The sequence below is a fragment of the Rhinopithecus roxellana genome, chromosome 6, assembly GCF_007565055.1.
Source record: "Rhinopithecus roxellana isolate Shanxi Qingling chromosome 6, ASM756505v1, whole genome shotgun sequence".
Lineage (NCBI taxonomy): Eukaryota > Metazoa > Chordata > Mammalia > Primates > Cercopithecidae > Rhinopithecus > Rhinopithecus roxellana.
Window position 1 is genome coordinate 54325522 of NC_044554.1, and position 576716 is coordinate 54902237.

A 576716-nucleotide genomic window follows, 5' to 3' on the forward strand; every position below is an offset into this window, starting at 1 on the left:
AGAGCAGCCTGGCCAACATGGTGAAACCCTGTCTCTACCAAAAATACAAAAATTAGCTGGGCATGGTGGCGGGCGCCTGTAATCCCAGTTTTGTGGGAGGCTGAGGCAGGAGAATCACTTGAACCCAGGAGGCAGAGGTTGCAGTGAGCCGAGATTGTGCCATTGCACTCCAGCCTGGGCAACAAGAGCAAAACATCTGTCTCAAAAAAAAAAAAAAAAAGGTAAAACAGGGTTCCTGCATTTCAGAACAAATGAGTGTTGGTCTTTTTTTTCCAACAGGTAGCTCTGCACTGTGGCTGCTTTTGAAGAGCAGCAGGGATGTTCTCTATTTAGCAGAATCCAGAAGTAGCTATTCCCCTTGGATCCTCCCAAAGCTGTAAATGAGAGACAAGAGTGATCACTACCTCGGTTTGAAGTCTGAGAACCAGTGTGTGCTTGGGTCTTGGTATAACTCTTCCCAGATATTGTTCTTTCTGGGTTCCTAGTGAGATAAGTTTAATATGCAAATTAGAAGTAAAGTTAAATTTTTATTAAATTTTAAAAAGATGTAATTAGGCCAAATTGAAATTAGAACATCACTAATTTAAATTTGGCCTAATTATATCTTTGTTTGTTTGTTTGTTTTGTTTTGAGACAGAGTCTCACCCTGTCGCTCAGCCTGGAGAGCAGTGGTGTGATCTCAGCTCACTGCAACCTCTGCCTCCCGGGTTCAAGTGATTCTCCTGCCTCAGCCTCCTGAGTAGCTGGGATTACAGGTGCACACCATCATGCCCAGCTAATTTTTGTATTTTTAGTAGAGACAGAGTTTCACCATGTTGGCCAGGCTGGTCTCAAACTCCTGACCTCAGGTGATCCACCCGCCTAGGCCTCCCAAAGTGCTGGGATTACAGGTGCAAGCCACCGCGCCTGGCCGAATTATATCTTTTTAAAGCCTATTCACTTAACCTTTTTTGTTCTTCCTTTCCTGGTCAAAATGTGGATTAGCAAAAATAAAGGAAATAAAAACCTGTATAACTCTACCACCAGAGACAAAATCAAAATTTTAGTAAATTTTGGTCTTTTTAAAATAGATAGATAAATAAATAAACGATCCCAGCATTTTGAGAGGCCGAGGCAGCTGGACTGCTTGAGCCCAGGAGTTCGAGACCAACCTGGGCCACATAGCGAGACCTTCTCTCTACTAAAAAATATATAAAAAATTGGCCAGGCGTGTTGGTGCACATCTGTGGTCCCAGCTACTTGGGAGGCTGAGGTAGGCTGAGAATTGCTTGAGCCTGGGAAGTGGAGGCTGCAATGAGCCAGAATTACATCACTGCACTTCAGCCTGGACAACAGAACAAGACCCTGTCTCAAAAAAAGTTAAAAGCTGGGTGCTGTGGATCACGCCTGTAATCCCGGCACTTTGGGAGGCGGAGGCAGGCAGATCACTTGGGCCCAGGAGTTTGAGACCAGCCTGGGCAATATAGTGAAAACCCATCTCTACAAAAAATACAAACATTAGCTGGGTGTGGTGGTGCACCTTTGTAGTCCTAGCTGTTCAGGAGGCTGAGGTGGGAGGATCACTTAAACCAGGGAGACAGAGGTTGTAGTGTGCCGAGGTTGTGCCACTGTAATCCAGCCTGGGCAACAGAGTGAGATCCTGTCTCAAAAACAAACAAATTTTAAAATAATAAATAAATCTAAACCAACTTAATGTTGTTTGGCAATCAGGACGGATGGGGATGATTTTCTTTCTAATTAACCTTCTGGTAAGCTGTTGGTTTGGATTCCAGAGTATACAAGGGCAGAGGGGTGGCGATAAAAGGATAAGAATTTGTGTGAGATGCAATCTGGAAAGAAAGATCAGAAGATATTCTGGGGCTGTCTAGCAGCCGTTTTTCTAACTGCTGAAGGGAAATGGCGCCCGGCAGCTAGAGCATCCTAGGGAGTCCTACCCTTGTGTGCCTATCCTGTACTCTAGCTGGGGGGCAGTGCCCCACTGACCTCCTGATATAGCTCATGGAATTTTGCAGAGGCTTCCCAGGGTTTGTGGCTGAGATGAGAACTTCGTGACTAGGCAAGCCGGGTCCAGAAAGTGACCTTTGGTTTCGAGCCTTTGTCTTTAACGCTGCACAACAGTGAGACTTCGGCTCACAAACTGCCTTTTAGGGACCCTTGTGGAAAGCATCTGTATCAGTGTCTCTTCCTTGACTGCAGGGCTCTCTTTAACTGCTCACTGGGTACCTATCAACTCCTCAGAGGCCATTTCCTGCCACGGTTGGTGTCCCGCTGTGACTCCCCCACCCGCCGACCAGACAGGAGTGAACCAGAAGTAGCTTACCAACTATGAGATTGGTGCAAAAGTAATTGCAGTTTCGTCATTATTTTAGTGGCAAAAACTGCAATTACTTTGCACCAATCTAATATTTCTGTGTTGGGGCTCAGGAAGCAATACCCCAAAATATGGCACTCTGACATGCTGACCTCAAGAAGAGGTCAAGTTCTCTCTGACCCCGCTGCCTCCTTCTGTCTCTTGATCCTCTGTCTCTCCCAAAATACAGGATGAAGTTGTTCTCTGAGGTTTCCTTATCTGCCTAACATCTGAACTTATGAAAAAGAGAAAAGTGACCTCTGGTCCCTTCCCTGAGGTCTTGTTAACTGAACTCATATCGCAGGAAGAAAGACTAAGTCTGTCAATGCAACTGGACAGACTTTTGACACAAACCATTGTCTGCTCCGCAGGCCGAACAGACCTTGTCCCAGGCCATTGTATGTTCTTCAAGCCCATTGAATTCCCTTAAAAATCATTTACTACCCCCCAAAATGGCCTGCACTTCCCCGTCTCCCTTTCCTCTAAGAAGAAAGGTCTTCTTTCTTCTTTTGTACCCATTATGTGGTGCGGCAATCACTGAGTAATTTTCCTTCCCCGTGCATGCTAATCAGTATGTGTGTCATTGTCCTTAATAATCTGCTTTTTGTCAGTTGATTTTTCAGTGAACCTTCAGAGGGCAAAGGGCAAGTTTCCCCTTGACCCAGACATGCGCAAGGCCAAAAGTATGCTTTTGCCTGTGACAAAGTCCTCCACGCTTCAGTCCCTTTCAGGATAATTAAGATTTCACCTTCTAATGTAACTGGCCCCTGAACTTCAGAAATTGGGATAAATATCTGTGTACTTGTCACATCATTGGGTTCGGAATTACTGAATTTTCAGATGTCTCACAATTTTAGAAAGATTGTGATGGATGGCAAAATCAGAATTGAAAATGGTATTGACAGACTAAAACACAGAGCCAAAAATCAACAAAATTTTATTTAATCCAATTAAAGTTCTAGGTTAAAAAAAAAAAATCTGCTGGCTGGACGCAGTGGCTCACGTGTGTACTCCCAGCACTTTGGGAGGCCAGAGTGGGCGGATCACGAGGTCAGGAAATCGAGACCATCCTGGCTAACATGGTGAAACCCCGTCTCTACTAAAAATACAAAAAAAAAGTTAGACGAGTGTGGTTGTGGGCGCCTGTAGTCCCAGCTACTCAGGAGTTTGAGGCAGGAGAATGGCGTGAACCCGGGAGGCGGAGCTTGCAGTGAGCCGAGATTGTGCCACTGCACTCTAGCCTGAGCGACAGAGCAAGACTCCATCTCAAAAAAAGAAAAAAAAAAAAAAAATTCTGGGCCTGGCATGGTGGCTCACGCTTGTAATCCCAACACTTTGGGAGGCCAAGGCGGGCAGACCACGAGGTCTGGAGTTTGAGACCAGCCTGACCAACATGGTGAAACCCTGTCTCTACTAAAAATACAAAAATTAGCCCGGCATGGTGGCGGGCACCTGTAATTCCAGCTACTCAGGAGGCTGAGGCAGGAGAATCTCTTGAACCCAGGAGGCGGAGGTTGCAGTGAGCAGAGATCATGCCACTGCTCTCCAGCCTGGGTGACAGAGCAAGACTCCATCTCAAAAAAAATAAAATAAAAGCGCTCCCAGAATTGTATGTGCTAGTGGGAGTGATCCATGGAGTGGGGGAGGTTACAGACAATGCAAAAGACAAAGGAGAAAGTGAGAGGAACTGGGATTCAGAGCATAGTGGGGAAACTGGCCTTCAGAGGAACAAGAGTATCTCCCTATTGTGCAAAGGAGGGAAAGCATAGGACACAGGCCAAGATTCAGATCAGTCTGTTGATGTGCAAAAATTGACAACCTTTTTGGTTTTGGAAAAAAAATAATTCCCAGTAAATATGTTACCATTTCTTTAGATTTATAAGCCTTGGGGTTTTTTTTTAATAGGTAGCAGAAACATTATTTCATAGCAAATTGTTTAATTTTGTGCTTTTTAAGAGATAAACTCTGTTTCATTCTCCATGGCAAATAAGATACATTCAGATTAATGGTGTCTTGTTATTTGGTGTAACATAATGATTGAGTGACATGGTGGTATTTATTCTTTTAAATTTGTTAGGGTATGTTTTATGGCCCAGAATGTGGTCTATCTTGTGAATTCTCCATGTGAGCCTGAGAATCATGGGTATTCTGCTGTTGCTGGATAAAGTATTTCATAAATGTCAATTAAATCCAGTTGATTGATGGTGCTGTTCAGTCCAACTATGTCCTTACTGATTTTCTGCCTGTGGATCTGTCAGTTAATGATAGAGGGGTGTTGAAGTCTCCAGCTATAACAGTGGATTAGTCTATTTCTTCTTGCAGTTTTATCAGTTTTTGCCTCACACATTTTGATGTTTTGTTGTTAGTTGCATGCACATTAAGGATTGTTGTGTCTTCTTGGAGAACTGGCCTCTTTATCGTTATATAATGGCTGTCTTCATCCTTGATAAATTTCCTTGCTCTGAAGTTGGCTTGGTCTGAAATGAAGATAGCTACTCTAGTTTTCTTTTGGTTAATGCTAGCATGGTATATCTTTTGCCATCCTTTACTTTTAAGCTATCTGTCTTTATAGTTAAAGTATGTTTCCTTTAGAAAACATAACATAACATAACATCTTTTTTTTTTTTTTTTGGTCACTCATATAGTTTCTGCCTTTTAATTGATATATTTATACCTTACAAATTTAAGTGATTATTTACTTGGTTGAATTAATATCTGCTATATTTGTTACTATTTTCTATTAATTGTCTTGTCCTTTGTTTCTTTCTCTTTTTTTGTAATCCCCACTTTTCTGCCTTCTCTGGTTTATGGGCATTTTATTTATTTTTTATTTTTTTGAGACAGAGTCTTGTTCTGTCGCCCAGGCTGGAGTGCAGTGGCACAATCTTGGCTCACTGCAACCTCTCCCTCCTGGGTTCAAGAGATTCTCTGGCCTCAGCCTTCCAAGTAGCTGGGATTATAGGAGTGCGCCACCATGCCTGGCTACTTTTTGTATAGTTTTTTAGTAGAGATAGGGTTTCACCATGTTGGCCAGGCTGGTTTCAAACTCCTGTCCTCAAGTGATCCGCCTGCTTCGGCCTCCCAAAGTGCTGGAATTACAGGCATGAGCCACCGCGCCCAGCCTTGAGCATTTTGTATCATACTATTTCCTCCTCTCCCTTAGCATATCAATTATACTTTTTTAAAACTTTTTTTTGCACTAGAGTTTCAGTATACATTTATGACTAATCTAAGTCTAATTGCAAATGACACCAGACTGCTTTATGGGCATCCATGCCCTTTACACATCAGATGGAAACCCAGAAGACATGTGATGTTTAATTCACAGTTAACCTCACCCCAAACACACGTGTGCCGACCCAGACATAGAGCTTCCCCACTAGTGTCACCCAAAGTTACTATGCAACTTACTCAAACTAATGGGTTGTGCAACCTAAATGCTTTGTAACTGAAAACATCCCTCTAGATGAAGATGTCCATTAAAAACAAAAAATTAGAAAGAAATAATATTGAGTAGTATGGTTTTGCTAGAATGTTTTAAAAGTAATTGGTAAAATGTAATATGATATGACATCTCCTAATAATCACCATCATCATTGTAGTAGAAGCAGTAATGGTAAAACTAATAAAGTATAGGATAGGAATATAAACTTAACTTTGCAGTCACAGCACTGAATACACATTCGTCTGTGCTTCTTACTATATACATGGCCTTGGGTAACTTGAGATTTGATTGAAAACGAAAACATATTGATAAAATTGAGTAAGTGGCTTTGTTAGAATGATTTTTAAATAATTGGTAAAATATATTACAACATGTTACATCCTAATAATAATAGTAATAGTAGCAGGAGTAGTAGTAGTGGTAGTAATAGGAGTAATGGTAATAATAATAAAGTACATAACAGAAGAATCAGGTATTAACATAACGTAGTCACTATGCCTGAATTTGGGTTCACCTTTGCTTCTTTCTGTACACGTGACCTTGGGTAAGTTATTTAACCTCTTTCAACTTCCATTGCTGTAACTGGTGGATGGTTCTTAGGACTCCTGGGGACTTTTATGAGCAAGAATGATCTCTCAGAAGCACGTGTTTTACTTTCTGAGGTCTTGGAATATCCCAGAAGGTCATTAATTTTCTGCTGTATTTTATTTTTTAATATAGTTTTATTATGGGCCGGGGGCAGTGGCTCATGCCTGTAATTCCAGCCCTTTGGGAGGCTGGGCAGATCACCCGAGGTCCAGAGTTCAAGACCAGCCTGGCCAACATGGTGAAACCCTAGTCTCTACTAAAAATACAAAACTTAGCCAGGCATGGTGGTGCACACCTGTAATCCCAGCTACTCGGGAGGCTGAGGCAGGGGAATCACTTGAGCCCAGGAGGTGGAGGTTGCAGTAAGCCGAGATTACGCCACTGCACTCCAGCCCGGGTGACAAAGTGAGACTCTGTAAAAAAAAAAAAAAAAAAAAAGAAAGAAAGAAAAAGAGTAAAAGAAACCCTGTTTTATTATGAAATTATGATTTTTCCAAGAGATTTTTGGAAAGTAACTTCCAGTACAGAAAAAAAAAAAAAAATCTCTTTAAGTGTGAAAGTCCTAAATGGTCTCTCCTCCCAACAGAAGGCTGTTTGATCTACATTGAAAATCTGTTTTGAGTGTGGCCACCTTCATCAATGATCTGAGCCAGATCTCCCGGACACGTTGCTGCAGCTCCCATATCTGCTGCTTCAGTTTGCACTTTTATGTTACAGAGACAGTTTCTTTCCTTCAACTTCATGAACCACCCTCTGCTAGCTTCAGATTTTTCTTCTGTAGTTTCCTCACCTCTCTCAGCCTTCACAGAATTGAAGTGAGTTAGGGCCTTGCTCTGGATTGGGCTTTGACTTAAGGGACTGTTGTGGCCAGATTGATCTTCTATCCAGACCACTCAGACTTTCTCCATATGAGCAATAAGACTGTTTCACTTTCTAATCCTTTGTGTGTTCACTGGGGTAGCACTTTTCATTTGGTTCAAGAACTTCTTCTTTACATTCACAACTTGGCCATCTATGTGGCACAAGAGACCTAGCTTTGGGCCTATCTCAGCTTGTGCCATGTCTTCCTCACCAAGCTTAATCATTTCTAGCTTTTGATTTAGAATGAGGGACATAGGGCTCTTCCTTTCACATGAGCACTTAGAGGCCATTGTAGGGTTATTAAATGGCCTAATTTCAATATTGTTGTGTCTCAGGAATAGGGAGGCCCCAAAAGAGGGAGAGAGATGGGGGAATGGCCAGTTAGTGGAGCAGTGAGAACACACACAGCATTCATTGATTAAGCTCATTGTCTTATATGGGTGAGGTTTGTGGTACTACAAAACAATTACAGTAGTAACATCAAAGATCGCTTATAAGAGATCATCATGACAGATATAATAATAATGAAAAAGTGGGAAATGTTGCAAGAATTACCAAAATGTGACACAGAGACCCAGGAGCACGTGCTGTTGGAAAAATGGTGCCAGTGTGCTCTACACAGCGTTGCCACAAATCTTCAATTTGTAAAAAAAAAGTGTAGTATCAGTCCACAAATCTTCAATTTGTAGAAAAATACAATATCTGTGAAGTGCATTAAAGCAAAGTGCAATAGAATGAGGCATGCTTATGTGTACCTATAGATATAGATTTATATCATTTTTTCTGCATAACATTTTTTCTTGAATGGATCTACCATAATTTCGTCATTCCCCTCATGTTAAACATATGGCTGTTTTTAATGTTTTGCTATTATAAATAATGCTGTGCTATCTCTGTATCTGTATAAATTGCCTAGGTGTCATATTATTTCTTTAGAATAAATTCCTGGAGGTAAAATTACTGAGGCAAGTGGCCCAAATAGATTGAAAGGATTTTATTCTAAAATATCAATTATATTTCAGAAATCCTGGTCAAATGTATATCCCTAAAAAAAGTATACCCCTAATGTCCATGTTTGACGATACATCTAAGTGTACCTTCAGCAGCATTAGGACTACATGCACATACTTTTTAGTATTTTATAACTTGGCCAATTAAAAAATTCTAATGGGTTTTCATAGTTATCATTTATAGCTATATAGTATCCCATAGTAAGACTATTTTGCCATTACCTTATTATTTGACATTTACTTTCTTTTCCCAATATGTTGCATTACCTAGAATAGCAATTATTAGAAACAACTATTATTTTTACAGATTATCTTCCTAGCTTTTAGCTTTTTTTCTTTGAATTATTTTTCTATTAGGCAAATTATTAGAATTAGGTCATAAGATATAGATATTTTCAGTATACAGGATTTTTTTTTTTTTTTTTTTGAGAGGGAGTCTTGCTCTGTTGCCCAGGCTGGAGTGCAGTGACCGGATCTCGGCTCACTGCAAGCTCCGCCTCCCGGGTTTATGCCATTCTCCTGCCTCAGCCTCCCCAGTAGCTGGGACTACAGGCACCTGCCAGCTCGCCTGGCTAGTTTTTTGTATTTTTTTAGTAGAGATGGGGGTTTCACCGTGTTAGCCAGGATGGTCTCGATCTCCTGACCTCGTGATCTGCCCATCTCGGCCTTCCAAAGTGCTGGGATTATAGGCTTGAGCCACCGCGCCCGGCCAGTATATAGGATTTTAAGAGACTCCTTCATAATGTGTTGAACATCATTCACTGGTTACCAAACAGGGACAGATCATCTTTCTTGAGGTGTGGCTAAATGGGTGTGTGTGTGTGTGTGTGTGTGTGTGTGTAAGAGAGAGACAGAGAGAGGATGGAACTTGGCTTCTAATGTGGCTTTCAACTCAGATTCTGTAACTCACTATTTTGTCCCAGTATCTAAATCAGTCTTGCTGATGAGGGTTTAAAGCAGAGAATTTCTAGCCTGGAGAGGATCAGCTACTTTAAAAAATATCCATGCTGAGCTGCTTATCCTGATGTGACTTTGACCAACTCACATTATCTCCTTGGGTTTCATGGAAAGCCATAGATACAAGTAAAAAATAAATTATGTGAACAACATGAAATGCTCAGCTGAACATCTCTGGGTAAAAAGTAAGAATGTCTTCACCCTTAGATAATCATTAAGTTCTGATTTGCTTTACATGCAGATTCCTCCCACCACACAGATCTTAAGCAGATGACCCCAGCCAGCACCCCTCACCTACATCCCCACCCCAGGGCTTTTCAAAGGGGGTTGCCTGGCCTTACCCTCAGGAAGTTGGGAGGTGAGAAGTTTGTTTGCTCCTGTTGATTTAGCTGCATTTCGTGTGGTCTTCATCTAGAGATGGGTTGGAAAGCTGCCATCCCTGAAAGCAAACTGCAGATGCTGGGAGACTATGGGAGGTTCCGTTTGTCTCCAGGAAAATTTAGCTCTTGCAGCGATATATCAAGTCTATGAAAACTATTTTTAAATGTTAAAAGTCATTTTAAAATTATTAAAACTCCTGCCTACCTGGCATGTACATTATAGTGTCTTACAGAATAAGAATGGTTCAAAATACCCCCTGTCTAAGCCTTCTAGGGCACAATGCTGGAGGTTTTTCTCATCAGCGTGGTGTGTGACACGGCTATCTTCTACCCTCCTAACCTGGTACCACTGTTTGTTCTCACTGCTAGGACAGACTTTCAGAATGGAGTGATAATATCTGCATTTTAGTTTATTTCTGGGAAAAACACATCGTGGTTTCATACAGAGTTCCGAAAAAGTCGACAACAGAGTTGCCGTCTTGAACGCATTTTCTTCCTTTGTGTCTCCGCAAATCTGGCATAACTCCAGCCTATTTGGTGGTGAAAATTTATTTTTAATTTTAATAACCCGGCCTCAGGTGTGAAGGTGAAAAATCTACCCATAGGTATATAGTAAGAGGGAGGAGATTTTGTTGTTTAATTCAGCTAAAATGCACACTCCCTAGAATTTTATTCATAACCATCTTAAAAACCGTGTTAGGCTGGGTGCAGTGGCTCACACCTGTAATCACACTTTGGGAGGCCAAGGTGGGCGGATCACCCGAGGCCAGGAGTTCGAGATCAGCCTGGCCAACATGGCAAAACCCCGTCTCTACTAAACAAACAAACAAAAAAATACAAAAATTAGCCAGGTGTGGTGGTGCATGTTTGTAATCCCAGCTACTTGGGAGGCTGAGGCAGGAGAATCACTTGAACCCGGAAGGCAGAGGTTGCAGTAAGCTGAGATCATTCCACTGCACTCCAGCCTGGGCGGCAGAGGAAGACTCCATCTCAAAAAAAAAAAAAAAAAAAAAATGTTAAAAGTAATATGCTAGTTATGATACAAATTGATAGCAATGTTGTCTTTAGATTCAAAATAAAATTGGATTCAACAAATTGAATTTAATATCTAACTGTGGGGATACCATGCATATTATTCTTCGGTGAGGCATAAACATGACTGATGTCTATCGATATAGGAAGATAGAAAGAAACAATGAAAAGTCAATTTCAATTTCTGGTTCAACTGAATGAAAGATCCCTATGTCAATTTGAGAAGCAGGTCATCCCATAGGACCGAGTTTAATTAAGGCGTTTCTGCTGTGACTTAGTGATACTGCATCTGGCATTATTTTCCAGGAAAATACAATCACAGCCCCATGAATGAGCAGGTGAGGATATTCATCCCAGTGTGCTATGAAGTGGGGCTTGGAGGCAGCCTAGGAGTCGGTCTACCAGAGAATAGAGAAATGAATTGTGGTGGGCTCACGTGATAGAATCCTCTGCAGCCGCTGGAAACTCTGGACCATAGGCACATAGCAGCCGAAGTAAATCTTGGAAATATACTACTGAGTGAAAAAACTAAGAAGCAGCATGAACACTAATGTAAATGCAAACACCTGAACTTATTATAACACTTCACATTTCACAAGAGCGCATACAGGGGCTCATATGGTTGCCTTGAGGAAATAGCCATAGGAGAATGAGAGAGGGGGATGGGAATAAAAGGGATTAAAGAGTGAAATGAGGTTGGGTGTGGTGGCTCATGACTGTAACCCCAGCACTTTGGGAGGCTGAGGCAGGTGGATTGCTTGAGGTTAAGAGTGCGAGACCAGCCTGGCCAACATGGTAAAACCCTGTCTTTACTGAAAACACAAAAATTAGCCAGGCATGGTGGCAGGTGCCTGTAATCCCAGCTACTCAGGAGGCTGAGGCAGGAGAATCCCTTGAACCCAGGAGGCAGAGATTGTAGTGAGCTGAGATCACGCCACTGCACTGGTCTCAGCCTAGGCAACAGAGCTAGATTCCATCTCAAAAAAAAAGGTAAGATGAGGGGACCTTCCAGAGGCCAGTGGTGACAGAGTGACATGAACTAAGAGGAATGACAAACTAGACTCTGCACAGACATCAGAAAGCTGGTGTTCATGTGAAGAAGAGCTGGGCCTACATTGGCTGTATGTCATACATTTTTCCAGAATAGATGAGAATAACTTCCTGAAGAGTAAATGAGCCACTTCTAACCGGATTCAGTGATTCTAAGAATGGACTTGATAAATGAATTTAGGTGTTAAAGTGTGCTCTTAGTGCGTAAGATACGGAAGTTATCCTTCTACCAGTACTTTTGCTTGTTATTGAAGATTTTAAATTTAAGGAATTTGATGGATTAAATATTACCTTTCTCTAGAGTGGGTACTAAGACTCTCAGAGACACTCTTAGCTCAGTTTTTTTTAATAGACTATATTTTACAGCAGTTTTAGGTTCACAGCAAAACTGAGCAGAAAGTGCAGAGTTCTCATATATCCCCTGCTCCCCAGTGCACAGCTACCCCCATTATCAACACCCCCCACCAGTCTGGTACATGTGTTACAGCTGATGAGCCTGCACTGACACATCAGTATCATCCAGAGTCCAGAGTTTGCATTGGAGTTCACTCTTGGTGTTGTATATTCTGTGGGTTTGGACAAATATATAATGACATGTACCCACCATTATAATTCCGAGTAGTTCTGCTGCCCTAAAAATCCTCTGTGCTCTGCTTATTCATCCCTCCCACCCCACAAACCCCTGGCAGCCACCGATCTTTTTGCTGCCTCCATAATTTTGCTTTTTCCAGTTGTCATATAGTTGGAATCATTCAGTATGTGGTCTTTTCGGATTGGCTTTTTTTCACTCAGTAATATGCAAATAAATATCCTCCATGTCTTGTCTTGTCTTTTTTTGAGACTGAGTCTCACTCTGTTACCCACGCTGGAGTGCAGGGATACAAACACAGCTCACTGCAGCCTCAACCTCATAGGCTCAAGGGATCCTCCTGTCTCAGCCTCCTGAGTAGCTGGGACTACAAGCTTGTGCCACCACACCTGGCTGATTTTTTAATTTTTTGTAGAGATGGGGGTCTTGCTATGTTGCCTAGGCTGGTCTCGAACTCCTGGAATCAAGGAATCTTCCCACCTCGGCTTCCCAAAGTGCTGGGATTACAGGTGTGAGCCACTGAGCCTGGCTCTCTGTGTCTTTTCATGGTTTGATAATTTAATTATTCTCTATGCTTTATATATTGTTTATAACAATACAAACTTAGGGAAAAAGCCACTTGCTCAACCAATGAAAAAAGAGAGAAATTTGTTGAAACGACCATTTTGGTTCTTATTCCTCCTTGATAGAAAGCAACATGTCATGAAAGAAATATGATAATTGCACCTTGGTCCTGTCTGTGTTAGTAGGAAAGAGAAATGTGCTTCTACGTGCACTGAAATTGCACATAGAAGTGCAATTTCACATCAGTTGCACTCAGGATGGGAAACTGAAACTCCACATTTGCAGCCTGTGGAATGGGATTGCCATCCGCACTAGGCTCCTTGATCAATGGCTCTTGATTCGTCTGGCCATGAGATTGATTATGGTTTGGAATCAATTTTGTTTTAACTTTAGTCTTTGTTTTTATCACAGTTTGAACAACACATATGCAAATACACCATGTAGCAAGTGTGCTTTGTAGTAGTCGAGCACGTAATGGAAGCCAAGTGTTAGATCTTATGTGCAGTTCCCTTTTTCCAGGGGTTTTAGCAGCCCTTAGGAACTGCTATGCACATTTTAAAGGGTGCCTGTTCCTCAAGGGAAACGGAGTGTGTGATGAACAACCTGGGCTTCTGTTGGAGCTTTCTGGATCCCAGAGGGCAGCAGTGTGGTTGCCCTGCGTGCTTGAGTTTTACACTCACATGGACCCTGGAGCCCAGTACACCCAGCCAGCCCCTCAGACACTTGGCATTGCACTCCCTGCTGCCATTCTGAGTCAGGCAGGGGTAGAATTGGCTATGGGTTGTGGGCAGGGGAGGGAAGTGAGCTCAGGGATCCCCAGAGCACGGCCAGGACAAAGCGCTGGGGTATATGTGTATGTGTGCATGTGCAGTGTGTTATAGGGGTTTACTGGAAGGGGGCTTCTGGCTGCCCCAGGACTTGGATGGGAGTTCTGAATTCCCCACCCCTGCCACCCCCAGCTCTCACATAGGTTAGCTCTGTTTGAATGGGAACAGCACCTTTGTGCCATGCACATGATGTGCCTGGAACCTGGCCTGGCATCACTCACCTCTAGCTGCATCTCCCGGGCAGGGTCTCCACCTCCTGCTCATCCTAGGGGTGCAGCCTGGAGCTGTTAGAGGCTGTGTTAGTGTTTGGTCAAGTCTTTAAACGTGAGGGGAAGAGAGTGGATGAAATCATTTATGCTGAGAGTCTGTAGTTTTTATAAGCCAAGGTTAAGGTCTAGTCGAGAAGAGGACTCAAAAAAAGCCTGGCTAGAGTTTGGTCAAGGAGGGTGTGTGTGTGTGTGCGTGTGTGTGCGTGTGTGTGTAGTGTGTGTGTGTGTGTCCATCCAGGGAGGAAGAGACAACTTGGCTTGGAAGACCAATCCCAGTAAACCAAAATCCAGCCGGGAGTTGGGGGCCAGGGAAGACGAGGGGAAGCAAGGGCAGGCCCAGGTTTATGGCGCCTTAAATGTAGACATTTAAGGGGAGGCTGCCTTTAGAAAAAAAAAAGGATACAAAATTAGAAATACAGTATTAAACTGAGGGCCTCAGAGGGGCCCATTCAAGTAAGGGAGCCTTAAGTTTAAGCTTCTCTTGGTTCACAGCAGGTCTTCCTCTGGGGAAGGGTATGTACATTCCAGGCCATGTGAACAGCAAAAATGAAGCCCAGGAAGATAGAGTGTTTAGGGAATGGGAATCATTTTGAACCCTGTTTGCATGAAGGATATGCAAGAGGTAAAGCTAGAGAAATGTCTGGAGATCCAATTACAGAGCTCTTTTGGTTCACCTTGAGTAAAAATCCTGTTCTGTCAGCTGTGCAGAGCCACAGAAGGATTTTGGAAGGGGGTGATTTGATTGCTTATTTATGTATTAGACAGATCACTCTCGAAGAAGTGAGGAGGAGGGGCTGGAGCCAGGTAAGGCTGGAAGTAGATGCCAGGCAGAGGGTGTTTACAAGCACTCCTACCACATGGCAAGGAAGATCCCCTATAGATGACTTCAAAATGGATACTGGAATTCAGACAGAGCAGTTTCTTGATCATTAACATCTAGATTAACATTTCTCCAAGTTTAAAAATATGCTTCGGTATATTTTTGTAAAAATGAGGTCTCCTATACACTGAATATTTGTGTCCCCCTAAAATTCATGTTGAATCCTAGTGCCCAAGGTGATGATATTTGGAGGTGGGGCCTTTAGGAGGTGATTAGGTCATAAGGGTGGAGCCCTCACGATTGGGATTAGTGCCCTTCTAGAAGGGGCTCCAGGGAACTCCTTTGCCCTCTTTCCACCACATGAGGATGCAATGAGAGGATGGCTGTCCATGAACCAAGAAGTGGACCCTCCCCAGAAACCAACCATGCTGGCACCCTGATCTCAGACTTCCAGCCTCCAGAACCATGAGAAATAAATGTTGTCTAGAAGCTACCCAGTCTATGATAATTTGTTACAGCAGTCCAAACCGACTAAGACAAGGCTCAAGCTATCCTAAGACTTGTTTTTGATTAATTTTTTGTTTTGCTTTGTTTTATTTTAGAGACAATGTCTTGCTGTGTCACCCAGGCTAGAGTGCAGTGGCTATTCACAGGCATGATCATTGGGCATTACACCCTCAAAGCAATTAATCACTGGGCCCAAGCCGTCCTCCCTTCTCAGATTCCACAGTAGCTGGGACTACAGATGTGCACCACCAGGTCCAGCTGATTAATCTTACATGCTGTAAACTTTAATTGTTAATAAAAAATTGTATATTTGTTTTGTTTGCGTTAGGTGTCATGCATATGAAAAGGAATATATATAAATAGTTTTTTTTTTTTGAGATGGAATTTTGCTCTTGTTGCCTAGGCTGGAGTGCAATGGTGCGATCCTGGCTCACCGCAACCTCTGCCTCCCAGGTTCAAGCAATTCTCCTGTCTCAGCCTCCCAAGTAGCTGGGATTACAATCATGTGCCACCACGCCAGCTAATTTTGTAATTTTGGTAGAGACGGGGTTTCTCCATGTTGGTCAGGCTGGTTTTGAACTCCCGACCTCAGGTGATCCGCCCACCTCAGACTCCCAAAGTGCTTGGATTACAGGCGTGAGCCACCATACCCAGCCAGGAATAGATTTTTAAATGATGATTTTTATTTAATGTAATTTATTTATTTATTTGAGACAGAGTGTCATTCTGTCGCCCAGGCTGGAGTGCAGTGGCCCGATCTCGGCTCACTGCAAACTCTGCCTCCCAGGTTCAAGCAATTCTCCTGCCCTACCCCCGCAAGTAGCTGGGATTACAGGCACCCGCCACCATACCCGGCTAATGTTTTGTATTTTTCGTAGAGACAAGGTTTCACCATGTTGGCCAGGTTGGTCTCAAACTCCTGACCTCAGGTGATCTGCCTGCCTCGGCCTCCCAAAGTTCTGGGATTACAGGCATGAGCCACCATGCTGGGCCACTAAATGATGATTTTTAAAGTCAGATAATTATGCCGCACCTTAATATTTAATACTTTATTTCTACATATGACATTTTGATACAGGCATGCCCCATATCATATGGACTCTGTGTTACATAAAGTGTAGCTGTATTGAGGACAGTGTCCACTGCTAAAGGCAAAGTTTTAAAATGAAAAGTCCATCTACCATTAGGTAAGTTCTGTTGCTTTAAGTTAGGACATTTTTAGATCTCTGGAAGTTGATGCCTGCTTTCCCTCTCAGATTTTCTTTTTTCTTTATTTTTTTCTTTTTGAGGCAAGGTCTCACTCTGTCCCCCAGGCTGGAGTGCAATGGCAAGATCAAAGCTCACTGCAGCCTCAACCTCCTGGGCTCAAATGATCTTCCCACCTCAGCCTCCCGAGTAGCTGGGACCACAGGCATGGGCCACCAGTCCCAAATAATTTTTTCCTATTTTTTGTAGAGATGGGGTTTCGCCATGTTGCCCAGGCTGGTCTCAAATTCCTGGGCTCAAGCAATCCTCCCATCTTGGCCTCCCAAAGTGCTGGAATTACGGGCGTGAGCCACCACATCCAGCCCAGATTACCTTTTTTAACTTATTGACAGATAAAGATCTGGTCTGCTGTAATCAAAAAATTTTCTGTTGAGAATAAATCTGAGAGGTAGCATCCTGGAAGTAGAACCATCAAACTATAGAACCATTTTCTTTACAGTCTCAAGGAAAAGAGTGGTTGTATTGATTCATTCTATCCTTTCTCTTGTGCAGATGAAAGAAAAGCAATTGACAAAATGCCTACATTTTAATGTGAGATGTCAGACTGCACATACTTTTCACTTCAAGGTAGTCTAAGAATCTGTGGGGTTCTCTGATATAAATACATGTTTTCTCGCAGAGGGCAGAAATTGCTTCATAAGGAGTCATTTTGTCCTTTCTTTCTTCTGATAAACCTGCCCTCTCCTCCTCTGCAAGGGTTCACAGTAATGTGCAACGTCCACGCTCCATGCTAAGTGACAATGACTGTAATTTGAGAGAGCAGTGACCAAACCATTGGCTCCTTCAGAGGCTGGCTATTTCAGCCATCTGGAGAAAAATGGAGGCTCCTAATGCCGAGTGAGGACCTTAAATCGTCTAGGGCAAAGACTCATTTGTTCGTTCATTCATTAATTCACCCATGCACTTGTTGGACAAACTTGAATAGGGTACTATGCCCCAGGCGGGTGAGGAAGGATAAACTGCGGAGGGGCCCATTCACAACAGCTGCACATCAGGGCAGAGCAGAAGTGTGCTAAGAGCACCAGCTCCAGGTCACCCAAGGATGACCAGGAAGGCTCCAGGCAGATCAAGCATTCAAGCTGGGTTTGGAGGAATATCCTTGATTCTGGAGGTGGAGTTGGGAAGCAGCCATCCCAGACAAGAAAATGGCAGCATAGAAGCTGAAGACACCAGGATGAGGAGTGGGCCAGTCAGAGTCCTTACTCCTGCATGTGCTGGGGGACAGATGGACTCCTACAAAGAGCTGAATGCTGGACTGAGAAGTTTTAGTCCTTAGGAGCTACTGATTGTTGCCAGCAGGAGGTGACAGCTCCTACCCTGGCAGCTGCCCATAGGAAGTGAAGAGCTGGGGAGGAAGATCCTCAAGGCAGTGAGGACAGAATGCAATATCCCTAGGGGAAGGCAGTGAGGGCCAGAACTAGGGCACCGGCGGGGAGAATGGGTGGGACAGGAGAGCCGTGGAAGATGGGATGAAGCCAGAAGGAGAGCCGGAGAAGGATTTGAGGTGGGTGAAGATGGTGGGAGTGCCAAGGGGATTCTCACATTTTTATTTTTAACTTTAAAAAATTTTTAATAGAGACAAGGTCTCGCCATCTTGCCTAGGCTGGTCTTGAATTTCTGAGCTAAAGTGATCCTCTTGTCTCAGTCTCTCAAAGTGCCGGGATTACAGGCATGAGCCACCACGCCCAACCAATCCTCACATTTTTATTTTGATACAGAGTCTCACTCTGTCCCCCAGGCTGGAGTGCAGTGGCATGATCTTGGTTCACTGCAACCTCCGCCTCCCAGGTTCAAGAGATTCTCCTGCCTCAGCCTCCCAAGTAGCTGGGATTACAGGTGTGCACCACCACACCTGGCTAATTTTTGTATTTTTAGTAGAGACAGGGTTTCACCATGTTGGCCAGGCTGATCTGGAACTCCTGACCTTGAGTTATCTGCCCAGCTCTGCCTTCCAAAGTGCTGGGATTACAGGCATGAACCACCGTACCTGACCGATTCTCACATTCTGAAATGACAGTTAAGCCCAGGACTCAAGTCAGGAAGAGAAGCCAATGACTTGGTTTTGGTGAGAAGGTTATGCATTTGTTTCTGAACATGTTGACAATGAGACTAAGTCATAGTTTCTTGTGCACCTCCCTTGGTGCCTAGAAGAAAGGTTAAAACAGGACAAATTCCAGAAGGACTATCTTGAGAGAGGAGTCACGTGGGCTCAGAAGGCCCAGGGGCCCTTGGGAGCAGCATGCAAGGGCAGCAGTGGCTTGCCTCACTTGGTTCTCCCGTTCTTTCTTCTTTCCCTTGTAAAAGTAACTGAAGCTTAAAGGTGAAAATGACTTAAATAATAGAAACCATGTTAGCCCTACTCCCCTTCCCCATTAGCCACAAATTGGTGGCGATCACCGTTTTGTGCACCGAGCCTGGGTCTCACGCTTGCAAGTCCTTGAGCTCATCTGGAGTCAGCTTCATCAGTTTGTCCACACAGAGCAGGATGAGGGTGAGGAACCAGAGGCTCCAGCCAACAGCCGCCGCGATCCAGCCGTACTCGTCCACTCCTGCGCGGCAGCACCGGGCTGCTTGTGGGCAGAAGTCCACGTCTGGTGGGGAAGGGAGAGTAAGGACGACGGCATGCACCACCAGTCCCACCAGGCTTCTCTACCATTAATATTAACAGAACAATCACAGCGCGGTAGCTGACACTGATGTGGGTCTACTATGTGCCATGCACTGTGCTGTGTGCTTTTACACATTAGCTTATGCCTTGCTCACAAAGTGACAGGTGCAATTTTTATTCCCATTTTACATGAAGAAACTGAGGGTGTAACTTGCCCAAGGTCACAAGATGGAAGAAGGAGAACTCAAACCAAGTCTGCAGGACTCTGAAGCCATACTCTTAACCTCTATGTATTATTCCCTAATACCCTTCCTTTTTTTTTTTTTTTTTTCTTTTTGAGACAGAGTCTCACTCTGTCACCCAGGCTGGAGTGCAATGGATGACAGAGTCTCACTCTGTCGCCCAGGCTGGAGCCAAGCAATGGAGGCTTGGCTCACTGCAACCTCCACCTTCTGGGTTCAAGCAATTCTCCTGCCTCAGCCTCCCAAGTAGCTGGGATTACAGGTGCGTGCCACCACACCTGGCTAATGTTTTGTGTTTTTAGTAGAGAAGGGGTTTCACCCTGTTGGCCAGGCTGGTCTCGAACTCCTGGTCTCAAGTGATCCACCTGCCTCAACCTCCCAAAGTGCTGGAATTACAGGCCTGACCCACCATGCCTGGCCTACCCTTCCTTTTAAGTGCCCAAGTTAATGCATTCGGTCATTCAGTGAGGGCAGGATAAAGGGAACCAGACAAAATAAAGCGAAACTTTCTTCTTTTCTTTTTGAGAGGGAGTCTCACTGTGTTGCCCCGGCTGGAGTGCAGTGGTGCAATCTTGGCTCACTGCAACCTCTGCCTCCCAGGTTCAAGCAATTCTTCTGTCTCAGCCTCCCTAGTAGCTGGCACTACAGGTGCATGCCACCACCTGTATTTTTTTGTATTTTTAGTAGAGACCTGATAATTTTTTTGTATTTTTAGTAGAGATGGGGTTTTACCATGTTGGTCAGGCTGGTCTCGAACTCCCGACCTCAGGTGATCTGCCCACCTCGGCTTCCCAAAGTGCTGGGATTATAGGCGTGAGCCACTGTGCCCAGCTGCAAAACTTTCTATTAGCTAGACATGCATAATAGTGGTTGCTCTATGGATTACTGAGCACCTTGTGGCTAGAAGTATGCAAGAACAGGAAGAACGTGCATAGAAGAAGAAGAAATATGTATGTCAAGGACAGCAAAACCAAGCTCTTGCATTGGGTGGAAGTTGGACTAGATGATTTTTTATGGCCTTTCCACCTGCAGACTTCTTCAAGCATTTGAACCTAGGGCATTGTTAGCTGCTGACCTGGGATGGGTCATTAAAGCGATCTGTGTCAAAGATTGTGCACCTAGATGGGGATCAGAGCCAAGAAAGCCTTTTAGACCTGCTCTGCAAATAGTTCTGGGACAAACCACACTGGTGCACAGGAAGGCCAAGAAGGCCCTTGGCCACTTGACACCAACCAACGGAAAGCAGGGAGGCCTTTGTTTCCCTCCCAGGCGGAGGGCCAGTTCTGGGGTTAGAGCAGTTGGCAGGAGAAGCTTACTGAGGCACAGCTCCAGGGTCCCAGGGTCTGGGTGGTGAGCGGTCAAGGTTGAGCTGTTGCTGCTGCTTGCTTCTGGAAGAAAAGATGGGAGATAGTCTCAGGCACTAGCAAAAGCCATTCCCAGGCATAGATTTTGAAATCTTTTTTGTAAATCAGTAGTGAGTATTATGAAAGTATTATAGAAGCTCCAGCATGGGCATATTGAGGCTTTCTGCAACAAAGCTAACTCCCTGTTATGGACGGAATTATGTTCCCCTCTCCCCAGTTTCATATGTTGAAGTCCTAACCCACAGTGTGATTGTATTTGAAGATGGGGCCTTCAAAGATGCAGTTAAGCTTAAATGAGGTCCTGTGCGTGGGCCCTAATCCAATATGGCAGGGTTCTTAGAAGACGAGGAAGAGGCCGGGTGCAGTGATTCATACCTGTAATCCCAGCACTTTGGGAGGCCGAGGTGGGCAGATCACCTGAGGTCAGGAGTTCGAGACCAGCCTGGCCAACATGGTGAAACCCCCATCTCTACTAAAAATACAAAAATGAGCCAGGCATGGTGGTGCATGCCTGTAATCCCAGCTACTTGGGAGGCTGAGGCAGCAGAATCGCTTGAACCCAGGAGGTGGAGGTTGCAGTGAGCTGAGATCACACCATTGCACTCCAGCCTGGGTGACAAGAGCGAAACTCCATCTAAAAAGAAGAAGAAGAAGAAGAAGAAACATTAGCAGCATACATGCACAGAGAAAAGTTCACGTGAGGACCCAGTGAGAAGGCATCTATCTGCAACCCAAGTAGGGAGGCCTCAGGAGAAATCAAGCAATCAACACCTTGATCTTGGACTTCCAGCCTCCAGAATGATGGCTGTCGAAGAAAATTAAACATCATACAAGCAAGCCCAGAGATTGCCAGAATACGCAGCACATAGATTGATTCGTGAGCAAGGAGTGGAAAGATAAAAAGGACTTCAGATGAATTCTTAAAGTCCTGTTGGCTTGAGGTGTGGGATTGGGTTAGGGATCTGAGGCATCCAGGTTCCTGTCCATAACTGACAATAAGAAGAGAGATGACCTCTAAGTTCATACCGTTCAATACAGCAGCCACTAGCTACTTGTGGTTGTTTAAATTTATTACAATTAAATTCAGTAAAAAACTCAGCTTCTTGGTTACATTAGACACATGCCAAGGGTTCCATTGCCATGTGTGAATAGTGGCTACCATATTGGAAGCACCATTCAGACATGGGATGTTTCCACTCTCAGTGTAAGTTCTATTATTAGACAGTGCTAATGCTGACCTAGGTAGATGGAAACCAAGAGATGGATTGGAAGAACCTTCCTAGAAATTATATTACTGTTCATTCTGCTTCTTTGGGAATGCAAAAAGGAAAAAAAAAGGTGGTGGGTGTGGAAACTCTCAAGGCTCCCCTGACTATGGGTCAGCGTGTCCTTCAAAGGTGCGTGTTGTCACACAGCAGGACGAGTTAAGAAGAAACCTGCTGTTTAGCTAAAACCATGAAATTGCTGCTGAGACTAATTTTATGCCACCCAACCCCCAAGCCACTCCAATGTCCTGCTTAAAGTATAGTAATTGCCTCGATGCAATCTGTTACTGTAAATTATTTACAGCTAAATGGCTTAGAGCCTGGTCTTTATTTGTTTTGGAGAAACTGATTCCTCACTCTTCTAATTTTCCTTATGACTCAAATAACTTCCTTGGCCCTGACTTTCATCTCACCTCTACACCTAGAATGGAAGTTGTCCTCTTCCAAAGTGAGTGGAAAAAAACCCCAGTCGGCTAAATGCTAGGGTTAGGTTCAAGCTTATGAAATTGCCATTGTTATAGGTCAAAATTGTTCGATATCAGCAATTTTCTATAGTTCAAATGGAATAGCCCCGGTGAAAATTCCTAAGAATTTAAACATCACCCTCCTCCCTTATAAGCAGAGCCAGAAGCGAGGGAGGGACTGGTCCACTTGGGGCTATTCCACAGGAAAAGCTGCTGGGAAGACCCAACAATTCAGTGCAGTTAAACTTGTCTTCTAATTTTCAGCTCCCATCACAAGCAAGGCACTGTCAGGGTAAGTAGAAAGAAACTCAGCACTCTAATTTGGGGAGGGGTGAAGCTGGAAAATAAAATGAATGTGCTTACCATAATTGCTGACATTCACTGTGTGCGTTCTATGGGTTATTTATTTTGTTGTTGTTATTGTTTTTTTTTTTTTTTTTTTGAGACAAAGTCTTGCTCTTTCACCCAGGCTGGGGTGCAGTGGCCCAATCTCAGCTCACTGCACGCTCCACCTCCCGGGTTCACACGATTCCCCTGCCTCAGCCTCCTGAGGCACCCGCCACCACGCGTGGCTAATTTTCTATGGGCTATTTCTAAGTTCTTTACATGAAATTATATCAATTCCTCTTGACAAGCACTATGATGGTCCCCATGAGATAAAGGAGGAAACTGGGCATAGAGAGGGAAAGTAGTTTGCTTGAGGTCGCATGGCTAGTGAGTCATAGAAGATGGAGTTGGATTCAGGCTCAGCAGCTCAAGAGCGCATGTCTTGAACCTCAACACCAACACCCCTGACAGTGGCTGCAGAAGAGAGTCTGAGGATGAGAGGGGCAGATACAGGACTCTGGGTTGCAGGGTTGGTTTTGGGAGCGGGAGAGTGTTGCAGGGCATAGAAAATGTGGTGGTGTTCTGAGGTGGCTGAGAACAAGATCAAAGCCAGGAGCGTGAGATGGTAACCAAGGTCCCTCTGCCATGAGTTGCAGACCCCGGCCTGGCAGGGCAAGGCAGGGGGTGTAGATCAGCCTTCCAGCCTCTGTCGGAAAACAGGGAGATAACCCACATTTCCAGTGCCCGCGGAGGCAGGAAGGTGGGAGACAGTGAATGGCAGCCCTCCTAGCAGTCAGGTTCTGTGAAAGTCGCAGAGAAAGTACAGGGGGCAGAGAGGGACGGAGGACTTAGGAAAGGGAAGGTCAGACACAAATGTGCACAGAGAGGATTGCAAAGCATGAGAGCTCAGTGGGGCTGAGAAGGAGCCTTCAGGACACAGTGGACCAAGAGATGTCATTTTGGTCCTCTGATGGGTGAGACTCCAGCAAATAACTTTTTCCTTTCTGTGTGGCAAAGGCCAAGAGAGGTGACTGCTCCTACCCTAGATGAGGAATTGAGTACCTGATCTCTGTCTTAGGCCAACCTAAGACCACCCCCACCCCAGCCCCACCTCCCACCCACTGCCTAATCCTTCAGATGAGAAAGTTCTGTTTCCTCCTTCCTTTGTGCAGGACCAACCCTGGCCAAAGAATCCTCCCCCTCCTCCTCCTTTCCCTCCCACCTCTCTTTTCCCTCCTTCCCTCCCCCTTCCCAGCCTGGCCATGAATAAAGCTCATAACGCTACCTGCCGAGCAAGCCGAGTGGAGGGAGGCAAAGGCCAGGCCGAGGATCAAGGCAGCCCGGGTGGCAGTGGGGAGGCTCTGCATGCTGGAAGCTGTGCTGAGTGCCGGGTGCAGGTGAGCCGGTCTCACAGAGTTGTGCTGAGTGCCTACTGCAGGTGAGCCGACTCCAGCCTGCAGGAGCTGGAAAGCAACTTATGCTGGGTGTTTGGGGGGAACACGACGGGGTGGAGCAAAGGAAACTTGGCCTGTCACACCTTCTCTCACCTCTCTAGAAGGGAAGCCAAACTGTTGGCTGAGGAAGGAAGGGAGGGGCAAGCTATGCCCTTCTCCCTTGAGCACAAATTTTGTCCTTATTGAGAAAAAAGGGGAGGATAAGAGAGATCTGTGTCATGCTGGTTCTTGGGACATGAGTTTGCTGCCTCTCCCATCTGCAGGTGTAGCATGGATGCTCAATTCCATTTGGTCCAATATTCATTGAGCACCTACTGTGTGCACTGATTGCACTATGCTGAAGTCGGGAGATATCTGCTCTCGAAGTGCGTTAATTACAAACACACATCATTCAACCCCCGAGCAGTGTTCCGGGAATGGCTTGGGAAGGATAAAGCACTGCGGGTTTCGACAGTGGAGGTCACATCTGCTGGTGGGACGCTTCAAGAAGAAAATGGCATTGGAGATGGGGCATGAGGGCTCACCCTGTAATCCCAGCACTCTGGGAGGCTGAGGCAGGTGGATCACTTGAAGTCAGGAGTTCAAGACCAGCCTGGCCAACATGGTGAAACCCCATCTCTAACAAAAATACAAAAATTAGCCAGGTGTGGGGGTGCATGCCTGTAGTCCCAGCTACTCAGGAAGCTGAGGCAGGAAAATCGCTTGAACCTGGAAGACAGAGGTTGCAGTGAGCTGAGATCCTGCCCCTGCATTCCAGCCTGGGTGACAGAGCAAGACTCTGTCTCAAAAAAGAATGGAAAGGAAAGGGAGGGGAGAGGAGGGGAGGGGAGGGGAGGGAAGAGAGAAAATGGCATTTGGCTCGGGCCTTGAAGAATGGCTAGAATTTTGACAGGGGGAGAGGGGAAGATGGCACTGTAGGTAGAGGGACAGATGAGTAAAGACCCAGAGGTAAGGAGGTGTCAGAGGTGGGCTGTACCAGCAGCACCTGGAAGCCCAGGTGAGCCGAGGCGGGTGAGGTGGGGAGGCTAGAGGAGAGCTGTGGACTGAGCTTCCGCGTGCCTGGTAGAGGAGTTTGAAACAAAGTCAGGAAGCAAAGGGGAAGGTTCTGTAGAGATTTCGAGCTGAGGAGTAACTTGACTCGAGTTCTGCATTCAGTCTAAATCATTTATTGAAAACCCACCATGTATATAAAAGGTCTTGGCTGGGCGCAGTGGCTCACGCCTGCAATCCCAGCACTTTGGGAGGCCAAGGCAAGCAGATCACGAGGTCAGGAGATGGAGACCATCCTGGCTAACACAGTGAAATCCCGTCTCTACTAAAAATACAAAATATTAGCCGGGCGTGGTGGTGGGCAGCTGTAGTCCCAGCTACTCGGGAGGCTGAGGCAGAAGAATGGTGTGAACATGGGAGGCGGAGCTTTCAGTGAGCCGAGATCGTACCACTGCACTCCAGCCTGGGCGACAGAGTGAGACTCTGTTTCAAAAAAAAAAAAAAAAGGTCTCATCCTAGGCTTTGGAGACTGAGATGACTGAGACATGGTTCTTCCCCTTGAGAACACAGTTCAGCAGGGAACCAAACCTGGAAGAAAGAAATTTGATGCAACCTGGCAAGACTCAAATAGCGGTACCTTCCACCGTGATGGGAATAAAAAGGAGGATGCGAAGCAATCTGCCTGAGAGGTGTAGGGGGAGGAATCACAAAGAAGTGATATTTGGGCTGGGTGCTGAAGTTTGTATGTGCAGATTAGAATTGGTGGGATTTTCAAGTCAAAGGAATAGCACCTATAAAGGCGAGGGAATCGTCTGTGTGCACACAGCCTGCCATGTGTGGATGTGTTCCTGCACATGTATGGGCCTGGGAAGGGTGAGGGGTGGACTCCAACTCTGTGGAAAGACATGGAAGGCGTGAGTAAGCCCCAAGGAAGGATTTCCTAGTGGAGTGTAACCGCCCAGGGGAGGCATTTTTTTTTCTAATTTGCTCAAAGATATAAAATAGTGGTGGCCTGTGTTCCTGGATTGGGGAATGGGGTCAACATGCCTAGGAAGGGTGATTTTCAGGCAGCGCACAGAAGTCCAGTTTAGGCATTACCACTAGTTGAACATTAAACAGTTGCATGCTAGGCCAGGCTCTTGGTATGGGGACCTGGGGGTGAGAAAGACCACACAGCCCTTGTGCTCAAGGAACTCAAGTTCCACACAGAGAGGACACCGCTTAGTAGAACAAACGCTGTCCTCAATGTTTTCCTCACAAGTAAACCCTGCAGTGAGCTTCACAGGGCAGGACTGATTTATCCGATGGGTACTAGGGATAACAGCAATGCATGGAATCCCCAAGATTTTCAAGGATCTCAAAAATGTTTGAGACCTGAGAAAATATTCTCGTATCCAAAATGTGAACAACAGACCAGGCATATTGGTACATGCCTGTCATCCCAGCACTTTGGGAGGCCGAGGTGGGAGGATCACTTGAGCCAGGGAGTTCAAGACCGGCCTGCACAACATAGTAAGAACCTTCCCCTCCCCCCCCAAAAAAAAACACAAAAAAAATTAGTTGGGTATGGTAGTGTGTACCTGTAGTCTCAGCTACTCAGGAGGCTGAGCGGGGAGGATCACTTGAGCCCAGGAGGTCAAGGCTGTGGTGAGCTGAGATGGCACCACTGCACTCCAGCCTGGGTGACACAGTGAAACTGTCCCCAAACAAACAAAAATTTGAACAACCAAAAACTGGGCAAAATAAATAATTGTTTCAAAAGCAGAGTTATACAGTTCATTTGAAATGTTTAAACGGAAATGATTGAATGTGGGAGGCTGGGTGCATTTTAATGTTTTTGACGTGAGCAGAGCCTGTCCCTCCTATGGAATCGGAACCTGAGGTATACAAACATGTAAGATGTCCTGCCTGGGGCTGTTGTTTTGGTGGATTGAACAGCATCCGTAGCCTGAGCTGAGACCATCCTATCAAGTCATATCAAGGAAAGCTTTTCTAGGGGGCAGTGGATGTGGAGGAGGAGATAATGGGTTGGCCCTCCCTCCCTATTTTATCATTGTTATGTGATGTCAGACTGTTTTAGATGAGCTGTTTGTAGGACAAACGTTCTATCTACAGATGGAAGAACTTTGTTATTCCAAAATAGTATAGGCTGGGCCAGACGTGATGGCTCATGCCTGTAATCCCAGCACTTTGGGAAGCTGAGGCAGGTGGATCATTTGAGGTCAGGAGTTCAAGACCAGCCTGAGCAACATGGTAAAACCCCATCTTTACTAAAAAAATACAGAAATATTAGCCAGGCATGGTGGTGCATGCCTGTAATCCCAGCTACTTGGGAGACTGAGGTAGGAGAATCACTTGAACCGGGGAGATGGAGGTTGTAGTGAACCGTGATTGCACCACTGCACTCCAGCCTTGGCAACAGAGCGAGACTCTGTCTCAAAAAAAAAAAAAAAAAAATAGGGTGGGCTGGACTGGCCACTGATAACTGTTAACCCCAAAGAAAGGGCTGTGTGTGTGTGGCCACTTTTTACTTTACGAGTGTCACCAGTATTTGCTGTTTTTAGCAGGTCTACAATTAATAACTCTGTGTGGCCCATTTCCTTACTCATACATTTTGCATCAGGTTTACTTTGGAGCGTGCACCAGGAAGTTGCCTTACTCAAAGCTAGACTTTCTCAAGACTTTTTTTTTTTTTTTTCGTTGAAATAGGTATTTGGTTACACATACTCTTTTAAAAGTTCAGGATGTCTGTGGCCAGGCGCCATGGTGGTGTTGGAGAGCGGGGGTAGCCAAGAGAGTGGGATTCCAGGGCTCTCACTGCTTCCAATTTCACCTGTTAACCCTGATAAGATTTCATGTGAGAAAGAAAAGAAGTAGGCAGAGAGTTTTCAGGGCTGAAAGATGGAAAACCTGCAGTCTGTGGCCTGGAATGGCCCAGGGAAGAATATTCCATGTTCATGAAGCTTCTCTTGCGATTCTGACAGGCCCCTTTGCCACTTGTCCATCTTGGGAAGTGACCTCTGACCTTGAACTTGAGTTTTTCATCTCTGGTTAACCCAAAATCCATTCAGAGGAGAATTGTGGCCCTAACCAAGCCTGTGCCTGCCAAGCCCCAGCTCCCTCATAGAGATGGGGTTGACGGCTCTTCTTGCTCCTGGCTCTGTCAGGATCTGTTTTTACAAAATAATGTCAGGCTCTGGGTGCTTGTGGGACCGAAACATCTAGATGTGGACCTGAGCAGCACTTAGTCTGTGGAGGAGTTAACCTCATTCCCTGCCCCTCAGTGATGGGTCTGTAACTTGGAGAGAACAAGAAGTTCCCTTTTAGGGAACCTTGAGAACTATAGCTGTTAAGCTCATGCCATAGAGTTAGTTGATCAAAGTAAGAAAGTCAGCAAGGAAGTCCTGGAGTCCACCATTTGGAATCATTTTTGAACACTTCCCGGGATGATTAATTCAGCTTGTTCAAAATTGCACTGGGAGGCGGTGCAGCTATGGTCCAGACAGGTGGAGGTTAACAAAAAGGGGGTCCTTCCTCTTGGCAAAAGCAACCTTCCACCTGGGTCCTGTATCTTATTCCCTGCCATATTCTCTGAAGTATATTTCTTAATTTCCAAACATACGGAGGTTTTCTAGTTATCTTTTTGTTATTGATTTTTAGCTTAGTTGCACTGTGATCTGCGAATATACTTTGATGATTTCTATTTTTTGATGTTATTTAAAAGACACCATATGACCAATTTTTGTCTTGAAAAGAATGTGTCATGCAGTCGTGGGGTCAGTGTTCTGGGTAATCCATTAGATCAAGAGTGCTAATTGTGTGGTGCAGAACATCTATGTTTTTCCTGTCTTTTAAAAATTTGGTCTAATTATTCTATTGAATACCGAGATGATTGTGGGTTTCTTTCTTCCCTGTAGTTTTGTCAACTTTTGCATTAAATATTTGAGGCAGTAACTGAGGTACAAACCAATACAGAATTTTGACACCTTCCTGGCAAATTGAACCTTCTTTTAAAAAATCATTTTGTAATATCCCTCCTCTCTCTCTCTCTTTTTTTTTTTTTTTTTTTTTGAGATGGAGTCTCTCTCTGTCGTCCAGGCTGGAGTGCAGTGGCGCGATCTCGGCTCACTGCAACCTCCACCTCCCCGGTCTAAGCAATTCTCCTTCTTCAGTCTCCCGAGTAGCTGGGATTATAGGCGTGTGCCACCACACCTGGGTAATTTTTGTATTTTTGGTAGAGACAGGGGTTTCACCATGTTGGCCAGGCTGGTCTTGAACTCCTGACCTCAGGTGATTTACCTGTTTCAGCCTCCCAAAGTGCTGGGATTATAGGTGTGAGCCACTGCACCCAGCCTTCTTGATTTCTAGTAATGCTTTTTGCCATAAACTTTACTTTGTCTGATATTTGTTTTTCTGTGTTTTACTCTGGATATTGCCTTCTGCCCAATCTTTTATTAAATCTCTTGTCATCTGTATCTAATCCTGTTTTATAACTATGAATTGGATTCTTAATTTCGATTATCTTAGTTTTAGTTCCAGAATTTCCATCCTGTTCTTTTTTATATTTTTTCTCTGCCAAACTATTCAGTCCTGTTTTTCATCTTCATAAACGGAGGGGATATAATTCCTTTAAAATCTGTGTCTGATAACCTCAGTCTTTGCCATTCTTCTCCCATTCATTTATTTCCATTCTCTATTATTTCTGCTGTTTTCATTCATGTGGTCATGTTTCTTTGCATACCTGGTTATTTTTTATTGTGGGCAAAATTGCAGTTACAGACTGTTGTTTATGGAAATAACCTGAGACCTAGGATAATGCTTTCTTCCTGTAGACATGATTTTTGTTGTTGTTGCTTTAATTGAGTGCTTGGGGGCAACAAAAATCTGCTATCATGTCATTCCAGTCTCAGGAATTGAGATGATGTGTGTCAGTTTATTTTGGAAACTTTTCCTTCTGTGGTGTAGCCCTTTAGAAGTTTTATCCCCAAGGAAATACCAAAGATGAGCGCAAAAATGCATATCCAAAGTTCTCCATGTCAATATTAACAGTGTTTGTAAAAGTGAAAGCTTGGAAGCAGCTTATAATGAAATAAAGGGTAGCTATTAAAACTGTTTTTGGGACCGGGTATGGTGGCTCACACCTATAATCCCAGCATTTTGGAAGGGCAAGGTGGGCTGATCACCTGGGGTTAGGAGTTCGAGACCAGCCTGGCCAACATGGCAAAACCCCATCTCTACTAAAAATACAAAAATTAGCCAGACCTGGCGGTATGTGCCCGTAATCCCAGCTACTCAGGAGGCTGAGGCAGGAGAATCGCTTGAACCCAAGAGGTAGAGGTTGCAGTGAGCCGAGATCACGCAACTGCAGTCCAGCCTGGGTTACAGAGCAAGACTCCATCTCAAAAAACAACAGCAACAGCAACAGCAACAACAAGAAACATTCTTGGGTAACATTTAATTACTTGGGAAAACATTTACCATAGTGTACAAAACAGAAAAAGCAGGATATAGATCTTCATGTCAATATAACTCCAGTTTTGTAATACATACCCGTATACAATGAAAAATGTTTGGAATGAATCCTCTCAAAATGTTAGTAGTGGTCATATCTAGGATGTACAATTTTGGGTGATTTTAATTTTGTTTTTAATACTTTTTTGTGTTTCCATTTTAAAATAATGAATGTGTATATTATTTTTATGATCAAGAAATAAAATCAAGTTAATACTTTGTTTTTTGAGACAGAGTCTTGCTGTGTCACCCAGGCTGGAGTGCAGTGGCACAATCTAGGCTCACTGCAACCTCTGCCTCCCCGGTTCTACTGATTCTGGTGCCTCAGCCTCCCGAGTCGCTGGGATCACAGGCGCCCGCCATTATGCCTGGCTAAGTTTTGTTGTTGTTGTTGTTGTTTGAAACAGAGTTTTGCTCTTGTTGCCCAAGCGGGAGTGCAATGGCATGATCCCAGCTCACCGCAACCCCTGCTTCCCAGGTTCACGCAATTCTCCTGCCTCAGCCTCCCAAGTAGCTGGGATCATAGGCATGTGCCACCATGACCAGCTAATTTTGTGTTTTTAATAGAGATGGATTTCTCCATGTTGGTCAGGCTGGTCTCAAACTCCCAACCTCAGGTGATCCACCCGCCTCGGCCTCTTAAAGTGCTGGGATTACAGGCGTGAGCCACTATACCCAGCCTAAGTTAATACATTCTTAAATATTATCTCACAGGAAAGCAATATAGTCACAATGAAGCAGATAGATTTTAAGTATCTGTACCATTACCTGGGAAAAATGTTCAATATCAGGGAATCTTCTTTTCCATAAAAATCAAACAAACAAACAAACAAACAAAAAACAAGCTGGCCAGGCACGGTGGCTCATGCCTGTAATCCTAGCACTTTGGAAGGCTGAGGTGGGTGGATCACTTGAGATCAGGAGTTCAAGACCAGCCTGGCCAATATGGTAAAACCCCATCTCTACTAAAAATACAAAAACTAGCCAGGCATGATGGTGGGCACCTGTAATCCCAGCTACTCAGGAGGATGAGGCAGAAGAATCGCTTGAACCCAGGAGTTTGCAGTGAGCCGAGATCGTACCACTGCACTCCAGCCTGAGCAACACAGCAAGACTCTGTCTCAAAAAGAAAAACAAAAAACAAAACACAAAACACAACAAAACAAAAAAACTTAAGCTTTAAGTTTCCCATGGTGCAGATTACTGCCTATCACCTGTCGTAGCCTCTGCTCTTGGAGTGCTCATGGTCACAACGGAATGTACAGACATATCCATGAATGGTCAGGACACAAAGAAGACTAGAAAGAAGACACAGGATATAACATCGGATTGCAATGAGAATCTCAGTGTTGGAAAAGGACCTCAGAGACCATCTGGGCCAATCTTTAACCTCGAAGAACGCCCTCTGTAATAATTTGTTTTCACACTGCTAATAAAGACATACCCGAGACTGGGTAATTTGTAAAGAGGTTTAATGAACTCACAGTTCCACATGGCTGGGGAGGCCTCACAATCATGGCAGAAGGCAAAGGAGAAGCAAAGGCACATCTTACATGGTGGCAGACAAGAGAGCATGTGCAGGGGAACTCCCATTTATCAAGCCATCAGATCTTTTTTTTTTTTTTTTTTTTTTTGAGACAGAGTCTTGCTCTGCCACCCAGGCTGGAGTGCAGTGGCCGGATCTCAGCTCACTGCAAGCTCCGCCTCCCGGGTTTACGCCATTCTCCTGCCTCAGCCTCCCGAGTAGCTGGGACTACAGGCGCCCGCCACCTCGCCCGGCTAGTTTTTTGTATTTTTAAGTAGAGATGGGGTTTCACCATATTAGCCAGGATGGTCTCGATCTCCTGACCTCATGATCCGCCCGTCTCGGCCTCCCAAAGTGCTGGGATTACAGGCTTGAGCCACTGCGCCCGGCCAAGCCATCAGATCTTGTAAGACTCATTTCCTATTATGAGAACAGCACGGGAAAGACCCGCCCCCATGATTCAATTACCTCCCACCGGGTCCCTCCCACGACAAGTGGGGATTATGAGAGCTACAATTCAAGATGACATTTGGGTGGGGACACAGACAAATCATATCACTTTCCTATAAAGAAAGTAGCACATTATAGAGTTTGGTATAGCTGCATTTGACCTGTCCTGCTTCTTAAGGTCGTTAGTTGGACTTCTGCCTCAAGGACTGGTTTCTTACTAATTTTTAAGACAGCCAGCTCTTCTATGGGATAGCAACAGATCTAGCCCAGATAGAAAAGTTTGTGAGTTATTGGCATCAAACAGGTAAGGGCATTTTAAGGTGAAGTTAATAAACAGTTGGAAGGGAGGGCTTTTCAGCTCTCAACTCTATGATTGGAAATTTCTGGTTCTCTACAAATAGTCTTATCATTTGTGCAGAATATTTCTGTTGGCACAACAATCTGAGCCTGTGGTCAGATTCATCTTTTGTTTAATAAACAGATATGTTTGTTCTCAAAGAGTAACTTTAAGCTAAAGTTTTTGGAAATAAGCTGCAGGTTTGTGATAAATATTCTGCCAATTTTTCTTCTCCAGTTTTGTTCACGTACAACTGAAAGGAACCAGATAGTCAAGTCAATGATTTTTTTTTTTTTTTTTTTTTTTTTTTTTTTTTTTTTTTGAGACAGAGTCTCGCTCTATTGCCCGGGCTGGAGTGCAGTGGCCAGATCTCAGCTCACTGCAAGCTCTGCCTCCCGGGTTTATGCCATTCTCCTGCCTCAGCCTCCCGAGTAGCTGGGACTACAGGCGCCTGCCACCTCGCCTGGCTAGTTTTTTGTATTTTTTAGTAGAGACGGGTTTCATAGTATTAGCCAGGATGGTCTCGATCTCCTGACCTCGTGATCCACCCGTCTCGGCCTCCCAAAGTGCTGGGATTACAGGCTTGAGCCACTGCACCCGGCCAGTCAAGTCAATGATTGTTTGGATCTGTCTTCCAAACATCCAAAGACCTCTCTCTCACTGCGTTTTCTGGCCTCTTCTACAACTTTCCTTCATTCTCTTTCTCTTTTTACTTTTTCCTTTTTTAAGACAGAATCTCACTCTATTGCCCAGGCTGGAGTGCAGTGGTGTGATCACAACTCACTGTAGCCTCCACCTCCTGGGGCTCAAGCCATCCTCCTGCCTCAGCCTCCTGGGGCTCAAGCCATCCTCCTGCCTCAGCCTCCTAAGTAGCTGGGACTACAAGCATGTACCACCACACCCAGATAATATTTTTTATTTTGGTAGAGATGAGGTCTTGCTCTGTTACCCAGGCTAGTCTCGAACTCCTGGGTGTAAGCCATCCTCCCGCCTCAGCCTCTGGAAATGCTAGGATTACAGGTGTGAGTCACTGCGCCTGGCCTCTTTTTTCTTTTTTGAAAATGCTTTGTCCATGTTTCATTTTATTTATGTATTTATTTAGAGACAGGGTCTTGCTATGTTGCCTAGGTTGGAGTACAGTGGCTATTAGCAGGTATTACGGCCTCAAACTCCTGGGCTCACAGTGTATTATGGCCTCGAACAATCACAGTGTATTATGGCCATGAACTCCTCGGCTCAAGTGATCCTCCCACCTCAGCCTCCTTAGTAGCTCGGGCTACAGGTATGCACTACCATGCCTAGCTCCTCACCTTCTCTTGTCCAGCTGCCTCTAGGTTGGTTGGTTGGTTGGTTGGGAACATAAGAGTCCTGAGTCAAGAGTCCTGGATTCCAGTTTTCATGTTGTTACTTGGAGTGTGACCTTGGAGAAGTCATGTAATCTTGGTGTCGATGCGACTTTCTAGGAGGGGAACACAAGGGGAAAAATCCTTCCATCATTTGTGGGGAGACTTTTCTCTGGGGTCCGCAGGACTCTGCAGAGGGGATACATGATGCCCAGAAGGGGTTTTGCTATGTATAGTTCCTAACACAAAGGGATGTTAAGTCCTGTGAGAAACAACTGGAAAGCTACCGTGATGCCATGAAAAGACCCTGAAATGCAGAGCCTTGAGTTCTGCTTCCAGAGGACCTTAGGCAAATCGCATCCGCTCCCTGGAGTTCTATTTTCTCATCTCTAAAGTAAGGAGACTGAATCAGATTATCTCGAAGTTTCTTCTAGTGGTAGATTTCTATGACTCTGTAGTCAATGCAAGATATTAAATGGAGAAAGAAGAGAAACAAGTCAGTACATTTAAATGATTAGTTTTTTCTTTTTTAGAAAGTGGAGGTGGAAATCTTGGTAAGAAACTTACTTGTGTAATTGAGAGTAAATATTATTATGGAAAAGGCAAATAATTGAGGAGGTGCTCCCAAGTGAAAAACTTAGGCTAGGGCCGGGTATGGTGGCTCATGCCTGTAATCCCAGCACTTTGGGAGGCCGAGGTGGGAGGGTTGTTTGAGCCCAGGGGTTTGAGACCAGCCTGGGCGACATAGGCAGAATCCCTCTCTCTCAATCTTAGGCTGTAGGTAAAAAATCCATCCATGATAAACTTCAGGGCATTCTGTTATCTCTCTTTTTTTTTGTTTTCCTGAGACAAGGTCTCACTCTGTCGCCCAGGCTGGAGTGCAGTGGTGCAATCTTCATTCACTGCAGCCTCCACCTCCCTGGCTCAAGCGATCCTCCCACCTCAACCTCCTCAGTAGCTAAGACTATAGGTGCATGCCACAAAGCCCAGCTAAGTTTATTTTTTGTAGAAACAGAGTCTCGCTATGTTGCCCAGGGTGGTTTCAGACTCCTGGGCTCAAGCAGTCCTCCCACCTCGGCCTCCCAAAGTGTTGGGATTACAGGTATGAGCCTTCATGCCCAGCCCATTCTGTTCTCTTTATGTTAAAACTTCATTTTCCTAAATCTCATTTCCAGTTCCTCCGTGATGTGGCAAGTGAAGACAGGTATGAAAGGAATGTAAAGCAGCTTTGCTCTGAAGAGAAGAAGAGAGAGACACAGCCAAGGTACGCTGAGGTGGAGAACAGGGAAGCTGGAGGGCTCCGTGGTGGAGGAGGATCTTCTCCTAAGGAATGAGGTGGTCGTGTGCTGAGGGGTGTGGGGAGGAGCAGAGAGTAGAGGAGAGTGGAGCTGTCTGAGAGCCACTGGGAGGGCTCTGTGTCCTAGGACGTGATCTAGAAGACAGAAAGTGGTAGAACAGCAGGAAATGCCCCACTGACGTTGGATGGCAGCAGTGAGCACTGAGACACATTCCTGGAAAAAGTCATGGCCAGGAGAAAGTGGAAATGTGCATGGCAGGGACGATCCTGGTTCCAGCATCCGTAGATTTGATCTCAGTGTGCTGATTCATGAACTCTTGGACCTTACTATCAATGAATTGCATTCAGTGACCTTACTATCAATGAATTGCATGTGTGTGTTCGTGTGTGTGTGTGTTCGTGTGTGTGTGTGTGTGCATACAATGGAGGAAGTTGAATGCCATTCCCTCTTTTTTTTTTTTTTAGCAACCTCAAATCATTCTTTTCTGTCTCAAGCACTTTGTTTATGAGTGCGTATTGTAAAGGATGGTGGGTGGCAGAGTCAGTGCCTGGCCAGCAGTGAAGAAGTATTCAGCTTGGCCGGGTGCAGTGGCTCACACCTGTAATCCCAGCACTTTGGGAGGCCGAGGCAGGTGGATTGCTTGAGGTCAGGAGTTCGAGACCAGCCTGGCTAACATGGTGAAACCCTGTCTCTACTAAAAATACAAAAAATTAGCCAGGCGTAGTGGTGCGCACCTGTAGTCCTAGCTACTCAAGAGGCTGAAGAAGGAGAATCACTTGAATCCAGGAGGTGGAGGTTGCAGTGAGTTGAGATCACGCCACTGCACTCCAGCCTGGATGACAGAGCAAGACTCCACACCCCACTCCAAAAAAAAAAAAAAAAGAAAGAAAGAAGTTTTCAGCTTGAGTGGATGATAAAATAAATTATTTGAATGAAGGCTGTCTGGAGGGAATTCAGTTCAGAAAAATCAGATGCTGTTTTTAGAAAAGTCAGATTGTTACTTTTCCAGCTAGATTATTATTTTTGGATTAATTTGTCCTTTGTCATTTTCTAAATTACAATGATCTCCTCCTGTAAATTGATCTTGTACAGCTGAACATGTGATCGTGCGCAATAGTTTCCTAATCCTGGGTACAAGGATGTGAGAACACAGGAAACCCTGTGTCTAAAGGAATGCCTGCTTTAAGGCACGTAAGTGGAATGCTCATCTCTTCACCCTCAAGAGCCATTCTGTAGAAAGTCCTCAGGGCATGAAAGTGCCTTGCCAGGGACCTTTGAGGCCAAGTGTAAAGCATTTGGAACTGGCAGTGTGCCCCAGACTTATCTAAGGAATGGAACAGTGGCCTGAAACACCAAATGTCAAAAGCAATGTTAGTCTGGATAATATAGAGGATCGATTCTGCCCTAAGAAAGTTGTTTCTCTCAAGACCTAATGCTGAATTTAAATATTATTTTCCTTCGAAGTATTGAGTTGACTTTGAGAGTATATAAAAATATTATGTTTAGGCTGGGCGCGGTGGCTCACGCCTGTAATCCCAGCACTTTGGGAGGCCGAGGCGGGCGGATCACGAGGTCATGAGGTTGAGACCACCCTGGCTAACACAGTGAAACCCCATCTCTACTAAAAATACAAAAAGTTAGCTGGGCAAGTTAGCTGGTGGGCGTCTGTAGTCCCAGCTACTCAGGAGGCTGAGGCAGGAGAATGGCGTGAACCCGAGAGGCGGAGCTTGCAGTGAGCCGAGATCGCACCACCGCACCCCAGCCTGTATGACAGAGCGAGACTCAGTCTCAAAAAAAAAATTTATATATATATATAATGTTATATATAATGTTTAATGATTCGTAGGAGGATTCCTTTCTTTTTAAAAAATTCAATGACACAAATAATTAGAGAAATAAGGCTGTATTATCTGGCTTTGGGCAAGTCACTTAGCCTTACTGTGTCTTACTTTTCTGCAAGAGTGGATTGGACTAAATCATCTATAACTGACCTGCCAACAGACACCCTTTTGGGGGCCAGAGCTATGTTTGGTTCTTCTCTCCTCCTTTCCTTCTTCCTTTACTCTTGAGCTTCACAGTAGGGAACTTAGAAAATTTACTCTGGTTTTGGACAAATTGGACTGTGTTTGCTAACGCTTGGCCTGTTTCAACTTTCCAAGAATCAGCAATGCTATGAAATGTTGCACATAAAAAAATGGAGCTCAGACGGGAAACTTCTAGAGAAATGTCAAAGATGTCATGGTTCAAAGAGATTGTCTCAAATGTACCTCATGGGTAAGAAAAAGTAGGAGTTCCCATTTTAAAAGTTATTTTTATGAGACAGGGTCTTACTCTATCACCTTGGCTGGAGTACAGTGGCACAATCATGGCTCATTGCGGCCTTGCACTCCTGAGCTCAAGTGATTCTCCCGCCTCAGTCTCCTGAGTAGCTGGGACTACAGGTGTGCACCTCTATGCCCGGCTAATTTTTAAATTTTTTGTATAGATGAATTCTCACTATTCTGCCCATGCTGGTCTCAAACTCCTGGGCTCAAGCGATCCTCCTGCTTCAGCCTCCTAAAGTGATGAAATCACAGACATGAGCCATGTGCCTGGCCCCATTTTTAAAATTTTAAATTAAAAAAATTTTTTTTAATAGAGACAGGGTCTTGCTATGTTGCCCAGACTGGTCTTGATTTCCTGGCCTCAAGCAATACTCCCACCTTGGTCTCCCATAGTGCTGGGGTTATAGGTGTGAGCCACCGTACCCATTTTCTAGATGTATTTCCCAACTAGAACTCACATAATTTGGGGAAGGGAAGTTATCAACTGTCTCTTCTCTTGAAAAAATAAATAAAGCCCTCTCCTGATGCTTCATTTCCTCTTCAGCTGCTGCCCTACTCCCTCCTTTCTCTTCACAGTTGGTGTTTTTAAAAGAAAGTTATAGTTGATTTCTGTGCCCATCTTTTTTTTTTTTTTTTGAATGGAGTCTTGCTCTGTCCTTCAAGATTGCACCACTGCACTCGAGCCTGGGTGATAAGAGCGAGACTCGTCTCCAAAAAAAAAGAGAAAGAAAAAAAATGAAAATCTGAAAGAATCAACCAAAAAAAAAGCCTTCCTGGAACTAAGTAAGTTTTTGTAGAACAAATCTCTTTTTCTCCATACCTGTATATAAGAACCAGTAGAAGCAGGGTGCTTTTAGCTAATACACCTTCATGGTCCTACCTCAAGGGAATATCAAGTTTCTAGCCTTGTGTCATAATTTAGTTTGTAAGGATCTTAATCATCTCTTCTGTGCATCAAATATCACAGTGGTCTATTACACTGAAGACAATATGCTGATTGGACCCAGTGAGCAAGAATAACACAGTGTAGACTTATTGATAAGACGTTTGGATGTCAGAGGGTAGGAAATAAATCAGACAAAAATTTAGGGGACTTCTATCTCAGTGAAATTTCTTTTTTTTTTTTTTTTACTTTTTTTCTTTTTGAGACAAAGTCTGGCTCTTTCACCCAGGCTGGAGTGCAGTGGCGTGATCTCGGATCATAGCAGTCTCAACCTCCTGGGATCGAGTGATCCTCTCACCTCAGCTTTCAAGTAGCTGGAAGCACAGGCATGCACCACCACGCCCAGCTAATTTTTGTTTATTTTTCATAGAGATGAGGTCTCACTATATTGCCTGGGCTGGTCTCAAATTCTCTTTCCCCAGCCATCCCTGACATTGCCCAATAGGCTCATGAACAAAGTGGCTATGGTGGCAGGAATGGAGGTTGTGCATGGGCTCAGCAACGTGGACTTCCACTCACCAAGGCCAGCCTGGCTACGGCCACTGCTGAGTGCCCAATCTGCCAGCAGCAGAGATCAACACTGAGCCCTCAAGATGGCACCATTCCCTGGGGTGATCAGCCAGCTATGGTACTGGGGGGTCCATAGACTGGTACCAGTCCATGGCCTGTTAGGAACTGGGCCACATAGCTGGAAGTGAGTGGGTATTTCCACGTGAGCCTCCACCTCCTGTCATGTCAGCAGCACCATTAGATCCTCAGAGGAGTGTGAACCCTATTGTGAATTATGCGTGAGAAGAATCAAGGTTGTGTGTTCCTTGCAAATCTGATGACTGGTGATCTGAGATGGAACAGTTTCATCCCCAAACCATCCCCCAACCCCCATCCGTGGAAAAACTGTCTTCCACAAAACAGGTCTCTGGTGCTAAAAACGTTGGGGATTGCTGCTTGACTGCATCTCTTAGTATGACCCCGCTCTATAATTAAGGTCAATGGGAAACTGCAACAACACGACCCAGGCAGAACTACAGATGGCCCACACTCTTCAGGAATGAAAATTTGGGTCACTCCACCAGGTAAAGAACCACGACCAGCTGAGGTGCTTGCTGAAGGTAAAGGGAATATAGAACAGATATTCTGTAGTATAAGTAGTTATAAATACCAGATGCAAGCACTTCACCAGTTCCAGAAACAAGGACTATCATTGTCGATCACCATCTTTTCCCTTATTTTTTATGAACACACTTGTGCATATATATACACACATATTAAGCAAATATCTGTGTTCTCTCTTTTCCTCTTATCGTGAGATGTAAGATGTATTGATTTTATATCAGTATTTAGCTGTTGTTAATTTTACATCATAGTAATGAAGTTATGGGGTATCAGGAGAAGAGTAAACACCACTCAAGCAGTTTACTTCCTCTTCTGGGGAAGAGATTAGTGCGTTTTTAGTCGTATCATGTTGGGCAGAATTATGACCCTGCCATTGTCTTTATTTGGAGATTAAGGTGGTTTAAGAGTTGCGTATAAGTGCCAAGTTGACAAGGGTTGGACTTGGGAAGGTTAATTTTGTGGTCAACTTGAGTGAGCTAAGTGATGCCCACATAGCTGGTGAAACATTGTTTCTGGGTGTGCCTGTGAGGGTATTTCTCAAATAGATTTGCATTTGAACAGGTAGACTGAGTAAAGAAGATATTCCATCTACGTGTCTATCCTTCCACCAATACCACAGTCTTTTTTTTTTTTAAAGACAGGTGTCACTTTGTCACCCAGGCTGGAGTGCAGTGGCACAATCATGGCTCATTGCAGCCTCGACCTCCCCAGGCTCAGGTAATCCTCCCAGGTTGGCTTTCCAAGTAGCTGGGATCACAGGCACACACCACAAACCTGGCTAATATTTTTATTATGATTATTTGTAAAGATGATGGTCTCACTGTGTTGCCTAGGCTGGTCTGAAACTCCGGGGCTCAAGCAATCCGCCTGTCTTGGCCTCCCAAAATGCTGGGATTACAGGCATGAGCCATCGCGCCTGGCCCAATATTATGGTCTTGATTACTGGTGCTGTACAGTAAGTCTTGAAGTTGGGTAGAGTGTTTCTCCCACTTCATTCTTCTGTTCACCAGATCTCTGCTGATACCACCCTGGCTGGAGGGGCAGAGATGCCTGCTTACTGCTCCGCCTGTGATCTTCACCACCAATGATGAGGGGAGGGGAGCTTATTACCAATGGATGGGGGTAAAAGTTCTGATTAGGTTTCTTCTCACACCCCCAACAGGGGCGAACAAGGGAGCCTTATTACCACAGAGTGGGGCTGAAGTTTAGCCCCCCATTTGGCCTGGAAGTCTCGGCTCCCCACTTGGGCTTTGCTGGCAATGGGGTAGGGGGCAGGGGCCATAGTTTTGTTCTGTGGCATTTAACTGGATTCAAGTGATTATTGTCTGAAAGTTTTCTTTCTTGGCAGACTACCCCTTTCCTGGTCCTTTTGCTAGAGCAAGCAGGCTTTCTTTGAAACTTCGCTGCTGCACATGTCCTGGTTTCTGCCACACTGAGTCTGGAATATATAGATTGTTTATCTGTCCCTTATCTGAAATGCTCAGACCAGAAGTGTTTTAGATTTCAGATTTTTTCAGACTTTGGAATATTTGCATATATATATATATGTATATATATATATATATATATATATATATAATGAGATGTCTTGGGGATGAGACCCAAGTCTAAACACAAAAGTCATGTATGATCTTTTTTTTTGTTTTTGAGACAGTCTCACTCTGTCGCCCAGGCTGGAGTGCAGTGGCGCGATTTCAGTTCACTGGAACCTTTGCCTCCTGGGTTCAAGCGATTTTCCTGCCTCAGCCTCCTGTGTAGCTGGGACTACAGGCACCCACCACCATGCCCCGCTAATTTTTTTTGTATTTTTAGTAAAGACGGTGTTTCACCATGTTGGCCAGGCTTGTCTCGAATTCCTGACCTCAAGTAATCTGCCCGCCTCGGCCTCCCAAAGTGCTGGGATTACAGGCGTGACCCACCACGCCCAGCCTCATGTAGGTTCATGTATACCTTATGCACATAGCATGAAGGTCATTTTATTTTTCCCTTGAGGACTCTGAATGAAGTGTGTGTTGTGTGCCTGAGTTTTGATTACGACCTGTCACGTGAAGTCAGCGAAATTTTCCACTTGTGGTGTCATATTGGTGCTCAGAGTTTGGGATTTTGGAGCATTTCCAATTTTGAATTTTCAGGTTAGGGATGCTCAACCTGTAGGAAGTAACAAGAAAACCCAGAGAACTCACCTCCATGTTGTTTCTTGCATCTTGTGATTCCTAGAGGGTCTGTCTTCTGTCCAGCTTTCATAGTCTGCTTATGTTTGCTGTATATATACTGTACAGGGTTTTTATTTTTACTGGTTGGAAAGAAAAAGTATTTCTACTCCCTCCCTTTTTCCAGATGCAGAAGCCAAAGTTATATATATATATATATATATATTTTTTTTTTTTTTTTTTTTTTGAGATGGAGTTTACCTCTCTTTGCCCAGGATGGAGTGCAATGGTGCAATCTCGGCTTCCTGCAGCCTCCTCCTCCTGGGTTCAAGCGATTCTCCTGCCTCAGCCTCCTGAGTAGCTTTGATTACAGGCATGCGCAACCAAACCCGGCTAATTTTTTGTATTTTTAGTGGAGATGGGGTTTCACCATGTTGGCCAGGCTGGTCTTGAACTCCCAACCTCAGGTGATCCACCCACCTCAGCCTCCTAAAGTGGTGGGATGACAGGCGTGAGCCACCGCGCCCGGCCATAATATTTTTAAAAATGTGAACCAGGTCATGCCATTTCCCTGCTTAAAATTTCCCAAGGACTTCCCAATGCTGTTAGAATAAAATTCAAATTTCTTATTGGCCCAGCAGACCTCACATGGCTTGGCCCCTGCCTCCTACTCTGACATACCGCACACATACTTTTTTTGTTGTTTGTTTTGAGATGGAGTCTTGCTGTGTCTCTCAGGCTGGAGTGCTGTGGTGCGATCTCGGCTCACTACAACCTCCACCTCCCAGGTTCAAGCAATTCTCATGCCTCATCCTCCCAAGTAGCTGGGATTACAGGCACACACCGCCACACCTGGCTAAATTTGTATTATTAGTAGAGAGAGGGGTTTTCACCATGTTGGCCAGGCTGGTCTCGAACTCCTGGCCTCAAAGCTATCCTCCCGCCTCAGGCTCCCAAACTGGGATTACAGGCATGAGCCACTGCGCCCAGCTTATACTTCTACTTTCTAAGTAAGCCTCTTCTATTTTTCAGATAAGGTCACTGAGGCCCTGGGGTTAAATAGCTTTCCCAAGGTCATGCATGGTAAATGGCAGAGCTGGGATCCTGACTCCGGCAGTTGGGCGGGAGCCTCTGCTCTTAGCCATTAGGATGTACTCTTTTCTCCACATGTTCCTGAGTGGTTTCTGGGCACCCAGACATTTGAAAACTACTGCCCCACCCACTGATTGGGACACACAGCAAACACCAGCCTTGGGGAAGAGCAGGATGAGAAGTGGGCAGGTGAAGTGGAGAGGGGAGGGAGGCATGAATTGAGGCCAGTGCTCCTAGTTCGGAGTTCATATGACGGGAGAGGTAGAATCTCAACACTGGGAATATCTTTTGCAGTTTTCAGTTCTTATCTTCCTGCTCTTCTTTGCAAATCTTGAGTTCAGCCTTTGGAACTTCATCCAGGTGAGTCTGGATTCTTGGGCAGATCTGCCCTGGTGGGATGGGTGGGTGAGCTCCACCTCTCAAGAAACCCAAGCAGCTCCTTTCCTCCAGGGTACAGAGCAGGTGCTCCCTCAGAGGGCTGGGCCTCCACTGCCCCAGGTTCACAATCGCTGCATCGGCTTAGCTGATTTTCCCAAATCGCCTACAGCTCCTCCCTTGCACTTCCCAGGCTAAAGATTGATTTCTCACTCTGTGTTCTCTAAACAATGGTTCTAATTTGATCATGCACAGGTGTCACCTGAGGAGCTTATTAAAAATGCAAGTCTTGGCCAGGCATGGTGATTCATACCTGTAATCCCAGCATTTTGGGAGGCGGAGGTGGGAGGATTACTTGTAGGCCAGGAGTTGGAGGCCAGCCTGGGCAACATAGTGATACCATGTCTTTATGTTGTAGTATTTTATAAAAATTAAAATTAAAAAAATCAGCCAATCGCTGGGCATGGTGGCTCATGCCTGTAATCCCAGCACTTTGGGAGGCCGAGACGGGTGGATCTCAAGGTCAGGAGGTCGAGACCATCCTGGCTAACACGGTGAAACCCCGTCTCTACTAAAAAAATACAAAAAAGTAGCCGGGCAAGGTGGCAGGCGCCTGTAGTCCCAGCTACTCGGGAGGCTGAGGCAGGAGAATGGCGTGAACCCGGGAGGCGGAGCTTGCAGTGAGCCGAGATCGTGCCCCTGCACTCCAGCCTGGGTGACAGAGTGAGACTCTGTCTCAAATAAAAAGAAAAAAAAAAATTAGTCAATCATAGTGATGCACATCTGTAGTCCTAGCTGCTCAGGAAGCTGAGGTGGAAGGATCACTTGAGCCCAGGAGGTTGAGGCTGCAGTGAGCTGTGTTTGCACCACCACACTCCATCCTGGACAACAGAGCAAGACCCTGTCTCTTAAAAAAAATGCAAATCTCAGACAATCTAGGAAACTTGAATCCTGATGGGATATTTTATATTAAGGCAAATTTAAGAATTATTGAATTTTAGGAGTGACTGGTATTTTATGTGTGTTTCTGTGTGTATATGTGTGTATAAAAGAATCCTTGGCCGGGCGCAGTGGCTCAAGCCTGTAATCCCAGCACTTTGGGAGGCCGAGACGGGCGGATCACGAGGTCAGGAGATCGAGACCATCCTGGCTAATACGGTGAAACCCCATCTCTACTAAAAAATACAAAACACTAGCTGGGCGAGGTGGCGGGCGCCTGTAGTCCCAGCTACTCGGGAGGCTGAGGCAGGAGAATGGCATAAACCCGGGAGGCGGAGCTTGCAGTGAGCTGAGATCCGGCCACTGCACTCCAGCCTGGGCAACAGAGCGAGACTCCGTCTCAAAAAAAAAAAAAAAAGAAAAAAAAAACAATCCTTATCTTTTAGAGATACATGCTGAAATATTTTGAAAGAAATAATATGATGTATGGGATTTGCTTCCAAATAATCAGAGGTGGGTAGGGGAAGTGGGTGGGGTGTGGATGATAGAACATTCACAAACCAGTGTGGTCAAGTGATGTGTACATGGGGGTTCCCTGTATTATTTTCTGTACTTTTGCAGGTGTTTCAGTTTTTCCATACTAAAAAGGTAAAAAAAATCACCCCCCTCACTCATTCTGGGGTACCTTCTAAGGCTCACTGGTGGGGAGAGTCCCTCCGGGGATCTGTGCATCGCCCTGGAGAAGCAAAGCTCATTCAAATAAACGCAGGTTTCTGTTGCAGCCGCCCCACCCCTGGGCAAGAGAAACGCACCTCATTGGCTTGTTCTGCCCCTCGCACCCTCTGTCAAATAAATAGGAAAACACAAGACCCCGCCAAAGGAAAAGGGCACATACCACATTTGCTTCTGTCTCTTTTTACCTGGGCCACAGCGGAAGCTGAATTTTAGCCATTGGGCATTTCATAAGGAGTCTTCTATTTTCCTTTGAAAGTAGAGTGTTTTGGTTAATAGCTGATAGGAGGGTGAGTGTGATATTTTTTATTTTCCAAAACTACTTTTATTTTTTCATTTATATATATATATATACATATATTTCATTTATATATGTATATGTATATACATATATATACATATATACCTATATATGTGTGTGTATGTATATACACATACATATATATTATTTTTGAGATGGAGTCTGGCTCTGTCACCCAGGCTGGAGGGCAGTGGCATGATCTAGGCTCACTGCAACCTCTGCCTCCTGGGTTCAAGCGATTCTCCTGCCTCAGCCTCCTGAGTAGCTGGGATTACAGGCGCCCGCCACCACACTCTGCTCATTTTTTTGTATTTTTAGTAGAGACAGGATTTCACCATATTGGCCAGGCTAGTCTCAAACTCCTGACCTCAAATGATCTGCCCACCTCAGCCTCCCAGAGTGCTGGAATTACCGGCATGAGCCACCACTCCCTGGCCCCCAAAATTATTTTTTAAAGTTATTTCATTTTCACAAGTTAAAGGGATGTTTTCATTTACTGGGGTCCTTCTAAGGCCTCCAGGAATCTTGTCCTCAACCTTCAGCTCCCTGAGGGGCAAGTTACTTTCATTAGAAAATAAATGAATGCTTCCTGTTGGAAACTTAAGGTCATGGCAGAGGGCACAGGTGGGGCGGGGGCTGAGCGGGCTGGCCGGTGGGGCAGGTTTGTCCTCACCCACAACAGGCCAGTGTTGATACAACAGAGCTGCCTCCTGGCTCTTTGGGAGCCTGGGAGGAGAAGAAGCCGGGAGGGGCGCTGCGGGGAGGCCACCTGAGGATTCACCGGTGGCTGCTGCTCCACCCAGGACTGCTAGCAAGCCCAGAGGGCCGCAGGACTTGGGGCTCCCTGCTCCGTGCATCAGGTCGGGGAAACCACTGTCTGCCCCAGACCCCCACCCAGGACCCGCCTGGAGGAAGCTGGGGTAAGAAGGGTGTTGATGCTATGCTTTTGATCTGCATGAAGTGAATGCCTTGGGTCTCTGGTCTATGTTCACTTGGCTGTAGTTACTAGACAGGGCAGTAGGAAAGCTTTGAATTCATCTTGGTGTCAAAAGGCACAAATGTGGGCCCAGACCATGTGCACTTCCTGAGGGATGATGTTTATCCTCTGGTCCACCCATGGGAAAATGCTTCTGGAGCGCCCACTTTGTGGTGCTGTTGACCTAGACCGGTGTGAAAGTGGAAACAGGGCATGGTTCTAGCCTTGTGGACTTCACTGGTTTATGTGTGGGGAATCCAGGCGGTTAAAAACAAGCGATTGCAAATGATTGCTCTTCTGGGGGCATGTAGGAGGGGGCTTAGCTCCTTGAGGGAGCTGAAGGTGTCAGGGAAGCCTTGTGGAGGAAGAAGATCCTTACATGGAGACTGGAGGAGTGACAGGGTCATGTGGGGCGTGGGATGGACGGTGGAGAGGAGGAGATTTGAGGTTCCAAACCCACGGGAAGGCCTGGGTGAAGGGCCTGAAGGGGATGGAAGCTGGGAAGAAATGCAGGGTCCCTGGAGAGGCCAAAGCTGGAGGAGGACACAGAGGAGGCCAGGTCCTGCAGCCTTTGGCTGGCCAGCTAGAGGACTTTAGAGTTGGTCCTGTGTGAAACCGGGACAATGGGTAGGCCCAGTATCCAGCACACAGTAGATACTCTGTACGTGATAAAATTAAATCTACTCTGGAGGTGTGGAAGTTCTTCCAGAAGGTTGACCTGGAGGGAAACTGTGTGGTTTGGCAGCAGCAGGGCCATTGGGAGGATCTTTGGGAATATCTTCTGTGCCCTCCTCCTCCCCTTGGCTCTCATGCGGCCTTCAACTTCACCATTGGAAAGAGGTTCACTTTCTTCTAACCCCCGGGAGTTGTCCTTCCCTGCCACCTGTTCTGAGTGTCACTAAAGGCAGTTCAATGGGCAGCATGACTTGGATGGTCTACTAAGGAACAGAGAAATGTTCAGGAGTGGCAAACTGCCCCACCCTAGAGTTTGCAATGCATCGATCGCTGCTGGGAGGCCTCTGATGACCAGGGCTCCGTTCCCTGGCTGTGTATGCTCTGTGCCGGCTGGTGATGATGGCTTCAAGATCATATCCCAGTGTCACGGTTAAACTTTGGACATGCATCTGTTGAGTATGGTGGATGTTTTAATCTATTTCAGTCTAGATGTTTGAGATTCCCCTTTCAGGAGTGTGAGTCTTAGTCTTTTTTTTAAATCAGTAGTGTCAATACACACTTATGACTGTGTGGTGGAACTGTGTCTTGCAGGTCAGTTTTGGCTAACCAAACTCACACCATTCCCCTGCCCCACTCACCCGTGGGCATCCTTCTTCCATATACAGGACATACAGATTTATTTTATTCCTGCTGACTGCACAGGGCTCTGTTATATCACAGTTTATTTAATCATTTCCCTATTGATGGATATCTAGGTTACAGCCATTTACTATAATTATTACATACAATGCTATAAGAACTGTTCTTGTTCCTCCGTTTCTCCATACATATCCAAGTCTGTCTGGATAAATAGCAGTGGACATCTTGATTTGTGGGTATGAGGGATATAAGATTTGATAGACATTGATAAATTGCTCTCTGAAAAAGCTACAAAGAATTTACACGTTAACATTGGATATACCCAACGGGCATATGGATTACCAAACCTCGTTCTGATGACAAAAACTATTTTTCCTGACTAGGGAAATTGAGGACAAAGTATTCTGGAATCCAGAGTTGGTTGTGATACCCAGGACTGAGTTCTGGAGTGACATTCTAGTGCATGAAAGGGCCTGTTTTCTCATACCATCCACAACTCGAGTCTTTAGTCATATTTTAAAATATTTTGCCAGCTGAGAGTAGTGGCTCATGCCTGTATCCCACCACTTTGGGAGACCAGAGTAGGAGGATCATTTGAGTCCAGGAGTTCAATACCAGCCTGGGCAACACAGCAAGACTCCATCTCAACAAAAAAAATAAAAAAAAACAGCCAGGTGTGGTGGTGCACACCTGTAGTCCCAGCTACATAGGAGGCTGAGGCAGGAGGATCTCTTGAGCCCAGGAAATTGAGGCTGCAGTGAGTCGTGTTTGTGCCGCTACACTCTAGCCTGAATGACAGAGCAAGATTCTGTCTCAAAAATAAAGTATAATCTTTTGCCAGTCTGATGGAGGGCATAAAGTGCTATCTTGTTTTTGTTTACATTTTTAGAATCAGGATAGCCGGGCATCCTGGTACACACCTGTAGTCCCAGCTATTCAGGAGGCTGAGATGGGTGGATTACTTGAGCCTGGGAGGTTGAGGCTGCAGTGAGCCAAAATTGCACCACTGCATTCCAGCCCGGGGCAACAGAGTGAGACCTCGTCTCAAAAAAAAAAAAAAAAAAAAAAGTCTCCTAAAATCAGGAGTGATTCCTAATGCATTTTTTTCCCTGTTAGATTTTAATTTAACTCAAAAATTTCATCCTAAGGTTTTCACACATTTATTACCTTAAATACTAATATCTTTTTCTTTTTCTCCTGTAGACAGAAGCTGGGCCAAGATGGCGTCTGTGTTTCGAAGCGAGGAGATGTGTTTGTCACAACTGTTTCTCCAGGTGGAAGCTGCATATTGCTGTGTGGCTGAGCTCGGAGAGCTTGGATTGGTTCAATTCAAAGATGTAGGTACTGAGTTCTTTGGAGATAAGAGGAAGGCAGGGCTGGGAGTAGATAACTCTTGCAGAACACTTCTTTATGATGAACAATAACCATTTTGTAGGGAGAGGAGCTGTGAGCTGGAATCGACGAAATTCTGTAGTTTCAGTGCTTCTGGCTAGGATTTGTCATGACCAGGCAGGTCATTCAAGAGCATGTTCTCCCTCCCTCCATGCCTGTCTCCTCTATAGGAATGTCTTGAAGCTCTAATGGAATCACTACATGTTAGATGTCATTGAAGTTTTTTCTCTTGTGTAGCGTCTTCAAACATTGTATGTAGCCAATGGGCATGTAGGTTACCAAACCTTGTTCTGACCATAAAAACTATTTTTCCTGACTAGACAGGCTGAGGACAAAGTATTTTGGATTCCAGAGTTGGTTGTAATACCCAGAATTGAGTTCCGGAGTGACATTCTACAGTTAGACTGTCTTGAGTATGACACTGGGGTATCATTTCCCAGGGGTAGTTTAGACCCTCATCAAGCTCTTAGTCTAATTTAGAAAACCAGCCCTTCTTTACTTCTTCACTAAGGTCAAGGTCAGAGCTAAGCTCCTGCGGGGAAGGATCACATCTTGTTCTTCACATCCCTAGTTCTTCACACAGGACCTCATATGAGGCAGGTCCTCAGTAATTGAGCTGAGCTGAGAGTAGAAGTTTTGTTGATAACTGTGATATGTTACATGAAGCTGTGCAGTCTTCAAGGTCTGTTCGTTTTTATGGCCCCATTGAGGATTTTGAGGCTCATTTGGATAGCCAAGGCAGAGAAATAAGGTAAACTTAGATGAGGGTGGACTTCCTTCCTTCCTTCTTTTCTTTTCCTTTCTTTTTCTTTACCTTTCTTTTCTTTTTTGAGGCAGATATATTATTTGAAAATACTTTGTCCCATGCTGTGGGTTTTTTCACTTTCTATTAAGAAAGTGAAAGGATGCTATTAAGTATCCTTTGATGCACAAAAGTTTTAAATTTTGATTAAGTCAATTTTTTTTTTTTTTGAGACAGGGTCTCGCTGTGTAGCCCAGGCTGAAGTGCTGTGGCACAATCGTGGCTCACTGTAGCCTCAACCTCCCAGGCTCAAGCCATCCTCCTACCTCAGCCCCCTGAGTAGCTGGGACTATAAACGCACGCCACCATGTTTGGTTAATTTTGTAATTTTTTGTAGAGACAAGGTCTCTCACGATGTTGCCCAGATTGGTCTCAAACTCCTAGGCTCAAGTGATCCACCAGCCTCGACCTCCCAAAGTGTTGGGATTACAGGCCTGAGCCACTGCACCTGGCCAGGACTTTGTTTCTTTTAGAAACGGGAGGGTGAAAGTTGAAGCATTTGGGGGATTGAGTAGAAGAACAATAAGGTATGTTTTGCCTGTAACTCGCCTGTCTTGTGCATGGAAGCATCTATTCCTAAGAGAATTCCAGCAACATTCTCTAGTACTAAAAAGATAAAATAACCAAAAAGGGGCTTGGCACAGTGGCTCACGCCTGTAACCCCAGCACTTTGGGAGGCTGAGGTGGGCGGATCACTTTAGGTCAGAAGCTCGAGACCAGCCTGGCCAACATGGTGAAACCCCATCAATTTTGTACTACAAATACAAAAATTAGTCGGTTATGGTGGTGGGTGCCTGTAATCCCAGCTACTCGGGAGGCTGAGGCAGAAGAATTACTTGAACCCAGGAGGCGGAGGTTGCAGTGAACTGAGATCGCACCATTGCCCTCCAGCCTGGGTGACAAGATTGAAACTCAAAAAAAAAAAAAAAAAAAAAAAAAAAAAACAAAACCCAAAAGGAATCTATTGGCAACTGTTGCTACTAATGTGTGTCTTGTGATTCCTCCCTCAGTTAAATAAGAATGTGAACAGCTTTCAAAGGAAATTTGTGAATGAAGTCAGAAGGTGTGAATCACTGGAGAGAATCCTCCGTAAGCCAATTTTTTTTTTTTTTGCTTACTGTTCAAATGTGAACTGGCAAGGGGGGTCAATAGTTTGCAGGACTTAATTAACGAATGTGTACCTGTTTGCAATACTTTTTGAGGTGGTCCCAGAGGCCCACCTGGAGGGAATGGGGGAGGTGGGGGTGGGATCCAGGTGCTGTGGCAGCTCCTAGGACAATTCAGGTAGCTGAGCTGAGTGAAAGGCACATGCCTTGCTTGACCTCATTTCTTAGTTACGAGAAAACACAATCACCTTGGGATTTCTGGTGGGTTTTCATTCTTCAGGTTTTCTGGAAGACGAGATGCAAAATGAGATTGCAGTTCAGTTGCCTGAGAAAAGCCCACTGACCCCGCTCCCACGGGAAATGATTACCCTGGAGGTAAGTTCTCCATTTTGCTGGCCTCCCCAGGTAAGGACAGTAATGAAACCTGTCTCCTTGAAGGCCCTGAGAGCCACTTGCAGGTCCCGTACCTGGTTGCTGAAGGCAGGGAGACAGGCTTGCATGGTCGTCCCCTTCTCAGGGTTGCAGCCCCAGGAAAATCCCGGTGTGCAGTTTTTAGAGCCACACCTGCTGATCTGGAGACAGCTGTTTTCCTTTCTCGGCATAGCCCTAGGGAAGCTTAGCCTACTTGGAGGAGTTGATTGCTCTTGTGGGCGTTTGATTCTTACAGGCAGTGAGTCTTGTCTGCCGGGTGCCACTGAATGGGCTGAGTGTGGGTATAAGGGGATGTTTTCTAATTCTCTGTCTGGTGGGAAGCAGATGAGTTGGACCCACTCTAGCTGGAGGCTGCTTCTCTGACTGGCTTCTGTAGGTAAACTGGCAGAAGACTGCAGTTTTCAAGGACATTTCAGCTGATGGGACTCTCCCTCTTTCCTTCTCTATTTCCTTCCCCTTCTGTCGTTTATAAAAAACACTGAATACCGGCTTGGTGCAGTAGCTCACCCCTGTAATACCACCACTTTGGGAGGCCGAGGTAGGCGGATCACTGAGGTCAGGAGTTCGAGACCAGCCTGGACAACATGGTGAAACCCTGTCTCTACTAAATATACAAAAATTAGCCAGGGGTGGTGGTACATGCCTATAATCCCAGCTACTTGGGAGGTTGAGGTACGAGAATTGCTTGAATCCGGGATGCAGAGGTGGCAGTGAGCTGAGATTGTGCCACTGCACTCCAGCCTGGGCGGCAGGGCGAGACTCCATCTCAAAAACAAACAAAAAACAAAAAAACCCACTGAATATCTGCCACGTGCAAGGTACCTCAGAGAGAAATAAACATGACACTGCCCTCCAAAGGCTTATAAAAGCAGATGGTGGGGACAGGGATGAGGGGCAAGGCTGGGAGAGGAAGTAAAGAGGTAGGCAGAGCCAGACCATGGAGGACCTTGGGGAACTTAATTGAAAAAGCAGGTATTTCATCCTTGGTGGTGGAACAGCTCATTCAGGGTGTGGGCAGGTAGGCAAGGCTTCACCGAGCTAAGCTTTTTCTCTGGCTGTTTTTTGTTTTTGTTTTTTTAAGATAACTTCAAATTCTTGAAAATTTCCAAGCCATCAGTGGTATAAATCTTGACACTCACATAGGATATTAGATTGTCAAATCTTCTAGAAAATATTTTGGACCTTATCATATTTTTTTGAGATGGATTCTTGCTCTGTTGCCTAGGCTGGAGTGCAGTGGTGTGATCTTGGCTCACTGCAACCTCTGCCTCCTGGGCTCAAGCGATTCTCCTGCCTTAGCCTCCCAAGTAGCTGGGATTACAGGCATGCGCCACCATGCCCAGCTAATTTTTGTATTTTTAGTAGGGGGGGGGGGTGTCACCATGTTGTCCAGGCTGGTCTTGAACTCCTGACCTCAGGTGATCCACCTGCCTCGGCCTCCCAAAGTGCTGGGATTACAGGCGTGAGCCACCTCACCTGGCCTGTTTATTGACTTTTTTACTGTATTACAAATTAAAATGGAAAAGTATGTAAAATATTTATGTGTTAATTCACTTGAAAATAACAATGTCTCATTACATGCTAACATTTTTAAAATGAAAAATGAAATGTGTGTTTTTTTTTAAATACTTTCATGAGAAGGGTGGCATTGTTTGTGAATTTTTGAAGTGCTTGGCTAATAGAAGACAGCTGGTTTCTCACACCTGCTTCTACTTTAAATCTGTTGGTGATGTGCTGTTTTTATTGAACTAGAGGAAGATAATCCAGCCTTACACAGATAAGTAGTGGGAAAAGGAGGAATATTTTAATAGCCTTTTCAAATAATTGTGGATATTCTTTTTTGATATTACACTGAAACTTGACAAGCATAGAGCCTGTCTTGATTTTGTTAAACAGGTAACATGTGCTGCTTTTGTTTTCAAACTGAGTTGGCTGTAGTACCTTAAAAAAGTAATTCATCCAACTGGGTTTAGTTTTGGCTGACTTCAACCTTGCCAAGGCACACACATTTTCAAGTTTCACCATTTTAAGTTTAAAAGATTCAATTTTGACTGATATTAATAAGCTTTTCTGGGTGGGGCGAGCTAGCATTTGAGTGGATAGCCCTTTTTAATTTTTGTGAAATTTATTGTTTTGGGCTATATTGTTTATTTTTTATCTCTTTGGTAAGGGTGTCTCTTAGATGGATTTAAAAAATGTATAGTGGCTCACACCTGTAATCCCAGCACTTTGGGAAGCCAAGGCGGGGATATTGCTTGAGGTCAGGAGTTTGAGACCAGCCTGACTAACATCATGAAACCCCATCTCTATTGAAAATACAAAAATATTAGCCAGGTGTGGTGGTGCATGCCTGTAATCCCAGCTACTCCAGAAGCTGAGGCAGGAGAATTGTTTGAACCCGGGGAGGGTAGGTTGCAGGGAACCGAGATCGCACTACTGCACTCTAGCCTGGGCGACAGAGCGAGACTGTGTCTCAAAAACAAAACAAAACAAAAAAAACCCGCATGATATTTTAAGGTGTTAAAGCCCTACATTCATAAATGTGGAGCTAGATAAGGGGCAATCAGATGTGTGCACAAGTCTTTCCTTAGTGTTTTTCTTCTGAATGTTATTTGCTGTAAAAAGGAAATTAAAACAGCACCAGGGCTGGGTGATGCCTGTAATCCCAACACTTTGAGAGGCCAAGGCAGGAGGATTGCTTGAGCTCAGGAGTTTGAGACCAGTCTGCCCAACGTAATGAGACTCTGTCTCCACAAGAAAATAAAAAAAATCAGCTGGGTGTGGTGGTGTGCACCCGTGGTCCCAGCTACTTGGGAGGCTAAGGCAGGAGAATGGCTCCCAGAAGGTCGAGGCTGCAGTAAGCTGTGTTCACACCACTGTACCCTAGCCTGGGTGACAGAATGAGACCCTCTCTCAAAAAAAAACAAAAACAAAACCCACCAGCATAAAAGTAGGAGAGTAATATATTTTACCATTCATTGCTCACTGGGATTGATTTGTTGATTGATTGATTTGACTAATCCTGCAGTTAGCTGTGTTGCCCCAACATTGCTAGAGAGTCGAATCCTTTGGCAACAGTACACCAATAGCTCTGGGCCCCTGCCTTCTGCAGTTTCTAAAGAGGCTTTTATAATAGTCCTAGAGGAAATACTAATTCGGAGGGGAAGAAAAAAACCAGCATCCCAGCAGAAATTGCCCTGACTTTTCCTTGTTTTCAGGCTTTATTCTCATGCAGCTATACTTTCATATAAATATATATCTGTTATGTATAGTAATAGCAGCATTATTTTTATGGCATCATTAAGTGGATAGAGGAAATGATTGGGAAATGAAGATTTACTTTTCCCCCCAACTTTGTGTCATTATATTCAGTATTCAAAATTCAAGGTAATGGCTGTCTCCGAGAGGGGTGGGAATGGAGTGGAACTGAAGCTGGATGATGGGTGGATGAGATTCTCTCTGCTTCTGTGTGTTTGAAATTTTCCATAGTAATTCAATGTTGTCTGATACTAAGCATTTCAGGGAGAGCTAACATTTACAGGATTATCATTTATTGTTTTAAAAAAATCTCTTTGTGCCAGGCACAGTGACTCATGGCTGTAATCCCAGCACTTTGGGAGGCCGAGGTGGGTGGATCACTTGAGGTCAGGAAATCGAGACTAGCCTGGCCAATATGGTGAAACTCTGTCTCTACTAAAAATACAAAAAAATTAGCCGGGCCTGGTGGCGCGCACCTGTAATCCCAGCTACTTGGGAGGCTGAGAAAAGAGAATCTCTTGAACCCGAGAGGTGGAGGTTGCAGTGAGCCAAGATCGTGCCACTGCACTCCAGCCTGGGTGACAGAGTGAGACTTTGTCTTAAAAACAAAACCAAAAAACAAAAGCAACTCTGTTAACAGTATCTTTTAGATGGATTGAAAACTAGCATGATAATCTCTTCTTTAATAGGTGACCTTAATCCATTTCCATTTATTGTGATTTCTGATTCGCTGGCTTTTTTGGTTATTACTCGTTTTGTTTTTTACTTCGCTTCCCTTTCCTGTCTTTCTGTAATACCTGCCAACCCTTCCCCACTACCCCTTCGTGTGCAAGCTGTAGATGACAGGTACATTTAACACTTCAAGACACATATTCACTAAATTTTTCTCATAATATTTACTACTGGTTCAGTTATCACCCCTTTGTGGATATATGTCCTTTTTTTACCTGATAGCCTTTAAGATTTTGTCTTTATTCTAGAGTTTCACTCCTGTGTGTTTCAGTGTGAGTTTGTTATTGCTTTTGTTAAACATTAAATTGAATTAGTAGAAATTTTTTTTTTTTTTTTTTTTTTTTTTTGAGACAGAGTCTCGCTCTGTTGCCCAGGCTGGAGTGCAGTGGCGCCATCTCGGCTCACTGCAAGCTCCGCCTCTCGGGTTCACACCATTCTCCTGCCTCAGCCTCCCAAGTAGCTGGGACTACAGGCACCTGCCACCATGCCTGGCTAATTTTTTGTGTTTTTAGTAGAGACGGGGTTTCACTGTGTTAGTCAGGATGATCTCAATCTCCTGACCTCGTGATCTGCCTGCCTCAGCCTCCCAAAGTGTTGGGATTACAGGTGTGAGCCACCGCACCCGGCTAAATTAGTAGAATTTTTATAAAACATGTAAGGTATAAAAAGTAAGGATCAGCACACACCATGTGTCTGTTGCCCTGTGTAAGATAATGGTACCCATAGAGACATTCATAAAAGCCTGTGTGCCCCTCCTCACCCCTCCTCCATCTCCTTTCCCCTCTTCCCTTTCAGATCATCATTATCCTAACTTTTGTATTTTTCTTTATTTCTTCATAGTTTTATTACATATTTATTTTTCTAAATAACATATGGTATAGCTTTACATGTTAAAATTTTTTATCTAAATGGAACTATATTGTTTATTCTTCTGCAACTTGCTATTTCATCATTTCATACATATAACATACATATACATATATACATACGTGTGTGTGTGTATATATATATATTTTTTCTTTTTTCTTTTTTTTTTTTTTTTGAGACAGAGTCTAAAAAAAAGCTTTGTCACCCAGGTAGGAGTGCAGTGGTACGATCTCTGCTCACTATAACCTCCGCCTCCTGGGTTCACGCCATTCTCCTGCCTCAGCCTCCCGAGTAGCTGGGACTACAGGCATGTGCCACCATGCCCGGCTAATTTCTGTATTTTTAGTAGAAACGGGGTTTCACCATGTTGGCCAGGCTGGTCTTGAACTTCTGACCTCAAGTGATCCACTAGCCTCAGCCTCCCAAAGTGCTGGGATTACAGGCTGAGCCACCGTGCCTGACCCATCATTTTCTATTTTAAGACTCCATATTGTTTCATGTTTCTGAAGTTATTTTTATTGTTATTTAATTTTTTGAAATGGAGTCTTGCTCTGTCGCCCAGGCTAGAGTGCAGGGGCATGATCTCAGCTCACCATAGCTTCTGCCTCCTGGGTTCAAGCAACTCTCCTGCCTCAGCCTCCTGAGTAGCTAGGATTACAGGCACACACCACAATCCCTGACTAATTTTTCTATTTTTGGTAGAGAGGGGGTTTCTTCTTTTTTTTTTTTTTGTATTTTTAGTAGAGACGGGGTTTCACCGTGTTAGCCAGGATGGTCTCGATCTCCTCACCTTGTGATCCACCCACCTCGGCCTCCCAAAGTGCTGGGATTACAGGTGTGAGCCACCGCACCTGGCCGAGATGGGGTTTCACCACATTAACCAGGCTGGTCTTGAACGCTTGACCTCAAGTGATCTGCACATCTCGGCCTCCCAAAGTGCTGGGATTACAGGCATGAGCCACCGCACCCAGCCTGGCCTAGTGTTTTAAATGAGGAGAGGTATGATTTGCCAGAATGTCTTGACTTCTCCATGAAGTGGCCATCCACTCCTCCAAGTAATTCCTAATCCTCTCATTTGGTGATGGAACTCTTAAGAGAGTGTGCACGTGTGTGTGTGTGTGTGTGTGTGTGTGTGTGTGTGTGTGTGTATTAGGGTCTGCAATCATGTTATGTGCTGATTCCTTTGATTTTTTTTAGTCATCTGTTGTGGGTAATGTATTTCAGGAATGTCATAGCACTTTCTGTCGGCTTACCTTCTTTTTCCTTCCTGCGTAGACTGTTCTAGAAAAACTGGAAGGAGAGTTACAGGAAGCCAACCAGAACCAGCAGGCCTTGAAAAAAAGCTTCCTAGAACTGACGGAACTGAAATACCTCCTGAAGAAAACCCAGGACTTCTTTGAGGTGGTCACGTGGGGATGATTTACTAAAGGGCCCGTTCCTCAGAACCTCAAATTTCCATTTTGGAAAATGGCTGGCCTGGGATCTGAGTAAATCACTCTGTTTCTGTTCCATGGCTGGGCTATTGGTGAGGGCGGGGGAGTATTTTGGGTGGAATAATTGTAGTGCTGGTTGAATTGAAGGGAAAAATATTATGGTGCTAAGTAAAATGTATGTGCTGAAAATGGCTCAGGCAGAAAGAGAAGTCAGAACCAAGCACAGCAGTTGGTTTGAGAAGTTTTAGGGTTTTGGTAGGAAGAGACCAGGGAAGCTTTTTGATCTGGCCCGGAGCACTCTGTTTTCTGGCTTCTGTTAACTTTTTGTGGAAAATTAAAGCTTCACTAAAACCAGAAAAAATCTTGAGGTGTGGGTGCCTTTTGAGTTTCCCTAAATATATTTAAATGAAAATCATAGTGCTTTGACTTTCAGACGGAAACCAATTTAGCTGATGATTTCTTTACTGAGGACACTTCTGGCCTCCTGGAGTTGAAGGTGGTGCCTGCACATATGACCGGAAAGTTGGGGTTAGTGTAACTCTTCTGTGTAGGTGGGTTCCTGGTCCTGGCGTGTGATTTCTGAGTGAGTGAACGACCGGGTGAACAAATAGCCACTGGAATAGCGACTGTTTCCCATGGATACAAAGCCTCTGCCAGGGAATAGACCCATGTGTAACTTACTAGGTTGGTGGAGTTGGAAGTGGTGTCAGCTTCTTGTTAGTGGCGACACTAACCTCCTTGAGCCTGAAGACTGCAATGTTTATATTGCTCCCCCATGGGAAGCTGTGGGGATCATTGTTCAGATGGGTTATCACAACTCTTCCCTGGCGTTGGAACAAGGCCATGGGGACATATGTTTTTCCTTGCTCTTTAAAGTACTATTTTGGGGGCTGGGCGTGGTGGTTCACACCTATAATCCCAGCACTTTGGGAGGCTGAGGTGGGTGGATCACTTGAGGTCAGGAGTTTGAAACCAGCCTGGCCAACATAGTGAAACCCCCGTCTCTACTAAAAATACAAAATTAGCTGGGCATGCTTGCACACGCCTGTAATACCAGTTACTGAGGAAGTTGAGGCAGGAGAATTGCCTGAACCCTGGAGGCAGAGGTTGCAGTGAGCCAAGATCGTGCCACTGCACTCCAGCCTGGGCAACAGAGCAAGACTCCAGCTCAAAAAAATAAAATAAAATATTACTTTGATAATAAAATGTATTTAGAGTTTGATTTTTATCTTTATTTTTTATTTTTATTTTTTGAGATGGAGTCTCGCTGTGTCGCCCAGGCTGGAGTGCAGTGATGCGATCTCGGCTCACTGCAAGCTCTGCCTCCCAGGTTCATGCCGTTCTCCTGCCTCAGCCTCCTGAGTAGCTGGGACTACAGGCACAAGCCACCTGGCTAATTTTTTTGTGTTTTTAGTAGAGACGGGGTTTCACCGTGTTAGCCACCATGGTCTCGATTTCCTGACCTTGTGATCCGCCCGCCTTGGCCTCCCAAAGTGCTGGGATTACAGGTGTGAGCCACCGCGCCCAGCCTGAATTTTTATTTGTATTTTTTTTGACACGGGGTCTCGCTCTGTTGCCCAGGCTGGAGTGCAAAGGTGCAATCATAGCTCACTGCAGCCTTGACCTCCCAGGCTCAAGTAATCTTCCTACCTCTGCCTTGCGAGTAGCTGGACCACAGGCATGCGCCATGATGCCAGGCTAATTTAAAAAAAATTTTTTAATAAAGACGAGACCTCGCTGTGTTGCCCGGGATACATTTTTAAATGTAATTAGAAATGGGGGCCAGATGTGGTGGCTCATGCCTGTAATCCCAACACTTTGGGAAGCTGAGGCAGGAGGATCACTTGAGGCCAGGAGTTTGAGACCAGCCTGGGCACTATATACAAAAAAAATTTTTTAATTAAAAAAGAAAGAAATGGGATAGTTATGCAATCAAGTTATTTCCAAGAAGCAGTAATATGATGTGTTATGGCCATGAAAATAATGTGGCGATTCAAAGTGGTAGGATTTTGTTCAGTGCCTACGTGAAATTGACGCATTTTAAAGCGTTTCTGAAAGTTATGAGTTTGGGATTTATGATTTTTTGTTCAATATGTATTTGAGGACCTGATATTTGAGGCACCAGGCATTGAATTTGAAATGAAAATAAAAATATTTATTGGAAATATTTGATCAGAAGGTAATACAGGATCAATGTACATTTAAAGTAATAAGCCAGTGAAAGTCACTGGCTAACATGAAAAGTTTAGGTCAGCAGTTATCTACATCCTTGGATAATGGAAAAAACAGATATATATAGACGTCAATGTATGTTTCCCTCTTAGTATTATTTTTGGAAAAACACATAGAGACCACTGTTGAATATTTGCTACCATTAGCTACAATGCTATGATGAATGGTGTATCATTTTCTTTTCTTTTCTTTTTTTTTTGAGACTGAGTTTCACTCTTTTGCCCAGGCTGGAGTGCAATGGTGTGATCTTGGCTCACTGCAGCTTCCGCCTCCCAGGTTCAAGTGATTTTCCTGCCTCAGCCTCTTGGGATCATAGGTGTGCGCCACCATGTGTGGCTAATTTTGTATTTTCAGTGGAGATGAGGTTTCACCATGTTGGCCAGGCTGTTCTCGAACTCCTGGCCTCAGGTGATTTGCCCACCTTGGTCTCCCAAAGTGCTGGGATTACAGGTATGAGCCTCCGCGCCCGGCTGGTCTATCATATTCTTAATTGCAGTTAGTGACGATATAGTATTGGAATGATTAAGAAAACTTCAAGATATCAAAAAACCAGGAGGTCAGAGGGACGTAGGGCAAGTTGGGGCTGGATGCGGGCTGGCCTTGGGACCCCTGTTGGTAGCGCTGTGTCTGGGTTCCTCCTGCTCAGAGTGAATGGCACTTCCTTTCATGGTGCATCTTCATATCCTGCAGGGCCTTCTCTCTGCACCCCAATCCCTGTGCCTCAGGAATGTCTTCCTTTCTGGCTGCCTAGGTTCATAGCTGGTGTGATCAACAGGGAGAGGATGGCTTCCTTTGAGCGGTTGCTGTGGCGAATTTGCCGAGGAAACATGTACTTGAAGTTCAGTGAGATGGACGCCCCTCTGGAGGATCCTGTCACGGTGGGAACCTCAGGCTGCGAGAACTTTCTCTGAGACTTCCCATAGCCCTCACCAGTAGCGCTTCATTCTCCCAAAACACAGGGGATCTTTAGTTTGATGAGACTAATATCTATTTCCTTTCTTTCTCCTTTTTTCCTTCCCTTTTACTTTCTTCCTTTTTAAAAATATATATTTGAAAGGTCAGTTCAAGGGCTGATTCTTATCAATACCTCATAATTGGTTCATTCTTCCCAGAGACATAGCTATACTTTTCTCTAGAACTTAGTTATGCTAGTACTATCCTAGGCGGCAGCTGTGTCTTAAAGAACTGAGAACTGATTGAGGTCAGCTTCTCAAGCTCCAATGTGCACGTGAGCATAGAGGTCACCTGGGGATCTTGTTAAAATGCAAATTCCAGACCAGGCATGGTGGCTCATGCCTGTAATCCCAGCGCTTTGGGAGGCCAAGGTGGGAGGATCATTTGAAGTCAGGGGGTTGAGACCAGCTTGGGCAACATAGCAAGACAACAGCTCTACAAAAAATAAAAAAAAGTTAACCAGGTGTGGTGGCACATGCCGGTAGTCCCAGCTACTTAGGAAGCTGAGGTGGGATGACAGCTTGGGCCCAGGAGGTCAAGGCTGCAGTGAGCTATGATCACGCCACTGCACTCCAGCCTGGGAAACAGAGTGAGACCCTGTCTCAAAAAAAAAAAAAAAAAAAAATGGCTGGACACAGTCGCTGATGCCTGTAATCCCAGCACTTTGGGATGCCAAGGTGGGCAGATCACCTGAGGTCAGGAGTTTGAGACCATCCTGGCCAACATGGTGAAACCCCATCTCTACTAAAAATATTAAAATTAGCCAGGCGTGGTGGTGCACACCTGTAGTCCCAGCTACTTGCGAGGCTGAGGCAGGAGAATCACTGGTACCCCAGAGGTGGAGGTTGCAGTGAGCTAAGATTGCGCCACTGTATTCCAGCCTGGGCGACAGAGCAAGACTCCCTCAAAAAAAAAAAAAAAAAAAAAGATTCTGAGTCGGTGGGTCTGTGTGGGACTTGAGACTCTGCAGTTCTTATGACTCCCAGAGAATGCTGATTATATATTTGCCAATAGATCCCACACTTCAAACAACAAGGCTTTGAGGGGGCTTGGCCCTGAGTGTCATACAGTTGTTGCTGTGAATTCAGTCGGATATTGCTGTCTCACCTTCCAGTTCATATTTAATCTACTTACTCTTTAATTCCAAGAAGCTAGGCTTATTTCTGAGCGTCTATAATCTTTTTCAGATTAGAAGCTAAAAAAATTAATTGTAATGAAAAAAACCAAAATTCATTTTGATGAAAAACAACTTTAAAATAAATGAAATTTAAAATAAGAAAAATTATGAAAAAAATGAGAAACCCCATCATCACTCTAATGTCTTCATTTGTATTTTGCCTCTTGTACTATTTTCTCTATAGCCATAGACAGGTATAATTTTATATGATTATTGTATACATGGAAATAATTTTTTTCTCCTCTTTGTTTTGCCTAATATGAGATCCCTCCCCATATGACTGTGCATCCCTTGTAAAGATTTTTCTTTTAATTTGACATTGAATCATCACTTTTTATAATCCTGTTTTGACATGTAACAGTCATGGTGGGAGAGAAAGTAAAAGCATCTGGAAAAAGATGAGCGTGGACACCAAAGGTCACCAAAGGGAAGTCATGAGATTAGAGCAGATTCCTGATTCTGGTGGATCAGGAGAAAAGAAAACTTAAGAGACTCAGAAAAGGACCAGGGTAGACTCTACAGGTAGAGAAACCTTTTGGAAATAAAGTAACGCAGCAGCTCTGAAAATCCTAAAACACCGCCACCTGCTCCCGTAAGGCAATGCCAAAGACAGGATTCATTCTGATAGTAGTTCAAGGGATGCCTCATGTGTCCACTGAGTTGATGTGACATTAACTATCTGTTTTGGACACTTTATTTCTAATTTTTCTCCAGAATGTAGACACCACGATGAGCATCTTTATGCATGTGGATTTTTATTTGCTTTTGAATTACTTCCATAATAAACGAGTTCAAGGAAAATAGGATTGCTGGCTTAAAGGGTGTGGGGATTTTAATGACACCTGATGGGGCCCGACAAATGGCCTTTCAGTGACTTTTCTGATTCCAGTGCCTTGAATAGTGTGTGATGAGTCTATTGGATGTCATAACTTTTCCAACAATAGGTTTTGTTTTTGTTTTGGGGGGTTTCTTTGAGACAGGGTCTCACTCTGTCATCCAGGCTGGAGTACAGTAGTATGATCATGACTCACTGCAGCCTCGACTTCCTGGGCTCAAACAATCCTCCCACCTCAGCCTCCCTGGTAGCTGGGACCACAGATGAGCACCACCACGCTTGGCTAATTCTTGTATTTTTTGTAGAGGTGGGGTTTTACCGTGTTGCCCAGGCTGGTCTTGAACCCCTAGGCTCAAGCAATCCACCCGCCTTAGCCTCCCAAAGTGCTGAGATTACAGGTGTGAGCCACTGCACCCGGCCTGGGTTTTGTAATTTTGCCTTTATCCTCTCAAACTAAATGAGAATGAAAGAATGCATTGTTTCAGCTCGTATTTCTTTGCTTATAGTAAGAGTTAAACATTTGCATGTCTACTTGTGGAAAACATCTTCCTTTCTTGTGAATTGTCCAACTTGGACTTGACAAGTGTGATTTAAGCAGCAATCTTATGGCACACAAGCAACTGTGTGAGTCAAAAAATCTGAGCAACTGTATGTATGAGTCAAAAACTGGGCATGGCTTTACCTTGTTAAATATCAAACACCTACTCATCCCCAAAATGTCAGTGTTGTGTGTTAATTAACTCTGGTGAGCCAGTTTATCAGCCAGCTATATTCGTTTTAAGCCTTGCAATATTCTCTTCTGAATGTTTCCTTGTTTATTATCACATCTCTTAAGTGTGGGGCTGAGAGCTGAATTTAAGGTCTGGCTGTGGTCCAACCAGCATTGGGAACAGGGAGCCTCTCACCTTAAGGCTGCATCAGCCTCTGTGAGGTCTTGGATGGCCTTAACTGTGGGCTATGAACTTAGAGGAAATGGGAAAGTTACAGTTTCCCAGTTTTAAATTTATGAATTGTGTAAGCCTAAAAACAGGACTTTACATTTCTCTCTATTATGTTTTAACCAGAAAGAAACCCCCTTCTTTTTTTTTTTTTTTTTAACTTATTCTGATTTTCCAGAAAGAAGAAATTCAGAAGAACATATTCATCATATTTTACCAAGGAGAGCAGCTCAGGCAGAAAATCAAGAAGATCTGTGACGGGTAAGAGGGAGTGAAGGGCTCTTTCTTCAGTGATTTGGACCAGGATTGGGTAAAGAGATCTGCACTGCCAAATGCACGCGACTGTGGCTTCTAGAGGTCAGTAAGGCTTTAGAATAACTTTCTCACATAAAAGTCAGCCCCAACTGATTTTTAATAGTTGTGAGAATATGAATAGGGAGAACTTGAATACGCAAAATGTGAGGGGAACTAAAAGTGGACACGTTCCCCATTTCAGTCTATTCCATCTGAGACTTTTCGTTGGCTGCTGAAGAGTAAGCCAACTGCATGGCTAACTTGTTTGGGATTTTACAGAATCGTGTTACGTGTAGCTCCATAGAAGCAGAAATGACTCAGTGCAGAGGATATTAATACATTAAAGAGGATATTCATACATTAATAGATTCTAAAAGCAAGAGGCAAGTCCAGCCTGCTGTCTTACTTACCTAACAACTCACAGGTTTTATGGTTTGAATGCAGCTCATTCGTATAACAGAACTGCAGCCTCAATTCACAGCACAAGTGACGTACTAGGAACCCTTATTGACTGGCCACTTTTCCAGTGGCCAAAGACACAGTTATTCTAGGATAGGTTGGCCATCTAAAGTCAGCAAACGATGTCTTAGCAGAAAAGGGGGTGCAGAATGCTTTGCAGCAAGAACCCACCTGTGTCCCTTGGAATATATTAAACAGGTTTCGAGCCACTGTCTACCCTTGTCCAGAGCCTGCGGTGGAGCGCAGAGAGATGTTGGAGAGCGTCAATGTGAGGCTGGAAGATTTAATCACCGTGAGTGAGGGGTTCGGGCGCGTGGTCTGATGGCGGCTGCGGGAGGGCTGCCTCTGCTGTTTTCATACAAGCCCTGCCCGCCAGGGCCCTCACTGGGAGGCTGGCTGGAATGCTGGCTATGCCTTTCTGGTTGTGGCTGTGGAAAATTTCACAACTGGGAAACTGTTCGATAAGCTAGCGGGAACGATGCTGTGTCTTAAGAATGCTTTGCCCAGGCTCAGATTTGACCACAGCCCTAGTCAGCCTTCAGGTGGCCACCCCGATCTGATAAAAGGCGCCCTTTATTGCCAGCCTCGGCCTAGACGGAATCTATGATATAACCACCCAGCCGATTAAGTTGAACAACCAGTTTGACCGATTATTTTCCCACTGAATCGCCCAGTTGTTTAAGCTGACGGGTTAATTCTGTAAAAACAGTGAGTCTAGTTTCACCATGTGAACATTCATTCATCCCAGACTCATTGTCTTTGTGAAGTCTGTCACCATCCAGGGTGACACTCAACACGCTTATGATCAGAACGCTTTCTTCAATCACAGCAGCTTTGAAAGTCATCACTGAAAACAGCTTGGCCTCCCTCAGCTGGCAGACTCTCATCAGTGCTAGAGTTCAACAGAACTTTTGGTTGTGATGGAAGGGTCGTGTGGCCTGCGCTGTCTAACGCTGCAGTCACGAGCCACATGTGGCTATTGAGCCCTTGAAACATGGCTAGTGACACTAAGTCATTTAATTTTTATTTTTAATTTTAATTCAATTTAAATTTTAGGGCTGGGTGCGGTGGCTCATGCCTGTAATCCCAGCACTTTGGGAAGCTGAGGTGGGTGGATCACTTGAGGTCAGGAGTTTAAGACCAGCCTGACCAAACTGGTGAAACCCCATCTCTATTAAAAATACAAAAATTAGTCAGGCGTTACCTGTAGTCTAGTCCCAGTTACTTGGGAGGCTGAGGCAGGAGAATTGTTTGAACCTGAGAGACAAAGGTTTCAGTGAGGCAAGATCACGCCACTGCACTCCAGCCTGGGCAACAAAGCGAGACTCCATCTCAAAATAAAATAAAAGGAAATAAAATAAATAAAATTTAGTAGCTGCATATGGCTATGGTAGAAGTCAACTCAGTTTTAGACTCTGGACAATTACGTTAAGAAATTAGATATGTGCGTCTTTCAAAACCCTTAGGCTAGCAGACAACTTTAATTTTCCAGAAAATCTGTGTTTAATTTTTTTTTTTTTTTGAGACAGAGTTTTGCTCTTGTTGCCCAGGCTGGAGTGCAGTGGTGCAATCTCGGCAACCTCTGCCTCCCAGGTTCAAGCAACTCACTTGCCTCAGCCTCCCAAGTAGCTGGGATTACAGGCATGCGCCACCACGCCCAGACTGATTTTGTGTTTTCAGTAGAGATGGGGTTTCTCCATGTTGGTTAGGCTGGTCTCAAACTCCCGACCTCAGGTGATCCACATGCCTCAGCCTCCCAAAGTGCTGGGATTACAGGCATGAGCTACTGCACCCAGCCTGTGTTTAATTTTTAAATCCTCTCCATTCCTTCTTTGTCACTTGTCAAAAACACTGTTTCCCCTGAAGCCATTGAAGTCCTTTCCTCCCAGTACTCCATGCTTGATTTTATGAAAACGTCATGAGGAGAATGGAAGAGAAATTCTGCTAACTGTGTGCTTACATTTAGTATGACAGGGGCTTCAGGTGGTCCCAGCTGAGCACCTTCTCCAGGGGCAGCTTTCTCCTTTGGTTCAGTCCCTGCCAAAGATGAACCTGAGACACTATCTGATCCTGAGGCATTTAATTGGGGCTGCGCTCTTGGAAGTTTGTGAAGATCTCATCTGTGCTGAGGTGCTTTTGTCTCCTGGAAATCCCCAGGCCAGGTGGCATTATGTTGCCAAGTGACAGGTAGTATTGGCTTGTGAGACACTTCAGTGGGCCTCATGGCTCTCATGAATCTTAGAGCCACCATGTGTCTCTTACAGAGGCCATGTGTACTGAAAAAGATTACCTTGTTTGTTGCATCATCAAAACATGAAAATGATTTCCATTAAATAACTTCTGTGTGGGCCCAGTTGTCCATTCATTCTTCATTTGTTCCCTTGTCATTGATTGGAGGGATTATGTATGTAAAGCGTTGTGGTAGATGTAGTCGTCTCTTAGGGTTGCTCGAACAAATTACTGCAAACTGGGTGGCTTAAGACAATAGGCATTTATTCTGTGGCGGTTCTGGAGGCCAGAGGTCTGAAATCAAGGCGTCTGCAGGGCTGTGCTCCCTCCGAAGACCTGAAGGCAGCTGCTCCTTGCCTCTCCCCAGCTCTGGTGCCGTGGGCCATCCTCCGCATTCCTTGGCTGGCAGGTGCCTCCTTCAATTTCTGCCTCCGTTGTCATGTGGTATTCTTCCCTGTGTGCCTCCGCGTCCCTGTTTCTTATCAGGACAGTGGTCATATGGGATTAGGGCCCCCTGGAATCCAGTATGACCTCATCTTAACCTGATTCCATCTACAAAGACCCTCTTTCCAAACAGGCCATATTCACAGATCTCAGAATTTAGGACTCTTTTATGTGGACAGTTCAACCCGTAAAAATAGGACAATGAGGAATTTAGAAGAAAAGGAAGTTACAATCTCTGCCTAAGGGTTTTAGCCTCTAGGAGGGAGATAAACTGCTCAGGAGAGTTAAAGGCCAGGTGACAGCCACAGGTCAGAGGAGCCTTCTCAGAGCACAGGAAGCTGCTGTGGCCTGTGGCCCTCCATTTTCGGCACATGTCAAACAGCTCTGTGAAGGTTCTCTGTTTTCCTGCCTGTTGATTTTCGTATAGGTCATAACACAAACAGAGTCTCACCGCCAGCGCCTGCTGCAGGAAGCTGCTGCCACCTGGCGCTCGTGGCTCATCAAGGTGCAGAAGATGAAGGCCGTCTACCACATCCTGAACATGTGCGACATCGACGTCACCCAGCAGTGCGTCATCGCCGAGATCTGGTTCCCGGTGGCGGATGCCACACGTATCAAGAGGGCACTGGAGCAAGGCATGGTGTGTGGCAGGTGGAGCCGGGAGGGGTCTGATGAGTCAGCCCCTCTGCTGGGCTCTCAGAGGGTGTCGGCCTCATGGGTGACATGAACTCAAGCGACTTGGTAGTAGGACTGCTTCTTTCATCTTTGCGTCTTCAGTTCTTAACCCCGCTCGAGGACATCAAAGAAATTCCTTCGTTTTTTCAGTGTTTGACAGTTGTTCACCATTTTTTGATCTTTGGTGAGTATACACTGAGCTTTTTTTTTTTTTTTTTTTTTGAGATGGAGTCTCACTCTGTAGCCCAGGCTGTTGTGCAGTGGCACAATCTTGGCTCACTGCAACCTCTGCCTCCCGGGTTCAAGTGATTCTCTTGCTTCAGCCTCCTGAGTAGCTGGGATTACAGGTGTTCGCTACCACGTCCAGCAAATTTTTGTATTTTTGGTAGAGATGGGGTTTCACCCTGTTGGCCGGGCTGGTCTTAAACTCCTGACCCCAGGTGATTCGCCTCGCCTGCCTCAACCTCCCAAAGTGCTGAGATTACAGGTGTGAGCCGTCATGCCTGACCATACTGTGCATTAATGTGCCAGTCTCTCAGCTAGACTATTGTTCTTGGGGGGGTGTCTTTTTTTTTTTTTCTTATTAAAGACGGGGATCTCGCTACGATGCCCAGGCTGGAGTGCAGGGCTGTTCACAGGCGTGGGCATACTGCCCTACAGCCTCAAACTCCTGGGCTCAGTTGATCCTCCCGTCTCAGCCTCCCAAGTGGCTAGGACTACAGGCACACACCACCATGCCCAGCTCCACTCTGCTAGAGTGTAGATACCAAGTGTTACCTCATGGAGGTTCTAGTCTAGCTGGAAAGACAAATAACCAAGCACCTATAATAAGAGCCAAAATATGTAGATTGCTTACTGTGTGCCAGCAATGCGCTAAGCACTCTGTCCTTGTTGAGTTCTCACCACCCCCTCCATTCATTCCTTAGACATTCCCTGTGTACTAGGAATGGATCTAGGGCTTACGCACTGGCAGGCCAAGGCTCTGCTTTGATAGACATTCTAGAAAGGGACACGGAGGTATGTCGTGACATTAATGAGACTTCAGGCAGTGATGCGTGGTGGGCAGGAAACCAAGCAGGGGACGGTGAGGGGCTTGTTCTGATCACGTTATTCACCCCATTGATGAAGGAGGGAACCCCCTCTGCCCAAAATAGTACAAGATGACTGAACACATTACCCCGACACTGGACAGATGGGCTTGACAGCTGTTTTTAGTCACTCGTCCTCAGAGCCCAGGGGAGAACACTGCATGCCATGTGGGCCACACGGGGCTTGCCCTCGGGAACTGTGCTTGGGAGCAAAGTGAACCAGCAGGGCCAGTGGGAGGCAGGCTCTGCAGTGAATGAGGGTGAGGTGACTTTTGGTTCCTGCAGAAGGATGTGATTAGCTTGTCTGAATGATTTCACGGGGTGGCAGGAGTGAAACCGTTAGGTTGAGGCCTGGGTGGCATGCAGCTGGTTCAGCCGATGGGGAACTAGTTGGGTGGGAAGCCTGCCCTGCTAGCTGGGTGGCATATCTGGTGACGGCAGATCTCGTGGTATCTGAAGAAACCCCCTCTAAGTAGGCAGATGGGAAGATTGGGGGCGGGAAGAACGGTTTTCAGGTAGAGGGACCTGAAGGTAAAGGCCTTGTAGTAGGAATGGATTAGAAGGTGGGGGCTTTCTTTATCCCCTTTGTACAGATAAAGGAATGGAGGCACGGAAAGTAGAAGTAACCTGACCACAGTCCTATAGCCAGGAGGCAGGTTTTGAATACAGAAACTGTTCCTCATGCACTCCCATGTCCCCACATCATGGTCCAAAAACCACCTAAATGGGGCACTTAAAAAGCATTTCAACCAGGCCGAGCAGGGCAGGGGTGCGTCCTGGAGGAAGTGATGAGTGCGCAGAACGGTGGGAGGCTGGCCAGGGAGCAGGTGAAGGGAGGTGGGGCGGGGTGGGGCCTCGCGAAGGCAGCAGAGGATTGAAGCTGGGACCGTGAGCGCTCGTCCAGCTGGTGTCAGATCCCACTGGATGTGCAGATGGCAAGTGCTATTGGGCGTGCGGTGGCTGTATGGTTCCTGGGCAGGGAGAGCTTGGAATTGTTAAGACTCAAGTAGGTAGAATGGATGCGGTGGCTCACGCCTGTAATAACAGCACTTTGGGAGGCCGAGGCGGGAGGATCGTTTGAGCCTAGGAGTTCAAGACCAGTGTGTGCAAAATAGCATTGCATGGCTGTAGTCCCAGCTATTCAGGAGGCTGAGGTGGGAGGATCGCTTGAGCCTAGGAGTTTGAGTCTGTCGTGAGCTATGATCATGTTACTGCACTCTAGCCTTGGACTTCCTGTCTCAGGAAGAAAAGAAAGAAAAAGAAAAAAGACTTGAGCAAGTGGAGAAGAGAGGTGGCTAGTGTAGAAGTGGCCCGTTTCCATGGGGAAGTGTGGGGAGGGATGAAGGTGTAAATGGAGGATTAAGGCATATCGTTAAGTAGTCTTGATCACAAGACTAAAGAGTTTTGATTTCATTCTTTAGGCTATAGGCAGCCTTTGAAGATTTTAAAGCTGGAGAGTAACATGAGTAAGATAGTGCTTTTTGTTTGTTGTATTAAAAGAGTGCTTGAGCAATCTGGATGTTAGATAAACGGAGAGGGGAGAGGCTGGCAGAGATGCTGAGGCTTGGAGCTAGGATGAGCTGTGGGAATCGGAGGAAGGATTCTGAAGGGGGAATTAGCAAGCTTTGGTGGGTGATCGACTGACTGAAACCAGAGAAGGGACAAAGCCGAGATTCCAAGGTTCCAGGAACCCCGGAGAACGGAGGCTGTGCTGAAGGGGCAGGAGTTTGTGGAGGGGACCTGGCTCTGCGGCAAGTCGATGAATCCTGGATTTTGTGGTGTCGGTGACACATTGGAGTTGGAAAGTCTAAGCAGGCAATTAGGAAAAAATTGGGGAAGGGTCAGGGCCATTTGGAAGGGGGGATGAATTGAGAAAGCGGAGAGGAGGGAAGCATAGAGGGCTGGGAGTCATAACATTTGCATTTACAGCAGCAGGAGATGGGAGATTGTCAGAGACTCCCTACCGGGGGGACTCAGTTCTCTTGACAGCCCTCCTGTGAGATGAATTGGATAAGTATTGGGAAGGTATTAACTCTCTACACATGAGGTCCTGAGTCTCAGAGAGATCAAGGGATTGCCCCAAGTTCACTCAGTAAGGGACAGCAGGAGCTGGGACTGTGACCCTTGTGCTGACACCCAGCCCAAGACTCTCTCCTTACATCTTTGTCGCTTTTTTTTTTCCCTCCAGGAACTAAGTGGCTCCTCCATGGCCCCCATCATGACCACAGTGCAATCTAAAACAGCCCCTCCCACATTTAACAGGACCAATAAATTCACAGCTGGCTTCCAGAATATTGTCGATGCCTATGGTGTCGGCAGCTACCGCGAGATAAACCCAGGTAAAGATCCGATTAATTGCACAACTGGGCAGTGTGAAAACTGGGTAAGATGGACCCCTGAGGTGACCGAGGAGGTGAACTTGTTAAAACTGTGAGGCTTGGAGCTAGGGTAGTAGCTGTGGGAATCGGAGGAAGAAGTAGGATAGTAGGGGCAAGCAGTGGGATTCCTAAAATCCTCCTTGGTTTCCTAATACCCTGTGATGTCATCTATAAATGCCAATTGGTGAAAGACTTGTTCTTGGTCTTCACCTGTAGGCCCTTAAACTGCAGCTTCATCTGGCAGCTGAAGTCGGTGTTCATTTCCTTCACCAATTCAATGAGGGCCATATCTTGGCATCTTCACAGTCCTGTAGTTACTGTGTGGGAAAAACACCAGTACACAGAACTTAGAAGACTCGATTCTTGGTGTCCTAGGCTGTGGAATCTTGCTAGCTTGGTTAATAAAATAAAGGGGTAGGCTGAGCGTGGTGGCTCATGCCTGTAATCCCAGCACTTTGGGAGGCCGAGGATGTGGATCGCTTGAGGTCAGGGGTTGGAGACCAGCCTGACCAACATGGCAAAGCCCTGTTTCTACTGAAAATACAAAAATTAGCAGGGCGTGGTGACAGGCACCTGTAATCACAGCTACTCAGGAGGCTGAGGCAGGAAAATCACTTGAACCCTGGAGGCAGAGATTGCAGTGAGCCAAGATGGCGCCACTGCACTCCAGCCTTGGCGACAGAGCGAGATCCTGTCTCCAAAAATAGATAAAATAAAGTCGAAGGGTAGACCAGATACCTTTTGTCCAAGCAGCGCCTGGTGCTGTTCTTCTCCAGCCTGAGGCCCAGTCTAATTTGTGGCCTGTAAAGCAGGGTCCTCCTGGGTTGAGGGTCCCTGTGAGCAAACTGCTGGTGGTGTGTGGCGCATGTGAATGGTGGAGAAACAGACAAAAGTGGGTGTGGAGAAGAGTAGAGAAAGCACCTAGAGAGAGAAAGCTGATCTTATGTTCCATCAAACTTTGTGATTTTTTTCTATTTTTTCTTTTTTTGACTTTGTGATTTTTGACAAGTCACTCGGCTTCTCTAAGCCTCAGCACATCTGTTAAGTGGGGAATAAGAATGCCTACTTATAGACTGGGCGCAGTGGTTCCCAACACTTTGGGAGGCCGAGGTGGGAGGATTGCTTGAAACCAGGAGTTTGAGACCAACCTGGGCAATATAGTGAGACGTTATCTCTACAGAAAAATTTAAAAATTAGTTAGGCATGGTGGCATGCACCTGTAGTTCCAGCTACTCAAGAGGCTGACGTGGAAGGATCACTTGAGTCCAGGAGGTGGAGGTTTCAGTGAGCCATGATCGTGCCATTGCACTCCAGCCTGGGTGACAGAGTGAGACCCTGCCTCAAAAAAAAAAATTGAAAAAAAGAATGCCTAGAAACAGACGCACTCATTTATATGGCAGTTAATCATGTGTCAGGGTGACGATGGTGAGAAAAGACAACCAGAAAGACTTATGGAAGCCCGCATGAAGATCGTGGAGCTGTGGCAGGGAATCTGAGGTGGGGGCCCCGAGGCTGTGCTGAGGCCTCAGGTATTGTGCGTCTCCCCTCCACAGCTCCCTACACCATCATCACTTTCCCCTTCCTGTTCGCTGTGATGTTTGGAGACTGTGGTCACGGAACCGTGATGCTCCTGGCCGCACTTTGGATGGTTCTAAATGAGAGACGCTTGCTCTCCCAGAAGACGGACAATGAGGTGAGTGTCCACTGACGGTCTTGCCCCCGTTCATTTTCAGAGTATGAAAACCTGTATGTGGTTTTCACCATAGAAATAACACGTTTTTGTGAAAAATAAGGGAGAGAAGGAAAGTAAAAAAGAGCCAGAATTAACCGAAAACTTCTGGCCAAAGGTAATTCCTTTGGACGGTTTGGTGCCGTTCCTTTCAGCATTTTTGGGTTTTTGTTCATGACTTAATAAGGCATCGATTTTTCTTTTTCAATATGTATTTTTTCTAACTCTGATTTTTTTCTCTGATTATGAAAGAAATACATAATCATTGTAAACATTAGAAAAATGCAACATATAGTGACCTAGAGAAAAATCACCAGGAATGCTTTTGGATATCTTTCCAATTTGTTTGTGCTTATCCACCAATTTTTCAAAAATTGGCATCAAGTAGTGCATACTATTTGTAGTGTTTTTACTTAAAATATCATGAGTATTTGTTCATGGCAGAAGCAGCCTGGGACCCGTGTTCTTCTGAACACTGAGAAACCCTGAACATCGTTTCTCCGCTCTTAAGTTTCTCCACCTTCACAGAGTACTGTGAAGGCTGAGACAACTCAAGAAGGGTGCATTGGTTCAAAGTATATCAGCTTGCCGGGCACAGTGGCTCACACCTGTAATCCCACCACTTTGGGAGGCCATGGTGGGTGGGTCATTTGAGATCAGGAGTTCGAGGCCAACGTGGTGAAACCCCGTCTCTACTAAAAATACAAAAATTAGCCAGGCATGGTGGTGGGCACCTGTAGTCCCAGCTACTTGAGAGGCTGAGGCTGGAGAATCACTTGAACCTGGGAGGTGGAGGTTGCAATGAGCCGAGATCGCGCCCTTTACTCCAGCCTGGGTGACAGAGAGGGACTCCATCTAAAAAAAAAAAAAAAAAAAGAAAGGATATCTGCAATGTTTTATTACAGGTTGAATTAATTACAGCTAGGTCAGCGATGTCAAGGTTAGAGGACACGATCAACCTGTGACCAATATAGTTTTCTATGCCAAGCTTAAAGATGTAGTTTTGTATGGTAAACATTTTGAGTTTCAGAGTTATACGTCAGCACTTCTTGGAATGATTGACACACATTATTCAGTATTATGAGAAAGCACTTTATTCTTCTCAGCAGACATAGTCAGACAGGGATTCAACTTTACAATGACAAGATGCAAAATGAGTATATATCTGACTTGTCATAAATGTAGCGGCCATGAGAGGCCAGTTCAGTGCTTATTTCCTGGAAGCACCTGAGACACCAGCCACCTGCTTTTAAGTCCCTTCCTAAGCATATGAGGCCTTGCTTGCACTTCAGTTTATTTTCTAATGCAGGCGCAATGGAATAATCTGAGGCATGCATATATATATATATATATATATATATATATATATTTTTTTTTTTTTTTTTTTTTTTTTTTTTTTTGAGACAGAGTCTTGCTCTGTCACCCAGACTGGAGCGCAGTGGGGCAATCTCAGCTCACTGCAACCTCTGCCTCCCGGGTTCAAGTGATTCTCCTGCCTCAGCCTCCCGAGTAACTGGGACTAATGTGCACACCACCACATCTGGCTAATTTTTAGTAGAGATGGGGTTTCACCATGTTGGTCAGGCTGGTCTCGAACTCCTGCCCTCAGGTGATCTGCCCACCTCAGCCTCCCAAAGTGTTGGGATTACAGGTGTGAGCCACCACACCCGGCTCTTTTTTTTTTTTTGATAGAGTCTTGCTCTGTCACCCAGGCTGGAGTGCAGTGGTGCAATCTTGGCTTACTGCAGCCTCCACCTCCTGGGTTCAAGTGATTCTTCTGCCTCAGTGTCCCAAGTAGCTGGGATGATAGGCATGCACCACCATGCCCGGCTAATTTTTGCCTATATGGTTTTTGCTTAACGATAACAAATACCAGCCTAGGACTTTTTGGTGCACCTATATGTTCTAAAAACCGTGATGTGTGTGCTCTTCCTGTCTGGATGATTGATGTCTGCCATGGTCATGTGGCCCCCTTAAAGGGTGCCTGCACCGGTGATGCTGGAGACATCCTATAGAACACTTCCTCCGGGGTCTGCTTCAGAGCCCACTGACAATCATCCTCTCTGTGTCTCTGAGGCCAGATTTGGAACACCTTCTTCCACGGGCGCTATCTGATCCTACTTATGGGCATCTTCTCCATCTACACGGGTTTGATCTACAATGACTGCTTCTCCAAGTCCTTGAACATCTTTGGCTCTTCTTGGAGTGTCCAACCCATGTTCAGAAACGGCACATGGAAGTGAGTTGATGGAGAGAGATGGCGCAGTCACTGGCCGTCCGGGTGGCCTCAGTGACTGTTTTCTTGGTTGGGGGAGTCTACACCTAGCTCTATTCAGAGGTGCACTTGAAAATTCAAAACAAATAGGCCAGGCGCGGTGGCTCACGCCTGTAATCCCAGCACTCTGGGAGGCTGAGGCGGGCGGATCACCTGAGCTCAGCAGTTCGAGACAAGCCTGGCCGACATGGTGGAACCTGGTCTCCACTGAAAATACAAAAATTAACCAGTTTGATGGTGGGCGCCTGGAATCCCAGCTACTCGGGAGGCTGAGGCAGGAGAATTGCTTGAGCCTGGGAGGCAGAGGTTGCAGAGAGCTGAGATTGCACCACTGCACTACAGCCTGGGTGACAGAGTGAGACTCCATCTCCAAAAAAAAAGAAAAAGAAAAAGAAAAAGTAATTAGCCAAATGAGTTGGCATGCCTGTAGTCCTCACTACTAGGGAGGCTGAGGCAGGGGGATGAATTGGGCCAAGGAGGTGAAGGCTGCATGAGCTACAGTCACACCACTGTACTCCAGCCTGGGCAACACAGCAAGATGCTGTCTCAAACAAAAGCAAATGAGAGCCTGGGCATGGTGACTCACGCCTGTAATCCCAACACTTTGGGAGGCCGAGGTGGGAGGATCACTTGAGGTCAGGAGTTCAAGACCAGCCTGGCCAACATGGTGAAACCCTATCTCTACTAAAAATACCAAAATTAGCTGGGCATGGTGGCATGTGCCTATAATCCCAGCTACTTGGGAGGCCAAGGCACGAGAATTGCTTGAATCCAGGAGGTGGAGGTTGCAGTGAGCCAAGATTGCACCATTGCACTCCAGCCTAGGCAACAGAGCGAGACTCCATCTCAAAAAAAAAAAAAAAAAGCAAATGAGGAAAGGGTTGGTTTTGCAATGCTGTCTCCCTGTATTTGTCCTCTGGCTGACAGAGTTGGGGATAGGGGTCACCTGGTAAGGAGATGTGGGGACTGTAGAATAAAGAGACCTGGAAACTCTCTAAATCCCCATAGTCCACCCTTCCCCTGTGCATTCCACCGTGATTTTATGCAGTTAATCAGACAAGCAGTCTTCAGAATGGAAACACAGCTTTTCAGGAATGGAGACTTTTATGAGGAGAAAGATTTTAGAGTTTGAGAGGTAGGTCAATTTAATGAACTGGAGGAGGACAGGGGACTCTGGAGGATAGGGGACTGTGAAGTGAACAAATAGAAATTGTGACAGCCTCATGATTTTAGGGAGGATCTTAGGCTACGTGCATCACGTACCTGAGATTTCCACAGCAGCATGAGGGCTAGTTTGTAAAACCTGCATATCAATGGTGACATTTCCTAACATCTGTCTCTGCCCGGCTTCTTTGGATCATCTTAAGATTTCTGTGTCTCATCCTGGAACTTCCCTTTGAACAAATGAGAAAAGAGGACCAAAGTGAAGGCTGAGAGAGGTAAACGTGTTCACAATCTCGTTTCCCATTCTTCCTCTCCCAAGCAAGGGACTTCATGGGTTTTACTGGCTCACCAGGAGACTGTAGGAATCTTTAGTGTGGGGGCATGGAGACTCTAATGCAGTCACTTCTTATTTCTCTGCTAGGCCTACGTTCCCTGACATAGAGATGGGATTCCCCACCTTAAATAAATGTAGAAAAATAAAAATATAGAAAAATGAAGGATAAAACGTTTTCCAGAATGACAAACAGACAGCTGTGTCTGTGATTTTTTTTTTTTTTTTTGGCTTTGCAATTAGTATTCTAAAGAGATGCCCAAAAGAACAAAACTTTCATAAATTTAAAAACAAATTAGGTTGAGCACGGTGGCTCACACCTGTGGTCTCAGAACTTTGGGAGGCCAAAGTGGGAGGATCGCTTGAACCCAGGAGTTCAAGACCAGCCTAGGCAATATAGGGAGACCCTGCCTCTACATAAAATGAAAAATAAAAAAAATTAGCTGGGCACAGTGGCACATGCCTGTGGTTCCAGCTACTCGGGAGGCTGAGATAGGAACATCATCTGAGCCTGGGAGGTTGAGGCTGCAATGAACCATGATGGCACTGCTGCACTCCAGCCTGGGCAATAGAGCAAGACCCCATCACAAACAAACAAACAAACAAACAAACACATTCATTCATACACTTAGTTCTGCTCTTTAGATTTAAACTCATAAGTATAGAGATGAGTTTTATTTTTATTTATTTTTTATTTTGAGATGGAGTCTCGTTCTGTGGCCCAAGCTGGAGTGCAGTGGCACAATCTTGGCTCACTGCAACCTCTGCCTCCCGGGTTCTAGTGATTCTCCCGTCTCAGCCTCCTAAGCAGCTGGGATTACAGGTGTGCGCCACCACGCCCAGCTAATTTTTGTATTTTTAGTAGAGATGGGGTTTCACCATGTTGGCCAGGGTGGTCTTGAATTCCTGACCTCAGGTGATCTGCCCGCCTCGCCCTCTCAAAGTGCAGGGATTACAGGCGTGAGCCACCGCGCCTGGCTGAGATGAGTTTTGAAACTTGTTCAATCTGTGTAATTTCACCAGACTACCAACATGAAATTCCATTTCCCATGGAGTATGATTGTGAAAGGCCCAAGTTAACTGTCTTGTTACCACACTGCAGATATGGGTATGAATGCTGTTCTCTTATGCACCTGCAAATATCTTCTTCCCCAATTCAAGACTCTTTGGTCTTGAATTGGAGCAATGCTCAGCCGTATGTGAAGGATCAGGAGTATAAGGCAGAACGTCATTATCACTGTGGTAGAAGAAAAAGACAGCTGAAGTACACAGCAAGCTGGTTCTGGTCACCAGCTGCGACATGGTTCCTTGATGGACCTGCTTCCTTGATGGTTGAGAGATCACCGAAAACATTCCTGTAGTCATTGGAGTTGGGCGTATTGACTCAGCGAAGGAAATGGTGCATCACTGGGAAAACTATCTCTATTAAGAGGGTATTAGAAAGGGCTTAGGGGATTTAGCCTTTGTTAGGATGCAGGGGATGTTGGATCATTTTTGTGGTTTGGACCATATCCTTCTTTTTGCCTGTATCGGGGTATGATTGTGGAATGATCTTGTTTTTTCTCACTCTATCGTAGCGGCCAGGTGGCCTTGCCTGATGTTGCTGTCCTTTTTTTTTTTTTTTTTTTGAGACGGAGTCTCGCTCTGTCGCCCAGGCTGGAGTGCAGTGGCCGGATCTCAGCTCACTGCAAGCTCCGCCTCCTGGGTTTACACCATTCTCCTGCCTCAGCCTCCAGAGTAGCTGGGACTACAGGCGCCCGCCATCTTGCCCGGCTAGTTTTTTTTGTATTTTTTAGTAGACGGGGTTTCACCATATTAGCCAGGATGGTCTCAATGTCCTGACCTCGTGATCCGCCCGTCTCGGCCTCCCAAAGTGCTGGGATTACAGGCTTGAGCCACCGCGCCCAGCCGTTGCTGTCCTTTGAAGTTGTTTATGCTCAGCAGGATACACGATGGCTTAGCTGTGGGTGCCAGGCCAGTTCCCTCCTGTCAGGGGTGACTTTTCCCTTTGCGAACACACAAACACTTCTCTGCTATGGAAATCCAGCCATTTGCACTGAGTCATGCCATTAGGATGGGGGTCATGTCTGGGTGAGTGAGTCACGATCAGCTGCTGCCGTTGTATATTGAGGGCCAGGACAGTAGGCCAGGCTTCCCGATTCCCTCAGCTGCTACCTAAGGCCCCCAGCACCTCACTGCGGAAGGGAAGGGAGTATATTTCTGGACAGCCTGTCAAGACTGTGTGCTGTCTGTTCTTCATCATTTCATTATTTTTAAATTAAATTTAATTTTATTAATTTTATTTTTTGTAGATGGAGTCTTGCTGTGTTGCCCGGGCTGGAGTGCAGTGGTGCGATCTTGGCTCACTGCAACCTCTGCCTTCTGATTTCAAGTAATTCTCCTGCCACAGCCTCCTGAGTAGATGGGATTACAAACATGTGCCATTGTGTCCGACTAATTTTTGTATTTTTAGTAGAGACGGGAGTTTACCATGTTGGCTAGGCTGCTCTCAAACTCCTGACCTCAAGTGATCCACCCACCTCAGCCTCCCAAAGTGCTGGGGTTATAAGCATGAGCCACTGTGCCAGGACTGTTCCTCCTCATTGCAAATGCTCATTCCTTGAACCCTTCCACAGATACAGGTTCTTAAAAAAAATTAGCTCAACTTTCTCACCCACTTAAGGCTTGCAGAGACAGAAAGTAAGAAATTTCTGGGCCAGGTGCGGTGGCTCATGCCTAATTCCAGCACTTTGGGAGGCCAAGGCATGCAGATCACTTGAGGTCAGGGATTCGAGACCAGCCTAACCAACATGGTGAAACCCCCGTCTTTACTAAAAATACAATAAATTGTTGGTCATGGTGGCACATGCCTGTAATCCCAGCTACTTGGGAGGCTGAAACAGGAGGATTGCTTGAACCTGGGGTCGGGCTGTGGGGGGAGGCGGAGGTTGCAGTGAGCCGAGATCATGCCATTGCACTCCAGCCTGGGCAACAAGAGTGAAACTCTGTCTCAAAAAAAAAAAAAAAAGAAAGAAAGAAAGAAAAAAGAAATTTTTTCCCATTGACATGCATGCTTCTGGGTGAAAAGGGGATACAGGTTTAAAGACATTCAATGGGCTACATGTTTTTAGAGGTGAGTTTCGTAGCAGTTGAGGTGTGTATATAAAAAACCAATCCATCCTTCAGAAGCAGCTCCGGTGTTCCCTGGGGAGACTTCCCAAGCATGTCCCTGGGCTGGGGTTTCTTTCCTGTGTTCTCCCAGCATCCCTGCCTTCTACTTCAGTTCTGATGTGTGTACAACTCCTGATTTCCCTTCCTTTTCCTTCCTTTTCCCTTTCCCTTTCCCCTTCTCTCCCCTCTCCCCCTTCCCCCTTTTTTTTCCTTTCAACAGAGTCTCACTCTGTTGTCCAGGCTGGAGTGCAGTGGTGCAATCATGGCTCACTGCAGCCTTGACCTCCCAGGCTCAAGTGATCCTCCCTCCTCAGCCTCCCAAGTAGCTGGAACTAAAGGCACGTGCCACCACAACCAGCTGGTCTCAAACTCCTGGGCTTAAGGGATCCTCCCACCTCAGCCTCCCAAAGGGCTGGGATTATGAATGTAAGCCACTGCTCTCGGCCCTGATTTTCTTTACTTTAGCACATCAGGCTGAGATCTCTTTGAAAACTCAGATTGTAGCCTCAGTGCTTAGGACAATACTTGATGCAGAGTAGATGTTGAATCAACTGAATTGATGAGTTGCACCGATAGTTGGGCTTTGGTGGGCAAGTTCAAGACTGGTGGTACTATAGTATTTTTTCTGCCCTGGTTGATCATTGTTTGTTTTTCTCCCTTTCTCCCTCTAAAGTACTCATGTAATGGAGGAAAATCCATATCTGCAGCTGGACCCAGCCATACCAGGAGTGTATTTTGGAAATCCATACCCATTTGGGATTGATCCGGTAATAACGTCTTCTTGGGTTAAATATTTATTGTGTGAACTGTCTTGTGGAGGAGACCTCTGGATAGAGAAGAAAAGGCCAACAAAGCCTGTCAAATCAACAAACTTGTATTGAGATAAAATAACTTCTGCTGATGTTTTTGTGACACGTAGAGCCAGATTCAAGTAAATGTTCTATCTACACCTTCTACCCAGCCCCATTTTCCATATAGTTCCCCAAACATCTGCCTCTTTCTCCATCAGTCACATCCCTGGTGCTTAATAATTGCTTCTTTAAAAGGCACTTGGTTGCCTGGGGAGAATGCGTATTACATAACCTGTTTAGCATCCTAATCAAGTTTAAGTTTCCTGCTTTGTATTTTCTCGCAGTGGGAAACATTTCCCTTGTTTTTAAAAAAGTGTGGATTTGTTTTTATGTTTGCTTTGTTTTACTGCATAGAATTGACACTTTTTTAAAAGGTATTTGCTTCATTTTATTTGTTATATCTATCCTAGTCAGCTTGATTTGAGCTAAGCAAAACAATACTTCCTCGCAGCCTGTAGATATAAAGTGGTTTTGAGGAGATATAACACATGCCCATTCATGTAAAGCTGTTTATTTTTATTGGCCCAGTGCATGCTGCCACCAGGTGGCGGCCTTATGCTCCAAATGAAAACTGAACCTGGCAAATGCTGTCCATGTTTCTTCTAAGCTCTTTCTTTATGGGAGAGAACCTGAGACCTCAGTTTTTGTTGCTGACAGTTAGAAGTAAATAGTACTAGCCCTAAAATTGGTTCTCCTGTCTCTCCTGGCTTACAGGTCACCTCTTCTTAAGTTTTCCTGGGTCATCCTGCTATCTCCCGCCTCCCTGCCCTTATAAAAACAGAAAGTTTGCCCAGGATTTGTTTATACTTGCCACCCAGGGACACTTGCATTCTAAGTTTTATCAAAAGTGGTAAAGTCCTTGAAGGCTGGTTTGTAAGTTGCAAAGCGCTAAAAACTAATTTGAATTTTTGTGGCCTGCAAGACATTGTCCTTGGTCAAAGGAATTTCATGTTTAGTAAGCAGGTGGAGAAGGAATCTAGATGGGGATGATCTTAGGGTCTGGTTGATCTTCCTTTGTTTGGAATCTCATTGCTCCGATAGTCTCATCTCTCCCCTCCACAGCCCACAGTTAATTCATCAGCAAATCCTGCCTGTCCATTTCTGCTCCTCAGACAGAGTGGAGCTACAGTATTTCACATTGCAGAACTGAATGATCCTGAGTTTCTACTCTGCATGCAATTTTGTCATCTGCCCACAAGTTAGAAAAGAAAGAAAATATGTCAGAGTAAAAGAGAATGTGGGATTTTGAAAATAATGAAATCTGTTCCTAGTAACATTTAGAATTTTGAAAATTTCTGGTCTTTCTATCCTAAAATAATACATATATATATGATTTTAAAAATCTATACCACACAAAATATTATATAAAGAAAAGCAGGGGTTGGCCAGGTGTGGCTCATGCCTATAAGTGCATGCCTATAATCCCAGCACTTTGGGTGGCTCATGCCTATAATCCCAGCACTTTGGGAGGCTGAGGTGGGTGGATCACTTGAGGTCAGGAGTTTGAGACCAGCCTGGCCAACATGGTGAAACCTTGTCTCCTCTAAAAATACAGAAATTAACTGGGCACGTTGGTACATGCCAGTAGTCCCAGCTACTTGGGAGGCTGAAGCAGGAGAATTGTTTTATCCTGGGAGGCGGAGGTTGCAGTGAGCTGAGATCATGCCACTGCACAACAGCCTAGGCAACCAGAGTGAGAGACCATCTCAAAAAAAAAAAAAAGTAAAAATACCAAAATTAGCCGGGCATGGGTGGCATATGCCTGTGATCCCAGCTACTTGGGAGGCTGAGGCAGGAGAAGTACATGAATCTGGGAACCTGAGGTTGCAGTAAGCTGAGATCACACCACTGCACTCCAGCCTGGGTGATACAGAGAGACTTTTCTCAAAAGAAAAAAAAAAGAAAAGAAAAGTAGAAGTTGCCTTTCCTACCTCTCCAGTTCCTGCAGTCCTGTTCCTCAGAGATAACCACTTTAACAGAACATGTCTGTATTCATCCATTTTCATGCTGGTGATAAAGACATCCCCGAGACTGGGTAATTTATAAAGAAAAAGATTGTGTGGGGAGGCCATGCAATCATGGCAGAAGGTGAAAGGCACATCTTACATGGTGGCAGGCAAGAGAGAGAATGAGTGCCAAGTGAAATGGGTTTCCCGTTGTAAAACCATCAGATCTCGTGAGACTTATTGACTCCCGTGAGAACAGTATGGGGGAAACCACCCCCATGATTCAATGATCTCCCACCGGTTTCCTCCCACAGCACGTGGGAAATATGGGAGCTACAATTCAAGATGAGATTTGGGTGGGGACACAGCCAAACCATATCAATGTCTGTCCCTGTGTTAGTACTTGTATCATATATATATATAGGCTTACTTTTTACATAATACACATTTCTACAGTGCATTTACTGACTGCATTTGGTGTCTATTTGTGAATCAAATCACAAAATATTTGGCCTTCATCATAGCTGGCTTTAAGGTGTTTCTGAAAATTTTATAACAAATGAACACAACAAAATGGTTAAAAGCCTGGGCTCTTAACGCGGGAATCAGACTGCCTGTGTTTAACTCTTTGCTTTTCTGTTTACTTGCTCTGTGAGTTTGAGCATGTTAACATCTCTATATCTGTTTCCTCGCCTATAAAATGCATATAATAACAGCCCTAGGCTGGGTGCGATGGCTCACACCTGTAATCCCAGCACTTTGGGAGGCCAAGGCATGCGGATCATTTGAGGTCAGGAGTTCGACACCAGCCTGGCCAACGTGGTGAAATCCCATCTCTATTAAAAATACAAAATTAGCTGGGCAGGGTGGTGGGTGCCTGTAATCCTAGCTACTAGAGAGGCTAAGGCAGGAGAATCGCTTGAACCTGGGAGGCGGAGGTTGCAGTGAGCCGAGACTGCACCACTGCACTCCAGCCTGAGCGACAGAGCAAGACTCTTTATTTTATATATAAAAATAAAAATAAACACCAGCCCTAACTCCTAGGGTTGCTCAGCAAATGAAATTATGTTTACACGTAAAATCCCTAGAACAGAGTCTGATGCACAAACATGGTAAATACTCCTTGAATATTAGTTGCTCTTATGTTATTTCTTCCTAGGTATGTAAGTAAATTACTCTTCCTGCGGTTATGATAAATTACCTTATCTGTAAAATGAGAATAACTATATCTCACAGAGTTTTCAGTAGAACTAAATGAAATAGACACATCTAAATTGCTTAGTATGTGCTTGGTACTTAACTATTAACATTTTAAAATTGTCTTTTTATTTATTTATTTAGAGGCAAGGTCTTGCTCTCTTGCCCAGGCTGTAATGTAGTGGCATGATCATGGCTTACTGCAGCCTCGACCTCCTGGGCTCAATCTCCCTGCTTCAGCCTTCCAAGCAGCTGGGACTACAAGCATGCCATGCCATGCTGGGCTAATTTTTGTTTGTTTGTTTGTTTTGAGACGGAGTTTCCCTTTTGTTGCCCAGGCTGGAGTGCAATGGTACGATCTCAGCTCACTGCAACCTCTGCCTCCCGGGTTCAAGTGATTCTCCTGCTTCAGCCTCCTTAGCAGCTGGGATTGCAGGCATGAGCCACCATGCCATGCTGAGCTAATTTTTAAAGAAATTTTTTGTAGAGACGGGGTCTCACTTTGTTGTCAGGCTGGTCTTAAACTCCTGACCTCAAGGGATCTTGCTGTCTTAGCCTCCCAAAGTGGTGGGATTACAAGCGTGAGCCACTGCACCTGGCCAACATTTTTAATGTGTCAGATTTGGCTGGGTTTAAAGTGTGCTAGCACACCTGCCCTCACTGCATTGAGTGTGCCTGTGGGAACTGTCCAGCCAGGTGGGCAAGGGGAATGCCAAGGGCTGGGGCACACCTGGTGCCACTTAGATGCCAAGGCCCGTGTGAGGGTAGAGGAGGCATCTCTGGGGTCTGGGCACCTGTTATTGGAGTCCCTTCTCCCCGCTTCCCAGCAGCCGCCTCCTCAGTAGGTGCACCTCTGGCCTGGCTCAGGACATTGCAAAGGAAGGATCAGTGCAAATTAGCACCTGACCATGTGAGCACGTGCGTGTGTTGGTGGGAGCGAGATGACTGTGTTTGAGGTTGTGTCTGGTTGGATGTTGGCCCCTTAACAGAAGCAAAGAAGTTTGGAGGAGGAAGTCATTTAGGAGAAAAGGTGAGAAAGCCATTGTGCCCTTGTCACCTTTGACATGTCCCAGAGCAAACCTGAGAAGAATTTGGGATGTACCTCAAGTACAGATGGGGACAGGGGAAGGAGCAAGGACTTGGAATCCTTTCCACAGAGTGGGAGTGGAGACCATGGGGCTGCTGAGATTTAAATGGGGAAGATGAATGTTAGTGACTCTGGTCCTTAGCCAGCGTGAGACCCTAACTAACCCCTCCACCCACCTGCCCCCTGCACGACCACCCAGTGTGCTTTCTCCTCATGTCAGTATCATCAGTATTGTTTGGGGCAGGACAGGTACACATGATCCCCACCTGGCAGTGCTGTTTAAAACAGGGGTCGTGTAGAAGGCAGGGACTGTGTCTTACCCATCGTGCTTACAAAGATTGGCTACTGGAACAGCTTTTTGAGAAGGGCCTGGGGAAATGCTTCGTAATGTGAAGCACTACAGACTTTCAGAGTAAGAGGTGGTATTATTAAAAAGGATTGGATACATTCATGGGCCAATGATCTACAGACCATGATTAGGGAAACTGAGGCAAGTTTGAGCTCTTGCCATAATGGCACAGATTAGCTTTCCTCTTTTTTTTTTTTTTTTGAGACAGAGTCTTGCTCTGTCACCCAGGCTGGAGTACAATGGCACAATCTCGGCTCACTGCAACCTCCGCCTTCTGGGTTCAAACGATTCTCCTGCTTCAGCCTCCTGAGCAGTTGGGATTACAGGAACCCGCCACCATGCCCAGCTAATTTTTGTATTTTTAGCAGAGACAGGGTTTCACCATGTTGACCAGGCTGGTCTTGAACTCCTTACTTCAAGTGATCCACCTGCCTCGGCCTCCCAGATTATCTTTTCATGTAGGATTTTTCTCCTCTATTTTTCCTGTAGCAGTTTGATAATAGCACTAATGATCCTGTTACTTTTGTCCTTAAAGTTGCATTTATAAAGGGTTTCATCCTTTTTTCCTTTTCAGACTCTAAAATGCATGCATTGAGCTTGACTGAAATATGAAAGTGCAGTTCCCAGAACGATTTGCTCAGGGAAAGTTGTGCTGCAGCCCTCGACTCCAGTAGAACTTCTAAGACTCTCTCACTTGTTTTTGCCCCATTTCCCATCCAGATTTGGAACTTGGCTTCAAACAAACTCACATTTTTGAACTCCTATAAAATGAAGATGTCGGTGGTCCTGGGAATTGTCCAGATGGTTTTTGGTGTCATCCTCAGCCTTTTCAATCACATGTAAGTTTCCTGATGGACCCTCTGCCTGCTCTGTCTGATCACACTGATGATGAGTGGTGACAGAGCCACTGGTTTGGGACCTGCATCTCTCTGTACAAGTTTTCTTCCTATGCGGGGTACTTCCCTGGGCATCTTGGTTTGAGCCATGACAAGCTGGTTGGCTGGAAATGGCAGCACCTCCATTTCTCCTAAGCAGAGTCTCTCCGAGGTAAGTGCTCCTCTGGCCACAGAAATATTTGAGGGTTCAAAAAAAGACTGGAGGCCAGGCACAGTGTCTCACACCTGTAATCCCAGCACTTTGGAAGGCCGACAGAGGGATCGCCTGAGGTCAGGAGTTCAAGACCAGCCTAGACAACATGGTGAAACCTTGTCTCTACTAAAAATACAAAAATTAGCCAGGTGTGGTGGTGGGCACCTGTAATCCCAGCTACTTGGGAGGCTGAGGCAGGAGAATCCCTTGGACCTGGAGACAGAGGTTGCAGTGAGCCGAGATCACATCACTGCCCTCCAGTCTGGGTGACAGAGCGAGACTCCATCTCAAAAAAACAAAAACAAAAACAAAACAAAAACCATTCTCAACTTGTAGGCTGTACAGAATCAGATGATAGGCTCGACTGGCCTGTGGGCCACACTTTGCCGACCCCTATCTTAGAGCGTTCTTAGGAAAAAGCTTCCAAGTCCCCATTATGTATCCTCTTGCCTTTGAATGTGCAACTGCGAGCTAGGTCCGCGTGCGAAGCTGTGGTCGGATCACCACCCTCTCTGTGTGGGCATGACCTTTGCTTTGATGTCACTTCTAGACTGTGGTTCTCTCTGACTCTTTTGTGCAAAAGCACTTTCCAGTATTTCCTTCTTATTTTCTTTTCTATGCATCCATACAGGATTGCTTTTTGCTGGGGGATGTGGGGTGCTGTTGTTTGCCAGTAGTGTGAAAAAAAAAAGATAGAACATTTTGTGCTTTTGTGCTTTGAGAGAATAATTAAGTCCTAATGTTCCCTTGATGTTCTATCTTGTATATTTGTGTGTTTTCCACCCCCAGATACTTCAGAAGAACTCTCAACATCATTCTGCAATTTATCCCTGAGATGATTTTTATCCTGTGTCTGTTTGGATACCTGGTTTTCATGATCATTTTCAAGTGGTGCTGCTTTGACGTCCATGTATCTCAGCATGCCCCCAGCATCCTCATCCACTTCATCAACATGTTTCTGTTTAACTACAGTGACTCTTCCAATGCACCCCTCTACAAACATCAGGTATTTCTGCTTTTTAAAAATTCTTCTTTTATTTACTTGATTATGTCAAATTTCTTTCCTACTCTTTTTTTTTTTTTTTTTTTTTTTTTTTGAGACAGAGTCTTGCTCTTTCACCCAGGCTGGAGTGCAGTGGCACAATCTTGACTCACTGCAACCTCTGCTTCCTGGGTTAAAATGATTTTCCTGCCTCAGCCTTCTGAGTAGCTGGGACTATAGGTGCACACCACCACGCCTGGCTAATTTTTGTGTTTTTAGTAGAGACAGGGTTTCACCATGTTGGCCAAGCTGCTGTTGAACTCCTGACCTTAAGTGATCCACTTGCCTTGGCTTCCCAAAATGCTGGGATTACAGGTGTGAGCCACAGCACCTGGCCTCTCTCCTACTCTTGAGTGTTGCCAAAAGTAGTTATTTATAAAACTGAGCCATCTTGGCATCCAGTGGAGGCTGTTACATCCTTTACATTTCAAAAGGGTCTTATTAAATGAAGGTGCAAGCACCGAGGGCTATGGTGTGGCTGCAGCCATTCTTGTTGGGTAATACATGAGAGGGATAATTGGAGAGGGGTTGAAGATTGTCTTGTACATTGGCTATGAAGCGGGAAAAAAAATAACCCTTCAAATTGATAGGCTTGCAATGGTAGAATGTTCTCTATGGCACCTTAATATTTAATAATCTTTTATTCAAAGAGTGCACTCTGGCTAAATTAACAAGAATAATAATTGAAAAAGAATCAAGAAGAGAACGCCCTGTATTCACATGGGTAGATGGTTTCTGGAAAACCATGAATCAAGCTCATGCTCTTCTGTGAGCTTCCAAAGCTGGCGGGAGCTGCTGTTTTGCATTTGTTGCTCCTCTTCCAGAGACTGTTCATCCCAACCATTGCACTTTATTGCCACTCTGATTTCTTCCATTTCTTTTCGCCTCATTACCAACTTAATATTTAATTAATTAATTAATTAATTAATGTATTTATTTTTGGAGATGGAGTCCCACTCTGTCACCCAGGCTGGAGTGCAGGGGCACGGTCTTGGCTCACTGTGACCTCCGCCTCCTGGGTTCAAGTGATTCTTCTGCCTCAGCCTCCCAGGTAGCTGGGATTATAGGCGCCCACCACCAGGCCCGGCTAATTTTTGCATTAGAGACAGGGTTTTACCATGTTGGCCAGCTGGTCTTGAACTCCTGACCACAGGTAATCCACCCACCTCAGCCTCCCAAAGTGCTGAGATTACAGGTATCAGCCACCACGACTGGCCAATATTTTATTTTTAAAAGGTATACAAATCCTGTTGGAGCTGGATATAAAAATAACTCTGAGTAATTCTTTGATAACACACATAACAGTAGCTTTTTCTCCTTGGCTTCTCCCAGTGATTAACCTGATCATATTATCTGAGGGTAGATTTTCACTATAAAAGGCCCATTTCTATAGGTCCTGATTCCTCTGGATGAAGCCCTGTGACTAGTTCCAGAAGACCAGCCGCCTTCAGTGCAAAGGTTGTCTGTCGGCGATTGCGCCCATCAGATGCCTAGTCAATGTCATGTTTCTACGGCCACGCCCCTTCTCATGAGTTCGATTACTAGTTGTGTCCTCTTTCCCTACCCAAGCATTGATAAGAAAAAGAAAAGGCTCGGCGCAGTGGCTCACGCCTGTAATCCCAGCACTTTGGGAGGCCAGGGCAGGCAGATCACCTGAGGTCAGGAGTTCGAGACCAGCCCGTCCAACATGGTGAAACCCTGTCTCTACTAAAAATACAAAAAATTAGCTGGGCGTGGTGGCGGGTGCCTATAATCCTAGCTACTTAGGAGGCTGAGACAGGAGAATCACTTGAACCCAGGAGGCACGAGGTCACGCCACTGCATTCCAGCCTGGGCAACAGAGCGAGACTCCATCTCAAAAAAATAGTGGAGTGAGGGTGGAAGATGGAACATATAAAGTGTTCCCTCTATTTTTTTTTTTTTTTTTTTTTTTTTGAGACGGAGTCTCGCTGTGTCGCCCAGGCTGGAGTGCAGTGGTGCGATCTCGGCTCACTGCAAGCTCCGCCTCCTGGGTTCCCGCCATTCTCCCGCCTCAGCCTCCGAGTAGCTGTGACTACAGGCGCCCGCCACCACGCCCGGCTAGTTTTTTGTATTTTTAGTAGAGACGGGGTTTCACCGTGTTAGCCAGGAGGGTCTCGATCTCCTGACCTCGTGATCCACCCGCCTCGGCCTCCCAAAGTGCTGGGATTACGGGCTTGAGCCACCGCGCCCGGCCGTGTTCCCTCTATTATCAGGGTGAATCTTGTTACAATTGAGAGAATAAATTGTCTCCTGGCATTTACTGTGGCCTTGGTCGGAATGCTTGGAGAAAGGTGAAAGCTCAAGATATGTTTTTCTGTTTCCTTCGAGCCCCGTGCTCTCAATCCTTCTCAGTAGCCCTGACTGAGCCTTCTGAGGCTGGCTGGTTCTTTTGACCATAGCAGCTATGAGTCACTCCTCTAAACTGGTCGCTGGGGTGTGCATAAGAAAGGAGGCAAGGGTGTGAGGACGTGAAAGGTGATCTGGAGCGGGAAGATAACAGGGACTCCTCCAGGGTTTCAGCAGAGGCCTGAAGACCGCGGCTGCCTCACTCCAAAGGGAAGGCGAGAGAGACCGAGAGTGAGTTCAAAGTGGGTAACCCACAGCCTGTTGAGTAACTCGCCCACATTGAAGGGATGAAAGTCAGGTAGCGATGGTGAGGAAGTCTTTTTTCTTTTTTAAGAGATAGGAGCAAGAGAGCTCAGATAATTATCTAGGACTCCAAATATAAAATTACCGGTTGAATAATATTTATGACTTAAAGTGACCCAAGGACTTTTGAGTACCACCGAGTGACTGGTGACGTCATGAGACCTGCCGTAGTTTTCATCAGACCCAGGTAAAAACGACCCCCATGGGACGGAGTTGAAGACAAGGGGTGCCCTTGTAATGTTTCATGTGTACTTCTTGTTTAAAAGACTGGTTACAGAGGCCGGGCGCGGTGGCTCAAGCCTGTAATCCCAGCACTTTGGGAGGCCGAGACGGGCGGATCACGAGGTCAGGAGATCGAGACCATCCTGGCTAACACGGTGAAACCCCGTCTCTACTAAAAAAATACAAAAATCTAGCCGGGCGAGGTGGCGGGCGCCTGTAGTCCCAGCTACTCCGGAGGCTGAGGCAGGAGAATGGCGTAAACCCGGGAGGCGGAGCTTGCAGTGAGATGAGATCCGGCCACTGCACTCCAGCCTGGGCGACAGAGCGAGACTCTGTCTCAAAAAAAAAAAAAAAAAAAAAAAAAAAAAAAAAAAAAAGACTGGTTACATCTGGTACAAGGGGCTACTCAGAGAATGAGGACTACAGAGAGTTTCCAGTGTCTACCCTGTGTCGAACATTTGGATACACTGGAGAGATATTTCTCTATCTGCAAGGGGAATATTCCAGATGTGAAGGTCAATGGATTCATTGAAATGCTTTAGATCTCTCAAAAGAAAGTGCTAGTGAGATGGCCCATAGTGGTCATTTTCATCATGTAAAGTGTGCTGTTCTGTCATGTGAAAATGATGAGATCTCGCCATTTTGGTCTTGCAGCAAGAAGTCCAAAGTTTCTTTGTGGTTATGGCTTTGATCTCTGTGCCGTGGATGCTTCTGATTAAGCCGTTTATTCTTAGAGCCAGTCATCGGAAATCCCAGGTAAGGGCTGTTTGTTTCAGTTCACCTTACTTTGCATAGGAATGTGGGTTTCTGGAAAGATAAATCTTGGGTTTAGAGAGAATCGTCCTGGGCTGCCAGGGCCAGAAGAATGGTGCTGAGGAACTGACCCGCCCTGAGTATGTTTCGTTCTATGGAGCTAGACTTTTCCACTGGGCCGTCTTATTTCCAGCAAGACGCTCGATTAAGGGCAAGCGTGTTTAAAGCTTATGTCTTGCCTGGGCATGGTGGCCCACACCTGTAATCCTAGCACTTTGGGAGGCTGAGGTGGGTGGATCACCTGAGGTCATGAGTTTGAGACCAGCTTGGCCAACATGGTGAAACCCTGTCTCTACTAAAAATACAAAAATTAGCCAGGTGTGGTGGTGGGTGCCTGTAATCCCAACTGCTTGGGAAGCTGAGGCAGGAGAATCTTTTGAACCCAGGGTTGGCGGGGGAGATTGTAGTGAGCCAAGATCACACCACTTCACTCTAGCCTGGGCGAAAGGGCGAAACACCGTCTCAAAAATAAAATACAATAAAATAAACCTTATGTCTTGCAGACTTTGTTCAGGGTGTATGTGTGCTGAGTCTAGTGGTAGTTAATGATTTATAAGGGTCTGAATGTGGTTGTTTTATTAGTTATAAATAATATTTTATTATAATTTTACTTTTAAAACAAATATTAAAAGCTTTTGTGTGAGACTTTACTGTATTATGTTACAGATTGTGTCAGGGAATTAGAAGAATAAACAAATTCAATTAGGTCAGTTTTTGTTTGTTTGTGATTTTTCCCCTATTGCCAAATACCAGGTTCAGCCCACTTTCTCTTTTTGTCTAAACTGCCCGTGAGCCTCAGATGTACTCAGGGGTGAAGCAGAGTTTAATATCAGCCTAAACCAAATAGGATTTAGGAAGATTAACCTTCCAGAGGACATCAGCGTCTAGCTGTGACACACAGATGGTTTGAGATGGTCGTTCTCTGCTTTCCTCTATTAGTGCAAAAGATTAAGCAGAATGTACTGAGACCATGTATGTTTTAAATGGTTGTAGATGTGTTCAGATTAAATTCTCTTTCTCTGAGATCTTTGTTGGATATTGACCTGGACGTGCAGCAGAGTCAGGGACCTAGACATGACGAGACTTGGGTTCAGGAAGTTTGTCCCTATGTGACGCTCTGCTTCTCTGTCACCTGCCTCTCCTCCCACTGTCTCCTTATTTCCTGCCAGTCTGAACTCGTTCCAAAGCTTAGCTGAAATGTAATCTATATGAGATATGCATAAAGAGGAAGACAAAGCAAGGAAGTCTTGGTTATTGTTTGGTTAATTGGTAGGAGAGCAAAGTGGTTAAGGGTTGTTGAGGTGGGTGCTTGTCCAGACAGGTGACCAGGTATTTCAAAGAGGGTGGCAAATACCTGTTTGGAGAAGGAGATGCAAGTTTTGTTTTTTTTCTAGAGATCAGGTCTCGCGCTGTCTCTGAGGCCAGAGTACAGTGGCTATTCACAGGCACAATCATAGCTCACTGCAGCCTCTGATTCCTGGGCTCAAGCCATCCTCCTGTGTCAGCCTCCCAAGTAACAGGCATGCCACCCTGCCTGGCTCAGCTTTTTTTTTTTTTGAGATGGGCTCTCACTATGCTGCCCAGGCTGCTGTCAAACTCATGGCCTCAAGTGATTGTATTTTTTTTTTCTAGGAACTAAATCTGTCCATAAGCCAAGAGCCAGGTTACTGTAGGCTCTCCTGAGTTCCAAGACTGTAAAATAATAGCTTGTCTTGCTCTTCGCACCGCACAAGCTCTTTAAACAGTTGCTGATCTCAAAGTGGTAGATTTCTCCTTTGCGCCACCAGTTGACTTAAACAGAGGGAAGGAGGGAGAGAGAGTTTTCCTCGTCTGCCTTCATGGATGATAGCTCTGAAAGTGACTGTTAACGGGAGCTCCTGAAGACGGCATGGAGGCCTATTCCCTTGGCCCTTGGGATGCACGGCTGTTGGTTGTTTCCTCCAGCGGCTACTTAGGGTCCTTTACATGTTAGAAACATTACCACCTCCATTCAAGAGATGGTCCTATAATGGCGTTATTTGCCCCCTCTCCACCTCTCTTTCATGAAATTTTACAGACCTAATACATAGAGATAAACAATTTGTTCTGACGGACTTCAGGTAATATGAACAGGGGTCCTGTCTATTAGCCTCTCCTACAACCTGGGTCACTGCAGAATGTGGCCTGGGAACCTCTCCACTAGAGGGCCGCCTGTGGCATGGCCCTGATGACACGCCCAGTGGGCAGCCAGTGCGTACACATCTCCTTCTGAGAGCGCTTGTGGCCAGTCACCAGGCCCCCCACGTTCTGTTTCCCCTTCCGACTTGCTGCTGTGAACCCAGGTCCCCCCATACTCCCACATCTCAGGTCATAGTGAAATAACCGTGTGTTTCTATTTAAAATCTTCATCTCGACATGTGTGCTTTTTATGGTAAATGTTACTGAAACATATAACATACAGAGACGTGCATGAATAACGAGGCACCAATCCGTGAAGTTTCACAATATGAACACGTTCATGTCACCCGCACTCAAATCGAGAAACTGGTCATCCTTAGAACCTGAGAATCCTGACTGGGCGCGGTGGCTCATGCCTGTAATCCCAGCACTCTGGGAGGCCGAGGCAGGTGGATTGCCTGAGGTCAGGAGTTTGAGACCAGCCTGGCCAACATGGTAAAACCCCGTCTCTACTAAAAATACAAAAATTAGCCAGGCATGGTGGTGGGTGCCTTATAATCCCAGCTACTCAGGAGGCTGAAACAAGAGAATCGCTTGAACCTGAGAGGTGGAGATGGCAGTAAGCTGAGATCGCCGCCATTGCATTCCAGCCTAGGTGACAAGAGCGAGACTCCATCTCAAAACAAAAAACAAAAAACAAAAAAAAGTTCTTTGTGCCTCCTTCCTGTCACTCTTACCCCAAGAGCAAACATTGTGGTGACCTCCAGGACTGTCAGTTCATTTTGCCTGTTCTTGAACTTTATTTAAATGAAATCATCCAGAATGTCTTCTTTGGGATCTGTCTTCTCTCATCCAACACTGCCGTGTTAGTAATTACAAATGGTGATACTATAAACATCCTTGTATATATCTTTTGGCACATGGGTTTTAATTTTTTTTTATTTTATGTATGTATTTTTAGATAGGGTCTTGCTCTATTGCCCAGATTGGAGTGCAGTGGTGGGATCATAGCTGACTCATCTCCTGGGCTCAAGTAATCCTCCCACCTCAGCCTCCTGAGTAGCTGGGATTGCAAGCCCGCACCACCATGCCCAGCTATTTTTAAAATTTCTTTTGGTAGAGGTGAGATCTTGCTACATTGCCTAGGCTGGTCTGCCTTTGCCTCCCAAAGTGCTGGGATTGTAAGTGTGAGCCACTGTGCCCAGCCACATGTGTTTTTAGAAAGTTGCCAGTAGCTAATTTAACAATGATTGCTGTATGTTTTATTTCATACGCCACCCAGCTTAAGCATTGTGAGATTTTAGTAAGAGAACTGCAACTAAGTATCTGGAAGGAAGATAGTCACTAGGATTCACAAGTCCAATATCACACTTCTACAACATTATTCATGTTCATTTTAACTAATTCAAGAATAATGAGCAGGCCCGGCACAGTGGCTCAAGCCTGTAATCCCAGCACTTTGGGAGGCCGAGACGGGTGGATCACGAGGTCAGGAGATCGAGACCATCCTGGCTAACACGGTGAACCCCCATCTCTACTAAAAAAATACAAAAAAGTAGCCGGGCGAGGTGGCGGGCGCCTGTAGTCCCAGCTACTCGGGAGGCTGAGCCAGGAGAATGGCGTAAAACCGGGAGGCGGAGCTTGCAGTGAGCTGAGATCTGGCCACTGCACTCCAGCCTGGGCGACAGAGCGAGACTCCGTCTCAAAAAAAAAGAATAATGAGCAGAAAATGGTTGAGTTTAGGGTTGGAAATGGAGAAACCATAATATATTTCTCCTTTGATGTTTTCTTCTATAAGTTGAAGGAGAGAGAAAATAGGATTTTGAGATGACAATTATAAAGTTAACTTGAGCCACATCCCTCATGGGATAAAGAACCACAAGGTCTTGGGGAAAGGCCAACCTAGAAGCTGGCTCTCGGCACCTGGTACCCTGGACTCCTGTCCAGATGGATCTGAGCCCACTTCTGGGTCCTGCAGGGGTCTTGTTCCTCAGTCTCCTGAGGGCACACCAGGCCACTGGCATGGCCACCACGAGTCCCTGGGTGGCCAAGGGGCAGCTGTCTGTGGGGAAGGCAGGTGGAACTTAGACATTTTGGGTCAGGGTGTTTGTGTGCACATACAAGGCCCTCATGATATAGGATGAAGCCAGAGGTGAAAAAAAGAGGGCTCCCTGGTCCAGGGCCAGCTCCCACGCTGCTATGGCATGGCTTGAATTCTGAATTTCAACATGGCCTTCCCAGTTTTTACAAAGATTTATTTTTTAAGCTAGGAGACGAGAACCCCTAGACACACACACTTTCTTATTTTTTTGAGGCGGAGTCTTGCTTGGTTACCCAGGCTGGAGTGCAGTGGCGCAAATACTGCTCACTTCAGTTCAACATCCCAGGCTCAAGAGATCCTGCTGCCCTAGCCTCCTATGTAGTTGGGACAGGTGCACCCTCAGCTAGGCTAATTTTTTTTTTTTTTTTTTTGAGAGATGGGATCTCACTTTGTTGCCCAGGCTGATCTTGAACTCCTAGGCTCAAGCATGGAACCTATTTTATTTAGGAATTTGTTGGCTTGATGTATAACTTTTACGTATTTCAACATATGGCATGTGAACTACCGTCTTTACTCTTGCCCAGAGCCCTGCAAATGTTAAGTGCAGACCTGCTAAAGAAAGGAGGGCCCTGGCCGGGTGCAATGGCTCACGCCTGTAATCCTAGCACTTTGGGAGGCCGAGGCAGGTGGATCACCTGAATTCAGGAGTTCGAGATCAGCCTGGCCAACGTGGCAAAACCCTGTCTCTATTAAAAATACAAAAATTAGCCGGGCGTGGTGGCAGGTGCCTATAATCCTGGGTACTCAGGAGGACTGAGGCTGGAGAATCTCTTGAATTCCGGGGATGGAGGTTGCAGTGAACCAAGATCATACCACTTCACTCCAGCCTGGGCAAAAGAGCAAAATTCCTTCGAAAAAAAAAGAGAGAGAGAGAAAGAAAGAGTCCAGATACATTGATGCCTAATTTATAATACCCCTCCCATGAAGAAGAAAGAAAGAAAGAGAGAGAGAGAGAGAGAGAGAGAGAGAGAGAGAGAGAGAGAAAGAAAGAAAGAAAGAAAGAAAGAAAGAAAGAAAGAAAGAAAGAAAGAAAGAAAGAAAGGAAGAAAGAGAAAGAAAGAATCCAGATACGTTGATGCCTAATTACAATACCCCTCCCATGAAATCATTCTAGAAAAATTTTGGACATGGGACATTAAGCTTCATGGTGACTTGAAAGAAATATGCCATTCAAACTTAGGGGTAAAACCAGACCAAGTTGCATGGTGACTATGCCTAGATTTTTTTTCCATGAGTTTTTCCTAAGCTATTTTTATAGTTAATTTCACAAGGCTACATGGAAGGTACAACTGATGATTTATGACCGTGTGTATTTCTTTTAACAATGGAAAGGCACTTTTGCACTTGCATTGCTTTACTGTCGAGACTGCATAATTTGGCACATTCTGGAGCATTGTGGAGAAAAAGCACATGCACTGGAGTCAGGCACTGGGTTTGAATCATGGCTCTGCCACTTACCCGCCTTGCCAGCTGTATGATCTTGGGCATCTTTCTTTCTTTCTTTCCTTCCTTCCTTCCTTCCTTCCTTCCTTCCTTCCTTCCTTCCTTCCTTCCTTCCTTCCTTCCTTCCTTCCTTCCTTCCTTCCTTCCTTCTTTCTTTCTTTCTCTCTCTCTCTCTCCTTCCTTCCTTCCTTCCTTCCTTCCTTCCTTCCTTCCTTCCTTCCTTCCTTTCTTCCTTTTTTTTTTTTTTTTGACAGAGACTCACTCTGTCCCCTAGGCTGGAGTGCAGTGGTGCAATCTTGACTCACTGCAACTTCTGCCTCCTGGCTTCAAGCGATTCTCCTTCCTCAGCCTCCCGAGTAGCTGGGATTACAGGCATGTGCTACCATGCCCAACTAATTTTTGTATTTTTATAGAGATGGGATCTCTCTATGTTGCCCAGGCTGATCTTGAACTCTTGGCCTCAGGCGATCCTCTCACCTTGGCCTCCCACGGCACTGGGGTTATAGGCATGAGCCACTGTGCCTGGCCTTTAAGTTTTTTTTTTTTTTGAAATGGAGTCTCGCTCTGTTGCCTAGGCTGGAGTGCAGTGGCGTGATCTCGGCTCACTGCAGCCTCCACCTCCTGAGTTCCAGTGATTCTCCTGCCTCAGCCTCCCGGGTAGCTGGGATTACAGGCACGCACCACCATGCCCAGCTATTTTTTGTATTTTTAGTAGAGACGGGGTTTCACTATGTTGGCCAGGCTCATCTTGAACTCCTGACCTCAGGTGATCCACCCACCTCAACCTCCCAAAGTGCTAGGATTATAGGCATGAGCCACTGTGCCTGGCCTAATTTTTGTATTTTTAGTAGAGACGGGGTTTCAGCATGTTGGCCACGCTGGTCTTGGACTCCTGACCTCAAGTGATCCGCCCGCCTCAGCCTCCATAAGTGCTGAGATTACAGGCGTGAGCCACCGTGCCCAGCCGGGCACATTTCTATTTTTTTTTTGAGACAGAGTCTCACTCTGTCGCCCAGGCTGGAGTGCAGTGATGCAATCTTGGCTCACTGCAACCTCCACTTCCCAGGCACATTTCTTAACCTTTCTGTGCTGCAGCTTACTTCTCTAGAAAATAGGGTGATAATTGTGCTTATATAAAATGGTTGTTGTGAGGGCTTAGTGAGATAGTGTAATGTTTAGAACAATGTCTGGTACATACATAGTGTTTGAGGAGAGCCTTTATTTATATTTATATATGTTAGAATTCTTAGGGTGAGTTGAGTGCATTCCTCATTTCCCTGCTTGTCCGCTGCAGGCATCCAGGATCCAAGAAGATGCCACCGAAAACATTGAAGGTGACAGCTCCAGCCCTTCCAGCGGTTCTGGCCAGAGGACTTCTGCCCACGGGGCTCAGGACGACCATGGGGAAGAGGTATCTGGGACAAGAGCCCCTGAGGAAGACTCCCCAGTTTATACAGATTCTAGATTGGACACAGGCAGTAGAGCTGGGCGGGTCTGGAGGGCCCCACGGCGCAGTAGCCCTGCCACTGCTGAGTCCTGGGAGGCTGTGAAGGTCTCAGGGAAGGGGACGCACTAGCTAGTCTAAGAGGATCAGAACAGCTATTTATCAACCAATCTGGGCACATTTTAATATTTTAGTCCAAGTACTGCTGCATCTGTATGTGTCAGGTGACTATCAGCCTCCGTCTAGTAACATAGAAGGTCCTGCGTGTCACTGAGGCCTCCTTGGCTCAACACCACACCCCTATAATCTCTCTTTTTTGTTTGGTTTTGAGATCGAGTCTAACTCTGTTGCCCAGGCTGGAATGAGCCAGTCTCAGCTCGCTGCAACCTCCGCCTCCCAGGCTCAAGTGATTCTCCTGCCTCAGCCTCCCTAATAGCTGGGATTACAGGCACCTGCCATTGCACCTGGTTAATTTTTGTATTTTTAGTAGAGATGGGGTTTCACCATGTTGGCCAGGCTGATCTTGAACTCCTGACCTCAGGTGATCTGCCTGCCTCGGCCTTCCAAAGTGCTGGGATTACAGTGTGAGCCACTATGCCTGGCCCCCTGTGATCTCTTTATAATGTTATCTGCCTCTCACGTGAATTCGTATATTGTTTTGTTCCCTCATCCCTCCCGGCTTCTGCTTGTGCAAGGACAGCCACTGCCCCTCAGGAGCCCAGGGCACATCCTTCCAGATGAAGGCAGCTGTCTGTTCCATGTGTTGACCGAAGTCAGCCACATTTGTGAATCCCAGGCTGGAGGCTTTAACCAGAGCTCTGTTCTAATTTGGGAGTGGGGACTAGGTTCCCATGAGGGCCACAGGTGCTATAAATAGCTCCATTTGTGGTATTAATTACTTATTTTAAAAAGTTTTCTCTAGATAGCCATGTGTGGTGGCTCATGCCTGTAATCCCAGCATTTTGGGAGGCCAAGGTGGGCGGATCACTTGAGGTTAGGAGTTCAAGACCAGCCTGGTCAACATGTTGAAACCCTGTCTCTACTAAAAATACAAAAATTAGCCAGGCATGGTGGTGGGCACCTGTAATCCCAGCTACTGGGGAGGCTGAGGCAGGAGAATCACTTGAACCTGAGAGGCAGAGGTTGCAGTGAGCTGAGATCGTGCCACTGCACTCCAGCCTAGGCGACAGAGAGACTCTGTCTGAAAAAATATGCATATATATCTTGATTAATTAGAATTAATGAAAAATCTCGATCATGAAAATTCTTTCCAAGAAAATTCCAGGTACAGAGTGATCCACAGTAGTGGCTGTTGACATTACCAAGTCTGTCAGACCTGCTGGAATGTTTTAGAATCCAACCCACGCATCTTCTGACTCCTCAAGTCCTGGCCTGTCCAGGGCAACCTCCCTCATCTCTTCTCCTCCTACCCTTAATCTATATCCAGACAATTTCCACCTGCCACTTCCAACGTGAACAGGTTGCCCGTGCTTGGGCAACTTCAGTCTCCATTCATGGACCTCTTTCTCCCAGGTCTAATCATGCATGGGTCTCCCGTCTCCAGGCAAATGTGTGCCTCCTCCTGTTTCTCTTTCAAGTTCCTTTCTTGCTTCTCTCCACACCAGGGTTAGCCAAACTCAAGGTTAGGGGTGCAGTCTTTTTTTTGGTATTTTTGTAGAGATGGGGTTTCACCCTGTTGGCCAGGCTGGCCTTTAACTCCTGACCTCAGGTGATCTGCCCATCTCGGCCTCCCAAAGTGCTGGGATTACAAGTGTGAGCCACCATACCTGTCCACTTACCGCTTTTGTAGCAAAAGAATTCAGACCAGAAAGGCAGAGAGGATAGGGCAGTATCTGGGACAGTGAGTTCCAAATGAGGAGCTGTGTCCTTGGAGGCACATTGATGTGTGGCAAGATGTGCAGAGAATGGCCAGCCCAGGCCGGTCACCCAAGCGTCAGTGTCCAAAGTTTTACTGGAGTTTCCTTATGCAGGCAGGATTGATTAATTGAGTGACTGATGATTGATTGATGGGTACAGCTCCAGCAGTTGCTGCACTCAGTCCCCAGCTCTCTCCCACCTTTCAGATCAGTCCCAACTGTCTAAGAATGTGGTTGGTCTTTCTGGTGTGGCCAGACTGTCAAATATGAGGTGCCCAACTTGAGCCACTGCATTAGCATAAACGATCAGGTGTGGTCCCAGGGGCCCAGCTTGAATAACAAAGACCCTTTCACACTGGAAATGCCAGTGATTTAGAGGTTACCTCCCAGGAGCCAGGACAAAGCCAGACCTGTTCAGTAAGGTTAATTATTATTATTATAATTACTATTTTGAGACAGGATCTTGTTCTTTTGCTGGGACTGGCATGCAGTGGCACAATCATGGCTTCGCAGCAGCCTTGACCTCCTAAGCCCAAGCGATCCTCCTGCCTCAGCCTCCCAAGTAGCTGGGACCACAGGTGCGAGCCACCACACCTGGCTAATTTTTTACATTTTTGGTAGAGACGGGGTCTCACTTTGTTGCTCGGGTTGGTTCTGAACTCCTGGGCTCAAGTGATCCTCCTGCATCGGCCTCCCAAAGTGCTGGGATCACAGGCATGAGCCACCACACCTGGCCAAGTTTAATTATTTCTTATGCAGTTCTTTACCTTGACTCTTTCTACCTACTCACTCCATCTCTGCCCATCCCTGTCCCTTCAGTTCCTCACAGCTACTTTCATTGCTGAATTGAGGTTCTCATTTTTGTCTTGTCCCCATAAACTCTGACATCAGTGACTGCACCCGCATTTCTTCCAGGATGTCTCCCTCCACAGACACCCTTGACTGCGGCGTGGCTGCTCCAGCTTCTTTCATCTTTCCTTTTCCTCATCAGTTTCTTGTTTTGTAGTCTCCTTTTTTTTTTTCTTTTTTTTGAGACAGAGTCTCACTGTGTCACCCAGGCTGGCATGCAGTGGCACGATCTCAGCTCACTGCAACCTTCGCCTCCCGGGTTCACGCAATTCTCCTGCCTCAGCCTCCCAAGTAGCTGGGACTGCAGGCATGCGCCACCACACCTGTCTAATTTTTGTAGTTTTAGGAGAGGTTGGCCAGGCTGGTCTCAAACTCCTGACTTCAAGTGACCTACCTGCCTTGGCCTCCCAAAGTGCTGGGATTATAGGCATGAGCCACCGTGCCTGGCCTTGTTTTGTTATCTCTGAATGAAGATGTTTCCCAAGACTAGGAGCTCCTCTTTCTTTTTTTCTTTCTTTCTTTTTTTTTTTTTTTAAGACAAAGTCTCACTGTGTTGCCAGGCTGGAGTGCAGTGGTGCGATCTTGGCCCACTGCAACCTCCACCTCACGAGTTCAAGCGATTCTCCTGCCTCAGCCTCCCGAGTAGCTGGGACTACAGGCACGCATCACCGTGCCCAGCTAATTTTTTTATTTTCGGTAGAGACAGGGTTTCACTATGTTGGCCAGGATGGTCTCGATCTCTTGACCTTGTGATCCACCCACCTTGGCCTCTCGAAGTGCTGGGATTACAGACGTGATCTCCTCTTTCCTTGCTCTTTCCCTTGTTGACCCCCTGCGTCCTCCTGCAGATACAGTCTCAGGAGTCCATTTTCAGCCTGAACTTTGCTTCGGGGCTTCCGTAGTTCCACCTGTGCTCCCATGTGTGGAGCATCTACTGATAAGGCCCACTGCCCTCTGCAACTCAGCATGTGGAGAGCCAGCTGCCCACCTCCTCTGTCAATGCCATTCTTCCAGCTGCTTGGGCTTAGGAGCCTCAAGAGCCCCGCCTTCCCTGGCCCTGAGTGGGTAAGGGGCCTTCTCTGTGTTCCCGTGATACTACTGCACGCCCTGGTCATTGCGCTTCTCAGAGTGTGGCAGGGAGCCCTTCTACATATTCTCCTGACTAAGCTGTGAGCAACTTGAGGGCATGTACAGCACCAGTCAAACTGTCCCCCACGGCCAGGCACAGTGGCTCACGTATGTAATCCCAGCACTTTGGGAGACCGAGGCAGGCAGATTGCTTGAGGCCAGGAGTTCCAGACCAGCCTGGGCAACATGGTGAAACCCCGTCTCTAAAAAATATACAAAAATTAGTCGGGTATGCACGCCTGTAGTCCCAGCTCCTTGGGAGGCTGAGATAGGAGCATCACCTGAGCCTGGGAGGGCAAGGCTGCAGTGAGCTATGATTGTGCTACTGCACTCCAGAGCAAGACCCTGTCCCCCCTCAAAAAAATTATCTGTCACATCAGAGAGCATGAGGGGAGAATGAGTCACGGCTGTCTTCGTTCTGTTATTTACTTCTTTCCTGTGTTACTGAGCTCATAACCAAATTGTCTTTTTTTTTACTTTAAGGCTGTTCCTTCTCTAAACCATGATGCTACCAGAATAACCTGCCTCTGTGGCTCCTCAGTGAATCCTGGTTGTTTCTTCAACTTTACCCATAGCTTGCCTGTCTAGAAACTTCCACACAGGAGCACTGTCTTCTATTCCTCGTCTAAACAAGCTCCCAGTTCCAGCCAAATTGTTTTCTTTCCAACTTGACTTGGTGATATTCCCAGCTACGTGTTTTTCCCCAACCAGGGATCCTTTTCCTCCTCAGGAACAATTTCTTCTCCTTCAAGTCACATCCCTACCCAGCCTTCCTGGCACAGCACAAATCTCATCTCCCCTTACCACCCAGTTGTCGTCTTTGAGCTTTTTTTTCAGCTATTGCTGGGGAACATTAATACACACATAACATACGACTTTGTGCTGATAATTCTTTCTCTAAGTCTATTACTATTTCTTTTTCCCTAGTTAGACTGAAAGTGTCTGAACAACAAAGCCCATGTCTTATTCATCTTCACATCATTTGTTATAACTTTTGTGTAGAAAGTTCTCAATGAAGTAAAATAAACAATTCTGTCTTCCAGTTCAACTTTGGAGACATCTTTGTCCACCAAGCCATCCACACCATCGAGTACTGCCTGGGCTGCATTTCAAACACAGCCTCCTACCTGCGGCTCTGGGCCCTCAGCCTGGCTCATGCACGTGAGTGAGCAGCCCAAGGGAGAGGGGCGCGGTCAGCTCTCCCCAACACCCCGGGAAACAGGTGCAATGTATTTGGAGGTAAAGGTGACTTCTCCGAGTTATTTGTGGATGTTTGCCGAAAGAATGGCTCTTCTTTCCCAGGCACATGTGCCTTTTCTGTGGGTCTGGCTGCACGTTGCTGGGGTGGTCACCCTCTGTATTAATAGTCTACTACTGCTGTGTAACAAATTGTCACAAACACTCGTGGCTTAAAACAACACAAATTTGGCCAGGCATGGTGGTTCACACCTGTAATCCCAGAACTTTGGGAGGCAGAGTTTGGGCAAATTCCTTGAGCCCAGGAGTTCAAGACCAGCCTGGCCAACATGGTGAAACCCACCTCTACTGAAAATACAAAAATTGGTTGGGCATGGTGGCGGGCGCCTGTAACTCCAACTACTCGGGAGACTGAAGCAGGAGAATTGCTCAGACCCAGAAGGCGGAGGTTGCAGTGATCCGAGATCGCATCACTGCACTCCACCCTGGGCTAGAGTGACACTCCGTCTCAAAACCAACCAACCAACCAACCAAACAAACAAAAACCAACCAACAACACAATTTGGTATCTTCTGGTTTTTGAAGCCAGAGTCCTAAAATCAAGGTGTGGGCAGCCGTGCTCCTGCTGTAGGCTGCAGGTAGAATTAGTTTCCTGGCCTTTCCAGCTTCTTGAGACTGCCTGCATTCCGTGGCTTGCGGCTCCTCTTTGCATCACTTCAACCTCTGCTTCTAGCATCAAATCTCCTTTTTCTCTGACTGTGACTCTCCTGCCTTCCTCTTATAAAGACTCTAGTGATGACACTGGGCATATCCAGATAATCCAGGATAACGCCCCTCTCTCAGGATTCTTAGCTTAATCTTATCTGCAAAGCCATTGTTGCTATGTAATATAGTATGTTGACAGGTTATTAGGATTAGGATGTGGACATCTTTGGGGATGGGGGAACATGTTTTTTCAGGCTACCATGTCCTCCTGCAAGGTGCTGACCTTTCAGTGAAGGTCTGCCTTGATTAGGAGCATTGCTGGGAGTCAGTCTGCTGCCCACTGAGCTGACCCTCGGGAAATGCTCACTACGGTTGTGAATTCACAGCAGTCCAGGGTCAGTCAGGCCAGACCCAGAAATACAATTCTTTCTATCTATCTATCTATCTATCTATCTATCTATCTATCTATCTATCTATCTATCTATCTATCCGTCTATCTATCTATCTATCTATCTATCTGACCGCCTATCTATCTATCTATCTATCTATCTATCTATCTATCTATCTATCTATCTATCTATCTATCTATCTATCTAAAAGAGACAAGGTCTCACTATGTTGCCCAGGCTGATCTCACACTCCTGGCCTCAGGGGATCCTCTTGCCTCTGCCTCCTAAAGTGCTGGGATTTCAGGCATTGGAAATACAATTTTGATAAAGATCTGAGCCCTGGGGTTGCCTAACGTCAGGAATTCTGACTCACCAACTCACTTCGTAAGCCCCATCTTGATCTCTGGGTCCTTCTCCAGTCTTGTTTCTTGTCAGTTTTCTTTAGTGCCCCACCAGCGCCCCAGACCCATCCATTTCATATGCAGTGGCCCTGCGGAGCGCTTTTTTTTTTTTTTTTTTTTTTTTTCTGAGACAGCATCTCCCTCTGTTGCCCAGGTTGGAGTGCAGTGGCGCTATCATGGCCTCGAACTCCCAGGCTCATGTCATTCTACCACCTCAGCTTCCCAAGTAGCTGGGACCACAGGTGCATGCCAATGCCTGGGCCAATTTTTGTATTTTTTTTTTTTTTTTTTGGTAGAGACAGGGTTTTGCCTTGTTGCCTAGGCTGGCCTCAAACTCTTGGTCTCAAGCAATTCTCCTGCCTTCACCTCCCAAGTAGCTGGGACTATAGGCACACACTGCTACACTTGGCTAATTTTATTTATTTATTTATTTGTTTGTTTGTTTATTTATTTATTTATTTGGTAGAGACAGGGTTTTGCCATGTTGCCCAGGCTTGTCTTGAACTCCTGGGCTCAAACAATCCTCCTGCCTTGGCCTCCCAAAGTGCTGGGATTACAGGTGTGAGCCACTGTGCCTGGCCTGAAGAACTATCTCCTGAAGATGCAGGACTCCCTGGGCCCCTCTGGGTGTTTGCCCCTGCAGCCCCCTTGCCTGAGATAGTCCCTTCTTTAACTCTCTCCACCTGATACTTAATTCCTTCTTCATAACTCAGCTGGAAATCTTCCTTCCTAGTCCCCCAGTCTGGAAGATGCCTGCCTGTGGTTCTGGGGCACGCTCTTAACCTAGCTTCAATTATAATTGTCTTGATGAGCCTGTCTCCCTACTGGACTATGAGCTCCTTGAAAGCAAAGACCCTGACTTTTATCTTAGCATTCCTGGCATTGAGCGTAATGCCTAGAACAGAGAAGGCAGGCCAAGGTGTGTGCTGAATGGATAGAAGCGAAAGCAGTAAAAGTGTGTGATTATTCATTTCCAGTAGAAACTCCAGTGCTCAGCATTCGTGTGATCTTCACAGCTCAGCTGTGTTTGTTTCCTCACACAGACTCACATACACATGCTTTCACATGTGCACGAACACTCAGATGCATACACTCAGCCCTGCGAGTACCTGCAGCACAGACACCCACAAGCATGTCTTTTTTTTTTTTTTTGATATGGAGTCTCGCCCTGTCACCAGGCTGGAGTGTAGTGGTGCGATCTCAGTTCACTGCAACCTCCGCCTCCCAGGTTCAAGCAATTCTTCTGCCTCAGCCTCCCGAGATGCTGGGACTACAGGTGCACACCACCACGCCCAGCTAATTTTTTTTTTTTTTTAATTTTTGTATTTTCAGTAGAGACGTGGTTTCACCATGTTGGCCATGATGGTCTCGATCTTTTGACCTCGTGATCTGCCTGCCTCGGCCTTCCGAAGTGCTGGAATTACAGGCATGAGCCACCACACCTGGCCACATGTCTAAAATTCCTGTGTACTGTTGTGCATTCATGTGAAGTGGTTATCCCAGGACTGTCACCCACTTGTTCCTTAGAGTGGATCTCAGCACTTCATGCAGTCAGTGGTGCTAACGTTGGTCTTCAGCTCCAACCCTAGCAGTAGTTGGAGGACTTGAGTCACAATAGGGCTGAGTCTAGATAAGACAGGAGGAGGAGTTTTGATATTCTTGGTCCCTGGGCCGGCATTTGGCCCTATGTGTCAGGGTGTCCTCTGGCCAGCCCGTGCACACACTGAGGGCGTCATTTGATTCCTGAAAACCCATATGGTTCATGGCTGCCTGGCCTGGTTCACCCACTGGGTCATTCTAGAAGTCCCTGCTAGACGTGGCTTCCATGCCATACTAACACAGTTGCTTAAAGAGGTAATGTGGAAGAATGGGGGAAAAAATTAAAACACTGACTTAAATTCTGGTCCTTTTGGCTGAGTAACTTACACAAGAAATTTAACCTTTGTGTGCCGGGGCTTTCATCAGTGGTTCTAGTAGTTAGCCTCCTGTACTGGTCAGGCTACGCTAAACTCTGTTGCAATAACAACTTACCCTCTAAATCTCAGGTCACTGGGCCAGAGTTTGGCACTATGTGTTGGGGTGTCCTCTGGCCAAAATTCCTCCTGTCTTATTTAGACTCATCCCTGGTATGACGCAAGTCCTTCAAACTACTGCTGAGGTTGGAGCTGAAGACCAACATTAGCACCACTGATGACTTGAAGTGCTAAGATCCACTTTAAGGAACAAAGTGGGGTCAGGGGTGGTGGCTCACACCTGTAATCCCAGCCCTTTGGGAGGCTAAGGCAGGTGGATCACCTGAAGTCAGGAGTTCGAGACCAGCCTGGCCAACATGGTGAAACCCCCTCTCTACTAAAAACACAAAATTAGCCGAGTGTGGTGGCACACACCTGTAATCCCAGCTACTCGGGAGGCAGGAGAATCACTTGAACCTGGGAGCTGGAGGTTGCAGTGAGCTGAGATCGCACCACTGCACTCCAGCCTGGGTGACACGGCAAGACTCTGTCTCAAAAAAGAAAAAAAAAAAAAGGAACAAAGTGAGTGACAGTCCTGGAATAGCCACTTCACACAAATGCACACCAGTGCACAGGAGTAAAGACATGCTTGTGGGTGTCTGTGCTGCGGGTACTTGCAGGGCTGAGTGCATCTCAGCATTCGTGTGCATGTGAAAGTCTGTGGATGTGAGTTTATGTAAGGAAACGAACATAGCCTGAGCTGTGAAGATCACACGAATGCTAAGCACTCGAGTGTGGGTCTAACCACACGGGGGTGAAGCTGTTCCCATTGATGAGAGACTCTGCACCACTGTAGCCGGTAGAAAACCAGAACTTGGGAGGCAGCAAGCAAACAGGGACCCTCTTCCTTGCATTCTATGTCTCTGCTTTTGTCATGTTCTGATAGCCACTTGCAAGTGACAGGCCTCTATCTCTCTGGGCCACATCATGGTGACCTTTTAGCGGGGGTCTTCAAGCCTCAAGCCAAGGATGTAGTGATGGTATTTCCCTGACAGGTGCATTTCCCAGGCTATTGGGCATGATAACTAGGGGAGAAGCAGTCTGACGTGCTGCGTGCCCAGGGACACCTAAACATGGACCCTTACTTGCATAGCTTGGACAGTGAGAGCCTTTGTAGTGCGGTTAGCTGGAGGCAGGAGCTCAGCTACAAGTCTGGGTTTTTTCCGATACCCATCCATGACCTCCCTCCTCTTGGATTTCACTCCCCTCAGGGCCTTTTAAAACATTCCCCACTGTCAGCCTTTGAGAGACTCCATGGGCATGCAAGAAGTATAGAAAAGACCTTTAGAGCTGGGGGCGTGGGAAACAGCTGAGAAGGTAAGGGGTAGGGAAGTGAGGGAGGGGGGGTGGTGTCACCGGAACAGGCCAGAGAGGGCTGTGTGATGTCTGTCCCTGAACTTCTCGGAGCTTTAGTTTCCTTATCTATAAGACGGGCATCATAAAACCTAATTTATAGGGTTGATACGGGCCTTACTGAGATAGTATGTGTAAACCGCTTTGAATTCCTCTGACTTGGCTCTTTATTTGGAGTCTGTGGCTGAACTTCAGGCTGTCTGTAAATCCCCTGAAACTACATTTAAGATGTTGTTGGGCGTCTCTGTGTGCATTTTTCTGGAGAAAGGAATCATGACTTTCTTCAGATTTCAGAGGGGACCCGTGACCACTGAAGAGTGAAAAGAGCCACTTTCCAGAGTGAGGCTGAATTCACCTCATGCCCTCAGTACCTGGCATGTGCCCTTGTACATTGCAGTGACTGAATAAATATTAGCAAACATTTTTTGAAATATGGTTAGGATCTTAGTCTTTTTAAAAATACTTTTACTGTGAAAAATTAGCATGTTTACAAAAATGCATAAAATGTATATATAGCCTAGTGGATTTCTGTGAAGCAAACACTCATGTAACCACGTCCTGGTCAAAGAAGAGGCCGTGGCCACGTGTGGTGGTTCACACCTGTAATCCCAGCACTTGGGAGGCCGAGGCGGGTGAATCATGAGGTCAAGAGATTGAGACCATCCTAGTCAACATGGTGAAACCCCATGTCTACTAAATAAAGAAAAATTAGCTGGGCGTAGTGGCGCATGCCTGTAGTCCCAGCTACTCGGGAGGCTGAGGCAGGAGAATTGCCTGAACCCGGAAGGCGGAAGTTGCAGTGAGCTGAGGTCACACCACTGCACTCCAGCCTGGGCAGCAGAGCGAGACTCCGTCTCAAAAGAAAAGAAAAAAAAAAAAAGAAAGAAGGGACCAAGGTGGAAGGATTGCTTCAGGCCAGAAATTGGAGGCCAGCCCGGGCAATGTAGCGAGACCCTGTCTGTACAAAAATTAAAATGAAAAAAAAAATACAAGTGTGGTCCTGTGGTTCCAGCTACTTGGGAGGCTGGGGCAGGAGGATTTCTTTTTCTCCCTGTGTCCTCACATGGTGTTGACCACACTCCTGACTTTTATAATAGCAAATTTTGTGCTTTTTAACATAGTTTTATCCCTTAGCAATTTAGTGTAGTTTTGCATCTGTTTGAATTTATGTGAATAGAATCATGTCTTAGCTCGGGCTGCCATGATAAAACCGCCTGGGCTGGGCGACTTAGCAGCAGACAGTTATTTTCTCACAGTTCTGGAGGCTGCAAGCCCCAGATCAGGGAGCAAGAAAAGTGGGGTTCTGGTGATGACCCTCTTCCTGGCTTGCAGATGGCGGCCTTCTGCCTGTGTCCTCACATGGTGGAGAGAGGGGAAAAGAGACAGAGAGAGAGGGGGAAAGCTGCCTGGTGTCTCTTCTTATAAGGGCACTAATACCAATATGAGAGCCCCACCCTCATGACCTCACCTAACCCAAATCACCTCCCAAAAGCTCCATCTCCAAATACCATCACTTTGGGGGTTAGGCCTTCAACATATAAATTTTGGAGAGACACAGACATTCGATCTCTAACAAATTGTATTGTTTTGCTTTTCTGCATGTAAATTGTATTACCAGGATTTGTTTATTTTGTCACCAGTAGCTATAGTTTGCTTACTTTCCTTGGTGAATAATATGCCTCCACATGTTTGTCTGGTTTCCTCTTGATGGAAATTCCACCCTTGGGAACAAAGCTTCTGGAAACAATCTCGTGCAATGCCCTAGGGTACATGTGTCAAACTTCTCCACCTTGGAGTAGAGTTGTTGAATCATAGGATGTACAGATTTAGGATTATAATGTACAAATAATCTGCATTTATAGCCTGGTGTGGTGGCTCTTGCCTGTAATCCAAGCATTTTGGGAGGCTGAGATGGGAAGATCACTTGAGCCCAGGACTTCAAGGCCAGCCTGGCCAACATAGAAAGACCCCTTCTCTATTAAAAAAATTAACAGGGCCAGCTGTGGTGGCTCACACCTGTAATCCCAGAACTTTGGGAGGCCGAGGCGGGCAGATCACTTGAGGTCAGGAGTTTGAGACCAACCTGGTCAACATGGTGAAACCCTGTCTCTACTAAAAATATAAAAATTAGCCAGGCGTGGTGGTGGGTGTCTATAATCCCAGCTACTCAGGAGGCTGAGGCAGGAGAATTGCTTGAACCCGGGAGGTAGAGGTTGCAGTGAGCCAAGATCATGCCATCGCACTCTAGCCTGGGCATCAAGAGTGAAACTCTGTCTCAAAAAAAAAAAAAAGACTAACAGAGAGTGGCAGCACACTCCTGTGGCCCCAGCTACTTAGGAGGCTGAGGTGGGAGGATCACTGGAGCCCATGAGGTCAAGGCTGCAATGAGCCATAATTGCGCTACTGCATTCCAGCCTGGGTGACACAGTGAGAACCAGTCTCAAAAAAATAATAATAATAAAATAATAAAAATCTGAGCTGGACATGGTGGCTTATGCCTGATTTCCCAGCACTTTGAGAGGCTGAGACAGGAGGATTGCTTGAGGCCAAGAGTTGGAGACCATCCTAGGCAACATAGTGAGACCCTGTCTCTATTTTAAAAAATATATATGTTAATATTTTTAATTAAAAAGATGAAAAAATACAATAAATAACAATCAGCATTTACAAGATAATCCCAGTGGTGTCTCATACCTTGCAGAACTGTCTGAAGTGCTGTGGACTATGGTGATGAACAACGGCCTTCAGATGCGAGGCTGGGGAGGAATCGTTGGGGTTTTTATTATTTTTGCCGTATTTGCTGTCCTGACAGTAGCCATCCTTCTGATCATGGAGGGCCTCTCTGCTTTTCTGCATGCCCTGCGACTGCACTGGTAAGTATGGTTGTGCCGTGGAAGCTCGATGTGGTGTTGGGAAAGGGAGTGGGCTGTGGGGCCAGCCGACTGGGTTCAAATCTTGACCTGTGTGTGACTTCAGCAGCTTACATACCTCTTTGGAACCTTAGTTTAGTCATCTGTTAGTATAATATTAAATGATGTAATATATGTACATATATATACACACTCATTCATACTCATTCAGACACGCCTATCTACGCTAAATGTTCTCATTTACTCCTCCCCTTTTAGGTGGTCAGTGTTCATTTGTTACTACAATTGGCTTTAACCCAAGTGACACTTTCAAGTATTGGCAAGGTGGCATCTGAGATAGGCTCAGAGAAGACATGCTTAGAAAATCTGGAATGTTTGGCTTTTTTTTTTTTTTTGAGACGGACTCTCCCTCTGTTGCCCAGGCTGGAGTGCAGTGGCGCAGTCTTGGCTCGCTGTAACCTCCACCTCCCGGGTTCAAGCGATTCTCCTGCCTCAGCCTCCCTAGTAGCTGGGATTACAGGTGTCTGCCACTATGCCCAGCTAAGTTTTGTATTTTTAGCAGAGACGGGGTTTCCCCATGTTTGCTGAGCTGGTCTCAAACTCTTGGCCTCAAGTGATTCACCCACCTCAGCCTTCCGAAGTCCTGGGATTACAGTCATGTACCATCACACCCAGCTAATTTTTGTATTTTTAGTCGAGATGGGGGTTCCCTGTGTTGGCCAGGCTAGTCTCAAACTCCCGGTCTCAAGTAATTCACCTGCCTCAGCCTCCCAAAGTGCTGGGATTACAGGCATGTCTGAATGACATGCCCGGTGAATCTGGGATGTTTCGCTTTTGTTGCTGAGTGCAGGAGTTATACCAACAAGGTATGAAAGTCTCAAACGTGCAAAGAGAAGGAGGGTACCACCAGGAGGGAGACGCTCACAGGGAGCCCTGGACACGCACAGATTATCCATCGACAATCAGCTGTCATTAGGTTGATGAATGTGGAAACGTGTTCAGGCCTCTGGTTGTCTTCCAAGTTATATTTCAACCAATAATTCTGAGTGTGCAGAGCAGGCCCTTCAGCTGCAGAGACTGTACACAGCTTGCCCTGCTGTTTTCTTCCTCCCTCTGTGGCCACTATTCATAAAGAAGCCTTTACACTTCTTGTACTGAGTGAGGAGAGTCACAGCATCCCCTGCCTCCGTGATGATGTCATTCCCCTCCATGTCATTGAGGAGATGAACCAAACTCCATAACTTAATAAAACATAAATAAGGCCGGGCACAGTGGCTCACGCCTGTAATCCCAGCACTTTGGGAGGTCAAGGCGGGCGGATTACCTGAGGTTGGGAGTTCGAGACCAGCCTGACCAATGTGGAGAAACCCCATCTCTACTAAAAATACAAAATTAGCTGGGGTGGTGGCGCATGCCTGTCATCCCAGGTACTCGGGAGGCTGAGGCAGAAGAATCGCTTGAACCCGGGAGGCAGAGCTTGCAGTGAGCAGAGATTGAGCCACTGCACTCCAGCCTGGGCAACAGAGCGAGACTCCATCTCAAAATAAATAAATAAATAAAATAAAACAAAACATACATGATCCTACATGATATCAGTTATGTGAGTTACAAAAATATAGGTCAAGGGTCTTTGCGTTCTATAATATGCGAGTCCCACATTTTAGAATTAGATGGAAATGGAAAACGATGCGAGAGGGCACTGCACAGTGAGGGCATCTTGGCTTGTGATGGGGGTGGGGAAGCTCCTTCCGTGAGGGAAGAGTTGTTATGCTGTGGCCATGAGCCCACAAGCAGAGAGGCCTAGAGGAAGTGAGGGGGAGGGGAAGGGGAAGGTGGTAAGAGACAGGTGAGAGAAGGGCTTAAAAAATCCTCAGATTCATGGCCTGGGTGCAGTGGCTCACACCTGTAATCCCCACACTTTGGGAGGCTGAGGTGGGTGGATCACCTGAGGTCAGGAGTTCAAGATGAGCCTGGCCAACGTGGCAAAACCTGGTCTTTACTAAAAATACAAAAGTTAGCTGGGCGTGGTGGCAGGCGTCTGTAATCCCAACTACTCGGGAGGCTGAGGTAGGTGAATCGCTTGAACCTGGGAGGTGGAGGTTGCAGTGAGCTGAGATCGCACCACTGCACTCCAGCCTGGACCACGAGAGTAAAACTCCGTCTCAAACACACACACACACACACACACACACACATATAAATTAGCTAGGCATGGTGGTATGTGCCTGTAGTCCTAGCTACGCAGGAGGCTGAAGCAGGAGAATCTCTTGAACCTGAGAGGCAGAGGTTGCAGTGAGCCAAGATCGTGACACTGCACCCCAGCCTGGGCAATGGAGTGAGACTCTGTCTCAAAAAAAAAAAAAAAAAAAAGAATCCTCAGGATTCTAATGATAGCCATCAGCCTGGGGGCCTGCCGTGGCCAACCCTTCTGACTTTGTGCTTGATTTTACAAATGCTCTGCTGCCTCGTCCCTCCACCTTCCAGCCTCTAACTGATGTGTTTCAATGTCCCTTTTCTTACCCCATACCCTCCCCACAACAACAGGGTTGAGTTCCAGAACAAGTTCTATGTCGGGGATGGTTACAAGTTTTCTCCGTTCTCCTTTAAACACATCCTGGATGGCACAGCCGAGGAGTAGGCTGAGGGCTGCACCTCCCGCAGCGGTCTCCATGCCAATGAAACAAGTTCAGTCTGTCTTTGGTATCAGCCCCTGCAAGGCGTTCAATGGGAAGGTTGTTCTTGGCTCACCTGAAGCATGAAGCTGTGTATTATTTGAATATCAGCCTGTGGATTTGACACGACTTAACCATGTCAGAGAAGAAGGACTTTGGCAAGTGGTTTTTGTCTTCGTGTGGGGTATTAATTCTCAAATAATAAAATAATTGAGAAATGAGGGGAGAATGCTAAACAGATGTCTTCTTGCAATATTTTAAATACTGTATTTGAGAAAATAAACATCTGAGTCATTCACTTTTTCCTTAAGATGTCTTTATTCGGCCGGATGCAGTGGCTCATGCCTGTAGTCTTAGCACTTTGGGAGGCCAAGGCGGGTGGATCACCCAAGGTCAGGAGTTCGAGACCAGCCTGGCCAACATGGTGAAACCCCGTCTCTACTAAAAATACAGAAATTTGCTGGGTGTGGTGGCAGGTGCCTGTAATCCCAACTACTCGGGAGGCTGAGGCAGGAGAATCACTTGGACCCTGGCGGGCGGAGGTTGCAGTGAGCCGAGATCATGCCACTGCACTTCAGCCTGGGAGACAGAATGAGACTCCATCTCAAAAAAATAAGCAGTGAGCAGAGATTGCACCACTTCACTCCAGCCTGGGCGAAAGAGCAGCGACACTCCATCTCAAAAAAAAAAAAAAGATGTTTTTATTCAAAATTATTCCATACCAGACTGGGCACAGTGACTCATGCCTGTAATCCCAGCACTTTGGGAGGCTGAGGCGGGTGGATTACCTGAGGTTGGGAATCCGAGACCAGCCTGACCAATATGTTGAAACCCTGTCTCTACTAAAAATACAAAACTTAGCTGGGCATGGTGGCGGGCGCCTATAGTCCCAGCTGCTTGTGAGGCTGACGCAGGAGAATCGCTTGAACCCAGGAGGTGGAGGTTGCAGTGAGCCAAGATCGAGCCACCTCACTCTAGCCTGGGTGACAGAGCAAGACTCCATCGAAAAACAAAAAATTATTTCATACCATTTACTACTGACAATTATAGGCCAAAGCCAAACAACAGAGCTACACAAACTAATCCCAGAGAAGGATTATGCATATTCTATTTCCTCATTTCCTCCTTCCTCAAACACCTTTCCCCCTTGTCTAGGGCTAAGCATTACAAGCTTAGGAACTTTCTCATGAATTTTCACTGAGGAAGAAGAGATAATGTTCTCGATTGGAGGGAGGGCCGCCCCCGGTGTGGACCTCTGGATTGCTAAATCCTGTGAAAAGAAGTGTGGCAACAGGACATCATCAAGGACTTTGTTTACTGTCAATGCATGTTATGCTGGAGTAACTGGAGAAAGAGATTTGGAGACTTGGACGAGTTCAGAAAATGGTGTGCTGGGAGGGAAACCACCAAGTGGTCTGGCCTGTTACTCCCTGGCTCTGTGGGCGCCAAAGTCATCAAAGGCATCTTAAGTGCCTACACTAGCAGACTCCTAAGAGTCCGATAAGATAGATATATGATATACAAGATAAGATATATATATATATGTTTGCATATATATAGAGAGAGAGGTAGGGTCTCACTCTTGCCCAGGCTGGAGTGCAGTGGTGTGATCACAGCTCACTGCAGCCTCAACTTCCCTAGCTCAAATGTTCCTCCCACCTCAGCCTCCTGAGTAGCTGGGACTACAGGGGTGTACCACCATGCCCAGCTAATATTTTTTAGTTTTTCGTAGAGTTGCAGTGGGTAGGGGGCGTCTCACTATGTTGCTCAGGCTGGTCTTGAATTCCTGGGCTCAAGCTATCCTCCAGCCTCAGCCTCTCAAAGTGCTGGGGTTATAGGCATGAGCACAGAGCCCCACTGACTGTTTTGTCTGGATGGACTTTATCCATGTAGATTATTATCTTTTTGGTAACTATACTGATAGAAGTAAGTATAGTTGTCTTTTTTATTTTTTTAGTGCCTTTGCAATTTACAAAGTACTTAATAGTATCTTATTTAATTTTTTTTTTTATTTTTTTATTTTTTTTTGAGATAGGACCTCACTCTGTCTCAGGGACATGCTGGAATTTAGTGGTGCAATCTCACCTCACTGCAACCTCCAGCCTCCCAGGTTCAAGCAATTCTCCAGCCTCAGCCTCCTGAGTAGCTAGGATTACAGGCAACCGCCACCACCCATGGCTAATTTTTGTACTTTTAGTGGAGACAGGGTTTCACCATGTTGGCCAGGCTGGTGTCTTAAAATCCTGGCCTCAAGTGATCCGCCTGCCTTGGCCTCCCAAAGTGCTGGGATTACAGGTGTGAGCCACTGCACCTGGCCAGTTCTAAATTTTCAAAGTAAAGTTCTAAAAGAGTTTATTAAATTCAAAATTATGCTTTGGATGAGACTCTTTTTTTTTTTTTTTTAAGATGGAGTCTCGCTCTGTCCCCCAGGCTGGAGTGCAGTGGCGCTAGCTCGGCTCACTGCAAGCTCCGCCTCCCGAGTTCATGCCATTCTCCTGCCTCAGCCTCCTGAGTAGCTGGGACTACAGGCGCCCGCGACAGTGCCTGGCTAATTTTTTGTATTTTTAGTAGAGACGGGGTTTCACCGTGTTAGCCAGAATGGTCTCGATCTCCTGACCTCGCAATCTGCCTGCCTCGGCTTCCCAAAGTGCTGAGATTACAGGTGTGAGCCACTGCACCTGGCCGAGACCCTGTTTTTTAAGTGCCCACCTGCCCTGTGTGTGGTAAAACTGACTGGTGCTCATGGAAGCAGCATTGCTCAAACGTAAAAGGAAGCTTCTATGTCACCTTCCATGCCAGTGTCATGACTTTTCCAGCACGGTGGAAGGCACATATTAGATGCTCGATAAATGTTCACTTAATGAGGCTGAGCAAAAGAATGATGGCTAAGGTCAGAAGGTGTACATGTTTGATTGAGTCCCAACTTTGATGCTTTATCATGAGTGCCCTCAGGAAAGAAATGGAGTTGTTCCCCTCATTGCCAAATGGAAATAATGATCTCCACCTCTCTGAACTGTAGAAAAGGTGGTTATAAAGCCCTGGGTATGGAGGAGATACCATCAGTGATGGCTGAACTGGGAGAATAGACTAAGACAGCATGCAAATGGTGGGATAAGAAATCCACCAATCCCATTCCCCCATGGCCACTGGATGATTTTCAGGTTTTCAGCTCACTACTGTCCATCTCAACAACTATCTAAAAAGAACAGTGTGCTTAAGTGGATCACCAGCCTTTTGACCCTGAATTCTATTTTGTTTATTTTTGTATACCACTCTGTAGTTTTAAAGTAGAATTAGGCCAGGCATGGTGGCTCACGCCTGTAATCCCTGCACTTTGCGAGGCCGAGGTGGGTGAATCGCTTGAGGCCAGGATTTTGGGACCAGCCTGGCCAACATTGTGAAACCCCATCTCTACTAAAAGTATGAAAATTAGCCGGGCATAGTGGTGCACGCCTGTAATCCCAGCTACTCAGGAGGCTGAGGCAGGAGAATCACTTGAACCCAGGAGGCAGAGGTTGCAGTGAGCCGAGATCATGCCACTGCACTTCAGCCTGGGAGACAGAGCGAGACTCTATCTCAAAAAAAAAATAAATAAATAAAAATAAATAAGTTTTTAAAGTAAAAAATTAGAATTACCTAAAAGACATTGCACCTTTCAAGTGTATGACAGTGTAACAATATTTAACAGTTGTTTTATTAAGTGAATGCCTAAAAGTATTCAACATTAAATTCAATTCACAGTAATGTTTGCAAATACATTATTATCAATTCTTAAATATTTCAAATCAAGCAACTTGAAATTCAGAAGCCTTGCTCTCAAATAACTCTTCTACAGTGACACAAAAACTGATAGGAGCCTATGAGTTGAGTCCCAGTGTCTAACCAACATGACTGTATCCTCACTGGTGAACTCGTGTGAGGGAGCTCCAAGGTTAAGAGGTGCAGGCCCCTCTCAGATCCTGCCAGATGCATCTGTGTGACCCATTGCAAGGGCAATAATCACCATCAAAATCTTCACTTGCAATGGGTGCACACAGGAGGAATGCAAACACCTAGTAAAGAAACTCGAATGGGCTATCCTGATAGGCTTTGCACTCATCCTTTACTCCTTTTTTTTTTTTTTTTTTTTTTTTTTTTTTTTTTTTTTTTTTTAAGACAGAGTCTCATTCTTTCTCCCAGGCTGGAGTGCAGTGGCACGATGTTGGCCCACTGCAATCTCCGCCTCCCAGCCTCAAGCAATTCTCCTGCCCCATTCTCCTGAGTAGCTGGGACTACAGGCATGGACTACCGCTCCCAGCTAATTTTTGTATTTTTAGTAGAGATGGGGTTTTGACATGTTGGCCAGGCTGGTCTTGAACTCCTGACCTCAAGTGATTCACCTGCCTTGGCCTCCCAAAGTGCTTGGATTACCCAAAGTGCTTGTGAACCACCACTCCCAGCCCATTCTTTACTTCTTCTTCTTTTTTTTTTTTTTTTTTTTTTGACACAGAGTCTCACTCTGTTGCCCAGGCTGGAGTGCAATGGTGTGATCTCAGCTCACTGTAACCTCTGCCTCACAGGTTCGAGTGATTCGCCTGCCTCAGCCTCCCGAATAGCTGGGATTATAGGCGCATGCCACCACACCTGGCTAATTTTGTATTTTTTTTTTTTTTTTTTTTTTTTTTGAGACGGAGTCTCGCTCTGTCGCCCGGGCTGGAGTGCAGTGGCCAGATCTCAGCTCACTGCAAGCTCCGCCTCCCGGGTTTACGCCATTCTCCTGCCTCAGCCTCCCGAGTAGCTGGGACTACAGGCGCCCGCCACCTCGCCCGGCTAGTTTTTTGTATTTTTTTTTAGTAGAGACGGGGTTTTACTGTGTTAGCCAGGATGGTCTCGATCTCCTGACCTCAAGTGATCCACCCACCTCAGCCTCCCCAAGTGCTGGGATTACAGGCATGAGCCACCGTACCTGGCCCTTAAATCATGCTGTGGGCCCTCAGCTGGGACTCTTCAACTGCAGCTTCTTGGTCAATTTCCTTCTCAGTTTGATGGCATACACACAGGGATTTGCCTCTCCGTTTGAAAGCCATGTTCTTGCTTTCTGGAATGTCAGATAACTTGATTTCAATTTTCGACATGGCCAACTCATCAGCAGAAGCACTGATGCTGGAAACAAACTGGGAGATGACATTCTTGGCAGCATATGCGACACCCACAGCAGGTGTTGCAGTTACCAAATAGGAGAACCCTTTCCTAGCCTTGCCATCCTCTTTCGAAGACTTTGCCTCATCAAAAATCTCAGTGCAATGGTAATCAGGGAAGTCGGGCACATTGATGTCTCTATGGGAATAACGAACAGAAGCAGGGACATTGAGGCCCACAGAGTTGACCCAAGACTGGCTCACAGCCTGGCCACTCAGTGACTCCTGGCATAGCAAAGCGTGCTCCATGTATAGTACAGGCGGCTCCACGGTAGCGGGCACCATGGCCTATACCAGGGGCTACAATGCCTGCTACCCTGCAGGATGTGGCCGACAGAATGGGCATGAACCTGCCCCTTAAGTCTAAACAATGGCTGTGAGCAAACGTTTGCAAGGGCAAAGCTTCCCTCTGCCCCTTGCCTAGGTCTTCTCATTCAGCAATTCCTCCAGCTGTCCTGAGAACAACAGTAATTTCCTCCAAAGTTCGGCAGCCTCTTTCTGTCTTAACAAGAAAGGTAATTTCCCCTTTAAAAGGGGATCAGGTGCAGGCTGCTGAGAAGAGGGTGTGCCCTAGATGTCATTCACTTGCCCAGAATGCAAAGTTGGCCCTTAAAGATTCCTGATCTGAGACCCGACCTGAAAGGAGAGGATAAGATCAGGGAGCCAGGCGTCTTGGGAACACAGGTCTGGACACCCCTGAGAAGCTATCAGTGCTCCAACTTCCGTCTAAGACTTGGCCACGGTGAGGGGAGCAAAAGAGCCTGAAATTGGAAGGCTGTCCAAGGAATATACAGAGGTGAGAAACTTGTGGGCAACATTGATGTGGACTTATTTTTTCCTGCTGCTGTAGAGGGTGGGGGTGGGGCATTGACTGTTAGTTTGTGGCTGAGGGCAAATGGAGCATGAAAATTTCATTTGATATTGCAAAACAAATTACATCACACACCACACACAAAACTCAGTTTAAAAAAGATCTACTGTGGCCCAATTATTTCTGGTTAAAAAAAATCAGTATAACAAAATTCAATAGAATAAAATGTCAATCAGTCCTTTAAATTTGTTTTAATGAAGCTCGAACTCCATCTGAGCCTTGGGTTTCAGGGTAAATCCCCAATCTATTAGTTTCTTGCCAGGTTTTCTGAAGGTAGGTCATGGATTACTTTTCCATTGTAGCTTTTTAGGAACTGATGGTGAGGGATGCAAAGCATTCTTTTCCATGTTATTCCCTATTTTCCTGAGTTGTTCTAACTGATCATCCATCTGCCAATTCATCCATTCATCCATCCAGCCATCCTCTTACTGAGTTAGAAAGGATTTAGAATGACATAGGAAACCAGCCGGGCGCGGTGGCTCACACCTGTAATCCCAGCACGTTGGGAGGCCAAGGTGGGTGGATCACAAGGTCAGGAGTTCAAGACCAGCCTGACCAAGATGATGAAAACCCCGTCTCTACTAATAATACAAAAAAATTAGCCAGGCATGGTGGTGGGTGCCTATAATCCCAGCTATTCAAGAGGCTGAGGCAGGAGAATCGCTTGAACCCACGAGGTGGGGGTTGCAGTGAGTGGAGATCACGCCACGGCACTCCAGCCTAGGCAACAGTGAGACTCTGTCTCAAAAAAAAAAAAAAAAAAAAAAAAAAAAAAAAAATAATAATAATAATAATAATAATAATAAAAATGACATAGGGAACCAAAGAACAAAGGATGTTAACTCAGCCTTTCCAGCGTTCTATTTCTGAGTTAAGATCGCAAGCTGTATCCCTGAGTAATGTTCCTCATCTCCATCTCTCAAACACTTTGTTCTCTTCTTTCTTTCTGTAGCTTTTGGCTGAAACTCTAGAAACTACTAAGAAAATACATTTCATATATATGCTAACTTTGAGTTTGTGTTTGAGTGTCCTTTTAATGACTTGGAGAGTAAGCCCCTTTACAAGGTACAGATGCGAACGCTGCGATCCTGAGAATCTCCTGCCAACAACCCTGTGCCCCGCAACTTGCTCCACCAAAGGAATCCTGTTGTCGAAAACTCTGTATCCTAATAGGGCAGGAATGAGGACTTTCTCTGTTGCAGGTAAACCTGTACGTTTGTTTCTTCCCCCTCTTGGCAAATTCCCCTGACACTGGGGACCCACCTCGCCCTGATCATCTTTCAGGGCCGTGCGTTGGGAAGACCGGTGTTACAACTGACGGGCACCGAACACTGTTCCTGTGGTGGGGCAAGGGCCGGTTTGCTCCTCTGAGCCACACCTCACCACCAGCCCTTTTCTTCACCCTCACTCCACCCCCTGCACCAACTATGCCTTTGGAAGAACTGAAGTTTGAAAGCTTCTTCTTTCTCTAAAATATATTGATTTTGCAATGTGGAAAACGGAGAATTTTGGGTGAAAAGTATCCATTTTGTCGAGCCTCTCATAAGTAAGATGAAGTGACTAGTTTGGAGAGGTTTTGAGGTCTTATTTTCCAGTAGGAAAGTAGCACACTGAGAACACAATTTGCCAACACCACTCAAGTTTACCTGTAAAATAAAATCAACCTGTTTTAGAAAACAAGCGACTTTTTCTCCCCCTTTTGGGAATTTTTTTATTTGATCCCAGTGTGTTCTAATATTAGCAGAACATTAGCAATAAATGCCTTTTGGATACATATATATTTGGTAACTGTAGATACTTTATTTTTATTTTTATTTTCTGAGGTGGAGTTTCATTCCTGTCGCCCAGGCCGGAGTGCAATGGCACAATCTCAGCTCACTGCAACCTCTGCCTCCTAGGTTCAAGCGATTCTCCTGCCTCAGCCTCCCAAGTAGCTGGGACTACAGGCACCCGCCACCATGCCCAGCTGATTTTTTGGAGATGGAGTTTCACTCTCTCGCCCAGGCTGGCGTGCAGTGGTTTGATCTCAGCTCACTGCAGCCTCTGCCTCCTGGGTTCAAGCAATTCTCCTGCCTCAGCCTCCTGAGTAGCTGGGACTACAGGGGTGTGCTACCACGCCCAGCTAATTTTTGTATTTTTAGTAGAAACAGGGTTTCACCATGTTCTCCAGACTGGTCTCAAACTCCTGACCTCAGGTGATCCACCTTCCTGGGCCTCCCAAAGTGCTGGGATTACAGGCGTGAGCTACCGCCCCCAGCCTGTAGATACTTCAAAACATTTCCGAGTAAATGCTTTGTGATTGTGGTGAAATTGTAAAAATTTGTTTGATAGCTTTGCTCAGAGATGAGAGATAGTACTACCAGGAGGACTTTTGATGCAATGGCACACTGACGTATTTTATAAACATCATCTCGTTTCGTTGTCATCACACACTTAAGAGGAAGTTTATCAGTTGAGAATTGAACAAAACTGCAAGTAACAGAGACCACAAATCACAGTGGCTTGGACCTAAGAGGTATATTTCTTTCCTTCGTACGTAGTGTCTGGAGATGAGCAGTTCAAGGCTGCGGAGATCTCCTGGTCCTCGGTTTCCAGGCTGTTGCTCTCATGCTGGCCAGATTTGGTCCGAAGTTTCCATCTTTCCATCTTTCCATTTGCATCATGACCTGAGATGCCAGCCAGAGGGCCAGCCACCCTGCCTCTAGTCTAACGAGGGGGTGTGAGGAAGAGGCAAGGGGCAGAAGAAGGTTTTCCCTGAAGCCCCAACAACCTTCACCTGCATCTCAGTGGCCACTGCCACCAGTAAGGTACAAGGGAAGCCCTGATGTTGGGTAGGCAATAGCAATTTCTCCCACCGGCAGGTAGAATTATTTTTATTCCCAGATGAGGAAATGCAGGCAGAAGAAATGGAGTAAGTTTAATCTCGAGCTCACCATGACTACTGGCTTTCTTCCTTCTCCCCCTCCCTTCTTTTCCCTCCTTCTTTCCCTCCATTCTTTCCTTCCTCCTCTTGCTTCATTCCCACCTCTACTCTTCCCTCATCCCTTCCTTTCTTCCCTTCCCTACTTCCTTTCTTTTTTCCCTCTCTCCATTCCTGTCATCTTCTCTTTTCACTACTTCTTCCTTCCCTCCTTTCCTCTTTCCTCCCTTCCTCCGTCCTTTCTTCCTTCTTTCCTTTCCATGTTTGTTAATTTAGTTGGCATAAAATGATATCTAAAGATTTTTAAATTAGAATTTACATTCATCTTGTGAATTGTTCATACAATTTGCCTGTGAATCTACTGGGATGATCTTCTTTCTTCTTTCTCTTCTGTCTCTTCTCTCTTCTCATCTTCTTCTTCTCCGCCTCCTCCTCATCCTCCTTCTTCTCCTTCTTCTTTTCTTCCTTCTCCTCCTCTTGTTCTTCCTTTTCCTCTTCTTTATTTTTTTTCTTTTTTTTTTTTTTGGAGACTGGGTCCACCTCTGTGGCTGGAGTGCAGCGGGTGGCATGATCGCAGTTCACTGGAGCCCCCACCTTTCAGGCTCAAGTGATTCTCCCACCTCAGCCTCCCAAGTAGCTGGGACCACAGGCATGTGCCACCACACAGGGCTAATTTTTTAAAGAACTTTTTTGTAGAGACCAGGTCTCACTATATTGCCCAGACTGGCCATTAGAATCTTAATATTTTTGTCTTGTAATTTGTGGTTTATATATGCTACAAACATTTACTGGGTACCTGTATTTTTTTGGCAATTTTTTTCTTGTACTTTTAATTTTAAAAAACTATGGTAAAATACACATAACTTCAAATTTGCCATTGTAACATTTTTATTTTTTAATTTATTAGTATTATTATTATTTTTGTAGAGATGGGGGTCTCACTCTGTTGCCCAGGCTGGTCTCAAATTCCTGACCTCAAGTAATCCTTCCACCTTTGTATCCCAAAGTGCTGGGATTACAGGTATGCACCACCATGCCCAGCCTGTAACAGTTTTAAAGTGAACAATTCAGTGGCATGTGGTACATTCACAATATTGTGCACCCATCACCACTATCAAACAGGGCCTCTTATGCCAGGCTACCCTGTAGGACTTCTGACTAATCATTTGATCATCTCCAGGTCAAGTGCCTATCCCTGGCCCAATAGGTCACGGCCAGTAATGGAGAGCAGGTAGGGGCATGTGGCACACAAACACAGGCCTTGGCTGGGCATGGTGGCTCACATCTGTAAGTCCCAGCACTTTGGGAGTCTGAGGCAGGAAGATTGCCTGAGCCCAGGAGTTTAAGACCAGTCTGGTCAACATGGTAAGACCCCGTTTCTACCAAAATTTTAAAAATTAGCTAGACTGGCCAGGATGCGGTGGCTCATGCCTGTAATCCTAGCACTTTGGGAGGCTGAGGCAAGTGGATCACCTGAGGTCAGCAGTTCAACACCAGCCTGACCAACATGGTGAAACCCCATCTCTACCAAAAATACAAAAAATTAGCTGGATATGGTGGCAGGTGCCTGTAATCCCAGCTACTTGGGAGGTTGAGGCAGGAGAATCGCTCGAACGCAGGAGGCGGAGGTTGCAGTGAGCCGAGATTGTACCATTGCACTCCAACCTGGGGACAAGAGAAAACACTGTCTCAAAAAAAAAATTTGCCAAGCATGGGAGTGTACACCTGTGATTCCAGCTACTTTGGAGGCTGAAGCCAGAGGATCAGTTGAGGCCAGGAGGAGGAGGTTGAGGCTGCAGTGAGCCATGTCCATGCTACTGCACTCCAGCCTGAGCAACAGACAAGACCCTGTCTCAAGGAAAGAAAAAAAAAAAAGGCAGACCTGCCTGGCATAGGGAGCACTGTGGGCAGCATGTCAACAACACGTGAGTAACATGTCAACATGGCTTCAGTGGTTCATTTTTTCCAAAAAGAATTCTTGGTGAAGGAAAACAGTCTTTCTAAAAATTCAAACTAGGCTGGGTGAGGTGGCCCACGCTGGTAATCCCAGCACTTTGGGAGGCCAAGGCGGGCAGATCACCTGAGGTCAGAGGTTCAAGACAAGCCTAGCCAACATGGTGAAACCCTGTCTCTACTAAAAATACAAAATCGCCCAGGGGTGATGGCATATGCCTGTAGTCGCAGCTACTCGGGAGGCTGAGACAGGAAAATCGCTTGAACCCAGGAGGCGGAGGCTCTGTGAGCAGAGATCATGCCACTGCACTCCAGCCTGGGTGAGACAGAGTGAGACTCTGCCCCAAAATAAATACATACATAAATAATAAATAAAAATGCAAACAATGCATAAAAATATAAAGTAAAAAAAGAGAACCAAGAAACCTAAAATCTAAACCCTGCAAATAATTCTTACATCACCCTTTTTCTCTTGGGCAACTACTACTTGTCTTTGAAGTCTCAATTTAGACTTCTCTACAGAAGCTCCCCCAGGTCTCAAGACTCACAAGAGAAGGGGCCCTCTCTTATGTTGCCAGAGCATCCTTCACTAACCTTATCGCCATATCTGTCATACCCGAATGTTTGCCTTTTTTCTCTTTGAGACAGAGTCTCACTGTGTTGCCCATGCTGTAGTGCAGTAGTATGATCACGGCTAACTGCAGCTTCAACCTCCCAGGCTCAGGTGATCCTCCCACCTCAGCCTCCCAGGTAGCTATGACTACAGGTGGGCACCACCACACCCACTGAATTTCTGTATTTGAGGTAGAGATGGGGTTTTGCCATGTTGCCCAGGCTAGTGTCGAACTCCTGGGCTCAAGCAATCTGCCCACCTTGGCTTTCCAAAGTGGTGGGAATACAGGTGTGAGCCATTGTGCCTGGTGGTAGTGGTCTTTCTCCCACAGTGGACTGCAAGTTCTTTGGAAGCAGGAACTCTTTTCAGTGTATTTGTTGTCTGATGCCTAGTAGTGCTCAAGAAAGATTTGTTGAAAGACTAAACACAGTTTTGGATAACATCTTTGCTGAAATCATTCCATCTATAAAAGTATGTATTTAAATAATTTTATGAATTGGCTGTGTGTGGTAGCTCACGCCTGTAATCCCAGCACTTTAGGAAGCTGAGGCAGGTGGATCACCAGAGGTCAGGAGTTTGAGACCAGCCTGGCCAACATGGTGAAACCCTGCCTCTACTAAAAATACCAATATTAGCTGGGTGTGGTGGCGAGCGCTTGTAATGCCAGCTACTCAGGAGGCTGAGGCATGAGAATCGCTTGAACCCGGGAGGTGGAGGTTGCAGTGAGCCAAGATCATTGCACTCCATCCTGGGTAACAAGAGTGAAACTCTGTCTCAAAACAAACAAACAAAATAATAATAATTTTGTAAATCGGTATCATATGGACACATATTGGAAAACACAGTTCAACACTCAATAGCCTCACTTAAGAGCTTCTATATGGCATTCTATTATGGGAATATATTATCATTTGTTTAACCGCTTCTCTACTGGTGAGCATTTAGGTTGTACCTAATTCTTTTGTTGTTGTTGTTGTTGTTAAAACAACAGTGTGAACCAGCATGGTGACTCATGCCTGTAATCTCAGCACTTTGGGAGGCAGAGGCAGGTGGATCACCTGAGGTCAGGAGTTCGAGACCAGCCTGGCCAACATGGTGAAACTCCATCTCTACTAAAAATACAAAAAATTAGGTGGTCATGGTGGCAGGCACCTGTAATCCCAGCTACTCAGGAGGCTGAGGCAGGAGAATCACTTGAACCCAGGAGGCAGAGGTTGCAGTGAGCCAAGATCGCACCATTGAACTCCAGCCTGGGCAACAGAGCAAGACTCCGTCTCAAAAACAAACAAAAAAAAAACAACAGTGTGGTGGCCTTCCTTATGCCCACCTATATCGTTGTATACTTGTTTGACTATCTCATGAGGATGAGTCCTCAGAGTGAAATTGCCCAGTCAACAATTCTGTCATCCGATGCCTCATTGCCTTCGAGAAAGGTTGTACCAATTTACACATCTGAGAATAGTTCAAGTGCCTATTTCTCTTACACTTGGTATAATCAATCTTTTAAATTCTTGCAAATCTGACAGAGAAGAATTATAACTCCCTTTAATGTGAAGGTACGGTGCAGGTGAACACGGTTTCATAGATTTGCCAGCCACTGTATGTATTTTTCATGTCCCTGATGCCTCCATCTTTTCCTTCCTGAGCTGTAAGAGCTTCTGTTAAACATGTAGGTTTCATATTCTGTTTTGCTGTTTAGCTTTCTTTAAATTTATAAATTTTTTCTTGAAGTAATAAGGGCACATGGCAACACATCAAATAGTAAAATGAGTTTATAACAGAAATAAGCAATCTCCTGCTTCAACTTCCCACATCCCCAAAGACATTCCTTCCTTCCTCCCTGCCTCCCTCCCTCCCTCCCTCCTTCCTTCCTTCCTTCCTTCCTTCCTTCCTTCTTTCCTTCCTTCCTTCCTTCCTTCCTTCCTTCCTTCCTTCCTTCCTTCCTTCCTTCCTTCCCTCCCCCTCCTCCCTCTCTCTTTTCTCCTCCCTCCCTCCTTTCTCTTTCTTTTCTTTCTTTCTTCTCTCTTTCCCTCCCTCCCTCCCTCCCTCCCTTCCTTCCTTCTTTTTCTTTCTTCTTTCTTTTCTTTCTTCCTTTCTTCCTTCCTTCCTTTCTTTTTTTCTTTCTTTCTCTCTCTCTCTCTCCCCCCTCCCCTTCCTTCCTTCCTTCCTTCCTTCCTTCCTTCCTTCCTTCCTTCCTTCCTTCCTTCCTTCCTTCCTTCCTTCCTTCCTTCCTTCCTTCCCTCTCTTTTTCTCCTCCCTCGCTCCCTCCTTTCTCTTTCTTTTCTTTTCTCTTTTCTTTTCTCTCTCTCTTTCCCTCCCTCCCCCTCCCTCCCTCCCTCCCTTCCTCCCTTCCTTCCTTCCTTCCTCTGGGTTCTATCATCCAGGCTGGATTAGAGCTCCTAGGCTCAAGTGATCTTCCTGCCTCAGCCCTCCAAGTAGCTGGGACCATGCCCAGCTAATTTGTTTAACAAATGTAGTAGAGAAGAGGTCTCTCTATATTGCCCAGGCTGGTCTTGACCTCCTGGCCTCAAGCAATCAAACAATCCTTCTGCCTTGGCCTCCCGAAGTGCTGGGATGACAGGCATGAACCACCATGCCTGGCAAGAAATTTCTTTTTTTCTTTTTTTTTTTTTTTTTGAGGCAGAGTCTCGCTCTGTCGCCCGGACTGGAGTGCAGTGGCCGGATCTCAGCTCACTGCAAGCTCCGCCTCCCGGGTTTATGCCATTCTCCTGCCTCAGCCTCCCGAGTAGCTGGGACTACAGGCGCCCGCCACCTCGCCCGGCTAGTTTTTTTGTATTTTTAGTAGAGACGGGGTTTCACCGTGTTAGCCAGGATGGTCTCGATCTCCTGACCTCGTGATCCGCCTGTCTTGGCCTCCCAAAGTGCTGGGATTACAGGCTTGAGCCACCGCGCCCGGCCAAGAAATTTCTTTTTATTGTGTGTTTTTAGTTTGCCAAGTGATTACTTTTATGATTAAAACAATATAATTCTACTTTATTTCTTGGTTTATGACAGTATCAATCCATTACTCACAAGAAAAATAATAATTTAGGTCATAATTTTCCTTCCTTTGTGCTATTCTCCCAATATGGTATAGGTATCTTCAGTTATTCTCTTAGTTACTTTTGAATTATACATAGTACACTTATAGCTCTAGTCCTTATTATGTGCGTTTTAGTCACCATATTGATCGTTGGGTAGGATGCCTACCAAATCCCTCCATCTTTCCTCACTGACTTCCAACTATCACCGTTGTTATATGTAACTGGCTGTCCCCCTTGTCAAAGATATTAACATTTTGTTCCATCCTGAAACCACAATCAAGTCTTAGGTGTTTTATTCAAAACTCTGGAGGTTGACTGTGAACCTGAAATAAATACACAGCCGCTTTTTTTATGGCCATGTAAATCTTGCTCACTCTAGGACCAAGGGTTGCATATGAAGATTCTATTTCTCTAGAGGTCTAATGTCAAGACCAAAAGGAATTTTATTTTCTTTTATATCATCAGTTGCCTAAAACTATGCCACATTTTAGTTTTCTTCATATCATGGAAACAAAATATTATTATTATTTTTAATCAGAAATATATAATGACTATGAAGTCAATAATGCTATTATGTTTATTTTTTTATTTTTTATTTTTTTTTTTTGAGACAGAGTCTCGCTCTGTCGCCCAGGCTGGAGTGCAGTGGCTGGATCTCAGCTCACTGCAAGCTCCGCCTCCCGGGTTTACGCCATTCTCCTGCCTCAGCCTCCTGAGTAGCTGGGACTACAGGCGCCCGCCACCTCACCCGGCTAGTTTTTTGTATTTTTTAGCAGAGACAGGGTTTCACCGTGTTAGCCAGGATGGTCTCGATCTCCTGACCTCTCGGAGGTCAGATCCACCCATCTCGGCCTCCCAAAGTGCTGGGATTACAGGCTTGAGCCACCGCGCCCGGCCTTATGTTAATTTTTGTTATACAAAATGGTAATCTGGAAAACTGTAATACGTATTTGTGTCACATATTTTTTGTATGGAGGGTTTATATGTTTTGGCCCAATGTTGGGGAGCAGTGGCTATAGAATGGAATCTATGTTCAGCAGGTGGGGTGCTTCTGGCGCTGCCCACCTCTGCAGCTTCACCTCCCATCACTACCTCTTTCTCACTATTTAAACAACGTGATACGGCTTGCAGTCTTCTCAGCACACATGCACACACACATGATTTTGAAAGAATGATGGATATAATTAATTCCATTTTGTAGCATAACTTGATGTGCAACTCATAAGGCTATTTTTTCTGTTTTGAGATGGAGTTTCACTCTTGTCACCCAGGCTGGAGTGCAACGGCGTGATCTCAGCTCACTGTAACCTCCTCCTCCCAGATGCAAGTGATCCATGTGCCTCGGCCTCCAAAAGTGTTGGATCACTTGAGGTTAGGAGTTCGAGACCAGCATAGCCAATATGGTGAAACCCTGTCTCTACTAAAAATACAAAAGCTAGCCGGGTGTGGTGGTGCACCCTTGTAATCCCAGCTACTCGGGGGTCTGAAGCAGGAGGACCCCTGGAACCCGGGAGGCAGAGGTTGCAGTGAGCCGAGATCACACCACTGCACTCCAGCCTGGGCGACAGAGTGAGAATCTGCCTCAAAAATAAATAAAATTAAATTAAAATAAATAAAAACTTGGACCAGGCACGGTGGCTCATGCCTGTAATCCCAGCACTTTGGGAGACTGAGGTGGGCGGATCGCCTGAGATCAGGAGTTTGAGACCAGCCTGGCCAACATGGTGAAACCCCGTCTCTACTAAAAATACAAAAATTAGCTGGGCATGGTGGCGCACACCTGTAATCCCAGTTACTCAGGAGGCTGAGGCACAAGAATCGCTTGAATCTGGGAGGCGGAGGTTGCAGTGAGCCGATATCATGCCATTACACTCCAGCCTGGGCGACAAGAGCAAGACTTGGTCTCCAAAAACAAAAACAAAACAACAACAGAAAAAACTTGTTCTGCTCAGTAGTAAGTGGAAGATTTCCAGGTTTCTTGTAGTTCAATATAGAAAACAAGGAGACTTGCTGGAAATTGTTTTATTGGCCCTCTAAAATATAAACCTTTAAGATTGTTAAAATTGTAAAATATGTTTAGATTGTTACGAGACATCATAAAACATGACTGATGGAAGAGATTTAGAGTTGACTGAAGACAGAACTCATTGTTAAGCATTTCAGTTGTAACTGAACTTAAAATGAACTCACTAGGATTTAAAAATACAAATTTTCCATCAAACTAAATCATTTTATTCCCAGATACTATAAATAGCCAGATTCCTTTTGGTTTTAAAGTCTGCTGCTGTGATTTGCATTACTATTTTATTTTTCTGTTTTTACAAAAGGAATAAATATATAATTGACATAATCCACGTACATAAAAGTCACCATTTTAAAGGGTAAAGTTCAGACTGGGTGAGGTGGCTTATGCCTATAAGCCCAGAACTTTGGGAGGCCAAGGTGGGCGGATCTTTTGAGGTTAGGAGTTCAAGTTCAAGACTAGCCTGAGCAACATGGTGAAACTCAGTCTCTACTAGAAATACAAAAAATTAATTGGGCTTGGTGGCGGGCACCTGTAGTCCCAGCTACTTGGGAGACTGAGGCAGGAGAATCATTTGAACTTGGGAGGCAGAGGTTGAAGTGAGCTGAGATTGCACCACTGCACTCCAGCCTGGGCAACAGAGTGAGACTCTGACCCATTAAAAAAAAAAAAAAAAAAAAGGAAGGAAGGAAAGAAAGAAAGAAAGAGGTACAATTCAGTGATCTTGAGTATGTTCACAAGGTTGTGCAACCATCACCACAGTAGAATTCTAGAATGTTTCATCACCTGCCAAAGAATCCTCACACCTATTATCAGTCACTCCCTACTCTCCCCCTCCCCTGGAAACCACTCATCTATTTCTGTCTCTGTGAATTTTCATGTAAATGGATATTTCATATAAATGGAATCATACAATAGATGGTCTTTGTGTCTGACTTCTTTTGCTTAGCATGTTTTTGAGATTCATTCATGATGTAGCAAGTATCAGAACTCCATTCCTTCTTATTTGCTGAATAGTATTCCATTGTATGGATAGACCACATCTCATTTATCCATTCGTCAGATGATGAACATTTGGACCATTCCTACTTTTGGCTATGATAAATGATGCCTCTCTGACCATTCATGTATGAGTGTTTGCGTGGACACATGTATTAGTTCCCTAGGGCTGCCATGACAAAGTACCATACACTGAGCGACTTTAACAAGAGAAATTGATCATTTCATGATTTGAGAGGCTAGAAGTCTGAGACCAAGATTTTGGCAGGGTGGGTTCCTTCTGATGCTGGGAGGGAGAATCTGATCCATGCCTCTCCCCTAGCTGTTGGTGGTTGCTGGCACCCTTGAGGTTCCTTGGCTTGTAGATGCATCACCCCCATCTCTGCCTTCGTGTTCCCAGGCCATTCTCTGTGTGTGCTGTCTCTGTGTCCAAACTCTCCCATTTTATGATGACATCAGTTACAATGGATAAGACTCCCACTCCACTCCGGTATAACTTAATTTTTTTTTTTTTTTTTCTGAGATAGAGTCTTACTCTGTCACCCAGGCTGGAGTGTGCAGTGGCGTGATCTCAGCTCACTGCAACCTCCACCTCCCAGGTTCAAGAGAGTCTCCTGCCTCAGCCTCTTGTATAGCTGGGATTACAGGCGCGTGCCACCACGCCCGGCTAATTTTTGTATTTTTAGTAGAGACGGGGTTTCACCATGTTGGTCAGGCTGGTCTCAAACTGCTGACCTCATGATCCACCCACCTCGGCCTCCCAAAGTGCTGGGATTACAGGCGTGAGCCACCACATCTGGCCCCCTTTTTTTTTTGTTTTACTTTTAATTGCATTTATTTTAATGCTGAATTTACTCTCGTGCCACAAGTTTTTGTTTCTTCACTTTCTTCTGGGATATCTTTTTCTTCAAGGCAACCTCCTCTTCTGGTTTAGGAACAATCTGTTCCTTTTCAGTAAGGATCATCTCAGTGTGGCAGGGAGAGCTCATGGATGGGTTAATCCGACCATGAGCTCTGTAGGTCCGGCGGTGCATCTTGGGTGCTTTGTTCACCTGGATATGCTCAATGACCAGAGAATCTACATCTAAACCCTTAAGTTCTGCATTGCTCTCTGCATTTTTAAGCATGTACAGCAAAACTTCAGCACTCTTTTTGGGCCACTGACCTTGTGTCCAGTCCCACTGCTTGGCCTGGGCACACCTGCCACCTCCACCATTGTAACATCGGAATGGGATGCACTATTTCTGTAAAGTGACATCTTTCAGATACTTCGTGGTTTTCCATATAGGCATACCCTTGATGACCTGGGAAGTGTCATGAGTGTTCTTAAAGTGAAACAAAGATTTGAACCACTTGATTTGCATGATTTTGTGGAGTTCTCTGGGTCAAGTGAATACTGAACCATTTTCACAGATTACCTCAGACCACTTAGGGAAAGAGAAAGAGCTGACTTCGTCTTAACGAATTATATCTGTGATGCTCCTAATTCCAAATCAACTCACATTCTAAGGTACTAGGGGTTAGGTCTTCCACGTATAAATTTTGATGGGCACACAATTCAACTTATAAGATTATGTTCTCAATTCTCCTGAGGTTATACCTAGGAGTGGAACAGCACATAATCTATGTTTACCCTTTGAGGAACTGACAAATTGTTTTCTACAGGGGCTACATGATTCTAAATTCCCACCAGCAACACATAAGGGTTCTGATGCCCCCACATCTTCACTAACACTTGCTACTGCCTTTCTTTTAAAAAAATTCTAAAGTATGAGAAACATACTGCCTACATTTTTAATTTTAGGGATCTGGCTGGGCACTGTGGCTCACACCTGTAATCCCAGCACTTTGGGAGGCTAAGGCAGGCGGACCACCTGAGGTCAGGAGTTCAAGACCAGCCTGACCAACACAGTGAAACCCCATCTCTATTAAAAATGTAAAATTAGCCGAGTGTGGTGCATGCCTCTAATCCCAGCTACTTGGGAGGCTGAGGCAGGAGAATCACTTGAACCCAGGAGGCAGAGGTTGCAGTGAGCCGGGAACATGCCACTGCAACTCCAGCTTGGGCAACAAGAGTGAAACTCTGTCTCAAAAAAAAAAAAAAAAAAAAAAAAAATGTTGGCGTCCTACTGAGTAGGAAGTGATATCTTGTGGTTTTGATTTGCATTTCCCGAATGACCAATGATGCTGAGTCTCTATTCATGTGCTCATTGGCCATTTGCATATCTTCTTTGTAGATATGTCTATTGAAATCATTTGCCCATTTAAAAAATTAGATTGTCACTGGGCACAGTGGCTCATGCCTGTAATCCCAGCACTTTGGGAGGTCGAGGCGGGTGGATCACGAGGCCAAGAGATTGAGACCGTCCTGGCCAACATGGTGAAACCTTGTCTCTACTAAAAATACAAAAATTAGCTGGGCATGGTGGTGTGCGCCTGTAATCCCAGCTATTCAGGAGGCTAAGGCAGGAGAATCACTTGAACCCGGGAGGGGAAGGTTACAGTTAGCTGAGATCATGCCACTGCACTCCAGCCTGGCGACAGAGTGAGACTGTTTCCAAAAAAAAAACCAAAATTAGGTTGTCTTTTTATTGTTGAGTTGTAAGAGTTCTTTATATATTCTGGATACTACACTTTCATCAGGTGTATGATTTGCAAATACTCTCTCCCATTCTGTGTTTTTTTTTTTTTTTCCACTTTCTTGATAGTGTCTTTAGATTCACAAAAGTTTTAAATTTTTATTAAGTCAATTTTTTTTTTTTGTTTGTTTCTTTTTTTGCCCAGGTGTGGTAGCACTCCAGCCTGGGCAAGAGAGTAAGATCGTGTATCAAAAAATAAAAATTGAATTAAAATTTTAAAAAACATTTAGGGCAAGTGCAGTGGCTCACACCTGTAATCCCAGCACTTTGGGAGGCTGAGATTGGTGGATCACCTGAGGTCAGGAGTTTGAGACCAGCCTGGCCAACATGGTGAAACCCCATTTCCACTAAAAATAAAAAAAATTAGCTGGGCATGGTGATGGGTGCCTGTAATCCCAGCTACTTGGGAGGCTGAGGCAGGAGAATTGCTTGAACCCGGGAGGTAGAGGTTGCAGTGAGCCAAGATCACGCCATTGCACTCCAGCCTGGGCAACAAGAGTAAAACTCCATCTCAAAAAAAAAAAAAAAAGAAAAGGAGAAAAGGGGGGGAAAAAAAGCTTCCAAATAAAGAATACCCTTCAAATGCTGTTCCAATAATGTCTGAAAAGGGAGCAGTAGTTTCATAATTGTCTGTCCTCATAATTTTCAGGATCCCAGATGGGCTGAGACACCAATTATTTTGCTTTTCTCACTATGTGTAAATAACAACTTTTCATACTTTTTATGGTCTTTCTTGAGAGAGAGAATTTCATGGATTATCTTTGAGCATTATTGATCTCTTTCCCATCTGGGAATATTTTTGTCTCTGTGACAGTGTTTAAGAAAACAAAGAATAGATACACTGCAATATAGTTGTTTGTTATGTTTATCTTTTGCATCCCCAGCTAGATTAAAAACTAGGCCAGGCGTGGTGGCTCATGCCTGTAATCCCAGCACTTTGGGAGGCCAAGGCAGGTGGATCACCTGAGGTGGGGAGTTCAAGACCAGTCTGACCAACACGGAGAAACCCTGTCTCTACTAAAAATACAAAATTAGCCTGGTATGGTGGTGCATGCTTGTAATCCCAACTACTCTGGAAGCTGAGGCAGGATAATTGCTTGAACCTGGGAGGCGGAGGTTGCAGTGAGCCAGGATCGCGCCATTGCACTGTAGCTGGGCAACAAGAGTGAAACTCTGTCTCAAACTAAAAAAAAAAAAAAACCCCAGAAACAAAAAACTCCTTAGGCCTGGAACATGTCAGATCCTCCTCTGAAGCTTCCATAGGAGCTACAGAGCCAGCACTTGGCAAACATTAATGACCTTGATGTGCTACTACACAGATGTTCTCTGCTTTTTTTTTTTTTTTTTTTTTTTTTTTTTGAGGCAGAGTCTCGCTCTTTTGCTCAGGCTGGAGTGAAGTGGCACCGGTCTCAACTGACTGCAACCTCCGTCCCCAGGTTCAAGCGATTATCCTGCCTCAGCCTCCCAAGTAGCTGGAATTACAGGCATCAGCCACCATGCCCGGCTAATTTTTGTATTTTTAGTAGAGACGGGGTTTTGCCATGTTAGCCAGGCTGGTCTCGAACTCCTGACCTCAGGCCATCCAACCACCTCGGCCTCCCAAAGTGCTGGGATTACAGGTGTGAGCCACGGTGCCCGGCCCTCTCTGGCTATTTTTACGTTCTGGCAAAAGGACAGCTTGGCTTGGGTTTTTTTTGTTTCTGTTTTTGTTTTAACCACTTTATTGAGACATGAATGACATAAAAACTGGTACACATTTAATGTATACAACTTGAAGAGTTTGGAGATAAGTATCACTGTGAAACAATCACTACAATCTATGCCATAAACTCACCTCCAAAAGTTTCCTCTTGCCTGCTTATTTATTTATTTATTTATTTATTTATTTATTTATTTATTTATTTTTTTTTTTTTGAGACAGAGTCTTGCTCTGTTGCCCAGGCCAGAGGGCAGTGGCGCAATCGCGGCTCACTGCAACCTCTGCCTCCTGGGTTTAAGTGATTCTCCTGCCTCAGGCTCCCGAGTAGCTGGGATTACAGATGCCCACCACTGCACCTGCCACCATGCCCGGCTAATTTTTGTATTTTTAGTAAAGACGGGGTTTCACCATGTTGGTCAGGCTGGTCTCAAATTCCTGGGATTACAGGCATAAACCACCACACTCAGCTATTATTGTGATAAGAACACTTATCAGAAGATCTACCTTCCTGGCAAAATTTTAAGTGCATGGTACCATATTGTTAACTACAGGTGCAATGCTGTAGGAAGATCTTTAGAACGCATTCATCTTGTATAGCCAAAATGTTGTGCCTTTGACTAATACTTCCCTGTTTCCCCTTCCCCTCAGCCCCTCAGAATGGCATCCACTATTCCACTCTCTGCTTCTATGACTTTGACTATTTTAGATTCGTCATGTAAATGATATAACATAGTATTCATTCTTCTGTGTCTGGCTTGTTTAATTTAACATCATGTCCTTCAGGTTCGTCTACCTTGTTGCAGATGGCAGGATTTCCCTCTTTTTTAAAGATGAATAATATTCCATTGTGGTCGGGAGCGGTGTCTCATGCCTTTAATCCCAGCCCTTTGGGAGGCTGAGGCAGGTGGATCACCTGAGGTCAGGAGTTGGAGACCAGCCTGACCAACATGGTGAAACCCCATCTCTACTAAAAATACAAAATTAGCTGGGTGTGGTGGCGCATGCCTGTAATCCCAGCTACTCGGGAGGCTGAGGCAGGAAAATCGCTTGAACCCAGGAGGCGGAAGTTGCAGTGAGTTGAGATCCTGCCATTGCACACCAGCCTGGGCAATGAGAGTGAAACTCTGTCTCAAAAAAAAAAAAAAAATTCCCTTGTATGCATGTACCGAATTTTCTTTTCCACACGTCTGTTAATGGACATTTGGGTTGCTTTTATGTTTTGGCTCTCGTGAATAACGCTGTAGTGAACATGGGAGTGTAGATATCCCTCGGAGATAACTGATTTCAATTCCATTTCGATATATGCAGAAGTAGGGCTGTTGGATCATATTGGTGGTTCTATTTTAATTTTTTGGGGATAGTTCAATACTGTTTTCCATAGTGGCTGCACCAATTTACATTCCCACCAACAGTGTACAAGGGTTCCTTTTTCTCCACATTCTCACAACTATCTCTCTCTTGTCCTTTTGATAATTGCATCCTAACAAGCACGAGGTCTCACGGTAGTTTTGATTTGCATTTTTCTGAGGATTAGTGATGTCCTGCACCTTTTCATTGGCCATTTGTACTGGCTGTCTATCAGCAATTTGTATGTCTTCACTTGAAAACTGTCTGCTCAGGTCCTTTGCCCATCATTTGAGTTTTTTGGGTTTTGCTCAAGGTGCAGATGTTCCTTTTTCCTTCTTTTTTTTTTTTTTTTGTTTTTTGTTTTTGAGATGGAGTCTTGCTTTGTTGCCCAGGCTGCAGTGCAACAGCACAATCTCAGCTCACTGCAACCTCCGCCTCCCAGGTTCAAGTAATTCTCCCCCCTCAGCCTCCTGAATAGCAGGGATTATAGGCACCTGCTATCGTGCCCTGCTAGTTTTTGTATTTTAGTAGAGATGGTGTTTCACCATGCTGGCCAGGCTGGTCTCAAACTCCTGACCTCAGATGATCTGCCTGCCTCAGCCTCCCAAAGTGCTGGGATTATAGACGTGAGCCACCGCGCCTGGCTAGGAGTTTCTTTGCCACCTGCCCACCACCCCCACCCCGCCCGCCGAGACAGAGTCCCATTTTGTCACCCAGGCTAGAGTATAGTGGCATGATTTTGGCTCACTGCAACCTCTGCCTCCCAGTTTCAAGTGACTCTCCTGCTTCAGCCTCCTGAGTAGCTAGGATTACAGGCATACGCCACCACACCTGGCTAATTTTTGTATTTTTAGTAGAGACAGGTTTCACCATGTTGGCCAGACTGGTCTTGAACTCCTGATCTTGTGATCCACTCACCTCAACCTCGCAAAATGCTGGGATTACAGGCATGAGCCATTGTGCCTGGCCCAAGAGTTGCTTACATAGTTTGGATATTAACTCTTTGTGAGTTCTGATTCTACTACTTACTACTGATCAGACATTGGAAAAGTTAAATAAGAATCTCACAACCATGAGGCACAGTGGCTCATGCCTGAAATCCTAGCACTTTGGGAGGCCAAGTTGGGTGGATCACCTAAGGTCAGGAGTTCGAGACCAGCCTGGCCAACATGGAGAAATCCACATCTCTACTAAAAATGCAAAAATTATTCTGGCGTTGTGGTGTGCACCTGTAATCCCAGCTACTCGGGAGGCTGAGACAGGAGAATTGCTTGAACCTGGGTCAGAGGTTGCAGTGAGCTGAGATCACACCACTGTACTCCCACCTGGGCAAAAGAGCGAAACTCTGTTTCAAAAAAAAAAAAAAAAAGGAATCTCAGAACCTCATTTTTTTTGAACTATTTATTTTGGAAAATACTACACAGTCAAAAGTAGAAGATAACAATCTTCCTCCAATAATTTTCAACAGATCACCATTCTTTTTTCATCTATACACCCATGTAATTCCTATACACACTGCCTTCACTCTTTTATTTTTAAATAAATCCCAGACATCATCATCATTTCATTAGCAAATATTTTAGTATGTACCTCAAAAATACAAAGATTCTTTCTTATACCATAGCCATAATACCATTGTCACACCTAATGAGGTCATCAGTAGTTTCTTAATATCTTCAAATTTCCAAACTTGCTAAAATTTCCCTGATATTGTCTGTGTATCTCTCTCACATTGTTGTTTTTCTTTTTTTTTTTTTTTTTTTTTTTTTCTGTTTTTTGAGATGGAGTTTTGCTCTTGTCATCTCCCGGATTCCAGCAACTCCTGTGCCTCAGTCTCCTAAGTAGCTGAGATTACAGGCATTCACCATCACACTCGGCTAATTTTGTACTTTTAGTAGAGATGGGGTTTTACCATGTTGGTCAGGCTGGTCTTGAACTCCTGACCTCAGGTGATCTGCCCACCTCGGCTTCCCAAAGTACTGGGATTACAGAGGTGAGCCACTGCGCCAAGCCACACACTTGTTTTGTTTTTAAATTTTTTATAGCTGATTTGTTTGAATGAACATCCAAACAAGGTCCATTTTTGGTTTGATGTGTCTCTTTTATTTTAGTCTATAAGTTTCCCTTTCCTCTTCTTTCCCTTGCCGTTTACTTAATGAAGAAACTGGGTCATTTATCTTATACAGCTTCCAGCATTCTGCATTTTTCTTATTGCATCCACATGGTGTTGTTTAACATGTTCTTTATTTCCTGTGTAAACTGGTAGCTACAGCTAGATTCTTGATTTCATTCAGGTTCAGTTTCTCTTCGTGCGAATACTTCACAGGTGATGTTGTATATGTCTTCCCATTGCATTTCATGAGGAGCCAATGCAATCTGCCTGTCTCTGTTTCCATGGTGTTAAGATTTTTCAGTGGGCTCAGGTGTTATCAGCTGTATCCCTCTCATAGCAAAGTTTGCCATCAGACTTTCACTTCATAGTTTATGAGCCAGTGATGATTGTTGTCTCGATCCATTATTTTTTTACAAGGTGCAAAACAGTGATAATTTAATTTCATCCTTTTTTCTGCACATATTAGCTTTATTATTGACAAATAATTTTCCCTCATCAACTGTTTTGTTACCCTGATGTACAGACAATTTGTACAAAAAAGTCAAGATATTTACAATATTTACTAGTTTTCAGAATAATGGGTTTGTTCTTATCATTCTCCAAAGGCGATCAATGAGGTCTTCATTATAGTGTTACTGTGAACAAATGGATTTTAGCGTCTTTCATATGGTTCAATCATTTGCAGTCCTTAGTCTTTTTGATGTTCAGATTGGCCCATCTTTGGCCAGTGGGCGCCTTTTCAATTTTAATATGTATTTTTTTGAGATGGAGTCTCACCACACCTGACTAATTTTTGCATTTTTAGTAGAGATGGGGTTTTGCTGTGTTGGCCAGGCTGGTCTCAAACTCTTGGCCTCAAGTGATCCTCCTGCCTCAGCCTCCCAAAATGCTGGTATTACAGGTGTGAGGTACTGCGCCCATCCCTCAGTTTTAATTTTGTAATCTTTCATTACAACCCCACGGGTCTTTGATATTGCCCATGCTATAGGCTACGACAAGATGCCACAGGCTCAGTTTGTACATTTCCTGTCCCTGAGCCAGAATCAGTCATTTACTGAAGATGCCTGGGTTTATGTTTATTTGTTATATATGTTATATAATAATTATATTTGTTAATATATTACATTTGTTAATATATGTGTTATATAATAATTTCATATCTCTATTTCCAGTTCAAAATTAGGCACCTGAGGTGCCTGGGTTTGTTTATATTTATTACATATATTATATAATAATTATATTTGTTAATATATTTGTTAATATTATATATGTTATGTAACTCATATCTCTACTTCCAGTTCCAAATTAGAATTATAAATTTTTTACATAGCTAAATTTGATTTTATATTTATCTTTTTCCTCTTAACAATGAAAACCTGGGTTCCTAACAATATTAATATAATTACTTTCTTCATCCTAAATATGTACTAATATACAACTAATGATACCAATATTATCACTAACAATATCATTAGCAAGAATAGTTTAGGCTTTCTGTTTATCCCACTAGCAATGTACAATTAAATTACTATGTCTTAAAGTTATTTGAAAAAAAAGTCTGTTTAAGCCACTGACTTGATACCCATTTTTACTTGTCTTAGTTTTCTTTTGACTTTTAGAGTTAAGAATCTTTTTTAGGGTTAAATGCAAAAAGGTGAGGTAAAAAGCAGCAGCCGGGCATGGTGGCTCACGCCAGTATACCCAATACTTTGGGAGGCCGAGGCAGGCGGATCACTTGAGGTCAGGAGTTTGGGATCTGCCTGGCCAACATGGTGAAACCCCGTCTCTACTAAAAACACAAAACTTAGCCAAGCGTGGAGGTGGGTGTATGTAATCTCAGCTACTCAGGAGGCTGAGGGAGGAGAATTGCTTGAACCAGTAGGCAGAGGATGCAGGGAGCCCAGATTGTGCTACTGCACTCCAGCCTGGGTGACAGGGCAAGACTCTGCCTCAAAAAAAAAAAAAAAAAAAAAACACTTCATCAGTTTCTGTCAGTATTAAATGACAATGACATGCAAGAAAGCACCCTGGAAACAGGATCTGCGGAAGTGTGAAGTGCTGCTTTGTGATTGTTTTTCTGTAGCAAAGCCTTCTTCCCTCCCACTCAGAGGATGCTATTGGTTAAATTGCCAAGACCTGCGTCTGGCCCTAGAATGAAGGTTGGTTACTGGCCTCAGAGTTCTGATTGTCTCATTTGGCCTCTTAATTTAGCTCAATTATCTAATTTAGCCATTTAGTCTCTCCATTTCTCAGGTTCCTTACATGCGAGACAGTGATAAATTATAATTCTTTACAGATCTTCTGTGACGATTAGAGGGAATAATTCATGTACGTAAAGTGTTCAGGATAACAACTAGTGACAAATGCATCCCTACTATACAGTAATAATAGTAACAGCTTCCATTTATCAAGCACATCAGTACTTGCCAGGTATGGGGTAAGTGCTTTCTGTGAACTAACTCATTTAATCATCACAACCACCTTGAAAGTTGGGTGCATTATATCATCCCCATTTTAGGAAACCCATTTGAGGAAACTGAGGTGAGCAAAGGGCAAATTCCTCAAAGCCACATACCTACAAAGTAGTAGAGAAGGCTGGGCGCAGTGGTTCACGCCTGTAATCCCAGCACTTTGGGAAGACAAGGTGGGCGGATCACCTGAGGTCAGGAGTTCGAGACCAGCCTGGAGAACATGGTGACACCCCCCCCCCCATCTCTACAAAATATACAAAAAATTTAGCCGGGCATGGTGATGCGTGCCTGTAATCCCAGCTACTCGAGAGGCTGAGGCATGAGAATCACTTGAACCCAGAAGGCGGAGGTTGTAGTGAGCTGAGATTGCACCACTGAACTCCAACCTGGGCAATAAAGCGAGACTCCATCTCAATCAATCAATCAATAAAAAGTAGTAGGGGAAAAAAACACTGAGCTGCTTGGTTCCAGAGGCCAGGTGTGAAAGAGGATAAAAATACATACCTCATTCGATTTTTGCGAGGGTTTCAGGAAACTTTGTGTGTAGTATGCCTGGCATATACTAAGTACCCAATAACTGTTATATTTCTTTCCTTCTTCCTTCCCTTGCTTCCACCAGGGAAGCTGTTTGGGGAACTTGAGCTATTCAGAAGATGGCAACCAAGCCAACAGAGTCCATCACAATCCTCAGCCTTCGGAAGTTGAGCCTGGGGACCGCTGAGCCACAGGTTAAAGGTGAGATTATCGTAGAAGTCTCCATCTCAACCTGCTGCTTCACTTTTCCCTACCACTGACCCCCCGTGTCAACTTGTTTTTATAATAATGGGTTGGCTTTCTGAAGCTGATAGTCCACACACATTCCCTTCCCTGCAGAAGCGATTTCTTCTACTTTGTCTTTCGTTGTCAGAGCCAAAGACATTCACCGTGGAAGATGCAGTGGAGACCATTGGCTTCGGGCGTTTCCACATTGCCCTCTTTCTCATCATGGGCAGCACTGGGGTGAGTGCTCCTTGGAGATGTTGACGAAAAGAGTCAAACTCTGTAAAATAGTTGAAGAGATTTATTCTGAGCCAAATATGAGTGACCATGGCCTGTGACACAGCCCTCAGGAGGTCCTGAGAGCATGTGCCGAAGGTGGACGGGGCACAGTTTAGGGAGGCAGGAGACATCAATCAAATATATTTAAGAAATACATTGGTTTGGTCCAGAAGGGTGGGACAATTCAAATTCAAAACGGGAGTGGTGGGGGAGGGGTGGGCTTCCGGGCTATAGGTAAATTTAAACATTTTCTGGTTGACGGTTGAGTTTGTCTAAAGACTTGGGATTGATAGAAAAGGAGATGTTCAAGTTAAGATAAAAGATTGTAGCCACACGCAGTGGTTTACGCCTGTAATCCCAACATTTTGGGAAGCCGAGGCTGGTGGATCACCTGAGGTCAGGAGTTAGACCAGCCTGGCCAACATGGTGTTGAAACTCCGTTTCTACTAAAAACACAAAAATTAGCTGGGCATGGTGGTGGGTGCCTGTAATCCCAGCTACTCGGAAGGCTGAGGCAGGAGAATCGCTTGAACCCAGGAGGCAGAGGTTGCAGTGAGCCAAGATTGTACCACTGCACTCCAGCCTGAATGACAGAGTGAGACTGTGTCTCAAAAATAATAATAATAATCATAATAATAAAATGGAAAAAAAAAAAGATTGCGGAGACCAAGGTTCTTTTGAAGTCTTATAGTGGCTGCCCTTAGAGACAACAGATAACATATGTTTCCTATTCAGACCTTTAAAAGGTGCTAGACTTTTAGTCAATCTCTTCAGGATTGGGAGGGCCTGGAAGAAAAAGAGCTAGCTCTGTTAATAGATTCTTTACAGATGCAAATTTTCTCCCACAAAGCACAACTTTGCAGGACTATTTCAAAAATAAGGCAAAGAAACATGTATTGGGGTAAAATATTTGACTTATTTCTTTTTCACATAATGTTATGCCAGATCGGAAAGTAAGTCATGATACATAGGGTTGATAAAACCCATCTGATGAGAATTTATGGTTTGTAGGGTATGACTCCCCAGACCCCTTAGAAAGGAATTTGGGCAAAATAAAAACAATCAGAACTTTAGTCCTCAGAGATTATGTGAGTCTTCAAAGCTAACATCATTGGACACACAGTCTTTTTTCTACTGACCTCCGGCTCTGGGCTCTCCAGTCCAAGGGGTGTAGGGATAAGAAAAACAGCAGGAACCCCATGAGGTGGGTCATCCAAAAATCACTTTCATTCACCTTTGGCAGGTGTTCGGTTATAAGCAGGTGAGCATTTCTGTCTATGTTTTGGGATTCAATACTCATTTTTAAAAATGATAGAAATTGAGGTATTGGGAAGAAAGGAGAACACTATGGTTTTATTTTACATAAAATTGAACAACATGGCTCTCAAACATTTTGTGCATAAGAATCACCAGAGACACCTGCCACCTGCTGTAATTACAGTTTCAGATCCTTTAAGAGGCACTGATGAAGGCTTGTGATTTACTGCTAGGGTTGGAACCTGTCCCTTCTAAAACCCAGGTGATGCCAATGAGATAGTGTTAAGAGGCGGGGCCTTTAAGAGGTGATTAGGCCGTGAGGACTCCTCCATCGTGAATGGGATTAAGGCTCTTATAAAAGACGCTTCATGCAGCAGGAGTTTTAGCTTGTTTGCCTTTCCGCCCTGTGAGCACAGTAGTTTCTCTGCTCTTGAGGGGCACAAGGGAACAGGTCCTCTCCAGTCCTCTCCAGGCAACAGAATCTGCTGGCACTTTGATCTTGGGCTTCCCAACCTGCAGAACTGTGAGAAAATAAATTTAGATTTCTTATAAATTGCCCAGTCTCAGGCATTTTATGGTAGCAGCACAAATGGTGTAAGATATACACCCTAGGCTATTTTGAGGAAAGAAGAGTGCTAGCTTCACCCAGAGGCTTTCACAACGGCGGTGTGATGTCTGTGAACCCACACCACTACTCCCGCTTCCTCCTTTAGTAGATAAGGTATATGTTAAGAACTCCAGGCCAGGCGTGGTGGCTCATGCCTGTCATCCCAGCACATTGGGAGCCCAAAGCCGGCGGATCACCTGAGGTCAGGAGTCTGAGACCAGCCTGGCCAACATGGTGAAACCCTGTTTCTACTAAAAATACAAAAATCAGACAGGTGTGATGGTGTGTGTCTGTAATCCCAGCTACTTGGGAGGCTGAGGCAGGAGAATTGCTTGAACATGGGAGACGGAGGTTGTAGTGAGCTTAGATTGCGTCACTGCACTCCAGCCTGGGTGACAAAGCAAGACTTTGGTGGTGGGGGGCAGGGAACAAAACAAAACTTCATACCCAGATGCCTAATGATAATCAGACAGAATGGAAAATCAAAGACAAGGGATCCACCCAACGATGGTGTTGGGCCGGAGGCTAAAAATACACAGGAGGGAGGTAAGCGAGAAAACGCTAGAGGGCTCTGACCCTCCCCACGCAGCTAAAAAGTATAAGAAAGGGTTGTGTGGGCCGGGCGCAATGGCGCACACCTGTAATCCCAGCAGTTTGGGAGGCCGAGGCAGGTGGATCACCTGAGGTCAGGAGTTTGAGACCAATCTGATCAACATGGCGAACTCTCATCTCTACTAAAAATACAAAAAAATTAGCTGGGTATGGTGGCCCATGCCTGTAATCCTAGCTACTCAGAAGGCAGAGACAGGAGAATTGCTTGAACCCGGGATATGGAGGTTGCAGTGATCCAAGATCACGCCACGCACTCCAGCCTGGGTGACACAGCAAGACTCTGTCTCATGACAAAAAAAAAAAAAAAAAAAGGTTGTGTGATCTGGAGGTAGCCATGTGAGTTTGACGCATCTTTCATTCAAAAGTGTTGCATTCTCAGGCAACAGTCTATTTTTTTTCTTTTCTTTTTTTTTTTTGACATGGGATCTAGCTATGTTGCCCAGGCTGGTCTCAAACTCCTCAACTCAAGCAATCCTCCCACCTCAGCCTTCCAAAGTGCTGGGATTATAGGCTGAGCCACCAAGCCCAGCCTCAGGCAACAGTCTAGTATAAAAAAGAGAAAGGCAAGATGTATCCTAGTCCTACTTTGATGATAACCAATGGTACAATTTAGAAGACTTCCTTATCGGTACAGTGAGGTCTCATAGGCTCCAAATTTTTAAAATTCCACATTTCAAGGGACAAGTAGGTGTGACGAGGTGGAGTTTTCCTATCAACTCTTCTCTACCTTCGCCCAGAACATCCCTCGGAAGTGAAATGGTCTCTGCTCTTCAAGTGCCTTATAGTCATGGGAATTCTCCCAGCTCACCAGCTAGGAAGGCTCTCTGCCGGGCCACCCTCTCCTGTCTCACAAAGGAAGACAGAACTGCTTATGTGGGTGCAGGAACCAGATCTTTTGCCTGGTCTTACGATGGGGTGTTTTGTGAGCAGGATCCTTCCATCAGCATTGACATGTTGACAGTGAGGGGCCCCAGCTCCTCCTGGCCGTGGCCCCTCCACCTGTTCAGGCTCTCATGCAGAGGCCTGAACAGGTAGAAGCAGCAGTTGGGTTTTGGGGCCTCGTGTGACTGTGTATGTAACTGCATCCACAGCAGCTGAGCAGCCTTAGCCTGTGACCAGGACTCCTAAGTCCTGGTCTTCTGTGTGTGTGTGTGTGTGTGTGTGTGTGTGTGTGTGTGTGTGTTTTGTTGTTGTTTTTTTTTTTTTTGGAGATGGAGTCTTGCTCTGTTGCCCAGGCTGGAGTGTAGAGGCGCAATCTTGGCTCACTGCAACCACTGCCTCCCAGGTTCAAGCAATTCTCCTGCCTTAGTCTCCTGAGTAGCTGGGATTACAGGCATGTGCCACCATGCCCAGCTAATTTATGTTGTATTTTTAGTAGAGACAGGGTTTTGCCATGTTGGCCAAGCTGGTCTCGAACTCCTGACCTCAAGTGATCTGCCCACCTTGGCCTCCCAAAGTGCTGGGATTACAGGCAAGAACCACCTTGCCCGGCCAGTCCTGGTTGTCTTTAAGACGTTCCCTGAGGTCTAGAGTGAAGCTCCTCTGTGTACCCCACTCTGGCTCCCTGCCTGATCCTTCTCCCTGCCTGGTCCTTCTCCCTGCCTGGTCCTTCTCCCTGCCTGATCCTTCTCCCTGCCTGGTCCTTCTCCCTGCCTGGTCCTTCTCCCCTAAGAGAAGTTCAGTTAGCCAGCTGGCAAGTTTAAGTTCAAAAAGTTTCAGAAGTAAGACAGCATCACTACAGGGACAAGGTTATCAGGAGGAAAAAAAGGGAATTAAAGGAGAAAATGAAGTTGTTTGGCACATGTTCTGTTGATAACATTGATAGAATATCTGTATGGGTTATTATAATGTTTACATTTGTATAACGTGGGGGTCTGGGATGAAATAGGTGGAATGATGTCAGCTAGTGTGTGGGACTTTGAAGTACACATATTATAGTGACTTGTCTCTCCACAAGAGAGCATTATAGTGGTGATGAGAGTTCAGTTGCCCAGCTGGCAAGTTTAAGTTCAAAAAGTTTCAGAAGTAAGACAGCATAATTATCTCAGAAGAGCTGACCCAGTGGCTCATGTCTGTAATCTGAACACTTTGGAAGGCTGAGGTGGCAGATCACTTGAGTCCAGGGTTCGAGACCAACCTGGCCAACATGGCAAAACTCCATCGCTACTAAAAATACAAAAATTAGCGGGGTGTGGTACTGCACGCCTACTTGGGAGGGTGAGGCACAAGAATCACTTGCACCCAGGAGGCAGAAGTTGCAGTGAGCTGAGATCGCACCACTGCACTCTAGCCTGGGTGACAGAGCAAGACCCTGTCTACAAATAATAATAATAATCTAAGAAATTTTGATTTAGTAAACTCATCTTCCTTCAGTAATACAGAACAGCTGGATCCATATTAACCAAGATGCCAGTCCTCTAAAGGGTTCCAGAAGGAAATAAACAAATAAGGAATAAAACTCCACCCATTCTGAACTCTCAACACCAAACAAATTCATTTTCTCCTTTAATTCCCTTTTTTTCCTCCTGATAACCTTGTCCCTGTCAGTGATGTCAGTGTTCCTCCCTTCCACCAAACACAAAATCTCAGTCATCTTTGACTCATCCTTCGTGATCCTGTACCTAACTTTCATCATCTATTTCTAATTATTCCTTCAATTCTTTTCTAGCATCTCCTTCTTTTTCTTGAGAGACAAACTTATCCCTATAACGGATTGCAAGATATGGATAGAGGATTATACTCAAACTTTGTATTGAAAGAAATATTTAGTAGCACTAAGTCTGTTAAAGACACATTTTCTTAGGCTGAGCTCAGTGGCTCATGCCAGTAATCTCAGCACTCTGGGAGACCAAAGTGGGAGGTTCACTTGAGCCTAGGAGTTTCCAGCCTGGGCAACATAGTGAGATCCCATTTCTTCTTTAAAAAACAAACAAAAAAAAACCTTTCCTGCTGACGAACTCATATTATTTTGTACTCATTGCTTTGTTTTCCAGCTTTCATGAAACTTACTATCCCAGCGTGAGATCAGAGACTGTCTCAAAAATCCATTTGTAAGGCGTGTGCCCTGCAACCTTCACGATCATGAGTACAAAACAACAAAGCTAGTTGATGTGGATGCTGCTGGTTAGCTAGTTTCACCCCTTAGCTATGGGAGTGGCCTTCACATAGCTCCCCCATAGCGCTACCATGCAACTGCATTGGTCAACAAAATCATCAGTGAATACGTGTCACAAATTTTCGGGAACTCTCTCAAGTTTTTCAAACCATGAAGGTCATATCCATGAAAACTGAAGTTCCGTAGTTCCTTATCCAACTAGCAGTGCTGTGTGGGTATACAATAGATGCTCCCTAAATGGGGAAGAAGGATGAAGGGGACAGGACTAGGTAGGATGATGGGTAGGCAGACCTGGGAAGCAGTGATGACAAGCTGGCACTTAGACATGGCATTGTGTCCCTCTTCTTTAAGGTTGTTGAGGCCATGGAGATCATGTTGATAGCTGTTGTGTCTCCTGTCATCCGCTGTGAATGGCAACTGGAGAACTGGCAGGTGGCATTAGTAACCACAGTAAGTACCTGCTTCCTGTGCTGTGAACAAGCTAACTGAGGGCCTGGGCTCCCTTTCCTCCCTCCTGCAGGGTTGAGAGCCAAAGGGTGTCTCACCACTTGGTATGCTGGCTTCCAAAACTCAAGGGTTTGCAGGCTGAAACCAGCATTTGATGTCTTCCTCACGTTTTTCTTTTCCTAGAATGCATAATCCTGAACTGCTTACTATCCACATGAGACATGCAATTCAGAAAGTGATCCCAAAGTCATGGGTTAGTCATAGGTTAAATCGAGTCACTAGAGAAGCTATTTACATGGACCATAGTGACTTTACCAATCACCCTCACTGAATTGTACTGTTACTCCTTCAACTTTTCTCAAAGACCATTAAGAATAGCCTTATGGGCCTGGTGTAGTGGCTCATGCATGTAATCCCAGCATTTGGGAGGCTGAGGCAGGCAAATCACCTGAGGTCAGGAGGTTGAGACCAGCCTGACCAACATGGTGAAACCCTGTCTCTACTAAAATTATAAAAATTAGCAAGATGTGGTGGTGCGTGCCTATAATCCCAGCTACTTGGGAGGCTGAGGCAGTAGAATTGCTTGCATCTGGGAGGAGGAGGTTACAGTGAGCTGAGATCACACCATTGTGCTCCAGCCCGGGTGACAAGAGTGAAACTCCATCTCAAAAAAGAAAAAATAGCATTATGAGTTGCACATCGAGTTTTGCTACAAAATGGAATTGATGGTATCCATCATTTGTTCAAAAAGCATGTGTGTATGCATATGTGCTGAGAAGACTACGAGGAGTATCACATTTAAATAGTGAGGAAGAGGTAGTGATGGGAGGTGAAGCTGCAGAGGTGGGCAGGGCCAGAAGCAGCCCACCTGCTAAGCATAAATTCCATTCTATAGCCACTGCTCCCCAACATTGGGCCAAACACATATAAACCCTCCATGTAAAACATATGTGACAAATATACATATTACAGTTTTTCAGATTGCCATTTTGTATAATAAAAATCAACATAATAGCATTATTGACTTCATAGTCATTATACATTTCTGATTAAATGGGTATGAAAGTACACCTTCTATCATAGAGCTTTGAAAAATATTTATGTTTAATCTTAAAAGAGGCTCCTGATGTATAAGAATGTTGGAAGCCTCACTGTGGAGGGTGGAGAGCCATTGGAAGGCTTCAGGGAAGGATGTGGTCAGTTTTCTAAGAACTCCAAGGAGATAAGGCTGCAGGGTAGAAGGGCAGTGAGGGTGTAACTGACCTAGGGTTCATCTTTCCTAGTGCCCCGATAGAGCCAACTTATCAAGCAGGGGAATTGCAATAGAGAAAGTGTTTAATAGACATAGAGCTGGCTAAACCAGAGGCCAGAATTTTATTATTACTTATATCAGCCTCCCTGAAAATTTGGAGGCAAGGGTTTTTTAAAGATAGTTTGGTTGGCAGGGGGCTAGGGAATGGGTGTTGCTGATTGGTTGGGGATACAATCATAGTGGTGTAGAAAATGGACCTAGTACGCAGAGTCTGCTTATGGGTTGGAGGCGGCCACAAGACCAGTTGAGTCATGGGTCATGGGTTTGGGTGGAGTTATCCTTTTGTCAGAAACGCAAAAGTGTGAAAAGACTTCTCAAAAGGCCAATCTTAGGTTCTACAATAGTAATGTTATTTCCAGGAGTAATTGGGGAAGTTGCAGATCTTGTGACCTCCAGAACAAAGGCTGGAAAGTGGCTGGTAATCCTTTAAGCCTACATCTCAACAGAATTCAGGACCCTCATAATCCCAACCTGGTGGCCTTTTATTACTTTTGTAAAGGTGGTTTAGTTTTGGGAAGAGCTATTATCTAAGCTGTAAACTAAATTTCTTCAAAAATTAGCTTGACCTATGCCCAGGAATGGCCAAGGGCAGTTTGGAAGTTAAAGCCAAAATGGATTTTGTTAGGTCAGATCTCTTTCACTGTCATAATTTTTTCTCATTATTATAATTTTTGCAAAAATGGTTTAAAATGGGCTGTGGTATAAGTGGTAGAGTGAGGTTGTGTGTTCTGGGATGTATTTAGGAAGTAACATCAGCCAAGGAGGTCAAAGAACTAGCAGATGAGGAGAGAAAGGTTGATTTACTTGGGTATTGAAGTTGGTTTTAATGAAGACAGGACTTTGTAGGTGCCAAGGGAAAACTTCCCTTTGCTTTCCAAAGGTTTACTAAAAAATCAACTGACAGAAGGTAGATTCATGGGAGAAAAGGCATCCAAAATTTTATTTTGATGGGCATAGCAGGAAGGAATCACAAGAGTGATTACCAATAACCCAGTGTGGGACAGAAACATATAGCCTTTTTCATAGGTGAGGACGATAGTGGGCAAAGATTCTTTAGAGGGGCAATAAGTCATTAGTGAGAATGAATGGACTGGGGAGGTGTGAGGCAGGCATTACAGGAAGGTGAGGGGTGGAACAAAGGTTGTTTTGTTATCCAGGTGATTTCTGGGAGCTGCCCTGAGGACTAGATGAAAAGTCTGGGGCAATGTGATATCCCCAGACCCTTCTCTTTTCTGGTGGCTGATCTTGATAATTTGACATGATCCACAGAGAGTGGGTTTAGGATAATTGCATTCCTTTTTTGTTGTTGTTGTTGTTTTGTTGTTGAAGCAGAGTCTCCCTCTGTTGCCTGGGCTGGAGTGCAGTGGTATGATCATAGCTCACCGCAGCTTTGAACTCCTGGGCTCAAATAACCCTCTCGTCTTAGCTTCCTGAGTAGCTGGGAGGTGGGTCACCACACCTGGCTAATTTGAAGAGGTTGGTTTTTAACTCCTGGCCTCAGGCAATCCTCCTGCCTAGGCCTCTCAAAGTGTTGGGATTACAAACTGAGTTACTGCACCTGGCCCAGTTGCATTCCTTTTGGAACAAAGCTTTCTTGTCAGATAAGGAAACTGCAGAGAGCCCTTCCCTGTGCTTAAGGGTGAAGGAGCAAGACAAGGTTAGAGGGACCTTGATTCTGATGCAGCTGCCTCTATCCTCTCCACATGTCAAAGTGCCAGTCTTTGTTGTATCACTTTCTGGGTTCCAACAACTTAATAGAAAGAACTATGAGCCCAGGTGCTCAAATCCTCACTAAAGGGAGTGTCTGGGAGGTAGGTAGACCATGATGGGTGGAGGAGGACAGTCAGGTGGCAGAGGCCTTGAGGACAAATTCTGTAAGACAGTGAGAGCTAGTCTGAAACTGGTGGTGGAGAATTCCAGAAGAATTCCTCCTGCCCCCCAAATTTACAAGGCTGTGCTCAAAGGAGTAGCCCCAGAAAGTGACAGAGGAAGGGGGTATCCCTGTCACTCACTGCCTTAAGCAAATCTACCTGTGAATTTTAATCTTTGGGGGTGGCACCAGGGAAAATTCCCTCCCTTGAGGAACTGGTTGGAGTTCTTGTCTCAGATAATCCATGGCATTGCCCAGTTGTGTTTCTTTCTGTGTCTTGGAGGCTGGGAAGTTTGGATTCCACTTGTACGCCCAATCACAGAAGCACAGCTAAAAATCTGCCCTTATTTTTGCTAACCCAAATGAGATACTGTGGCAAAAATCTCAGTCATCTGAGATTTATTGAGCCAGAGCTTGAGGGTGTGACTGGGAAGAATGCAACAGCCCAGCGGGTTCACTTTGTCGGCTGCCTAGACAGAGCTGATTTCTCAAGACAGGGGAATTGCAATAGAGAAGGAGTAATTCACACAGAGCCGCTCTCTGGGTGACCGGAGTTGTTTTATTGTTATACAAATCAGTCTCCCTGAGCATTTGGGGAGCAGAGTTTTTAAGGACAACTTGGTGGATGGGGGAAGGCCAGTGAGTCGAGAGTGCTGATTAGGTGGGTCAGAGATGAAATCATAGGGAATTAACGTCCTCTTGTGCTGATTGAGTTCCTGAGTGGGTGCCACAAGATCAGAGGACCAGTTTAGCAGTCCGGGTGGTACCAGCTGATCCATCAAGTGTACCACCTGCAAAATATCTCAAGCACTCATCTCAGGAACAGTTTAGGGAGGATCAGAATCTTGTAGCCTCCAGCTGTATGACTCCTAAACCATAATTTCTAATCTTGTGGCTAATTTGTTAGTCCTACAAAGGAAGTCTAGTCCCCAGCCAAGAAGGAGGTTGGTTTTGGGAAACAGCGGTTATCATCTTTGTTTTAAACTATAAAGTAAGCTTCTCCCGTAGCTAGGTCAGCCTACACCTAGGAATGACCAAGGACAGTTTGGAGGTTAGAAGCAAGATATGGAGTTGGTTACGTCAGCTCTCTTTTGCTGACTCAGTTACAATTTTGCAGTGTCGGTTTCAAGAACATCAGTTATGGAAACATCTGTGACTTGAAGCAGAGGTTTCTGGGTGACTCAGGATTTATATTCTCTTTTAAAGGAAAGAAAGCGCATAGGAAGAGGTGGGTAGCCAGCCAGTGAGGCAAATGGTTACATTTTTGTGAGATTTTAATTAGTGCCCAGTAAATCTACATTTTATATAAAATGAGGTGGACATTGGAAGAAAAAAGGGAGAGTAAAGGAAGCATCAGTTATGCAGATGTCTCAGGTAGGTGGAAGAATGGTCTCATCTTCTGGGAAGAATGATTCTCATCACTTGGGAAGATGAGCTTGCAATCAACATTATCAGTGTGAAATCTAACAGACAGATGTTAGTTGTAGAAGCTAGACTTAGATTGAAAACCTAAGTTACAACGGACGTGTCCTTGCTTTACAGGAGGATATGCATCTTGAAGGGTTTCAAGATCAGCAAAGAATTTGCCATGGGGGGTCTGGCTGATGGATAATACTTTGACATAAGATTGTAAAGCAACAGCTATTCATTTGGGAAAAGGATGGCCAGTGCTGCATGACTGTCTTCAGGCTTAACCTCCTCTTTGGTGTGATGAGTTTGGGGGTCCCGAGATGTTTTATTTTTCCATTATATTATCTTAGTTCCATTTCCCTCATTAAAACTCCGTTATTAACTTTGGTGCCCTGGTTCCTTTTTGTGCTTTTAAAGTTCTTGAATACTTGTTGTCCCAAAGACCACCAGGATGGCTAAATAATAGAAAGGACAGCTTTACTGGCAATAGTGATTTGCAAGCCTGAAAGAGACAGTCTCCAGTGTGCACTGAAGGTGCTTTCTCTTGGAAGAGGAGAAGGACAGGTTGGGTTTTGTGTTTCACAAGGCTAGCATCATACATATTTGGCAGGTTTGGGGGCAAAGCTATACATATTTGTGAGGGGAGCCTACATGCAGACCAGGTAAGCATGGATGTAACATACATCACATGTTCACTTTGGGGAGAGTTTTAGCATTAAAATGAGGTGGAATTTGGCTGTTTATGTCAAAAGGTGAACTACAGAACACAAAAACAGTTTGTGCACTGTCTGTATAAGCTGCTGAAACTGGCCTGAGGTCTGCAGTAGCTTATCCGAAAAGAATGTCTGTAAGGCTGGTCCGGTCCTCTGTCCAGTCAGGACCATAGTGGTCTGGGTTGTAAATCAGCTTAATATCTCAGAAAGGGATTCAGAAATCTGCCATGTCTGCCAGGCCCTGAACCCTTGACCCGTAGATAACTTTTGTTTCCTTAACCTTGGGGCCCATCTCAGTTGCTAGAGATCATATGCTCATATGATCTCTTTTGGTGTCTCAGATCATATGCTTTTAGAAAAATTTTTAGAAATCAAGGTTTTTACTTAGACTTGTAATAAAGTGACTGATTGCTTTCCATTTTCTTCTACATATAGAATACTTTAGAAAGTGTCAACCTAAAATAACAGAGAAGCTCTCCAGCAAAATTAGTTTATTTGGAAAGGAATGACAGGGGATTGCAATCTGGGAATTCCTGTGCTATGGAGAACCGTGGCTGGGCCATAGATGTATTTAGGAAGGCAAGGAAAGTCGAGAGTTTCTTAAAGGCAAAATGAGGAAGGCTATATCAGTTATTTTGAAATACTTTTCCCTGGCTACAAGGATCGGTAACAACAGTGGCATCAGTCTGAGGTTGAACAGGCTGGGTGTTGTTCTTGCAGAAGCAGTTTGTTTTTGTTTTTGAGATGGGGATGCCACTCTCTTGCTCAGACTGGCCTTGAGCTCCTGGGCTCAAGTGATCAGTGGTCTTTGTGCAACGCTGTGGTTTTCAGAGTCCTCATTACAGTTTCTGTGCTAGGCACGTGTGCCTGAGAGCCCCTCCTCTGTTGCCTACGATCCCATTTTGGTAGGATGTGGCCTAAGTGACTTCATTTTGGTTCTCATGGCTTTCACAAAAGCATTACTTGCCAATCCTTGTATCTTTAGGGTGACCCTATAACTTTATGTTTAATTCTAACTGATCTGTACCCCAGTTGGTTTGTATATATGCACATTGTAGTTCCTTGAGAATGCTGGAGTTCCAGGTGTGGCATTTGCACCTGCACTACAAAATTATATTACATGATACCATTTTTTATAGTACATGATACACATGTAAATATGATATTTATAGCTCACATTTCATTGGTTGCATTTGTGCTGTTTCCTAACGGTGCCGACAGAGGCTCCTTCCAGCAGGTACACAATCTCCCTCATTAGGCCATCATAGCTCAGAAGACTTCTCTCTAAGCAACTGACCTCTCCCAAGGCCAGACTGTTTCCTGCTCTGGGCTCCTCCCATCCTCCTGTCTTGGCTTAGCCTGTCTGACTCTGACCCTGTTCCTGAGCTTACTGGGAACAATTGTGCTAAACGGAAGGGCTAGGCTAATGACATTGTCACTATCTCCCAGGCCCCCAAACCCCATTTTCTAAGCAGTTGTTAATTGAGAAAACTAAAGAATTGTGGGGCTATGATGGCCCTTGTGTTTTGTAAGAGTCATGCTGAAGAAATACCTTATGTGCTGCTTAAATCAAACAGTGGAGTCATGTTTTGTATTAAAGACAAGCATCTGCAGAAAAGAGCTTACCCTAGGGAGGTGGGGTGGGGGTGGGGAAGGGATAGAGCGTGGGGGTGGTTGGGGGAAGGGTCGGGGGTGGTTGGGGGAAGGGTCGAGGGCGGGGGTGGCGAGAAGTGTCGGGGGTACGGGGAAAGCGCGGGGATGAGGGGAAGTGTCGGGAAGGGTCGAGGGTGGGCGTGGGAGTGAAGGGTCGATGGCAGGGGTGGGGGTAAGGAAGGGTCGAGCGCAGGGCTGTTGGGGGAAGGGTGAGGGTTGTAGGGGAAGGGTCGAGGGCGGAGGTGGGGGGAGGGGGAAGGGTCGAGTGCCGGGGTGGCAGAGGAGGAAAAACTGGGGGTGAGCAGGAGCACGTGCGGGGGAGGGGGAAAACGCGCACGAGAGGATCAGGCGCGCGTGGCACACCCCTGGAGGATCAGGGGCGCTGGAGGGTTACAGCACGCTTGATGGAAGATCAGGGGCGCTGGAGGGTCAGGGGCGCGCTCGACGGAGGGTCAGGGACGCTGGAGAGTTAGGCGAGCCCGATGGATCAGGGGTGCTGGAGGATTAGGCCCGTGTCCGGTGGAGGGTCAGGGGCGTGCCTGACGGAGGATTAAAGGCGCTGGAGCATTAGGCGCGCGCCTAATGGAAGATTATGAGAGCTCGAGGGTTAGGCGCGAGCCCGATAAAGAGTCAGGGGCGTGCCCGATGGAGGATTAGGGGCGCTGGAGGGTTAGGCGCCCGCCTGCTGGAGGATATGGGTGCCAGAGGGTTAGGCGCACGCCCGATGGGTCACAGGCGTGCCCGATGGAGGATTAGGGGCGTTGGAGGGTTAGGCGCGCGCCAGATGAAGGGTCAGAGGCGTGCCCAATGGAGGATTAGGGGTGCTGGAGGGTTAGGCACGCGCCCGATGGGGGCTCAGGGCGCTGGAGGGTTAGGCGTGCGCCCGATGGGGACTCAGGGGCGCTGGAGGGTTAGGCGAGCTAGGTGGGGCGCGTGAGGGAGGGAGGACGTCTTCCGGGTAGAGGGTGGGGGAGGGGAGAGGCAGGAGAGGGTGCACAAGAAAGGGGCGTCACTGAGGATCTGGGCGAGGGAGGGAGGGAGAGGGAGAGCCGGAGCCCCAGTGAGCGGACAGGTTTCTGTCTCTGCGGTCTAACAGGGTTACGGAACATTTCTGTCCTAGAAAGTGTAGCGCGCAGGGCCCAGTCGTGGCTTTTGTCGTGAAAGAATATATATGATGAACACATGGTTCTGTGTGGGAGAACTGCATTTCAGTCTTCCCTCTAAAGAGTGAGGGAAGGAGAAAAAAAGCAAAACAGCGACAGCGAAAGGGAAACAGGGCTGTTTCTGGTTTGTTTTGTTTTCCCCTAGAAATGCGCGCTAACAGCATTCCTTTGATTGCCCTGGAGGCCGTCAGTCAGGGCCGCAGTGAAGCCTGAACTTCTTGAAGGCAGGCAAATAAGGAGCCCAGAAGCGCAGACAGCAGTTGACGTCTCAGGCCAAGTTATAATAAATAAAACCCTAGTGTCAAATCCCAGGTCCTTGAATTTTATCAGGGGAGGAGAGGCCATTGTGAAAACGAGTAAGGAAAAGAAGTAGGTTTATCTTAGGACTTATATATGTTCTGAAGAGTTTTTTAAATGAGCGATTGGACGTGGTGTTTAAAGTTATGTTTATTTGTAATAACATAAAGGGAGACTGCTTCTAGTAGCCCTGATTTGTGTACTGAATAAGGCAGCACATGAACGGACAATTTTAAAAATTATAGTGGAAATTCACAAGTACAGGTCTGAACGGAGTGGAGCGGAAGCCGCCCTCTAGCAACAGGTGGGCGGCAGCTCAGAGGACCCCGTTTCCACCTGAGGCAGTGTCTCACTTGTTAGGCTCCCGCCAACAGGGAGCATAAAAGCCTGCCTCCGAAATTCTGAACATGAAGGGCCTCAGGGGCAAACAAGTGCTTCGTGAAACCCTGTTCTTCAAATTAACTTCCATCCCTCACGTATTTCCAGCCTACATCTAGTGAAAATGGCTAATGGGGTAAAGTAACATCTAAAACCTGCTTAGAGAACCGTTTTGTCTCGCTCCCACTTGCAGATGGTGTTTTTTGGCTACATGGTTTTCAGCATCCTCTTTGGCCTCCTGGCTGACAGATATGGCCGCTGGAAGGTAGGTGGGCCCTCACAGTAGCATTTGGAATTGTGTTTCGTGTATTCTTTTGGGGGCAACCTTATCGCTGTTTCTCTTTAGTAGGCATCTCCCTCCCAATACCCAAGACAGAAAATGCAGATATTCCCTCCCTAATGGAACATTCCAGGCTTATCTTCTGGACATTTTTCTCAGGGTACCTGTGCCTGCGGCTGTTCCTCTGCAGTCCAGGTGTGGAGTAAAAGGAGATGCAGGTATTATAGAGTTCTAAGAAATCTCTACCAAGGACTAAAGGAATGAAGGCCGCTAAGTGGCTCTATTTGAACTTTTAGAGATTGGGACTTAGAAGCAGTCATGGGTTGGTTAGATGCCTCCACCATGTCCAGTTTACTGTGGTGGGTTGAGAACAGATAGTGCCTCTGAGATCAGTGGGGGCACACATCTGTTCTCCATTTATCCATAAATTCACTTCTAATGAGTTAATAAGGGGAATGGAAGAGGCCGCTTTTGCCCTTCAGAGCAGCCCTATTGGGAGGTTTTTACCTCTGGTTTTCGTTTAAGTGACTAGTCCACTGCTGCAGCAGCAAACTCAGAAGAAGCTGTTCTTTCAGGGAGACAACTACGTGCCATGAATGAATGTCCATAAAGTCTCTAGCACCCCCAGAGCACCCAAGTGGGTTCAGAGGGAGCAAGTCTCCCTTAACTTTGGGGCGAGAAAACTCACCCTCAGGCACCTATCTGAGACTAGCAGGAACTGGTCACAAATGAGAAGACAAGTCCAAATTACAATCAGTGGGAAACAGATGCAAGTTTTAAAGTCTGTGATAGAATTTTAGGACAAGATAAAGTCAAACCACTAGTGCTGGATGGCCAAGACCATAAGCCAAACCTGCTTTCATGAGGCAGAAGCAGAGAAAGCAGAAGTCCTCTGCAGAGCTATTTGCCTGAATGTCCTGTCCAGGGACAGAAATGGAAGCCCTTGCTCTTAAATGAGAGAGTTTATAAAGAAGCCCCGCAAACTCTGGACCTCAACCTAAAGGAAAGGAGAGCCAGATTCAGAAAGACTCACCCTTTTGCCCCCAGTGAAATCTCTGGAGTTAGGGGAACACAATGGGTTCGTGCAGCAAGTTCAGGAGGAGACTGTGGGTAATTGAGGGGGGGGTAAAGGGTGGTGTTGCTCTGAATCCTGCCAGCTATGCCGGAAATATTGACCTAAAGGAAGAAACAGAGGCAAAATTAATTTAAGCAGGGAGTTTATTTGGACCAAGATTGAGGATTGCAGCCCAGAAGTCATACAGTCCAGTTGCCCTGAATATATGCTACGATTAGCAGCAGTGACAACTGGGTTTTCTAAAGGAGGGGAGAAAAGAATTTGGGGGCACTTCCTAAGTTATTTACTAATAATTTACGTTGGTTCATTAAAATGGTAAGCTATCAGCTGATTCTACATCGTTCTTTGTGTCACAAAATCTAAAAACATGGAGATAATGGATGAGCGTCACATTGTGCAACTTGTGGTTAACATTTTAGATGATGTATCAGCTAGTCTGGAAACTACAGGGAAGGTAAGAAAAACAAAATGCCTTTATACAATTACCCTGGGCATGGGTGCGGGAATGTGACTGGAGTCGCATGCTCCTCTGTCTCTGGAGCTGATAAATTCTGCATACCTCACATTCCTCAGACTGCTCTGAGCCACTTTTCTTTCTCAAGTTGATGGATGTCTGGAGTTAAAACATATTAGAATGCGGACATTTGCAGGTATAAACATAAGCAGCTACACATTTAGCTCACATTGGTTTAACTTTGAAACTAGCTACTTGCTCAAAGTCACGTATTTATTAAGATTAGACATCAAGACATAAATTATGTCTTCTGGTTACAAACCCAGGTCTGTCTTTTGTATTTGCTTGATTTCTGATGAAATCTTCTCTAAGCATAAACACAAATGGAGGAACCTCAAAGGAAACCCTTAATAGAATTGGCTGTATGTTTTAAAGTACAGGAAATAAATATCATAGATTCTTGTAAATTTGAAAACACAAGTATCTCAAAAAGCACAAAAAAGGCATTTTATAAAAGAAATACAGGCCAGGCGCGGTGGCTCAAGCCTGTAATCCCAGCACTTTGGGAGGCCGAGACGGGCGGATCACGAGGTCAGGAGATCGAGACCATCCTGGCTAACACGGTGAAACCCCGTCTCTACTAAAAAATACAAAAAACTAGCCGGGCGAGGTGGCAGGCGCCTGTAGTCCCAGCTACTCGGGAGGCTGAGGCAGGAGAATGGCGTGAACCCGGGAGGCGGAGCTTGCAGTGAGCTGAGATCCGGCCACTGCACTCCAGCCCAGGCGACAGAGCGAGACTCCGTCTCAAAAAAAAAAAAAAAAAAAAAAAAAAAAATACAAATTGTCAAGAAACCTTGAAAAAACATTAAAGCACAGGAGTTATCAAAAACAAAATACATAGCAAGATATAATTTTTCCTTATCAAATACGTAAGGAACTTTTTCCTTAAAGAGTCCTGCACCGTTGAAATGGACATTTTCATGCCTTGCAAGTATATCGACACCCTTATTATACACTATTGGTGTTATTATATCATTATTATTATATAATATTATTAAACCCTATTGGTATAATTTTTTTCTGACCATCAGCTTGGCAGTATGAATCAGGAACCTTGAAAATATTCTGCTACCCTGAACACTTGTCTTCCAGAAATCTAGCTTGCTAAAGATATCAGAGAGGGCATAACGACTTATGCAGATATCTTCCCAGCTTATTTAATAATGAGAAGATCTGAAACAACTTTAAAAGTAGGGCAAGGTCTTATGTATTATATTACATGTGTGAAAGTACATCTTTCCACTGCAATATTTACAGCCATTGACACTTTGTTTTCTCTTACAAACAGAGAAGATAAAACAGTATTAAGAGTATTTTCTCTGGGTTGGACAATCAATGGTGATTTTAATTTTTACATTTTCTTTTTTCTTCTGTATTATTTACTATGAACTTATATGATCCTTATAATTAAAGGAAAAGCAAATACCTTAAACGTTCTCCTTGTACTCCTCCCAACATACTGCCTCGTTCTGTCCCCAACAGCCCTGTGAGTAGGGAGGACATGTTTTTGCCTTTTGATGTGCAAGTTCAGGTACCTGCCACCCGTGAGGGTGGGCACAGCGGGTAGTTTTAAAGAACAGTCTGAACGGCCGGGCGCGGTGGCTCAAGCCTGTAATCCCAGCGCTTTGGGAGGCCGAGACAGGCGGATCACGAGGTCAGGAGATCGAGACCATCCTGGCTAACATGGTGAAACCCCGTCTCTACTAAAAAAAAAAAAAAAAAAAAAAGAATGGTCTGAACTTGGTAGGTCTGGGCTTCCAGACTGTAGAGTGGCATGGATTGTATTGTTGATGATTGTGAGAGACCACTGGGCCGGCTATCGATAAGCTCCTCAGAGAAGCAACTATCAGAATGGAAACAGAAAATCGCCTTCAGATGTTAGGTCTTCTTCCCTCCTCGCATTGAGGCAGGTCCCATTCATGTGTTCTGTTGTTTCAGATTCTGCTCATCTCGTTCCTGTGGGGAGCCTATTTCTCCTTGCTGACCTCGTTTGCTCCTTCGTACATCTGGTTTGTCTTCCTGAGGACGATGGTGGGCTGTGGTGTGTCCGGCCACTCACAGGGGTAAATATGTTACCCAGAGGGCCTGAGACAGAAACGTGTACCCCTGCGGGTCCTGACGCACACTTTGCACTTAACGGACCAAAAGCATTGTGAACCCAGCGTATCTGAGACAGCTTTTGGTCCATTTAGAAAGTTTATTTTTGCCAAAGTTAAGGATGTGGCCGTGACACAGCCTCAGGAGGCCCTGAGGACACATACCCAAGGTGGCCGGGGTAGAGCTTGTTTTATACACTTTAGGGAGACGTAATACATCATTTAATACATGTAAGATTGACATTGGTTCCATCTGGAAGGGCAGGACAACTCAAAGAGTGGGGGGCTTCCAGACCACAGGTAGATGTAAACATATGACTTTTTTTTTTTTTTTTTTTTTTTTTGAGTTAGAGTCTTGCTTTGCTGCCCAGGCTGGAGTGCAATGGCACAATCTCAGTTCGCTGCAACCTCCGCCTCCTGGGTTCAAGCGATTCTCCTGCCTCAGCCTCCAAGTAGCTGGGATTACAGATGCCTGCCACCATGCCTGGCTAATTCTTTGTATTTTTAGTAGAGATGGGGTTTCGCCATGTTGGCCAGGCTAGTCTTGAACTCCTGACCTCAGGTAATCCACCTGCCTTGGCCTCCCAAAGTGCTAGGATTACAGGTGTGAGTCACCGTGCCCGGCTGATCTAAACGTATTCTGATTGGCATTGGTTGAAAGAGTTGTCAGTAGAAAAGAATGTCTAGTTTAAGACATTCTGGTCTCCACAACCAAGGTTTTATCATGCCAATGAAGCCTCCGGGTAGCCAGGTTCAGAGAAAATAGATCGTAAATGTTTCTTACCAGACTTAAGGTCTGCGTTGATGTTAATACTGGAAGGGTATAATAATGAGGCATGTCCGACCGCACTTCCTGTCGTGGCCTGAACCAGTGTTTCAGGTTAAATTTTAGAGTACTCTGGCTGAGGAGGGAATCCATTCAGATGGTGGTGGTTGGGAGGTGAATGGGGGCGGGGGGACGGGACGCTTCAAATTTTATTTCCGATTTACAGCATTAATAAGTTACAGATTTATGGAAGTCACTTGTGCAAATTCAGTTTGAGCTTTGTTTGGTTTTTAGTGATAGCTGCTTATTTAATGCTCCAGCAGGAGCAATTTTCTCTTTAAAATGGTGCTTGATGGTGAGGCTAACAAAGTGCTACATCAAGCATGTGTTAGCTTTTTTGTTAATAAGACTATTCATTGTTTTGTAGATGTGTAATATTTTGTTACAGTAAATGCTAATGAAAAGTGTCATATTAGGTAACAAAAATGTCAACCCAGGCTGGGCGCTGTGGCTCGCACCTGTAATCTGAGCACTTTGGGAGACTGAGGCAGATCCCTTGAGCCCAGGAGTTCAAGACCAGCCTGAGCAACATAGTGAGACCCTCTCTCTTCAAAAAAAAATTTTTTTTTTGAAGTCAATCCAAACATCATTTATTAATTTCTTAAATTTGTTGGAAGAGTTTAGTTTGACCATAAGCCCCTGTAACATTTAGGAGTAACTATTTTTAAGTACTATCACCCTATGATTTAAGACTCCTCTTGTAAAAGGGAGGGGGGGGGGAATATGTCAGATGGGATCGAACTAGAGTGACTCCATCTTGAACAGGGGCTGGGTAAAATGAGGCTGAGACCTGCTAGACTGCATTCTCAGGAGGTTAGGCGTTCCTAGTCACAGGAAGAGATACGAGATCAGCAGGACTGCTTTCACAAGATACAGGTCACAAGAGACCCCGCTGATAAAACAAGGTGTGGTAAAGAAACCGGCCTAAACCCACTAAAACCAAGATGGCGACCAAAGCGAGCTCTGGTTGTCTTCACTGCTTATTATACTCTAATTATAATGTATTAGCATGCCAAAAGACACTCCCACTGGTGCCAGGACAGCTTGCAAATGCCATGGCAATGTTCAGAAATTATCCTAAATGGCCTAAAATAGGGAAGACCCCTCAGTTGCAGGAATTCCCCACCCCTTGAATTAACAGGGCCCCTTGGGCTCTTCTCTTCTTGGTGCCTTGGAGCAGGTTATTCTTAAAATATTTTAGGAGATGTCAAATCACCTAATTACTGCCTTCATGTGTTAGAGAAAGAATTGCTCTTCCTTGGGGCATACAGTAAACTTTGAGCTTTGAAGCCCTAAAGGAGTAGAAGCTAAGTAAAAATGTAAAACATTCCCCAGGAAACAGCTCAATAAATATGTTAAAATCCCCAAATTCTGGCTAATAGCAGCAGAGAAGAGCAATTAGAAAACTGATGGAATATATTTCCATTTATTCTTCTATTCACAAAGAAAATATGTACTTAATTAGAAACTTGTGCCTCGACTGTCCTCATGAATTGAGAGAACTATTTACCTTCTCTTGGGTATGTTTTCATTTCCCAATATGTTTTAGAAAAGAGAGTCAGGCTGGGTGCAGTGGCTCACCCCCGTAATCCCAGCCCTTTAGGAAGCCGAGGTGCAACAGTTGCTTGAGGCCAGGATTGGCAATATAGCAAGATCCCATCTCTACAAAAAATTAAAAAATCAGCTGGGTGTGGTGGTGAGCACCTGTAATCCCAGCCACTTGGGAGGTTGAGGGGAGAGGATCTCTTGAGCCCAGGAGTGTGAGGCTGCAGTGAGCTGTGATCAAACCACTGTACTCCAACCTGGGAGACAGCCAGACTTTGTCTCTTAAATAAATAAATAAATAGGAAAAGGGAATCAGGCTTGGGAAAACGTTTTGCCAATGCTTCCCTTGGCAAAACAGATAAGGCTTATATTTATTTATTTATTTTTTTTTTTCTTTTTGAGATGGAGTTTTGCTCTTGTTGCCCAGGCTGGAGTGCAATGGCACGATAACGGCTCCCCACAACCTTCACCTCCTGGGTTCAAGTGATTCTCCTGCCTCAGGTTCCTGAGTAACTGGGACTACAGGCATGCGCCACCACACCTGGCTAATTTTGTATTTTTAACAGAAACGGGGTTTTTCCATGTTATCCAGGCTGGTCTTGAACTCCCGACCTCAGGTGATCCACCCACCTCGGCCTCCCAAAGTGCTGGGATTACAGGTGTGAGTTACCGCACCCGGGCAGGCTTACATTTCTTAAGTGTTAGAAGGTTTCAAGTATTGGGAGTAAAGATGTAAACCCAGGAGCAGCTGTCAGTTTAGTTCTTAGTGTTCTCTTATGCAGATATTAGCTGTCACAATTCTCTTCTGATATATCATCGACTTCTATGCTTTTGAATTCTTTATCCCTGTGACAAGAAAAACTGATTATTTTTTAAAAGATAATTAGTTTTTTTAAAACAAAATTGTGCTTTTTCCCACTTCCTGTTTAGGTTAATCATAAAGACTGAATTTTTGCCCACGAAATATCGAGGCTATATGTTACCCTTGTCTCAGGTAAGGCAACATAGGAGTTCTACCTGCCTTTGGCATCCTATGGGATATGATGTACATACAGGCATACCTTGGAAATATTGCTGGTTTGGTACCAGATGGCCATAATTAAGCGAGTGTCAGAATAAAGTGAGTCACACAACCTTTTTGGTTTCTCAGTGTGTAAATGTTATGTTTACACTATACTAAAGTCTAGTAAGTGTGCAATAGCATCATGTCTAAAAAGCAAGGTACACACCTTAATTTTAAAATACTTGATGGCTGATAAATTCTAATGATCTCCTGAGCCTTAAGAGGGTCATAATCTTTTTGCTGGTAGAAGGTCTTTCCTCAGTGTTGATGGCTGCTAGCTTATCAGGGTGGTGTTTGCTGAACATTGGGGTGGCTGTGGCAATTCCTTAAACAAAGATAACAATGAAGTTTGCCACATCAATGGACTTCTTTTCCTGAAAGCGTTCTCTGTAGGATGCAATGCTGTTTGATAGCATTCGACCCACAGTAGAAAAACTCTTTCAAAATTGCAGTCAGTTCTTCCAAACTGTGCCACTGCCTTATCAACTAAGTTTATGAATAATCTAAATTCTTTGTTGTCATTTCAACAACGTCATAGCCTCTTCACCAGAGTAGATTTCATCTCAAGGAATCACTTCTGTTGCTTATCCATAAGAATATAATCCTATAATATATATTACAGTAATAAATGAATATATACATATATTACACAAATACAGTATATATCACACTAATATATTGCATGTACATATATGTAAAATATATGTAAATATATTAGTATAATATATACATAGTAGTATATATACATTTATATGCACATATATTACTGTAGAGTGTGTGTGTAGCGGTATGTGTGTGTATGTGTGTGCATGTGTAACTTATATCACCTTGAAGGATAAGTGAGGCTCTTATATTTTTATTTTATTTTTTTGAAACGGAGTTTCACTCTTGTTGCCCAGGCTGGAGTGGAATGGCGCGATCTCAGATCACTACAACCTCTGCCTCCTGGGTTCAAGCAATTCTCCTGCCTCAACCTCCCAAGTAACTGGGATTACAGATGTGTGCCACCATGCCCGGCTAACTTTTTATATTTTTAGTAGAGACGGGGTTTCACCATGTTGGCCAGGCTGGTCTCAAACTCCTGACCTCAGGTGATCCACCTGCCTCGGACTCCCAAAGTGCTGGGATTACAGGCGTGAGCCACTGTGCCCAGCCGGCTCTGATTTTTTTTTTTTTTTTTTGAGACAGGGTCTTGCTCTGTCGCCCAGGCTGGAGTTCAGTGGTGCGATCTCAGCTCACTGCAACCTCTGCCTCCTGGGCTCAAGTGATCCTCCCACCTCAGACACCCGAGTAACTGGGATTACAGGTATGCACCACCACGCCATCTGATTTTTGTATTTTTTGTAGAGATGGGGTTTCTCCGTGTTGCCTAGGCTGGTCTCGAACTCCCAAGCTCAAGCAATCTGCCCGCCTCGGCCTCCTAAAGTGCTGGGATTACAGGTGCGAGCCACCGTGCCCAGCAGGCTCTGATTTCTTTAAAAAAAAAAAAAAAGGAAGTGAAACAGGAAAGAAAAAATTTATATATATATTTTTTTCTTTCCTGTTTCACTTCTGTGTTTTTTTTTTTTTTTTTTTTTTTTTCCTGTGGAGATGTGGTGTCACTATGTTGACCATGCTGTTCTGAAACTCATGGCTGTTCTCCTGCCTCAACCTTCCAAAATGTTGGGATGACAGGTGTGAGCCATCTTGCCTGGTGAGCAGTAATATTTTAAAAAAAACTTTTTTTCTGAGAAGTAGGTCTCAACAGTGGTCTTAAAATGCTCAGTAAACTGCCTGTAGTCCCAGCTACTTGGGAGGCTGAGGCAGGAGAATGGCATAAACCCGGGAGGCAGAGCTTGCAGTGAGCTGAGATCCAGCCACTGCACTCCAGCCTGGGCGACAGAGCCAGACTCTGTCTAAAAAGAAAAAAAAAAAAAAAAAAAAAAAACTCAGTAAACCATGCTGTAAACAGACATGCCGCCATCCAGGTTTTGTTGTTCCATTTCTAGAGCACAGACAGAGTAGATTAGCATCATTTAAACAATTTATTTTATTGATACATGGATTTACATATTTTGGGTATATGTGTGGTAATACATTCGTGTAAGCAAATCAGGATAATTGGGATATACATCATCTTATCTCTTGTACACTAGGAACCTGTGAATTACTCTCTTCTAGCTATTTTGAAATGTACAGTCAATTAATACTAACTATAATCACTCTACTGATCTAGCAGACACTAGGACTTATTTCTTCTGTGTTTATTCGTGCACAAGATTTAGTATAATTTTTTCTTTTTTGCCGGGCGCGGTGGCTCAAGCCTGTAATCCCAGCACTTTCGGAGGCCGAGACGGGCGGATCACGAGGTCAGGAGATCGAGACCATCCTGGCGAACACGGTGAAACCCCGTCTCTACTAAAAAATACAAAAACTAGCCGGGCGAGGTGGCGGGCGCCTGTAGTCCCAGCTACTCGGGAGGCTGAGGCAGGAGAATGGCGTAAACCCGGGAGGCGGAGCTTGCAGTGAGCTGAGATCCGGCCACTGCACTCCAGCCTGGGCGACAGAGCAAGACTCTGCCTCAAAAAAAAAAAAAAAAAAAAATTTTTTTTCTTTTTTGAGGGAGAGTCTTGCTTTATTGCCCAGACTGGAGTGCAGTGGGACAATCTTGGCTGGATTGTCCAAAGAATGGACAAAGAATGGACAAAGTATTGCCCACTCCAGTCTGGGCAATAAAGCAAGACTCTCCCTCAAAAATGCAGAATGAAGAACCAAAGAATGAAGGCCCAAGGAGAGGAGAGAAACCAAAGAAGAGCCAGCCAGTGGAGCCATGAGAACCCATGACATCTACTGAGTTCATGTCTTACGTAGGTGCAGTTGGTGGTGCCCCCAAACGATGAAAATAATTGTTTTTGTAGAAGATACATAGAAAATCGTGGGCCACAGACTACCATGACAGATGGAAAAATAATGATAAAGTTTGAAATATTGTGAGAATTACTAAAACGTGGCAGAGGTATTAAGTGGGCACGTGCTATTGGAAAAATGGCACCAATAGACTTGCTTAAGGCAGGGTTGCAACAAACCTTCAATTTGTTAAAAAAAAAAAATTGCAATATTTGCAAAGTGCACTGAAGCAAAGCACGATTAAAGGGAGGTGTGCCTGTGCATGTTTATTTTTGGCTGGTTGATTGTTCTTCAGTTGATATACTGTCTATAATTTTGTACCAACCAAAGAGGCCTGGGAATGCTTGAAGCCATACGTCCATTTCCAAGGTTTTCTGAGCCCAGGATGATCATCATCCAATAGCATTTAGAACACAGCGACCAAATAGTCCAGTGACCGGTTTCACTGGAATGACAGAAGCCTAGGAATGCATCCAGGATAAACTTTCTTCCCCACTGAGCCTTCAGTAGTAGGCCCCAGCTGCTACCCCTTTAGGCTGTCCTACCTCCCTTCCAAGGATCCTGGTGGTTGCAAGTCCAGAATTGGCTCATACCTGAGGGAATGGGCCAAAATCGCCTCCTGTAGGTGGTCCCAATCCCTCCTCAGGCCCCTGATGGCCATTGATGAGAGGTTTCGAATCCAGAAGACAGGTCAGTCTAGGTGCCCTGTCCCAGCTATACTTAACAAAAAGCCCTGAATTTTCAGAGGAACCAGGAAAAAGATGACCCTTCCCACTGAAGCTTTTATACACTTGGCAATAAATAAAGCAGTAGGAAAATACTTTCAAATTTATTTTTTGTTAATAAACATAGGTGACTTTTTTTTTTTTTTTTTTTTTTTTGAGACAAAGTCTCGTCACCCAGGCTGGAGTGCAGTGGCATGATGGCTCACTGCAACCTCTGCTGCCTCAGTTCAAGTGATTCTCCTGCCTCCAGAGTGGCTGGGACTACAGGCATGCGCTGCCATGCCTGGCTAATGTTCTCTGTTTTTAGTAGAGACGGGGTTTCACCATGTTGACCAGGCTGGTCTGTAACTCCTGATCTCAAGAGATCCACCCGCCTCGGCCTCCCAAAGTGCTGGGATTACAGGTGTGAGCCACCATGCCCGGTCTGACAAAAAACTTTTAAAAGAATCTAACAGGTACTGGATGGTGGTTCTTTTCAATCCCTGCAGCTCTCTTCTAATCTTCGTCAAGATGGAGGCACAGGCCGGGTGCGGTGGCACACACCTATGATCCCAACACTTTGGGAGGCTGAGGCAGGCAGATCGTTTGAGCCGAGGAGATTGAGACCAGCCTGGGCAACATGGTGAAACTCCACCTCTACAAAAAAAAAAAAAAAAAAAATTAAAAAATTAACTGGGTCTATTGGTGTGTGCCTGTAGTTCCAGCTACTCATGAGGCTGAGGTGGGAGGATCACTTAAGCTCAGGAGACCAAGGGACCGAGGCTGCAGTGAGCCATTTATTGTGCCACTATACACCAGTCTGGGCAACAGAGTGAGACTCTGTCTCAAAACAAAACAGACAAAAAACCAAAAACTGGAGGCACACACTTCTAATACTTAGTGCTTGGGTCTTACATGTGGTGTTATTGACTGAGCATGGTCCTACTCAAGCTCCCCTATGGACATTTTCTCTTCCACCTGTGCCTCTTACTTTGCCATGCTTTCCTGGTTCTGTCTCTCCCTTGCTAGTCTTATTTTCGATGTCTCCTGGGCTCCAATACTGCTCCAATACTGGGCTGGGTGCAGTGGCTCATACCTGTAATCCCAGAACTTTGGGAGGCCAAGGCAGATGGGTCACTTGAGGTCAGGAGATGGAGATGAGCCTCGTCAACATGGTGAAACCCTGTCTCTTATACTAAAAATACACAAATTAGCCAGGCGTGGTGGCATGCATTTGTAATCCCAGCTACTCAGGAGGCTGAGGCAGGAGAATTGCTCAAACCTGGGAGGCAGAGACTGCAGTGAGCTGAGATCGTGCCACTGCACTCCACCCTGGGCAGCAGAGTGAGACTCAAAAAAAAAAATACATATATATATGAATATATATATGAGGTGATATATATATATATATATATATATATTTTTTTTTTTTTCCAATACTTTACCCCAAGTCCTGAATTTTTTTTATTTTTAGAGACAGCTTATCTCTCTGTTACCCAGGCTGGAGTACATTGATGTGATCACAGCTCCCTGCAGCCTCGAACTCCTGGATTCAAGTGATCATTCCACCTCAGCCTCCTGAGTAGCTGGGACTACAGGTGCATGTCATGGTGCCTAGTGAATTAAAAAAATTTATTTTTTGTGGAGATGGGGACTTGCTTTGTTGCCCAGGCTAGTCTCAAACTCCTGGCTGCAAGTGATTCCCCCACCTCAGCCTCCCAAAGTGTTGGGGTAACAGGCATAAGCCACCGCACTGGCCCCAAAATCTTTCTCTACAACCTAGAGCGCCTCCTTAACCTTCAGACCTAGGCAGCAAATGACCTGATAGTTACTTGAATGTCTTACAGGCTCCTCAATACAAGATACTCAGAACTAATCTCTTCTTCCCCTGAAGCCTCTTATTTCTGTTTCCAGTCTCAGTTAATAGCAAACACTTTCCCCTCAGTGATCTTGGACACAAACTCAGGAGGCATCCTGGGCCCTCCCTGTCCCTCATCCCCAATCACAAGCCCTACTAACACACCCTCTATTATTAGACCTTCAGTCCAAACGTCCATCAGCAAACCCTGTCACCTTTATCTCCGAAATGTGTTCATCCATCAAAAAATTTTTGTACAATTAATGTGTTGAAAATGTGTCAATTAAAAATAAGAATTTTGCTGGGTGCAGTGGCTCATGCCTGTAATCCCAGAACTTTAGGAGGCCAAGGCGGGTGGATCACGAGGTCAGGAGTCTGAGACCAGCCTGACCAACATGGTGAAATCCCGTCTCTACTAAAAATACAAAAATTAGCCAGGAGCGGTGGCGTGCACCTATAATCCCAATTACTCAGAGGCTGAGGCAAGGAGAATTGCTTGAACCCGGGAGGCAGAGGTTGCAGTGAGCTGAGATTGTGCCACTGTACTCCAGCCTGGGTGAGAGAGCAAGACTCCATCTCAAAAAAACAAAACAAAACAAAACCTGTTTTTTCACCATTCACTACTAAAATCCATTCAATGCTACGTCACTGACCTGGTCTACTGTAGTAGCCTTGTTACAGGCCCGCTTATTCATTGCCTCTTTGGCAATGTTGTCCCTGATGACTCAAGTCCCACTCTATCACATTTTTCCATTTTCTTTACAGGCCTTATCGCTTTCTGAAATAATCTTCGTTTTTGTTGGTAACAGAGTTCTTTAGTGATGAAATAGTCACTCTGGGCTAGGTGCAGTGGCTTACGCCTATAACCCTAGCACTTTGGGAGGCCAAGGCGAGTGGATCATTTGAGGTCAGGAGTTCGAGACCAGCCTGGCCAACATGGTGAAATCCTGTCTCTCTACTAAAAATACAAACAAAATGAGTTGGGCATGGTGGCGCATGCCTGTAATCCCAGCTACTTGGGAGGCTGAGGCATGAGAATCACTTGAACCCAGGAGGCAGAGGGTTCAGTGAGCTGAGATTGCATCACAGCACTCCAGCCTGGGTGAGAGAGTGAGACCCTCTCTCAAAACCAAAGCCAAAAAAAAAAAAAAAAAAAAAAAAAGGCAAAATGCTGGACAAGGTGGTTCCCAAAAGAGGATATGTAAAGCACATGGGACAGAAGGAATTTTAATCTTTTTTAAAGTATATTTTTTCCTTTTTTTCATTGTCATAATTCCCCAAACAAAGAACTTTAATCTTGCACTTCTCTCCACTAGGTGTTCTGGCTTGCGGGCTCGCTGCTCATCATTGGCCTGGCGTCTGTGGTCATCCCCACCATCGGGTGGCGCTGGCTCATCCGCATCGCCTCCATCCCAGGCATCATCCTCATCATGGCCTTCAAGGTGGGGAAGCACTCATGGCTCCTTCCTGTCCCCTCCTCCTGTTGGTCCTGTGGTCTTCATGCCCCACAAATATCTATCTATTTTTTTCCCCTCGAGACAGAGTCTCTCTTTGTTGTGTAGGCTGCAGCGTAGAGACACAATCTTGGCTCACTGCAGCCTCCACCTTCCAGGTTCAGGTGATTCTCCTGCCTCAGCCTCCTGAGTAACTGGTATTACAGACATGCGCCACCACACCCAGCTAATTTTTGTATTTTTAGCAGAGAAGGGGTTTCATTATGTTGGCCAGGCTGATCTCGAACTCCTGGCCTCAAGTGATCTGCCCACCTCGGCCTCCCAAAGTGCTGGGATTACAGGCGTGAGCCACTGTGCCTGGCCATCTTTCTCACATCCTATTACCTTTACTGGGGAGTCTGTCTCAACCAGTGAACAGCCCTCACCTCCCTTAGTCTGCCTCATTGCCCCTCTTCCTAGAAGTTTTCTCTGACAGCTCCATCGTGTTTTTGCTGACTCCACTCTATCCTTCAGCACCCACCTGTTGGATGCTGTTGACATATTCCCAGGCCACCACAGGCCTGCTGGCTGACGTGTCCTCCTCTTCCACTCTGTAAGCTGTTCAACTGTAGAATCATCAGCTTGCTTAGTTTGCAGTAAAATTATACTCATTGTTCAAAGACAAGATTGACCGCTCGGCAGAACAGGGTTTTACTTTGGTGTCACCTACCCTATGGAATCAAAGAATGTCAGAATTCAGAAAGGTCCTTGATGGCCATTCATTCTAAACCTTGACTCAATACAGGTGCCATCTTCCAGTAAGTCACCAAAATGACCAACACAAAGGGAAAGAGGAGAGGTCACCAGACCTCTTAGACAACATGAAGTTGTTCCTTTGGCCACATACCTATGAATCTGTAAGAAAGGTGATATTGTAGACATCAAGGGAATGGGTGCTGTTCAAAAGGAATGCCCCCAGGTGTTACTGTGGCAGAACTGGAGGAGTCTATGATGTTACTCAGCATACTGTTGGCATTGTTGTAAACAAACAGGTTATGGGCTAGATTCTTGTCAAGGGAATTCATGTGCATATTGAGTACACTAAGCACTCTAAGAGCCGAGATAGCTTCCGGAAACTCTTGCAGAAAATCATCAGAAAAACAAGCCGGCCGGGTGCGGTGGCTCATGCCTGTAATCCCAGCACTTTGGGAGGCCAAGGCGGGTGGATCACTAGGTCAGGAGTTCGAGACCAGCCTGACCAACATGGTGAAACCCCGTCTCTACTGAAAATACAAAAATTAGCCAGGCATGGTGGTACATGCCTGTAATCCCAGCTACTCAGGCTAAGGCAGGAGAATCACTTGAACCCGGGAGGTGGAGGTTGCAGTGAGCCAAGATCGCACCACTGCATTTCAGCCTGGGTGACAGAGCGAGACTCCATCTCAAAAAACAAAACAAAACAAAAAAGGAAGCCAAAGGGAAGGTTACCTGGGCTCGGCTGGAGCACCAGCCCTTTTCCACCCAGAGAGGCACATTTGTGAGAACCATGGCGGGGAGCCTGAGTTGCTGGAAACTTCTCCCTATGAATTCATGGCATATTAAGTGCAAAAAATAAAAAGACCTCTGGACTGTTTTTAAAAAAGGGATTTTGGAGGTGTTGAAGGAGGGGACTTCTGACTGTGGAAGAGATTATGTGCTGGGAAACTGTCATATTGCTGTGGAGGCTGGTCATGAGGCAAGAGGAAAAAGGCTGGAAAATCAAAAGTGTCAGAATAACCAAGAGGGGGACCCAAACTGCCCTCTGGCCATGGGAATGTGGGGCCAGGTGTTGCTGTGGAGGTGCTTTTCTGAGGAAGAGGCAACAGCCTTGATTGCGTGAGGTGTGAGAGATGGGAGGTGGTCAGAGTTGATTCTCCAGCTTCAGTGGAAGCCCATACTATTTTCTGCATGCGATATTCAAAATATTCAGCATTCAGTGGGTTGAGGGCCTTGACAATCAGAACTGATTCTTCACCGTGTCGGTGCTGGAGCCCTCTGCTCCTGTCACCCTTTGGTGGGAGGTCCTGGGGTTCCTGGGGAGGGGGTGGAGAGAGGCGCCTGTGGCAGTGTCTATTTACCAACCGAAAGTGAGAATCACATTATGTTAACAACTAGGTTGGGCCCTATTGGTGCTAAGCTGAGTATCAGCCTGCCGTCATCCTAGAAGGCACTATGATAAGGAGAACATGACCTTTTTTGTTCCAAATCAACTTTGAATCCAACAGAATACCTGCTACATTGCATGCCTTTAAGCTGGTTACATACTTTTCCTATCTTGGGAAACTAGGACTGTACAGTGTATAGAGCAATAATAGCTGTACCCCTGGGTTCTATAGCAGTGGCCACTCTGATGTTCTTCGTAATCTCTACCCAGTTTATTCCTGAATCTGCCCGGTTCAATGTCTCCACTGGAAACATTCAGGCTGCCCTGGCCACTCTGAATCACATTGCCAGGATGAACCACTCAGTCATGCCGGAGGGGAAGCTGGTGGAGCCTGTCCTGGTGAGTGCTCTCACCCGAGGTCTTCTCCCATCACCAGTGGCCACTGGGAAATCCCCTAAGTTGTGGAAGGCTGGAGGGAGGGGGGAGCCTTGCTCTCTAGTCCTATCCTAGAGGCAGGGCCATGGCCAGGAAAGATGTGAGGCTACATTCATTTTCACTGTGAGCCATGGGACCCTGGTGAGTTACCTACCTTTGTTTTTCTTATCAATAAAATAGAAATAATAACACCCACCTTGCAGAGCTAATCACATGATTTGGCATCATTGTCAATAGATGGGAGGTTGTTTTCTTTTTTGTACTGGCCTTGTTTTGTTTTGTTATGAAGTTTATAAACCTCATTACATGACTTTTTTCATCTCTCTGAAACAGTTTCTATAAGGTAGGTGTTAACCTCCTTGAACATTTGGTGAAATTTGCCTGTAGAGTAATTTGCCTGATATCTATGTTGAGGGGTTGGAGGATAGCAAGACATTGTTGAGCAGAAAGTTCCTTTTTATTATTATTATTATTATTATTATTATTATTATTTGAGACAGAGTCTGGCTCTGTCGCCCAGGCTGGAGTGCAGTGGCACAATCTCAGCTCACTGCAAGCTCCACCTCCCAGGTTCACGCCATTCTTCTGCCTCAGCCTCCCATGTAGCTGGGACTATAGGTGCCTGCCACCACACCCGGCTAATTTTTTGTATTTTTTTTTTTTTTTTTTTTTTTGAGACGGAGTCTCGCTCTGTCGCCCAGGCTGGAGTGCAGTGGCCGGATCTCAGCTCACTGCAAGCTCCGCCTCCCGGGTTCACGCCATTCTCCTGCCTCAGCCTCCCGAGTAGCTGGGACTACAGGCGCCCGCCAGGTCGCCCGGCTAGTTTTTTGTATTTTTAGTAGAGACGGGGTTTCACCATGTTAGCCAGGATGGTCTCGATCTCCTGACCTCGTGATCCGCCCGTCTCGGCCTCCCAAAGTGCTGGGATTACAGGCTTGAGCCACCGCGCCCGGCCTGTATTTTTTTTTTTTTTTTTTTAGTAGAGATGGGGTTTCACCGTGTTAGCCAGGATGGTCTCAATCTCCTGACCTCGTGATCCCAGTCACCTCAGCCTCCCAAAGTGCTGGGATTACAGGCGTGTCTAAATTGTGGTAAAATATACATGACATAAAATTTATTATCTTAACAGTTTTTAAATGTACAGTTCAGTGATATTAAGTACATCTGTGTTATGAAACCATAACCACCATCCATCTCCAGAACTCTTCATCTTACAAAGCTGAAATTCTATACTCATTAAACAAAAACTTTGTTCCCCTCCCCTGCCCTCTAAAAACCACCATCCCATTGTTTGTCTCTGTAAAACTGACTGTTCTAGATCCCTCACACGTCGTATCATAGTGTTTGTCTTTTTGTGACTGGTTCATTTCATTTCGCATAATGTCCTTAAGGTTTATCCATGTAGCACACATAGGTCAGAATTTTCTTCCTTGTTAAGGCTGAATACTATTTCATTGTATGGATAGGCCACATTTTGCTTATGTGTTTGTTGATGAACACCTCTACTGTATAGCTATTGACTGATGCTACTATGAACATGGGTGACCAGATAGCTCTTCAAGGCCTCTCTTTCTTTCTTTCTTTCTTTTTTTTTTTTGAGATGGAGTCTCACTCTGTTGACCAGGCTGGAGTGCAGTGGCACAATCTTGGCTCACTGCAACCTCCGACTCCCTGATTCAAGCAAGTCTCCTGCCTTAGCCTCCCAAGTAGCTCAGACTACAGGCGCCCACCACCACACCCAGCTAATTTTTGTATTTTTAGTAGAGACGGGGTTTTACCATATTGAACAGGATGATCTCGATCTCCTGACCTCGTGATGCGTCCGGCGAGGCTGTCTTTTCAGTTGCCTTCTAGCATATGACTGATTTTTGTCCATGCATTAGTCTTATTACTTGAAGTATTTCTTTAGCCTTATATAGCTTTGGACCTTACATTTTTTTGTTGTAGTTGTCTAAACTGAAGTTGGTTTTTTTTTTTTTAATAATTTCAACTTTTATTTAGTTATTTTTTGTGATGGAGTCTCCCTCTGTCACCCAGGTTGGAGTGCACTAGTGCTGTCATAGCTCACTGTAGCCTTGACCTCCCGGACTCAATCCTCCTACCTCAGTCTCCAGAATAGCTAGGACCACAGGTATGTGCCACCACACGCAGCTAATTTTTAAATTTCTTGTAAATATGGGGTCTTGCTTTGTTGCTCAGGCAACTCCTGGGGTCAAGCGATCCTCCCTCCTGGGCCTCCCAAAGTTAGGGGATTACAGGTGTGAACCACTGTACCAGCGGACTCTTATTTTAGATTCGGGGGTATGTGTGCGGGTTTGTCACCTGGGTCTATTCCCTGATGCTGAGGTTTAGGGTATCATTGAACCTGTCATCCAGGCAGTGAGCATAGTACCCACTAGTTAGTTTTTCAGCCCTTGCCCTTTCCCTCCCCACTCTAGTAGTCCGCAGTGTCTTTTGCTATCCTCTTTATGTCCATGAGTACCCAGTGTTGAGCTCCCACTTAAAAGTGAGAACATAGGGTATTTGGCTTTCTGTTCCTGCATTAATTTTCTTAGGATAATGGACTCCAGCTGCATCCATGTTGCAGTAAAGGACATAATTTCATTCTTTTCTGTGGCTGCCTTAAACTGTTTAAAAATTTAAAAAAGGCTGGGTGCAGTGGCTCACGCCTGTAATCCCAGCCCTTTGGGAGGTCGAGGCGGGCGGATCACCTGAGGTCGGGCGTTTCAGACCAGCCTGACCAACATGGAGAAACCCTGACTCTACTGAAAATTCAAAATTAGCCGGGCGTGGTGGCACATGCCTGTAATCCCAGCTACTTGGGAGGCTGAGGCAGGAGAATCGCTTGAACCTGAGAGGCAGCGATTGCAGTGAGCCAAGATCGCACCTTTGCACTCCAGTTGGGGCAATAAGAGCGAAACTCTATCTCAAAAATAAATACATATAATTTTTTTTTTTTAAATCATTGTCTTTAAGAATGAAGGGCCTCAAATTCTATTTTCTCTCATGTTAACATATTGAAAGTAGCTTTGGCTAGTATTTTCCATGTGCATTTTTTTCAACTCTTTATTTTTAACCTTTCTATACTGCTTTGCTTTAAATGTATTTCTTGAGTCTGGGTGTGAGATAGCTCATGCCTGTAATCCCAGCACTTTGGGAGGGTGAGATGAAAAGATCACTTGAGGCCAAGATTTTGAGACCAGCCTGGGCATTAAACCAAGACCCCTCTTTATGCACCCCCCCCCCCCGCAAAAAAAAAGCCAGACATAGTGGCGCACACCTGTAGTCCCAACTATTTCAAAGGCTGAGGCAGGAGGGTTGCCTGAGCCCAGGAGGTCGAGGCTGCAGTGAGCTGTGGAGGCTTGAGTCCAGGATGTCAAGGCTGTAGTGAGCTATGATCACACTGCTGTACTGGACCCTGTATTTTAGTAGCCTGGACAACAGAGGGAGACCCTGTCTCAAAAAAAGTATCTCTTGTAAAGCTATAGTTGATTTTTTTTTCCCCTTTCTTTTCCTTTCTTTTCTTTTTTTCTTTCTCTCTTTTTTTATTTTTATTTTTATTTTTGAGAAGGAGTCTCCCTCTGTTGCCCAGGCTGGAGTCCAGAGGCACAGTCTCTGTTCACTGCAACCTCTGCCTCCCAGGTTCAAGTGAGTTTCCTGCCTCAGCCTCCCAAGTAGCTGGGATTACAGGCACCCGCCACCATGTCCAAATAACTTTTTTTTAGACGGAGTCTCGCTCTGTGGCCCAGGCTGGAGTGCAGTGGCTGGATCTCAGCTCACTGCAACCTCCACCTCCCGAATTTACACCATTCTCCTGCCTCAGCCTCCTGAGTAGCTGGGACTATAGGCGCCCGCCACCTCGCCTGGCTAGTTTTTTTTTTTTTTTCTGTATTTTTTAGTAGAGATGGGGTTTCACCGTGTTAGCCAGGATGGTCTCGATCTCCTGACCTCATGATCTGCCCGTCTCAGCCTCCCAAAGTGCTGGGATTACAGGCTTGAGCCACCACGCTCGGCCAACTTTTGTTTTTTTTAATAGAGACAGGGTTTCACAATGTTGGCCAGGCTGGTCTTGAACTCCTGACCTCACGTGATCCACCCAGCTTAACCTCCCAAAGTGCTGGGATTACAGGCATGAACCACTGCACCCAGTCGATATTCTGTCTTTTGATAATGAGTTGGACCCACTTACCTCTCCTGGCATATTTGGGCTTCTGTTATTTATTTTTATTTATATATTTTTTGAGGCAGAATCTTGCTCTGTTGCCTGGGCTGGAGTGCAGTGATGGGATCTCGGTTCACTGCAACCTCTGCTTCCCAGATTCAAGCAATTCTCCTGCCTCAGACCACCAAGTAGCTGGGACTACAGGCATGTGCCACCATGCGCAGTTAACTTTTGTATTTTTTTAGTAGAGGTGGGGTTTTGCCATTTTGGCCAGGCTAGTCTTGAACTCCTGACCTCAGATGATTCACCTGCCTCAGCTTCCCAAAGTGCGGGGATTACAGGTGTGAGCCACTGTGCCTGGCTTGTTATTTATTTTGTAGTTCTTATGTGTGTGCACAGTTTCAGGAAGATATTTTTTTTCTTCTGAATCATGTCTTTCCTTTTCTCCTTGACTAACTTCTATTAGATTGAGTTTGCCTTTCCCTCCCCTGTACTTCCTTTTATTGACTTGGAATTAATGTACTTTCTTTTATTCTAGAGGTAGCCCTTAACTATTGAAAACACTCCTTTACAATATTTAATATTATTTGCTACATTTATCTGGTAACTGGTTTTTTCTTTCTCCTCTCTCATTTATATGGCTTTGGACCTTAAATTCTTTTTTTTTCTTTAAACTGAAATGAAGTTTATTTTGTTTTTTCGTAATTTCAACTCTTACTTTAACTATTTTTTGTGATAGGGTCTCACTCTGTTACCCAGGTGGGAGTGCAGTGGTGCAATCATAGTTCACTGCAATCTTGACCTCCCAAGCTAGACAATACAAGGACATTAAATATGATCTTGCCAATTACCGTTTTCCAAATCTTGTCTGCCCAGGATTTCAGTTACACTTTGTTCATAAGTTTTTCTAAATTGTCATGATTTTGGAGCCAGTATTTATTTAGATTTATTAACATTTTTATTGATTTTTGCAGTTTTTATTCCTAAGGAGTTTTTCGCATCTCCTTTCTATTGTGTTAATTTGGTTTTATTCTTTTTTTTTTGAGGTGGAATCTCACTCTGCTGCCCAGGCTAGAGCATAGCGGTGCCATTGCAGCTCACTGAAAGCTTCCCTTCCTGGATCCAAGCGATTCTCCTGCTTTAGCCCCTCAAGTAGCTGGGATTACAGGCATGGGCCACCACGCCCACCTAATTTTTGTATTTTAGTAGAGATGGGGTTTCACCATGTTGGCCAGGCTGGTCTCAAACTCCTGACCTCAAGTAATCCACCTGCATTGGCCTCGCAAGGTGTTGAGATTACAGGTGTGAGCCATAACGCCCAGCCAATTTGTTTTATTTTTTATTTATTTTATTTTTTATTTTTTGAGATGGAAGCTTGCTCTCTCACCCGGGCTGGAGTACAGTGGCGCAGTCTCAACTCACTGCAACCTCCACCTCCCGGGTTCAAGTGATTCTCCTGCCTCAGCCTCCCGAGTAGCTGGGATTACAGGTGTCCACCACCACGCCTGACTAGTTTTTGTATTTTTAGTAGAGATGCCATTTCACTATATTGGCCAGGTTGGTCTCGAACTCCTGACCTCAAGTGATCTGCCTGCCTTGGCCTCCCAAAGTGCTGGAATTAGGCTTAAGCCACTGTGTCTGGCTGATTTGGTTTTATTCTTAATATTGAAATGTTAGATCTCTGTGGGTTTAATTGGGTACAAGAAACGTGGTACAGATTTAGCTTTGTTATATCCACATGACTAACCAGTTGCTCTGGGGGGTGTGTGTATGTGTATATATATACACGTATATATTATATACACACACATATACGTATATATACACACACACGTATACATATACATATATTTATATATATATTTGAGATGGAGTCTCACTCTGTCACCCAGGCTGGCATGCAGTGGAGTGATCTCAGCTCACTGCAACCTCTGCCTCTTGAGTTCAAGTGTTTCTCATGCTCCAGCCTCCCGAGTAGCTGGGATTACAGGTGTGCACCACCACACCTAACTAATTTTTGTATTTTTAGTAGAGATGGGGTTTCACCATGTTGGCCAGGCTCGTCTCGAATTCCTGGCCTCAAGTGATCCACCCACCTCAACTTTCCAAAGTCCTGAGATTACAGGCGTCCACCACCACACCCAGCCCATGATGTATATTTTTTGAATAATCCATTCATTATATATTTGAAACTGTTTTTGAATAATCTGTTTAATAATAGATTTGTAGATTCAAGTATATATTGAGATTTATTATATGATAAAGAGCATTTCAAGTTGTTGAGAAAAGGATAGACAGGTCTGATATGATGATGTTTTAATTATAGTGTTTTATAATATACTTTTCATTTCTGATAGGGTCATTTCCCCTGGTCAAACATCTTTTTCAGTATTTTTTTCAGGCCTATTTTTCTAGAAAAATTTTGGAGCCACTTTATTAATATCTACTCCCACCTTCCCCTCAAAATAAATAAATAAATTAAATTAAATTAAATAGGCCGGGCGTGGTAGCTCAAGCCTGTTATCCCAGCACTCTGAGAGGCCAAGACGAGCGGATCACGAGGAGATCGAGACCATCCTGGCTAACACAGTGAAACCCCGTCTCTACTAAAAAAATACAAAAAACTAGCCGGGCAAGGTGGTGGGCGCCTGTAGTCCCAGCTACTCTGGAGGCTGAGGCAGGAGAATGGCGTAAATCCGGGAGGCAGAGCTTGCAGTGAGCTGAGATCTGACCACTGCACTTCAGCCTGGGCAACAGAGCGAGACTCTGTCTCAAAATAAATAAATAAATAAAATAAAATAAAATAAAATCTGGCCGAGTGTGGTGGCTCACACCTGTAATCCCAGTACTTTGGGAGGCTGAGGCGGGTGGGTCACCTCAGGCCAAGAGTTTGAGACCAGCCTGGCCAACATGATGAAACCCTGTCTTTACTAAAAATACAAAAACTAGCCAGGTTTGGTGGCAAACGCCTGTAATCCCAGCTACTTGAGAGGCTGAGGCACGAGAATCGCTTGAACTCAGGAGGTGGAGGTTGCAGTGAGCCAAGATTACGCCACTGCACTCCCGCCTGGGCAACACCATGAAACTCTGTCTCAAAATAAATAAATAAATAAATAAATAAATAAATAAATAAATCCTATGAGAGTTTGAGATTTTGTTGACATTATAGGCTAATAATGTAGTGAGAATCAGTATCTTTATAATACTGAGTATTCCTGTCCTGCTGTAAGTATATTTCCCCATGTATTTCTTTTTATTTTTCTCAGCAACATTTTATAACTAATGTCAGTACTGCACGTTGCTTATAGAAATGTATTCCTATCCACTTTGTTTTAAAAAATTATTTTATAGATGAAATTTTAAAAATTATTTTTCGGCCAGGTACGGTGGCTCATGCCTGTAATCCCAGCACTTTGGGAGGCCGAGGCGGGTGAATCACAAGGTCAGGAGTTTGAGACCAGCCTAGCTAACATGGTGGAACCCCATTTCTACTAAAAATACAAAAAATTAGCTGGGCGTAGTGGCGCGTGCCTGTTGTCCCAGCTATTCCCAGCTACTCAGGAGGCTGAGGCAAGAGAATTGCTTGCATCTGGGAGGTGGAGGTTGCAGTGAGCTGAGATCGCACCACTGTACTCCAGCCCTGGTGACAGAGTGAGACTCTGTTCCAAGAAAAAAAAAGATATTTTTCTATCAGATTCATCACTTTTATTTTCTGTGTTGTATGGCTCACTTTTGTGGTGGTTCTCTGAAATATTTTTATAGCTTTATAACTCTTAACAGCAGTTGCCAATTTCTTGATTGCTAAATGGCACCCATTTTGATAGAATTTCTTGTGAATTGGTTGAAGAAGCCATTTCCCTGGAGAACAGCAAGAAGCATTTTTAACATGAGTATTGGGCACATTTGGGCATGTGTGTGACCTAAACTAACTGCAAGACTTCACCATCTCCACGTGTTCATCCCTGGTTCCTGCGTACATCCAGCTCCCTACCTTTCTTTCTCCATAGGACATTTATTCTTGGAGTTGACAAGCATATAAATCTCATATTTATCAAGTTTAAAACAAAACTCCTGGCCAGGTGTGGTGGAACCACCATTAGTGAATGGGTGGTTCACTAATCCCATTCCTTTGGGAGGCTGGGGCAGGAGGGTTGCTTGAGCCAGAAGTTCGAGACCAGCCTGGGCAATATATTGCGACCCTACCCCCATCTCTATTCAAAAAGCAAAAGAAAAGTAAAATAAAGCAGAACTCCTCATTTTCCTCCTCCAACCAGCTTTGGTTTCCCCTTTTGAGTCTTTTCATTGTGGCAAAATATACATAACAAAAAATTTACCACATTAACTTTTTTTTTTTTTTTTTTTTTTTTTTTCTGAGACGGTTTTGCTCTTGTCGCCCAGGCTGGAGTACAATGGTGCAATCTTGGCTCACTGCACCCACTGCTTCCTGGGTTCGAGTGATTCTCCTGCCTCAGCCTCCCAAGTAGCTGGGATTACAGGCATGCGCCACCACGCCCAGGCTGGTCTTGAACTCCTGGGCTCAAGCAATCCTCCTACCTCAGCCTCCAAAGTAGTTGAAATTGCAGGCATGTGCCACCATGCCTGGCTAATTTTTTCATTTTTATTTACTTGTTTTTTTAAAAGACAGGGTCTTGTTCTGTCATCCAAGCTGGAGTGCAGTGGTGTGACCTTGGCACATTGCAGCCTCAACCTGCTGAGCTCAAGTGATCCTCTTGCCTCTGCCTCCTGAATAGCTGGGACCATGGGTGCACACTACCACACCTGGCTAATTTTTTTTTTTTTTTTTTTTTTTAATTATTTTGTTGCAAAAGGGTCTCACTGGCCCAGGCTGGTCTTAAATTTCTGGCCCCAACTGATTCTCCCACCTTGGCCTCCCAAAGTGCTGGGATTACAGACATGAGCCACTGTGCCTGGCCTTAATTTTTTTACTTTTTAATAGAGATGAGGTCTTGCTATGTTGCTTAGGCTGGTCTCAAATCCTGGCCTCAAGCAGTCCTCTCATCTCTGCCTCCCAAAGTGCTGGGATAATAGGTATGAGCCACCACACCAGACCCCCAGATTTTGATAGGATGAGGAAGGACAGGATCCAAGGATACTAGACATCTGGTAGAATGAGAGGGCGTCAATGCCAAGGCAGGGAATGAATGCATAATAGGGAGACCAGGAGGTACAGAGAAAAGCTGCTGGCGCACAACCTTGCTGGGGCAGGCAGGACCATGGGAAAGGCTCTTCTGCCCTCAGCTCATGCTCTGTGTCTGAGATGGGTCCATACCAGCAGTGCTACCCACGCCCTGAATCTTTGCATTCTCAGGATCCTATAGCCGCCATGGGACAAGTGATGTCCGAGTGTCCTACACACAGGCAAGAGGTGGGCTGCCCTGGGTGTTCCTGATTGGTTGCCGAGGACATCACTGATGACAAGTCTTGAATCCCACTACCATCTGGCCTGCATTTTAAGAGTGAGGTGGGGTGTGCTCCATAGTAATGCAAATACCGTGAGCATTCGGTATGCCAAACCTTCCCCATATTCATCATTGTATTTTGGTAAGGTATTCTCACTTGCTTCTATGGAGTGTTGCCCCCGTTATTATATGTATCTCAAAACCTATGATAATCCTGGAGCAGTGCGTCTGTTCGTTTTGCATTGCTATAAAGGAATACCTGAGACTGGGTAACTGTTAAAAGAGGTTTATTTGGCTCATGGTTCTGCAGACTGTATAAGCATGGCACCAGCCTCTGCAGGGCTTCTGGTGAGGCCTCAGGAAGCCTCTACTCATGACAGAAAGTGAACAGGGAGCAGGCACGTTACATGGTGAGAGAGGGAGCAAGAGAGGTGCGAGGCTCTTTTAAACCAGCTGTCGCATGAACCGGAGTGACAGCTCACTCATTCCTGCAGGGAAAGCACCAAGCCCTTCATGAGGGATCCGCCCCCATGACCAAAATATCTCCCATAAGGCTCCACCCCCGACACTGGGGATCACATTTCGACTTGAGACTTGGAGGGGACAAATAACCAAACCATACTAAACAAGAAACCCCAATTTTCTCCCAAAGGATTCAGAATGATTCCATTATACAAGTTTATTTTTAAATATTGGAAATATACTCTTATGGGTTTGGAGTTCAGAAAGCTACTATTACAGCGTCAGCTCCCTCCTTCCTTCCTACTGAGATACTGACAATCACATCTTACCCAGCGAAGCAGGGTGGGAGGATGAACTAGTTGCTAGGCAACTATGATTAAAAGAAGGAAGCTATTATGGTTTATAGAGACTAGAACATAATCTTTAGGTGGCTGTAAAATTCTGATTGTCAATAGTGTAAACAATAAAAATAGTTGCAAAAAGAAAAAATCTTAGCAGAGATAATTAACTCAAAACCACAGATAGCTGTAAGATTATAAGATAGCTGAGTACAACTGTTTTTGGCATGTGCTTTGTGAACTGAATGCAGTAGTTGGAACTCTAGGACTGAAGAGCACTGAGGTCAGAAATAAGTTATCTCTCTTCTTTCCTCCTCCTTTTTCCTCCCTCCGCCATCCTCCCGCCATAATCCCCTATCTCCCGTCTTCCCTGCACATTCTCTATCCTTCCTTTCCACCCCTGGATCCTCTGTCTGGCCTCCTCCCTCCACATCCTACTTCCTCTGCTTTTCCTCTCCTACCTCACCTCTCCCTCCACCTTCTCCATCCCCCATTCTTCACCTTCCCTCTTCCATCATTCTGTCCCCTCTTCCTCCTCCTCTCCACTTTTCTTAAGCCTTCAGCTTGCGGCCTCCATCCGTCATGCCCATTAAGTGATCTTCTTCACAGTCATCTGTTCTTTTTGTGATGGAGTCTTGCTCTTGTCACCCAGGCCGGAGGGCAGTGGCATGATCCCGGTTCACTGCAACCTCCACCTCCCAGGTTCAAGCGATTCTCCTGCCTCAGCCTCCCGAGCAGCTGAGATTACAGGTGTGTGCCATCACACCTGGCTAATTTTTTTGTATTTTTAGTAGAGATGGGGTTTTACTATATTGGCCAGGCTGGTCTTGAACCCCTGACCTCAGGTGATCTACCCATCTTGGCCTCCCAAAGTGCTGGGATCACAGGTGTGAACCACCGCGTCCAGCCCTCCACAGTCATCTCTTGAGCAAGGCCCAGAGCTACTGGCAGTAGACCCTGCCTTCGGTCTGGTCACAATCTTACAATCTGGTTAATGAAATGAGCATCACATATGAAGGAATAAATAACAGAGCCCAGATGCTTAGAACCAGGTGGGGTGTAGGTGTGTGTGTGATCAGAGCAGAAGGGACTGAGCTATGGCAGTCTGAGCCACTTCGGGGGATAAATGGGACATAAACTGAACACTAAAAGGAGAGTGAGCCTGCTGGGCGTGGTGGCTCATGCCTGTAATCTAAGCACTTTGGGAAGCCAAGGCAGGTGGATCACCTGAAGTCAGGAGTTCAACACCAGCCTGGGCAACATGTTAAAACCCCGTCTCTACTAAAATTACAAAAATTAGCTGGGCAATTTTGTGCACACCTGTAGTCCCAGCTACTCAGGAAACCGAAGCACAAGAATCGCTTGAACTTGGGAGGCGAAGGTTGCAGTGAGCCAAGATCACGCCACTGCACTCCAGCCCAGGTGACAGAGTGAGACTCCTCAAAGAAAAAAAAAAAAGGAAAAAAGCCTTTGGGGAAGTGAGAGGGCACTGGAGGCCCCAGGAGATGTGCGCTGAGACCAGATGCAGGAATGTGCAGCGGGTCTTGGTCAGATTGGGAAGAGTAGTGGAAGGATAAGAGGAGGTGGGGATGGTTAATGTGTGCCAGAAAAAATAGAATAAGACTTACTATTTGATAGCAAAACAGTGAGTATAGTTAATAATAATTGTACATTTTAGAATAACTTGAGGTACATAATTGGGTTGTTTGTAACTTGAAGGATAGATGCTTGAGGGGATGGATACCCCATTTTCCATGATGTGCTTATTTCATGAGCTGTATCGAAAGAGCTCATGTAACCCATAAATAGACATACCTACTATGTGCCCCACAAAAATTAAAAATTAACCATTGGAGCAAAAGGCCTCTAAGTTACCTTCAAACTCTTTCTGTGACAACAAAATCTGGGGCACCCAAGGACCACATTCCTGGTGTCTCTAGAAAGAGCCTGTAATCCCAGGTCTATTTCTGAGAAAAGAGCTGTTGGTTTTCAATGGCGTGCCCTCATCTGAAGCATTCCCAGCTTTACATAAAAATCGATTACTGTGCCATCAGGTAACTCTTCCTTGTTTTTTTTTTTTTTTTTTTTCCTCTTTTTTTGAGATGGAGTTTCACTCTTGTTGCCCAGGCTAGAGTGCAATGGCATGATCTCGGCTCTCTGCTACCTCCGCCTCCTGGGTTCAAGCGATTCTCCTGCCTCAGCCTCCCAAGTAGCTGGGATTACAGGCATGCTCCACCACGCCCGGCTAATTTTTGTCTTTTTAGTAGAGACGGGCTTTCGCCATGTTGGTCAGGCCGGTCTCGAGCTCCCGACCTCAGGTGATCCACCTGCCTCGGCCTCCCAAAGTGCTAGGACTACAGGCGTGAGCCACCACACCCAGCCCATTCTTACTTGTTTTTATCCAAAGGTATTTTTTTATCCATAGGTACTATGGACAAGAACTTTTGCTAACTACACCCCTTAGAGACAGAAAAAGAAATTAGGCATTCTGTCCTTTTTCAACTTTATGCCGTTGTTTTCTTAACAAGTCTCATATTCTTTTAATATAAGAGTTTTCGTTTTAATGCTAATTTTAGAAGAATCTCTCATCAGTTTCACAGTTACTTTGCATGTGTCCTCCTACCCTCCCCACCCCCGCACCAGTGCTGGTGAGCAGAGGAAGAGCAAAAGGTTAGGATCTTAAGTTCAGTGAGCTTCGGTAATTGTCAATGATAAGAAAAAGCCAAAAGACAGATCTGGCTGAGACAGGTGTGTTTAAAGCAATTATCTCTGGGTTTGTGTCAGCTGTACTCACAGGAGCTGAGTGGTTATCCCAGGCCACCATGCTCCAATATGATTCTCATCTTCTATCATCGAAAACAGTGGAAACCTTCGTTCATCCTTAACTTGCTGAGTATATTCTGTCTCCCTCTTTTCATTACCCCAGGAAAAAAGAGGAAGATTTGCAGACCTATTGGATGCTAAATATTTACGGACCACGTTACAGATCTGGGTCATATGGTAAGAGTGTAATTATTTCAAAACTAGTTTTAAATAGAGGCACTGGGAGGAAGCCTATTTAAGTAAATCTACGTGAGTGCCACTGGGGAGAAAAACATAAGACCAACTCCAAATGTTACAAAGACGAGCAATATCTTGTCATTCTACAAACACCACTACCACTAAATAAGTAAATAGATACATAGACAGATGGAGGAAAAATCCCTAATTGTCTTCAACCAATTTTAAAATTTTTCTTATGAGCATATGAGCTCACTTCCTAACTTTTGCAGCCTGGTCTTTTTCCTTACCACATGACAGAAACTTGTCCTTTGAAGTCACCAATCATCAAGTCCAATGGCATAGACTCTTGTGGTACTTTCATTTCTCTGCAGCATGACCTTGAGTTAGCGAAGATTTTCTAAACAGGATGAAAACATGCTAACTATAAAGGAAAAGATTGATGAGTTTTAATACATTAAATTAGGAACTTAGGAACAGTGTCAAGATATCATGAAGAAGGCTGGGTGTGGTAGCTCACACCTGTAATCCCAGCACTTTGGGAGACTGAGACAGGCAGATCACCTGAGGTCAGGAGTTCGAGACCAGCCTGGCCAAAATGGAGAAACCCTGTTTCCACTAAAAATGCAAAAAAATTAGCTGGGTGTGGTGGTGGGTGCCTGTAATCCCAGCTACTTGGGAGGCCGAGGCAAGAGAATCGCTTGAACCCAGGAGGTGGAAGTTGCAGTGAGCTGAGATTGCACCACTGCACTCAAGCCTGGGTGACAGAATGAAACTTTGCCTCAAAAAAAAAAAAAAAAAAAAAAAAAAATCATGAAGAGCCTGAAAGGTAAGCCATCCATGGGAAGAAGAAATTTGCAATGTATGTTTCTAGCAAATTATATATATACACACACACATGCACACACACACACACATATATATAAAATATGCTATATATTAGATATATAATTTTTTTAACAGGAAAAAATAGACAACTCAGTTTATTTAAATTTTTAAAAATTTTTTAAGTTTTAAAATTTATTTTATTTTGCTTTTGTAGAATGGGTCTTGCTTTGTTGCCCAGGCTGGTCTGAAACTCCTGGCCTCAAGCAATCTTCCTGCCTTAACCTCCCAAAGTGCTGGGATGACAGGCATGAGCCACCATGCCTGGCCAACAGCCCAATTTAGAAATAGGCAAGAGACTTGAACAGGTACTTCACCAAAAACGTATACCAGATAAACACATCAAAACATGCTCAACCTTAAAGTCACCAGGGAAATGCAAATTAAAACCCAACAAGATACCATTACAAATCTGCCAGTCCAAGAGAATGGCTAAAATGAAAAACTGACAATACCAAGGGTTGAGAAGGAGGCAAAGTAACTGGAATTTTCATACACAGCTGACTGGAGTTCAAATTAGTACAGCCACTTTGAAAAACTGGAGGTCTCTATTACAGCTGGAAGTATGTATATACTATGGCCCAGCAATTCCACTCATAGATTTACACCCAACAGGCATGTGTGCATCTGTATGATGTGTAAGAGACACTTCCATGAATGCTCTGTGTGGCATCTGAGCCTGACTTTCTGCTCTCTTTGCTTTCCACATGCTGCACGTTCCACTTGGTGTCCCCTCCCCACTTATCCTTCAGGTCTGGTGTCAGCGTTTGCTAGTGACGTTCTTTTCCCACTTCCAGGCTTGGAATCTCTTTTGCCTACTATGGGGTTATCCTGGCCAGTGCTGAGCTGCTGGAGCGGGACTTGGTCTGTGGTTCGAAGGCAGACTCTGAGGTGGTGGTGACTGGGGGCGACTCAGGGGAGAGCCAGAGCCCCTGCTACTGCCACATGTTTGTACCCTCTGACTATCGGACCATGATCATCAGCACCATCGGTGAAATTGCTCGTAAGTGTCCCTCTGCATGTCGGGTCTCTGTCTTGGGTGGTGTATGTGCACTTGAGTCTTAGCTGAGAGAAGTGTGATGCTGCGATGCTGCTCCTGCCTAGCAGAACTGAGTAAGTCACAAAGTAGTGCTGAAAAATCTCCAATCTGGATTGGTGTTGGCAAGAGAAGTCTGGAGGAGTAGAGCTTTGAAGTGCTGTATTCTATCAATTGTAAGGTGTTTTTTTCGCCCTTACATTTTAACATCTCTGAAATTGGAATGTGGCTTACAATGGCTTGTTAGATTGCAATTGACAGCATTATTTCTATTTTAGTAGACATAAAATGATGGTACTTAAAAATCAATGGCTGAAAGTTAAATTGAGCCGATGAAAAAAAATCAAAGGCACCTTGAATTTGATGAAAACATATAAAACACTTAAAATATAGGCCTGGCAAGCTGGCAATCTACAATAGACCTGCATGATATAATAAATATCCTGGGCACCAGTGCTTATAATTCCTGGACCCACGTGGGCAAAGTATATGTAAAAAGTCTTGAAATTGATGACAACGTGACTGGATTTTGGCTGGAATACTCATGAGGTTTGGATGATGTTGCTTCTTTCTGAAACGACAAGGATGAATCCATGCCAGTGTTGCAATATGCCACTTGCCTTCCAAGGTTCCAGAAATTATCTTTACTGTTTGCTTTCTAGTTAATCCTTTAAATATCCTGGGCATCAATTTCCTGGGAAGACGGCTGAGCCTTTCCATTACCATGGGATGCACGGCTTTATTCTTCCTTCTCCTCAACATTTGCACTTCAAGGTATTTTCTGTTTAGTTGCTTCAGGTTTTTTGCAGTGGTTTCTAAATGGAGTCTCCTGACCCATGGTGTTCAGTAGTTTCAGGGACAAGTCCCTTTCACCCAGGAGAGTGGAGAATGGGCTGCTTGTTTGACTAGAATTGTCTTGCCTGTTCCCTGCTACCCGCGTCCCTCTTCCTATAGACCCCATCTTCCTCCAGCTATCACAGGATAATAGGTGCCAATGATCGTGTACTCACTTTACCTACCAAAACATTGAGGATCGTTATGTAATGCTTCCTGGAGAATCGGGACTCTGGTTGTTTATCACATTATTTTAACCAGTGCCAAGAAAGTTTAGTAATACAGACAGTGTGCTTATTTGTGCCTTCTGCTCATTTCACTCTTAATTTGCAGTCCTGGAGTGACCTGAGCTCTGATATGTACCATTTATTCTGCAAGTTCTCTGCACTGTTTTCCAGGGGATGGTAGCAGCAGGTGTGCTAATTTTTTCTTTTTTTCTTTGAGACAGGGTCTCTCACCTTGTCACCCAGGCTGGAATGCAGTAATGCGATCTCAGCTCACTGCAGCCTCTAACTCCTGGGCTCAAGCCATCCTCCTGCCTCAGCCTCTTGAGTAGCTAGGATCACAGGCACACACCACCATGCTGGGTCAATTGAAAAAAAAATTTGGTGGCTCATACCAGTAATCTCAGAACTTTGGGAGGCTGAGGCGAGTAGATCACTTGAGCCCAGGAGTTCAAGATCAGCTTGGACAACATGGCAAAACCCCATCTCTACAAAAAATGCAAAAATTAGCTGAGTGTGGTTGTTGATGCCTATAGTCCCAGCTACCCAAGAGGCTGAGGTGGGAGGATCACTTGAACCTGAGAGGCTGAGGCTGCAGTGAGCCATGATCGTGCCACTGCACCCCAGGTTGGGTAACAGAGCCAGACTCTGTCTTAAAAAAAAAAAGAAAAAAAAAAAGAGTCTTACTATGTTACTGAGGCTAGTCTTGAACTCCTGGCCTCAAGTGATCTAGCTCCCTCGGCCTCCCAAAGTGCAGGGATTACAGGTGTGAGCCACCGTGCCCCGCAGGTGTGCTAATGTGAGGGGCCAGGGTGAATGGCAGCACTGGGGAAAGGAGAGGGCAGCGGGGAGTAAGATTAGAAGGAGGTTTGCTTAAGGACCCCACAATCAGGCCAGCTGAGAAGGAGCACCTCCCTTGGTTTCTGAGTTATCTGTGGGTGTGTCTTATCATCCGCAGTGCACTTGGAACTGGGCCATGGGAGGTGGTCCTCCATGCTGCCTTTTATAATTTCTCTCCGCTTCCTGTTTTCTAGTGCCGGCCTGATTGGCTTCCTCTTCATGCTGAGGGCTTTGGTAGCTGCAAACTTCAACACCATCTACATTTACACAGCTGAGGTGAGTTTTCCTGCAGGGCTTGCTTACAACAGGGTGTCTAAGGTGAGCTACTTAGGGTGTCCATCCAAAGGTAATGCATCCCTGGTTTCTGTTGACTTTGGATGATTTTCTAAAAACAATCTGTTAAAAAGACACCAGAAGTTTATTTGGTGTGAATTTCCCCTTCCCCGTTCAGTCTGTTGAAAGCCGATCTCTGGAAGACAAGATCTTCTTCCTTTCTTTAAATAGCTTGCATGTAAAAACCACCTCCTTGCTCTAGCACTAGGCTTCCAGAAGTAATAGGTAGCAACACATTGCTGTCAGATGTAGAATTTCCTTTCTCTTTTTGAAATTAGAATACATTTTTCACTTTTATTCTTTTGGAAGATCCCTTTCCCTTCATCTGTTATTTGCTGCATGTAGCTTAAATTTGAATATAATCTTGATTTATTCTGTATTAATGTATTGAATTAATACATCTATGTGCAAGGTACTGCCTGAGGTAGCTGGAGTTTTCCTCATAAACCTCCCACTTTAAAGAACCAATATTCCTAGAAATGAAACAATATTTGAATAGGGAACTTAACAGTATTTTAACTGGTTTTGTCATTCATTGAGCTACAGGAAACAGTGCTTTAGACACTGATACAGCTGCCTTCAGCTTCATGGCAGGAAATGGGGAAGTCTATTGTGATGAAAGGTTTGGCATGTCAAAAACCATTAGACCCGCAGAGGAAAGTACTTTTTCTCCCACACAGAGATAAAAATAGAAAGCTATGAGATGTTTGAGTTATACATAATACTTCATTTAGTTCCATGAACAAAATCTAAAGTTGACTTATAGACAGGTACAAAAAAATCAGTCCTCTTTTGCAATCCAGAACGCATTGTTCAGTATAAGTTTTACTGCAAATAAGAAGAGGTATTATGATACCTGAGACACTTTAAAATGATTGGAGTATTGATAACCATAAAGGTTGGTTCCAGGCTGGGCGCAGTGGCTCATGCGTGCAATCCCTGAATTTGGGAGGCTGAGGTAGGATAATCACTTGAAGCCAGGAGTTCAAGACCAGCCTGGCAAGGAAACGAAAACCCCATCTCCACAAAAATTAAAATGTAGCCAGGGGTGGGGGCATGCACCTGTAATTGTAGCTACTTAGGAAAGGGAGGCTGAGGCAGGAGGATTGCTTGAGCCCAGGAGGTGGAGGCTGCAGTGAGTTCTGATAGCACCACTGTACTCCAGCCTGGGCAGCAAAGTTAGACCCTGCCTCTAAATTAAAAAAAAAAAAAAAAAAAAAAAGTTTGGTTCTAAGACTATCGAATAGAGAGTTTAAAAGCACAATATATGAGGAAAATCTCAGCTATATCAATTTTGTATTCCAGTTTCATGTTGACTTGATATATCAAGATGACTTTTTTTTAAATTTTTTTTTATTTTTTATTTTTTGAGACGGAGTCTCGCTCTGTCACCCAGGCTGGAGTGCTGTGGCCGGATCTCAGCTCACTGCAAGCTCTGCCTCCCGGGTTCACGCCATTCTCCTGCCTCAGCCTCCCGGGTAGCTGGGACTACAGGCGCCGCCACGTCACCCGGCTAGTTTTTTGTAGTTTTTAGTAGAGACAGGGTTTCACCGTGTTAGCCAGGATGGTCTCGATCTCCTGACCTCGTGATCCGCCCGTCTCGGCCTCCCAAAGTGCTGGGATTACAGGCTTGAGCCACCGCGCCCGGCCCGACTTTTTGTTTTAAAGGCTTTTATCTTGAGAACATGATGTTTGGGGTTAAAGGTATTGACATATTCCACAGGTCTGTACTCTTCTTGAGCTGTGATAGCTTAGGAATGAACATGATTTGAACTCATGCATATTCACAGAGGGCATCAAATGAAGAATGAGGCAGCTCCACCTACTCCAAAAATGACCCTAAAATAAATTGGTTGAAGAAATTAGATCCCAAAGATTTCTGGTGAATTTTGAAGTCTTCGTCAGTATGTCCATATTAAAAGGAGACGAAAGAAGCCAAAATAAAAGAATTATGGGCTGACAGGACAACTGGATTAAGTATCAGTTCTATTAAAAAGGGCTAACTTGAAGATCTTTTGACGATAAATTTTACTCCAGTTCTGTAGGGGAACAAAGGTGAACTTGATGGGCAGTGGAAGGAATTACAACATGAAATTCCTAGAATAAAAATTAATTGGCTGGGTGCAGTGGCTCACGCCTGTAATCCCAGCACTTTGGGAGGCTGAAGCAGGTGGATCACTTGACGTCAGGAGTTTGAGACCAGCCTGGCAAACATGGTGAAACCCCATCTCTATTAAAAATGCAAAAATTATCCAGGCATGGTGGCGGGTGCCTATAATCCCAGCTACTTGGGTGGCTGAGGCAGGAGAATTGTGTGAACCTGGGAGGCAAAGGTTGCAGTGAGTCGAAATCACACCACTGCACTCCAGCCTGGTGACAGACTCAGTCTCAAAAAGAAAAAAAAAAAATTATTGACTTTAAGTAATTTTGCATAGTTAAGAAAATAAGTTTGCATAATTAAAAACAAAAACAAATCTAAAGTTATTTTGAAAATTTATAAACCAAAAAAATCTATGAGTAACATGGTGTACTTCTAGAATTGCGTTTGAGATGGACAGTCAAGCATATTTTGGAATTTGCTCATTTTGAGGGCCATTTCTAAGTATTTTATTTATTTATTTATTTATTTATTTATTTATTTATTTATTTATTTATTTATTTAATTTTATTTTTTTCTGAGACCAAGTCTCACTCTGTCGCCCAGGCTGGAGTGCAGTGGTGTGATCTCAGCTCACTGCAAGCTCCACCTCCCAGGTTCACGCCATTCTCCTGCCTCAGCCTCCTGAGTAGCTGGAACTACAGTCGCCCACCACCACACCTGGCTAATTTTTTGTATTTTCAGTAGAGACAGGGTTTCACTGTGTTAGCCAGGATGGTCTTTCTTGATCTCCTGACCTCATTATCCGCCCGCCTCAGGCTCCCAAAGTGCTGGGATTACAGGCGTGAGCCACCACATGCGGCCAGTATTTTATTTTTTATATTGTTTTTCAAAATAGTTGTATAACTAAAAATGATAGTTTTCTGTTATTCCATCTTCCAGGTGACTCACAATGTGAGCAAAAGACTTTATCAGTATTACAGCAAAGAAGCCACCACCTGAATTCATTATTTTCAGTCATAGCAACCTCATTTTTCAGAAAATAAGAAAGCTCCTCATAAAGATATTCCACCCCCAGACCTTCTCCTGTAAATATAGCAGTGTCCTGTGAGGCGGAAAGCATCTTGCTTTTTGCATTTGACAGATGGTGGCAAAGATGTGGGCAACGAAAGGGGGCTACATGCTTTGCCTTGGAGAGTTGATAAACCTGTTTTGTCAGTATTTTATAGCACTAAGAACATGTTCCAACATTTTGAGAAACCATTCTTTCCTAGAAAGTATTCTCCCTACAATTCTATTTATTCAATAAGACTTGCTGACTTATTAAACTTCTAGTTCCTTTAAGAATTCTGAATCAATGAAAAACCAATTATAATTTACTATAAATATCAACAAGTTGCAGCAAGAAAGTAGAACATGGCTGGGCATGGTGGCTCATTACCTGTAATCCTAGCACTTTGGGAGGCTGAGGCAGGAAGATCGCTTGAGCCCAGGAGTTTGATACCAGTCTGGGCAACATAGCGAGACATTGTCTCTATAAAATAAAAATTTAATAAAATGTTAAAAAGGGCTGGGCATGGTGGCTCACACCTGTAATCCCAACCCTTTGGGAGGCTGAGGCTGGCAGATCACCTAAGGTCAGGAGTTCGAGACCAGCCTGGCCAACATGGAGAGAACCCCCCCCACCCCCCGCCGCCACCAACTAAAAATACAAAAATTAGCCAGGCGCAGTGGTGCACGCCTGTAATCCCAGCTACTTGGGAGACTGAGGCAGGTGAATCGCTTGAACCCAGAAGGTGGATGTTGCAGTGAGCCAAAATTGCACCATTGTGCTCCAGCCTGGGTAACAGACTGATGAGACTCTGGAGGGAGGGAGGGAGGGAGGAAGGGAAGGGAGGGAAGGAAGGAGGGAAGGGAGGGAGGGAGGGAGGGAGGAAGGAAGGAAGGAAGGAAGGAAGGAAGGAAGGAAGGAAGGAAGGAAGGAAGGAAGGAAGGAAGGAAGGAAGGAAAATGCTGTAAGATTCTACAACAGCAAAGAGGCTAGGGAATTTAACAAGAACACAGGGGCCAGGTACGGTGGCTCATGCCTCTAATCCCAGCACTTTGGGAGGTTGAGGTGGGAGGATTGCTGAGGCCAGATGTTCGAGACCAGTGCGGCCAACATAGTAAGATCCCATCTCTAATTTTAAAAAAGGAAAGAAGTAAAAATAAGAGCACAGGGAATGGTGTGGCAAGTACCTGGCCCTCTGGTTAATTCTTTTAGCTGTATTTGTATTGAAGACTTCATCGGATCTTTGAGGAGTATTTTCTTCCCATTCAGTAGAATCACTTTTATATATTTATAGTTCTGAAGTGGCACTCTTCTGTCTGATTCCAGAGCTTGTCTTTCTAAAGTTATATTTGGAATATTCAGTGAAACATATTTTTGGAATTTGCTCATTTAAAGGATAATTTTGAAGTCTTTATTTTTTGCTGATATTGTCCCCAAAATTCAAAGTTGTGTACGTGAGAAAATGAACACCTTCCGCTCCGTATTCTGTAACTGTGTTTGGTACTGGATGCATTCCAAAGCCTGACCTGGAGAGGAAAGGGAAGAGGAGGGCTCGGGGAAGGACGGACATTATCTGACTGGTACTTTCTGTGCCTCTCCCTGCAGGTCTACCCCACCGCTATGCGTGCTTTGGGGATGGGAACCAGCGGCTCCCTGTGTCGCATTGGTGCAGTGGTGGCGCCATTTATATCCCAGGTACAGCTGAGGACTCTGCAGTGGGAGAGAGTCTGAGAGGGGTGGGGAAAGAGGAACTCCAGGCCCCTTCAGATTAAGGGCAGAACGGAGGATTTCTGTGGACTTCGTGAGTTTTCCGGAGGTGCCGTTTCCCTGCTGTTTGGTGGATTTAGGTAGAAAGAGGCTAAATCTGCTACCAGGCTTTCAGGCGTCCAGTCAGTAGTATGCATTGCATTGCATTCAGGGTTTGCTCCGTTTTAAAATGGGGGGAAGATGGAAAACAATGGTCAACACGAGGAGCCTGGGCAGTTGAATGACAGTAGGCTCTAACCCTGAGCTGGAATGGTTGTCTGGTCCGTTGTCCAGGTGGCAGCTGTAAAACAGAGCCGGAGAGCGCGGGCAGGTTCAGCTGAGGTGCAGGGAGGTGGTACTGGGGCACAGGTGAGCCAGGCTTAGGCTGGGATAAAATCCCAAGGTGACTTGGAGCCATGGATGGAGCCTTGTTTCGGGAGAAACAACAGAGGCAGGTATGGCGACCCCTGGGGCTGTGGTTCCTCAGAGGGCTATGGAGCTTGCTGCTTTGCACATGTCAGTCCTTTTTTTTTTTTTGGCTGCAAAAAATAGAAATCCAGCCTGGGCGCGGTGGCTCACGCCTGTAATCTCAGCACTTTTGGAGGCCAAGGTGGGTGGATCACCTGAGGTCAGGAGTTCCAGCCTGGGCAACATGATGAAACCCTATCTCTACTAAAAATACAAAAATTAGCTGGGCATGGTGGTGCGTGCCTGTAGTCCCAGCTACTCAGGAGGTTGAGGCAGGAGAATCACTCGAACCCGGGAGGTGGAGATTTCAGTGAGCCGAGGTTGTGTCACTGCACTCCAGGCTGGGCGAGAGTGAGACTCTATCTCAAACAAAAAACCCAGAAATCTACATGTCCTGGCTGTAGCAAAAAAGGCAGGAATGAGTCTGAGCCCAGTCTGGGAGTAGGGGCACTGACAGGGGCCCAGGCTCTGTCCTCTTTCTCTGTCTGGTGCCTGTGGTCACTCATTTCCACCTGAGCATGCAGGCTTTCTTCCTCCCTGAGAACCAGGGTGCTGTGCTTGCCCCTGCATGTGGCAGCTCCACAAATCCCAGACACACACCCTTCGCTCTGGCCTCCGGAAGACGCTGATTAGTTCTCTCTGAATCCCGAGGCAGAGACCCCCACTGGTCCAGGTCTCGCCAGTTGTCCGTGCCTGAGCTATCGCAATGATGGCCCACAGCCCAGGTTACATATAAACGCAGCTGGCAGAGGTGAAATTGCAGAGAACGGGAGTTGGGATGGGCTGAATAGACTTTAACGTGTATTTCCTACCATTTAACACAAGGATTTTGCTACCACGAATTTTTAAAAACTATCTTGGGAATGTTTTCCCCACCTGTCTTTTTCACTTTTTCTTTTTTTTTTTTTAACATCTGAGAAACCAAGCTAATCCCCATCTGTCTTAAAGAAAAATTGGGATGCCTTTTGTCTGGTGCTTTTGCTTTTTGAAATTCCTTAGTACTTACTTCGTCGTTTATCAGAAAAGAACCTAGTGATGAAAAAAAGTTGTCCTTTGTTTTTCTTTTCCCAGAGACAGGGTCTCGCTTTGTTGCCCAGGCTGGAGTGTAGTGGCACAGTCATGGCTCACTGCAGCCTCAATCCCCCCAGGCCCAAGAGATCCTCCCACCTGAGCCTCCCCAGTAGCTGGGACTACAGGCATGCACCACCATGCCTATTTATTTATTTAGTTTTAGAGATGGAGTCTCACTGTGTTGCTCAGGCTGGTCTCCAACTCCTGGATTAGGCCATCTTCCTGCCTTGTCCTTCCCAAGTGTTAGGATTACAGGTGTGAGCCACTGCACCCTGCCAGTAGTAAAACATGAACCCTATTTCTGGATGGCTGAACGGAGGCATAGTTCATTTTCCAAGCTTTCATTAGGAATTGAGTTCTTGACCGCCTGGAACATTTTCCCTGAGCATTTGTGGGCATTTGTCCCAGAGGCTACGCCACTGTTGGTGAGTTTGTGGGTTAGGAAGGCACCCAATTGGAACTAGGTCTCCTGGGGCCATAAGGCCCTGCTCTGCTTAGCATCCTGTAGCCCACCTGGATTCTCGACTGCTTGTAATTCTCAGTTATCTTTCTCTGCTACCCTCCCCTCATTTATTTTCATTTTTCTTTTCTTTTCTTTTCTTTTCCCATCTTTCTTTTCTCCTTCCTTCTGTGCTCTCGCTCTCGCTGTCACCCAGGCTGGAGTGCAGTGGTATGATCTTGGCTCACTGCAACCTCCACCTCCTGGGTTCAAGCAATTGTCCTGTCTCAGCCTCTTGAGTAGCTGGGATTACAGGCAGCCACCACCACTCTTGGCTAATTTTTTGTATTTTTAGTAGAGACGGGTTTCGCCACATTGGCCAGGCTGGTCTCAAACTCCTGACCTCAGGTGATCCACCTGCCTCAGCCTCCCAAAGTGCTGGGATTACAGGTGTGAGCCACTGCGCCCAGACTGTTACCCTCATTTCTAAAGTGGAGATAAAGAATAGCACCCACTACAGAGTTTTGCTCTAAGGGTGAAATGAGATGAATAAATGTAAAGCAATTAACCCAATGTTTGACATATGGTAAGCACTCAGTAAATGTTAGCTCATATGATCATGATGCTCAGTAACGGTCAAGGTGAAACGCTATTCCAATGGATACTTCTCAATCATTTAATTTTGGAAAGTATTGTTACATCAATCTCTGTGCAATCGAGATGCTCTGCTTTCCTTAACAGGTTTAGATTGGGGAGGTTTCGAATCTGGGAAGCTTTGTGCCAGCTGCTAGGATATTTGCCTTGGTTTAGGATGGGGTGAGCTGCTCTAAGTAGACAGTAGGGTTTGGTGTCACTTTCATGAGCTAATTTAGTCACTTCCCTGAAGGGTAGTTCTCAAACGTTAGTGCTTCTCAGAATTACTAGGGTAACTTGATAACAGATCCTTGGATTCCACTCACAGATGCAGATTCTGTAGATGGGGATCAGTTACCTACTTCCACCCCCGGCCCCCGCTTAAAGATAAGGTCTTACTCTGTCACCCAGGCTGGAGTACAGTGGTACAGTTGAGGGCTCACTACAGCCTCAACTTCCTGGGTTCAAGCAATCCTCCTACCTCAGCCCCACAAGTAGCTGGGAATACAGGCATGTGCCACCATGCCTGGCTAATTTTTTTTTTAATTTTAGTAGGGATGAGGTCTCACTGTGTTGCTCAGGTTGGCCTTGAACTCCTGAGCTCAAGATCCTCCCACCTTGGCCTTTCAAAGTGCTGGGATTACAGGTGTGAGCCACTGAGCTCGGCCTCAGTTACTTATATTTTTAAGTATCCCCAGCAAATCTGATGCAGCTGATGGCAGGCCACCCTCTGGGAGGCACTGCTATCCATAGGGAGGACTGGGAGATAGTTCTTCCTTTCACTTAATTCTTCCCCTTGTTCTTCCACTTTTTCTCTTTTTTCCTTTTTGCTCCCCCTTCTTATTTATTTTATTTTATTTTTTGCCTAAAACAAGCTGTTAAACCAGTTAAACTAAAATGATTACGTTTTAATCAGTAATATGTTTACACATTCTAATGACTATAAGGTTAATACAAAAGTCTCTTTTAAAATGAATGTTTCAGACTAGGCGCAATAACTCACACCTTTAATCCCAGCACTTTGGGAGGCCAAAGTGGGCAGATCACATGAGGCCAAGAGTTCGAGACCAGCCTGGTCAACATGGTGAAACCCCGTCTCTGCTAAAAATATAAGAATTAGGCTGGGCATGGTGGCGGGCACCCGTAATCCCAGCTAGTTGGGATGCTGAGGCATGAGAATCTCTTGAACCTGGGAGACGGAGGTTGCACTGAGCCAAGATTGTGACACTGCACTCCAGCCTGGATGACAAAGTGAGACTCTGTCTCAAAATAAATAAATAAATAAATAAATTAGTTAATTGAGTGTTTCAGACAGGCACGATGGTATGCACCTATAGTCCCAGCTACTCAGGAGGCTGAGGCGTGAGAATTGGTTGAGCCTGGGAGTTCGAGGCTGTGATAAGCTATGTTTGCACCACTGCACTCTAGCCTGGACAATAGAGCAAGACTCTTTCATAAATAAACAAATTAATAATAATTCACCCACCCAGAAACTTTAAATAGGAACATTTTAAGATATTTAGTTGTTAGAAACTAATGATAGTAAAAAATAATCGTAGTCATGAGTATGTAGTCCAAGAAAACAATAAAGGAAAATTTTGCTACAAAAGTATTAAAGATTCAGGGCCAGGTGTGGTGGCCCACACCTGTAATCCCAGCACTTTAGGCAGCTGAGGTGGATGGATCACCTGAGGTCAGCAGTTCGAGACCAGCCTGACGAACATGGAGAAACCCTATCTCTACTAAAAATATAAAATTAGCCGGGTTTGGTGGCGCGTGCCTGTAATCCCAGCTACTCGGGAGGCTGAGGCAGGAGAATCACTTGAACCTGGGAGGTGGAGGTTGAGGTGAGTCGAGATCATGCCATTGCACTCCAGCCTGGGCAACAAGAGCGAAACTCCATCTCAAAAAAAAAAAAAAAAGAAAAAGTATTAAAGATTCACTGAAATACAGAAGGGACCAGTGCAAGGCCTCTGCCAATAGGTCAGGGACTGCCTCCGCACTTATTCTGAGGAACTTTAGGAGATCAGTCACTTTAGCCCTAGCTGGGTGTCTTAGTTCAGGCTGCTATAGCATGTACCACAGACCGGGTGGCTTATAAAAACAGAAACATATTCCTCATAGTTTTGGAGGCTTGAAGTTCAAGATCGGGCACCCATATGTTTGGGTTCTAGTGAGGGCTCTCTTCTCGGCTTGGAGACAGCTACCTTCTTGTGTCCTCCCATTCAGAAAGAGGGGAAAGAGTTTTTTCTGGTCTCTTTTATTTTTATTTTGTTTAAAAAAAATTTTCCTTTCTTAAACTGGGTGGTACATCTGTGATCTCGTTTTTTTCCTCCTGCAGACGGAGTCTTGCTCTGTCCCCCAGACTGGAGTGCAGCGGCGTGATCTCGGCTCACTGCAACCTCTGCCTCCCAGGTTCAAGCAGTTCTCCTCCCTCAGCCCTCCGAGTAGCTGGGACTACAGGCACTTGACTAATTTTTGTGTTTTTAGTAGAGATGGGATTTTACTGTGTTGGCTAGGCTAGTCTCAAACTTCTTCTTCTTTTTTTTTTTTTTTTGGAGATAGAGTCTTGCTCGTCGCCCAGGCTGGATGGAGTGCAGTGGCATGATCTTGGCTCACTGCAAGCTCCACCTCCGTGTTCAGGCCATTCTCCTGCCTCAGCCTCCCAAGTAACTGGGACTACAGAAGGCACCTGCCACCATGCCTGGCTAATTTTTTGTATCTGTAGTAGAGACGGAGTTTTACCGTGTTAGCCAGGATGGTCTTGATCTCCTGACCCTGTGATCCCCCATCTCGGCCTCCCAAAGTGCTGGGATTATAGGCATGAGCCACTGTGCCCAGCCTTGTGATCTCTTTTTTTAAGGACACTAATTCCATTTGTGAGTGCTCCACCGTCATGACCTGATCACCCCCAAAGGTCCCACATCCAAATGTGATACCATCATATTGAGGATTCCACCTATGAATTTTGGAGGGACAAAAGCACCCAGTGCCTAACACCAGGCATCCGTTGGTTCAGTGATGTGTGAACTGCTGGAACCTACTGCAGATGGTTAACGTCCTTTCAGCACATCCATGGCTTTGGGCTTTACCCGAGGCTTGCAGCACAGGCCCTTACAGCCCCACGGTGTGTGGCTGTGATCTGGGTAATGCAACCAAGACCTCTCCCTTGTGGCCAGACTTCACATGGTGTTTTCATCAAATGAGATGGGTCAACATCCAAAAAAGGCATTGAAAAGCATTTAAAGTCTCTATAAAAGCTCCTCAAAGAGATGTCAGTGGAAAACCCCACTGTCAGTGGGTTTACGCCATTTGTGACTCTAGCAAAACTTTTAAGCAGCCTCTTTGCCTGACTCACTTCCGTTGTTGTCAGTCGCATAGCTGTCATCCCCAATTCTCCAGCCTCATCCCTTCAACCTTATCACCCCTTCGAAGTTCAAATGCCAGCCGGGCGTGGTGACCCAGGCCTGTAATCCTAACACTTTGGGAGGCTGAGGTGAGTGGATCACTTGAGGTCAGGAGTTCAAGACCAGCCTGGCCAATATGGTGAAACCCCATGTCTACTAAAAATACAATTAGCCGGGTATGGTGGCACACGCCTGCAATCCCAGCTACTCAGGAGGCTGAGGCGGGAGAATCACTTGAACCCAGGAGGCAGAGGTTGCAGTGAGCTGAGATCGCGCCATTGCACTCCAGCCTGGGCGACAGAATGAGACTCTGTCTCTCAAAAAACAAACAAAAAATTGAAATGCTGCCAAAATTCAGCAGAACTAGCTTTTTTCTAGCGTCCTACAAACTCTGATATATTTGCTTGACTTCTCTGCTTTTTCTAGCTGAAATAATTCAGCCTTTCAGGTTTCAGAAGAAAGCAAAGTAGACAAACAGAGACTCTGTTAGGAGGAAGGAGAATTCCTTAATTCAGAGTCCTATTTTGGTGATCGTTCAACAAGTTCTTTCTGGAATAATTCTCTACAAGTTTTAGAGGACTTTTTTTTTTTTTTTTTTAAGATAGAATCTCACTCTGTCACTCAGGCTGGAGTGCAGTGGTGCAATCTCGGCTCACTGCAAGCTCCGCTTCCTGGGTTTACGCCATTCTCCTGCCTCAGCCTCTGTAGCGCCTCAAGTGGCACTACAGGCGCCCGCCACCACGCCTGGCTAACTTTTTGCATTTTTAGTAGAGACAGGGTTTCACTGTGTTAGCCAGGATGGTCTTGATCTCCTGACCTCGTGATCCACTCACTTCGGCCTCCCAAAGTGCTGGGATTACAGGTATGAGCCACCTCGCCTGGACGAGGGCTTCTTATGTAGTTTGGCAGTTAGAGCACCAAAAGAGACTCAATTAGCTACAGTCTATTTGTTAGCATAGAATCAAGAATTATTTCATCCCAACTGAATGTTCAATGCATTTATTGAACTTGGCCTCTGTGCCTGCCATTGTTGAGTTCTATTTATTTGCAGTAATCAATAAGTCAGATAAGGTGCCAGTGGTGTGCCGGAGCTGGCCTGGGCTGGCTTTTGAAAGCTGATGGTTAAATTTTCAGGAAAAATTGCAAACTGGTTAATGTCACCTTGTTTGAAATTAGTCATGGTGGTAGTGTGTGCACTGTGGAAATGGACAAATGATGTAAGTCAGGGCCTTGGGTTTTTTGAGAACCTGTTGAACATTTGACAGCACACCACCACAAGGTTTCTGCCCTCAAGAGACTTACGTTCAAGTTGGGTACTTTATCAATAAGCAATTAATGTAAAATAATTCCAGTTTGTGATTAGGCTTTGGAGGTAATGTGGTAATGAGTAAAAGGGGTGACAGGCTTTTTTAGGCAGTCCTCTCTGGGAAGGTGATATTGGAGTTGAGATCTGAAGTGTGAGAAGCTGACTGCTGTGTAAAGGGAAATGCATTTCGAGTAGAATGACTGTTGGCTTGAGGGCCTCCAGGTGGGATGGACATCAGTGTGTTATAGGAATAGAAAATAGCCTTGGCGAGCCAAATGGAGAGAAATGCAGGGACAGAATGTGCCTTCCAGGCATACTAAGGACTTTAGAATTTTACCTTAGGAGCAGTGGGGAAAATTTTAAGGGTTTTAAGCAAATGAGGGATACGATCAGTTTTGTTTTTTAGAAAGATCACTCTGGCCTGTCATGGTGGTTCATACCTGTAATCCCAGCACTTTGGGAGGGCGAGGTGGGCGGATCACCTGAAGTCAGGAGTTCAAGACCAGCCTGGCCAACATGGTGAAACCCCATCTCTACTAAAAATACAAAAACTAGCTAGGCGTGGTGGCATGCGTCTGTAGTCCCAGCTACTTGGGAGGCTGAGGCAGGAGAATTGCTGGAACCCTGGAGACCGAGATTGCAGTGAGCCAGGATCGTGCTGCTGCACTCCAGCCTGGCTGACAGAGTAAGACTCTGTCTCAAAAATATAAAAAGATAATGAAAAGATCACTCTAGTTGCTTACAGAGAGTAAATTGGAGGAGGGAAAGGGTAGCGCAATCTTATAAGACAACTCTCAGTTCACATTGCCATGTATTACTGCCGTGAAAGAGGAGATTTCAGAATTTTGGAAAACCCTTTCTGTTACACTATAAAGATATAGGAAAAGATGGTAAACCTGACTGCGTAAAAAATTTACATTTCTGGCTGGTTGTGGTGGCTCATGCCTGCAATCCCAGCACTTTGCGAGGCCGAGGCTGGTTGATCATCTGAGGTCAGGAGTTTGAGACCAGCCTGGCCAACATGGTGAAACCCCATCTTTTTTCTTCCATCCTGAAAACATAAAAACCTGCAAAGTAGACTTGAAACTTTACTAATATCTCACCATTTAATGATAACAAAGATAAATATTTTAATGAGGCTTTTAAAATATATTTTCCTATGTATGTGTGTATAAATATGCATATACATTGTTAGTGATGTAGGTTCAAATGAAAAAAAAGAGTATAAATTTCACCCAAATATCATAGTACTTTTTATAGCCTGCTCTTTTGCTCTCTCTCTCTCTCTTTTTTTTTATGTATGGACAGAGGAGAGGGAGGGGAGAAAGAAAAGAAAAGGAAGGAAGGAAAGGAAAGGGAAGAAAAAGATATTTTGTTCATATGTTGTAGACATTTTTCATGTCCATAAATATAAAAAATAAGCATTAAACTGAAAAATATTTCATTGTATGTATATCCCAAAAGTTACTTTTCAGTTAGTTCTGTATTATTGAATATCTCGACTATTTCAGAAAAATTTTAATATAAACTACAATAATAAGGCTAGGCAAGGTGACTCACATCTGTAATCCCAGCATTTTGGGAGGCCGAGGCAGGCAGATCATTTGTGGTCAGGAGTTAGAGACCAGCCTGGCCAACATGGCAAAACCCTGTCTCTACTAAACAAACAAGAATTACCTGAGTGTGGTGGTGGGTGCCTGTAATCCCAGTTACTCTGGAGGCTGAAGCAGGAGAATCGCTTGAAACTGGGAGGTGGAGGTTGCAGTGAGCTGAGATCATGCCACTGTATTCCATCCTGGGCAATAGAACGAGACTCTATCCCCCTCCCCACAACCACCCCCCAAAAACAAACAAACAAACAAACAAAAAACAGTAATGAGCATCCTTGTGCTTGCTTTTTTTTTTTTTTTTTTTTTTTTGAGACAGGGTCTCACTCTGTTGCCCAGGCTGGCAGGCAGTGGTGCAATCACAGCTTATTGCCACCTTGACTTCCTGGGCTCACATGATCTTCCTATCTCAGCCTCCTGAGTAGCTGGGACTACAGGTGCTCACCACCACACCCTGCTATTTTTTTTTTTTTTTTTTTTTTGGTAGAAATGGTGTCTTCCCATGTTGCCCAGGTTGGAGGCTGGGCTTGAACTCCTGGGCTCAAGCAGTCCTCCCACTTTGGTTCCCAAAGTGCTGGGATTACAGGCGTGAGCCATCGGGCCCAGCTGTGCTTACATCTTTATCCAATTATGCAATTATCTCCTTAGGGTGAATCCCTAGAAATTGGATCGGTAGGTGAAGGGGTCTGCTTGCTTTCATTTTGGTACATTGTGCTCAAGTCCTCTTGGACGAGCTTGTACCAGTGCCTGAGAGCCTTGTTGCTTTACATATCTGCCACAGATGTCAGTCTTTCATCTTTGCCAATCTCACTGGCAATAAATGATACCTCTTGATTATTGTAATTAGTGTTTCTTTTATTAGGAATGGTACTGAATGTTCTTATTCATATTGTAATTGGGCAATTTATCTTTTTTTTAGCTTGCCCACTCAGGTACTTGCCCATTTTTCACTTCAGTCTTTAAAACATGAATTTGTAAGAGCCTCTGATAAATGTGTATGTATATAAATGTGTGTGCGGGGGGTGTGTCTATAAAGGATTTTTAGCAATTTTTCTGGCATATTACAAATATTCCGCATTTGGCAATTACGTTGCAGAGTTTTTTTATTTGTCTTTCATTCTTGTTCATGTTCTCCTTTTTCTGTGTGGGGTTCATAGACACTCCAATGTATCAGTATTTCTTCTCTATATTTCTGGAGTCTGCGTTTAGGATTATAAAAACACACACCTCTTTTCTTCCAGGCCTTCTATGGCATTTTCTTTTTTGAGAGGGCAAGGCGGGAGTGTACACTTTTAATTGAAGTCTAATAGACACGTGGAAGTGCCCACATTATAAGTGTCCAACTTACTCACATTTCACAAAGTGAATGCAACCCAGACTCTGACCCAGATATCCCTGCCGTGCCTTCTTCAAGCCATGGGCGTCTATTGAGGCGTGAGGTCCAGTGCCGGAAACAGCTGTACATTTCCCCCAGCGGCAAGCCGGCTGTTCTGACACGATGTATTGAAAATCCATTTTTCACTCACAGGTTAGAAATGTCTGTTTGCTTATGTTCCCACAATTGGCCTATTTCTAGCTCGCTATTTTCGTCCATTGATCTGTCTACTTTTGTCAGTGACGAGTTCTTTCTATTACTCTAATGAGATTTATACACATTTTTAAAAACTGGCTGTTCAAAACCTACTTCATTGCTCTTTTTCAGAACACTTAGTAACATTCTGCCCAAATCCTATGAACATTTTGATTGTTAATGTTTTCAGTGTATTGGCTAATAGAGGAAAAATGGACTTTTTTCTTACAGCGTTGTCTACGTATCCAAGAACAAGGTTTGTCTCTCTCTTTGTTCAAACTTTCCTCCTATGGCCCTTGCTGGGATTTTATTGTTTTCTTCAAATAGATCCTGTGTGTCTTGTTATGTTTATTCCTAGGCATCTTATGGCATTTTGTTGTTATTAGGAATAGATTATTTTCTTTCATTATAACTTCTATTTTAACATTCTAAATTGTTATCTAAATACAGATAATAATATATTCAATAAGCTGGTTTAAAAATCGATATTTAAAAAAATCCATTCCAAATAGTTATCTAAATACAGATATCTAAATACAGATAACTATTTGGAATGGATTTTTTTAAATATCGATTTTTAAACAACCAGCTTACTGAATGCATTCCTAATACTTTCTCATTTGAGCTTCTTGCGTTTTTTGAGTTTATGATGGTAGCTCTTCTGTGATTTCTATCTATCCCTTGATGCTGAATGCTTCCAATCAGCATTTAATGTGCTTCAGCTGCCACAGCTTCCAAGCTGTAAAATCAACCTTGTTCATTATTGCTTTTCTCCTCTTTCCAGCTAAACTCCTTAAAAGGGTTCTCTTTCCGCTTCATTTCCTGCCTTCTACTCATTCCTTCACCTCCTCCAAACTGGCTGTAGCCATCTCTACTCCACCAAAATCATTCTTGGTAAGGTCTCCAGTGACCTCCATGTCTGTAGGTTCAAAGGTCATTTTAGTCCCTCATCTCATCTGACCTTTGACCCACATTAGGGACTGCTGGCTGTGCTCTCCCTCCAGCATCTCGTGTTCCCTTCTGGTGGCTCCCTCACTTGCACTCTGTGGGTTTCCTCCGACCTCTGTGGCTGCTGCTTCCACATCTCTTTGTGACTTGTCTTCCTCTACTCTTTCTTTTGTTGTGGATTTCTTATTGCTCAATGTTAGAACCTTATAGTTTCTTATTTCACTCTCCACTGAGATGATATCATCCATTTTATTACTTTAGTTACCAGTGACTTACTCATGAATCCCCAACTTCTATCTCTAGACAAGGCCTTGCTTCCCACTCCAGATTCATCCACCTGATCACCTCCCCAGCATTTTCACCTGGATGTCTCAAAAGCATCTTAAACCCAGTATGTTTGAAATTAAACTCCTGACATCTCTCCCTGAACCCGTCTGGCCTCCCTGCTGTGAGCTCTTATGGCACCTTGAGCTTTTCCTTCATATCACTTATTGTAGTGAGAGAGGAGAATGGAAAAAAAAAAAAAAAAAAAAAACAGTTAAGCAGACAGTTAAGGCAAGTCCTCCGTAGAATTCTATTTTTTGTTTGTTTTTTGGAAACAGAGTCTAGCTGTGTCACCCAGGTTGGAGTGCAATGGTGCAATCCCGGCTCACCGCAACCTCTGCCTCCCAGGTTCAAGTGATTCTCCTGCCTCAGCCTCCTGAATAGCTGGGATTACAGGCATCTGCCACCACGTCCGGCTCATTTTTGTATTTTTAGTAAAGATGGGGTTTTACCATGTTGGCCAGGCTGGTCTCGACCTCCTGACCTCAGGTAATCCACCTGCCTTGGCCTCCCAAAGTGCTGGGATTACAGGTGAGAGCCACTGCACCCGGCCTGTAGAATTCTTTTAAACAGAGAAACAACCTGAAAAATCAAGCTGTAGCTGCACAGAGAAGGGAGCAAGTCCCAATGTAGAAATGCCTTTGTTCTTTGTGTAATGAGCAGGCTCCTGGGGAAACATTTCCTCCACTTCCACAGACATGTCCACAGTGGGCTCTGTGGGAACTTGCACAGAAGTGAGGCTTGCCTGAGACATGCCCACAGCTACACAGATAAGGGCAGTTACACAAGTAGCTACACAGATAAGGGAAGTTACACAGATAGGGAAGTTTCTTATAAAAGCTTTTGTATTCAACTGAAAAAATGGCAATCCTCTTCTGGATCCCCTCTCCACAGTGGAGAGCTTTCCTCTTCCGCTTAGTAACTTTCTCTCCAACCTCACCCTTGGTGTCCACACTCCGTAATTTTCTTGGTCGTGAGACAAGAACTCCGGGTAATACCTCAGACAACATGACTGCAACAATATTGTAATTGCCCATCTCTTCCAATAGACTTTACTCCCCATGAGGACCAGGACGTGTGCATAGTTTGCTAATTTTTGTGTTCCTTGCTCCCACCATACATAATACCTCTTACTTGAGTGCCCTGGTGCTCAAAACATTTTGCGAATGATTTCTAATTGGCTATTTTTTAAAAAATTTATTTGTATTCAACTATTTTACTGAAATATGAATTTGAGTCCTTGGAGAAGCAGATGCAAGGGGTTGATTGGAAAACACCTGAAGGTAGCCAGAGTGGTGAGGGAGAGCCCTGGGACTGTGATGCTGGGTGGCCAGCGAGGACTCCCACTCAGCAAGAGCCTTTGCCTCAGCTGGTGAACTACTGAGATTTATTTGACAGTATTTGTCATTTTTGAATCACTACTCTTAAATGGATGGTGACTGGCACTGTTTGCGGATATGTGTTTTATCTTGTTAGGTTCCAGAATGACTGTCATTCCATTTTTTTTTTTTTTTCCCCAGGCTGGAGTGCAATGGTGCGATCTCGGCTCACTGCAACTTCTGCCTCCTGGGTTCAAGCAATTCTCCTGCCTCAGCCTCCCAAGTAGCTGGGATTATAGGCGCCTGCGACCACGCTCGGCTAATTTTTGTATTTTTAGTAGAGACCAGGTTTTACTGTGTTGGCCAGGCTGGTCTCAAGCTCCTGACCTCAGGTGATCCATCTGCCTCGGCCTCCCAAAGTGCTAGGATTACAGGCGTGAGCCACCATGCCTGGCCTTCATTCTACTCTTATTAAAAAGACATGGGAAGATTTTCTTTTCTCTCTAGACTCTGTTGCTTGGAGGTTTGAAAGAGGGAATCCTGGCACTTTGGAGAATGTGGTTCTTTGGTCCTTCTGTTTCTTCTTTGGTTGTTTCTCTTAGTTTTATCTCTTTTTTTAAGTAAATGTCAGGAAACATTTTTATTGAATCCTTCACTCAAATTTATTAGCATTGAACTTTGGGGAGAATTCTCTTGTGGTTCTTTGCCTTTCCTCTATATTAGCGATGATTTTCTCTTGTACATTTTTTTTTTTTCCTTTTTTAGGGATGGGGTATCATTGTGTTGGCCAGGCTGGTCTTGAACTCATGGCCTCAGGTGATCCTCCCATCTGTGCCTCCCAAAGTACTGGGATTACAGTTATGTGCCACTACACCCAACCTTCTTTCACATCCTTAATGCCATGATTTTTTACTTTAATTTCTAACTAGGTTTATTTTTTCCTAAAATAAAATATTTCATGCATCAATTTATGATGATCAGTGAGGTTGAGCACATTTTCATATACCTCTTGGCCATTTGTATGGCTTCTTTGGAGAAATGACTATTCAGGTCTATAAACACATTGTTAAACAAGCATCCATTTGTTTTCATCATCACCAAAAGGGATAGCATTTTTTTTTTCTTTTGAGACAGTGTCTCACTCTGTCACCGAGACTGGAATGCAATGGCAAAATCATGGCTCATTGCAGTCTCAAACTTCTGGGCTCCAGCGATCCTTCCACCTCAGCCTTCTGAGTAGCGGGGAGTACAGGTGTGTGCCGCTGTGTCTGACTGATTTTTTTTATTATTTGTAGAGATAGGGTCTCCGTGTGTTGCCCAGGCTGGTCATGAACTCCTGGGCTCTAGCTAGAGATCCTCCCACCTCAGCTGCCCAAAGCTCTGCAGTTACAGGTGTGAGCCACTGTGCCTGGCCAGGGATAGTGAGTTTTTAAACCGTTTTCAATCTGGTGAACGATAAATTATATCTTGTCTTAATTTGCACGTTGTTCATTATTAATCAATTTGAGCAGCTTTCATTTACGATCTTTTTATATTTTATGAAATTTTTAATGTAATTTGCAATTTTTCTGCAGGTTATTAGCCATGTGTCATCACACTACAGATGTTTTTATGATGTTTCTAATTTGGTTTTACGATCAAGTTTTTTGGCAAACAAAATATTAAATTTGTATGTAGTAAATTTACCAATTATTTTCACTGAAGGTGTTTGTTTTCTGTCAGGCTTCCATGGCCTCCATCACTTGTTCATATTTCTGCAAATATTTATAAAACTTGAAAGTTCAGAGGCTTTCAGTGTTTCATCTAACTTTAAATTGATTTTTTTCCTTTTCTTTTCTTTCTTTCTTTTTTTTTTTTTTTTTTGAGATGGAGTCTCGCTCCATCATCCAGGCTGGAGTTCAGTGGCGTGACCTCAGCTCACTGCAACCTCTGCCTCCCGGGTTCAAGCAATTCTTCTGTCTCAGCCTCTTGAGTAGCTGGGACTATAGGTGTGCACCACTATGCTTGGCTGATTTTTGTACTTTTAGTAGAGATGGGATTTCACCTTTTTGGTCAGGCTGGTCTCAAACTCCTGACCTCAGGTGATCCACCCACCTTGGCCTCCCAAAGTGCTGGGATTACAGGCATGAACCACAGCGCCCAGCAAATTGATTTTTTCATAATTTATTTATACACAAGGCCTGAAGTAAGGATCTAGCTTTAAAAAGCAACAAAACAATGCCTAGCTGGCTGCTCCTAGGCCATCAGTCATCCTTGTCTGTCTCCCCTCAAATGATTAAACATGTCCCTGTTATAATAAACCAAATGCCCATAGATATTTGGATCTATTTTGTGACTTAGTGCTTTACTGATCTCTTTATTCCAGCACCAACACTACACTGCTAACAAATGCAACTTTAATTTCTCCTAGGCAAATAGCCTCTCTGACTCCCTATACCTCCACATGTTTTCAGAAGTTGCCTAATTTTTTATATGTTAATTCTTTTCAAATTACTTTACTACATAAGGAATCCAGTTTATTTAAAAAGTTTGTTGTAATTTGTCTTTTGACATTTCTGTATCTCTTATTATTATTATTTTTTTAGAGATGGATCTCGCTATGTTGCTCAGGTTGGAGTACAATTATAGGGACTCTTCTCAGGTACAATTATAGAACACTGCAGCCTCTAACTCCTGGCCTTAAGTGGTCCTTCTGCCTTAACCTCCCAAGTATCTGGGACTGCAGGTGCGTGCTACTCTGCCCAGCCAAGGTAACTTTAGAATTCGTGTTTTTTCAAAATCCTGTTGGGATTTTAATTTCTATTAAAATTACAGATTGTTTTGGTGAAGATTACATTTTTATAAGATTGTATTTTCCTAAGAACTGAAATAGATTTTTTTATGTACTTAGTAGAGTTATAATTTTCTTATACATTTCTTGTTAAGTTTACTCCTAAGTACTCTGTTTTTGTTCTTATTAGCTCTGTCCTATAAATTTAACTGTTGTGTTTTCATTCCATTCCATGTATTTTTAATTTTTCTTGAGACTTCTTTAGTGCGTGGATTACACAGAAGTGTTTGGAGATTTTGCTGTTACCTGTTCTTAGCTTGACATCCTTTTAGGACTAGAACACACTCTATGATTTCAATTCTTTTAAATCTGTTGAGGTTTGTTTTAGGGCCCTGGATATGGCTTATCTTGGTGAACATTAAGTGGGCACCTGAACAGAAGGTGTATTCTGCTGTTATAGGGTGGACTGTCCTACAACTGTCAGTTAGATGCCATTGCTTGATGGTGTCATAAAGTTCTATGCTGATTTGCTGTCTAATAGTTCTATCAATTGTTGAGGTAGGAGTATTAAAGTCTCCAACTATTTGTGGATGTCTATTTTTCCTTTTATTTCTAACAGTTTTGCTGAATGTAGTTTGAAGTTCTTTTGTTTGATGTATAACCTTTAGGATAGCTACGTCTTCTTGGTGGATTGACCCTTGTGTCATTATGTAATGTCTCTCTATCCCTAGTCTGGGTTGCTTTTTAGAAGACGAGATTAACAACAGATCTCTTTACTTTTGATATAGTAAATCTGGAGTGGTCTCTGAAAATCTGCATTTTAACACATTTCCAAGATTATTTTTATAATCAGGTATGACTCAGAGTTCTTGCTTACAAACAATAGAAACTAACTTCAGTAAAGTTAGGTAGAATTTATCCAAAAAATATCTGGTAACATCTAGTGGATTGTGGAGTCTTATTACGAAGCGTCAGGGAAGCCAGAATGCCTAGGCAGTTACTCTCCCTGACCCTGGCTGCTGGAACACAGTCAGGTGACCCAAACTCAACTCATCTGGGTCTCACACTACCCAGGACTTTAAATGTGGTATAAGGATAGAAAGTGGGGATAATTTAGGATTTATTCTGGTGGTGGCGAGAATTTTGGTGTCCAGTAATAGAAGTAGCAATAATGACAGAATCTAGACACATGCCTAATTGTGGCATGATCTGATCTTAGCTCAGGCTGCCTGGCCTTTTGGTTTCTATCCCTTTTCTGAGCTTGGCTTCTGAGACTTCCAGCAGTAAACACACACACACACACACACACACGCTATATAAACTCCTGTTTAGGGAAAATTGTAATTTTGGGAGAAAAATCAGCATAGTACCTATAACTTGCTAGGACAGTTGCAAAATAATTAGTGAGATCAATGTTGTGGGTTCTGTTTGCATGGTGAGTGGAATTATGTAGTGTTTTGGAAGGCAGCAGCCCTGAAACACAGGAGGTATACTCCCAAATTGTGTATCATAGGGGAACCTAAGTGGTGGTGGTAACACTAGGCTGTGTGTCAGGATCTGTATGTGACTTTGGACAAGTAGTTACTGAGACTAGTCACTTAGTCTAGGCTCATCTGTAAAGGGAAGAAATTGTATTCAGCCAGATAGTTTCTAGGTCATTCTAAATTCTATGTTACTCTATGATTCTGGAGAGCTTTGCTGTTGGTTAACCACTTCATACTTTACTGTCATTGTGAGATTAATGGAGAACTATCAAGAACACAGACCAAGAAGAGAAACTGAAGTATGAGATAGAGTTATCTGAATTAGCCAGTATCTGCATGAAAAGATCCAGGCCAAAGCGTGTGTACAGATGGACAGAAACCCAGTTACTGTGGAAAAATTGACACCAAAGAGTTCTGGTGTCACACAAGGCTTGTCACACAACTCCATAACCACAGACAAAACACATTAGCAATCCTGTCAGAGACCCTGAGATAACATCTCTTCCAAAAAAAAAAAAAAGCTTTTGCCTGTTTCGTGCTGTCAGGACTGAAGGGATAATGGATATTTGGCAGAGAGAGGATATAGCATGAAGTGAGAGAAGTTAAGCAAGCTGAATTGGTATGAGAAAGGGGGTGGGAAAACGGGCAGATCCCCCATCTTCTCCAGATATCAAAACTTGGCTCTGGAGATGACTGACAGGTGGGTGCCAAGAGGGGTCTTACCTGGCCAATGTGTGTTAATGCCAGTCCCTGCTCTTGGCCCTAATCACACAAAATGACTACACCAGAGTGGCTCAGAGAAATCAATTTGTCAGGAAGGGTACAACCTGCAGAGTGGCTGCAAAGGACCATCTTAGTGAAGTGACTCTGTATTTTCCCTTTCACATAAAGAACAGTTTAGAGGTGACTGGAACATAATCAATTGAGTAATTCTCTTGTGACTTGCAGGTTCTTATGAGTGCTTCAATACTGGGGGCCCTGTGTCTCTTCTCATCTGTCTGTGTTGTATGTGCCATTTCTGCATTTACTCTCCCCATTGAAACCAAAGGACGGGCCCTCCAGGTGAGTGATGCAGGGAACTCTGAAGTCTTTTCGACTACCACTTTTGCCCAGAGGAAATGAACTTGGTATATGGGCATCACTGTAGTTAAAATAACTAGTAATTCATACCAAGTTTCTTTCTGTAAAGTTGTGGTTTGAATAACAAGAATTTTTTCTTTTTTTTTCCTAGTGACAGTTGTAGAGGCCTCGGGATTCTACCCTCCCACTTTTCTTTTTTCTTTTTTCTTTTTTTTAGACAGAGTCTCACTGTGTCTCCCAGGCTGGAGTGCAGTGGCACGATCTTGGCTCACTGCAACATCCACCTCCTGGCGATTCTCCTGCCTCAGCCTCCCGAGTAGCTGAGACTACACGCATGTGCCACCACGCCCGGCTAATTTTTTGTATTTTTGGTAGAGATGAGGTTTCACCATGTTAGCCAGGTTGGTCTCGATCTCCTGACCTTGTGATCCACCTGCCTCAACCTCCCAAAGTGTTGGGATTACAGGCGTGAGCCACCGCGCCCAGCTGCCCTTCCCACTTTTCTATCTGAATGTAAGCCTTACTGCAGAGCTGAAAGTGACTGGCAGAGCTGCAACAGCTATTTGTGTTGTCCTTGGGGTCACATGGTCTTCATGTGTTGGCCCAGCTTCATTTACCTCTGGTCCCTCTGGGAAGAACTTAGTCAAAAGCTCCAATGCAGTGCCAGTCGCCTTCCAATACTAACAGCAGGACTGACTGCTCACTCTATTTTGCAAAGTACATTAAAAATAAAAATTATACACACACACACACACACACACACACACACACACACACACACACAGACACACAGATACAGACGCACACATACACCCCTACCTCAAAAGTATAAGACAGCCTTCCAGGCTCAAAGTTGAAGAGAGGGCCTCTCCTACCCCTGCCCTTATGGTTGGATTCAGTGAAGGATGGTCACCTCCGAGTACAGGGGGTGGGTCTGATGTCTTCCTGTCTTCAGCACAAAGCTTGTAGCTGGTTTACAAGGGCGTGTGTGTGTGCTTATGGGGAAGGGGGAGAATGGTTGGGTTAGGCCACTGGTCACATAGTTTAGTTGACCCTGAGATGCCATCTCTCCCTGAGGCTATAGAGTCATGGTGCTTCTGTGGCTGAATGTGACTTGCCCTCTCTGCTACGTTCTACTCATTGTAAACCTTGTATGCATTCATATTTGTTTTGATACTGATATGTTTTGTTTCTGTGAGTAGATACAGGGAAGGCACTAGTGAGTATTAAAAAGGCAGCCGGGTGCAGTGGCTTACAGCTGTAATCCCAGCACTTTGGGAGGCCGAGGTGGGCAGATCATCTGAAGTCAGGAGTTCGAGACCAGCCTGGCCAATATGCTGAAACCCCGTCTCTACTAAAAATACAAAAATTAGCCATGTCCGTAGTCCCAGCTACCAGGAGGCTGAGGCAGGAGAATCTCTTGAACCTGGGAGGTGGAGGTTGCAGTGAGCCGAGTTTGTGCCACTGTACTCCAGCCTGGGCGACAGAATGAGACTCTGTCTCAAAAACAAGCTTAGTTTGTCATATATATATATATATATATATATATATATATATATATATATATTTTTAGACGGAGTCTCATTCTGTCGCCCAGGCTGGAGAGCAATGGTGTGACCTCAGCTCACTACAACCTCCGCCTCCCGGGTTCAAGTGATTCTCCTGCCTCAGCCTCCCAAGTAGCTGGGATTACAGGCACCCACCACCACACCTGGCTAATTTTTGTATTTTTAGCAGAGATGGGGTTTGACCATGTTGGCCAGGCTGGTCTGGAACTCCTGACCTCAAGAGATCCCCCTGCCTTGGCCTCCTAAAGTGCTGGGATTACAGGTGCGAGCCACCGCACCTGGCCTAGTTTGCCTATCTTTAAGGCTAGTTTATTTTTAATGTAATAATGCATTTTAATCAGATTAGGTGATCTGTTATGTAATTGTGAATTTAGGGCTTTGTTTAGGTTCCTTACTTGGAAAGGTGATCCAGTCACTGAGTGCTTAAAGCCAGAGACTTAGATGATCGATATGCTTCCTTTTATTTATAAGCAAAAGGATTATCAGATCCTTTATACAAATGAGGAAACTAAGACACAAGTTGAGCAACTTGTATAAAGGACACACTAATATTGTAGTGAGGCTAAAGTTTAAACCAGACTGTAACACTAAGGAAATAGGAATTTAGTGTTACTGAATTTTGCAAATAATGATACATAGAAGTGGAAACCTGTCTCAGCATCTAGAATCTCCTATTCAAGTCATATCTACCTAGAAGACTTCTCCTCTTCTGTTGACTGGGACTTGGTTTTAGCACTATGGGGAAATGATTCTGCCTGATTGTTTATAACCTTTTAAACAAACAAGTAGGTTCAATACATACAATTGTCTGGGCATATATCCCTTGATGACTGCCACTAACTGGCTACATGTCTTTGGAAAAAATCTTAAAATACACAGCCACACCCACTCCCCTACTTCAGTGTTGTGAGTGGTTACCATATGAAACCACCTGACTGACACCAATACAGCTTCTAGAAATGTTTATGAGAACATGTCAAAAATCTTAACTTCCTTCCAACAACACACACAGACAACATCCTAATAATTTGGACGAACCAACCTGGTCAATAATTTTAAAGTGGTGTTGATTCTGTGTTACAACTGTTCTAAGAAACTCTGATTTGAGGAGTCTGGTAAACTAAAAATCTAAAACGCTATCTAGAAAGAGACTGTTGGTCAGGTGCAGTGGCTCACAACTTTAATCCCAGCACTTTGGGAGGCTGAAGCAGGTGGATCACCTGAGGTCAGGAGTTTGAGACCAGCATGGCCAACATGGTGAAACCCTGTCTCTAAAAAAAAAAATTATATATATATAAACACACGTGTATATGTATGTATATATGTATACATTATAAATGTATATATAATGTATATAAAATATGAATTTTTCTAAATGACATCTGCATTATATTAGAATAAAAAAGTTAGCATTATATCTTCAGATACACTAAGGTAAATGCTAGGATCTTCCCTCCTAATAATTTTTTGTTAAAGAATCTTCTATGACTAAAATATCAGCTGAGTATGAACGGACAAGCCTTTTTAAAAGTGTTACTGATCTATTAAATAACTGTCTTCCAGCAAGTTAAATGAAGACCTGCAGAGCTGTCTACCACATGAGAAAAATGGATTCTATCTTCAGAACTGCGGTGCATTTTTTAAAACTTGGTTTTACTTCTGTATGCTACTCGGTAATTAGTAAAGTGATTTTTTTTTTTTTTTTAAAGGCATGTATGGGAATGGGGTAGGTAACTCTATATTGATCTCTTCCCTGAGGGACAATATATAAAGCACTTTTATAAAATATAACTTAAGCTTTCAAAGGGGTGTGAAAGGGAGATGGTGGGGGGAAGATGGCTTTTATTCCTTGAAATCAAGTCTGTAAACCTTTATATGAATAAATACTAAATTTTAAACCTATATTTGATATTCTCCCATGAGGTCTGTAGCTAAACTTGAACTGAAATTTTGTAGCTAAGGCAAGAACCTGGGATGATATCATTTTCAAAACAACTAGAATAGCCATCAAGTTCAAATTCAAATTCGCTATGTAACTTATAGCCTCCATAGTTTGATGAAAATTGCTTATTCATAAAATGCTTAAATTAGAATGAGTATTACACATAATCGCCAAGAAGCAGGGAATAAACCAATTTTACCCCTTACATTCCCTGTCTCTAATTTTATTTTTTTATAGGGGGAGTCTTTGATTCTCTTGATAAAGATTAAAGAATGCAGCAAACTTTTCGCCATCATGTAATTACAGGCCTGTCCTATTTTATTGTGCTTCCATATATGGCACTGTTACCAACAGCATGTACTCACTGTGTCTCTGTCATATTTTGGTAATCTGTTGTGGTGATTGGTGATCTTTGACGTTACTATTGTAATTGTTTTGAGAGTGCCACTAACCACACTCATGTAAGAAGGCAAACTTAATTGATACATGTGTGTTCTGACTGCTCTGCCTACTGGATGTTCCCCCTTCTCTCTCCTTTTCCTTAGGCCTTCCTATCCCCTGAGACTCAGTACTATTGAAATTAGGCCAAATAACCCTACAATAGCTTGTAAATGTTCAAGTGAAAGGAAGACTCGCACATTTCTGATTTTAAATCAAAAGCTACAAATGATGAAGCTTAGTGAGGAAGGTATGTTGAAAGCTATAGGCTCAAAGCTAGGCCTCTTATGCCAAACAGCCAAGTTGTGAATGCACAAAGTTCTTGAAGGGTCTGGTTTAGTAAAATGCACGAATGATAAGAAAGCACAATAGCCTTATTGCTAATGTGGAGAAAGTTTGGTCTGGATAGATCAAACTATCCACAACAATCCCTTAAGCCAAAACCTAACATAGAGCAAGACCCTACCTCTCTGTGAAGGCAAGTGCAAGGTGAAGCAGCAAGTGCTAATGGAGACACTACAGCAAGTTATTTAGATCTAGCTAAAATAACTGATGGTAGTTATACCAAACAGATTTTTGTGTCGATAAAATAGCCTTCTATTGGAAGAAGATGCCAACTAGGACTTTATAGTTACAAGTTCATGCTTGGCTTCAAAGAATAGGCTGACTCTCTTGTTAGGGTCTAATGCAGTTGGTGCAGCCAATGCTCATTGACCTCTAAATTCGAGGGCCCTTAAGAATAACGCTAAATCTACTCTGCCTGTACTTTATACATAGAACAATGCTTAGATGATGGAATTATCTGTTTACGGCATGGTGAATTTTTTAAGCCCATTTTTTGAGACCTATTGTTCAAAAAAAGGACTTCATCTAAAACATTACTGCTCACTGATATTGCACCGAGTCACCTAAGATCTCGATAATTTAATGTCTGTTAACAAAACACACAGTCTGCAGACCATAGATCCCGAGTCACCTAAGATCTCGATAATTTAATGTCTGTTAACGAAACAGTCTGCAGACCATAGATCAAGAAGTAAATTTGACTTTCAAGTCTTATTATTTAAGAAATATATTTCATAAAGCTATAGCTGCCACAGATAGTGATTCCACTGATGAATCTGGGCAAAGTAAACAGAAAACCTTCTGGAAACAATTCACCATTCTAGATGCCATTAAGAACATCTGTGATTCACGGGAAGAGTCAGAATAACTCAGGAGTGAGAAAGACATTGGTTCAAACCTTTACAAATGACTTTTAGGGGTTCAAGATTTCAGTGAAGAAAGGTACTGTAGATGTGACAGAAATACTAAGAGAACTAGAAGTGGAGACTGAAGATGTGACTGAATTGCTGTAATCTCAAACTTGACCAGATGAGGACTTGCTTCTTGTGGATGAGCAAAGAAAGTGGTTTCTTGAGGTAGAGTCTACTAGTGAAGATGCTGTGACCATTGTTGAAATGACAACAAAGGATTTAGAATATTATATGAACTTAGTTGATAAAGCAGTGGCAGAATTTGAGAAGATTGACTCTAATTCTGAAAGATGTTCTACTGTGGGTCAAATACTATCAAACAGCATCATGTGCTACAGAGAAATCTTTCATAAAAGGAAGAGTCCATTGATGCAGCAAACTTCATTAAGAAATTGCCACAGCCACCCCAGCCTTCAGCAACTGCTACTCTGAACAGTCAGCAGCCTTCAATATTGAGGCTAGACTCTCCATCAGCAAAAGATTAACTTGCTGAAGGCTTTGATGATTGCACTTCTCTGTAATGAATTATTTCAAAATTAAGATATGTGAGAAGCTATTTGGTGAAAGAAAATTAAGGTATGTAGATGTTTTTTAGATATAATGCTATTGCACACTTAATAGGCTACGGTATAAACATAACTTTTATAAGCACTGGGAAACCAAACTATTTGTGACCATTTTTATTGTGATATTCGCTTTATTGCAGTGGTCTGGAACTGAAACCGCAATCTCTGTTGTATGCCTCTACTTACATGCTATTTGTTTTGAAACCATTCCATGCATGCAAGACAGCACACCTGTGCACACTAAACTCTTAAGGTTATGTATGCTGTAGAAAGAGAGCAACTAAAGTTTATGCGTTTATGCATTTATGTTTTTTCTCTTAATTGCTGTTCAGCCTTCTAGAGTCTCTTTAAAGCAGTCTATAATGGCTTGTAAATTGTATTCCTAGATATTTTATTCTCTTTGTAGCAATTGTGAATGGGAGTTGACTCATGATTTGGTGCTGTTTGTTGTTATTGGTGTATAGGAATGCTTGTAATTTTTGTAGATTGATTTTGTATCCTTAGACTTTGCTGAAGTTGCTTATCAGCTTAAGGAGATTTGGGGTTGAGACGATGGGGTTTTCTAAATACACAATCATGACATCTGCAAACAGAGACAACTTGACTTACTCTTTTCCTAATTGAATACCCTTTCTTTCTTTCTCTTGCCTGGTTGCCCTGGCCAGAACTTCCAATACTATGTTGAATAGGAGTGGTGAGAGGGCATCCTTGTCTTGGGCGTTTTCAAAGGGAATGCTTCCAGTTTTTGCCCATTCAGTATATTGGCTGTGGGTTTGTCATAAATAGCTCTTATTTCGAAATACGTTTCATCAGTACCTAGAGTTTTTATCATAAAGGGCTGTTGAATTTTGTTGAAGGCCTTTTCTGCATCTATTGAGATAATCATGTGGTTTTTGTCTTTGGTTCTGTTTATATGCTGGATTACGTTTATTGATTTGCGTATGTTGAGCCAGCCTTGCATCCCAGGGATGACACTGACTTGATCGTGGTGGGTAAGCTTTTTGATGTGCTGCTGGATTCGGTTTGCCAGTATTTTACTGAGGATTTTCACATTGATGTTCATTAGGAATATTGGCCTGAAATTTTGCAAAAACTTTTATAATATGAATGCCAAAATATTTATTTTGAACTGTTTGTACCTTGGGTTTTCTTAACATACAACCTCATTAGTAAATCCCTAAAAGGACCAGTCAGATAAACCAGCATCACCGTCAAAGTCTGGCATTTGGTGGCCAAGTTTGTTGTTACTTCTTGTTAAGAACACCCTGGGCTGAATGCAGTGGTTCATGCCTGTAATCCCAGCACTTTGGGAGGCTGAGGCAGGAGGATCGCTAGAACCCAGGAGATGGAGGCTGCAATGAGCCATGATGGTCCCACTGCACTCCTGCCTGGATGACAGAGGGAGACCCTGCCTAAAAAAAAAAAAAAATAATAATAATAATTAATAATAATAATAATGGTAATAATAGTAATAGAGAACACCCTGATTTTTCCTTGGAGAAATGCCACTTCTCAGGTCAGTACATTTTCACTTAAAAGGTGAGGAGGGCTTAACTCTGGTTGATCTGTATATTCTATCCTCTCCCTCAAAGCAATGGCAATTGGGATTCAGTCATTTGCAATGGAAAGATTCCTGACTGAATTTTCTGGTTCAGTTATCTTGGGGTTAAAGGCATTAGTACATAGGCAAAGAATCCATATTCCCAAGTATCTTTCAGGGAATGTTAAAACAGCCTTTATTCCATACCACATATGGAAACATGGGAAAATAATTTTATTAAATGTTTAACTTGCAACTAACAAGGAAAGATTTTTTTAGGACTCAAATTAGGACTTAATTTGAAAATTAAGAAAGCAAATAGGTTGGCCCCATGAAAGATCTGTTAAATATCCAATAGTAAATTTAGAACATAGTAATTCTCAGAAATTATGAGAATCAAAACCTTTCAAACGTTACAAGTGGAATTAACATAGCTAAATTTTTTAAATGACTTCCAAAAGTCCCCACTCTGTGTCTTTCCCTCCTTCCCCAAATAACTTCCAGACAAGCAGAAGTTTTCATGGCATCTTTCGTTCTAGTTTGGGAGTGGCTGGTATGAGGCAGAATAATCCAAGATATGTACCACCCGCTTTCCTTCCTGTCAGTTTTTAAAAAATCTTTTAAGGCCAGTGAAATACACGCGTTAGAATTTTAAAAAACTGTTTTCCTATTACAGCTATTTATGGACTAGTAGCTTGCCCCTATATGTATCAGTGTTACAGCTAGGGGAACAACAGGAGTAGTAACGGAGACTCAAAGAAGTTAGAACTCTGCTGAAGTAATATTCAGTAATTTTCCCATTAAAAGATCCTTGTGGTAAAATATTGACAGTAAAAATCCATCAAAGTTAATTTTTATTAAAACCAAAGCACCAATCTGCCCCCAAAAATTAAAAATGAAGACTACTACCTTAGATGTCCGTCTCAATAAGTAAAACCTTCATGGAGAAAAATCTGTGATCTGATTGGCAAGCATTATTCTCACTCAGAAACATAATACCAGTATGTGAATTACAACAGTAAATTCACATTCAAGATGAATATGCAATAAACATTTATAAAAAGACATCAACTATTAATTTACATAGGGCTATAAAATACTTTTAAAAATATATAAATGGTTATTTAAAAGGAGGAGCTCAATTTCAATAAGAAATCAGATGGTTGAACGCATGGTCACCATAATTTCTTTTTCTTTTCTTTTTTTTGTTTGAGACAGAGTTTCGCTTTTGTTGCCCAGGCTGGAGTGCAATGGTGTGATCTCGGCTTACGGCAACCTCCACCTCCTGGGTTCAAGTGATTCTCCTGCCTCAGCCTCCCAAAGTAGCTGAGATTACAGGCACCCACCACCACGCCCAGCTAATTTTCTTGTATATTCGTTGAGGTGGGGTTTCACCATGTTGGCCAGGGTGGTCTTCAACTCCTGACTTCAGGTGATCCACCAGCCTCGGCCTCCCAAAGTGCTGGGATTACAAGCATGAGCCACCGCACGCGGCCTTTCCCCATAATTTTTTTTGTGACAGAGTCTTGCTCTGACGCCCATGCTGGAGTTCAATGGTGTGATCTCAGCTCACTGCAACCTCTGCCTCTTGGGTTCAAGCTGATTCTCCTGCCTCAGCCTCCTGAGCAGCTAGGATTACAGGCATGTGCCACCACGCCTGGGTGATTTTTGTATTTTTAGTAGAGATGGGGATTCACCATATTGGTCAGGCTGGTCTTGAACTCCTGACCTCTGGTGATCTACCCACGTCGGTCTCCCAAACTGCTGGGATTACAGGCATGAGCCACCGCGCCTGGCCTGTTTACCGTAATTTTAATGGCCAATCAGATCACTCAATTTCTCTCATTCACAACCAATACATATAAACCTTAAAATGAATATATCTTCAGTTTAAACCTAAAACCTTTTATTCATTTGCAGCAATTTACTTTTGGGATTCACATTAATTTGGACCGGAGCTCAGCAAGAGGAGGAGTTCCTCTTCTCACTCTCTCTCCTTGGAACTCAAATGTACCTAAGTGTCTAAGCACAGTAACAGCATAGGATATTGAAATGCAGTTTCATAAATGGAACAATCAGCTGTATACTCACCCTTTAGACTATGGAGGTAACCTTTCGGAAAGCATTCCTAACCAAGTTATACTACATCTATACTACTGTGTGGTAGTAAAATATAGTAGTAGTAAAGCCAGTTCTTTAGCTTAGAAAAGAAACTAAAACTACATTTCCTTTTTAGTACCTTCTACTTTCCTACCCTTCCATTCAGAAAAGACAAGCTGGGCATGTTAATTCAAAAGGCAAAATGATTGCAATGCCAGATACTGATCTAAAATGTATTCTGCATTCAATATGGTCTATGTCCATCCAGTTATACTTTTGCCATGGCCATATATGTCACTGGTCAAGTAATTGGGCTTCCTTACGCAGAAAAGTCAGTTGCTTGGCCCCTAGAAAAGCTGTCAGTGAGGTGGAACTGAGTAAATCCTAGCTTCCACGTAGTCTGCTCATCCATAAGCCCTAGCCAAAGGTGTGGTAAACATTCAGCAATGGGGGCCCACTGGGCTCCTGATCCCAAATCCAGAGGGAAATCTTCCAGAGTTTATCAAAGATGTACACTGGAGTGTACAAGTTTAGGTCAAGGGTACCTGAATCGCACTGAACTTTTGGGGGAATGCTTGATAAATGAGTGGGTTATAGTTAGGCTCATTTTATAGTTTATTTCTATTTGAACAGAATTTAAGGATGACTTAGCTGAGATCCACCTGGGCACACAGGTACTTATTAATAAAGTCAAAGGATATTAATCTAAAGACTATTACACAAGAGCCATTTACAGAGAGAAACCCAAGACCTTTACTTTTTGTTTTTGAGACTGAGTCTCTGTCACTTAGGTTGGAGTGCAATGGTGAGATCTTGGCTCACTGCAACTTCTGCCTCTTGGGTTCAAATGATTCTCCTGTCTCAGCCTCCTGAGTAGTTTGGATTACAGGTGCATGCCACCATCCCGGCTAAGTTTTGTATTTTTTGTAGAGCGGGGGTTTCACCATGTTGGCCAGGCTGACCTCGAACTCTTTGACTTTGTGATCCGCCCACTTTGGCCTCCCACAGTGCTGGTGGGATTACAAGTGTGAGCCACTGTGCCCGGCCCCGAGACCTTTACTTTAAATATAATTATATTTTAATACATTATGTATGACGAAAAGATGGTTCTCAACTGCCTTTCATTCAGCCAAAGATGGTTAGGGTGAAACACATACTGTTTTGAAAGATAAATATGGCACTGAATGTACTAGTGACAGTTGGCGGTTCATTAGTCACATTTAGGAAATTATAGTTTTACTCTGATAAGTTCTAACTCCTTTTTGTAATGATTCTCAAAATAATTTAACTGTGTTGCTCTGTTTTAACTCGGGAGACAAGTATGGAAGAATAAACTGTCAGACGAACAGTATTCTAAGATACCAACAATAAAATAATTAGCAGAAGCTCCACAGCTGCTGTGCTAAAAATAAAATGCTGGAGCAAAAAAAGACAAAAGGTGTGTGCACTGTTATCAAAATCTGTTCAAACACTCTTTGGAGAACAAATGTCAAATGCAACTTTAAAACAACAATGACAAACATTACCATGTAACACATATTTGGAAAAGCGATTAGGACTTTTTAACAATACGTAATTGACATATTATGAACAAGAACAACGGGAAGCTATTGCTAACAAGTTATTTTCTCCCTATATTTTATCTTTAGCAATACCTGAAAACCCAATGAATTAGCCACAGGGTATTTTCCATTTTAAGAAGTAAAGCCATGTAGATAAAACCAAGTCTTCTATGTTAAATTTATGGGAGGTGACATAATGCAAATAATAGCCTTCTTTAAAGTCAGCTCTTTTTATTCTATCATCCTAAGGAGAAAAATTTACTCCAGTTAATGTTTTATAAATAAGGATTAATTTCGGCTAACCATTTAGGTATTGTGTCAAATGCTGGATTAGTGTATGGCACAGCAATTTTCTTCTATCTAGATCAGTTGAACTGGGTAGGTCTGGCACATTAAGAATATGCTTGTCCTCAGAAGATAGGTCTTTTGTATCTCTATCAGGAGAATAAAATCAGAAGTCAGATCAAAGATTAAATGTGATGTTCTGACTCTCAAAAGAAAAACATTAGATGCTTCAGGAAAAAAAAAATCACTATTAATTAATTCCCCCCAACTGCCTGCTCCCAAAATCCCACAACACATTTTCATTCCAAATTACAGATAGATGAAAACCACAAAAACGAGTCCCTTTCAGAGGAACTTATATTTAATGCCCAGTAGATGAAGAAACCTCACATCAAATACAGTGCACGCTGCTGTATTTATATTTTGGATAGTTCCACTAACAGCTATACTGCAAACAATGAGGCTTGTTGTAAAAGGATCACCTGTACAGTTAAACCTCACATAGACACACAGCAAAACCAAACGTATATACTTCCCTCAGTGGAAGAAGTTGAAAATCTAGATCTAGAAATGTATAAAAAGTGGCCTTGAAAACCTGCTATACCAAACACCTCTACAGACAAGATAAAAACAAAAAACAAAAATCAAACATTTGTTTTCCGGATTTTTCTTTAATACAGTTGCCATCTTACATCATGTACTATTAGGTGCCTTCTTAATAGCATCTAACCTACCCTTCTGTTGCACCGTTTGGCCTCCTGGGATGGAACTCTTGTTACCACCCATGTTTGTGGAGTACTGTTCTTTAGTACAGTACACCTAACTCATATTGTCAGGCCATATAATTCATGGGTAGTGGTATTCATTTCTAAAACTGAATTAACGCACACATCCAAACCACGTATACTTTTCAACTGAAGAGTTCATACAAAGTCTATTTCCTTTCTACAGCAGCTATCGCTCCAGATTGTGGTTTAAAAATCCAAGAAGGGGGAAGAATGTCTTTGTTTTCAATGCTTCTTTCTTCCATCCTTTTTCTATCCTTTTTCTTTCTTCCATTCATCTCCTTTCTTAGTGATAAGAGGTTAAGAGAAATGGGCTATTAAGGAAATCAAAGTCTAGTAAACGTCCAAAACAGAGATCAGAGTAGTCACAAACTCTTCTTTGTAGTGATGTTAAATTACTGACAAATTTTTTTTGAAAACAAAAATATCTAAAAACCAGCACAAGCTAGTGGTGCTGCCTATTATTTAAGCAACTGGCGTTCTTCAATGCTTTTGAGGCGTTTCTTCCGGGGCTGTACAAAGTCATCATCTGAATCATCACTAAATTTATTATCTTCGGATTCATTCCTGAATTCTGGTTTGGGAAACCTTTTTTCTGGATAGAGGTTCTTTAGAAGTTCTTCAAAATAGTTTTCAAGTTTTATACCAGCATTGGCTACTTCTGAATCAGGCTGTTGAGTAAAAATAAAAATATGAGTAAAGAAAGGACACACTTTTGACTTGTGAGATTATATATATTAATGAGCTGTTTTGAAAAATGTTCATGCACAGTCATTGAAATAAAAGTCTAGGACTAGACAAAGTCTCTGTACAGAAGGCCAGCTAAAATAAAAGATTCATAAGTGTGGAAAAAAGTAAAAGACTGGATTATTCTAAAAGAAGGTGGTAATGGTAGGACTGTATTACCAAAGATGTATCAGTTAGGATTCCATAACCATAGGATCATGAACCAGGTATTTTTAAAACAAATTAAATGTAGTACTCTTACAATGAGTAACAGAGAACAAACCACCTAGCAGCAAAAGGTCCTGTGTCTGACAGATGTTTAGATGAACTGACAGATGAGAAATTTTAAAATTAGAGCTATTTGGCCCACATCCTTAATATTTCAAGATCAACATAAAAATAAGAAATAAAGGTGGGAATGATAATAATTTTAGGTCAGAGAAAAATATTTTGTCTTTCTGTTATTGGCTGTAATTTACATTTCCATCACCATCTAATAAACCTTTGAATATAAATGTGGATAGAGTTATCTAAATTCTCTCTTGTATTCCCTGATCTGAAAAGTTGGAAATGTATTCTAACTCAGACATCTTGGTCTCCTATGTTGACAAGGTGTTTAGTATAAAATGATTTTCACACTGCTATTCCTTCCTGCCCCCTTCCCTCCCCTAGCCTCACCTCATTGAATTCAGCACAGTTTTGAAAGATCAATCTAAAATCAGCTACAAAATCTTCAGGTTTTGAGTACATGGAATAATCTTCTTGTAGTCTTTTCTTGATGGTTGACAAATCCATTGGATTTTTAATTATTTTGTAATAATCAGGCACCTTTAAAAAGAATGAGATGTTATAATACAAATAGCTAAATTCTACCCTGTCCTAAATATATTCTATGAGATGTGCTCTAAAATTCAGAATGTTCTCATTGCTTTTCTCTGTGCTATTTGTCATTAGTAAAGAAACCCATTTAACAGTGTTTATAAGTGCCCACTGCCTTCCACATACATACTGGTAAAGGTTTGGGTTACTTTTTCCAAGAAGTTTAACCAATTATTGTTTTTGAGACAGGGTCTTGCTCTGTCACCCAGGGTGGAGTGCAGTGACACAATCTCGGCTCACTGCACTTTGTCTCCTGGGCTTATCTTCTCACCTCAACCTCTCGTGTAGCTGGGGCTACAGGCATGTGCTAACATAGCTGGCTAATTTTTGTATTTTTTATAGAGATGGGGTTTTGCCATGTTGCCCAGGCTGGTCTCAAACTCCTGGGTTCAAGCAATCTGCCTCCCAAAGTGCTGGGATTACAGGCATGAGCCACTGCACCCAGTCCCAATTATTTTTAATGAAAAACCTTGTCTTCACATATTCCCTCTTAAATCATCTAGATTTTCTTTCTTCATTATTAAACAAAAAGCAATTACTAGAAATAATATCATTTCTAGTAGAATCTGACATGTTTTTGCTGCATGTATTATATAACAAGTGTTAAAGAGGAAGAAGGAGTTCAAATCTGGGTTTAATCCCCAGCTCTGCTGCTCAGTATCACGGTCCTGGGTAAGTTACTTAACCTCAGTTTCTTCATATTCCAGATAGGGATAATCCTGCCAAACTCACAGCATTTTGTACAGACGAAATGAGATGATATTTATTAAGAAAAAGGGGGCTACTTTGTCAGTGCTGTTGTAATAACGTAACTCTAAGCCAGGATAATAGAAAGCACAATTCAATACCCTGCTTCTTTTGGGTACAAAAGAGCCTTCTCCCTGGAAGTATTTATTTCCTGTATCAGGTTCTCCAAACCTGTTCTTAAGAAAGAAGCTGTTTATCAGCTGAATGTATTTACTAAGCTGATATTCTTCTAACTTTGTACTAATCTGAGATTTATCAAACTGTAGAACAAATTAAATTTTTTTGTTTTGGAGACAGAGTTTTGCTCTTGTTGCCCAGGCTGGAGTGCAATGGCGTGATCTCGGCTCACTGCAACCTCCGCCTCCTGGGTTCAGACATTAGAATACTTTTTTGGGGTACCAGGCCCTTTCCAGCACCCTAAAATTATGCATTAAAGTCACATCAAACTTTCAATATGAACCTCAACTTTTTTGTATTGGTAAAGTCTACGTATTTACTTGAAATCTGGACCTATAAATAAGTACGGGAAATTTAGCAGGGTGAGATGTCTTTATTTCAAACAAAGTTTTTTTCCAACAGCTTTGGAAACATGCCTAAAACTCCTAAGATACAGACAATTTTTTTTTTTTTTTTTTTTTTTGAGACGGAGTCTCGCTCTATCGCCCAGGCTGGAGTGCAGTGGCCGGATCTCAGCTCACTGCAAGCTCCGCCTCCCGGGTTTACGCCATTCTCCTGCCTCAGCCTCCCGAGTAGCTGGGACTACAGGCACCTGCCACCTCGCCCGGCTAGTTTTTTGTATTTTTTAGTAGAGACGGGGTTTCACCGGGTTAGCCAGGATGGTCTCGATCTCCTGACCTCGTGATCCGCCCGTCTCGGCCTCCCAAAGTGCTGGGATTACAGGCTTGAGCCACCGCGCCCGGCGATACAGACAATTAACAGAAATCACCCCAAACATCCCAGTACTAAGTAAAATAGATGAGAAAAGAAGAAAGAATACCTGAGAAATGAACACAAGTTTTGGGCCACTTATTAAAAATGTACCTATGTAGAATCAAAGCATTCAGTATATATTATTAAGATTTAAGGTTTAGATATTAAAAAATACTAGAAAATGGTATATAAGCAGATTCTCATAAATAAAAATTCCAGAAAAGCATTCCACTGTGTAAACATGCACAAAATGACATTAATACTTACAGTTAGAGGAACAGGGTCTTGAAAAGCCAGGCTCATTTCGTGGCAGTAAAGAAATAAAAGTAGGCGTTCACACTTCTAAGCCAAAATAAATAAAAACAGATAAAATATTATAAAACAATGAATTCACAGCTTATTTTAAATAACAATCTCAGAGGTTCCAAAGTATCAGACTAAAAATTTAAACTCAGACGAATACAAAAAAATTGTTGATTCTTGGAGTTTTGTTCTCCTTCCCAATCATTAACTGAACTGTACTACTTGACAATTTAGGGTATATATGGTATTTGGGAGCAGGCCCTGTAATTGAATGAACTAAGACAATCACTAGAACCCCATTTGAAGTTTTCTAACAATAAATTTGCACTTATTGCTCCAGTCTGTGTATTATAAATTAGTAATGCTCCATAAAGGAAGAACGTATGTCTCTCAGGAGAACTGGAGGTGGACCTTCTCAATGTGCATACAGACCTAAGGCACCTCTCTGCATGCAGAAGGTCCAACCATGTGCTCTGCTATTCATACGTCCCTGCTTATGGGTTATCCCAGTAACCACTGAGTAGTATTGGCAGTGAATGGGCACGTCCCCTCTTGCATGACAACTTTCATATTGATTGATTGTTCTATTTAATAATTTAGCAAAGGCGTTTTTTTTGGTAACAAAGTGTTGACTTGGTAGCTGTAAATGTTATTTACAGTTAAATGCATCAGTTGGCTTTGATGCATAAGTCTAGTCCCATTCGGTTAAAAAAAAAAAGAATTATTTCCAGGAAGAGTAAAGAAAAAACCCAACTCCTTGGTGGCAATTCTGAGGAAAAAACTTATCTATGGTAGAAATAAAACAAAATAGAAATTTATTTAAGGTAGATTAAATTTAAAAGTCTAGGCTACATACTCCATCTTGTTCAGGTACAATAAGCTTCTATAAAGCACACACATAATTCCGTGATTTTTTTTTTTAAAGAAAGTTATACCTTTGTAAAAAAAAAAAAAAAAAAACTCCTAAATAAAAAGGATCAGTATAAAATCTGGATGGATATACACCTCTCTGATGAAAGGCACCACAGTACAATAATGCATCTTACCAAAAAATTGTCTAACATGCTAGGTTGGAAATACTCAAAGACTTACCCTTTTATCTATAGGTGTTAATTTAACAAGGCCTTCAGTTTTCTTTTTTTCTGAGTTGTGACTGGGAGCATCACAATCATATTCAACTTCTGGTTTAGATAAGTCTCGGCAGAAAGTACAAATCCACTCTCCACTGTAGGGGGACAATGTACTTTTGAATTTCTAATGCATCATTTCCTCTCTTCACTATTTCCCTTTCCCACCTCCTCCATGACATCTATGACACAGAATTGTTTATTTGGCATGATTTTTATCACTCAGCATTTACCACATACCACTAGGTATACTGCACCATGCTGAGAGGAAACAGCAGAAACATAATGCAAGGGCCTAACATCAAAATCTAGTTAAGAAGGTTTGAGATACATATATGAAAAAGAAAAAAACAAAACACATTAATCTAGGGCTCACATATCTAGGGCATAATTGAATTTTTTTCCTCCAAAGGATTCAGAAATCAGAAAAGCTCTTTGTACTGTTCTTGTTACTGTAAGTTTATAAAATTAAATTTTCAAAAGTATAGCCTTCCAAGAACTGAGAGATCAACCCAATGGCTCTTAACCATCTTGGTCAGGATGATGATCATCCCCATAGGGTTTGAGAATTTACTTGAAATACTTGTAAATGATACAGTTCAATGCCTGGAAAAAAGACATAATAAACTGGTAGCTGTTATGCCTAAGGACATTGTTCCTTATGGTGACACGTTGTGATAATTTAAAGGGCCTGTTATTTTCTTTTTATAATGACTAGGGAAAAGGTCTTGCTCTGTTGCCCAGTCTGGAGTGCAGTGGTGCAATCACAGCTTACTGCAGCCTTGACCTCTCAGGCTCAACCAATCCTCCCACCTTAGCCACCTGAGTGGCTGGGACTATAGGCATGCACTAGCACACCTGGCTAATTTTTTAATTTGTAGAGACAGGGTCTCCCTGTGTTGCTCAGGCTGAATGATTAATTTCTTTTTTTTTTTTTTTTTTTTTTTTTTTTTTTTTTTTTTTTGAGGCAGAGTCTCGCTCTGTCGCCCAGGCTGGAGTGCAGTGGCCGGATCTCAGCTCACTGCAAGCTCCGCCTCCCGGGTTTACGCCATTCTCTTGCCTCAGCCTCCCGAGTAGCTGGGACTACAGGCGCCCGCCACTTCGCCCGGCTAGTTTTTGTATTTTTAGTAGAGACGGGGTTTCACCGTGTTAGCCAGGATGGTCTCGATCTCCTGACCTCGTGATCCGCCCGTCTCGGCCTCCCAAAGTGCTGGGATTACAGGCTTGAGCCACCGCGCCCGGCCGATTAATTTCTTGAAAGCACAAGGAATAAGCGGAAAGGTATGGGAAAACCTAGACTATTCACTGGGATTTTGGAGTATACATTTGTGCCAAGTGGAATTTCATTTAAGTAATCTTCAAAAGTTTACAGTAAAAGAATGTGGGAAGGGAAGTACTATCTTACCTTGGAAAATTTGTCAATGTGGGCACATGACAAGAAAGATGGAATACTTTGGGGCACTTTTCACAGCAGAGGAGTTCCCCTCCGTTTTGACAAACTGCACACCAGTCCTCATTGGGGTCATCCTCTTTCCTTGTCTCTCCAACATGAAGGGGTGACTTCTGGGAAGGATCCAGCCACTCAGACTTTCCATTTGAGGAATTCTCCTGGTGAAGTCCAGGTTGATCTCCCGTACTATCAGGGGCATCTGATCTTAGCACAGTCTCCTCAGAAGTAGAGCTCTGACTGCTATTTAAGAGTAGGGAGGTGAGTATGCTTCTTGGATAATTGGCCTGTAGTAGAAAAAATATATATTTAACTGGTGTTTAAAAAATTTTATCACTAATGCAATTCTGAGCTGTAGGACCACTCTTTAGTGAGCACCTGGCTGCTTCAAAAGAATCTTCATGAGAACAGTATATGTTTACTGCTAACTGGTATAGAAGACATGGACCTCTACTGAAAAATATCAAAATAGAGAAAAAAAATCTGAGTCTGGTGATGGCTAGAGAAATTAGAGAATGGGTTGGGTAGTGTGGAAGTCAGTCACATGACCTATATATATACCTCACTGGAGCTGTTCATTCAAATTATACCTAAGATACACAAATTGTAAGATGAATCTAAACTTTCTGTTGAAGCCCAGAATGGTAAAAATTTCAAATCTATAACAAGAACAGTCTCCTTCAAATGTTTTCAAAAACTTCAAAGTAATAAATGTAGATATAGTTAAAAGCACTCATTCCTTGGAAGTACTATTTTCAAACCTAGCTTTTTCTTCTGCCATCTACCTCCATATTTCTAAATAAAATGACTGTTAAAGATTGCAATACATCTATAATCCTTGCTAGTGAAGATCAGGAGATTAGGTTTTTACATCCTGACTCTCCAACCCTGTCCTTCCATTCAGACACACACAAAACCACCACCACCATTCACCTCATCCCTTTAACTTAGTTTTTATTAAGCATTGCTTTTTTTAGTTGGTAGGTACCGGTGTAACTATTTATTGCCAGTATCTATTCCAACTGATCAGTATTTGTACCGGTTAAGTATTCTGAAAATCACAATTTTTGGTTAAATGCATACATATTTAGGTTATATCCTGATTGCATCACAGTTTTTCATTACATTTGTACTCAGGTGTTTGTATCATTATTATGTAAATATTGTTCACTGTAGACCCACAAAATGTACTATGACATTTCTTTTTGTACAACTTTTAGTTTTTACTAAGACTCTGTAATTACCTTATTTTTTCAGGTACCTATTTCTATGTGATTCTCACAATCTCCAACAGGAGATTCTCAATACTGTTGAAGCATTTTTCTCCCTTTGGAGTCCTATGTCTTCCTGCTAGAGACTACTGCACAAGCTGCTGCTGCTGTACTGTGGGTTGACTTTTTCTTCTGTGTCAGATTCCATTTTTGGAATCTTATATCTTCTTTCTTGTTTTACTATATTTTTGATGATACATATTATCAAATATCTTCCTGAGAATAAGTACTTAAGAATTATTTTGAGAACTTGCATAAAAATGTTTAATCTTCATGTCTGATAATTTGCCTGGGTATAAAACTCTGGTTAGAGAATATCTCTTTTTAGCTGCCCAGTCTCCATACTTGAGCCTCTGATTTTTTAAAACTTTCCTGTTTTTCCATCTTTGTCTTTTTATTTACTGAGAGATTCCCTCAAATTGTCTTTAAATCCCTTTAAATATAACATTAAAAAAAAACTCCTAAGAGCTATTTAAGAGTTTCTCTCACCCTACCCACCATGCATAGGAATAGTATTGCAAGTATTCATAATTACATTTTGAGGCCTAGATTCTTCGTCTGACTCTTGCTTCACTATAACAACAGGGAAATCATAATTTTCTGGTGGTCCACTGTTTTCTTGTTTTATTCGAATTGGCTCCAACATGACCACCGGGACTTTGTGTGTAGAGTCAGCTCCTGCTGGTTTGCTGGAAGAGCCAGAGCTGTAAGTATGAGAGAGAAGAAAAAGCAATCTAAGAATGTTAAGCTGAATACCTCATAAAAAGTATAACAACAACTTTCTAAAATAATACTGTATCTTCACAACAATAAGTATGTTACATCGGCAATTAATGATGCCTAACGAAACTGCTATATGCAAGTTTCATTTATGTATTCAGTATTTGTACTAGTTAAGTATTCTGAAAATCACAATTTTTGGTTAAATGCATACATATTTAGGTTATATCCTGATTGCGTCACAGTTTTTCGTTACATTTGTACTCAGGTGTACCTATCTAAATATAACCTATCTAAATATATTAACCTATCTAACCTATCTAAATATATATCTGGAAAGATGTTTCAATAAACCTAAACTTTTAAAAACCTGAGGCTTTGCAATTAGGTAACCAGATTTAGTATCTTAGAACTGGCATCTGATTTTAGGCTTTCTCATTTCCTTCTCTAGTCAGTAGCAAAGTGAATACTTTGGTGAAGACAATGAAATAATCATTTATTTAAACAATGCTATTTAAAGAAGGTAGTGGGACAAAAACCTTTTACAGATATTTACTATGTTCTCATGGGATTAAAGGCAAACTTTTCTCCCTCAGACAATTCTTCCATATGATTAAGAAAGTAAGAACTGGGTTTACTAGGAGGAATTTTCAGGCATAATGCAGGGAAGAGGAGGGCAGTTGCTTAAAATAGAATTTCAATAACTGTATATTCATTTATTTTAAAGTAGAATCAATATTTAGTCAGAGATCAAATTAGCATAAAATTTTATCTTTTCCCTAAGTTTGTGTTTCTATATAGTGTACTGTGTTATACCTATTCATTTTTATGTTTTCTTTGCTATTATATGAATATCAAACATTTCTTATTTTCAACACATAGACAAATATTCTTCTCTCTTCAAAGGTAAATTTGTACTTTTGTTAATCCCTTAACTAATTTATTAAAATTAAAGATAAAGGAAATTGTTCAAAATATATTGAGTATCAAAACATGTTGAACACTGGCAAGAGAAATCTAATTAGAGATTTTATGTACTAGAAAATATGGTTTAGTCAGTTTACCTTCCTCGGCTTCCAACGCTGGAGGCACTAGGTGAACGTATTGGGGGGTGTACACTAGTCATAGTAACAGGTCCTGAGGAGGGGGAAATCATACATTCATAAAACGAATGAATAATTATGCATTGAAGTCCTATTGAATGTGTTCACTTAGCACTACATTGAAACTGGGAACCATGATTAAATTATATGAAACAGTAAGTAGTTGCTGAATTTTTCAGCAGTCTGTTACAGCCTGTTACACTGGCAGGGTTTCTCAACCTCTGCACTATTGACTTTTGGGCCAGATAATTCTCCTTGTTGTGGAGGAATGTCTCTGCACTTTAGGATGTTTAGCAACATCCCTGGTCTCCATAAATTATTAGATACCAGTAGCATCTCTCTATACTTCCCAGCTTGGGGTGTGACAATCGAAAACGTCTCCAAACATTGCCAAGTCTTTCTGTGTTACAGTAACAGGGGTAAGATCTCAGTGAGACCCTAGTGCCAGCGGAAGCTACAGAAGACAATGAAAGGTGGTATGGGCTGATAGAAAAGGAGTTCAAAAAAGAAAACCAAGTAAACAAAATGAGACCAACTAATGGAAGGCACAAAGTCAGATCAATGGGTTCAGACTTGAGGCAATAAGCAAAAGAGGGATTCTGGACTACTGCCCTAAAAAGATTAAGAAGTTATGCTCTGGTGGTAGTGTAGACAGGAACAAGGAAGATCTAATTAAAAGCAGCCAAGAAAGAAGGAAAACTGCTGCAAATAATTTTGATTTGAACTGATGAAGGCCCAAACTAAACAGTAACAGTAGGAATACAATCCAAGTGGGAAGCAGAAAAAAATTTCGAAGTGACAAGTTCTAAAAGGTTTGATGAACAACAGGATATGGCTGATAAAATGAAGAGAAAAAAATCCATTTCATTGGTTTGTAAACTCTGGATAATTTCATTTAAAAATAAAACAAAAGGCCTGGGCAACAAAGACCCATCTCTAACAACAACAAAACAAAACAACAACAAAAAAATTAGCCAGACCTGGTGGCACCTACCTGTAGTCCCCACTACTGGGAAGGCTAAAGCAGGAGGACTGCTAGAGCCCAAGCATTTGAGGCTGCAGTGAGCCATGATTGCTACACCCTGAGCAACAGAGTAACACCCTGCCTCAAAATCAATCAAAACAATGGCTATTTATAATCTTCTGATAATGTAAGAATACATGCTTCATTTTAGAATAGTTGAAAACTATAAAAAGATATAACATTTAAGTAGCCCATAACTTCTCCATCCATATATAAACACTGCTAAGGTTGATATATCTCTTTCCAGTTTTAAACATACTTTTACATCTTTTATATGATTCTGTATACTTGTTTTCACTAAACAGTATTCCATGAGCATGCCATTAAAAACTCTATATGAGCCATTGTTTGAATAGCTAAATAATATTCTGTTTACAAGTAAGCACATTCTAATTTATTTTTATTCTCTTATATTTGGGCACTGCTTCAAAATTTTAACTACTGCAAATAATGCGTTAATAAATAGTAATATAAATATTAATAAATATGTTCTGCCTATCCAGTTCCTAATTATTTTCTTATAATTGGGTTATTAAAATGGAAATTACTGGGTTCAAGGATACATACATTTCCCAAGCCCCTTGAAGCAAATATCCTACTAGGTAATACATATAAGGTACTTTGCCCACAGTCTGGCCCACAGTACAATATTAGAAAAATGTAAACTTTAGTAATATTGCTATGATGATTTCCAGGAATGTTTTGCCAATTCATACCCCTTCCACCTATGTATGAGAGTACCTCTCACATTCTCAATGACTATTTTTATTATTTAAATCTTAGCTAATTCAGTAACTTAGAAATTCTATCTTTGATTTTTCTTATGACCACTAGTAAGAATGACATTTTTGTCTCATCTGCTATATTGGATAAATGTATTTCCTCTTTAGGGAATTATCTACTTCATCATGTCCTTTGGCAGTACCACATATGTTCCTTATTTGTATAAACCTGTCATATGATAAAAGTTTCTCTGCCATATTTTGTCATAAGTTTGTTTAAAATAGGCATCCCCATTTCAATTGTGTTCATGTGACTGGTGAGTGACTTAATTATCCTCTTTTCATATTTTGGTTTAAGGTACCTATGTCCTCAGAAGTAATATTAGAGTTTTTCTCTCAGAGGAAATGAGTAGGTATGTTAAGATTCACAAACACAATTAAACACCAAACAAATCACCAAAAGAGTGATATTTCTACTTATTGTCACTAATACATCTTGACCCTAGGCAAATTGCATCTTAAAGATCACATCACACGCAACTTATCAATAAGAGAGAAGATAACACCAGTTTCCCCCTGGAAGTACTATAATGGTGGGAAGTTCTGTTGAAATTGAAAAGGTAAAGAAGGCCTGGTATGATGGCTCATGCCTGTAATCCCAAAGCTTTGGGAGGCTAAGGCAGAAGGATCGCTTAAGGCCAGAAGTTCAAGACTGCTTCTACCAAAAAACAAAAACCATTAGCCACGCTTGGTAGAGCAGCACACTTACAGTCCCAACTACTCAGGAGGCTGAAGTGGGAGATCGCTAGAGCTCAGGAGTAAGTCTGCAGTGAGCTATGATCGCAACACTGCACTCTAGCCTGGGCAACAGAGTGAGACTGTGACCCGAAAGAAAGGATAAAGAAATTTAACCTTTGTTTTCTTTGAAAGCATACTCATTTTACATAGTGAAAAACTCAAGATTAAGCATTCAACAAAAAAGAAGGGGAAGAGGGGTAATTTTTTATTCCAAGTTAAGTGAAAACTAGAAAAACTTTCACAAAAATCAAAAGAAGCCCATTTTACCTGCAAGGCCTGGAGATGGCACTGATGAATTTGGTGACTGGACCGTTCTGTTTGAGGGTGGTCTTGGCTGGCCATGATCTATATTAGTATCTTTCCTCACAATATTGTCCAGCATAATAGTACTCGAACAGTCAATCTTACAAGAAAAGAAATTATTTCAGGGCATTCTGACTTTGCAAGTTAAAAGCTACTTTTAAATTTATAAGAAAGCTTCAATAACTTAATTATTATCAAATAACAAAACACAGATACCACATTTGAGAAGTTTTAACATATTTTCCCCATAAACAACCTTGAATAAAGGTTTTCACTATCTTAGTGTTTCACCTTAGTAAAATATTGAGGACAGTATTTCAGAAACAAGAGTCAAAAGGAGTATCATGTCATTCACACTCTTAAAAATTGAAAAAAAAATTCTTAATTTATAAAGAAACGACAAAAGGTTGCCATATGAAAAACATAAACTTGGTGAGAAGACTACCACAATTTTACATTTCTTGCAAATCTCTTTACTGTCTCCCTAAACAGCATTCAATCTATTGTGGTGTACGGTTTTGCTTGAAAAATATGAAGAAAATCTAGCCTCACATAGATAGGACCTAGTGGACCCTCTGAAAGGGATACTTTAGCAACCGATACTCTGGGTATGTGCTAGATAGATGAAATCCATGTATCTATAGCACTAACCTCACTGAATACATTACTCTTGTTTTGTAGGAGAAAAGATGAACCCCAAAGATTCTTGCTTTAATATAACAGGAATACAAATAACACTGTTTTCCTTATCCACTGCCAGGCAAAAATACTTATAAATCCCTAATGAGTAAGAGTTTACTGCTTTAGGCACAAAAATTCTTTCATGCCTACATATACCAAATTTCCCACCAATGTCTTTGGGCTTAAAATCCAGTTCAATTCTTTTTTTTTTTTTTTTTTTTTTTTGAGATGGAGTCTCGCCCTGTCGCCCAGACTGGAGTGCAGTGGCCGGATCTCAGCTCACTGCAAGCTCCGCCTCCCGGGTTTACGCCATTCTCCTGCCTCAGTCTCCCGAGTAGCTGGGACTACAGGAGCCCGCCACTTCGCCCGGCTAGTTTTTTGTATTTTTTAGTAGAGACGAGGTTTCACCGCCAGTTCAATTCTTTAACATAGTTCTACTGTTGTTCATCCAGGATTCTATAAGATAATTAAGTTCTATAGCCATAGGGCACAGTTTGTATATAATTCATCAATTTCTTGCTTATGCACCTAGAATGGTACTAGTTATGAAGCTCCTTTGGGAGAAATGAGAAAACAGTCACTCATTTTAGTTTATTCTGTAATTCATAAGAGGAATTTCAGGTAAGAAAGGCTGGTGGAAAAAGGTTCACCTGTATGAGATCTGCAGAGGAAAAAGCAGAATTTTACTTCCTGTGGGTTCGGGGGCAGGGGAAATTGGGCTGGGTGGTTAATACACAGGGTCATTTTTGTTTTAATATTCTTTTGGCAATACTTGGCCAATATTTTTCAGAGTACAAAAAGTACTAGAATGACTAAATTTGTGAGAACTTAATACAGAGAAAGTTGTTTATGTTGTGGGATAATCCTAAAAACCAAATAAAACTATGGGGATTAGATATAAGTTTTCCTATGAACCATCCATGCATGAAAAAATATATGTATCCTACTCATTTAAAGTATACAAAACTATTTTAAAAGTGGAATGACTCTGGTAAGATTAACAATGCAACTATTAGGAAATATTAATTGATCTCAACTTGAAAAACAAATTAAATAATGAAAATAAAAAAGTTCTTTTCACAATCTTATAGGTAATTCAATCCAAGTAAAGAGTACAAGATATTTCCTAAAAGCTTCTTAACGTTAGGTTGCATATGTGTATGTGCACGACAGTGGGTTATCTAACCTTAGATTAAAAAAAGGATCAAACACAGAATCAACTTATATATAGAGATACGTCTACAGAATGTAGAATTTCTCCCTTTGGAATAGTCAAACTGGCTGGGTGTGGTGGCTCATGCCTGTAATCCCAGCACTTTAGGAGGCCCAGGCGGGAGGATCCCTTCAGCCCAGGAGTTCAAGACTAGCCTGGGTAACATAGGGAGTCTCCCCCATCTCTATTAAAAATAAAAATCATTTAAAAATATAATAAATAACAAAAAGTCATACTGACGAAGAGTTTGGAGAGTGAGTTAATTCACATGTAATATAAACCAGAGGTAATTTTGCACTTGTCAGTATGATCTAACAGGATTTCTCTTATTAAACTTGTCTTCATCTCTTCTGATGTCCAGCCATTCAACTTCCCAGCTTATCTTTCCATGTCCTCACTTTTCTCCTTTCCCAGCTTAGATTCCATGATCCATCACCATAATCACTCATTTACGAACACCTTTAACTCTGGTGGCTTGAAAAACATTAGGTTATGTGTCCAATGTTCATAATCTTTTTACTTTTACTACCGCTGTAATATTCTAAAGGATTAAAATTAACTTGTAAAAACGAACAACCTATAATCCAACAAATTCATGCCTTCTACCAGATCCAAATTCACTGACAATTTTCTTTCTTTCTTGAGACAGGGTCTTGCTCTGTTAGGCTGGAGTGCAGTGGCATGATCTCGGCTCACCACAGCCTCCGCCTCCCAAGTAGCTGGGATTACAGGTGTGTGCTACCATGCCTGGTTAATTTCTGTATTTTTTGGTAGAGACAGGATTTCACCACGTTGGCCAGGCTGGTCTCGAACTCCTGACCTCAAGTGATCCATCTGCCTCAGCCTCCCAAAGTGCTGGGATTGCAGGAGTGAGCCCCTGTACCCGGCAGACAATTTTCAACAGACGCTAGTATAAATTTTGTGTCTACTTACATCTGGAAGAGAGGGAAGATTATAAGACCCTCCCACTGGTGAGCTCAAATCAATCATAGGTGAACCAAAAGCCTTTCCATCGTATCCTGCTGCACTAGTAATCGTGGGACTGGAAGGAGTAGAGGATGTGCTGTTGGTAGTTGATGGGGTTCCCTGTCCACTGCTGATCTGCCACTACAGTAACAAGAAGGGAAGAACAAAGTCTATCAACAAGCTTATAAAATACAAAGTCTGTCTAATCACTCACACAAAATGAAGTAGAAGAGTTCAACTGTAATTTACCTGGAAGGAGAATGGGACAGGGAAAGACTGTACAAGTATATATAATTTTCATTAATCTTGTCAAAAAAAAAAAAAAAAAAAACAGTAAAAAGCACTGATTTTTACTGGAAGACAACAGTTAATATATACCAGAAAATCACAGTACCCAATCTTGGCAGGTTTATACATACTGGAAAAAAAAAAAGTAAATATATACATAGCAACTTCAAGTTAAAGATGGAGGGTTGAAAACATACATTTCTTCTAACCCTATCTGAAACATCTGAAAACAATAAGCTACAGACTGGTGCTTTCGGGATTTTATATTCCTCTTTCTCATATATGAAGAGATTAATTAGGCCTCGATAAATATCCGAGGAAAGTACTATCATTCCTGCTGAGATAAACACATTAAGATGATGACAGGCTTGCTGAAGTATATAGAAGTGAAGCATGCTGCTGTCTGCAATTTACTCAAAACCTATTGAAAAATACGATAGGCTGGGCATGGTGGCTCATGCCTGTAATCCCAGCACTTTGGGAGCCCGAGGTGGGTGGATCACTTGAGGTCAGGAGTTCAAGACCAGCCTGGCCAACATGGTGAAACTCTATCTCTACTAAAAACACAAAAATTAACTGGGTGTGGTGGTGGGCACCTGTAATCCCAGCGACTTGGGAGGCTGTAGCAGGAGAATCACTGGAACCCAGGAGGCAGAGGTTGCAGTAAGCCAAGACCCCACACCAGTGCACTCCAGCCTGGGCTACAGAGAGCGAGATTCTGCCTCAAAAAAAAAAAAAAAGATGACTTGATGAATGGACAAAGGAATAAATATGTAATAAAGCAAGCAGAACAAAATGTTCCCTATATAATTCTTTCAATTTGTATTATGTTTGAAAATTTTCATGCTGGGAGAAGAAAAATAACTAAGAATATTGCAAGATGCTGTATTTTCCAAACATGGTCATTCATAAATGAACAGCACTATATAGAGAGACAGTGTCTGAAACATTTTAATTGTGAAAAACCTAATTTATATATTCTATTGTAAAAACTACATACAGAAACATAGTTGGACATGAATGTCCTCTTTACCACCTACTCCTCCCTCATATTCCCTACCCCTATGCCCCCTTTCCTCCTCCTCTACCAAGAACAATCAGTTGGTGGATCGTTTCAGGTTTTTTTCTATGTACATGATGAGGCTGGAGGAAAACACACACACAAATGAGATAACACCTCACAAAAATTCTTTAACATGCTTTTCCTCACATACTCAGAAAATCATATCTAGATTATTGCATTTTCTTAATATCTGAAAAGTATTCCACTGTATGAGTACATGCTAATTTGTTAAACTCATCTACTACTTAAAACCAATTTCCCACTAGATTTTTTCCTGGCTTGTTCACTTATTCATTCATGTTTACAATTTTGGTCAACAACCATTTTTAAAAAATATGTTTAGAGTGCCTACTCATTAAAATATAATAAATAGGGAAGAGGTAAACATGTGAGTACTGAGCATGTGCTAGGTGCTTGTGTATACTTTAGAATAAACTCTCAACATTAACTCTGCAAGATACTCATTTTATAGCTGAGGCAAGTGAGATGTGAAAAAACTAAGTGCCACAAAATTCTTAGGTAAATAAGCAGAATTTAAGGCCAAACTGAAGCTTTTTACTTTCCTTCAAATGATGACATAATTGGTATGAATTTTATTTTAAAGAATTAAAATATTGTTTAAGAGAATTTGGTGATGATATAGCAAAGCCAAATTGATTATACAAACATATGTATAGACACAGAATGTGAATACTTTTAGAATATTAAAATGATTTTATTAAAATGAATGTTACAGAATTATGAAAATTACATCATCTTTTATCTTGGTCTTGGAGAAAAAAATTAAACCAAAATCAGTCTACAATCAGCTAGACAGGCTGTTGTCACAGGAGCTTTGAGAAGAAAAAACACTGTGATAACTTTCACTTTAGGAGAATGTAAAACACAGAAAATATTTTTACCTGAAGACATTAAGAATATAAATAATACAGCCAGGTATGGGGGCCCACACCTGTAATCCCAGCACTTTGGGAGGCTGAGGTGGGCATATCACCTGAGGCCAGGAGTTCGAGATCAGCCTGGCCAACATGGTGAAACCCTGTCTCTACTAAAAATACAAAAATTAACCAGGCACTTGTAATCCCAGCTACTCTGGAGGCTGAGGCAAGAAAATCTCTTGAACCCGGGAAGCAGAGGCTGCAGTGAGCTGAGATCATGCCACTGTACTTTAGCCTGAGTAACAGAGCGAGACTCCATTTGAAAAAAAAAAAAAGGCCAGGCATGGTGGCTCACGAGTTTAGGAGATTGAGACCATCCTGGCTAACACGGTGAAACCCTGCCTCTATTAAAAATACAAAAAAAGTTAGCCGGGCGTGGTGGCAAGTACCTGTAGTCTCAGCTACTGGGGAGGCTGAAGCAGGAGAATGGCGTGAACCCAGGAGGCGGAGCTTGCAGTGAGCCAAGATTGTGCCACTGCACTCCAGCCTGGGCAACAGAGAGACACTGTCTCAAAAAAAAATAAAAAATGAAAATAAAAAAATAAGCTGTATCATATTAAATATGCATTAAATATTAAACTTCATTAGATATATATGTATTCCTTCTTGAAACTGTGCCATAATTTTGTTTCCAAGAAATCTTCTTGAGACACTTCGAATATTGATTTATTGTTCTATTTTGTGGAATGTAACTTGTATTTGTTAGAAAACTTTTATCTTAGGAAATTTAATATACTCACCTAAAAGTTATCCATACCATATTATAAAAATTAATACCTATGGTCATTGATTATATTGGGCCTTCACTTCTATATAAGTGGTTTAATTTCTCTTATTGATAAAAAGCATCAAACTTTGCAATTCACATTATTTACAAAATGAAAAAGAAAGCTTGCTCTTGGCTCTTTATTTGCTGTTGCTTAATCTATAAATTCATTGTGATTTCAAAGTAGAAAGCAGCAGAACAAGCAATTGAGAAAAGAAGGTAGATCTATACCTGTTTTATGGCTTGTTGAGCCAAGAAAGCCATCTGTAGGGGATTGGGCTTTATTGCTTGTCGTGGTATATTCTGGTTTGGTGGATACCTCAGTTGTTGAGGATGAGGAGGAAGAACTGGTCCATTGGGTTTGGGGCTGTGATTCTGAAAGTTTATCAAACGTGGAGGGGGTTGCTAGAAAAAAGAAATTAAACCAATTTAGTAACAATCTTCTTCTGAAAAACAAATTATAAATCTCTATCTTATAAAACTTTTACAGAAAAACAGAACTCTACCACAGATCGATCAATCAAGATTTACATAAGGGAATGAGGGGTGGGGGATGGGCAGACTTTCAGAATTTGTGTAAACAACTTTTTTAAAAGAACCTTATTAGGAAAGAACCTTGGGAGAGGGCTTGCCACCTAGATTTTGTAAGTAGATTGTACCAGTATTGGACCTAGGCCATGTTGGGAAGTAGGTAAAATGTGTCTTTGGTATCCTTCTAAGTCCTTCACAATTATCTTTCACAGAGAACTACCCTTTTGAGACCTCCTAAAAATAAAGTGATGGTAGAATAATAATTGCTAACACTTATTGAGCAGTTATTAAATGCCAGATACTGCTTTAAGTGCTTCACATGTATTCACTAATTTATTCTTAATACTATAAAGCACAGATTATTTCTATTTTATAGATAAGAAAACTAAAATAAAGCACAGAAAATTTAGTAACTTGCCCAAGATTAAGAAAGACAGTAAGGCATGGAGCTGGGATTTGAACAAGTAGTCTGGCTCAGTGGGTGTACTCAAAATGAACAAATTGTTAATAATGAAAATAGTTGATATTAATAACACTTAATAAGTTTTAGATCTTATTGAGCCCTGCCAGGCATTTTACATATTATTATGTCATTGAGCCTTATGCAGTAGGTATTATTACTTTTGTTTTGTAAATTAGGAAACTAAAAGTTTGAAAACACAGATAATTTGAAAAAAGTCACACAGCTAATACCAAGCGGCACACCAAGACTTTAATCCAAATCTAGTCTGCCATATCATTGCCAAAACATATTCCGGTGCTTAGCTGGCTGTTAAGATACTGACTAATTACAACTTAGAGGATGAGTCTCCATAGAAGAAAACATATTTTCTGGTTTTTTTTTTTTTTTTTTTTTGAGATGGAGTCTTGTTCCGATCTTGGCTCACTGCAACCTCTGCCTCCTGGGTTCAAGTGATTCTCCTGCCTCTGCCTCCCAAGTAGCTGGAATTACAGGAATGCCCCCACTATACCTGGCTAATTTTTGTATTTTTAGTAGAGATGGGGTTTTGCCCTGTTGGTCAGGCTGGTTTTGAACTCCTGACCTCAAGTGATCAGCCCACCTCAGCCTCCCAAAGTCCTGGGATTAAAGGCTTGACCCACTGTGCCTGGCCAGAAAACATATCATCAAAGCCAAGTCTCCAAGAACAACCCTGGTTAATTATAGGAAGGCTGGGTGAAGGAATCACAAACGAGGCTGAAGCAGAAATTAAAAAGAGAAAAACAAGTTTTCCTGTACTTAGCTGATTCACTCCAAGGCCAGCAATAGGCAGGGCCCTGGCAAAGCCTTGATAAAACTATCTGGAAAGCCAGACCCCAAAGGAAAGAGCTCCAGAGACTCTCTCCCAACAGCCCCTCAGAGCAAGATTAAGAAAATCAAATTCCTTTACTATCTCCTCATCCCCCTTACCATTACTCAATTTCCAAGTTTTGTAAGTTCCTGTTTTTCCTTCAAAGCAGCTGCAAGGTCACAAGCTATGCTAAGGATTACGTAACCTGTCACTGTTTGATTAACTGCCTTTGTTCTGCTTCTGTAAGCCTGCTTGCCTGTACCTCGAGTTTCACGCCATTAGATTCCCACTGTGCCATTTAAACTAGCCAACCCCCTTTCAGAAGTGTGTATAAAAGTCAAGCCCTGTCTTTGTTCGGGGCCTACCCTTTGGATGTGAATCCGTTGGGCCAGTGGCCACTTAAATAAAATCCTCCTGTTCCACCTATTGGTCTCTCCAGTCCTCTGATTCCCAAAACATTTTCTGGGGGCTCGCCCAGGATTGGAGACGACAGGTTTACTGTCTCTTTGCCTGTGGGACTGGAGCCCTGGGCTGGGGGAGACCCATGCCCCCAGGCACCATGGGAGAACTTCAATCCGGAGGGGTGATCGGCTCTCCCACGACCCTACCTGACAGCACAATGGAACCTAAGGGGGTACAGGATGATTCCAGGAACAGTGCACTACAGGATCGTGGTAAGGTTTGGGCCCGAGGCAGGACCTGTCCCATAAGAACAGAAGGGGAGCTTGATCACCTCCCGGGGAGTAACTAGTAGTCCGACACAGGACATGAGAGTGGCTTGCAAAGACAGGGAAACTGACACCTCAACCGACCCAGGGCACAAAAGTGGCTCGCAGAGTCGGTTGAGAAAGGGGAACTGGGAGCAGGGAAGTGTGTGTGTGTGAAAGAGGCAGTTCCAGGAGGAACCAACGCGGGGAGTGACGTGTGGGGGCTGCAGTTCTCTTTGCATAGACCGTACACTCTGAGCGAACTGTGGGACCGACCAGGACTAGAGGTGATCCGCATATGGCTTAGGGAGGTGCCCCACAATTTAGTATTTGTCAGGGTCAAAATGGAGCCTCCAATGCTAAGTGGCGTCTGAAATACTCCTGCAAGGGGGACAGTCTAATCGGTCTGAAGCAAAAGAGTGTGTTGCGCTGTAACTGGGAGGAAATGGGAGGGAAGTCGTCAAAACCCACCCCATTACACTGTATGTGAAAAAATTGTAAGAAAGGTTGCAGGGGATTATGGGATGAAGTTGACCCCTCGGAGGCTGAGAACTCTCTGTGAAATAGAATGGCCCTCTTTCAGTGTCAGATGGCCAGCGGAAGGAACTATAGATAGGGAAACAATTGGCCATGTATTTAAGGTGGTGACTGGGGTCGAATGACAGCCAGGGCACCCAGACCAATTCCCTTATATTGACTCATGGCTAAATATAGTTCAAACTCGACCTGCATGGTTGCAGCCCTGCCTGGCAGCTTACTGCAAAATGCTTGTGGCTCAGACCGAGCCTAAAGTGAAAGTAAAATCTCAGCTTCGCTGGCAAATATGGAGACAAAGGAAAAGTCATGGGAAGGGCAAGAGAAACCAGTTTTGCAGGAACTGCCAGAGGAGATAGAAATTCCTCTTCCATATATTCCAATCTACCCCCATTTACAGAGGCCAACGGCCCCCAAGGAGTCAGATTCAGATTGTAACATGCTCCAAGACTCACCCTAGAAGGAAAGATTGGAACCCTAGGAGGTCAGGGAAGAAAGACAAGATGATCAAGCAGGCTGCCTCCGATCTGGTCACGCTTGGGCTATGCAAATGCCTCTCAGGGAGACACAGGGACCCATCTATTATGACGAACCAGGTCAAGTCCAAGGGGGGCAATGGACCTTCATCTACCAGCCTTTCACAACCACTGATCTCCTAAATGGGAAACACCATACCCCCTCCTACATGGAGAAGACTCAGGCCCTCATAGATCTAATGCAGTCCATCTTCCAGACACACAATCTAACTTGGCCAGACTGTAAGCAGCTCCTCTTGACACTGTGTAACACTGAGGAGCGCTGGAGGGTAACCCAGGCAGTTCTCTGCTGGCTGGAAGCAAGTACACCTGAAGGCACACTTAACATTCAGGCATGCACTCAGGACCAGTTCCCAGAAGCAGACCCCTACTGGGATTCAAATGATGCAGTCCAATTACAGTACCTACAGAAGTACTGAGAAGCACTCTTGCAAGGGCTAAAGGAAGGCAGGAAAAAGGCAATCAATATAGGAAATATCTCAGAAGTACTTCGAGGAGCTGATGAGAGCCCTAGCCAGTTTTATGAGAGACTCTGTGAGGCATTCCAGCTTTACACTCCGTTTGACCCTGAGGTCACTGAAAATCAGTGCATGGTGAACACGGTATTTGTAGGACAAGCCCAGGGTGACATCAAGTGCGAGATGCAAAAGGTAGAGAGTTTTGCAGGCATGAATGCCACCCAACTTATAGGAGTGGCCACCAAGGTGGTACGTTAACCATGACCAAGAGGCAAAAAAGGAAGCAGATCAGACCCTTAGGAAAAAGGCCGATATGTTAGCAGTGGCCCTCATGGAAACTAGCATTGCGAGGGGGCACGGACATGGACACGGGTGCAGATGCAGATGGGGCCAAACTGGACAGAGGCTCGAAAGCTCGCTGAGCTAGATAAGGACCAATGTGCATGATGCAAAAGGGGACACTGGAAAAATCAGTATCCAGATGGCAGTGAAGAAAATGGCCGAGGCTGCGAAACAAAAAATCCACTTGTCAAAGGCTGCTACACCCTGAAGGAACCAGATACTGACCTGATTGGGCTGGCAGGGACTGAAGAATACAAGGACAAGGACAGACCGGGCTCCTTCTCCTTAGGCCCCCAGGAGCCCATGGTCATATTAGAAGTGGGGGGCCAGCTAAAGGACTTTATGGTGGACACTGGGGCTGAACACTTGGTAGTAACCCTACCCATAGGACCACTATCCAAAAACTATACAACTATTTTCGGGGCCACCAGGGTCTCAGAGAAGAGGCCATTTTGTCAGCCAAGGAGGTTTGTTATAGGAGGACCAGAGGTCCAACATGAATTCCTATACCTCCCAAATTGCCCAGTTCCCCTCCCGGGGAGAGACCTACTCCGAAAACTGCAAGCACAGATTGCTTTTGGGCCGCAAGAGGATATAACTCTAAACCTGACTCACCCAAAGGCCATGGTGTTAACCCTTACCATCCAGCAAACTAAGGAATGGAGGCTATACACAAAAAAGCCACCAAAACTGTCTCACGAACCAGGAATACTTGAATTACAGAGGCTACTTAATAAAATTACTGGAGTATGGGGCTGAAGATAACCCACCCGGGCTGGCTAAAGATTAGGTGCCAGTGGTAGTAAAGCTAAAACCAGGGGCAACCACAGTTCGGTTTGCCGGTACCTGCTTTTCCCAGAAGCCTTATGAGGCGCTCACAAACAGAGTGAGTGACTCTACAAACATGGAATCATGTTTGTAGTCAAATGCCAGTCACCCTGGAACACTCCACTCCTGCCATTATGGAAGCTGTCTGGAGAATATAGGCTAGTGCAGGACTTGTATGCTGTGAACCAGGCTACAGTAAACATCCACCCAGTGGTACCAAACCCATATACTTTGACGGGACTTATTCCAGCAAGTGCTGCCTGGTTTATTTGCCTAGACCTGAAAGATGCATTCTTCTGTCTTCACCTGGCACCAATTAGCCCATTTTGCATTTCAATGGGGTGAGTTGCAGTTCACCTGGATGAGACTCCCACAAGGATTCAAAAATTCTCCCACGATCTTTGAACCCCAAGGCCTACACCCCGCCAAATGACAACTGCACCTTGCTGCAATATATAGATGACCTTCTTTTGGCAGCCCCAACCCAAGAAGACTGCCTCCAAGGAACCCAAGACCTCCTCCATCTCCTGTGGAAAGCTGGATATAAGGTGTCCAGGAAGAAGGCACAAATCTGCTCCAGAAGAGTCCAATATTTAGGTTTCAAAGTGAGTCAAGGGGAACAATAGCTCAGCAGTGATCAAAAGCAGGCTGTTTGTGCACTCTCCACTCCAACCACCCAGCAACAAATAAGAGAATTTCTAGGGGCAGCAGGGTTTTGCCATATCTGGATCCCAAATTTCTCACTTATGGCCAAGCCATTATATGAAGCCACAAAACGGGGGAGAAAAGGAGCCCCTCCTCTGGGAGGCTGACCAGGAGAAGACATAAGCAGATCAAAGAAGCCTTAACTCAGGCCCCAGCCTTAGGACCGCCAGATCTAACTAAGCCTTTCTTTCTACATGTCCATGAATGAAAAGGAATGGCTATAGGGGTCCTAACTCGGGTCATAGGATCATAGCATGGCCCGGTAGCATAATTATCCAAGCAATTGGATTCTGTGGCACTAGGACGGCCTCTGTGCCTCAAATCACTAGCTGTCACGGCTCTATTGGCACAGGAAGCTGACCAACTGACTCTAGGGCAGCAAGTGGCCATCCAGGTACTGTACTCGGTTATAACTTTAATGGATCAGAGAGGGCATCATTGGTTATCAAACCCAAGAATGACTCGATACCAAGGGCCCCTATGCAAAAATCCTCACATAACTTTAGAGACAGTAAATACCCTAAACCTGGCTACTTTGCTTCCAATTGGTTTGGAACCAGAAGGCCCCCTTCAATGCTGTGTAGATGTAGTAGGCAAGGTATTCTCAAGCTGGAAAGATCTTACAGACCAACCCCTCAAAGACCCAGATGTTGAATACTTTACAGATGGAAGCAATTTTGTACTGGAAGGGGTCCGGCAGGCCGGGTATGCAGTAGTAACACTGGACTCAGTGGAGGCTCAGTTTCTGCCCACTAGAACATCAGCCTAAAAAGCAGAGCTAAAAGCCCTGACAAGAGCCCTTTCGCTAGCAAAAGACAAAAAAGTCAATGTTTATACTGACTCCAAATATGCCTTCGCCACATTGCATGTTCATGGAGCTATATATAAGGAAAGAGGACTCTTAACTGCTGGGGGCAAAGAAATAAAGTACAAAGAAGAACTCCTACAGTTCTTAGATGCTGTATAGGAAAGTGGCTGTTATGCACTGCAAAGGTACCAAAAGGTAGGAACACTAGAGGCCAAAGGAAACAGAAAAGCAGACAGGGAGGCAAAACAGATAGGAATGACTACCCCGCATTGTAAAAGGAAGCCCTAGCTTTGCCTCTCCTTCCAGGAGTCCCAAATTACTCTCCAAATGAAAGGGCCTGGTTAGACCAAGAGACTGGAAATTACATTGAAGAAGGATGGTGGAAATTCTCCGATGGGAGGCTAGCCATCCCTGAAATAGTGGCCCCCAAATTTGTAAGACAATTCCATCAAGGAACTCATATAAGGAAAATGGCACTAGAAACACTACTTGGACGCCATTTCTATGTGCCATGGCTCACTGCCATCACCCGAGCCATTTGCAAACAATGTCTAATTTGTGCCCAGAACAACCCATGGCAAGGGCCCACTTGGCCCACAGGAATACAGGAAATAGGAGCCACACCCTGTGAAAACCTACTAATGGACTTCACTGAGCTCCCCAGAGCCAGGGGCTATCTGCACATGTTAGTGCTTGTCTGCACCTTTCAGGATGGGTCAAGACTTTCCCCACCAGAACAGAGAAAGCATGAGAAGTGACTAAAGCATTGTTAAGAGACATTATCACCAGATTTGGACTGCCCCTGACTCCAGGGTCAGACAATGGTTCGGCATTTGTAGCTGAAATAGTTCAAGATCTAGCAAGGCTGTTAAAAATAAAATGGGGCCGGGCGCGGTGGCTCAAGCCTGTAATCCCAGCACTTTGGGAGGCCGAGACGGGCGGATCACGAGGTCAGGAGATCGAGACCATCCTGGCTAACACGGTGAAACCCCGTCTCTACTAAAAATACAAAAACTAGCTGGGCGAGGTGGCGGGCGCCTGTAGTCCCAGCTACTCGGGAGGCTGAGGCAGGAGAATGGCGTAAACCCGGGAGGCGGAGCTTGCAGTGAGCTGAGATCTGGCCACTGCACTCCAGTCCCGGCGACAGAGCGAGACTCCGCCTCAAAAAAAAAAAAAAAAAAAAAAAAAAAAAAAAAAAAAAAAAAAATAAAATGGAAGTTACACACAGCCTACCGGCCACAGAGCTCAGGAAAAGTAGAACACATGAATTTGACACTTAAACAGCTGCTGAAGAAATAATGCCAAGAAACTTATCTGAGATGGGATCAACTCCTGTCCATGGTCCTCCTCCAAGTCAGGTGCACCCCCACCAAACAAACTGGCTATTTGCCCTATGAGATCTTGTTTGATTGGCCATCCCCAATCATAGGTCAAATTAAAGGTGACCTCCGTGAACTAGGGGAATTAACCTTAAGAAGGCAAATGCAGTCTTTAGGGATAGTTATGCAAAGAATCCATGGCTGGGTACAGGAAAGAATGGCCATAAGCCTAACAGACCCATCACACCCTTTTAGACCTGGGGACTCTGCTTAGGTTAAGAAATGGAACCCAACCACTTTAGGACTCATATAGGATGGGCCCCATAGTGTAATCTTGTCCACTCCCACTGCTGTTAAAGTTGCAGGAACTGTGCCTTGGATCCACCAGAGTCAGCTGAAATGGGCAGCCCAAGACAAGTGGACCAGCCAATAGAACCCAGACCATCTGACCCGGCTGATCCTACAGTGGGACCAGGTTGCCAGTGAAGTCAACAACAGCCCTGCTCTAGTCACCCTGGAAGTTGACCAGTCTATGCACGGCTGAAGCTTGAGGAGACAACAGCCCTGCTCTAGCCACCCTGGAAGCTGACTACGCACGGCTGAAGCATGAGCATCATCAGGGAAGTAAACGTGGTTAGAAATCTTAGGTCCAATAGCTTTCCTTATAATACTAATTGTTTCACTATTATCCTGTAGCTTTGCCCAACCTCCTCCCTGGGGTAAAGGCCTCTTTTGTCCCTGCTGGGTATAAACATGTTATTCTTTACTTTGTTCCTACTCATCCCCATCATGATACTCCCCATACCGGTGTCAGAAAATGGACTCATACAAGGGTGCCCCCACTGCACACATACTATGTGGTCGGAGAGCACCATAACTAGGACTCTGCTGTACCATACTTATTAGGAGTGCGCAGGGACCCACCTAGGAACTTGTACACACAACCAGGTAACCTACTCAATCTGTGACCCAGGACATAGCCAGCCCTACATATGTTATGACCATAAGACCCCACCTATTAAGATTTGGTTTGAAGTTCATACTCAGGAAGGGGATCTTCTAAACCAAACCAAACCCTCTTCTCCTTACGGGGGGGAGGGGGGGGGGTCGTATCCTTATACTTCAATGTTTGCCAGGAGGCAGCAATACTGTGGTGGTCCATAATCACTGGCCCCACAAGATACTATGGTACTTGTTCTAAGCAAAAATGTGCGTCCCGTTTGTTCCCCCGGGTCCCCGTTAATAGCCTGCTGGGGCTGCATGACTTGGTCCACTGATCGACAACCACCAAAGCAAGTCATACATATGAAACTACTGGAAAAACCAACTTATAAACCTAGCATTTGCTATCCTGCACATCTCACCATCTTAGAGCCAGGTCTGCCCATATGGACTACAGGCTATCCCATGACATTGGGGTTTAAAGTCAAAGGTCAAAAAGTAAACTCAAAAGTCAGTCTGTATCTTATAAAGAAAACCTGGACCCGTTCAACCCAACAGTTCCAAGTTTTTGAGTCATTCTGTGAGCACATCCTCCAGGAGTTGCCTGAAGTCTCTCCCTCAGTCAGAAACCTGTTTGTCCAACTGGCTGAAAACACAGTCAGTAGCCTACATGTCTCCTCATACTACGTATGTGGAGGAATCATCATAGGGGATCAATGGCGGTAGGAAGCAAAGGAGCTAATGCTCCAAGATAATTTTATTCTGACTGTCCCCTCCCTGAACCAATGCTCACAAGCTTCAGCGTCTGGCTTTTTAAAATCTCTATTATCAGGATATTCTGCATTGCTTGTTGGGGAAAGGCCTTTACCAACTAGGTAGAAGAAATAATTCCAAATCATCCCACCCTAGTCCATTCTCCTGTTTTGCCTCTTTAAACCACTCTTGGTACCAGCTTGCAACTCCAAATGCCTGGCCGGCACCCTCTGGCCTCTACTGGATCTGTGGGTCATGGGCATATGGGCAGCTGCCAGCTAAATGGTCAGAAGCCTGTGTACTAGGGACAATCAGACCATCCTTCTTCCTAATCCCTCTAAGGCAAGGAGAAGCCTTAGGATGCCCTGTTGATGATGAAACAAAAAGGAGAAATAAAAGGGGCATAACCACAGGGAATTAGAAAGATGATGAATAGCCCCCTGAGAGAATGATCCAATATTCTGGGCCAGCCACCTGGGCGGAAGATGGAATGTATGGATACTGTACCCCTATTTACATGCTCAACTGCATGATAAAGTTATACGCGGTACTCGAAATCATGACTAATGACGCTGCAAGGGCCTTAAATCTACTGGCCCAACAAGCCACAAAAATGAGAATTGCTATTTATCAAAATAGACTGGCCTTAGACTACCTCCTAGCCCAGGAAGGTGGGGTATGCGGAAAGTTCAATCTAACTAATTGCTGCCTAGAAATTGATGACAATGGAAACGTCATTGAAGATATAACTGCAAAAATCCAAAAATTAGCTCATGTTCCAGCCAGACTTAGAAAGGATGGTCTCCAGATTCCCTCTTTGGGGGCTGGTTTTCATCCCTCGGGGGATTTAAAACCTTAATAGGAATAGTCCTGGCCATACTAGGAGGTTGCTTAACACTCCCTTGTCTCTTACCCCTCCTTGTTAAAAACATCCAATCGGCCATAAAGACTCTTGTAACCAGGCAAACTATCACTCAGTGAATGGCTCTAACTAAATATCAACCTTTGCCAAAGGAAGAAACCTGCCTTTTCATGAAGAATTAAGTAATTGTGATGCTTTCTATTAAACTTCATTTATAGGGAGCATCAAAGGGGGGAATGAGGCTGAAATTAAAAAGAGGAAAACCTAGAAATTGAGACCAGTCCTAGAAGAAAAAGATAACCTTATATGCCAGTCTCCTCTTGACTGATTCTCTACAGTTGGGAATGTATTGCAAAATAAATATTCCTTTTAGTATATCTTAACTGTATGATCACAACTTATCAAAGAGGAGCCTATTTCCCCCTACATTCACAGGGGGACAAATAAATAATCTTTTAAGGTTGAAGCAGCAACACCTGAAACTTTGACACTGTGAAGGCAGACAGCTGTAAAGTACAGTCCTATCCTCTTTATTATTTTTATTCTTCCTCCCATTTTTCGAATTTACTATCCTTGCCTGGGTCAACTGCTTCTCTCTTAAAAATTAGGTGGCACTGGGTTTACCTCTCATTAACTTTTAAGAGTGGCCAGCAATTACAGACCCAGTGAAAAATACATTTAGAAGCTGATTCTAAACAAGTGAAATTCGGTAGGAAAAGAGTAGAAAAATAATATTAGAGAAAAATAAGAAAATCTCAAAACTGTAGAAAAGTGTAAACCTAAAAGCTATAGTAATGTTTTTATTTTTCCATGAAAATTTTGTGAATTGAAGGGTTTTATATCATAGAAATACAAGCAGAACATACTTAGGAAATTACATGGAAAAACTTCTAAATGTATCTAAGGGATAATTTTTCATAGCCCAAAATGGTCCTTAAGGGAGAATAAAGGTAGTCATAGAGGTCTTTTGCCACCTTCATCCAGACTAATGTTTACATATTGACAACCAAAAAAATGACACTTAATGCCAGCGTAATGTGCTATGGTATGTAAGATGTCAACCATGCCATCAAGATGCTTGTGGTCTGGTAAGATGTAAGGTGATTTTCCCCCCACTCTTCTAAACTGTTACAGTTGATTGAGTTAGTGTCTAAGAATCCTGTGACAGAGGAAGCTACTTAAAAAATAAAATTAGGGGCCAGGCGCAGTGGGTCATGCCTGTAAATCCCAGCACTTTGGGAGGCTGAGGTAGGCGGATCACGAGTTCAGGAGATCGAGACCATCCTGGCTAACAAGGTGAAACTCCATCTCTACTAAAAATACAAAAAGTTAGCTTGCTGTGGTGTCGCATGCCTATAGTCCCAGCTACTCCGGAGGCTGAGGCAGGAGAATTGCTTGAACCCAGGAGGCAGAGGTTGCAGTGAGCCAAGATCACGCCACTGCACTCCAGCCTGGGTGTCAGAGCAAGACTCTGTCTCAAAAAATAAAATAAAATAAAATAAAATAAAATAAAATAAAATAAAATAAAATAAAATAAAATAAAATAAAATAAATAAATAAATAAAATAAATTAGGAAACAGTTAAAATCCTAAAAGAATAGCAAAAATATTTAATATATGTGACCGTGTTCTGTCCTAAATTTAGTTCTATCCATTAGAGTTTAATAGAATATACTGTATAAAGCCAAATAAACAGAGATGTACAACATCTATTAAGTTTGCATCACTAAGTCATATCACTGTTCTACTTTTGTTATCACCAGCTCTTTTAACCATGCCGATGACATGGTTAATCTTCAGAGGAAGAACAGAGAACTGTCATGTAAGTAATTTTTAGAAACAGTTCTTTTCAATTTACCTGTAATATATGGACAGATGTAGAGTATAAATTGCACATACTCATAGCCACACAGACACTTGCTGTGAGGCTATGCCTAGATAGGCATTTTCCCACATGTACTTGCAAACAAGCGGGTAGAAAACTCAGACTGTACCCGGGCAGGACAATATACAAGTTTACAGAAGAGGGATACCAAGGAGTGAAGACACATGAATGGGCATTTAGCAGAGAACAGATAAAAATGAGTGATAAGAATGTGAAAGAAACTGCAGGAATTATTGAAAATTGACAGAAAAACAACAGTATGCGAAGTAAGAACTGCAATATGTGAAGAGTACTTCATTTCTAAGTGTGAAAATTAGGTTATATAATAGAGACTATACAGATTACAGCACTACATTGTAGAGACTGCAACTAAGATCAAAAGAAAATTTCTGAGAAAAGCAGGTTAACAGCTCAAGTCACTTCTGTTTTGTTACTGCTTATAAAACTATTTTCACATAGTATCTACTAACTGCCTCAATTCTTTTTTTGAAGACAGTCTCTTACTCTGTCACCAAGCTGGAGTGCAGGGGAGAGATCATGGTTCATTGCAGCCTTGACCTCCCAGGCTCAAGCAATCCCTCCTACCTTAGCCCCCCAAGAATAGCTGGGACTAGAAGCATGTGCCACCTCACCCAGATGATTTTTTATTTTTATTTTTTGTAGAGATTGGGCGGGAGGCGGAGGGGGGGGGGGTCCTCCCTGTGTTGCCTAGGCTGGTCTTGAACTCCTGGAGTGAAGTGATCCTCCTGCCTCAAGTCGCCCAAAGTTCTGGGATTATAGGCATTAGCCACTGTGCCCAGCCAGTTCCTGACTTCTTAGTGAAAAGGCAATTAACTCAATTGATGAATTCATTCCTTTTGTTGTTAAACTACTAAATATTTAGAAGATAAAATTAATACATGCAAATGCTTAGCACTCAATATCTCTCGTTTCCATTATCCAGCTTCAGAAAAATTTTAGTAATCTTTGCAGTCTATCTGAAGCATGTCATTCTACCTTCAATTTTGTTTTTGTTTTGTTTTTTTTTTTTTGAGGCAGAGTCTCGCTCTGTCACCCAGGCTGGAGTGCAGTGGCCGGATCTCGGCTCACTGCAAACTCCGCCTCCCGGGTTCACGCCATTCTCCTGCTTCAGCCTCCTGAGTAGCTGGGACTACAGGCGCCCACCACCTCGTCCGGCTAGTTTTTTGTATTTTTTAGTAGAGATGGGGTTTCACTGTGTTAGCCAGGATGGTTTCGATCTCCTGACCTCGTGATCCGCCCGTCTCGGCCTCCCAAAGTGCTGGGATTACAGGCTTGAGCCACCGTGCCCGGCCTACCTTCAGTTTTCTTAACAAAATTTCTACTCTGCTAGGTATACTCCTCCTGGTATATAAAGTGTAAAATTATCCTCCCATGGAACACTCAAAAACCTTTTACATTGCTTCCTACTTACTTTTTGTAAGAATCTGGCTTGAAACGAAGTTTTAAACAGCCATGCTAATATTCCCTTGGATTTTACATACCTTCTTAGTCAAATTACTAGAAAGCCATAAACCTCAAATACATTACCTCAGGCCTTCACATACACCACATAACACATTCTGGATCTACAAATGCCCACAACTTTTACTGAGAATTAAAGTATGAGTTCCATATAAAAACCATTTTTATTTTTTAAAAATTTCTACCAAAGAAATCGTATTAAGCCATTTAATTGCTTTTTCATAAAGAACCATGTTAAGTATTCCTCTTAGTACTAGTAAAATACTAGTAAAATTTTCTCTCCCTAATTAACCAGTATGTTTTCCTTTTTAGATAGCAATACCCGTATTATTCTGGTTTCCTTTTTTCTTTGGCTGGCAAGAAGTTCTGAGCTAAGTTTTATTCTTAAGTATGAGAATTCTTAGCCTATGTCTGCATACTTTGGCTTTTTATTAAACTCTGCTCAATTTCATTTGTATCCTGTATTGTAAATGACTTCAAATCTTTTGCAGAAAAAAGAGTATAAATAGCTGGGTACAATGGCTCATGCCTGTAATCCCAGCACTTTGGGAGGCTGAGGTGGGAGGATCACCTGAGGTCGGGAGTTCGAGACCAACCTGACCAACATGAAGAAATCCCGTCTCTAGTAAAAATACAAAATTAGCTGGCATGGTGGCACATGCCTGTAATCTCAGCTACTTGGGAGGCTGAGGCAGGAAAATCGCTTGAACCCAGGAGGCAGAGGTTGTGGTGAGCCGAGATGGCACCATTGCACTCCAACCTAGGCAACAAGTGTAAAACTCTGTCTATATATATATAAAAAAAAAAGTATAAGTAAATGTAACTGAAAACAACAGACAATTTATATAAATTAGACTTTATATTCCTTACTAAACTTTTATTAAATCTAAGTCTGCCCACATCTAACCTGAATAGCAGAGTTAAACTATTTAACAAAAGTATATATATATTTTATCTTCAAAAGTTGGACTGAGGCTGGGCACAGTGGCTCACGCCTGTAATCCCAGCACTTTGGGAGGCTGAGGCAGGATCACCTGAGGTCAGGAGTTTGGGACCAACCTGGCCAACATGGTGAAACCCTGTCTCTACTAAAAATACAGAAATTAGCCAGGCGTGGTGGCGCACACCTGTAATCCCAGCTACTCGGGAGGCTGAGGCATGAGAATCGCTTCAACCTGGGAGGCAGAGGTTGCAGTGAGCTGAGATTGTGCCACTGCACTCCAGCCTGAGTTACAGAGTGAAACTCCATCTCAACAACAACAACAACAACAAATTGGATTACAGTAAAAATAAGAATGGTAAACAGTATATTTGCTCAGAAATAAAGTTTGAAAAAGGTATATTACAATGAACCACAGTTCTGCCCTTTTGTATTTCACTCTGCCCTAGTTTCTAAGATGCAGTGTGGTTTACTAAACACCACATCCTCACAGAGGACCGATTCTTAATGTATTCATCATTCTGAAGCACCAGTATAGGAATTAACAGGTACACAACTTTTCCCATCAATCACAGGCCTGGGTTATTTAGGAATACAAACATTTATCCTCTGCTATAATTTAAAGACAATGAAGAGTAGATGAAAATAGATTTATCAGCTAAACAAACCATTAAATCCTTTTTAAGTAGGGATTAAAAACTAGGCATTAAATCAGGGATCCTTAATGTGATAAATTTTTATAAATGCAGTTATTTAGATTATGGAAAATGGATGTCTTTGTTATTTTGAGCTGCTCAACACAATTATACTATAATTATCTAAGTGAGGACAGGCCTGCTTCTAAATTTACCTGATGAGAGATGGAAGGTTGCTGGATGGGCCCCTGCATTCTAGGGTTTGGTAAACCCACAGGTGCTGGCCTCCGTTGCACCTGTTGCCTCTGAGCCATTACCTGTTGCTGCATATGCTGGAGCCGTAATTGAGCTAGGCTGATCTGTGTTGGGAACTTGGATAACTGGTTTGATGATAAACCACTTTGTGGCTGTGAATTCTGTTCCACGACAGGATTCTGCTTAGGCATTTGTGGCTGGCTCTCTTTATCCTCAATTACTAAAGAACCTAATTAAAAAGAAAAGGTTAAGGGAAAAAGTTTTTCAGATAGTTGGTGAAATATCACATTTTCTAAGACTATTTTTGCAGAACTTCAGAATTGCCAAGGAATTCTCTGGTCTCATGAGCCCTTTTACATTCTGAAAGACAGAGGACCCCCAAATAGCTTTTGTTCATCTAAGTTCTAGTCATCAAAATTTATAATATTAGAAATTTAAAATAATTTTTAAAACTTACTAATACATTTAATAATAATAAAACCATAACAACATGTTTTTATAAAACTACATTGTAAAAAACTTGGTAAACATTTTTTGATATTTTAAAATACTGTTTGATGTTTTAAAAAATCTCTTTGAATGTCTGGCTTAATAGCTGAAATCTCATTATCTGTTTCTGCACTATCTATCATAATATATTATTGAGTTAAAATACATGAAAAAAATTTCAGTCTCACTGTATGGCAGACAGCACCTGACAGCAATAACTTAAGTCTACCCTGAGAGTGACCTTGTATAGCCTAAGAAGAATGTGTGTTTGGAGTTCCGCGCTAAGGAACCCAGGAGTGGCCAACCCAGAGATCCATTCTTTATCAATGAAGAATATCTGAACTCCCAGGCCAGCCTGTGGAATCCAGGCAATATCGGGATGGAGGACTTTTGCTTTGTGTTAAATGAAGGTTGCCACATGGAGGTTGCTGGCGGGAGGGTGCTAAGTGCTATATAAACTACTTGCTGGTGGTTCTCTTGTCCAGTCCACTGCCACTGGACTGTCCTGTATGTAAGTTCCCTCAAGCCCTGTGTCTCGTTCACTAACTCCAGGTCTCTTCTTGGGCCTCTCAAACATGGTCCTATCCCTACTGAAGTCAATAGGGGTCTGGCACAACATTCATCCAGACGTGTAGTTGGAAAAGGGTGACCTTTGTGGTCCCCTGAAAGAGTACCAGACTATACTCTGAGAACCGCTGTCATATATCAAAACAAGCAAACCTGACATTGGCTCTAAAAACAATCCCAAAAAATATTTCTGAATCTTTACTATTAACGAGTTGTGATCTCTCAAGTTTCCTATACCTTTACAATGCATATTATGTTAACTTTTTGATACAAAATACATTGACCAGCTTAAAAATAATTTTAAGAGTTTAATGGTGCCTTTGAAAGTTCTGATTCAAGCTTGATTTCAACAGTAGAAACTCAAATGTTTATGATTTACTACTCATATGCATTCTAAAAATATATAGTTAAATGTTTACTGTGTGTAATTCACTATTACAGGTAGGTGTATGCGTATGTTTAAAAGAAATAATAACATTCTCTTTTACACATAAGGGATCTAAGGTTTAGAGAGGTTGTAAAACTTATCCAAAGTCACTCAAGACAGTAATAAATATTCATCTAGACCAATATTTTTCCCCAGTGCTCTTATACGTTTCTCAGAAGCCATGGGTAACAAGTTTAGGAAACTTGTCTCCTTCTTTAGAGATTTACAATGTAAATCTCACTGTATATGAATTTACAGTGGTGTAAGTGACAGCTCTGAGAAATTCGACAGTAAAATATATTGTTTAACTTCCTTATACAGGTTTCACAAACTGTTAGACTAGGAGATCCTGTTTTTGTTTTGGCTAAAGTAGATTTATCTGAAATTATATCCATTTACGTGTGTACAGTTTTGAATATAATTCTTAAACGTACTTATGTCTATATGTGGGTGTATTTACCTATTGTGATATAAGTACATAACACATATGACCACTTGTTTGGATTTATATCTTGTGATGGGTTCTGAGTACAGATGAATGTGTAGTGGTAGAGTCAGGTGTGGCAATAAGAGTTACTTATACACATGTTTTGTATTCTAAAGATGCTTCTTTTTGGTAAAATTAGTGTGTATAATTCCAGTTTCCTGCTATGTATCAATATACATATGTTTGTATCTAAACTAGTCTGCAGGAGTCTCATCACCTTTGATTCCAGGATAAATCTTTTTGTTCTTCCCTTATGGGTAAGATTGCCTATTTCCTCCTTTCCTGGTGAGTATGGGCTCTTTCTCCAGCCATTTTCTTTTCTCACCCAGAATCTAGTGTTGGGGATGAGAAACCATCTTTGATGATTCTGAAACAAACTCAGTGAGCACCCCTCGCCCCCCCCCACCAAAATCAAAAACGATAATACTGTTTGTTGATGAACAGACAATGTGTAGGGAATTCTTAAATTTGTATAGTTTCCCTGTGAGAAATTAAGAAAGAAGGCAAAAAGGTGTTTCTACTCAGCAAATAGTATAATGAAAAAGCTAAAGTAGTAACTTTCTGCTGAACTGCTTGCAAGGATACTTTCATTCCTAATGTTTCCAAAATGATGGTCTCTTTTTGTGATAATTCAGTGAGCTCTAATATAGTCATGTGTTGCGAAAGGATGGGGATATGTTCTGAGAAATGTGTAATTTAGGTAATTTTATCTTTAGACAAACATCAGTTCATTTATGTAAACCTATACTGTATAGCCTACTACACACCTAGGTTATATGGCATAGCTTATTGCTAGGTAGAATCTAGGCTACAAACCTGTACAGCATGTAATTGTACTGAATTATCTGGACAATACTGTAGGAAATTGTAACACGATGGTAAGTATCTGTGTATCTAAACATACAAAAGATACAGTAAAAAAAACTCGCAGTATTTATAAGTCATAGATGCAGTTAGTTGATTGAGACATCATTATGCAGTACCTGACTGCTTAAGATTTGGGTACTTGTCAGTATGTATGTTGTACTTCAGTTAGTAAGATATCTATATAACTATTATCTGATCAGGCAAAATAAGAAAACTAAGTCTTCCCTAAGCAAGATGAAGGACTGAACCATTAGGTTCCTACTGAATAGTTCTAAAGATAAGCCAATAAAAATATAGTAGTTTCAAATAAAACTTTCAGGATATCAAAAATCCTTTATCAATGACAAGTCAAGTTAACACATTCTGATAAATTTAGAGCTAACAGAACAAACCAGATTTGGGGGGTTGAGGGAATAGACAGGACAGGACACCTAAATCCCTAAGTCTAGACACCCTGTCAGTCAATGTTACAGAATATTTTCTTATCATCCGTACATGTACGTGTGTTTATATTCATGTATATTTGTTACCATACACATACATAGAGAAATACTATTAGAAACAACATGTCTTTTTAAAACAAAATAGAACGTTTTAAAAGTGAGAGAACATATTTTCTTCGATCCTCCAGCATCAGCCTTCCGAGTAGCTGGGACTACAAGCATGTGCCACTACCCCTGGCTAACTTAGAAATCTTATGTGGAAATGGGCTCTCCCTATGTTGCCTAGGCTGGTCTTGAACTCCTGGCTCAAGTGATCCCAAAGTGCTAGGATGACAGATGTGAGCCACTGTGCCCACCCTAAGTGAACATATTTTCAGTAACATGTCATAATCATTGAGAGTTCTACAAACAAATGTCACTTTGAGAAAGGTATGTAATGGTAATGGCCTACCTAAGTTGATAATATTTTGAGCCCAGAAACTAGGATCACAGTGAAATTGGATGGTGTTGTTGGTCACTGGGGATGCATCACACCTTGCACGAAGGAGGTGCCGTAACCGGTATGTAATCTAGAAGAAAAAGAAGAGACAACTAAATATTAGGCAAATAATTTATTAAATGCCCAGTAAATATACAAAAACAGTCTCTGGTATGTACATCAATACACAATAAACAATCATATATAGGTCACAAAATTGTGTTGTATGTTGGACATACAACACAATTTTCTTTCCAAAACAAGTTAAAAAGTTTTGAGGCATAATTCAGTTAGCTGTACTACTGAACCAATTTTGAAGTGACAGGTTAAAGTTAGTTTTTTGGATTACTAATAAAATTTGCGGAATCACTAACTCAAATATTTGTAAAATAAAAACTATTAACGTATCTTAATGCTTTCATTTACTTTACTTACTCTCTTAGAAGGATTCAGAATTTAGACTGGGGCTAATGAGTTACAGGGAATACAAATTTGTCTCTGTTCAGGAAAAGGAACTGGGCCTGTGAGTGAGGTGGTTCTCCTTGTTCCTCATTACAGTTCTGTTCCCGCCATTGCCCTGAATACAACCAGCTTTGAATCTCATATCATCACACCACACCATCCTCTTTCCTCCACGCTGCAGTCATCAATGAGCATCTACTCATTCTCCCTCAGTCCTTGAAGATTTTAGTTCTTGGTTTACCTATCACCATCTCCAATATTAGTCCTGTGGCAATTTTTGATGATTTCAATATCCAACCAAATGATTCACTTCCTCTAGTGCCCAAATACCAATAATTCCCCCTAGGTCCTATAAGACTTTGCTTTTTCCATCCTTTCATTTCACTTTACCCTTGCCCTCTATCCCTCAATTCCTCATTATCTAGCTTCAATTCCAGGGTCAATAATCATCACAATTTCCTTACATATATGTCACATATGTAACACATGTCATATGACACATATGTCACATAGCATGTATGTCACATGTCATGTAACATGCATGTCACATGTCATAACATGTGTCACATATAGTCATATAGATCATAGATGTCACATATATATGTCAACTCCCCTTTCACTCAATTATATATGCTCACTTCACCCTCCTCAATGTTTCCCCTAGATAAAACAACCTACCCTGGTTAAATCCCACATGTTGCCTGAACATAACTGAGCTGATCTCACTTCAAACACATGACCACTTACTTCAGGTAGGCCATTAAGGCTGACTATCATATGACATTTCTCTAATCCATTCACTTCTCTACTTTCCTAAATATTTCCTACTTTCTTTTCTCTTTTTGAATCATCAGTATTTCCTCTCTCATTCTTAATCTTAGCTAATGTACTTAGCATTTCACTGAAAATCAGCAACAATCAAAGATCTTCCACAAACTTCCACCACTTTTCAGTCAATATCCCCTCCTGTTGCAACGGATGATGAAATGTCCATGTTTCTAGTTAAAGCCAGCCTTCCACTTGTGCAGTGGAGCACACCCCATCTTGCCTGCCCAGTAATTTTCATCCCTCTTCTGTAACACCAATTTTCCCATTTTACTGGATCACACCCATCAACATATAAATATGCTTTTAAGTTTTTTCAGCTAAAAACAAAACTCTTTAACTCCTTTTCTCCTACCATCAACTACCCCATTTCTTTTACAGCAAAACTCTTCCAAAGACTCATCTAGGTTCACTGTCTCCTATTCTTCCCCATCCATTCTTTCCTGAAACCATTATGTTCAGGCTTGTAGCAGCTTTTCACACGGGTGGTCGGTCTGCCTTCATGGAAATGCTTTTTTTCATTTGGTTTCCAGCACACTATAATCCCACTGTTTTTGAACTCCCCAGTAAGGGCAGGGATTTCTCTGCTTCTTGGCAGTGCACAATCTCAGTCTCCATTGTTGGTGATTTCTTCTCTCCCACAACACTATATGCTGGAATGCTCAGGGCTGAGTTTTTTTACTTCTCTCTTCCTCTACATTCCTATGTAGTCATGCACCATATAGCAATGTTTCAGTCAACAATGAACCTCATGTACAACAGTGGTCCCATGAAATTATAATGAAGCTGAATAATTCCCATTGCCTAATGATGTTGGAGCTGTAGTAACATCACAGCACCAGGTATTACTCAAGTGCTTATGGTGATGCTGGTGTAAACAAACCTACAGTGCTGCCAGTTGTATAATGATAATAAATGACTATGTTATTGGTTTATGTATCTACTATATTACACTTTTTTCATTATTTTAGAGTGTACTCCTACTACTTACTAAAAAAAGTGACAGCCTCAGCCAAGTCCTTCAAGAGATAGTCTCAGAAAAAGCATTATTATAATAGAAGATGAGAACTGAATGCATGTTTATGCCCCTGAAGACTTTCCAGGGAGATAAAACGTGGAGGTGTAAGACAGTGATATTGAAGATATGAACCTTGAGTAGGCCTAGGCTAATGTGTGTGTTTGCATCTTGGTTTTCAACAAAAAGTTTTAAAATAAACAAATAAATAAGCTTATGAATTAAAGATATAAGGAAGAATTTGTACAATGTGTTTGTGTTTTAAGCTAACTGTTACTACAAAAGTCAAGACATTTAAAAAATTACAGTTTATAAAGTTAAAAAGTTACAGTAAGCTTTCCTTAAGTAAGCTAAAATTTATTATTAAGTAAATTAAAATTTATTATTGAAGAAAAAATATTTTCAAATAAATTTAATGTAGCCTACAGTAATGTCCTGCGCCTTCACAATCACTCACGTGCTCACCCAGAGCAACTTCCAGTCCTGCAAGCTCCATTCATGGTAAATGCCCTATACCTACACAGGTGCACTTTTTTTTTTTTTTTTTTGACTCTCACTCTGTCACCCAGGCTGGAGTGCAGTGGTATGATCTCAGCTCGGTTCACTGCAACCTCCATGGTGTATCATTTTTTAATCCTTTGTATTGTATTTTGACTGTACTTGTTCTATGTTTAGATATACAAACATTTACCATTATGTACAACTGCCTACAGTATGCAGTACAGTGGTATGCTGTACAGATAGGAGCAACAGGGTAAACCATCTAGGTTTGTGTAAGTACATCCTATGATGTCACACGATGCCGAAATCACCATTTCTCAGAATGCATCCCTGTCATCAAGCAACACATGACTGTACTGTTTATTCTCAGGTGTACTCTTCCTATAATCCTCTCCATCTCAATTATTGGTAATAATGTTTTTCCCTACAACTTAAAGTCCTCGGCTCCTTTCTTTTTCTTACACTCTATATTCAACCTGTCAGCAAATCCCATTGGCTCTACTTTTAAAACACGTATAGACCAGGCATGGTGGCTCACACCTGTAATCCCAACACTTTGGGAGGCCAAGGCGGGCAGACCACGAGGTCAGGAGTTCGAGACCAGCCTGGCCAACATGGTGAAACCCAGTCTCTACTAAAAACACACAAAAAATTAGCTAGGTGTGGTGGCATGCACCTGTAATCACAGCTACTTCGGAGGCTGAGGCAGGAGAATCACTGGAACCTGGGAGGTACTCCAGCCTGGGTGACAGAGGGAGGCTCTGTCTCCAAAAACATAAATAAATAAATAAATAACTTATTTTGGGACTATGTAGAATATGTAGCAAAGTGTTTACCAGGCAGCAGTCAATACAATATTCCTTTCCCCGAATTTCCCCCTTTAATTTTTTGCACCCTCTAATAATTCCTGCCATAAATCATGCTCATAATGCTAACCATAAGAAGTATTCTAAGAACTATGTTTTATCTGAAATTTAATAATTGTTTTATCTAAAATTTAATAATTTATTTTAAAAAAGCATTATTTTAATTGACCAATAAAAAATGAATATATTTCTGTGTACAGCATGTTTTGAAATAAATATACATTGTGGAATGGTTAAATTGAGTTAATTAACTATGTATTACCTCATTTACTTATTTTTTTGTGATGAGAACAGTTAAAATCTACTCTTTTAGCAATTTTCAAGAATATAAACACAGTGGTATTAACTCTAGTTCTCATGTCATATAATAGCTCTGGTGAACTTATTCCTCCCATCTAATTGAAATTTTGCAGCCTTTGACTAACATCCATTCCAATACCCTGAATCCCTTCCAGCCCTTTGTAACCACCATTCTACTCTCTCTGAGTTTAATTTTTTTCCACATATAAGTGAGATCATGAAGTAAATATAATGTCCTCAAGGTTCATCTATGTTGTTGCAAATGACAGGATTTCCTTCTTTTATAAACCTAAATCGTATTCCATTGGGTATATGTACCACATTTTCTTTATCCATTTATCTGTTGAATACTTAGGCTGATTCCATTTTTTGGTTATTGTGAGTGTTGCAATGAACCCAGTTACATACATCTATTCAAGATCTTGATTTCATTCCCTTTGAATATATACATACCCAAAAGTGAGACTGCTGGATCATGATACTTCTATATGTAAATTTTCAAGGAACTTCCATACTGTTTTCGTGATCATGGTATCTCCCCTGCCAGGTAAGTATATTCCATACTGTTTTCTATGGTTGTACTAATTTACATTCTCATCAACGGGATGCAATCGTTCCCCTTTCTCCATATCCTTTCCAACACCTGTTACCTTTATCTTTTTGACAATAGCTATTTAATAATTTATTTTTAAATAATTTTGAAATCATAGAAACACTGCCAGAAAAGTAAAAGAACCCTACATTTGTTTCACCCAAATTCCCTGAGTGTTAAGTTACGACATTTGCTCCAGTGCCCACCCAACTGCTCCTACACACGTTACTAGTCTTTTTCCAAAACTTTTGAGAGCAAGCTACAGGCATGAGGTCCTGTCTTCCCTAAATACTGCAGTATGGATATCCTAAAACAAAGATCTTCTAACATAACCAAATCCCAGATTCCAAATTCATAAACCAACTGTTACAACACAGCCATCCAGTTTAAACACTTCATCCAAATGCCAACAGTTTCAGCAGTCTTTTCCATGATGCTATCAAGGATACAAAGTTGCTTAGCTGCCTCATTATTTAGTTGCTTAGTCTTTCCCTTTCCTTCATGTCCCTGATGTGTTTTGAAGATTTTATGGCCTTACATTCTGTAGGATGACCTTGAACCTGGGTGGCATTTCCTCCTGATCAGACTTAGTTACAGTATTCTTGGCAAGAATACCACACAGACGATGATGTGCCAGGAAACGTAGGGTGTCAAATTGTTGTACCACTGGTGATATTAATCTTGATCTATAATTCTGCTACTCAATTTCTTAAACTTAAAGTTGAAGAGGTATTCTGAGATTTTACTAATACTCTGTTCCCCATCAATCCTCTGCCCAGCATATTTGCAGCCACTGATTACTCCTCTCAAATTACCTCTGTGATAGTGACCAAATGTGCTTCTGTATACCCATTGTTTTATAACCGTGACTTTTAGTTTTGTTATCAACTTCTCCCCCAAATAATCTACTGTTTACTGATTTATGTTATTATGAATTCATGTATTCTTATTTAATTCAGTGTGTTATAATTTATTATAGTGACTTATTTTGATCCTCAAATTTGTTCTTGGTTTTCCCAGTGGGAGCCCTTTTACACTGAATCCTGTTCCCTTTGACATGTCCCCATTATTCTCTGAGAATTTCAGTAGTTTTCTGGTATAACAACATGTTCTGGGCACACCTTTTACTTTCCTCCCCTTTCTTTGGTATTTTGAAACCAAGATCTGGAAGGAAGTGGCCTCACTGCTATTGGGATGCAGCACACCGACATCGAATATATATATATGCATACAGATGGACATATACATCTATAACTATTTCTAGATCTCAGTCCAAGAATAAAAATAAAACTCTAAGTTCACACTTGTACTCTTAATTCCAATCCAACACATCTTTGGGCCCTTCCTAGCCTAACTTCTTTCTAAATACTTTCTCTGGAAACTTGGCTGCCATTACCGTCAATATATTTACTTACTTATTCAATCCATTTACTTATTTACTCAATGTAACCAAAATCCAAATGACACTGGCTAATTCTTCTTACCACTTCTGTATTCCTCCCTCACCACTTCACATCCGTGGCTGCCAGCTTCATGCCTGTTGTGATTCCCCAACCCTCTCCAATATGCAGTGACCTCAGTCACCATGCTGATGCCTCCATGCCGGGAAGAGGTGAGACAGTAAGATTCTTGATAGTTTTTATGTGAATACACACACACACACACACACACAGATTTTATGTATTATGTATATTGATAATGATGATATTTTGGGGATAGGGTCCAAGTCTAAATATGAAATTCATTTATGTTTCATATACTCAATACACATAGCCTGAAAGCAACTGTATACAATATTTCTAATAATTTTGTGCACGACTCCAAGTTGTGTTCAATTCTTATGTGTGTAATTTCCCACTTGTGGTGTCATGATGGTGCTCAAAAAGTTTTGAATTTTGGAGAACTTCAGATTTCAGTCGGGATGCTTAACCTGTATAAGAAACTCACACAACACAATAGCAAAAACCCAAATAACGTGATTAAAAAATGAACAAAGAGTTTGAATTTACATTTTTCCAAAGAAGAAAAAAAAGTCCAACAGGCATACGAAAAAATGCTTCATATCACTAATCAATAGGAAAATTCAAATCAAAACCACAATGAGCTATCACCTCATACCTGTTAGGATCCAGCTAATATCAAAAAGACAAGAAAGACAAGTGTTGACCAGGGTGTGGAAAAAAGGGAACCCTTTGTACACTTTAGATGGGAATGCAGATTGGTGCAACCACTATGGATAATAGTATGGAGGTTCTTCAAATAATTAAAAACAGAACTAGTATAGATCCAGCAATCCCTCTGTTGGGTATATTATGACAGGAAATGAAATAGGATCTTGTAGAGATATCTGCAGTCCCCCCTCCATGTCACTGCAGCATTATTCACAATGGCCAAGATAGAAAAACAACCTGTATCCAATGATGCAAGGATAAATAAATTGTGGTAGATATATATAATAAAATATTATTCAGCCTTAAAAAAGGAAAGAAATCCTGTTATTTTTGATAAGAAGGATGAACCTTGAGGACACTATGATAAGTGAAATAAGCCAGATCCAGAAAGAAAAATACTGTATAATCTCACTTATACATGGAATATTTTTAGAAAGTTGAAGACAAAGTGGTATAGTGATTACTAGGGGCTAGGTGGGTAGGAAATGTAGAGAAGTCAAAGGGTACAAATTTCCAGGTAGGTAGAATGAATAAGCATTGAGATTTAATGTACAGAGTAAGAACTACAGTTAGTAACATTGTAATGCCGGCCAGATGTGGTGGCTCACACCTGGAGTTCAAGATCAGTTGGGGTGACAGAGCAAGACCTTGTCTCTCAAAAAAAAAAAAAAAATCTGGGCTATGGTGGCATGCACCTGTAATCCCAGCTACTTGGGGCACTGAGGCAAAAGGCTCGCTTGAGCCTGCAAGTTTGAGGCTGCAATGAGCTATCATCATGTCACTGCACTCCATCCTGGGTGATAGAGAGAGACCTTGCCTCAAAAAAAAAAAAAAAAAAAACGCCAGAAGAACAAACCAAAAAAACCTCCTTAATAACACTGTAATGTATATCAAAAATTTGTTATAGATTTTAGGTGTTCTTACCATACACACAGATACAAGGTAACTAGGATAATGAATATTAATCTGTTTGATTTAAACAATAATTTTAATATGCATATATGTCAGAATATCATGTTGTACATGTTAAATATATAATAAAATATAAATAAATTTTTAAAAACAGCAAGCCAAGCTTGAGGTTTCAGGGCTGCTAGGCATTTCATTTTCATTTTTTAAGCATATAAAATCCATCATTTAAAGGATAACCTAAGTAAACATGGCTATATTTACAAAGCAGAACTCTGGAGAACAGAGTTACACAATATAATGATTTTCACATTTTCTGAAGTTAGAAAATCTTCTAAATGTTTAAAAACAATCACAAACCTCAGTTCTGCACACATTACAGGCAAATTGTTATCTATAGCTGCTACTAGAAATGCATCAATGCTCACTTGGGTTCCACAGTGTTTTAAAATTTAGTTAACCAAGACAATGGTAATACTGGTACTATATGATTCACTATTCCTATTTTCTTCTATGTATCATACAGATGACTATCTCTTTCATTCCTATTTCAACAGATCATTGTGTAAATTAATTTATCCCATCTCCTATTTTTATTTTCTCCATAATACAATAAAAAATCAGAACAAACACATTTTTAGACTGATAAGGAAATTGAAGGAATGCTTATCTGATTGTGTGAATAACATATCTTACACATACATACTCATGATGGATTAAGTTGGAAAACACAATTCTCTATTCGCTCTATCCCTTTTCTATTTGACTTTCAGAAAAATATAAGTAACAGAATACAGAAGGTATATAGTGTATAGATGTTTTCCATTAAAACTAATGAAAAAATAAAAATCAGGATAGAAACTATAGCACTGATAATTATGAAAGGAAAACAAATCCTAACAATTAAATACAATTCATTATTAAGAAAAGTTATAGAACTCTGATGTCACTCAATATTCGAAGTTATTTCATAAAGTTTATCCAGAATCACATTTCCTTATTTTAAAATTGTATAGAAAATTTCTGGACTTCCATTTTTTGGAATAGGTGACAGAAAACTTGATTTGGAGGTAGTAAAACAAGTACACCTCACTTTACTGAGCTTTGCTTTACTGCACTTCGTAAGTACTGTAAATTTTACAAATTTAAGGTTTGCGACACCACATTGAGAAAATCACACCATTTTTCCAACAGCACATGCTCACGTGTCTGTCACATTTTGGTAATTCTTAACAATAATCTGTTACAGTGATCTGTGGTCTTTAATGTTAATATTGTAACTGTTTGGGGACATCACAAACTACTTCCAAGTAAGAGCAAACATAAATAGTATATTCTGTTTGTACCACCAATTTAGCCATTCTTTCTTCCTCTCCTCAGGCCTCCTAGTCTCAGATGCGACAATTTAATAACCCTACAATAGTCTCTAAGTTTCAAGTGAAAGGAAGAGCTGCATGATTCTCACTAATTGAAAGTTAGAAATGAGTAAGCTTACTGAGGAAGGCAGGTACAAAGCTGAGACAGGCTGAAAGCTAGGCCTCTCACACCAGTTAGCCAAGTTGTGAATGTAAAGGAAAAGTTCTTGAAGGAAATCGAAAGTGTTACTCCAGTGAACACATGAATGATGAGAATGCCAAGCAGACTTGTTGCTGACAGGAAGAAAGTTGTGTGGTCTTGATAGAAGATCAAACCAGCTATGACATTCCCTTAACCCAAGATCTAATTCAGAGAAGGTCCTAAAACTCTCTTTAATTCAATGAAGGCTGTGAGAGGTGAGGTAGCTGAGAGGTGAGAGGTGAGGAAGCTGCAAAAGAAAGTTTTAAGGTGGCAGAGGTTGGTCCATGAGATTTATGGAAAGAAACCATCCATTCTGCAGTATCCACAATATAAAAGTACAAGGTGAAGCACCAAGTGCTAATGTAGAAGCTGCAGCAAATTAATCATAAGATCTAGCTAAGATCATTGATGAAGGTGGCTACTCTAAATAACACATTTCAATGTAGATGACACAGACTTCTATTGGAAGATGATGCCATCTAGAAATTTCATACAATGCATGGCTTCAAATCCTCAAAGGACAGACTGACTCTTGTTAGGGACTAACGCAGCTGGTGACTTGGAAGTTGAAGCCAATGGTCACTGACCACTCCAAATAACCTAGAGCCCTTAAGAATTATGCTAAATCTACACTGCTTTTGTGTTCTATAAGTGAAAACAAAGGAGGGATGACTGCACACCTACTTACAATATATTTTAGTTATTATTTTAAGCCCACTTTTGAGACCCACTGCTCAGAAAATAAAGGATTTTAAAATATTACTACTCATTGACAAATACAACTGGTCACCTAAGAGCTCTCATGGAAATACATAAGGAGATTAAGGTTGTTTTCATGCCCGCTAACACAACATCCATTCTGCAGCCCATGAATCAAGAAGTAATTCTGATTCTCATGTCTTTTTTTTTTTCCCATTTGGTAGCGATAGGGTCCCACCCTGTGGCGCAGGGTGGTCTTGAACTCCAAGCCTCAAGTGAGCCTCCTGCCTCAGCCTCTCAGTGTTGGTATTATAGGTACATGGCCTCAAGTATTATTTAAGAAATAATTATTAAGAAATACATTATGGCTGGGTGCGGTGGCTCAAGCCTGTAATCCCAGCACTTTGGGAGGCCGAGATGGGCGGATCACGAGGTCAGGAAATCGAGACCATCCTGGCTAACAAGGTGAAACCCCGTTTCTACTAAAAATACAAAAAAAAAAAACAAACGAGCCGGGCGAGGTGGCGGGCGCCTGTAGTCCCAGCTACTCAGGAGGCTGAGGCAGGAGAATGGCGTAAACCCGGGAGGCGGAGCTTGCAGTGAGCTGAGATCTGGCCACTGTACTCCAGCCTGGGCGGCAGAGCGAGACTCCGTCTCAAAAAAAAAAAAAAAAAAAAGAAATACATTATGTGGCTGGTGCAGTGGTTCATGCTGTAATCCCAGCACTTTGGGAGGCTGAGGCAGGTGGGTCACTTGAGGTCAGGAGTTCGAGACCATCCTGGAAAAATAGGCAAACCCCATCTCTTACAAAAAACATAGAAAAATTAGCTGGGCATGGTGGTACATGCCTAGAGTCCCAGCTATTGGGAGGCTGAGGCAGGAGAATTGCTTGAACCTGGGAGCTAGAGGTTGCAGTGAGCTGAGATCATGCCACTGCACTCCAGTCTAGGCGACAGAGTGAGACTCCATCTCAAAAAAACAAAAGAAAAGAAAAGAAATACATTACATAAGGCTAGTATAAGAGCCGCCATACACAGTGATTCCTCTGATGGATCTGGGCAAAGTAAATTAAAAACCTTCTAGAAAAGATTCATTATTCTAGATGCCATTAAGAACCTTAGTGATTCATAGGAGGAGATAAATATGCCAGCATTAACAAGAGTTAGGAATAAGTTGATTCCAACCTTTAGGGATGACCTGGAGGAATTCAAGACTGCAGTGAAGAAGGAACTACAGATGTGATAGAAACAGCAAAAGAACTGGAATTAGAAGTAGAGCCTGAAGATGTGACTGAATTGCTGCAATCCTATGATCAAACTTGAATGGATGAACAGTTGCTTCTTATGGATGAGCACAGAAAAGTGGTTTCTTGAGATAGAAATTACTCCTGGTGAAGATGCCGTGACCATTGTTGAGATGACAACAAAGAATTTAGAATATTCCATAAACTTAGGTGATACTGCAGCTACAAGCTTTGAGAGGACTGACTCCAATTCTGAAAGAAGTTCTATTGTAGGTAAAATGCTATCAAATTATCATTGCATGCTATGGAGAAATCTTTCATTAAAAAGGAGTCAATCGATGTAAACTTCATTGTCATCTTATTTTAAGATATTGCCACAGTTATCCCAACCTTCAGCAACTACAATCCCAGTAGCCATCAAAATCTCTATCAGCAAAAAGACTGATTTTTGAAAGGCTCAGATGATTAACATTTTTAGCAATAAAGTATTCTTTAGGCCGGGTGCAGTGGCTCACGCCTGTAATCCCAGCACTTTGGGAGGCCGAGGCGGGTAGATCATGAGGTCAGGAAATCGAGACCATCCTGGCTAACACAGTGAAACCCCATCTCTACTAAAAATACAAAAAATTAGCCAGGCGTGGTGGCAGGCGTCTGTAGTCCCAGCTACTCGGGAGGCTGAGGCAGGAGAATGGTGGCATGAACCCGGGAGGCGGAGCTTGCAGTGAGCAGAGATGGCGCCACTGCACTCCAGCCTGGGTGACATAGCGAGACTCTGTCACCAAAAAAAAAGGATTATTTAATTAAGGTATATACCTTGTTTTTTTAAAAACATAATACTATTGAACAGTTATATGCACTGGAAAACTTAAAAAAAAACTGTATGGCTAGGCTTATGATGATATTTGCTTTATTGCAATAGTCTGGAACTGATATAAATCTCTGTTGAATCTTTAATAAGATGAATGTAAAGCAGGAATTTTAAAGAATGTAGCTAAATGTCTTCTACATCTTTGTTACTCAAAGCACAGCCCACAGACCAAGTAGCATCAGCATCAGTTGCAAGCTTGTTAGAAATTCACAAGCCCCACCCCAGACCTCCTGACCAGAATCCTCAAGTGATGTGGTAGTCACATGTTAAGTAGCAAGGTTCTAGACCAGTGTCAAATAGTTCACCAAATCACAGAGCTATTTTTCTGTGGCAAAAACATCCAACACCACAGATTGCCGTGTAGCACCAACACAGGCTCAGGTCATGTCTGAGATCATATTATAAACCCTGGCTATACCTCTTATTGTGTGATGTTAGACATGTTACATAATCACATGCCTTAGTTTCATCATGTGTACAATGGAGGTGAATAGGTATATTTCATAAGAATGATGTAAAAGTTTAAATATTACATGGAAATTCTTAGAATTAGTACCTGGCACAGTATAGGTAATCAGAAAATGTTCACTATCGTCCTTATTTTTGGTTTCAAGTTCAATTGCTATGAAGACAGTGAATACTTGGAAAGAACAAGGAAGGAATTCATGATAAATTAAAACTGAAATTACACCCAAATTATGCCAGGTAAAAATATTTAAACCAAAATATTTTGATAAATAATTAAAAATAGGTAAAAAGCATTAACACACAAGCAGAACAAATTTTAAGCATTACAATGGCTCCATTGTTTTACTGTGCATTTATACAGTATATTAAATAGCATACTTTATCTTACCAGTCGTTTGCTATAAAGTAATGCTGTGCTGCTGCCACTGGAAACTGCCCATTTAGAAAAATGCATGACATGTTCCAATTGTTTAGAAAGTCCAGCCACTTCCTGTTGTTGTTGCATAAGTTTCATGCGATGGTCCTTTGCAAGGCTCTGAAAACAAGAAAATAATTTCAAAATTAGTATCAGCATGTAACATAGACTTTAATGGTCATTTCCAGGTAAACAAATTAGAATAACTACAATCTCTAAGTACTCAATTTACTGAAACTAAAAATACTCTTAGTGTTTTCCCTATTAGTACAAAGGATCATTTTCACTATAGCAAAAAACTGCATCCCAAATGTGGCCCCTCAGCCATCAAGGCCCTGGATCAGGGGTCTTACGTATTCTGGGAGTTAACTCTGTTCGAGCATCTTACAATACATAAAAAAGGATAGATTAGCTATAATACAGTAAATGCCTATGAAATTCAACATTCACAAATAAGACAGATGTTCTATCCAGCAAACCTGTAAAGTAACTCGATCACGTAATTTACTCAATCATATGATTTCACCTTTTAGGGATTCTACTTCACAGTTGCAATTGCAAGTAGTTTGTGCAAAACAGAGTCATGCTGTGTTGTAGATGACATTTATCCTTTGTATGTGGTAATTTTTTTAAAAGGCATCACATTATTTCTGTCTATTGAGAATTAACATGGGAGCCAACAGATGCACAATTGTGCCAATGCACTTTAAGAAAAGCTACATAAAATAATATAGATTTCTCTAAGGGAAGTATGTATGTACTTTCCTTAGAGGCGGATAATCAAAAGTAGAGCACACTGAACTTGGGTATTTTAAAGGTTCCTATCCAAAAACCTCATCCTAGATCTAGCAAGGAAAAAGAAGAACAGGACTTTCTACTTTCTCAGACAAATTAGAAAAGTTTAAAAGTAAAATTGCTATACTACAACATGGACTTACATTCTCAATAAAAAGTGAACCCAGATCCTGGCCCTAGTCAGTTCCAGATTTGGAAAATACACTTGAGCTACACTGAGTTAAGGGGGAAATTGCAGTTGTCTGTCTGAGGGACTGGTAACAGTCAATGGCTCTGCCATATGTAATTTAAGTTCAGAGAGACAGTAATTTGCCTATTAAGCTATTTTTGACCTCTGTAAAAATTTATTAAGTGTTTCTTTGGAAACATTCTAGTAGGAATAGAAATTGTTTACTTTGAAGAAGGTTGAGAATTAAGAATCAGACGCCCTGGTTTTTTGGTCTTCTATCCTAAATATCTATTTCAGCCAATTTTACGAGTCTTAACAGATAAAAGGGTTATGTTTATTTGCCTTTAAAAGGGACTCCAACCAGCCTGGGCAACATAGCAAGACCACATCTTTACAAAAAAAAAAAAAAAAAAAAAAAAAAAAGCCAAGAGTGGCAGTACACGGCTTGTAGTCCCAGCTTCTCAGGAGGCTCAGTCAGGAGGATCGCTTGTAGTCCCAGTTTCCCAGGAGTTTGAGGCTGCAGTGAGCCAAGGCCATACCATTACACTCGAGCCTAGATGACAAACTGAGACCTTGTCTCTAAAAAGTAAAATAAGAAAATTCACTACAGTGAGACTTCATCTCTACAAAAATAAAAAATTAGTCAGGTGTGGTTGCACAGCTACTCAGGAGGCTGAGGTGGGAAGATTGCTTGAGCTCGGGAGGTCAAGGCTGCAGTGCAAACACCACTGCATTCAAGCTTGGAGAACAAAGTAAAACACTGAATCAAAAAAAAGGGGGGAGGGGGCGAGGTGGGGTAGCTCATACCTGTAATCTCAGTACTTTGGAAGGCTGAGGCAGGCAGACTGCCTGAGCCCAGGAGTTTGAGACCAGCCTGAGCCAACGTGTCAAAACCCCCTCTCAAAAAAAAAAAAATTAGCCAGGCATGGTGGCATACACTTGTAGTTCTAATTACTCGAGAGGCTGTGATGAGAGGATCACCTGAGCCCAGGAGGTGGAGGCTGTGGTGAGCTGTGATTCATGCTATTGCACTTCCATCTGGGCAACAGAGTGAGACCGTGTCTCAAAAAAAAAAATTTTTTTTTAAGAATGAACCTGGTCATCAGTAGATATATACTGACCAGGTATATATCTGAAGTGTATCTTTCTAGAAAATTTTGCTCCACTAAACCCCGTTATGATGCAAAGTTTTCACTTCAGTTAGTCTCAAAAGTAACTCATCTGTTTCACATTCAGAGATCCTCCTACAAGCAAGGCATTATAATTTGTGCTATAAAGAAAACAATCAGTCGTCAGACATTCATAGTGTATTATAAAGTTTTAAATTGTCAGCTACAATACAAAATCCAGCAATGGAAAACTTGGGAGTGGGGAAAAAAGTATTAAATCACAAATGAAACAATTATATTAAAAGCACTATGATTTCTACTTCACAGTACTTTAGGAAATACTATGTTGAATCAATATACTATCCCATGGGCAGTCACTTACCTCTAACTGATGCAGTAGAGCTTTTCCTTTTTTATTTATTTCTACCATCAATGTAAATATAGCAACTTTAATATCCTGTTCCACCTGCTTTTGATTTTGATTTACTTCAATAATTCTGAAAATTAAAAGGGGGAAAAACATAAGGCAGATTTTTTTGTATAATATTTAAAATTGATGTTTTAATGTCTACATTAGACAAAAATGTTTTCAGGCCTTAGAAGCTCTGCTATTTCTGAGTCCTTCACTTTAAATTGACTGTCTTGAAGATGAGACAGCAGAAATATAATTCTTCTGAAAGATATCACCACTTAATCTTAAAATTAAGTCTTGAATCTTAAAAATATATATAGAGTTAGAAAAGAATGAGTACATTTTAAGAAAATACAGTTTGGAAAAATTATGATGACACCCAGGAAAATCAATGCTTTACCTAAAAGGATGGGGGGGTGGGGGTGGACTAAAAAGGATTTATAAACCATGATTCTGAACAAGTTCTACTATATTAATTGCAACCAAAAGCTAGAAAAGTGTACATGTGATACTCTTTTCTTAGTAATCTTAACTGCTCCAGTATTTACACACCTAAGTAGAAAGGGACAAAAACAGTAGTTTGCTACTTAACCCATTCTTTGCAAAATTGGCAGCCAAATAACTACGTTTTATCAACTACATACCTCTCTTGAGGTGGGAAATTAAAGAAAAAAAGAAAAATAAAATTAAAAAGAGAAAAGCAAGTTTGAAAAGCAAGCTTTCCTGTATTAGGCTGACTTATCCCAGAGGCAGAAACAGGCACAGCCCAGACCCAGGGAAGTCTTGACAATATTATCTAAGAAGCTAGGGCTCAAAGGAATGTGCTCTGAAGACTCTCCCAGCACTCCCTTAATGTGGGGAGAAGAAAAAAACAAATTTTCTTTATTTTCCTTTCTCCTATGGTATGAGTAAACTTATGAGTTGATTGATTCCTGTTTTCTATAACTAGTAACTTTAAGTATTGTTTTATCTAAGCAGCTCAGTGAAGGTCATGAGACATGCCTGAGCGGGCCTGGATTGTAGCCATCCAGACATCATAGTGAAGGTTATGAGATAAGTCCATGCAAGGCACTAGAGCAACCCTAGATAACAGCCATCTAAGCCGCATAGCACGAATCACATGTAAGTCTGAGTTATGAACCTATCAAAGTATGATTAGCTGCCTTTGTTCTGCTTCTGTACCTGAGCTTTCACGCCACTATGCTCCACGCCACCATAAGCTTGTTTCAAAGTAGCCCACCCCCTTTTAGAATTGTGTATAAAAGCCAAGTCCGGTCTTTGTTCTAGGCCCAGTCTTTGGCTGTTAATCCGCTGGGTCTGAGTATACTCAATAAAATCCTCCTGTTGTACCTACTGGTCTCTCCAGTCTCCTGATTCCCACAACACTCTTACAGAAAGAAAAACATACGGTACCACACCAGAATACGTTATAGAAAATAACAGAGCATCTGCCAAACTTTGTGAGATTAAATTAAAAGCTTCATTTCTTCTGTAAGCTTCTCCCATAGTTACCCTCCAAAACTTAAGACCAAACTGGCAGAAACTTTATTTCCTGCTGGAAATTCTTCAAGATAATTGCTTGACATCAACATTACTACAGGATCAAGGGAACCAGATAAGCCTGAGAAGCAACCAATCTCAAAAAACTCATTTAAGTATTCATGATGGTAGAATAGGATGAATAAGGGAAAAACAGTGGCATGGGGGCAAATGCATAAAAATGAATACCAGTTACTCTAATAAATCAGATAGGTTATAAAGATATATAAGCAATTTGCACTTAACAAAGATTCTTTAATTTTTGCCTCAATTCAGAAATCAAAATTGTTACACACAATGTTATAATTTTGTAGAAGAAATAAAGCACAAATCACTTTACAAAAATAAAAGAACAAATTTGAAGAACACTATCTTAAGACTTACTATAAAAAGCTACGATGATCAAGATCATGAAAGTGAAGTACTAGCAGTGAGAAAAACACAATAGAACAGAATAATAATCCCACACATATATATGGTCTATATAGGTGCTGAAAAACAATTCAACAGAGAAATAGTTTTTTCAACAAATGATAGTGGAAGAAATTGACATCCATACATAAAAAAAATGTAAACTTTGACCATAACTCAAACCATATGCTCAGTGAAACAGTAAGAAAAAAGTCAAAGGGATAAATTTCATTAAGGGCAGATCTTTAATTTAAAATTAATTATTTTACAATTGCCACCTTTTGCCACTAGATGGTAGAAATGCCTATAATTATCTCTCTTCATTCATTCAATAAATATTCATTACAAATTTCCAATTACTCAGAATAAAAAAATTTTAAACCCACCAATTATTCTACTTGGCAAAATATACTATTCTGATTAGAATATGGTAAATAAAGGAAATAGTATTTCATTAACTATAGTTGTGTCAAAGAGAAAGGTAAAAACAGGGCCAGGTATGGTGGCTCACACCTGTAATCCCAGCACTTTGGGAGAATGAGGTGCCAGATCACCTGAGGTCAGTAGTTCGAGACCAGGCTGGCCAACATGGTGAAACCCCATCTCTACTAAAGATACAAAAATTAGCTGGGCACAGTGGTGGACACCTGTAATCCCAGCTACCCGGGAGGCTGAGGCAGGAAGATCGCTTGAACCCAGGAGGCAGAGGTTGCAGTGAGCTGAGATCACACCACTGCACTCCAGCTTGGGTGACAGAGTGAGACTCTGTCTCAAAAAAAAAAGGGGGGGGGGAGGTAAAAACAAATGAGAGCTGATAACGAGAAAAACTAAAAGACACAGAAAATAATGCATAATAATAAATAGATACATTAATGATGCTGGGGCATCAAGAAATAGTAAAATTATGTTTAAAAATCTCTTTTAAGGAAATCAGGTAATACAGGGAATTAATTACCTTAAAAAATTCCCAAATGCTTCACCCCCAGTTGTGTTCCAAAATGATAATAACAGATTGATGACTGCCTTAAAGGCTGACACAACTGATACATGGGAAAACATTTAAATTCTCTGTGAGGTCTCTTTTACTCTGGCTCATTCTAATGAACATTTCTTGACTTATGTAGGCAGTGACATTTCTTTTGTGTGTAAAACAACAGAAGAGGTCATGGGATTTCATAGGTGTGTAAATTAAATGTCAGTATGTGCACTAAATGGGATTTAAAAACGGGTTAGACAACACCTTCAGCTGCCCCTGCTCCACGGAGGTTAGTGGTTCTCCCCAGTCACTGATGTCTAAGACTTTGGATAGTTGATGATTTTCTTACCAGGACAAAAGGCATAATAAGTAATTGTTTAAGTAAGCATTTTATCAGGCAAGAAGTAAAAAGTGTGTGGAACAGTTTAACAATCCCTGTATCCTAGTGTCTTAAAATTTCCACCTGTTTGCAGTTTTAAAAAATCACAGCATAAGGCAGGCATCTCAAATTTCAGCAAACCTTAAAATAACAATGAAGGGTTCATTCAAGTGTTAAAATATTTTACAATACTGGCAAAAAATGGTTGGTGTCGCATTTAAATCTTGTTATTTCTTTAAAATTGGAAAATAAGTGATAATAAGTTATCAATACCTATTAGATAAATGAGCTATCAAAATACTAAGTATAGTTTATTATCATATGAGTTTTGAAATTTTACAGCAGAAAAGAATGCTTTCCAAATAAGTTTCTGGGAAAGTCTTATCAACCATGTGTTATTGCTGTCATCTAACAACTTATTACTTAACTATGAGTTAAGGAAAATGTTCTAAAAGTGAATATACTTCACAAATTATACAAAAATGATTATATAATACCATAAAATTACCTGTTTTGGATCTGATTTCCTGTGAATTTTATGTATTTTGTTTTTTCCATCAGTTTGGTGATTAGTGTATCTATGATCACTTTCTGATTCTGAAAAGCTTCTTCTATAAATTGATATCTGAAGAAATAAGCAAATTATTTCATATAAAAATATATAATGAGGAAAAGTCCAAGAATAAAAAGACTGATAAAAACATAAAATAGGATTATAAAGAATTTATATAACAATCTTTTAAAACATCAAATGTATCCCTAATAAAGCAAGTTTCCCCCACCTCTCAAATTATCCCTCAAGAAAGATTATGGACATGTAAATATTTTGAAAGTTTGAGAACCACATGCATCCATCATTCAGTTTTATAAGCTTACAGAGTTCACTTTCACTTGGTGGACTTGGCAGAAAATAGTCAATGATATATAATCTGACTTATTAACTATATTGTAATTTCTACATTATGCAAGCCTGCTGAAAATAAACATTTCAAAAGACCACTTTTAAATAATAGGTAGTTATGTTCTAGGGGCTACAAAGAAAAATCAGGATAAATACAGAGAGAGAAGGGCAAAATTCTAGATGTTATGCCTTATGATAAAACTTTAAGCAACAGTATAATAAGATATAGTACTTTAAAAAGTTTCCAATTTGAAAGTGAAAAAAGATCATTTACTTTGCCAGACTATGTTTGATAACTGAAGAGAAGTTCTAGAGAAGATAGAAAGGCAATGATATAGAAGATACATATCAAGAGTTTTATTTAAGTTTTCCTATAAAATGTACAAAATACAATATTTCTAAATTAACATATTTTATATAATGTGATTTTAAATGTTTACATGTAATTAAATAGGGTTGCCAGTTAGAAAAAAGGGATACCCAGTTAATAATTACATTGGATTTCCTTTGTACATAATCATATCTGTGAATAATAACATTTCAAACACTTTCATAGGCAACTCAAATTTTTTTATCTTAGTAAACTTTTTCTTTACTACATTTATTTAATATAAGGTTACATGAAATGGTCAAAATGGTCACCCTTATGTTGTTCCTCATCTCAATGCAAAGACTTTCAATATTAAGTACGTTTTCTACTTTCTATAAATAATCTTTATCAGGCTTAGGAAATACTTTTTTTATTTCTAGTTTGCTAAGATGTTATATCATGAATGTATATTTAATTTTTACGGAATGTTTCTACTGCTTCTATTGAGATAGGCATATACTTTTTCCTTTATTCTTTTAATATGACATGAAAGGTTTTAGCATGAATGATTTTGGCATGTTAAATGAATTCTGTATCCCCAAAATGAGGCCAAATTGGTTGATTACACTGTCCCAAAATGACAATACTACGAGATTTAAGGCAAGTTTTCCCCTCCTCTCAAATCATCTGTTTTCTACTTATTTTCCATTTCTTGGAATTTTTACATTCATTTCATGGGTGAAACTGGCCTGTAATTTTCCATTTCTATTCTTTGTCAGTTTTGGTGTAAAAGTTATGCTGGCTTCATATAACAAGTTGGAAAGAATTCATTTTTTTTTTTTTGCCATTCTCCAGACAAGTCTGTATAAGAAAGGGGCTTCTTTTTTTTTGAGACGGAGTCTCGCTCTGTAGCCCAGGCTGGAGTGCAGTGGCGCAATCTTGGCTCACTGCAAGCTCCGCCTCCTGGGTTCACATCATTTGCCTGCCTCAGCCTCCCGAGTAGCTGGGACAACAGGCGCCTGCCACTGCGCCTGGCTAATTTTTTGTATTTTTAGTAGAGATGGGGTTTCACCATGTTAAGCCAGGATGGTCTCGATCTCCTGACCTTGTGACCTGCCTGCCTTGGCCTCCCAAAGTGCTGGGATTACAGGCATGAGCAACCGTGCCAGGCCAAAGGGGCTATTTTTTTACCTTAACTATGTGGTGCATTTATCAGTGTCATTTGCATGTGTAATTTTCTTTGTGGGAAGGTTTTAAATTATGAATGAACATTAAAGGACGATTCTTTCTATTGTATTTAGCATAAGTTTTGGTAAAAACTTCATTTTCTAAGAGTTTTCCAATATCATGTAAAAATTTTCATTATAACATTTGAAATATGGAGTAATGCCACCTTCCTACTCCTGGTAGTGGTTATTTGGGCCTGCTCTCTCAATCACTCATACAGAGAATTGTTGATTATTTAGCAGTCTTCTGAAAGACTGAATTTTTGGCTTTGACTATTTGTACACTTGTCTTTATTATGTGTCTTTTAAAACACACTTACTTTGGGTTTAATCTGCTACTTTTCCTAAACTGCAATAAATGTTTAGTGAATTGACTTTATCCTTAACATACAACATATGCATTTAATAATATAAACTGTCCTCCAAATATGGCTTCAGTTATTAAAAAGAAAAACCTCAAGGCTTGATTGACTGATATTTTCACTACTGTTCAGATCAAAATGTATCCTAATATCTACTGGAATTTCTTATTGATGATTTAAATGTATTAAACTGCTTATTTTATAATAATTTCAAAGTTAAATTTCCAAGCATATAGAGATCATATATCTCCTTATACAGATTAATCAATTTTTTAGTTTGCCTCCTCATAGCCCTTTAACCCTTTAATAAATTAAGTGTGCATTTCCTAAAAACAAGGATTTTCTTATGTATTCATAGCACAGTTAAAACAAACAAACAAACAAACAAAAAACTGACCTTGTTACAGTACTTTAACCTATACACCATGTTTCTTAATTTTATCATTTGACTCAATAATGTCTTCTAAATACTTTTTTCCTTTAAACTAGAATTCCAGGATCGTGTATCAGCAGACTTTAGTTATCACAAGAATTTCATTTCCAAATATATAGTATCTTTCAATCTTTTGAAATTTAAGATTTTAGCATATGGTCAGTTAAAAATATTTTATTGTAAGAACGTATATTTTGGGGTACAGTGTTCCATAATGTCCATAAGATGTTATGTTAATTGTGTTATTCAATCTTATTTATCTTTTTTCTTTCTTTTTTTTTTTTTTGAGACGGAGTCTCACTCTGTCACCCAGGCTGGAGCGCAGTAGCCGGATCTCAGCTCACTGCAAGCTCTGCCTCCTGGGTTTACGCCATTCTCCTGCCTCAGCCTCCCGAGTAGCTGGGACTACAGGTGTCCGCCACCTCGCCCAGCTAGATTTTTGTATTTTTTAGTAGAGACGGGGTTTCACTGTGTTCGCCAGGATGGTCTTGATCTCCTGACCTCGTGATCCGCCCGTCTCGGCTTCCCAAAGTGCTGGGATTACAGGCTTGAGCCACCGCGCCCGGCCATCTTTTTTCTTTTTTGAGACAGAGTTTTGCTTTTGTCACCTATGCCAGGGTGCAATGGTGCCATCTCTGCTCACTGCAACCTCCACCTCCTAGGTTCCAGCGATTCTCCTGCCTAAGCCTTCTGAGTAGCTGGGATTACAGGTGTGAACCACCGTGCCCAGCCCTTATTTCTCTATCTTTACTGATTTTTTAGTCTGCTTGTTTTGTCAGTTATGTATGTATGTATTTATTTGTGTGAGCCACCATGCTTGGCCCTTATTTCTCTATCTTTACCGATTTTTTAGTCTGCTTATTGTGTTATTTATTTACTTATTTATTTTTTAGAGATAGGTCTTGCTATGTTGCCCAGGCTGAACTCAAACTCCTGGACTTCAGCCATTCTCCCACCTCAGTTTCCCGAGTAGCTAGGTAGCTAGCACTTTCGGGTACCTGCCACACTACTTGGCTTCAATTATTGCGTAAAGTGGTAAGATTTTCCACTGTGACTATGGAGTTTTCTATTAGTTTGAAGTTCTGTCATTTTTTTGTAAGTTTATAACCTGTATAAATTTATAACTCATATATTTTAGATGAAGAGAGTCTTTCATCCTTACAAAGTGTCCCTCTTTATCTCAAATAATGGATTTTGTCTACTATGCCATTTTGCCTTTGGTTAGTATTTATATGGTGTGTCTTTTCCCATTAAGTCTTTTATATATTGAGTTTTTAGATATTTCTCATAAAAAGAAAATAGCACATTCTTCTATTTTCCTTCTTATCCAGTCCAAAACCTGTCTTATAATTTGGAACATTTTGTCTGTTCACATTTAGTATAATTATAGTATATTTGTAGATCTACCAACTTACCAAGGCCTCATTATATTCCATCTGTTCTTTATTTCTTTTTCTCACTTTTTTGGCCTTTGTTTATACTGATTATTCCACATCCCCACAACTCTCCATACCTTGGTAATTATATGTACTTATTATTCTTTTAGTGACTACTCTAGACATCACAAAAACAGATTTTTACATATCATCTAATATTTGCACTTTTTACCCTCTTCCTAGACTATGCACGGACCTTAGAACATAAATTCCATACCCTTTTAGCACATTTACTGCTATGTGATATACATATACACATACCACACCAACAAGATACTGTTTCCTAAGTCAACATTCATTTAGATTTACTCATACCTATTATTTTAATTGCTCCATATTCCTTTCTGTATCTTCTATTATTTTTCTTCTGCTAAGAGGTACTTTAAGTGAGAGTTTATCAGGGATATGCTCTCCCAGTGTATTTTGCCTGAAACATTTTTCATCCACCTTCATATTTAAAGAATATGCTTACTGGGTACGGAATTTTAGATTTGAAAGTTACTTTACTTTCGCACTTTAAAAATATTACTTTCTTAATTCTCCTGCTAGAGGTTCGTGCAACTTCTTAAATACAGGCTAAATGCCTTTCGTCAGCTTCTGAAAGTTCTCAGCCATTACATTCTGTCTTTGAATATTGCTTCCTTCCCATTCTCTGTATTTTCCATCCTTCCTGGACTGCAATTACATCCATATTAGATCTTCAATCTCTTCTACTTTTCTTTTTTTTTTTTTGAGACGGAGTCTGGCTCTGTCGCCCAGGCTGGAGTGCGGTAGCCGGATCTCAGCTCACTGCAAGCTCCACCTCTCAGGTTGACGCCATTCTCCTGCCTCTGCCTCCCAAGTAGCTGGGACTACAGGCACCCGCCTCGTCGCCCGGCTAGTTTTTTGTATTCTTTAGTAGAGACGGGGTTTCACCTTATTAGCCAGGATGGTCTCGATCTCCTGACCTTTTGATCCGCCCGTCTCGGCCTCCCAAAGTGCTACTTTTCATCCTCCTCTTGTTGATGACGCTTCTTTCTGGATATTTTCTTAATTTTCTTCTAGCTCATTAATTCTCATTTCATGCTAGGCCAAATCTGTTCTTAAGCCCTTCTACTGAGTTAATTTCAGATACTGTAACTTTCAGGGTTTTCTTTCTTTCTTTCTTTTTGAAGACAGGGTCTCATCCTTTCACTTAGGCTGGAGTGCAGTGGCACTATCACTGCAGCCTTGAACTCCTGGGCTCAAGCAATCCCAGGAGCTCAGGTGGGAGCGCCTCAGTCTCTCAAGTAGCTAGGAATACAAGCACACACCACTGTGCCCAGCAAATGTTTAGTGGGGTTGGGGTCTCACTATGTTCACATTGTCTAATCTCCTAACAAACCTGGTTATTTCTAATTCTGTGAATATCGTTTTTCCAAAATTCATTATTGAGTAAGTTGGAGGCCTAGATGTCTTCTTTGTCTTTCTGGCAAGGATTTACATTTGATTCTACCAGGAAACTTGAGGAGCCAGCAATATGACTTCACTTTAATCCAATTTTAAGTGCTGAGCTTTAGTCCCTATGAGGAACCACTTACTAGTTAATTTATCTTTACTGTAATAGTGTAGACTTTCAGGGTACCAACTCAAGACAAGGAGACACATTAACCATGCATGATCCTTGCACTCTAGGCCGTGATTTCTCAGCCCTGTGAGCCTATTAAAATTACTCCTCATCTCTAGGCAAATACCTCAAGGGGAGTAAAAGGCCCCCGCCATCCTTAGCCCCAACTCCAACCCAATCCTGTCCAATAATGCTTTACTATTTTATTAGCTCTAGCATTTCATATAGATAATTTCTGTATTTTGTGCAGGTTTTCTAGTCATTCTCACTGTTGGTCCAAATTATCCAGTCTGCCAGTATCAGGAGCCTAGACCATCATAAGCAATTATATTTTGTATCGATTCGAATTTTACTGTCTAAATCATCTGTTGCTGACCTGAATGACTGTTGAGATGAGATTTAAAAGTAAGCTTTGCTAGGAACTATAATGAACCGGAAAAGGCATGCCTCAAATGTTGACATGAATGTATACAGACCCAGGGCTAGAAGAGCTTCCATTTTCTCAAAAAAGCCAGAAATCTAGATATTTAAAAAATGTAAAATCTCCCCATTTTACAATGCCGGCAACTAGTTCTATATATTTTTAAACAGTGTGTTGGCCAGTGTTCTCAACTCAGGATGATTTTGCTCCATAGGACATTGCCAATGTCTGGAACCACATTTTGTCGTCACAACTGGGGAGGGTTAGAGGGTTGCTACTGGCAACTAGTTGGTAGAGGTCAAGGATGCTAACCACCATATAACACACAGATCACTCCCTAACAATAAAGAATTACCTGGCCCAAAATGTCAATAGTGTCAAAATTGATAAACCCTGGTATAGGCCAGCATACTGCTGGTTAAACAAAACCTATTTGCGGACTGCCATTTGATGAGGGTTGGCAGCAGTCCTTTAGTCCTCTAAAGCTGCATATGAATCTATATATATAACCAAAGATGCTGGTACCTATGCTCTTTATGCTCTAATAACTGACAGTCTCGACATGTCAGTTTGTCACATGTCTCACAGTACAGCTTCAACTGCTCCTTTTTATGAAAAGGACAAAACACTGGTCGCTGGCTGGTGACACCAACTGCCTCTGCAGAAACAACGGGAAACAAAGAGAAGAAAATGAACATAATTGAATAGTAAATAATTATTCGATTGCCCATTTGAATTCACATCTATTGATATAAACACTACAGCTTCATTTATACCATAACTTTCACTAAGAATTACAGATATTAAGATATCACATATTGTCAGCATTTCAGGAAAAAAAGCAAATCATCTTTTCATTTTCCAGGAAGAAATTAAAATTAATTCAGAAGTAAATGAAAGAACTAAGTGTGTAGTTAAAAATATGTTTTATTGCATTAAAAAGCCTTAAGAAGACAGCCCTGGTAAATGAGTATGAACCACCTGGATGTCTTCTATCCCAAATATGGGAGGAGAATTTTTGAAAATGCAATTTGGAAAATCCAGCAGGGCGCAGTGGCCCACGCCTGTAGTCTCAGCTATTCAGGAAGCTGAGTTGAGAGGATCGCTTGCTTGAGCACCAAGAGTTTGAGTCCAGCCTGGGAACATTGTGAGACCTCATAGACAGAGACAAGAGAGGCAGAGAAAGAGATGGAAAGAGAGGAAGGGAGAAAGAAAATATAATAAAATGTCTAAAAGGAGTAGTCAAATAACCTACTTTTGTAAAAATCCTAACAGAGGATACCCATTAACACAGAAATAATAATATTTTCATTATTACACTCTAGTTTGCCAGTGTGGGGATAAAACTGGAAAATGTTTATGTCATGTTAAGTGAAAAAAATCAGAATATGAATAAATATGGTTAAACAGTAAACCTCAGTTATCTTACTAATAATTAAAGGCAAAATCCAAACATTTCAGAAATAATCCTACCTCCAGAAATTATTACTATTAATAACCTGGTGTGCATTCCTCTGGTTGTTTTTCTAAGTATGGAAGTACATATAGTATAGTGCAGTGTTACATTTTGTAAAACAATAAATGGCAGTACATATATTGTCTTTTAAAGATTTTTTTTTCTCACTTAACTCTACCTTAGATGCCTTTCTGTATTAGCATATATATCCACCTCATTTCTTATTTACTAACTGTATAGTAGTTCACAAAATAGATAAACCACTATACCGCTTGCTAAGGATATTTATAAGTTATTCATTTTTCAGTACTGCAAATAATGCTGAAATAAACATATGAAAATTATAAATCATTTAAATGTTTCCATAAGGTAAACTCCTAGTGGTAGAATTGTTAAAGGGTAATTCATACAGAGAAAAGCTAAATAATTGTGCCAAGTTGTACTCCAACCAGTGTAGAGTGGCTATTAACCATATTAACGGGGGGAACTCTCAAAATTTTTCATCTTTAACAATTTAATAAATGCAAAAGAGACAGAAAGAGAGAAAGAGAGAAGACACATACTTCACTATCTTAGAATGCATTTCTTTAATAACTGAAACAATGTTCAGTAATTAGCCATTTGCATTTCTTTTTTTTTTATAATGCATAAATCAGTCCCCAGCAATAAAGAATTATCTAGCTCAAAATGTCAATAGTGTCAAAACTGACAAACTAGTATGCTGGCCTATACCAGGCATGGTGGCTCACATCTGTAATCCCAGCACTCTGGGAGCCCAAGGCGGGTGGATTACTTGAGGTCAAGAGCTCGAGACCAGCCTGGCCAACATGGTGAAACCCTGTCTCTACTAAAAATACAAAAATTAGCCAGGCATGGTGGCACAGGGATTACATAATCCCAGGCACTTGGGAGGCTGAAGCAGGAGAACTGCTTGAATCCGGGAGGTGGAGCTTGCAGTGAGCTGATATCGTACCACTGCACTCCAGCCTGGGTCATGGAATGAAATTCTGTCTCAAGAAGCAAAACAAAACAAAACAAAACACACACAAAAAAACCCTAAGGTAAGCTGAGAGGAATTACAGATAAAATTAACGAACTAAAACATATAAAACTGATAATTAGATAAATAAATTCAAGAAATATTTCTGAAGATACAAATATGTAAACACGTAGAATTCAGAATGAAAATGAAAATAACCAGATAGAGAAAATCGGTAATATATTACAAGAATATTAAAAGCACAACATATCAAGATGAAATACGGAATTAATTCCAGCAATGCAAAGATGGTTCATTCTTTTTTTTTTTTGAAACAGGATCTCACACTGTCGTGCAAGCGGAGAGTAATGGCAATGATCACAGGTCACTGCAGCCTCAGGCTCCTTGGTTCAAGCGGTCCTCCCACCATCTCATCTCCCAGGTTGTTGGGATTACAGGCATGTACTATTACGCCCTGTTAATTTTCTTTTTTTTTTAGATAGGGTTTCACCATGTTGCCAAGGCTGGTCTAGAACTTCTGGGCTCAGGCAATCATCCCACTTCGGCCTCCCAAAGTGCTGGGATTACACCAAGTCTTTCACTAGTCTCAAACAACAAACACACAGAAAAAAGTTTTGCTACATTTTGATACATGCTATTACATGGATGAATCCTTAAAATATTACACTAAGTAAAATAAGTTAGATATCAAAGAACAAATACCATGTGATTCCACTTGTGTGAAATATCCAGAATCAGCAAATTTACAGAGACAGAAAATAAAGGCTGGGTGCAGTGGCTCATGCTTGTAATCCCAGTAGTTTGGGAGGCCAAGGCTGGCGGATCATTTGAGGTCAGGAGCTCGAGACCAGCCTGGCCAACATGGTAAAACCCCCTGTCTACTAAAAATACAAAAATTAGCCACGCATGGTGGCGCACACCTGTAATCCCAGTTACAGGCAGCAGAATAGCATGAACCCAGGTAGCACAGGTTGCAGTGAACTGAGATCGTGCCAGTGCACTATAGCTAGCCTGCGTGACAAAGCAAGACTCAGTCTCACAAAAAAGAAAATAGGTTTGAAGTTACCAGGAGCTAGGGGAAGAAAAATGGAGTTATTATGTTTTTTTTTCTTTTGAGACGGAGTCTCGCTCTGTCGCCCAGGCTGGAGTGCAGTGGCGTGATCTGACTGCAAGCTCCGCCTCCCAGGTTCACACCATTCTCCAGCCTCAGCCTCCCGAGTAGCTGGGACTACAAGCACCCACCACCATGGCTGGCTAACTTTTTTGTGTGTTTTTAGTAGAGATGGGGTTTCACCGTGTTAGCTAGGATGGTCTCGATCTCCTGATCTCGTGATCCACCCGCCTCAGCCTCCCAAAGTGCTGGGATTACAGGCATGAGCCACTGCGTCCAGCCAGAAAATTGGAGTTATTACTTAAAGGGTACAAAGATGCTGATTGGGGTGATAAACAAGTTTTGAAAATAGCAGTGATGGTTGCACAACACGTAAATGTAATAAATGCCACTGAACTGTACATTTAATAGTTAAAATGACAAATTTTATGTTGCATGTATTTTACCAAATAAAAAATATATGAGTGAACTGTACATTAAAAACAAGACAATAAAACCAGAAATAATAATTACATAAAAAAGCCTCTCTGGCCATCCACATATCAGACAAATAATCATGATGCAGGTTTACTACAAGAATATCAAAAGGAAAAGAGTTATAAAATATTTAAGCCCACTCTTTGTTGTTACCTTAGAGATAAAAGAAAAATAAGAAAAAGCAATTTTTTTCTCTATTTGTTCTATATTCACACCAGTTGAAGACATTTATAGAAGCAGGAGGACATGCAGTATGAATGTAAAACAGGGTTCTACATCTATTCACACTTTCCAACATTTTTAAGTATTTAAATTTCAATTATAATATAAACTTCTTTTACTTAAGAGTATATATTTAATACTTATCAAAATAAAAGTGTCAAAACAAGTCAGTACAGGAAGGAAGAAAAGACAGGGGGAAAGACAGAAGAAAAAAAAAAGAAAATAACTCATGTATTACCTGGAGATACTTCCTCTTTCTGTCTGACAGTATGGTCTTTTGTGAACTTTACCCTCTGATGAGCTCTGATACACGTCTTGCATAGCCATTCAACACACTCTACACAAAACCCATTAGCTTCTGCGTTGTCCTCACAGCTTGTACACACCTGACGATAAAGAACCACGGCACATGAATTTTTGAGAAAATGAAAAGCTGGTCCTATCACGAGCTATATATACTTGATACACCAACCATACTGGGCTAAATCAGTTAGCCTCCTAATGGTGTTGGGAAATTTTAAACTGACATTGTGTGTTACATTATATACATATGAAACGAAAATACTGTGCAGAGACAAGAATGTAAGTACATTTTCTCCTTAATTCAGCATCCCAAATATTTCAACCAGGTATTTCCCAAACATTATGCTAGGTGTGGGAACAGAACAGTCAGGAAAAGCAAATGTGGTCCCTGCCCATATGATAACTACAGTCTTGTAAATAGTGCAGGTTCAAATCCCAGTTCCCTCACTTACTAGCTCAGTGGTCTTGGGCAGGTTACATAGAATACTCATCTTTAATATGAGGGTAATGATACAGATATTACTGAGTAGTTGTGAAGATTAAATGTGAGGCAGATGCACATTATTAGAATAAGCATATCAATATATAACTACAAACTGAGAATTACCATAAAGGAAATATACGGAAAGTTGTAAGAACATATGATGAAGAAATGGATCTCATTTTAGTGGGGTTGGAAGGCTAGGGAAAGCATGAAGAGGGATTACCCAGTGAAGGCTTTTACTTCTAGGAAGAGAGAACAGCATGTAGAAAAAGTCCCAGGCCAGAAGAGCAAGCAGGTCCAAAGAACTGAATGAAGGCAAGTATGACTGAAGTGGTGCGACTGAGGGGAAGACTGGCAAGAGAAGCTAGGACATGAGACAGGGGCCACATTAAGTGGAGTCACAAGACAATTTTGGTGTTTGTCCAAATAAGTCTATTAAAAGCTTTTAAGAAAGTGACATGACCAGATTTGAATTTTTATGTCACAATGGCTACAGTGTACAGAACAAATTAGAAAAGGAGCAAGTGTTTCCGTGTAATGACAAGCTAGGAGGATTTTTCAGTGGCTCCGGTGAGGGTTGCTGGAAGTGGGATGTGGAGATGAGAACAGATTTGACAACAAAAATTTTTTCCACTTCACTCAGTGGTTGACACTAACCAAATTCCAAATACCTGATAGGTCCATAAACCAAAATCTACCTTTTCTCTGGTCTTATCATCTTCAATCTTTCTAACATCGCTTGGTACCACTGACTCCTGCTTCCTAGAAATCATGTGAATTCCTTAGTACCTGCCAATCCTCCTATCAGATAGCCTGACTGTCACTGTGGATCCCACCCTTCTTCCTTTGATTCTGTAGTTTTTAATTACAGGGATTGATCTCATCTACTTCCTTAGCCTCACATAGCATCTCTAAAAGGATGTAATCTAAAATTTAATCTCCACAGTAAGCTATAAAAAGAAATAAGTAATTTCTATTTACACCACTCAGGAGAGATTACTAGTACATAAAGTAAAATAAAACAGGAAAAGCATGTGTGTGTAATGCTACTGCTTATTCAAGAAAGATGGTAATACGGTTTGGATTTGTGTGCCTGCCCCAATCTCATGCTGAACTGTAATCCCCAATGTTGGAGGTGGGGCCTGCTGGGAGGTGGGTGGATCATGGGAGTGACTTACCCCTTGGTGCTATTCTCATGATAGTGATTGAGTTCTCACGAGATCTAGTTAAGTGTGTGGTGCCTCCCCACTCTCTTTTTTGCTCCTGCTCCATCCATGTGGATGAGCCTGCTCTCTTCACCTTCTGCCATGATTGTAAGCTGAGCAGATGCATCATGCTTCCTGTACAGCCTGCAGAACCATGGGCCAATTAAACCTCTTTTCTTTATAAGTTACCCAGTCTCAGATATTTCTTTATAGCAAAGTGAGACTGAGGAGTGGGGCACTGCTATAAAGATACCTTGAAATGTAGAAGCAGCTTTGGAACTGCGTAATGGGCACAATTTCAAACAGTTTGGAGGGCACAGAAAAAGGCAGGAAGGTGACAAAAATTTTGTCCCAGAGATATGTTAAATTGTTGTGACCAAAATGCTGATAGTAATATGGACAATGAAGTCCAGGCTGAGGAGGTCACAGATGGAAATAAACTTATTGGGAAATGCAGCAAAGGTCACTTTTGTTACACCTTGGCAAAGGCTCGGTTGGACTGTGCCCCTGCTCTAGGGATCTGTGGAACTCTGAATTTGAGAGATGATTTAGAGTATCTGGTGGATGAAATTTCTAAGCAGCAAAGTGTTCAAGATGTGATCTGGCTGCTTCTAACAACCTATGCTCATATGCATGAGCAAAGAAATGACCTGAAGTTGGAACTTATATATATATGAAAGGGAAGCAGAGTGTAAAAGTTTAGAAAATTTGCAGCCTGGCCATGTGGTAGAAAAGAAAAGCCCATTTTTGGGGGAGGAATTCAAGCAGGCTGCAGAAACTGGGGGTAGGGGGAAAGCCTTGAAGGCATTTCAGAGACATTCTGAGCAGCCACTCTTGTCACAGGCCCAGAGGCCTAGAAGGACTGAATGGTTCTGTAGGCCAGGCCAGGCCAGGCTCAGGGGCTCACTCCCCTGAGAAACCTCAGGACACTGCTCCCTGTGTCCTAGCCTCTCCAGTTCCAGCCATGGCTCAAAGAGGCCCAGATATAGCTCAGGCCACTGCTTCACAGGATGCAAGACATAAGCCTTGGCAGCTTCCACATGCTGTTAAGCCTACAGGTACACAGAATCCAAGAGGTGAGATTTGGGAACCTCTCTCTGCCTAGATTTTGGAAGATTTTCGGAAAGACCTGGATGTCCAAGCAGAAGTCTGCTGCAGGGGCAGAGCCTTCACAGAGAACCTCTACTCGGGCAGTGCAGAGGAGAAATGTGGGCCTGGAGCACCCACACAGAGTCCCCACTGGGGTCCTCCCAAGTGGAGCTGTGAGAAGACTGCCACTGTCCTCCAGAACCCAGGATGGTAGATACACCAGCAGCTTGCACCTTCAGTCTGGAAAAGTCACAGATACTCAGTGTCAACCCATGAGAGCAGCCTGTGAGAACAGCTGTGGGGGCTGCACCCTGCAAAGTCACAGGTGTTAAGTACAGCTTCCCAAGGCTTTGGGAGCCCACCCCTTGTACCAGTGTGTCCTGGATGAGAGATGTGAAGTCAAAGAAGATTATTTTGGAGCCTTAAGATTTAATGACCGCGCTGCTGGGTTTTGGACTTGCACAAAGCCTGCAGTCCCTTTCTTTTGGCCGATTTCTCCATTTTGGAATGGGAGTATTTACCCAATGCCTATACCTACATTGTATCTTGCAAGTAACATGTTTTTGACTTTACAGGCTCATAGGGAGAAGAGACTTGCCTTGTCTTCTCATCTCAAATATGAGATTTAGGACTTTTTGAGTTAATGCTGAAATGGTTAAGACTCTGGGTGACTGTTGGGAGGCATGATTGTGTTTTGAAATGTGAGAAGGACATTAGATTTGGGAGGGGCTGGGGTAGAAGGATATGGTTTGGATCTGTGTCCCTGACCAAATTTCATGTAGAATTGTAATCCCCAATGTTGGAGGTCGGACCTGATGGGAGGTGACTGGATCATGGGGGTGGATATCCCCCTTGGTGCTGTTCTCATGGTAGTGAGTTCACATGGAGATGTGTTCATTTAAAAGTGCGTGGCATGGCTGGGCATGGTGGTTCACACCTGTAATACCAGCACTTTGGGAGGCTGAGGCAGGCCAATCACCTGAGGTCAGGAGTTTGAGACCAGCTTGGTTAACATGGTGAAACCCCGTTTCTACTAAAAATACAAAAAATTAGCTGGGCATGGTGGCGCACACCTGTAATCCCAGCTACTCAGGAGGCTGAGGCAGCAGAATTGCTTGAACCTGGGAGGCGGAGGTTGCAGTGAGCTGAGATTGGCCATGCACTCCTGCTTGGGCAACAAGACCGAAACTCCATAAGAAAGGAAAGAAAGAAAAAGAAAGAAAGAGAGAAAGAGAGAAAGAAAGAAAGAAAGAAAGAAAGAAAGAGAGAAAGAGAGATAGAAAGATAAGAAAGAAAGAAAGAAGAAAGAAAGAAAGAAAGAAAGAAAGAAAGAAAGAAAGAAAGAAAGAAAGAAGGAAAGAAAGAAAGAAAGAAAGAAAAAAGTGTGTGGCACCTCCCACCCTCTTTTGGCTCCTGCTTTGGCCACATATAAGACAAGCGTGCTGCCCCTTCGCCTTCCACCATGATTGTAAGTTTCCTGAGGCCTCCCCAGAAGCTTAGCAGATGCCAGCATCATGCTTCCTGTACAGCCAGTGAAACCGTGAGCCAATTAAACCTCTTTTCTTTATAAATTACCCAGTCTCAGGTATTTCTTTATAGCAATGCAAAAACAGACTAACACAGATGGGATGGAATGGGATGGCTTACTTTTAAATTGTACATTAACATAATATTTAAAAAGGAAGGATAATCCATAAAGGAGATTTAATAGTTACCTACGAGGTTGGGAAGAAATAAAGTAGATGGGTAGACAAGACAGGGATAGAAGTTTATAGATTTTCTTTTCAAATGACATGAATGTTTTATATGTAGTTATGCAGTATTTTAAACATTTAAATTCCTAAATGTCAAAAGCAAAATTTAATAAATGAACCTGCCTCATCAAGTAGGTGGCTTAACTGCACAGAGAAGATTTATTTATTTCAGGTAACTTTAAAACATGATTTGGCTGGCTAGGCACAGTGGCTAACACCTGCAATCCGAGCACTTTGGGAGGCCAAGGCAGGTGGAATGCCTGAGCTCAGGAGTTCGAGACCAGCCTGGGCAACATGGTGAAACCCTGTCTCTACTAAAATACAAAAAATTAGCCGGATGTGGCAGGGTGTGCCTGTAGTCCCAGCTAGTCTGGAGGCTGATGCAGGAGAATTGCTTGAACCCAGGAGGTGGAGGTTGCAGAGAGTCAAGATCGTGCCACTGCATTCCAGCCTGGGCAACAGAGTGAAACTCCTTCTCTTTAAAAAAAAAAAAAACAAAAAACCACATGATTTGATTGAATATCTCCAGTGCATACATATAACTACTGTCTTTCTTGCTTTCTGTTTTGATACAAACACTCTACAACTTCTATTTTCAGCTCCAACTCCACTCTACTATAAACTCTTATTCAGAAAGCAACATTTATGCTTTACAAGCTGGTTTCACATTCGAGTCTAACAATGGGTAATGCTGGAGGGAGAATGCAACGTCAGAAGAAGGCACTTGATTCTCATAGTCAGCTTCCTCTTTTCTTCCTATCTGCATGTAATTTCTGTGAGCATCACACTAGTGATGCAGCTTCATCCCAGCTGCAGCAGTTCCTTCCTACACTGGAGTAGCTCTAGTTTGCAGACTTTCCAATATTTGTAGGACCAGCTTTACTGTAATCCACTTCAGAGATGCCAGCAACACTGCTTCTGCCCATCAGAAGTCTGAGTCTGAAGTCAAACACCTAGACCCCATCACCAGCCAAGATGCACTTCCTTCTCAGGTGTTTAAGTTCCACGAAGCCTTTCCTCTGAGCTTTTATCTTTTAATAATTCCATCCTTTTACATTTGTTCCCTCAGCTGCTTCTCAAAGTTGCTACCTCTGTGACACTTTAAGAATTGTATTTGTATCTTTTCAGAAATTCTTGTATCTAGTCTATAATTCTTTATATCTTTTCTTTTTTCTTTTTTTAATTTTTTAATTTTTTTTATTTTTTTTATTTTTGAGAGAGTCTCGCTCTGTCACCCAGACTGGAGTGCTTTGGTGCAATCTTGACTCAACTGCAACTCCCGCCTCTGGGTTCAAGCAATTTTCCTGCCTCAGCCTCCCAAGTAGGTGCCACCACGACTGGCTAATTTTTTTGTATTTTTAGTAGAGACAGGCTTTCACCATATTGTCCAGGCTGGTCTCAAACTCCTGACCTTGTGATCCACCTGCCTCGGCCTCACAAAGTATTGGGATTACAGGCATAAGCCACCATACCTGGCCTTATTTTAAGAAGTAAAATGATTCCTAATTGCACCAAGACTGTATTACATATTATGCATATAAATTACGCATATATCATATAAACTTTTTTCCCTAGAGAAAACAAATTACATCAATGCAATTAAGAACCAACATTTTGGCTGGGATTACACCTGTAATCCCAGTACTTTGGGAGGCTGAGGAGGGCAGATAACTTGAGGTTAGGAGTTTGAGACCAGCCTGGCCAACATGGTAAAACCCCATCTCTACTAAAAATACAAAAATTAGCAGGGCATGGTGGTGAGCACCTGTAATCCCAGCTACTCAGGAGGCTGAGGCAGGAGGATCACTTGAACCCGGGAGGCGGAGGTTGCAGTGAGCTGAGATCATGCCACTGCACTCCAGCCTGGGTGACAGAGCAAGACTCTATCTCAAAAACAAACAAACAAACAAAAAGTTAATATAGGCCGGGCGCGGTGGCTCATGCCTGTAATCCCAGCACTTTAGGAGGCTGAGGCAGGCAGATCACCTGAGGTCGAGAGTTCAAGACCAGCCCGACCAACATGGAGAAACCCCGTCTCTACCAAAAACACAAAATTAGCCGGGAGTGGTGGCACATGCCTGTAATCCCAGCTACTCGAGAGACTGAGGCAGGAGAATCGCTTGAACCTAGGAGGCGGAGGTTGCGGTGAACCGAGATCACGCGCCACTGTACTCCAGCTTGGACAACAAGAGCAAAACTCCATCTCAAAATACAAAAAAAAGAGTCAATATATACTTATACTTTCTTTTATAAATACAGTCTCTGCCGGGCGTGGTGGCTCACACCTGTAATCCCAGCACTTTCAGAGGCCGAGGCGGGTAGATCACAAGGTCAGGAGTTTGAGACCAGCCTGGCCAACATGGTGAAACACTGTCTCTACTAAAAATACAAAAAATTAGCCAGGCGTGGTGGCACGCGCCTGTAGTCCCAGCTACTTGGGAGGCTGAGGCAGGAGAACCGCTTGAACATGGGAGGAGGAGGTTGCACTCCAGTCTGGGCAACAGAGCGAGACTCCGTCTCTAAATAAATAAATAAATAAATAAATAAATAAATAAATAAATAAAGTCTCTGTTAGATAATTAATTCCCTGAAAGGCCTAGATAGGTGACCAACTCAATGATGATGAGCACCCATCGTACCATACTGTGGTCTCCAAATATTATTTCCCATGAAAAGGAATCAAGGCACCTAGGAGAAATGGATGCTTCAAGGTCTAGAACAGAAAATGACAGAAAAAACAGCAAGGGAGACAGCAATGACTACTACAGACTCAAACAGAGGGACACAGACACACACAAACATATACACACAAACACACACACACTCCTCTCATTAGTCACCTCTGAAGAATCCTAAGAAATTAACTCACTGCTCTAAAAATTGTCAACTAAAGGGAAGGAATCAAAATTGAACTGACCTTTCCTGGATGAACTGTAGGTCAGGGTAATCAAAGAATTGATAAAGGAAGCTTTCCCTTTCTATTCCAGTTAAGAAATAAGGAGGAATAATAGAATTAAAATGTCACTATTTTTCAAAGCCCTCATGAAATACAGAATCTTGGCAGTGATCATTAATGGCCACTAACATCAGAAAAAAGAAAGACAGCCAGACACCATATGCTTCCTGATGAGCATACACATGGACATATGGATCAAAGTATTCTTACCCTTCTCCCGCAATGGAACCAGAACCTAAACAAGCCACTACGTTTCATTTTTATTCACAGTTTCACAAAACATAGAATCAGCATGTTAAATGACTTTATGGAAATTATCAGCAAAATTCAGAATAAAACTAACTCTTTTGAATATGCAACCCAGTTTATGCAACAAAAATGTTAAATGGGAAGAAAAGGAAAGCAAGAGAAGCAAAGGGGTAACTTGAGATTAATTAAAAGATAGTTTTGAGACAAATCAACCAAATGTACTATGTAGGCCTTACTGGATCCTTATGGAAATAAACCACTGTTTAAAAAAAAACCTGTAATAATTAGATCCATTTGATTACTGCTTAGATATTTGATAATAATAAGAGATCATTAAGCATTTGAAATTTATTTATTTATTTATTTTTTTGAGATAGGGTCTCACTCTGTCACCCAGGCTGGGGTGCAGTGGCATAATTATGGCTCACTGCAGCCTCCATCTTCTTGAGTGCAGGTGATCCTCCAACCTCAGCCTCCCAACTAGCTGGGACTACAGGTGCACACCACCACACCCAGCTTGCTTGCTTTTCTTTCTTGTTCGTTCGTTCGTCCGTTCGTCCATCCATCCATCCATCCATCCATCCATCCATCCATCCATCCATCCATCCATCCATTCATTCGCTCAGACAGGATTTCACCGTGTTGCCCAGTCTGGTCCTTTTATTTTTACATAGAAATTCATATGGTAGTTATGTTTACAGAAAAAATATTTTATTTAAGTACATGCCAAAATATTTACAGATGAGGCCATGTGCGGTGGCTCACCCTTGTAATCCCAGCACTTTGGGAGGCCGAGGTAGGTGAATCACCTGAGGTCAGGAGTTCGCAATCAGTCTGGTCAACATGGTGAAACCTTGTCTCTACTAAAAACACAAAAATTAGCCAGATGTGGTGGTGGGTGCCTATAATCCCAGCTACTTGGGAGGCTGAGGTTGCAGTCAGCCAAGACCTCGCCATTGCACTCCAGCCTGGGCAACAAGAGCGAAACTCCGTCTCAAAAAATAAAAATAAAAAATTACAGATGACATTATATAATGGCTGGAATTAACATCAATGTAATCTAGTAGTTGGGGGTAATCAAGAGTATGCACAAAACAAGAGTTGATGGCTATTGATCTAGGTGATGGGTCCACGGACGTATGTTATGTCAACTGTTTCTTTGGTAATGCTTGAAATTATCTACAACAAAAAGTTTTTAAAACTTTTCAAAATCTCCAGCTATGAACTCTCTTTAGAGCACCACTCTAACCATGGATGACACCTCTACTTTACAGTCTCACAGGCAATGCAAACTCAATCACATCCAAAATCTACCTACCTCCTACCCTCTTTATCATGATCTCTGTGAAAGGCACCATCCAGGCAGTAAAACATCTCACCTTCCACACCCAGTCAGGCATATCAAGTTCTCTCTGGGTGGTAACTTCCTTTCCTTATTGCTACCAAGCTAATTCAGCTCCCACTACCTCTTGCTAAGTACTGCCTGGTTTCAATTCATCCCCCATATGACCTCTCCACTCTCCATCCTTACCAAATGCCCCCAGCGGCACCCTACTCTCATACCACATTTCCTACCCCAACCCATGCATGTCCAGTATCAACATTTAGGATGTCTATTGGACTCCATCTCTAGTTTAACTTCTTCCTACTATGTTTCTGTGCCAGAAGCAGACTAAATAAACAAAAACATACTGAAAACTAATTGATCACATGGAGGTAATAAAGAAGCCTCTTAAACTTGTCCTTTGGATTAGAATCCCTTTAACTCTCATGTCCTATTATCATCATTTCATGTCATACGAATATCCTACCTGGTTGACATTTATTTATGCTACTTTACATTTGAGGATTATTTATGCTACTGTATTTTTTAGTTTTCTGGATTGAGCATGCACAGTGTACTACTATGAATATGACTAATGAATATCTAGGATATCTAGGATAGCTACATGTGACACGATAGGTGTCACATGTAAAGCAAAGTGACATGACGCAATGGAAGATGGAAACAAAACATTTGTATTTAGAAGAGAACTTTCAGAGGACTTAAGTGTTCAACACTGTAACCTACATAAATAATTATGTTTCTTTCTTTAAGGGTGGTTTCACAATTAAATAATTAGAAAGTTTATCTCCCGCAGCAAGCCTGTCTGTTTCGGCCTTTGATAAGGTTCATATCAGGAAGAATTATGGATACTTTCCAAACTACAAAAACAGGTATTTTAGTCAGTAGTGGCTATGTTCATTTAAAGTGAACCTTAAATTCCTGTAGTGCTACCAAGGAACAAAAAACTAAAAATTCAACAGAAAGTACAAAAATTAACCACGTGATTACTAAAGAGTCCTGAAAAACATAGCTAATAATTGCTTTTCCCTAACCAGATTTAGTTTTCCCAGATCTTCTGTTCCAAGTTAAGGGAACTGCTTAGAGGAATCATCAATGAATCATGATCCAAAAGTAGACTAATACACTATACTCAGCACAAGCTGTAGAATTAATCTCAACATGGCTAACCCCCAATGCAGTACTATAGATTATGCATGATAGATTTGACATCTAGATTTAAGAAGCCAACAGAGATGTTCTACATGTGGGTTACAGAAATTAGAAAGAAAATAAAAACACCATTGGATCTCTAAATCCAACACCTTGGATAATGGTACCAAATGAGGCTTTAGTTAGCTGGGCATGGTAGCATAAACCTGAAGTCCCAGTGACTCAGGAGGCTACGGTGGGAGAATCATTTGAGCCCAGGAGTTGGAGACTGCAGTGAGCTATGACTACATCACTGAACTCCAGACTGGCTGACAGAGTGAGACCCTGTCACTACTACTACTACTACTACCACCACCACCACCATTCCCCTTCTTCCCCAAAAAATAAATGAAGCTTTCAAAGTAACACCATGTAGAAAAGAAGGCACCGGCACCACCACCACCACCACCACCACCACCACCACCACCACCACCACCACCACCATTCCCCCGTCTTCCCCAAAAAATAAATGAAGCTTTCAAAGTAACACCATGTAGAAAAGAAGGCTTTCTTAAAAATGTAAAAACCTTACTGATCAAAGACATGGTGTCTTTCATATGTTTCATTATAGAGCTTATCATTAAAATAGAAAAAAAGTGAAAAACTGCGCTTGAAATAAAAATCTCATTGTCAATACACAGTAAAAGTACAAAGAAATGAAATAATGTCAAATATAGAATAATGGTTTCTCTGGAGGAGATTGGAATGTGGGTATGCAATCAAGAGTTTCTGGATTGTCCCTGTTTCACTGTTTAATTTCTTAAGGTGAATTATTCATTATTCTTTATATTCCTTTTAACACGTTATATAATTTTATAGATCAATTATCTAATGTTTGGCTCCTTTTATTTTAAAGACCTCTAGCATTTTAGGTTGCCTCATCAATAGTTGGCAAAAGAGGCTAGGCATGGTGGCTCACACCTATAATCCCAACACTTTGAGAGGCCGAGGTGAGTGGATTACTCGAGGTCAGGAGTTCGAGACCACTATGGCCAACATAGTGAAATGCCATGTCTACTAAAAATACAAAAATTTGCCGGGCATGGTGGCGCACGCCTGTAATCCCAGCTACTCATGAGGCTGAGATGAGAGAAGCACTCGAACCCAGGAGGAGGAGGTGGAAGTCAGCCAAGATCGTACCACTGTCCTTCAGCCTGGGGAACAGTGCAAGACTCCATCTCAATCTAAAAAATTAAAAAAAAAGAGGCTGGGCGTGGTGACTCACGCCTGTAATCCCAGCACTTTGGAAGGTCAAGGCAGGCGGATCACGAGGTCAGGAGATCGAGACCATCCTGGCTAAAACAGTGAAACCCCATCTCTACTAAAAACACAAAAAATTAGCCAGGCGTGGTGGCGGGCGCCTGTAGTCCCAGCTACTTGGGAGGCTGAGGCAGAAGAATGGCATGAACCTGGGGGGCGGAGCTTGCAGTGAGCAGCGATTGCGCCAACTGTACTCCAGCCTGGGCGACAGAGTTGAGACTCCGTCTCAAAAAAAAAAAAAAAAAAAAAAAAAAGAGCTGGCAAAAGGTTCAAGATGTAATACACTTACCTGATTTGACTTTTCTACTGTACTGCTGGGAACCTCGGTAGTGTCCTTCACAAAAAAGTTATCTATGATGTGTCTCTCTGCACATTCTTGGCTGCAAACGGGGCATCGAATGACTCCAACTGGGAAAAACAAAATTATATTCTAAGTTTTAATACAAATATACTGAGTACTTAACCAACACATCCCATTCAAACTGTGACTTTGTTCTTTTTCAATGTCCATTCTTTTTAAATTCATACCTGCTGTCACTTAAAAATAATTGTCTATGTAAATATGCTGATTTTATCTATACATCCCACATGAAATACTAAACGATACATAAATTCTTCATAATTTTAAATGAAATGACTCCCTTCCCCCACATCACCATGGGCTAAATGCTTTTACTGTTTAGCAACTTCTCTAGCAGTGGTTTTCCAACAGAAATGTACAGAACCATATGGGAGATTTTCAAAAGAACAAGGAGCTCAGGTTTTCTCTAGATCTACAAAATGAGGATTTCTGGAAGTAGAACAGAGACATGCTCCTTTTGTTTAAGATCTCCACAGAGATTGTGAAACATCATTTCCTTTTAACAAATGCAAATAGTATTCCTTTGAACAAAAAATAATAGTCTTTCATAGTGCTTGGTAAAACAATAAATAATGACAAACAAGTTAAAACTGTAATATAAACTTGATGCCATATAATTTATACTATGGAAGACTGCAGTAAGGTTCCCAGATAGATTTTTTAATGAAATGCATAAGAACAAACACAAAGTAATCCAAAGGCCAATTTCATTTGTATAAACAAATAACAAACAAAAATTTAATTAAAAAAAAATTTTTTACAATAGCAACAAAAATGCATTAAGTACTCAGAAATAAATTTTAAAAGATTGTGAAGGTTATTGTGCAGGAAAATATTAAGCTATATTTAAAAACATTTTAAAATATCTAAATCATGAAGAAAGCACGTTCATGACGGTAAAGATACCAATGCTCCCACAACCGTATCTATAGATTCAATGCAGCTCTAGTAACAATCCCAAAGGAAATTTCCATAGAATTTTGACAAGCTGAGGGGACACGCCTCCCAACTAATAATACCTACTATAAAACTATAACAATTAAAATGGTGTGATATTTTGTAAGGCTTACATAAATGTACACTTTATATATATCAGATGTTCACTAGAAATCAGTGGGAAAAGGGATGAACTTTTCATGTTGCTGGAACTATTATTGGGGGTGGGGAATGAAATTAGATCCCTACTTTATCTGATCCAAAAAAAAAAAAAAAACTATTTTGAGTAGATTAACAACTATAAAACTTTCACAAGAAAATGTAAGAGAATATCTTTGTGACCTTGGAGTACAAATTTATTGGAATAAATATTTAAGCAAGATACAAAAAGCAAGAGCTATAAGGGAAAGATTAATATAGCCACCTTTGTTACAGTTCTTTGTTACAGAACTACAGCTAGTGAAAATATTACCATGAACAAAATGAGAAGACAAGCCTCAAGCTGGAAGATCTATCCAAACACACAGTATTGGCAAAGAATTAATACTTAAAATCTGGAAAGATGTCACAATGCATTTCAGAGAAACGAAAGATGGAGTAAACCTAATTTTCATTATGCCTCCAGCTTCACACAGCTAAGAACTCTAGACATTCTATATAAAACATTAAGTGTTACCCCCATTTTACAGATGAGGAAACTGGGTGCTATGACTGGCCTGTGGTCACACAACCACTAATGACATGTCATGTGCACACTCTGCATGGTAAGTATTAAAATGGAGATACAGCGTAGACTTTAAAACGGTACAAGATCTAGATCAGCCCTCTTCATTGATTGCTCTGTAACTCCTTTTTTTTTTTTTTTTTTTTTTTGAGACGGAGTCTCATTCTGTCACCCAGGCTGGAGTACAATGGTGTAATCTTGGCTCACTGCAACCTCTGCCTCTCTGGTTCAAGCGAGTCTCCTGCCTCAGCCTCCTGAGTAGCTGGGATTACAGGCATGCGTCACCATCCCTGGCTAATTTCTGTATTTTTAGTAGAGACGGGGTTTCATGATGTTGGTCAGGGTGGTCTCAAACTCCTGACCTCGTGATCTACTGTGCCCAGCCTTGATTGCTCTGTAACTCCTAATCAATCTTTTTGAGCCTCTGTTTCGTCTTCTGTAAAACAGTAATACGTGATAATCATGATGATAGCTATCCTATTGAGAACTTGCTGTGTTCTAGTTATTGTGCTCAATATTCCACTTCCATTAGAACAACTCTGAGGCAGGATTATTGTAAGGATTTCATATGAGTAAATGCACAGAACAAGTCTAGCCTAGGTTGGTACCTGGTAAATCTGGGCAGTAAGCCCTGTACTGTCCAACTAAAATCAGATGACAATATCTGGCTCTTTCTGAATCAGGTAAATGAGGACCAGCACAATCTCATCTACACTGACTCCCTCAAAGTATGATCTCTAAGGCTACAAATAAATTCTGAGTCATGGATATACCTCTGCCTAATAAGGAACAATTGAAACCAAATGTTAGTAAATCCCAAATTTACATCTCTACCAGAATTTCATTCTCAAGCCCCAGGTGTATCTTTTTTTCAGTAATAGAAAAACAAAGCACTACATATTACACAGTAAATACAATCATGAGCTGCATGACATGACGGGTTTTTTGTTGTTGTTGTTGTTTGTTTTTGAGACAGTCTCGCTCTGTCATCCAGGCTGGAGTGCAGTGGTGCGATCTTGGCTCACTGCAACCTCTGCCTACCTGGTTCAAGTGATTCTCCTGCCTCAGCCTCCCAAGTAGCTGGGACTACAGGCACCCGCCACCATGCCTGGCTAAGTTTTTGTATTTTTAGTAGAGATGGGGCTTCACCATGTTAGTCAGGATGATCTTGATCTTCTGACCTCGTGATCTGTCCATCTCAGCCTCCCAAAGTACTGGGATTACAGGCGTGAGCCACCTCACTTGGCCACTGCATAACATTTTTTTAGCCAACAATGGATCACATATATGTCAGTGGTATCATAAAATTATAATGAAGCTGAAGGCCAGGTGTGGTGGCTCATATCTGTAATCCCAGCAATTTGGGAAGCTGAGGTGGGTGGATCACTTGAGGTCAGGAGTTCAAGACCAGCCTGGTCAACATGAGGAAACCCTGTCTCCACTAAAAATACAAAAATTGGCCGAGTTCAGTGGCATGTGCCTGTAGTCCCAGCTACTCGGGAGGCTGAGGCAGGAGAATTGCTTGAATCCAGGAGGCAGAGGTTGCAATGAGCTGAGATCGCACCACTGCACTCCAGCCTGGGCAACAGAGTGAGACTCCATCTCAAAAAAAATAATAATAAATAAATAAAAATAAAATGGAGCTGAAAAATTTCTATCACCTAGTGAAAGCTGTGGTAATATTGATAATATTGTAAGTGCAATGCATTACTCATGTGGTTAGGGTGATGCTGGTATAAACAAGCCTACTGAGCTGCCAGTCATATAAAAATACATAATGTTCTAGGCCCCCTTCATATGCACTCATCACTCACTACCTGACTCACCCAGAGCAAATTCCAGTCCTTCAAGCACCACTCATAAGTGCTCTATACAGGCGTACCTTTGTTGTTTATCTTTTACACTGTATTTTTCTAGGTTTTAGATATGTTTAGATGTACAAATACCATCGTGTTACAGATGAACACTACAGTATTCAGTACAGTAACATGCTGTACAGATTTGTAGCCTAGGAATAACAGGCTGTACCATATTCTCCTGTTGTGGAGTAGGCTATACCATATAGGTTTGTGTAAGTATACCCTATGATATTTATACAATAAAATTGCCAAAATTGCACCACCATGCCTGGATAATTTTATTTTTTATGAACAGACAGGGTCTCACTATATTGCCCAGGCTGCTCTCAAACTCCTGGGCTCAAGGGATCCTCCTGTCTTGGCCTCCCAAAGTGCTGGGATTACAGGCATAAGCCATGGTGCCTGGCCTTATTTCTTTTTTTTTCCTTTTTTTTTGGGGGTGCGGGGAGAGACGGTCTCACTCTGGTTGCCCAAGCTGGAATGCAATGACATGATCTTGGCTCATTGCAGCCTCCACATCTCAGGCTCAGGTGAAACTCCCACCTCAGCCTCCTGAGTAGCTGGGACTACAGGCCTGTGCCACCACACTCCACTAATTGTTTTGTATTTTTAGTAGAGACAGTTTCACTATGTTGTCCAGGATGGTCTCAAACTCCTGGACTCAAGCAATCCGCCTATCTCAGCCTCCCAGAGTGCTGGGATTACACGCATAACCCACCACACCTGGCCTCTTATTCCTTTTTTCTACAAATGAAGTGTTTCAAGCTTTTGGGTTTTGAGATGTGAATATGATTTGTTATCTCCTTTCTGTGAAGTTTTAGTTTCTAAACCTAAGCATAATGCAGGGCTTATGTTTTGACATTATGTGCTAGGAATGGCTCGCACTTCTTTGACTGCCCAGCTCCACAAAAGAGATGTACGTGGATTTAAAGTCTCTTATTACACACAGTAGATCACAACACAAGTGAGTTAAATGACAGAAGCATGAGATGGATCACCACCAATCCGGCAACTTTATTCCAACATCCACGGCAGACAAGGGAGAAGATATATATATAAAGCCGAATAGTGCTGTCCGTGGTCCTGTCAATACCACTAATGGTTTTGACTCCTACATACATAAATAGCAAAAAACCAAAAAACAAGTAAATGCTATCTACAAGACATCTACTTCAAATATACAGAGAGAGGTTAAAGGAAAAAAAAAACAAGAAAAACAGGATGCTAACAGGTACACATTCAAACAATAAGCATATGTACAGGGCAGTGCTCCAGGTGGCTTTGAATCAAGCCAGTTCCCTGCTCTGCCCCACACCTCTGTGTAACTGTATAACATGCTGGGAATGAAGCATCCTGAGACAAGGAGGAGCTGGTTGGAAGAGCCTCAGTTTCTGTCCCTGTCATTCCCTCCACCCTCAAACAGGATGTCCTCTAATCTTTAGCCCAGTGAATCATGTTGCCCTTGAGACATAAACCTTCTTTCCTGGGTCCCCTAGCTGTGGTCCACAGACCATCCACTCTGGGCAGCTTTCCCAAGCCTTGAGGGACTGATTTGCAATGAATGCTAGGCTTCTCCTGTCCCTTGCTGCCCATCTGTGGGTAATAAAACTGGGCTTCATGTAAGTTGTTCTGCTTATGAATGTTTTGACTCACTGGACTCAGGCAAGTAGTAAAAATGCAGCCCAAGATATAGCGAGCTAAAATGGTAACTAGTACACAGTGAACATCCTTCATAATATGAAACCAGGAGGACTTAATAATGCTCTCAGACAAAGCAGACATCAGAACAAGGACTATTTACAAGAGATAAAGTGAGAACATTGAGTAATGATAAAGGGGTTAACTTATGAAGACATAATCCTAAATGCATATGCATCTAATTAATAGAGCTTCTGAAAAAATAATGTAGAAATTGATACAGCTAAAAAAAAAAAACCGACAAATCCACATTCCATTTGTTGATTTCAACTCTCTCCTCTCAGAAATCAATAGAGCAGTAGACAGAAAAATCAGTAAACATATAGAAGACTTGAACAAAAGAATCAAACCTGATCCAACTGACATTTAAAAACACTTTGGGAGGCCAAGGCAGAAGGATCACCTGAGGTCAGGAGTTGAAGACCAGGCTGGTCAAACCCCATCTCTACCAAAAGTACAAAACTAGTCAGGCATGGTGGCACATGCCTGTAATCCCAGCTACTCGGGAGGAGGAGGGAGAATTGCTTGAAGCCAGGAGGCAGAGGTTGCAGTGAGCTGAGATCATACCACTGCACTCCAGTCTGGGCGAAACTCTATCTCGGAAAAAAAAAAAAAAAAAAAAAAGAGAGAGAGAAAGAAAAAGAAAAAACAATGTGAGCAGAAGGCACATTCTTTAAGCATGCACAAGATATTCACCAAGATATAACATATACAGGAAAATAAAACGTGTAAATAAATTTATAACTAAACCCACACGGGGGCCGGCACAGTGGCCATGCCTATAACCCCAGTACTTTGGGAGGCCAAAGTGGGAGGATCACTTGAGTTCAAGAGTTCAAGACCAGCCTGGCCAACATGGTTAAACCCTGTCGCTACCAAAAATACAAAAATTAGCCTGGCATGATGACGGATGCCTGTAATCCCAGCTACTCAGGAGGCTGAAGCAGGAGGATCGCTTGAACCCAGGAGGGAGAGAAGCTGCAGTAAGCCAAGATCGCACCACTGAACTCCAGCCTGGGCAACAGAGTGAGACTCCATCTCAAAAAAATAAAAAAATAATAACAAAAATTAGCCAGGTGTGGTGGCATGTGATTGTGGTCCCAATTACTCAAGTGAGTTGAATGACAGGATCAAGAGGCTGAAGTGGGAGGATGGCTTGAGCCCAGGAGATGGAGGTTGCAGTGAGGTAAGATTGCGTCACTGCACCCCAGCCTGGGTGACAGAAGGCAACCCTGTCTCAAAAAATACACGAATAAATAAGTAAAAATAAAAATAAACCACACAGAGTCAGGCACAGAGGCTCATGCCTATAATCCCAGCACTTAAGACGGCCGAGGCGGGCAGATCACTTGAGCTCAGAAGTTCAAGACCAGCCTGGACAACATGGTGAAACCCCATTTCTACAAAAATAAAAATAAAAAATTAGCCAGGTATGGTGGTGTGTGCCTGTAGTCCCAGCTACTTGGGAAGCTGAGGTGGGAGGACGGCTTAACCCCTGGAGGCAGAGATTGCAGTGAGCTGAGATTGCACCACTGCACTCCAGCCTGGGTGGCAGAGCCAGACACTGTCTCAAAAGCCAATCAACAGGCTGGGCACAGGTGGTTCACACAGGTAATCCTAGCACTTTGGGAGGCCGAGGCAGACGGATCACCTGAGGTCAGGAGTTCGAGACCAGCCTGGCCAACATGGTGAAACCCTGTCTCTACTAAAAATACAAAACTTAGCTGGACGTGGTGGTAGGCACCTGAATCCTAGCTACTTGGGAGGCTGAGGCAGGGAGACCGAACCCGGGAGGTGGAGGTTGCAGTGAGCCGAGTTCAAGCCGCTGTCCTCCAGCCTGGGCGACAGAGCAAGACTCTTTCTCAAAAAAAAAAAAAAAAAAAAAAAAAAAAAAATTGAATTTGTGATTGAAAATCAGGCGTGGTGGGAGGATTGCTTGAGCCCAGGATTTCAAGACCAGCCTGTGGAACATGGTGAAACCCCTTCTCTACAAAAAAAATCCAACCAAACCAAACAAACAAAAAACCTTCCCACGAAGAAAAGTCTAGACCCAAAGGGCTCCACTGGTGAATTATATTCAACATTTAAAGAAGATAAGACCATCCCTAAACAAACTCCTTCAGAAAAGAGGCAATTCAACCTTATTTTATGAGGCCAGTATTACCCTGATACTAAACTCGGATAGTCATTACAAGAAAAGAAAATTATAGACCAATCTCTCTCATAATTAACAAAAAAATCATTAACAGAACACTAGAAAATCAAACCCAGAAATACATAAAAATACATATACATCATGATTAGGTAGGGTTTATTCCTGAAATACAAGGTTGGATGAGCATTCAAATAATTTATTATGTTAATAAAATAAGGGAGAAAAGCCATATTTGATCATCTCAATATATCTGGGAAAAAAATCTGAAAATTTTGGCTGGGCATGGTGGCTCATGCCTGAAATTCAGTGCTTTGTGAGGCTGAGCCAGGAGGATCACCAGAGGCCTGGAATTCAAGACCAGTCTGGGTAACATAGTGAGATCTCATCTCTACTAGAGAAAATACAATTTTAAAAGGGGGAAAAAATCTGAAAAATTCACCTATCCACAACAAACTTTCAAGAACCTAAGAACAGATGGAAACTTCTTCAACCTGATCAAGACCATCTCTGAAAAACCTACAGCTAATATATATTTAATGATGAAATACAGAATCCTTTCTGCTGTCACTGGGAAGAAAGTAAGGATGTGCACTCTTAGCACTTCTATTCAGAACTGTTTTAGTGAGTGCAAAAAGACACAATTAAAAAAAAAAAAAAAAATCCAGATTGGAAAGAAAGAACTATATTCACAGGTGATGTGATTGTATAAGCAAAAAGTCCTAAAGCATTCCCCCAAAAAAGCTACATAAAATAGGGGTAATATTAACAAAAGATATGCAGGACATGTAGAGTAAAAACCACAAAACGAAGATTAAAGAAGACCTAAATAGAGACATTAAAAACATTATTAGATTGGTAGACTCAATACGGTTGAGATTTTCCATGTCTCCAAACTGATCTCAAGATTCAATGCAATCCCAATTAAAATCCCAGCAGGGAATCTTTTTGTAGTAACCGACAAACTGACACTAAAATTTAATGAAAATGCAAAAGGCAGAGAATAGCAATAACAATTCAAAAAATACCCAATTTGGAGGACTTATGCTCCTTGATTTCAAGATTTACTATGGATAGAGCTACAGTAATTCAAACAGAGTGGTATTCGAGAAAGGAGAGAAATATCAACAATGAAACAGAATAGAGTCCAAAAACAGACATATACATATAGATTACATAACAAGCATTTAATCAGAGTCTCAAAAGGATGGACTGAGAGAAAACAAAATGGGCAAGAATTTTGTAGAAGCGAAGTAACAGAGCCTACAAGTTTCCCAAGTCCAATGACTTCCAAGAAGAATAAAAAGAAACTAACATCTAAATATATCACACTAGACTGGACATGGTGGCTCATACCTGTAATCGCAACATTTTGGGAGGCTGAAGTAGGAGGATTGCTTGAGGCTAGGAGTTTGAGACTAGCCTGGGCAACACAATAAGACCCCATTACTTTAAAAAAAAAAAAAAAATAAAGAAAGAAAATAAATATGCCATCCTAAAACTGCAGAAATCAAAGACAAAGAGAAGTCTTAAATACAAAGAAAAAAGGATGAATTATCATGAAAAAAGACAAAAGTAGGACTGTTAGCCTACTTCTGGTCAGCTACAATGTAAGTCAGAAGACAGTAGAAGGCTGTCTTCCAAGTGCAAAAATTGCCGAACTAGAATCCTAAATCCAGCAGAAATATTGTTAAAGACTAAGATGCATTAGTTGAAACAGACTGTCAGAATCAATAATAAAATCCCACAATATGCTGCTATGTTGTCAATTTGATACATTTTGTAGGTTCACTACTTTTAGAGTTTACTTTTTGTTTAGATATAAACTTATTTTTGAATATGTAAAACATTTACATGGGTTCAAAAGTAAAAAACTATATTAAATAAGTATAGCAAATTTCTCTTCCATCTTTATCACTCAAATCCATTTGCCCTACTTCACCTTCTCTATAAATAATCATTTTTATTAAGCCGTGTTTTCTGGTATCTGGGTGTTTTTCCCCCTTTTTCCTAGAAGTTCTTCTTGCAAAAAACACTGTACTGCAGCTTTTTGTTGTTGTTGTTGTTGTTGTTTTCACTTAACAATACATCCTGGTGATCACTCCAAAACAGTAAATACAGATCTACCTGCATTCTTCCCCCCCACATTGTATGTACCTCAGTCTTTTTTACAGCTTATTTTCCATCTTCTGCTATTACAATGATGACTCAGTGAATAACTCTGTCTACATGTCACTTTACCAGTGGCAGATGTACCCTTAAAATAAATTCGTAGAAGTGGGTTTGTGGGTCAAAGGATAAAAGAACCTGCAATTTTGTTAGAAACAACCAAATGCACTTATTGGAAATGTATAACAATATCCAGTTTCTCAAAGTCTCAAATACAGTATGTTAACAAACATTTGGATTTTTGCCTGATAGGTGAAAAACAGCTATATTGGTATAGTTGTAGTTGACACACTCCTTATTGTAAGGTTTAACATCTTTCTTTTTGTTGTTGTTTCTTTTTTTCTTTTTTAAAATACAGATGGGGTCTTGCTATGTTGCCCAGGCTGGTTTTGAACTCTTGCCATCAAGTGGTCCTGCCTCAACCTCCCAAAGTGCTGGGATTACAGGCATGAGTCACCACTCATATTAATCATGGAAGTAATTCCAGATTAAGAGAAACATGGCCAGGTGTGGTGGCTCACGCCTGTAATCCTAATACTTTGGGAGGCCAAGGTGGGAGGGTCACTAGAGGACAGCTGTTCAAGAGCAGCCTAGGCAACATAGTGAGATCCTGTCTCTATTTAAAAAATAATAACACCAGGCTTGGTGGCTCACGCCTGTAATCCCAGCACTTTGGGAGGTGGAGGCGGGCAGATCACCTGAGGTCAGGAGTTTGAGACCAGACTGGCCAACATGGTGAAGCCTCGTCTCTACTAAAAATACAAAAATTAGCTGGGTGTGGTGGCGGGCGCCTGTTATCCCAGCTACTTGGGAGGCTGAGGCAAGATAATCACTTGAACCCAGGAGGCGGAGGTTCCAGTGAGCTGAGATCACGCCATTGCACTCCAGCCTGGGCAACAACAGCGAAACTCCATCTCCAAAATAATAATAATAATAACAATAATAAACAGATATAAAGGGCATTTTTGGGAAAAGGGGAAAAATGGAAGATGGACTTGTATTAGACTATTGGGAAATAATACCTATTTTAGACAGCTGTGATAAGGTTATTGTTATTATCAAGGTGACTGTCTTATCTTTGGTAAGAGACTGGCATGCATAAACCAGCTACCATGACCCATTCCATAGTCCTGCTGCAACATGGGGACAGCATTCCTAAAATGGCTCACTGTTGCTATAGTGAACAGTAAAGACTTTGTGCTCTAAAATTTTGGGATGTGATTTAATTGGTATGGCAGTTCCCTGAGGATCAGCAGAGATGGTTGGCTACATTTGACCCCCTTAGGCTTGGGGCGGCTTCTCTGGTGACATTTATCAGAGCATTTAAAAAGGAATGCACACTAATTTTTAAAAATCTAGACATTTTAAAATATCTGAGAGGCTGCAAGCAGATACAGAGATAATGGGACAGAAACTTCAGTAACACATATAACAAGGAACAAAGACTTCACAAAAATCGCTTGGAAAAGTCACTATACTAATAGACAACTTTAGACCTCAACAAACAACAAAATAAATCCCTGAGTAGAAGGAGAATCTGTTTTCCAGAGTTACCACCACATTATAATACTTAAATTGTTTGGTTCTCAACAAACAAATTATAAATCATAGAAAGCACATAGCTGGTTTATAAGAAAAAAATAATTTGACAGAAAACTATCCCTGGGACAGCCCAGACAGTAAAACTACTAGTCAAAGATGTTAAATCAACTGTCTCAAATATGCTCAATGATGAAAAGAAACTATGCACAAAGAGCTAAAGCGTATCAGAAGAGTGTATGAACAAACAGGGAATGTCAGTAAAGAGACACACATTACAAAAAAGAACCAAAAAGAAATTCTGAAGCTGAAAAGCCTACGAGCTAAATGAAAAATTCATACAGCAGTGCAATGGTAGATTTGAGCAGGCAGAAGAATCAGCAAACTTGAAGATAAAAAAATTGAACTTATCCAGTCTGAAGATTAAAATGAAAGAAATAAAGAAAAAACTAACAGAACCTAAGGCACCTATGGAAAACCATTGAAACAAGTCCTAGAAGAGAAAGAGGCAAACGACATATGGAATAATTAATACCCAAAAACTTCCTAAATTTGATGAAGAACATGAATCTATGCATGCAAGATGCTCAATAAGCTCCAAGCAGGATAAACTCAGATATTGTTACTGTGGTAACTTTAGAACTGTAATTTTCCAACTTGTAAGGGATGGCTTATTTTTGCTTCTTGATGGCTGGCACAGTCCATTTGAGACTTTCCCCAAACTATTCTGCAAGAGCAGTAGCCTCTCCTTTCATCAAGCACTCCCCTGGCTCCACAGACTGAAAGTTGATTCTGGTCATTTTTTCCAGCTTGCTGGTTGTTTCAATGTTAAAGATTAACTCCTAGAGATTCCTACTCTGCTACTTTGCAGGATGTCTCTGTCACCAAAATTAAAACTACAGTACATCAAAGGACATTATCAAGAGGGTAAAAAGACAACCCAAAGAATAGGAGAAAATATTTGCAAATCATGTATCTTGTAAGTGCTTAGTATCCAGAATATATAAACTTTTACAACAAAAATTCAAAAATAGGTAAAGAACTTGAATAGACATTTCTTTTCTTTGAGACAGAGTCTTATCCTGTTGCCCAGGCTGGAGAACAGTGATACAATCACAGCTCACTGCAGCCTCTACCTCCTGGGCTCAAGTGCTCCTCCTGCCTCAGCTTCCTGAGTAGCTGGGACTACAGGCATGTACCACCATGCCTGGCTAAATTTTTTTACTTTTATTTTTGTAGAGATAGGGTCTCCCTATGTTGCTCAGTCTGGTCTTGAACTGCTGGGCTCAAGTGATCCTTCCACCTCAGACTCCCAAATAGCTGGGATTATAAGTGTTGAGCCACTGTGCCTATCCGACATTTCTCCAAAGATTAAAAAAAACAGCAACCAACAAGCACATGAAATGATTTTCAACATCATTTGGGAAATGCAAATCAAAACCACAATGAGATTTATCACTTCACACCCACTGGGGATGGCTTTCATCCAAAAAATTAAAGGAAAAATAAATGTTATCCAGGATGTGGAGAAATTAGAACTCTTGGGCATTGCTGACACGATGCAAAATGGTGGAGCTGCTATGGTAAACAGTTTGGTCGTGCACCAAAAAGCTGACAGCCATTCTACTCCTACACACCCAAAAAGAACTGAAAACAGGGACTAACAGATACTTGGACATTGACGTTCATAGCAGTATTATTCATAAGAGCTAAAGAGTGGACAGCCTAAATATCCACTAAAAGACCAATGTGTAAATCAAATGTGCTATACCCTTACAATGGAGTATTATCTACCCATAAGAAGTGAAATCTGATATACGTGCTACACTATAGATAAAACTTGAAAACATTATGCTAAAGGAAATCGGTCAGACCAGAAAAGGACAAATATTGTATAATTCTATTTGTATGAGGTTCTAGAACAGGCAAACTCACAAGGACAGAAGGAAAGAGGAGCAGCACGATAGCGATTGTCAAGAACAAGCGCCTTACGAAAGGCAGCAAAGGCAGCCAAGAAGGTATTTGATCCATTTTCTTAGAAAGATTGTTATGATGTGAAAACTCCTGCTATGTCCAAGAAATATCGGAAAGACACTAGTCATCAGAACTCAAGGAACAAAAAGTGCATCTGATGGTCTCAAGGGTTATGTGTTTGAAGTAAGTCTTGTTGACTTGCAGAATGATGAAGTTGCATTTAGAAAATTCAAGTTGATTACCAAAGATGTTCAGGCCAAAAGCTGCCTGATTTAACTTCCATGGCATGGGTCTTACTCCGTGACAAAATGTGTTCCATGGTCAAAAAATGGCAGACCATGATTGAAGCTCGTGTTGACATCAAGACGACTACTGATGATTATTTGTTTCATCTGTTCTGTATTGGTTTTATGAAAAAACCAACAATCAGATACAGAAGATCTCTTACGCTCTGCACCAACAGGTCTGCCAAATCCAGAAGAAGATACTGGAAATCATGACCTAAGAGGTACAGACAAATGACGTGAAAGATGTGGTCAATACACTGATTCCGGATAGCACTGGAAAAGACACAGAAAAGGCTTGCCAATCTATTTATCCTCTCCAAGATGTCTTCAGTAGAAAAGTAAAAATGCTGAAGAACCCCAGGTTTGAATTGTAAAAACTCATGGAGCTTCATAGTGAAGGCAGCAGTTCTGGAAAAGCCACTGGGGATGAGACACATGCTAAAGTTGAATGAGCTGATGGATATGAACCACAGTCTAATAATCTGTTTTCTAATTGTGGCAAATAAAAAGTTCTATTTGTGAAAGTAGAAAAGAGGTTACGAGGGGCTAGGAGGAAGGGGCAATAGGGAGGAGTTCTTGCTTAATGGGTAAAGAAGTTCTGCTCAGAAAAGCTGAAAATTCTAAGAATCAGAGCGCCTCTTCTCCTCCAAAAGATCACAGCTCCTCACCAGCAACAGAACAAAGCTGGACGGAGAATGACTTTGACGAGTTGATAGAAGTAGGCTTCAGAAGGTCGGTAATAACAAACTTCTCCGAGCTAAAGGAGGATATTCGAACCCATCGCAAGGAAGCTAAAAACCTTGAAAAAAGATTAGACGAATGGCTAACTAGAATAAACAGTGTAGAGAAGACCTTAAATGACCTGATGGAGCTGAAAACCATGGCAAGAGAACTACGTGATGCATGCACAAGCTTCAGCAGCTGATTCAATCAAGTGGAAGAAAGGGTATCAGTGATTGAAGATCAAATTAATGAAATGAAGCGAGAAGAGAAATTTAGAGAAAAAAGTAAAAAGAAACGAACAAAGCCTCCAAGAACTATGCGACTATGTGAAAAGACCAAATCTACGTTTGACTGGTGTACCTGAAAGTGATGGGGAGAATGGAACTAAGCTGGAAAACACTCTTCAGGATATTATCCAGTAGAACTTCCCCAACCTAGCAAGGCAGGCCAACATTCAAATTCAGGAAATACAGAGAACACCACAAAGATACTCCTCGAGAAGAGCAACATCAAGACACATAATTATCAGATTCACCAAGGTTGAAATGAAGGAAAAAATGTTAAGGGCAGCCAGAGAAAAAGGTCAGGTTACCCACAAAGGCAACCCCATCAGACTAACAGCAGACCTCTCGGCAGAAACTCTATAAGCCAGAAGAGAGTGGGGGCCAATATTCAATACTCTTAAAGAAAAGAATTTACAACCCAGAATTTCATATCCAGTCAAACTAAGCTTCATAGGTGAAGGAGAAATAAAATCCCTTACAAACAAGCAAATGCTGAGAGATTCTGTCACCACCAGGCCTGCCTTACAAGAGCTCCTAAAGGAAGCACTAAACATGGAAACAACAACCAGTACTAGCCACTGCAAAAACATGCCAAATTGTAATGACCATCGATGCTAGGAAGAAACTGCATCAACTAACGGGCAAAATAACCAGCTAACATCAAATGACAGGATCAAATTCACACATAACAATATTAACCTTAAATGTAAATGGGCTAACTGCCCCAATTAAAAGACACAGACTGGCAAATTGGATAGAGTCAAGACCCATCAGTGTGCTATAATCAGAAGACCCATCTCACGAGCAGAGACACACATAGGCTCAAAATAAAGGGATGGAGGAAGATCTACCAAGCAAATAGAAAGCAAAAAAAAGCAGGGGTTGCAATCCTAGTCTCTGATTAAACAGACTTTAAACCAACCAAGACCAAAAGAGAAGAAGGTCATTACGTAATGACAAAGGGATCAATTCAACAAGAAGAGCTAACTATCCTAAATATATATGCACCCCATACAGGAGCACCCAGATTCACAAAGCAAGTCCTTAGAGACCTACAAAGAAACTTAGACTCCCACACAATAATAAAGGGAGAATTTAACACTCCACTGTCAATATTAGACAGATCAATGAGACAGAAGGTTAATAAGCATATCCAAGACCTCAGCTCTGCACCAAGCAGACCTAATAGACATCTACAGAACTCTCCACCCCAAATCAACAGAATATACTTTCTTCTCAGCACCACATCACACTTATTCCAAAATTGACCACATAGTTGGAAGTAAAGCACTCCTCAGCAAATGTAAAAGAACAGAAATCACAACAAACTGTCTCTCAGACCACAGTGCAATCAAACTAGAACTCAGGATTAAGAAACTCACTCAAAACCACACAACTACATGGAAACTGAAAAACCTGCTCCTGAATGACTACTGGGTACATAACGAAATGAAGGCAGAAATAAAGATGTTCTTTGACACCAATGAGAACAAAGACACAACGTACCAGAATCTCTGGGACACATTTAAAACAGTGTGTACAGGGAAATTTATAGCACTAAATGCCCACAAGAGAAAGCAGGAAAGACCTAAAATCAACACCCTAACATCACAATTAAAGGAACTAGAGAAGCAAGAGCAAACAAATTCAAAAGCTAGCAGAAGGCAAGAAATAACTAAGATCAGAGCAGAACTGAAGGAGACAGAGACACAAAAAACCCTTCAAAAAAAAAAAAAAAAAAAATCAATGAATCCAGGAGCTGGTTTTTTGAAAAGATCAACAAAATAGACCGCTAGCAAGACTAACAAACAAGAAAAGAGAAAAGAATCAAATAGATGCAATAAAAAAACGATAAAGGGGATATCACCACTGATCCCACAGAAATACAAACTACCATCAGAGAATACTATAAACACTTCTATGCAAATAAGCTAGAAAATCTAGAAGAAATGAATAAATTCCTGGACACAAACACCCTCCCGAGACTAAACCAGGAAGAAGTTGAATCCCTTAATAGACCAATAACAGGCTCTGAAATTGAGGCAATAATGAATAGCCTACCAACCAAAAAAAGTCCAGGACCAGATGGATTCACAGCCAAATTTTACCTGAGGTACAAAGAGGAGCTAGTACCATTCCTTCTGAAACAATTTCAATCAATAGAAAAAGAGGGAATCCTCCCTAACTCATTTCATGAGGCCAGCATCATACTGATACCAAAGCCTCGCAGAGACACAGCAAAAAAAGAGAATTTTAGACCAATATCCCTGATGAACATCAATGCGAAAATCCTCAATAAAATACTAGCAAACCGAATCCAGCAGCACATCAAAAAGCTTATCCACCAAGATCAAGTCGGCTTCATCCCTCGGATGCAAGGCTGGTTCAACATACGCATATCGATAAACGTAATGCATCACATAAACAGAATCAAAGACAAAAACCACATGATTATCTTAATATATGCAGAAAAGTCCTTTAACAAAATTCAACAGTCCTTCATGCTAAAATCTCTCAATAAACTAGGTATTGATGGAATGTATCTCAAAATAATAAATGATGGAATGTATCTATTTATGACAAACCCACAGCCAATATCATACTGAATGGGCAAAAACTGGAAGCATTCCCTTTGAAAACTGGCACAAGACAGGGATGCCCCCTCTCACCACTCCTATTCAACATAGTGTTGGAAGTTCTGGCCAGGGCAATCAGGGAAGAGAAAGAAATAAAGGGTATTCAATTAGGAAAAGAGGAAGTCAAATTGTCCCTGTTTACAGATGACATGATTGTATACTTAGAAAACTCCATCGTCTCAGCCCCAAATCTCTTTAAACTGATAAGCAACTTCAGCAAAGTCTCAGGATACAAAATCAATGTACAAAAATCACAAGCATTCCTATACACCAATAACAGACAGAGCGCCAAATCATGAGTGAACTCCCATTCACAATTGCTTCAAAGAGAATAAAATACCTAGGAATCCAACTTACAAGGGATATGAAGGACCTCTTCAAGGAGAACTACAAACCAGTGCTCAATGAAACAAAAGAGGACACAAACAAATGGAAGAACATTCCATGCTCATGGATAGGAAGAATCAATATTGTGAAAATGGCCATACTGCCCAAGGTAATTTATAGATTCAGTGCCATCCCCATCAAGTTACCAATGACTTTCTTCATAGAACTGGAAAAAAACTACTTTAAAGTTCATATGGAACCAAAAAAGAGCCTGCATTGACAAGACAATCCTAAGCAAAAAGAACAGAGCTGGAGACATCACACTACCTGATTTCAAACTATACTACTACAAGACTACGGTAACCAAAACAGCATGGTACTGGTACCAAAACAGAGATATAGACCAGTGGAACAGAACAGAGGCCTCAGAAATAACATTACACATCTACAACCATCTGATCTTTGACAAACATGACAAAAACAAGAAATGGGGAAAGGATTCCCTATTCAATAAACAGTGCTGGGAAAACTGGCTGGCCATATATAGAAAGCTGAAATTGGATCCCTTCCTTATACCTTACATAAAAATTAATTCAAGATGGATTACATACTTAAATGTTAGACCTAAAACTGTAAAAACCCTAAAAGAAAACCTAGGCAATACCATTCAGGACATAGACACGGGCAAGGACTTCATGACTAAAACACCAAAAGCAATGGCAACAAAAGCCAAAATAGACAAATGGGATCTAATTAAATTAAAGAACTTCTGCTCAGCAAAAGAAACTGCCATCAGAGTGAACAGGCAACCTACAGAATGGGAGAAAATTTTTGCAATCTACTCATCTGACAAAGGGCTAATATCCAGAATCTACAAAGAATGTAAATTTACAAGAAAAAAAATCAAACCCCATCAAAAAGTGGGCAAAGGATATGAACAGACACTTTTCAAAAGAAAACATTTATGCAGCCAATAGACACATGAAAAATGTTCATTGTCACTGGTCATCAAAGAAATACAAATCAAAACCACAATGAGATACCATCTCACACCAGTTAGAATGACGATCATTAAAAAGTCAGGAAACAACAGGTGCTGGAGAGGATGTAGAGAAACAGGAACGCTTTTACACTGTGGGTGGGAGTGTAAACTAGTTCAACCATTGTGGAAGACAGTGTGGAGATTCCTCAAGGATCTAGAACTAGAAATACCATTTGACCCGGTCATCTCATTACTGGGTATATACCCAAAGGAATATAAATCATGCTACCATAAAGACACACGCACACGTATGTTTATTGTGGCACTATTCACAATAGCAAAGACTTGGAACCAACCCAAATGTCCATCAATGATAGACTGGATTAAGAAAATGTGCCATATATACACCATGGAATACTTTGCAGCCATAAAAAAAAGGATGAGTTCATGTCCTTTGTAGGGACATGGATGAAGCTGGAAACCTTAATTCTGAGTAAAAAACCACAAGGACAGAAAACCAAACACTGCATGTTCTCATTCATAGGTGGGAACTGAACAATGAGAACACTTGGACACAGGGCAGGGAACATCACACACCGGGGCCTGTCGTGGGATGAGGGGATGGGGGAGGGATAGCATTAAGAGAAATACCTAATATAAATGACAAGTTAATGGGTGCAGCAAACCAACATGACGCATGTATACGTATGTAACAAACCTGCACATTGTAAAGTATAATTTAAAAAAAAAAAAAAAAGAAGTTCTGCTCAGGATGATGAAAAAGTTCTGGAAACAGTAGTGAAAGTTACAGAACACTATGAATGTACTTGATACCACAGAATTATATATTTCAATATGATTAAAGTAGTACATTTTATGTTATATTTTACTATTTTAAAAAAAGTACTCAAAACTTTGACAAGGCATAGTAAAATATACCCAAATAGAAGAAAATTAATAAAATGAAATAGAACTATTAATGTATTTTTTCAAAGAAATCAGTAAAATGAAAATCCATATTGAGGAAAGAGAAAGAAATAGGGAAGGCTTATAAAATCAGCACCAGAAATGAAAAAGAAAATTTCATAACTTTAGATGATACAAAGAATTACCAAGAGGTTAGTATCAACTACCTGTATCAATAAAATTGAAAATTTATATAAAATGTACAAATTCCTAGAAAAAAAGAAACTGTCTACCATAGTCTCTCAAGTAGAAGAGTCCTATAGATAAACCTTTAAGAAAACTGAATCCAGAGTTAAAATCTTCCCACAAAGAAAGGCCCAGTCCCTGACTGCTACCATATATTCAAGAAATACTTTAATTTCAGTCTTACACAAATTCCTTCAGAGAAATGAAGTAAGTAGCACACTGTAATCCATTTTATGAAGTTCGCCTAACTCTACAAGAAAACTCATAAGGGAAGTATTACGAAGAAAAACCACAGGCCAAGGTAATTCATAAACATAAAAGCAATAAACAAAGTATTAGCAAACCAAATCCTACAGCACTAAGTAGACTTCTGCCTAGGAAAGTAAGGTTATTTTCTATTAGAAAATAAATTCTTAGAACTCACCATTTAACAGATTAAAGGAAAAATTACGCTTTCACTAGATACATAAGAAAAAGTATATTTAAAATAAAAATCTAAGGCTGGGTGTGGTGGCTCATGCCTATAATCCCAGCACTCTGAGGGTAGGAGTTCCAGACCAGTCTGACCAACATGGTGAAACCCCATCTCTACTAAAAACACAAAATTAGCCAGGCGTGGTGGCGCATGCCTGCAATCCCAGCACTCGGGAGGCTGAGGCAGGAGAATCACTTGAATCCGGGAGGCAGAGGCTGCAGTGAGATGAGATCATGCCACTGCACTCCAGCCTGGGCAACAAGAGCGAAACTCCGTCTCCAAGAAAAAAAAAAAACAATCTATGATAAAAAAGACACACACACACACACACGCCTCTTTGAATATTAGGAAATAAATGGGGAGGTATATGGCCTAGAATTGAGGTTCAGTATTAGGTACTACCTTGATTCTGGCAAAATTGGGAGGACCTTGAACAGCCTAACCACAAGTTCTCCTTCCCACCCTACTTTCACAGATAGGGTCACTTAACCAAATACTCTTTATCAAAGCAACCAGGCACAATTTCTGCTTATGCTTAAATATTGAGTTTCAGTTCCTTGCCAGCGTATAGAGTTATTCAAACAACCCAATCCCATCGTCCTGTGAGAACCAGGGGCACCCCCGATTTCATGATAATACATAAAAAGGCTACCTCCCAAAGTACCTGTTTGTTTACTCCATCCCAAATGCAACCATCATGTGGCCCCGCCTGGCAATGTAGTGTCCTCCCCAGGGCTATATAAGTCTATGTGACTAATAAACTGTTGTCAATTTCATCTGTCCAGTGTCAGATATTATGTACTGGGCCAACCTCATAAACCTAGGGCAGGAATCCCTCCCTCACCAATGGGAATATCTATACACTTATAAAGGATCTACATAATATCCTACAGCAAACTTCCTATTTAATGGTGTAATGTTGAAGCTTCCTTTCTGAGATCAGGAATAAGATAAAGATATCCACTGGCTTGATTTTTATTCACCAATGGAGAGTTCAGGCAGCATGATAAAGCAAGAAAAAGAAATGGCATAAAGATTGGAAATAATAAACATTGTCATTATTCGCAGATGATAGATACAAAAGAAGCCAAACAAAGCTACAGAGAAGTTACTAGAATTAGAAAGATTTAACAAAGTTATTGAAAAAAAAACTTTTTAAACACATGTGGGGCCGGGCACAGAAGCTAACGCCTAGGATCCCAGCACTTTGGGAGACCAAGAGAAGTGTAGGGATTTGAGGCCAGAGGAGTGTAGGGATTTGAGGCCAGAGGAGTATAGGGATTTGAGACCAGCCTGGGCAACAAAGTGAGACACCCCCACCTCTACAAAAATGTGCAAAAATTAGCTGAGCATGGTGGTACATGCCTGTAGTCCCAGCTACTCGAGAGGATGAGGTGGGAAGATGACTTGAGCCCAGGAGGTTGAGGCTGCAGTGAGCCATGACTGTGTCACTGCACTCCAGCCTGTATGACAGAGTGAGACCATGGCTCAAAAAAACAAAAACAAATTAAGATATAAAGGACATTCAGGCCAGGCATGGTGGCCAAAAGCTCTCAGCATTTTGGGAGGCGAAAGTGAAAGGATCGCTTGAGTCCAGGAGTTTAAGACCCACCTGAGCAACATAGTGAGACACCATTGCTACAAAAAATAATAAAAAGGAAAAAAACCCCACACATTTGTATTTATATTTACCAGGAACAAAAAGGTAGAATGAAGTTAAAATGGAGTATTATTTACAGTAGCATCATAACCTTTAAGAGAAGACATACAAAATCCCAACGGGAATAATTATACTTAACAAGTCGCTGGGCCGGGCGTGGTGGCTCAAGCCTGTAATCCCAGCACTTTGGGAGGCCAAGACGGGCGGATCACGAGGTCAGGTGATCGAGACCATCCTGGCTAACACGGTGAAACCCCGTCTCTACTAAAAAATGCAAAAAAATTAGCCGGGCATGGTGGCGGGCGCCTGTAGTCCCAGCTGCTCGGGAGGCTGAGGCAGGAGAATGGCGTGAACCTGGGAGGCGGAGCTTGCAGTGAGCTGAGATCCGGCCATTGCATTCCAGCCTGGGCGACAGAGCAAGACTCCGTCTCAAAAAAAAAAAAAAAAAAAAAAAAGTCGCTGAAGAAAGCATAAGATCATTTTGTGGTTCATAAGAATAATGATCAGGTTTTCAGGCACATGTGTGCAATGTGCCTCCTTCAAACTTTGTTAGGATGCTAGCACGCTACCCATCTGACTTAAAGGAAAAAAATTAAGAAGCATAATAATATTCTCCCCAAACTGATTTATCAATTTCTCATAATCCCAATTAATAGCCTATCAAGTTTTTTGTGAAACCTGATACGTGGATTCTTATGGGATAATTCAACTAGCTAAAAAATAATTAGAAGATGCCTCCAAAAAATAATTACAGGTATTGGTGAGGGGTTACATAAGGACTTGCTTTGCCAGCTATCAAAAACTATTGTAAAGAGAATGTGGGCCAGGCAGAGGTTCATGCCTGTAATCCCAAGACCAACCAAGACAGGAAGACAGCTTGAGATCAGGAGTACAAGACCAAATTGGGCAACATAGCAAGACCCTTTCTCTAAAAGGAAAAAAAAAGTGTGGCCCTAGTGCAGGCAGTAACAAATAAATCAACAGATCAAAACTGCCTGAGAAAATCAGACTACTAAGAAAGAAAGAGACTCACGCATACATAATTTATAAGCACAGAAGCATGGCGGTGTAGAGCACTGGGAAAAGAATGGTACTGTTTTCCACTAATGGGGCCTGGACAGCAGGTAAAAAGTGAAACTGGACTGCAACCTCACCATACATACAAATCAACTGCAGATGAAACGAAAACCCAAATGTGAAGGAAAAACTATAGAGCTTGTAAAAGAATTTTTTTTTTTTTTTTTTTTTTTTTTTTGGAGACAGGGTCTTGCTCTGTTACTCAGGCTGGAGTGCTGTGGTACGATCAAGGCTCATTGCAGCCCTGGGTCCTCTTGGGTCCAAGCAATCCTCCCACATTAGCCTCTCAAGTAGTTGGGATCACAGGCTTGTGCCACCACGCCTAGCTCGTTTATTTTTTTTGTTGTTTGTTTGTTTATTTTTTTGAGACAAGGTCTTCCTATGTTGCCCACACTAGTCTCAAACTCCTGGGCTCAAGTGATCCTCCCACAGTACTGGGATTACAGGTGTGAGCTACCTACCGTGCCTGGCTCAGAAAGGTTCTTAAAACGAGAGTACTTACCACAGAGATTCATACAATTCAAAAATTCAAATTCAAAAACTAAAGGACCCTATAAAAAAGGCAAATAGAATGGAAGAAGATAGCGAGAATATAAAATAAGTCCTATTAAAATTAAAACAGCCAGACATGGTGGCACATACTTGTCATCCCAGATATTTCGGAGGCTGAGGCAGAAGGATTGCTTGAGCCCAGGAGCTTGAGACCAGCCTGGACAACACAGCAAGATCAAGTCTCATAAAACAATAATAATAACTTGGGAGGCCAAGGCAGGTGGATCACCTGAGGTTGGGAGTTTGAGACCAGCCTGACCAACATGGAGAAACCCCATCTCTACTAAAAATACAAAATTAGCCGGGCGTGGAGGCTGAGGCAGGAGAATCGCTTGAACCTGGGAGTCAGAGGTTGCAGTGAGCCGAGATTGCGCCATTGCACTCCAGCCTGGGCAACAAGAGCGAAACTCTGTCTTAAAAATAATAACATTTTAAAAAATGAAAAAAAAAAAGTTTAAATAACCCAACAAAAAGAAAAAATAGGAAGAGATTCAAACAAGTGCTTCACAATAGCTGAAATCCAAATGATGGATATGAAAAGTGCTCAACCTAAGTGGTACTTAGGAAAAGCTTCTCAGATCCCAATAAGTTAACAGGAAACACCCACAAGATTGCCAAAAAATAAAAAGACTGATAATGCAAAATGTTAGTGAATATCTACATCTCAGCCAGCAGGAACATACATGAACTGCTGGTGGGTATATGAGAGTCGGTAAAAGTTAACTTGAGCGTTCATCTTCTCTATGATCAGGAATTCTGCTTTATGGTGTATTAAAAAAAACAAAAAAATCCCACCAAAACCTCAGGACTCACATATATAAACAGCAGGAAATACTAACAAGAATGTTAATAGCTTCATTGCTCTAAAAAGAGCAAAAAACAAGCAACATTTCCAATACACAGCAACAACAGAATGGAAAAATTAATTGTGGCATATTTGTGCAAAGTATTACATAGCATTAAAATATAGCTATATACTACATAGCATTAAAAGTTAATAAACTATAGCTATATGCTACATAGCATTAAAAGTGAATAAACTATAGCTATATGCAACAACATGGATGACGCCTTCAATGTTAAATGAAGATAGGAAGAAATAAAATACACCAGCACCATTCCTTTCACACAAAGTCCCAAAACAGACAAAGCTAGGTTACAGCATTTACCATAAAGTAAATGAAGGAATTGTTAACATAAAAGTGGGGCAGGCCAAGTGCAGTGCCTCATGCCTGTAATCCCAGCACTTTGGGAGACTGAGGTGGTAGGATTGCTTGAACTCAGGAGTTCAAGACCAGCCTGGGTAACACGATGAGACCTCATCACTACAAAAAAAAATTTAAGAACTTAATCATGCCCCAGGCAGGGTGGCTCACTCCTGTAATCCCAGCATTTTGGAAGGCCAAAGCAGGTGGATCACCTGAGTCAGGAGTTCAAGACCAGCCTGGCCAACATGGCAAAACCCTGTCTCTACTAAAAATACAAAAATTAGCCGGACGTGTTGACGCGTGCCTGTAATCCCAGCTACTTGGAAGACTGAGGTTGGAGAATCGCTCAAAGTCGGGGGGTGGAAGTTGTAGTGAGCTGAGATTGCACCATTGCACTCCAGCCTGGGCAACAAGAGCAAAACTCTCTGTCTCAAAAACAATAAATAAAATAAATCAAAATAAAATAAAAAATGCCAGGCGTGGTGGCATGCCTGTAATCCCAGCACTTTGTGAGGCCGAGGCAGGCAGATCACCTGAGATCGGGAGTTCGAGACCAGCCTGACCAACATGGAGAAACCCGGTCTCTACTGAAAAATACAAAATTAGCCAGGCGTGGTGACACATGACTTTTATCCCAACTATTTGGGAGGCTGAGGCAGGAGAATCACTTGAACCCGGGAGGTGGAGATTGCAGTGAGCCGAGATCGCGACATTGCACTTCAGCCTGGGTAACAAGAGCAAAACTCCGTCTCATTCAGGCATATTGGCACACACCCATAGTCCTAGCTACTCAGGAGGCTACAGCTGGAGGATCATTTGAACCCAGGAGATAAAGGCTGCAGTGAGCCATGACTGCACCACTACACTCTGGCCTAGGCAACAAAGCAAGACCCTGTCAAAAAGAAGAAAAGGGTGGACAACCGGTTACCTTCTAAGGGAGAGGGAAGGGGTGATAAAAATGTAGCAGACAAGGAACTTTTGGGATTACTGGCAATGTGTGTTTCTTGATCTAAGTGGTGGTTACATAATTATTCACTTAATTTGTTAACTGTACATGTATTTCCCTCACACTTTTTGAAAAGCTTAAGCATCCTAAAGTTTTCAGTTCATGGTGGGGAGACCTCTTCAACAAAAATGAGAAGGCACCCTAAGAGGTAGGAAGGACAATTAGGAAGCAGCTGAAATGGTCTTAGGAAATAAAGACGGCCTGAACTAAGGAAGAAAAAAAGAAGGCAACAGATTTCTGTGATGTAGAAAGGAGAATTGATTGAATTTATTAAGGGAAGGTTCGATTTTTTAAAAAGTCAAGGATGGAGCCTTAACTTTTAGTCTTTTTAATCCCTATTAAAATAATGAATTGGGAGGCCACTATGCTGAGATGGCCACAGCACTCAGGTTCCTACTTAAGCAAAAAGAAACCAAACTCAAGGTGAACTTAAGCTTAACTAATCAGAAACCAACTAACCTCCAGTGACTTTATGAATCAGAAACTGTCAACTAGTCTCTAACTAGGTACTTTCTACTATCTTGATGTCAAGAACACCTTATCAAAGTTTCCCTCTCCTACCCCTTCTGTGGAGCACTGAGCCACTTGCTCAACTGATACTGCTCATTCATGAATCCCTGACTTCTAAAATAAACAAAAACTAGACGAGTGTGGTGGCATGCACCTGTAGTCCCAGCCCAGCTACTCAAGAGGCTGAGGTAGGAGGATCACTTCAGCCCAGGGGATAAAGTCTGAAGTAAGCTGTGTTTGCACTACTGCACTCTAGCCTGGGCCACAGAGTAAGACGGTGCCTCAAAATAAATAAATAAATAAATAAATAAATAAATAAATAAATAAATAAAAAGACAGGGGTTTTGCTATGCTGCTCAGGCTGTCTTGAACTCCTAGCCTCAAGCGATCCTCCTGCCTCAGCCTCCCGGAGTGCTGGGATTACAGGCATGAACCACCATGCCCAGACCAAAATAACTTACCTTGACCTATAATATTAATCAATATACTTCTCAGTTTCCTGTAATTATGCTAGTACATAAACCAACTTCTTTTTAAATTACAACATTCCAAGATTTATAAACCACAAGAATTACCTGTCCCGCCTTACAGTGGAAAATGTAGATAAGCCCCCATCCAAAAATCTTTCCCTCCTTATCCTCCTGATATTTATTTCTATTAGTTTTCCAACAAATTTATAATTTTAGTTGAAAATCTGATAAATGAAACAAACACATATTTAGATATTATGAACATTTAATAATATTCACAACTGAGCTGCAGAGTATAGTACATTTCCTTTCTCAAGCAATTTCATTCTCGAATTATCAATTGCCTGCATTTTAAAAATCTGTTTAGTTTTTAAGGATTTATCACTAAATCAGCAGCAAACTTGCCAACAGAACTGCAAACCCTTTTCAGTATGTTCAAATATATCAGCTAATCAAAGAGTTTTACATTTGTGCCCTGAAATGTATCCTTCTCCGAAATATGAAGTCCTTCTCCCAGCTCCAAACCTTTTCAAGCTTGCTGCAAGATGCCATCCTGGAGCTTTCCTTCATCATTATCCTGGGAATTCCTATGCCTAATGATATTACCACAAGTATCTGTTTGCTTTATGTCACATGAAATCTGAATAGTTTCAAAATACCAACAAAACCACTAAAAACACAACACTGAATGCAATGTTAAGTTTTTTTTGTGCTTACAATATAGCATACTAGGAATGCACAATCAATATTGTGATTTTAAAATCAGTTTCAAAAATCCTTTACTATGTAGGTAAAACTACCTGGTTGATACACAACAATGTTCATTTGTCTTGTTTGCTGGGGAAGCCGGGAAAGTTACTTATATTTGTTTAGTTACACAAAACGTTTACATAGTTCCAAAGTCAATACTGTTACATTTACAGAGGTCTAATTTTCCTCTCTAATTCCTTCCCAATTTTTTTGGCCCCACTAGCAGTCATTTTTAGTTATTTATTCTTCTGTTGTTTGTTTTTTTGAGATGGAGTCTCTGTTTGTCTCCCAGGCTGGAGTGCAGTGGCCTGATCTCTGCTCACTGCAACCTCTGCCTCTTGGATTCAAGGGATTCTGCTCACTGCAACCTCTGTCTCTGCCTCCCAAAGTGTAGGATTACAGCTGCGAGCCACCATGCCTGGCCTCCGTTGTTTATTTGTAAATATAAGCACATATTTTCTCTTTCTCTTTCTTATTGTCATGGAGATACTGTTGCTTTAGATCCTTTTAGTGGATAGAGCTAAGAAACACACACACACACACAGACACACAAAGGGTAGCACATAATATGCATTCTTCTGCACCTTGATTTCTACTTAATACATCATGGAATTCACTCCACAGCAGTACACATATCTTTTTCATTCCTTTTTTATATCTGCGCAGTGATATACCATAGTTTATTCCACCAGTCATTTATTGGTGGTCATATCAATCTTTCATTACTATCAACAGTACTACAAACAAATAACCCTGTGCACGCCTCACTTTATTCTTTTGCATTTGTATCTCTGAGATACATTCCTAGAAGTGGAAATTGCCAGGTCAATGAGGAAATGCATTTGCATTTTACTAGATATTGCCAAATTCCCTTCCAATTTTAGCATTCTGCATTCCCACCGGCAATATAATGGATTATCTTCCTTTCCTCAGTTTCACCCAAAAAGTATAATGCCAAAGTATAATGCTATACCTATTTGGGGGGAATTTTTTTTTTTTTTTTGAGGCGGAGTCTTGCTCTGTCGCCCAGGCTGGAGTGCAGTGGTGCAATCTCAGCTCACTGCAACCTCTGCCTCCCAGGTTCAAGCAATTCTCCTGCCTCAGCCCCCTGAGTAGCTGGGATTACAGGCACGCATCACCACACCCCAGCTAATTTCTGTATTTTTAGTAGAGACAGGGTTTCACCATGTTGGTCAGGCTGGTCTGGAACTCCTGACCTCATGATCCACCCGCCTTGGCCTCCCAAAGTGCTGGGATTACAGACGTGAGACACTGCACCTGGCCTGGGAGAAATTTTTAAGAGTTTTCTTTGTACCTCAATAATCATCTTTCATGAGCATCCCATCTGCATTAACAAAAATGTATATTCTCTTATATGCAATAGATGACCCTAAGATCTACCTTTCAGTTGTGTTATTTAGGTCCTCAATAGGCTTACTGAAGTTTTTGTCCAGTTGATCTATCTTGAACTGAGATGGATTTTAGGTCTTCTATTATTAATATGTTCCTAAGTCCTAATGACTCTCCTGAAGCTTTTTTTTTTTTTAAATGAAAGTTGTCACGAATATCCATGTACCCAATAACGTATCTTCATTACAGACTGCACCTTGTAGCATTATAATGTGTCCTACCTCTTTAATGATTTATGGCCTGAATTTTACCTTGTGTAAAATGACTATAATAACCCCTTTTTATTATATTTGTCTGGCCTATCTTTGCCCAACCTCTTAATCTCTGAGTTTTTTGATTTTGCAGATGTATCTTTTATATAAAACACAGATCTGGGCTAGGTGCAGTGGCTCATACCTGTAATTCCAACACTTTGGGATGCTGAGGCGGGTGGATCACTTGAGGCTAGGTATTTGAGACCAGCCTGGCCAACATGGCAAAACGTCATCTCTACCAAGAATACCAAAATTAGCTGGGTATGGTGCATCTCTCCTGTAGTACCAGCTGCTTGGGAGGCTGAGGCAGGAGAATCGCCTGCACCCTGGAGGTTGCAGTGAGATCACACCAGCGCACTCTAGCCAGGGCAAGAGAGTAAGACTCAGTCTCAAAACAGCAACAAAAAAAAACAAAACCACAGAGTTGGATTTTGCTATGTTAACCTAAAAATATTTTTTCTCTTAATAGGTCAGTTAAGCCCATTTACTAATATCACTTTATGGTCTCAAATCTGTCACAGTGAGAATATATAATTTCACTGTATTTGTTTATTTTGCTCTCCTTTCTGCACCCTTCCCACCACCTCCCTCGCCCTGCCAATACTTCTTGTGTTATCTAGAAAGGTTTGGGCTTTTGTCCTAATGGTTATCTTTATATAATATCCTTAAGTCCTCTCTTTGTTAGATACTGTCTTTTGATTCCCTAGTATGAGCAACATAGAAAATTAGCTCCCTTCTTCCCCTTCACCATTCCTACACCACAACACACAGCATCTATTTAAAGTAATAATATCCCTTGATGCCCTGGTTAAGTTTTATAAGGCAATCAATCAATGAGCCTATTAAACCATTTCTTGGCTGTCTGAAACTTAATTCTCTAACAGCTTCCTCAGGAAGTATTCACATAAATAATTAACCCTTATACTCTTGAATAACTGTATTATATCTACATTGTTGGGGCATATAACAAGTACATACTACTTTGTCACCCCTTTTCTCTGTCATTAAATTTAGTTCTACAGTTAGACACAAGGATTCCCTGCAGAACATCTTCCCTATTGTTTTCCTGACATAAGATCTCTTGACTTTAATACAGACTCAACAGCACGACATTAGTGTAAAGATAAACAAAAAGACCAATGAAACAGAAGAGAGTCCAGAAATAAATACAAACATGCATGGACAACTGATTTTTGACAAAGACAATGCAGTGGAGAAAGGAGAGTCCTCTTACCAACAATGCTAGAAAAACTGCATATCCATATATAAAATGAACTTAGATCATATCTCATACCACATACCAACATTAACTCAAAATGGATCATAGATCTAAATGTAAACCTCAAAACTATGGGACTTCCAAGAAGAAAACAGGATAAAATACCTGTGTTAGACAAAGATTTCTTAAATATGGCACAAAAGAATAATCCATAAAAGATAAACTGGATTTCACCAAAATAAGGAACTGGGGCTCCTTGGAGAGCCGGCATAGAAAAAGTACAAGATAAATCTAGAAATTATTTTTTGTCAGGAAATAAGAAAGTGCTCAACTGGGTGCCGTGGCTCATGCCTATAATCCTAGCACTTTGGGAGGCCAAGGCAGGAGGATCACTTGAGCTCAGAAGTTCGAGACCAGATTGAACAATGTAGGGAGACCCTGTCTCTACAATAAAAATAAAAATTCGCCAGGTATGGTGGTAGATTCCTGTGGTGCCAGCTACTTGGGAGGCTGAGGTGGGAGGACAGCTCAGGCCTGGAAGGTTAAGGCTGTAGTGAGCCGTGATTGTCAACTTTAAGAGGTTTCTATTGTCCAAATTAGGGCAATTTGATTGTCAAAAGAAATAAAGGATATAACATACTGACTAAAATATTTCATAAGCCCATGATAGATAAATGGAAAAGAAAATGGTTATCCATACAGTAGACTATCAACTAGTAAGTATAGAGTGACAGGAAAACCATTTTGTACTATCACAGTAATAGCTGATAAAGGCAAGAATCAGTGGATGCCAATCTAAGTTTTCTCGGAACAGAATATTCACACAGACTCCAAAGTATCTCCTAAAAGGTTATTTGTTAATTACAAAAGGAGAGGAGGAGATATCTTTAGAGTGGAGAAATCTGGCAGTCACCACCTTAAACAAGTGATCAAGGCTAACACTAACAACAGGACAGAATGACAATCATGTGTTTCTCAATGTAAGGCACTGAAAAAGACAAATCACTGTTGCCCAAAATGACGCATCAGTCTGCACACAGTAAGTAGAGAGAAACCACACATTAATTTGAAATGAAGTTTAACATAAGGAATTATTATTATCATGTTTTTGAGACAGAGTCTCGCTCGGTTGCCCAGGCTGGAGTACAGTGGCACGATCTAGGCTAACTGCAGCCTCCGCCTCCTGGGTTCAAGCAATTCTCCTGCCTCAGCCTCCCAAGTAGCTGGGACTACAGGCACATGCCACCACGCCTAGTTAATTTTTGTAATTTTAGTAGAGATGGGGTTTTACCACCTTGGCCAGGCTAGTCTCAAACTCCCGACCTCAGGTGACCCGCCCGCCTCAGCCTCCCAAAGTGTTGGGATTATAGGTGTGAGCCAATGCACCCAGCCAACATAAGCAATTATTAACCATTGTAAGGGACTGAATGGGAGAGGCTGAGGCAGGAGGACTGCTTGAGTCCAGGAGTTCAACCTAACAAAATGAGACCCTGTTTCTACTAAAAAAAAAAAAAAAAAAAAAAATTTACGAGCTTGTGTCAGAATGTAAACCAACCAAGATCATTTAGTTCAGCTGACATTTAGTTCAGCTGGAGGAAGGAAGCAGTACACTGGTTAACATTCTGTGGCAAGCTCCTTATCTTGTTTCAGACCCTAATAGGTTGTGGATCATGCCTTGAGTAGCACTGCCCTGAAACACCCTGCTTCAAAGAGGCACTAGATAGCACTATAAGAAGACAGACAGGTATCGCTGTTAATTCATGGTCTCTAGCAGCAAACAAGCCTCAACACAACCTGCACTAACACTACATTTTATTGGTCAACTTCAAAACTCCCTTCTCAACCTTATTCCACTCCTGTTACCCTCTCATTCTCAGCAGATGACCTCACTTTCTATTTAAGGGAGAAATCAGTGGGGGGCTCAGAATACAGAAATTCCATCCATTTTGAGGACACACACACCTGTATTTAACACCTATTCTTACCTTCTCTCCTGTTCACAAGATAAAGTGTGTCTCCTATCGAGAGTCACCCATCTCTACCCGTGCCTTACATCAATGCCGTTCTGCTTTCTCAGAAGCCGCAGCAATTTTTTTTCTTTTTGTATATTCCATAGTTCTCGTGGATCCTTTCCATGTCCATTTAAATGTGTTTAAGCCTCTCCGATTTATATAAAAAAAAAGAAAGAAATCTTCCTCAACTTATTTTTTTTTTCTCCCCTTAAGTATTACCTTATCCCTTTCCTCCCCACGTCAGAGTTGTCTCAACTTTCCAACTATGTCTCTTCATCTCCCTCTCATTGTTCAACCTATCTGGCTTCCACTATCTATCTCTCCACCTATATGCTTTTCCATGGCTGGTTTTTTTTCTTTTTTTAGTCTTCTCTTACTTGCCCTTGCAGGAGGAGCATGACCCTGTAAAACACTGCTGCCTGTGGTAAGAGATACCAGGGAGACTCTTCACCCATAATCAAAACAAAATAAAGATCTGGTAGTCAGGATTCCTAATTCCTATAGAAGACATTTTTCTTTTTTTTTCTTTTTTTTTTTTTTGAGGCGGAGTCTCCTCTGTTGCCCGGACTGGAGTGCAGTGGCCGGATCTCAGCTCACTGCAAGCTCCGCCTCCCGGGTTTACGCCATTCTCCCGCCTCAGCCTCCTGAGTAGCTGGGACTACAGGCGCCCGCCACCTCGCCCGGCTAGTTTTTGTATTTTTAGTAGAGACGGGGTTTCACCGTGTTAGCCAGGATGGTCTCGATCTCCTGACCTCGTGATCCGCCCGTCTCGGCCTCCCAAAGTGCTGGGATTACAGGCTTGAGCCACTGCGCCAGGCAGACATTTTTCTTTTAAATGTACTATACCAGGCCGGGCGTGGTGGCTCATGCCTGTAATCCCAGCACTTTGAGAGGCTGAGGCAGGAGGATCACCTGAGGTGAGGAGTTTGAGACCAGCCTGGCCATCATGGTGAAACCCCATCTCTACTAAAAATACAAAAATTATCCAAGTGTAGTGGCGCACACCTGTAATCCCAGCTGTTGCGGAGGCTGAGGCATGAGAATCACTTGAACCCAGGAGGCAGAGGTTGCAGTGAGCCAAGACTGCACCATTGCACTCCAGGCTGGACGACAGAGTGAGACTCTGTCTCAAAACATATAAATAAATAAAGTAAAAATAAATAAATGTATTACACTATGAGATGAGAAACTATAGATTATTTATATTAGAAAAAAATCAGAAGTTTTTGAGAAGGTGGTTTCATAATGTCAAAGAAGATATGGCATTTGAAAAGGTTTTGAAAGACCACATGAAAAGCAAAAATATTGAGGCAATTCAGATAAGTTATGTTTATGTTATTTTAGACACAAATATTTGAACATGTATTGTACACATACTATAGTGCTAGTACATCCTATACATATATCATATAAGCATAAAACATGAGGAATGAAATCAAGATGAAATAAATATTTTTAAATGTTTTGCTAATCAAGATAGCTTCACACTATGGTCAACTAATGCTTTCAGATGCAGTATACACTTAATGCATGGTCCATCATTTGTAATGGAGGATGTCAGTCAATTTCAAAGAGTAATCTTATTAATTTTGAATTTTTAGGCCCACTTCTTGTTAGATCTGGTTAATCAGTTGTTAACCTCACAATAAAACTGATAAGAGCCTATAAAGTGCTAGCTCTGCCACTTTAATGCTGTTGTACCTGCAAAGCAATACTATCTTTATCATAACTGAAAATAACACTTCAAAGATTCCAATAATTTAAAGCTGGTGAAAAATTAAAGTTCCATCAACTCCACACACTGATAAAATGAAACACAAAATGAGACAATAACAGCTACAGCTTTCTATAGGACAGGGATCTCCTTGCCAGCTAATCCCCTTGTCAGCTAATTGCATATTCACGTCCCAAGAATGACAAGTATACATCCATCTATACAACACTGGTGAAGTTACAGACTTAAATGGAATTGTCTCTGTTGTTAACTGAAACAGGGGATCACTTTTCATGGTTATTGTACACGTGCCCTATATCCTACAACTTAGGGACTTCCCAAACTGCTGAAATTAAGGGGCTTTTGTGAGCAGCCTCCATTTGGGACTTCCCTAGGAAATCAGATTAAGGGTCTTATGCCAGGGGCCTGGTAATGGCCAGACATTTAGTTAAAAACAGATATTAAAACCCATAAACCTACTTATACAAGTACATACAAAAAATTATGCTACAAAGGCTGGGTGCGACGGCTCATGTCTGTAATCTCAGCACTTTGGGAGGCTGAGGTGGGCAGATCACAAGATCAAGAGATTGAGACCATCCAGACCAAAATATGGAAACCCCATCTCTACTAAAAACATAAAAACTAGCTGGGTGTGGTGGCATGCACCTATGCTCCCAGCTACTTGGGAGGCTGAGGCAGGAGAATTGCTTGAACCCAGGAGGCAGAGGTTGCAGTGAGCCAAGATCATGCCACTGCACTCCAGCCTGGCAATAGAGTGAGACTCCATCTCAAAAAAAAAAAAAAAATTCTAACTTGTAGGAGAGAAAAAGAAACAACAGTCTGCAGTATCAAAATCCCATTACCTCTAGGACAGCTGTGTACAGTTAGATAGCTTATACAGTACAAGGGACTGCCTGACTTGAGGGGAAATGGGGACTTACAGGCAAATGGGTCCACATTCCACTTCCTAAGGCACACATCCTTTGGTCCTATATATGTCAAGAGGACTCTTTTTTTCTAACTCACACAAATACCATTTGGGCTTGAGGCAGCCTCAGTCCCTTTTCTCAGGATACTCCATCCAGTATATGTGAAATGTAGCCACTTGACATGCTTATTCATGTGACTGTGACAAACTATATATCAAGTACTTCAAAGTTCAATTTCTGAAAAGAAGTTCTAATATCTTCCCTCACCTGAATGGATATTGTATTGCATAATGTGGTGTGCCACACTACCTTATAGAAAAAAATATAATTTTATTCAGTCATGCCATTTTGGAGAATACTGGTCTAAGTGTACATTCAAAATGCGGTAGTAAAATTAAGAAAGGGTGTGGCAGCTCACACCTGTAATCCCAGCACTTTGGGAGGCTAAGGAGGGTGGATCACCTGAGGTCAGCAGTTCAAGGCCAACAGGGTAAAACCCTGTTTCTACTAAAAATACAAAAAAATTAACAAGGTATAGTGGCGTGTGCTTGTAATCCCAGCTACTTGGGAGGCTGAGGCAGGAGAATGATTGGGCTGAGGAGGTGAAGGTTGCAGTGGCCACTGCATGAGACGCTGTCTCAAAAAAAAAAACAAAAAAATTTGAGAAAGGGGTCAAGGTTACATTGCAGAAAGAAATTTGAGAAACTTGTGCATCTAGGTGACAGTTTAACTTCTAGAAGAAAAATTAAAAAGAGAAATCTAGAGACCTAAAAATGAAAGTTTACAAATTACCCACATTTGGGTATATTTAAAAAGGTACAATGAAATTAAAAAGCATTCTTCTGATGTCAACTTTCCACCAGGATAGAGTAACTAGTACTGAGACAGGCTTTCCTGTCATTAATTACTGTGTATTACCAGGACAAATACCTGAGGCAACTTTTCAGACAATGGACAAAAGGCAATGTAGTACTGTGATCCATGAGGAAAGAGAAGCTCAGGCGAGTAAGTCCCCTAAACCTTGATTCTCTAACTGAGGACTATCTTGTGATCATGGTTCATGGACCTACAGCCAACGAAGAACATAGCAAAGGAGCCAGAGAAATTTGGGGATTGTGAACCAGATGGAATATATAGGGCAAAGCACTTGGGAGAAGGGAGCTGAACAGAGAAAGGGTGCCAGTAGTCTATGTGAGGGTTTTGCCAAGTCCTTGGCTGAAGGCTACTAAGCATGTGCAGAGCAAGTCCATGGGAAGTTTACCAGAGAGCAGCTGCTAAGGGATTGAGAGAGAAGCAAAGATACTGGAGGCCAAGCAGGAACAAAGAGAAAACAAATAAAAAGATGTCAGTCTTAAACCTTGCCATACCAACAATTACATAAAACATAAATGGATTAAGCAAAAGCAAAAATTAAAAGCTGGGATAAAAAAGTAAGACAACTATATGCTATCTACAAGAGGCACTTTAAAAAGCTAGAAGTAAAAGCATGGGAAAAATATACCATTCAAACAAACAGATTTTTAAAAATGGCATTAATATCAAAGTAGACCATAACACAGCATTATAGGAAACAAAGAACATTTCACCTTAAAAAAGGGCAGGCAATTCATCAAAGCTTCAAAATACCTGTAGCAAAACCAAGTGAGGTATATCTCAAGAATGCAAGATTGATTTAACATCTAAAAATCAATGCAATTCATACATTAACAAAAAAAGGAGACAAATTGCATGACCATTTCAATAGACACAGGAAAAGTACATGGCAAAATTCATCACCCATTCATAATAAAAATTCTCAGCATATTAAAAATAGAAGAGAAATTCTTCATTTTGATAATGGGCATCTATAGAAAACAGCTAACATATTAATGGTGAACAACTGAGTGTTTTCCTCCTAAGATGAGGAATAAGGCAAGGAAATCCTCTCTCATTTAATACTGAAATTCAACTTCTGGTCAATATTGTATTGGAGTCCTTGCTGGTGCAATAAGAAGACATAAATTATTAAGAATAGAGAGAAAGAAGTAAAGCTATCTCCCTGTAGACTACATAGAAAATCCTAAGGAGTCCTCGAAACAAAAAAAAAAAACTATATTTAATAATCGAATTTAGCAAGATAATGGGATACAACCAATAATTGTATTTCAATATACTACCAACAGTTTGAAATGAACATTTTAAAAATATATACAGTATCATTTAACATTATAAAATATTTAATATTTATACTATGTAAACAAAAACTGTACAAGAATGCTACAATGAAAACCGTAAAACAGTGCTCAGAATTTAAGAGATAAAACATATTCACAGATTGGAAGAATCAATATTGTTAAGAACATTTTGGCCGGGTGCTGTGGCTCACGCCTGTCAATACCAGCATTTTGGGAGGCCGAGGCGGATGGATCACGAAGTCAAGAGATTGAGACCATCCTGGCCAACATGGTGAAACCCTATCTCCACTAAAAAACACAAAAATTAGCTGGGCGTAGTGGTGCGCGCCTGTAGTCCCAACTACTCAGGAGGCTAAGGCAGGAGAATCACTTGAACATGGGAGGCAGAGATTGCAGTGAGCAGAGATCACGCCACTGCACTCCAGCCTGGTAAGAGAGCAAGACTCCATCTCAAAAAACAACAACAACAACAAAACAAAACACATTTCCCCCTTACCCAAATTGATATCTAGATTCAATGTTATTCCAATCAACACCATGACAGACTTTTGTGTAGAAACTGAAAGATTCTAAAATGTATAAAGAAATACAAATGACTTCAAAAAATCAAACCAATTTTGAAAAAGAACAAATTGTCAAATTTCAAAATTTCTGAGAAGAGTAATATAATCAAAAAACATTATGTATTAGCTGAATGGACAAATCAATAAAGGATAGACCACACACAGATGGCTGATTTTTGTATAAAAATGCCAAAATAATATAATGAAAAAGCACTCTCCTTAATAGTGTTTTAACATACAGTTTTAAAACAAATGAACCTCAACCTCACATAAAAAATAACTCACAAAATGGATTACAGGTTTGTATTTTAAAGCTAAAACTATAAAAATTCTGGGTTTAAAAAAATGGAGAAAATCTTAGTAAACTTGGGGTAGGCAAAAAATTGTTAGATAGGACACAAAAGTCACTAACCAAGCAGATTTAATCAAAAATTAAACCTTTAGCTCTTCAAAAGACACCAAGAAAATGAACATGCAAGCCAGAGTCAATACCTGTAATACATGTATCTGACAAAGGACCAGGATACAGAATATATAAAGAACTTTTCTTTTCGATAAAAAGGCAAACTCCCAGCCAGGCGTGGTGGCTCACACCTATAATCACGGCACTTTGGGAGACAAGAGGAATGGATGACTTGAGCTCAGGAGTTGAGAGACCAGCCTGAGCAACATGGTGGAGGTTGCAGCGGGCTGAGATGGCGCCACTGCACTCCAGTCTGGGCAACACAGCAAGATGCTGTCTCAAAAAAAAAAAAGGCAAACGACCTAATTTTTGAAATTTGCAAAAGATAAGCCAAAATCTCACCAAAAAAGAATGACTACTAAGCACAAGAAAAGATGCTCATCATTATTCATCAGAAAAATGAAAACCAAAACCATGAGATAGCTTTTCTCACCTACTAGAATAGTTAAAATTTAAAATTTAACAGAATAACAGGCTGGGCACAGTGACTCATGCCTGTAATCCCAGCACTTTGGGAGGCCAAGGCAGGTGGATCACCTGAGGTCAGGTGGATCACCTGAGGTCAAGAGTTCAAGACCAGCCTGGCCAACATGGTGAAACCCTGTGTCTACTAAAAATACAAAAAGAATTAGCCAGGTGTAGTGGCGGGTGCCTGTTAATCCCAGCTACTTGGGAGGCTGAGGCAGGAGAATTGCCTGAACCTAGGAGGCGGAGGTTACAGTGAGCCGAGATCGCACCACTGTACTCCAGCCTGGGCGACAGAGTGTGAGACTCTGTCTAAAAAAAAAAAAAAAAATTTTTTTAAGACTGACAATACCCAAATTGGGGAGAGAGAACAAACTCTGGAGGGAACTGCTGGAGGGACTATAAAGTAGTACAAGCAGTGTAAACATACATTTATCATAAAAACAAGAAACTCCAATTCTAAGTTATTTACTCAGGGAAATGACAAATACCTTTAAGTTTTATTCATAATAGCCCCAAATTAAAAAAATACTGATTTCTACCAACAGGTGAATAAACCATGTATAGGACTGACAGGTAACAGAGATCATTCTTAAATATTAATCCTTTGCAATTAAAGCTTGCACTCATGAGATGATTTATACTTTTTGCCAAGAAATCAGTCCCAGAATAGTTACATATCTTGTATACTGCCAGTCAGTAAAGAAATCTTGGAAAAGGGATTTAGTCTTATATTTTACCCTCTCTAGACAAATAATGTGCTACCTTTCAAAAGTTATGTTCTCAGTATTTGTTAAAAATAGCTCTTCAATATTGTCTTTTAGGTAGAGAGGGAAAAACTGCTCTCAAACTCTCAGTTCGCTACTCGTTAGCTGAACAGTATGTTAACAACACAAAATAGTACACAATGTCATAACATTTCTCTAAGATCAGTTTGTTTTCTTAATGTACATAAAAGAAAATCCATTTTCTCAAGTTTTGCCTCTTTCCTAGATATAACTGCATACTAACAAAATGACAGTTAAGACTGAAGGAGTCATCCAATTTTAGCTTGTGGTCATTCACCCTCATTCCTTCCAACATGTAGCCTGAGAAAAAAAGACAGTTAAACCAAAGTTTTAAAACAAATGTTCTCAATGGGAGCTTGGTGGCCAGTGTAATTGTATCTAAGCATTTATAAATTATACTTTTCTGTTGTTATTTGTTTCATTTTATTTCTCCTTTAAAACAGTTCAAACATTATGTTTACTTTTGTAAGAAAAATGTGTTAGGAAGGATTTTTTTCCCCACGAAATTCATTTAGGATGACAAAGAGAGCATCAAAAAGTATTTTATAGAAAGGGAAACTAGATCTGAAACAGTTTTAGAATACTGCTTGTGTTAAAGAAACAATTCTAGAGTATAACTGTATTATACTCTAGAATTCTGTAACTATGCCAGACTAGGTAGAATCAGACTTTCAGGAGGGAGGGGCCTAAAAATATAAATTTTTTTTAGGTGATTCTAGTGGTGTTAAAGTTTGCAAATCTCCAGTTTTTGAAATCCAAAAAGTGTATGAACTGTAACATATTTGGCCTCAACACACCTATTGTTTGGCCTATAGCATGGGCCCATAAATTAATTGTCTGTGTGTATATATATTTATGTGTATAAATATTCACATTTTTAATTACTTGACAATACCTAATACCAGAAAAATTATGTTCAAAAATCCAGATTCAGAATTTGCATTAAACAAATAAAAGATGCTTCAATACTTGCCCTGCACTCACATGACAAAGTGCTATAGCTAAGAGTCTGCCCCCCTGCTTGTACTCCCCATCATTTCCTATCATTTTACTCCAAGGCTCACACAGTTTTCCATCCCAACTACCTACTTAACCCTTTTGTAATAGATATTACTTGACTTGTGATGCCCGTACTCACAAATTCATTAGGAAAATGAAGAACTGGTTTGATCAAATGAACCCATTATTTAGTTAAGAAATGTCTAAACTTTTGCTTCAGCTAGTATTAAAATAAGTATGCAAGGAGAGATAAAGGGAGAAAATACCTAAGTTACTAAGACTCAGGATAGCATTTTTAATTTATTAAAGATAACTTTAATCCTTTTTAGAGGTTTTTTTTTTTTTTTTTTTTTTTTTGAGACGGAGTCTCGCTCTGTCGCCCGGGCTGGAGTGCAATGGCCGGATCTCGGCTCACTGCAAGCTCCGCCTCCCGGGTTCACGCCATTCTCCTGCCTCAGCCTCCCGAGTAGCTGGGACTACAGGCGCCCGCCACCTCGCCCAGCTAGTTTTTTGTATTTTTTAGTAGAGACGGGGTTTCACCGTGTGAGCCAGGATGGTCTCGATCTCCTGACCTCGTGATCTGCCCGCCTGGGCCTCCCAAAGTGCTGGGATTACAGGCTTGAGCCACCGCGCCCGGCCTAGAGGTTATTTTAAAGTATAATTTGTTAAAACCTTTTTCTTAGTATAAAAACGAAAACATCTCCCAATTGAACTCTTGCTTACAATACAGCATAAAGATAAAAAATATTCAGATTGTAATTCCGTAGAACATTTTGAGAAGTATGGAATCCCAAACTTGTCTTAGAATTGAGGATGCTAACTTTATGACCCATGTTCTCATTAATTCAAGTCCATATGTCATGGCCAGGCAAACAATATATCATAATTCTATAATAATGCACAATTCAGACCTTAATTGGCTACTAGCCTGTTTAACCATTTAAAATATAAATGGAAGAGGCCGGGCGGGGTGGCTCATGCTTGTAATCCCAGCATTTAGCGAGGCCAAGACAGGTGGATCACCTGAGGTCACAGGAGTACAAGACCAGCCAGGCCAAAATGGCAAAACTCCATCGCTACTAAAAAAAAAAAAAACACACACAAATTAGCCGGGTGTGGCGCCCGGCTGAGGCACAAGAATCGCTTGAACCCGGGAGGCGGAGGTTGCTGAGATCGTGCTGCATTCCAGCCTGAAGGACAACGGGAGGTAGGAAGATAGGAAGGTAGGCAGGGAGGAAGGAAAAACCAACCTTAAAATGCGTCTAAGTAATAAGAACAGGCGGGGTACGGTGGCTCACACTTGTAATCCCAGCACTTTGGGAAGCCAAGGTGGGCGGATCACCTCAAGTCGGGAGTTGGAGACCAGCCTGTTAGAGTAACTCCATCTCTACCAAAAAAAAAAAAAAAAAAAAAAAAATACGAAATTAGCCGGGCGTGGTGGCGCATGCCTGTAATCCCAGCTACTCGGGAGGCTGAGGCAGGGCAATCGCTTGAACCCGGGAGGCAGAGGTTGCAGTGAGCCAAGATCGCACCATTGCACTCCAGCCTGGGCAACAAGAGCGACACTCCGTCTCAAAACAAACAAACAAACAAGAACTAAGGTTTAAGCTTTCACCTGTTCGAACTTTCCAGTAGTGGGCCTCTTCAGAGCAAACTAGTGTGAAGAATCTGAGAGTTTGTTCAACTTGCAAGCTAACAAACTTACCAGTTTCACGGATGGTGATAGAAGACACTCAAGGGTCAGAGACACAGGGCAGTTTGTTTTTTACTCACAGGAACAGCATAAGCCAAAGCATCAAGATTTTTGCACTAGTTCTCGGAACTCCACATTCCCACTGGTCAACGTGAAGAGAGCCAGCTGACATATACACAGGCAGTTCCTTCTCTACAGGAGAGGAACCCTAAGCTTAGGGAATCCTAATCTTTTAAGACGGGCAGTAAGCATGCCTACCCTTTCGCTCCAGAGGGAGACATTATTCTTATTATACTGGATAATACGTATCCCTGCCTTTTGCTCTGGTGGAAGACACTATCCAAGGCTGCTCTTTAGATAATATCCGTGAAAAACAGAAACAAAGGGCAGTCAGTATCTTCCTGGCAGGGGTGCTGGCAAGAGTGAAGAAACGGAGACCCATGGAAAACTGTCTCCTACAAGTGGATACTGGGCCTAACATGCAGTTAAATAAATGAGTCTCGGACCACAATCTAAAGTATCCATTTCATACTTCCCTTAACGTAGCGTAAAATTAGCATTTTATTTCAAACTAAATCAACTATTCCCTCTAAAAAGTATTAAAAATGCTTTTCCAGTTACACTGTATTTTTTTAAAAGGAGGTGCTCAAATATTTGCAATAATAAAATTTAGAAACTGCCAAGTGTTCTACCCGAAACTGTATTCACTTAAACTTACTTTAAATGTTTCAAATCTGTTAAAGTTAGCAATGGGAACACCTGTCAAAAGTCTAATTCTACAGTAATAAACACCACAAAGAGAACAGTAACTTCCAGCTTTATCTATAAAATACCAGGAAACCCTGCACCCCAAATCACTCTGCATTATTTCTCTTCACCGTCTCAAAATTAAAACCCTTGAAAGAGACACACAACAAAACAACGTCTCTTGGTTCCTTTGTCCCCAGCAGAGGAGAGGGAAGAGAATTGGGAACTCATTAAGGTAAAGAGCCCCAAACATGCAAGATAAGAAATAAATGACATCCGATCTGCAATCAGTCATGAAAGAAAGTCACCATCACTTCATCTTCATCCCTCCCTTCTCCCCTCCAGCTCAAATAACGTGGGTATAGACGAGATGATCAGGATCATATGGACCTGGACAAAGCTTTGTGGAAGCAGCGGGCGGGTAGCAGTTAACTGGATGCAGCCGGCAAAGAACCCGAGATTCCGGCTGCAGGAGACTCCGCAGAGGTCTGCAAAAGTGCGGGTGGCAGGGGCCGCCCGGCTGTAGAGAACGCGGAGCAGCGGCGGCGGCGCGGTCAAGTCCACAGCGCCCGGGGAAGTTGCTGGCCGAGCGCAGCACGCCGCAGAGCGCGGGCCCTCCATGTCACCGTCGCCAGCACAGACCCTCCTGCTCGCCCCTCCCCCGCCGCGCACCCCGGGCGGCGGCGACATGACAGCGGGTCGCGCAGAACAAGGGCGCCCGCCCCCTCCCGGCCCTCTCCCCGGGCTCCCCCGCGGCCGCAGCCGGTTCTCACCTTGGGTGGCGAACGGCGACGATCCGCTGACCGGCGAGCCAGGGGCAGGGACGGGCGGCGGGGTCTCGGCGGAGCCCAGCATGGGTGCGGGCAGCATGAGGTAGCGCTGGGGCGCGGGTAGGCAGCGCTGGCAGAAGGAGTGCAGGCAGGGCAGCAGCTTGGGCGCCCGGCTCTGGATGTTCTGGTGGCACACGGCGCAAGTGTCCAACAGGTTGAGCCGGGCCGCCTCGCCGCCGCGCTCCGAGTCCGGGCCCTGCCGACTCTCGGCCTCGTTCTCCCCGCTCGGCGCCGCCGAGGGCCCCCCGGAGGCCGCCGCCGAGGCCGCTGCCGCCGCCGCCTTCTCCACCGCCACCTCCATTGTCCTGCCCCCGCCGCCGCCCGGGAAGCAAGAGCGCGGTCTTCGCCCGCCGCCCCCGACGACCTCCTCCTCCTCCTGCGGCTGCTCCTCAAGAGGCCGCTCGGTGGACTCGCGGCAGCGCCAGCGAGGGAGGGAAAGCAAGCCGGGCGGGGGAAGCCTCCTCAGGCCCAGGGGATCCGCCTCCCGAGTGGCGCGGCCGGAAGAAGGGGATCTGTCAGCGGAGACCGTTCCTCGCACCGGGGAGGCTGCACCCCGTCCGCTACGCCAACCGCCGCGGCGCTCGTCGAATACGCCCAGCCCGCCCTTGCCTCCCCGCCTTTCTCTTCATCGCTCCCCCGGCCCACCTCAGGCCCCGCCCCCGCCCTCCCTCTCCCAGCAACTGAGGCTTCGGCGAGGAGCTCGCCGCCCAATAGCGGCCGCGCCTGGCGAGGGGGCGGGACCTGTCGGAGCCCGCGAGGCTCAGTCGGCCGCGGCGGGAGGTTGGGAAGCGGGTGGTGCTTGTCCAGCCCCGCCCCCTCTGGGCTCTTGGAGCCGCGGTCTCTGATTGGGCCTTTGTGTGTGTTTCCTCCTCTGAAAAGATTGAGGGTTCATTTGTTATCGACCATCCGCCTGATTCGGTCCGCGGTGTTAGCTCCTCCTAGGGGGCGGGACCTCACTTGTCTACTCAATGCCGTTAATTAAGTAACTGCTTGGAAAACTCTCGTTTCATTACTGGAGATCTGGTCTTGTAGGAGGGGTAAATATGGTGGGAGGGTCACAGGAGGAAGGAGTGGAGGTACTGAAGAGCAAACAAGGAAATAATTTTCTAAAAATACTGTGTGAAAGAGGTACTCTGGAGGCAGCATAGATATTGCAACCTAATTTTACTCATCTCTAGAATGAATGACTGAGTATGAAGAATAAGGGAGGGAAGTTCTCGTGCAAGTTGGAAATTTTTAAAGGGTTTCCCCAATGAAAAAGGTGAAGTTAATTTTCAAAGTCAGTGATGTGCTTTTTAAAGTGACTAAAGGTTCGTTTTCCCAGGAATTAATAGGTTGGCAAATGTTTTTATTGCATAAATATAGCATCATCAAGTAAAAATAAACCTCAATACTGATGCCCAAATAATTCATAACTTCAAGATTCTTTTTTATTTCTTCCCTCCCTCTTATTTTATTCCCTCCCTCCCTCAGCTCTCTACGCTGATATCAGAAGTTACGCACATTTTTCACTCAAAAAATGGCGCAGCTTTTAAGGAACTTGAAGAATAGAAACGGAGTGGATGAAACAAGCTTTTGTAAACACGTAACTTTAAGAAGTGTATATAAGTTTTTTTTTTTTTTTTTTTTTTTTTCCAATACTAATGAAGCGGTACTGGACTTTAGAGAAAGATGGAGTGGGTCATGAAAGGCTTTGCTAAAATCACAATTTTCCTGGAGGACTACATAGGATGGCAATGGCGGAGGGCTAGGCAACGTAGCCGTCGTTCAAGACCTTGCCCTTAAACACAATCTCCGTAGGCCTCAAGTGAGAAATTCTTTTACTTAATCACATGAAATTCAACGGCTCTTCCCGCCACCCCTCCCACCTCCATTGGTTCCTGTTTAAGCTTGGGGGTTTTTTGTTTTGTTTTGTTTTTTGCTTGGAAGTAGCTCTTAAACCTTAGTTTGCATGCGAATCACTTGAGAAGCTTAATGAAAAGCAGGTGCTTGGGCCACCTCCGTATTCAGTTATTCAATTTTGACAGCATCTCAAGTTGATTCTGACCTGGGTGGGTCCAGAAACTGAAGTCTGTCCCACGTGTCTTCACCCACTTACAAATCCCTCCATGATCCCGCATGAAGCTGAGAGTCGCCGCCACTCTCAGCTTCATGCTGCCGCAATTCTAAGGCCACCCTGCTTTGTACACGCTGTTCCCTTTGTTTTAGTTCCTTCAAAATTCAGACTTATCTGTTATCCCCTAAAGCCACCCCAAAGTTGAACACTCCTTCCCCAGAATTCAAACCGTATTGTATATTTTTGAAGCTGCACCTTGAAAACATTCACATACTAGGAATGGAAATTTTGTGTTCAAAAATCAGCTCCCTTAATTTGCTAAAAATTCATTACATAGGTGGTGTACAGGATTCAAGCCTACTAAAGACAAGTCCCTCTTATTCCCCAGATGACGGTGGTAGAGAAGGAAAACTGAGAGGTAAAATTGAGCAGACTGGTTTTGAAAGAATCCCATGTAATTTGATCAAACCCACTAGCTTAAAGTTTTTCAAATCAGCGTGGTTTGCAGAAAATTATCTTCCATCGTTTTAGCCTTCCTAATTTCACATGAGTAAAACAATCGTACTTCGTACTTTGTTCACATATATGGGACTTCAAGTCCAGAAAACGAATTTATTGTTTGTTTTTCTTAATCATATGATTTCTTTATTTAGATATTGTTGCCCTACAAAGTGTGTTCAAATATATTTCACAAAGATCCACACTACCAATAGATTACTCTTCCTTAATTACAGCTTTCATCCTATGTCCCTCCCTTGTCCCATAATTTTCTGTGGCTCTCTACTGCATCCAAAGCTCTCCACAATTTTATTCCCATCTGATCTTCCTGCCTGATGTTACTGCTTTCCCATATCCATCCTATGGGTCCGCCTAATTGGATGATGTGCCGTTTCTTAACTGCACCACTACCACCACCTACAAGAGAGGAGATCAAAGCCATCTGAACTGGAAGAGAAGGGCATCAGCAAGGAGAATAAGAGCATTAGATGCTGGCCAGGGACGGTGACTCATGCCTGTAATCCCAGCACTTTGGGAGGCCAAGGCAGGCGGATCACCTGAGGTCGGGAGTTCAAGAACAGCTTGACCAACATGGAGAAACCCGTCTCTACTAAAAACGCTAAATTAGCCTGGCATAGTGTTGCATGCCTGTAATCCCAGCTACCTGGGAGGCTGAGGCAGGAGAATTACTTGAACCTGGGAGTCAGAGTTTGCAGTGAGCCAAAATCACGCCATTACACTCCAGCCTGGGCAACAAGAGCTAAACTCCATCTCAAAAAAAAAAAAAAAAAAAAGAAAGAAAAGAAAAGAAAAGAAAAAAGCATTAGATACTAGTGAGATTTCTCATCCCACCCCTCAAAAGGTGCTAGTGGGTGGAAATTCTAGAACTTCCAGGACACTTAAGAAAATCATTTTTCGACCGGGCCCGGTGACTCGCGCCTGTAATCCTAACACTTTGGGAGGCCAAGGTAGGTGGATCACGAGGTCAGGAGATCAAGACCATATTGGCTAACAGGGTGAAATCCCGTCTCTACTAAAAATACAAAAAATAGCTGGGTGTGGTGGCGGGCACCTGTAGTCCCAGCTACTTGTGAGACTGAGGCAAGAGAATGGCGTGAACCTGGGAGGCGGAGCTTGCGGTGAGCCGATATCGCGCCACTGCACTCCAGCCTGGGCGACAGAGCGAGATTCTGTCTCAAAAGAAAAAGAAAAAGAAAATCATTTTTCAGGACTGAGTGCCGTGGCTCACGCCTGTAATCCCAGCACTTTGGGGTGCCGAGGTGGGCAGATCACCTGAGGTCAGGAGTTTGAGACCAACCTGACCAACATGGAGAAACCCCATCTCTACTAAAAATGCAAAATAAGCCAGGCTTGGGTGGCTCATGCCTGCAATCCCAGCTACTCAGGAGACTGAGGCAAGAGAATCACATGAACCCGGGAGGCAGAGGTTGCGGTGAGCTGAGATCGCGCCATTGCACTCCAGCCTGGGCAACAAGAGTGAAACTCCATCTCAAAAAAAAAAAAAAAAAAACAAAAAAAGAAAAAAGAAAATCATTTTTCAGTAGAACTCTGATTGTGAGGTGTGTTTAGGCATACAGGATCTGAAGTAACTCTTTCACCCAATTTCTTATAGCTTTAGAGGAAGAAAGAAAAGATTCCCAGGCTTTCAGAAGTAGAGAGGCCTGGATGACTTGAGTCAGGATAAGGAGAATGTAATAAGTAGGCACCAAAGGCCATCTCAGACTATCTCAGTGGGGTCCATGGCGGGGCCCACAGTCAAAATCCAATGGAAGTCAAGCACAGGTGTGCACTGCTGTAGTCCTCACTTCTCAGGAAGCTGAGGTGAGAGGATCACTTGAAACCAGGAGTCTCAGGCCACAGTGCACTATAACCATGCCTGTGAATAGTCACTGCACTCCAGCCTGGGCAACAGCGAGATTCAGTCTCTAAAGAAACAAAAACAAAACCTATATTGTTAGCCAGCTAGGGTGACCTGTGCCTGCAATACCCCCTACTCAGAAGTCTGAGGAGGGATGATCACTTGATCCCAGGAGTTTGAGGTCTGCCTTGGCCACATAGCAAGACCCAGTTTCACAACAAAAAGAAATATTTGCAGATGTTTTATTGTGGGAGGGGGGGAAATGGAGGCAATGCACACTCTACATATGCCACGGTAAACCAAGAATGCCTCCCAAAATCTAATGTCTTTCCCCACATATGCCATGGCCATCTTAAACCCTTGGACCTTCAAATCAGTGATAGATAAAAGGGAGAATGAATATGGTATTGATTGAGTTTAAAATTTAAATGACTAAAAGCAAAATAAACAAAAGCAAATTAACTCAAATATGACTACATCAAGTTTTCTGCCATCAGGAAGATGAAAAACTTAGATAATTTTTTTAAAATGTTGTAGTCAACATAACACACTTCTTGGGTGTGCAATAAGGGGTTAACTTAGCAAGCTTAGGTTACTCAAATTGTGCACATTCCAAACAAAGGATTGACCCTTGAGTAGCTCCTGGGAGGTTACCTCTGCCCCTTTGGAATATCCTGCCTGATAAGAGGAGAGCTTGAGAGTTTGGGCCATACTGTATCAATTTAACCAGAGAGTTTATGCCCGGGATGTGACCTATAGCTCACACCCGTTTTATATACCTGAGGCCCTTGGCCACTGTATGTCAGTTTGATCTCTGGGAAGCTGGAAAGTGAGTAGCCAAGACCAGTCACATAGGTGCTGCATGCCTGCAGGACCTCCAATAAAAAACCTGGAATCCAAGGCTTGGGTGCATTTCCCTGGTTGGCAAGACTTCATACGTCTTCATATGTCTTGTTATACATAATTGCTGGGAGAATGAAACACTATCTGTGGGACTGTGCTGGAGGGAGCAACTGGAAGCTCATTCCTGGCTTCTCCTGGACTTGGTCTATGCACCTTTTCCCTTTGCTAATTCTAACCTGTATCCTTTTTTTTTTTTTTTTTTTTTTTTTTGAGACGGAGTCTTGCTCTGCTGCCCAGGCTTTAGTGCAGTGGCACGATCTTGGCTTGCTGCAACCTCCACCTCCCGAGTTCAAGCAATACTCTGCCTTAGGCTTTGAAATAGCTGGGACTACAGGCATGCACCACCACACCCGGCTAATTTTTATATTTTTAATGGAGATGGGGTTTCTGCCATGTTGGCCAGGCTGGTCCTGAACTCCTGGCCTCAAGTGATTCACCTGTCTTGGCCTCCCAAAGTGCTGGGATTATAGGCATGAGCCACCATGCCTGGCTTCAGGTACAGTTTATTACAGCAAAAGGATACAGATTAGGCTGGGCGCAGTGGTTCACGCCTGTAATCCCAGCACTTTGGGAGCCTGAAGAGGGTGAATTACCTGAAGTCAGGAGTTCAAGACCAGCTTGGCCAATATGGCGGAAACCTCATTTCTACTAAAAATACAAAAATTAGCCAGGTGTGGTGGCAGGTGCTTGTAATTGCAGCTACTCAGGAGGCTGAGGCAGGAGTATCGCTTGAACCCAGGAGGTGGGGGTTGCAGTAAGCTGAGACCTCACCATTGCATTCCAGCCTGGGCAACAAGCAAAACTCCATCTCAAAAAAAAAAAAAACAAAACAAACAACAACAACAACAAAAAACTGTACCTGAGAGTATAGCAACTTTTCCTGAACCTTTTGAGTCCTTTTAGCAAATTGTGGAAACTAAGGATGATCCTGGGAACCCCTACATAAAGGACATGTAGTTTCTCCTACTAGATTGTAATTCATTTAGACTAAGAACCATTTATGCTCCTCTGTATTTCTTTAATATCTCAGAAATATCATGGAAACCAAACATCTATAACTTTCTTCCTCATGCTTTGGTCTTCTCACCCTCTGTGGTATTCTCAGTATTTGCCTCAATTATATCTTCTTTCCTCAAGTATTTAGCTCTTTTGAACCTTCTACTGAGATGGAAGAGTCGGGTGTGGTGGCTCACACCTGTAATCCCAGCACTTTGGGAGGTTGAGGCAGGCAGATCACTTGAGGTCAGGAATTCAAGACCAGCCTGGCCAACATGGTGAAACCCGATCTCTACTAAAAATACAAAAATTAGTTGGGCGTGGTGCTGGGCGCCTGTAATCCCAGCTATTCAGGAGGCTGAGGCACAAGAATCGCTTGAACCTGGGAGGCGGAGGTTGCAATGAGCTGAGATTGTGCCATTGCACTCCAGTTTGGGCAACAGAGTGAGACTCTGTCTCAAAAAAAAAAAAAAGAGATGGAAGGCTCAGGATAGACGATTACGGGAGATACTTCTTCCCTTCACTGCCTCCCCTCCCCAGTCTTCCCCCTCCCCAGGTAAATAATGTCTTCTGAACATTTAGTGTGGAGGAAAGTAAGTCACAAAGAGCCAGGGAGTGGCAGTGGAGCGTGGGGGTGGGAGTGGAGGTAGGGCAAGAGAAGGGCATAGCTATTCCCCCATCTGAAGAATAGAAGTAATGGAGTGGGCTGTAACTGAATATTGACTAATGGGATTCTGGTCAACTTACCAACTCTACGGATGGGTGGTCACCAGAAGGGCAAGGGCTAGACCCAAGCAGAACTGTTCTGGGAATATTGGGGCAGAGTGAATCCCTACATGTTAATGTTCTGCCTTTTCTGTGGAAGCACTTTTTACTGAGTTTTATTATGAGGGTAGGGCTTGCAGAGAGGAAAAAGAGGAAAAACACAATGGAAAACTCAATAAAGAGTAAGCCAATAAGAGGATAAAGAGAAGGAAAAGAGGGTGAGTATGAGGAAGGCAATGAGAACAAATGAAAGAAAACAAATGGAGTAAAATAATGGTTGCAGATAACATAAGAAGAAAAGAAAAAGAAAAACAGAGCAACTAGGAGCTAGATGGAAAATAAGGATATGCATCACACCCTATGAGAGGCAAATAGTGAAGAGAGCCAGGAAGTGAGATGGATGTGGACCATCCAGGAGTGGACCAAAGTGGGAAATTGAAAGGACTCAATGAAAATGATGATATGGTTTATTCACAAGAAATAATTTCTAAGCCAAGTATCCTAGCACAACTCAACATAAAGTGTAGCAATAGCAGAAGCAATTTCTTCTTTTAAAGAAATATTTTCCTTGGAGGTAGAATTCATTGTATGCATTTGTACTTTTGAAAGTGGCATTCTTGGCCGGGCGTGGTGTCTCACGCTTGTAATCCAGCACTTTGGGAGGTCAAGGCGAGTGGATCATCTGAGGTCAGGAGTTCGAGATGAGCCTGGCCAACATGATGAAACCCCGTCTCTACTAAAAATTCAAAAAAATTAGCCGGGCTTAGTGGTGGGCGCCTGTAATCCTGGCTGCTCAGGAGGCTGAGGCAGGAGAATTGCTTGAGCCCAGAAGAGGGTGGCAGTGGGGGTGCAGCAGAGGTTGCAGTAAGCTGAGATCACATCACTGCACTCCAGCCTGGGTGACAGAGCAAGATTCCATCTCAAAAAAAAAAAAAAAAAAAAAGGAAATGACATTCTTTTGGATTTTTTAAACATTTAAGTTTACTTACATGAAACAAATCTTCGTTTGTTATGTAACTTTTGTTTGTTTTCATGGTGGTGATATACATCAACTTTTATTTTATTTTTGTTTTTATTTATTTATTTATTTATTTATTTATTTATTTATTTATTTATTTTTGGAGACAGAGTCTCGCTCTGTCGCCTAGGCTGGAGTGCAGTGGCATGATCTCAGCTCATTGCAACCTCCACATCCCAGGTTCAAGCAATTCTGCTGCCTCAGCCTCCCAAGTAGCTGGGATTACAGGTGCCCGCCACCATGTCCGGCTAATTTTTTTGTATTTTTAGTAGAGACGGGGTTTCACCATGTTAGCGAAGGTGGTCTCGATCTCCTGACCTCGTGATCCGCCCACCTCGGCCTCCCAAAGTGTTGGGATTACAGGCGTGAGCCACCGCACCCAGCCTATTTATTTTTTTAGAAGGAGTCTTGCTGTGTCACCCAGGCTGGAGTGTAGTGGGCACGATCTTCGCTCACTGCAACCTCCGACTCCTGAATTCAAGCGATTCTCGTGCCTCACCTCCTGAGTAGCTAGGATTACAGGCGTCTGCCACCATGCCCGGCTAATTTTTGTATTTTTAGTAGAGATAGGGTTTCACCATGTTGACCAGGCTGGTCTTGAACTCCTGAGCTCAAGCAATTCGCCCAAACTCTGCCTCCCAAAGTGCTGGGATTACAGGCATGAGCCATCATGCCTGGACTATTAACTTTTATTTATGCCTACTTTTCTGCTTCTCTGTTCTATAATTTGTTCTTTTCTATTTTGAGACATGGTCTTGCTCTGTTGCCCAGGATAGAGTGTAGTGACACAATCATGCTCACTGTAGCCTTGACTTCCCTGGTTAAGTGATCCTATTACCTCAGCCTCCCAAGTAGCTGGGACTACATGAATTTGCCACCACACATAGCTATTTTTACTTTTTGAAGAGACAGGGTTTTGCTATGTTGCCCAGACTTGTCTTGAGCTCCTGGCCTCAAGCGAACCTCCCACCTCAGCCTCCAACAGTGGTGGGATTACAGGTGTGAGCCACCTCACTGGCCTATAACTTATTCTTAATGTAAACAACCAAGAGTCCCAAAGATGCCTGTCACTGCATCCCTAAATCTTACTACCACAGTTCATTGTTACTTGGGGAGCATCTTTTTAGAATCTATGTAAATATACTCTATACATATATACCTGCAAGACATCATTGGAATTACAATACATATAATTTTAGTAAGCTTTTAACCCAAAGGTTTGGACCAAATTGTGCCCATTCCCCCTCCCACCCACCACCACCACATTTATATATAGGAGTCCTAATCCCCAATGCAACTGTATTTAGGTCTTCAGGGGTAAAGTTAAATGAGGTAGTCAGAGTGGGGCTGTAAAAGGAAACCACTTTTCTTCTATATTCACAACACTTCTGGGCACCAGATGTGTGGGTTTTCCACACCAAGGAATTCTCCAATTTTCTGCAAACACCAACTGGGTGTCTAAAGATTCAATTAAATTCTGGCATTAACCATCCAGAGTTAACGTCAGAACCCACAGGCTAAAGGTTCAGTATAAAAAGACTGCCCCTCACTTTTTTCTTTTTCTTTCTTTCTTTCTCTCTGTCTCTCTGTCTCTCTCTCTCTCTCTCTCTCTCTCTTTCTTTCTTTCAATAGAGATAGGCTCTCACTGTTTCCTAGGCTGCTCTCGAACTCCTGGCCTCAAGCCATCTTCCTGCTTCAGCCTCCCAAAGAAGTGGGATTACAGGCCACTGCACCCAGCCTGCCTCCCACTTTAGATGCCAAATGCAAGTCCCTGGCCTCTAACACTTCCAATCAACTTGGTTACAAATTGAGGGCTCTCACAGCCCCTTACTCAGGTTTGATAATTTGCTAGAACAGCTCACGGAACTCAGGAATGTACTTTACTTATGTTTATTGGTTTATTATAAAGGATAAAATGCAGGAACAGGCAAGTGGGAGAGATGTACCATGTAGGGCAAGGGATGGGGGTGGGGAGGAGAGGCAGAGAGTTTCCATGCCCTTCTGGGGGCACCACATTCCCAGGACCTCCGTGTGTTCATAAGCCTGGAAGCCCACCAAACCCCATCGTTTAGGATTTTTATGGAGGCTTCATTACACAGGCATAATCAATTAAATCATTGGTTAGTGGTGATTAGGTCAATCTCCATCCCTTCTCCCTTTCTCAGAGGTCAGGGGGTGGGGCTGAAAGTTCCAACCATCAAGCCAAGTTGTTAAATATGAGTTATAAATTTCTCTTCAAAGAATTAATATGTCAGTATGTTCAATTCTTTGCCTTCTACTTTTGAACTTAACTTCCTTGTAAAGCAATCTTTCCAATTACCTACTGCACCCTGACTCATTCTGATTACCTGCTCTGTCATAACCATTTTTCCCACCAAACCACTCACCTTGTCACTCTCTTTAAATTAGCCAATCAGGGCCAGGTGCAGTGGCTCACACCTGTAATCTCAGCACTTTGGGAGGCCGAGGCAGGTGGAATCACCAGGTCAGAAGATCAAGACCATCCTGGCTAACATGGTGAAATCCTGTCTTTACTAAAAATATAAAACATTAACTGGGCGTGGTGGTGGGCGCCTATAGTCCCAGCTACTCAGGAGACTGAGGCAGGAGAATGGCATGAACCTGGGAGGTAGAGCTTGCAGTGAGCAGAGATTGTGCCATTGTACTCCAGCCTGGGCGAGAGTGAGACTCTGTCTCAAAAAAAAAAAAATTAGCCAATCGAAATTATTTTAGCCTGTGCAGTCTAACCCTAGCCAATAGAGGAATGACACTGCAGCAGGGCCCATGTGCATCAGGGATAAAAACCCCTTCCTCTCCTTTGTCCAAGTGTGCGCCCACCATCACTCCATCTGTAAGGGTGAACCCTTCTATAGAAGTAAGTTGTCTTTTTGAGAATTAAAAATTAAATTTTATATTTGAGTTATATTTCTTTTGCAGTACCGAAACTTTATTTATAACAATTTGGGGGCTCGCTCATGATTACGTTCCCCTCTGGGGGTGGTCTCTGGTTCTCTCTCACGAGGAGGCATGCCCTGCCCCCTTGTGGCAGCCTCAGGGGTGAGAAATCAAGACCCACCCAGTCTGAGGAATAACCCGAGCTCTCAGCAACACGGAAAGAAACTGGCCAGCGACCTAGCTTTAAGGATCCTCCATAATGGCCATGCAAGTCTTAGCATGGACCAAGGAAAAGACACCAAGGGAGCTGGTAAAGTATTTCCTTAGTGGTCAGGACCAAGGTAAGAAAGCCGCAAGGGGGCGGTGAAGTACTCCTTGGTCAGGGTGGCTTAGAGGTTAAAAAGAGGCAAGATGTCACCAGTCGGGGGGACTGAACCTCACACAAACCTCCAGTAGTAGAAAAGGCAAGAAATTTCCAGTGGGGAAATTGAGCCTCACTCCAAAAGGCAAGAAATTTCCAGTGGGGGAAATTGAGCCTCACTCCAAAAGGCAAGAAATTTCCAGTGCGGAAAATTGAGCCTCACCCCAAAAGGTGAGACATTTCCAGTAAGGGAAATTCAACTCGAACCTTACCCCTAAACCATCAAGATGGGAAATACCCCAAGCAAGACAGGGAGCAAGGGGGATAAAGATGGTAACAAAGATATCCCCACTGGATAGCCCCCTAGGTCTCATGCTAAAATACTGGAAGGATAATGAAAGGACTAAACATAGGAAAAAGCAACAAATGATAAAATATTACTGTTTTATTTGGACTCTGGGACCCATCCTCAAACCCTCAATCTTCTGGCCAAAGTTTGGGTTGAATGAGGATGTAATGTGTCAGCTGTTAATCCAATATGTTAATGATAAAAGCCCAGTGTCTCAAGAAGAACTAGGCTATGCCCTTTGTTGGAGGCAAGGACCTGTCCTCCTTTTTCCCTTAAAAACAAATAGGGAAGAACCCAACTGGCACCTCGAAATGAAAAGTCAGAGGAGCCAGCTCTCATGCCTAAAGACTCCAGTGCATGGGCCCTAGACTATCTTCCCTTGTTCAGTGTCTCCAGCCTTTCCCCTCAGACAGCCACTGCTGCCTCAGATCCCATCCCAAATCCCCCCTCTACTCATGTTATCCCTCCTCCTTATAACCCTGACTCTTGGGAATTAATGTTCCACCAGCCTGTTCCCTCCCAACTTAAATACCCCTCTCTAAAAGGACTTCAGCATGAGGTAGAACAATGTAAAAAAGATATGCAGAATTTCCCATTTCCCTCTGTACCTAAGAGGTTGGTCCCAACCCTCTTCCCTTTGAAAGAGGTACCATAAGGAGTAGGAAAGCTGGAATTTTAAAGAGGAACTTAAACCGCCATTAGATGACCCTTATGGAGTGGCAGACCAAATTGACCAATCCTTAGGACCTCAGTTATACACTTGGGTTGAGTTAATGTCCATCATGGGCATCTTCTTTTCAGGGAAAGAAAGGATTATGATTTGTAGGGCTGCTATGGTAGTTTAGGAACGTGAGCACCCTCCCGGTGAAAACGTTCCTACCACAGACCAGAAATTCCCTGCCCGAGACCCGCTGTGGGACAATAACAATGCAGATCACCAGGAAAATATGCAGGACCTAAGAGAGATGATAATAAAAGGAATTTGGGAATCAGTACCCCAAACCCGAAATCTTTCTAAAGCATTTGATATACAACAGGAAAAGGATGAAAGGCTTATGAGATTCCTAGACAGACTGAGAGAGCAAATGAGGCAATATGCAGGCCTCAATTTGGATGATCCCCTTGGGCAAGGATTGCTGAAACTCCAATTTGTCACTAAAATTTGGCCAGACATTTCAAAACAGTTACAAAAGATAGGCAATCGGGAAGACCATCCCCTAAGTGAGCTTCTCAGGGAAGCTCAGAAAGTATACATGAAACGGGACAAAGAAAAACAGAAACAAAAGACAAAAGTTATGTTTTCCACCTTCCAACAGATGGCTGCAAACCCAGGTACTTCTAGACAGAGTTTCCAGGGAGTCAGAAACTATAAAGGATCTGAACCCTCTTTTAAAGGACTCCAGTCTCCATCTGGAGGACCAAGGTCCTCGTCTATCACATCCCCTAAAGAGTATGGGGGAGCAGGGTTAAAGAATCCCAGAACTAAGAAGGAGGAAGAACAAGATAGGTGCTATAGATGTGGAAGAAGAGGCCACTTCGAGAGAGGATGTCCTGAATTAAGAAAGGAGAAAGAAGCTCTTCCACTCATGACTTTCGAGGAAGAATAGGGAGGTCAGGCGCTCTGTCTCTTCTATCTTGAGTCTCACCAGGAGTCCTTGATAAATTTGGAGGTGAGGCCTAAACATGAGCTTATCGCCTTTTAAGTCGATTCAGGGGCTGCTCACTTCTCTGTTTCCCCCATCTAATGTTGTCTCCTCCTCAGAGGAAGTTTTAGCCTCTGGGGTAAAAGGGGAAGGATCTAGAGCAACAAATTCAGAAAGCACAGAAGTTAGATACCAGGATTGCTCAGCTCATATTCAGTTCTTATTAATCCCTGAAGCAGGAACTAATTTACTGGGGAGGGATTTAATGTTAAAGTTGGCCATAGGTCTACAAGTCAGCCCAAGAGGATTCCTCACCTTATTAAACCTACTCACCACTGCAGATGAAAAATATATTACTCCTAATGTCTGGTCCAAAGGAAACTGAGGGAAACTCCAAGTCCCTCCAATCCACATCAAGCAAAAAACCCCGGTAGAAGTAGTAAGAAGGAAGCAATACCCTATTCCCCTAGAAGGTAGGATAGGGTTGAAAGCTATAATCGAAGACCTCATTAAGGATGGGCTTCTCGAGCCATGTATGTCCACTTATAACACCCCAATACTGCCAGTCAAGAAATCAGATGGGTCATACTGGCTAGTACAGGACCTTAGAGCTATCAACCAAATAGTCCAGACTATCCACCCTATTGTACCCAATCCTTATACCATTCTTAGCAAGATTCCATACAATCATCAATGATTTACTGTAATAGATTTGAAGGTTGCTTTCTGGGCATGTCCCCTGGCTGAAGATAGCTGAGATATATTTGATATATTTGAGTACGAGGATCCCTACTTAGGACAGAAACAACAATATCAATGGACAGTCTTGCCCCAAGGGTTTACAGACTCCCCTAATCGTTTTGGTCAAATTTTAGAACAAGTACTAGAAAGAGTTGTCATCCCAGAACAAATATGCCTTCTTCAGTACGTGGACGACATTCTTATATCTGGTGAAGATATAGACAAGGTAACTGACTTCTCTACACATATTCCTAAACATCTGCAGTTTGGGGGGCTACAGTCTCAAAAAGAAAGTTTCAGTATGTAGATCCCAAAGTTAAATATTTAGGCCACTTAATAAGTGCAGGCAAGTGAAGAATAGGGCCTGAACGAATCAAGGGAGTAGTGTCCTTACCCTTGCCTCAAACTAAACTCAGGAAATGTTTAGGGTTAGTCAGATACTGCCGACTTATGGATTGACTCATATGCACTACACAGTAAACTGTTACATCAAAAACTTGCCCAGGAGAAGCCCAACCATCTCCTGTGAATTTCTGAGGAAGTTGATCAAGTAGAGAAGCTGAAGGAAAGGCTCATAACTGCCCCTGTTTTATCCCTACCCTCCCTAGAAAAGTCATTCCACCTTTTTGTTAATGTGGACAGTGGGGTAGCTTTAGGAGTGCTGACTCAAGAACACGGAGGCCGCTGGCAGCCTGTAGCCTATCAAAGGTCTTAGACCCAGTAACTTGTGGATGGCCCCAATGCATCCAGTCCATTGCGGCTACCGCAATACTAGTTGAGGAAAGCAGAAAGCTAAGTTTTGGAGGAAAATTGACAGTAAGCATGCCTCACCAAGTTAGAACTATCTTAAATCAGAGAGCAGGAAGATGGCTTACTGACTCAAGAATCTTAAAGTATGAGACCATTCTGTTAGAAAGGGATGATTTAACATTGACCACTGATAATTCACTCAACCCAGCAGGTTTCCTAATAGGGAATCCAAATCTAAGGAGAGAACACATTTGTTTAGATTTAATTGATTACCATACAAAGGTTCAACCAGACCTAAGAGAAACCCCCTTCTGGACTGGATGGCACTTATTCATAGATGGTTCCTCCCAGGTGATTGAAGGAAAAAGACAAAATACGTATTCACTGATTGATGGAGAAACTCTTGTAGAAATAGAGTCAGGAAAATTGCCCAACAGTTGATCTGCTCAAACATGTGAGCTGTTTGCACTCAGCGAAGCCTTAAAGTACTTACAGAACCAGGAAGGAACCATCCATACTGATTCCAGGTATGCCTTTGGAGTGGCCCATATGTTTGGGAAAATTTGGACTGAACGAGGTCTCATTAATAGTAAAGGTCAAGACCTTGTTCACAAAGAGCTGATTACCCAAGTATTGAGTAATCTTCAGTTGCCAGAAGAAACAGCTATTGTCCATGTTCCGGACACCACAAAAGCCTTTCTTTTGAAAGTCGAGGAAATAACCTAGCAGACCAGGTAGCCAAGCAGGCTGCTGTATCTTCTGAAATGCGTATTTTTCACTTAACTCCCTGCCTCCCTCCTCCTACCGTAATCCCCATTTTCTCTTCCACCAAAAAAGAAAAACTAATAAAAATAGGAGCCAAAGAGAATTCAGAAGGAAAATGGATACTGCCAGACCAGAGAGCAGTTGTCAGAGTTTATGATTGTATAGGAATTTATACCCTGGCCAAACAGGTTACAGATAGTTGCTTAGTATTCAAGAAAACTAATAAACATACTATAAAAAGATTACCTCTTGGGGGAAGCAATCCGGGCTTAAGGCCATTCCAAAGTATCCAAGTTGTTTACACAGAAATGCCTCCATTAGATTGTCCAAAATATTTACTAGTGATAGTAGACCACCTCACTCACTGGGTCGAAGCTATCCCCTTTTCTAATGCAGCAGCCAATAATGTAGTTAAGGCCCTAATCGAAAATATAGTACCCAGGTTTGGACTAATAGAAAAATTGACTCAGACAATGGAACTCATTTCACCACGCACATTATTAAAAACCTATCCCAAACATTAGACATCAGATGGGAACACCATACTCTCCTCATCAGGGAGAGTAGAAGGGATGAATCAGACTCTTCTGCTGATTCACTCAACCCAGTTGGTTAAGTGGTCTTAGACTTAACCAAATTAGTTAATTTCAAGACTCGATTGTCATGGACCAAGTGTCTTCCTATTGCCCTGCTGACAATTCAAACTGCACCACGGAAAGATATTGGTCTTTCTCCTTATGAGATGCTCTATGGATTACCTTATTTGCACTCCACTGCTGATATTCCTACCTTTGAAACAAAAGATCAATTCCTTAAAAATTATATACTTGGTCTACTTCTATTTTCTCTTATCTTAAAACTAAAGGTCTATTAGCATAGGCGCCACCCTTGGAGTTCCTGGTGCATCAACATCAGCCTGGGGAGCATGACCTCATTAAGAGCTGGAAAAAGTAGAAGCCTGAGCCAGCCTGGGAAGGTCCTTACTTAGTGCTCCTAACTACTGAAACCACCGTCCGCACAACAGAGAGGGTGGACTCACCACACCCGAGTCAAGAAAGCGCCGCCCCCTCCAGAGTTGTGGCCCATAGTCCCAGGGGAAAACCCTACCAAACTAAAGCTAAGAAAAATTTAACTCTTTTTCTTCTATTCTAATACTCTTTCTTCTTTCCTCGCTCTATTGTTGACCGTCTAGTTACTAACATAACCAAGTCGATTTTGCCTTGAACTATTGCATTTGGTGCTTGCATTTTGCTGCTTGCCAAGTCCCTGTGGGGACTTGTTAAGTCAAAGACAGCCCTCTACTTTAAAAGAGTACCTCTGTGCCTCCTGGCTCTCCTCAGACTGGGCATTAGTGAATTGGGACCATTTAATCTGGGGAGATTTTGATAAAGACCCTAGTGGCAACCAGGAGTCTTGCCCTCTTGATGTACAGCTTTTGTGCCATAGTTGGTCCAACATTCTGTGGACCACCAAAGAGCAAAGATGGACTGCCCCAACCAGTTTTTGTAGTTTCCTAAAACCATACATTCATTTTACTAAAGGGACAGCCCCCCCAACTGTCAACTAAACCAGTGCAATCCTATACAGGTTATTATCTTGAGCCCCCAAAGTTCTTCCACTTTTCTAAACCGGTTCTCTTCTTTAAACCAGTTTTATGGTATGGAGGCTGAGGTTTCAGGGACAGACCCTATTGGATTCTTTGAAATGCATTTCTTTGATCCCCCACCACCTGCACCTTCCTCTAAGCCTTTTTCCAAAACCTGTCACAACAGAACCATTGCTCCTCCTCCATCTAATGACAAGGCCAAGATAGCGATGGTAGAAGTTAAAGACTTAAAACAAACTTTGGCAGTTGAGACAGGATACCAGGATGTACATGCCTGGTTGGAATGGATCAAATATTCCATCTGCACGTTAAACAAAAGCAATTATTATGCTTGTGTGCATGGCAGGCCAGAGGCCCATATTGTTCCCTTTCCACTAGGTTTGTCCTCCAGTCGACCAGGCATGGGTTGCATGGTAGCTCTTTTCCAGGATTCTACAGCCTGGGGTAACAAGTCGTGCCAAGCTCTCTCTCTGCTATATCCCAAAGTCTGATACTCTGCAGGTCAGCCTCTGAGGGCCATCCAGCTTCCATTTCCCAACACTAAGTTCACTTCATGTCTCTCATGACAGGGAGGAAACTTAGCGTTCCTTGGAGACCTGAAGGGACGCAGTGAGCTTAAGAATTTTCTTTCTTTCATTTTTTCTTTTCTTTTCTTTCCCCTTCCTTCCTTCCTTCCTTCCTTCCTTCCTTCCTTCCTTCCTTCCTTCCTTCCTTCCTTCCTTTCTTTTTCTTTCTTTCTTTCTTTATACCTGCTTGATTTATTCCAATTATTTAATAGTCAGTGATGCAACTGTGATCCCAAAGTGTGCAAAGTTAAAGTCTTCAACTGCAGCTGAGGAGAGGGCAGGAACAGTACACCTGGGGATGGTGGTGAGTCAGGAATGACAGGCAGGTGGTCATGACCAGGGCAGTCTCCTCCCCAGGGACAAGGACAGGGAAGTGGCCTGAGGAGCAGGACCTGAGGGTAGCCCAGGGCCGGGGAAGGGGACAGAGATCTCCCCTTGGCCTAGGTCAGGAGCTCAGAAGTGCCACATGAGGGGGCAGCGGCCCAGGAAGGGCCAGAGGCAGGGCCAGGAAAGCACCATTTCCTGGTGGGCTGGGGGCAGGGAGGTGCCCTACAGGAGAAGCCAGGAGGGGCTGCCTGCCCCTGGGGTGGGGGCCAGGCTGAAGCAGGCTACAGCAAGAAAGACCTGAGGCAGGCGCAGGGCCTAAGAGCCCAGCTGACTGGGCTTGGTGGGTCTCCCAGGGCAGCCTGGACCAGAGAGCAGTCCTGACTCTGCAGGGGATGCCCAGCGAGGGGCCACAGACCCTTCTGGACCTCCCCTCCTCTCTCCCTGGAAAGGAGCTGGGGAGCCCAGAGTGCAAATCTGTGGACCACTCAGTTATAGAGGGAGGCTATGCTCAAAGGTGGACACTGGGGTGCACCCCCTCCACCACCTCGGCCTCCACCGCTGTCCTCAGTACAGCTGCTTCTCCTAAGAGTACAGGCCTTGCACGCCACCCTCAATCTGGGCCAACGTGGTCCGCTTCTCACACTTGAGCTCTCCTGAGTACATCATGGACCAAAGGACAGACAGCTGTGGGCCCCAGTATCCTGGCAGCCATGCTGGATACCTGCTATGAGGTAGGGCACGAACTTCTGAATGGACCCTTTGTCCTGGATGGAGCTGGAGATACCCTGCGCAATCTTCACCTTATCCCCCTCCATGAAGTATTGTTTCTGGCTGCTGCTGCTCTTCTCCATGGCATCCAGTGAGTCCATGCCCTGGTACTTCTTGAGCCACACGCCATCTGAGAAGAAGTACTCACTGGGGACCTCCATGGTGGCAGCCAGCAGGGAGCCCATCATCACTGTGGAGGCTTCATGGGCCAGGGCCTTGACCATGTGCCCCACGGTCTGGATGCTGCCATCGGCTATTATAGGCACACCAAAGTGCCAGTCATACTCGGCCTACTTGTACACAGCAGTGCCCTGGGGCTGACCGCAGGCCATCACACCCTGGGTGATGCAGATGGAGCTGCAGCCCATGCCCACGCCAAGCCCTTCCATATCAGCGTCAATCAGGTTCTTGGCCTGGGCTGCTGTCACCATGTTTCCCCCAGTCACCTGGAAGTGGGGGTACTTCTGTTTGATGTAATGCACCATGGTGATCTGATACACTGAGCTCCCTTGGGAAGAGTCCAAGACTGTGACGTTGATGCCCACCTGGGTGAGCAGGTCCAGGCGGTATTTGTCATCCTCATGGGTGCCCACAGCTGCCCCACATCGCGGCTGCTCATGGGACTCCGTGGAGGCCACAGGGTAGTCTCAGTTCTTCTTCAGGTTTTTGCGGGCCATGATGGCCACCAGCTCATCGCAATCACTGACAGCAGGCAGCCTCCCTTTCTTGCTACACTGCAGGATCTCATTTGCCTCTTTGGTTTTTTTTTTTTTTTTTTGAGACGGAGTCTCGCTCTGTCACCCTGGCTGGAGTGCAGTGGCCGGATCTCAGCTCACTGCAAGCTCCGCCTCCCAGGTTTACGCCATTCTCCTGCCTCAGCCTCCTGAGTAGCTGGGACTACAGGCGCCCGCCACCTCGCCCAGCTAGTTTTTTGTATTTTTTAGTAGAGACGAGGTTTCACCGTGTTCGCCAGGATGGTCTCGATCTCCTGACCTCGTGATCCGCCCGTCTCGGCCTCCCAAAGTGCTGGGATTACAGGCTTGAGCCACCGCACCCGGCCTCATTTGCCTCTTTCAACATCACACCTGCTGGAGCCACCACCAGCTCAGTCCTTGGTGTCATCACCTCACTGAGGAGTGTGGTGTGGTCCTTCTCTGCAAGAACGTCCGTGTCTTGGAAGGTGACGATGCCCACCAGCTTGCTGCCCATGGTGCCCGTCTCAGTGATGGGGATGCCAGAGAAGCCATGCCACACCTTGGCCTCCAGCACATCACCCACAGCATCCGAGGGGCTCAGCACCACTGGGTCCACGATGAAGCCCTGTTCAAACTTTTTGACCTTTTGCACCTCCTTGGCCTGGAACTCCGGGGTACAGTTGTGGTGAATGAAACCAATACCTCCCATCAGAGCCATCGGGATGGCCATGTCAGCCTCTGTCACAGGGTCCATGGGGGAGGAGATGAGTGGCATCTTCAGCATGATCTTCCAGGTCAGGGCTGAGCTCAGGTCCACCTTATCAGTTATGAAGTCTATGAATCCTGGGAGAATCAGGAAGTCATTGTAGGTGAGGCTGTGGGCGCTGGCAAAGAGCTGCTGTGCGGTGAGCCGGTCCTCGGGCACGTAGCGGGTGCCACCGCTGATCAGGTAGTCCGCCATGTTGCCCGGAGACCCCACCACCTGACATAAACACCTGGGTGGTTGCCAGCTGCTGCTGCTGCTGCTGCTGCTGACGCGGCACTGTGGCCATGGTGTTGCCGCACGACCGGCAGGCTCGTGCTTAATAATTTTCTTTCTTTTTTTTTTTTTTTTGAGACGAGTCTCACGCTGTCGCCCAGGCTGGAGTGCAGTGGCGCTATCTGGGCTCACTGCAAGCTCTGCCTCCCCGGTTCACGCCATTCTCCTGCCTCAGCCTCCCAAGTAGTGGGACTACAGGCGCCCGCCACCACGCCCGGCTAACTTTTTTTTTTTTTTTTTTTTTTTTTAATTTTAGTAGAGACAGGGTTTCACCGTGTTAGCCAGGATGGTCTCGATTTCCTGACCTCATGATCCGCCCGCCTCGGCCTCCCAAAGTGCTGGGATTACAGGCGTGAGCCACCACGCGGCCAAGAATTTTCAAGAGCTTATCAATCAGTCAGCCCTTGTTAATCCCCGAGAGGATGTGTGATGGTATACTGTGGTGGACCTTTACTGGGCACTGCCGAATAACTGGAGTGGCACTTGTGCTTTAGTCCAGTTGGCTATCCCTTTCACCCTGGTATTTCATCAACCGGAGGGTGGAAAAATAAGACATCATGAAGCAAGAGAAACCCCTTATGGGTCTTTTTTTTTTTTTTTTTTTTTTGAGACGGAGTCTCACTCTGTCGCCCAGGCTGGAGTGCAGTGGCCGGATCTTGGCTCACTGCAAGCTCCGCCTCCCAGGTTCACGCCATTCTCCTGCCTCAGCCTCCTGAGTAGCTGGGACTACAGGCACGCGCCACCTCGCCCGGCTAGTTTTTTGTATTTTTTAGTAGAGACGGGGTTTCACCGGGTTAGCCAGGATGGTCTCGATCTCCTGACCTCATGATCCGCCCATCTTGGCCTCCCAAAGTGCTGGGATTACAGGCTTGAGCCACCGCGCCCCGCCGCTTATGGGTCTTTCGACTCTCATGTCTAGTTAGACACAATCGGAGTCCCACAGGGAATACGAGATCAATTTAAAGCCCAAAATCAAATAGCTGCAGGATTTGAGTCAATATTTTGCTGGGTGACAGTTAATAAAAATGTAGATTGGATAAACTACATTATTACAACCAACAGCAATTTATTAGCTACACTAGAGATGCTATTAAAGGAATAGCTGAGCAATTAGAGGCTACTAGCCAGATGGCTTGGGAAAATAGGATAGCCTTAGACATGATATTAGCAGAAAGAGGAAGAGTTTGCGTCATGATTAAAACTCAATGTTGCACCTTCATCCCAAACAACACGGCCCCTAATGGAAGTAAAATAAAGGCATTGCAAGGTCTGACTGCTCTATCCAATCAGTTAGCCAGCGACTCAGGGGTAAATGACCACTTTACAGGATGGCTAGAAAAGTGGTTCGGTAAATGGAAAGGAAGAATAGCCTCGATTCTTACCTCCCTCGTAGCCATAATAGGTGTACTTATTCTTGTCAGGTGCTGTGTCATATCATGCATCTGTGGGTTGGTGCATAGGCTCATAGAAACAGCACTTACTAAGACCTCCCTTAACTATTCTCTGCCTTAACCAGGGAAGCTCCTTCTTTTAGAAAATCAAGCAGGGCAACTAAGCAAAGACATGTTAAAAGAGTTTGAAGAGAAAGCTGTAAGGAAAAATGCAAGAGGAGGAAGTTGTTAAATACGAGTTATAAATTTCTCTTCGAAGAATTAATATGTCAGTATGTTCAATTCTCTGCCTTCTACTTTTAAACTTTACTTCCACATAAAGCAATCTTTTCCATTTACCTACTCCACCCTAACTCGTTCCAGTTACCTACTCCACCCTGATTCATTTTCCACCCTGACTCATTCCGATTTCTTACTCCACCCTGACTCATTCCAATTACCTGTTCTGTCATAACCATTTTTCCTGCCAAATCACTCACCCCATCACTCTTTTTAAATTAGCCAATCAGAATTAGCTTAGCCTGTGCCGTCTAACCCCAGTCAATAGGGGAACGACACAACTGCAGGGGCCACGTGCGTCAGGGATAAGAACCCCTTCCCATCCCTTGTCCAAGTGTGCACTCACCATTGCTCCATCTGTCAGGGCGCACCCTTCCATAGAAGTAACTTGCTTTGCTGAGAATTAAAAAGGAAATTTTATATTCGAGTGCTATTTCTTTTGCAGCACCGAAACTTTATTTACAACAAAGTGTTGGTTTTTGTTTTGTTGTTGTTGCTGTTGTTTTGAGATGGAGTCTCGCTCTGTCACCTGGGCTGGAGTGCAGTGACATGATGTCGGTGCACTGCAACCTCTGCCTCTCAAGTTCAAGCAATTCTATGCCTCAGGCTCCCGAGTAGATGGGATTACAGGTGCCCACCATCACACCTGGCTCATTTTTGTATTTTTAGTAGAGACAGGGTTTCACCATCTTGGTCAGGCTGGTCTTGAACTTCTGACCTCATGATCCACCCACATTGACCTCCCATAGTGCTGGGTTTACAGGCATGAGCCACTGTGCCTGGCCAAGTGTTGGTCTTTCTGGTTACCAGATTCCACCTTGCAAGAGTCACATCATCACAAATCTTTTATGGTTAAGAGGTGCTTATTATGAATAACAAAAGGCACTGCCCATCCCCATTCCCCATCCCTGAGGAAATTCCAAGAGTTTTAGAAGTTCTTGTGTCTGCAACCAGGCTCAAAGACCAAATATTAGAACAAAAGGTACTCCTAGCACCCTTATCACTCAGGAAATTACAAGAACTTTAGGGGTTCTGTGTCAGAAACCGGGACAAAGATCAAACATATATTTAGTTTATCTCAAGCCCTAATCCAGTAGAACTGGTATCCTTATAAGAAGAGAAAGAGAGCTATGGTCTGTCTTTCACAGGCACACACCAAATAAATAAATAAATAAATAAATAAATAAATAAATAAATAAATAAATAAATAAGGCCATGTAAAAGCCTAGGGAGAAGACAGCTGTCTGCAAGCCAGGAACAGTGTCTTCCCCAGGAATGGAATTGGCTAGAACCAGACTTCAGAAGTCTGAAGACTTCTCAGCCTTCAGAACAGTGAGAAATTTCAGTTGTTTAAGCCACCCAGTCTATGGTACTTTGTTATAGCACCTCAAGTAGATAAAGGCGCCCAGTAATACATGTGGACATCTATATTTTGAATGCTTGTTTATTATTCTGTAATAATATTCTTGGTTGGAGAGGAGCTGCATTAAGAGACATTTGACTGGTGCAGTGGCTCATGCCTCCAATCCCACACTTTGGAAGGCCAAGGCAAGTGGAGTGGATCACCTGAGGCCAGAAGTTCGAGACCAGCCTGGCCAACATGGTGAAACATTTTCTCTACTAAAACCACAAAAATTAGCCAGGTGTGGTGGCACACACCTGTAGTCCCAGCTGTTTTGGAGACTGAGGCATGAGAATCACTTGAACCCAGGAGCTGGAAGTTGAAATGAGCTGAGATTGCACCGCTGTACTCCAACATGGGCCACAGAGTGAGACTCTCTCTCAAAAAAAAAAAAAGAAGAAGAAGAAGAAGAGACATTTAAGCCTCTATTAGTTTAGTCATGAGTTAGGCTGATATGACAATTTCAGTGGCTCAAATAATATGAAGTTTATTTCTCTGTCATACAACATAGACCCGGGTGGGGCCACAGTTCCACTTCTCCATCATTCGAGGCAACCAGAACACCTCACATACCCAGAGATTATGCAAGTATTCATCTTTAAGATTTTCTAATGTACATATTTTAATAGGTAACACATTCTTATGATTTAAAGATTAAACTACAATAAGAAAGCTAGACAGTGAAAAATCTTGCTACTTCCCCTAGTCCCATCTATCTCATTAACTTCATGACCCTCTTTCTCTCCTGGAAAATCTACTGTAAACTCATTAAAGAATGGGAGGAAAATACAGATAACATATCAGTATTATTTTAAAAATAGTTTTGACCTCACAGACCCCCTGCAATCACATCAGGGACCGTTAGGGTTTCTTACACCACATTTTGAGAACCACTGACCCAGCCCAAGACTAGCAGGCAGAAAACTTTTTCAGAAAGCTAGTTGAGAGCCAGACAGGGTGACAGGTACCTGTTTGTTGATGTGGGAGGATCCCTTGAGCCCAGTAGTCCTTGACCAGTCTAGGCAACATAGCAAAACCTGCATCTTTAAGAAAAAACATTTTTTACCCTGCAAAGCTAAGACTTCCAGAAAATAAAAAGAAAAAAAAAAAAGGAAAAACATTTTTTAATTTAAAAAAGCCAATTGAACAGTTTGATTTCTTAAATAACCACATATTTATTTAGAGATTTACAATTTTTTTTTTGAGACGGAACCTCGCTCTCTCACCCAGGCTAGAGCACAGTGGCACAATCTCAGCTCACTGCAAGCTCCGCCTCCCACGTTCATGCCATTCTTCTGCCTCAGCCCCCCGAGTAGCTGGGACTACAGGCACCCACCACCACGCCCAGCTAATTTTTTGTATTTTTAGTAGAGACGGGGTTTCACCATGTTAGCCAGGATGGTCTCGATCTCCTGACCTTGTGATCTGAAGATTTACAATTTTTATAATACTTTCAATGTGATTGTTTCACAGTATTATTTATTTTTAAATTTAACCACTATGGAAGCTTGGAATAAAGAAAATGGCTCCCAGGCGGGTGCAGTGGCTCATGCCTGTACTTCCAGCACTTTGGGAGGCCGAGATGGGTGGATCTTCTGAAATCAGGAGTTCGAGACCAGCCTGGCTAACATGGTGAAACCCGTTTCTACTAAAAATACAAAACATTAGCTGGGCATGGTGGCGTATGCCTGCAATCCCAGCTACTCGAGAGTCTGAAGCAGAATGGCTTAAACAAGGGAGGCGGAGGCTGCAGTGAGCCAAGATCATGCCATTGTACTCCAGCCTGGGCAACAAGAGCAAAACTCCTAAAAAAAAAAAAAAAACTCTACAAAAATAATAATAATAATAATAACGGCTCCCACAGCTCTACCCCGCTCTTACTCTCCTCCTCATGGTAACCATGGTAACAGTTGTTGTACATACTTCCAGGGTGTTTTTCTCTGCATATGTATTAATATACACATGTGTACTTGGGGCTTGGGGTTGTCTTCCCCAATCCAACACACACACACACACACACACAGATAGAATTGTGCTATATATATTTTTTCTGTGACTTACCCCTTTTACTTTACAGTCTGAAGATCTCTTCATATTTTTACACATAAATATACCTTATTCTTTTGCACAATCATGTAATATAGGAACAACTCTGTGCCATGAATATTTTATTATTTCTGAAGGTGGGAAAGGGAAGGAAAACCGAATTCATTCTTACTTTCATACAGATGACCAGTGGTACCAACCACACTCATTAAATGGCTCATCTGTTTCTCTCTAATTTGAAATGCCACCTGTAGCTTTTATCAGATTTCTATATATGCATGGGTCTCCCTTTATTTATTGTTTTGTCTATTCTTAAATACACTTCCAATTTATGCATCTTTATTATATAGTATTTCAGTCTAAGAGGGTACATCTACTCTGTTTTATTTCTCTTCTCAGATTATTTAGACTATTCTTGAATGTTTACTATTCCAAATACACTTTGCTATTAGTTTATCAAGTTCTATAAAAGAAACCTAATCGTGATTTTTAAAAATGAAATTATGTATTTTTGAATAGAAATACATGGACTTAGTGCAAAATTCCAAGTGTATACAGGCATACCATTGTTAGATATGAGTTCTAAATTTCTTCTTTTTTTTTTTTTTTTTTTTTTTTTTTTTTTTTTTTGAGACGGAGTCTCGCTCTGTCCCCCTGGCTGGAATGCAGTGGCGCGATCTCGGCTCACTGCAAGCTCCGCCTCCTGGGTTCATGCCATTCTCCTGCCTCAGCCTCCTGAGTAGCTGGGACTACAGGCGCCTGCCACCGCGCCCGGCTAATTTTTTGTATTTTTAGTAGAGATGGGGTTTCACCATGGTCTCGATCTCCTGACCTTGTGATCCGCCCGCCTCGGCCTCCCAAAGTGCTGGGATTACAGGCGTGAGCCACCGCGCCCGGCCGATTTACATGGAGGTCAACCATCTCTGAGTTCTAAGAAAACCTTTCTCTTTTTGCTTTAGTTGTGCAAATGCGAGTGAAGGCACTTTCTAAAGTGAAGGTGTGGTCTAAGGGCTAAAGTGCTCTTCAAGGTTCATTAACATTTGTCTTAATGCAGACAGAATTGTATATCTAAATATTCTTCCCTGAGACTCTCATTTAGAGAAATGCTTGTTTCCTAGACTCTGCCCCATGCAATTGCTTCTGCTTACTCTTGGGCATTGTCTGTAGTTAAATCCTTTATTGTGTTGGTTATTCACAGAAAATCAGTGACACTGAACATTGCTGAAATGATGTTCAGGCCCGGCCATCCCTTCATGCTGGAGGAAAAACTGCCCAAAGCACTACACTTGTCACCGGTGGAGGGTGTCCAGGCTCTTGGTGTCTTGAACAAAGAATTGGACAACACGCACAAACGAAGCAAGGAAGGAATGAAGGGATTGAATTCATATGAAAATGTTAGGCAGGAATCTAGACCCAACATGGCGTCGTTACCTGGCGTAGCAGGCCTTTTGTTAAAGACTTCCTTCACCCTTGTACACACCCGCAGACTTACATGCGTCAGAGTTCTGGCTAGGCAACCACACTCCCCCATGACCTGCAGCTCACCTGCATTCCACAAGTTCATAAACAGCAGTTTCGGTTGACAGTTTCCAAAGACCCCTTCCTCATGACCTTTACTCGACTCCTGCCCTAGTAGTTTCAAGACCCCCTGTTTGTACAACCATCTGTTTGTACAACCATCTTCCCTACCTCTCAGGCTATAAAAAAGCCCCTACCCTCCTCCCTCAGCGCGACTTCCTAGGCCTGCACCTTTGGACTGAGGAACCTCACCCGCAAGTCCTAATAAAGGCTATTCTCACTGCCATTTGCCGTGTGTCTTTGTTCCCGGTTCGGCTCCAGCCTCAGTTTACCTTTACATTTTGGTGCCCCATGTCACTGCCATGTTAGGTCTAGATTCCTGCCTAACAGAAAGTACACTCCACAGTGTGGGAGTGAGCCAAGCATAGGGGCTCAAGGGTCTTGTTACAGAATTTTTGGAGTTTAAATACCCTGTACTTGGAGTATGCCTTATGTAAATGAAGAGAATGGCAAAGTTATTTACTCAGCATACACCCTATGGAGAGGATATTTCCTGTCATAGCTGAAGTGGGAATTGGCCTTATATTTCCTGCCTCCAGATGCTATTTTCCTGCCTCATACTGATCATCCTACATGACATAGACTGGATTGTTGACAACACATCATTTAATTCAAGACTGAATACCCCATACTTTGATAACAACAACAACGAAAACATTAGAGTCAAGTGAACTTGGTCATAATTTCTTCTTTCTTTAGATTGAAACTAGAGGAAGCTATTTTTGGGGATATGATCAATTTCCCACAATATATAACCAATTCAGAATCAATCCTTCCGTCCCTCACTCCCTCCCTCCTTCCCTTCTTCCCTCCCTTCCTCCCTCCTTCCTTTCTTCCCTCCCTCCCTCCTTCCCTTCCTTCTTCCTTCCCTCCCTCCTTCCCTTCCTCCCTTCCTTCCTTCTTTCCTCCTTCCCTCTGTTCCTCCCTTCCTTCCTTCCTTTCCTTTTTTGAGATAGTGTCTCACTCTGTTACCCAGGCTGGGGTGCAGTGGTTGAATAACGACTCATTGTAGCTTTGACTTCCGCTGCGCCAGTCGATCCTCCTACTTGAGTAGCTGGGCCCACAGGCACGTGCCACCATGCCCAGCAAATTTTTGATGTTTTTTTGTTTTGTTTTGTTTTGGTTTTGGGGTGTTTTTTTTTTTTTTGCTTTGTTTTGTTTTTTTTTGTAGAGATGGGGTTTCACCATGTTGCCCAGGCTGTTCTACAGCTTTTGGGATTAGGCAATCCTTTCACCTTGGCCTCCCAAAATGCTGGGATTACTCCCTCATTGTGAGCCACTGTGCTGGTCCCAGAATTTTTCTTTCTCTTCTTGTAATTATCAAAAACTATCATACACAATACAGTGAGCTCTCCCTTAAAAACAGGCAATATACTCTATTCTTATTCCCTTTTCCTTTTCTTTATCTCTTCCATCTTAGTTCATGGTTAATTTTCTTCTTTCTGGACCTGTTTTTTTTTTTTTTTTTTTTTCCACCAATACTTCTACCTTTTGGAGGTTCATAGTTATTTTGCATTCGAACTGCTTTTTAAATAAAACTATAACACAAAAAAACACTTTAGGACAAATGAAGGCTAAACACAAGAAGACCTTAAAACAGCTTGAAGAATCTCTATTACTTAATGCACATAGAAACATAGACAAAACAAAAGTCAAACATAGCATACAATTCAAATGTCCTGCATGCAATATTCTCTAACTAGAAACTGTCATGCCAAGGTCATCAGTGAGTGGGTCTTTGAAACCATAAGGTCAAATTATTCTCGTAGGATATTTAGTTAGTATATTTTTGAGTGAAAAGTCATTTTTTTAAGTAGTTAGAAAAGGAGCATTTTGTCCATTATGGTATTAGTTGAATAGTTGCTGTGGGTTAAGAATGATAAAAAACAAAAAAATTAAGTCTGATGTAGTCTGATGTCTTAAAATTTTATCCAGAAATCATTAAGTATTTATTAAAGTCTCATTAAATGTTTCAATGAGGCTTAGTGCCATGGCTCACACCTGTAATCCCAGCACTTTGGGAGGCTAAGGAAGGAGGGTCACTTGAACCCGGGAGGTGGAAGCCACAGTGACCCGTGATCTTGCTACTTCAGTCCAGTCTGGGGGGACAGAGGAGAACCTGTCTCTAAAAAAAAAGAAAAGAAAGAAAGAAAAAGAAAAAATGTTTCCACCAAGTCTTAGCTCTCATCATTGGGAAAAGAAGGAAATGTGCACACCTGCAGGTGGGACTAGGCAGCAAGAGAGAAGGGGAAGCTGTTAAGAACCCATGGAATAAGGAGGCATCCTAAAAGCTTCTTCTTCTTGTTCTTCTTCTTCTTCTTTTTTTCTTTTTTTTGATACAGGGTCTCACTCTGTTGCCCAAGGGTGTAATCTCAGCAGCGATCAGCTCACTGCAACCTCCACTTCCTGGACTCAAGCCATCCCACCTCAGCCTCCCAAGTGGCGGGACCACAGAAGCATGACACCATACCTGTTTTGTTGTTGTTGTTGTTGTTGTTTTGTTTTGTTTCTAGAGACAGGATAGACAGGGTCTTGCTCTGTCACCCAGGCTGGAGTGCAGTGGCACGATCATAGCTCACTGCAGCCTCAAACTCTGGGGCTCAAGCACTCCTCTTCTCTCCGCCTCCCAAAGTATCAAGATTACAGGCACAAGTCACCATGCTGGGCCAATTCTAAAAGCTCCTAAAAGAAGGAAAAACAAACAAACAAACAAACCAGGTCACGGATGTAGAACTAAGAATCAGAATGAAATCAAACTTCTCAACTGGTCACACAGAAAACTAAAGACAATGAGGAAAAGCCTTCAGAATTATGAGAAAAAATCATTACCAACCCTGAACATTTTTCTGTATTATTCAAATTATTTTTAAAGTACATAGCTCTATGATTACATTGAGAGAGGAGAAAGGAATAAACCAGTCAGGCAGGCAGTTAGGGTGGGCCCTCAGTTGAATTCTTTCAAACAAAAGAACAGCCTGAAAAATCAGGCAGCAGACACAGATAAGGGAACTTGCACAGGGAGGCTTGCCTAAGACATGTCCACAGTCACACAAGTAAGAAAGACTACACAGCCGACTTGCCCAGACGTGTCTGCAATGGAAAATTCTGTCTGCTGACACATGCGCAGTAAGGGGAACAAAGCAATATGGAGTAACTCAAGCTAAGGGACCACATGTGCATTAGGAGGATGGGGTGGAGCTACCAGAAATTTGCATCTTATGCAAATAACATGCCCTGCCTTCATCAGTTTCTGATAAAAGCCTTTGCATTCAACCGTAAAAATGGCAACCCTCTTTTGGGCTCCCTCTCCACTGCAAAGAGGATTCTTTTGCTTATTAAACTTTTGCTCCAGCCTCATCCTTTGTGTTCAAGCTCCTTAATTCTCTTGCTTGTGAGACAAAGAACTCCACAAGGAGAGACAAAGAACCTGGCAAGGAGAGACTGCTACATTGTGGTGCATTGGCAAGACTGTAACAACATGTATTTCTACTCCTTTTTGCTACATTGTGGTGCATTGGCAAGACTGTAACAATATGAATTTCTACTCCTTTTTGCTACATTGTGGTGCATTGGCAAGACTGTAACAATATGTATTTCTACTCCTCTTTAGCCTGAAAAGTAATCTCGTGAGAATAGTGTCTCTTTGCTATATAAATGTATATATATATGAGGGGGAGGAGTCTCACTATGTTGCCCAGACTGGTCTCAACCTCCTGGATCAAGCGATCCTCTTGTTTCAGTCTTCCAAGTAGCCAAGATTACAGTTGCACACCACTGCACCGTTTCTCTGCTAACACTCTCTCTGTGTCTTTCCATATACATATATATATATTTGTTTGTTTTTGAGACAGCCTGTCATTCTGTTGCCCGGGCTGGAGTACAATGGTGATACCACAGCTCACTACAGCAAGGACCTTTCAGGCTCAAGCAATCCTCCCACCTCAGCTTTCTGAGGAGCTGAGACTACAAGCATGGGCCATCACATCGGGCTAATTTTGTTTATTTTTTGTAGAGATGTAGAGACTGAGGTCTCACTATGTTTCCCAGTCTGGTCTTGAGCTCCTAGGTTCAAGTGAGCCTCTTGTGTCAGCCTCCCAAAATATTGGTATTACAGGCATGAGCCACTGTGCCCAACTGCCATATTTTTAACATTGTAATCATAGTAAAGCATTACCTGTTATAGACTTTAATGACTGGATGTACTAGAAGTTTGTATTAGTCCATTCTCACACTGCTAATAAAGATATACCTGAGACTGGGTAATTTATAAATGAAAGAGGTTTATTTGACTCACAGTACAGCATGACTGAGAGGCCTCAGGAAACTTACAATCATGGTGGAAGGGGAAGCAATCATGTCCTTCTTCACATGGCATCAGGGAGAAGAAGAATGAGTGCCCAGTGAAGGAGAAAGTCCTTTATAAAAACATCAGATCTTGTGTGAACTCACTATCACGAGAACAGGATGGGGGAAACTGCCCCCTTGGTTCAATTATCTACACCTGGTGCCTCCCACAATATGTGGGGATTATAGGAACTAAAATTCAAGATGAGATTTGGGTGAGGACACAGTCAAACCATATCAAAGTCATAGGGTGTTGCTGAAGTAGCCCCACCACCTCTCCTAACTTGACTTCCCAAAAGAATTGGAATTCTCCTTATTGGGTACAGTGAGTTCCTCTTCAAAGAATCAGCTTGTTCAGCTTCCTGGTTCTTTGTTCTCTATTTTCAGAGCCTAACTTCCTCATTCTTTGTGCCTCCTTGTCCCTAGTTATGGTAAAAACATTCCTGCCAGTCCTAATCTGATTCACACCTGTTCCCTTGGTTACCCACTCTGTAACTGTCCTCCCCGCCAAAAGTATTCTTCCCACCAAAACTGCTCACCCCACCACTGTAACCCACACCCCTGCTCCATTTAAAACAGCCAGCTAGGATTAATTTAGATTGATTGTGCTGTCCAGTCCCAGCCAATGAGAGCAGGACACAGCAACAGGGACTAACTGTGTTACAGATAACAACCCCTTCTCTTCTTCGTTTGGTGTGCTCTTGGGCTTGTAACTGATGCAGGCAGCACCCTTCTGCAGAAGTAAATTTGCCTTGCTGAGAAATCCTTGGTCTGCATGCTCATTCTCTCCATGGCTCCAAGCTCTTATTTCCAACATCCTTTTCAGAACTCCAATGTAACTTACATTGTATTATGATCATTGGTCTCCTCATTAGACTGTTAGGGTGACCATCTCAGTCTCCTTGGCTTACTACACCCACTAGCCTCTCACAGGGCCTTGAATATGATAGAAGCTCAATGGCCACATGTTGATAGTTGCTATACTTTGCATAATCTCCTATCTTTGGAAATCTTTTCAAAAATGTTTTCATAGAGCAGGCACAGTGACTTAGGTATATAATCCTAGCACTTTGGGAGGCTGAGGTGGGAGGATGACTTGAGCCCAGGAGTTCAAGACCAACCTGGGCAACATGGCAAGACTCTAGTTTTTTGTTGTTGTTGTTGTTTTGGTGTTTTTTTTTTTTTTTTGGAGATGGAGTCTCACTCTGTTGGCCAGGCTGGAGTGCAGTGTTGCAGTCTCGGCTCACTGCAACCTCCACCCCCAACCTAGGTTCAAGCAATTCTCCTGCCTCAGCCTCCCAAGTAGCTGGGATTATAGGCACCTGCCACCGTGCCTGGCTAATTTTTGTATTTTTAGTAGAGGCAGGGTTTCACCATCTTGGACAGGCTGGTCTTGAACTCCTGACCTCATGATCTACCTGACTGAGCCTCCCAAATTGCTGGGATTACAGGCATTGGCCACCATGCCCAGTCAAGACTCTGTTTTATTAAAATAAAATAAAATAAAATAAAATAAAATAAAATAAAATAAAAAGTGTTTTTATTACTTCAGACTCCTTCCCCAACAACAGTTCTACCTCAAAGTAAAAAGATAAGTTATTTTATTTAATATATATATATATATTTAACTTTCAGGTTCAGGGGTGCGTGTGCAGGTTTGTTATATAGGTAAACTCGTGTCAGGGGTTTGCTGTACAGGTTATTTCATTACCCAGGTACTAAACGTAGTACCTGATAGGTATGTTTTCTGATCTTCTCTCTCTCCTTCCACCTTGAGGTTATTTTAAAACCATGATTTTCCACAACTTATTCCATAAGGGTCAAAATTCATATTGAGATCATGAGGTCCAATCACACTTTACCTCTTGAACATATTTTTCTTCTTTCATATAAGTATCAATCATTGAGAGAAATAACTAGTTATTACACTCAATTCATTATTCATTGCTCATAAATATTTGAGTTGAATCACTTCAGATGAGATTTGACAGTAAAATATGCAATTTGAAGCCTTGCTTTCTACTGGAATAGTGGATTTCAGAACTTTTTAGAGATTCAAGTATATATATATATATATATATTTTTTTTTTTCTAGATTATACAATGAATGAATACAGTTTGTCCCTTACACTGGTGAGCACCCATTTCTTGGAAATGGAAAGTGATATCCACTTAGCCTCTCTAGAAGCCATTAGCTGTATGAATGGTAGTTACTGCTTCCTATTACTTTTTTTTTTTTTTAGAGAGAGAGAGTCTTGCTCTGTTGCTCAGGCTGGAGTGCAGTGGTACAGTTTAGGCTCCTTGAAACCTCTGCCTTCTGGGTTCAAGAGATTCTCCTGCCTCAGCCTCCCTAGCACCTGGGATTACAGGTGCGCACCACCATGCCTGGCTAATTTTTGTATTTTTGTAGAGACAGGCTCTCATCATGTTGACTAGGCTAGTTTTGAACTCCTGACCTCAAGTGATCTGCCCACCTTGGCCTCCCAAAGTGCTGGGATCACAGGTGTGAGCCACCATGCCTGGCCCTCCTATTACTTTTTATAAAAGCATAGGTATTACAGAAGTATTAGTGCAGAAGTAGGAGTATAAGTCAGTTCAGTTTGAATTATCCAAATTACTTTCATATATTTGACCTAAAATTCTACTGTAAGGATTTTGTTTTTGGGAAAAAATATGCACCAATGCAAATAATGGCACATATAGAAGGGTTTTTTGTTTGTTTTTTGAGATGGAGTCTTGCTCTGTGGCCAGGCTGGAGTGCGATGGTACAATCTTTGCTCACTACAACCTCCGCCTCCTGGGTTCAAACGATTCTCCTGCCTCAGCCTCCTAAGTAGCTGGGACTACAGGCATGCACCACCATGCCCAGGTAATTTTTGCATTTTAGTAGAGACAGGGTTTCACCATATTGGCCAGGATGTTCTCGATCTCTTGACCTTGTGATCCATCCATCTTGGCCTCCCAAAGTGCTGGAATTACAGGTGTGAGCCACTGTGCTCAGCCAGCATGTATAGAGGGTTTTGAAAAAATTACAGCAATAGTCTTAATAGCCAAAAAGCTAGAAACAATCTATAAACCAGTACTGAGAGTTTGCTTAAATAAATAGTTAAATCTATGTATTGAAATGCTACATAACCTTTAAGAACTCTCCTGTTGGAACACAATATAGGATATATAGGACACAATATAGGACAATATGTCCCAGATAAATAGGTGAAGAACCAACTTATGAAAAAAAAAAAAAAAAAGAAGCAGCAGCAGCAAGGAGGAAAGCAAGGAAAGAAGCAAGGATGGCAAGGATGGAAAGAAAGATCTAGAAGTGTATATATGAAAATGTTTCCGTGGTTTTCCCTGAGTGAGATACAGGTGATTTTGTTTTCTTCTATGTGTTTTTCTGCTTTTCCAATAAACAGCTCTTTTTTTAAAATCAAGCAAAATATTTTAATAAATAAAAAGTCAAAGCAACCAAGAATTAACCATAACATAAACTATGAACTTTGGGTGATAATAACATGTCAGTGTAAGTTCATCAAATGTACCATCATGGTGTGGGATGTTGATATGGGGGAAGCTATACATGTGTAGAGGTAAGGAGTATATGGGAAATATCTGAAACTTTCACCAATTTTGCTGTGAATCTAAAACTGCTCTTAAAAACTGAAGTATTTTTTAAATCAATCAATAAAAAAGAAGGAAGTGGGGAGCCAAAGCATTAGTCCAAATGCTGTGCAAAAATATGGATTCTGTATCTAATCCCCAAAATGTGTTAATAAGCTCTATCCTGCTTCTCACTCCTTACTTTAGGACTATTCCTAATTATAATAAGTATAAATTTTGTACAGCTCTTTAATTAATTTGTAAATTAGCTTACTCTATGAGAAGTAACATTGTCTCAAGTTTGAGCAAAAAGGGTTTAGAGCAGAACTGTTACTTATTTGTTCATTTATTTTTATAGAGATGATGTCTTGCCACATTGCCCAGGCTGGTCTCAAACTCCTGGGCTCAAGTGATTCTCCTACTTTGGCCTCCAAAGTGCTTGGGTTACAGGTGTGAGCTTTCCTTTTCTTTCTTTCTTTCTTTCTTTCTTTCTTTCTTTCTTTCTTTCTTTTTTTTTTTTTTTGGAGATGGAGTCTCACTCTGTCATCCGGCTGTAGTGCTATGGCACGATCTTGGCTCACTACAATCTTTGCCTCCCAGGTTCAAGCGATTCTCCTGTCTCAGCCTCCTGAGTAGCTGGGACTACAGGCACGTGCCACCATGCCCGACTAATTTTTTTATTTTTCTAGTAGAGACGGGGTTTCACCATGTTGGCCAGGCTGGTCTTGAACTCCTGACCTCAGGTGATCTACCCATCTTGCCCTCCCAAAGGGCTGAGATTACAGGTGTGAGCCACCATGCCAGGACTTGAGATTTCCTTTACTTTTTTTTTTCTCTTTTTTCGAGATTGAGTCTCACTCTGTCACCCAGGCTGGAGTGCAGTGGCTCAATCTCGGCTCACTGCAAGCTCCGCCTCTTGGGTTCATGCCATTCTCCTGCCTCAGCCTCCCGAGTAGCTAGGACTACAGGTGCCCGCTACCACGTCCGGCTAATTTTTTGTATTTTTAGTGGAGACGGGGTTTCACCGTGTTAGCCAGGATGGTCTCAATTTCCTGACCTCGTGATCTGCCCATCTTGGCCTCCCAAAGTGCTGGGATTACAAGCATAAGCCACCGCACCCAGCCCCAAGCTTTCCTTATATGATGTAATTAAACCTTCTTCTGTGAAGTATCCAGCATTTCTAAGAAAATGTTTCGAGCAATTTTCAGATAGACTTTAATTCTGACATAGGAAAAACCAGTGGTTTTCCTATTCTTTTGTTAGAGTAGACAGCTAGGCAGACAAGAGCAGGGCAGAGAGGGCCCCCCACCCCACAGGAATGTTGGGCAACCATCAGGTGATGGTCAGGCAGTTGTTAAACTGGCCAGCTAAAAGAATAATTGGTTACAGCTGGCACCAGAGTCTCCCACTAGATAGAAAACACCTGAAGCTGGTGACCAGCAGCTTCCCGATAAGATCTCAAGAGCTGGATGAGCAGGCTCAAGCATGAGCACAAAGAGGCAAAATGGCGGAGTTTTACCAGTATGTGACCTTCCTGAAGAAATGCTCGACCAACAAGGGAAAAAAACGCCCCAAGTGAGCATGCACACATCTTCAGTAAACATACTGAGCATGCGACCCTTCCCAAGTGCTGGCAGGCCACCACACATGCAGACAGCCCACCCTAAGGGAAGAATCAAGGGAAAGGAAATGCAAACCCCAGAACCCAGGCCAATGTATAAAACCTGAAGTCAAAAGCCAAACAGGGCACTTGGGTCTTTCAAGTCACCAGCTTGGCCCTCTTGCAAGTGTACTTTCCTTCCTTTGGTTTCTGCTCTGAAACTTTTAAATAAACTTTCACTTCTGCTCTAAAATTTGTCTCAGGCCGGGCGCGGTGGCTCAAGCCTGTAATCCCAGCACTTTGGGAGGCCGAGACAGGCAGATCACGAGGTCAGGAGATCGAGACCATCCTGGCTAACAGGGTGAAACCCCGTCTCTACTAAAAAATGCAAAAAACTAGCCAGGCGAGATGGCGGGCGCCTGTAGTCCCAGCTACTCGGGAGGCTGAGACAGGAGAATGGTGTGAACCTGGGAGGCAGAGCTTGCAGTGAGCGGAGATGGCGCCACTGCACTCCAGCCCGGGCGACAGAGCGAGACTCCGTCTCAAAAAAAAAAAAACTAAAATTTGTCTCAGTCTCTCACTTTGCCTTCCGCCCCTTGGCTGAATTCTTTCCTCCAAGGAGGCAACAACTGAGTTTGCTGAGGACCTGTAAGACTTGTTGCTGGTAACACTTTCACTCAATAATCAACAAAGAATGCTTCTGTGACCCCAGACATGTGTGGGGTTTTACTCCCCATGCAACAAGCAAGCAATCAATTCTCCTGATTCTGCCATGGATACAAACTGGGTTTCCCCTAATTCAACTCAACCCGGACACTGTCTTTTTGTTTTTTCTTTTGTACAATTCATAGACCTTATTCAGATTTTGGAGTCTGATACTATCGATCTGTCTGGAGATAGCTTCAGGTTCCAAAGGTTGAGGGCTCAGCCCTACAAGGCTGTTCCCACTTCAGATGCCAGTAGCAAGCACAGTTTGTGGCCTGAGTTTCTGACTGACTAGCTATAAATTGGGGTTCCTACAATCGTCTCCTTGGGTTTAATTAATTTGCTAGATGAAGCCAGGCATGGTGGCTCATCCCTGTAATCCCAGCACTTGGGGAGGCCAAGACAGGCAGATCACTTGAGGCCAGGAGTTTGAGATCAACCTGGCAAACATGGTAAACCCCATCTCTACTAAAAATACAAAAACTAGTTGGGTGTGGTGGTGTGCACCTGTAATCTCAGCTACCCAGGAGGCTGAAGTATGAGAATTGCTTGAACCTGGGAGGTGGAGGTTTCAGTAAGCCAAGATCGCACCACTGCACTCTAGCCTGGGCAACAGAGTGAAACTCCATCTCAAATAATAATAATAATGCCAGGTGTGGTGGCTCACACCTGTAATCCCAGCACTTTGGGAGGCCAAGGTAGGTGGATCACCTGAGGTCAGGAGTTTGAGACCAGTCTGACCAACATGGTGGAACTCTGTCTCTACTAAAAGATACAAAAATTAGCCAGGCATGGTGGCGGGCACATGTAGTCCCAGCTACTTGGGAGGCTGAGGCAGGAGAATCTCTTGAACCTGGGAGGTGGAGGTTGCAGTGAGCCGAGATCATGCCATTGCACTCCAGCCTGGGCAACAGAGCAAGACTCTGTCATCATCATCATCATCATCATCATCATCATCAATTTGCTAGAGCAGTTCATAGAACTCAGGGAAACACTTCATTCACTCTTATCTTTTTATGCTAGAAGATACTACAAAGAATACAGATGAACAGTGAGATGGGAGCGATGCATAGGGCCAAGTATGTGGGAAGGGGTATGGAGCTCCCATGCCCTCTCCAGGAGCACCACTTTCCAGAAATCTTCATGTGTTCAGTTATTTGAAGGCCCCAGAACTCAAATATCTTTTTAGGTTTTTATGGATGCTTCATTACTTAGGCATGCTTGATTCAATCATTAACCATTCATGAGCAATTCAATCTTCAGCCCCACTCTTTTCCCTGGAGGTTGGGAGGTGGGACTGAAAGTTTCAATCCTCTGATCATGCCTTGGTTTTTCTGGTGACCAGCTCCCATCCTGAAGCTCTGTGGGGGTTACATGAGCATACAAAAGATAATTCTTTGTTTTGTTTGTTTGTTTGTTTGTTTTACACTTTTCAACAGTGTCGCTTCTCAAACAAAAGACTCTTATCACCCTGGAGACTCCAAGGGTTTTAGGAGCTGTATGCCAAGAAACAGGATGAACACCGAATATGTATTTCACAATATCACAGTTTTGATGAGATTAAGAGATTTTTAAAGCCAGAATGCCTTGGAGAAATGACTGATCTCAGATTTGGGGCAGAAAATGTATAAAATGATTCTGGAACATCTTTTCTTTACGAGAGAGCAAGGAAACTATCAAAGACCACTATGGTCATGTCAAAAGTATATCAAAACCAACTTGAAGACTGGCACAGTGGCTCATGTCCTTAATCCCAACATTTTGGGAGGCCAAGGGAGGTGGATCATCTGAAGTTAGGAGTTTGAGACCAGCCTGGTCAATGGAGTGAAACCCTGTCTCTATGAAAAATACAAAAATCAGCCAGATGTGGGTGACAGAGTGAGACTCCATCTGAAAAAAAACCAATTTGAAGAGACAAGAAACTCCTATTGACTGAAGGGATAATTCAAATATCAAAAAGAAGAATGGATTGTGGTGGCTCACGTCTGTAACCTCAGCACGTTGGGAGGCCAGGGTGGACAGATCACATGAGGCCAAGAGTTGGAGACCAGCCTGCCCAACATGACGATACCCCATCTCTACTAAAAATACAAAAATTAGCCAGATGTGTCAAAAGGTGTGGCAGTGCATGCCTATAATCTCAGCTACATGGGCTGAGACATGAGAATCGCTTGAGCCCAGGAGACCAAGGTTGCAGTAAGCCAAGATCGTGCCATGGCACTCCAGTCTGGGTGACAGAGCAAGACTTCGTCTCAAAAAAAAAAAGAAAAAAAAAAAAAAAAAAGAAGAACAAGAATGGATTAAAGCATATCACGTGAAAATTCAAGAGTTGATAGTCAACAGAAAACCATATCATTGGTCAGGAGCAGTGGCTCATGCCTGTAATCCCAACATTGTGGGAGACTGAGACAAGTGGATCACTTGAGGTCAAGAGTTTGAGACCAGTCTGGCCACCATGATGAAACCCCATCTCTATTAAAAATACACACAAAAAAATTAGCCAGGCATGGTGATGTGGGCCTGTAATCCCAGCTACTTGGGAGGCTGAGGCAGGAGAATCACTTGAATCAGGGGGGCAGAGGTTGCAGTGAGCCAAGACAGCACCAGTACACTCCACTCCAGCCTGAGTGATAGCATGAGATTCTGTCTAAAAAAAAAAATGGCTCAGGCTGATAGCACCGGAAACCAAAGGTTCATCTTGCATCACAGAAACAGCATTAATTATTACATGCCTCTGGATGTAAAGCAATAGGGGGTGCACATTATCACCGACAAACTATTTTTGCAAAAAAAAAAAAAAAAAAATCGAACTTGAAGCTGAAGCTAATCATACCACTGGATCTAACTACGGTACCAGTTTACAGGTAGGTTACGCTGGGAGCCGAAGAATATGTGTGTGCTTGAGTGAGAAAATGACAGAGATGCAATTGGCAAAATCCAGATCATGGGAATTTCTATATAGAATTGTTTTGTATTTATACAAACACAAACAACTTGGGTTCTTCAACATCAACGACGACAAAATGGCTAGAAAAAAAAGAGAGAGAAAAGGAAGCCATAGGTTAAAGGAGACATAAGAAATATATCAACCAAATGCAGTTGGGTACGGTGGCTCACGCCTGTAATCCCAGCACTTCTGGAGGCTAAGGCAGGCAGATCACAAGGTCAACAGATCGAGACCATCCTGACCAACACGGTGAAACCCCGTCTTTACTACAAATACAAAAATTAGCTGGGTGTAGTGGCATGTGCCTGTAGTCCCAGCTACTCGGGAGACTGAGGCAAGAGAATCACTTGAACCCGGGAGGCAGAGGTTGCAGTGAGTTGAGATGGTGCCACTGCACTCCAGTCTGGTGACAGAGTGAGACTCTGTCTCAGAAAAAAAAAACAACGAAAGAAATATATCAACCAAATGCAATGAGAAGATCTTGTTTGGGTGCTGATTAGAACAAAACATTTGTAAAAATGAAACATTTATGAAACGGTAAAGGAACCTTGAACACCATCTGGATATTTAACGATATTAAGGAAGTATTATTAATCTTTTATATGTATGCATGTGTGTGTCCATATATATATATATACAGTAAAGATATGGTCTCAGTATATTTACTTCTAGGTCTCTGGCTTAATTTTCAAAATAAACTTACAAGAGAAAGATCAACAGGAGAAAAGTTACGCAAATGGATTTGATGGTCATGGTGGTCAGATGTGGTGGCTCATGCCTGTAATCCCAGCACTTTGGGCGGCTGAGGCAGGCACATCACAAGGTCAGAAGTTCAAGACCAGCCTGGGCAGCATGGGGAAACCCTGTCTCTACTAAAGATACAAAAAATTAGCCAGGTGTGGCAAGTGCCTGTAATCCCAGCTAATCAGGAGGCTGAGGAAGGAGAATCACTCGAACCCAGGAGGCAGAAGTTGCAGTGAGCTGAGATTGCGCCATTGCACTCCACCTGAGTGCAACTGAGCCACCATGCCTGGCCCGGGCCAGTTTAAATTACACTACCTTTCTAATTTTGTATAAAATCGAACCACAGGCCAGGTGCAGTGGCTTACATCTGTAATTCCAGCACTTTGGGAGGCCAAGGCGGGTGGATCACGAGGTCAGGAGTTCAAGACTAGCCTGGACAAAATGGTGAAACCCCATCTCTAGTAAAAATACAAAAATTAGTCAGGTGTGGTTGCAGATGCCTGTAATCCAAGCCACTCGGGAGGCTGAGGTAGGAGAATCGCTTAAACCGGGGAGGCAGAGGTTGCAGTGAGCCAAGATCACACCACTGCATTCCAGCCTGGGCGATGGAGCGAGACTCCATCTCAAAAAAAAAAAAAAAAAAAAAAAAAAAAAAAAATTGAACCACAATACAATGTCTTATAATAATGTTCTCCATGGGTTGTTAGATATCCACACACAGTTTTGTAAAGAGTAACTTGCTGGAATACTTTGCAGCCATAAAAAAGGATGAGTTCATGTCCTTTGTAGGGACATGGATGAAGCTGGAAACCATCATTCTGAGCAAATTGTTGCAAGGACAGAAAACCAAACACTGCATGTTCTCACTCATAGGTGGGAACTGAACTATGAGAACACTTGGACACAGCTTGGGGAACATCACACACTGGGGCCTGTTGTGGGGTGGGGGCAAGGGGGAGGGGGAGGGATAGCATTAGGAAGAATACCTAATGTAAATAACGGGTTAATGGATGCAGCACAGCAACATAGCTCATGTATACATATGTAACAAACCTGCACGTTATGCACATGTATCCTAGAACTTAAAGTATAATAAAAAAGAGTAACTTGCACATGAGGAGCCCAGTAAGCTGTACCCAGATAGTTTTCCTTGTACTTAGTCTAAAAATGTTATCTAGCTCCCCATGAGTATGAGACAGTGTCCATGAAAGAAATCTATGAACTTTCTTCAAGTTCTCTCAAGCAAGATAGGAGTAAACTTTGACTCAGCTCACAATAAATTGTTACCTTAACAATTATCTGAACAACACTGAGAGATAAGTAGTGTAAATGTTGGTATGCTTACTCTTTAGATAAGGAAACTGAGATTCAGAAAAGTTCACTTTTCCAAGGACAAAGAACTCTAGTTGAATATTTGGAAGAACGATGAGTAGAATCTAGATCATATAATGCTAAGCTGTGTTCTGTTTCCTCTGCACCAGCTGCTTCTCCACAACCTTTGTTTCCTTACTAGGTGATAAAAATGTCAGCGATTTCAACCCCACAGAAACCAAGGTCTCTGTGCATTGTGTAGTAGACACTGTCTTACCTTGATGTCGTTCTTTTGACTTGAGATGTGCACAGTGAAAGAAAAACTCTTTGTTCCTCCCTCTTACCCTTTGTGGATCATTCCGGTATACGATTATTGTATTAGAATATCACACTACTGGAGGTTTACTATGGGCAAACTCAGTTCATGTATGAGAGGCTATTTTAAGACCACTTAATGCTATTCACTTAGGGGGAAGGAAATTTCCCAGGCTGCATATAAAAGGCATATGAAACGCTGGCTTGCAAGATATGATATCTCTTCTTTGTGAGCCAGACCACTGATATGTCTTGTATTCTATGTGCATTTCTATTTTTATCATTCAATAAAGTATTTTTTAAATTTTTGGTCTGTTTCAATTCCATCTGAGGGAAGCCAGAAAAGGGCTTTTGTGCAATCTTGCTCTAGAGAGTTAACTTGGAAGCAGGTTAACCTTGTAGACAGGATGATGATAGGTATAATGAAAGTCACAAGCAGAGCGTAACCCAAAGGGAAGTTGACATTCCAGTTAATTTGGTGAAATCAAGTTCATTAACTAGCACATGAGATGACATGTGGGTTGTGAGCTGGCTTTCTCAGTGAGCTCTAACTTGGTAAGACTAACACCATTAAACAACAGTAAAAGAGCTTTTGATTCATTAAGAAAAATTTGGGTCAGGTGCAGTGGCTCATACCTCTAATCCCAGCAGTTTGGGAGGCCGAGACAGGTGGATCACTTGAGGTTGGGAGTTTGAGACCAGCACGGCCAACATGGCAAAACCTTGTTTCTGCTAAAAATACAAAAATTAGCCAGGCATAGTGGTGCACGTCTGTAATCCCAGCTACTCAGGAGGATGAGGGAGGCTGAGGCATGAGAATTACTTGAACCCAGGAGACAGCAATTGTAGTGAGCAGAGATGGCCCCACTGTACTCCAGCCTGGGTGAAAAAGTGAGACTCTGTCTCTAATAAATAAATAAATAAGTTTATTGAAAGAGTGACAGTATTAGTTAGGTCAGCACTCTGAAATTGGACCTCTAGAAGCTGGAGGGAAGCATATTAGATGAGAAGCACAGTAATAAGCCAGATTGCGCCGGGCGCGGTGGCTCAAGCCTGTAATCCCAGCACTTTGGGAGGCCGAGACGGGCGGATCACGAGGTCAGGAGATCGAGACCATCCTGGCTAATACGCTGAAACCCCGTCTCTACTAAAAAAATACAAAAAAACTAGCCGGGCGACGAGGAGGGCGCCTGTAGTCCCAGCTACTCGGGAGGCTGAGACAGGAGAATGGCGTGAACCCGGGAGGCGGAGCTTGCAGTGAGCTGAGAGCCGGCCACAGCACTCCAGCCTGGGCGGCAGAGCAAGACTCCGTCTCAAAAAAAAAAAAAAAAAAAAAAAAAAATAAGCCAGATTGCAATGGGCTGATTGACAAAAGGAAAGGCCAAGAAAGATAATCACGGAAGGGACCACTTTCAACAAGAAATTAAAAATCACTTCTCCATGATCAATAAAACCAGATTTTCTTCCAAATTTCAGTGCAGTATTTCTGACAAGATTCATTTGGTTAGATACTGGTGAGTTTGAAGCTGAAACAATGGGAGAATTAGAATAACTCAGGAGACCTCCAAATGAGTTAATGAGTAGTTGAAAAGACTAATGAATTGAGAAGGTGAGAGAGAGGAGGGAGTGGTATCAGAGCCCCAAATCCTCAGTTATCACTGCTGAAATCAATAGGTAGTTGACTAAAATTGATAGATGACAAAATAATAATACAATGAAAATAGTAATAACCAATCTATATTAAGTATCAATGTGTCAAGAGCAGTTCTAAGTTCTTGACATTTATTAGTTCATTCTCTCTCTTTTTTTTTTTTTTTTTTTGAGACAAAGTCTCACTCTGTTGCCCAGGCTGGAGTGCAGTGGTGTGATCTCGGCTCACTGCAACCTCTGCCTCCCAGGTTCAAGCGATTCTCCTGCCTCAGCCTCCCAAATAGCTGGGATCATAGTCATGTGTCACCATGCCCTGCTAATTTTTGTATTTTTAGAAGAGACAGGGTTTTGCCATGTTGCCTAGGCTGGTCTTGAACTCCTGGCCTCAAGTGATCCACCTGCCTCAGACTCCCAAATTGCTGGGATTACAGGCTTGAGCCACTGTGCTTGGCTTAGTTCATTCACTTCTCTCAATAAGTCCCAGGAGTTGGGTATTATTGTTATCTCCTTAGGTATGTTATTTAGATCGATGGAGATAACTACTGAGCATTAGAAAGTGGCTCCCAGTTGGACATAGTGGCAGCACCTGTTGTCCCAGCTACTTGGGGGGAGGTTGAAGTGGGAGGATCCCTTGAGCTTAGCAGTTGGAATCTAGACTGGGTAACATAGTGAGACTTCTTCTATAAAAACTTTTTTTTTTGAAAGTGATTTCCTTAATGGAACTGAGAGATCAAGAAGTGTAGGGAAGCATTCTATTGTTTTTAATTAACATCATTCTGGATTGTATGATTTTTATTTTTATTTTTATTTATTTAGCCAGTCAAATTTAGCAGGGGGGATTGTCTACCAACTTTAGTGACACTAATGTTAATAAGTTCTGATAACCCACTATCATTGGACCAGCGATGATTTTTGAAAAATTACTCTGGTAATTCATTATCTTACAAAAATGTGAACATTGCCAACAAACCTAAAGGCTAAAATATGAAAATCCACCAGTATGATCTTCTACCACCAGCAATAGTAACTATTTTATCAGTTAGGCGTATTTTTGTTGTTGTCATTTGTTTTTTGAGACAGGGTCTTGCTCTGTCACCACACGGGAGTGCAGTGGCACAATCATAGCTCACTATAGCCTCTAACTCCTGGGCTCAAGTGGTGCTCCCACTGTGAGCCGCTGAGCCTGGTTAGTTGTGTATTTTTCTAAATATTTCCATCTGTCTTTATATACGTACATGTGAACTCTTGAAAATATATGAGGCCGGGCATGGTGGCTCATGCCCATAATCCCAGTACTTTGGGAGACCAAGGCAGGTGGATTGCTTGAGGCCAGGAGTTTGAGACCAGCCTGGGCAACATAGTGAAACCCCATACACACACACACACACAAATACAAAAAAATTTAGCTAGACAAAGTAGCACACACCTGTAGTCCCACCTACTTGGGAGAATGAGGTGGCCAAATTGCTTGAGCCTAGAGGTAGAGGTTGCAGCAGGCCAAGATCGAGCCACTGTACTCCAGCCTGGGTGACAGAGACCCTGCCTCAGAAAGAAAGAAAAAATATGTATGTATTTTTTCCACATATGGTATACCATTTGTTGCGGGATGAATTGTGTCTCTCTCAAAAAAGATACGCTGAAGTCCTAACCCCCAGTTCATCAAAATGTGACCTTATTTGGAAACAGGGTCTCTACAGATAATCAAGATTGTTAGGGTGGGCCCTAATCCAGTATGACTGGTGTCCTTTTTTTTTTTTTTTGAGACAGGTCTCACTCTGTCACCCAGGTTGGTGTGCAGTGGCTCAATCTTGGCTCACGGCAACCTCCACCTACCAGGTTCAAGAAATTCTCTGCCTCAGCCTCCCAAGTAGCTGAAATTATAGGCACCTGCCACCACGTTGGGCTAATTTTTGTATTTTTGGTAGAGATGAGGTTTTGCCATTGTTGGCCAGGCTGGTCTCGAACTCCTGACCTCAAGTCATCTGCCTGCCTCGGCCTCCCAAAGTGCTGGGATTACAGGCATGAGCCACGGTGCCCAGACAGTGGTGTCCTTTTAGAAAGGAGGAATCTGGACACAGAAACAGACATGCACAGAGGAAAGGTGATGAGAAGACAGAGGGAGAATGCCACAAGAAAATGGAACATTGGAGTTGGGCTGCCACAAGCCAAGGAACACCCAGGGCCACCAAAAGCCAGGAAGATTCAGCAGGTGCATGGTGCTGCCAGCACCTTGAGCTCCAACTTTTAGCCTCTAGAACAGTGAGATGATATATAAGTTTATGTTAGCCAGCCGTGTCCAACCCTTTGAATGCGAAGACTTTTTTGCTTATCTATAGTGGCAGATATCACGAAAATTATGCACAGACCTTTATGATTTTCTTTAGCTCATTAGCTAAAGTTAGTGTATTAGTTAGTGTTAGTGTATTTTTTGTGTGGCCCAAGACAATTCTTCCAAAGTGGCCCAGGGAAGCCAAAAGTTAGACACCTATGTCTAGTTTGTTGTGCCTTGTTAAGGAAGCCCTAGGAAACTGATACACTATTCTATGTATCTTTAGGTTTCCTGCTTTATTTTTCTTTCGCTTTTTTTTTTTTTTTTTTTTTTTTTGAGACAGAGTCTCACTCTGCCACCCAGGCTGGAGCGCAGTAGCACAATCTCGGCTCACTGCAACCTCTGCCTCCTGGGTTCAAGGATTCTCCTGCATCAGCCTCCTGAGTAACTGGGATTACAGGCACCTGCCACCACACCTGGATAATTTTTGTATTTTTAGTAGACACAGGGTTTACCATCTTGGCCAGGCTAATCTTGAACTCCTGACCTCAGGTGATCTACCTGCCTCGGCCTCCCAAAGTGCTGGGATTACAGGCATGAACCACCATACCCAGCACTACCTCCTTTATTTATTTATTTATTTATTTATTTATTTATTTATTTATGATAGAGTTTCACTTTTGTTGCCCAGGCTAGAGTGCAATGGCATGATCTTGGCTAACTGCAAACTCTGCCTCCTGGTTTCAAGTGATTCTCTTGCCTTAGCCTCACAAGTAGCTGGGATTACAGGCATGTGCCACCAAGCCTGGCTAATTTTGTATTTTTAATAGAGACGGGTTTCACCATGTTGGCAAGGCTGGTCTTGAACTCCTGACCTCAGGCGATCTGCCTGCCTTGGCCTCCCAAAGTGCTGAGATTACAGACATGAACCACAATACCTAGCACTACCTCCTTTTTAACTGTTGCATAATATTGCATAATATAGCTACAGTTTATGTAGCCATTCCTCTTCTTTGGATGCTAGTTGTTTCCAATGTTTCATGATAAAAACGCCACAATGAGCCTTTGCATGGGTTTTCTTGCATGTATGTGTTAGCGCTTCTTTAGCATGGATACAAAGATGGGGAATTGCTGGTTCATAAGGTATATGCATTTTGAAAAGTACTAGATATTACCAAATTGCCCCCAAAGTGGTTTTACTATTTATACTCTTACCAGCAATGTAAGAGACCATCCATTTTCTTATAACCTCACCAATATAGATATTAGCAAATTTTTAAATCTTTAGCAATATATTGGTGGAAGAGTAGTATTTCATTCTTGTTTCAGCATTCATTTCCCTGATTACCAATGAGGGTTGTTATCTTCTCATGTGTTTATTGACTATTTATATTTTTCCTCCTATAAATTACTCATTCATACAATTTGCGATTTGCTTTTCTATTGAGTTGTCTTTTTCTCATTGATCTAAAGGAGGCTTAAATATAGGTTATCTACAAATAAAAGTACATACATATTCTGGCTTATAACCCTTTGCCTGTTGTATGTATTGCAAATATTTACTATCAGTCTACGCATTTTCTTTAATTTTGTTCATAGCATAGTTGTGTCATACAGAAATTTTAAAATTTTCATATAGTCAAATTTATCAATATTGTAACCTTTTTGTCCTTTGCCTTCAGTATCTTGTCAAAGAAGATCTTCCTGGCAGGTGCAGTAGCTCACACCAGTAATCCTAGCACTTTGGGAGGCCAAGGAGGGAGGATTGCTTGAAGCCAGGAGTTGGAGACCAGCCTGGGCAACATAGCAAGACTCTGCCTCTACAAAAAAATTAGCCAGGCATGATGACACACACGTAGTTCCAGCTACTCGGGAGGCTGAGGCAGGAGGACCGCTTGAGCCCAGGAGATTGAGGCTGCAGTGAACCATTATCATGCTACTGCACTCTGTCCTGGATCACAGAGTGAGACCCTGTCTCAAAAAACAAATAAAAACAAATAAATAAGAATGAAAAAAATAAAAAACAAAAAGAGAAAGTTGCATGATTTAAAAAGAAACAATGAGGCCGGGCGCGGTGGCTCAAGCCTGTAATCCCAGCACTTTGGGAGGCCGAGGCGGGCGGATCACGAGGTCAGGAGATCGAGACCATCCTGGCTAACACGGTGAAACCCCGTCTCTACTAAAAAAATACAAAAAACTAGCCGGGCGAGGTGGCGGGCGCCTGTAGTCCCAGCTACTCGGGAGGCTGAGGCAGGAGAATGGCGTAAACCCGGGAGGCGGAGTTTGCAGTGAGCTGAGATCTGGCCACTGCACTCCAGCCTGGGTGACAGAGCGAGACTCCTTCTCAAAAAAAAAAAAAAAAAAAAAAGAAAGAAACAATGAGATAAAAAATCTTAGATTTTGAAACACTATGATAAAAAAGGAATATTTGGAATAAGAAAGGGAGGGAAAATGTATAAATATTTAATATAAATTAATTTTTAATTTTCAGTCACTGTGTTGCCCAGACTGGTCTTGAACTCCTGGGCTCAAGTGAGCCTCCCACTCAGCCTCCCAATGTACTAGGATTATAGGCATGAGCCACCATGCCCAACCAGTATAAACTGATGGACACAAAATTTCAACTGGTATAAAAGTCCTATAGTTAGTAAATATATTTGGAGGAAAAGATAGTTTATAAATAATATAAATATAAAATTATAAAATTCTACAGCTTATTTTAAGGCCATTATAACAAAAGTTTGTCCATTTTAACCATGGATAAAATTCTAATGGAAGAGAGTTGGACCCTTATCTTACACTATACACAAAAGTCAGCTCAAAATGGGTTAATCGGTCCAGGAGCGGTGGCTCGCACTTGCAATCTCAGCACTTTAAGAGGCTGAAACAGGTGGATCATCTAAGGTCAGGAGTTCCAGACCAGCCTGGCTGACATGGTAAAACACTGTCTCTATTACAAATACAAAAATTAGCCAGACCTGGCAGCGCATGCCTGTAATCCCAGCTACTCGGGAGGCTGAGGCAGAAAAATCGCTTGAACCCAGGAGGTGGAGGTTGCAGTGAGCTAAGATCGTGCCACTGCACTCCAGCCTGGGTGACAGAGGGAGACTCCATCTCAAGAAAAAAAAAAAGGGGGTTAATGAGTTAAACATAAGAACAGGAAACATAAAATTCCTTAGAAGAAAATGCAGGAAACAGAATCTTGACATTGACTTTGGTGATGATTTTTGACATGACACCAAAAACACAGGTTAAAAGAAAGCGAAAATAGACTAGTGGGAAGTGGGAATACAACAAACTAAAAACTTTCTGCACAGCAAAGGAAACAACCCAATGAAAAGGAAATGTACAGAATGGGTGAAAATGTTTGCAAACCATAGATCTGATAGGGATTAATATCCAAAATACATAAGAAGCTCCTACAACTCAATAGCAAGCAAATTAACAAAGAAGAAACCCCAAAGAAATAACCTGATTTGCAAACGGGCAAACAGAATGGACGCTTCTCCAAAAAAGACATGCAAATGGCCAGCAGGTATATGAGAAGGTGCTCAACATTACTTACCATCAGGGAAATGCCAATCAAAACCGCTGAGATATCACTTCATATCTGTTAGGATGGCTATTATCAAAAAAAGACAAAAGATAACAGATACTGGTGAGGACCTGGAGAAAAGGGAACCCTTGTACACTGTTGTTGGGAAAATATATTGGTGCACCTATTCATATGGCAATTCCTCCCCCAAAAAAGTGCTAATGGAAAACAGACACAGTTGTGCCTTATGTATGTATGTACGTATGTATGTATGTATGTATTTATTTTTGAGACAGAGTCTCACTCTGTCATCCAGGCTGGAGTGCAGTGGCACGATCTCGGCTCACTGCAACCTCTGCAAACTCATCTACAAGGAATTGCATTTTTATTCACATAGACATGCAACTGATTTGAGAGTGGATTATTTTTTAATTGTATGTGTTTGAAGGAATTTAGTTGCCCCCTGGATTCAAGGGATTCTCCTGCCTCAGTTTCCCGAGTAGCTGGGACTACAGGTGTGTGTCACCACGCCTGGCTAATTTTTGTGTTTTTAATAGAAACAGGGTTTCACCATGTTGGCCAGGCTGGTCTCGAACCCCTGACCTCAAGTGATCTGCCTGCCTTGGTCTCCCAAAATGCTGGGATTACAGGCGTGAGCCACCGTGCCTGGCCAGTTGTGCCTTATGATGCCAGTGTGAATGGAAGAGAGCCATAACATAAGCCTTTTGGGAAAAGCCTACGCATTGAACACGGCAAGAAATCCTTGTAGCCACCGACACTGAGGAGCACAGAGACTTTACACCATAAGCGTTCTTTCTACAGAAAGCAGAAATTTTATTTGCTAAGGATTCCACAAAAGAATTTGTGATCCTAAAAACAATTAAGGTATCCAGAGGACCTAATTGAACAAGAATAATGAAGAGATGAAAATAAGGTAAAATAGGCTGGGCATGGTGGCTCACACCTGTAATCCCAGCACTTTGGGAGGCTGAGGTGGGTGGATCACCTGAGGTCAGGAGTTTGAGACCCTGTCTGACCAACATGGAGAAATCCTGTCTCTACTAAAAATACAATGTGGCCGGGCGCGGTGGCTCAAGCCTGTAATCCCAGCACTTTGGGAGGCCGAGACGGGCGGATCACGAGGTCAGGAGATCGAGACCATCCTGGCTAACATGGTGAAACCCCGTCTCTACTAAAAAATACAAAAAACCAGCCGGGAGAGGTGGCGGGCGCCTGTAGTCCCAGCTACTCGGGAGGCTGAGGCAGGAGAATGGCGTGAACCCGGGAGGCGGAGCTTGCAGTGAGCTGAGATCCGGCCACTGCACTCCAGCCTGGGCGACAGAGTGAGACTCCGTCTCAAAAAAAAAAAAAAAAAAAAAAAAATACAAAATTAGCCGGGCGTGGTGCCACATGCCTGTAATCCCAGGTACTTGGGAGGCTGAAGCAGGAGAATCGCTTGAGCCTGAGATGCAGAGGCTGCAGTGAGCCGAGATTGTGCCACTACACTCCAGTCTGGGCAAAAGAGCGAAACTCCATCTCAAAAAACAAAAAACAAAAAACCAAAAAAAGCAGAAAGAAAAGAAAAAAAAAAGAAAAAGAAAAAGAAAATAAGGTAAAATGTAGCCAGGAGAACATTTCTAAATATTTCAGTCTCACAAACATTACAGAAGCACCCTAGGTAGCGACATTATAGTCAGAAGTAATAAAATTCATTCACTGTGAAGTTTTTCTACCAGCCTTTGTGAAGATTTCGAAAACCACCAGCGGTTCATTGGTATCACAACATGGTTAAATTTAAATTTTAATTTATGTTCGGTTTGGAGCTCCAGCTTTCCATAGTTTAGCTTAAGAAATGGACTTGCCCCCAAAGAAAAGCCTATCTTTTATTACAAGAATAAATTAAGGATTTAAAATATTCATCTGGAATAGTAATACAGAATAAAATCCCAGATAACTAAAGAATAAAAAAAAGCAATGCCCACTGGTCATGTTATAAGAGATATACAAACATCTGTCTGAGCACTACTAAATTGAATAAATTTAGAGTCAATTCCCTACGAGAATCATGAAGGGAAAAATCTGCATGTTATAGAAAGAGCACGGACCCTTAAGGGTCTGAAAAAGTGGTTTTAATGCACTTCTAGCTGGGCAGATCTTGTGGGAATATGATTATTAGGCAACCACTGAGACTCAGTTTTCTTATTTACCTTGAGAAAATGAAATATTTTTCAGCTCTCAAAATCAGTGATTCTAGTTGTTTTGAAAAGATTGCATTTGAAGTTTAATTTAGAGTATGAAAAAAAGAGGTACTCTATTAAAGCAGTTAGATGAATAAACTATTAAAATGAGGGTTAGTTTATGTGCACAAATGCTTCAAAATATTGAACAATTATAAAGTCTTTATAGCTGATGAATAATTAGTGAGGGCTTTACTTCAATAAGAAATAAAAAAAAATGCCTAAATCTTTTCATTTGTAGCTGCAAAGGAATGCAGAGTAGAGTATACAATTTATGATACATAATAATCTCATAGGCAGCTGGGAAACATAAAACTCATCTACAAGGGATTGCATTTTTATTCACATAGACATACAATTTACTTGAGAGTGGATTATTTTTTAATTGTATGTGTTTGAAGGAATTCAGTTGTATCAAAAGAGATGAAACAATAACATACGCCTTACTCTGCAAGCTTTTAAAAAATACAGCAGACAATAAGATGCTGGATCGTAGGCTTAACAGTTCTCTTTTTTAATGCCCCATAACCATCTGTCCTATATTTTCTGGGATAGACCTCGTTTCAATATCCTTTTCAATCATCTCCATAAACTTTCACAGTTCTCTAGAAATGCAAATATTTAGGAAATGAATTAATCAAGTTAGTATCCATTCAAATAAAAACATACATATATTTTTCAAAAGACAGGAAGTTACAAGTGACAGAGAATTATAGGTTTAAGAAATAGCTTGATCATTACAGAAGCTTATGCATGTGCCAGTTCAGTATCCACATATAGCATCATTATAGATCCAGGAGCTGTGGGGAATAAGCACAGATTCTGTTCAACCCCCAAATCTCAGAATATACTTTCTCAAATAAACATGGCTCCACCTCTGTTAGTTGCTCAGTTTCCGCCCATCTGTTCTGAGAATTGCTTTTCCTTCCTCATTATAGTTTCCTGTGTCTGGGCAGGCTTATCCTGTTTCCTCTGGATGATGTTTTTGTTTGGACTGAGTTCCTGATTCCTCTTCCTTTTCCGTTTTATCCACTCCCGTTTAGTCTCTCATTTGCACAATAGACTCCTTACATGGTACATTCTAAACATGATTCCAGTAATAATCTCTAACATTTATGTATGATGGCTGGTATACCCTGGCACTTGAGTTTAATATCATATTTTTGGTAGCATTATACACACACAGCTTTAAGAATTTGGGAAGAACATGGTGAATGGTTGGGGGGAAGAAATGGCTAAGTGCTTTAAACATATTGTGATACCTAAGTTGTATGGCTATATAGAGACAAAAAAAATTGATAAAATTTTACTTGAAAAGTCACAAAACATGAGAGACTATTTATTTGTATGTTGGTTTGGGGGCAATACGATGGGGAGGGTATATTTCTCTAAAGTGCCCAGTATAAATCTGCAAACCAGAAAAGAAGGAATCAAACCTGGGAGAAGATCACTAGCAAAACTCCAGCTTGCTCACAGAAAAAAAGGGGCTCGTTTATAGCTATAGGAGTGAGAGGGAAGAGTCACCATAAAGGACCAAGTCCATATGGAGGCTGTTCAGAGACAATTCTCCAAGAATTTCTTGCATTTCTGCACATGTTGCAACCAGGGCACTGACTGCCTTTTATTCTAATCTATCTTTAGAGGACATTTATATAGCAAACTGTCTTGAAGGATAGAGATACTGTCTCCCTTACATAGCAAAAGAGCAAGTTTGCTTACTATCCAGTGTTGTAAAATCATCTTTCCTTCTAGGGCTAAGGGGGAAGTGTGCCACATCCCATTATAATAGGATTCTTTTTCCAAGCTCAGGGTGCTTTTCCTGTAACAGAACTCACTGCCTGTGCAGACATCAACTATCCCTTGTGTCACCCTGTGGAAACTGGGGCTTGGGGAACTGGTGCCGGAATACTGTTACTTTGGCTATTGCTATTGTTGTGAATAATAAACAATCCTTTATTTCTGACCCAGATGTCTCATGTCTTCTACTAGCATCCATGAAACTATAGCAGGCTGACTAGATAGCCAGCCTTCAGGGTAAGCTATTAGATCCTTAAAGTTCTAATAGGACCTAGCCCAGGTATTAAGGTTACATGGTCTTTTGTGCTGTGATAACAGAATATCTGAGACTAGGCAACTTATAATACACAGAAATTTATTGGCTCCCAGTTTTGGAGGCTGGAAAGTTCAACATCAAGGGGCAGGCATCTGGTGAGGGCCTTCTTGCTTTGTCATCATAAGGCAGAAGGACAGAGGGGAAGAGGGGAAAGAAAGTGGACTGAACTTGCCCTTTTATAATGAGCACACTCCTGCCATAACAAGCCCACTCTTGAGATAATGGCATTAATCCATTCAGGAAGGCAGAACCTTCATGGCCTAATCACTTCTTAAAGGTCCTACTTCTTCAACAGGTTGAGGCAGGAGGATCTCTTGAGCTTATGTTGAGGCTGCAGTCAACCATGATTGTGCTACTGCACTCTAGCCAGGATGACTTAGTGAGACCCTGTGTCTAAAAAAAATTAAAATTAAAATTAAAAAACTAAAAATAAGATCCCACCTTTTGATATTGTTGCAATGGTAATTAAATTTCAACATGAGTTTTGGAGGGGACAGACATTCAGACCATAGCACATGGGCACCTGGTCCAGGGGAATTTAGGTGGGAGGCAGATATGCCAGACATGGTGCTAGAGGATTTTAGAGATTTTATTAATAGCCAGTCAAGAAGAGCAATTCTTGAGCCCTATCCTTTATGAGGGGGACGTAAGACTCCAGGCAAGTTGCTGACTGGGAGTTGGCAGCTGCATATTGTTTTGTGGTAGCGTGGTGAGAAACCTCAGGTACACAAGAGATTCGGGTAGAAGAGATCATATAGCTTTTCAGGCTTCCCCTGGAGAATTCATAGTTACTGCTGTCCTTACACTGCCACAGAAATTCTTGGCATTTCAGTCTGTGAGCAGGTCAGCAGTGTCCAAATTCTTCTGATTTGTAGCTATAGACTCCAGGTGGACTCTACATGGTTTCCAAGGAGAAGAGTGAAACACGTTGTAGATGGCTGAGTGCTCATTTAGAATAGCAAGTATGGGGCAAGAACTGACAGATTACACCCTATAGCAGGAGGCAACAAACTTTTATAAAGGGCCAGATAGTAAATATTTTAGCCTTTGTGGGCCTTACAATCTCTGTTGCATGTATGGAAAACTCTCCTCCTGTAGAACGAAAACAGCCACAGATGAAACCAATGAGCATGGCTGCACTCCAATAAAACTTCATTTACAGAAACAGAGGGCAAGCTGGGTTTAGAGGGTAGGTGGTAGTTTGCACTAGAGGATTGTTTTATATTTAGGCTGGCATTATGAATGTGTGGCCAGTCACACAGGGGCATGAGCTCAGAAGATCCCTGCACTTGTTTTGATGTTCTTCTGTCAATGTCAAAATTCTTAATAATTTTCAAACAAAGGCTGGGCAGGGTGGTTCACACCTGAAATCCCAGCACTTTGGGAGGCTGAGGCAGGAGAATTGTTTGAGCTCAGGTGTTTGAGACCAGCCTGGGCAACATGGCAAAACCTCGTCTCTACAAAAAATACAAAAATTAGCTGGACGTAGCGGTGTGTGACTGTAGTTCCAGCACCCTGGGAGGCTGAAGTGGGAGGATGGCTTGAGCCTGGGAGGTGGAGGCTACAGTGAGCTGTGATTGCGCCACTGCACTCTTGCCTGGGTGACAAAGTGAAATCCTGTCTCAAACATTTTTTTTCAAAAAAGAATATTTTGGACACCCTGTTTAAAGACTCAACATGCAGCATAAATCTGTTGCTGAAATATGAAGCCTAATGCCATCATGCACTTAAAACACATTGCTTCTTGCCCTGATTCTAAGCACACATAATTTCAGTTATAATCCAGCTTTTCACACATTTCTAAGGATTCAGAATTGGACTGGGCGCTGTGGGTCACCCCTGTAATCCCAGCACTTTGGGAGGCCAAGGCGGGCGGATCACCTGACGTCAGGAGTTTGAGACCAGCCTGGCCAACATGGAGAAACCCCATCTCTGCTAAAAATACAAAAAGTAGCTGGGAGTGGTAGTGGGCACCTGTCATCCCAGCTACTTGGAAAGTTGAGGTAGGAGAATCACTTGAACCCAGGAGATGGAGGTTGCAGTGAGCTGAGCTGGTGCCACTGCACTCCAGCCTGGGTGACAGAGTGAGACTCTGTATCAAAAAAAAAAAAAAAAAAAAAAAAGAATTCAGAATTGAGGTGATCAGAATAGCTAGTTCTTTTGCCAGTTAAATTCCTTCCTTTCCCCACTGGCTGCTCTGAAAAGCCGTCTTTGCACTGTTCCTTGTCCGGCTGGGCAGCTTTATCACCAGAGTCCCTGAACTCTCGCTTTCTTCTTAATCCCCTGCATCGGATCACCCTCGTCCCCGACCCCCGTGTCAGAGGCAGCCGTAGACACCGGCTCCGAAATCACCACCACGGACTTACAGGAGAAGGAAGTTGTGGAACAGGCGGAAAATGGAAGAGACGCCGCTGCTATCGGGAATGCTAATGAGGAAAACAGGGAGCAGGAGACTGACAATGAGGTAGATGAACAAGAGGAAGAAGGTGGGGAGGAAGAGGAGGAGGAAGAAGAAGGTGACGCTGAGGAAGAGGATGGAGATGAAGACGGGGAAACTGAGTCGGTTACGGGCAAGCGGGCAGCTGAGGACGATGAGGATGACGACGTCGATATCAAGAAGCAGAAGACCCACCGGGATGACCAGACAGCAGAAAAGGAAAAGTTAAACTGCAAAAAAAAAAAAAAAAAAGCCGCCGTGACCTATTCACCCTCCACTTCCCGTCTCAGAATCTAAACGTGGTCACCTTCGAGTAGAGAGGCCCCCCCACCGCCCGCCACCCGCCACCCACCGCCCACCGCGGGCAGTGCCACCCGCAGACGACACACGCTCTCCACCACCCAACCCAAACCATGAGAATTTGCAACAGAGGAGGAAAAACCCAAAACTTCAGAGGCCCTGCTTTTTTTCTTAAATGTACTTTAAAAAGGAAATTTGTTCGTATTTTTTATTTACATTTTATATTTTTGTACAGATGGTTAGGGTCAGCCATTTTTAATGATCTCGAATGACCAAACTAGCCTTCAGAGCGTTCTCTGTTCTATTCCTGACTTTACTTGTGGTGTGACCATGTTCATTATAATCTCAAAGGAGAGAGGAAAAAAAAAAAAAACTTGTAAAAAAAAAAAAAAAAAAGCAAAAACGACAACAGAAAAACAATCTCATTCCAAGTGTTATATACAAAGTTTCGGTGCCACAAAAGGAATAGCACTCAAATACAAAATTTTCTTTTTAATTCTCAGCAAGGCAAGTTATTTCCATACAGAAGGGTGCGCCCTTACAGAAAGGAAAAATGATGCGCGCACACTTGGACAAGGGAGGGGAAGGGGTTCTTACCGATGACGCACGTGGCCCCTGTTGCTGTGTTGTTCCCCTGTTGGCTGGGGTTAGACTGCACAGGCTAAACTGATTCCGACTGGCTAATTTAAAGAGAATGATGGGGTGAGTGCTTTGGCGGGAGTCAGGGCAGAGCAGGTAGCAGGTAATTGGAATGAGTGAGGGTGGAGCAGGTGATTGGAATGTAGGGTGGAGCAGGTGATCAGAATGAGTCAGGGTGGAGTAGGCAATTGGAATGAGTTAGAGTGGAGTAGGTAATCGAAAAAGGTTGCTTTACGAGGAAGTAGAAGGCAAAGAATTGAACATCCTGTCATAGTAATTATTTGAAAAGAAATTTAGAACTCATATCTAACACAAGCATTCCAGTAACTTTTTTGGGTATGTACTTAGCTGTACCACAAGTGGTTGGTTTGTATGAGATGGTTAAAAAGGCCAAAGATAAAAGGTTTCTTTTTTCCCTTTTTTGCCTATGAAGTTGCTGTTTATTATTATTATTATTATTATTATTATTATTGGCCTGTTTGATGTATGTATAAAACAATGTTGTCCAACGACAAACAGGAATTTTATTTTGCTGAGTTGTTCTAACAACAACAAAAATTCTTCCTTTCCCCTCCCCTTCCCCTCCCCATCCCCTCCCCTTCCCCTCCCCTTCCTCTTCCCCTTCCCCTCCCCTTCCCCTTCCCCTCCCCTCCCCTCCCCTTCCCCTCCCCTTCCCCTTCCCCTCCCCTCCCCTCCCCTTCCCCTCCCCTTCCCCTCCCCTTCCCCTCCCCTTCCCCTCCCCTTCCCCTCCCCTCCCCTTCCTCTTCCCCTTCCCCTCCCATCCCCTTCCCCTCCCCTCCCCTCCCTCTTCCCCTTCCCCTCCCCTCCCCTTCCCCTCCCCTCCCCTTCCCCTCCCCTCCCCTCCCCTCCCCTTCCCCTCCCCTCCCATCCCCTTCCCCTTCCCCTCCCCTCCCCTTCCCCTCCCCTTCCCCTCCCCTCCCCCTCCCCTTCCCCTTCCCCTCCCCCTCCCCTTCCCCTCACCTCCCCTTTCCCTCCCCTTCCCTCCCCTTCCCCTTCCCCTCCCCTCCCTCCCCTTCCCCTTCCCCTCCCTCCCCTTCCCCTCCCCTTCCCCTCCCCTCCCCTCCCCTTCCCCTTCCCCTCCCTCCCCTTCCCCTCACCTCCCCTTTCCCTCCCCTTCCTCCCCTTCCCCTTCCCCTCCCCTCCCTCCCCTTCCCCTCCCCTCCCTCCCCTTCCCCTCCCCTCCCTCCCCTCCCCTTCTCCTCCTCTCCCCTTCCCCTCCTACCCCTCCTCTCCTCCCTTCCCCTCCTACCCTCCTCTCCTCCCCTCCCCTCCTCCCCTCCCCTCCTCTCTCTCCCCTTCCCTTTCCTTTGACAGGGTCTTGCCATGTTACCCAGGCTGGCCTCCTCGAACTGGGCTCAAGCGGTCATCCCACCTTTGCCTCTCAAAGCGCTGGTATTTCAGGCATGAGCCACTGTGCCTGGCCAACATACATTGGTGTTTGTCTTAGTCTGTTCAGGCTGGTATAACAAAATGTCTTAAAACTGGGTGGCTTATAAATGATGAAATTTCTATCTCACAGTTCTAGAGCCTGGGAAGTCTGAGATCAAGGCAGTGGCAGGCTCTGTGTGTGATGAAGGCCAGTTTTCTCATGGATGGTATCTTTATGCTGCATCCTCACATGGTAGAAGGGACTGAATTTCCTGAGGCCGTTTTTTACATAAGGGCATTAATTCCATCCATGAGGGCTCTGCCCTCCTGACTTAGTCACTCCTCTTAATAACATCACCTTGAGGGTTAGGTTTCAACACAAGAATTTTGACAGACACAACTATTCAGACCATAGCAGTATTGTTGTTTATATGTCAGTCTTCTGTTACTTTAATGAGAGCCTGTGCTCTTAGCAAATTGACAAACATAATTCAAATGAAGACCTACCACAAAAATGATGACTTCAACAAGGGAAATGTCACCTTGACAAACCAGACAGTAGCCAATACTCTATTCTTCACCATGCGTCTCCTTTTAGTATCGACATCAGGCTTTATTCAGGCAACGGATGAATCATTAAAACCTTGTATGCAGGAAAGCTATATGATTGACTCTTAATCTGAATACAGTTTGAAAGAAGAGATGACTGGGGATAGACTGGTGGGGGTGGGGAAAGGAAGGAAAGGAAGGAAAGAAACGACAAAGGAGGTGATAAAAAAATTCCATCTTATTTGGTTCTGATATTTACAAGAAACATGAAAGAGTCTTTCAACTCAGTATAGTGATAGAGAATGTAGGACTACTTCACATGTATGTACCCTTCAACTAATCCAATTATCCAGGAGTGTGAAGACACAACAAAAGGTAATCTTTTTCATATGTGGTGAGATTGCCCAAGAACAGATAAGATTTAGAACAGCATACTTTAATTATGAGGAACATTTGCTTACAGATATTTGATTACTATTAAATACATTCCATAAGATCAATGTTTAATTTCAAACTGAAAGTTTGCTTTTTAATTTTAATAGCTGCAAAATTCTGCTAAAAAAGAAATCATAAGAACTACTCAAATCCAAGCTTGAGTAAATATGATATGGAAATATAAGATGCAAGAAAGACTTTTCATACATTAAAACACATTTGTAACTCAAACATAAGTCATTTTGGTTTTTAGAATATAGGATGACTTTTATAAAAGACCAAAATTTTAAAGGCAACTATAAAATAGGCTATAAAAACCAAAGGTTGATTTGTAAACATGGCGATATGGCATAGAATAAAATGGGCTATAAATATGCGGATTAGTAGCTAAGCACAAAGAAGTTGTTAGAGACATTTATGTAAAGCAACCAACAATGCATGTTTTTTTGTTGCTAAAAAATGTTTTATAACAGAGAAATCTAAAACCTGCTTATTGATTACCTTCACTATCTGAAGGACTATTTTATTTTATTTTATTTTATTTTATTTTATTTTATTTTATTTTATTTTATTTTTCCCCTTTCCTCAAAAGGTCTATTTTAGGGGAATTTGAACACTCATTATATTAGGACATAGCCTTTCCCTCAAACTTGGATTCTAGTTGAGGGAGAAAAGGAATACATAAAAACTTAGTAAATTTTACACAATACTTGACAAATAAAAGCAATAAAACAATACTAATAAATTTTTAGTTCTTAAAACATTTTTACATAAAGAAGATTATTTAATAATTTTTAAAAATCAAGAAATGTCAGGGAGAAAAAACTTTGCCTCTATCTTCTTCATTTCTGTAACTGGAGGTATGTGAATTAAACCGACAGAAGACAGATTAACAGGAGAAAATACCCAATTTGCATTAGTATTTCTGTGTACACGAGTTCAGAGAAAAGAGGTGAAACTCAAAGAAGAGATTAGACTCAGGGACTCATATACCCTTTTAACAATGGAAAGAGGGTTTGGGTTGAAAGGATGATCATTTGTGGAGAAAAGACTAGGAAACATCTGGAGGAATTAATGGAAGATAAGGGCTACTTGAGTAAGACCTGTTTATGCAAACTCATCTTGGCGTCAACTCCTGGTCTTGAGGATAAGAGTGGCTCTTCTCTCCCTGGTCTGGTTGAGGGGTAAGGGGGAATTTGTGTGTGTGTGTGTGTGTGTGTGTGTGTCTGTGACACTTTCATTACAGAAAAATTTATGGCCTGCTTTTAGGCAGAAGGTGGGAACAAAACTCTTCCTGAATTTGTTGATTCTCAATTTCCTTTAGCACAAAACAATCCTTATGCCAGAGTGACACGTGGCATATTCTGCATTGCTTCAGCCCAGTATAGCCTACCCTGATGGCCATGTTCAGTAGTTGTGATAGCAATGTTGAGAAAGAAGATTGCTCTGTGGTTTGGGTGTGATGGCCCATGCCTATAATCCCAGTGCTTTGGGAGGCTGAGGCAGGAAGATTGCTTTAGGCCAAGAGCTCTAGAGCAGCCTGGGCAACATAGTGAGACCCTGTCTCCACAAAAAACTTTTAAAAAAATTAGCTAGGCATGGTGATGTGTGCCTGTAGTCCTATCTACTCAGGAGGCTGAGGTGGGAGGATCACCTGAACCCAGGAGTCCAAGGCTGCAGTGAGCTATGATCATGCCACTGCACTCCAGCCTTGGTGACAGAGTGAGACTCTGTCTGAAAGAAAAAAAAAAAGATTGCTCTGTGGACTTCACAGATACCTAACACTGTTCCTCAGAAAGTGATGACAAATTCCGCTATCTCCTATTATAAAATTTTGAAATTTTACTTATTTTAGGCCCCCAGGACCCAAGGGATAACACATTATGAATATTGGTTAATCACTACTACCACACTGCTCCCCAGTAAGATAGGAATATGCCTTTCTATTTTAAAGATAATTTTTTTTACTGATTATAAACGAATACATGCTGCTCAAAGTTAGGAAAGTTCAGGATAAAAGTCCCACCATCCAGAGAGATTATTGCTGTGAACATTTTTCCATATTACTTTCTAATCACTTTTTATTTTTTGGTATATTTAAGAACATGTAGCTGGAATGGCAAAACAATATATCTTGAATGCCAAATCTGATTAGTATGTAGTGCAGCATGGAATAGAGAAGGCTCCTAAAGCTCCATCGAGTTTGTGCTTTTTGATATCGAAAAATGCATAAAATTTGTCAATTTGCCAAGTCCCTGTTTGCCATAGTTTGAAGGTGTCCTGCAAAATTCATGTGGGCTGGGAGCAGTGGCTCACACCTGTAATCCCAAACTTTGGGAGGCCAAGGCAGGAGGATCACTTGAAGCCAAGTGTTCAAGAGAAGCCTAGGCAACACGGAGAGACCCCGTCTCTACAAAAAAAAAAAAAAAAAAAAATCAAAAATTAGCCAGGTGTGGTTTCATGGGCCGGTATCAGCTACTTGAGAGGCTGAAACAGGAGGATCACTTGAACTCAGGGGTTGGAGTCTACAATGAGCTATAATCATGCCATTGTACTCTAACCTCATCAAGAGAGTGAGACCCTGTCTCAAAAAACAAAACAAAACAAAAAAAAAAATCACATATTGAAACTTAATCTCCAACGCGATAACATTAAGAGATAATGCCTTTTTGGAGGTGATGAAGTCCTGGAGATTAAGTCATCCAGGCTGGAGTGCAGTGGCATGATCATAGCTCACTGCAGCCTTGGACTCCTGGGTTCAAACAATCCTCCCACTTCAGCCTCCTGAGTAGTTAGGACTACAGACACATGCCTGGCTTATTATTATTATTATTTTTTTAATTTTTGTAGAGATGGGGTTTCACTATGTTTCCCAGTCTGTTCTTGAGCCCTCATAAGTGGGATTAACAACCTTTAAAAGGACTGGAGGGAACAACATAGGCCTTTGCCTCACCCTCCTTTATGCCATATGAAGACACAGCATTTGAGGTGCCATCTTGGAAACTGAGACAGAGCCATCACTAGACACCGAACCTGCCAGTGCCCTGATCTTGGACTTCTCAGCGTCTGGAACTGTAAGGAATAAATTTATGTTCTTTCTGAATTACCCAGCCTCAGGTATTTTGTTATTGCAGCACAAATGGACTAAGACAGTGTTTTAGATGATTGCTGAGGACAGAGTGGCAATTGACTTTCACTTTTTATTAGAAATACCTTGATTATATTTTAACAACTTTATTCAGATGAAATTGACATACCATACAATTTACCCATTGAAAATATACAATTTAATATTTTTAGTGTATTTACAGAGTTGTACAACCAACAGTACAATTTCAGAACCCCCAAACCCTTCCACCGCCATTCCATTTGTCTCTAGTCCCACCAACCCTAGACTGTCACTAATCTATTTTTTGTCCCTATAGATTCACTTATACTAAACATTTCATGTACGTGGAATCTTACAATATGTAATCTTATGTGACTGGCTTCTTTTACTTAGCATTTGATGTTTTCAAGTTTCAATGTAGCACATATCGGTAGTATTTAATTTATTTTTATTGTCAAATAATTTTTTTATTATATAGATAGACCACATTTTACTACTCTGTTCACCAACTAATGCACATTTACGTTGTTTCATTTTCTGCTATCATTCATATTGCTGCTGTAAACATTTGTATACAAGTTTCGTGTGGATATACACTCTTAGTTCTCTCGGGTCTCTACTAACAATAAAATTGTGTGATCCTATGGTAAGTTTATGTTTATGGTTTTGAGGAATTGCCAGACCTACTGTCCAAAACACATCCCACCAGCAATGTATTAGGGTTCCAGTTTCTTACACCCTCTCCAACACTTGCTACTATTTGTCTTTTATATTATAGGCCATCTTTCCTAGTGGGTGTGAAGTAGCATCTCCTTGTGGTTGAAAGAGATTAAATGAAAAAAACTAAAAGGCAGAAATGAAGTCCACAGGCAAACAGCCCGGGCGGCGCCCTGACAGCCCGGGCGGCGCCCTGAGCCTAGTTAAAGATCGACCCAGGACCTAACTGATTAGGTTATCTATAGACTCCAGACATTGTAAGGACAAATGTTGTGAAAGTCTCTGTCCTGCTGTAATTACCAGTGTCTGCCACATATCTTAGTCCTGGGCCCAATACAAACACAATCCTCTATTTTGTCCCAACTTCCTGAGCCCAACACAAACACATTCCCCCCCACACACACATCTCAGAAACACCACCTAGAGAGCCCCTGATAAGGTCACAACCATTTGTAGTTTTACTAAATGCGCGGGAACAAATAGAAAACTGTTAATTGTATAACTTAAAATATTAACCAATTACCAGTTGTGATGCTGCAACCAAAAGAATTCCTTTGTACTTCTGTAACCTTACATATCCTGTATGCATCAGGCTATAAAAAGCGGGCACATGCATCATTCGGGGCCCTCTTGTATGTTGTAGAATGGAGGGACCAAGTTCGAACTTGCATTAAAGATCCTTGCTGCTTGGCTTTGACTCTGGACTCTGGTGGTCTTCTTCGGGGAATAAACGGTCTGGGCATAACATGGTTTTGATTTGCATTTTCCTGATGGCTAATGATGTTGAACAGCCTTTCATGTGCTTATTGGCCATTTCTTTAGAAAAATGTCTTTTAGATCCTTTGACCATTTTAAAATTTGATTGTCTTTTTATTATTGAATCATAAAATTTCTTTTATATAGTCTGTATATGAGGTCCTTATCAGATAGGTGATTTACAAATATATTCTCCCAATCTGTGGATTAACTTTTTCTTTCTTTCTTTTCTTTTTCTCTTTCTTTTTTCTTTAGATGGAGTCTCGCTCTGTCACCCAGGCTGGAGTACAGTGGCACAATCTTGGCTCACTGCAACCTCCGTGTACTGGGTTCAAGTGATTCTCCTGCCTCAGCCTCCCGAGTAACTGGGATTACAGGCGCCTGCCACTATGCCTGGCTGATTTTTGTATTTTTAGTAGAGACAGGGTGTCTCCATGTTGACAGGCTGGTCTCGAACTCCTGATCTCAAGTGATCCACTCACCTTGGCCTCCCAAAGTACTGGGATTACAGGTATAAGTCACAACACCCCGCTGATAGGGTCTCACTCTTACCCAGGCTGGAATGCAGTGGCATGATCATAGCTTACTGCAGCCTCAAACTCCTAGGCTGAAATAACCTTCCTGCCTTAACCTCCTGAGTAGCTGGAACTATAGCCATGCACCAGCTAAGTGTTTTTTTTTTTTTTTTTTAATTTTTTTTTGTAGACATGGGGTTCACTGTGTTGCCCAGGCTGATCTCCAGCTCCTGGCATCAATCAATCCTCCTTCCTCAGCCTCCCCGGTAGCTTGGACTACAGACGCATTCCACTGCACCTGGCTCCAATGAATATTTTTCATTATGGTACATTTCACTTTGGACCAGTCACATTTGAAAGGCTTGATGGCCATGTGTGGCCATGGCTATTACCTTGGAGACTGCAGGTTAGAGGATTAGATGGCACTAGATTGAAACTATGGAGGTCAGAGACTGGATTTCACTCTTATATTTGTAGAACCCATCAAAGTGCCCAGGATATAGGAAAGGTTCAAGAAATATTAATTGCTTGATTAGTTATTAATAATTACACTAGCAGGTTGGGCTGTAATCACATGAAGCCTTGTGCCTGTGCTGTGCCTGTGGCTCAAGAAAATGCCCCAGGTGTTTCTGGGGTGATCAAAATCTGCTAGGCCAGTTAATAGGTAATCTTTAGTATTCTATTCAGAATCACTTCAAAGGCTGGGAAGGAGGAGGGGCTCACTTCAAAGGCTTTAGGAGAGAGAAATAGAGCAAGTTAGTAAAGCCGGTTGCCACGACAACCTTCTCAGCATTGAAAGGGGACAATCATAGGTTGTAGACCTAGGCTGGATATAGCTGTGATCTTTGCTTTTGTAATATACTCTCCTTTTGCTCTAAGGAAGAGCGGTTTTTAAATGGCAATTTAAGAGTGTAATTTGGATCCAGGAAGCTATAGGGTGCTAAAAGTGTTTAAGTGCAAAGGGAAGGAAAATGGGCAGAACATGGATTGGAAGGGAACCACCTGAGGTGAAGCATGATCACTTGTAAGGTTCTAGTTAAGAGGAACTTTTAACCTTGTCTTGCAGATAGACCTCACTTAATGGGAATCCAAGAATCAGGAGCAAAATCAGTTTTTTCGTTGGCTTTAGACTGTCATTAGATTAGGCAGTTTAAGTGTTAAGAAAGTAATTATTTGATACTTAGTTGATTTTTTCTTAAGTTTTATTCTCAATTTGTTATATAAATTTTATGCAGATGGTAGTCAGTAATTACTTTTTTTTTCCGAGACAAGGTCTTGCTCTGTTGCTCAGGCTGGAGTGCAGTGGTGCGATCACGGCTCACTGCAGCTTCAACCTCCTGAGTTCAAGCGATTCTCCTACTTCAGCCTCCCAGGTAGCTAGGACCACAGGCATGTGCCTCCATGCCCGGCTAATTATTTTTATTTTTTGTAGAAAGGGGTCTAAATTTTTAAATAAATAAAATTAAATAAACTTTTGTGGGGACTATTACTGTATGCCTGGCACTTTACTAAATGCTTTTTATGTATTTATTTCTCAGAAAAAAAAAATTGCCTACATTTTATAGATTCTTGTTTGTTTGATTTTTTAGCGACTCTTCTAGGACTTGAGCCAGATTTTTAAAAAATTGAAGTTTTGGCCAGGCGCGGTGGCCCATGCCTGTAACCCCAGCATTTTGGCAGGCTGAGGTGGGAGGATCATTGGAGCTTCAGAGCAGCCTAGGCAACATACGAAGACCATGTCTCTAAAGAAATAAGAAATTTAACTTTTTTTTAAAAAAATTTAAGTTTTGAGAGATTAAGTGCCTTGTTCGAGAATTGTTACGGCGGGGCATGGTGGCTCACACCTGAAATCCCAGCACTCCAGGCGGCTGAGGTGGGTGGATTGCTTGAGCTCAGGAGTTGAAACCCTAACTAGGAAAAAGAAAGAACCCAAAAACAGCCAGGTGTGTTGGTGGGCACCTGTGGTCCCCAGCTACTTGAGAGACTGAGGTGGGAGGATCATTTGAGCCTGGGAAGTCCAGGCATTGAGCTATGATTGTACCAGTGCACTCCATTCTGGGAGAGTGAGATCCTGTCTAAAAAAAAAAAAAAAAAAAAAAAGAAAAGAAAAGGAGGAGGAAGAAGAAAAAGAATTGTTTCTATAGAAATAATATAACTGTGGATAACTTTTATATTTCCATTATTTTTTATTTAAAAACTTTTTAATTTACATATAATAACTGTACATATCTGTTTAGTACAATGTGATGTTTTATATATACACATGCATACATTGTGTGATGATCACATCAAAGTAATTAAGCATATCTCTCCACTCAGATATTATAATTTCTTTGTAGTGAGAACATTCAAAATTTTCTCTTCCAGCTATTTTGAAATATGCAATACATTTATCGGTAACTATAGGCACTCTATGTGCAGAACACCACAACTTTTTCTTCCTAATTACAACTTCCTACTTGTTGACCATTCTCTCGCTGTTACTGAACTGAACTGGGGTCTGCTTGCTGGGTGTGCTAAGGCCAAGCATCCACACTGAGGTTTTGCAGTGGGAGAAAGGAGAGTGTTTATTAGCAGGGCACCAAACAAAGAGAATCAGGCAGCTCAGGCTTAAGGCCTGACCTCTCCAAAGGCTTACAAACAAGGGTTTTGTTTCTTCAAAACAGAGTCTCACTCTGTCATCCAGGCTGGAGTGCAATGGTGCCATCTCGGCTCACTGCAACCTTCGCCTCTGATTCTCCTGCCTCAGCCTCCCAAGTAGCTGGGATTAGAAGTATGCGCCACCATGCCTGGCTAATTTTTGTATTTTTAGTAGAGACGGGGTTTCACCATGTTGGCCAGGCTGGTCTTGAACTCCCGACCTCAGGTGATCCACCTGCCTCAAAGTGCTAGGATTACAGGGATGAGCCACCGTGCTGTATGCACATGCAAGGATTTTTAATGGTGGGATACAGTTCAGGAAAGCAGACATTACAGGCAAAATTGTAAATCAATGCATGGAGGTAATACTTTGGTTTGGCCTAAAGTGGTGGGATATCTTAAAGGCAGGTGTATTAGTTCGTTGTCGCACTGCTATAAAGAAGTACCTGGGACTGGGTAATTTATAAAGAAGAGGTTTAAATGGCTCACAGTCAGCAGGCTATACAGGAAGCATGACTGGAGAGGCCTCAGGAAACTTAGAATCATGGCAAAGGCAAAGGGGAAGCAGGCAGCACGTCTTCACATGGCCAGAGCTGGGGGAAGTGGGTGGAGGAGGTGCTGCACACTTTGAAACAACCAGACCTCATGATAACTCACTCACTATCCTAAGAACAGCACCAAAAGGGAAATCTGCCCCCATGATCCAATCACCTCCCACCAGGCCCCATCTCCAACACTGGGATTACAATTTGACATGAGATTTGGTTGGGGACACAGACCCAAACCATATGGCAGGGGTGGGTTGGGGGGCTACTTACAAGTCATACGTAGATTCAAAGATTGTTCGATTTGCAACTGGTTAAGGAAGGAAGGAAGGAAGGGAAGCTTTATCTAAAGGCTTCGGGTCCACAGAAAAGAATCTTAGATGCAGCCTGTGGGTTTGACTTCCTTCAGGTCTCTCAGAAAGAAGTTCAAATGAAGAATGGCTGTCAGAGTTCAGTCCTCCATTCCCCCTTATCTGAGGTCTATGTGCCAGCAGAGAGCATTTTTTATTTGGTGGGGGTCTGGGTTTCTGAAAAACAACTCAATGATAAATGTTAAGATGTTGTCTTTAAATTTTATATGGAATCAAACATTTTGTGACTTGAACTTTCTTGGCTATTGCTTTAAGCTACTATTACCATCTTGCTTATCCAGTTCATTTACTTCTCAAGAATAGCTGGGTGCCTGGAGTTTCCCTTGAAGGAACTCAAGATTTTCCTTTATTTCCATGCTTGGGGGGTGTCCAACAGGCCCCTAAGAGGAGTCTTTGCTTCATCTCATTCTTACTCTCCCCAGACCCTCCCTTCCCCAGTCTTTGGGAAACACTGGTGTATTCTCTACTTCTATGCAAACAAATTTTTAGATTTCACATATGAGTGAGATCGTACGGTATTTATCTTTCTGTGCCTGGCTTATTTCACTTAACATAAGCTCTCCAGGTTCATCCCTGTCATCTAAGATGACAGGATTTCATTCCTTTTTATAGCTGAATTGTACTCCATCGTACACAGATACCACATTTTCTTCATTCATTTGTCTGTTGATGGAAACTTAGGTTAATTCCTTATCTTGGCTATTGTGAATTGTGCTGCAACCAACATGAGAGTCAGATATCTCTTCCACATACTGATTTCATTTCCTTTGGATATATACCCAATAGTGGGATTGGTAGATCATATGGTAGTTTTATTTCTAATTTTTGGAAGAGCCTCCATACTGATTTCCATAATGGCTGTGCTAATTTACATTCCCACCAACAGTGTGTAAAGGTTCCTTTTTCTCCACATCCTCTTCAACACTTGTTATCTTTTGTTTTTTTGATGATAGTCATTATTTCCCCTACCCCCACCATTTAAAACAATTGGCAATAATTGTACGTATTCATGGGCTACCTAGTGATGTTTTGATACATATAATGTATAGTGACCAGATCAGGGTAATTAGCATATTCATCATCTCAAACATGTATCATTTCTGTGTTGGGAACATTCAATAGCCTCCTTATAGCTATTTGAAATGATATGATACAAATGTATCAATAGTTATTGTTAACTATACATACTGATACATATTGTTAAGTATACATATTGATACATATTGTTAACTATATGGATGTTTCCAACACAGAAATGATACATATTGTTTTTTTTTTTTTTTTTTTTTTTTTTTTTTTTTTTTGAGACGGAGTCTCGCTTTGTCGCTCAGGCTGGAGTGCTGTGGCCGGATCTCAGCTCACTGCAAGCTCCGCCTCCCGGGTTCACGCCATTCTCCTGCCTCAGCCTCCCGAGTAGCTGGGACTACAGGCGCCCGCCACCTCGCCCGGCTAATTTTTTTTTTATATTTTTTAGTAGAGACGGGGTTTCACCGTGTTAGCCAGGATGGTCTCGATCTCCTGACCTCGTGATCCGCCCGTCTCGGCCTCCCAAAGTGCTGGGATTACAGGCTTGAGCCACCGCGCCCAGCCATGATACATATTGTTAACAAATAGCTATAAGGAGGCTATTGAATATTCCCAACACAGAAATGATACATATTATTTTGTTGTTGTTTTTGAAACAGTGCAGGCTACCACACCCAGCTAATTTGTGTATTTTTAGTAGAGATGGGATTTCACCATGTTGGCCAGGATTGTCTCGATCGCTTGACCTTGTGATCCACCCTTCTTGGCCTCCCAAAGTGCTGGGATCATAGACCGGAGCCACCGTGCCTGGCCACATATTGTTAACTGTATATCATTTCTGTGTTATGAACATTCAATAGCCTCCTTATAGCTATTTGAAACTATATGATACATTATTGTTAACTATAGTCATTCTACAGTGATTTAGAACACTATCTATTTACACTTTTTTGTTGTTTCTTTTAACGACAGCTTCTCACTTTGCTGCCCAGGCTGGAGTGCGGTGGTGCAATCATACTCACTGTCACCTCAACCTCCTGGACTCAAGCAATCGTCCCACCTCTGCCCATTGTATAGCTAGGACTACAGAAGTGTGCTACCATGCCTGGCTAAGTTTTTTTAAAAAAAATTTGTAGAAACGAGGTCTCACTATGTTCCCTGGGCTGGTCTAGAACTCCTGGGCTCAACGCAATACTCCTGCCTTAGCCTCCCAAAGTGCTGGGAGTGAGCCATGGTGCTCAGCCTGGCTAATTGAAAAAATTTTTCAGGTGGTAGCTGGCTGCAGTGGCTCACACCTGTAATCCAGCACTTTGGGAGGCTGAGGCAGGTGGGTCACCTGAGGTCAGGAGTTCGAGACCAGCCTGGCCAACATGGTGAAACTCCATCTCTATTAAAAATACAAAACATTAGCCAGGCATGGTTGTGCATGCCTATGATCCCAGCTACTCAGGAGGCTGAGGCAGGAGAATGGCTGGAACCCAGGAGGCAGAGGTTGCAGTGAGCTGAGATCATACCACTGCACTCCAACCTGGGAAACAGAGTGAGACTCCGTCTCAAAACAACAACAAAAAAAGTTTTATTTTCATTTTTATTTTATTTTATTTTATTTTTTAGAAACAGAATCCTGCTCTGCTGCCCAGGGTGGTCTTTTTTTTTGAAACATAGTCTTGCTTTGTTGCCTAGGCTGGAGTGTGGTGGTGTGATCTCGGCTCACTGCAACCTCTGCCTCCCAAGTTCATGCTATTCTTGTGCCTCAGCCTCCCCAGTAGCTGAGATTACAGGCATGCACCACCACACCTAGGTAATTTTTGTGTTTTTAGTAGAGATGGTGTTTCGCCATGTTGGCCAGGCTGATCTCGAACTCTTGACCTCAAGTGATCCACCCGCTTCAGCCTCCCAAAGTGCTGGGAATACAGGCGTGAGCCACTGCACCTGGTGCTATGCTGCCCAGGCTGGTCTTGAACTCATGGCCTCAATCGATCCTTCCGCCTTTTCCTCTCAAAATGCTGGGGTTAAAGACATGACCCACTGTATCCAGCCTATTTCTACTTTCAGAAAATACTTGTAAATATTATCCCTCATAGTAGCCTTAACTAACTTGTAAAATTCCAAGTAAATGATAATATGATGCTAAACAGATAGTGCCGTCAAGGGACTGAAGGCATGAACATAGATTACAATTGCAGATTCATATAATGAAAGTGACATTTAAGGAACACATTGCCCTAATAATTAGAAAACATTTAAAGAAGCAGATTGGAGGCAAATGCAATGTCTAGAAATATTTTGTGATAATCCCAGGAGGAGGTGAAAGGGGCCTATAATAAAATGTTATACACAAGAAAGTAAGGCACTGGTGATGCTCTTTGGTGGCTGATCTCAATCAATCTAACTTTCTCTTGCCTTTATTTCCTACAGGGTCTTCTATTCTAACCAGCACAGTATGAGTATTAGTTCTATTCCATCCACTGACTCATGGATTTATTTTTTATTATTATTACTTTTTGAGACAGAGTCTTGCTCTTTTCTCCAGGCTGGAGTGCAGTGGCGCAATCTCAGCTCAGCAACCTCCGGCTCCTGGGTTCAAGTGATTCTCCTGCCTCGGCCTCCTGAGTAGCTAGGACTACAGGTGCCTACCACTATGCCCAGCTAATTTTTGTATTTCTAGTGCAGACAAGGTTTCACCATGTTGGTCAGGCTGATCTTGAACTCCTGACCTCAAGTCATCCACCCACCTTGGCCTCCCAAAGTGCTGGGGTTACGGGTAAATGAGCCACCATGCCCAGACTAACCCACTGATATTAAATAACGCTTTTCTGTGCCTGATATGCCTTCCTTGCACTCTTTGTTGAGAAGGAATTCTTGACCAAGGAACAGATTGATACTTTTTTTTTTTTGAGACGGGGTTTCACTCTTGTTGCCAAGGCTGGAGTGCAATGGCACGATCTCAGCTCACCACTACCTCCGCCTCCTGGGTTTGAGCGATTCTTCTGTCTCTGAGCAATTCTCCTGCCTCAGCCTTCTGAGTAGCTGGGATTACAGGCATGCACCACCACACCCAGCTGATTTTTTTTGTATTTTTAGTAGAGACGGGGTTTCTCCGTGTTGGTCAGGCTAGTCTCAAACTCCCGACCTCAGAGGATCCGCCCGCCTCAGCCTCCCAAAGTGCTGGGATTGCAGGCGTGAGCCACCGTGCCTGGCCCAGATTGATTCTACTCCGTTGCCAAGCACTACATTAATTGGTTCATTTGAGAAAATAGTGCAAAAGATATTTAGAATTCATGGAAGTATAAAGTGTCACAAAGATTTCTCAATAGTTTTAAACTTAATATTAAGCCATTATCCCAAGTTGACTGCACTTGTTCCTCAGCTCTCCTTGAGATTGAAGTCTATTCTTTTTATTCAAATATTCTAATAGCAAAGTCAATCATTACTACCTTTCCTCCCTGGACCCCCAGCCCCATATGAGGAGAAGCAGATAAGACTACACATTTAAGCAATGAATTCTCTAACTCCCTTTTCTAGCCTAAATGATTGGCAGTGATGCTGAAACTGCCTTTGCAAAATTACAACAGCAAGACATCTGACCCAGTTGACTCCATTTTGCTTCTGACCTCCAAGCTGTTTTGACCATTTTTGGGTATAGGCCAAGCTAACTTTGGGAGGAATTTAGTTTATAGTTTAACCTTAAAGCAAACATCTTTGCTTTAACAGCTCTTCCCAAAATCAAACTGCCTTTGTGAAACTAATGAAAGCCCACAAGATTAGGATTATGAGAGGGTCCTGAATTCTGATAAGATAAGCATAGTTTCTATAATCTTTTACTAGCTCAGGAGTCATGGGGCTGCAGGTCACAAGATTTGTGACTTGCCCAATTGCTCCTGTATATAACATCAGGATTGGAGAACCTAAGATTGGTCTTTTGAAATGTTTTTCGGAGTTTTGCTTTCTGGCCACTGACTAACCCCACCTAGACCCATGACTCATGATGGACTCAGCTCACAAGGACTTGTTCCACACCTGTATAATTTCTTTTTTTTTTTTTTTTTTGAGATGGAGTCTAGCTCTGTCACCCAGGCTGGAGTGCAGTGGCTCGATCTTGGCTCACTGCAACCTCTGCCTCCTGGGCTCAAGTGATTCTCCTGCCTCAGCCTCCCAAGTAGCTGGGATTACAGGCACCCATTGCCACGCCCAGCTAATTTTTGTATTTTTAGTAGAGACGGGGGTTTCAGTGTGTTGGCCAGGCTGGTCTTGAACTCCTGACCTCATGATCAGCCTGCCTTGGCCTCTCAAAGTGCTGAGATTACAAGCGTGAGCCACTGCGCCTGGCCTCACACCTGTATAATTTCATCTCCAACCTATCAGCAGCACCCATTCCCTAGCTCTCTGCCTGCCAAATTATCCATAAAATCCCTAGCCTCTGAGTTCTCCAGGAGGCTGATGTGAGTAATAATAATAAAACTCCCATCCTACTGTTTGGCTGACCTTGCATTAATTACATTCTTTCTTTACTGCAATACCGTAGTTGTATCAGTGAATTGGTTTTGTCTGTGCAGCAGGCAGGACGAACCCATCAGACAATGATAGGTATCCTGTGGTAGTCACTACTGCCATTCAGGATGTTTTGTTGACCCCTTTCAGGCATATAAAATTGTGCTTGCTGGCCTCTTGTGTTTGTGTGGGGTCTAGCTAATAGTTCTGACAAATGAGTTGTGAGCAGAAGTGACCTGTAATTGCTAATGTGAGAACCTCAAGGGCTTTGTTTCATTTTTGCACAGTGATTGGCATTATTCCAGGTAATGACTGCTCTATCATTGTGGGTTCTGAGCGACACAGCAGAGCCCTATAAACTCTCAGTAGAAGTGTAGCATTAGTGGCTGGGTGTGGTGGCTCACGCCCATAATCCCAGCACTTTGGGAGGTTGAGGCAGTCAGATCCCCTGAGGTCAGGAGTTCGAGACCAGCTTGGCCAACATGGTGAAACCCCCATCTCTGCTGAAAATACAAAAATTAGCCGGGTGTGGTGGTACATGTCTGTAGTCCCAGCTACTTGGGAGTCTGAGGCAGGAGAATCGCTTGAACCCTGGAAGGCGGAGGTTGCAGTGAACCGAGATCCTGCCACTGCACTCCAGCCTGGGTGACAGAATGAGACTCTGTCTCAAAAAAAATAAAATAAAATTGGAAAAAAAAAGTGTAGCATTAATGAGGAATAAATTTTTGTTGTGTTAAGCTCACTACCATTCTGTAGTGGGTGGTGAGGTCTTCTTATCGATTTGTGGATTTGATGTCTGCTTGTGCAATAGCTAGGTTGGTAATTTTTCTGGTGTGTGTTAGTATATTAAAACTGGTTTTGTTAGAGCCGATTCACATTCTGCTTGTTCAACGCCTATGCACTGCTGCTTATTGAAATATGTTGAATATCATCCCTCTGGCTGGCCAAAAATACTAGAAAGTATACAGTGTAATATTGTAATAAATATTTTGAATATGGAGAATATTTCTTTATTCATTTGAAAAAATTTAATTCATGGATTACATCATTGGCATGTGCCACCCACATCCATGTGAAGAGACCACCAAACAGGCTTTAGTGTGAGCAATAAAGCTTTTTAATCACCTGGGTGCAGGTGAGCTGAGTCTGAAAAGAGAGTCAGCGAAGGGTGGTGGGATTATCATTACTTCTTACAGGTTTTGGGATAGGCGGTGGAGTTAGAGCAATGTTTTGCGGGCAGGGGGTGAATCTCACCAAGTACATTTTCAAGGGTGGGGAGAATTACAAAGTACCTTCTTAAGGGTGGGGAGATTACAAAGAACCTTCTTAAGGGTTGGGGACATTACAAAGTACATTGATCTGTTAGGGTGGGGCAGAAACAAATCACAATGGTGGAATGTCATCAGTTAAGGCTATTTTCACTTTTTTTGTGGATCTTTAGTTACTTCAGGCCATCTGGATGTATACGTGCAGGTCACAGGGGATAGGATGGCTTAGCTTGGGCTCAGAGGCCTGACAGTATGAAATCCCAAAAGAGGTACATTATCTCACATTACCATAATTAAGTGATTTAGATAAAACCTGAGCTGAGAGTATATAAACTTTATCCCAGAACTCTGTAATATGAGTTTTTTTTTTTCTTTTTTTTTCTTTTTTTTCCGTAGAAATAAATGACAAAAACATACTCTTTTTTTTTTTTTTTTTTTTTTTTTTTAAAGGAACGTTTGAGGCTTTTGATGTTAGAATCGCAATCCAAGTTTTTCCCCGTTCCTTTATTAAACAGTACTGGGAGCAGGCATATTTTCTCTTCCCCAGGTTAAACAATTCTGGGACCAAACATGCTTCCTGTCCCAGAACTAAATAATTCTAGGGTGAAGCATACACCCTTCTCTCTGCTAAACAATATTGAGACCAATATTGAGGCCAAGCATGGTGGCTCACGCCTGTAATCCCAGCACTTTGGGAGGCTGAGGCGAGCAGGTCATTTGAGGTCAGGAGTTTGAGACCAGTCTGGCCAACATGGTGAAACTGAAAACACAAAATTAGCCAGGCGTGGTAGCAGGTGCCTATAATCCCAGCTACTTTGGAGGTTGAGGCAGGAGAATCACTTGAACCTGGAAGATAGAGGTTACAGAGAGCCGAGATCATGCCACTGCACTCCAGGCTGGGCGACAGAGCAAAACTCTGTCTCAAAATGAATGAATAAATACATAAATAAATAATAAAGTGAGAACAGTAGGCCAGGGGCTATGGCTCATACCTGTAATCCCAGGAGGATCACTTGAGCCCAGGAGTTTGAGACCAGCCTCAGCAACATAGTGAGACCTCATTTCTTTTTCTTTTTCCTTTTTTCTTTCTTTTTCTTTTTTCTTTTTGGAGATGGAGTTTCGCTCTTGTTGTCCAGCCTGGAGTGCAATGGTGCCATCTCGGCTCACTGCAGCCTTTGCCTCCCGAGTTCAAGTGATTCTCCTGCTGCAGCCTTCTGAGTAGCTGGGATTACAGGCATGCACCACCATGCCTGGCTAATTTTGTATTTTTAGTACAGACGGGGTTTCACCATGTTGGCCAGGCTGGTTTCAAACTCTTGACCTCAGGGTAGACACCCACCTTGACCTCCCAAAGTGCTGAGATTACAGGCCAGAGCCACCGCAGCCAGCCGAGACCTCATTTCTTAAAGGAAAAAAAAAAAAAAAAAGCGGGGCATGGTGGTGCACATCTCTGGTGCCGGATACTCAGGAGGCTGAGGTCGGGGGATTGCTTGAGCTTAGGCAGTTGAGGCTGTAGTGAGCCCAGATCCCACCACTGCACTTCAGCCTTGGCGGCAGAGCAAGACCCTGTGTCAAACAAAACAAAACAAAAAACAAAAACAAAAACAAAAACAACTGAGTGCAAGTAAAAGCAAGTCAGCTGCTCGCTGCAGGAAATATCCTATGAATCAACAAATTAATTTACTTATTAAGACTCACACCTACAAATCAAGACTCAGTTTCCACACTGTACCCACCAATTCAAAGTTATGCCATAAACTATACTCAATCCCCAACAGTCCCCCATTTGGTAAGGCCTTCTTTAAACATCACCCAACCCAGGGAATGAAACCCTAAAAATATTCTGTACTAATTTCCCATTCTGAGAAACTACTGGATTCTGGCAAGATCATGTTCTTCCTTACTGCAGTACATCTAATAAACTTGCCTTTCCTTGATCAACAGGCTTTTCTAATTCATTTTAAAGGAAATCAGTTCTCCAAATTGCTTTTTTTGTTGTTTTTCTTTTTGAGACAGAATCTTGCTCTGTCACCCAGGCTGGAGTGCAATGGTGTGAGCTCTGCTCACTACAACATCCACCTCCTGGGTTCAAGCGATTCTCCTGCCTCAGCCTCCCAAGTAGCTGGGATTACAGGCAGGTACCACCACGCCCAGCTAATTTTTTTGTATTTTTAGTAGAGACGGGGTTTCACCGTGTTGGCCAGGCTGGTCTTGAACTCCTGACCTCAGGTGATCCACCCACCTTGGCCTCCCAAAGTGCTGGGATTACAGGCATGAGCCACTGCACCTGGCACCAAATTGCTTTCTTAAATGTGAAATTTTCACCAGCATGCATGAGGGTGATGGTATCCCTTTATCTATGCTAGCATTAAATGTGATTGTGTTAGGAAACCTTTGCTTATTTGAGAGAAAAAAAAGTAGTATTTTATTGTGTTAATTTTATCTTAGATTATTCTTTTCCCCGCTTTTCAAATAGAGACAGAGTCTTTCCTGCCTTGCTGCCCATGCTGGAGTACAGTGACTATTCATAGGTGCATTTATCACACATTACAGCTTTGAACTCCTGGGCTCAAGTGATCCTCCTGCCTTAACTTCCCAAGTAGCTGAGCCTATAGGCCTGTGTCGCTGTGCTAGCTTAGACGTTTTAATTTTTGGGGGGTTTTTTGTTTGTTTGTTTTTGAGACAAGATCTGACTCTGTCACCCAGATTGGAGTGCAGTGGCACAATCTCGGCTCCCTGCAACCTCCACCTTCCAGGCTCCCAGACTCAAGCCATCCTCCAGCCTCAGCCTCCTGAGTATCTGAGACTACAGGCAAGTGCCATCATGCTCAGCTAATTTTTATATTTTTGGTAGAAACAGGGTTTTGCCATGTTGCCCAGGCTGATCTCCAACTCCTGAGATCAAGCAATGTACCTCCATGGCCTCACAAAGTGCTGGGATTACAGACGTGAACCACCATGCCTGGCAACATATTAATTATATTAAATTAAATTAATTTATTTATTTTTTGTGACAGGGTCTCTGTTGCCCAAGCCGAAGTGCAGTGGTATGATTATAGCTCGCTGTAACATCGATCTCCTGGGTTCAAGTGATCCTTCCATCTTAGCCTCCTGAGTAGCTGAAACTATCAGTGCACACCACCATGCCCAGTTAATTAAAAAAAATTTTTTTTGTAGAGATGTACTCTCCCTATGTTGCCCAGGCTGGTCTTGAATTCACTCCTAGGTTCAAGCGATCCTCCTGCCTTGGCCTCCCAAAGTGTCGGGATTACAGGTGTGAGCCACCACACCTGGCCTAGGTGTTTTAATTTTATGTTGTCAAATTGATAAAATCTTTTCCCTCCTGATTGTTTCTGTTGCCTTTACTCTTATAATTCTTCCCCTTTAGAAATTTGGTAAGTATTAAGTTATTTTTGTATATACATTATTTTTTGTTTGAACAGAAATACATGCGCATATGTTAGATGCTTATGAAAAAAAGTCAAATGGTACTTCCTTCCAGCCCAGATCTCCAGACATACTAATAGGTCTGTTCTTTCATCAATTCATACCCCCACGTACAGCCTTTAAGCAATGATAACCTGTTTCAAACTCTCTTCTGCTCTTTTTCTCTTACTGGTATACCTGTGATATCTTTCTAGATTAGTATGTGTACATGTAGCCCATTAAAAAAAAATAGCTGCATGATTTTCTACTGAATAACTCAGGATGATAAAGAGTGATGCCTCTAGTCTACTATGCTTCATATAATGCTGCAATGAACAGTTTTGTAAATATGTCTGTGTACATAGGCAGAAATATCAATGGTTACATTTTCAAAACTGGAATTGCTGAGTCAAAGCAATTATTTATTAAGAATGTCCGTATTTCAAGATAATTAGTACTCTGCCTATATGTTTTATTTTTTACCCTATTTCATTATTTAAGTTTGTTTGTGGTACTTTTGGCCATAAAGAAAAAATTTAAATATTTATGTAGTTCATTTACGAATCTTTTCCTTTATAGCTTCCGGGATTTGTATCTTATTTAGACACATACCATAATTAATTTATGTTTTTGTCTACTACTTTTAAGATTTCAGTTTTACATTTAAAATTCTGAGTCATGTGAAGTTTATTTTGGCAAAAGGAATGAGGAAGAGAGCCAAGTTCATTTCTTTCCAGATGGCTTCCCAGCATCCCACCACCATTGATCAGAAATCTGCTTTTTCCCTACATAGAGGATATGTTGCCTTTATCCTCTACTAACTTTCTGTGTACATTTGGAGCTCTTTCTATAGTTTATATTTTGTTCCACTGATCTGTTTATTCATGCATCAGAACCAAGGCTTTCAAATTATTATTTTTTTCTTTCTTTTTGTTTTTTTTGAGACAGGGTCTCACTCTCTCACCCAGGCTGGAGGGCAGTGGTGTGATCTTGGCTCCCTGCAACCTCTGCCTCCCAGGCTCAAGCAATCCTCCCACCTCAGCCTCCCAAGTAGCTGGGATTACAGGCACACACCACCATGCCCAGCTAAATTTTTGTTATTTTTGGTAGAGATGGGGTATCACCATGTTGCTCAGGCTGGTCTCAAACTCCTGAGCTCAAGCGATCCGCCCTCCTTGGCCTCCCAGAATGTTGGGATTACAGGTGTGAGCCACCACACCTGGCCTAAATTACTATTCTTTATAACACATTCTATACATTAATTTTTATTTTACCTGGAATTGATTTTGTTATGCAATGTCATGTGAGAATCTAAATGCTAAATAAAGTCACACTGTAGACAAAAACAAGACAGTTAAAGAATATGGAAGTGGTGGACATTGAGCTCTCAGTGCTTGTTTGCATAATTAGTTCGTGAAAGGTGGGAAGAGATAAAGAATACCTTACGGTGATGGTGTTTTTGTTATGTTATTACTAAAAATAGACTATGGTATTCATTATTATTAAAAATATAATATTGGCCGGGCGCGGTGGCTCAAGCCTGTAATCCCAGCACTTTGGGAGGCCGAGACGGGCGGATCATGAGGTCAGGAGATCAAGACCATCCTAGGTAACACGGTGAAACCCCGTCTCTACTAAAAAAATACAAAAATCTAGCCGGGCGAGGTGGCGGGCGCCTGTAGTCCCAGCTACTTGGGAGGCTGAGGCAGGAGAATGGTGTAAACCCAGGAGGCGGAGCTTGCAGTGAGCTGAGATCTGGCCACTGCACTCCAGCCCGGGCGACAGAGCGAGACTCCGTCTCAAAAAAAAAAAAAAAAAAAAAATATATATATATATATATATATAAAATAAATGAATATTGGTCTTAAATACATGACCACCTTGATCACTGATTCCCATCTCTATAGTTCTTTAAAATTATTATTAACAAATTTTACAATCTGAATTAATTATGGGAAGCTGTATCTTTTTTTTTTTTTTTTTGAGATGGCGCCTCACTCTGTCGCACAGGCTGAAGTGCAGTGGCGCGATCTCAGCTCACTGCAAGCTCTGCCTCCCGGGTTCACGCCACTCTCCTGGCTCAGCCTCCGGAGAAGCTGGGACTACAGGTGCCCGCCACCACACCTGGCTAATTTTTTGTATTTTTTAGTAGAGACGGGGTTTCACCATGTTAGCCGGAATGGTCTTGATCTCTTGACCTTGTGATCCGCCCGCCTCGGCCTCCCAAAGTGCTGGGATTACAGGCGTGAGCCACCATGCCCGGCCTGTATCTTGTTATTACACTATCCTAACCTTCTATCTTTATAGTTTAGTCTTCTTGTTTTTATAATTTTTATTTAAGAAAATATGAATTACAAAACATAATTTAATTTTGCCACAGGGTTCCAAAGAGGAGCAGTTCCATGATGTGACACAAATATGTGGTGCTGAACCCAGAATCTTTGTCCAACAGATTAAACTTGACTATAAGTGTATTAGCTTCCTTCTAGTAAAATTTATTTTAGTATTATTATTTTTTGAGAAGGAGCCTCACTCTGTCACCCAGGCTGAAGTGCAGTGGCACGATCTTGGCTCACTGCAACCTCCACCTCCCAGGTTTAAGTGATTCTCCTGCCTCAGCCTCCCAAGTAGCTGGGATTAGAGGCACCTTCCACCATGCCTGGCTAATTTTTGTAATTTTAGTAGAGACGGGTTTCACCATGTTGGCCAGGCTGACTTGAAGTGGTCCACCTGCCTTTGCCTCCCAAAGTGCTGGGATTACAGGTGTGAGTCACTGCGTCTGACCTCCTTCTAGTAAAATTTAAAGTGAACTACATCTCTAAATAAATCAGGCCAGGCAAGGTGGCTAGCACCTGTAATTCCAGCAGTTTGGGAGGCCAAGGCAGGAGGATCGCTTAAGGTCAGGAATTTGAGACCACCTTGGGCAACATAGTGAGACCCCCCCCATCTCTCAAAAAAAAAAAAAAAAGAGTAGGCCGGGTGAAGTGGCTCATAACTGTAATCCAACCACTTTGGGAGGCTGAGGCAGGAATATTGCTTAAGCTCAGGAGTTCAAGACCAGCTTGCTGGTCAACATACTGAGATCTCATCGCTACAAAAAATAAACAAAAATTAGCTGGGTATGGTGGTACATGCCTGTAATCCTAGCTACTTGCGGAGGGCTTAAGTGGGAGGATCTCTTGAGCCCAGGAGGTCAAGGCTGCAGTGAACTGAGATCTTGCCACGGTACTCCAGCTTGGGCAACTGAATGAGGCTTTGTTTCAAAAACAAAAAACAAAACAAAATACAAAGGCAAAAAAAGTATACAAATAAAATAAAAAGCGAACAGATGCTTTAAGCACTAGTAGAGTTTAAGCATAAGATTACAAAAGAAAATGATGCCAGATTGCTTCCTCCTATATATGTGTCCCAGAAAGACCTTAATTCTCCAAGGAACACAATGGTTTAGGGTTGATTACACCTGCAATTTTGTGGTAGACACAGTTCATCGTGGTCTCTACCACAGAGGCTGGGAAAGCCTAAAATACTGACCCTTTCTTTTTTGAGATGGAGTCTCGCTCTGTCTCCCAGGCTGGAGTGTAGTAGCGAGATCTCGGCTCACTGAAACCTCTGCCTCCTGGGTTCCAGTGATTCTCCTGCCTCAGCCTCCAGAGTAGCTGGGATTATAGGCATGTGCCACCACTCCTGGCTAATTTTTGTATTTTTAGTAGAGATGGGGTTTCATCATGTTGGCCATGCTGGTCTCAAACTTTTGACCTCAAATGAACCGGCACCTCAGCCTCCCAAATACTGACTGTCTTAATCTTCTTTGTAGGCAATTCTGGCTGCTGGTACATAAACAGAAGCCTGTTGGTGCATAGTGGGAAAGACTTTTATTTCCTCCTGAAAGAGACAGATATGGCCAACACCACCTCTTCTGTTTTTTCTTTTTCCTCTCTTGAAAGCAGACTTAATGTCCAGAGCTCTGGCAGCTATTTTTAGTCATGAAGTATATGCAAAGAGCATCTCAGAACATTGGCCTGGACCTTGATGCCAGTATTCGCTAACTACAAACTCCTTATATGAAAAAAAAAAAAAAAAAACTTCATTTGTCTGAGTCACTACTAGTTTTCTATCATGTGCAGACAAGAGTTGTGGACAGTATAGTAATATATATGTGCCAATTATAAAAATACAGATCAAATAATGAACGAGTTTCTTGCCTATATAATATTTATTTATTTATTTATTTATTTTTGAGATGGAGTCTTCCTCTGATGCCCAGGCTGGAGTGCAGTGGGGCGATCAGCTCACTGCAATCTCCATCTCCCAGGTTCACGCAATTCTCCTGCCTCAGTCTCCCGAATAGCTGGGATTACAGGCACCTGCCACCACACCCAGCTAATTTTGTACTTCTAGTAGAGACAGGGTTTATTCATGTTGACCAGACTCGTCTTGAACTACTGACCTCAGGTGATCCACCTGCTGTGGCCTCTCAACGTGCTGGGATTACAGGTGTGAGTCATTGCATTCAGCCAGAGATGGGGCTTTTAAGAGGTGATTAGGCCATAAAGCCATTCCTCCCTCACGAATGGAATTAAGACCCTTATAAGAGCAGCTTCAGGAAGCTTTCTGCTCTTTAGCCCTTCTGTGTTCTGCCTTGTGAGGGGACACAGCACTTCTTCCCTCCTCTGGATGGAACAACATGGCACCATGTTGGAAGCAGAGAGCAGCTCTCACCAGACAGTAAACTTGCTGGTGCCTTGACCTCCAACGTCCCTGCCTCCAGAACTGTGAGACAATAAATTTCTATTCTTTATAAATTATGCAGTCTCAGGTATTTTGTTGTAGCAGCACAAAATGGACTAAAATTTGCAGATTAGGATTATAGGTGAGGGGCAGTAACTGGAGCAATTTTCTCTATTGCTTTGCTCCCTGCAGATAAGCCCGCATGTAAAAGTCGCTGTGAAAAATGGGAAGAAGATCTGAATAGAGAACTTCCTAGTATATTTTCTGAGCCCGCTTGAGGTTAGAGACCATAAATCCAGAAAGTGAACATTCAGCAGTTTTGGTATTGAGAAGGCGGCTAGTCTGGTTGATCCAGTGGTTGGGGTTTTGCCAGGTGGATGGGACGGAAGAACAGTGTTGCAAAGGAGTTGCTGATAGCCTACATGAGTGATTGATGCACTCAATATTATCTGGATTGAGAGGAAAGTGACAACAGCTGAGATGTATGAGGAGAAAGTAGTGTTTGAAGAATGGAGAAGATTAGTGAGGTAAAAATATAGTTGGTGTGGAAGTGCGTGAGCTAGCATAGTGGACTGATAAAAGATTGGGTCAGAAAATTTTAGATTTAAAGAGAAAATTCAACTTTATATTTTTTCCGCAAATATTTTAATTAAAGAATCATCTGATGGGCCGGGTACAGTGGCTCACACCTGTAATCCCAGCACTTGAGGAGGCTGAGGCTGGTGATTCACCTGAGGTCAAGAGTTTGAGACCAGCCTGGCCAACATGACAAAATATCGTCTCTATTAAAAATACAAATATTAGCCATGCGTGGTGGTGCATGCCTGTAATCCCAGCTGCTCAGGAGGCTGAGGCTGGAGAATTGCTTGAACCCAGGAGGCAGAGATTGCAGTGAACTGGGATCACGCCACTGTACTCTGGCCTGGGCAACAGAGCGACTCTATCTCAAAAAAAAAAAAAAAAAAAAAAAAAAAAAAAAAAAATCATCTGACTAATTCAGGCACACAAAAATTAAAGAAGTAGATCATTCCCAATCTCACCACATAGAGATAACTTGTAAATATGCTGCTGAATTTTTTCCAATTATTTATATATTTAATAAAACTTCTTATTACAGAAATCTTAAGTATATTTTGAAGTGCAGGGAATAACATAGCACAGAACTATGCAGCCATCATCTATTTGCAAAAATTATCAATTTTTAGAAATCTTTTTTTGATGTATACTCCTTGATATGGTTTGACTGTGTCCCCACCCAAATATCTTGTAGTGTAATTCCTGAAATTCCCACATGTCATGGGAGGAACCTGGTGGAATGCAATTGAATTTTGGGGGCGGGTCTTTCCTGTGCTGTTCTCCTGATAGTGAATAAGTCTTACCAGATTTGATGGTTTTAAAAAACAGAGCTTCCCTGCACAAGCTCTCTTCTCTTGTCTGCTGCCATGTGAGACGTGCCTTTCACCTTCTGTCATGATTGTGAGGCCTCTTCAGCCACACAGAACTGTAAATCCAATAAACCTTTCTCATTTGTAAATTGCCCAGTCTCAGGTATGTCTTTAGCAGCAGCATGAAAATGGACTAATACACTGCTCTACTTTATTTGCTTATTCTTTTATATTGAATTGCAGCATTTCCCCTATAAATACTTCTGTATGTATCCCCAATGGATAAGGACATTAAAAATATATATATTTTATCACACCTGACCAAAAAAAAAGTGTTAATTTCTTAACATCCTCTAATACCCCAGCTTGTGTTCCAACATTTTTTGTTGTTGTTGTTGTTGTTGTTTGTTTGGTTGTTTGGTTTTGAGATGGAGTTTCACTCTTGTTGCCCAGGCTGGAGTGTAATGGCATGATCTCAACTCACTGCAACCTCTGCCTTCTGGGTTCAAGCAATTCGCCTGACTCAGCCTTCCAAGTAGCTAGAACTACAGGCATGCACCACCACACCCAGCTAATTTTGTATTTTTATTAGAGATGGGGTTTCACCATGTTGGTCAGGCTGGTCTCAAACTCCTGACCTCAGGTGATTCACCAGCCTCTGCCTCCCAAAGTGTTGGGATTACAGGCGTGAGCCACTGCACCAGACCTGTGTTCCAATGTTTGAATCACAATCCAAACAGGTCTGCACATTGCATTTATTTGATTTATCTCACACATTTCTTTTTAATAAAAAACAGATCTTTCCTCCTTTTTGTAACGATTCTATTTAGTTGTTGAATTTTCTACATCTGAATTTAGATGGTATCATTTATCATGCTCCTCTTGTCCTTAAATTTCTGGTAAAACTGGAAGTTAGAGCTAGTGGTTTGATTGGGTTCAGGTTTAATTTTTTTTTGCTAGAATATTTTATAGATTTAATCTAGATTGTCATATTTTTCTAGCTATAGGACATATATGTACATATATAAAAATGCTTATTTGTATATTATATAGTAGAGTGATATATTGTATCCTGCATTTTATCCTAACAATACAACATAGAGCTCTGTTCATATCAATAGTACAGGTATGTATCCTCACTTTAAAAATGGTTGGTCAAGTATTTAGTTTTAGAATGAAAAATAGTTCTACTGATTTCCTATTGACGGACAATTGGGCTTTAAAAATGATCTAAAATTATAATTAGCACTATGATAATGTTCCTTATAAATAAATCTTTACATCTTGTTTGCTTTCTTCTTTTTCTTCTTCTACTTCTTTTTTTTTTTTGAGATGAAGTTTTGCTCTTGTTGCCCAGGCTGGAGTGTAGTGGTGTGATCTCGGCTCACTCCAATCTTCACCTCCCGGGTTCAAGCGATTCTCCTGCCTCAGCCTCAGGAGTAGCTGGTATTACAGGCATGTGCCACTACGCCTGGCTAATTTTGTATTTTTAGTAGAGATGGGGTTTCTCCATGTTGGTCAGGCTGTTCTTGAACTCCCAACCTCAGGTGATCTGCCCGCCTCAGCCTCCCAAAGTGCTGGGATGATAGGCGTGAGCCATCATACCTGGCTCTTTTTTTTTTGGAGACAGGATCATGCTCTGTTGCTCCGTCTGAAGTGTAGTGGTGCAGGCTTGCCTTACTGAGGCCTTGACCTCCCTGGCTCAAGTGATCCTCCCATCTCAGCCTCCCAATTAGCTGGAACTACAGGTGTATGCCACCACGCCCAGCTAATATTTTTATTTTTTGTAGAGACGGGTCTGGCTATGTTGCCCAGGCTAGTCTTAAACTTGTGGCTCAAGTGATCTTCCTGCCTCAGCCTCCCAAAGTGCTAGGGATTATAGGCATGAGCCACCATGCCCAACCAATTTTTTTGTTAGAAAAAATTTATAGGAGTGAAATTGCTGGTCCAAAGAATATGCATTTTCAACTTTTTGATAAACATTGGGAATGACAGTAAAATAAAAAAATATATATTTTATTTATTTTTTATTAAGATGGAGTCTTGCTCTATCACCCAGACTGGAGTGTAGTGGCGCGATACCAACTCATTACAACTTCCGCCCCTCGGGTTCAAGTGATTCTCTCTTCTCAGCCTCATGAGTAGCTGGGATTATAGGCGTGCGTCACCAGGCCTGGCTAATTTTTGTATTTTTAGTAGAGATGGGGTTTCACCATGTTGGCCAGGCTGTTTTCAAACTCCTGGCCTCAGATGATCCAACTGCCTTGGCTTCCCGAAGTTCTGAGATTGCAGTCGTGAGCCACCGTGCTTAGCAGAAAAAATTTTTTTAAATAAAATTGCTAAACTGTTTCATTCCTGAAACTTTATTTGAAATCACATCAGTGCTTCTTTGTATGCCTGTTTTCTATAGCCTCATCAAATATTTGTCAAATACTTTAAATCTCATCCAAACTCACTGATGAGAAATGTTTTGAAAATACTGTATATTTGCTCAAATGTGTGTTTGAGAGAGTAAACATTTTTGAACATTTTTGGCTATTTTCATTATTAAAAATTGCCAGTTTAAGTCCTTTTGTAATCAAACTCAGGTCTGGCTGCTCGCCACTTGGAAGCCGAAAAACAAAGTGCTGTGTGGTAAAAGGAAAGCAATTTTATTCAAATGCTAGCAGTTGAAGAGAATGGCTGGACTCAGGTCTCAAAGAACCATCTCAAAATTTTAGGCAGAGTGAAGGGGGTTAAGAAGGGAGACCTGGGCCAGGTGTGGTGGCTCACGCCTGTAATCCCAGCACTTTGGGAGGCCAAGGTGGGTGAATCACCTGAGGTCAGGAGTTCAAGACCAGCCTGACCAATATGGTGAAATACAAAAAATACAAAAATACAAAAATTAGCTAAACATACAAAAATTAGCCAGGCGTGGTGCCACGCACCTGTAGTCTCAGCTACTTGGGAAGCTGAGACAGGAGAATCACTTGAGCCCCGGAGGCGGAAGTTGCAATGAGATTGCACCATTGCACTCCAGCCTGGGCAACAGACTGAGACTCTGTCTCAAAAAATAAGTAAATAAATAAATAAAAGAAATAAAAAAATAAAAAAAAGAAGAAGGGAGCCCTGGTCTAGGAGACACATGGGAGTGGTGTAGGGTGCAGGGTCTGTGTGTCTTGTTGCAATGGCTGTCTTGAGTTATTGTTCATCTGGAGTGTGGGCTGGTGCCATCTTATCTTGACAATGCCCAGGTTGTAGATTAACTTCCTGAGGTAGTCTGTAGATGGGGGGAGAACTGCAAAACTGGGTCTCCATGCCTGCTTTCTTTCAAGATTAGCCTCTGGAAATTCTAAGGAAACACATAATTAGATAAGTGAACACAGGCAAGGAAGTGCCTGGTGGGAAAGAGGAAAACAAAGGATTTTAAAGTACATTTCAAGGCTACATTCTGAGATTAGGAAAAAAAATCTAAGATGCATTTTAAAGCTAAGGTACTCGGTTACATTTTGTTCATTTTTTAATTTGATTTTCTTTTTTTATTAATTATTTAAATGATTTTGTATCACAAAAGTCATACATACTGGCCGGGTGCAGTGGCTCATGCCAGTAATCCTAACACTTTGGCTGGGGTGGACGGATCACAAGGTCAGGAGCTGGAGACCAGCCTAGCCAGCATGGTGAAGCCCCGTCTCTACTAAAAACAAAAAATTAGTCAGGCATGGTGGTGGGGGCCTGTAATCCCAGCTACTCGGGAGGCTGAGGCAGGAGAATTACTTGAACCTGGCAGGCGGAGGTTGCAGTGAGCTGAGGTCACACCACTGCATTCCAGCCTGAGCGACAGAGCCAGACTCTGTCTCAAAAAAAAAAAAGTCATAGATACTGAAAAATTCATGTAGTACAGGAGGTTATAATAAAAAAATAGATTTTAGTTCCCTTCCTCGAGTGCCATTCTGTAGCTTTCCAGAGAGAATCATCTTAATAGCTTCCTGTGTGTCCTTTAAGAGACTGACAAACTTTTAAACTATAATTATTTGCTTCGTTTACTAAAAAGGGGTCATACTATAGAACTCTAAGTTTGCTTTTTTTTTTTTCTTTTCAATAATATAGCATAGATATCTTTTCATTCAGCACACATAGCTACACCTCATTCTTTACTTTGGTTATATTAAATGCCATTGTTTGGATGAACCATGATTTATTCTACCACTCACCTGTGAATGGGTATATACAGATTTCTATTATTAAAATGTTCTAATAAATTTTCCATTCTTTTTGGGCACGGTAGCTCACACCTGTAATCCTAGCACTTTGGGAGGCTGAAGCGGGTGGATTATCTGAGATCAGGAGTTCGAGACTAGCCTTGCCAACATGATGAAACCCCATCTCTACTAAAAAAAACCCCCAAAATTAGCGGAGCATACTGCTCGGGAGGCTGAGGCAGGAGAATCACTTGAACCTGGGAGGTGGAGGATGCACTGAGGTGAGATAGCACCCCTGCGCTCCAGCCTGGGTGACAAGAGCGATAATTCTGTCTGAAAATGAACAAACAAACAAATAAATAAATAAATAAATTCTCTATTCTTAGTGTCTATAGTGCTGTATATGATAATATCCATAGGATAAATGCCTAGAAAATAGAATTGCTGGCCGGGCACAGTGGCTCAAGCCTGTAATCCCAGCACTTTGGGAGGCCGAGGCAGGCGGATCACGAGGTCAGGAGATCGAGACCATCCTGGCTAACACGGTGAAACCCCGTCTCTACTAAAAAAAAAATACAAAAAACTAGCAGGGTGAGGTGGCGGGCGCCTGTAGTCCCAGCTACTCGGGAGGCTGAGGCAGGAGAATGGCGTGAACCCGGGAGGCGGAGCTTGCAGTGAGTTGAGATCCGGCCACTGCACTCCAGCATGGGCCACAGAGCAAGACTCTGTCTCAAAAAAAAAAAAAAAAAAAAGAAAAGAAAATAGAATTGCTGGGTCAAAGGTAATGTATTAATACATTAAAAAACCTGAGGCCGGGAGCAGGCGGCTCACGCCTGTAATCCCAGCACTTTGGGAGGCCCAGGCGGGCAGATCACGAGGTCAGGAGATTGAGACCATCCTGGCTAACACAGTGAGACCCCCGTCTCTACTAAAAATACAAAGAATTAGCCGGGCGTGGTGGCGGGCGCCTGTAGTCCCAGCTACTGGGGAGGCTGAGGCAGGAGAATGGCATGAACCCGGGAGGTGGAGCTTGCAGTGAGCCGAGATGGTGACACTGCACTCCAGCCTGGGCGACTGAGTGAGATTCCGTCTCCAAAAAAAAAAAAAATTTGATAGGCATCCCCATAACCCCCTCTGAAGAGACTTAACACTCCCTACTAATATTGTCATGGGAACCTACTTCCCCGACACTTTGCAAACTGATCTGAGGACAATGATATTTTATAATTTTAATACATGGTTATTTATATAAGGTTACCTATTCATATCATCAGTGGCCGTTCTTGTAAAATGTCTGTTCATGTCCCCTGTGCATTTTTTCGTCAGGTTGTTTGACTGTTTTTTTCTTTTTGATTTGTATTTTCTTGTTGATTTTGTATTTTAAGGATTTTAGGATTTTTATATATTTTTATATTTAAGGATTTTATATATTATATTTTTATTTTCTTGATTTTATAGTTCAAGGATATTGACACACTGCTTGTCACGTATGTTGCAAATATTTTTCCTTTCTGTAATTTGTCTACCTTGTTTTGTGATTGATGTCTAGACATTTTAATTCTTATATAAGTAACAGATAATTTTCTTCATTGTTTTGAACTGGTTTCAAGTTTTAAAAGTTCTTCATTGGAAGTGCATTTCTTAAATGATATTGGTTTAAAATCCCTGTCAGATAATTCCAATATCTGATTCATCTCACTACTGTGGCTGTTGATGGTCTTTTCTCATTTCAATTTGTGATGTTCCTAGTTCTTGGTATAACAAACGATTCTCTGTTGCATCCTAGACATTTCTGATATTATGTGAGGAGGCTGAAATCTATTTAAATCTTCTGTTTTAGCAGGTAATTAATGTGTGGGTCTTGGCTTACCTTTTTGGGCTGTGGGCCCCAGGGCAATTTAGTTTTCAGAGCTCTCGTAGTGCTATTCTGGTCTGCGTGGTTCACCTGGGGCTTCAAGGACACCTGCTTAGGCAGAAGCTACTTCTCAGGTCCAGGTGTTACTAGGTGGGCATGGGAGACGTCAGTGCTACAGGGAGGATAGCAAAATCAAAAGTTTGCCCAGTGCTGGCAAGGCCCCCTCAATCCCTGCTGGTGCCAGCTGTGGTGGTGAAAACACTTGCTGGGCCTACTGGTGCTGCTAGGTGGGAGTGGGAGATGCTGGGGACCAAAGGACCAAGACTGTTTCTTAGTTCTTTCAAGTGTCAGTGGCTTCCCATCTCTGTCGGGAGCCTCCGGTGTGGGAGGAAAGGAGATTGGGAAATGTCAGGCCTGGGCTGCCTTCTGCTGCTGTATGGAGGGCAATGCCCATATATTTAGGTGTGACCTCTCAAAATGTCTGTAACTGACTTTCAAGCAAGCAAACTCCGTAAATCGATATCGTTCATGAATATGAAGCTTTAACATATTAGAACATTGGATCCAACAGAAGGAAAGTTGAAAATGTGAAGTTTATATAAGGAATGCAGGATTGGTTCAGTATTTGAAAATCAATCAGCATAATCCATGGTATCGACAGACTAAAGAGAAATTACATGAGGCCAGGCATAGTGGCTCATGCCCTTAATCCCAGCACTTTGGGAGGCCAAGGTGGGTGGATTGCTTGAGCCCAGGAATTCGAGACCAGGTTAGGCAACATGGCAAAACCCCATCTGTACAAAATATACAAAAATTAGCCAAGCATGGTGATGAATGCCAGTGGTCCCATCTTTTCAGGAGGATGAAGTGGGAGGATGACCTCACTGAGCTGGGGAGGTGGAGGCTGCAGTGAGCTGTGTTTATGCCACTGCACTCCAGCGTTGGCAACAGAGTGAGTGAGATCCTGTCTCGAAAAAGAAAGAGAAGGTTGGGCGTGGTGGCTCACGCCTGTAATCCCAGCACTTTGGGAGGCAAAGGGGTGGATCACCTGAGGTCAGGAGTTCAAGACCAGCCTGGCCAACAGGGTAAAACCTCCACTTCTACAAAAATACAAAAATTAGCTGGGCCTGATGGTGGGTGCCTGTAATCCCAGCTACTCAGGAGGCTGAGGTGGGAGAATTGCTTGAACCTGAGAAGTGGAGATTGCAGTGAGCTGCACCCAGCCTGGGTGACAGGACAAGACTCTGTCTCAAAAAAAAAAAAAAAAAAAAAAAAAAGAAAAAGAAAAAAGAAAAAGAAAAACTATATGACCATTACAACAGATGCAGAAAAAACATTTGATAAAATTCAACATCCATTCTCAGCAAACTAAGAATAGTGGAGAATTTCCCCAACTTTATAAAGGACATCTGTGAAACACCTAGGATAATATCTGACTTGAAAAATGAAAGACTAAATACTTTCCTGTTAAGATCAGGGAAAATGATGTTAACTCTCATCACTTCTATTCAACATTGTACTGAAGATCTTAGCAAGTGCAATCAACCAATAAAAACATATATTTTGCAAAAGAAAACTGTCATTATTTGTACACAACGTAATTGTCTGTTTAGAAAAACTTAGAGTCTATTAAAAAAGCTATGAGAGGCTGGGCCTGGTGGCTCACACCTGTTATCCCAGCACTTTAAGAGGCAAAGGCAGGCAGATCGCTTCAGGTCAGGAGTTTGAAACTAGCCTGGCCAACATGGCAAAACCCTGTCTCTGCTAAAAATACAAAAATTTGCCAGGCATGGAGGTACACACCTATAATCCCAGCTACTCAGGAGGCTGAGTCATGAGAATTGCTTGAACCTCGGAGGTGGAGGTTGCAGTGAGCCAAGATGGTGCCACTGCACTCCAGCCTCTGGATGACAGAGTGAGATTTCATCTCAAAAAAAAAAAAAAAAAAAAAAAAGGAAAAAAGCTATGAGAACTAATAAGTGAGATTAGCATGGTTGCATGACATAAGATATAAGGTCAGTAGAGAAAAATCAATTGTATTTCTCTATACTAGCAATGACAATTGGAAATAAAAATAAAACAAAACAGGCTGGGCACAGTGGCTCACACCTGTAATCCCAGCACTTTTGGAGGCCGAGGTGGACTGATCACTTGAGGTCAAGAGTTTGAGACCAGCCTGGTCAACATGATGAAACGTTTTCTTTACTAAAAATACAAAAATTAGCCAGGCACAGTGGCCTGTAGTTCCTCCTACTTGGGAGGCTGAGGCAAGAGAATTCCTTGAACCCGGGAGGCAGAGGTTGCAGTGAGCTAAGATTGCAACATTGCACTCCAGCCTGGGCGACTACAGCAAAACTCTATCTGGAAAAAAAAAGTTTTTAACACTTCTATTTAATAAATCAAGTACAGATCTAAAATGGAGGGAGGGACAGTGAAAAAAGAAAGGAGACCTATGCTGTATTCATGGATTAAAATACTGAGTCTTAAGATGTCAGTTTCCGCAGTGCGTGGTGGCTCATGCCTGTAATCCCAGCACTTTGGGAAGCCAAGGCGGGCAGATCACCTGAGGTTGGGAGTTCAAGACCACCCTGATCAACATGGAGAAACCCTATCTCTACAAAAAATGCAAAATTAGCCAGGTGTGGTGGTACATGCCTGTAATCCCAGCTACTTGGGAGGCTGAGGCAGAAGAATTGCTTGAATCTGGGAGGCAGAGGTTGTGGTGAGCCAAGATCATGCCATGGCACTCCAGTCTAGGCAATAAGAGCAAAACTCCATCTCAAAAAATCAAAAATGTCAATTTCCCCCAAATTTGTTATGAACAAATCCTCATCAAAATCTCAAAAAGGCTTTTGATAAAACCTCATAAACTGATTCTAAAATGTATATGAAGGTGTAACCACCTCCCGAGTTCTCCTTGTCTGCTGCCCAGATAAAGCTAATTCATAGAGACAGAGGGATTGCAATAGAGAAAGAGTTTAATATATTCAGAGCTGGTTAAAAGGGAGACCAGAGTTTTATTATTCAAATCAGTCTTCCTAGACATTTGGAGATTGGGGATTTAAAAAAACTTAGTGGGCAACGTGGCCAGGGAATGGGGAGTACTGATTGGTTGGATTTGAGATGAAATCATAGGGAATTGAAGTGGGTTCTTCTTGCTGTCTTCTGTTCCTGGGTGGGATCACAGAATAGGTTGCACCCAATTACTCGTCTGGGTGGCATCAGCTGGTCCATCATAAGACAGAGTCTAAAAATATTTCAGGCCAGGTACAGTGGCTCATGCCTGTAATCCCAGCTCTTTGGGAGGCTTAGACAGGAGAATCGCTTGAGGTTAGTAGTTCAAGGTCCACCATTATACTTCAGCCTAGGTGACAGTGTAAGACCCAGTCTCCAAAAAAAAAGAAAAGAAAAATATCTTGAACACCAGTCTTAACTTTTACAATAGTGATGTTATCCATAGGAGCAATTGAAGAGGTTAGGAGTCTTGTGGCCTCTGGGTGCATGACTTGTAAACCATAATTTCTGAGCATGTGGCTAATTTGTCTTTCAAAGGTGGTCTGGTCCCCAGGTGAGAAAGGAGTTTATTTTGTGAAAGAGCTGTTATCAACTTTATTTCAAGGTTAAACTGTAAACAAATTTCTTGTACCGTTAGCTTGGCCTATGCCTAGGAATGAACAAGAACAGTTTGGAGGATAACGGCAAGAGGGCAATCAGATCTCTTTCACTGTCATAATTTTCTCACTGTTACAAGTTTTGCAAAGGTGATTTCAAAAAAGCAAATTGGACTAGAATAGCCAAAACAATTTTGTAAAGAAAGACAAAGTTGGTGGACTCATACTACTTGATTTTAAGACTTACTGTAAATGTCCTGCAATCAAGACAGTGTGGTATCAGCAAAAGAGACCAATGGAACAGAATAAATAATCCATTAAATAAGGCAATTTAATGGAGGAAGAGTAGTCTTTTCAACAAATAGTGTTGAAGCAATTGGCCACCCACATACAAAAGCAAGAACTCAACCCATAATTTCTTTTTTTGTTGTTTTGAGATGTGTTTCACCCTGTTGCCCAGGCTGGAGTGCAGTGGTGCCATCTCAGCTCTCTGCAACCTCCGTCTCCTAGGTTCAAGTGATTCTCCTGCCTCAGCCTCCTGAGTAGCTAGTATTATAGGCACATGCCACCATACCTGGCTAATATTTGTATTTTTAGTAGAGATGGAATTTTGCCATGTTGGCCAGGCTGGTGTTGAACTCCTGACCTCAAGTGATCCACCTGTCTTGGCCTCCCAAAGTGCTGGGATTATAGGCGTGAGCCACCGTGCCCAGCCTCAACCCATAATTTCTAAGAAAAACAAAACAGGAGAAAAACTGAAAGACCTTGGATTAGGCAAAGACTTCTTAGAACACAAAAGCAGAACTTTAAAAGAAAAAAAATTAATAAATTGAACTTTTTTATTCTTTTTTGAGATGGAGTCTCACTCTGTCATCCAGGCTAGAGTGCAGTGACACGATCTCAGTTGACTGCAACCTTTGCCTCCTGGGCTCAAATGATTCTTCTGCCTCAACCTCCTGAGTAGCTGGGATTAAACTATGGGGAAATGGAGTGAATGTCAGCTGGATCAGATTAAAGGCACTTGCCGCTACACCCGGCTAAGTTTTGTATTTTTAGTAGAGATGGGATTTCACCATATTGGCCAGGCTGGTCTCGAATTCCTGACTGTCCCACGTGTCCGTATGAAGAGACCACCAAACAGGCTTTGTGTTAGCAACAAGGCTGTTTACTTCACCTGGGTGCAGGCGGGCTGAGTCCAAATAGAGAATCAGCAAAGTAAGTGGTTCTTATAGGTTTTGGGATAGGCGGTGGAGTTAGGAGCAATGTTTTGTGGGCAGGGGCTGGATTTCACAAAGTACATTCTCAAGGGTGGGGAGAATTACAAATAACCTTAAGGGCTGGGGAGATTACAAAGTACATTGATCAGTTAGGGTGGGGCAGAAACAAATCCCAATGGTGGAATGTCATCAGTTAAGGCTATTTTCACTTCTGTGGATCTTCAGTTGCTTCAGGCCATCTGGATGTAAACGTGCAGGTCACAGGGGATACGATGGCTTAGCTTGAGATCAGAGGCCTGACATTCCGTCTTCTTATATTAATAAGAAAAATAAAACAAAATAGTGTTGAAGTGTTGGGGTGGTGAAAATTTTTGGGGGTGGTATGGGGAGATAATGGGCGATGTTTCTCAGGGCTGCTTTGAGCAGGATTAGGGGTGGTGTGGGACCCTACAGTGGGAGAGATTAAGGTGAAGGAAGATTTTGTGGTAAGGGGTGATATTGTGGGGTTGTTAGAAGAAACATTTGTCATATAGAATGATTGGTGATGGCCTGGATATGGTTTTGGATGAATTGAGAAACTAAATGGAAGACACAAGGTCTGAATAAGGGAAGGAGAAAAACAGGTATTAAAGGATTAGGAGGAACCAGGACATAAAATTAGAGAGTGCCCAAGGCGGGTCAGCTTGGTTGGTGAGTTTTTGGGCTCTATCCTTGACAGAGTCCTCCTTTTTAAGTTGGAGGCTGAGCTTGGTGAGGTGTGTTTTTAAAAGACCATTAGTCTGTTCTTCCTTTCCTGAAGATTGAGGATGGTAAGGAGTATGAAGGTTTCACTGAATACCAAGAGCCTGAGAAACTGCTTGGCTGATTTGACTAGTAAAGGTCGGTCCCTTGTCAGACTGTATAGAGGTGGGAAGGCCAAACTGAGAAATTATGTCTGACAGAAGGGAGGAAATGACTGCAGTGGCCTTCTCAGACCCTGTGGGAAAGGCTTCTATCCATCCAGTGAAAGTGTCTACCCAGACCAAGAGGTATTTTAGTTTCCTGACTCGGGGCATGTGAGTAAAGTCAATTTGCCAGTCCTGGGAGGGGGCAAATCCCCGAGTTTGATGTATAGGGAAGGGAGGGGGCCTGAACACTCCCTGAGGAGTAGTAGAATAGTAGATGGAACACTGAGAAGTGATTTCCTTGAGGATAGACTTCCACGATGGAGAGGAAATGAGAGGTTCTAAGAGGCAGGCTAGCGGCTTGTAACCTGCATGGAAACGGTTATGAAATGACAACAGAATAGAATGGGCCTGTGAGGTTGGAAGGAGATATTTTCCTTGGTCCAAGAACCATTTGCCTTGTGTGGGAAGAGACTGATAGGTAGAAACTTCAGTAGGAGAGTAAATAATAGTGACCAATGAGAAGGAGTAAAACTGGCCATGAGGGACAGAAGTTGGAATGCTAGCTGCTGCTTTAGCTACCTTATAAGCATAAGCATTGCCCTGAGTGATGGGATATGATGTCTTTTGATGGCCCGTTCAGTGAACGACTCTAGCTTCCTTTGGAAGTAAAGTGGCCTTGAGAAGAGTTTTTATTAAAGAGACATTAATGATGGAGGACCCTTGCGTAGTGAGGAAATTTCTTTCTGCTCATATAACAGCATGGTGGTGCAGGATGTGGAAGGCATATTTAGAGTCAGTATACATATTGATGTGTAATTCCTTTGCAAGAGTGAGGGCTTGAGTTAAGGCAATGAGTTTGGCTTGCCTTAGGTAGTGGAGGGGGGCAGAGTGGTAGCCTCAGTGATAGATGTAGAAGGTACTATAGCATAGCCTGCCTTTGCTGGTGTGTGGTGATTAGGCCTGGCGGAACTGCTGTCAATAAACCAAATGTGATCAGGGTGAGGAACAGGAAAGAAGGAACTATGGGGAAATGGAGTGAATGTCAGGTGGATCAGAGAGCTACAGTCATGGGGGCCAGGTATGGTATCAGGAATAATATGGGAGGTCGGATTGAGGTCCAGACCAGGAACAATGGTAATTGTGGGAGACTCAACAAAGAGTGAGTATAGCTGAAGGATCCAGGGTGCAGAAATTATATGTGTCAGGTATGAGGAAGAAAATAGACTTTGGAAGTTATGAGAACTGTAGAGAGTGAGTTGAGCATAGTTTGTGATTTTGAGGGCCTCTAAAAGTATTAAAGCAGCAGCAGCCATCACACCTAGGGATGAGGGCTAGACTGAAAGAGTAAGATCAAGTTGTTTGGACAGAAAGGCTACAGGTTGCGGTCCCAGCTCTAGTGTAAGAATTCTAACCACACAGCCCTGCACTTCGGCCATGTGTAATGAAAAAGATTGGGATGAGTTAGGGAGAGCTAGTGTGGGAGCAGCTTTTAGGGCTGTTTTTTAAGAAATGGAAAAGCAAGTGGGGAAAGGATTAAGGATCTGTGGGGTCAGCTAGGTTTCCCTTTGTGAGTTTATATAATGGTTTTGTTAGGATGGCAAAACGAGGTATCCAAAGGTGAAAGTATCCAACCATTCCGAGGAAGGAAAGGAGTTGTTTTGTAGAAGGGGTTAGGGTTTGAGAGATCAGTCGGACATGATCGGCAGGGAGAACACGTGTGTTTTCATGAAGACTTATGCCGAGATGGGTAATGGATGAGGAAGAAATTTGGTCTTGACTGAAACAATGGGAGCTGTCTGTGGTGCCTTTGGCAGTACAGCCCAGGTAATTTGCTGAGCCTATGGGTGTCAGGGTCAGTCCAAGTGAAAGCAAAGAGAGGCTGTGATGAAGGGTGCTAAAGAATAGTAAAGAAAGCATGTTTGAAATCCAGAACAGAATAATGGGTTGTGGAGTGAGGTATTGAGGATAGGAGAGTATATAGCTTTGGCACCATGGGTTGGATAGCAAGACAATTTGGTTTATAAGGCACAGATCCTGAACTAACCTGTAAGGCTTGTCCAGTTTTTGGACAGGTAAAATGGGGGAATTGTAAGGCGAGTTTATAGGCTTTAAAAGGCCATGCTATAACAGGTGAGTGAAAATGGGCTTTAATCCTTTTAAAGTGTGGCAAGGTAAGGGTGATTAGATTTTAATGGAATGGCAAGGGGTGCACGATTGGTCTCCAAGGAGGGAGTAGAGGTGTCCTATACTTGTGGATTAAGGTGGGGAGATACAAGGGGAGGATGTGAAGGGGCTTTGAACTGGGGAAAAGGGCAGTAATGAGGTGTGGCTGTAGCTTAGGAATAGTCAGGGAAGCATATAATTTAGTTAAAATGTCTCGACTTAATAAGAGAGCTGGGCAGATGGGGATAACTAAAAAGGAGTGCATAAAAGAATGTTGTCCAAGCTAGCACCAGAGTTGGGGATTTTAAAGAGGTTTAAGAGTTGGGGAGTTTAAAGAGGTTTAGAAGCCTGGCCGTCAATACCCACAACTGTTATGGAGGCAAGGGAAACAGGCCCTTGAAAAGAAGGTAATGTGGAGTGGGTAGCCTCTGTATTGATTAAGAAGGGGACGGACTTACTCTCCACTGTAAGAGTTACCCAAAGCATCTGTGATGGTACAGGAGGCTTCCAAGGCAATCGGACAGTGTCTGTCTTCAGCTGTTAAGCCAAGAAGATCTGGGAGGGAGTCATTCAGAGAGTCTTGGGCCAGAGTTCCAGGGGCTCTAGGAGTGGCTGCCGGGTGAGTTGGACAGTCTTGATTTCCACTGGGGTCCCGCACAGATGGGACATGGCTTAGGAGGAATCACAGGCTGTGGGCATTCCTTGGCCCAGTGACCAGATTTCTGGCACTTGAAGCAAGATCCTGGGGTAGGCGGTCCTGGAGGAATGCCTCGCCACTGCGGTTCAGACGTTTTGAAGTTCTTGTGTGCTGGAGATGTGACTGGGGTTAGTCTCACAGTGGAGGCAAGTAATTTGCAACTCAGAAATACGTTGCTACTTGGCTGCCTCTACTCTATTATTGTACACCTTGAAGGCGAGGTTAATTAGGTCCTGTTGTGGGGTTTGAGGACTGGAATCTAATTTTTGGAGCTTTTTCTAATGTTGGGAGTGGATTGGGTAATAAAATGCATATTGAGAATAAGATGGCCTTCTTCTGGAGCCTAGGACAGTAAAGCCTCTAAGGGTTGTTGCCAAATGGGCCATGAACCGAGCTGGGTTTTTATATTTAATGAAAAAGAGCCTCAATGCTAACTGATTTGGGAGAGGTCGGTTAAAGGAAAAGGAGCATTAACCTTGACTATGCCTTCAGCTCCACCTCCTTAAGAGGAAATTGTTGGGCAGGTGGGGGAGGACTAGTCACAGAAAGAAACTGTAAGCCAGACTGGGTGTGAGGAGCGGAGATGATAGAAAGATTATAGGGTGGGGGAGCAGAGGCTGAGGAAGAATTGGGACCTGGCTCAGCCTGGCAAGGAGCAGTCTGGGGAGAAGGGGAGAGGTCAGATGAGTCTGTAGAAAAGGATTCAAAGGACTCAGAACTTGGGGTGGAGACTGAAGTAACAGACAGGAGAGAAAGAAGAAATATTTGGGATGAGTCTCATTGGGAGCAGAGACTAGGAAGGGACCAATGTGTAAAAGAATGCCTGGACATCAGGCATCTCCAACCATTTGCCCATTTTTCGACAAAAATTATCTAGATCTTGTAGGATAAACAAATCGAAAATGCCATTCTCTGGCCACTTGGAACTACTGTCGAGTTTGTATTGGGGCCAAGCAGTATTGCAGAAGAATAGAAGGCATTTAAGTTTTAGGTCAGGTGTGAGTTGAAGAGGTTTTAAGTTCTTGAGAACACAGGCTAAGGGAGAAGAAAGGGGAATGGAGGGCAGAAGGTTGCCCATAGTGAAGGAGGCAAGTTTAAAGAAAAGGGTAGAGACATGGAGAAGGGGGTGGGGAGGAGCCCTGGGCTGCAGTGTGGGTGAGCAGCCAAAGCAGGCATCCCCGCAGTTGACTTTCCACCAGGGAATGTGGGTGAATGACCAAGGTAGGCATCCCTGTGGTCATAAGACACCAATGGAGTGTGGTGAATAATCAGGCAGGCATCCCCACAGTGATTAAACACCAAGGGAAGGCTGTCTTCCTGAGTCCATGACCGGTGCCGGAGTTTTGGGTCCATGGATAAAATGTGTCTCCTTTGTCTCTACTAGAAAGGAAAAAGAACTGGAAATGGAAGGACAGGGAGATTGAAGGGTAGTCAGAGAGGCTGGAGAAGAGAATGAAAAGACTGCTTATCCAATTTGAAATTGGTGAGATGTTCCTTGGGCTGGTTGGTCTGAGGACCCGAGGTCATAGGTGGATCTCTTCACGGAGTGAGGGTGAGGACAGGGGACTGTTCTCCCGAAGGAGTCCCTCTGACCCAGGTATTCGGCACCAAATGTCTCATGTGTCCATGTGACGAGACCACCAAACAGGCTTTGTGTGAGCAACAAGGCTGTTTATTTCACTTGTGTGCAGGCGGGCTGAGTCTGAAAAGAGAGTCAGCAAAGGGTGGTGGGATTACATTATTTCTTATAGGTTTTGGGATAGGCGGTAGAGTTAGGAGCAATGTTTTGCGGGTAGGGAGTGGATCTCACAAAGTACATTCTCAAGGGTGGGGAGAATTACAAAGAACCTTCTTAAGGGTGGGGAGAATTACAAGAACCTTCTTAAGGGTGGGGGAGATTACAAAATACATTGATCAGTTACGGTGGGGCAGAAACAAAGCACAATAGTGGAATGTCATCAGTTAAGGCTATTTAAACTTCTTTTGTGAATCTTCAGTTGATTGAGGGCTTCTGGATGTACACGTGCAGGTCACAGGGGATGTGATGGCTTAGCCTGGGCTCAGAGGCCTGACACCTCGTGATCCACCTGCTTCAGCCTTCCAAAGTGCTGGGATTGTAGTTGTGAGCCACTGCGCCCGACCAATAAATTGAACTTTATTAAAAACAAACAAACTCTTTTCAGCTCTTTGAAGGTCATTGTTAAAAAAGATGAAAGGATGAGTCACTGGCTGGGATAAAACACATTCCTGATAAAAGAGTTATATGTAGGCTATAAAAACAATGTTCACAACTAATAATAAAACAATCCAATTACAAAGGAAGCAGCCTGGGCGCAGTGGCTCACATCTGTAATACCAGCATTTTGGGAGACTGAGGCAGGAGGATGGCTTAAGTCCAGGAGTTCAAGAGCAGCCTAAGCAACATAGTGAGACTCTATCTCTACAAAATTAGGAAAGTTAGCTGGGCATGGTGGCATATGCCTGTAGTCTCAACTACTTGGGAGGCTGAGCCAGGAGAGTTGATTGAGCCTGGGAGGGGTGACTGCAGTGAGTTGTGATCACGCCACTGCACTCCAGCCTGGGAGACAGAAGGAGACTCTGTCTCAAAAAACAACAAAAAAGTGAACAAAGATTTAAATACTTTACCAAAGAATAAATACAAATGGCAAAAAAGCACAAAAAATGCTCAACATTGGGCCGGCACAGTGGCTCATGCATGTAAACCCGGCACTTTGGGAGGCCAAAACAGGCAGATCACTTGAGGTCAGGAATTTGAGATCAACTTGGCCAACATGGCAAAACCCAGTCTCTATTAAAAATATAAAAATTAGCTGGGCATGGTGGTGTACGCCTGTAATCCCAGCTAGTTGGGAGGCTGAGGCACGAGAATTGCTCAAACCCACGAGTCAGGAGCTGCACTGAGCTGAGACCACACCACTGCACTCCAGCCTGGGTTACAGAGCAAGATTCTGTCTCAAAAACAAAAACAAAAACACTCAACATTATTAGTCATTAGGGAGATACAAGTTAAAACTGCAATGAGATATCCCTATATACCTATTGGAATGAATAAAACTCTAACTTTGACAATACCAAGTACTGCCAAAGACGGGATGCAACTGGGACTCCTTTACGTTGCTAGTAGTGTCGACTGAAAGATTAAATAGCAGACCCTATAACTTAAAGATTATTTTTTGAGAGAGAGACTCTGTCTTGATAATAATAATAATAGAATTGTTAAACATAAAAAGTATCTGGGCAGCTGCTGGCACTTATGGCCTATGAAGAAAACATCAAGTATTATACAGATTCAGTTATGGGGATTAGTGAAAAGACTTCTTAGTTAAGCGAGTTGACTCTTTCTTTACCTACCTCATTCTTTGATCTATTTGATTTTAGGTGGTTTGGTTTACGGGAACACTGGGTAAGGCGCATACTCCAAACTGTTGGTATTATCCTCCTGATAGTCATAATAGTAGTCTGGTGTGTACTGTATTCTCTGAAAGGTTTTAAGTGTTTGCATGCAGCCGTCTCTAGAATGTCAAATGGTTTTTCTCCAATTGGAAGGATAAGAGCTGAAAGAAATGTGTGACCCTAAGGACACCTTAACTTATGGACGATATGCTGAGACCAGAAACTCAAAATGATGGTAACTGAGAGTTACCTAAGGCCCTAAGTTTTGGATACGCTCACCTAAATGAGAACCTGATAAAAATTTTTAAACGAAATTATGGGAGGCCATTGTTTTGGACTGAGCTCACCCACTAGGCCCCAACAGACCAAACCAAACCAAACCAAAATGGAGTCGGTTGTGCTAAATGTGACATAATCAAACTAAGACTTTAAGGAAACACAGATCCTAGGACAGAATGGATTTTGTTTTTCTCCTGTGAACAGGATGTTCCAGCATAAGGAGGTACCCTCTGCTTTACCCCTTGTTCCTACCTTGCAAAACCCACTGATTTACTGTTTCTCAGTAGGTTTCAAGACCCAATAAGTGCGTTTATGATGGTGACTAAAGTTTTGGTTAATCTCTCAAAATTGAGAAAACGGTCAAAAGGAGGGAATTATTAAAGCGAATAAAATATGGCCCGAGAAGGACTCTGTACTTCTATATTTGAGTCCGTATGGATGAACTGCAACCTAACTTAATAGGTAGACAAGATTGAAAACCTAACCTAGGAGTATGTGCCTATAACAATCACTGAGTCCTGGCCAAACCCAGCAGCCTTACTTCGACCACTCATACACTGCTGAGTGTTCAAATAAGGCAAATGCCAACCTGTATCCAATCTAGCTGTTTTTGTACCTCACTTACAATTTCTGTACGTCATTTTACTTTTTTGTCTATAAATTTACTCTGACCATGAGGCCCCCCTGGAGTCTGTCTGAGTTTGCTGTGATTCTGGGGGCTGCCCAATTCGTGAATTGTTCATTGCTCAATTATAGTCCTTTACATTTAATTCAGCGGATGTTTTTCTTTTAACAACATGCATACAAAGATCCAACTTCCCAGTGAGTTACAGAAATTTATATACCATTTAGAGGCTACAGAAAGAATGGGGGCTTGGATTCCAGTAAAACAGTTTGTGGGAAGGGGGAGAAAAGTGGCTTGGCTAGCAAAGGTGGTCTTCTTGTTATATAGATGAAGCCTCCCTCAGAGAGAACAGATGGTAAATGTTTCCTTTCAGACTTTTAAAGGTGTCAGATGCTCAATCTCTGCTGGATCCAGGAAAGAGATAGAAATGGAGAGGTCATGGCTGCATTAGTGGAGATTTTTTATAGATCCAAATTTTCCCCACTTAAGACACTTTAGCAAGGCCACTTCTGTTTGCTAGCCAAGCAGCAGCCATTTCAAAATATGTTGAATAAATATATTTTGGGTTAAAATATTTTAATTTTTGTTTTCATTTTTGTTTTTAGAGACAGAGTTTTGATCTGTCACCCAGGCTGGAGTGCAATGGCAAGATCCCAGTTCATTGCAACGTCTGCCTCCCAGGTTCAAGTGATTCTCATTCCTCAGCCTCCCAAGTAACTTGAATTACAGGTGCCTGCCACCATGACATGCTAGTTTTTGTATTTTTTTTTTTTTTTTTTTTAGACAGTCTTACTTTGTCACCAGACTAGAGTACAGCAGTGTGATCTCAGGTCGCTGCAACTTCTGCCTACCAGGTTCAAGCAATTCCTCTGCCTCAACCTCCCGAGTAGCTGGGACTACAGGCACCCGCCACCACACCCAGCTAACTTTTTGTACTTTAGTAGAGGTGGGGTTTCACCATGTTGGTCAAGATGGTCTTGATCTCCCGACCCTGTAATACGCCCGCCTCAGCCTCCCAAAGTTGTGGGATTACAGGCGTGAACCACTGTGCCCAGCCTAATTTTTGTACTTTAAGTAGAGATGGGGTTTCACCATGTTGCCTAGGCTAGTCTTGAACTTCTGACCTCAGGTTATCTACCCACCTCAGCCTCCCATAGTACTGGGATTACAGGTGTGATCCACTGTGCCCGGCCAAAATATTTTAATTTTCTTGTCTGTCAGATAAAAAACAACTCCTGAATTTAGATAAGGAAATACAGTAGTCCCCACCCCTTCCATCTGCATATGTCCCAGGACCCCTAGTGGCTGCCTGAAACTGCAGATGTACACAATCCTATGTATAATGTTTTCTCAATCTGACAACGCAGACAGCTACTAAGTGATTTCTGAGTGGGCAGTGTAGACAACATGAATCCACTGGACAAATGGCTGATCCACTTCCCAGGTTGAATGGTGTGGGATTTCATCATGCTGCTCAGAACAGTGTGCAATTTAAAACTCGTGAATTTTTTATTTATGGAATTTTCCATTTATTAAGATACTACTTTCAGATCGAGATTGACCCCAGGTAACTGGAACCTCGGAAAGCAAAACAGTGTATAAGCCAGGGTGGGGCAACAGTACTTTGAAAGTATAATTGGTAGAGGAGGAGGAAAAGAGACTATTTCCAACAGGAGGAACGCTCTTGCCCTAAGATCTCCAAGTGTCCCCAAGGTTGGGCAGAAAGAGCTTTTCTATTGTAGGGAAAAGTAAACGAGGCTAGAAAGGTTTGGGGAAGTGGGGTGAAAGGATGGAGGTGGTCTGATGGAAAGAAAATGTTTTATACTGAGGTCAGCTTATTCTTGGGTGGGTTCTGTAAGGAAGGGTTATACTGGCTCAGGCTGAAGATGGATCAAAGTTCAAGAGCCTGGAAAGTAGGAGAGAAACTCGAAGTCTGGTTAAAAGCCCTTGCTTTGGCCAGGTGCAATGGCCAAACTTTGGGAGGCCGAGGCAGCAAGGCTTCTTGATTCGAGGAGTTCAAGCCTAGGTAAAACGATGAGACCCCATTTCTACCAAAAAAACGAAAAAACAAAAAACAGAAGTTTAGAGTTAGCCAGGTGTGGTGAGGCATGCCTATAGTCAGCTTTTTGAGAGGCTGAGGTGAAATGATGGCTTAAGCCCAGGAATTCAAGGCTGCAGTGAGCTGTGATGGTGCCACTGCACTCAAGTCTGGGTAATACTTAGGACCCAGCAAACTTCTTAGGCAAAAAGGAAGCTTAATCAGAGGCTGAGTCCTTGAACACCCTCTTCCAAATGAATAGCTGTTACTACCATTACCCATCAACCAGATCCCCAGGGAAAGGTAAATGGCCTCACGCGTCTTCCAAGGGCTGCCACCACAGGTCATTCATGAGAAATTCTTTGCTGGCCTTCCATAAACCTGGACACGCCAATCGCAAATCAGGTCAACAATCTAAGTCTAGCTCCTAAAACTGATCATGTCTATTAACAAGCTTATTAAAGCCAGGAATCATTTCCTCCACCTACCCAGCAATATCTTCATAATTGACTTCTTTGCTTCCTTTTCCTGTTGAAACTTTCACCTTATCTTATGTAAAATGTAGACTTGGCACTAACTAAAGTCTTACAGGAATGTGGTTGTTTGTCTTACTGTCTACCCTATATGTCTCCCCAGCCCTTAAGGAAATATATAAATACGAAACCTCCTCAAAATCTCTTCCAAAAAACAGCCACAAGTATGTCTATGGCTTGTGTTTTTTCCTGGATACACCTTAAAACTGGCTTGATAAACCTTGATGATTGAGACCTATGCCTCAGTCATTCATTTCAGTTGTTCAACTAACCCTTCAGGAGGCAACACATGGGAATTTGGAGGGAGTGTGTCTGGTTTTGTTATGGGTAAACAAGGAAGATATCTGAGTCTCTTGGGGAAGGGTCCTTCTTTGCAATAAGTTGTTTCCTGGAACATAAGAGGTTGGGAGATTTCTTCATCATCACCGTTATGAGATTACAGGGCTTAGGCAAAACTCAACATTGTTATTGCACAACTTTTTTGCTTGTCAAAATTCAGATCTATGCACCTTAAAAGAATGTATTTTACTCTACCATGATGAGAAAGAAAAGAAACTTTTTTCTGAGAAATGTGAGCCCCACTTAATGATCAGACCCAGAGAGGCACTGAAATGCAACAGCAGTTACGTCTCACTACCCGCTTAGGCTAAGTAATTACCTCTTGAACCCACTTGGTATGTGGGCTCCAGACTGACAGACGCCAAGTAGCCATAAAATGCCACATGCTGGACACCATAACTCATACTCTGTAGTTCAACAACGTATAGCCAATCACAAACCAATGCTATTTCTATAAACCAGTAAGAATTCCTGTGAGACAACTTTGGACCAGCCCATTCCTGGTCCCCATTGTCTTTAAAATCCTGCTGTAACAAAGGCTGAGCAGTAGACTTTTCAGAGAAACTTGAAAGTGTGTCCTGGGCTGCAGTCCTCAACACTGGTGCATAGATCTGAATTTGGACAAGCAAAAAAGTTGTGCAATAACAATGTTGAGTTTTGCCTAAGCCCTGTGATCTCAGATAACAGTGATGATGAAGAAATCTCCCAACCTCTTATGTTCCAGGAAACAACTTATTGCAAAGAAGGACCCTTCCCGATATCTTCCTTGTTTACCCATAACAAAACCAGACACACAAACTCCTTTCATTTATTTTGCCTCAGATTCTTATTGAGGTTGATAATAACTATACCTCAATAAATCTGATTCATTTTACAATTTTTTTCCTTTTTTTTTTTTTTTTGGTAGAGACAGAGTCTCATTCTGTTGCCCAGGCTGGAGTACAGCGGTGCCATCATAGTGTTACTGGAAAGAGGTCCTGATCCAGACCCCAAGAAACGGTTCTTGGGTCACACGCAAGAAAGCATTTGAGGCAAATCCATAGAGCAAAAATTAAAACAAAAATCAAAACTGAAAAGAAATAAAGCAAATCCAGAGCAAGAAGAAAGCAAGTTTATTAAGAAAGTAAACGAATGAAAGAATGGCTACTCCATAGGCAGAGCAGCAGCACGGGCTGCTGGTTTTTTCTTTGTTTTTTGTTTTGAGATGGAGTCTTGCTCTATCACCCAGGCTGAAGTGCAGTGGCACGATCTCAGCTCACTACAAACTCTGCCTCCTGGGTTCAAGCGATTCTCCTGTCTCAGCCTCCCGAGTAGCTGGGATTATAGGCATGAGCCAACACAGCTGGCCTGGTTGGCTATTTTTATGGTTGGTTTTTGAGCATATGCTAACCAAGGAGGGAATTATTCATGATTTTTCCAGGAAAGGGGTAGGGATTTCCCAGAACTGAGGGTTTCTTCCCTTTTTAGACTATGTAGGGTTACTTCTGTACATTGCCATGGTATTCATACACTGTCATGTCGCTGGTGTGAGTGTCTTTTAGCATGCGAATGCATTGTAATTAGCAGATAATGAGCAGTGAGGACTACCAGAGGTCACTCTCACTGCCATCTTGGTTTTGGTGGGTTTTGGCCGGCTTCTTTACCCCATCCTGTTTCATCAGCAGGGTCTTTATGACCTGTATCTGGTCCTGCCGACCTCCTATCTCATCCCATGACTAAGAATACCTAACCTCTTGGGAATGTGGCCCAGCAGGTCTCAGCCTCATTTTATAGCCCCTATTTAAGATGGGGTCCTTTGGGACTCTAACAATAGCTCACAGAAGCCTTGAATTTCTGAGCTCAAGTGATCCTCCCACCTCAGCCTCCCAAGTAGCTGTAACTACCAGCACCTGCCACCGTGCCTGGCCAATTTTAAAATTTTTTTGTAGAGACAGTGTCTTGCTATATTCCCCAGGCTGGTCTTGAACTCCCGGGCTCAAGTGATCCTCTAACCTTGGCTTCTCCAAGTGCTGGGATTACAGGGATGAGCCACCACACCTGACCTTTTAAAATTAAATTAAATTAAAACTTTATCTCAAGGCAGGTTAGTTTAATTTTATAGAAGGATACCTTCAAACAATACAAATGACACAATTAGAGAGAACAGTTATGAAACAAGGAGACGAATACTGATTATAACTTTTTCTCACAACAGGGGGTTACTTACTTCTGCGATTATTGACCCAAGCTTGACAATTCAGAGATTAGATAAAATGAAAGCTAAATTATCTTTCACATTTAGTACTGTCTCAAAAGAACTCTGGTGGGAGAAGTCTGATCATTTTGAGACAGAACTGCACCTAAAACTTGGCAGAATTTTCTTTATCGCAAGGCCCAGTAGATGAATGAATTTAAACATCAGGTGAAAACACCCAGCCAGGCGTGGTGGCTCACACCTGTAATCCCAGCACTTTGGGAGGCTGAGGCAGATGGATCACCTGAGGACAGGAGTTCGAGACCAATCTGGCCAACATGGTGAAACCCTGTCTCTACTAAAAATACAAAAATTAGCCAGGTGTAGTGGCAGATGCCTATAGTCCCAGCTACTTGGGAGGCTGAGGCAGGAGAATTGCTTGAACCCAGGAGATGGATGTTGCAGTGAACTGGGACTGTGCCACTACACTCCAGTGTACCATTATGTTAAGACTATTTTCTCTTTTCGCTGTAGCTTCTCATGGTGGTAGCATTGGAGTGGTTATAAGCATTTTTGAAATTGGGCAAGAGGGAAGATGAATTGGGGCTACATTTAGGCCCAATTTAATGGAATATATTTACATGTTTTGTAGTTAGTTTGATAAATAATAATGATCTGTGATCCTAATGTCTCAAAATGGAGTTACTCATGTTAGGTGGCATTAACACCACAGTAAAATTGCTTTTTTTGACTTTTTTTTTTCTTTGAGATGGGGTCTCACTCTGTTGCCCAGCTAGGGTGCAGTAGTGCAATCATGGCTCAGCTCAGTGTAGCCTCGAACTGCTGGGCTCAAGCCATCCTCCTGCCTCAGCCTCCCCAGTAGCTGGGACTACAGGTGCACGCCTCTGCACCCAGCTATTATTTTGATTTTGTTGTTGCTGTTGCTGCTTTGAGATGGAGTTTTGCTCTTGTTGCCTGGGCTGGAAGGCAATGGTGTGATCTCGGCTCACTACAACCTCTGCTTTCCAGGTTCTAACGATTCTCCTGCCTCAGCCTCCTGAGTAGCTGGGATTTTTTTTTTTTTTTTTTTTTTAAACTGCTGTTTATACAGTAGTTGTATTGTGGGCTTGGCATGGTGGCTCATGCCTGTAATTTCAACACTCTGGAGTCTGAGGAGGGAGGATTGCTTGACTAGCCTGGGAAACATAGTAAGACCTCATCTCTACAAAAAGTTAGTTGGACATGGTGGCACACCTGTAGTCCCAGTTATTCAGGAGGCTGAGGAGGATCGCTTGAGCTTCAGATACCAAGGCTGCAGTGACCTGTATTCACACCACTTAATCTAGCCTGGGCAACAGAGGGAGACCTTGTCTTTTTTTTTTTTTTTAGACGGAGTTTTGCTCTGTCGCCCAGGCTGGAGTGCAGTAGCCCACGGTCTCTGCTCACTGCAAGCTCCACCTCCTGGGTTCACACCATTCTCCTGCTTCAGCCAACCGAGTAGCTGGGACTACAGGAGCCTGCCACCACGTCCAGCTAATTTTTTGTATTATTTTTAGTAGGGACAGGGTTTCACTGTGTGAGCCAGGATGGTCTGGATCTCCTGACTTTGTGGTCCGCCAGTCTCAACCTCCCAAAGTGCTGGGATTACAGGTGTGAGCCACCGCGCCCGGCTGGGAGACCTTGTCTTAAACAAAAACAAAAACAAAAACAAACTGGCCAGGTGTGGTGGCTCATGCCTGTAATTACAGCACTTTGAGAGGTCGAGGTGGGTGGGTTACTTGAGGTCAGGAGTTTGAGACCAGCCTGGCCAATACGGTGAAACTCTGTCTCTACTAAAAATACAAAAATTAGCCGGGCATGGTGGCGCATGCCTGTAATCCCAGCTACTTGGGAGGCTGAGGCACGAGAATCCCTTGAACCTGGGAGACAGAGGTTGCAGTGTGCTGAGATCACACTATTGTACTCCAGCCTGGGCCACAAAAGTGAAACTCCGTCTCAGAAAAACATAAGACAAAACAAAACAAAAAACAGACATAAGAGTGCGGTGAATGTGTGCTTGACTCTGTGTGTGTGTGTATGTGCGTGTGTGACTCTCAATAAACTGGGAATTTGAGAATTGCTCCTTGCCTTATAGGTCATCATGAAATCTTTCTTAAACCCCAAAGAATCTGGTTAACATAACAATTAAAGTTAACACAACATAGCTCCATAGTTATTGTTCACCACCTTATATTATATTAGAAATGAATTCCAGTAATTCTAGCCACTGTGATAACTCATCTGGCTTTCTTCGTGCACGTGCACAAGACCAGAGCTTGTATCCCAACAGGAATGTGTGCTATGGGGTGCAGGGCTGGGAGTCACTGGGGTAGTTGAGGAGATGCAACATTTGCAACATGTGGAGCCTGATGCGAGTATGTAGAAATTGTTCCAAATATCCATCATATAACTTTTTTCTATCTGCTACAAACAGTCTGACACCATATAAAATTATAGATAGATAATTTGCTATGATATGAGCTAGATATGAGCTATGATCTTGCCCCTGTACTCCAGCCTGGGTGACCCTCTCTCAAAGAAAAAATAAAAAGCTAATGCTACCTGTTTTAGGTTTTGGATACAGCAGCACTGCATTTTTAGGTAACAAAGTATGTTCTTGGTTATTTTTTGTGTGTAACAATTGAGGACTGCAAAAACTGGCTCACACCTATAAGCTTAGCACTTCGGGAGACCGAGGTGGGAGGATTGCTTGAGCTCAGGAGTTCCTGGGAAACATAGCAAGACCCCATCTCTACTAAAAATAAAATAAAAAATAAAAATTAGCCAGGCATAGTGGTGCATACCTGCAGTCCTAGCTACTTGGGAGGCTGAGATAAGAGGATCGCTTGAGCCTAGATGGAGGCTACGGTGAGCCAAGGTCATGCCACCGCAATCCAACATGAGTGACAGAGTGAGATGCTGTCTCATAAAATAAAATAAAACAAAATAGAGCTGTGAAAAAGTCTCCATAAGAAGAAACACTCAATTCAACCTCCACACTGAGACTTAACTAATCTCCAGCAGGGCTTCTAGGGCCAAAGGCCATGCCCCTGGGATGGCTCAGTCCCCCGTACATTTTTGCCTGTAAAAACATAAGGTTGCCAAAAGAACTTACTATTTGTTGCAGCCAGAACCTGATGATATACCCCTGACCTCCTTTGTCTTGGAGCATTTGCCTTTGAAATCTTGCAATTGTAAATACTTTCTCTGTCTTTTTGAGGTGCATATCTATTTTCTTCAACTGTGGAATACCTTTTTCAAGAACCTGGGAGCCATCCCTTCGAAATATCATAAAGAAGGAAAAGGCCCCTGTCTCCCAGTCTCTGTGGAAGCGTAGGAGCCTGACTTTGATAAACACCAGTTGGTGGACAGAGATGGCCTGATCATGTCCCTTAAGGCCCTTCAGTACTTTTCCTTTAGGACACATATGGTTTGTGTGGGTGAGGAGCAGGGCTTTGCTGCAAGAGGGCTTGCCTGGGTGGGTCTGGCTTGGGGTCCTTTCTGAGGTTGCTGTCAGAGAGTGACTGGGGCTGTAACAGCATCATGGCTAGAGCAGCTGGGGCTGGCCCTCAACTCTTTCACTGTCTGGCCTCTCCAGGTCTCACCATGCAACTGGGTTGGGCTAGTCTTGGGCCTCAGGGTAGTTGCACTTCTTATCTGGCAGTTGCAGATTTTAACAGTGAGTATTCTAGTGAGCAGGGCGGGAGCTGCAATGCCTTGTCTGATCTAGCCTTGAAAGGCAGTGAGTCACAAGTTAGCCTGGAGTAAAGGGGAGGAAAGTAGACCCCATTTCATCTTAGGAAGACTGTGAAGGCCACATTCTACATTGCAGATGAGTACAAAGGGTGGGAAATAATGCTGTGACCATCTTTGGGGAATGCAGCTGGTCCAATCATCTACTTGGCCAGCATTCAGCTTTAATATGTTATATATAGTCTTTTATAACCATAAATAGAAACACTTCTTTGCCCCTCCATTTTCTGTTGGACTGTTAGGCTCTCTCCCTTATTTGTGGGAGTTTACAAAATTTTAGGCATTTGTCCAGGGCCTATAAAGCTGAGAGAAATAGGCTGGGCGTGGTGGCTCACGCCTGTAATCCCAGCACTTTGGGAGGCCGAGGTGGGTGGATTACCTGAGGTTAGGAGTTCAAGACCAGCCTGGCCAATATTGTGAAACCCCATCTCTACTAAAAAATACAAAAATTAGCTGGGCATGGTGGCGCATACCTGTAGTCTCAGCTACTTGGGAGGCTGAGGCAAGAGAATCACTTGAACCCGGGAGGCAGAGGTTGCAGTGAGCCGAGATCGAGCCACTACACTCCAGCCTGGGCGACAGAGTGAGACTCCATCTCAAAAAAAAAAAAAAAAAAAAAAGCTGGGAGAAAGAGAGAAATAGGCTATCTATATACACCGATAGAAATCTGTGCCTTTGAGACTTATCTTACTGCATTCATGCTCTGGACCACTATGACTGCCAAATTATCTTCATTATTAGATCTAGCATTTAAGCCCAGGGACTTCATATGACTCTTAGCAGTGAATAAAACAAAATAAACAACAGCAATAACAACAACAACAACAACAAAAGCCCAGGGACACCAGTCACTTGAGATTTTTGTATTTGCCATTAAAAAAATGCCATTAAAAAATAAATTGTTAATAAAATATGCAAATTACGAACATTAATTTTTCTCTTTGAAAATAATTACATAGAGATTAAATTAACAAAGAGAAGATGGCCGGGTGCAGTGGCTGGCTCACACCTGTAATCTTAGCACTCTGGGAGCCTGAGGCAGGTGGATCACTTGAGGCCAGCAGTTTGAGACCAGCCTGGCCATCTTGGTGAAACCCCATCTCTACTAAAAATAGAAAAATTCGCTGGGTGTTGTGGTGTACACCCATAGCCCCAGCTACTTGGGAGGCTGAGGCAGAAGAATCACTTGAACCTGGGAGGCAGAGGTCACAGTGAACCAAGATCGTGCCAATGTACTCCAGCCTGGGCAACAGAGTGAGACTCTGTTTCAAAAAAAATAAAAATTAAAAAATTAAAAAATAACATAAAAGGGAGAAGATGAAATTAGTAGTGTCAAGTTTGAATTTTGAAAACTCTAAGAATCTCAATAATTTCTTGACCACAGACAATATTCACCCCATAAGTCTATTTAGAGAAACACAATCATGCAAAGGTAGGGTTGTTTTCAAAGATTTTTAAATTCACACCCTCTCCCACTTTTAATTATTCAGAGAATATCAATAAGAGATAAAGAGATCCACCTCCACCCAGGTAAAATCCCAAATCTGAGCCTAAGAGACTTTTGGAGATTTCTAAGTCTTATAGGATTGGCAGATTTGTTTGCCTGTGTATAGCAATAGACCAATACACTGAGACAGTGGGGTTTGCAATAGAGAAGGAGTTTAATAATCCCAAGGCCACTGAGTGAGGAGAAAAATGGAATCTTCAAGTCTCAAATCCACCTCTCCAAAGAGTTCTGGGGAAAGGTTTTTAAGTGGATCATGGATGACAAGGGGCTGGAAAATTGGGATCATTGATTGGTCAGGGTAAGGAGGATGAGATCATTAGGTAGAAACTGTAATCTTCCATGAGTCTCCTCCTTGCTGGGTCCTTCAGAACAGCTGGCGTCAGTAGTTTTTTCAGCAAGCAGAACCTAAAAGAGAAATTCAAATGGAAAGCTTACTTCACAATGCCTTAGATTTTATCTATAGAACAGAAACGGAACAGAGTCTTGTGACAAGGGCTATGTTATCCTGGGGTAGTAAGCAGCCACAAGTTACAAGGAAGTGGGCCAAAGGGCAAGGTGGCTGAATGATTACTGCTGATTGTGCTGCAAGCCTAGTTGAATTTTATTTTTTTTCCCTTAATCAGTTTTATAAAATTTCCTTGGGGATGGTTTCATAGCAGATGAGTATAGCTGGAAGAGTGTCGCCCAGGCTGGAGTGCAATGGCACAATCTCAGCTCACTGCAATCTCCACCCCTCAGGTTCAAGTCATTCTCCTGCCTCCGCCTCCCGAGTAGCTTGGATTACAGGTGTGAACCACCATGCCCAGCTAATTTTTGTATTTTTAGTCAAGATGGAGTTTTGCCATGTTGGCCAGGCTGGTCTTGAACTCCCGACCTCAGGTGATCCACCTGCCACGGCTTCCCTAAGTGCTGGGATTACAAGCCTGAGCCTCTGCTCCTGGCGTTGGAAGAGTGTTCTTATGGAATCCTCAGAAAAATCAGTCGGTGAAGCAGTTCCATTTGATCAGAATCATAATGTGGGATGCTTGAGGTTTTTGTTTTTTGTTTTTTTTTAATCTCCTTTAGTGTGATTTACGTGTACTGCAATGAATGAAAGCCTAGACTATCCATTGCAGCTACTGGATGCTCACACCGATGGAGGTCCTGTCTTGTCGTTCCCCATCTCCAATCCATCTGCGCAATTCTCTGGACAGAGAGGGTACACTTGACAGAGGGTTTTCACTTGGCACGATACTCATGTTCTCTTTTGGCACATTTTCAGTCCTAGACTCAGGCTTACATTTTTTGGCAAGTGTGTTTTTCTCTAATCGTTTTAGTGTTGTCTGTCACAGAGCTGAATTTGTACCATATATAATCTCTATATTTTCACTGACACAGTTTTCTTCTCTAATTTTTACACGTAACTATCCATATGCATAAACAGTCTCTGTTCAGTACTTCTGAGAGTATTTCTCAGGGGCAGAGTCACTGTTGAATATTGAGGTAAAAACTTTGAGGCGTTCAGAGAATGAATAAAGTTCCTGAAATAATTTTCTACTACAATACTCTTAATTCCATCTACAAATATAACTATCGTCAACACTTGGCTCCGTATTTTTCCAGTCATTTATTTCTCAAAAAATATAGACAACTTCCTTTTTAGATAATTGAAGTTATATTGAATATACTACTTTGTAAGTATCTCTTTGTTATTATACATGTTTTTTATTATTTTTCTCTTAAGAAACTCAGTTACATTCTTCTTTTGTCAATAGCTTATTATGTCATTTGTCTACGTAAAAATTTTAAAAATGAATTACTGTGGAGTTGCTTTTGCTATTTTTCACTTGACATACTGTTTTCCTAATCTAGAGGAGTTTCACTCTTGTTGCCCAGGCTGGAGTGCAATGGCATGATCTCAGCTCACTGCAACCTCCGTCTCCCAGGTTCCAGTGATTCTCCTGTCTCAGCCTCCTGAGTAGCTGGGATTACAGGCATGTACCACCACACCTGGCTAATTCTGTATTTTTAGTAGAAACAGGGTTTTGCCATGTTGGCCAGGCTGGTCTTGAACTCCTGATCTCAGGTGATCAACCTGCCTCGACCTCCCAAAGTGCTGGGATTACAGGTGCCAGCCACCATGCCCGGTGCTGTTTTCCTAATCTGTTTAGATTTTTTGTATCCATTAGCTTTTGCTGCATAACAAATCATCCAAAAACTTAGTGGCTTAAAATAAGGAATATTTGTTATTTCTCAGGACTTTGTGGGTTTGGCTGGGAGGTTTTCTGGTCTGGACTGGCCTGGCAGATCTTTCTCTAAGGTCAGCTGGCAGCTCAGCTGGGGCCACGGTCTAGGGTTGGCTGCACACAAAAGTGAAGGCAGGGACCAGGTGCAGTGGCTCACGCCTGTAAACCCAGCACTTTGGGAGGCCGAAGCGAGTGGATCACCTGAGGTCAGGAGTTGGAGGCCAGGCTGGCCAACATGGTGAAACCCTGTGTCTACTAAAAATAAAATAAAATTAAAATGAAAAATCAGCTGCATGTGGTGGCACACGCCTGTAATCCCAGCTACTTGAAAGGCTGAGGCATAATTGCTTGAACCTGGGAGGCGGAGGTTGCAGTGAGCCGAGGTTGCGCCACTGCACTCCAGCCTGGGTGACAGCGAGACTCCCTCTCAAAAAACTAAAATAAATAAATAAATAAATAAATAAATAAATAAATAATAAATAAATAAATAAGTGAAGTCATGTATCTGAGGACTCATTATGGCTATTTTGCAAAACATTTTGGAAATGTTGGCATTTTGCAAACAATCTTCTATGCTTCCATGCTTTTTTCCTCCCTCTCTTTGTCTTCTTCCTCCCTCCTTTTTTTTTTTGGAGCTTAGAGTAAGGATGAAGCTCATGTGGTCATTTTGTGTGTGTGTGTGTGTGAAGACCTCAGGTATTCATTTAAATTAGGAGAGTAGGAAAAGAATAGCCTTCAGGTAATCTACACACTAATCTCTAGTTAGAAAATATGACGTTTTCTGTACATTTGTTCTAAAGGAATCACTTGAAGCATTAGTAAGTTCTGGTGGGTTATGTTTATGGATATGTTTGGCTAGAGATTTTTCCATTTTGATGGATTCAGCTATTTCTTGTTTGTTTTTGAAATAGAATCTCACTCTGTTGCCCAGACTGGAGTGCAGTGGCACAGTCTCGGCTTACAGCAACCTCTGCCTCCTGGTTCAAGTGATTCTCTTGCCTCAGCCTCCTGAGTAGCTGGGACTACAGGAGTGCACCAACACGTCCAGCTAATTTTTGTATTTTTAGTAGAGAAGGGGTTTCACCATGTTGGCCAGGCTGGTCTCAAACTCCTGACCTCATGATCCACCCACCTCAGCCTCTCAAAGTGCTGGGATTACAGTCATGAGCCACCGCACCGGGTGGATTCAGCTTTTTCTAACTTAGCATTTCTCAACATGTATTCAGAACAGTATTAAGTACATAACAATTTATGCTGCTTGTAATAAAAGTCAACACATTTTGGAAAGTTGTATGAAACACTCCCCATTTGAAGATTCATGGATCTTCTTTAATATCCCATATCAAAGTTTTGAGAAGTCTTGATGTAAATATACCTGCTTAACTCTGCTTTATTTAGTGTTTCACAAACTTGTTTTTCAAGTCACACTTAACAGTGTTCTTCAGAATACAATTTAGCACATATGTCCCTAGAAGAATGGCCCTTGGACAAGCAGTATTTCTTCTACAATTAAGAATCAAGACCAGCCTGGCCAACATGGTGAAGCTTCGTTTCTACTAAAAATACAAAAATTAGCCGGGCGTGGTGGTGGGTGCCTGTAATCCCAGCTACTTGGGAGGCTGAGGAAGGGGATTCATTTGAGCCTGGGAGGTGGAGGCTGCCGTGAGCCAAGATCACACCATTGCACTCCCACCTGGGCAACAGAGCAAGGCTCCATCTCAAAAAAAAAAAAAAAAAAAAAAAAAAAAAAGAATAGAGACTTAGTAATATCATTGCTCATGTAAGGATTGAGATCTCCAGAAACATTAGTCATCAGAGTTTGGAACACTTAAAAATGAAGTAAAAATGTCTTAATAATCAGTGCACAGCTTGGCAAGAAGTAATTTATTTAACAAGACATACCATATCCCTTACAAACAAACCAAATAAGAATGGAGAGAAATTAGGTCTTGTTGATTAAGCAAGGAAAAATTTTTTAGGTTTTCCCTCAATTGAGTTAAACATGTCTGGTTCTTGCTTTCTTCTAACATTTTTTCTCTCTATGCAGTTGGCAAATAAAAGTTTTAGAAATGGGCCAGGCTGAACCTAGGAGGCAGAGGTTTGCGGTGAGCTGAGATCGTGCCATTGCACTCAAGCCTGGGCAACAAGAGTGAAACTCCATCTCAAAAAAAAAAAAAAAAAGAAAAAGAAAAGAAATGGGCCAGGCATGGTGGCTCATGCCTGGCCTCCCAGCACTTTGGGAGGCTAAGGTGTTAGCATTACTTGAGCCCAGGAATTTGAGACCAGCCTGGGCAGTGTAGAAAGATTCTGTCTCTACAAAAAATAAAAATAATTAGCTGGCCATGGTGGCGTGCACCTCAAGTTCCAGCTACTTGGCGGGGCTGAGGTAGAAAGATTGCTTAAGCCCAGGGGGCTGAGACTGCAGTGAACTTTGATCATGCCACTGCACTCCAGTCTGGGTGGCAGAACAAGACCCTGTCACACACACACAAAGCTTTAGAAGTGAGTGAATTAATGTTCTAAAAATGTAGCTCCCTGAAGGCAGAAATGTTTATGTCTTAGGAGGTTGAGTTCTTTTCATTTAGAAGCTCCCCTCCCCATGCTATATTTCTTTTTTTTTTTTTTTTTTTTTTTTTTTGAGACGGAGTCTCGCTCTGTCACCCAGGCTGGAGTGCAGTGGCGCGATCTCGGCTCACTGCAAGCTCCGCCTCCTGGGTTCACGCCATTCTCCTGCCTCAGCCTCCGAGTAGCTGGGACTACAGGCGCCCGCCACCTCGCCCGGCTAGTTTTTTTTTTTTTTTTTTGTATTTTTTAGTAGAGACGGGGTTTCACCGCATTAGCCAGGATGGTCTCGGTCTCCTGACCTCGTGATCCGCCCGCCTCGGCCTCCCAAAATGCTGGGATTACAAGCTTGAGCCACCGCGCCTGGCCACCCCTGCTATATTTCTGAAAAATATTATAATCTGGAAAAATATAATGTCAGCATTTTGTAGTTCACTGTCATATGCGGCGTGGGGTTTCAACATGGTTGAACAGGTATCAGAACAGAACAGTCTGCGGGGCATCAGCAGCTTCTGAAGTGTTCTTTGGGGATGAAATTGAGAGAGGAAGATGAGACAATCATGGAAGAATGTAGTTCATCTAAGGTAGTTTTCTCTGAGGGAGAAGGGGCGGAAGGGACGGGGTAGTAGGCAATAGATAGTTCTCAGGGATAGGATGTTGATGAAGAAAAGAACAATTTCTATCCAGTGAGGAAGACATTTAAAGATTTATTTTGTAGTAGTGGTGGTAATGAATTCTTATTGGCCTTGTGTGCTTGTGGTCTGTGTATATTTATTGTTTTCTGATTTTTTCCTTTGGCTCACTCTATTATGGTATTGAGATACAAGGCTGCAGTTGCTATATTTGGAGCTATTTATTGCATTAGGAACAGTTATTGACATATTCCTTCTCCAGCCCATGAATGATGTTAAAATATACATCATTTTTTAAAATTTCACTGCTCTATTTAATATCCATTGACTGCAAAGTGTGGGACCCATCAATTTTTGATGATATGTTCCTCATGGAAGGATGAAATGGTTCATGATGGGAACATCATTCTCTGGGAAAGCTATGTAGTCACTGCAGAAGTCTTTATATATACATACATACATACATACACACACACACACACACACACACACACACATACACATATTATTGAGACCGGATCTCTCTCTCTTGCCCAAACTGGAGTGCAGTGCCATAATCTTGGCTCACTGCAGCCTCAATCTTCTGGGCTCAAATAATCCTCCCACTTCAGTCTCTCGAGTAGCTGGTATTACAGGCACACACCATCATGCCTGGCTAAGTTTTGTATTTTTTGTAGCGACAAGGTTTCACCATGTTGCCTGGGCTTAAAAGTGTTATTGTTACAATAGGTGATTCCTTTGGCCGTACCTGTGTGCGTGTGTGTGTGTGTCTGTGTGAAATGACATCACATTACAATAAGTCTCTTCTTATTTGCTGATGATTTCCAAATTCTCTCCCACTGTTCAGGAGGTCTCTAGGGTATGCCCAGTGTGTATCCGGGAATGCAGTCCTCCCAGTTTCTATTTCCTCTAGCATGTCCTCAGAGGCACATCCTCTCAGTTCTAATGTGGTAGTCTCCATTTGTTGTCTCCTTGCTCTGGCTGCTGCTGTGATATTCCCTGCTGATGCTTCTCAAGTCAAAACATACTCTCTTCTAGCTCATTGTTCAGATAGAAGTTACGTTCTACATTTCAATATGTTCACAGTGCTGAATGGGAGCATCATCAATTAAAGATGGTCATAATTCCTTGCTTCTCCTCTCATTGAGAGGTAGAGTCTAAGTCCCCCACTCCTTGAATCTGGCTGGCTCTAGTGGCTTACTTGACCAATAAAATGTGGCAGAAATGACATAGGACTTATTAGTCTAGGTCATAAGTTTGCACCTTTCAAGTGGGCATCTTGAAATGCTTGCTTTGGGGTAAGCCAGCTACTGCAGAAGTCCATCTTACCTGTGACCACCACGTTGTGAGGAAGCCCAAGCCAGTCACGTAAGAGGCTGCAAGGAGAGAGAGTTCTTTCCATGCCCTTACTGTTCTATCCACACCAGCATGCTCACCAGACATGAGTGAAGGAGACATCCTGGTCATTCAGTGTTGGGGAGATCAGACCCAACACAAGGTTGTGGGGGCGACAAAGACCAGCGGAATCAAAGGAATGAGAAAAAGACAGTTTGAGAGAGAAAGTGGGACCAGGGGGCCATCGCAAGTGTGAAGGCGGCAAAGGCTCTGAGCTCTGGGAGCTCATGCTGTTTATTGGTGCTCAAACAAAGAAACAGGTGGTGAGGATGTGGGGGTTGAAAGGGAACAGTGTACCAAGTGAATGAGAAACATATGGCTACTTGAGATAATGTGAGTGCTAGAAGCAAGGAGCCAGCAAGTCTATCAGACACGCAAGCCCTGCCTTAGCTTCTCTCCCAACACTTAGCTTTTCTCCCAACATGCAACCCTTCTTTTTTTTGTAAAAACCACCACAGCTATCATTATTACTAGCATAAGGTGCCCTCTTTTTAAAATTAATTGAGCAAGGCAATTGCAGGCTGTGAAGCCCTTAATTGCCAGTTGGTGATCCAGCTTCAATTTTTCTTAGCCCTTATTCAAAATGGAGTCACTCTGGTTTGAATGATTCCTACACATCTCCCCTTTCCCTTTTACAAGAGGACCCTTAATCTTAGGAGTTGTGGAAGGATGAAGGTCCATCTTCTATAACTTCTTCATGCTGAAAAGGGGTGATCATACTCCTGCCTACCTATTGGGGTCTCTTGTATTCAGGGTAGAGAGGTGTTCAGTCAGAAAGCATTGGTCTGCTAAGCATCTGCAGGTAAACCCTGGTGCTCCCCCAGTTTCTCAGCATGGCTTCTAGTGGGGGAACCTGGTCCATGGTTGGGATCCATGGGCCTTCCAGTCTGCCTGTTCCATGGTCATACACATCTTAAGGGCACCTACACGATTTGTTCATTTCCTGCAAAACACAAGCATACCCTCACACCTATGTTAGTAAATCTACTGAAACAGAAGCAAAAACTTTTGTGGCTATAGCTGGGAGGCATGCCATTGCTGAAGCATTTGTAACTCAGCTTCTGCCTCTTTGGTTAATTACCACGGGGCAAAACTTACCGTTGATAATGAGAAGCAGGCCCCTTCTAACAGAAGGCACAGAGAAAGCAAATCGAGGCTTAAAAGCAATCCTTAAACCTTCCATTTGCACTACAGGTGGGTCTACTAGATGCTGTGGCTCATATCTTCAGATGTTTGGTGGTCACTCACACGGGCACCTGATTGTCACCTGGAGAGACACAAGCAAATCCTCTTCCCCAAAAAATTATCTTACCTTTTTCTCAGCTCTTTGTATGTGCATCCCTCCACCATATATCTTGTCCAGCATTTTTATTTTCCTTTTGTCCTCTCAGGTGTTATTCAGCTGCAGTCATGGGTTGATCTTTTTGTAAATTAAAAAAATTAGTGTTAATAAAGCTAAATGCAATAGTATATGGGGTGTCTTATATTCCTGGTCCCCTCCCTTTTGCTTTTGTATTTGAGTTTTTAAAGTATGATTATCTCTTTCCACTACTGCTTGTCCTTGTGAGTTATATGGAATACCCATAGTGTGGGTAATATTCCATTGTTGAAAAAATGTAGCCATGGCTTTACTACAATATCCTGGGCTGTTACCAGTTTTGATTTTTCCCAGGATTCCCATAACTGAAAAGCAAGATAAAAGGTGTCTTTTAACATGAGCTGTAGCTTCCCCTGTTTGACATGTGACCAGATAAAATGTGGATAGGTATCTACTGAAACATGAATGAAGGACAATTTTCCAAAAGCAGGAATATGTGTTACATCCATCTGCCAGATGGAATTTGGAGATAAACATCTAGGGTTAACTCCTATTCCTTAATGTGGTAGATGCAGGACTTGACAGGCAGAACAGTGTTGCACAATTTCTTTAGCTTGTTTCCATGATAGACCATAGCTTTTTCTAAGGCCTGTGGCATTAAGATGGGTTAAAGAATGAAATGTGGCCAGGTGTGGTGGCTCACGCCTGTAATCCCAGCACTTTGGGAGGCTGAGGTGGGCGGATCACGAGGTCAGGAGATTGAGACCATCCTAGCTAACATGATGAAATCCCATCTCTACTACACACACACACACACACACACACACACACACACACACAAATTAGCCGCATGTGGTGGCAGGCGCCTGTAGTCCTGGCTACTCAAGAGGCTTAGGCAGGAGAATGGCATGAACCCAGGAGGTGGAGCTTGCAGTGAGCCAAGATTGTGCCACTGCACTCCAGCCTGGGTAACAGAGCAAGACTCTGTCTCAAAAATAAAATAAAATAATAAATAATGAAATGTTTGTGCATCAGCAAAGACTGCAGACACCAAAGAGTCCATCTTTTGATTAAGTTTAGTTAAAGTGCCAGGGAGGTTAGTATCTGCTCTCATTTGAGTAATATAGAAAGGTGAATGCCTTTGTTGTACTGCTTGCTGTAAAGAATGAAATAAAAAATTAAATTGTTCGTCAGTCACATTTCAAATTAAGGCACATTCAGTATTTTGCATGGCTTGATTTTAGACTTAGGATAATGATTATCAAGAATGCCAACAAAACTGGCCAAATTAACTTGCCATTCTTGGGAATTAATATAGTCTTGTTGAATTTGTTGTTTTGTAATGGAACTATAATCTGATTTGGATCATATCCCATTAACTTTGTTGTGCGCAGCCTTGCTTGTCCTACTAACACAGCAATTTGATCTAAGTACAGAGTGAGCATTTTGGTTGTATTGTGAGGTAGAAAAAGCCACTCAACCAGATCATCTTGTTAAACTATAACTCCTGTAGGCAAATGCTTAGTAGGAAAAACTAAAAACTGTAATGGCTCTATTGGATTAATCCATTCTACTTGTGCTTGCTGAATTTTCTCCTCAATTAGTTGAAGTTCTTAAAATGCTTCTTTGGGCAGGGAGCATTTGCTGTTAAGGTTAGAATCACCTCGTAAAGTAGAAAAGAGGTGAGACATAGCATTGGTAGGAATGCCTAAAGTTGGACGAATCCAATTGTCTCCTAATAATTTTTGGAAATCATTTAAGGTTTCTAAATTATCTCTTTGAATTTGAACATTTTGAGGCTTAAGAGCACTTTGCTCTACCTTCATTCCTAGATATTGAAAGGGAGTAGAAGTTTGGATTTTATTGGGGGCTATAATTAACCATGCCGCATTTACAGCCTTTTCTAACTGTTTGTAGTACACCATCAATTATTCCTTAGTTTCAGCTGCACACAGAATATCATCCATGTAATGGATAATATAACATTTTTTGAACTGTTCTTTAACTGACTTAATAGTTTTCCCGACATAAGTTTGACAAACAGTTGGGCTATTTAGCATGCCTTGTGGTAGTACTTTCCAATGGTATCTGTCTGCTGGTTCTTCATTATTTATGGTGGGAACAGTAAAAGCAAATTTTTCATAATCTTGAGGAGCTAAAAGAATGGTAAAAAAGCAATTCTTTAGATCTATCACTATGAGACGCCAGTATTTTGGGACCATTGTTGGGGAGGGCAGCCCTGGTTGTAGAGTGCCCGTGGGTTGAATCACAATATGAACAGCTCTTAAATCTGTTAACGGCCAGGGCGCGGTGGCTCAAGCCTGTAATCCCAGCACTTTGGGAGGCCGAGATGGGCGGATCACGAGGTCAGGAGATCAAAACCATCCTGGCTAACATGGTGAAACCCTGTCTCTACTAAAAACTACAAAAAACTAGCCAGGCGAGGTGGCAGGCGCCTGTAGTCCCAGCTACTCGGGAGGCTGAGGCAGGAGAATGGCGTGAGCCCGGGAGGCAGAGCTTGCAGTGAGCTGAGATCCGGCCACTGCACTCCAGCCTGGGTGACAGAGTGAGACTCCGTCTCAAAAAAAAAAAAAAAAAAAAAAAAAAAAAAAAAAATCTGTTAACATTCTCCATTTCCCTGATTTTTTCTTAATGACAAATACGGGAGAATTCCAAGGGGAGAAAGGAGGCTCTATATGTCCCTTTTGCAATTGTTCCTGCACCAGTTCTTTTAAAGCCTCCAATTTTTCCTGTTTCAGTGGCCATTGCGCCACCCAAACCAGTTTGGCAGTTAGCCAAACAAGAGGAATGGGAGCCAGAGGCTCAACAATGGCCGCTCCTAAAAATGACACCCCAGTCCGGTCCGATCTGTTTGCTCTTTTAATTCTAAACGTTCTGATTAACTATTTTTATCTTTTCCTAGTCCTTTTCCCAGGTGATATCCCATATTTTTCATCATTTGTCTATTATCCTATATTGATCCATAGGAATAGATATTTCAGCATCCCATTGTTGCAATAAATCTCTACTCAATAAATTGTCAGGAATAGGTGTAATGATAGACTGAATTGTCTCTTCCTGACCATCCGGCCCTTGACATGGTAAAATCAAATAACTCTGAAAAACTTGCAATGCAGCTCCTACTCCAGTAATACCAATGGATGCCTTTTGCTTAGGCTGGTGCCAGGGCCATTGATTTATAGCAATAATAGAGACATCAGCTCCACTATGTACTAGTCTTTCAAAATCTTTTCCCTGAATAGTTACTGTGCAAATAAGTTTTCTGTCAGACACTTGATTAACCCAATACACAGCCTTTCCTGCTGGATTAGTGTTACCAAAGTCTCCTGTTCTTTTCACTGTGTTGCTTCCTAGTTTTATGTACAATAATAGCAACAACTGAGCAATTCTTTCTCCTGGGGAGGCAGACCATGGAGTCGAGGAACTAATAACTAATTGAATTTCTCTGGTATAATCAGAGTCAATTATTCCCGTATGTACAGTAACAAACTAGACCTTCCAGGTAATAAACCAACGGTTCCTGAGGGTAAAGGTCCCCTAACTCCCATGGGCACCTTTTTTGGTGGTTCCCCAGGAAGTAAGAAGATGGGAATTGTGCTGTAGAGGTCTACAGCAGCACTGCCTGCTGAGGTGGGGGACAATTGTACATTTGTAAGGGCACTGGCTGTGCCGGGTATGTCTCGGTTTGTTGAGTGGCCCAAGGTGGGCCCCTCTTCCTGTTTCCCAAAAGAGGTTGTCCATCTTTGCTAAATTTAGAATGACACTGACTTGCTCAGTGATTGCCTTTCTTACACCAGGGACATACACTGGGACTTTTCTGTTGATTGATGGTAGTAGTTTTTGCCTTTTGATTTCCTTTTCTACATTCCTGTCTTGTGTGTCCAAATTGCCCACAGTTAAAGCAAGAGCCTGAGAAATGGGGCATATTCTTTCCTACTCTTAATCCAGCCATAGCCTGAGCTAAAAGAGTAGCCTTATGTAAGTTACCGCCAATGACATCACAAGCCTTAATATATTCAGCCAAGTGAGCCTTCCCTCTCAGGGGCCTATGAGCAGTTTGACACTCTGCATTAGCATTATCGTATGCAAGAAGCTGTATTACAACATCCTGAGCCGTTTTATCAGTTATGGCTTTATACCCAGCCTCTTGGAGCAGAGCAATAACATCAATATATGGTTCTTTAGGTCCTTATCAGACAGAACTGAAAGAAGAATATTTTTCCCCTGTAACATTTATCCTTTCCCATGCCTGTAAACACACAAAGTGCAGCTGAACAATGGCAACATCCTTCATTATTGCTTGATTCTCTAATTGACCACAGTTAGGGCCAAAGCCCATTAACTGTTCAAAGGAAGCAGGCACAGGTGGCTATGCTTGCGTTTTTGCCTGAGTTTGAGCTTCATCAGCCCACCAGGTTTTAAACTGCAAGTACTGAGATGGAGTGAGAACAGATTTTGTCAAAATATCCCAATCATATGGTATTAATCTATTATCAAGAGCCATATTTTTTATTTTTTTATTATTATTATTATTTTTTTTGAGACGGAGTCTCGCTCTGTTGCCCAGGCTGGAGTGCAGTGGCTGGATCCCAGCTCACTGCAAGCTCTGCCTCCTGGGTTTATGCCATTCTCCTGCCTCAGCCTCCTAAGTAGCTGGGACTACAGGTGCCCGCCACCTCACCCGGCTAGTTTTTTGTATATTTTTCTTTTTTTAGTAGAGATGGGGTTTCACCGTGTTAGCCAGGATGGTCTCGATCTCCTGACCTTGTCATCTGCCCGTCTCGGCCTCCCAAAGTGCTGGGATTACAGATTTGAGCCACTGCGCCCGGCCTAGCCATATTTTCTAAATAACATTTGCACAAAAGGAGAGTTTAGTCCATATTGACTAATGGCTTGCTTAAATTCCTTTAGTAACTTAAAAGGAAAAGAGGCCTAATTAGCTATACTCTGTCCTCCCTGCTGGATTATAGTAATGGGAAATTGCCATACTTCAAGGTCTCCCTTGGCTCTAGCTTTTTGAATAGAATTTTGTATAGCACCACCAACTGCTCCAGGTTTTAATGTTGCAACTATAGGAACAGTAAGTTTTTCAGCTAATTTATTTTCTCACCCACTAATGGGAGAGAGAGGAGGTGGCCATTCACTTAATTCAGCAGCTGGAGCCAATGGGCTAGTAAAATACATTTTTTTAAGTTTTCCTTTCTTTAATCTCCTCTGGTAGTTGTTCCTCACACTCAGAATCTGAAGTTAGTTTTTTGCACTCATCTTCCTCTTCCTCATCTGAATCTGCCTCATCATCTGTTTGAAATGGCTCAAGAGTTGTCTTTATTAGCGCCTACATCGACCAAATGGAAAGTGGAATTTTTTCTCCATCTTTATACGTCTTTTTAAAATCTCTGCCAATTCTCTTGCATTTGTCCAACTCCATAGTCCCTTGTTCCAGAAATCATGGGCAAAACTGCTGTACTGTACTAAAGAGTGATAACAAATTCTGAGTACTAACTTTCACTCCCCCTCTTTGTAAGAAATGCCTTAAGAAATGTAAATAAGCAGAATGTCTGCTTTCACTTTGTCCTATTGTTACCCTGGTTCTTCCGAGTGCTCAGCTTTCCTGCTGAGCTTTTTTTAGACGTCCTTGGTGTCCTTTGATGATGTGTACTCTGCTTTCACATGCTCTAGCATTCCTTCACCAGGGCCTTTGTTGTCCCACGTTGGGCAGCCAGGAATGTTGGGGTGATCAGACCCAACACCAGGTTGTGGGGGGCAACAAAGTCCGGCAGAGTCAAAGGAATGAGAAAAAGACAGTTTGAGAGAGAAAGTGGGACCAGGGGGCCATGGTGAGTGTGGAGGCTGCAAAGGCTTAGAGCTCTGGGAGCCCACACTATTTATTGGTGCTCAAAGAAACAGGTGGTGAGGATGTGGGAGTTGAAAGGAAACAGTGTATCAAGTGAATGAGAACATATGGCTACTTGAGATAATGGGAGTGCTAGAAACAAGGAGCTAGCAAGTCTGGCAGACATGCAAGCCCTGCCTCAGCTTCTCTCCCAACAGTTCAGCTTTAGCCAACATTGCATGAAGAATTGAGAAACCAATTGACAGTCAAAACTGGAGCCCTTGGCTGGGGATGCTGGCTTATGCCTGTAATCCTAGCACTTTGGAAGGCCAAGGCTGGCAGATCACCAGAGGTCATGAGTTTGAGACCAGCTTTGCCAACATGGCAAAACCCCATATCTACAAAAAATTAGCCAGATGTGGTGGCCTGCACCTGTAGTCCTAGCTTCTCGGGAGGCTGAGGCAGGAGAATCACTTGAATCTGGGAGGCAGCGGTTGCAGTGAACTGAGACCACACCATTGCACTTCAGTCTGGGTGACAGAGCGAGACTCAGTCTCAAAAACAAAAAACAAACAACAACAACAACAACGAACTGGAGCCCTAGACATATGACCCCACTCTAGCTCTTCCTGGTCACTTGAGCCACCTGTGTTCCCAGTCATATGGAACAGAGGTCAGCTATTCCCACTTGATCTGCTTGCATTACTGATCTGCAAAGTCATGAACATAATAAAAAGATGTTTCCTTATGCCACTAAGTTCTGGGTGGCTTGTTACACAGCAATAGATGACTGAAACAGGGAGAACATTGGCTTGTTTCAACTTATGCCATCCAGTGTTACGGAGGCTAATGGGTGTTCCCTGCACTCTATTGTTGTACAGAGATTTTAGGATAACAGCTTTCCTCAGACCTCTGGCATGAGTCCCTGGGCTGGAGGCCAAGAAAAATTGGCTAGAGAAGATACAAACAGCACACATCCTGCTTTATTCAAAATTGTTCATCTAGACAATTACCCCAAGCAATGGGGAATAAGAAACAATCTCTGGAGAGAATAAACAAGTCAGTTACAAAGAAATGGGAATTAGAATGTCCTCAGTCTTTTCAACAATACTAATGGAAGCTTGAAGATAATAGAATGCTTGAAAAATTTTGAGTGAAAATTATTTTCAACCTAGAATTCTATATACCCTCCAGACTATTAGTGAAGTATGAAGATAGAATAAAAACATTTTCAAAATAGATCAGGGAAAAAAGATATCTGTCATGAAAGTGTTTTAAAGAAAATGCTGAAAGGTGCTCCAAAAGACAAACAATGAAAAAGATATAGGCTGTAAGAAACAAGAGATTCCCTGGAGAAAAGACACATGGAAGGTTTTTTTAAGACAGAATCTCGGTCTGTTGCTGGAGTGCAGTGGTGTGATCTCGGCTCACTGCAACTTCTGCCTCCAGGGTTCAAGCGATTCTCCTGCCTCAGCCTCCTGAGTAGCTGGGATTACAGGTGCTACCACCACGCCCAGCTAATTTTTGTATTTTAACTAGAGACGGGGTTTTGCCATGTTGGCCAGGCTGGTCTCAAACTCCTGACCTCAGGTGATCTGCCTGCCTTGGCCTCCCAAAGTGCTGGGATTACAGGCATGAGCCACTGTAACTGCCTTTTTTTTCCTTTCTGAAAGTATACTTGAGAAAGGAAAATCTTAAGATGGTGGCTGTGCAGCATATCTAGGGTACACTCTCGATTTGAGGTACACCTTTCAAAAAAAAGAATGGATAAACTTTCTGACATGTTTAATCATGGGGGGAATATATTTAAAGTATGTCATCGAACTATTGGAAATTATAGAAAAACTTAAATATTCACAAAAAATGTAGCAGATTAACTCCAGATAAGGTAGTAAGTTATATGAGAAAGAAAATATAATCTTAATACATCCCTAACTCACAGGGAACAATATTTACATAGTCACAGTCACAATAGGGAAAAAATGAAATGAGGGTCAAAATTATAAAAGGTTAACTCGGGAGAGGCAAAAATAATTAGAAGTGAGCAACATCTTTATTTACCATAATATGAAGTTATTGATATTGTTAAAAATAGATGACTCAAGAGGTTATATGTACTTTATTTAGAAATGTGAATATAAGTATTTGAAGAAAAATCAGTTGAGTTGAGAGTGGCTTGTTCTGGGGAATGGGATGAGATGAGGAAGGCAGCAGGGGAAAAAGGAAATGCCTGTTTGTGATGGAAGCATTCTAGTGCTGTATGAATTTTTTAACTACTTACATGTAATAATTTAAAAAATACAAAAAATATTTGGAGGCCAGGTGCAGTGGCTCACCCCTGTAATCACAGCACTTTGGAAGGTGGATTACCTGAAGTCAGGAGTTTGAGACCAGCCTGGCCAACATGGCGAAACCCTCTCTCAACTGAAAATACAAAAATTAGCCAGGCATGGTGGCACACACCTGTAGTACCAGCTCCTTGGAGGCTGAGGCAGGAGAATCACTTGAACCCAGGAGGTAAATGTTGCAGTGAGCTGAGATGGCACCACTGCATGGCAGCCTGGGCCACAGAGCCAGCAAGTGTATAGATACTAAAAGTAAAATTAGGGAATCTTAAAAATGACAAAGTACATTTTGTGTCTGATTACAGAAGAAGTATGTTGCTGAACAAAATACAAAATACAAAATACAAAATACCTGATGAAGAAAATAATCTGTATACATGACCCTTTAGCAACATGGGTGTTAGCCGCACCAACCCCCAATGCAGTAAAAAAAAAAAAAAAAGCCATATATAACTTTTGATTCCTCCCCAAATTTAACTATTAACAGCCTACTGTTGACTGGAAGCCTGACTGATTACATAAACAGTTGATTAACACATATTTTATTTGTTATATGTATTAAATACTGTATTCTTACAATCAAGTAAACTAGAGAAAATAAAATGTTGATAAGAAATTCATAAGGAAGAGAAAATATATTTACCATTAAGTGAAAGTGAGTTATCATAAAGATCTTCATCCTTGGTGTGTGCACATTGAAGCGGAGGAAGAGGAGAGGGATTGGTCCTGCTGTCTCAGGGTGACAGAGGAGGAAGAGGTGGAGGACATAGAAGGAGAGGCAGGGGAGAAGGTACACTTTGTGCAACTTACAGAAATGCATAGTAATTTCTGTCTGACTTTTCTGTTTTTTAATTTCTATAAAAATATTTATATATGGTACCAATCCACCCCTTCTTCCACCATTTGCTTTAGTTTTAGTGTCTGTATCATCGAAAGGTCTATGTTGTCTGGAGCTGGCTTAGAAGCACTCACCTCCATCAAGTTGTTGTCTGTTCATTCCTCTGGTGTGGTGTCTATTAGATCTTACATTTCTTCAAGATCCATGTCTTGAAACTCTTCACCCTTCAATCATTTTTTGTGCTGCATCCATGATCTTCGTCATAATTTCCCTGATTGGCTCTGTCATAACTCCTATGAACTCCAGCCTGGGTGAGAGTGAGACCTTGTCTCAAAAACACAAAACAAAGTCCAGTTTTGGTGACTCATGCCTGTAATCCCAGGACTTTGGGAGGCCAAGGCAGGCAGCTCACTCAAGGCCAGCAGTTCAAGACCAGCCTGGCCAACATGGTGAAACTTCATCTCTACAAAAATACAAAAACTCTGTCCTTACAAAATACAAAAATTAACTGGGCGTGGTGGCACATGCCTGTAGTCCACTACTCAGGAGGCTGAGGCATGAGAACTGTGTGAATCAAGGAGGCGGAGGTTACAGTGAGCCTGGATCATGCCACTGCACTCCAGCCTGGGTGACAGAGTAAGAGTCTTTTTCATAAAAAAAAAAAAAAAAAAAAAAATCTGTTCAGGACTGGGCAGAATGGCTCATACCTGCAATTCCAGCACTTTGGGAAGCTGAGGAGGAAGGATTGTTTGAGCCAAGAGTTCAAGATCAGCCCGGGCTATAGAGTAAGACTCTGTCGCTACCAAAAAAAAAAAAAAAAAATTTAGTTGGGCATGGTGGTGTGCACGTGTGGTCCTGCTATTCAGACGGCTGCAGTGGGAGGACTGCTTGAGCCCAGGAATTTGAGGTTTCAGTAAGCTATGATCACACCATTGCACTCCAGCCTGGGTAATAGAAAGAGATCTTGTCTCAAAAACAAAAAACCTGTTCAAGCAGATATCCTTTCTCCTCAGTAATTTTCTTAAAGGTATCTGAGAATTTGTCTGCTGCTTCTTGGTTAGCAGAATCTGCTTCTCCTGTTATCTTGACATTTTTAAGCCAAAATTATCAAACCATCCTTTGCTGGCATTAAATTCTCCAGCTTTAGATCCTTTACCTTTCTTTTGCTTTAATTTGTTTTATAATGACCTTGCTTTTTCTCAAATCATATTAAAGTCCATAACTATGCCTGCCTTACAGCAATCTGTCACCCACATAAAAGCTGCATTTTCAATATGAAACAAAAAGGTATTTCAAAAAAGTGCAAGGTTTTTTGCACCTGCCGGCTTAGCTGCAGCAATGGCTTGATGAATTTCTTTTTCCTTTTTTACAATGGTCCTGATTGTCTCATACATCTGTGTGAAGAGACCACCAAACAGGCTTTGTGTGAGCAACAAGGCTGTTTATTTCACCTTGCAGGTGGGCTGAGTCCAAAAAGAGAGTCAGCAAAGGGTGGTGGGATTATCATTAGTTCTTGCAGGTTTTGGGATAGGCCATGGAGTTAGGAGCAATGTTTTGCGGGCAGGGGGTGGATCTCACAAAATACATTCTCAAGGGTGGGGAGAATTACAAAGAACCTTCTTAAGGGCTGGGGAGATTATGAAGTACACTGATCAGTTAGGGTGGGGAAGAAACAAATCACAATGGTGGAATGTCATCAGTTAAGGCTATTTTCACTTCTTTTGTGGATCTTCAGTTGCTTCAGACCATCTGGATGTATACGTGCAGGTCACAGGGGATACGATGGCTTAGCTTGAGATCAGAGGCCTGACATTCCTGCCTTCTTATATTAATAAGAAAAATAAAATAAAATAAAATAGTATTTAAGTGTTGGGGCAGCAAAAATTTTTGGGGGGTGGCATGGAGAGATAATGGGCGATGTTTCTCAGGGCTGCTTCAAGGGGGATTAGGAGTGGCGTGGGAACCTAGTGTGGGAGACATTAAGTTGAAGGAAGATTTTGTGGTAAGGGGTGATATTGTGGGGTTGTTAGAAGGATCATTTATCATATAGAATGATTGGTGATGGCCTGGACATGGTTTTGGATGAATTGAGAAACTAAATGAAAGACACAAGGTCTGAATAAGAGAAGAAGAAAAACAGGTATTAAAGGACTAAGAATTGGGAGGATCCAGGAAATCCAATTAAAGAGTGCCCAAGGGAGTTCAGCATAATTACTTGCTTGGTTGGCAAGTTTTTGGGCTCTATCCTTGAGTTTTTTTATGTTGTCATATACCAGGCCAGATTTATTAAGGTAAACACAACACTCTTCATTTAAAAATATACAGAGTCCTCCTTTTTCAGCAGTGAGTATGTCAAGGCCTCAGCGGTTTTGGAGGATAACTGTAGCTAGAGAGTCCGCTTGGGCCTGAAGAACTGATAAAGTTTGTGATAGGTAGGTGATGCTAGCAGAAAAGTTCCTGCATGGAAGAGGTTATGAAATGACAATAGAATAGAATGAACCTGTGAAGCTGGAAGGAGATATTTTCCTTGGTTCAAGAACCATTTGCCTTGTGTGGGAAGAGATTGATAGGTGGAAGGTTTAGTGGGAGAGCAGGTGGGAGTGATCGATGAGGAGAAAAACTGGCCATGAGGGACAGAAATTGGAATGCTAGGTGCTTCTTTAGCTACCTTATCAGCATAAGCCTTGCCTGAGTGATGGGATCTGATGTCTTTTGGTGGTCCTTGCAGTGTATGACTCCAGCTTCCTTTGGAGGTAAAGCGGCCTTGAGAAGAGTTTTTATTAAGGAGGCATTGATGATGGAGGACCCTTGTGTAGTGAGGAAACCTCTTTCTGCCCATATAACAGGATGGTAGTGCCGGATATGGGAGGCATATTTAGAGTCCGTATAAATATTGATGCGTAATTCCTTTGCAAGAGTGAGGGCTTGAGTTAAGGCAATGAGTTCGGCTTGCTGAGAGGTAGTGGAGGGGGGCAGAGCAGTAGCCTCAGTGATTGACGTGGAAGATACTATAGCATAGCCTGCCTTTGTTGGTGAGTGGTGATTAAGCCTGGTGGTACTGCCATCCATAAACCAAGTGTGATCAGGGTGAAGAACAGGAAAGAAGGAAATATGGGCAAATGAAGTGAATGTCAGGTGTATCAGAGAGAGATAGTTATGGGGGTCAGGTGTGGTATCAGGAATAATGTGGGAAGCCAGATTGAAGTTTGGGCCAGGAACAGTGGTAATTGCGGGAGACTCAACAAAGAGTGAGTATAGCCAAAGTAGCCACAGGGCAGAAAGTATATGCATCAGGTATGAGGAAGAAAATAGATTTTGGAAGTTATGAGAGCTGTAGAGAGTGAGTTGAGCATAGTTTGTGATTTTGAGGGCCTCTAAAATTATTAAAGCAGCGGCAGCTGTGACACGCAGACATGAGGGCTAGACTAAAAGAGTAAGGTCAAGTTGTTTGGACAGAAAGGCCCTATATGGCGAGGTCCCAGCTTTTGGGTAAGAATTCTAACCACACAGTCCTGCACTTTGGCCACGTGTAATGAAAAAGGTTGGGATGAGTTAGGGAGAGCTAGTGTGGGAGCAGCTTAAAAGCTTCTAAAGAATAATGGGTTGTGGAGGGAGATATTGAGGATAGGAGAGTATATGGGTTTGGCACCACGGGGTGGAGAAGTAAAATAATATTACATAACCTCTTCCATGTAGGTACTTTTCTGGTTGATAAGGTGCAGATCCTGAACTAACCTGTAAGACTTATCCGGTTTTTGTACAGGTAAAATGGGGGAATTGTAAGGAGAGTTTGTAGGCTTTAAAAGGCCATGCTGTAACAGGCAAGTGATAACAGGCTTTAATCCTTTTAAAGTGTACTGTGGGATGGGATATTGGCGTTGAGTGGGGTAAAGGTGATTAGGTTTCAATGGGATGGTAAGGGGTGCATGATCGGTCTCCAAGGAGGGAGTAGAGGAGTCCTATACTTGTGGATTAAGGTGGGGAGATACAAGGGGAGGATGTGAAGGAGGCTTTGAATTGAGGAAAGGGCAGCAATAAAGTATGGCTGTAGCCCAGGAATAATCAGGGAAGCAGATAACTTAGTTAAAATGTCTCAACCTAATAAAGGAGCTGGGCAGGTGGGGATAACTAAAAAGGAGTGCTTAAAAGAATGTTGTCCAAGTTGGCATCAGAGTTGGGGAGTTTTAAGAGGTTTAGAAGCCTGGCCATCAATACCTACAACAGTTATGGAGGCAAGGGAAACAAGCTCTTGAAAAGAAGGTAATGTGGAGTGGGTAGCCTCCGTATTGATTAAGAAGGGGACGGACTTACCCTCCACTGTAAGAGTTACCCAAAGCATCTGTGATGGTCCTGTAGGCTTCTGAGGCAATCGGGCAGAGTCAGTCTTCAGCCGCTAAGCTAAGAAGATCTGGGAAGGAGTCAGTCAGAGAGCCTTGGGCCAGAATTCCAGGGGCTCTGGGAGTGGTTGCTGGGTTGGATAGTCTGATTTCCAGTGGGGTCCTGCACAGATGGGACATGGCTTAGGAGGGATCCCTGGCTGCGGGCATTCCTTGGCCCAGTGGCCAGGATTTCTGGCACTTGAATCAAGATCCTGGGGTAGGCAGTCCTGGAGGAATGCCTGGCCACTGTGGTTCAGGCGTTTGGAAGATTTTGTGTGCTGGAGATGTGGCTGGGGTTTGTCTCACAGTGGAGGCAAGGAATTGCAACTCAGAAATATGTTGCTACTTGGCTGCCTCTACTCTGTTATTGTACACCTTGGAGGCGAGGTTAATTAAGTCCTGTTGTGGGGTTTGAGGGCTGGAATCTAATTTTTGGAGCTTTATTTAATGGTGGGAGTGGATTGGGTAATAAAATGCATATTGAAAATAAGACGGCCTTCTGGCCTTTCTGGGTCTAGGGTGGTAAACGTCTAAGGGTTGTGGCCAAATGGGCCGTGAACTGGCTTGAGTTTTTCTATTTGATGAAAAAGAGCCTAAACGCTAACTGATTTGGGAGAAGTCAGATAAAGAAAAAGGAGCATTAACCTTGGCTATGACTTCAGCTCCAGCCACCTTTTTAAGAGGAAATTGTTGGGCAGGTCGGGGAAGGTAGTTGCAGAAAGAAACTGTAAGCCAGACCGGGTGTGAGACAGGGTGCTACAAGGATTATAGGGTGGGTGAGTGGAGTCTGAGGAAGAGTTGGGACCTGGCTCTGCCTGGCGAGGAGCAGTCTGGGGAGAAGGGGAGAGGTCAGATGAGTCCTGTAGAAAAGGATTCAAAGGACTCAGAACTTGGGGTGGAGACTGAAGTAACAGACAGGAGAGAAAGCAGAAATATTTGGGATGAGTCTCATTGGGAGCAGAGACTAGGGAGGGACCATTGTGTAAAAGAATGCCTGGACATCAGGCAACTCAGACCATTTGCCCATCTTTCGACAAAAATTATCTAGATCTTGTAGGATAGACAAATCGAAAGTGCCATTCTCTGGCCACTTGGAACTACTGTTGAGTTTGTATTGGGGCCAATTGGTACTGCAGAAGAATATAAGACACTTAGATTTTAGGTCAGGGGGGAGTTGAAGAGGTTTTAAGTTGTTGAGAACACAGGCTAAAGGACAAGAAGGAGGAATGGAGGGCAGAAGGTTGCCCATAGTGAAGGAGGCAAGTTTAGAGAGAAGGGGGTGGGGAGCAGCCCTGGGCTGCAATGTGGGTGAGCAGCCAAAGCAGGCATTCCTGAGTTGACTTCCCACCAAGGGAATGTAGGTGAATGACCAAGGAAGGTGTCCCCACAGTGATCAGACACCAATGGAGTGTGGTGAATAATCAGGCAGGCGTCCCCGCAGTGATTAAACACCAAGGGAAGGCTGTCTTCCCGAGTCCTTGACTGGCGCCGGAGTTTTGGGTCCACGGATAAAATGTGTCTCCTTTGTCTCTAGTAGAGAGGAAAAAGAACTGGAATTGGAAGGACAGAGAGATTGAAGGGTAGCGAGAGAGGCTGGAGAAGAGAGTGAAAAGACCGTTTACCCAATTTGAAATTGGTGAGATGTTCCTTGGGTTGGTTGGTCTGAGGACCTGAGGTCATAGGTGGATCTCTTCATGGAGTGAGGGTGAGGACAGGGGAATGGTCTCCCAAGGAGTCCCTCGGACCTGCGTATTCGGCACTAAATGTCTCACGCATCTGTGTGAAAAGACCACCAAACAGGCTTTGTGTGAGCAACAAGGCTGTTTATTTCACCTGGGTGCAGACGGGCTGAGTCCAAAAAGAGTCAGCAAAGGGTGGTGGGGTTATCACTATTTCTTCCAGGTTTTGGGATAGGTGGTGGAGTTAGGACCAATGTTTTGCGGGCAGGGGGTGGATCTCACAAAGTGCATTCTCAAGGGTGGGGAGAATAACAAAGAACCTTCTTGTGGGTGGAGGAGGTTACAAAGTACATTGATCAGTTAGGATGGGGCAGAAACAAATCACAATGGTGGAGTGTCATCAGTTAAGGCTATTTTCACTTCTTTCGTGGATCTTCAGTTGCTTCAGGCCGTCTGGCTGTATACGTGCAGGTCACAGGGGATATGATGGCTTAGCTTGGGCTCGGAGGCCTGACACTTATGTTGGATTCATTTATCTTGAAATGGTTCCAACCACAGTTGCAGACCTCAATCTATGGTACATATCAAGCAATTTAGCTTTTTATTGTAATGTCATGACTTTCCTCTACTTCTTGGGAGCACTTTCAGCATCACTAGTGGCACTTTGTATGGGTCCAATTGTGCTGTTCAAGGTTTATGACATTGCACTAAACAAGATAAAAATACACAAGAACTTTAAGAGACTTTTTTTTTTTTTTGAGACCGAGTTTCACTGTTGTTGCCCAGGCTTGAGTGCCTGGCGTGATCTTGGCTCACCGCAACGTCTACCTCCTAGGTTCAAGCAATTCTCCTGCCTCAGCCTCCCAAGTAGCTGGGATTACAGGCATGTGCCACCACGCCTGGCTACTTTTTTGAATTAAAAATTCAAAAAAAAAAAAAGTAAGAAAAATGCTTACTGTGTTTCCCTTAATTACTAAGTTTACTATTTTTTTTTTTTGTTTGAGATGGAGTCTCACTCTGTTGCCTAGGCTGGAGTGCAGTGGTGTGATCTCGGCTCACTGCAACCTCCATCTCCTGGGTTCAGGTGATTCTCCTGCCTCAGTTTACTGAGTAGGTGGGACTATAGGCATGTGCCACCATGCCCAGCTAATTTTTGTATTTTTAGTTGAGACGGGGTTTCACTATGTTGGCCAGGCTGGTCTCAAACTCGTGACCTCATGATCCGCCTGCTTCAGCCTCCCAAAGTGCTGGAATTACAGGCATGAGCCACCATGCCCAGCCTACTAATTTTTTATATTAAAGAGTTAATGTCATTGTCATCTCCAGTGGTGCCAAAGGTTTTAATGTGTTTGTTTTGTTTTGATTTGATCTGTTTTGGTTTAATCTGCACTTTGGCTCTGTCTTTTTTGAGTATGTTAATCAACTCACAGATTTTTCACATGCTCTATACATTTCCATCAATTAGAGTGCAAAAGCACAGCTGCTCAGAGCAGCCTGAGGAATGTGAGGTATGCCGAACTTATCAGCCCCAGAGAGATATGAGCATGAGACTGCAGTCACATTCCCAGCACCCATCCCCCAGGCAATTGTTTACAGGTATTTTGTTTCCTCTTTCTTTCCCTGTGGTTTCTGGATAACTGATAAACTACCTGAAATGTTACTACAAGTTGCACAATGTGACCCTCACCCATTATTCTGGGATTTGTGATACAAGGACGAGGCACAGCCAGTCAGTAGCTTATGTTATTGTAATGAACCAATGTAAATTCTTGGTAAACTTAGAAATTTCCTCCTAAGTTCTTTTTAATTCTTTAAAATCCCACTTGAAGGGCAACAGTTCTAGGACTCCTGGGCTCTAGCTCTCAACCTTGACCCAAATAAACCCTCTACTTAATTTTGCCTCAGTTTCTTCTTAGGTCAACAAGAGTCACGTAAAAATTGTTTCAGCTTTGCTTTGACCAGAGACAGTTCTGTTTTTGTTTGTTTGTTTGTTTGTTTTTTGAGACAGAGTCTTGCTCTGTCACCCAGGCTGGAGTGCAATGGTGCGATCTCAGCTCACTGCAACCTCTGCCTCCCAGGTTCAAGTGATTCTCCTGCCTCAGCCTCCCGCATAGCTGCAATTACAGGCGTGCGCCACCACACCCAGCTAATTTTTGTATTTGTAGTGGAGATGGGGTTTCACCTTGTTGGCCAGGTTGGTCTTGATCTCCTGACCTTGTGATCCGCCTGACTCGGCCTCCCAAAGTGCTGGGATTACAGACATGAGTCACTGCACCCAGCTGCCACAAGTGTTTTTCTAAAACACAAATCTTGCTACTCCTTGTTTAAAAGCCTCGAACAGCCTTTGTCTGCCTTCAGTAGAGTCAACTCCTTGTACATATTCCAAGGCCTTTCACGTCCAGGACGTCTTTTTTTAGAGATGAGTGTCCACCTAACACCCAAACCACTGCCTTCCAGAATTCTGGATTTCATGGAAGAATCCATTTTCAAAATGTATTTGGGGAATGGCACCAGATATATTTAGTATACCCAACCCTCCTGGTCTTTAGGCAACAGATCCGCTTTCTGTCCATCCTTATTTTTTCTCAGCCCTGAGACTCATTTTATGCATGACTCTAAATTATATGTAGAAGACAGACCTAGCTCAGAATCTGACTTGTGCATGAAAAGTTTGTCCCCAGATTCGATCTATTATTGCACTTCTTACTAAACCTGGAGATGCTTAGTTTTCTTGCAGTTAATCTTTTATTGTGTCTCTATCCAGTAAGAAAGGAAGTGATGGAAGTGTATGGGACAGGTAAGCACAGCTAGCAGGTTTGCTGTTTGTGAGTACATCAGTATTTAAAGTTTACAAATTTGGGGCCCATACTCTTGAATGTAAGTCTTTGACTTCTCATGGAGCCTGTGTATTTGCTCATGCAGTATTAAATTCCAGGAAAATCACCTCCCCTGCTCTCCTGGGGAAATCCTGACAGCTTTTTCAAATCCTATTCAATTATAACCTCTTGCATAATCATTCCTGCATACCGGTCATCTCCTCCTATTTGCAATTAATAGAACCTCTTCTGTTTTCTCACAGTACTCTGATCATACCTCCACCATAACTTATCACCTTATATGAGTCGTTCATCTCAGCTCTCACCCACTGCATTAGACAAGAGCTTCTTGAAGGCAGGGACTATATATTTTTCATCTCTTTTCCTCTTTCCCTGAGAATTGTTTTCAAGGGTAGCCTAGTAGGAAGCAACGCAGATTGTGAAGTGTTGAAAGTATTTCTAGAGGCTGTAGAAGGCAACCACCCTTGTAGCTCATCTTACACTGCCTGTTACCTATTAAGAATATGTCAACCCAAAAGACACTGGCACATTCTTAGAATCCCATTCGGTCATTAATAGTCCAACCAGGTGCAGTGGCTCATGCCTATAATCCCAGCACTTTGGGACACCAGTGTGGGAGGATCACTTGAGACCAGGAGTTCAAGACCAGCCTGGGCAACGTAACAAGACCTCACATTTACTAAAAATTTAAAAATTAGCCAGGTGTAGGCCAGGCGCAGTCGCTTACGCCTGTAGTCCCAGCACTTTGGGAGGCCGAGGCAGTTGGATCATGAGGTCAAGAGATTGAGACCATCTTGGCCAGCATGGTGAAACCCCATCTCTACTAAAAATACAAAAATTAGCCAGGCATAGTGGTGGGCACCTGTAATCCCAGCTACTCGGGAGGCTGAGGTAGTAGAATCACTTGAACCCAGGAGGCAGAGGTTGCAGTGAGCCGAGATCATGCCATTGCACTCTAGCCTGGTGACAGAGCGAGACTCCATCTAAAAAAAAAAAAAAAAAAAAGAAAGAAAAAATTAGCCTGCTGTGGTGGTGCGTGCGTATAGTCCTAGCTACCTGGGAGGCTGAAGTGGGAGGATTGCTTGAGACTGGGAGTTTGAAGTTGCAGTTAGTTATGATCCCACCACTGTGCTCCAGCCTGAGTGACAGAGTAAGACCTTGTCTCAAAAACAAAAAATAATAATAATCCAGTTTGCCATCCTATTGTATGAATATGTCTCCTAAGCAAGGCCTAGTGTGAGGTCACTGAGGTTTGCAGGTTTCAACTAATTTTGTTAAGTCCCAAAAGCAGGAGTGGTCTCAGCAAACATATAGCTTCCTCCTTTCATGCATCTAGTATAACTGAGCTAAGAGACAGTCTTACCTCTTGCTCTGAGTCTCTTTCGAGGTATTAATGTGATACTGGATCTCCCTCAATTCTTAATCCATTTATTCATTTATTTACCCTCAGTTCCTATTGTTTCTTCTTTTCATGAATACCCAAACATTTTCACCTTTGGAAGCTGACATTACAATCTAGACCAGCTGCTGTGCTGGACCAGATTACAGGCAGCAACACTCGTCCCAAAAGGACCTCCCCCTCAGTCCACTTCCATTCATACAGGGTAAGGTGCAGAACTAGCAGGCTATTGTTATCACCAGGCAATACAGCTGCATTAACTATACGAAAATAATAATCCCAATCTAAGCCACTGGAACTCTTAAATTATTTTGAGACTGAAAGGAATGTGAATTATGGGGTCTGGGTCATGTGACAGGCAAAGCTGTAACCTAGGAAGCTATAAGCCTTTGTGTCTGTACTTACATATTAAGCTTTTTCCCTTACCTGTGTTGTTTTGTTTTAGGCAGCATTGGTGGGTACCTGTGTTTGTTTCTATTTTAGCCAGGCGTGGTGGCAGGCACCTGTAATCCTAGCTATTTGAGAGGCTGAGGCAGGAGAATCGCTTGAACCTAGGAGGTGGAGGTTGCAATGAGCTGAGACCATGCCACTGCACTCCAACCTGGGCAACAAGAACAAAACTCTGTCTCAAAAAATAAAGAAATAAAAAATAAAGTGGAAAGGAAATGAAAACTGGCTATAAATAAAAGTAAACCAGTCACTCAGAAAAGAAATCAAACTGTAGCTCATTTGTTGTAACTTGTAAACCAGGCTTGTAGAGAAAATGTTGTAATTCTGTTAAATTTCTTTGTATTCTTATAAAAACAAGAGCTTAGCTTTTAACTTCAGAGCACTGACCACACTTCTCTGGAGTGTGTGTTCTGGAATTGTTATTCCCAGCTTTTCACTTGAATAAACCTTTCAAACAGGATTCTGACCCTTTTGATTACCTCAGGTTGACAACTGTTAAACCCTAATTTTGCTAGGGGAGGGGGAGCATGGCAGAGAGGGCACAACCCACTCCCATTAGGCCCTTAGGAATTATAACATAAAATCTTAAAACATAGTTACAGTTTCTTGCTTAGAACTTATACCTGGCCGGGTGTGGTGGCTCCCACCTGCAATCCTAGAATTTTCAGAGGCTGAGGTGGGTGCATTGCTTGAGCCCAGGATTTGAAGATCAGCTTGGGCATCATGGCAAAACCCCATCTCTACAAAAAAACACAAAAATTAGATGGGCGTGGTGGTGAAGCTACTCAGGAGGCTGAGGTGGGAGGATCACTTGAGCCTGGGAGGTTGAGGCTACAGTGAGCCAAGATTGCAATACTGCACTCAAGCCTGGGTGACAGAGCGAGACTCTGTCTCAGAAGGTTGTAGTTGCAACCCCGGTCCTAGGCCCACTGTGTCAGGTACAAAAAGAAAAGAAAATTGAAGTGATATGGAGAAGGAAAAGAAAGTGACAGTTGTTATACCAATGTACTCCTCCCTTGGCAAGAATTGCATAGTCATACCAGCATCCTACTGACCCCTTTCCCCAGATCCACACACATACGCGCACACAGACACACACACACACAAAAGTAAAACACAGGAAAATCTATTGGGGACACAGCTTTAGTCCCACCCATCGTGCATGTGAGCACAGACTCGTGAAGGTGCACATGCCATCCCTCAGGCTTCTATCACTCCTCACCCTTGTTTTAGAGAACCAATGTTTTTTTTTTTTTTTCTAACCACTAGACCACCAGGGAGACAACCAATGTTTGTTATTGTTGTTTTAATAAGGAAAAGGAATTTATTTCTTACAGTTTGGGAGGCTGAGAAGTCCAAGGTCTAGGAGCTGCATCTGATCAGGGCCTTCCTGCTGGTGGAGATTCTCTGCAGAGTTCTGAGGTGCTGTAGGGCATCACATAGCAGGGGTGTTGAGTGTGATAATGTGTTCATATCTCTCTTCCTTTTTGTTTTCTTTTTTTTTAAGCTGGAGTCTCACTCTGTCATCCACATTGGGAGTGCAGTGGTGCAATCACACTGCCACCTCTGCCTCTTGGACTCAAGCTATCCTCCTATCTCAGCCTCCTAAGTAACTAGGACGACAGGTACACACCACCAAGCCTAGCTAATTTTTTGTATTTTTTTGTAGAGATGAGGTTTTGCCATGTTGTCCAGGCTGGTCTTAAACTCCTGGGCTCAAGCAATCTGCCCATCTTAGCCTCCTCAAATGCTGAGATTACAGGGGTGAGCCATGGTATCCAGACTCTTTTTTTTTTTTTTTTAATTTAACTTTTAAGTTCAGGGGTACATGTGCCGGTTTGTTATATAGGTAAACTTGTGTCATAGGGGTTTGTTGTACAGATTATTTCAAAACCCAGGTATTAAGCCTAGTGCCCATTATTTTTCTTGATCCTCTTCCTCTTCCCACAGTCCACCCTCCAATAGGATCAGGTGTGTGTTGACAACCAATGCGTTAATTGCCTATTTCACTTCTCTATCAAACCACTACTCTGAGGAGGATATCTCTGCCCGTTCTTGGGCATTATGTACAGTATGTTCTTTAGTCTGAAGAAATGATTTTTAGTTATCCAAATCCATGCAATATCTTCTGTTCTGTTTTTATTATCATTATTATTATTATACAACATATCTACTCATTTCATGAACTCAGGTGTCCACCTCAAGGGAGCCCACAGGCATGTGTGCTGTCAATTCTAGTCACCTTCTAAACCTGGAACCATTAACTCTTTCTAATGGTCATTAATGGGTCCTGCTTAAATGCACTCCTCAAATTTCCATAGGACCATGACCCACATGGGCATTCTTTTAATATACCAGGGTTCCATTGCTCTCCTGCCTATGTGGCCCAGCCATTGGCCAATGCCCATGAGCCAACAAACACAAGAGCTTTTACCACTGTTCCATTCTTCAGCATGCAATTCAGCCCATCAAGCTAGTCTGTTTTTACCTTCTTCAATCAAAATAGCATCCTTCCAAACAGGATGTTGTCTATTCACCTTGAAACTGCCATCTATAGGTCAAGCAGCTCTTTCTCAGTCAGTTAAGAGCTGTTTATAAGGCAATGTAGAATCCAGCAGCTCCTCACCCAGTCCCACAGTTTCAGAGTTAGTCCTAGGAGAAAGAGGCTCCCTGATCATGAGTGTTTCTTACTTGTACTCACTAGAAAACATGATCTTATGTAAAACACTCATTTTTATTATGGAGGCCTTCTGGGCAGTTTCATCCCATTAGAGTGTTTCTCTGATATCTTAGACATTATAGGTATTTCAGGTTTCAAGATCATTTTATGTCCTTCAGTGGCAGGGGTAGCTCCAATTAATGTCACATAACAAGGAAGTAAGGGTACACCAGTGGAAATTCTCTAGTCCAAAGCCCCAGCAGTTATTATTGGAAGGCACTCATAGACTTTTTCTGTAAGACCCAATAAGTGTTCCACACAGGATACCAAATGGAGAATCTGCCCAACCAGCACTCCAGCTTCTACTCTGGAGATTGCAGTGAGCCGAGATCGCACCACTGCACTCCAGCCTGGGTGACAGAGCAAGACTTCGTCTCAAAAAGAAGAGAGGAATAAAAAAAAAGAAAAAAGAACCAATGAGGGAATTATGAGAAACACTTCCCAGTTAGATACCATGTCCATCCCCATAAAACAATCAGGTAAAAGAGATGCACTCACTTCACATGAAGTGTGTTCAAATATAACAACTCCCCTATGAACTTTTATCTTAAATCCATCAACCCTTACTTTCCTAACTGTAGTCCCCAGTGGATGTTGTCAACAGGTTTTGGCTTTATGATACTAGTTAAAGGAATGTTCCCCTAGACAAATTAAAGAAAAATCCTATCAACATTCTCATTTTATGTTCTAATCTCAGGAACTTCTCTGTCCCTGGACCACTTTACCCTCTCTCATGCAAAAGACCTTGTGTCTCCTTGAGCCCTTGTATCAATCTTTATCTTAATTAATTTCCCTAACTATTGTCCTAGGTAATATCAGAGCAGATTTCTCATTGTAATTTGCTTCAGACCAATTCTCCTCAGACCCCTATATAGAGGGTTCTCTTTGGTCCACCATTGAGTAAATACCACAGAACCTATTGGACCCCTTTAAGTATGGGACTAGGGGCCGGTTTTTTTGTATAGTGTTGTATTAAAACCTGTATTTTGACCCAATCTTATAAGTACCCAAGGAGAGAGAGAGAGAGAGAGAGAGAGAAATGAGAGAGTCATGGCCAACATGTATTTTTGTACTAAAAATACAAAAATTAGCCAGGCATCATGGCACATGCCTGTAATCCCAGCTACTCGGGAGGCTGAGGCAGGAGAATCACTTGTACCCAGGATATGGAGGTTGCAGAGAGCCAAGGTCATGCCACTGCACTCTAGCCTGAGGGATGGAGCAAGACTCCGTCTCAAATACATATGGCGAAGAAACATGTTTTAGGGTAAAATAGCTTGATTTTCTTCTTTGTCACGTAATGTTATGCCAGAGTCTTTGGAAAGTAAGTCATGATATATAGGGTTAAATAAAACTCATCTGATGAGAATTTGATTTGTAGGGCATGACTTCCCAGATAAATTTTGGAATTTGGGCAAGATAAGAAAAAAATTAGAGCTCAGTCCTCACTAGCATGCAATGGCTCAGTCACAGCTTTCTGCAGCCTCAACTTTCCAGGTTCAAGCAATCCTTCCACCTCAGCCTACCAAGTAGCTGGGACTACAGGCATGTACCACCACACTTGGCTAATTTTTTTTTTTGTAGAGACCAGTCTCATTCTTGTAACCGCCCAGTAGGTTCACCTTGCCCAGTACCTAGATAGAGCTGATTTATCAAGACAAAGGAATAGCAATATAGAAACAGTAATTCACGCAGAGCTGGCTGTGCGGGAGACCACAGTTTTATTATTACTCAAATCAGTCTTCCAGAGTATTCAGGGATCAGAGTTTTTTTTTATTTTTTATTATTTTATTTTATTTTTTGAGATGGAGTCTCGCTTTGTCGCCCAGGCTGGAGTGCAGTGGTGTGATCTTGGCTCACTGCAAGCTCCGCATCACAGGTTCACGCCATTCTCCTGCCTCAGCCTCCCAAGTAGCTGGGACTACAGGCGCCCGCCACCACACCTAGCTAATTTTTTTTTTGTATTTTTAGTAGAGACGGGGTTTCACCATGTTAGCCAGTATGGTCTCGACTTCCTGGCCTTGTGATCCGCCTGCCTCGGCCTCCCAAAGTGCTAGGATTACAGGCATGAGCCACTGTGCCCGGCCTCAGGGATCAGAGCTTTTAAGGACAAGTTGGTGAGTTGTGGGGAAGGCTATGAGCCAGGGAGTGCTGATTGGTTGGGTCACAGATGAAATCACAGGGAATTGAAGGTGTTCTCTTGTGCTGAGTCAGTTCCTGGGTGGGGACCACAAGATCAGATGAGCCAGTTTATTGATCTGGGTGGTGCCAGCTGATCCATCAAGTGCTGGGTCTGCAAAATATCTCAAGCACTGATCTTAGGAGCAGTTTAGGGAGAGTTAGAACCTTGTAGCCCCCAGTTGCATGACCCCTAAATGATAATTTCTAATCTTGTGGCTAATTTGTTAGTCCTACAAAGGCAGTCTAGTCTACAGGCAAGAAGGAGGTTTGTTTGGGAAAAGGACTGTTATCAACTTTGTATTAAACTATAAACTATAGACTTGGCATGGTGGCTCATGCTTGTAATCCCAGCACTTTGGGAGGCGGAGGCTGGTGGATCACCTGAGGTCAGGAGTTCGAGGCCAGCCTGGCTAACATGGTGAAACCCCACCTCTACTAAAAATACAAAAATTAGCTGGGCGTGGTGGCACACGCCTGTAATCCCAGCTACTCGGGAGGCTGAGGCAAGAGAATCACTTGAACCTGGGAGGCAGAGGTTGCAGTGACCCGAGATCATACCACTGCATTCCAGCCTTGGCAACAGAGTGAGACTCCATCTCAAAAATAAAAATAAACTATAAACTAAGTTCCTCCCGAAGTTAGTTCAGCCTATGCCCAGGAAGGAACAAGGACAGCTTAAAGGTTAGAAGCAGGATAGAGTCAGTTAGGTTAGATCTCTTTCACTGTCTCAGTCATAATTTTGCAAAGGCAGTTTCATTACATTGCCCGGACTGGTCTCAAGCTCCCAGGTTGGAGTGATCTTCTTGCCTCAGCCTCCTAAAGCGCTGGGATTCCAGGCATGAGCCACCGCACCCAGCTCTCTCTCCACATTGAATACCTTCTTGTGAACAGAAATCTTAGAGATAACTTCTGTTGCCCTGGCAGAATTTTCCCCTTTGAGAGTGGCTTTTGAGGCTAAGTTGCCTGAGATCAGACAGATGACCTCTGACCTTTGGTCTAGTCTCAAGGCCCAACCCAATATTTTCTTTTACTTTCATTTTAGCTAGTACAGATAACAACCAAGGGATTGTGTGTTCATCATTCTTCTTATTATTTTGCATTTCCATACATATCCAATGGGCCAACTCCTGAGGAGTTAGGTTTACCATAGTCTCTAAATTCCATTGGTAAATTTGACCTTTAGTTACTGAACCCAGTGCAGCTGCAGTTTCACACTATGGGTGACTAGGGAGCTCTCCAGAGATCAAAGATTCCTCTCCCCCACCCTTTTATCCTTTCTCTTTCCAAACCACAAGTTTCCATGAGCCAGGTCTGTTCCAGCAAATGCCACTTTACTGATACCAATTCTGAGTAGGAAAAAAAACGAGTTGAGGCCAGGGATGGTGGCTCACACCTATAATCCCAGAACTTTGGGAGGCCAAGGTGGGAGGATTGCTTGAGCCCAGAAGTTCCAAGACCAGCCTGGACAACATAGCAAGACCTCTCCTTTACTAAAAATTAAAGAAAATTAGCCAGACATGGTGGCGCATGCTTGTAGTTCCAGCTACACGGAAGGCTGAGGCAGGAGGATCACTTGAGCCCCAGAGACTGCACTGAGCTGCGATCATGGCACTGCAGTCCAGCCTGAGCAAAAGAATGAAATCGTCTCAAAAACTAAAAAAACACACACTGTATTTTCACCATTCTCGCACCCCAACAACCGGCACAGAAGACTTCTATAACCAAATATGTGGATTTTCCCCCACACTAGCAAGCAATCAATTCTGCAGTAGACACCAGCTGGATGCCCTTCAATTCAGTTAGACTCTGACACTATCTACCGGGAGATGGAGTGAGGGCTCAGTCCCACAAGACCGCCCTCCTACTTCCAACGCCAGTTGCAAGCACAAATAGTGGCCTGTGCTTCTCACTCACTGGCTATAAATTGGGATTCCCATGCTCCCCTCCTGGGGCTCCATTAATTTTCTAGAGTGGCTCACAGAACTCAAGGAAATATTTATCTACATTTGCAAGTTTATTATAAAGGATATTGACACGGAAACAGATGAAGAAGTGCACAGAGCAGAGTAGAAGAGAAGAGGTTGCAAGCTTCCATACCATCCCCAGGTGCACCACCCTCCAAAAACCTCCAGGTGTGCAGCTGTCTGGAAGCTTCCAGAAATTGAAATTTTTTTTCTTTGAGACCGAATCTCACTCTGTCACACAGGTTAGAGTGCACTGGCGTGATCTAGGCTCACTACAATCTCTGCTTCCCAGGTTCAAGCAATTCTCCTGCCTCAGCCTCCCCAGTAGCTAGAACTACAAGTGTGCTTCACCACACCCGGCTAATTTCGGTATGTTTTAGTAGAGACGGGGTATGACCATGTTGGCCAGGCTGGTCTCAAACTCCTGATCTCAAGTGATCTGCCCACCTCGGCCTCTCAAAGTGCTGCGATCACAGGTGTGAGCCACTGCACCCAGCCAGAAATTGAAATTTTTGATGGAAACTAAAGGTCAGGCTTCCAGATAAAGGAATAAAATAAAAGGATCTTAATCTTCATGTTTCTAACAACATGTTAGATAAACTGACACGAAGTTCTATAGGAAGATAAGATAATATCTTCAATAAAACGTCAATTGTAAGCTTTTGGTGCCCTTGAAGGTAACTTTTATGCAAAAAAAGATTATTTCAGGAGTCATTTTTATTTTACAATTCAGTATTTATTTTATTTAGCAAGGTTAAAAATTCGAAAACTTTGTTCTTTGACATAAATTTGCAAATCTTATGCTATTTATAAATTCAAAAATTTAACAATTAAGAATTTTTTATGCAATTAATTTTGTAATAATCTTAACTATCATCATAAAGTCAATATACTACAATTTCTTTTTTAATTATTTCAATTGTCTAATAAAAACAAGCTTTCCCAGGCACTTCTATAATTTATAAATCTAATGTGTTAAATTTTTACATGTGTGGAATGTGAATCTTAAATTACATTAAATATAATAAGCAGAAGTTTCACAATTACACTTAAGGAAAGTAGAGATAGGCAGGTCTCAAAACTCCTGGGTTCACTATGTTTCCCAAGCTGGTCCTGAACTCCTGGGCTTAAGGATTTCTCCCACCTCAGCCTCCCAAAGTGCTAGGATTACAGGCATGAGCCACCCTGTCTGGCCTCAGTTACACATTTTAAACTATAATCCCAAGGCTGTGTGGAAACAAAGCACAAAAGTTGTTGGAACTCAAAACGCTTTAAGTCTTGAAAGAGATGGGACTATGATCTGAGTTGGGTAGCATGTAGTTGCAACTTCTGTTTCTCAGATTATATATTAACTCTATTTCTTATTGTTCTTGTTCTGTAAATGACTAGGAAAGACAAGAGACCCGACCTAGTGTCCTAATCACTGACCTTTGTTACAGATTAACCTCCTTTTTTTGTTCTGAGTTTTGTTAACTCAGACCGGATGGCGCAAAAGACCCCATGACTATTACATCTTCAGTATGAAACGTTAAATATACTTTTCCTGAAAGAAAAATACCATCTCAACCAATGAGATCATTGTAACTATGCATTAAGCCTTACATAGAAAGATGTTGAAATTCCGTTAAACTTCCCTTGTCTATATAAACAACCCCAGACATCTACGCTTCCGAACACATACTTCCATGGAATCTGTACTTCCAGGGTGGCTATCCCACAAGCTTTGTGCTTGAATAAACTCTACAATTAATCATATTTTCTGAACCTTGTTATTTAACATGGACAGCTGATATGTCCAATTACCTTCTAAAATGCCAAATAAACATGCACAGGTTATTTCTAAATTTGATGCCAAAATATTAATTGTATTGGTTCGACTTACTTGTTTCTCTCTGTATTTAATTCTAAGTCTTCATAGTATTAAGTCAGCACACACTAATAAGACACATTTGGTGTTACCTTCTTGGTTGGCGAAAAATGTATATCAATCATAGATTTAACTGAACATGAGATGTAGAGCTGCAAACACCAGGGCAAATTTTTGCACAATATAGAATGCAGTATTGAGTCTTTTTCTACTGCCTCTGAGTTAGTAGTCTTAAATGCATGTCATTTAGATGGGGTAATGTCACAGTCCAGTGTTGTGGGACTTTTTCCTTAGTTCAGCTAAGAGCCAGGTCCTCATCACATGGCCATGAAAAATTAGGCTTGCAGACGATTTTAAGGGTGAGAATAATGGGATTTATTGGGAAAAAACCCTCTCTCACTACTCCTATTCAACATAGTTTTGGAAGTTCTGGCCAGGACAATCAGACAAGAGAGAGAAATAAAGCGCATTCAAGTAGGAAGAGAGGAAGTCAAATTGCCTCTTTTTGCAGATGACATAATTCTATATTTAGAAAACCCCATCGTCTCATCCCCAAAACTCCTTAAGCTGATAAGCAACTTCAGCAAAGTCTCAGGATACAAAATCAATGTGCAAAAATCAAAAGCATTCCTATACAGTAATAGTAGACAAGCAGAGAGCCAAATCATCAATGAACTCCCATTCACAATTGCTACAAAGAGAATAAAATACCTAGGAATACAGATTATAAGGAACGTGAAGGACCTCTCCAAGGAGAACTACAAACCACTGCTCAAGGAAATAAGAGAGGACACAAACGGAAAACCATTCCAGCCTTGTGGATAGGAAGAATCAATATCTTGAAAATGGCCATACTGCCCAAAGTAATTTAGATATTCAATGCTATTCTTATTAAACTACCATTGACATTCTTCACAGAATTCGAAAAAACTACTTTAAATTTCATATGGAACCAAAAAAAGAGCCCATATAGCTAAGACAGTCCTAAGCAGAAAGAACAAAGCTGGAGACATCATACTATCTGACTTCAAACTATACTACGAGGCTACAGTAACCAAAACAGCATGGTACTGGTACCAAAACAGACATATAGACCAATGAACAAAACAGAGACCTCAGAAATAAGACCACACATCTACAACCATCTGATCTTCAACAAACCTGACAAAAACAAGCAATGGGGAAAGGATTCCCTATTTAATAAATGGTGCTGGGAAAACTGGCTAGCCATATGCAGAAAACTGAAACTGGACCCCTTCCTTACACGTTATACAAAGATTAGCTCAAGATGGATTAAAGAGTTAAATGTAGGCTGGGTGCGGTGGCTCATGCCTGTAATCCCAGCACTTTGGGAGGCCAAGGCAGGCTGATCACGAGGCCAGGAGATCGAGACCATCCTGGATAACACAGTGAAACCCCGTCTCTACTAAAAATACAAAAAAAAAAAAAATTAGCTGGGCGTGGTGGCGGGCACCTGTAGTCCCAGCTACTTGGGAGGCTGAGGCAGGAGAATGTTGTGGACCCAGGAGGTGGAGCTTGGAGTGAGCCGAGATTGTGCCACTACGCTCCAGCCTGGGCAACAGAGTGAGACTCCATCTCAAAAAAAAAAAAAAGTTAAATGTAAAACCCAAAACCATAAAAACCCCAGAAGAAAACCTAGGTAATACCATTCAGGACATAGGCATAGACAAAGACTTCATGATGAAAATGACAAAAGCAATTGCAACAAAAGCCAAAATTGACAAATGGGATCTAATTAAACCAACGAGCTTCTGCACAGCAAAAGAAACTATCATCAGAGTGAATAGACAACCCACATAATGGGAGAAAATTTTTGCAACCTACCCATCTGACAAAGGTCTAATATCCAGAATCTACAAGGAACTTAAACAAATTTACAAGAAACAAACAACCCCATCAAAAAGTGGGCAAAGGATATGGACAGACACTTTTCAAAAGAAGACATTTATGCGGCCAACAAACATGAAACAAAGCTCAACATCACTAGTCATTAGAGAAATGCAAATCAAAACCACAATTAGATACTACCTCACCCCAGTCAGAATGGCGATTATTGAAAAGTCAAGAAACAATAGATGCTGGCAAGGCTGTGGAGAAATAGGAATACTTTTATGCTGTTGTTAGGAATACAAATTAGTTCAACCATTATGGAAGACAGTGTGGTGATTCCTGATGGAACCAGAAATACATTTGACCCAGCAATCCTATTACTGATATATATCCAAAGGAATATAAATCATTCTACTATAAAGACACATGCATACATACGTTTATTGCAGCACTGTTCACAATAGCAAAGACATGGAACCAACCCAAATGCCCATCAATGATAGACTGGATAAAGAAAATGTGGTACATATACATTATGGAATACTGTGCAGCCATAAAAAAGAATGAGATCATGTCCTTTGCAGGGATATGGATGAAGCTGCAAGCCATCATTCTCAGCAAATTAACACAGGAACATAAAACCAAACACCGCCTGTTCTCACTCATAAGTGGGAGTTGAACAATGAGAACATATGGATGCAGGGAGGGGAAAGACACACACCGGGGCCTGTCGGGGTGGGGGTCAAGGGGATGAAGAGAATTAGGACAAATACCAAAACCTAGCTGATAGGTTGATAGGTGCAGCAAACCACCATGGCACATGTATGCCTATGTAACAAACCTACACGTTCTGCACTTGTATGCCGGAACTTAACAAACAAAGGCGGGGGAGGGGTTGGGAACAGGGACTCTCCAAAAGGCCAGAGTTCCTGCTAGTGTAGGCTTCTCACCTCACAGATTGAATTCCAGCTTCCACCCAGGAGGGTCCAGGCTCCTCCCCGCTGCAAACATGTCGCAAACTTCTGTGACTCCACCCCAGTGTATATTCCTCTCAGTGCACACTCCTCCCAGTGCACAGGTCAGTTGAAGGCTCTGCCAGGGAGCCCTTCTCATCTGGCTCTCTCACCAGGATCCAGCTTCACTTACTTATTTTACTTAAAGACCAGCTCAGGCTGGGTGTGGTGGTTCACTCCTGTAATCCCAGCACTTTGGGAGGCCGAGGCAGGTGCATCACTTGAGGCCAGGAGTTCAAGACCAGCCTGGCCAACATGGTGACAAACACCATCTCTACTAAAAATACAAAAACTAGCTGGACATGGTGGCGCATGATTGTAGTCCCAGTTACTTGGGAGGCTGAGGCAGGAGGATCACTTGAACCTGGGAGGCAGAGGTTGCAGTGAGCTGAGATGGTGCCACTGCACTCCAGCCTGGACAACAGAGGGAAACTTTGTTTTAAAAAACAAACAACAACAACAAAAAAAAACCAGCTCAGGTTTGTCTGCAGCTTCCACCAAGGTTGCTAATTAGTTGTTTGGATTCAACTAATCTGTTGTATTTGTTATTCTATTCTAAATTATTTCCATGTTCTATCAATAAGACAACATTATATTTTTAGCAGAGATGGGGTCTCACCATATTGGCTAGGCTGGTCTCAAACTCCTGACCTCAAGTGATCCACCTGCCTGGGATTACAGGCGTGAGCCACTGCGCCTGACCAGAGAAGAACTTTCAGCTAATATTTGACAAGGTGCCAGTAATGCATCGTGCAGAAAGGATAGCTTCTTCAAGAAATGGTGGTGGGAAAACTGAATACCCACGTTCAAAAGCATGAAGTTGGACCCCTATCATACATCACTCACAAAAATCCACTCAAAATTGAGGAAAAACTTAAATATCAGTCTGAAAGGCATACAATTTCTAGAAGAAAACATAGGAGAAAAATTCCTTGACATTGGTCTTGGAAATTTTTTTTTTTTTTGAGATGGAGTCTTGCTGTGTTGCCCAGGCTGGAGTGCAGTGGCACAATCTCAGCTCACTGCAACCTCCGCCTCCCAGGTTCAAGTAATTCTTTGCCTCAGCCTCCCAAGTAGCTGGGATTACAGGCACCCGCCACCAGGCCCAGCTAATTTTTATATTTTTAGTAGAGATGGGGTTTCACCATGTTGGCCAGGCTGGTCTTGAACTCCTGACCTCGTAATCCACCCGCCTCAGTCTCCCCAAGTGCTGAGATTACAGGCGTGAGCCACCAAGCCCGGCTGGAACAATTTTTTTATATGACACCAAAAGGCCAGGCATCTAAAGCAAAAATAAACATATCAAACTGAAAACCTACTGTACAGCAAAAGAAACAATCAACATAATGAAAAGGCAGCCTATGGAATGTGAGAAAATATTTGCAAACCATATGTATGACAAGGAGTGAATATCTAAAATATATAAGGAACTCATACAACTCAATAGCAAAAAAACCCACAAATAATCCAATGGGCAAAGACAAGACATTTTCCCAAAAAAGACATACAAATGGCCAACAGGTACATGAAAAGGTGCTCAACATTACGAGCCAACAGGAAATGCAACCAAAACCACAATAAGATAGCACCTCACACTTGTTAAGATGGTGCTTATCAAAAAAAACAAAACACAACTAGAGATAACAAGTATTCTTTCGGATGTGGATAAAGGGGAACCCTTGCACATTGTTAGTGAAAATGTAAATTGGTACAGCTATTATAGAAAATGGAGATGCCTCAAAAAAAATAAAAGTAGAGCTATCATGTGATCTAGCAATCCCACTTCCAGGCATATATCTGAAGCATATAAAATCAGTGTCTCAAAGGGAAGATCTGAACTCCTGTTTGTTGTGGCATCATTTACAATAGCCAAGAAATGGAAACAACGTAAGTGTCTATCAATAGATGAACAGATACACACACACACACACACACACACACACACACACAATTAACTATTATTCAGTCATAATAAAGAAGAAAATCAGGCCAGGTGCGGTGATTCATGCCTGTAATCCCAGCACTTTGGGAGGCCGAGGCAGGCAGATCACAAGGTCAAGAGTTCAAGACCAGCCTGGCCGATATGGTCTTGAACTATCTCTACTAAAAATACAAAAATTAGCCGGGCGTGGTGGCGTGCATCTGTAGTCCCAGCTACTCAGGAGGCCGAGGCAGGAGAATCGCTCGAACCTGGCGGCAGACATTGTAGTGAGCCAAGATCATGCCATTGCACCCCAGCCTGGGCAACAAAGTGACATTCCGTGTCAAAAAAATAATAGAGAGAGAGAAAATCCTGTCATTTGTGAGAACCTGGATGAGCTTTAAGGGCATTATGCTAAATGAAATAAATGAGGCAGAGAAAGACAAACACTGTATGATCTCACTTAAATATGGAATCTAAAAAACTCAAACTCACAGAAACAGAGAAGAACGGTAGTTATCGGGGTTGTGGGAAAGCAGAAAAGGAGAGATGTTGGTTAATGGGTACAAAGTTTCGGTTGTAAGTTATGGGGATCTAACGTAGCGCATGCTGACTATAGTTAACGATACTGCATCGCATACTTGAACTTTCCTAAGAGTAGATCTTAAACGTTTTTACCACACACACAGCTGTGTCAGGTGATGGATGTGCTAACTAACCTGATTATGCTAATTATTTTGCATTATACACATATATCAAATCATCACATTGTATACCTTAAATTTATACAATTTTACTTGTCAATCATACCTCAATGAAGCTGCAAAATAAATACAGGGACATCCATCATTAACTGTCCTTTCTAGGGAAGTATTATTTGAATATATCAACACAAGATAAAATACCTGTCTTTTTCTTCATAAAATTAAACAGTGTTTTAAATTTCTTTACAAAACCCTCTCATTCTAAATTTTCCTCTTGGTAATCATAGCAGAGGCATTCATTGCTACAGATTTTACAAACACAGTAATATTAGTTTAAGGGGTGTTTCAATCAAATAAAAGTAAATATAAAACATTCACATTTATTCCTAATTGATTTCAAATCCTTCATGAACTATTTTTGCCATTAATGGCATACTGAATTTTCTTTTAAATTTTTGTCATTGTTATAAAATAATCAATTAGTTCGTTACCAAGTGGTAGATTGAATCTCCTCTCATGTTTCATCAAAGATCTCCCCCTTTTGACCGTGCGCGGTGGCTCACGCCTGTAATCCCAGCACTTTGGGAGGCTGAAGCGGGCACATCACTTGAGGTCGGGAGTTCGAGAGCAGCCTGGCCAACATGGCAAAACACCATCTGTACTAAAAATATAAAAATGAGCCGGGTGTGATGACATGTGCCTGTAATCCCAGCTACTCAGGGAGGCTGAGGCATAAGAATCACTTGAACCCAGGAGGCAGAGGTTGGAGTGAGCTGAGATCACACCACTGTACTCCAGCCTGGGTGACACAGCAAGACTCCATATCAAAAAAAAAAAAAAAACCTCCCACTTTTAAATGGATATATATTTCTACTTTGCTTGATATTGCTTGATAATATCTATTAACAAGTTTTAATTCTTCAATCCACAAACATATTTTAAGTAATTATCACCTACCAATTAGAAAAATAGCAAGAACAAGAATTGAAACGCAATGGCAGTTTAAAATACAACAAGCTCTGTGCCAAGAAATTTTTATTTAATCCCAGTTTCATAGATAAACACTTTAAAAGATTAAGTAATAGAGCGACAGAGAGAAAACTTATAAGCAGGTAAACTTATAAATGACAGAGAGAGAACTATCAAGCACGTGTATCCGATGCTAACTAATGCCTGGGAATTAGCCATTGTTACTCTGCCAAGCCCTGCAGAGAACTATGCCATCTTCCCTAGCAAGGGAGTGACCACACACAGCCTGACAGATCCAACTTTTGGAGAGAGGAAGGACAGGGGCCCACTCCTGCTGCAAACTCTCCACTGCCTCTTTCTGCCCCACACAGTCAACTGCCTGGATCCCAAGCTCTTCCCCTGGGCATGAGTGAGCTCTTGGCAAGAGGTGTATGTAGGCCAGGCTGCACCAGCTGTTGCAGAAAACCCAGAATTTATTTGTTCCATCGCTCATTCTGCAGTGGAGATTTTAGCTCATGTCTGAGTAAACCCGGGTGTCATGTGTCAGCAATGTGGCCATGGCCAGCCTTGGCACACGCACAGGATAGCTTTTTTTTTTTTTTTTTTTTTTTGAGATGGAGTCTCACTCTGTCGCCCGGGCTGGAGTGCAGTGGCCGGATCTCAGCTCACTGCAAGCTCCACCTCCCCGGGTTCAGGCCATTCTCCTGCCTCAGCCTCCTGAGTAGCTGGGGCTACAGGCGCCCGCCACCTCGCCTGGCTAGTTTTTTGTATTTTTTAGTAGAGACGGGGTTTCACCGTGTTAGCCAGGATGGTCTCGATCTCCTGACCTCGTGATCCGCCCGTCTCGGCCTCCCAAAGTGCTGGGATTACAGGCTTGAGCCACCGCGCCCGGCCAGGATAGCTTTTTGTAAATAAAGTCGTGCACTGTAACGACCGCATATACAACAATATAATCTCAATTCCATGAGATTATACTAGTATATATATATATAGGCAACTCTGTACTACCATATTTTTGCTGTACTTTCTCTATGTTTAAATACATACTTGCCACTTGTTACAAATGCCACAGTATTCAGTAGAGTAACCTGCTGTACAGGTTTGGAGCCTAGGAACAACAGGCCGTACCACACAACCAAGGTTTCGAATAGTAGGCTCTACCCTCTAGGTTTGTATACGAGCACTCTATGATGTTTGCACAGCCATAGCCACATAATCACCTGGGGACATGTTTCCAAGAACTTATCCCCGTCATTAGGCCACGCTTGACTGTACTCTCTTGACATTTTTTTTTTTTTTTTTTTTGAGACAGAGTTTCGCTCTTGTTGCCCATGCTGGAGTGCAACAAGCAATTCTCCTGCCCTCCTGCCTCAGCCTCCTGAGTAGCTGGGATTACAGGCGCCTGCCACCATGCCCGGCTGATTTTGCACTTTTAGTAGAGATGGGGTTTCACCATGTTGGCCAGGCTGGTCTCGAACTCCTGACCTCAGGTAATCTACCCACCTCAGCCTCCCAAAGTGATGGATTATAGGTGTAAGCCACCACACCCAGCCATCCTGGCATACCCTTTTTTTTGTTTTTTGTTTTTTTTTTTTTTTTTTTTTTTTTTGAGACGGAGTCTCGCTCTGTCGCCCAGGCTGGAGTGCTGTGGCCGGATCTCAGCTCACTGCAAGCTCCGCCTCCCGGGTTCCCGCCATTCTCCTGCCTCAGCCTCCCGAGTAGCTGGGGCTACAGGCGCCCGCCACGTCGCCCGGCTAGTTTTTTGTATTTTTTAGTAGAGACGGGGTTTCACCGTGTTAGCCAGGATGGTCTCGATCTCCTGACCTTGTGATCCGCCCGTCTCGGCCTCCCAAAGTGCTGGGATTACAGGCTTGATTTTAAGACAGAGTCTTGCACTATCGCCCAGGCTGGAGTGCAGTGGCAGGATCTCAGCTCTCTGCAAGCTCTGCCTCCCGGGTTCACGTCATTTTCCTGCCTCAGCCTCCCGAGTAGCTGGGACTACAGGCACCCACCACCATGCCAGCTACTTTTTTGTATTTTTACTAGAGACTGGGTTTCACCGTGTTAGCCAGGATAGTCTTGATCTCTTGACCTTGTGATCCACCCACCTTGGCCTTCCAAAGTGCTGGGATTACAGGCGTAAACCAGTGCGCCTGGCCTACACCTGGCTAATTTTTAAATTTTTTGGAAATGTGAGGTCTTGTTATGTTGCCCAGGCTGGTCTCGAACTCCTGGTCTCAAGTGATCCTCCTACATTCGTGTCCCAAAGGGCTGGGATTATAGGCATGAGCCACTACACCTGGCTGGACTATTAACGACTGAATGGGATTCTAAGAATGTGCAGTGTCTTTTGGGTTGTATATCCTTTTGCTGTAAGGGATCTGTGTTTGAATACTGGGGGTGGACTGTGAGATTGTGAAATACATATTTGGTCTACATACCCGCCTCCTAGCCTACAACTCCTAAAATCCTTGGAATCTGTGGTAAGTGTCTTTTTGTATGCTAATGAGTTGACTAATCCTGGCAATTCCTGGGCAGCTTCAGGATGAGGGCTGGTTATCAAAAACAGTAAGGCGGCCAGGTGCAGTAGCTCAAGCCTGTAATCCCAGCACTTTGGGAGGCTGAGACGGGCAGATCACGAGGTCAGGAGATTGAGACCATCCTGGCAAACACAATGAAACCCCATCTCTACTAAAAAAATACAAAACACTAGCCGGGCGAGGTGGTGGGCACCTGTAGTCCCAGCTACTCAGGAGGCTGAGGCAGGAGAATGGCGTAAACCCGGGAGGCGGAGCTTGCAGTGAGCTGAGATCCAGCCACTGCACTCCAGCCCGGGCGACAGAGCGAGACTCCGTCTCAAAAAAAAAAAAAAACAAAAAAAAACCAGTAAGGCAGGATCAGAGGGTTGGAACTTTCAGTCCCATCCCCCTACTCTGGGGAGGGAAGGGAGCAGAAATTAAGTTGATTACCAATGGCCAATGCTTTAATCAATCATGCCTACATAATGAAGCCTTCATAAAGACCCAAAAGGTCAGGGTTCAGGGAGCTTCTGAACCCTGGAGGGTGGTACTCCTGGGTAGGGCAAGGAAGTTCTGAGGCCTTCCCCTGTACCTTGCCCCGTGTATCTCTTCATTCGTATCTTTTGTGTGTGTGTGTATATATATGTTTTTGAGATGGAGTATCACTCTGTCACCCAGACTGGAGTGCAGTGGTGCAATCTTGGCTCACTGCAACCTTCGGCCCCCGGGTTTGAGCAATTCTTCTGCCTCAGCCTCCCAAGTAGCTGGGACTACAGGCGCATGCCACCATACCTGGTAATTTTAGTATTTTTAGTAGAGATGGGTTTTCACCATGTTGGCCAGGCCTGTCTTGAACTCCTGACCTCAGGTGATTCACCTGCCTCTGCCTCCAAAAGTGCTGGGATTACAGGCGTGAGCCACTGTGCCCGGCCATATATATATATTTGAAACAGGGTTTCACTCTGTTGCCCAGGCTGGAGTGTGGTGAATCACGGCTCACTGCAGCTTCAACCTCTTAGGCTTAAGCGATCCTCTCACCTCAGCCTCCTGAGTGGCTGGGATCACAGGTGCGTGCCACCACACCTGGCTATTTTTTTTATTTTTCATAGAGATGGCGTCTTGCTGTGTTGCCCAAGCTGGTCTCAAACTCCTAGGCTCAAGTGATCCATCCACCTAGGCCTCCCAAAGTGCTAGGATTATAAGCTGCACCTGGCTGCAATTGTAATTCTTATCACTGATGATGGGAGTGTAACTTGGTAAAGCCTTTTGTTAAAACTGGCAGTATATACTAACTTGCACATAAGCAAATCTACACAGTTGCACTTCCAGATATGTACACCCAGAGAAGGGCATACTATGTTCAGCAAATGCAATGTACAAGAATGTTTATAGCAGCACTGTTCAAACTTCAGCCTGGAAACTATTTAAATATTTGTGATTCATAGAATGTATAAATGGTGGGTTCATGTAATGGTGTACTATATACAGCAATTAGAATGAAGAAATTACAAAAATATACAATAATTATAAACCTTACAGATATAATGTTGGGCCAAGGAAGTCAGACATTAAAAAGTACATGTTGGCCGGGCGCGGTGGCTCAAGCCTGTAATCCCAGCACTTTGGGAGGCCGAGACGGGCGGATCATGAGGTCAGGAGATCGAGACCATTCTGGCTAACACGGTGAAACCCCGTCTCTACTAAAAAATACAAAAAACTAGCCAGGCGAGGTGGCGGGCACCTGTAGTCCCAGCTACTCGGGAGGCTGAGGCAGGAGAATGGCGTAAACCCAGGAGGCGGAGCTTGCAGTGAGCTGAGATCTGGCCACTGCACTCCAGCCCGGGCGACAGAGCGAGACTCCGTCTCAAAAACAAAAAAAAAAGTACATGTTGTATTTTTCTAAAATATAAACATAGGTGAAGTAATTTATGGCCTTAGAAGGATAGCCTTAGCAGAGTTGGGACTGGAAGAGAGAAGCCAGGAGTTACTGTGACATTAATCTCAATATGTTGCCCAGGCTGTGGTACTGTGGCTATTCATAGGCATGATCAACACACAGTGCAGCCTTGAATTCCTGGGCTCCAGTGATTCTTTCACCTCAGCCTCTGAAGTAGCTGGGATTATAGGCGTGTGCTACTACACCCAGCTGGCTTCCGAACTTCTGACTGAATGTTGTGGTTCTTGATCTGAGTGGTAATAAAATGGACATGTTTTCACTTTGTGAAAACTCATTAAGCTGTAGACTTAAGATTTTATTTATTTATTTATTTTGAGATGGAGTTTTATTCTGTTGCCCAGGCTGGAGTGCAGTGGCACAATCTTGGCTCTCTGCAACCTTCGCCTCCTGGGTTCAAGCAATTCTCCAGCCTCAGCCTCCCAAGTAGTTGGGACTACAGGTGCCCACCACTATGCCAGGCTAATTTTTGTATTTTTAGTAGAGATGAGGTTTTACCATGTTGACCAGGCTGGTCTCGAACTTCTGACCTGGTGATCAGCCCGCCTTGGCCTCCCAAAGTGCTGGGATTACAGGTGTGAGCCACTGCGCCCGGCCAGCAGACTTAAGATTTTGTATTCCTCGGTATGTATTTTATACTTCACAAACAAGTATAAGAATAGCAAAAACATAGAAGGAATTCAATGCAGGCAATTGACTACATAAATGATGGAAGAGTTGAGAAACCAAAGGCCGGTGAGGCAATCAGTAATTATGAAGAGCATAAAGCAATTACCAACAGCATAAACAACTCCAGTGCTGGAGAACAAGGGCAATATTACTGGAACTCTCCTCTTAACTAGGCTTCAAGCTTGGCTTTCCATGTCCTTGGCTTACTGAGCCCGGTTTTTCAAGAATCTTGTTATAGCAAGAATTCTTTCCTCTTCGATATCTGATCAAATTCCTCATCCCTCAATTTCCATATCTAAATGTTTGGTCTGCTTTTAGCAAAAATCCTGTTAAACTGGTTTAACAGAAATCCCCTACTCTTGATGGCCAATTGAGTTCCTCTTAGTAATTTTCCATTTAGTGACCTCTTTACTCATCTAGTAGGCTAGAAATTCCCAGCTGTCTTTGCTGTATTCAGAGTTGAGTTCTGCTCTTTACTGAGATCTCTCTTCCCTACTGCAGTAGCTTGAATAAAATCTATCTTGACTATTTACAAATATTTATTTACTTATTTAATTTATTTAATTATTTATTTTTTGAGACAGGGTCTTGCTCTGTTGCCCAGGCTGGAATGCAGTGGTGCGGTCACGACCCACTGCAGCCTCAACCTCCCAGGCTCAATTGATCCCCCCATCTCAGCTTCCCAAGTAGCTGAGACAATAGACCTGCTACTATGCCTGGCTAATTTTTTTTTATTTTTGTAGAGACAAAGTCTTGCTATGTTATCAGGGCTGGTCTTGAACTCTTGGGCTCAAGGGATCCTCCTGCCTCAGCCTCCCGAAGTGCTGGAATTACAGGCATGAGCCTCCGTGCCTGGGCTGTATTGCCATTTTTACAAGTGTCCAGTGTATAATTTTTCTTTTACATTAGGCACTGGGGTCATCCTGCAGAAACTGAAGCCATAGCAGCCATTTTGGAGACACAGAGGAAGTGAGTCCACTACCAGAGTCACTGTAGAAGGCAGAGGGAACACGGGAAATACTCTAGCTTCTCCCTTTCTCCCAGTTTCTGTCCTCCAGTCTCCTGTCAGTATTTCTAATTGGCAGAACCTGGTTTCAACCTTCATATCTCTTCTCACTTTTAGTCTATTATAATTTGTCTCAGATCTGTTCCTAATTCAACCATGAAGACCAGTAGTACATGGCTACTGTATGGTGCCTGAGAAATCAAATCATTTCTCCGTAGAAAGTTTAAAGCCTAAATATTTCTGAAGCTTTGATAAATGCTAAGATAAAGAAATTTTTCACTCTGAAGGTAGAAATCAATCTCTTTTTTGGTTTTGTTGGTTGATGACAAGAGATTAATGACAAAGTGGGTAGACAGGAAGAAATGTGAATTCAGTTTCTGTTTTCTGCAAAGAATATCTATTGATTTTAAAAGGCAGAATAACTTGTAAGAGAAATGTGAAAATGAAGGTGGGTAAAGAGATTGTAAGAGAAAATCTTAATAAACTAAAATGAGTTTTAAGACCCAACTCAGATAAATTATATTTTGAGGTCTTAGAAAACTTGTAAATGAAATGGAAAAGAACATCTAAGATGAGAGAATGTTTAAATGTTCGTAAGAAAGAGGATGGGTCCTGTGCACTGCATATTACTAAGCAGCATATTTCAATCAACCCCAACGAGATTTTCCAAGCACTTATTAAAGAAGTTATCAAACAAAAAAAGGTGGTCATTTGGACCAAACATAAAATGCTTAAAAATATATCAACCTAATCAAATACTTTACATTAACCAGCTTACTGATATGGTTGTAGAGAAATGAAGAATTTATTTATGGACTTCACCTTGATTACAACAAAGCATTCCACTTTTCCTTGTGGATGACTTAAGAGTAGTACTATTTGAATGCTGATACATTTAGGCAGAACTGAAATTGGTTGATCAACGATACCAAGAATTTATTGATTAGTGGATATCAATTTAGAGTTTTATTCGGATAAAGAGAGGTCCTTCCCCAGGCCTTGTAATTGGGATTTCATTTTTAAAATAGATCATTGTATCAATAAAAAGATGATGAGAGTATCAACTATTTGAATGACAGCAAACTGAAACAGAAGATGTATTTTTTTTTTTTTTTCCTTTTATGAGACGGAGTTTCACTCTTGTTGCCCAGGCTGGAGTGCAATGGCGCGATCTCGGCTCACCCAAACTCTGCCTCCCAGGTTCAAGCAATTCTCCTGTCTCGGAATCCTGAGTAGCTGATCCACCACTAGGCCTGGCTAATTTTGTATTTTTAGTGGAGACGGGGTTTCTCCATGTTGGGCAGACTGGTCTCAAACTCCCAACCTCAGGTGATCTGCCCATCTCAGCCTCCCAAAGTGCTGGGATTACAGGTGTGAGCCACCACGCCTTGCCAGAACATGAATATGTTGATTCCCAAAATTGGAATTTAAAATATATTATCAGTGGCTCACATGTGTAATCTCAACACTTTAGGAGGCCAAGGGGAGAGGGTTGCTTGAGTTCCAGGAGTTTGAGACCAGCATGGAGAACATAGCAAGACCTTGTCTGTATTAAAAATTTTTAAAAAAAATTAGCTAAGTTTGGTGGTACATGCCTGTAGTCCTGGCTACTTGGGAGTCTGAGGAAGGAGGTTCTTTTGAGCTCGGGAGGTCAAGACTGCAGTGAGCTGTGGTTATGCCACTGAACTTCATCCTGGATGACAGAGTGAGCCCCTGTCTCATAAATAAATAAATTTCAAAAAATATTTTAAATTGTATTTTCAGAATGACATCAGCAAGATAGGAGAATAGGAGTTTCTGGCCCTCACACTCCTATAGAAACAGTAATTTAACAACCATCTATAAATGAAAATACCTTCACAAGAATAACATGAACACATATGTGATAAATTTCACTGACAATGGTAAACAAACAGACAAATACAGAATAAGGAAATACTGTAACAGTGGTGTATAAGTCACTTTTAGCCATAGTATTAAAACTTTATTAAAATACATATTTTAATAGACAAAAATAAAAATAATGATAACAAAAATTGGTTAATGGATACACAAAATAAAAAGAAATCAATCCTGACATGAATAACAGAGTTTGAGGGGGAGAAAGTAAAAGTGTAGAGTTTTTATATGCAATTGAAGTTAAGTTTTTACCAGCTCAAAATAGACTGGTATAATGATAAGAAGTTTTATGTAAGCCTTATGATACACACACATACCCCTGTAGTAGATTAAAAAAAAGATAAAAAGAATCAAAGTATATCATTACAAGAAAACTACAAAATAGAAAACAATGAACAAAATAGGAACAGTAAGTCCTCACCTACCAATAATTACTTAAGGGTAAACAGATTAACTTAAACAATGAGGGCCGGACATGGTGGCTCACTTCTGTAATCCCAGTACTTTGTGTGGCTGAGGCAAGTGGATCACCTGAGGTCAGAAGTTTGAGATCAACCTGACCAACATGGTGAAACCCTGTCTCTACTAAATACAAACAATTTGCCGGGAATGCTGGTGTATGCCTGTAATCCTAGCTACTTGGGAGGCTGAGGCAACAGAATTACTTGAACCCAGGAGGTGGTGGTTGCAGTAAGCTGAGATTGCACCATTGCACTCCAGCCTGGGCAACAAGAGCGAAACTCTTGTCTAAACAACAACAAAAAATTAACCAATGAAAAGAGATTGAGTGGCTGAGTAGAATAGAAAGTATGATCCAACTATATGCTGTCTGCAAGATCCTTACTTGAGATTTAACGATACAAAAGGATAAAGGTGAGAGATGAAAAAATGTATTCCACGACAATGGTAACTGAAAGAGAGCAGAGGTGGCTATACTTAGATTACACAAAGTAGACTCTAAGTAAAACACGTCACGAGTGATAAAGCAAGTCATTATATAATTATAATAGGATTAATTCAGTAGAAAAAAATAGCAGTTGTAAATACATATGCACCCAACAGCAAGTCGTTTAATATATAAAGCAAAAATTGATAGATCTAAAGGGAAAATTGAATAAATAATAGCAGGAGACACAAATATCCTACTTACAAAGATAGACAGATCATCCAGACAGAAAATCAATACACAGGCCGGGTGTGGTGGTTCACACCTGTAATCCCAGCACTTTGGGAGGCCAAGGTGGGCAGATCACCTGAGGTCAGGAGTTCGAGACCAGCCTGACCAATATGGAGAAACTCTGTCTCTACTAAAAATACAAAATTAGCCGGCCGTGGTGGTGCATGCCTGTAATCCCAGCTACTCGGGAGGCTGAGGCAGGAGAATTACATGAACCTGGGAGGCAGAGGATGCAGTTAGCTGAGATTGTGCCACTGCACTCCAGCCTGGGCAACAAGAATGAAACTGTCGAAAGAAAGAAAGGAAGAAAGGAAGGAGAAAGGGAGGGAGGAAGGGAGGGAGGAAGGAAGGGAGGAAGGGAGGAAAGGAGGAAAGGAGGAAACAGCAGACTTGCATAGCATATAGACCAAATGGACCTATGAGATCCATAGACTGTTCCACCCAATTTTTGCAGAATATACATTTTTCTAAATAAAAAATCATGAGGAACTAAAATGACAAATTATATGCCAACAAATTGGATGACCTGGAAGAAGTGAATACATTCTGCCAAAACTAAGAAGAAATAGCCTGAACAGACCAATAACAAATAAGAAGATTGTCAGTAATCAAACCCTTCAACAAGAAGCACAGAAACAGATGGCCTCATAGGTGAATTGTACCGAACTTTTAAAGAAAAATTAATATTAATCATTCTAAAACTCCTTCATAAAATAGAAGAGGGGACACTTTCAGACTCTTTATGAGGCTAGAATTATCTTGACACTTAAGCCAGACAAAGACATCACAAGAAAAGAAAACTACAGGCCAACATCCAGATGAACATGGATACAAAAATTCTCAACTAAATATTAGCAAACAAAACTCAAAAGCACAATAAAAGCATTATACATCATGATCAAATAGGGTTTATTGCTGGGAAGCAAGGATGGTTCCACATACACAAATCAATCAATGTGATATGCCACATTAACAGAACAAAGAAGAAACAGCACATAATCATCTCAGCAAATGCAGAAAAAGCACTTGACAAAATTCAATACCTTTCATGACCAAAAAAACTCTCAAAAATTACGCACAGAAGGAACTTAACGTAATACAGACCACAAAAGATAAGTCCATAGCTAACGTCATACCTAATGGTGAAAAAACATTTCCCCTAAGATTTGGAAAAAGGCACAGATGCCCATTCTCACAACTTCAACATGATTCTAGAAGTTCTACATGGAGCGGTTAGGCAAACATGTAACTGGATAAGACATTCAAATAAGAAAGAAATAAGCTAAATTTTCTGTTTGCCAATGACATAATCTTTTGTATAGAAAACACTATAGACTTCATCAAAAAACTGTTAGAACTAAGAAAAAAATGCAACGAAGTTACATGATACAAGTTCAATATATTGAAATCAACTGTGCTTCTATACATTATGATGAATTATGCAAAAAGAAAATTAAGAGAATCCCATTTATAATAACATAAAAAAGAAAAATACTTTAAAAATAAACTTTATTTTTTAAAGACAGGGTCTCACTCTATCACCCAGGCTGGAGTGTAGTGGCTCAATCATAGCTCACTGCAGCCTCAGTCTCCCGGGCTCAAGTGATCCTCCCACCTCAGCCTCCTGAGTAGCTGGGACTTTAGGCACATGCCACTATGTTGGGCTAATTTTTGTATTTTTTGTAGACACAGAGTTTTGCCATGTTGCCCAGGCTGGTCTCAAACTCCTGGGCTCAAGCTATCCTCCTGCCTCAGCCTCCCCAAGTGCTGGGATTACAGGCGTGAGTCACTCCAGCCAACACTTTGTGATTTCAAAATATATTATACTCTTTTACCAAGTACCCACCAATACGGGCCGCATTTGCACTAAAATTCTGAAGAAGGTGGCCTGGGTCATCATTGAGAAGTACTACATCTACCTGGGCAGTGACTGGTACATGAGCAAGTATGTGTGCAAGGAGATCACCATTACTTCCAGCAAGGAGCTCTGCAGCAAGATAGCAGGCTATGGCACACATCTGATGAAGGAGATCAGAGGCCCAGATTCACAGGTGTCTCCATCAAGCTGCACGAGGAGAAGGAGAGAGAGAAGTAATTACGTTCCTGAGGTCTCAGTCCTGGATCGGGAAGTCACTGGAGTAGATGCTCACACTAAGGAAATGCTGAGGCTTCTGGGTTTTGGTAGTGTGTCCAACTCCAAGTCACCCAGACTGTAATTGGGATGAATTCTAAAACACCATATGGAGCCATACGAATCTTTCTGTTGTGCCACTAGGTTGGTGGAAAAGTAATTGCGGTTTTTGCCATTACTTTAAATTATGTAAACTGTTAAATTGTTGCCATTACTTTTATACTTGATCTTAGCCAAAAGGCCAAGAAGCAATGCCATTACTTTCAATGGCAAAAACTGTGATTATTTTTGCACTAACCTAATACAATATTTTCCTTAAATTTGGAGGCTGGGTGCAGTGGCTTATGCCCGTAATCCCAGCTACGGAGAAGTCTGAGGCGGGAGGATCACTTGAGCCAAGGAATGTGAAGATATAGTGAGCTATGATCATTATGCTCTAGCCTAGGCAACAGAGTGAGACCTTATCTCTAAAATCAATTAATTTGGGACAACAGCCTAATACACACACACACACACACGTGTGTGCATATATATATTTGGATTGGAAGAATAAATATTGTTAAAATATCCATGCTACCTGAAGTGATATAACAATTTAATTCCTATCAAAGTCTCAATGGCATTTTTCACAGAACTGGAAAAAATGCTAAAATTCATATAGAACCACAAAAGACCTTAAATAGCCAAAGCATTTTTGAGCTTGCTCTCTCTCTCTCTACACACACACACATACACACACACACACTGCAAAGTTACATTAATCAAGAGTATGATACTGGCATAAAAACAGACATATAGACCAATACAATAGAATAGATAGTCAGGAAGTAAACTCACACAAATGTGGTCAATTGATATTTGACAAAGGTGCCAAGAATACCAAATGGGGAAAGGACAGTCTCCCTATAAATGGTGCTGGGGACACTGTATATCCACATGCAAAAGAATGAAAATGGACCCTTATTTTATACCATACACAAAAATTAGGATTAAAGACTTAAACATGGCCAGGTGCAGTGGCTCATGCCTGTAATCTCAGCAATTTGGGAGGCGAAGGCAGGCAGATTGCTTGAGCCTAAGAGTTTGAGACCAGCCTGAACAACACGGCAAAACCCTTTCTCTAGACAAAATACAAAAATTAGCTGGGCAAGGTGGCATGTGCCTATAGCCCTAGCTACTTGTGAGACTGATATGGGAGGATCGCTTGAACGTGGCAGGTTGAGGTTGCAATGAGCCATGATCCAGCCACTGCACTGCAGCCTGGGCAACAGACAAGACCTTGTCTCATTAAAAAAAAAAAAAAAAAAAAAAAAAGACTTAAATAAGACTTGACACCATAAAATTCCTAGAAGAAACACAGGAAAAAATCTTCTTGACATTGACCTTGGCAATCATTTCTTAGTTATAACAACCAAAACACAAGTAACAGAAGAAAAGAAAAGAAACAAGATAATGAAAAGGAAACCAACCACTTATCTGATAAAGGGTTATTTTATTTATTTAATTTTTGAGACAGAGTTTCACTCCTGTTGCCCAGGCTAGAGTGCAATGGCATGATCTCAGCTCACTGCAACCTCTGTCTCCTGGGTTCAAGTGATTGTCCTTCCTAAGCCTCCTGAGTAGCTGTGATTACAGGCTCCCACCACCATGCCTGGCTAATTTTTTGTATTTTTAGCTGAGACAGGGTTTCACCATATTGGCCAGGCTGTCCTCAAACTCCTGACCTCAGGTGATCCGCCCACCTTGGCCTCCCAAAGTGCTGGGACTACAGGCGTGAGCCACCGCTCCCGGCCTGATAAATGAGTTATTGATCACAATAAAGAACTCCTAGAACTTAATAGCAACGAAATAAATACACTGATTTTATTTAGTTAAGTTAGTTATTGAGACAGGGTCCGGCTCGGTCGCCCAGACTAAAGTGCAGTGCTGCCAGCCATCATAACTCACTGCAGCCTCTGCCTTCTGGTCTCAAGCTATCCTCAGCCTCCTGAGTAGCTGGGACTATAGGAACATGCCACCTCATCAGATAATTTTCGTATTTTTTTAGTCAGAGACAGAGTTTTGCCATGTTGCTCAGGCTGGTCTTGAACTCCCGGGCTCGAGTGATCCACCAGCCTTGACCTCCCAAAGCGCTGGGATTACAGATGTGAACCACTACATTCAGCCATAACCTGATTTTATTATTATTATTATTTGAGATGGAGTCTCAGTCTGCCACCCAGGCTGGAGTGCAGTGGTGCAATCTAAGCTCACTGCAACCTCTGCCTCCTGGGTTCAAGTGATTCTCCTGCCTTAGCCTCCTGAGTAGCTGTGATTACAGGTGCGTGCCACCATGTCCAGCTAATTTTTTTTTTTTATTTTTAGTAGAGTAATTTCATCATGTTGGCCAGGCCAGTCTTGAACTGACCTCAGATGATCTGCCTGCCTTGGTCTCCTGAAGTGCTGGGATTACAGGCATGAGCCACCATGCCCGGCCTATAAACTGATTTTAAATGGGCAAAGGATTTGAAGAGACATTTCTCCAAAGAAGACATACAAAATGGCCAGCAGGTATAAGAAAATGTGCTCAATATCACTATTCATCAGTGATATGCAAATCAAAATTGCAATGATATATCATCTCACACCTGTTAGAATGGTTATTGTAAGGAACAAAACAAAACAAAAACCAAAACCAAGATAACAAGCTGTATTAGTCTGTTCTCATGCTGCTATGAAGAAATAGCCCACGCTGGGTAATTTAAAAAGGAAAGAGGTTTAATTGACTCTTTCCTTTTTATAGTTACCAATACAGGCACACCTCATTTTATTGTGCCTTGCTTTATTGAACTTTGCTTGTAATTGTGTTTTTTACAGATTGAAAGTGTGTAGCAACCCTATGTCAAGCAAGTGTATCAGTACCACCTTTCCAACAGCATGTTTTCACAGTTCAGCATGGCTGGGGAGGCCTCAGGAAACTTACAATCACATTGGAAGGCACCTCTTTACAGGGTGGCAGGAGAGAGAAGGAGAACTGAGCAAAGGGACAAGCCCCTTATAAAACCATCAGATCTCATAAGAACTCACTCACTATCATGAAAACAGTATCAGGGAACTGCTCCCAGGATTCAATTGTCTCCACCTGGCCCCTCCCATGACACGCAGGGATTATGGGAACTACAATTCAAGATGAGATTTGGATGGGGACACCGCCAAACCATACCACAAGTGTAGCTAAGGAGGTGGAGAAAAGGGAACACTGTACAATGCTGGTGGGAATGCAAATTGGTGCAGCCAATATAAAAAACAGGAAGTTTCTCAAAAAATTAAAAATAGAACTAAGAGATGGTTCAGCAATCCCACTTCTGGGAATGTATCCAAAATAAATTAAATCAGTATCTGGAAGAGATAGCTACAGTCCCATGTTTGCTGCAGCGTTATTTACAGTAGCAAAAACATTTAAACAACTTAAATGTCTGTGGACAAATGAATGAATAAAGAAAATGTGGTATATAAAGACAATGGAATGTTATTCAGCCTAAAGAAAGAAATCCTGTATCTGGGACAAGTACGAACCTGCAGGGTATTATGCTAAATTAAATAAGCCAGACACAGAAGGACAAATATTGCCAGGTGGGTTTGGTGGCTCATTCCTATAATCCCAGCACTTTGGGAGGCGGGGCAGGAGGATCACTTGAGCTCAGGAGTTTGAGACCAGCCTAAGAAATATAGTGAGATCTCGTCCTACTAAAAATAAGAAACAATTAGCTAGGTGTGGTGGTGCACACCTGTAGTCCCAGCTACTCAGGAGGCTGACGCAGGAGAATCGCTTGAGTCCAGGAGGTCAAGGTTGCAGTGAGCTATGATCATAGCACTGCACTCCAGCCTGGGTGATAGAGTGACACCCTGACTCAAACAAACAAACAAACAAACAACAAACAAAAGGCTGAGTGCAGTGGCTCACACCTGTAATTCCAACACTTTGGGAAGCTAAAGCAGGAGGATGGCTAGAGCCCTGGAGTTTGAGATCAGCCTGGACAACAAAGTGAGACCCTGTCTCTATTAAAAAAAAAAAAAAAAAGGCCGGGCTCGGTGGCTCAAGCCTGTGATCCCAGCACTTTGGGAGGCTGAGACGGGTGGATCACGAGGTCAGGAGATCGAGACCATCCTGGCTAATATGGTGAAACCCCGTCTCTACTAAAAAATGCAAAAAAAACTAGCTGGGCGAGGTGGTGGGCGCCTGTAGTCTCAGCTACTCGGGAGGCTGAGGCAGGAGAATGGCGTAAACCCGGGAGGCGGAGCTTGCAGTGAGCTGAGATCCGCCACTGCACTCTAGCCTGGGCGACAGAGCGAGACTCCATCTCAAAAAAAAAAAAAAAAAAAAAAAAAGTTGGCCGGGCGCTGGGGCTCACACCTGTAATCCCCACACTTTGGGAGGCTGAGGTGGGTGGATAACCCGAGGTCAGGAGTTCGAGACCAGCCTGACCAACATGGTGAATCCCCGTCTTTACTAAAAATACAAAAATTATCTGGAGGTGTTGGTGGGTGCCTGTAATCCTAGCTACTTGGGAGGTTGAGGCAGGAGAATTGCTTGAGCCCAGGAGGTGGAGGTTGCAGTGAGCCAAGATCATGCCACAGCACTCCAGCCTGACCAACAAGAGTGAAGCTCCATCTCAAAAAATAAATACACAAAAATAAACAAAATTTTTTTTTTTTTTGAGACAGAGTCTCGCTCTGTCACCCAGGCTGGAGTGCAGTGGCGCGATCTCCACTCACTGCAAGCTCCGCCTCCCGTGTTCACGCCATTCTCCTGCCTCAGCCTCCCGTGTAGCTGGGACTACAGGCGCCCACCACCGCACCCGGCTAGTTTTTGTATTTTTTTAGTAAAGACGGGGTTTCACCATGTTAGCCAGGATGGTCTCGATCTCCTGACCTCGTGATCCGCCCGTCTCGGCCTCCCAAAGTGCTGGGATTACAGGCTTGAGCCACTGCGCCCGGCCTATAAATAAAATTTTTTAAAAGTCACATGACACTTCTTTTCTTTCTTTCTTTTTTTTTTTCTATTTAATGTTTTATTTGGGAAGAAAGAATTGCAGTTCAGGGCATCCATGTAGACCAGGTGGTCCTCGGTATGTCAGAACAACACAGAGAAGGCTTGAGGTTTTATCAAAAGAAATGTCAGTATAGCTCTTTGAGAAAGTTTATTGGCACCGGGAAGGGTCCTGGGAGCTGGCAAGCTACAACTGGTGAGCAACTGGGCAGGCAAAATTATTCCTAGAGCTTCAGCAAGTTATCTCAGCAGTTATGGATAAAGCTGGTTTCAGCTTACAGCAGGCAGTTTCACCAGCTGGATGTGCAGAGAATTACATTACTAGATTAATGTTATGTGCCTGGGGTGCTTTTATCCCTGGCTTCTTGACTTTTAATTGGGTGTGGTAAGAATGACTTAATTTGGTGTCATCCACTTTCACAGCACTGAGCATACTTAGTATATACTGAGGCTTGCTGAATTATCCGTGTGTACCCCACTCCAGGAAGGTTAATGAAGTAGGATTACTACTTAGGCTAAGACCTTTATTAAAATTTTGTCCTCTGGCCAGGCGTGGTGGCTCACGCCTATAATCCCAACACTTTTGGAGGGCAAGGTGGAAGGATCGCTTGATCCCAGGAATTCAAGACCAGCCTGGGAAACAAAGGGTAGACCCCTCTCTACAAAAAATAAAAAATTAGCTAAGCGTGGTGGTACATGCCTGTGGTCTCAGCTACTCAGGAGGCTGAGATGCAAGGATCACTTGAGCCCAGGAGGTTGAAGTTGCAGCAGGTCACGCACACACCCCTACCAGGAATTATCAGTCCTTGTTTGGATTTCCACAGCTCCAAAGATTTCCCGACTGTTTTTCAGTGCCCACAGTGCCTAGATCTAGACCTGAAATGAAGATTAACAAATGCCAGCTGGGCATGGTGGCACATCCCTGAAGTCTCAGCTACTCTGGTGGTTGACACAGGAGGATTGCTTGAAGCCCAGGAGTTTGAGGCTGCAGTAAGCTATGATCGCACCACTGTACTCCAGCCTGCATGACAGAGCAAGACTTCCATCTATTAAAAAAAAAAAATGAAACAGAAACAAATACCATTTGCCCAGTGAATAGTAATCTAAGGCTCAAGGAAAGATATTGTAAAATATATTTTACATAATTCGGGCAGTATGAATTCTTAAGCACCGAGTTTATGGGTTTGTGTCTAAAAAAATAGCAAAGCCATTGGCCAGTGCAGTCAGCACATTGGTCCTTGGTTCAGATAGTGGTGAATTATATTACTCATGTCATCTTTCAGACAGTGTCTGGGGCCACAATATAGCTTTTAACCTTAGTTTCTTTTTCTTTTTTTAGAGAAATGTATCTTTGCATTCCCAACCCTCAGAATCCATGGGCACACCTGAATGACATTAACTCAAAGTAAATTGTCACTGGTGGGCCTGTGAATTGTGTGTAAGCTCAAAAACATCACTTGACCTGACTTTCTTTCCTGCCACGTCACTGAATTCTGACATAGAATCTCACTAAAATCCCCACCAGCAAGATTAAGAAGGCCCCCAGGAGCAGAAGCCCTCGCGGCAGCAGAAGCCCTCGTGGCAGCACCAGCTGTGTCCTGGACAACTTAGCACTGTCCTGTAGATGTTCCGGCAAAGGTTCTTCTTGGCGCATCTGCTCATCCAACTGAGTCTCGCCCGTCTTTCCAACATCGTTCATTAAAATTCCTTCATGGTTTTCAGGGCACCCTGGGTGAAATGGGTCCTGAGGGAGGGTGGAATTCCCACTCCGAGCCACGTTTGCTTTCAAATTGGTGTACCTGAGCCTGCTGACACGCTTTTTTCCAATATAGCTGAATAATAAAGGCTAGAAAACACACAGCTTGAAAGACTGTACAGATGATGATCCCTGACCACAGACCCATCACTGCAAGTTTGGTTGCAAACATCAGCGTGATCCCGATGGGGAGGCCAACCACGTAGTACCCAACGGTATTCACAATGGCTCCAACCTTCTGATTTCCACTCCCCCTCAGAACGCCACCGCTCGTGCAAGCAAGAGCTTCAAAGAGGTGGGAAACAGCATAAATTGGAACCACCTGAGCCAACAGATTAATGATGTCTTGGTCGGTAGTGAAAATGTACCCCACATGATCCTTACAGCTTAACAGCAGGACACTGAAGTCTACAGCAAAGTGCACTGTGATTAGTAGGAAAACGGTGGAGGACTTCCGTGCCTGCTCCATGTCTCCAGCACCCAGAGCGTTTCCTACCCGGACACTGGCAGCCACACTGAAGCCTGCAGGGACCATGTACACAACGATGGCCAGTTCATACACGATGGACTGAGCGCCCAGCTCCACCATGCCAAGGATGCCGCTGAGGAAGCTCCCGATCTCATAGGCCCACCACTCCATGCATAGCATAAGCATGCTGGGGACGCCCAGGCGGAGGAAGGCGGCCCAGTCCTGCAGCCACTCGAGGGACCAACCTCCCCATGTAGCTTGACGCAGTTTTTTCCCAAGGATGTAGAAAAAGGGAGTAGAGCCAGGGTGTACTGGGAAATCAAATTTGCCACTGCAGAGCTTATCACCCCAAGATGCAGCTGATGGAGAAACAGATAGTTGGTGAGGGCATTGACGAGGTTGGCTGCAACTCCAGTTACGATCTGGGGCAGTAGAATTCCCTGGTTGAGCAAATATTTAACTTGTAGCATATAAAGAAAGGTTGCAGGAAGAGCCAGAATGAAAATCGTGACATAGGTCTGGGTAAGCCTGGACACATCCGGGTCCTGCTTGAAGAGCAGCAGGATGTGCTGGGTGTTGAGAAACAGCGCCCAGCAGGGGAAGCAGCAGAGGAGCAGAATGAGCTCACTCCGCTGTAGGATCACGCCCACGTGCTTCAGGTTCTGGCTCCCGTACCTCTGGGAGATGAGGGTGTCGCAAGCAGAAGATAAGCCGAATCCCACTGAGACACCAGTGACATTGATAACCGCGATCGCCAGCATGACTGCGTCCAGCTCCAGCTTGCCCAGGTGGCCACAGAACACGGAGCTTATGAAGCTGATCAGGAACACCATCAGCTGAACCAAGAACGCCGGGCCCACCAGGACCAAGAGCGCCCGCAGCTCCTCTCGGAAGGCGGACAGCCACAGGCAGCGCGACCCACGGAGCTCAAGGGTAGCCTCCGGGCCTCCGGGCCTCCGCGCACGGGCGCGGGCTCCTCAGGATCCTCCATGTGACTGGCGCAATGTGGCAGGGTAGCGCGGAGGCAGGCAGTGGGGACCGGGCAGCGCAGCCCGCTCTGCAGTCCCCGTCCCGGCCGCCCGCCCAGACCCCCAACACTTCTTACATAAAAAATTTAAAATAGTCAAACTCATAGAAGCAGACAGTGAAACGGTGGTTGCCAGGGGCTGGAGTGAGAAGCGGTGGAAACAGGAAGGTATCAGTTAAAGGGGTACGAAGTTTTGATTATACAAGATTCTGTACAGCATCGTGGTTACAGTTAGCAATACAGGCGTACCTTATTTTATTGTGCCTTGCTTTATTGAACTTTGCTTGTAATTGTGGTTTTTACAGATTGAAATTCTGTGGAAACCTATGTCAAGCAAGTGTATCAGTACCACTTTTCCAGCAGCATGTGCTTACTTTGTTTCTCTGGGTCACATTTTGGTAATTCTCACAATATTTCGAACTTTTTCATGATTATTGTATGTGTTATGGTGACCGATGATCTTTGATGTTACTATAGGAATTATTTTGAGGCACCACAAAGACAGCAAACTTAAATGATAAATATTGTATGTGTTCTGTCTGCTCCAACCACTGGCTGATGCCCCATCTTGTTCCATCTCCTTAGGCTTCCCTATTCCCTGAGATACAACAGTATTGAAAAGATGCCAATTAGGCCAGGCACAGTGGCCCCCTCCTGTAATTCCAGCACTTTGGGAGGTCAAGGCAGGTGGATCACGAGGTCAGGAGCTCGAGACCATCCTAACACAGTGAAACCCCGTCTCTATTAAAAATACAAAAAATTAGCCTGGCGTGGTGGCGGGCGCCTGTAGTTCCAGCTACTGGGGAGGCTGAGGAAGGAGAATGACGTGAACCCAGGAGGCGGAGGTTGCAGTGAGCCAAGATTGCGCCACTGCACTCCAGCCTGGGTGACAGCACTCCGTCAAAAAAAAAAAAAAAAAAAAAAAAAAAAAGAAAAGAAAAGAAGAGAGGCCAATTAATAATCCTACAATGGCCTCTTTGTGTTCAAGTAAAAGGAAGAGTCATACATCTCTTATTTTAAATAAAAAGCTAGAAATCATTAAACTTAGTGAGGAAGGGATGTTGAAGCTGACATAGGCAGAAAGCGAGGCCTCTTGTGCCAAACACTTAGCCACGTTGTGAATGTAGAGGAAACGTTATTGAAAGAAATTAAAAATTCTACTCCAGCGAACACATAAATGATTAGAAAGCACAGCAGGCTTATTGCGGATGTGGTGAAAGTCTGAGTAGATAGAAGATCAAACCTGCCACCCTTAAGCCAAAGCCCAATCCAGAAGAAGGCCCTACCTGTCTTCAATCCCATGAAGGCTGAGAGAGATGGAGAAGCTTCTGGGGAAAAGTTAGAAGCTAGCAAGGTTGGTTTATGAAGCTTAAGAAACGAAGCCAATCTCCACAAAATAAAAGTGCAAGGTGAAGCAGCAGGTTTTCCAGAAGATCTAGCTAAGATATCTGATGAAGGTGGCTACACTGAACAACAGACTTTCAAGGTAGATAGCACGGCCTTCTATTGGAAGAAGATGCCAGCTAGGACTTTCATAGCTAGAGGGGAGAAGTCAATGCCTGGCTTCAAAGCTTCAAAGGAGAGGCTTGCTCTCTTGTTAGGGACTAATATAGCTAGTGACTTTAAGTTAAAGTCAATGCTCAGTGACCATTCTGAAAATGCTAGGGCCCTTAAGATTTATGCTAATTCTACTCTGCCTGTGCTCTATACATGAAACAACAAAGCCTGGACGACTGCACACCTGTTGACCTCATGGTTTACTGACTATTTTAAGTCCACGACTGAGACCTACTGCTCAGAAAAAAAAAAGCTTCCTTTCAAAATCTGACTGCTCATTGACAGTGTACCTAGCCACCCAAGAGCTCTGATGGAGATGTACAAGATTTATGTTTTTATGCCTGCAACACAACACCACAATATTCATTCTGTAACCCAAGGATCGAGGAGTTATTTTGAGGTGTTTTTTTTTTTTTTTTTTTTTTTTTTTTTTGAGATGGAGTCTCACTGTGTTGCCCAGACTGGAGTGCAGTGGCACAATCTTGTCTCACTGCAACCTCCATCTCCTAAGTTCAAGTGATTCTCCTGCCTCAGCCTTCAGAGTAGCTAGGATGAGAGGCATGCACCACCATGCCCAGGTAATTTTTGTATTTTTAATAGAAACAGGGTTTCACACTGTTGGCTAGGCTGTTTCAGACTCCTGACCTCAAGTGATCTGCCTGTCTCGGACTCCCAAAGTGCTGGTATTACAGGTGTGAGCCATATACCTGGCCTATGTTGAGGCTTTTAAGTCTTACTATTTAAAAAATGGTTACATCTGGCTATAGGTGTCATAGATAGTGATTCCTCTGATGGATCTGGGCAAAGTCAATTGAAAACCTTCTGGAAAGAATTCACCATTCTAGATGGCATTAATAACATTTGTGATTCATGGGAGGAGATCAGAAGGAAAAAGTTGATGCCAACCCTCACAGATGACTCGGGGAGGTTCAAGACTTCAGTGGAGTATGTCAGTGTAGATGAGGTTGGAAATAGTAAGAGAAATAAATGAGAAGTGGAGACTGAAGACGTGAGAGAATTGCTGCAGTCTCATGATCAAACTTGAAAGGATGAGGAATTGGTTCTTATGGATAAGCAAAAATGTAGTTTCTTGAGATGGAAACTACTCTTGGTGAAGATGCTGTGGACATTGTTGAAATGACATCAAAGGATTTAGAATATTACATTACCCTAGTTGATAAAGCAATGGCAAAATATGAGAGGAATGCCTCTAATTTTGAAGGAAGTTCTACTGTGGATAAAATGTTATCAAATATCACTGCATACTGCAGAGAAGTGTTTTGTGAAAGGAAGTCAACTGATGCTACAAACTTCATTGTTCTTATTTTAAGGAATTGCCATAGCCACCACAACCTTCAGCAACCACCACCCTGATCAGTCAGCAGCCATCAACATCAAGGCAAGACCCTCCACCACCAACAAGGTTAGGACTGGCTGAAGGTTTAGATGATAGTTAGCATGCTTTAGTAATGAAGCATTTTTAGGTCGGGCATGGTGGCTCATGCCTGCAACCCCGGTACTTTGGGAGGCTAAGGAGGATGGATTGTTTGAGCTCAGGAATTCAAAGCCGGCCTGGGTAACATGACAAAACTCCATGTCTACGAAAACCACAAAAATTAGCAGGGCATGGTGATGTGCACTTGTAATCCCCACTACTAGGAGGCTGAGGGGGGAGGATTGCTCAGCTGCAGTGAGCTGAAATCAAGCTTTGAGCCCAGGAGTTCTAGACCAGCCTGGGCAACACGGTGAAGCCCTATCTCTACAAAAAATTAGCTGGACATGATGATGTGCCTGTAAGATCACGTGAGCCTGAGAGGCAGAGGTTGTAGTGAACCGAGATTGTGCCACTGCACTCCACCCTGAGCCACAGAGTGAGGCTCTAAAACAAAAGAAAAATTAAAATATGTACATTGTTTTAGACATAATGCTATTGCACACTTATGAGACTTCAGTGTAGTGTAAACATAACTTTTATATGCACTAGGAAGCTAAAAAATTCATGAGACTTATTTTATTGCGCTATTTACTTTTTTTGTAGTGATCTGGAACTAAACTAATATTTCCAAGGTACACTTTTAAACCTAGGAGTTGTAAAGATGCAGAAGAAAACTCTTGGAGGTGATGAGTAGGTTCATGGCATAGATTGTTGTGATGGATTCATGGATTTACACATATCTCCACACTTATCAAATTGTATATGTCAAATATGTGTAGCTTTTGGTATGTCAGTCATACCTCAATAAAGTGGCTTAAAATATATTCTCAAAATAATTAGGCTGAATGTAAAAAGATAATATTTAAAACTGATAAATGTACAAAAGCCTCTTCTTAGTTATAAAAACATTAACTGCACAATTATGGATTTTGAGAGATGGTTTAGCAGCAATAGAATAGAATAGAACCAGGTGCAGGGCTCACATCTATAATCCCAGCACTTTGGGAGGCTGAGGTGGGTGGATTGCTTGAGCCCAGGAGTTTAAGATCAGCCTGGGCAACATGGAGAAACCATGTCTCTGCTAAAAACACAAAAATTAGCCAAGTGTGGTGGGGCGCACCTGTAATCCCAGCTACTTGGGAGGCCAAGGCGTGAGAATTGCTTGATCTCAGGAGGCAGAGGTTGCAGTGAGCTGAGATTGTGCCACTGCACTCCAGCCTGGGTGACAGAGCGAGACTCAGAGACTCCGTCTCCAAAAACAAACAAGAAGAATATAATAGAAAAGGCTTTGAGTTCAGAATGCCCCAGGAGTATGATGTGACCATTAACAATCTATAAAGTTGTTGGAAGTAAATGCTGCCAAGTGAAAATAGCACTCAGGCAAAAGTTTTCTCAGCAAGGCAATTTACTTCTATAGAAGGGTGTGTCTCAGGGATGGAGCAACGGCGAGAGAACATAGGACAAGGAAAGGGAAGGGGGTCTTCCTCCTAATGCAGATACTCCCTACTGCTGTGTCTTTCCCCTATTGGGTAGGGTTGGACTGCACAGTCTAAGCTAATTCCAACTGGCTATTTTAAAGAGAGCGAGGGTACAAGCCAAAGTGGTGGAGTGAGTAGTTTTGACAGGAGAAACAGTTACAGAGTAGGTGACTAAGGTTGACTAAGGAAAGAGCAGATGATAGAGGATAGGAGGGGGTTGTTTACTGAAACTAGGGGCAAGGAGACAAAGAATGAGGAAGTCTAACTTTAAAATGGAGAACAAAGAACAGGGAAGCTGAACATACTGGCACATTGATTCTTTGGAGAGGGACTCAGAACTCATTGTACTTAACAATTTTCTCCCTCTTGAATTTTAAAGGAAGTTAACAGGCTAAACTTTGAATAGGAATTTACTGTATCTTACAAAGCGTTCTTAGTCTTTATGGAGTCCTCCTAATTAGGGAAAAGGAGTCAGGCTGGCAGGACCAAGGGAAAGCAAAAAGAGAAAGCAGGGAAGTTGTAAGTCTGCCTTTCTTCATGGTCCAGGACACATACCCATCCTGTGCTGACAACTCACAACCTTCCTGTGCCTAGCTATCACCAGATACCTGCAAGTTAGCTCACTGCAGCCTTGGCATTATCAGTACTGCAGGTAGCACTCTTCAGCATAAGCACTATTCTATAAAATCCCCAGCAAGCCTTTATTTCCTTGCAGTTAGCTCCTCTCTGGCTGGTCTGCCCATCAACTTTGCATTGTATTTTCATAGTTTTTCTAATAAATCTGCCTTTCTTTATTTACAGCTGTCTTGGTAAATTCTTTTACCCCCATGCCACTGACCCGGATATTCACCGCTCACCTGAGACAGTCTGCAGCAATTAAGGTACAAGATCTCTGTTGGGTGGAAAGTTTTGCTCTGCTCTGTATTGGGTAGGTACAACAGAAATACCATACTTAATTCTCTGTGCTCCATTTGCAGAGATATCTAGGCAAGCATGGAGAGTAACTATGATAGCAAAGGGATTTTCAATTCTTCAGAGTGCTAATGGACTGACTAAAATAGAGCATTTCCTCATTTGCATCACAATCTAAATGACAGATATAATTTACTCCTGTTTACTGAGGTTATATCTGCACTATCAGGGTTGTTGAGTCCATTTTGTTTACTTTTACAATCACAGATTTAAATGCATTAGTTGTTCACATAAAGACTTCTTTGAAGGGCCTGGGCACGGTGGCTCACACCTGTAATCCCAGCACTTTGGGAGGCTGAGGCGGGCAGATTGCCTGAGCTCAGGATTTCGAGACCAGCCTGACCAACATGAAGAAACCCTGTCTCTACTAAAAAGTACAAAATTAGCCAAGTGTGGTGGTGCATGCCTGTAATCCTAGCTGCTTGGGAGGCTGAGGCAGGAGAATTGCTTGAACCGGGGAGGCAGAGTTTGCAGTGAGCCAAGATTGCGCCATTGCACTCCAGCCTGGGCAACAAGATCAAAACTCTGTCTCAAAAAAAGAAAAAAAAACAAAAGACTTCTTCAAAGGACCAGATTTGTAATAATTCTAGTTCTTTCAGTTAGCAGTTTAAAAAAATAGAAAAATTATACTATGTGCTTACCTTCTACTTAGGTAGGAATTTTTTTTGAGATACATTCTGATACACAAAGGCTTGTTAGAAAAATACACAATATAGGCCAGGTGTGGTGGCTCACGCCTGTAATCCTGCACTTTGGGAGTCGAAGGCGGGCGGATCACAAGGTCAGGAGATCGAGACCATCCTGGCTAACATGGCGAAACCCTGTCTCTACTAAAAATACAAAAAATTAGCCGGGCGTGGTGGCAGGCACCTGTAGTCCCAGCTCCTCGGGAGGCTGAGGCAGGAGAATGGCGTGAACCCGGGAGGTGGAGCTTGCAGTGAGTTGAGATGGCGCCACTGCACTCCAGCCTGGGCGAGAGTGCGAGACTCCGTCTCAAGAAAAAAAAAAAAAGAAAAAAGAAAAATGCACAATACATTAGCAAAACTACATAAGTATACTGGTGTGAAAAAACTGGAATTAGACATAGTCAGACTTTGGAAATGTGGAAAGTAGTTTTTACCTCAAAGGAAACTATGCAATTTGTCCACCTGGCCTTTCGTATATATGTAATTGCACCAATATATGTGAACAGAATTTCTTTCTATAATATTGATTGTTATCAAGGATAGTATGAGGTCAAAATGAATGGGGATAACTTTAATTCAGGCAAAAGATAAATCTGACTAGCTGTAATCTTCAAAAGATCAAGAAAAGATAAAACAGTTCCAGTTTTCAATTTAACTAAACTATTAATATATGAATAAAATTTTCATGTTGTTTAAACAAGAAGCATCCTTTCAGATAATTTGTTCCAAGTGTGTGTCAAAGCTATATTTTAAACTTGCACAAATGAAGAAACCTAAGCAGACAAATTAATTGTTTTTTCTCTTGATAGAGGAAATAAGAGAAAGGAAATAGGTGATTAGATAATTAAGAAAAGAATGTCAGGTGGGCACAGTGTAATTCCAACAGTTTGGGAGGCTGACATGAGAGGACTGCTTGAGACCAGGAGTCCGAGTCCAGCCTGGACAACATAGTGCGACCCCATCTCTGCAAAAAAATGTTTAGAGAATAGCTATCCTAGCTACTTGGGAGGCTGAGGTGGGAGGGTGGTTTCAGCCCAGGATTTTGAGGCTGCAGTGAAGTGTGATCATGCCACTGCACTCCAGCCTGGGTGACACAGCAAGAACCTGTTTTTTCTAAAAAGGGGGCGGGGGGGGGGAAAGAAATAGAAAAGAATGTCTGATTATATATTATTAGACCCTTGACTAAGAATAAGTTGAAAGGCAGATAGCTAATTTTAAGAACAGTTATTTTCAGTTCATTAAAATTTACCTGAAAACAGCTTTAGCAATTTATTATAGCAATTTCCATTGAAATTCTTCCTTTTAATCAGTTTTCTACTTTAAAGAAGATTTCCACACAAAATCCTATGTTTATTATATTTAGTACTAGCTATTTCATGAACTTTTATATTGTATATGTTCTATTCCATTTAGCTGGTTTTATTCACATAGCAAAACATGTGATGAATAGTAAACAAAACTATGGCCACAAGACATCAAATTCAGAACATTGACTTCGTTTGCAGTGTTTGTAAAGAAACTTCTCCATTATCGAATGAATGAATGAACAAATGCCTCCTCATTGTATTCAGTTTTCCAAAGCAAGATTTTGTTTAGGATACTTTCCCTCATGATGATGGAAAACAGGAAAATATTTGCATTCCTGGGTTCTGAAAAAGAGTACACATGTGGAGATTATTCTCTGAATTTGATCTCTTCTCCATAATATGAAATACACAATGTTTTTCCTTTTATGAATCTTGAGAGAGCAGCTGGGACAAAATAGCTATCAAGGAAAAATACAAATTTAGCCGGGTGTGGTAGCTCACGCCTGTAATCCCAGCACTTTGGGAGGCCGAGGCAGGTGGATCACCTGAGGTCAGGAGTTTGAGACCAGCCTGACCAACATGGTGAAACCCTGTGTCTCCTAAAAACACAAAAATTAGCTGGGCATGGTGGTATGTGCCTGTGATCCCAGCTACTTGGGAGGCTGAGGTAGGAGAATCTCTTAAACCTGGGAGGCGGAGGTTGCAGAGAGCCGAGACTGTGCCACTGCACTTCAGCCTGGGTGGCAGAGTGAGACACCATCTCAAAAAAAAAAAAAGAAAATCAACTAAATATTCGGAGCTTTATGTTAGTAGCCCCAGCCCCTTACCCATACCTTTTAAAAGAGAGTTCCTTTTTTTTTACCTTTTAAAAGAGAGTTCCTTTTTTTTTTTTTTTTTTTTTTTTGGTTTTGTATAAAGCCTAGTAAATGAAAAACAGGGATAGAGCAAACAGAAACAAAAAAGACTATTGTATGCTTACCAGAAAATAAAACATTAAGCTGGGCATAGGGTCTCATGCCTGTAATCCCAGCACTTTGGGAGGGCAAGATGGGATGATTGCTCAAGCCCAAGAGTTTGAGATCAGCTTGGGCAACATAGTGAGACTCCATCTCTATGAAAAAACTTTAAACATTAGCAAGGTATGATGGTATGTGCCTGTAGTCCCAGCTACTTGGAGGGCTGAGGTGGGAGGATCACTTTAGCCTGGGAGGTCCAGGCTGTAGTGAGCTGTGATGGCGCCACTGCACACCCGCCTAGGAAACACAGCAAGATGCTGTCTTAAAAAAAGAAAGAAAATAAAACATTAAAAGTAATATTGAAATCACCTTTGCAAAATTTTGACAGTAAGAGAATCTGACGTAGTTGAATCCATCTTGCTTCTAACCTCCAAGCTATCTTTAGTCATTCCTGGGCATAGACCAAGCTGACTTCGGGAGAAATTTAGTGTATGGTTTAACCTTAAAGCAAGGATGATGCCCTTCCCCAAATGAAACCACCTTTGCAAAACTAATGAAAGTCCACAAGGTGAGGATTATGAGATAGGGCTGAATTTGAAACTGCTGTTGCAAAATTGTAACTGAAACAGTAAGAAGATCTGACCTAACCAACTCCATGTGACCTCAAGCTGTCCTTGTTCATTCCTGGCTGTAGGCTGAACTAATTTTGGGAGGAATTTAGTTTGTAGTTTATAGTTTATAACAAAGACAATAACAGCCCTTTCCCAAAACAAACCCCATTCTTGGCTGGGGACTAGACTGCCTTTGTAGGACTAACAAGTTAGCCACAAGATTAGAAATTATGGTTTAGGAGTCATGCAGCTGGAGGCTACAAGATTCCGACCCCCCTCAAATTGCTCCTGGGATAATATCACTATTGTAAAACCTGAGACCAGTGCTTTAGATATTCTGGAGCACCTGCACTTGATGGATCAGCTGGCCCCACCCAGACTGATAAACTGGCTCATCTATCTGATCTTGTGGCTTCCACCCAGGAACTGACAGCGCCGGGGGACAGCTTCGACTCCCTATGATTTCATCTCTGACCCAGTCAATCAGGACTCCTGACTCGCTGGCCCCCCAAACCCACCAAATTATCCTTAAAAGCTCTGATCCCTGAATGCCTGAGGAGACTGATTTGACTAATAATAATTAAACTCCTGTCTCCCACACAGCTGGCTCTGTGTGCACTATTCTCTCCTGTCTTGCTAAATCAACTCTGTCTAGGCAGCAGGCAAGGTGAACCTATTGGATGGTTACAAATTCTGTTAAAATGTGGGTATAGTTTCCATAATACCTTATTGCTCAGGAGTCATGTGGCCAGAGGCCACAAGATTTGTGACTTCCCCAATTACTCCTATAGATAACATCACTATTACAGAACCTAAGAGCAGTTATTTTGAGAGACCTTTCAGACTGACCCCATCGGAACTTGATTTGTGGCTCAACAGATCCTGTGGCCCCACTGAGGCAGACTCAGTGCATAAGAACCTTTTCCACACCCCTATAATTTCATCTCCAGCCAATCAACATTCCCCATTCCCTAGTCCTCTGAAATTAACAATTTCATTATTTTTTGTTGAGATGGGAGTCTCACCATTTTGCCCAGGCTGGTCTTGAACTCCTAGACTCAAGCAATTGCAGTCTTCCCAGCTTGGCCTATCAAAGCATTGGGATTATAGGCATGAGCCATCCTGCTTGGTCTCATAATTCGATTTTTATCATTTTGCTTCTTCCAACTTCTTGTTCTGCTGATCTTAAATTAGTAATATGCTTTTACCAAGTCATCTGCTTCTCGACCATAATAGTCCTGGAAATCCTCATGATGGTAATGTCATTAATTAATGATGATAATGACATTAATGTCAGTTAAATTGACAATTATACCTATCCCTTCAGTTTTTAGCAGTCAAGTCTTTCCCCTAAAACTCTAAAGCTACTTTTTGGAGTCTCGCTGTGTCACCAGGCTGGAGTGCAGTAGTGTGATCTAGGCTCACTGCAACCTTCACCTCCCAGATTCAAGAGATTCTCCTGCCTCAGTCTCCTGAGTAGCTGGGACTACAGGTGCATGCCACCATGGCCACCTAATTTTTGTATTTTTAGTAGAGATGGGGTTTCACCATGTTGGCCAAGATGGTCTCGATCTCTTGATCTTGAAGCTACTTTTTGATGTTTCTTCAAGGAAATCCAATATCTGGTCTGTGGCTTATACAATGCCATCAGGCAACTCTCAGGTGAGAAACAGACACTACTTGTTGATAACAAGACTTGAGTTAATATTTTAGAGTAAATTACAATAACAGAATGGAGAACAGTGGAATCACTGTTGAAGTAAAGTATGTATGTACATGGGTTTGCCTAAATATTTCATAAGTACTTAGGTCTATGATGGTCACGGACAATGAAGAGACTCACAAATATCCAGGACCTTACCATAAATTCTGTAAAGTATGTATCATGATCTATAATAAATAATAAAGGCATTTAAAATCTAAAAATGAATCTTTTCAGAAGTAATTTTGTTCATAGTTCTTGAACATTAATGTCAGTAAGCCTCTACCATCCTGAAAAGACATACAATTACTAAAACATATTCATGTTAACAACAAATTGCCTTAGTTCATTTGGTCTGCTCTAAACAAACACCATAACTGCATAGCTTAACAACAACAGAAATTTATTTCTCCCAGTTCCGGAGACTAGGAAGTTCAAGGTCAAGGAACTGGCAGACGTAGTGTCTGGCAAGGGTTTGCTTTCTGATTCATGAAGCACGTTTTTGCTGTGTCCTTACAGGGTGGAAGGGATAAGCTAGTTATCTGAAGTCTCTCTTTTTAAATTTTTTATTTATTTAGTTTTAAAATTTATTGCTATTTTTTAGCTGAGTTCTTGCTTTGTTACCCAGGCTAGAGTACAGTGGCACAATCACAGCTCACTGCAGGCTTGAACTCCTGGGCTCCAATGATCCTCCCATGTTAGTCTCCCGAGTAGCTGGGACCACAGCTATGTGCCACCATGCTTGGCTAATTTTATTTTTTGTAGAGAGAGGGTTTCACTGTGTTCCTCAGGCTGTCTTGCATTCCTGGGCTCAAGCAATCCTCCTGCTTTGGCCTCCCGAAATGCTGGGATTACAGGCATGAGCCACCAAGTCAGGCCAGTCTCTCTCTCAAAAAAAAAAAAAAAAAAAAAAAACAAAAAAAAAACTTACTTTTATTATTTAGAGACGGGATCTTGCTTTTGCCCAGTCTGGTCTCTAACTTCTCAGCTCAAGTGATGCCCCCAACTGAGGCTCCTGAGTAGCTATGACTGCAGGCATGCGCCATACAGCCCCACTTCTGGGGTCTTTTTTATAGCCTCACTAGTCCCAACTATGAGGGCTCTGCCCTTTATAACCTAATAAATCTCCTGAAGGCTCCACCCCCTAATACCATCACCTTGGGGGTTAGGATTTCAACATAGGAATTTTGGGGGGAACTCAAAGATTCAAAGCATAGCGCAAATTATCTACAAAATTAACTCCTTGAGCACCCCTTTTTGGTCTGACAGCTTTCTCCACGTTCTGGTATCAAAAAACAGGATGGCTCTGTTAATACAGTTGAGCTAATTTAGAACATATGGACCATCCTTGAATCATGTAGGTGGACATTCACATGTGAATGTTTTATTCACCAGATATTATTTGTGTTTGTGTGTGTGTGTGTGACAAGGTCTTGCTCTGTCAACCAAGCTGGAATGTGATCATGGCTTACTGCAGCCTTGACCTCTCAGGCTCAAGTGATCTTCCCACCTCAGCCTCCCAAGAAGTTGGAAGTACAGGTGCATGCCACCACACCTGGCTAATTTCTGTATTTTCTATAGAGACAGGGTCTCACTGTATTGCCCGGGCTGGTCTTGAATTTCTGGGTTCAAGCAATCTTCCAGCCGCAGCCTCCCACCAATGTGTTGAGATTACAAGCAGGAGCCACTGCATCCGGCCCCACCAGATATTCTCAACATTGACATTGTTTCGATCTTTTTTTTTTGAGACGGAGTCTCAGTTTGTTGTTGCCCTGGCTGGAGTGCAATGGTATGATCTTGGCTCACTGCAACCTCCATCTTCCAGGTTCAAGTGATTCTTCCACCTCAGCCTCCCAAGTAGCTGGGATTACAGGCACCTGCCATCATGCCCGGCTAATTTTTGTATTTTTGTAGAGACTGGGTTTCACTATGTCGGCCAGGCTGGTCTGGAACTCCTGACCTCAGGTGATCCACCTGCCTCTGCCTACCAAAGTACTGGGATTACAGGCGTGAGCCCCTGCTCCTGACCAAAACGTTGATTTTTTAAAACATTAATAATAATGTTTTGTGGTATGTTCAAATATAAAATAAAAATATTTGTTAAAGTATGTGTGGCAACTGGCATAAATGAAACAAATGGGATTTAAGATCTTTATATTGAACAGGAAGAAGAGAAAAGCATTGATTAAAACTAGGCTTTGATAATTGAAGAATGCTTATTGGCATTCAAGGGAAAACATGAAAATAATAATGGTGTGTAGAGGCAAAACGGACTTACAAAAATTGATCAAACCTAAAACCAAAAGAAGTCAAGAAAATAGAGAAAATAAACATAAAACTAATGGAAAATAGAACCTGTAAAATAAGAATGTAGGTCTAACCCCAAATATATTAGTATTATAATTATATTAAAATAAAATGGACTTCTTCTGTTTTTAGTAAGTTTTTAAGCCACCATACTTTGGAATTTAAAAAAATAGTACATATCTGTGTTTTGGGGGAATGGAATTAATATTTATTTAATCATTTTATTAGGCTAAATTAATATTGATCCCAAAACTTGATAATGACAATACAAGAAAGGAAAATAACAAATCTTATTTTTTAAACGTTTAATTTTGAAATAATTAGCATAAGAAATTTCAAAGGCACATACAGGGAAGCTCTGTGCAGCCTTCACCCAGGATCTTCCAATTATAACATCTGTCATAACTATAGTACAATATCAAAACCAGAAAGTTGACATTGGTACTCTGATGGAAAAAAATAATGTTTGAGATAAGAAAAAAAAAAAAAGTGGGCAGGGTATGGTGGCTCATGCCTGTAATCCAAGCACTTTGGGAGGCCGAGGTGGGTGGATCACCTGAGGTCAGGAGTTTGAGACCAGCCTGACCAACATGAAGAAACCCTGTCTCTACTAAAAATAGAAAAAATTAGCCGGGCATGGTGGTGCATGCCTGTAACTCCAGCTACTCGGGAGGCTGAGGAAGAATTGCCTGAACCCAGGAGCCAAAGGTAGCAGTGAGCTGAGATCGCGCCATTGCACTCCAGCCTGGGCAACAAGAGCGAAACTCTGTCTCAAAAATAAATATTTTTAAAAAGTGTTTTTCCTACTTGTACACTCAATACTTGACACTGAACACTTCTTATACCAGATGTGTGCGGGATTTTTCCCTCACACCAAGCAATTCTCCAGTGGACACCAGCTGAACGTCCCATAATGTAACTTGATTCTGACACTAATTCCCTGGAGTTAGAGTCACAGTCCATAAGTTAAGGAAAACTGCTTCCACTTCAGACACCAATTCCAAACCCTAGGTCGTGACCTGTTCTTCTGACCAACCAAAATTGGGGGTTCATATGATCTCCTCCTTGGGTTCAGTTAGTTTGTGATAGTGGTTCACAGAACTTAGAGAAATACTTACATTAACCAGTTTATTATATGAATAAATAATATAGTAAAGGACAAGATGAACAGCCAGATGGGAGAGATGCACAAGGCAAGGTGAGTGGGAAGGAGCACAGAGCTTCCATACTCTCTCTGGAGGCACCACCCACCAGGAAGCAGCACAGAGCTTCCATACTCTCCCCGGAGGCACCACCCTCCAGGTACCACCACATGTTCAACAATCTGGAACCTCTTTAGACTCTGTCCTTTTGGGATTTTATGGAGGATTCATGACCTAGGCACAGTTTATTCAATCAGGACCCTGCTGATTGGAATAGTTGCACTCACCGATGCACCAGCAGAAACACTAGTTTTCCTCTTAGACCACAAAGAGGACCAAGGAATGTTGGATTTAGTGGCCCTTACCAACACATTCTCAAAAACCTGTTAGAGTCCTAAGCATTCTCCTGTTAGTATTGGGACTTTACGCCTGTCCTATAAAGATGTTATGCCCCAAAAATGGGTGGAGGGCCATACCCTAAGGGAGGGAAGGGATATCCAGAGTTGGAAGAGTGATGCCTTTTGTCCACACTTACAAGAATAGGAAGGATACAATTTCTGAGGCTCCCCATATCCTAGCTTCAGGAATAGCTTTTGTTAGGCCTGCCTGTCTGAGGAGGGATCCTAAAATTCCAGATAGTCCCCTCTATGATGGGGGCTTTGGGCAAAATTTACGTCTTTCTGATTGGTGAGCCTGGGTACATAAAGAAGGTAACAGAGTCCTGGAGTTTATACTAGAAATCATTCTTACAGGAGAAACTAGAAAGACATCAGAGACAGGGAGTGATTTTTAGAAGTGGGCCTAGCCTTGGAGAAGAGAGACATGAGGAAGTTTGTCTGACAGGCATCAGGACCCAGGAGGCAAGGGTCAGGGTATATAGAACAGATGGGCGAGTCTCGCTTGGGCAACATGACTTTGAGAGTTCGCTCATGGCCGCAGGGTCAACCAACTTCTTTTTGGGACCCCAGAGCTCAATGGCTTTCCTCTTTGTCAACTCTCGGCTCAGCCCAGAAGTACAGGAAAAGCGGAAGCTGGTTTCAGGCAAACCAATGCTCCCAACTCTGAAGATTCGGGTGTTGTTAGCCCTTTCCCAGAAAGCCTGACACCCGTGTCTTCAGTCCAGTGGCCGCACTAGTCGCTTTTAACTGGCTGACAGGTGCCCAGTATTTAGCCTCCAAATTCTAAGAAAAAATAGGACAGAATAGCAAGCAAAAGGGGTCCAATGGTACTCACTGCTTGGCGATAGGCGATAGATAGGCTCATGGCTTCGTGATAGTCTCACCTCTGGGTGATAGGCAATAGTCCCTTTGTGGTTGCCAAAATGTGTTTGGAATTGGTGGGTTCTTGGGCTTGCTGACTTCAAGAATGAAGCCATGGACCCTTGCAGTGTTACAGTTCTTAAAGATGGTGTCTCTGGAGTTTGTTCCTTCAGATGTTTAGATGTGTCTGCAGTTTTTTCCTTCTGGTATGTTCGTGGTCTCACTGACTTCAGGAGTGAAGCTGCAGACCTTCGTGGTGAGTGTTAAAGCTCATAAAGGTGGCCTGTCTGGAGTTGTTCATTTCTCCCAGTGGGTTCATGGTCTCACTAGCTTCAGGAGTGAAGCTGCAGACCCTCGTGGTGAGTGTTACAGCTCATAAAGGCCGGTGGACCCAAAGAGCGAACAGCAACATTTATTGTAAGGAGCGAAAGAACAAAGCTTCCACAGCGTGCAACAGGACCCAACCAGGTGGCCACTGCTGGCTTGGGTAGCCTGCTTTTATTCCCTTATCTGACCCCACCCACATCCTGGTGATTGGTCCATTTTACAGAGAGCTGATTGGTCCATTTTACAGAGAACTGATTGGTCTGTATTGACAGAGTGCCAATTGGTGCATTTACAGTCCCTGAGCTAGACACAGAGTGCTGATTGGTGTGTTTACAATCCTTTAGCTAGACACTGAGTGTTAGACAGAAAAGTTCTCCAAGTACCCCCCAGATTAGCTAGATACAGAGTGCTGATTGGTGCATCCACAAACCCTGAGCTAGACAGAGTGCTGATTGGTGCATATACAATCCTCCAGCTAGACATAAAAGTTCTCCAAGTCCCCACCAGGTTAGCTAGACACAGAGTGCTGATTGGTGCATCCACAAAGGACCAAGCTAGACACAGAGTATTGATTAGTGCATATACAATCCTCTATCTAGACATAAAAGTTCTCCAAGTCCCCACCTGACTAGGAGCCCAGCTGGCTCCGCCTAGCGCATGCCACACTGGGGCCATGGGCAGAGCTGCCCCTCAATCCCATGCTGCGCGCTGGCACTTCTCATCCCTTGGGCAGTCAGTGGGACTGGGCTTCATGGAGCAGGAGGTGGCGCCTGTCGGGGAGGCTCGGGTTGCGCGGAAGCCCACAGGGAAGGGCAGGGCTTGGGCATGGCGAACTGCAGATCCTGAGCCCTGCCCCCCCCCGGGAGGCGACTGAGACCTGATGAGAATTCAAGCGCCGCATGGGCAGGCCAGCAGTGCTGGGGGACCCGGTGCACCCTCTGCAGCTGGTGGCCCAGGTGCTAAGCCCCTCACTGCCTGGGGTTGGCAGCACCAGCTGGCTGCTCTGAGTGCGGGGCCCCCGAGCTGGCATCCACCCAGAACTTGCACTGGCCTGTGAGCACGGCTCACAGCCCCAGTTCCCGACCGCACCTCTCCCTCCACACTTCCCTGCAAGCAGAGGTAGCCGGCTTCAGCCTTGGCCAGCCCAGAGAGGGGCTCCCACAGTGCAGTGGTGGGCTGAAGGGCTCCTCAAGCGCTGCCAGAGTGGACGTCAAGGCCAAGGAGGCACTGAGAGCAAGGGTTGCTAGCATGTTGTCACTTCTCACTTTCATACTCTCTACCGAGGCACCACCCTCCAGGAAGGTGCACAGAGCTTTCATACTCTCTCTGGAGGCACCACCCTCCAGGAAAGAGCACAGAGGTTCCATACTCTTTACAGAGGCACCACCCACCAGGCACCACTACATGTTCAACAATCTGAAGTTGGCCTCTCAAAGTGTTGGGATTACAGGCATGAGTCACCACACCCGGCCTGTTTATTTTCAACATAGAGGAATGCAATTGTGCCAGGTGCGGTGGCTCACACTTGTAATCCCAGCACTTTGGGAGGCTAAGGCAGGAAGAGATTGCTTGAGGCCAGAAGTTTGAGATTGGTCTGGTCAGCATAATGAGGCCCCATCTCAACAACAAAAAAATTTTTTTTAAATAAAGAAACACAGTTGATTTTTGTGTGTCAATTTTGTATCCTGCAAGCTTACTGAACTCATTTATTAGCTCTAGGAGGCTTTTCTTGTTTGTAGGCTCCTTGGTATTTTCTACATAGGCAGTAATATTGTCTACAAATAGAGACAGCTTTATTTCTTCCTTCCCAATCTGTATGCCTCTTATTTCTTTTTCTTCCCTATTGTTATGAAGAAAAACCTCCAATACTGTTGAATAAGAGTGATGAGAGTGGACCTCTTTGTCTTCTTCCCAATCTTAGGGGAAAAAAACACCCAGTCTTTCACAATTAATTATGCGAACTGTAGATATTCTGTAAAGGGTCTTTATACGGTTGAGAAAATTTTCCTCTAGTTCTACTGTGTTAGGAGTTTTTATCACGAATGGGCGTTGAATTTTGTGAAATGTTCCACATCAATTGATGTGATGTAATTTGCTTCTTTAGCCTGTTGATATAATAGATTACATTAATTTTCAAGTATTGAATAAGCCATGCATACCTAGGACAAACCCTCCTTGCTTGTAGTGTATTTTTCTTTCTATACACTGTTGTACTTCCTTTGCTAATGTTGAGAATTTTTTCACCTATGCCAATGAGTGATGTACGTCTTTAGTTTCCTTTTTTTTGTGCTGTCTTTGTCTGGTGTTATCAGGATAATACAGGCCTCATAAAACACTTGAGAAATGTTTCTATCTCTTCTGTTTTTTGGAACAGTTTGTGAAAATTGATATTGCTTCTTTTTTGAGTGTTTGGTAAAGTTCTCCAGTGAAACTGGGCATTGAGATTTCTTTTCTGAGAGCTTTTAAATTGTAAATTCAATTTCTGTAAGAGCTGTAGATCTACTAAGGTTATCTTTTTTTTTTTTAATAGATTATTGGGGTACAGGTGGTATTTGGTTACATGAGTAAGTTCTTTAGTGGTGATTTTTGAGATCCTGGTGCACCCATCACCCAAGCAGTATGCACTGCACCATATTTGTAGTCTTTTATCCCTCGTCCCGCTCCCATCCTTCTCCCCAAATCCCCAAAGTCCATTGTATCATTCTTATGCCTTTGCATTCTCATAGTCTACCTCCCACATATCAGTGAGAACACACGATGTTTGGTTTTCCATTCCTGAGTTATTTCACTTAGAATAATAGTCTCCAATCTCATCCAGATCACTGCGAATGCCATTAATTCATTTCTTTTTATGGCTCAGTAGTAGTCCATCATATATATATATATATATTCAGGTATATTTTTCACGTAATGACTTATTTTCCTCTGGGTAAATACCCAGTAGTGGGATTACTAGATCAAATGGCAGTTCTATTTTTAGTACTTTAAGGAATCTCCTTACTGTTTTCCATAGTGGCTGTGTACTAGTTTACATTCCCACCAGCAATGCAGAAGTATTCCTGATTGCCACATCCACACCAACATCTACCATTTATTGATTTTTTGATTATGGTCATTCTTGCAGGAGCAAGGTGGTATGGCATTGCGGTTTTGGTTTGCAGTTCCCTGATCATTAGTGATGTTGAGCATTTTTTCATATGTGTGTTTGCCATTTGTATATCTTCCTTTGAGAATTGTCTATTCGTGTCCTTAGCCCACTTTTTGATGGGATTGTTTGTCTTTTTCTTGCTGATTTGTTTGAGTTCATTGTGATTCTGGATATGAATCCTTGGTCAGATGTATAGATTGTGAAGATTTTCTCCCACTCTGTGGGTTGTCTTTTTATTCTGCTGACTCCTTTTGCTGTGCAAAAGCTCTTTAATTAGGTCCCAGTTATTTGTTTTTATTTATTTATTTATTTATTTATTTATTTATTATTTATTGAGACAGAGTCTTGCTCTGTCACCCAGGCTGGAGTGCAGTGGTGCAATCTCGGCTCACTGCAACCTCCACTTCCCAGGTTCAAGCAATTCTCCTGTCTCAGTCTCCCGAGTAGCTGGGATTATAGGTGTGCGACACCACGCCTGGCTAATTTTTGAATTCTTAGTAGAGACGGCATTTCACTATGTTGGTCAGGCTGGTCTCGAACTCCTGACCTCATGATCTTCCTCCCAAAGTACTGGGATTACAGTCATGAGCCACAGCGCCTGGCTATCTTTGTTTTTATTGCATTTGCTTTTGGGTTCTTGGTCATGAAATCCTTGCCTAAAACCATGTCTAGAAGGATTTTTCCAATCTTATCTTCTAGAATTTTTATAGTTTCAGGTCTTAGATTTAAGTCCTTAATCCATCTTGAGTTGATTTTTGTGTAAGGTGAGAGATGAGGATCCAGTTTCATTCTCCTACATGTGGTTAGCCAATTATCCCAGCACCATTTGTTGAAAAGGGTATAGGACTACTAAGGTTATCTGTTTCAGATAGCTAAGTGATGTGATTTGGATCTATGTCCCTGCCCAAATCTCATGTCAAATTGTAACCACCAGTGTTGAAGATGGGACCTGGTGGGAGTTTCTCAAGAATGGCTTAGCATTATACCGTTGGTGCTGTTATTGTGGTGTTGAATGAGTTCTCATGAGATCTGGTTGTTTAAAAATGTGTAGCGCCTCCCCACTCTCTTCCTCCTGCTCCAGCCATGGGAAGTGCCTCACTCCCCCTTTGCCTTCTGTCATCATCAGAAGCTTCCTGAGGCCTCCCCAGAAGCAGAAGCAAGTGTGCTTCCTGTACAGCCTGCAGAGCTGTGAGCCAATTAAACCTCTTTTCTTTATAGATTACCCAAGCTCATGTATTTCTTTATAGCAGTGCAAGGATGAACCAATAGACTAAGTTTTGGCAGTTCATGTTTTTCAAAGTTTGGTCTGGTGTCTTCTAGATTTTCAGATTTATAAGCATAACTTTCTTTTTCTTTTTTTATTGAGACAGAGTTTTATTCTTTCACATAGGCTGGAGTGCGGTGACACAATCTTGGCTCACTGCAACCTCTACTTCCTGGGCTCATGGAATCCTCCTACCTAAACCTCCCAAGTAGCTGAGACTACAAGTGCATGCCACCGTGCCTGGCTAATTTTTGTGTTTTTGTAGAGATGAGATCTCACCATGTTGATCAGGCTGGTCTCAAACTCCTGGGCTGAAGTGATCAGCCCACCTCGGCCTCCCAAAGTGCTAGGATTACAGGCGTGAGCCAATGAGCCTGGTCAAGCATAACTTTCTTCATAGTATCCCTTATTATTCTTTTAATGGCTGCAGAATCTGTTGTGATAGCATGTTTCATTCCTGATTGCTTCATTTTATATATGTCAGTCTTAAGAGAAGTTTATCAACTTTTTTTTTTGAAACAGGGTCTCACTCTGTTGCCCAAGCTGGAGTACAGTGGTGAGATCATAATTTATTGCAACCTCAAACTCCTGGGCTCAAGCAATTCTCCCACCTCAGCCTCCCAAGTAGCTGGGACTACAGGCATGCACCACTATGCCTGGCGATTTTTTCACAATTTTTTGTAGACATGGAGTCTCCCTAGGTTTCCTAGACTGGTATCAAATCCCTGGGCTCAAGATATCCTACCACTTCATCTTCCCAAAGTATTGAAATTATAGGCGTGAACCACTTCACCTGGCCAATCTTACTCATTTTTCAAACAACTGGGTTTGTGCACCTGTAGTCCCACCTACTCAGGAGGATGAGATGGGAGGATTGCTTGAGGTCAGGAGTTCCTGGCTGCAGTGAGCTATGGTTGTGCCATTGCACTTCAGATTAGGTGACAGGGCAAAACCTTATCCCTAAAAAAAAAAATTAAAAATAAAAATAAAAGAACTGGATTTTTTCATTAAATTTTTCTGTTTTCCTGTTTTTAATTTCATTCATTCATTTCTACTTATATCTATATTTCTTTCCTTCTGCTTGCTTTGGGTTTATTTTGCTAGTATTTTCCTCTAGGTAGGAACTTAGATTACTGATCTGAGATCTCTTTTCTGATATGAGCATGTCAGCACTATAAATTTCCTTCTTAGAACTGCCTTAGCTGCATCTCACAATGGTTTGTCTTTTTAAAAATATTTATTTTTTCATGTGTCTGTTGGCTGTATGAATATCTTCTTTTGAGAAATGTCTGTTCATATCCTTTCCCCACTTTTTGATGGGGTTGTTTGTTTTTTTCTCATATATTTGTTTGAGTTCTTTGTAGATTCTGGATATTAGCCCTTTGTCAGATGAGTAGGTTGCAAAAATTTTCTCCCATTCTGTAGGTTGCCTGTTCACTCTGATGGTAGTTTCTTTTGCTGTGCAAAAGCTCTTTAGTTTAATGAGATCCCATTTGTCAATTTTGGCTTTTGCTGCCGTTGCTTTTGGTGTTTTAGACATGAAGTCCTTGCCCATGCCTATGTCCTGAATGGTACTACCTAGATTTTCTTCTAGGGTTTTTATGGTATTAGGTCTAACATTTAAGTCTCTAATCCATCTTGAATTAATCTTCGTATAAGGGGTAAGGAAAGGATCCAGTTTCAGCTTTCTACTTATGGCTAGCCAATTTTCCCAGCACCATTTATTAAATAGGGAATCCTTTCCCCATTTCTTGTTTCTCTCAGGTTTGTCAAAGATCAGATGGCTGTAGATGTGCGGTATTATTTCTGAGGACTCTGTTCTGTTCCATTGGTCTATATCTCTGTTTTGGTACCAGTACCATGCTGTTTTGGTTACTGTAGCCTTGTAGTATAGTTTGAAGTCAGGTAGCGTGACGCCTCCAGCTTTGTCCTTTTGACTTAGGATTGTCTTGGCAATGCGGGCTCTTTTTTGGTTCCATATGAACTTTAAAGCAGTGTTTTCCAATTCTGTGAAGAAAGTCATCACTGGCCATCAGAGAAATGCAAATCAAAACCACAATGAGATACCATCTCACACCAGTTAGAATGGCAATCATTAAGAAGTCAGGAAACAACAGGTGTTGGAGAGGATGTGGAGAAATAGGAACACTTTTACACTGTTGGTGGGATTGTAAACTAGTTCAACCATTATGGAAAACAGTATGGCAATTCCTCAAGGATCTAGAACTAGATGTACCATATGACCCAGCCATCCCACTACTGGGTATATACCCAAAGGATTATAAATTAGTCTACTACAAAGACACATGTACACGTATGTTTATTGCGGCACTATTCACAATAGCAAAGACTTGGAATCAACCCAAATGTCCATCTGTGACAGACTGGATTAAGAAAATGTGGCACATATACACCATGGAATACTATGCAGCCATAAAAAAGGATGAGTTTGCGTCCTTTGTAGGGACATGGATGCAGCTGGAAACCATCATTCTTAGCAAACTATCACAAGAAGAGAAAACCAAACACCGCATGTTCTCACTCATAGGTGGGAACTGAACAATGAGATCACTTGGACTCGGGAAGGGGAACATCACACACTGGGGTCTATCATGGGGAGGGGGGAGGGGGGAGGAGGGAGGGATTGCATTGGGGAGTTATACATGATAAAATGATGAATTGATGGGTGCTGAGAGTTGTGGGTCAGCACAACAATGGCATAAGTATACATAGTAACAACCGACGTATGCACATGTACCCTAGAACTTAAGTCTATAGTCAAAAATATTGTTGGGGAATATGAATTCCAGTGGTTTTATTAATTGCCATATTGAGAAACCCAAAACAGAATAAATCAAATTAAAAAAAAAAAAAAAAAAAAAAAAATATATATAATTATTTATTTAATTTTAAAATTAATTTTAAAATAAAAATTATTAAATTTTCAGCCATTAGTTCTTCAAAAAATTTTTTTGAGATAGTTTCACTCTATCTCTCAGGCTGAAGTGCCGTGGTGCGATCTCAGCTTACTGCAACCTCTGCCTCCTGCTAGCATGCCTCACCACGCTCGGCTAATTTTGTACGTTTTTTGTTGTAGAGACGAGTTCCCACTATATTGCCCAGGCTGGTCTCAAACTCCCAGGCTCACGCAGTCCTCCTGCCTCATCCTCTCAAAATGCTGGGATTACAGGCACAAGCCACTGTGCCCAGCCAAGCATCTCAGGAGTTTTGACATGTTGTATTTTTATTTTCATTCAGTCTATGTATTTTTTAATATAATCTTTGAGACTTTCTCTTTTACTCATGGAGTTATTTAAAAGTATGTGTGGCTGGGATTACAGTGGCTCACACCTGTAATCCCAGCATTTTGGGAGGCCAAGGTGGGGGGATCACTTGAGCCCAGGAGTTTGAGACCAGCTTGGGCAGCGTAGAGAGAGTGCAACTCTACAAATACATATATATATATATATTAAAAATTAGGGCCGGGCGCGGTGGCTCAAGCCTATAATCCCAGCACTTTGGGAGGCCGAGACGGGCGGATCACGAGGTCAGGAGATCGAGACCATCCTGGCTAACACGGTGAAACCCCGTCTCTACTAAAAAAATACAAAAAACTAGCCGGGCGAGGTGGCGGGCGCCTGTAGTCCCAGCTACTCGGGAGGCTGAGGCAGGAGAATGGCGTAAACCCGGGAGGCGGAGCTTGCAGTGAGCTGAGATCTGGCCACTGCACTCCAGTCCGGGCGACAGAGCGAGACTCCGCCTCAAAAAAAAAAAAAAAATTAGGCAGGCAGGCTGGGCGTGGTGGCTCACGCCTGTAATCCCAGCACTTTGGGAGGTCAAGGTGGGCAGATCATGGCTGGACAACTTCTTAGCCCTCAGCTTGTGCTAGACCTACTGGTTATACTTCCATTGATATCTTGGTGCTCTTTTTCTCCAAGCCTCAGAGGCACACACACTCCAAGGAAACAGCATTCATTATTTAACATCTCCATCTAAAGAACAAAATGGAGACACTTGCCTTACAGTTGCATAATTACAGCAAATACATCAGCAAATCTGTCTCCACCATTGAAGTATATGAAGTTGAAGTAGATGAAGATCCAATAGCTTTGCATCTCTTCTCCACTCCCACCCTCGATGTACTACCATCTTCCTGCTAGGACTACAGGGACAGATCTGGCAGCTTGCCCTCTTGCTCTCAGATTCTCATCGTCACACAAAGCCAGAGAGGTCCTTTTGAAACATACCCAGATCACCTCACTGTTCTGCTCAAACTTCCCAACGGCTTTCCTTCTCACTTAGTAAAATCTAAACTTTAAAATACCATTCTGTAGCCAGAAAAAAAAGGCATTCTTTCTTACCAAGCACCCCCACTATACAAGCTTCTGCTGAAATCTTTTAAGAGGCAAACTGTTTAAAGAAAATATTTTTTTAACATGTGGTTTTCTATTTTTTTACTAAATTTTTTTTTTTTTAAGAGCCAGCCGTCTGACTCTGTTGCCCAGGCTGGACTTGGACTGCAGTGGTGCAATCAACATGTGGTTTATGGCTGGGTATGGTGGCTCACGCCTGTAATCCCAGCACTTTGGGAGGCTGAGGTGGGTGGATCACCTGGGTCAGGAGTTCGAGACCAGGCTAGCCAACATGATGAAACCTGGTCTCTATAAAAATATAAAAAATGGCCGGGCGCCGTGGCTCAAGCCTGTAATCCCAGCACTTTGGGAGGCCGAGACGGGCGGATCACGAGGTCAGGAGATCGAGACCATCCTGGCTAACACTGTGAAACCCCGTCTCTACTAAAAATACAAAAAACTAGCCAGGCGAGGTGGCGGGCGCCTGTAGTCCCAGCTACTCGGGAGGCTGAGGCAGGAGAATGGCGTAAACCCGGGAGGTGGAGCTTGCAGTGAGCTGAGATCTGGCCACTGCACTCCAGTCCGGGCGACAGAGCGAGACTCCGCCTCAAAAAAAAAAAAAAAAAAAAAATAGGCAGGCAGGCTGGGCGTGGTGGCTCACGCCTGTAATCCCAGCACTTTGGGAGGTCAAGGTGGGCAGATCATGGCTGGACAACTTCTTAGCCCTCAGCTTGTGCTAGACCTACTGGTTATACTTCCATTGATATCTTGGTGCTCTTTTTCTCCAAGCCTCAGAGGCACACACACTCCAAGGAAACAGCATTCATTATTTAACATCTCCATCTAAAGAACAAAATGGAGACACTTGCCTTACAGTTGCATAATTACAGCAAATACATCAGCAAATCTGTCTCCACCATTGAAGTATATGAAGTTGAAGTAGATGAAGATCCAATAGCTTTGCATCTCTTCTCCACTCCCACCCTCGATGTACTACCATCTTCCTGCTAGGACTACAGGGACAGATCTGGCAGCTTGCCCTCTTGCTCTCAGATTCTCATCTTCACACAAAGCCAGAGAGGTCCTTTTGAAACATACCCAGATCACCTCACTGTTCTGCTCAAACTTCCCAACGGCTTTCCTTCTCACTTAGTAAAATCTAAACTTTAAAATACCATTCTGTAGCCAGAAAAAAAAGGCATTCTTTCTTACCAAGCACCCCCACTATACAAGCTTCTGCTGAAATCTTTTAAGAGGCAAACTGTTTAAAGAAAATATTTTTTTAACATGTGGTTTTCTATTTTTTTACTAAATTTTTTTTTTTTTTTTAAGAGCCAGCCGTCTGACTCTATTGCCCAGGCTGGACTTGGACTGCAGTGGTGCAATCAACATGTGGTTTATGGCTGGGTATGGTGGCTCACGCCTGTAATCCCAGCACTTTGGGAGGCTGAGGTGGGTGGATCACCTGGGTCAGGAGTTCGAGACCAGGCTAGCCAACATGATGAAACCTGGTCTCTATAAAAATATAAAAAATGGCCGGGCGCCGTGGCTCAAGCCTGTAATCCCAGCACTTTGGGAGGCCGAGACGGGCAGATCACGAGGTCAGGAGATTGAGACCATCCTGGCTAACACTGTGAAACCCTGTCTCTACTAAAAATACAAAAAACTAGCCAGGCGAGGTGGCGGGCGCCTGTAGTCCCAGCTACTCGGGAGGCTGAGGCAGGAGAATGGCGTAAACCTGGGAGGCGGAGCTTGCCGTGAGCTGAGATCCGGCCACTGCACTCTAGCCCGGGCGACAGAGCGAGACTCCGTCTCAAAAAAAAAAAAAAAAAAAAAATTAGCCGGGCATGATGCTGGATGCCTGTAATCCCAGCTACTCAGGAGGCTAAGGTGGGAGAATCGCTTGAACCCGGGAGGCAGAGGTTGCAGTGAGCTGAGATTGCACCATTGCACTCCAGCCTGGGCAACAAGAGTAAAACTCCATCTCAAAAAAAAAAAAAAAAAAAAAAAAAACCGGAAAGAAAAGAAAACAAGAAATGCAAAAACCTGAAAAGACACCTCAAAAGGCCAGTCTTAGGTTCTAAAATAGTGATGTTGTCTGCAAGAGTAATTGGGGAAGTTGCAAATCTTACGGCCTCCAGAATAATGGCTGGTAAGTATTTAGAATTCGAGCCCTTATCATTAACTTGGTAGTCTTTCATTAGTTTTACAGGAACGGTTTAGTTTTTGGTAAGGGCTAATGTTATTTAAATTTCTCTGAAAGTTAGCTTGACCCACGCCCAGGAATGAGCAAAGACAGCCAGCCTGTGAGGCTAGAAGCAAGATGGAATCAGCCATGTCCGATTTCTCTCACTGTTGTAATTTTGGAAGGGCAGTTTCAAAGGGTCCTCAAGCTCTGAAAATATAACTCAAGTTGATTTTGAGCCAGTTGTTTTATAATGTCAAATTACAGGCTAATAGGTAGAGAATGGGTAAGGTAAAGCAATCTCCTTTTCTGTTTGCATCCAAGTTCTGTCTCCCTCCTATAAGGAAAATTGTGATCCCATTGGGCCCACACCAATAATTCATGATAATCTTCCTAACTCAAGATCTTTAACTCAATGGCATCTGCGACATCCTTTTGCACTGTAAGGTTACACTCAGAGTTTCTGGGGTTAGTATGTAGATATTGTAGGGATGAAAAGGTATAACACATTTTCTTCACTCATTTCAAGGTTCTGTAGTGTTCTTTCTCTTGGCCAGTTCCCCTTTGCCCATTTCTTTTCCCCTCCCCCTTCATCTACTCCCTTCTACCTTCTTATCAACTTTACACTCTTTGCCCACTCTTTGTTCTCAAAATAAAAGTTCCCTTCCCTACTTTTCTTTCATAGTAGCCCTCAGGAAGAACCTAATTCTTTAACATAAAAAAATAGATTGACTTTTCTCCAGGGCAGGGAGAATTCAACCAATTTCTATAATCCACCCAAAGAGAAAGTGAGGCTTCCTTTCCATCCTGGAAAACAGTCTTTTCCTCTTCTCCTTGCTTCCTCCACGTGGACTCGAAGATTCTGAAACAAAAAAAGCAATGTTTTTCATACTTAAACAAACCAACAGAACAACGTGAAGTGTAATTGTAACCGCCCAACGGGTTCACCTTGCCTGCTTCCTAGACAGAGCCGATTTGTCAAGGCAGGTGAATTGCTATAGAGAAAGAGTAATTCACACAGAGCTGGTTGTGTGGGCGACTGAAGTTTTATTATTCAAATCAATCTCCCTGAGAATTTGGGAACAGAAGTGTTTTGTTTTCTTTTGTTTTGTTTTATTTTTGAGTTTCACTCTTGTTGCCCAGCCTGGAGTGCAATGGCACAATCTTGACTCACTGCAACCTCCGCCTCCCTGGTTCAAGAGATTCTCCTGCCTCAGCCTCCTGAGTAGCTGGGATTACAGGCATGCGCCACCATGCCCAGCTAATTTTATATTTTTAGTAGCAACGGGGTTTCTCCACAGTTGGTCAGGCTGGTCTCAAACTCCTGACCTCAGGAGATCCACCCACTTCAGCCTCCCAAAGTGCTGGAATTACAGGCATGAGCCACTGTGCCCAGCAGAGGACAGGAGTTTTTAATGGTAATTTGGTGGGTGGGTGGGTGGGGGGCAGCGAATCCGAGGTTCTGATTAGTCAGGTTCGAGTTGAAATCATAGGAGTTGAAGCTGTCCTCTTGCACTGAGTCAGTTCCTGGGAGGGGGCCACAAGACCAGATGAGTGGGTTATCTGTGTGGGTGGTGCCTGCTGATCCACCAAGTGCAGGGGCTGCAAAATATCTGAAGTGCTGATCTTAGGTTCTACAGTAGTGATGTTATCCCCAGGAGCAATGTGGGGAGGTTTAGAATCTGGCAGCCTCCAGCTGCACGACTCCTAAATCATAATTTCTTATCTTGTGGCTAATTTGTTAGTTCTGCAAAGGCAGTCTAGTCCCCAGACAAGAAGGGGGTTTGTTTTAGGAAACGGCTGTTATCATTTTTGTTTCAAAGCTAGACCATAAACTAAATTCTTCCCAAAGTTAGTTTGGCCTACCCCCAAGAATGGACAAGGACAGCTTGGAGGTTAGGGGCAGGATGGAGTCAGTTAGGTCAGATTTCTTTCACTGTAATCATTGTCTCAGTTATAATTTTTTCAAAGGCAGTTTCATAATCTTGCAAACTCAAGCAGGAGGAAGCATAATGAAAGAGTTTTTTGGTGACTTTTGAGTCATGTTAAACATGGTCATTTTGAGGGAAGAGAGAGGAAGGAACTGGTTAGACAAATAGTTAGGGCAAGTCCCCTGGTAGAAGTCCTTTTATCAAAAGAGCAACCTGGAAGAAATCAAGCTGTAAGTGCAGATAAGGAAGCAAGATCCAACACCTTTATCTCTTGTGCAGCCAGCTAGCTCCAGTTATATGCGGTGGGGTTCAGTGAGCACATTCCTTTCCTTTTTGGGCACACTCAGATAAGGGAACTTGCACAAGGGGGCTTTCCTAAGACAGGCCTGCAGCTGTATAGATGATAAAAATGTTACATAGAACCAGACACGTCCGTGGTGGAAAATTCCATCTCCTGACATGTGCGCAGTAAGGGACATGAAAGAATATGAAGTAACTCAGGCTTAGGACCCACATGCACACTAGAGGGATGGGGTGGAACTAACAAGAATTCATGTCTTATTCAACTAGACACCCAGCCGTAACTAGTTTTTTGTACCCTATGCAGATGAAACACCCTGCCCCATTAACTTGTTTATTTTTATTTATTTATTTATTTTTTGAGATGGAGTCTTGCTCTGTCACCCAGGCTGCAGTGCAGTGGCGCAATCTCGGCTCACTGCAAGCTCTCCCCACTGGGTTCACACCATTCTCCTGCCTCAGCCTGCTGGGTAGCTGGGACTACAGGCACCCGCCACCACACCCGGCTGATTTTTTGTTGTTGTTGCTGTTATTGTTGTTGTTTTGGTATTTTTTAGTAGAGATGGGGTTTCACCATGTTAGCCAGGATGGTCTTGATCTCCTGACCTCGTGATCCACCCGCCTTGGTCTCCCAAAGTGCTGGGATTACAGGCGTGAGCCACCGTGCACAGCTGACTTAATTTTTTAAAAATTATTTTATTTGAGAGATGGAGTCTTTCTCTGTCACCCAGCCTAGAGTGCAATAGTGCAATCTCAGCTCACTGCAACCTCCATCTCCCAGGTTCAAGTGATTTTCCTGCCTTAGCTTCCCAGGTGCTGGGACTACAGGCATGCACCACCATGCCCAGCTAATTTTTCTGTTTTTTAGTAGAGATGGGGTTTCATTATATTTTGGCCATGCTGTTCTCAAACTCCTGGCCTCAGGTGATCCATCTGCCTCCACCTCCCAAAGTGCTGGGATTATAGGTGTGAGCCACAGTGTCTGGCCCCAATTAGCTTGTTTATAACAGCATTTACATTCAACTGTGAAACAACAACCCTCTTGGGTCCCCTCTCTGCTGTGGAGAGCTTTCCTCTTTCACTTATTAAACTTTTGCTCCAACCTCACCCTTGGTGTCCATGCTTTTTAATTTTCTTGGTCATGAGACAAAGAATTCTGGGTAGTACATCAAGCAACGAGACTGTTCCAGTAACCCCAGACTGATTCAATTTAGATTAAGGAAATTCTGCCATTGTGTTTCTGACATTTGAATAGCATAAAATACTGCTAATTCTTCATTGTGTCTCCAGAGTTCCAGTCCCACATAGCCAACATCTTATTGAACATTTATGCTTTATAAGGATAAGATGCTGAAATTTTCTTTGAGGGTGGAAGTAGTTGCCACCTGATCCTCCTTTCCTTAGTGTGTCTCCTTGAAAACAGACCCAATGTGAGGCCCCATCTTTGGCTTTCATGCTGCTAAGTCATGAGCCATCTGGTCCTTGCAACCATAAACATCTACCTCTGAAATTAATTAAGAAATCCTGGGGCCAGGCATGGTGACTCACGTCTGTAATCTCAGCACTTTGGGAGGCTGAGGTGGGTGGATCACGAGGTCAGGAGATTGAGACCATCCTGGCTAACATGGTGAAACCTTGTCTCTACTAAAAATACAAAAAAATTATCTGGGTGTGGTGGCGGGTGCCTGTAGTCCCAGCTACTTGGGAGGCTGAGGCAGGAGAATGGCATGAACCCAGGAGGTGGAGCTTGCAGTGAGCCAAGATTGCACCATTGCACTCCGGCCTGGTCAACAGAGCGAGACTCCACCTCAAAAAAAAAAAAAAAAAAAAAAAAAAAAAAAAAAAAAAAAAGAAACCATCAGAAGATAGAGAGGAGATAGATAATTGGAGATAATTATAAGGCATGTCCATATATCTATCAAGGAGCTAAGACACAGGGTCTGTATTAATCAGGGTTGTCTAGAGGGACAGAACTAATAGAATATATATATATATGTGTGCGTGTGTGTATATATATATATCTGGAGGGGAGTTTATTAAGTTGTATTAACTCACATGATCACAAGGTCCCACAATAGGCCATCTGCAAGCTGAAGAGCAAGGAAGCCAGTCTGAGTCCCAAAGCTGAAGAACTTGGAGTCCAGTGTTCGAGGACAAGAAGCATTCAGCATGGGAGAAAGGTGTAGGTTCAGAGGCTAAATCAGTCTAGCCTTTTCACGTTTTTCTGCCTGCACTGGCAGCTGATTAGATAGTGCCCACCCAGATTAAGGGTGGGTCTGCCTTTCCCAGCCCACTGACTCAAATGTTAATCTCCTTCAGTCACATCCTCACAGACGCACCCAGGATCAATACTTTGCATTCTTCAATCCAATCGACTTGACACAATATTAACCATCACAAGTCTACCCCTTGTCAACTTGAACCCATACACATCTCCTGAGATCATACATAATCTTCAAATAAAGACAATAATAAGGTCATAATTACACCTAACATAATACAGTTATCCTTCATACAACCAGAAATGCACCAATCCCCAACCCAAATGCTATTATATAAAGTTAACAATACTTAAATAGTGATATGAAGTCAATAAATCTTATGTCACATGATAAAGGAAAAAGGAAATAAAATGCAGCTATTTTCATAGTACAAGTGTATACATGCACAACCATGTTTTTAACAAAGGAAGGAGGAAATACTCATGACAATTACAGTCCTCCTTTCTGCAACTGGTCACATGGTCATAGCTGCTATTGATGACTATCTTTTTTTACTGCCCATTCTGTATTCTGTTTGCCTTCAGCAAGCATCTCAGCAGGTTGTGTTTTTTTTCCTGATGGAGTGACCAAAGCCTTCATTCCTGAAGGGTCTGGGCCATTTGTAGTTGTGTCTGGATTGGACTGTTGTATAGTTTCCCACTGACCTTAATCACAGGGCATGGTAATACTAAGAGATGCCCTAGTGGACCTCCCGTATTCTATGCATACCCTTCCTTACCTCCATTGTGGAGTAGTAGACTGCTTTCATCTTGATAGTTCAGGTCAGTCACTCCAGCCAACACTGTAACTCCCTCCTTAGCCTGTTGACTTAAAGATAGGAGGAGCCCAAAGTGTCCAGGTGGCAATCTTTGTTGTGTCTCTTGGTGGCAGCATTTCTCCCTCTGGAACTGTGACCTCTAGGCTAGTAGATGTAATGTCGTGGGAATAAGAAGCGTAAATTTTGCTAGTGGATCACTAGGGGTGATGGTGAGTGGTGCCACTTCCACTTCCACACCTTGATTCCTGGACCTGTGAATCCTGGCTATGGGAGAAACAGTACCATGTATTGGATGCTGATTCAGAGCATACAGGGCCTTCTGGTGAACTTTGCTCCAGACTTGAAAAGTATTGTCACCTAGTTGGCATTGTAATTGTGACTTCAAAAGGCTATTCCACCATTCTATAAATCCAGCTGCTTCAGGATGATGGGGAATATGGTAAGACCAGGGAATTCCATGAGCATGAGCCCACTGCTGCACTTCTTTAGCCATAAAGTGAGTGCCTTGATCAGAGGCAATGCTGTGTGGAATACCATGACGATGGATAAGGATGTGAATCCATGGATGGTAGTCTTGGCAGAAGCATTGCATGCAGGATAGGCAAATCCATATGCGGAGTAAGTGTCTGTTCCAGTGAGGACAAACCTCTGCCCTTTCCATGATGGAAGAGGCCCAATATAATCAACCTGCCTCCAGGTAGCTGGCTGATCTCCCTAGGAATGGTGCCATACTGAGGGCTCAGTATTGGTCTCTGCTGCTGGCAAATTGGGCACTCACCAGTGGCTATAGCCAGGTCAGCCTTGGTGAGTGGAAGTCCATGTTGCTGAGCCTATGCATAACCTCCATCCCTACCACCATGGCCACTTTGTGGGCCCATTGGGTGATGACAGAGGTGGCTGGGGAAAGAGGCTGGGTGGTGTCCACAGAACGAGTTATCTTATCCACTTGATTATTAAAATCCTCCTCTGCTGAAGTCACCCTTTGGTGAGCACTCACATGGAATACAAATAACTTCACAGTTTTTGAGCACTCAGAGAGTTCTTTCCACATATTTCTTCCGCAAATTTCTTTGTCACCAATTTCCCAATCATCCTTCTTCCAAGTCCCTGACTATCCAGCCAAACCATTGGCTGCAGCCTATGAATTAGTACATAATCGTACATCTGGCCATTCCTCCTTCCATGTAATGTGCACAACCAGGTGCACTGCTTGAAGTTATGCCCACTGGTAAGATTTTCCTTCACTGTTGTCCTTCAGGGATGTCCTAGAGAGGGGCTGCAGTGCTACAGCTGTCTGCTTTCCGGTGGTGCCTGCATATCGTGCAGAGCCATCTGTGAACCAGGCCCTAGTCTTCTCTTCCTCTTTCAATTGATCATAGGGAACTCTCCATGAGGCCATCGGTACAGGCTAGGGGAGAGAAGGCAGGGTGGCAGGAGTGAAGACCATGGGCATTTGAGCCACTTCCTTATGTAACTTACTTGTGCCTTCAGGACCTGCTTGAACCCAATCACGTATATACTACTTCCATTTGATGATGGAACACTGCTGTGCACCACTCACTTTATGGCTAGATGGGTCAGAAAGCAGCCAGTTAATGATAGGCAGTTCAGGTCGCATGGTGACTTGATGACCCATCATCAAACGTTCAGTTACCACCAAAGCCCAGTAAGAGGCCAAGAGCTGCCTCTCAAAAGGAGAGTAGTTATCTGCAGAAGACAGGAGGTCCTTGCTCCAAAATCTTAGAGGCCTCCGCTGTGATTCACCAATGGGGGCCTTCCAAAGGCTCCAAATAGCATCCCTATCTGCCACTGACACCTCAAGCACCATTGGATCTGCTGGGTCATATGGCCTAAATGGCAGAGCAGCTTGCACAGCAGCCTGAACCTGTTGCAGAGCCTTCTTCTGTTCTGGACCCCACTCAAAACTGGCGGCTTTTTGGATTACTGAATATACTCAATAAATGAGCTGGAGTAACATACCCAAATGAGGAATGTGTTGCCTCCAAAATCCAAATTGGCCCACTAGGCATTGTATCTCTTTCTTGGTTATAGGAGGGGCCAAATACAGCAACTTATCATTCACCTTAGAAGGCCTATCTCCACAGGCCCCGCACTACTAAACCCCTGGAAATTTTACTGAGGTAGAAGTTCTCTGAATTTTAGTGAGATTTATTTCCTGTCCTCTGGCATGCAAGTGTCTTACCAATAAGTCCAGTGTGTTTGCTCAATGGATCCAATCAGCATAATGTCATCAATGTAATGGATCATTGTGATATCTTGCAGAAGCAAAAAGCAATCCAGGTCTGTCCAAATAAGATTATGACACAAAGCCAGAGAGTTGATATGCCCTGAGGTAGGACAGCAAAGGTATATTGCTGGCCTTGCCAGCTGAAGGCAAATGGCTTCTGGTGGGCCTTATGGATGGGAATGGAGAAAAAGGCATTTGCCAAGTCAGTGGCTACATACCAGGTACCAGGAGGTGTGTTGATTTGCTGAAGCAATGAACCACGTCTGGTACAGCAGCTGCAGTTGAAGTCACCACTTGGTTGAGCTTACAATAATCCACTGTCATTCTTCAAGATCCATCTGTCTTCTGCACAGGCTGAATGGGAGAGTTGAACAGGGATGTGGTGGGAATCACTGCCCCGTGTCTTTCAAGTCCTTGATAGTGGCACTAATTTCCACAATTCCTCCAGGGATGTGATATTGTTTTTGATTTACTATTTTCCTAGGTAGAGGCAGCTCTAATGGCTTCCATTTGGCCTTTCCCACCATAATAGCTCTCATCCTACCAGTCAGTGAGCCAGTGTGGGGATTCTGCCAGCTGCTAAGTTTGTCTATGCCAATTATGCATTCTGGCACTGAGGAAGTGACCACAGGATGAAGCCGGGGACCCACTGGACCCACTGTAAATTGAACCTGAGCTAAAACTCCATTAATTACCTGACCCCCCCCAAGCCCCTACTTTAACTAGAGGACCACAATGACGTTTGGGTCCCCTGGAATCAAGGTCAGCTCAGAGCCAGTGTCCAGTAATCCTCAAAATGATAATTTCCCTTTCCCCAGTGCACGGTTACCCTGGTAATAGCCAGAGGTCTCCTCGGAGAAGGATGGGAGAAAGATTAACAGCATAAATTGGGCCAAGTGTGGTGGCTCTTGCCTATAATCTCAGCACTTTGGGAGGCCAATGTGGGTGGATCACCTGAGGTCAGGTGAGTTCGAGACTAGCCTGGCCAACATGGTGAAACCCCATCTCTCCTAAAAAAACAAAAGTTAGCCAGGCATGGTGGAACATGCCTGTAATCCCAGCTACTTAGGAGGCTGAGGCAGGAGAATCACTTGAACCTGGGAGGCAGAGGTTGCAGCGAGCAGAGATCATGCCACTGCACTCCAGCCTGGGTGATAGAGTGAAGCTCCATCTCAAAAAAAAAAAAAAAAGATGAACAGCATAAATCGTCAGTAGTGTAGTGGGGTCCTTCCTCAAGGGGACCCAGCCTCCCCTTCATTCAAGGGGTTCTGGGCCTGTAAACTGGCTCAAGTCTGGAAATTGGATTGAGGGACCATGATTCTGTTTTTATAATTCAAATTAGTCTTTTGTCCATTCAACCTGGAAGTTTTCTGCTTATATAAATCAAGTAGGAATGCAGTTGGCTTCCTATCAATTTCACTTCTAGGAACACTGATTAATTAGCCGATGCCAGAGCTCTATGTGAGTCAGACTATTTTGATTGCTGCTTTGTCTCTGCTGTCCACTTACGGTAGCTACGCTCACCTTGCCTTTGATGGTTGAGTGCTGCCACTTGGCCTCTGCCACCTCGGGATTCGATTATTCCCCATTACATTTAAATTTTGTAGTTAAGTAAATGTAGTTCCCACTGTTAGATCTGACATACAGAGAAGAGCAATTACAGAGCTCTTTAAAGATGCAGGTGCTGCCTTCACAAATCTATTTTGCGTGACATTGATCAAGGTTATATCTTCTGGACCTTCCCAGCTGGCATGAGTAGGTCTAAACTGACTAATCCACTCCATCATCCCAATCTCCCTAAGCCTTTGGATCCCTTCCTCTACATCAGACCAGGGGAGATCAGGCATTTCCAGCTCACTCACAGTGGACCATCTTTTAATTCATATTTCAGCTAACGAAGCAAATAAACTATTAGAACCTTTTTTTAACTCCCCGAGCTGCAACATTAAATGCAAGATCCCTACTTAATAGGCCCAAATCAATAAATTCAGTCTGATCCAACTCTATGTTCCTTCCATCGTAACCCCACACCCTTAGTATCCATTCCCATGCCTATTCTCCAGATTTCTGCTTATATAAATTAGAAAACTCAAGCAGTTCTTTTTTGAGTGTAGTATACCTCCTTATGGGTCACACTCTGAACCTCACCTCTAGGGGCCCACTGGGACTTTAGTCTAGTTATAGGTCTAGGAGCAAACTGGGGTGTTGGGGGTGGCTCCTGAGGGAATCAACATTATCTTGCCTGGAAACTGCCTCAGGGGAGGCCATCACTGTTGCCTCAGGCAGCACAGGGTTTATCTCCTCAGACAAAGGTGGAAAGTCTGGTGGCAGTATGGGTTGGGGAGGGTATGTTGCCACTACTGGGGATGGGGAAGCTGTTGCTTCTGGCAAAAAAAGATTCATCAGAGTTTACAAGCTTAGTGTCTCAGGCTCCTCCCACATGTCCCCATTCCGAGTTGCAGGGTCCCATTCTTTTCCAGTCAATGCTCTCACTTTAACAGTAGACACCTGGCGAGGCTATGCATGTACCTTTCATTGCAGTCAGCCACTCACATGATAAGAGCTTGTGCCTGTCTTTTCACAATTTCAGCCCTTTCTCTACAGGAGGTAAGACTCTCACTCAGGACAATCTTAGCAGATTTGAGGCTCCGTATCAGCTTCTGAAGCCAGGAATTAGAATCCCTGACTTCATATTTTCTTTCATCACTTTGTCCAATGAACTTAGGGGGAACCAACCAACTTCATGATGTTCCTTGGTTCTCCACATATAGTCAAAGGTATTATGTATAGGTTCACTAAACTCCTTGCCTCTCATGAGCAGTAGTAAATCAGGAGTGTCAAATGCATTTATTTTGTATAACTCTCTAAACAGTTCATGCCAACGACTATCGGTGTTCTCCATAATATTAAAAGTAGAGTCTTTAGCATTTTTGGGTCTAATATTAAGCAGCCAACTCCAGAAGCCCCAAAATCAATGAAAAAACTCCATCCTTAAGGTTCTGTTTCTCTGGAACCATTTCTGGTACTAAAATCTATATTAGTCAGGATTCTCTAGAGGGACAGGACTAATAGCATATAAATAAATATATATAATCTCTATATTATATTATGTATTATATATATGTAATATATATATCTGATTAGTTCCATCCCTCTAGAGAACCCTGACTAAAAGATATATGTTTGTGTGTGTGTATATATATATATACACACACACATATAACAAGAGAATAACATGATCTGATACATGTTTTATAAGGCTTCCTGAATCTATTTTCAAACTGATCAGAGTAGTCTTTCTTATTTTTGCTTCCTGTTACTCTTTTTGAGACAGAGTCTTGCTCTGTCACCCTGGCTTGAATGCTGTGGTATAACCGTGGCTCACTGTAGCTTCAACCTCCCAGGCTCAAGCAATTCCCCAACCTCAGCCTTCTGAGTAGCTGGGACCACGGGTGTGTGCCACCATGCCTGGTTAATTTTCAACCATTTTTTGTAGAGATGAGGGTCTCACTATGTTGCCCAGGCTGGTCTTGAGCTCCTAGGCTCAAGTAATTGTCTGACTTTGGCCTCCCAAAGTGCTGGTATTATAGGTGTGAGTTGTTGCACCCAGCCCTCCTCTTCTTTTCTCTTCTTCCTATTTTGTCTTAATGAAAATAGCTTTACGGATTAGTCTGATGTAAAAAATTTATACACTTTTTGGGAATAGAAAAATTATTCTTTCTTTTTCTTTCTTAGTAAAAATTGAGTGAAATTCCTTCAGTAACATTTGGTACATTTAACTAATATTTTGGATTATTGAAGTAAAATATGCTCAGTCTATTTCTTGAATTTGAAACCATCCTCATGAAATAAATAAAACAAAATTGCTAGGTTTTAACAAAATTATAAGCTTGAATAGAAGCATAGTCAAACATAAACCAGCTAGCTTTTTAGCCCACTTCCTTACAGTTGCTGAATGCTTAAAAGTCACATAGCCCCCGTCACAAGGTCCTAACTTCCCTTGTTTCTATAGATAACATTTTTAATGTTAAGAAAACTCAAGTTTTAAAATTTGAGATGTTTTCCATATCCTGCATTCTGAGGATAACTGCCAGACTGAAAACTTTTCCAAGGAACTGACTCAGCACAGAATGTAGCTTCTACATTGTTGTGACTTCACCCCCACCCCCTAATCAGTCAGTGATCACAGCTTCTTATCCTTCTTCCCACTAAAACTCTCTTAAAAACCCATCCAAAACTCTTCAGGCAGGCATATTTGAGATTCGTCCAGTCTCCTGGTTTGACTGCCTTATGATTATTAAACTCTTTCTCTGCTGTAATCCCTGCTGTTTTGGTATATTGGTCTGTTACCACACAATGGGCTATGGAACCTGGAGTCCTATAACAAATTGAATCCCTTTAATATCTTTCCATTGTTCTTCTGATGAAGTTCACTTGCTCTACCTTTAGCTGTTTCTCTTCTTCATGCTCTACCTTCAGCCTCTTGTCACTTCCCTTTCCTTCTTCTGCAGACCCAGTACCTCACCTGGAGGCATTCTCCTCTACCTGGCTAACCCTTCTCCTGAAGTCTCTCAGTCCCTCCATACCAGCCTTTGTCACACTGTTTAGTAGTGCCTCTCTCTCTCTTACTGTGGACTGTAGGCTGTTTGAGGGCAGTCAGGGAAATTTTCCCTTGGCCCTGTTGACCTAAAAAAAAGAAGTGGAGGCAAGATTAATGTAAGAGTTTATTTGGGCCAAGCCTGAGGATTGCAACCTGGAACCATCGATTCAAATTGCTCTGATTACACACTCTGATTAACAGCAGTTACAAGTCAATTTTTAAAGGGAAAGAAGAGGCAGTTCCTGAGTTGTTTACCAAGAATTTAAATAAAAATAACAAGCGATTGAATGGCTATACATTGTTCTTTGTATCACAAATTCCAGGAACATGAAGATAATGAGTGAGACAGCAAGTCAGGAACAAAAATGACTTTAAACAATTGCCCCCAGGCATGAGTGGGAGGGAAAGGGGGCATGACTGAAGGCCTATACTCATGTCTCTCTGGGCCTGCATACCTTACATAGCTCTGACCACTCTAGGCTTTTTTTCTTTTCTCAGCCTTCTGAAGGGTCACTGAAAAATCAACTGACAAAAGGCAGATTAATAGAAGAAAAGCCATACAAATTTATGAACGTGCATGGGGGAGAACCACAGAGTGATTATCCCAACCCCCTAATGGGGTTCAGAAGCCTATATACCCTTTTTCCAGGGGGAAGGAGGAGATGGGGAATATAGGCAATTTTTTTCAGGGGCAGTACATTATTTTAAGGGAGAATGAATGGACTAGAAAGACATAAATTAACTTGTAAATGATTCTCATGAGGCTGAGAGGCAGGTTTATCTTGTGAAACAAAATATAAGATCCCAAAGACAGGAAAAATGGCTGATGGTTTTTTAAACCATCTTGAGGTTACAGAAAGATTAGGGGCTTAGGTCACGGCAAAACGGGTTATGGTGGCAGAATGGGTTATGGTGGCAAAACAGGTTATGAGAGGTACAGAAGAGGCCCAGCTAGCAAAGGTCATCTTGTTATACAGATGAAACTGTGCAGGTAGCCACCCTCAGAGAGAATAGATGGTTAAGTGTTTCTTTCAGACTTGAAGGCATCAGACTTTCTGTTAATCTTTCCTAGATCTAGACAAGGGAGGGCCGCAGAGAAAGCCTGACTGCGTCAATGTTGATTCTCTACAGATGCAAATCTCCCTCACAAAAGGCAGCTTTTCAGCTCTTCTTGCATTTCCAGCCCCTCTGAACAGCCATCTTGAAACATGTCAAGAAAATATATTTTGGGATGAAATATTTTGGTTTTATTTGCCTGGGCATCCAGGTACCTAGTCCAGTTCCTGGTAATTTAGAGGCACTCAATGACCATTTTTGAATAAATGCATGAGAGAGCTTTGATTCTAGATAATCCACTCAGGAGGTGCTTATTAAATATCTACTGGCTACCAGATTCAACTGGGCTCCCCTCCTTAAGTTGATCACAGTCTCCCGCCCCTTCTTCAGATGGAAATATCCCTGAGTTAGAGACAGTCCTACAGGCTGTGTCAGCTTGGTACCAATATGCTTTAAAGAGATCACCCTTTATCCTTCTGAGATTCCAAGCATTCTTATGATCTGATGTTTTGTCTATTAGCCATTTAGAAAAGACAAATCAGCGCCCTTTTCCCCCATTTAAAGAAGTGTGATAAAATATATATAAGTTTTGCCTTTTAACCATTTTGTGTACAATTCAGTCGTGCTAAAATACATTCACAAGGTTGTGCAATCATCACCACTATCCATTTCCAGAATGTTTTCATCACTCCAGACAGAGACTCTGTACTCATTAAGCAATACTCTCCAGTGCTCCTACCCCCAGTCTCTCATGTACTTTCTGCCTCTATGTATTTGCCTATCCAGATATTTAATTTAAGTGGAATCATACAATATTTGTCCTTTGGTGTCTGGCTTATTTCACTCAGCATAATGCTTTCAAGGTTGCAATGAGCCTTCTTATTTTCATTTTTACTTTTTTAAAAAAAAATACGGGGAATAATGTTTGGTCTACTACCCATTTAGAGATAAATCAGTGCAACAATGTATTTTATTTTCATTTATTACTTTTTTTTTTTTTTTTTTGAGGCAGAGTCTCACTCTGTCGCCGGGGCTGGAGTGCAGTGGCCGGATCTCAGCTCACTGCAAGCTCCGCCTCCCGGGTTTACGCCATTCTCCTGCCTCAGCCTCCCGAGTAGCTGGGGCTACAGGCGCCCAACACTTCACCCGGCTAGTTTTCGTATTTTTAGTAGAGACGGGGTTTCACCGTGTTAGCCAGGATGGTCTCAATTTCCTGACCTCGTGATCCGCCTGTCTTGGCCTCCCAAAGTGCTGGGATTACAGGCTTGAGCCACCGCGCCCGGCCATTACTTTTTTTTTTTATAAAAGGGAGTAAATGCTTAAAATCCCTATTTTTTTTTCCCCCTTTCTTTAGAGAAACTAATTGCTTTTGGCTCACACATTTATGGTGTGTTCTTTCTATAGGAGCTTTATTAGAGCTCCCAACTGCACTCCACAATTTCTCCCACTCCTGTGGGTGTTTGCTTACACTAACCATAGTAACAAGAATTCTGACCCTGGATCTGGGCAAACAGATGACATTACTCATGAGATATCCTGCTTCTGCCTTCCAAAACTGGGGGTCTCCAGCAGTATCTCCAAGCTAGAACTAGGAGAAAATTTGGAGCTACCTGCTGTTCATTGACCTCTAGTTTCATTTCACTTCTCAATCACAATTTTTCTATCAACAGTCAACACTGAGATTGTGATCATTCTTTCAAGGTCTTTAGTTCTTTCAAAGTGTTTCATTGTCAGTTTTCATTAGTTTGGCCACACCTGGCTAGTGTAGTCATGGTAAGGTTCCTCAGCGACTCCTTCTAATTCTCATCACGTTTCCCTTCATATCTGCTCTCTTTCTCTCTTTTAGCAACATCAACAAAATAATAAACCAAAGTTTTATGGTGCTTTATATTTTCAATGTGATTTCCTCTATACCCATTAAATTTTATCCTCAAAACAATCTTTCCAAGGAGGTAGGGTGGGTTTTATTTTTCTCCTTTTGCAAATGAGGAGACCTTAGATATCAAGAATTTCAGTGATTTCACAAATTCATGCAGCCGGTAAGTGGCAGAGCCTGAACTGCAACCAAGATTTGTTATCAGTTGCTAGGCCCAGTCTTGCCTAGGCAATGCAAGAACTCAATAAATATTTGTTGAATGAATTAGTGATGTGTTTTGTGCTTGCTCTTGTCTGATTGACGATTCCATGGGCAGCATTTTTTTGAGTAAGGAGAGCTTTTCTAGGTGTCTTGGTAATGCTGACTGTTGTTTGGACAAACTTTTCTATGGATAGTTGACCTTATCCAAGTCGCTGAATATCTTAAATTTGTAAAAATTATCAGGAAATTGTAATAAACATGTAAGACAGACAGTTAAGAGGACTGGCCAGGCATGCGTGTAATCCCAGCACTTTGGGAGGCCGAGGCAGGTGGATCACCTGAGGTCAGGAGTTTGAGACCAGCCTGGCCAACATGGTGAAACCCCATCTCTACTAAAAATACAAAAATTAGCCGGGTGTGGTGGTGGGTGCCTGCTAATCAGGAGGCTACTCGGGCAGCAGAGGCGGGAGAATTGCTTGAACCCAGAAACCGGAGGTTGCAGTGAGCCGAGATTGCGCCACTGCACTCTAGCCTGGGCTGCAAAAAAAACCACTCCATCTCAAAAAAAAAAAAAAAAAAAGAAAGAAAGAAAAAAGAAAAGAAAGTTAAGAGGACTTAGTTGACTATTCATTCCTAAAACATATGTATATTTAAGAACATTTACCAGCACATTACAATGGGAAGGAGGAAGGGAGTGGGAGTTGACTTTGGATATAAAGAAGGAAATATTTTTATTATTAAACAGAAGAAAAGACAGCTATTCATTGGCCTATGATGATAATAAACAATTAACTGAAGAATCTGATAAACTCTTTGCACCTTGAGATCCAAAAAGGAAAAGCACATTCTACATATTTCTTTCACCCCTCTTCTCCGTGTAATAATGAAGAAAAACAAACACAAAACACAAAAAGCCTAAGCCCACCTAAAGAGAGGCAGTTTTTGAATTTAACCTTCATTTGGTTTTGTAACATCCTTTTGGAGAAGTGCGATATCCAAAGAGAGAGAACTCTTTTTTTTTTTTTTTTTTTTTTTTTTTTTGAGACGGAGTCGCCGGGCGCGGTGGCTCAAGCCTGTAATCCCAGCACTTTGGGAGGCCGAGACGGGCGGATCACAAGGTCAGGAGATCGAGACCATCCTGGCTAACACGGTGAAACCCCGTCTCTACTAAAAAATACAAAAAACTAGCCGGGCGAGGTGGCGGGCGCCTGTAGTCCCAGCTACTTGGGAGGCTGAGGCAGGAGAATGGCGGGAACCCAGGAGGCGGAGCTTGCAGTGAGCTGAGATCCGGCCACTGCACTCCAGCCTGGGAGACAGAGCAAGACTCCGCCTCAAAAAAAAAAAAAAAAAAAAAAAAAAAAAAAAAAAAAAAAAAAAAAAAAAAAGAAAAGAGACGGAGTCTCGCTCTGTCGCCCAGGCTGGAGTGCAGTGGTGCGATCTCAGCTCACTGCAAGCTCCGCCTCCCGGGTTCACGCCATTCTCCTGTCTCAGCCTCCGGAGTAGCTGGGACTACAGGCGCCCGCCACCTCGCTCGGCTAGTTTTTTTGTTTGTTTGTTTTCTGTATTTTTTTAGTAGAGACGGGGTTTCACCGTGTTAGCCAGACGGGCAGATCAGGAGAGAGAACTCTTTACAGAGCGGCAGTCCTAGAGTGGAAGCCATTTCTGCCGGTTGCCTGCAGATCGCTTCTACCACCTGGAGAATTGCTCTCAATCCTATTGACTTTCTGTGACCTTCCTGTATCATGCAAACCAAGGCAGTCAAACTGAGCTGGGTCCTCCCCAGTCCCCAGCAGATGGTCATTACTCACAGCCAGTGAATGGTAGGATTATGGCAAGGCTTTGGCTCCCCCTACAACTCAGTAAACTGGTTCAACGTCCCAAGATTAGACAGACATTTGCAGTGGCTGATATCCTTCCATTCACTCTGGAGTGATTTCCTAATTTCAATGCTTTAAATGTTTCCAAATCACAGGTAAGAACTGGTCTAAAATGTTACTTAGGAATTGATTCAAATTCTTAAATCATTTATAGGTAGCAGAAAAAAGTAGTAATGTAAACATAGAAAAAATAAAACAGAATTTTTTAACTTTGTTTTTTGTTGCTGTTGTTTTATTTTCCTTTAATCCTCTCCTATCCAGGAGACAAAGTTTTCTAATTTCAAAGTATCTTCAAGTTAGAAAAACTGGAAAACAGAATGTACAAGAAAATAATTTACATTTGAGAATCACATCACCCAGAGATGAGAAAAATAACTGCTGGTTGAATTGTGTTTCTTTCCAATTGCATCTGTATACTTTAATTTTATGTGAGAAGGTATTAAATATACATTTTTGATTTTTATCTTATTTCACTGAATATTAGTGATCATTAGCATTTTTTATGTCACTAGTGACTCTATCAAGGTGTTTTTGAGTGATGCCTTATATTTTATCATGTGGTATGTCATTAAAAAAGAAAAATCACGTTATAGGCTGAGCACGGTGGCTCATACTTGTAATCCCAGCACTTTGGGAGGCCGAGGTGGGCTGATATCTTAAGGTCAGAAATTTGAGACCAGCTTGGCCAACATGGTGAAACCGCCTCTCTACTAAAAAAAAAAAACAATTAGCTGGGCATGGTGGTACATGATTGTAATCCCAGCTACTCGGGAGCCTGAAGCAGGAGAATTGCTTGAAGCCAGGACGGGGAGGTTGCAGTGAGCCATTGCCCTCCAGACTAGGCAACAAGAGCAAAACTCTGCCTTAAAAAAAAAAAAAAAAAAAAAAAAATCACAGGCCAGGCACGGGGTCTCACACCTGTAATTACAGCTCTCTGGGAGGCTGAGACGGGTAGATCACAAGGTCAGGAGTTTGAGACCAGCCTGGTCAACATAGTGAAACCCTGTCTCTACTAAAAATACAAAAAATTAGCCAGGCGTGGTGGCACACGCCTGTAGTCCCAGCTACTCGGGAGGTTGAGACAGGAGAATCGCTTGAATCCGGGAGGCGGAGGTTGCAGTGAGCCCAGATCACACCATTGCACTCCAGCCCAGGTGATAGTGCAAGACTCCGTGTCAAAATAAATAAACAAATAAATAAATAAATTTAAAAATAACCTTATAAAGGAAACTTCTGGATTCCTTTAAGGGATTTGTAGCTTGATGATGTTGCATCTTTATTATGTCTAATTTCAAGAATTATGACTTTATAGCTGGACATTAGTGACACACACCTATAGTTCCAGCTACTCGGGAGGCTGAGGAAGCCTGGGAGGAGGAGGTTGCAGTGAGCCAAGATTGCACCACTGCACTCCAGACTGGGCAATAGAGTAAGACCCTGTCTCAAAAAAAAAAAAAAAATGACTTTAGTTATTTTTCTTTTTAAATTTAAATGAAAATCGTTTTTGTAGAGATGGGATCTCATTACATTGAACTTCTGACCCCAAGTGATCCTCGCACAGTAGCTTCCCAAAATGCTGAGATTATAAGCAGGAGCCACTGTGCCTGGCCAGTTTTTATTCTTCTATTGTCTTTTTTTTATCTCAAATAAAGCAGAGTACGGAGATATAAAATATAACACAAATATCTTTACATCGAAAATAGAACAAATGTCTTTGTATTCATCAATCAGAATTAACCAGTGCCACTGTTTTGTCGCTTTTCTCCAAAAGTTTTAATAATAAAAATGGGATATTACGTATAAAGTTGAATCCTACTTAATCTCTCCCACATCACTCCATTATAAATCTGGTGTGGATTCAACCCATCTTTTTATACATGTATACACTTTAAACTACATAGATGCTATCATTCTATGGATATGATTCTACGATTTTTATACATTGCACAGCACTGCCTTTTTCCAGACCGATCGATATATATTGATTGATCCTTTCATTAAAACTATCATCCACGTAGCATTCTACTTTGTAAATATGCCAACATTTATTTATCAGTCTCTCAACTGATAATGAGTTGTTTGAAAATATTTTCTTTTCTTGTAACAAACCATTCAGCATATTTGTTATATGTTTCCTTGTATTCTTGTATACAGATGCTACAAAAGTGAAATTTTTGGGTCACAGGATATGCTAATTTGAACAGTTATAAGATAAACTTAGGCAGATTAGAGCTTTTTAAAAATAAATTTGTTTTGTAAAGACTGAGTCTCACCATGTTGCCCAGGCTGATCTCAAATTCCTAGGCTCAAGCAGTTCTCCTGCCTTGACCTCCCAAAGTGCTGGGGTTATAAGTGTGAGTCTCTGTGCCTGGCCTATTTTTTATTATTTTATTTATATATACATATATTTTTTATATAAAATACATATGTACCTGTATTATCTTTATATACATGTGTATATAAAATATATATGTATATTATATACATTTTAATAAGGATGGAGTATCACTTTGTTTTCCAGACTGGTCTTGAATGCCGGGGCTCAAGCGATCCTCCTGCTTTGGCCTTCCAAAGTGCTGGGATTGCATGTGTGGTGTGAGCCACCATGACTGGCCTTTTTTTTTTTTTTTTTTTTTTGAGACGGAGTCTCGGGCTGTCGCCCAGACTGGAGTGCAGTGGCTGGATCTCAGCTCACTGCAAGCTCCGCCTCCGGGGTTTACACCATTCTCCTGCCTCAGCCTCCCAAGTAGCTGGGACTACAGGCGCCCGCCACCTCGCCCAGCTAGTTTTTTAGTATTTTTTAGTACAGACGGGGTTTCACCGTGTTAGCCAGGATGGTATCTCCTGACCTCGTGATCCGCCCGTCTCGGCCTCCCAAAGTGCTGGGATTACAGGCTTGATCCACTGCGCCCGGCCGACTGGCCTCTTTTTATATTCTGAATACTAATCATTTTTGGTTTGTCTTTAAACAATAATTATGGCGTGGATTTTGTTTGAAAATGTTCATCTTGATGTACCAAAATTTACATATTTTATCTTTATAATTTCTGCTTTTAAAAAATTAGTTTTGTTGTTAAATTCTTCATTACTCCAAAGGTATAAAAATATTATCCTATATTTTTCTTTGAAGTTTTAAATAATTATTTTTGCAATGAAGTCTGTAATCCTCCTGGTATTTTCTCCTCCCCATCATGTGAAATAGAAATAGATTTCTTATTGTTATGGTTCTCATATGGTAATCCAGTTGACTCAGCACCATTTATTGACCTGTCCATTATTTTTCTAGTGGTTTGTGTTGACATCTCTCTAGCATATTAAAGTCTCATATGTGGTTGGGTGTGTTTATTGGTTCCTATATTGTACTGTCTTCATTTATATGGTTCCATAATAACTTTGGATATTATCTTTTTTATTATTTAATAATGAAATTTTATTTTTATATACATTTTTCAAACCATCGATGAGTTTAAAGATGTCTTTTATTCCTACTTAGCTGAGAGCATTTGTCATAAGCGAATATTGAGTTTTACTGAGTGCTTTTATCTCAATCTATTGAGAAGATTACATTGATTTTCTTTTTCTAAAATCTGTTAATGGAACTGCCTTTGCAAAGATGATGACAGTGAGAGAAGTCTAGCATGGCTGACTCCATCTTTCTTCTGGCCACACAGGCTGGCTGTCATTGCTTATTCCTTGATATGGACCAAGCTAACCATGGGAGGAATTTAATTTATGTTTTAACTTTTTTTTTTTTTTTTTTGAAACAGGGTCTTGCCCTGTCACCCAGGCTGGAGTGCAGTGGTACAATCTCAGCTCACTGAAACCTCTGCCTCCTGGGTTCAAGCAATTCTATTGTCTCACTCTACCCAAGTAGTAGGGACTACAGGCATGCACCACCATGCCTGGCTAATTTTTTGTATTTTTAGCAGTGACAGGGTTTCGCCATGTTGCCCAGGCTGGTGTTGAACTCCTGACCTCAAGTAATCTGCCCGCCTCGGCCTCCCAAAGTGCTGGGATTACAGGCATGAGCCACCATGCCCTGCCTATGGTTTAACCTGAAAGCAAGGATAATAATAGTCCCTCCCTAAAACTAAGTCCCTCCTTGCTCAAGAATGGAAACCCGACTTTGTAAGACTAATGAAAGGCCACAAGATTAGGAATATGGGAGAGGTCTGAACTCTGCTACAATTTGAGAGTAGCTTCTATAACCCCTTACTGCTCAGGAGTCATGTGGTCAGAGGTCACAAGATTTGTGACTTTCTCTATTGCTCCTGTAGATAACATCACTATTGTGAAACTTAAGATTGGTCTTTTGAGACTTTTTTTAGACTTGCATTCTGGCAACTGACATACCACACCCAGACTCCTGATTCCTGACTTAGCTCGTTCTGTGGCCCCACCCAGAGGCTGATTTAGCACAGGAGGATGGTTTTCACACTCTTATGGTTTCATCTCCAACCAATCAGCAGCAACCATTCCCTAGACCCCCTGCCTACCAATTGCACATAAAACCTCTAGCCTCCAAGATTTCAGAGATTTAAGTAATATCTCCATTTCCCGCATGGCCAGTCTTATGTCAATTAAACTATTTCTTTAATTTAATGCCACAGTCTCGGTTAATTGATTTTGATTGCTCAGCAAGCAGGGAGAACCTACTAGGCAACTATATTAACATGGTAATTATGTTGAAAGTTTTATGTTGACTATCCTTGCATCCATGAGAGAAGATTTACTTGACTATGATATATTCTGTATGCATTCACACACACATTTGTACTATACATACAGTCCATTCTCATTATTCACAGTAGTTATGCTGCTTTGAATACTGAGTCAGCAAATACTTAACTATTGCTCCCAGAGGAAATACACAGTTAGGTTCCTGAAAGCCTCTGGTCACAACATTTTAGTCAACCAATT

The 576716-nt window shown here is 42.8% G+C and overlaps 5 protein-coding genes, 2 non-coding genes and 5 pseudogenes across 12 annotated transcripts; 6 read left to right on the top strand and 6 right to left on the bottom strand.

Moving 5' to 3' along the window:
* Window positions 1-16751: 16751 nt before the first annotated feature.
* On the bottom strand, window positions 16752-24286 carry TMEM213 (transmembrane protein 213). 2 transcript variants are annotated; one of them, XM_030931853.1, is made up of 3 exons: window positions 24071-24286; window positions 20682-20750; window positions 16752-19106 (listed from the first exon to the last, which is right to left on the bottom strand). In XM_030931853.1, the coding sequence occupies exons 1-3, from the start codon at window positions 24150-24152 to the stop codon at window positions 18937-18939; spliced, it is 321 nt and encodes a 106-aa protein (XP_030787713.1). In that variant the 5' UTR covers window positions 24153-24286; the 3' UTR covers window positions 16752-18936. The 2 variants fall into 2 exon arrangements, with proteins under 2 accessions (XP_030787713.1, XP_010354607.1); XM_010356305.2 differs by having other exon boundaries at window positions 18217-19106; window positions 20682-20753; window positions 24071-24255.
* Window positions 24287-46471: 22185 nt separating this feature from the next.
* Window positions 46472-114509, top strand: ATP6V0A4 (ATPase H+ transporting V0 subunit a4). 2 transcript variants are annotated; one of them, XM_010356306.1, is made up of 21 exons: window positions 46472-46582; window positions 49156-49289; window positions 51157-51235; window positions 51533-51627; window positions 57817-57942; window positions 58408-58502; window positions 60958-61084; window positions 64289-64371; window positions 65062-65155; window positions 67964-68176; window positions 71488-71638; window positions 73231-73370; window positions 75488-75645; window positions 81021-81114; window positions 86498-86616; window positions 87656-87872; window positions 91455-91556; window positions 98609-98725; window positions 103656-103773; window positions 111371-111542; window positions 114084-114509. In XM_010356306.1, the coding sequence occupies exons 2-21, from the start codon at window positions 49173-49175 to the stop codon at window positions 114175-114177; spliced, it is 2511 nt and encodes an 836-aa protein (XP_010354608.1). In that variant the 5' UTR covers window positions 46472-46582; window positions 49156-49172; the 3' UTR covers window positions 114178-114509. The 2 variants fall into 2 exon arrangements, with proteins under 2 accessions (XP_010354608.1, XP_010354609.1); XM_010356307.1 differs by having other exon boundaries at window positions 111383-111542.
* A 798-nt stretch (window positions 114510-115307) lies between these two features.
* LOC104656634 lies at window positions 115308-119767 on the bottom strand (annotated as a pseudogene).
* Window positions 119768-119999: 232 nt separating this feature from the next.
* On the top strand, window positions 120000-221972 carry SVOPL (SVOP like). Of its 3 annotated transcripts, XM_010356308.2 has the most exons (16): window positions 120000-120184; window positions 142700-142815; window positions 142988-143079; window positions 149061-149159; window positions 158146-158217; window positions 161760-161884; window positions 165219-165282; window positions 172116-172241; window positions 174646-174774; window positions 188119-188192; window positions 189875-190080; window positions 190776-190887; window positions 192206-192287; window positions 197099-197188; window positions 215534-215647; window positions 218797-221972. In XM_010356308.2, the coding sequence occupies exons 2-16, from the start codon at window positions 142734-142736 to the stop codon at window positions 218806-218808; spliced, it is 1479 nt and encodes a 492-aa protein (XP_010354610.2). In that variant the 5' UTR covers window positions 120000-120184; window positions 142700-142733; the 3' UTR covers window positions 218809-221972. The 3 variants fall into 3 exon arrangements, with proteins under 3 accessions (XP_010354610.2, XP_030789274.1, XP_010354611.2); XM_030933414.1 differs by lacking the exons at window positions 120000-120184; window positions 142700-142815; window positions 142988-143079; window positions 149061-149159 and adding an exon at window positions 157065-157072; XM_010356309.2 differs by lacking the exons at window positions 120000-120184; window positions 142700-142815; window positions 142988-143079; window positions 149061-149159; window positions 161760-161884 and adding an exon at window positions 157065-157072 and having other exon boundaries at window positions 218797-219132.
* On the bottom strand, window positions 132663-133216 carry LOC104656617 (annotated as a pseudogene).
* On the top strand, window positions 193065-193193 carry LOC115898488. The gene has a single exon (XR_004058215.1). It is a non-coding gene; the product is annotated as a small nucleolar RNA SNORA40 (small nucleolar RNA).
* A 1840-nt stretch (window positions 221973-223812) lies between the features above and the next one.
* Window positions 223813-351165, bottom strand: TRIM24 (tripartite motif containing 24). 2 transcript variants are annotated; one of them, XM_010356312.2, is made up of 19 exons: window positions 350466-351165; window positions 307038-307156; window positions 295151-295298; window positions 291172-291304; window positions 284481-284597; window positions 280638-280752; window positions 278156-278302; window positions 265265-265382; window positions 261596-261762; window positions 245954-246127; window positions 242635-242808; window positions 239772-239907; window positions 236922-236994; window positions 235673-235841; window positions 233825-234153; window positions 232385-232517; window positions 231257-231331; window positions 229112-229261; window positions 223813-228378 (listed from the first exon to the last, which is right to left on the bottom strand). In XM_010356312.2, the coding sequence occupies exons 1-19, from the start codon at window positions 350821-350823 to the stop codon at window positions 228169-228171; spliced, it is 3045 nt and encodes a 1014-aa protein (XP_010354614.1). In that variant the 5' UTR covers window positions 350824-351165; the 3' UTR covers window positions 223813-228168. The 2 variants fall into 2 exon arrangements, with proteins under 2 accessions (XP_010354614.1, XP_010354613.1); XM_010356311.2 differs by having other exon boundaries at window positions 261494-261762.
* LOC115898312 lies at window positions 317788-320953 on the top strand (annotated as a pseudogene).
* On the top strand, window positions 329162-329265 carry LOC115898507. The gene has a single exon (XR_004058232.1). It is a non-coding gene; the product is annotated as a small nucleolar RNA U13 (small nucleolar RNA).
* An 18039-nt stretch (window positions 351166-369204) lies between the features above and the next one.
* LOC104656619 lies at window positions 369205-371064 on the bottom strand (annotated as a pseudogene).
* Window positions 371065-407489: 36425 nt separating this feature from the next.
* LOC104656635 (prothymosin alpha-like) lies at window positions 407490-410648 on the top strand (the record flags this gene model as incomplete). The annotated part of the gene is made up of 2 exons (XM_030931990.1): window positions 407490-407866; window positions 410444-410648. Coding segments are annotated over 2 exons (582 nt in total), but the record flags the coding sequence as incomplete, so codon positions are not given.
* Window positions 410649-526211: 115563 nt separating this feature from the next.
* LOC104656620 lies at window positions 526212-527944 on the bottom strand (annotated as a pseudogene).
* Window positions 527945-576716: the final 48772 nt, after the last annotated feature.

Excerpts from the sequence above, each read along its gene's own strand:
- TMEM213 (XM_010356305.2), bottom strand. The coding sequence starts at position 24,152 with ATGCAGAGCCTCCCCACTGCCACCCGGGCTGCCTTGATCCTCGGCCTG. Across the intron at positions 20,754-24,070 it reads CCACTCGGCTTGCTCGGCAG|AAGCAAGCAGCAGCAACAGC; the intron begins GTAGCGTTATGA and ends CTTTTCTTCCAG. Across the intron at positions 19,107-20,681 it reads GACCCTGGAGCTGTGCCTCA|ACGTGGACTTCTGCCCACAA; the intron begins GTAAGCTTCTCC and ends CTTCCCCACCAG.
- ATP6V0A4 (XM_010356306.1), top strand. The coding sequence starts at position 49,173 with ATGGCGTCTGTGTTTCGAAGCGAGGAGATGTGTTTGTCACAACTGTTT. Across the intron at positions 61,085-64,288 it reads CTCTGGAGGATCCTGTCACG|AAAGAAGAAATTCAGAAGAA; the intron begins GTGGGAACCTCA and ends CTGATTTTCCAG. Across the intron at positions 81,115-86,497 it reads ACCCATTTGGGATTGATCCG|ATTTGGAACTTGGCTTCAAA; the intron begins GTAATAACGTCT and ends TTTCCCATCCAG.
- SVOPL (XM_010356308.2), top strand. The coding sequence starts at position 142,734 with ATGGCAACCAAGCCAACAGAGTCCATCACAATCCTCAGCCTTCGGAAG. Across the intron at positions 142,816-142,987 it reads CGCTGAGCCACAGGTTAAAG|AGCCAAAGACATTCACCGTG; the intron begins GTGAGATTATCG and ends TTTCGTTGTCAG. Across the intron at positions 197,189-215,533 it reads TGGCGCCATTTATATCCCAG|GTTCTTATGAGTGCTTCAAT; the intron begins GTACAGCTGAGG and ends TGTGACTTGCAG.
- TRIM24 (XM_010356311.2), bottom strand. The coding sequence starts at position 350,823 with ATGGAGGTGGCGGTGGAGAAGGCGGCGGCGGCAGCGGCCTCGGCGGCG. Across the intron at positions 278,303-280,637 it reads CTCTACTGCATCAGTTAGAG|AGCCTTGCAAAGGACCATCG; the intron begins GTAAGTGACTGC and ends TCTTGTTTTCAG. Across the intron at positions 242,809-245,953 it reads CTCAACAAGCCATAAAACAG|TGGCAGATCAGCAGTGGACA; the intron begins GTATAGATCTAC and ends TTGTTACTGTAG.